The sequence below is a fragment of the Tyto alba genome, unplaced genomic scaffold (assembly GCF_018691265.1).
Source record: "Tyto alba isolate M040663 unplaced genomic scaffold, T.alba_DEE_v4.0 Super-Scaffold_2, whole genome shotgun sequence".
Lineage (NCBI taxonomy): Eukaryota > Metazoa > Chordata > Aves > Strigiformes > Tytonidae > Tyto > Tyto alba.
Window position 1 is genome coordinate 10,881,933 of NW_024881282.1, and position 576,716 is coordinate 11,458,648.

A 576,716-nucleotide genomic window follows, 5' to 3' on the forward strand; every position below is an offset into this window, starting at 1 on the left:
GAGACTCTCTCTTTCTTTTTTCAAAATGGGAAATCAAACTCAAGGAGGTTAAGGTAGAGGCCAAGGGCTACCCAGAAACTCACTGACAGAAGTGAGACGAATGGGAAACTTCTGGCTCCACACAGGACTTCCTTCCTCTCTCAGATCTATTTCAATGAAATAAAATTTTAAAAAAGCCACAAAACCCTGCTCTCAATTTTCTGCGAACAGGATTTGATGTGTTAGATCAAGGCATCAACTGAAGCTTATTACCCTGACGGAGGGTAAGTGTTCCAGCACCACCTCCCGCGATTTGCCTTCAGCTCACTGCTGACACCACAACCCTCTTTGACAGGCAGGTCTGTTCCCTGTGAAGGGAGGCTGGGGGTTTGATCCTCCCCTCTTGGAGTCAGCGCTGTGCATGGCTGGGATGAGCAAAACAGAGCAAGGAGCAAAGCAAACTTAAATAATCAAAGCTAAACAATCAAAGCTGACCTGGTCCTTCACAAATATTATTTTATTCTTCGAATGGTGGAAATTGCAGGCGCAGCAGCTTGAATGTTTCCCTTCTACGTGGGATGACCTCACTCTATGAGTTTAAGTCAAACTTCTGACGTTTGGCTGCTATAAATGCTAATAGTTTTGTGCTGCAAGGCACAATCTGGCATAATACAAGAGAAATACTTCAATGTCAAAACCTATTTTTTTCTTCTGTGTGATCTCACTTCAGTCTCTAAACGAGATGGAGACGTGGTAAAACCCTGATGCAGTGTTTCCTGCATCAACAGGAGATCTTGTTGAACAGCTCTGCTAAGATAGCAATTAGCTATGTGCCTTACCTATTCTCTTAATTATTCCTGCGGTAGCACCTGCAGGCTGCAAACCCCTTTGTTGCTGACCCTGGCCATGAAATGCCCTTGAATAATATTTGTGCAGGAGTTGCTTTTTGAGGAAACAAGAGAGTGGCCTCAAAGCAAATTTCTGGTGGCATCACCATTGAGCTGTCTTGTGATACCACATCACATTTCTAGAGAAGTCTATGAGCACTGTCACTATTTGTTAACTTTCTTAACACTGTACGAGTGTTACCCACTGCCATCCATGAGAAGTAAGAAGAGGCAAAAAAGCTGCAAGAAATGTGTACACAAGTCCTTGGTATGATCAGGAGGTTGACTCTCTACAGGGAATCAGATAGAGAGAAACCCACCTGTGAGATATGGGACTGTGACTTGTTTACATCAGTCTTGAGGCACTTCTCATTCAGGAGATTTTACCTCTGAGTAAAGGCTCTGAGAAGGAGATACCACAGTATCTTGTTCATAATGATGGACCTGAAACTCATGGAATTTGCTAAAAGTGACTAGTGATTTTTGTATAATTTGGATGACATTTCAAATAATTATTTTAATTAGAAGCATTTAAGCACAGTTTGTAAATTTAATCATTTGTTTAACATATTTAAGCATACTATTAACCAATGCTTTACTGGAGTGACACCTAAAACACTGATCTGTAAAAAGTAGTCTCACAAAAAGTTACTTTAGAGTGTTATAATTTTCCCCCTAAAAAAAAAAAAAAAAAAAAGAGACAAAACCATTGCCAATACATATGAGCAATAAATAGATGTTTTGGTATGTAGCCACATTCAAAGTTGGAATTTCAAGCAAGTATAGTGAATATTTTTGTTACGTGCTTATGCCTAGTTCCTTCAATTCTATCTGCTATCCAGACCTTTTATTAGTAGCAAGACCAGAAAGGCAATCGGAGCCCATTGAACGCCATTTCCCAAGTTGATGGCCTGTTGGCCTGTGGCCCTACAAACAGAAAGCAATTCCCTGGTAATGAGCAATCTCTCACACTGAAAATCATCGGTAGTATTCCGAATCAAGTTAGATTTCAGATTAAGGAGCCCGTGAATTATGACTGATTACCTTTTCAAAGTAGCTCACACAGCAGCCCTGGGGGACAGATTGTATTAAAACATTCTCAATATGCAAATAGTTTGATACTTTGAAAAATAGCAGTGTTGCTAACATTTGGCCTGGTGAAGGAAAAAGTGTATTAATTTACCCAGGCAACTGTCTCTAAAACACTGTATAAATAGCCCTTTGCATTAATTCAAAGTGAAATGTCAATGTTTCATAATTTATGATAGTATGCCGAGATTCAGCTTCAATAGCTCACTACTGGTTCAGTTAACATCAGGTCTAAAACCTGTCTTCCTGTCTTCTGAACCTTGACTCTTTGGGAAAACCTTTTCTTTCCGCTTGAATTTATTTTTATTTATACTAGCTGAATTATTTATGATCATTTCAATGTAAATTACTGAGTTAAGAGAAAGCAAAATACGCTGTTGTCGCAGTGGTTTACTCACATCTTTTTGAATCTGATCATCTTGGCAGGAAAATGAAGAGAAATTATTCTTGCTACTTGGGATGCAGGAACCTAAAAGCTGTTTCCTGGTCTGTATCTGTAGAGCATGATGACATTATTAATCAGACACGATAGTTATGTTACTGTCTTTCCAATAGTCATTTGAAGCTGTTTACCTTTAACGATCTGCTGCAAAATAGCAAATTGTTCTGAGGTGTGGAGCTAGGAGCTTTGCTCCTGGCCATCACTGACTTGGTACCTGATTTGGGGCATCTCAGCCATCCTGCTCCTGATCCTCTGTCACAGAGGTGTAAATTCTACTGAACCTGACAGATACACGACTGTAAAATGGTGGTGTGGGAGACAATGCAATTCCTTCTGTCCTAGTTATTCCTTAAGCATAAGTTGGGAACTGCTCACCTCCTTGAGAAAAAAATACGATAATGAGACTGTTACAGATGAACAAAAATGTTATATACATACAAAATGGTCTTGCTAATCAACAGAGCTCACTCCCTGCTGGAGGAAGCTCCAGAAGAACAACAGAAATCATTACCACGCTGATAGGATTGATTAATAAGGAAAACTGCATTAACTACTTCTACGAATACTCATTAGCATTTATACATTGTAACATTCACTAAATGTATGTGTAAATAGCTTTCCTAAGTGACAAGTAAGGGTGCCTGAAGGGTGCAACACGATGTTGCTGTTGTTTTCCAGTTGTGTGGATTTTGCATCTCAAGAAATGTCTCTGTGTTGGTGAGGAAAACGGGTGAGAGGGAACTGGAGTAGGAAGAGGACACAGCGAAGGCACCTTCTGAGACCTGAGACAGGTTTGCGTTTGCCATAAAAGCAGATTAAAACTGTATTCCAGGGAATATTTTAATGGGGATGAACAGGGGATAGTGGAATATGGGATCAAATCCAGGGTACTGCTATGAGACAGAGTGTGGGTATGGACAAGGCAGCCCCTTGGAGCCTCAGAAAAACACCATGAAGCAGGATCTCCCCCTCCTGAGACAAAGGCACAGACATGGGCCTCCTTCTGGTTCCCCTCAGGAAGGGGGAAGCAGAAGCAGACACACTCAGAAAGCATCTGCGTTGGCCCAGATGCTATCTGTTAGTGCCTTTTGTTCCACTATATGAATTTCTGGATAGAAGACTTTCAAATAATGTGGTTTAAATTTAGAAAGTGACCGTTCAGTTATCAGTGCAGTTGAAAATTATAATGAGATGGAGCCCAGTACCTCCAAAATACTGGTCAAAAGATGATTATCTGTGTAATGTGTGTTTTCTGAAGTTCATGTGCAATTATCAAGCGCTATTTTTAGACTGGGTTTCAGGAGAGTTGTGTTTAGTTCTTGGCTCTGCCACAGACTTCCTGCATGACCTTGGGCAAATCGGTTTCTTTCTCAGTACCATCTGCAGCATAATACATTTTCCTCCCACTCTAAATTTGTCTTGTCGATGCGGATTATGAGCTTTTTGGAACAGGACACCTCCTCACTGTGTTTATTTAGCGAGTGACACAGTAAGGCTCTGATCTGTTCTTGTGACTTCTAGATAGCTTTTTAATGCAATTGATAATAACTTGCTAGGAAAGGTGACTTGCACAAGATCACCTTCCATGACCAATGCAACCAGGTGGTGGGAACAGAATCATTAACTCTATTGTAGATTTTAGGCAAAGCTGGTATTTATTACACGGTTCCATTGCAGAACTTTTAATTTCAGATGGTAAATTTTACAAGCAGTTTTTGTATTTATTTGCCTTCTAATTTTTCACAGTGCAGACCATGCCCTCCTCCTTTGTGATTATTACCCTAGTGCCTGTGATTAGCGTGCAGTTGCTGGTTGGTTTTGTTTGCTCACTTGTTTTTTCACCTTCACACTACATTACAGCAGCAGATTTACCGAGGTATGTGAGTGTTTTATGGAATTGGTGAAGGGCACTAAGCTGCCAGTCCTCACGGGGACCTGCTTACCTGTACTTTGGTTTAAGCAGTTGTGACCTGCAGCCAAGTGAGAGGCATGGACAACGTGAAAGAGCAGCAGACTAGAAAACAAACAAAATTAGCAGCATGTCAAAGCTCTTGCAGAGGAGGGAATAGCTGAAGTTAGTCACTTTTTTTTTTTTTTTTTTTTTTTTTTTTTTTTTTTTTTTTTTTTTTTTTTTTAAAAAAAAAAAATGATGTGAAAGTGATCTCTTTCTTGAAGGAGATACCTGGTCAGGCAGAGGGCTCGGCTCCACTGCTACAGAGGGAACCAAATGGGTGATCAAACAGGTGCCTCATCACAACACCCTATTAAAACAGGCAGAACGGGAACTTGGACCTCAGTTCAAAGGCGCAGAAGGCACTAAATAGATTTCCTCGCCAATAAAGGCAAAGGGAGCAGCTCCTCGGAGAGGTGCAGCTTTGGCAGCGGGGTGTCACAGACCTGCGGCTCCGCAGCTTACCTACGCTCCCAGGCAAGTCGCAACGCCGGCGGCTGCCCGGGAGCCCAGCGCTTCGCGACCGCTCCCCCGGGGGCCACCCGGCTCCCCCGGCCCCGCTCAGGGGGCAGGGGCGGGGGAGGCCGCCGGCGGGCTCGGAGCCGGCACTGCCCGCCCGGCCAACGCCTTTCCTCCGGCGGGAGGGGAGCGGGGGGACGGCGGGCGAATCTCTTGGGGTGGGAGAGACTTTTCGGGAGCGGTTCCGCGCCTCCCCCCCGGGGCCGGGGCGGTGGGAGCCCCGCGGCGGGCGGGGCCGGGGCGGGCGGTGGCGGCGCGGTCCCTCCCCGCGGGCCGGGAGGCGGGAGCGGGCCGCGCTCCCGGCAGCCTGCGCTGTGCTCGGCGCGGCGGCCGGGCGGGCATCGCCCCCTTTCCGCTCCTCTCCTCCTCCCTCCCGCCAGGGTCCCCAGCGGCGTCCGGGGCGGCATGGAGACCCGGCGGGGGAGGCCGCGGGGCAGCCCCCGGAGCTGAGCCGGCCGGTGCGTACCCGCCTGGGGCTCGGGAGCGGGGCGCGGGGGGGGGGGAACTGGCGGAGAAACTTTCCGCGGGGCGCGTGGGGAGCCGGGGGCTGCGGCCGCGACTTGGGGAAAACTTCTGCCGCGGGGGCTCTGCCGGGGAAGCGGAGCCGAGCGCCGTCCCCGCTCCCCGCCTTCGTCCCCCCGCTCCCCGCCTTCGTCCCCCCGCTCCCCGCCTTCGTCCCCCCGCTCCCCGCCTTCGTCCCCCCGCTCCCCGCCTTCGTCCCCCCGCTCCCCGCCTTCGTCCCCCCGCTCCCCGCCTTCGTCCCCCCGCTCCCCGCCTTCGTCCCCCCCGCTCCCCTTCCCCGCCGCCGGCCCGTCGTTCTCCCGCTTTGCTCCGCAAGGTGCAGCGGCTGCCCCGGGCTCGCTCCCTGCTTCGCACCGGGTTTCAGCTCGCACGCAGGCAAGAGCTGTGTGTTCATTTCCTAAATTTCTTTCCTCGCTGCTTTTTAAATGTTTTCTTTTTTTTTATTTTTTTTTATTTGTCGCAGGGAGCGGGCGAGGGAAAGGGGGTGTGCGTGCCTGTCGCTGCTCTTCAGCTGCAGTTGCTCTTGGCTGAGCCTGGGGACTGGCTGCAGCTGCTTGGGCTGGGGGGAGAGGGATGTTACCGGAGGACCTGCCTGTTCGTATTCTCTCTCTCTCTCTCTATATATATATATTTTTTTTTTACAAGTGTTTTTAGACGGGAGGGCTCGCCTTGCCCTCCCCGTTTCCAGGCACGGTTGGACTGGGGGCAGCGGGGGGAGCAGCCGTGGCCCCCCCACCCCTGCCGGGCTCCGCAGGGCAGGAGGATCCCCAGCCCTCAGCATCCCCGGGACACCCAACACTCGGGCCGAGAGGGAGTGCGTGTGAGCCTGTGTGCGTGTGAGCCTGTGTGCGTGTGAGCCTGTGTGCGTGTGAGCCTGTGTGCGTGTGAGCCTGTGTGCGTGTGAGCCTGTGTGCGTGTGTAAGGGTTGGTGCGGGCGTGGGGAGGCGCTTGGAGGGAACCTGCACCGGCTGGGCATGGGTTAAACGTGGCTCTCCCGCCTCTAACTTCTGCTATTAAGGGAAATAATCCAGCCTCTCGCTTTTTGAACCCCGCTGGATTATTTGCAGGAGGAAAAGAGAGCAGCACTGCCCTGAGAAACACATCAGTGGGTGTCTTTTTTGTGTTGTTTTTTTGTTTGTTTGTTTGTTTTTTTTCCCCCTTTTTCTTGGTTATTGTTCGTGGTAACTTCGTGCCCTTGCTTTGTTGTCGGGAGGATTAAGGGTTGCCGAGTGTCCATAGTCCCAGATCCAATTAAAATAAATGCAAGTAAATGGGACATAAAGAGAAGTCAACGCTGACATCCCAGCAGAGGCACTAAAACATCAAGGTTGGTTAAATGGAAGAGACTCGAGGAAATACATGCTTTCCTTCTTACTCATTTGCTTTCCCATTGCAGTGCTGTCAGACAGGCTTAGAGAGGTGCATCGTTTGATCACGGTTTCATGGATCCTTAACCAATCTCCGTACAGCAGAAGGAAAGAAAGGAAAAAAAAGTCTTCCCAGGCACAGGCATTTTAACTTCTCTCTCATTTAGCACATGCTTTGCTTTATGAAATCTGATTTGAGTTCTCAGCAAATGAATTAAAGATCAAGAGTGAGTGAGCTATGAGAAGTGCAGAGCAGAAGTGCTGCACCAGTTCCTAGTTGCTGCCTGGACTGTGTGCTTTTGCTGAGGGCTTATTCCTGGTCTGGAGCAGTTGTGGGGAGGGTGCAAGCATTAACTGAGAAAGAAGAACAAGGCAAAATAGCCTGGCTAGTTCTTGGCAGTCTTTTTTTTTATTTCTTTTCTATTTTTTTCTTCCTGTTGACATACAGAGGGCTTATCCCTCAGTTGAACAAAAAGTTACTTTTGTTTCTTGGAGAGGACTTGGTGGTGGATGGAAGGAGAGAGGGAATGATCTCTCCTGAGCCAGCTTTCCTTTGGAGAGTGCTGCTGAGAGAGAGCTTACAGGTGTGATCTTTGTGTTCAAAAAACACTGGTGTCTCACTGAGAGAGCCAGGTAGGAGCCAGTGTACTGCCGGGCTAGAAACTCTGCCTGATCCTTTGGTGGTGCTAGTGTTGTAGAAAATCAGCAGGTTGGATGTACTTGCATTGAAGCAGCAAATCATACTGTGTTTTTCTTTATTTTTGCTCCTTTTTTTTTTTTTTTTAAGCTTGATTCTTAACATAGCATCTGTTGGCATCTTAATGACTGTGCTCTGCACCTGAGTGCTGATAGCATGCAGGTGTTACCTTTTTGTGGTGATATCCTGTGTGCTCAGGACAGTGATAGGGTTCAACTCCCCCAGTTTCCCTAAATGCTGGCTTAATCTGTGTCTGACACGAGGGCCTTCTATTCCACCAGGTTATGTTGTCATGGTTCCTACCATCAAGTTGTGCTGTTGTGACCTGATGTACTCTGGTTGATGGATTCTGTCAAATAAATACAACGAAGTGAGCAATTAGGAGAGAGTTAGGGTGTTTAGCTGTTGCTCGTTAGGAGCAGTTTGTAGCTGCTGTTCCACTACAGATGTATTTTTGTACTGGGTTCTCAAATGTCTTCTGACACATGCCAACTACACTCATATCGCTTGTATTTACAGTCAGGTTTTTCTGAAGGACAGAAAGTTGGTTAGGATAAAGTTTGTTTTAGCATGGTGTGCCAATGTGAAACATCATACTTCTGGATGCAGGTTTGAATCCCTTACAGGGTGGTAGTATCTTAAATTTCTTGACTGTCTGGTGAGTATTTGGTTGCTTATGTGAAGGGTTTCACGACTTCTGCCTGCAGTTCATAACACAAAAGCTGCTGGCACTGTTAAAATCCTTACTGTGCTGGCTGGAAGTCCCAAGGCAGAATGGGCAGGGACTCAAAATCGCTGCGACAGAGGTGAAATCCTGGCTACGTCTGACTTCAGTGGGAGCTCTGCCATAGATGACGATGGGCCAAAGCTTCAATCCAGAAGTAGTCCTCCCTTCTTGTGGGTAATCCTGGTATATGCTCTAGGGAAGCTTTTGCTTTTCTGCTGCCACCCAGACTGTGTCTGTTAGTGCAGAGAAGATGTAAGTCTCTTAGGATGTCACGCTGTGCCTTTCACAAGTGCAGCATTCATGGGAAGGAAATCAGGGCAGATACGAGTGGAAATAAAACCCCAAATGTGGACACATGCTGACTGTCTCATTGCTTATGTCCTGAGTCATTCCCAGGAACATGGACTGAGCACTCTGGACTGAGCAAGATTAGCTTCTTGAGACTGCAGTGGAGGGAGCCATCAGTGGCTGCAGCCGGTGCGTCCCCCAGTCCCTGCTTCTGCATTTGCAAATTATTGGTTTAGAGACAGATACTCAATATGTGAAGCAACAGTACACTCATTAATTCAGCCCTACTTAGCCCGTGCACACGGAGTTTTCTGTGTGTATGCGATCTAGTAAGCTGTTCTCAGAGACACTTCATATATCCAGCATGCAGATAAATTTTTATGTTAAATGACAGTGACAAAGGGGAAGTGTTTGATACTTTTTTTTTTTTACGACGTGGAAGGTATGTGGTGCTGAATATCAGAATTTGCATTTAATCAGTGCTGGTTGAAAGCTGGTCCAGATCATGGCCATGTAATAAAATCACTGTAATAAAATAATAATAAAATTGGTCTTTTCAACAGGAATGCATTGCTTTGGTTTAATATATTCAGTGCCACAGAAGAGGATTTGTTAATATACAACAACAAAGTTGACTGGGATTGAGGTATTTGGATCTGTCATTTTTTGAATTTTGTTTTTACAGTGGAAAGACTTTGGTGTCTGTAATTCCAATGCAGACAGTTTTCTTTTCCAGTGTGTTCTTTTACCGTGCATTCATCCCAGACTTTTAGGTATTTTGCTTATGTATGATGACAAAAGGAATGAAAATATAAACTAATGTGGAACTGTATAGCCTGTTTTCCATGTGCATCCTTATGTCCGTAGTTTAAGAGACCTAAATAAGGGGAATATCTTAAACAGTTATAATTTATACCTTGTTAGTGTGTCTTAGCTTATTTGCTATGAGAATTTATACATCTAAACCAAAACAGTCCTAATTCTCATTTAATTTAGATAAGTACATAGGCCTGATTTTGTTCCAGTGTAAAAAATCATAGATGTCGCAGCAAGCATCGAATCAGACCCTGAAGCCTTACTAGTGATGCTAAAATCTGGATGAGTGTATCAACGGCAAGTAAGTTTTGGGCACTGTTAGTACTGTCAGGATGCAAAAGATGGCAGTGCCGTGAAGAGGGATCTGAGCAAACCCTACTGGGCTGCTGTTCAGACCTCTGCTCTTGGATCTGCCTGGACTTCCATCTTCTGGGTTTGTTGTTTTTTTTTTTTTTTATAAGTGCAATTCAAAGAGTCGATGAGAACCGTTAATACATCTTTTGATCTGTGTGTTTTCTAAACCCTAAGTATTATATTTTCCTTAGTGTTTGGACTTGTGGGCTGAGCTGGGAGCTGGAGACAGGACTTGCTGGGTCCTGGACTAGAACATGCATCATCTATTAATTTGAGACACACTGTTCTTGGCTTCTTTTCTCCTTAACTTCATATGAAAGCTATAATATACACAGTACTTTTGGGTGAAATTGGTGTTCCATGGGATTAGTAGCCAGGCTACCACTGATCTCAAAAACTTCCCGATTTCACTTTTTTTTTTTTTCTTTTTTTTTCTTGAAAGAATCAAGAGCAGACCATGATGTGAGGGATGTAGAGGTTTGTGTTGGAAAATTCTCAGTTGCTTTATTGAGCTGTTGTTGATTTTGCTGTTGTTCCTGGTGTATGAGCCTGGCTACTATAATAATTATACCTAAACATGTCTCTGCCTGTACTGCCCATCATCCACAGTAAATCAAAGCACGGACCCTGCAGGCACTTACAGCCAGTTAACACAAATGAAAAACACTAGTGGCTTTGCCTGGGAGAAAATAATATTTTATTTCTTTCTCCTGGATGATGACACTACTAATTGTATGGCTTTCAGTGCGTGAATGTAACTTCCTTTGACATCAGTGAGCACTGCCTTGGCCGTGACACATGTGCCAAGGCAGTGCAGCTTCTGCCATGGGAATTTGATGGTGCTGTCCCTTTGCTCCTGCCGAGCCCCCGACTCCATCCCTTGGCTGCAGAGCTGGTCAGAGAGATGTGGCAACATGTGGGGTGGCTCCTCTGGGCTCAAATCCTCCTTCCTTCCCCATTGCCTGAATGGACTTTTCTCTGCTTTGAAAGGCACCTGTGATTTCTTTTTAAAATTATTTTTTTATTTTTAAATGGATTTAGCATCCCATCCCAAGGTGTGTTGGGTTTTCCAGGCAGGTGGCCATCAACAGGCTAAGTCCCTTCTGTCTTCAGTGGAGCTGGCGGTAGGGTTTAACGCTGACTGTAGTGAAAGTTGGTCTTGGGGCATTCAGGGCATTTAAAATCCCGCCCTGCAGCATTTCCAGCTTCTTAGCTTGGTCCTGTAGAGCATCTGAGGAGGGGAAAATAGTTCTGATGACTTCCTGTAGTGCTGGTGAGAAACTGTCTGTCACCAGCCCTGGAAATGCACAACACAACTTGTCTCTGCTTGCACTGTGCAAACAGGCTGTAAATAACATTTCTTCTGTGTCTTTGCAGACTTCAAAGATTATTCCAGCTGTTGGAGGAAGCCTAGTGAGAGAAGGTAGCTGCAAGTTTAATTGTAGCTTCAGGACTTGAACTAAATCAAAATCCAAACAATCTGATAAAAATTACAGCCACTTTAATGTTCTTAAAGGTTAAAAGTGAGCCCTCTTCAGAACAACTATTAATGTTTTACATCTTAAAATAAAAGACCCTATTAATATGCCCAAATAACATTGAACATACATTATATTTTTGCCTTCGAACCGTCTGAGTGTAATTCTCATGATAATGCAGATTAAATTTAGTAACAAGTATATATAATGAGAGTATAAATGTCAGTTTTGTTATCAGATGTGTGTCACTGGTATCTTCTTCGTATTAGAAATTATTACATCCCATATTGCTTAAACAAATTATGGTACCCAGAGTCTTAAGAGGATATCTCTGTGTGCTGTCACAGGGTTAAATCATTTGTTGACTTTTCATATTTAAATCATTAGTTAATAATTTTGACATTTACATGTCTGGGGTGGGTTTGATTTTTCTTTTTTTTATTATTTTTTTTTTAATTTTATTTTTTATTTGAGAGCTAGTGTTTGAAATTCCTTCATTCGCATCCTCTAAGTGCTGACTAAATAACAGCAGCTCCTGCTGCGGTCAGGTGACTTAAATCGCTGCTTGCATGGTTGCATCTTTGTGGTGTGATCGCTTGTGAGGTGGAGTTGCCAGCTTGTGTTGGGATAACCTAGCTTTATGGATTTTCACTGCAGTGCAATGCATATGATGGATACACTGGCAGTCAGTAAACCCAGACCTGAGGTTTTACATGGACGTTTTTTCTAGAGGCTTACTATGATATTTTTTGGTCAAAATTCAGACACCACTGTTTACTGTTAGGATCTTCAAGGGAGCCTAATTGCTGGTTTCCTTTGGAAAAGGCCAGTGTTTTTCTTTGTTCCTGCACTTTGGAAAAATGTCATTTTCTGTTCCTGCTTTGCCCTTGGTAGTGGGTGTTCATATTATTGTAGTGGTCCAGACCTAGAAAAATCCTGTGCTATCCAGAAGGAAATGTTCCTCTGGCAAAGAAGCTAGAGGATTGAGTGGAACAACAGTAATAATAATTACTACTATTGTTAGTTTAAGCTGGAGGTTTTTATTCAGAGCCAGGATGCAAACAGAGTGAAAAGGCAGCTGCTACTTTCCAGCAGCCAAAAGGCTTCAATGTTATCAGATACTGAATAGCTGGAGGGTGGTGTGAGGGGTGGCACAGAGACGAGGGGCAGCATGCTGGTAAAGCCTCCCACCACCTCTGCCACTCACCCGGAGCCGAGAGGTTGGATAATACTGGAGTTCTTGTGAGTTTTCATGGACTGGGCTGGTTTTAAAGTCTTGCTATTGACCTTCCATGTGTGGACACAGCTCTCTCCAAATGATGTGTGAGCTTTGGATCACCTCTGATGCATTGGACCGGGCTTTGCCGGCTGGCCTTTCTGCCCTGCAGCAGGCTGCTGGCCCGCTTCCCTCCACTTTGCACGGCAGCATCTGTTCGGGAGGTTCTTTACCCAGCATGGTTTGTGCAGGGAATATTTAAAGATGCCTACAAGGCTCCTTTGGTGCGGTTTATTGCATTAGTAAAAAGCATTGTGATACAGATCATTAGGACTATAAGCAAATATTCTGTGTGCTTTTGCAGCCATATCGTGAGGTCAGGAATAAATGGTGAAGCACGTACGCTGCCGACGGGGCTTTGAGAATTGAACCTCGCCAATACATGATGCATCTGTTTGGCAGTGGTTTGTCTTTGGGTGAATTTACACAGTGAGATTTAGCTGGATTCATGCGGGGGTCCTGGTCCTCTGAGCTTGCACAGTGGATGCTTGGGCTCTGCTTTGGAGCAAACCAGCAGATAACATAGAGAGAGCCTGAAGGGCCCTGCTGGAAATGAAGCCTGCAGCAATTCCCTATGGATTAGTAGGGTATAGGGGAAAAGACCTGCATACTATGTTAAAGCAGCAGGATGCAGAGTTTTGTTTCCTTCTCTCTGCTTCCTCAGCTCTTTCCATAAGTTGCCTCTTGGAACATCCTTTCTAGAGCGGTTTCCCTCTGTTTGGAGTTGTTTAGTGACAGATAAAATGATTATTGAACATTAATAAATATCAGTTGATCCACTGCTGACTTTTTCAGGTGTAGAGTGTGAGTGTGGGAAGACTAAGGAGAAAGTGAAAAGGAGGAGAGAGAGGATTTCAAGATGAGTAAGGGGTGAGTAGAGGGTACTTCCATGTCTGGGCATGGGTTAACACACGTTGAGGAGTGAAGGATGGGAAAAGAAACAGTGAGAGGGTGCTGGTTTCTGATGGTGGTGACTGAGTAAAGGAACATGGAAGTCTTGGGGTCCTGGACTATGCTAGGTACCTGGCTGGGGAATGGGGAGAGGGAGAAAGATGGGTAGAGGTTTCTGGCTATGTTAGCCTTTACTTTAACTGGTTTTGGGTTGTTTTTTTTTAAGCTCTCTTAAATACCTGAGATTTTCAACAGGGCTAAAACAACATAGTTAATGTCTTTGTTTGGTGTTCTTAGATTGACAAGCTTAAAATGTGCTTTCAGACTTAGTTTTTCATTAGCTAACTGTATGTACGAGTGGAAAGTGTGTCTGCACATAGATTATGGGAGACAATGATGTATCGAGGATCTAGCTGAAACCAAACCAGATTCGACCCTTATCAAAGTGTTGATAACTTTGGGCGTGTTTCATCCCTTGTTGGTTTGTTGTTTTGTCTGTAAAAATTAAGAAGATGATAATAATTAAAGGAATTTTACTTCTTATTCCCGGAAGCTTTGAGTAAGTTATTATTGTGATAGGCAGACAAAAGCTAAAGGAGTGTGTTTATTGCAGAAATTCACATCACTTCCCTCACTAACTCTTCTGAGAGATTTCCTTTTGGGTTCATAATTTCTCTGCTGCGCCAGTACTTCCTAGCCCAAGCGTTTAGAGTGTAGCATTCCATCACTCCTGCAGATATAACAGATCTATCGCAGTCAGCTTGCAGCGTACACCCTGCAAGGGACTGGTCTGCCCAACACGCTGCCCGGGCTCACATCTGTATTGAGAGGGTCATTGGCAAGAGAGGGGGATCTGAAGCATGATCTCCTGTGCATGTAATTTCCCTTTTTCACTTTTACTTTTCGTCTACTGTGTGCTCAGCCCCCAGTGCTCAGCTGCAGTGAGACATCCCCAGTCCATGTGCGAGCATGGAAGAGAGCTAAGCCTTTTACATCGAAAGTAATTTGTCTCCGGATTGATACGTTGCTGGAGTCTTAGGAGCACCGTTACTCATTTAGGTAGTCTTGTTGGATATGTCAACCCTGTATCTTGAGGGCTGTTCAGATATTGCCATCAAGACCAAAATCGCTCTCTGGGAGCCAGAGGTCAGCCCTCCAGCAAGTCAGGAGCTTGTGAACCCAAGTACATATGGTGGCTGCTGGTGCTCCGAGGCGGCTAGGGGCTTGCGCAGCAGCCCTCTGCAGAAGGCAGGCTGGGCAAGGAGCTTGTGGCCACGGAGCATGCTGTGCTCATGGCCATTTTTGCAGACGCCCTTCAGGGGTTACATGGTGATACGCACTGGCTTTAATAAGAATCATTAAGCAGGAATTATATAGGTCGTTATACTGTGTGGAGTGGGAGTTCTTGTGCAGTGCATGTGTACACTGAGTATTGTGGCTGTTATTGTGGTACATCCTTACAGAGTTTGAATAATGTTGCTCTTACATGTTTTAAAGTTATTCATAATAGGATTGGCCACCTTCAGGGTGCACTTTATGCGTGGGTTATCTTTATTGTACTGACGGCATAACTATATTTGTTGCTGAAGGTTAGCAGAGGTCCTAGTTTGTACTGTCCTCTTGGTTAAGTAGTTCTTGGCATTTGTGGAGTCATTTTCAATCCACCGCAGTGAAGCTGAGATTAGAATCTGATTCTCTGGATTTCAGACAAAAAGAATAGTGACTTCTCGTGAATGTTCATTTCCCTGCCAGTAGAGGCTGGATGACTTAATCTCTGCATATATCAGCATGTTGATCAAGTTTCACAGCAAAGTATCCAGGGGTAACTATAACAAATACTTAAAAATGTAAGCCTGGGTTGTAATTTAGAGCCTTGCTTGGTTATACAGTTCTGAGTGTAATGGGAGCAACAGCTCAGGGCTGGATTTTAGGGTAGCTTCATCTGCAGTAATATGCAGCTGTATGTCCACCAAAACAGCCTTTTAAAGCCAGAGCTGACTGTGGCATGGCATTTCATCAAATATGCCTTAATAAAATCAGTGCGAGGTTCCACATCCAAAGGAAAAAGCAAGTCTTTGAGAGTATCTCCCTTTCAGATACCTGTTAGGAAGTCATAGGGCTGAGATCCAATGAAAATGACCAAGTTGGATTAATTCTGGATGTTTCCCAAGGGAGATGTGACTGGTTGGTTTGCTCTTTCCTTCCTTCCTTCTCTTTGGGCAATGCAGTGAGCGTAAGGCTGAAGCTCATCTCCTGGGTGGAGGTGCGAGCAGAGCCCTTTGCAGAGATCACTGAGTGGCTGCTGTTTACAGAGCAGGATTTTTAGAGCCAACCATCATTCAGAGTTGCATGCCATGCCTTGCAAATGGAGGTACCTCAACTACTTATTCCAGCAGGTCAACCCCAAGTGCAGTTGAGAGGGATGAGGAGATGGTTGAGATCTAGATGCAGAAATGCCTTAGACTGTACTCATCTTTTCTTTCCCATTGCCAGTCAGAGCCTTTCATTTGAAGTAATGTTATTTTATCATGAGCCAAACAAAATCACAGAATTAAGCTAAAAACATACCAGACTGTGGGTTTTGAAACTATCAGTCAATCTGTTAATTTTTTTAAAAAAAAGCCTTTTTCTAGCTTGCTTTCCTGTACTGATTCTTTTTTAGCTCTTTGCATCTCTTCCATGGACATTCATGAATTGCCTCTGACACTGGGTCACTGGGACAGCAGCAGGGATAAGTATGGGTTTTGCCACTGTTTCCAAAACCAATAACTCTTTCTTCCCTAAGAATTTGGATCTTGAGTGAAGCAAATTCATTGCTGGCTGTGTTGTGAACGTAGGAAAGTTTGGCATCTTCTGTAATAGCCAGACTTTCAAATCCAGCCAGAGGTACTCACTTAGTAGTTATGGAATGAAGAAATAAGTCTGCAGATCAGCAGTTCCCCCAAGGAAACCATTTTACCATCCTTGTCTGTGTGCCAGGGTTCTTCCCACTGAAACAAGAAACTGAAGGGTAAAGCAGAAATCCTGAAACTGTAACAAATTTGGGAATATTTCCCAAATTCATTTGGAGAGAGATGTTACTGCTCATCACCTTCAGGTCTTGTATTGTACAACTCTGCAAAATCCCTAAGGGTCAAATTTTCAGTGCAGGTGTTGACCTGGTGGGCTTGTCTCAGAAGTAAGTCCCGAAGCTGTATCTCCTAGGAAGGGACTAATAACAAGCTCTCACACTTCATTTAAATGGACAGACTTGTGCTCTACCTGCAGTGGTACTGCAGAGACAGGGGATTCTGATTTGTTCTAGTGATAGCTTTCTCTAATGAGTTCCCAGAAAACATTTAATATATCTTGGTATTTAGTGTGTGGGTGTTTCAGAAGATGAACCTTTAGAAGGAGTGAGCCTATGGAGCAGTTTGATAGGAATGACTGATAATGAGTTAAAATGCTGCTAAATGGCCCCGAACTGCTGCTATCTGGTACGGTCTTGCTGGTCTTGACAGCCAGCCCCTTCTGGAGGTTCGGTTGCACTTATGAACTGGAGACAGAGCTTCAGCCCTCAAACATGTAGTTTATTTTGCTGATAAATATCAAAAGGCTTCATGAGGCAGGACAGGATCCTCACTCCCATTTAGAAATTAAGGAATCAAGGCAGGGGCAGATTAATTGACTTGAGCCTTGGTTGCACAAGAGTTAGTGGTTGAGTGAGGTACAGGACCCAGCTGTCCTCAGATGTTTGATGACCATGCTCAGCAGTTCTGTCCAAGAGGAGGAAAATATTACATAGTAGTTGTGTGGTTTCCTTTGGGTGAGAGCTTTTTACTTAATCTACAGACCTGATAAACACAGGAGGAGACCAGTCCTGAGATGGGTTTGGTGGTACTGCAGGCCCCTAAGTTCCTTTTGTGTTGGGTATAACCCTCTTCTCCCTTTTGATGTAGGCTGGCTGATAAACCACTTCCTTCCATTGAAACCAGTATCTTATAGGCTCACTGGTTTTATCTAGGATCAGAAGAGCAGAGATATGGGTATAAGATGTTTTTTGATCGACATTCTGCTGCTGCCACCATATTTTTATGTTAATCCAGCTCAGCTGGAACCAAGAATCACCAGCATTTTCTCTGAAAACCAAAGCGCTGTGATTTCAGCCTTTGGGGTTTTCTTCCCTCTTGTCATTTTATTTAATTTTCATTTTTTTGGAGTGTCCTTGTGCAGAGTGTGCATTTATTTGTATAGCAGGGAATACAAAAGGGAAGAGAGCAAAGAAGAAATCCCAGTTTACTGCCTTGCTGCTCCTCAGTCCCTCCAGCAGTGCGAGCCCTGGCTACATTTGACTGTGCATTGTGTAAGCTCAGCCTAGCTCTGCAGTGGTAGCGAAGTCAGTCATGTTGGTTAGGATGCTGTGCATGTTGATTTAACTCAAGATTTCCCTCCTGCTTTTCCCTTCGTGTAGGAAAAAATTAATAACAGCATAGAAGTAATTAAGTGGTATTTCTCTAGAAAAAAAGAGATGTAGATTTTAAGGTAGTCAGAAGTCACCCATGAGCCTTCATAGAGGTGCAGTTTATCTGAGTCCACGCTCTGAAGTGGCACCTCCCTTGAGGAAGACAGGTCTCCTGGGCTCCTTATCATCAGCGGAGCTGGAGATAAAGGAATTCCATGTATGAAGGGTCACCCCAGCCTCGTAGCAGAGGCTCCCTCTGTGGTTAATGATAAGCACTGCCAGGTGGGATTCTTTCCTTCTTTCCCAGGCATCTGGCAAGGCACTTGGGGTGGGTGATTCATGCTGCCCTTTACTGATTACAGTGGCGATGGAGTTTACTAACTTAGATTAGATACATAATTTTTAGCTGGCTGAAATCAGATGAGAAAAATTCCCCACTTATCGTCTTGGTGGGTTTAGCGACCTCCAGTAGTGCCACCACACTAGTGTATGTTAGAAAAGGATATTGGTGAAAGAAAAGAGTAAAGAAAGGTCTTTATAGGCAAAAAAATAAAAAAGAGAGAGACCGTGTTACTGCTAGGTTTCTTTGAATTTGAAGACACAGGATAGTTAGCAGTTGCTAATGTGCTTTGTTGGAGATGTCTACTATTGACAGCATATGGCCGTTGTGTTTTGTGAAAGTAGTTTTTGTATGAAAATTCTTGGCGAAGATAACCATACAACTTATAGAGACTGTAGTTGGGAAGCAGCGATTAGAAAGGAAAAAATAGCAGGAATTAAAAGAGAAAGAAAATTCTATTAATGCCTGTCTGTGGTAGTAAGTAGGTCAGTGAGCTGAGAAGGACCCTAGACGGACTTGCAGTTCTAACACAGTGAGGTTGGAAGAAAGATGCTTGAGAAGAGGCAGTGATTTAATCAGGACTTGGTGGTATAGAGCAAAGAGTATTGGATATGTAGACTAAGTTGCAGAAAATATCTTATATTCTGAGGCTGGTGTCAGCCCTTCATTCCCATGCAGAGATAGCCAAACGTGTTGTCTTTGGGCTTTATGGATGGAGGGGCTGAAGCAGATTAATTGTGGCTGTGCAAGATTGTTCTGTTGCGCATGTGATTGCTGACCTCGATGCAAGGCACTGTCTCTGTGTCTCTCCCTTGCAAGGAACCCATGCCGCTGCGTGGGTGGTGGGGGGACTGCAGGACCCCCCTGCACAGGGCTGCTGTCACGGGGTGTGTGCAGGGATCGAGGTGCCCTGTTTCGGGACACACAGAAAGCCATTTTATGTGATGAGCAAGTGACGACACCAATTCCCTCTCCCTGATGAACACAAGGGTAAGAGTCCAATTATTTTGCGTATAATGAGGAGGTCACTGAGAGAGAGACTGGAGCTTGGCAGGGCAAAATGGGAGAGTTCTCATGCTTCCATTTTGCACTGGGAAACCTCATTATTTAGTTATGTGGTTATGAATGAAGTTCTGGCTCTTGAGGTTTTAAGTGCTTGAAAGGAGTCAGTGATGATCATGGTATATCTAGGGACCATGTAAGGTAGTACAGGAAAGAGGTTGCTGGGGTGTGTGTGACTAGTTTCACTTTCTCGGAAACATCCTAGGGCTAACAGAAGAGGAGAATAATTCTTGAGTCAGAATATAAAAAAGAATCAAATCTATTAGTATTAACCATCCTGTTTTTATTTTTTTAGGAAGAAAAATTTCAAACTTACCTTTATGCAGAGTAATGCTTATTAAATAAGGGATTTAAATAGTGATATTTCAATCTAGAAATTTTCAAACTGTAAGAACTGGACTGTTATTGCACAGGGATGGGATGCTGGTGAAATGACAGCAATGAGTGGGATATACATCTGTACTGGTCAGCCAGGAGTGCTCTGGGGCTGACTGGTAGTTACAAAGCTGCAGGAGGAGACTTGTCAGCACCCTGGGGAGCCCAGTCTGCTGTTTCAGTGGAAAAAATTGAGAAATCCATTGTTCCGAAAAAGCTTTGGAACCTCTACATTTTTACTTATTTTTGTTGGTTGCTTTGGTTTTGACAGAAAAGGATTTTCATCCAAATGGAATTGTTCAGGAACATTTTAAGACTTAAGAGTATACTTCTTCCATTTTCCAACTCTTCCATTATTTTTTTCCATTCTTTAGGGACAAGGTGGAAATGAAGTAACAAGAGATGTTGTCGCACATCAAAACGTGTAGTTATTCTCCAAAAAGTTTAAAAAACTTTAATTTACTTGAATGGGTCACTTCAGTAAAAAATAAGTGTGTGCATGCACAGAATTAACAAGCATCCTCATCTAATTTTTCTCTTTTTATATCTGTATAAATTTACTTAATGCGTAGAGAGACAGGGAGCTGTGTACCTGTTTAGTTTTCACATTAATGAAGCTCTAGGTTGAAAGAAGATGAAGTTATAAAAATGAAGTACTTCATGGCATTGATTTCTCTAGACGCTAACAAGGCAGAATTTGAGTGGAGATGACAACAAAGTAATGTCTCTGGGGGCTCAAATGCCAAATTACAGAAAATGTAAATTAACTGAGTCATCTTGTTACTTTGCAGGCTAAGGAAGTTACACAAACAGTTTCTAGAGGCTTCTAGAGGTATGTAAAACTAGTTATGCAGTAGTAAAGGGGTATGACCTCTTAAAATAATTTCTTGGTGTATTACAGGATTATATTTTGGGGTGGGTAGTTTTGGAGAACAAATTATTCTTCATTTAATACACAGTTGTATGGTGGAGTCAGTTGTAGGAGTAATGAAAATCAACCTGCCAAATGACTGGGACTAAAAGACAAGTCCAGTCATCTTCAAGTTATCAAATGAACCTATAGAAGTGTTAGGATAAATTAATCCAAGTTATATATTAAAGAAATTATTAGAGGCATGGATGTGTCTTTGTTGCCTCTGGGGGGGTGTGGCAGTCTGTCTCTGCCATAGGATCTCGTTCCTGCAGACTGTCCTTTGGGGGATTTTAGAATCATCTCATTGCACAACTGAGTGTCAAAATAAACTTGATATTTTGGACTGTTATATTTGTGAGTCTTGGTGGCTTTGTTAGTTGTTGCAATGAATCAATTAATTTACAATAAAAAGGACGTTCTTTTTTTTTTTTTTTTTTTTTTTCCCCCTCTTCATTCGTGCTTTGTGTTCAACCTAAGAGTAGTAGCATCTGGCTGGAAATGTCCTGCATCTTACATGGCAATTAGCTTCTTTAGGCTAGGTACTCTTGCATCAGGTGGTTGGAGTTTTTTCCCTGTTGTAAGCATCGAAGTGCATTTGTGCAAAAACAGAAGCTTTAGGTGGTAGTGTGCAAATACAAGTGAAAAATGGGCCTGATAAAATCTGCAGTATGAGATGAAACTCTGAGAGAAGTTTTAGCTTTACTGTGAAATCTTGGCCTAAAACTGAAAGGGGAAAATGCTTGTCTTGTTCAAGAAAATGAAGCAAGCAAAACTGGGATCTGTGATATCATTAGTTTTATAGCACATCTCCAGAACAGTATTTCACTTCACGATGAGTCATCAGCTCAGTGGATAAAGAATAATTATATTACATGCTTTGGTGTGGAACTTATTTTGGCATAGTTATGAATATTTCTAATGCAAGTCCAGGTTGCAGTTAGGTTGAAGTCTTCCTTCCTTTCTGTGATTGTTGCCTAGTTTTGCCTTTCAGAGCTATAGCAAGTCAGTGGTTGAAAAGAATTCCAAAATATATTTTGGTTGTTTTTTCTGTCTTGCTTTTTTACAGTAAAGGTATAACCCATAAGATATGACCTTATTCAGTCATCTTTGGAATTAATTTTTTCAAGACTTTATTTTTATTTTTTTAATGGATTGAGGGTTTTTCTCTTTGCTTTCCCTGTTTTATAAAAGTCAAGAAAGGCCATCAGATGTCACATGTGCCTTTTTAAAATTTTAGATTTTCTGATTTAGCATCTTCATTCTGATATATCTGGTTTAAGTTCAGAGGAGGTGGGAAGGTGACTTCTGGGACTGTTTTTTTTCCTGTTTCTGAGCTGGCCTCAGATTAATACAAATTTTTTTTTATTACTTTCTGGAAATAGAAATACAGAGAGATAATATACCTATGCAGAAGTAATATCCATCTATAAGGAGGTGAGTGGAAAAAATATGTATCCTGCAGAAATAGAATATATATTAGTTTACATTTCTTTCTGTATTTTGAGCTTTAAGAAGTGATAGGGTGAGCTCTTGTTGCAAACTTCTAGTTAATCTGATGTTTTTAAGGTCTCCTTTCCATTACGGTCAGGCAGACTTATTCCACATTCAAGTTGCTAATTTTTGACACACAGGATATTTTCCTTCTCATTAAAATGTGTTTATTTATTTTGCAGTGAGAATAGCTTGCTTAAGATGCTTCTTTTGATCTTTGCTAATGTCACAGACTCAATAAGACTGCTAGCATAAGGTAGTGTTTATCTCATTTCAGTTTTACATCCACCGTTAATTGGACCTGAATAATATAACCCCACTGCAAAAACCGGTTTAGTTTGCTAGGTCTCGATATGATGTCCAATAAGATGCAGGTATTATTAGTGCTTGGAAATTGCTCCCTGTCTGTAATTGGAAGGCTTCTTCATGTGTTTCTTTGATTTCATTTGCATTTATTAGGTTTTAGGCCTTTTAAGAAGTGGGGAGGCGGGGGAAAGGTATATCAAGAAGTGCAAAGTTTTTACAAAATATAATTTTTTTTTTTTTGAAGCTTGAATTTGTAATATCACTTATGTTTCTAGGGCAACAACTTAATGTAATGCAGATCAGCAGCTGAAATACTTTTCCTAGCAGCTGCAGAGTGATGTTAGCAGGACTCACGGTCTGTTCTGCAGCTGATACTGGGAGCTTTGTGGCTGGTGGGGGTGTCAATTGTCCCCCCATTCCCCTTGTGGCTGGTGTCCTTTTGGGGGAGCAGCAAGTAGCATTGTGCGATGCTAGAGTTATCCTTGAGAGATGTTGTAATACAGGATGCTGCAAGTTCAGGGGAGTGAATAAAATGAGAATTCCTATAGCTCTGTCTCGGGAAAAACTCTGAGAAGAGGGAGGAGGTGACAAAGTGAGCTTTCTCCAGCAACTTGGATTGTAGAGGAATGTGAAACTTCACAGTTTTCTCCCATCTTGCTCTTGAAAGTTAACACAAGAAATAGATAGGACTGGGAGACAGTTTTCTGACAAAAATCCCAGAACCTTCATTCCCAGAAGCTGAGATAGTGACAAGAAGCTGGGTACTCAGCAGGGAGTTACCCGAGAATTTTGTTGACTGAGTTAAATCCTCCAGCAAGCAGGTGTCGGGTAAATGTTTTGATTCTTTGCAGTGTATATTTGCATATTTGAAGATTTCTGGTACTTCTGACTCATTTTAGTTTGCCCAAGTCTTAAAAAGAGCAAACCAGCAAGCCTCTTAATTTTTATGGGAATGCTGTGTAGTGGTTTCAAGTCTTGCATACCCCGAGTTGGTCTCCTCAGTGCAAGGTCTGAGTTGTCCTACACATACCTCGGGCAGTGATGTACCTGCAGGTCCTGACTGTTGGCATCATACGGACGGTTGTAGGCATGTCAGACCTCAAACATTGTGAAGGGACTTTAACTACCTCTATCTGATTGTCTCCAACCCTGAATCCTTTTCGTACCGACACCTCTGATGGGTCCCTCTGCCCATCCCAGCATGACTTGTAAGGGCCAGACTTGTAAGAGCAAGCAGCTCCAGCCCTTCCAGAAGTTGCTGTGAAGCGTTTTAAAGGTTTGATGCAAAATGAAGCTTCATCTGTAGTGATATTTTGTTTATGAAGGTTATTTATTTTCTTCATGCAGATATGCTGAGGGGGTTGCAGGAAGAGAAGACATGCTGAGAGAGTAACACTTGATGCCTTGAAGCATTTTTATTTTCTTGATAAAACTTTTTTTCTGTAAATTTTTCAGTTTTGTCACTTCTCATTTGCTGGAATTATGAAGGATGATAATATGCTCTCTGTAACCTTCTTCAGTGTATTTTTGTCTGGTACATTAATAGATTCTTTAGTACTTGAGGAGAAGCAAGTCTCAACTTACTAGTTGCTAATGAGAACATGGAAGTGGTATGTTTTTTTCTAAAAACTGTAATTCAAGGTTATGCATGTGCAAAAATAGCTTTAGGCTACAACAAATATTTTCTTCAGCAGGTCTAGCTCATTTTATTGACATATTGTTTTGTAAACTGTGGGTGACTTGCATTGTTCTCAACGAAAATAACTTGCATCAATCAACATAAGAGGGTAATTAATTTACATATTTTCATTGTGGAAATGTTCCAGACTTTTTGTTACTGTACAGCGCTAGACTTGTGAGAGAAAAAGTGCAATAACATTTTGGGTTTGTAGTTTGTTTTTAAGTTATTCTTCACTTCTCTTTGTGCTGGAGAAAGTGTTGTGACCTTAAATTTGAGCTTGGCATAGCGTTGAATGGAAATAAAGTAAGACGTATGAGTGAAATAGTATTTTGTGACTGTCGCACATCACTACAGCCGTAATGAGAAGAGGAGGGGTTGGCTATTTCATGCCCTAGCAAAATGTAGTTCTAAACACTTGTCAAGAACAAATGCAAAGGAATTAACTATTTCCTTTCTGTATGAGAATGAGGCCAGCATAGCAGACTATGGAAGATACAGAGTCTGAAGTTTGTCAGGAGTGTGCCTGCCACCTCTCCGCTTGCCCAAGATGAATGAATACATGTGCAGCGTGTTGTCTTTGAATAGGCAAGTGCTGGCTCCTGTTTTCATGAGGCACCAAAAGGTCTCAGGACCACCTGAACTTCGCTAGTCCATCACTGAAGTATAGTTAAAACACAAGTTTCTGAATCTAATGAAACATAGAGAGCAGTATGGTTATTGCTGCAGATGGTTTGACAGGAGGCAGCTTTTGGAGGAGTGTGAACTTGTCTCTCAAGGTGCAGAGTGATGGCTCTTCTCCTCTGCACCCTGAATATACTGGGTATATGACTTACTAATAGCTGCTTTCTTTTTTTTTTTTTTTTTTCACATGCATAAGGTAATGGAGCAATGAAGCAGGATGCTCAAAGTCTCCATTGTAAATGGGTGCCATACCCAGGCTATTCAGGCAAATCACTTCACCCATACCATCATTCAGAATAAAACCTCGTATTTTTAAACCTGAGACAATATAATGCAAAAAAGCCTTTCTTCATTTTTCATTATGTTCCACTCTTACAGTGCTTGGTCTGTTGTCAACATATTATACATTGGCATTGTGATCTTAATTCCTCTCTCTTAAGCACCACCTGAGGGGATATCACTGGAGGTGAGAAAGCTACTCTGGGAGACAGGTCATCGGATAAGATTTGCTTGACATCAACTAAGGATATCTTTTGGGGGAAAAAACAAACCTAAACAAATAAACAAAACACTTCTGTTTCTCTCTGTTTTCATTCTTTAAACAAGATTCCTGATATTTTATTTGAGGAGCTGCCCATGAAAGGGTAGCATTCAGGCTGATGGTGTTGGTCTCTCTTGCTGGTGGTTTTCTGATGGCAAGCGTTACATCACCTGTGCTGATTTATTATTCCCCTGCAAGCAAGACTGCTTCTGTGATTAACCTATTGCTGCTGTAGAGACAATGGCTGGAATCGGATTTTCTAGCTTCGAGGGCTAGTCCTGAGATGCGAGGTCAGGATGTGGCTGAGGTGCACAGCTGTACTGCTTGTGCTGACCAAGCCTAAGCAGCTTCTCCACAAACAGTGCTGAGAAGCAGCAGGGTTGGCCCAGTCCGCTGGTAATGTGCCTAAATTGCAGAGTATGTGCTGTCTCCTGCTTGCTCATAATCCTGAGTCTCACTCCTTCTGTGCCTACGCAGAAAACCCCTTCTTGTGTGTGGTGATGTTTTCAAGCTGGTTGAGCTGGTGATGGCTCAGAGCCCATATTCTGCTTTCACTCAAGCTGGTAACCCTCCCACTTCCCAGCGAGGACTCCAACAAGATCCAGCTGAGTACCAGTAAGCTCTCCAGAACCTTCCTGCATTTTTCCCTGGGTATCTGAAAGAGTGGATGAATTTTCTGATTTTCTGGCAAAGAATCAGAGGGGTGTTTGAACCAGCAATGAAAAAGTCCTTGTGATTATTCACTCAGGGACATTAAAAGCGAAGGAAGCCAAAGAAGGTTATATAGACATATGAGCAATGTGACTGTTGGCAACTTTGCAAGACTGAGTTAGTCCCAGGTGCTCTTATCAGTGCTAACTGTGCTGGTAAGTGTTGACCTGACTGGACGAATGCTGTTGTGCTTTCAGAAACTTGCAGAGATTGAAAACTGACTTTACCAGTCTGAATGCACTCATTTCCTTCTTTTCCATGAAATCAGAAATGTCATAGTACTTCAATTAAGATGCCTTTTTTGACTCAAGCGTGTTTTCTCATCCCAGTTACTTTGAATCAAGTGGTGCAGGGGCTTGAACTTGGGCTGTCTGCATCCCAAGTCAGTACATTTCTCTTTGTGCTTAATTGATGTGATCTGCAAGCAGAAGAGAATTTCTGAGCTAATCTAGTGAAAGCCTGTTCTCAGAGCTTCAGTTTTTAATCTCTTCCTAGAAGACCAAGTGATGGGTGCAGTAGATGGTGCCAAATAGAGGGACCCAAACAGTACACCCACGCTGGCAGAGACCACGTACTCCCAACCTTGCTTTTTGTAATGACTTTATGCAGTATGAAAATTCATGAGTATTTTATTTTCCTTTGGGTTAAGGAATTATCTGATCAGCTGTCTGTCATTCTAAGAGTGTCTGGATGCATTCTGTATTCCTCTTCCATCCCGACTCCTTTTAAAAGCTTCTCGCTAGTATCCATTGCCCTGGCAGCATCCATGAGCTCTTTTCGGAGAGCACATGAATGACTGAGGCCCAAAGCCAACTGGTGCAATGCTCACTGAGCACTGCGATGCTTAAGTAGGCACGAAGGATGGAGTTGGATTGCCTGAACAGAGACATCTACTGCCATGTTAGGAGCTTTAGCACATCACTGTTGGTACAGAAGGGCACAGATCTCTCTTAGCTTCCAAGATGCATCTAAGATGCCACCATGTCCGAGTGCTTGGGCAGCTGAAACTCTTGTATGCTTTTGTTAATTAGGTGATGGCTTGCTGTGCAAGGAGGTAAAGCAGTCTGTATTTTAACGCAGTGTGGTGTTTCAAAATCTGTTATTGTTTCCTGGCAAAACAGAAATTTATTTGATACTGATCCATTATGCTAGTTCAATATATCCATTGCTAAGGATGTTGGAATATCTTGTTTTTAGGAGAAAGTGCAATAAAGATGAGTTGAAAGGTAGCAATATATTAAAACAAACTCACTGTGATAAATCCCATTGGGATGTGCTTGTATCTAATTCTTCAGTAGCATACCATTGCAGCAGGACAGGGGTTTGGCATTACGCAGGAGTTAGGTGTGCACTGACAGCTTCCACTATTTTAATTTGCTTTGCTGTCATGTCTTGCAAACTTATCTCTAGTCTCATGCTATCTGGTGCATTTAATAACTGGATATTGTTAAAATAAATCTTAGCAAAGGGAAGCTGGAAAAATAAATGAAAGGAGCTCAAACAGTAATTGAGGGAAGAATCTGAGTTTCCTTGTGGGGCAGGGATGAGGGGGATGTTTGGTGGGGGTTTTTTGTTTATTTTTTTTTTTCCTTTTTTAAAAAAAAAATAAAAAATAAAAATCTCTCTGTCTTAATCTGTCACTGCGGTAGACAGTTTGCATCTGGCCCCATGAGGACACATCTCTTTGAACAGGTGGAACAGGCAAATAAATACAAATAGTGACTTGGATTCTCTAATTCTCTTCGATATCCAACTTGAGAGAAGCTAAGCCTTTTTTTTTTTTTTTCTTTTTTCCTGAGCTGCACCAAACTCTTGTAGCTCACAGGATCTACCTGGTTTTATCCTTCTTGAATGGGAATGTGTGTTCTCACAAATATTGTTTTAAAAGCATTTTAAGGCAAGATTGTGGTTCTTTCCTGAGATCTATACTTTGGGTTTTTTTTCCACATTTGGTAAGTGTCTTTACAGACAAAAGATACTGTAGCATTTTAAACCACTTTTATTGGACAACTTGCATGCATATCTGGGTCCTAACATATACAGGCATGCCTTCAGAAACGGCTGAATTTACAACGTGCTTTGGTGTGTGTCTCATTCAGATCAAGGTGAGCAGCATCCCTTGTGCTGAATCCCTCCTCGCCACAACTCCGAGGTGTGTTCAGAGGAGAGAGATGGGCACGTGTGCCCCATGCCGCATCCCCATCTGGGGATCTGTTCAGGGTTCCCTCTGTGCTGCAGCTATGCTATTAGGGTCTGACAGCCTGAATTACAAGCTCTCACTCTAGTTGGAGTGTGGTTCTTAAGTAGCTCTGAACTTTGTTGTCTTATCACCTCTGTTTTTATTCTTAGGGGGGATTCAGTTATCGATGGGGATTTAGTGTGCTGTGTATGGCTTTGGAGGAGGAAAGCAGTAACTTGCTGCCATGGAGAAGGGGGGAGAAGCAAGAGCACCTCAAATGGTACTTCCTGGGTGCAGCAGGGACCAAATTTCTGACCATGCCTGGTTGCTAGAAAAATATTCCTGTGATGCCTCGTGCAAGAGGGGAGAGTATTATCATTCCCAGTCCACAGCAAGGAATCATGCTGCCTCCCTTGAATTCTCCCTGGCTCCAGTTGTTCATCTGACCCCAGAGGGCTGTTGTGGCAAGTTCCTTCATGTGCAATAGCAGCATGAAGCTGGCTGGATTTCAGCAAGAGTACTTGTGTTATGTATATACAGTTGCAGGACGCTTTCAGAACGAATAGTCCACGGCAAAGCTGCTTTAATGAGCTGGAATGCTGATAGTAGCATATCCTACCCCATCTCTCAGCTCACCACTGAGCTGAAATACCTTCTTTGTTCTTAAAACGGTCCCCACTGATTCAGATTTTAATTGCAGATATTACAGCTGTCAAAGAAAAGGAAAGATGGCCAGATGATTGTGTTGATAGTATAAGTGGAAGCTGGGAATATGTCGAGTTTCAGCCTTTAGATCTTCCTTCATTCAATTGGTGTTGCAGATATGCCTATGTGCTGCAGTGATTACATGGAGCAGAGGCTCTCTCTAATGTTAAGATGACCCTGAAGTGCATTGTGCCTCATTATATCCACCATGTTGACTAAACTAATCTGACAGTAAGTGTATAGGGCTGCAAGGATTTTGGCATTAGTAATGGCAACAAATAAGCATAGATATTAAATATGCTGATTGAAGCCTGAATCTTGATAAATCAAGGTTGAATTTACTAATGCACAGAGATCATGATTCATTAATTCAATTAAAACAAAAAAAAATAACCAAGGAGATGATTAAAATAAAAAGAGTTTAAAGCTTGGGCAACAGACTGCATGTTTACATTGCATATCAGTCAACCTTGGTCAGAGTCTGAGGGCTCTTCTGAGTAAGTGAACTGAATCTTTTCAGCACAGACATGTCAGGAGCGGCCATCAGCTGAGCGGCTTGCCATCATTGCTGTTTTACTTCATTACCTATTGATTGAGTCCTCAAGTTTTACAAGTCTGTAAATCACCCAGTGGAAAGAGGCACGGTAGGCTGGCTTTGTTTTGTATTTTTTCATTTTGGGTGCCCAGGAGGATGGATTTTTTGGTGGAATGCGAGAGGTACCTGGCAGGTTCCTTGGGCTGCAGGAAAGCACCATGAGTGTAGTGTGAGACCATCCACCCTAGCTGATTATGAACATGGAAAGGAGAGAAGAAATCAGGGAAAAGCCTCCAGATTGAGTCTGTAAATCAGTGCAATGCTAACTAAACAGACACTGTGATACACTGAGCCATTCACTATTTTGGAGAAGGGTAGGAGGTTGTCTCTTACAGGGGAGAGGGAGCTTCTGCCAACCTTGAGAGATTTCTGCAGGGAATATGAGAGGTGTCTATGCATGGTAGCACACCTTGGCAATACTTTTGGGTTCACCAGTGTCCGTGGTACTGTTGGAATCGCCATTAGTTACATGTTTACACAATGATGGCTCAAGTCAGGGGCTGATAAGTGTTGCGCTTAGCAGATCTGGTCCTTAGAGAAGTATAGGACTTTCTCATTCCTGTTGTGAAAGGTAATATTTTTCATGGTTGTTGAAGGCTTAATTATGCCCTTGCAGCATTCTAATATGCCTGAAGGGATTTTGCTGGAACTTAACAACAACAACAAAAGCCAGAGACAAGATGGAGAATGTGATTTTTTTTTTTTTTTTTTTTGTGTGTTTTGCTCGAAGTGCTGAAAATGGGGGGACAGATTTTTGCTTGAGTATCACTAGATATTTTTTTTTTGTTCTGGTGCATATTGTTTTATAAACATAATAATAAAATTCATTTGACTGGGTTTTTTTCTTCCTCTATATGAACGATGGGGGGGAGTTCTTCTCCAAAGATACTGTTACTGGCCTATGTGTGTGGCTAAATCAATTATATAAGCTAAGTATAATGTTGGTAATTGATGGTGCCATATTCTTAGGGCATGGGGAGAGGCGTGAGAGTGCTCTGGATCCTCTGTGATTCCTGTCCTCGTGGCAGGATACTTAACTCCTACTTCATTTTGTTCCTTGTCACTTGGTTGAAGTGAAAGGAAAAACAAGATGAGCCTTCCTGTCTGAAATATTGACTGTCTTATTAAGAGTCTGTTAAAAATGGAAAGTTTGTCTTGAGGTTACAAGAGCCTTCTGAGTTATGCTGTGGCCTAACCCAGGAGAGGAGAGCAGAAGAAGATGCTGGTACACTGGTAGCATATTACTGGCAATAATTACCTTGAACTATACTTTCTTAAACTAGTTTGCAGGATGAATTTGTATGTTTTCTTTGGTGGCTTTTTGCTTTGCTTTTTTTTTTATTTTTATTTTTATTATTAACAGCTCCACAGTAAGTTTTAAAACACTGCAGCAGGGCCTTATCCTGGCCACTGATTGAAGCAGATCTTTCAGTGGAGGTATTAGAGGTTTCACTTCTCTGAAGACACACAGAAACCCAGCATTTTATTAAAGAGGAGTAGCAGGCGTTGCACACTTGTTTGCATATTGCTTCATACCATTCTGATCACTGTGCCTGACCCACTCATCATTTTTGGAGGGAAAAAAGGAGGAGGGTCTTGGCATCTTGAATCATTAAACCATTTATGAGTGAGTGATTTGAAAACAAAAGCTTTGGAGGAGGCAATGTGAACAAAAATTGGGAGCTTAAGGAAAAGTCACCTGATGACCAAACCCTGTAATTTTACAAGCCAGAAAGTAGGCGTTGTTTTTCAGAGAAACTGAAAAAAATCCCCCCACAGCCCACTCTCAGATGGAAGGGAAGTAAAAGTAATAATGAAAAAGTTATTTGTTCATGGTCTCTTTGTACCTGCACGGGGAGAAAATTACTGAAACTAGGTGGTACTTCAGTCTATCGGGTGGAGGTGTAACACAACCAGTGTTCTGGAAAGCAGAACTGAAGGAAATAAGGCACAATTGAATTTGTCTTTTCATAGTGAGGGCAATTAACCGTTGGGAAGAACTCAGCCAGAAATGTGATGCATGGCTGTCACCGCTCTTCACAACTGGGTGCTTCTCTGGGAGAGGTGCTGTAGCTCAGAAACAGTGCACTCGATCCAGGAACCATTTGGCCTGAACTTGTTAATGGCCTGAATTGATGGATGAGTCAAGCAGTGTGCTCTTGACCTTAAATTCTGTGAGACACTTGAATCACTTTTGGGTGTGTATTTTCAATATATTCCTTTAAAGTTGTTTTATAGTTAGAAAATGGGAATTGTCTCATCCTGAGGAGGTGGTAAGTATAAAGGGATGAGTATTGTGTTTTTTGCTTTGATGTATTTTTCAGTACCTGATTGTTCCCATCATGCTCAGCAGTACCGTTTGCTTTCCTTCTTGGACACCAGTTGGATTGCTGATGGTATCCCTTGCATTAGTGTGCTGGATAAACACTTGAGGTGCACTCTCTGAGGAGAAAGAATTCTGCATCCAGGTGATTATTTAATGCTAAGGGAGGTTGAAAAGATTAATCAACTAATTACGTTAATAGCATAGTGTTTTTTTTAAGAAAGGGATTGTGCAATACCAATATAGTATTGCACAATGAGTCCCTCTGCAGAAAAAGGAGGGGGAGTGCTACAGTGGATTTTGCTACCCTCAGTAGGTATCAAACTATAAAAATACTAAAATAGCTTTCAGTGCATTTGGACCAGGATAGTTAGGTGCTATGTTTGGTGGGAGTTATGGCTGTTTCTTATTCTGTAGTCATAGGACAGAAAAGAATATCTAGGGATCAATCTATCCTTGTAAGACTAGGAGGAGACTTCCTTCCATATTCCCCTTCCATTTAACATTATATTGTATGGCGGCACTGAATGAGGCTTGCCTTGGAGTTAACATAATAGACCCCCATTTGAACTGATGTTTAACTAGTATAGACTCGAAGGTTTCCCTAGGGCTGAAAGGATAAGTGAGAGATGGTAATGCAGGGAAACACTGTCATCAGCCCTCAGGAAAGGCTGCCCAGCCAGCTCATCCCTCCCATAGTTGGAATCCGAAATGGCCAGGTCTCCGTGGGCCTGAGCTCAAACCTGCCCAGACAAAGGAGAGGCATTTTTGCTATGTAGAAGCTGCTGACACTGGTTGCAGCAGGGGCAGGTCTGTGAAAACAGGCTGAGCTCACGCTCTTCAGCCCATGGACGTGCTCTGGTCTGGAGGATGTACCACTGGGGTAGCACCACTCAATAACTGCCCCAAAATGTCCTGCTTGATGTGGGCGCAGCAGACAAGAGAGCTGCTATGCAGGACCAGCCTCCTGGGGCCTGGAGGAGGCTTGGCTGTCTGGTGCGAGCTCTCATGTGGTGCAGATGCTGCATAGCTGATTTTGAGATCCTTACATGGGCCGTCAGCCAGCCTTGTCAAACTCATGCACTTGAAGTTAGGCTCCCAAATACACACTTAGGCACCCATTAGGTCATTTCAGAGCTGTGCTGAGCACCAATGTTTCCTACTTAAATTGCTCAAATAGTTGTTTATGTCCAAGTTTGTCTGGCTGTAGGGCTGGCTTCTGTGGGACCACTATAAGCAATACATGCCAGTGGTCATAGCTGGACTGTGATGCTTTGCCTGGTTGTGGCATTAATGGCACGGTCACCTCTGTGCCAGGCAGCCCGGAGGTGGCAGTGGTCTCAGCAGCGTAAAGGTCCTCAAAGGCAGAGGAGATGTGGAAGAAACTTCAGTGCAGTCCCTTAGGGCTTGTTGTCCAGGCAGCTGTTGAGGGGAAAGAGGGAGAAACATCAGTTCTGGGGATGTGGGATGGGTTGGTGTGTGAGCGTGCTGCCCCAGTGGGCTGCACATCAGCGCTGTGAGCACCGGGGCAGTGACTGCTGCTTCATCACTAGCCACACAGTGTGTGGCCGCTTGCAATCCCTCTCATCATCATTATGAAGCTGAAATTCAGTGGCAGTTTCACAATGGCACAGTCCTCCATGCGAGGGAGGGAAAGTAGGTCACAGACTGCCCTGCCAGCGTTTGTTTGTGCGGCTGTAGGGCTGTGTTGAGAGCTGAAGGACCCAACCAGACTGAATGCATTTCTCACCCCTTTCCTTTGTGTCCCTGTTTCTAGCATGGGAGTTGACTAGGGAAGAGATGCTGGAAAGTTTTGTTGACTTCCCTGCTATTGTTATTAATATTTCAATAGAGCCCAGAGGTTTTTGGTATGACTGGGCATCAGGCATTGTGCAGACTCTTCAGACTGCCTATGCACAGGTAAATGCTTCAGGTGGATGAGTCAAAGTGCAAATGAAGCACAAGAGCATTTAAATTTTTGGCTACTGAATCACTTCAGGATACTGATTTAAGGCCTTCCCACCTTAGAGGCACTGACAGCATAGCAGAACCTGCATTTCAGCAGTCATGTTGCATGGTGTGTGAACATCTCCTGTTCCTCCTTTTAAAGCAGTGGTAGCCAGTGATCTAAGGGTTGGGAGGACAGCAAACAAAGTGGGAACCCAACCCTGTGACAAAGTTAGGGGTGTTCACTGAAAGGGGAGATGAAGGATAAAAATGATTATGAAACTTCATGGCAGAGTTACGTCCAGTCATTGTATGGCTTGAGGTTTTCACATGCCCAAAGTCTCTCAAAGACTGGGTTAATGCAGTTGTTTTCTAGATAATCAGATGAATATTTGACAAACTCTTGGATGTGCAGCTGTAACTGAGATCTGTATTTGGAGCGGTTGGAGCTGAGCAGAGTGGAGGATCTACAGCCACACTGACCTGTGCTCTGTGATGTGGAAGTGTTTGGGGCTGGTGCCCCTGAGCATTTCACCTGTGCAGTGTGAGCAGTGGGCAGACTCTGTTTTTCCTTGTCCTGGCGGGAGCAGATGGGGACTGCAAAGTGGCACAGAAGGGAGCACACAGCAGGCTCTCCTCTGAGCAACAGCACTGGCCTCCCAGTATTGTCTTGTGGAAACTGGAATTTTTGGTATAGTATAAAACATGAGCGGGGAGACATTCAAGTAGCTCTTCTATGTTTATTCTGTATTTTTCCAGCTTAGTTCCTAGCTTTGTTTGGCTCAAATATGCAAACTACATAAGAAATAAAAAGAAATCACCTTAACTGGCTTCCTGTGGGGGATGTCACTGGCTGTGCTGAGGACTGTCCATCACTTCTTAAAAAGTTAACTGAAACAAAACAAAACATTGTGGCTTTTCCTGAGTGCCACAACTCGTCAGCTGTTGCTTAGCTACCACTTGGCAATGACCTTTCCCCACAGAAGTGATGTTGTGAGCCTCCAGGCTGAAATCACCCAACAAAAGGAAGGAGCGTAAAACCCCTGGATGAGGGTCACCCCAGATCTCTGCCCTGAACTTAGTGCTTTCTGTTCCCACCAGGAGCTCCTGCATTTTATGCATGATTTGTCAAAGCCAGTAGTAATTTTATGTGATAGTCTGTAGATTAGATCTTAAATGTAGACTGTGAGGTCCTTAAATTCTGAGCTGTCACTGCCTTTCAGATGGTTCCTCTGTGAAGCTTTGGTGCCGTCAAGGTAAAAGCATCGCAGTTCTTCAGGGAAAAAACCCTTGTACCCCAATGATCCTGACATTTGGGCAGCAGTACCAAGCAACCTGCAGCTGGCAAGCAGCACAGTGCTCCTTCAGTCATGACCCAGGCATTGCTCTGGTTTGCTGCTTCTTGCATCCAGGAGCATCAGAGGGTCTCATCTGTCAGACATGGCCCAGGCAACCTCGGTGCTGGGGGGCACTGGCTGCATAAGCCACTGTCTCCATTGTCTGGAGGGAGCTCTGTGGTATTTTGCAAAGAATAGGGCAGTCTGTTATGTCGTGTTTTTTGTTTTTGTTTTTTCTCCTCCATTTTGCAAGCTTTTATGTGCTGAAAGGTAAAGCTGAATACAAATATTGCTGTTTTTATTAGACTGACAGGTCATTTTTAGAGAGAACAAGGAAGTTAATACATCCTGCATGTTGTATGTTTCATCGAAATTATAAGTACTGGTGTACTAATAACCTGAAGCTTGACCTTTTTTGGTTTGTTTAATTTTCTCCTGTCTATAACCCTTTGGAGGTAGATTCAGCCCATCATGTGCACTTGATGTGTCTTGTTCTGTTGGACCATGCTCTGAGCTGGGTAAATTTCTTTCTGTCTTTTCTTGTGAGAACGGGAGTGTTCTTGTTTTCAATGGAATTGAACTCTCGTTTCCAGCCGAAGCCAGTTCAACTGCACAGGTACGTATGACCGCACAAGGACCAGTTGTTATGTACCCAGACAAGCAGCCTGTAAGTCAGGTGTTGCAGCAGGGAAGGCAAGAGAAGATGCTAATGTTGAAGATTTAGCATCTGAGCAGAGGTTTCCATTTTCTAAATATGGAACAGGATAACTTTGTTCTGAACCCCAGTGTCAGAAATCTTCAGCTTGTATCAAAACCAGGGAGAAGGAAAGATGGAGACTTTATCACAGCTTTCTATAAGCCATCAGAGTAGAATTTCATAAAATGGATGCCACAGTCTACAGCACTTTTGTTGGATAGATTACATAGAATCTGATGGCCACCTATTCTGAAACTAATAATCACGGATATCAATGAAGTCATTAAGCAATTGAATTTCTGTATCTCTGAAAGTAGAGCTGTGAGTTAATAAACTGTTTGTTGCTTAAACATCATCCTTAAGTAAACCCAGTAGTGTCAGGTTGTAACAAAAATTGTCTTCCCTGCCATTCATGGTGGTCCTTGCTTCACTTATTTTACCTCTTTGCTGGGTCCAAGCAGTAGCAACCTTGCTGCCTCAGTGATCAACTGTAATGAGTACAATAACTGGACCCCATCTAGCAAAAATATATAAATAGTTTGTGATGATTAAAATTGTGCTAATGGCAACTTGAGTGATGAAATATAAGAAGTGCTTCGGAATTCATCAGGTTTTGTGCTAGTGTGAAAGATGCCAAACAACAAGAGTAAAAAGGGGTATCCAGTTCAGTTTTTATGGATGTGTACTAATCAGTTTGAATAGTGGGAGAAAAACTGTCTCATTATCTTTGGGTAGTGAAATAGTAGTTTATTACAGGAAAGGGAGAGTTGGTGGAACAGCAGTTGTGTCATTTTTCATATCTCCAAACTCTGACACTGTGCTTTTGCACTACAGTATTATTCCAATAAATCAAAAGATGGGATCCCTAGAGGTTTTTGTATAGGATCATATTTTTGAAGGGAGGTAGGGTTGGGAAGGATGCAAAAAATGAGATACATTAAAAAGTTCTCACTTCTTAAGCTGCTTTGGAAATGGCTTTAGGAGAAGAAAGCAGTCAGGTTCAAGTTCAAACTCTAGCCGCAAGGTGCTTAGGTGCTGCAGTGTTTGATTTCTCATCTGCTGCAGTACAGTTGCCCAGAACTGGGAATGAGTCAAAGCTTTAGCTGAAATAGAATGTGTAAAATCTTGGTCCTGTGAAATTCAGGAGAAAAAAAAAAAAAAAATCTATAGTATTGAACTGCTGCCTGATCGTTTTCATTTATAAATGATAACAATACTGCTGCATTAGAGGAGAACAGGATGCATTTCAGACTGTTTAAGGTTTGTGATGGCAGGCTGTTGCAAGCTCCCTTGTAGCTACACCAGAGGGAAGGGGATCAGGTCTGAAGAACAGCATGCAGCCTGGACAAAACACCCTGTTCCACCAAAGGGTCTGACGGCAGCATCTCTTGCTCAGCTCTTGATCAAGAGCTGCCTCCTGCCCTGCTGCCTGGGGGTGCAGTCTCCTGTCTCCCTGCAGGTCTGGTGTGGAGATGGCCTTTGGGCTGCACTTTAGTTTGTGTCTGGGCACTGCTACTGCTTGTGTTAGTCACGCCAAGCTCAGAGGAAAAGGATGCACTCCCCGGCCGGAGGAGTTTCCAGTTTAAGAAGAGTACAAATCGTGCAAGTGAGCTCAGTGGACGGTGAAGGAGGATGCAGGAGAAGAGACTGCAGGGCTGGCAAATGTATGTGTTGCAGTTTCTAAGTGTCAGGTAACTTTTCAGGCTTCCAGAGGGTAAACCAAGGTGGTGACTGGTAGTGCGTTACATTCCCAGCTGTAACTTGCTCTGTGTAACTGCCTTGGTAAATGCATATCCCTCACTCTCAGATCTGGCAGGGAAGTGACCTGCCCTTTAATCTCAGTGTAGCAAAATACACAAGAGCAGTCAGAAACACACTGTAATTTTCCACCTTTGCTTACCTCACATTCTTGCACAGCTATGCTTTTAATTATGTCCATTTTTTGGAAAACATTTAGCTGCCCCCCCCAGTGACCCAGGGCTTAATTTTTCCAGCCGAAGTCAATACTATCTCTATGGAGAGTAGTGCTGTCCTGTGGCGCTGCTGGAGTGGGCTGTCTGCCAGACTGGGCTTCATCTTGCTGAACATCAGTATTCATGAGCTGGGAGTGTAGTGTGAGCCAGGCATGTCCTCTCCTCTGTAGCTTGTAGAGAGAAGTTTGGTACCCAGCAGTGCTTTGTCCCATGTTTTGAGATATGTCCCACCTTTCTGGGATGGGACACGTTGCCTTGCTAAGGTGCTGGCTGCTTTCCTTTGATGGGGGTGGGAGCCTTTGCCAAGACTAGTATTCGGATGGATTACTTTTAAGTGAGAATAATCCCTTCCTAATTAAAAGCTGTTCAGTTCCTTGGCATTGGTTTGAACACTCTTGTGGGAAACTACAGCCTGCATAGATTAGGAAGTTCACCATAGTCTTTAGGGATTGCACCATATATAATTTGTTAACATCTAGAACGTGTTTGGTTTTCAGCATGTTTGAGGGCTTTCTTTTGTTATGTATTTTCTCTCTATGCTCTGTCATCATCATGTACATTTTTGGTGGCAGGGTGGGTGGAAATGTGCAGCATCTCTTCATGCCACGCTTCTTGATATGATCTCTTGTGGGCACTGGATCTTGAAAAACGGACTTTTGTGCCTTATGTGTCCCTAGAATGGGTGAAATGGTTTTGAATGGACAATGGCTGGATAGATTGTTACACAGTTCTGGGATGAGTACACACCTGAAAGTTTTGTTTCTTTCCTCGGTGGCCTCATAGGTATGACTACAGCAGTTCCAAAACCACACTGCAGTGTAGAAACGCCTCAGCTTGCTCTAAATGATACATTGGGTACTTGCTGCAATCTAGCAATGGCAGCAAGGAGCTCAGCACAGGCTAATTTTCCCTGCTGCTTGTGTGCACTAAACATATAGAAAAATAGTATAGATATACTCGTAACACTTCTGGAACAAGAGTGTTATACATAAAAATATTCTGATTTAGCTAGCTTTGGGGGTGTGGTGGTTTTCCCCCCCAGCATGTTTAGACCTGGTATGTATTTGAGCATGGAAGAGTTCATTTCAGAAATGAGGAGCTTAAGGATTAATGGGCTGAATGTCTGAATTTATATAACCACTGTATTCAAAGTGTTCAACAACCTCAATTGTTTTCTGTCCATCACTTCCTCTTTTTCAGTCCATTTAACTTGATTCCTTAAGGGTTTAGTCTTATATCTGTTTCCGAGATATAAATAATCATTTCCCTTTTTGCTTGTGAGGCTGGCTTAAATAGGAGGTTTGATTTCATATGAAAGGTTTATCATGAAGGTGGGTGGGATGGAAAGCCAATCTCTTCTTGGTGCACACTGCATTGCTTAAGGATAACTCATACCTCTGCTGCTCATGGACCGGGATCTTATTTATTTTGATTTAGGGAAATGCTTAGGGGTTTGTATTTGCATATTTAATGTAGTTAAGAGTTTCAGTAATTTGCATTAGCAATTGCTCTGACTCCAGTATTAATAAGGCAGGTGCTTTTGTATAAATAAAAAAAAAAAAGAAAAAAAAAAAGAAAAGGAAAAAAAGATTAGAATAGTGCCATAGGTTAATTTTTATATAGATGTAATGACTTCCAGCTGCCACAGTAACACACAATATTCCCCTAGTGATACCTCGAGTCAGGAAAGAAATTAACTCCTGTATATTAAGTTAGCAGTGGCAAACAAAATTGAAGATGAAAAGAAAATGAAGGGGCAAAGAAAAAGGCTTGGTTGCTCAGCACTGCCACGAGGGACACCAAACTTTAATTTCAAGATTTGGTTATTTCCTTTAATGCCCCACAGATGTGAAAAATACTATGGCAGCACTGGTCCTTATGCAAATCCCTTTGAAAGTTGTGGGACTTAGATTAGGCCTACTTTTCATTAGTTCTTTATCCTTTATTTTTTTTTTAGGGTTCTGGGGCTTTTTTTTTTTCCAGAAACAAAGAGGCAAGATAGCCCTGATAAAGGGGTGTGTTACGAAAGATCTGGATCTTCAGTCTTATGAAGATCTGCGTTACTTAAAACATCCTTTCAATTTAATGGGCTTGATCAGAGTGATTTACATCAAAGCTATATCTATGTGGAAGTAGGTGAAGTCTTTTTGCTTCATGCAATGTCAAATGTCCACTTATGAGGAAAGCCTGTGGGTGTTTCATTTTGCCTCTCTGTGTGTATGGTGTATTTTTGTAGCGGCCAGAAGAAGGTAAGGACTGGAGACATTCCCCCGGAAGAGCCTTGGGGCTCCGGCCTCCATGGGAAAAAGGGTTGCTATGCTATGGCACAAAATCATCTCCGAGAACCAAGCTCCAGTTTGAAATGTAGTCCAGATACTTCTACTTCTTAGTCTTTTTGATTTACTGAAAGACTTTCTAGTCTTGCAGATCACTTTTTTTTTTTTTTTTTTCCCTCCCCCACTCATCCAGCAGCTCCAGCCCCAGAGAGCTTTCCCATAGCATGTCCTGCTCTTGTCCTGGCTGGAGGTGGCATTGCAGGTGCCAGTGACTGCTGCTGACGGGACGCCTTCCTCCAGTGGAGCTAGAGTGCATTTGGGAAAACTGTCTGATCTTCAGTAATGCAATGTCTGCTTTCCCTTCTTTGGAAACAGAGCAACTCTGTTAGTGCATAGGAAGGAAGCCAAAAAGTCAAATTGGCTGAGAACAAATAATAAAATTAGCTAGTGCTGCTTCCCTGACAGAGCTAATAACTGGGGCAGAAAATCTAACAAAAAACACAAATGAAGATGGGGTTGTCTACATTTTTTTCTAACTGTGTATGCATATGTGTGTATATATATATATATATTTTTTTTTTTTTATCTTGACAGTGTCCTCATTTAAAAACAACAGTGTGCTTTTAGTGTTTCTGGTTCATACCACTGCTAATTATTTCCTAAATTGTTAAGAGACCCACATAAATATAAGGAGCTTGGCATTGCTCTTTAAATGGGCAGGATCTTGGAAAAAGTTCATTTCTCTTGTAATGTGGTTAGTTTTATTTCTGTCATGTAGAAATCCTGTCTGACCAAGAATACTGAATTAGAGCTGGCTTGTGGATGTTGAGTATCTCCACAGTTATCTTTGCTTGTGTTGAACAAATGAAAGAAGGCCTAAAGGTGGACAGTGCTTTGTGTGTTTCTGTTACATGGAGAGGAGAAGCCCCGTACCCAGCTGGCTGAAGAGGACCTGACATGGAAAATTAAGTAAGGTGCTTGTGCTTGGGTGGAACATCTCCTTGCTACACAAGACCTGTTGTCACTTGCATGCTTGTGTATGGCTTAGTAAAACACCACATAGAGTGTACCAGAGCTTCTCATGCAGCTAACCAACAAGCATGAAAGTCCTGCTAGATACTGTGAGGCAGCCGAAAACTGATGGCTGCCTTTGGATGGATAAGGGCTGAGGGTAGAAGGCGCAAGGGAAAGATGTTGCATGCACTTGGGTTTCTTCAGGTCAAACCTCTAAAAGCTGTTGCTGCTGAACATGTGGTGTACTTCATGTGAATTGTGTTACTATATGCTTGGCCCTTGGGACCGATTGCTATGTAAATGCAAATTATTTAATTAACATTATTGTTTCCGTATGCCATAATATGATTTTTATGAGCATTTCTAGATTAAAGTTCACTTTAGAAGCATAGCGATTGCTTCCCAAATTGCTTGGCTGTGCACTGCATTTTAAACCCCTTTAATGCAGTAAGGAATCCTTATCATTCCTTAAGCATCAGAGAAGCAGACAGAAAAAATATAACTAGGTTGTGTAAATATAGCACTTCAGAAAGCATAGCAAAAGCCCTGTGTGTTTTGACATGGCAGAACCAGTAATTCTTGACTTGTAATGGGGCAAAAAATATTCACAGATTAAACTTGCATCTTCTGGTTTTTAAATCATAAACCCACCTTTAATTATATTTCCTTTTTTTTTTTTTTTTTCCTCCCCCTATCAGTAGGTATGGTGCTTTATCAGTAAACGTTCCATATTTGCCAACAGTTACTATAGTTTTCCTTCTATGTGGAAAGTAGGAACAAAAGTTAGATGTGCTGTCTGGGGCCCTGGTGTGTGGCACCGGTCAGCGGTGCGATGGTGACTGGTGTGCCAGATCCTGCCAATAACCTGGCGGGGATCATACAGTCAGGGAGGGTGGAAGCGCTTGCACGCCTGGAGCTTTGCCAGGAGCTGCTTGTGTGAATATGCAGCTCATTGCTTGGTGCTTTTTGGATCATTTTGCTGGGTTAGAGGATAACTCAAAGATCAGTTGTAACACCTTTAGAATAGGAATATATTGTTCTGGACTGAGGTTTGCCTAGTAAAGTTGTTCATGCTGAGAAATTTGAGGACAGTGCCCTTCATTATAAACATGAAGATGGAGAAGTGTTGGAAAATGTCACCTTGCTTCCCACAGTGACAGAATTTTCCCAGTTTGTTTTTCTATAAAAAGTTGCCATTTAAGTGTTTGTAATCATAAAACTAATCCAATTACATGTCAGTGCGTGGAATTTGAAGCAGAGGAAAGTTTCCATAGCCAAATTTTTGCATCCTTTTTCTGCTGTGAAATTTTCGCAATGGATTGGGATAATGTCTTTAATATTTACCCTTTTCTGCTGTTTTGTATTTGGGGCTTGTTTGTTTATTTTTTTTTTTTTTGTTTTTGCTTTTTTGGTTTTTTGTTTGTTTGATTTTTTTATGGTAGCAGAGCACAAGTGTGTTTGGCTTACATTTGAGGGGTGCAAAGAAGGCAGAAGTACTCAATACTTACCACTGAGTGTAAAGACATTAATGTACATAGTAATATTCAGTGAGCCCCAGATTTTTGCTTTGAAAGGGGAAAAAGGTGTTGTATTACTCCCAGCCTGGCTTTGTATTTATTACTTGGTCTGAGCGGACAGTCTGTAACTGCTAATGCTTCCCTGCATGCCTCTGATATTACAGCTGTTGATATCTATAGAAGCTGGAAGTTCACTTCTTGGGTTTGAGTCTCACCTCGGACAACTGTGGCAACACGTGAGCTGTTGCATGGGGCTCGGGAGAGTTGCTGGCTCTACTTTTGTGCTCAGAGTAAACACATGGGGGGAAAAAACAAATGTCTAATAGCCTTCCTTTTACATAGTCTAAGATATCACTGGTAACAGTAACAGGTCAGAATTTGCCAGTCAGAAAATGTGGCACTAGCTGGCAGCACACCTTTAAACTTTAATTTGCATTTATGAGTTTGGTTGTGTTTTTTTGTTTGTTTGTTTTGTTTTGTTTTTTCACCTGTTCATTAGTTGACATATGCAGCAGTAGATTTAGATTTTCCTGATTAATGGTTTACCTGTGCCTCCAGGTGCCAACAAAAATCTACATTGCAGAAGCTTCCTAAGCACTTGAGTGCCACTGGGGGAATCTAGGTAAAATTCAGCTTCTTGTATAGCGCATGTTGCTGACCTGTGACTTCTTTCTGGTTTTGGAGAGAGGCAGTGGGGGTGTTTTCAAGAACAGACTTCAGTACAGTAAACAGAAAAGGCAGAGTTTGAAGCAGTTGTCTTTTTTTTATTTTCCATCTCTATTAATCCTGCTTGGTGGGAGAAATGGAAAATGAAGAGCTTTGATTACGGAGTGGGTTAGGTGAGTGACTGGAGTGCATTGTAAGGTTGCACTCCTTCCCCTTTCCCTGCAGCAGGGATCACCATACCTGCAGCAGCCCTAGGTCAGTGAGTATTAGCTGAATAATTCAGCATTTTGAACTGGGTGAATTAGAAGGTTACTGTTAGGCTGGGGGGAATTGGGGGTTGAGATTTCTTGCAGCTGTGATATCATCCAGTATATTGAGAGAGACAGAGGAAGGAAACAAGAGCAAGAGAAAGTGTGTTTTTAAATGGGCTGGAAAGGAGATTAAGTCCTCCCTCTCCAGCCTCCACTGGGCACTGCCCTGAAGTCAAACCGCCTTCACGCGACTCCACGCAGACAAGCAGTTAACCTGTGCACGCAGGCATCTGTGGGGAAGAATTCCTGCTCTGCTCCCTCCCTCCCCACCTCCTTGGAGAAATTTCATTCATAGCTAGGGTGTCCAATCAGTTGATTTATAGCATGTGGGGTATTTTTTTAATTTTTTTTTCTCCTCTCAGCTTCTCCTATTAAAAAGCCAGCTGAGTTCAGTTCTCCCAAAGCAGGAGGAATGTTTTCTGTCAGTTTGATTGATCTGTGAATAACCTTGATGTTCCAAGACATGATGTGAATAGGGTTTATGGTGTGAAGTCGTATGAAGAAAATCTAAAAATAAAGGCCAGCTTAATTAACGTCCACAACCTAAAAAGAGCACTGCTTGTGCAGCGGCCAGAGACCGGCAGTATTTGGAGAGGAGTTTTCTAAAACGGGGAGCTGGAAGTTGCTGTGAATGGAACTGGGATTGAATTATCTTCAAAATAGTTTTTTTAATTGAAACCAGTTGGAGGTTTTCTGTAGGGGATGGTGCCTGGTCGGGCGCGGAGCTCGCGCTGCCTCACTGGCAGTGCCTGGGCTCGGTGAGGGACAGCTGGGACGAGAGGGCAGGAGGGCTCCAGACCTGCTCGCAGCCCCTTGATGCCACATGGACACTCCCAGGCAAGGTAACCTGAATATTTGCATGCTATAATACTCTCTATTGATACCACAGGATTTTTCTTGTGGTGTTTTCTGTTGTGATTAGGCATCGGCACAGTACATTAGTAATGGTGACTCCAGGTCAGAGAGAAACCCCACCGTGTTGGGGAGCAGAATCAGGAGCTGATTCCTGGAGTTGTGTGAGAACGCCCTCTTTCCCACTCCCCTATCCCTGAAATCCACAGGAGAGCGTGAGGCTGCGGCCAGGGCAGGCGGCAGCCATGGCTGGTTGTGCACACCCAGCCTGGCCTTCACCCTGAGGAGACTTGTCACCTGCTGTACTCTTCTGAGCGACAAGGGATGCATACTGCATTGAATTAATGCAGGATATTTTTCTGAGCAAGAAGCCCAGGTTTTGCTCTTTTGCGTGGAGCTGGGAAGCTGGGGAGAGGTCCCTGCTGGCTGGGAAGCCCTGCCCCTGTGAGGAGGGGCAGCCATGGCGGGGGTGCTGGGTCTTCTCTGACACCCACCCACCAGAGACCAGAAACCTCCTCTTCTCCTTCCCTTCTCCCTCCACACCTACTGCCCTTGGTGGCAGGATCCCACACAGTCTCCTGCATGCCAAGGGAGCCATCTGAGCCGTTCCTGTCGATTAACAGTATTCCTGACTTGGCCAGAGTTCTTCCTCTTGACGTGCTTGGAAGCACTGCAGAAATGTGGGTGCTGGTTTGGAAATTTTGGGTGGAGGACCCTCCTCATCCCACTTGTGGGTGCCCCCCAGCAGCCCTTCATGAGAGGCAGAGGGGTTCTGTAGGTCATGGTGGTGCCGGCTGCAGAGGGGGCTCGGCATTGCCAACTGGCAGCTTCGGTCTGTGAGCCCGGGTTGAAGGCTGTCAGGAAGAGGAAGGCATTTTCTTGACATTTTTTTTTTTTTTTCTGTTTGTGTTGGTGTTTTTTTTTTTTTGTTGTGTTTTTTTTTTTTGGGGGGGGGGGGGGTGTATATTTTTTCTTTTCTTAAATCTCCTTTAAGTCCATAGTCCCATTCTCTTAAAAATTGTTTAATAATTTTATCCAAATCAAGTGGTGGTGGTTTTTTGTTTTTTTTTTTTTTTTTTATATATTTATTTTAAGGTTTTTGGATATAAACTCTCCAGAAGTAGTTATTCTGTGTTGGCAATAGGGAAACTATGAAGGTTTTCTAAAGACATGTTAAGGCTAGGCTTTGCTGGGACCATGTGGTGGAAAGGTTTGTGACCTGATGACTTGAGCTATCATTTTCTGTCATTCCTTGCTGACCTTCCTCTGTGTTTATCTGGTTTTGTGAACAGCTGGACAAAAAGTAAGGAAATAAAAAAAAAAAAAAAAAAAAAAAAAAAAAAGAAAGACCAGGACTGGAAGAACTCTTCAGATCAGGAAGAAATGCATGTGCTTGGAAACCAGATGTGGTTTTATTTAAAACAACCACAGTTTATCTAGGGGATTTTTTTTAACAAGTGAAACAGATTAGGTATTGTAAGACTGGTAAGGAATCATACCTTGTGACCACTGTTTTAAATTTTTCTGATACTGTTGTAATAGTATTATGATAAGAAATGTCCTCCATACCTTTCTTCTCCAAAGGAGCCCCATTCTCCAAGTAAGCTGTATATAAAACGAGATCTGTGACTTGTGTGCATCCCCAACCAGTTTGTGATTTCATGTTTAATGATACCATCTGGGTAGCACAGCTCAGTCCTTGGTGACCACTTCAAACCTGACTTGGGAGAGCACTGGATCAAGGTTGCTACGATGGGATGGCAATTCTGACCCACACGAGATGGGTAGAGTAGAAAAAAAGTTTGAGACCCTTTTTATAAAAGAAAGATGACAATTTTATTCTTGTTGGCCTTATCATCAGAGACTGTGGCACAGAGGATGGTTCCCCACTAAGTGCTGGATGTTTGATTGCTCTTGTACCAAAACTAAGGCAGATGAGTTTGAAGAAGTTCGTACAATGACTGCTCGCTGTTTCTTCTGTCTCTGAATTTATTGTTCAGCAGTATTAAATTCATGTGAATGCATAAATTGCAGATGGAGAAGTAATAGAGGAAATGCATTATTAGAATATGTGCAACTGACTTCAAGAAGGAATAAAGCCATTAAGTGGAAAAGGTACTAAATGCTCAAGAGCTTTTTGTGGAAAAGAACCACCTTAGGTTTTTCACTATTTGAGTGATAAGGACAGGAAGATTTGTGGCTGGCTGTGCAACCATTTAATAGTAGGCTGGGATATCGATCTAGTATTGTATCGTGTTTTCTTAAGATATAGGATAATAATGATACATTATCTTTCACTTCAGGAAATAATGACTTAAAAGGTATGTGAGCAAAGACTCTGTAGACTGTAGAAATAAAATGAAATGGAAGTTAGATGAAACTGGCTGGAAGAGATCCTGGAATTTAAAAGAGCTATTGTAAAGCAGGCGTTGGCACTTTTTCAGTCAGGGTGTGCCACCCTGTAGCCTTTTTCTCCTAAATTAAAGGTTGTATGTGCCAGTAGAAATTGAGTGGAAGCTGAGAGCTGCTGCCTTTTGCAGAGTCCTTAGGATGCTACAAGGTCCAGCTTTGGGCATATGCTGGGCTGTTTGTGATCAGTCCTGGGGGGTTTGAGCTGCACAGTGCCAGCTTTGGTTGTGCAAAGCTCCGTGATGCACAAAACAGATTGAATAGGGAATAATTTACTGTCTTTCCATGGATTAGTTGTCATGAAGTGGATGTGCCATGTCATGGGCTGTTACTAACATGATATAAATTTTATGCCTGTCCTATTTCACATAAGACATTACCAAGGAAGACTGTGGAAAAGGTGGTGCATTGACTCCAGGGTACTTTGAGCCCTCTCAGAGTAACATCACTCATCTACCATGATGGCATTTATCTGAATGTATTTCTGGTGTGGTAAACAAGTTATGAGAGATCTGTTATTAGCACCTTGTAAATCCCAAGGACAGCTGAACATAGCCTTTTATAGACTATCATAAAATAGTCTTCTGTTTGCAAAAATTATTGTTTTGCATGTAGACTCCCTTATTAAAAAACAAGTTTCTGGTTCAGTAAATGTCATTATTACTATTTTAATCAGATTAAGCTTCCCTTACAGTTTTTGCAATCTGCTCTTAAGAAAAAGCCACCTTTATTAAGCATTCTTTCTTAATACTTTCTTAATCTTCATGGCCCAGAGCACAGTTGGGGAGCAACATGAGAAAAGAGTTAAAAGTAGACACTTTCTCCTGACTATTAGACTTTTATTTTTAAAAACTTTTAATGAGACGCCTTCAGTTTTCAATAGCAAACCTGGTCTTTCATTTTCCTGCATTCGGTTCTCCTGGCCAAAGAGTGCCATTAAAGAATAATGAATGTTCGTAGCATTCTGTGTATTTTTAAATGCAAAGAAATGGCTGGAGTCAGGAATAGTATGATTGTAATGCTTTGTCTCTCTTTGTAGGTGCACATGCGTTCGAGAGTACAAAGTCTAAACTATACATACAGCTTTCTTGTTTCAGCTGGCAGTCCCTTTGAAGGGGCACTTGTCGTTTCTCTTTTACTTTGTTTGCCTCTGCCTGCAGGCAGCATGTATTAAAAATAATAAATACTTCCACTGATGCCTGATGGGACAGCTTAGTAGTTTAGGCATCAGATATAGAAATATCTGGCATTTTCGAAACTTAGAGCTCCAACACCTCTCAGGGTCTGGCTCCTTCTCAATACTGGCGTTACTGTTTTGTTAGGTTGGAATTTCTCTTGCAGGATATGAGTCCCAGTCAGTCCAGGAGCTTTCAACGCCATGTTTCAAAGCATTTCTAAGTCTTGTGGAAATGTTGGCAAGTCTTTCTTCACTGGAACAAACACACCATTTCTGCGTTTCACGGCTTAGGAGATGGTAAGGAAGATGCCTACGCAGGAACTCTAGGCTTCCTGCCATCTAATTTTACAGCAGCTCAAAAAGCAAACATTCAGTAGAAACAAATGAATTGAACTCAGTCAGCCAAGGAATTGGCTACCAAAAAAAGAAAAAAAAATAAAAAAAAATGGAAGGGAGAAAAAAAAGGGGAAAAAGCTAGCTCCTCCCTTACACTCTTATGCTCTTGCCTTTTGAGAGGGTTGCCAAGGGAAAAGCTGGAACTTACAGACATTTTTGGCAGGAGGACAGAAGGAAGAAAAAGGAGTCTCAGGAGAGCTTGATCCCCTGTAAAGCAAGACCTGGAGAGGTGAAAGGCTCTTCCTGCCTGTGGGTCAGACCCTGAAGGCTCTAGGAAGCGAGAACAAGAGGTGGTGCCAGGGCACAGGCATTCTGCAGCCCAGTGCTTTTCCAGCCCTGTGTCTGGTCTGGTGGTGACAAGTGCATAATGTCATTTGCAGGTAACTGGCTGTTCTCCCACTATATTTTTAATTATGTGCATCACAGCTGTTCTGGATCACTTCCTCTCTTTACCTGGTGCTGGTCTTCACTGCAGGAGGCATAGGGGGGAGGCAAGGGAGGTGCTGCATATGGGTAAAGGTTATGTCCATGGAGGGTTTAGGGATGAGAAGATGTGTTAATGGTCAACTGCTGTAGATCAACTGCTGTAGCTGGTGCTGGGATAGTCAGTGGGAGGTTTGAAATTGGCATTTTCCATCTTATGTGATAACCTGCAAGAAGAAGAATTAAAAACAAGAAAAAGAAGAAAAAGAAAGGACAGATTTGATATTAGTCCTGTGTCAATAAATCACACGTCATATTAAGTTACAAATACTGATAATTACTTTCTTTGACTGTGTCTTGATGTCCGTTTGTTGAAGTTGAGACAGAGACAGGAGAATGGAACTGCCAAGCATTTCTTTCTTTTTTTATCTTCTTTTTCCTCCACTGAGAAAGCTAATTGAATCTCTTTCTGAACCACTTAATTCACTGCCTCTCATGCTCTTCTGTTTCAGTGTAAACTTCCTTGGGGCTATCGCCATAGTCCCAGCAGAGGAGGAAATTAGGGCCTCTAACAGAAATAACCTACAGCTTACATAACATAAACAAATCTTGGAAAGCAAACACTGACAGGTTGGGGAAAAATGTTGTTATGTGTGTTTTTTTTTTTTTTTTTTTTTTTTTGAAAAAGAAAGTAATAATAAAAAAAAAAGATTAAATGCAAACATAGTGCCCTGCAGTGTTTAAAACACTTCCTTATAGTCTGTCAAGCTACATGTTCAGGACCTTTGATCAGGATCGAGGTTGTTTATTTCCTGTACAAACCAGCTTGTACATTGATCAATGTATTGTTGATATAGTGAAGGTATTCCCTTTACTGGTCTCTTTGAGAGGCCTCAGACTTGACAACAATATTGTGAGTACTAACATGGGTTTCTGAGTTGTGGAGAAAATGCAAAGAAACAAGAGAACAGAGTTCATAATAACTTGATCCCCTATTTAAGGGAAGAATGCTTGGAGGGATTTCTGTGGAAGGAAGCACAATGGGGTGAAGGTTGTTCACACTTTTGAAGAGACCATTTGGGAGCCATTGGCCTAAATAATCAAGCACTTTCCTTATAGTTACTGTACTAGGACCTGCTACAGGACTCTTGATGTGATGGGAGTCATTCCTGACCAGTCATGCCTTGTGGAAGAGGGAAGACATTAATAATTTCATGTGTTAAAAAACAAACAAACAAACCAAAACACAAAAACCAACCAAACAAAAAAAAACACCACAAAAACCAGCATAAAAATGTACCATTTGCCTTAAAACTTTGCTGCATTTTTTACCAGAATTTAGTGTTTTCCACAGGGTGGACCTGAATAAGAAGTTGTGCAAAGAATAACTTTAACCTTGTATGCACAGCAATGGGATCTAAAATAACTATTATCAGAAAGGAAAACTTCCTTAGCTGGAAAGCGAAGAATTACTTGCTTTTGTCCCAGCTGCTTTAAGTCTGAGGCATCAGGCTTAAAATGACCTGATGGAGAGCTTTAATGAGGCTGTGCAGTTCACTACCACTGGACCTTGTGGATGCCAGAAGTTTTTGTGCCAACAGACAGCATCTGTAAAAATTTGTGGAAGAGAAATCCATCAAATGCTCTTAAAAAGAGAGAAATCCCTTCCTGTTCCCGAAGTGTGGGATCTGCAAATTGCTAGGTTGCTGTGTGGAGTTATTCCAATGTATTTTGCCTGTTTTTACTCATCCATAGGCATTTGTTTCAGGCCACTATCAAGCAGGATACTGGGCTAGGGAAACCTTTGGCCTGACCTCTGTCAGTCGTTCCTGTGACTCATGGAGCAAAGGTTAACTGCAAACCACACTTCGGGAGCCTCTGATCTCCACTAACTTTAAGCAGAGTGCTAATTCAATAATATTGTGGTTATTTGGGCTATGACTGGGTGGGATGAATTCAGTTTTCCTTCTCAGCCCACACATTTCCTTTGTCACATAAAGTTCTTTTCTGTCTCTGTGAAGCACTCTGTAAAATGGGAATAATGCCTCTTTTCGGCATGTGTGTGTTGTTTCACCTAAGTAAAACAGCCCCTCATTATGTGTTTGAGCACTGCTTTAGGGGTAGTGGGTGTTAAGAATCATTAATACTATCCTGCCTACAGGAATAGGAGGTGAAAACCCTTCGTCCATCCTCTTCCCCGAAAAGAGTGATGCAGAGTAGGAGCCTCCTGTTTGCAGAGAGGGCAAGCTGTTATCTGTTAATATGGCAGCATTTTGCCAAATGATTAGGCTGTCAGAATTATAGCAATTTGAACACGCTGAGCAAGCTTTTATGTACACAGGAACAAGATGCCGGCGTTAGATTACTGAAGAGGAATAACACGCACTGGAGATTGACAAGTGCTTGGCAAGCCTGCATTCCTGGGGCTCATCAGACATTCACGGCTCCTATGCGATGCTGGTGAAGAGCATACTCAAGTGGCTGTATCATAGCCTGGGTGACATCTGGTGACATGCAGTTAGGCCTGTTGTGTTTTTCTGGGATGAATTCATTTTCACAATATTTGAATGGAATCCATTTATGCAGAGTGGAAATATTCTGGCATATGCAAGTGACTTACAAGACAGTAATATTTTTGGTCCATCTTGTATTTGGTGACAAAAACGTAATTAGCTGCATGTAGCCACGTGCAATTTTATGGTGCGGTATTCTGGATTTCTGTGCTTCCTGTTGTCTCTGTGCATCCTCTGCGCCCTCCTGATGCAGGTAGCTACAACTGTTGGGTTGAAGAGGAGGGAGAACAGGTACACTTGGCAGCTCCCTGGGGTTGTAGCTGGGGCTCCTACACAAATGTATCTGCTGGCAAAAGCTGCCTTTTCTCTCCCTGTAGCAGCTGGAGGGTTTATGTTGCACTAAACAGAGGCTTGGACACTAAGTGGTTTTTGATCCTCTGATATGCACTGCTTTCGTAGTGCAGTATATTATTGTTTCTCTACCAGGGTAGTTGGTTGGTCTGCTTTGGTGTTGCTGAATGTAAGTGATGAGAATTGGGTGGTTTAGGTTTCTTTTTTCCTTGACCTCTCAGAAGATGACTGTGGGCTTGACTCAGCATTGCATCTGAGCTGAATTCAGATTTGGAATGGCGTCTGGTGTGTGTTGGGAGTTCAGCTTTAGCTTGTTGTTCAGCTCTCTGTGACAGAGGTGCACAAAAAAACAGGATTTCAGTATAGAAAATGTTTTTATGTTAAAAATCAAGCCACAAATATCACATTTTGCTTTTTAAGCACTGCTCTGCTTGACAGATGTAGAGTTTCTCTGGAGAGTGAATGGAGAAAAATGTATATTTGGGATAAAAATCCAGTTTTTCATGCAAAGATGCTTTTGAAGGAAAATTCTTGACTATGCCTATTGAAAAGTCCCCTTTCAGAAACTTCCATGCAGTGGAAGCCCTGCAAGCCCTCTGTAGTGCACTGAGGCGCAATGCAGAACTGCGTGTGCTAGACTAGCATGAGTCCATGAGGTGCTCGTGTGCAAGGGAATAGCTTGGTGCCAGGCACGCCAGCTTTAGGCTGGAGCAGCAGCAAAGTGTGACCCTTATTGTGACATTTCTGCTCGTAAATACAAAGAACAAGCTTGAAGATGTGTTAGCCTGCTGCCTGGCCCACAGCAGCTAGTGCTCTCCTGCATCTCATGGGCCATTCCCCATAGGCGATGAGGAGACAGCATCGAAGCCAAATCCCTGCAGATGACTTTGCACCCTGGGGGTCTCCTGCAGCCTCCTCCAGGATGTAAAGGTGCCTCTGCTGAGCGACGGTGATAAAACTGTCAGCTCATTTCAGACTTTTGATCTGAAACCCAAGAGTCAGGTAGTAGTTATGTCCTAGTGCTTCATATGGGGGGCCAAAATATTATGTAGCTGGACACAACCAGGCTGTACCATGCAACCCAAGGCTGAGTAAATGGCCCTTTGCCCTGTTTTATTGATTGGTGGTGTATAACCTGTGTGCCTCTGATAACTTAAATGGAGAAAACCTTATGGATTAAACTAATGCAAAAGTGTGTGGTCCTTAAAGTGAGATGTGAGTTGTACCAGGAGTACAGTAAGGCAAATCCACTTCAACATTTTGTGCTGCTCTTGGTAGGAGCAGCCTGAGGCCCCTGATGTGAAACACACATTTAGCAGCTTGGATAGGGGTAAATCTGCTTTCTGTAGTCATAGTCACACTCAAGTGCTAACGATTGTTTAGCTGAGAGGGGTCTTCATGTGTCCAGCTGTGGAGAACAGGATGAACAAGGGGAAAAAATGCTAAAAAACACGGTTTCCAAATGTTTTGCAGGTTGTACCTCTGAGTCTTAATGCATGCTCTGACTTGGGCTCTGTTTAGTAGTTGCCCCTTGGATGCAGGCTGTCAGGGCTGGGGTGTAGCTTAGATGTCCCAGGGCAAACTCATTTCAGGTTAGTCCAATTCAGCATGCCAAGTGAAGACATTTGGTGAAAATTTTATTTTTGCTATTTGCTTCTGTGTCTTTGGGAGAAAGGCATTCTTCTGGCTCATTTTGTAAATACTGCCTGCTTGCAATCTTCAAGCCTGGTGATTCTTGGATGTAAAACCTCTTTTTCTTTTTTTCCAGTACAGTACTGTTGTGATTGAAAAAAAAGCCTTTCAAACTTCCGAAGTGCCTATCACAAGGTAAAGATAAAAAAAGTTTCTCGTTGTTAAAATGGGTATTTTGAGAATGCTATCAAGGCATTTTGGAGAATAGAGGTACTTTATTTTTAATGAGAAGAACTAACGAATAAAAAATGGTAGCCTTGGAGAATTGCAGATCAAAGGTTTCTTCATTGTAAAACAAATGAAAGGTCTCAGTCCTAGAAGTGATGAATAAATTGATACATTTTTAATAGGAAGAATAGGCTATAAATGGTAATTTAATTCTTTGGGGGGGAGACTCATTTAAGCACTGTTTAAAAAGCCCAGATTTTTTTTTGTGTGTGTGAAGATTATAATGATAACTAAGGGGGTGACTGGGAAAGCACAGGGTTTGGCCAAGGGTACTGTGCACAGCACTGCTTGTGCTCACACTGTGCTCATGTCCTTCCTGGCATGGAGGCGGGCATCCACCTGCTTCTTGCTGGAGACTGGTTGTGCCCTTTCCCTGGAAACCAGATGCATCTGGGAACTTCAACTTTTTGGGGAGAAACTGAATGCTTAAAAAAGAGTGCAGACTTATCAACGTGCCCGTGCTTGCGGCCTGCCCGTCCCTTGGCTTTGCAAGAGTCATAGCACAGGGTAAGGGTGGTGGGGACCAAATCAGCCCCTCCCTGTGTCCCCTGTCACAAACCACCCCTTTGCTCAGTGCTGGGGATGTGGGATTGAAAATGGACCCTGATGGAAGGAGAAGATTGACCACAGATGCTGGGGTGAGGTTCAGACAGGGGCTGGGGCGGGAAGACTGGAGCTGGGAGAGGAGGAACATGGCCTTTGCAGGGAGCATTAAGAAGTGTAGGCTGGAGAAGGGGCATTTAATGGCATTCACCTAGGGCAGCTCACTGCTGACAGGCTGATGGGTGCTGCCAAATTTGCATAACAACACCACTAATAAAGGCCTCGGGGGTCCCTGCTGATTGCTCCTTCATCGCTGTGCACCGGGTTCATCCTCTGCTATGTAGCTGTGACCCACTTTTCACACTCAAATCCCGATTTTATTTGTCAGTTGTGGGGCAGCCTGGCCCAGCTCTGTGAAGAAACCTTGTCAGTTCCTGTAACGTGTCCCTGCGTGCTGCAGCGTGGCCAGTGGCTGGGACCCATGACCCACTGCCTTGTCCCTGCCTGGGCTGTGCCAGGCCTGATTCATCATCTGGGCTGCCAGTTTCTCAGTTTGTGTCTTCCAGTGATGCTGTCATGCTCACGAACTCATCCCACTTCTTCCCCTTCCTTCCCTTGGCAGTGTTTTTAAAGTTAAAATAAAGAAAAACAGAGGAAAAAAATAAAATATTTGCCTTTTGCTTGATATTAATTCTCTGACACTAATTTTTATTAATTTTTCCATGCGCCATCAATTTTCTCCCCTTACTTTCACATCACACCTCTCACGATCCCCATGGATGGAGAAGCTCCACCACAGCCCCAGTGCATGGAGGTGGACTGACTTCGCAGATCCAGGTGGCTGAGCTGTGCCTCGTGCCCCTGGGTGGCAGCTATTTTGGAGAGAAATATCTGCTGCTGCTTGCACTAGTGATTGAAATCTGACTTCTCGCTGACCTTACAGCAATGCAGGAAGCAAAAGTAGTCTATTTGAAAGGTTCAGAACAGGATCGAGCTGTTTTGCAAGTACCTGTGTCTCTATCACAGATCAGTGTCTTCAATCTTTTTAAAGAAAAAATAGCCCACCTAGAGAACTATTTTTTTTAAAGTCAAAGCAATGATAATGTATTTGACCACTGTTACTTTCTCAAATCAGTTTATACTTAAGAGGCTTAGAAAGCATGATGGGACTTGTTAGTCATGGGCATAATTTTTTTGGCTGCTTTCCGCTTACTGGGAGTCAGAAATGTATGTCTGCATTCAGACCTTTTCTGTGTCACTGGATTCCTGATGATAGGCCTAAGCTCTAACAGCTTGTCACGGTGGCAAAAAGCTCCAAACTGAGAAGCAGAGTTGGGCTTTTTAACTTTAACCCTGTGGGAACTGCTGATGGGCAGTGATAATACTTCGAGGAATTTTAAGAGTTTTGTTTGTAGTTTAAATAGTGGTGCTGTCACCCCAGATAAGGAAAGGTGTGCGTGTAAATTTTCATCATTTAATTTCTTAGTCTGTATCAACTTCAGGTGGCAAGTGGATCATTTGATGTTATTGTTAAGAGTGTAACTAATGTTGATCCCACTCTGCTGACAGGAATTTTACTTTTCAGCTCTCTGGAGGCTGGGCAAAATGTTTATTTCAGGTGGATTCTCTCATCCCTCTTCAGTACTTGGGTGCTCTGCAGATTTACTTGTATGGTTCATCTGAATGGCTGTCGTTAGCCTGAAATCAAACCTAAATGCTGAAGAAGGTTAAACGATGGTATTTAGAGGTTGCATGGGTACAAAAGGGGTTCACCTTGGGAAATCCACATCTCTATCAAGCTCGCTGTTCTCTAAGCTTATGGGTCTGATTCAGTTTTGTGTTTATTTTGCAGCTTTGCTTTGGGTAGAGAGGCTGCTGGTTTTTCACTGATGTGTGAGATCAGAGCAGTGCCTTGCGGTGTTTAACTCTTTGCACTCACAGCAATGAGCTTCTGAAAGCTCTGTGAGCCCATTTTCAGCAAAGCGATATTTGCTGCACCCATTTTGCTCCTGCCTCTTTGGCAGGACAGCAATGGGGACTTGAACCTCTGGGAAGATGGCAGTGAATGCTCAAGAGGAGCCCAGGCTTCTCTGTGTAGATTTTTTATCAAATATGCTTGTATGAATCCACACATTTATGGAAATTTTATTCAGTTTTAATCCAGTGAAAGGTTTTGCTTCAGCAGAGAAATAAACCTTTTACATCTTGTCAGCTTGGATGTTACAACAACGCTAATGCACGCAAAGCTGAAAGTTGCACTGAGTTTGGCCATGTTTTCCCCCCTCTCCCAGTAGCCTGTCTGAGAGAAATGTATGGAGTAAACTGGCACGGTGAGTGTTGAAAGAGTTTGTACAATGTATGTGAGGATGTAATTATCCTGAATGTATATTAACTTGACTCTTCCCCACCCCCCTCAACATTTTTAATTATTTTTAACATCTGTGTATTAAAGGAAAACTGTGTGTTGCCTGAAAGGTTTCTTTGTCTGGCATTGTAGAAATACCTGAATTCAGATTATTATGAATTTAATTTCCAGGCCCTGAAATACTTGCCTGCTCGAACACTGCGCTCTAGTGACTTGCACCATTGTGTTTTCTGTGCTCACTCTTATCTTCCAGATTTGTGTGTGTCTAGTTATTGCTTGTTCAGCTGTTGCTGTTCAGCTGAGCTCAGAGCTTTTCAAATTCTGGTTGCCTGTCTGTGCTCCAGCCCAGTGCACCATAGCAGAGGCTGAGCTCCTGCTTTTTTTCCTGTACCTCATAGACCTGTCCAAGAGAGTTCTGAATCTACCTGTGCTGAATAGGTGGCATGATGACAAAACTGCTAATGTCACTTAATTCCAACTCCCTTCTTCATTAGCAGTGATAGCTAAGTAATAACTGGAGAATTGCACAGTCAATGCTGGACTGAGCATCATTTAGTGATGTGAAAGGCGTTTTCAGACTTGTCTGGAACTTGAAGAGGCTTCCATAGCTAGCTCTCCCGTGCTTGCAAAGGACTGTGTGGTTTATTTGCTTTAATGTGGTAAAGTTTGTTAATGATTTTAAAATGTGTTTAAATCTTGGCAAATGGAAGAAATATAGAGACTAATATAGGAAGTGTGACAGTCAATCAGATAGCATATGGAAATAAAGATTGACAGGAAAAGGGGTCATAGCCATCAACACTATTATAGCAATGTGCAGAGAGAAATCCAGAATCCATGTTGCAAACCTGTTCCTTTGATTGGAAAATGGAGAATTTCTTGGCACAGTACTTCATGTGCTGGAAATACAAGGTATGTAAAAAGAAATGGTGATTTTCCTTTAGTTGTACTCTTCTATTGGCTAGCAAATATGCAGTATGATTGCTTAAGACTTCTGTTCATTTAAAATTACACTTTATTATCAATTTTATGACCTAAGTTTCCAAAACCAAATTTGTTATTTGTATAGCTGAAATAAGGCTGAATATCAAATTTAAGCTAAACATGATTAGTAACTCGTAAATGTTCAGAGAGTCATGGGCTGGCAGAGGTGGGAAGGTACCTCTGGAGGTTGTCTGGTCAAGCCCCTGTTCAGAGCAGGGTTAGCGACAGCAGGTTGCTCAGGGCTGTGTCCAGTTGGGCTTTGAGTATCTGCAAGGATGGAGACTCCATAACCTCTCTGGGCGACCTGTGCCAGTGCGTGGCGACCCTCACAGTGGAAAAGTGCATGAGGGAGGCTTTCTATGTTTAAAAAGAATTTCCTGTATTTCTTTTCGTGCCCATTGACTCTTGGTCATAATAATATTCCTTATAAGAATAATTTATATTCAACCTTTTGTCAAATTATATTGGTTCAGTTGTGCTTGTAATTTCCTGAAAAATTGAGGGTTTTTTGTAGGGAATGTGGCTGAATTAGGATAGAAATAATTTTGTTTGCAGAAACCACAATGTGAAGTTAGTTAAAAGCTAATGTATATCATTGAATAAGATCTCTTACCACTTTTTTCTTTTTTTTTTTTTCCCCATGTTTTTATATGTGAGGGAGTTGTTGATTTTTTTGTTTGCTTCTTCCCCCCTCTCCCCAGTTAAGGGTTATATTTACAACCAAAGAATATTCTATCAGATCTTTGTTGTAAGTTGTCTCTTTGGTGAATGTATTATGTCATAAAATTGAGTAGATATAGGATCAGATTTCTGATTTTTTTTAAGACTGTCATAAAAAACTTCTGTGGGGAAAAACGAAATGCAGTAACACCTAAAGTCTCTTTCCCCACTTCCATCATCCTTAATTAACTTAAAATCGCACTGGACAATCTTCAAGTACTGTGCAAAAGTGGCATCTAATAGATGGAAATGATTAAGAAACTTTCAGCTGTCCTGTGGGAATATGCCTCAGTGCTTCTGTGTGCTTAAGACTGCCAAAAATATCCCCAGTAATGCTCAAACTCTTTTGGCAGATGAAGGCAGAATGACTGGTTTTACAACAATCAAGATCAGATGGTGGCAGATCTATCATACACTCTTCTATATTAAGAAATACGTACACTGGGAAATAAGCCGTGATCATATGTTCCTTCTCTTTCCATAGATTTGTTGCTAGTGAGTTAGTATTAGCATTAGTGTCTGTAAAAGGTGGAAGACAGTAAAAGTTCAAATGGTTCAGTTGCTCAACGTGCTTTTATTTCACATATTTTTAATGCGGTTTCATTGCTGTCTTGGGGAAAAGAAAAAAGTTCAGTTTTCTCTTTCACCTGCCCAATAATGAGCAACTGTCAGATACACTTGGATACTTCCGTGGCTTGGAACAGCAGCGGCCACAGAGAAAAATACACCTTTTTTCTGCTAAGTCTTTGTTTTTTGAGTGAGAGATGAGCTTATACACTGTTGGCAAGAGATACTGCCTTTATTCTGCTAAGATGTATCATTTTAGCTGTGGATGAGTCTTGGAAAACAAAAGCATTTAATTTTCTATCACAATCAAGCTGTCTGTGTGAGAAACCATGTCTAACATCACAGAGCATTTCTGCTTCATTTGAAGGAATGACCTTGGCTCTTTTTGCATTTTTCTGTTTCTTTTGAGGAATTCCTACATCTTTTTTTGTTGTTTTCCTGAAGGTTTTGTTCTTAAAAACTACTCTAGAATTTTTCTTATAGTTAGCTTTATCTTCAGATGGTTTCCCAGTCCACCAGGAACAATTGCAAAATTCCTCTGCATGAACTTTGAGCCTTATTTATACTGGTAAAATTGTATCTTCATTCATGCTGGAAACGCAAAACCTTTTCATGGTGTGCACTCAGTCTTGCTGATGTTTGTTACCATCACAGTGACAAGAGTCATCTCCTATTTAGAGATGTAATTTGACCAGCTGAAATGGGCAGTAGTATCTATATAGAACCTTAATTCAGGATGACCCTTATTTTCCTCTGTGTCTTGAGCCAGGCTCCATCTCCAGTCAGACATCCTCTAGCACAAGATAAATGAATTGGTTCAGATCTGAGGAAGATTGTGTACAAGGGGTCATCCTACTCTCAGTTCCTTTAGGTAGTTTTTTACAGTGCTGCAGTTCAAAGCTTGACTTTTTGCCTATCAGTATTTTTTACAAATCTACATACAAGTGTATAAAAGGATTCAAAAATTCCTTTTCCTTTTGGATGGTGCTGTGTCATATAAGCTATAATTACTGTCACTGGAGATAAATAACCCAGGTCTGGATTCAGGAAACATGGATGCTGTGAGTATCCAGACGGTTGATGGTTTATAATAATTATCAGGAGTCTGTCGATGGGAATGCCTGCCCTGACATTCCCAGCATCTGGCCTCTGTCAGGCTGAGAGGGAATCTCCATCCTTTATTTTATTCTTCTTTTTTGTCTTCTGATCCAGAGGATACCTGCAGGAGGGCACCTCGCTGGCTCTCGGCTGAACCCCAGAGCAGTGCTGCTTTCCTCTCTGTTCCCCCCCACGGTTTGCAAGCCTTTGCTCTGCCATCTCCTTAGCAACTCAGAGCATACCAGCAGCACAGAGCCACACAGCCCCCGGGGGCTGCAGCTCTCTATTTATAGGCAGTTGAGCTTGGATGAAAATTTCCAGAGAGCTCTAGTAAGGCCTCTACAGGAGCAAAAAACTTAAGGGTCCTGCTAGAGGATCTGGCTTGGTGCTGTATCTCAAAGCCCTGCCCTTCGCAGGTTGCTCAACCTTTGCAGTAAAACACATTCACTCTGATACGTAGCAAGGATTTGCTGTTTACATAGCTACTTGTTAACCTTTAAAAATCATCTTCTCTGTAACCCAGGTTAGGAAGTGAAATGCAGGTGCAAAAACAACAGCCTGGGGTAATATCATGTTGTAACAAGCAAAGTCTCAAGGATGATGCCATGTCTGTGTTTTGTTTTTTTTTTTTTTATTTCAGGGATATGGCTTAGTGAAATCTTAGAAAACAGGAGAGGAAAATATTTTTTCTGAGCTTTGTGGTTATTTTTTTTTTTTAATTATGTTTCTCCAGGCTGAATTCTACATTGAAAACAAGATTTAATTACTGGTTATATTGCTTAGTGTTGCTCTGCAAAGGTTTATTGATTCAGCATTTCCGTTAGTCATGTGGCTGAGAAATGAAGCAAAGAATGTATGGTGATGCTAAGAGCGACTCAGAGTATTAAAGAAATAAATGATAATCTATTAAAATGGATGATGACCCTAAGAAGGACATGTGTTTTCATGGACTCTTTATGTATACTGAGCTAAAACTATGAGATGCCCATGAAGTAATTTAGTATTTATTGGGAGATAACACATTTTAGGTGAATCTGAGGAGCTTTTTGGAGTTCCTAAAGTAACCATATCTAGCTGTTTGACAACTTTGTTCTTTTTAACCTGGATAAGATCACAGCTAAAGGCATCCACAGGGTGGTGAGTTTTTTATTCTCTTTAATGTTTGTATCTGGAGCTTGTGCCCTGATCCTAAGGCCTCCCTGCCAGATTTCCCTCATACCCTGTGTTCCCTGCCATTGACTGCTAATGGGAAAAGCCTTGGAGGAAATGTCACTTTGCTTTTAAAATACTCTTTGGTGTCTTGGAGTCATCACTGGAATAGTTATCCTGGATGCCATGGTGAGAAAATAATGTCTGTCTTAGACTGGAGGAGCAAGGGAAGTCCAAAGCAACATTTAACCTACTCCAGTTGATAGGAATGTGGGAATTACATGCTTTTGTGTGTGCTTGTGGGGGAGAAGGAGCCTCTACGTGCAAGGAGAACATGGGGAGGTGAAGACATGCACTGTATAGGCAGGCTGATTGACAGCCCAGCTGGTGCAGATCAGTAATTGGAAATTCATTGCACATAAATCTTCTAGTACTTATCGTGAGACATGGGAAGGAGAATATCTGAGCTCTGAAGCAGTTAACTCTTTCAGGGCAATCTGGGAAGATGTTCAGCTTTCAAAGTAGCAAGACTGTTCAAGTATTTCTCTTTAAAGCCTTCATTTTTTTTTGTTGTAGCAAGAAGAATGTTGGTAGAGGAAAAAGCCACCATGTGCTCCAAGTAATAGCATTTAGGTGAACAGCACTAAATATTTAATGTTTATTTCTTTCACAGTGCAGCTTCAGATTGTCTTGGAAAATTCATCTTCGTATTTGGTGGTGAACACATTTTTGCCTTTACGAAGTGCATCTTGCACATGTTGCCTGCCAATTTCATGTCTGATTTACCTGATTTGTGTCTCCACATTGGTGGGCTTATTGTATGTTTGTCCATGTGCCAGCAGACTCTGCAACTGTATTTTAAGAGGTCTGTTCATGTCTAAATATTTATATTCTTTTCCATGAGGCTGAGACTGATTGTATGTGCTAGCAACTTCGTCCCTGCACCCTCCTTCTTCCCCCAGTCCAAGTGTGTTTTTGGTACATTTTCCTCCTCACTTGATTTCAACACTCTGGTGGTTTCCCCTGTGCAGTTTTGAATGTATAATTGGTTTCTGGTGACCACATTTTTTCTCATTTATTTTGGTCTGCCTCTGTTCTGTTACACACATATTTGTCTCTCCATTAATGTCGATGTGAATTACACATGAAAAGCTAAGTGTAGATAAATTAGTGACTACGCAAAACGGAAGGCGGCATTTAACTTTCTGAAGTATTTGTGTGGGCACAGGACACCTAATGAATACCTGAGGATCTGAACAAACAAGCAGCGCCAGGATGCAGGGCTCTGCCGTTGATGCAGTGTGGTGGCTGGGGAGGGTGGGGGACTGTATGTGGGATAATGCAACTGTACTGGGTTTTAACGCCCACTCTTCTGGCAAGTGCTCTGAGTAGATGGAAGTGCTGGTTGTGGTTTTGGAGCCAAAAATCATGCTTGCCTCTAAGGGAGCAGCTGACTACGTACGATAAATAGAAGACGGAATAGTCTGCACCTCAGTCCATAATGTACTGAGACTTCTCTCGACCCTTAAAATGGTGTAAAACAGTCCAGAATGGTGTTTCTTGCTGTAAAATTACAGAGCTTGGATGAAAGCCTTCCTTCAAGATGGGCCATGTTCTCTGCTTCACTGCCTGTGGTAACACTTTATTCATTTATGTCAGGAGAAAACCTTTTGTCTTCAGCTGAACAACTTCTGCTTTGCTTGCGGTGCCCTGCAGAAGCATTATAAGAGGTTTCCTTAAAGGGAAGCACTTGGCTATTTTCTAAGCTCACTTTCAAAGTACTCTGAATTAATTATAAATGAGTAAAGCCGTCTGGCTCTTGATTACACAATTGCCTATCCTGGATTCCCTGTAATGAAATGTAAGCTGGCCCAATCATAGTAAAACGGGAGTTGCTTTTTCTCCCTCTCTAACTTACGATCTGAGCTATTCTCAGATCTACTGTTCTGATTACTTTCAGGCTGCAATTCTGTCAGCCTTACATTTCCTTCCCTCTCTCTCTGGTACCCTATTCTTATTAGTCTTTTCTTTTGGCTGCACTTATGTCCATATCCTGTTATAATTTCCATTGAATGTAGTTAACATGCATTGATACAGTGCCTTTTGCGCTGAACTAATGCAAAGCATTTTATTTACTTAAAGGATTCTAAGTGCCTACAGTGTCTTAAGTGTTTGACAAACACATAAAAATACACAGAAGTCAAGCACTTAGCTGCCCTGAGAGGATGGGTTCCCCTCTGTCTCTGCCAGGAACATCCATAAACCCAATTACTCATGTAGCACGTATTTTAATAACAATTAAACTGAAGTCTGTGCTTTCTATATGGTGAACCCTGATCTCTTGTCTCCATCATTTGCCACAACACGAACCTCACAGGATATGCTACATGCTATCCCATTGCCCTGTCTTTTTCTGCCCTCATTTTTGTGTAGTGCTGGATATTATGGGCAGCAGTTCTTCTCACTTTTGTCACATTTTCACTGGGTTTTCCTGTCTTCAGATGGGATGGGAGGTGGCTCAGTGCAAGTGACGTGGATGTCCTTTGCTCTGACATTCTTTGTAAAAGAGCAGGAGTAGTGTTAAAGAGCCATAAAGTCTTGGTTTGGACTGTAATAGCAGTGTATAAGCTAAAGTTTTGGAGCAGAGGCCATTAAGGCCTAGCAGTCTTGAGCCGTGGCACACACGGTGGAGATGGTGCCACTCCTTGCTCTGTCCACTGGGACTGTCCTGTAGTAAATGACCCAGCCCTGCTCTTGGCTTTTCCACTTGCTGAGGAAGGATGGGTTCAGAATGGCTTAGGACGATGGTAACCGCCTTTCCCAAGATGTAACAAGGGCAGCATAAATTTATCTACTCTTGCTCTTCTCCCCTCTTCCTTCTATTGGTTTAGAGAGTTGAAGATGTGCTAGGGAAATTGATGAAACTATAAATTTTCATCGCTTCTTAAACAACCCCATGTTACTGTTATAAGGCTAATGGATTCTCCTGGGCTTTGGTTTTACACCTTTGCTGGAGACAGTAAACCAACAGTATGGAGGTCCTCCAGGTTGTAGACTGAAGGTCAATTTGAGAAGTAGACTGTACCTGCTGAGTGACCATCCTCCCTGCCTGTGGTATTTGAAGCCTATGTTGATGAATGCCGGTTAGTCCCAAAACCACTGGAGAGCTGATACCTGTCTATTACTATGACAAACTTGGAGTCATCTCCATTGAAATTAATTTGGAAGGGGATACCTGATTCTCTATTAATTTCCCCTTTTACTGGGAAGTTCCTCACTCCTACCAGTCCACCAAGATGAGACCCACCCTGGTTGCCTTTTTCTACTAGGATGCTTCATTATTTGGCATGCTTTCTTCCAGCTCCCTTTGCCAGGACTTCTAGCCCTGAAGTTGCTTTTGTGGAGCATCCACAGCCTTCAGGACTCATTCCCACAGCAGGTGTTTGGCTTTGATAAAGACATCAGCCCTGCCAGGTTTAACCTCCAGCAACCATGGCAACCAGCCTTGCAGTCTTAGAAGGAGTAGTCCTAAGCACAAGTCTCTTTAAAGACCCATGTAGTTTGCTTCAGGAGTCCTCCCCCAAATGGATAGGAATTGTCACTTGATAGCATTTAGCAAATAGGGCAGAACTCGGAGAACATCTGTTCTGAAGATGACAGAAACTGTCAAAACTGTAAGGCAATTACACTAATCCACTGTCTCCTAATAGCAGGCCCATCAGTCTGGCCATGCTGGAAACCCGTTAGAAATATACAGACTTTCAGAGTGGTATCTCTAGTTATTTTTCTCTCCCTTCCTCTCTAAGGGGTAACTGAGGCCTGTATAGGCAAATCATAGAATATGAAGTATTTGGGGGGTGGGGAAGGAGGCAAGGAAGAGCTTTGGTGAGAAAAACTGTACCAAACCAGTGGAAAATGAGGCTTCAGAGGAGATAATTATCATTTTGCCTATTTAGTCATGGACTAATATATTTTATCTACAGCTTGACCTTCAGGGATGCCCCTGAAATGGGAAGGTGAGCTCAATAGTCACGCCCTCCTGGTGTGCCCGAACACCCCCTGCAAGTTGTGTCTTACCAGAAGGAGACCCTCAGGGGGGGGGTCCACATGTAACAGGGAGTGCTTTTGGCTACTATGTTGCAACGTATATTCTGAAAATGTGTTGATGAGGATTTTGACCACAGCGCCAGAGTTGTGGTAGTGGGATGTGCCAACACACTTTGTGCTGGGTTGAGCTGGGTTGCAAAAGATCCTCTGAGAAGTTGGTGCTAAAATAAAACTGGAGAAGGAGTAAAGTATGCAAGCTTGCAGTGAGCGGGAGACAGAAATCCTAGGCATTTGTGATCTCTTGCCAAAACCATCCATCTCTTTTCCCAAATACTCTCTCCATTTCTGAAGAATGATGCTTAGCAGTTACTTTCTGTCTTCAAAAGTAATAGATGTGAGCAGCTGTGACGTGGCAGGGTTTTACATTTAAACTGTTATTAGCATGTGTTGGAGGTATATATTCAAGCAAAGTGACACTTAAAATATATTCCACGTTGTATGCCAATATCCTATAGAAAGACCTGACGTATCAGTAACCAAAATTAGCTGTGGAGCCATATCATCATGTAAGCTGGTGTTTTTCTCCGTGGAATCACAGACCACTACATAGCAATTTAGTTAGGTACTTGTAATGCTTTTATTCATACTTGTTTTCCTGCCTCACTCTCTGGACCCATGTTGTTGGTTTTCCATCAGACGGTTGCTGGTGTGCCCTGACCAACGTGGGGGCTCTTCTGGCTGTGTATTGTGATGCAAGTCTCTGCTTTGAGCCAGCCTCATCCCTAAGCTGCCAAGATGGAGCAATGGGGGAAGGTTTCCTTGCTGCAGAAGAGGAAATGAAGCACAGTAACCCATTCTGCACTGGGAAAAGAGACCAGAGGGGTTGTATAGAAGATCTGTCCTGTGTTAGTGTTCAGTGTGAGCAGGATCAGGGGTAGGGGTAGGATGTATATCACGTAACCCTGAAGACCTGGCAGGATGGACTATGTCAGGTTGGCAGCAGTGTCATCCCAGGCTGACTGTGCACTAAGCAGGGCCAGGCCGGTGCCCCAGGAGCAGCCCTGCACTACCTGTGGTAGCCCTGGGAACCTCAACCAAGCGTGTAAAGTCAAGTGGTATGAATTTCTTCCAACTTTTTTTTTTTTTTTCTTTCAGTTTATTCTAGAAGGAGCTCCTTCCTCCCCAGAAAATGACGTATATTTCTAATGCTACAGTTGGAAGCGTGAGAAGTGTCCCAGCTAGCTTTAGCCAAGCTTGCCTGGGTGGTTGTGACTGCCATGAAGCCATAGTAACAGATGCTTTATCATGGTATGGTCAGTGGTCAGCGTCTCCTGGATCCTGATTAGATTTATGTGGTCTGTGCTGATATTTGTAGCTTCTCTGGTGTGAACAGCAATGATGTTCAGTCTAGTTTAAAATTACTTTAGGTTTGCTTATCTGTGCTGCAGTCAGATTTTGGGTACAGCATCAATACCCTGCTAGTACAGAGCAAGAGCATCTCTAATAGGAATGGTGAGAAATAGCGATTGCTTTTTAAGCTTGTGCTCTATCTTATTTGCAATTCCTTTCTCAGGAGAGTCTGTTTTGTACCCACTGACAAAGTATTTAAAAGATGTGAAAATTAGATTCATCAAGATTGTTTGGTCAGTTGAAATAAAGTGCTTTTGTGGTTAGCAGTGAAAATTAGGCACCCTAAGAAGATGTCAGGACCCAAGAAAAGCTTCAGGAACAATATACAGGTGCTGGTGGCTGGAGGGACCTCGTGTACCATGTATGTGCCTGCTGGCCCCTGCAGTTTGTTGGTGCAAAATTCTGCCAGGGTCTGGTTTCACACTACAAAATTCGCTTCTGCAGATCTCGCCTTTGGAGAGCTTGTTGGCAGCACAAGGGTTTAGATGAGATTTCTCAAATCCCAGTTCACCTGGCTCAGGACTGCCTTGGGAGCATGGTGATTTTGGCATAGTGTGCAGTGAGCCCTTCGTGCCTAGCCGGGGGGTACAGACACCTCCTGAAGAGCTTGGGCATGGAAGTGTATGCAACAGGCACCAGCACCATGGCTCTGTTCGGGTTTGCTGGGCCTCTGTGATGGATGCTGCTGTGGGGATAATGACCCGGCCCCACAGACTGGTGGCTGCACATTACTGAAACCCAGTTTTCGAATAGGAAATTGGCCTTTTATCTTTGGTAGTCACTACATAATGGTGCAGAGCATTAGTCAGCTGAACCTCACTGTGGTTTATTGTGCAGTTGTAAATCGTAATTGGTCGACTAACCTTCTCTGATGTTAAGTGCCTTAAAAGGTTGTTTTTCCTTTATTTTATTTTAGTTTTTGTTTCTGGCTTTATGTGTTCTTTCTGTTTATTCTGCTACTAAAATGTAATTAGAAATTAAAAAGAACAAAGCAAACCTCCAACCCTACTGATGTAGATTAACATGAATCATCATCTCTTGAAAGTATGTGTAATCCAGAGCTCTGCAACCTGATATACATCCCCTTCATTTGGTAAATATTTAAAATATCCACAGACATTTTTTCACATTCTTGAGCAAAGGCCACATCGCCATGTGTTCAGCCTTGTTTCTAAGTATTCATGTTTTGAATCTAGGGTTTATTTAGCTAAATGTTTTTCTTTTTCTTTTGTAATTTCTAGTATTTATTGTACTATACAAACCTGACTATAAAGGAAGAGAGAAAACCCAACTAATTTATTTGCCTTTTAATAATCAAAATGAGTACATTAGAAAGAAAATGTAAGCAACTTTAAATAGTGCCAAAGGCTGTAGTCTTTGAGAACAGTTGAATTGGAAGGTTTAGATAATGAACAGAGTTGATGATGCCTGTAAGAAAGTGGATTAGCTGTTGCAAATTATGTTACACCATGTATCTTTACATAGTTAATCTCCCATGTTTGCAATTTTGGTCATAGGTACTTGGGGAGCACCCAGATAGGTTATAGTTCTCCAGAGAGTGTTGTAAATGCTGACACTTCGCAATATGGTTTTTGAAGGAGGAAAGAGAAAAATCTTCATATCTCTTCCTCTGGGTTATACAATACTGGCCCATTAGCAGTCATTAGTTCCTGGCCTCAAGTAGTAAATACTGACTTCTTTCTCTTTTGGTGTAGCATCTTTTTTTCTTTGGCACATCTTTTCAGCTTGGACTTCTGTAAGGTACTCTTTACAGCTTCTGTAGAGTTGGCTTTCATGTGAGTAAAGCAAATTCTGAGAACAATTCAAGCATGTGTTCTTCCTCCAAATTATTGTAAGCTAAAAATGTGCTGTTCTGTAGATTGTTTTTGTTGTCATCAGGGTGCTATCTCTGACGGTGGCAGCACTGGCAGGCCTGTATGTTGGGTGATGCTGATCTCCAAGGACTGTTTGTGTCAGGTAGGGTGTGCAAGGGCTGTTGTGGAAGAGCAGGACCTCCAGGGAGCTCATCAGGGTGTCCATGCTTGGGAGACCCTTTGTAGGAGCCTCTCATCCAGGTCAGGGCAGGCAACACATCCGTCATTCCTTGCCTCCAGCAGCAGCAGCATCAAGGGTTGTTCTGTTGGCAGCTAGAGACCAGGATCTTCACTGTGTCACTCAGGATTTCTTCCGTTAACTGATAACCTGGTCTGATACCAGTCTACTTGTTTATTTTGAGAAATGTTTTCTATCTATTTTTCTTCAGGCATATGAGTTGGCCTTCCATGCAGTTCCCCACTGGCTTGAAATGTCCTATGAAACTGGGACTGTAATTCTAATTGTAAAATGATATTTAAATTATTTTCTAGTAAAATAATGTGAATTATTTTTTGGGGAATAAAACTTGTCAGTATATAGACGTGCAGATTTCTTAAGCAGCACAGGAGCTCCTTAAATACCATGAACTGTGCTTTGATTCATACTTAAGAGTAGACTAGAATGATGCTGATTTTTTAAATTTTTTTTTTAAGGAACAAATAGCTTGACTTTCAAAATATGTCAAATTCAGTTGCTTGTGTTTGAAACAAGAACAGTCTTCACAGTTAAGGGACTTGAAAAGCCTGGAATCAGTTCCCTGCTATTCTCCAGCACTTCTTGCATCTCCTTGGGGAGGCAGTTTAGGCTTTCAGTGTTCAAATCATCATCTCTAAAATGGGGATAATAAAGACTTTCCTAGTGCCTAGGAGTGTTGAGATGACAGATCGACTGATGGATCATTTTATCGGTTCCAAGAGTACTTACGATCCCCTCTGCAGCTGTAAACCTCAACCTTTCCCAAAATGCAGCTACCCCCTGGATCTCTTCAGCTTGGATATATTCAGTGGATTATATCCTTATTACAATGTGTTTCTGTCTAAATATTTTGACTGCTAGGGTAAGTTCCATCTGACAAAAGGCAGAGGAGTCTTGAAGCCATGTAACAGTTCATGACTGTAGTTGCAGGTAAGAGGGCCATTGTCAGATGCCCTTTGAGGGTGTTTCCCTTTTTTGCAAGATCTTCAGCTATCCTGGCTGAAGCTTGGCTTCATGACTCACACTTTCATGGAAGGTGGGTACATGTTCTGTAGCAGATGGAATGTATGTGTCCTTTCATTCAGATGGGATCCCAAAGCACTTGCCAAGTGCTCTGATCCCCTTGCAAAGAGAAGCGTTCTGTATAAGGTTGAGGCCACCTTGAGGGACACTAACCAATGGACATTGCTTCCTAATTTAGAGTAGGGTACTGAAAGAGGAATGTAATTTTGCAGACTCCTGGACCATCAGGTTGGTATTGTTAGTGATCTCTGTATCTCATTTCAAATCCAGTATGTTTGCCATGCTGTAGTGCTGGGTCAATAGCGATTATGAAGCATGAAGGTCTGCATAATTTTCTGTGATTTCTTATGAATGTTTTGGTGTTTTCCTTTCATTCAGATTGCAACCCAGCATTGCCCTGCTTAGTGCCGTATTACTCAGGGGATCTTCTTCCCTGACCCTTCTTGCACCAAAAAAGCATAAAATCACAGAATGCTTTGGGTTTGAAGGGACCTTAAAGATCATCTAGTTTCAACCCCCCTGCCATGGGCAGGGACACCTTCCACTAGATGATGTCAGCTGGCATGTCAGCTAGATTATATTTGTGAAGTCAATACATGTAAAGTGCAGCATCTTCATCACGAGTACAGGAGCCTGGAATTACTGTAGCTCAGGAAACATCGACTTCACTTGCATAAGCAATATACCTGCACTTTTTTGGGTTTCCCCTTATAAATAAGACTCTGGTTGGTGCTATATGTTGGATGGTTGGCCAGTGCTTGGGATTTCTGCATAGTCCACATTTATCCACCTGTGAAGGATGTTACTAGGCATCATAAAGAATTTTATGACAAACAGTGTGGCATTTGGAACTACTACTGGTAGTACCTAACTGCTGTTGGGTTTTTACCTCCCTCAGCTAGAGGGGGAATCATAACCTTAACATTATTTAGTTGGAGGTGCTTTGAGTTAATTAATTTAACTCTTCAATGGCTTTGGTAGCATGGTTTACGAGTATTTTTAATTGATCTTATTTGTATGGAAATGCAATCTCACATTAATTTAACAAGATGGATTCAAGTCACTGGTCAACCCAGCTGTTCAATCAAGGATATTGCTCAGTGTTATTTATTGGGTTTAGTTTGAAGATTATGGCCACCACAGAAACAAAAAATGAAAAGCAGCTACTGGTGGTGAATTCCTCTATTTGTAGGCAGGTTCTCTAATTGATATTGTTAGCTTGGAATTGTACTGGCCTCAGCAAATAAATACAGCTTTCTTTCCTTTCCACTGAGATTCACAAACACAAATAGAAATATGGAAAGGGGAAGGGGAGCTCTTAACCTGAGAATTTCACATCAGTTGAGTTTAAGCAAACCACCCATTTATTCTTAGGTTAATGGCTTGCAGGCAGACTCTATCAGTTGTGGACTGTATTGTATTAATTTGCAACGGCAAGAGTTAATGCTAGTAATTGCTTTCCTTCTATAGAGAGAGCCTGTAGTAGATTGTTTTTACATGGCAATCTGTGATTGATAGATCAGGGAAAACAGGACCAAAGAAGGTTACTGCCTCCCAGCCGCTTCCCCCTTCAAATTAAAATAATTTGCAATTTGTAGGATGCCTTGTCGCACATGCTGCGGGAATGAAGCAGGAAACACAGTAGGCTGCAATCCCTTAAAGCAGTGAACCTCTTACTGCATTTCTTTCACCAAACCAAACAAGTCCTGTTGTCAGGATTCCATTGAAAACAAGTGTGCTGGTGAAACAGCCCCCAGACCCCTTCAGCAAACTTGCCGTTCGGTCAGGCAGTGGACCTGATGAAAGACCCTGTTTGTGAACCGTTGGATTCCTTCCATTGATTTGTAAATCCACTTTAATAAAGTACTGCTGTAGCTAGTGAAATGAGCAACTGATGTTCGGCTTCCATCAAGTTACTAACAAATATCTCATGCAGCTTGTATCGCTGGCGCTGGCACATGCTTTTTAATTTTTTTTTTTTTTCTGCTGCGTTGGATTGTTTTGAGACTGGGGGAGTAGGGAACTGGGGGGGGCGGGGGGAAATGCAGTCTCCATCAGGCACACATTACATGGCTGCTTTATTTTTCAGTGCTGCTAAAACTCAGCTTATTTAATATCGATCATACCAAGGAGCCAGCAAAGTACAGTGTTAATTGGGTCCACTGGAATTCTTGTCCCCTGGGAGGGAGAGCTTCCTAGGCAGGGAGGGCGGAGGGAGGGAGGGAGGGAAGGAGGGAGGCAGGCGAGGAGGAGGGGACCCACTGTACGCTGCATAAAATGTAAGTGCACTAGACATCAAGGCTTCTGCTTGCATAGCTGGAAAGCAGTCGCGGCGTTTCCCACCCACCCCCCCTCTCAGAAATTAGGCAACTCTTTTTTTCTTTTTTTTTTTTTTTTTTTTATTCCAGTAGTTCTTCTTGAATTAACAGCTCCTTTTTTTTCTATTATTTGCCTTTCCTTTTTCTTTTTTTTTTTTTTTCTTCCCCCTTTGCGGAGGGCTTTTTTTTTTTTTTTTATTGTTTTCTTCTCCTTTCTGCAAAGCTGCAAAAGCTCTGCTTTGAAAACTGCTGCCCCAGAGTGCAGTTGCTTAGCTGTCCTGTCAGCATTGTTCTAATGCTCATTCCATATGTATGTCACATAGGAGCAGTGCCCTCCTCCTCTCCCTTCCCCCCATCCATGCATTTGTGGTTTTTTTTTCCCTAAAGACTGTTGTTGTTTTTTTTATTTTTCTCAAGGAGCTTACAAACAGGGAAATTCAAACTGAATGATTCTGTGCTGTGGTTACTTCTACAGCCAAGACCAAATTTCTCTCAGAAAAAGTGTTTGCTCTGTTCCTTCTTTTCCCCACTCCCTCTTTTTCTTCCCTATAAGCACAAAGGCTTTAAAAACTAAGATCTGTAGTTCTTTTTGCTTTTTCGCGTTACCGTGACAGCATGTATCTCCGTTGCTGAAGAATGAAGCAGGCAGGCTGGAGTTTTTTTTATGTTCAGTGCTTTTGGGACCACTAAAGAGAAGTCCGCAGAGAAATATGTACAGCAACTGTGCCAACTGAGTTTCTCATGCCTGTTATCTGTCATTTATTCTGATTGAAAGGTAAGGGATTCTTTAATATTTTTTTGTTAAAGTCTTTGTGCATTGTTTGTGCAGTGTCATTTGACATGTGCAACTAACTGGCTGAGGAGGGAGGTGGGTTATGAAGATTCCTGTGTTAAGGTATTATAGGTCACCCAAGCAAAGCTCTTTGTATCCAGAGGAGAAAAAAATCTTGCTTCTTGGAATTTTTTCCCTTTTCATCTCAAATGGTTCTTCTAGCTTTACTCGCTCCTGATTGAGATATAAAGCCAGGGCATTATCGCTGCTGCTTATCTTTTCTGGTCCTCTTTCTGTACCTAGGAAGCACATGCACCCAGTTCGTGTGTGCGTGCGCATGTGTGGGGTAAAGCATATCCCCTTTACATGGGAAATACTTGGCAACATGCACGTTCTCCTCTTCCACTGTAACTAAACGTCTTCAAGCACTCTTTGCAAGGTAAGAATGCCTTAGTTCAGCACGCTGCAGCTTATGCCTGTTTAAAATTATTACTTGGATTACAGTGCATACTGTGGAAAGTTATTAGTTTCCACAGAGACCAATTTAATTGGGGGTATGTGCGCAGCGGTTCTGTTTTGTGCTTTACATATGCTGCTTATGGGAGAGTATGAAATGTTATTTTTTTCTCAATTCTTGGGAAGGGTGAAGTTTACACTGTCTGTTAGGCGTAACAAATGAAGTTATATCTGAAATCGTTTAAAGCTGTGGAGAGGCATCGCCTTACAAGGCTTTTCAACTTAGCCCTGAGAGTCAGAAGTTAGTTTATTAAAATATCTTTTTGCACTGCATTGTAAGATGCATAAATGTTAGTGGGAAGGCATCTTCACCAGGCATAAGTAGCAGCAAATGATGCCTGGACTGGATCATTCTATCAGTTATGTATTAGAAACCTGTTTAATCCACAACCTTGGTGTGCACTGCTTTTTTGTGTGTGTGTGTGCTGGATGCATCTTTCAACAGCCTCTTAGTTCAAGAGGGCTTTGTTTTATAAAATGTGTTGCAGCTTTGCAGACGGCAGAAGTGCACTCTGTAACTATCCCCTTAGCTGTGACATGGTCCGTTATTTGGCATTTTGGAAGAGGCTTATTTGTAGGGCTTGCTTTGGTTTCTTTTGCAGGTATTTGTGTTCTTACTTCTTAGCTATTAGTTCTCTGCATAGAAAATGAATCTTAAGGGTGTTAATTTCTCATTCTTTGAAATGATCAGTGCCTGAGACAGTTGAGCAACCTCATTTAATATCACTTTACCTTGAAGGTTGCATTGCTTGCTTATTTGAATAACTAGGAATGCCACCAAATATGTAATTAGTTTAAAAACAGTCTAAAAATGCAAAGTGTGAAGGAAGAGAGAAGAGTCCTGTCTGCAGGCATTAATTTCTTTCTTTACTGTAGCTGTTTATAATGTCATTTCAAAATCAGATATTTCCTAACACATGCTCTGTGACTCTATTTTCCCATGATTGTTGCTTTATATCAGCACTGAGAAAACAGTCATTTAGATAACAGGTTTTCATTGACATCCTTTTTATAATATAGAAAGGAAGAAGCAGTAATAAGTTAAATTGGCATCTGCTAATTATGCTGAATACAGATTGTGAGCTCTGCAAGTCGTCCCTTGCTTTAATGCTGTTAGCATATTTTAGCACTGGCAACCAAAGGAAAGAAACTTGAATGTTCCTGCTTGTTTTTTTAGGAAAAAAAAAAAAAAAAAAAAAAGACTTGTGAAGAAATGTGGAGTTGTTTTTCTTTTTTTTTTTTTTTTTTTAATGTTTGTATGCTGGTTTTGAACAGGAGAGCATCACACAGTTTGGTAGCGCTTGGTAAAATTGATTAGAGATCACTGAGAGACTGGTTTCTCTGGCGGTCACTTGTGTTAATTTTGACCATTGGTGACAAAACCATTGTTGTCTACTATAAAACTTAGTCTGTGGGCAGGAAAAGTTTGAGCGTTCTGTAGTCACCACATACCTGATTCTTTCAGGTCTCTCAGAGATAATTAAAGAACAGAACTATGTTTGGAACTTAGCTGTGGTTCTTTATACTAAATGGCGATTTTTGCTCACCTCATCTCAAAACCGGGAGCCTCAGGCTCCGGTGCAAGCGGCAGAGCCGTGCTTCTGCCCAGATGTGCTCATTCCTGCCCTGTGCGTTCTCCCTGGGCTGCAGCATCCCTGCCTGGCCGTGGCCCTGAGCCCGGCCGTGAGCCATAGCAGCTCAGCGTGGGGTGGCATTGCCAGGGGACCCGCTCCAGCCCTTGGCGCGGCGGGCAGCGGGAGCAGGGGACACGGGTGGGTCTGCCACTAGAGGGGAGGCAAGAGCTGCGTTAGGGTGACGTCCGACCGCCGAGCTCCGGGCCCGGCGGTGGCTCCCGAGGGCTGGGAGCTGACCCAGCCTGGATGCTCTGGGTGCTGGGAGCATCCAGCCGTGGTCGGGTGGGGTGTGGTGTGAGCTTGCACGGGTCCCCGTCCTGCGGGAGCGCCGCGCTTCTGGGGCGAGCAGCGTCCCGCTGCAAGCTTAGATACGGCAGAAACGTGTCAACACTTCGCGCCGGAGGGTCTGTGGTTTTGTGTGTGTATTGGACCTGCTGCTGTGCGCGACCTCTCTCCTGCCTGGCTTGGACGAGAGTGGGCCCAGCCCTGGTGCAGGCACCCAAATTCACTCCTGTGTCCCTGTGGTGGAGCTTTTTGCCATGTACTTGGCAAAAGCAGGAGGCTGTAAGTTTTTGATTTCTTTCTCACCTCCGTAGGTGACTGCGGTATGCTCAGAGATTGCTTTAATTGGAGTTGAATGGTGACAGGTGACTGGTAGGCATTTGTGTGAGACCTCAAAAGTTGAAAGAAGTGTCTTTATTCCCTTTTTGTCTGCTTGATTCTTCTTCTGTATGATCATATGCAAAATTTTTACCGGTAATGATGATTTGCAACATAGATTTACCATAAGTTGTTTCATTCTTCTCTGGAGGATGGTTATCATGAACTTAAAGTATTGCCCTGGGTGATGGGGATGGGCGCACCAGGAGGTAGCCTGTGCAGAGAGGTGGAGGGCTGGGTGGAGGTGGGAGAGCTCCCAGCCACTGAGTCCTCCAAGTCAAGGTAGGTTTCCTGGGGATGAGCAGCACAGGAACCGTGTGCTTTGGGTGTTGGTGTGGTGTGTTACGGCAGTGCTGTAACTCTTGTCTTCTTGTGAGCCTAATTTTGCTAAAAGTGGTGTCAGAGTCTTTTTAATAAGACATTATGATTTTGGCTTCAGTTTTGTGTTTTCTTACTCTTACGTGTATGTGTGAAATGCAAAGCATATTTAATGAGCGAATACTTCAAATGCTTCCAAAGTAATTAAAAACAGATCCACATCTGGAATGAATCCAGTACCTTTCATGGATGGCTTCAACTCCATGGTTTTTCCCTCTTGTGAGAAGCCTTGTGAATATCCCCGTGCGGATGCTTGTGAAAGTCTGAGTGGAAGAATTCGGGCTTATTTTACAAAAGAGAGAGAGCTGAAGCCTACAGAGATCAGTGGGATCTTGGCCTTTATTCCGGCAGACTTTGAATAAGACCTAATTATATATATATATATAAAAACTATATAATATGATATGTCTATGCACGGTCAGATATTTTCAGGGTAACCTGTCTTGAAGGTAGCTGTGCAAGTCTTAATGAAACTGTGTTGTTTCTCATGGTTCAACTGCTGTTTAAATTCATGCAGATTTCAGTGCAGCTTGAATTAGGCACCACAAACAAAAAAAAAGAGTCCTTATAATGAACTTTTTTTCTTTTCCTTTCTCTGTCCCCCAAAGTAAATAAAATTATCAGATTTTTCTCTATGGGAATGTTGTGATTTAAACTGACACAACTAAGTGACCTAAAGATAGGCTTATTGCATAGATAAAAAATGCAGGGTTGGGTTGTTTGAACTGCATTAGCATCAGAATAAGAAACGGCAGGGTGAGTTGGCTGAGGTGGCCATGCAGAACTGGGGAGGGTTGTTCTTTGGAAGCCTCCGAGCTGGGAATTCTTTTCTGAGCCATAAATAAATAAATCTGTGTCCTGATCAATTAATGAATACAGAAGTCTGGGCAACTTTAAGCTGTTTGGGATATTTAAAAAAAACATATGGTGATTTTGTTAATGTTGATTTCAATTTTTTTCCCCTATTATTTCCATTCTAAGGTGGTTTTTTTTTTTTTCCTTTATTTTTACTGAAAGATGCTGATGAAAATGTTCTTGCCAGCACTCTTCTGTAAAACCGCTGTTAACTCCCACATCAGTGTCAGAGTGTGTTGCACCAAAATGCTGCCCCTGAAGCTTTTGATCCTCTAGATACAGATCAGGATTGCAGACGGGTTAGTGCTTCAAGTACCTTGTCTTTGGAGTTGTCCTCTGGCTGCTCGTGCTGGTTACTCCAGGAATGCCAAGAAAATTATCCTTCAGGGATCCTACTGTGAATGCATATACAGCTTTTTCAGGGGATCTCAGTGTGTTTTACAGACCAAAACTAATTAAATCTCACAACATTCATGGCAGGCAGATGACCATGAACCACAATAAGTAAGCTAAAACAGAGAGGTGAATAGCTCAACTTTCCCATGGTAGTGAATAGTGACGTTCTCACTGAATGGAGTTATAGGTGCCTTGTATCTGGAAATGCAGCCGCTGGTGACTTGGCTGGGAGAGCTACCCTTTTGGAGATGGACTTTGCGGAGACAGTTAACATTTGCAGGTTTACATCTAGCACTTGCCCTTTAGACATCAAAATACTTCAGATTCCCTCCATGTTTCCTTGCTAGTGAATTCTTGGTAAGTCTGCATAAGCAGCAACATCTTGGAAGGTTATTGAAATGTCCCTTCCAGACTTGAGTTTTCGGAATTAACCAGTTTTGGTTGGAATTGTAACTTTTAAGTATCATTTTGCATTAAGCAGAAAGTGTCTAATCTCTCACAGTGCTGACAGGTTTTGACCATTGCTGGGTTTTGACTTCACTGGTGTAGCGTTTCTAGCAATTCCATCTCAGATGTGGCTTTCTGTGAGAGGATTGATATTCTCAAGATTAATGCTGTGGTCACTGTTGGTCATAAGCACAAGAAAAAAAACAATGCTGGTGATGTGGATGAGCTGGCAGTACTGGAAAAGAGAGTGGGAATGAGAAAGTTGATTTGCTTAAATGCTTTGAGTGCACAGCTGCTTCAAATACAAGAGTACAAGACAACACCTTTAGAAAATAAAGTTTTAGCCAGTCTGCTTAACTCATTTATGAAATTATAGAGAGGGTTTAAAGAAGACAATCTAAAGAGAGATCTAGGGAAACATCAGATAACTATGGTACTGTAAGCCAAATTTGCAGTTTTACTGATACAATGCAGAAATTGCTGTACAGCTGAGTTATATTGACAAAGAGAGAAAAAAGGAGTGGTGAGAGAAATCTATGGCCCTAATTTGTATAGCCTTTTAGGAAAATGTCTTAGGCATGAGGAAATGACCTCAAGTTGTGCCAGGGGAGGTTTAGACTGGATATTAGGAAAAATGTCTTCACCGAAAGGGTTGTCAAGCATTGGAACAGGCTGCCCAGGGAAGTGGCTGAATCACCATCCCTGGAGGTATTTAAAAGATGTGTTGATGTGGTGCTTAGGGACATGGTTTAGTGGTGGACTTGGCAGTGCTAGGTTAATGGTTGGACTCCATCTTAAAGGTCTTTTCCAACCTAAATGATTCTGTGATTCTATGGGAGCCAGCTAAAAAGGTCAATTGAGCAAGATCAGTTATTTTGGTTTGTGAAAGTGAGCTTCAGAGCTTGAGAGGAGAAAGAACCAGACAAAGTGGGGAGGTGTTTTGTGAGATGAAGTTATTCATGGTTGTGAGAAATGAGGATCAGCCCCATGTCAGTCTGGAAGAGGGGAGGTGTAGGAAAAACGACAGAGTTTACTGAATATGTGAATATTGTTTCAATGATGCAAGACCCTCCCCCCCCAAAGCAGTGTGGGTGGAAAGAGAAGGGCAGACAAGTTGCCTTTGAATCTGCAGAGGCAGTGAGGGTTACAGTGGGAAAGGAGCAAATTTTGTGAAAACCAGAGACAAGATACAAAAGAGGAGGCAGCATGAAGACGATGGAGCCTTTTTTTACCGAATCAGCAGAGTGCTTGAGAGCGTCCAAAAAAGTGACAGAGTTGTATGACTGTATGTGCCGTGGGGCAGGAGCTGGCAGTTAGGTTATTCTAGCACTTGGCTATCTCTGCCTGAGGCCACACTGGAAATATTGTGTGTAGCTTAGGCTGTCTACTTATATAAAGAGTGTTACAGTCACGGAAAAGAATGAGCCAAAGGGAACGTAAAGGTCATGGAGAAAGATTACGGGGGCATTCGATGGAAGAAGCAGAGATGTTTAGCTATGTTCTCCTATAAAGCTGTCACACGTACAGGAAGGAAGGAATACCAAAGTCCATCCACAAAATGATGGCATGGTTGAACCTGGCTGGAACTGCTTTATATTCAGTGGTGGTTGGGTAGAGTAAGCTGCCACAAAAATCAGGACAATAAATGAACACTTGCTGAAATTGAGCCTAAAAACTAGGGATTTGGCATGATGATCTAAGTGCTAAAACCAAAAAGCAGTTAATTTTGTGTTGGCTTCCTTATTGTAGACCTGCATGTATTCGTAGGAAACATCCCTGAGAATGAGCTGTTGATAATGGTGCATAAGTATTCATTTTTAACTTAATTTTAATAATGGGGGCATAAGACAGTTTGTACTGGTGCTTGGTGCTAATGAAACGGATTTCAGACCAGTGGGCTCCAGAGAAGAGCAGAGTTTCAGTATTTCTCCTATTGCCCATTTCAGTTTGCTGAGACGTTGAAGCGAAGGACAGCATCTCTGCTTCATTTGTTGTTAGTTATGCAGTTTAATTAGTGCCCATCATTACAGATTTCTGAACAATTCATGAAAATGAATACGGGCTTAGAGAAATTCGCAACTCTGCAGAGGAACTCTGTAACTAGATGCTAAGAAGGGGCTGTTCGTGTATGGCAGACAAAAGGGTCCTTTATGCAAAAATAGCTTGTTAGCTTTTTGTTTTTAAGCTGTAGCATGTCTAAGTGATCAGGGTGTCACACACTAATAAACTGGCCAGTCCCTCTGGAATAGACATTCTTGGTGGTGATTTAGAAGGTGCATTTATACAGTAGTCTCCAGCTTCATTACTACCCTGTTTCCTTGGATACTGAGCATTTTGCATATAATTACAAGAGGGACGTTAACAATTGCTTGGTGGTTCTAATGGTTTTAATAAAGTTTTTCATATTACTTGGTTAGTGGTTCTCGTTGTCCTTTAATTTTCTATATCAGAGAGGAAAAACAAAAGTGATTTTTGTCAGCTAATTTGCACAACTTCTTTAGAGCCAAGAACAGGTTTTATTTCATAAAGTGTGGAAATCCTGCATGCTATTTGTGGAGTTATGTTGCTGAATGGGTTGTAAATAGGAGTTGAAGTGCTACTATTCATTGCAACATCAAATTCACACTGTTTGGGAACAATCTTACAATAGTAAAGAAAAAGCTGTTTAAATGCTGGGCAGTAAACAAAATTTGTTATGGGTGTGAAAACATTTAAATACTTCATGTGTCTATTTAAGACTTGGGTATTTTGATAGTGTTCAGTATGTTTCTCAAAGGTACTTTCTGCTCTTTACACACCATCTTGGTTGCCTCAACTCCGGCTGTTGTTTGACAAACAGTTTGAGCTGCCATGGACATGGAAAGGATCCCTCCCGCCTGCCCCAGGCACCCGTTCCCATCTCCCTCCCTCCCTTTTGTTCACAGGCATATTTGCAATAGGGCAGCTCAATCCCCAGTGAGAACAAAATCAACAACAAAAAAAAATGGGGGGTGGCGGGTGTGGGAGTGTTGAGCCCGGGACAGCTGCTTTGGTGACCGGTGGCTTATCCTGCCATAAAGTGCTCACCAAGCTGTGGCATGAAGTGATTGTGCCTGAATATAATTCGTTTCCGTTTTGCAAAATGTGTGCAGCTCTTGCAGAGAAGTTGGTAGGAGCGTCAGGCTGTGGTGCCCGGGCTCGTGGGGTGATGTGTGGCGATGCGCTGCGTGTCGTGGCCCATCGCTGATCCCACGCGTGAGCGCGCAGCTCTGTGCGCGTTAATTCCACGGTGTGCAGCACGTCTGCTTGTTCCGCTCGCTGCAAAGGGTGCATTTATAAGAAGTTGAGGAATATCTGTTTGGGAGCAATATTTTTGCATGTAAAAAAAATAAATTAATGCTTTCATGTTCTTTGAGACCCCATTGGACCTTAGGCTATCCCCTAGAAACACAACAAGGATTTAAATGACTGTAACTGTCACAGTCTGTGAGGTATGAGGGCAGCTGGGCATGAGGAAATGGACTGTACGTGTGTATACATCCACCCCCACTCACTAAAAGTGTTCTCACTTACTGAAAGCATTTTTTAAATTTGAATAATTTTTTTAGCATTAAAAGAACTGTTTGTGTTCCTACCGATACTTTTTCTTCAGAGAAACAATATATTGTATAGTTCATTTAATAAAATAAAATCATTTTTCCAAAAGCCACAGAATACAGAATTTAATACAGTAGGATTTGAACATAAATTCCAGGGATGCATGTGTGATAGCTCTTTTACAGTACACTCAATTTTATTGCAGTCCTCATAGTGACTTTCATATGCCAAAAGCTATTGAGAGCCTTTTCTTATGAAAGTGGTATAGAAAGAGATGATAGCCACAGACATTTTCTCCTTATCCGTAATAGTTTCACAAGTGAGACGTGTTGCTTTTTACCCCCTTCTGTATGGATTTGTAATTTGGCTGGGTTTGTTTTGGTAAGCTGATGCATCGCTGTTTCATAAGTCTTACTTTTTTGCTCTATACTTGCATCTTAAAAATACAGAGGAAATAGATAGTGGATCTTCAAATCAGGTGAAGTTATCCCTGATGACTTTGATCTTTGACCTGATGCTATGACACAGCTTTTTAAAATTATTTATTTTTTTAATTTTATTTTATTTATTCTTTTCTTTTCTGGAGGTTTCCAGGGGTCAGACTGAAGTAGAAGCTGACCTTCAATGGGTGCATGGAGGAGCTTGAGGAACAATAACCATATGCAAGTAGCACCTTGATATGTGAAAATTTCATTTTAAATTGAGGTTTTAAGTTCAGCAGCAGTGAACCTCACTGGGCATGAGCTAAGAGTTATTATCTAGGCTGGAGTCCTTTTATTTCAGGTGAGCAGCTTTTCCCATCTCTTGCCAGAAGAAAAAAGCGGAGAAAATGATGAACATGTGGCTGGGAGGCACATGGTGTGAGCTTGCCTCTGTGGGATGTTGTGAGAGGGAGCATCCATGTGCAGGGACTGTCTCTGGGAGCTGTGCACCAACACAGCGCCTTTGGCGCGGGGCAGGAGCAGCAGAGCAGCTTGGCACAGCCAAACCTGGGTTTTGGAGATGCAGAGAGGTATCTGGGGTTGCTGGCACCGCTTCCTCCCCTCCCCATGCGCAAACAGAAGATGTGGAGCCAGTGTCTGGGTGTGTTTCCAGGATGTGGATCGGCAGCTCAGGGAGGGGTGACCAGTCCTGTTTGCATTGGCAAGCGCTAAATTGGATGTTCAGCGTTGTGTGATGTGAGGTGTCCAACTTGCTAACAACTTCTCTGCTTGTCAAAGTGTGTAAGGGATGGGATGACTCTCGTTAGGAAGATTTATCTGCTGGGGCTGCAGGGAGTTGGTGTGGCATCACCACTGTGTGGGCTCCCAGCAAGTGGGGAGAAGTCCAGACCAAGGAGGCTGGCAGCAAACTGGGGTGAGACGTGATGAAAGCATGGTCAGAGGGACTGAGCCTGACTCTGTCTTGTGTGTTTAGGTGATTTACCACAACAAGTGTTTGATATGCATATGGTGTTTGTTTTTTGTCCATAATTTGAGAGTACAGGCTTTGCAACTTGACCTTGTGTTGCGGATGATCCTGACTCCAGGAGAACAAATGGAGAAGGATGAGGCATTAAGAGATGCACCTGATCTTCCTAGTTGCTAACATTTTCAACAACATAATAGAATCTTGATGTCGTTGTTGTTGTTATTATTATTTTGTTATTACCCCTGCCTTACTGGTCTCCATCTCATGATCACTGTCTCCAATTAACTTCAAGATCCAGATGTAATTTTGAAGACTGATCCCATATTCTTGAACTGTGAATAAATTATGAGTTTTGAATGGTCCTGAGAAACATAACTGTATGACCCTCTCTTTTGGAAATTTAGGCCAGTAATGCTGGTGAGCACTGCTTTGTAGGGAAACTTTCCTGCCCTAAATTGTGCAGGTACAGAGGGCAGGGTAGCGAGGCAGTGAGAGCTGGAGCGTGTGGGGAGGTCTCCTATGTGGCCTGGAGCGAGGGGCTTGAGCTGTTGTGCCTGTTTCTTAATCTGGAAAGGGGCTGAGTGTGTGCACTCACCTTGCATTCAAATATGCATGAAAATCGGGGAACTCAAGGACAGTGCTGTCAGGGCAGGTGTAGGCACTTTGCAGTTGCAGCTTTTCTGACAGCTACTGGATGTGGATGCTTCAGGGAAGTCCTGTACCCATAAGGATTTCAGGAGGTGGATAGCAGTCTGCTGTGGAGTTGTTACTGTTTCCCAATACAGCTGGTGGTGAGGCTTTTCCTGCAGCCTGGGCTGCTATGCTTGTTTAAAACACCTTTCATGGAGAAAGGGAAGATCATAGTTCTGTAAGGCTGTTTTTCCCAGTTTTCCATGCAGGACTTCTGTAGATATTTGAGGGAACATTCTTCTCCCTCGGGAAGCATGGAGCTTTGTTAGTGAAGAGGGCTAAAAAAACCCCCAACTTCTTGATTTTTTTTTTTTTTAATTTAAAAAAATAAAATTTATGATTTTAACATATGAAACTGGCTCATAAAAGAAATCATCTGCTTTTTGAGGTTCTGCCTGTAATGCCAAATATTTAAAAGGCACTTTTCCAAGGTGATTATCAAAACTCTGCATTAATAGATACCTCATTTAATCTAGCATATGCTGATTGCCATGAAGATTTTTCCAACAGATACTGTACAGTGGTATCTGTCATTTTCGAGGACATAAATAACTGCTGGACTGTAGATGGCTGTGTGGCTAACTGATGGCTTATGGGTAACCTCTTTTTTGGCATAGAAATAACGGGTTGTTTGTTCCTCCTGTTGAAATCCTGATGTGTTTTGATGTTTCTGATTTACATTTTTAGCGCTGTTCCTGATACTGTTCAGTGTTCTGGGAATGGTCTTTAAACTTGGTGTTTATTTTGGAGCGTTGGTTTTCCAGCAAACAAATATGTGATTAGCAATTAATGGTTTTGCTATAAATAAACAGAAGCAAACAGTTCAGCTTTAAATAGTGATCTCTGCTCTGTGGAGGTTTTAATTGGGCTGTGCCTGCAAAGTTGGACCTTTCCAAACACGCAACAGGGTTTGAGGGACTCCCAGCTGCAGCAGCTGAACTGGCCGAGTTGGAAAGCTGAAGACGTAGTGGTTTGAGTTAATATCTGGTTAGCTAGAAAGTGGTTATCGTCTCAAATATCTATGCATGAGCCAACCATTGCAGGGGGGCAGAAGTGTGCGTGGTTTCTGTATGGGTGACTCATTTGAGTGCGGAGGGAGTTTCAGCATGCAGAAGACTTTCTGTGCTGTGCCCTTCCCTTGGTGGCTGCTCACTGGGGTGCAGGTACCAGGGGTGATACCAGAGATGGTACCAGAGGCTCTGCTGTGCAGCCAAGGCAGATCCATCTGTCTGAGTGAGCACCATCACCATTCCTTTGTGTGCATCGAAAATAGCGTGTTATAATACCCCATTCAAAATACAGGATTCAGCAGCTTGTATAGATTCAGGTATTTCTAGTGCAGATAGCGGTCCAAGGCCAGCTTTGATGGAAAGCTTTCATCCTTGTAGTGATTGGGCCTTAACACATGCGCTGGAAAGGAAATTTCTGGATTTCTGTTGTAACTTGGTTTGGTTTAAGGCTGACTCCATCTACTTTTCCATTTCCCATGTGTCTGCAGTGGATTCCACTTATCTGAGAGAAACTGTGACGCATTTGGACTGATGTATCCATGCATTGCTTCTTACTTAGGCAGGTTAACCAATTTCCATGGCCTGAGCTGGATGTAATTTTAAAAAATAATGGCAATAGCCCTCTCTCTAAACCCTGCCTGCTTGAACAAACAGCAACCTTTCTGATATTTTGCACAGGGAGATTTAGGAAGCAGCCACTGTATTTATCAATGATTGTTTTTTTTGTGAACAGTTGTGGGCTTAGGGTTGGTCCAAGTTTTCAAAGGCTACTTCATCAGAGGGCTGGTGGGAGGCCATTTCTTGGGAGTTGTCTTTCAGAAAGGTGCTTGTTATGCAGTGCCTAGAAGTCAGACCCATGTAGACATCTCTAGTGGGTTGTAGACAACTCAAAGTTGCTCTGGAAGTGGAAGCAGCTCTGTGTTATGCCTGCAGCACAGCAGCAGGTGCCAACACCCTGCAGATTCCTGCCCTACTGGAAGAAAAATGTTCACTGCTAAATCTACGTTTCATTCTCAATTCTCAAACTTGTTGAGAATCTCAATCAAAATATTTGCTCCTTGAACTTCAAGCATGATTTCACTCTATTGCTGTGTGTCACAGCCATCTCAAAGAGAAATGGCATCACAAAACTAACAATCCAGTTCCTGGCCTTAAGACACTTTTATTTATTTTTTTCCCTCTAGAATCATAAGATTTAGGTAGTTCTCAAGTGGTTGTTCTGTTTAATAGGGTTTTTTTTGTTGTTATTTTTTTTGTTTGTTTGTTTGGGTTTTTTTCCTTAATGGCACCTGGATGCATCTATGTGTCTTCTTCTGAGACTTCTTTCTGGACTGCTCAGGCGATGTCATTTTCTCAGGCCACTTTGAGTGTTGCTCGTGCATGGACCAAACACCATCAGGTTACAGTAGAAACTGGAGGATCAGCAACCCTCGCTCAATTTTTAGATAGTAAGTCTGGCCTGCTGTGGGCGAGATGATGCCTTTTCCTCTGTGCATCATAAATGGCACTGTGCTGGTTAGGGGAGACGTGTGCTGCTCACCAGCCCTCCCAGCTTGCCTCACTCACCAGGTCCCGTGCTCTGTCTCTGCTCACCCCTTTCCTGACTGCCCCTTCTTGTTCCTATTGACTGTCCATACCTGCCTTTTCAGCACTAATGGCCACTGCAGGAAGCAGTTCCACTGAAAGCACCTCTCTGTCACTCACTCCACAAATTATTTTGGGACAAACTTGGAGTTGGGATTATCCCAAGGTCTGGTGTTGAGTGAAATGCTCTATTCAACAGTTGCTTTGTAAAATCCCTACTGAACTGCCATTATTTTGACTTGGCATCTCATAATCATAGAATCGTGGAATGGTTTGGGTTGGAACGGACCTTTAAAGATCATCTGGTCCAGACCACCGATCTCTTCACCTGGTCTCTATTTTATGTTGATTTTTTTTTTTTTTACATGGAGCTATCAATTGGGAGGAACCTTTTGTATGTTCATCTCTTTTCAACCACCTTCCTTTTGCCCATATATAAGGGTCTGGACCACTTGAGCTTCCCTGCCTCCACACACAGAGTGTCTGAGGGAAATATATAGTATTTTTTTCCTCTTAGAGTAACAGCTTACCCCAGTCCTTACACCTGCATACCTATTATGGCCATGGAAACAGTAGTTGTAAGTCTCATAGACTTCTTTCTTACTATAAACTATATTCATATAGTTTATATAAGCCTGTGCAAGCTGTCAGAGGGAGCATGTGCAGTATCCTGAACACAGAGCAGACCGGCGGCAGCGACCAGCAGCGCCTGGAACTAGCAGGAGTGGGTTTGCAGGAAAACTACCACAGAAGACAGTATAGGGTGGGAACTGAGCCTTTCGTGGAAAAGGTGGAAGATGCTTTTTCAGCTACAAAGACAACATATTTGCGTAAGTGCTGCACAGCAGCTCTCGTAGTGCTTATTCCATTGCTGTGTTTCACCTGGCATTGTAAAATGTAGAGAGCGGATTGCTTTAGGGTTTTGTACAAAAGACACTCTGGTCTCAGTTGTATTTATTACTTGCATCATAGTAAGGGTAAGGTTTGCAGAGCTCCAAGTTGAATCACCACTCACGTCCCAGTGTGTGCAGCTGGAAGGTGCTGCGTGTCAGGGTGTGATCCTGCCTGCTGGTCCTCACCCTCCAGCTGCATGGGCAGAGCCCTCACCCCTGGGGTGCAGAGGTGCTGCTCAGGAAAGAACTGGCTGTTTGGGGGGGATCCAATTTAACATGTGGTGAAGGGAGAGCTGGGGAAAGACCGGCAGTGACAGGAATGGGACTCACTAGTCCTGGATTTTTTTATGTTGACATTGTACTTAGGAAGAGCTTTCAAGCCAGGGCTCCTCAGATGGGATTCAAAGTAGATTTATGAGATAAGGAGAAAAAAAGCCAAATAAGCAATAGTGTACTTGAGTGTGTTTCATAAGGAAGCACATAGCCCTCATGAAAATAACTGGCTCATTTTAAAACTTCCCCAAAGCTTCCCCATTTTACAGTAATTAAGAAGCAGGAGCCTGGGGGTTGGAGATACACACAGCATGAAAACTGGGTATCAGGCTTTGTTTCCCTGGGGACAGACCACCAAGGGACAAGCTCAAATCTCTTGGAAGGTGGCTTCTAGGAATTCCCTTTTGACAGATCTCACATGGCAGCAAATCATTCCTCCCTTCTCACCCCCTACCATTTCCCCAAGTCACATTTCGTCCTCGAGGGCAAAGGGAAATCCGACAGACCCTTTGCACCCGCTCCCTGGGAAGGCAAATGATGCCTGGCTCCTGCTTGCAAGTGGAAGCATTTGCTGATGAACTGATACTTGGCAAAAATTGGTGTTGTATGGAAAAAATCCCCAGCACCTGCTAGCGAAACAAAGTTATTCATAACATACGGCTGGGTGGCTCAATCTTCACTTCCTAGGGACGGCCTGAATTACACTCGCTACATGCTGAGTGGCCTCTCTCCCGTGTGAAATTATATGCAGGCAGCAGGAGGATTTGCAGCTCTAAGGAAGGTTAGGATTTATAGTGCTGTCTTTTGCAATGGCTTACGCTGCAGAAATGGTCATTTTGTCTTCATCTTCTCTTTTTGGGATAAACACATCATGATATAATCATATATATGGAAAAGCATATCTCTCTGCTCATCAGGGAGCAGGTAGTCCCATGAATATATCCCCTCTTGTAAATCTATCAGTGTCAATCTGGCATTTTCCCCCTCCCGCCTAGAGTTAAACATACATTTTTTTTAATTCATTTCTGTATGGCACAAGTTCTAAATTCTTATTCTATATTCTGATTTCTTTTCCTGTCCAGTAAATTGTTAGCCTTTCCTAAATGAGTAAATTATTGTGGAGTGCAGCTCAAGAAAGATGTCTGGCTAGAGGAAGTGCTGTTTAAATGTGCTTTTTTCCCTGTTCTCATTTGGCAACATGCTGGTGATATTGCCTGTGTAATGAGGGGAGAGTATTAAAATCCATGGCTATCTCTAGTCTGATGCAGAGGTTTGCTAGTAGAATGATGCCTTGGTCTTTAAACTCCTAGGTCGGTATCTTCCATGTGCCTTAAATGTAAATTTCCATGAGTTTGGAAGAGTTTTTTCCATAGTTCTGCACTATAGAAGAGGCTTCTTCCAAGACAGGGCACAGATGTACATGGGCTCCCACCTCATTGTTGCAATATTGACAACAGATTGTGAAAAACATCTTTTCCTATTACTGCTTACAGCTTGACATAAGCCTTAAATAGATAGCAACTACAAACCAGTCAAAATGCCTTGTAACTTCCATTTCACCCTTTTTGCAGGTCCTCATGGCCTGGTCATGCAGATGTTTTTGTGTAGGCAGATTGCTGCTTATAGAATATAGCACTGAGAATAAGGGGCTCCATAGAGGTGCATGGATTTGCCTGTGTAACAAGCTTGTAGGTTTGGTGTTTTGATGATTAGACTATCAGAATAGATGGGCTACTGTGCTGGGTTTGTGTGAGTGATGGGGTTTTAGTAGTGGGGGAAAAGGGGGCTACAGCGGTGGCCCCTGTGAGAAGCTTCCCAGGCTCCAAGTGGGACCCGCCTCTGGCCAAGGCCGAACCAATTAGTGACAGTGGCTCCACCTCTGCGATAATGTATTTAAGAAGGGGAACCTGAGAGGAGGAGGAGGGGTTGTGAGGAGGAGTTGCGACATCTGTGTGAACACCAAGGTCAGTGGAAGAACGGAGGAGGAGAGCAGGGGAGGTGTGTCGGCGCAGATCCCCCCTGTATCCCATGGTGAGACAGCAGGGCTGTCCCCGCCTGCCACCCATGGAGGTCCATGGTGGAGCAGAGGCCAACCTGTGGTCTGTGGAGGAGCCCACACCAGAGTACGTGATTGTGCCCAAAGAAGGCGGGGACTCTGTGAGAAGAAGCAGACCCTGCTGTTGTCATTTGACACTGGGAGGACTGCAGTATCGGGGGTGTCCCATGCTGGATCAGCACGGGAACGACTGCATCCTGCGGGAGAGACTCATGTCGGAGGAAGTTTGTAGAGAACTTTCTCTTGTGAGAGGGGATCCATGCAGGAGCAGGGAGAGAATGCCACAAGTTCCCCCCACCCTGAGGAGGAAGAAGCAGCAGCACTGACTGCACCCCCCATTCCATACCCTCTACACTGCTGGGTGGGAGGAGGTAGAGGTATCAGGAGCAGAGCTGAGCCTGAGAAGGAAGGGGTGGGGAATGTGTTTCTAAGATGTCGTAATGCTTCTCATTGTCCTACTCCATCTGTTAAGTGATGTTGTTGTTAGTGTCTGTATTAAATTGATGTTCTTTTTCTTCCCCTAAAGAGTCTGTCTTCTGCCCCTGACCATAATGGGTGATTTATCCCTCCCTGTCCTTATCTCGATTCTGGAGCCCTTTTTCCTCCTCACCTCCTCAGCGCGAGTGGGGGAGTGGGGGAGTGAGCGGCTGCATGGTGCTCAGTTGCCCTCTGGGCTCAAACCATGACAGTTACTGCTGATGTTGATATTTTTTGAGTGAAAGGAAGTTTCTACTTGTAAGATTGAAGTGTCTTCCAACATAATCAAGAGCTTCTGTTCATGCTGAAGATGCATGACTTTACTACATACTATTCAGACTTCATGTGAAGTTAATATTCTTCTACTTCCTGAAAAGACCTTTATATTTTCAAATATACCTTTTTGCTGTAAATCTGCTTATTTAATAGAATTTAAATAGCTACCTTTTGAAAGAGAATTGTGACAACTCTCAAGAGAAAGGAGTAATAATTCCAAATTGTAGTATTTTTCCATACCATGAGGTCACCACTCCTGTCCCATGTTAGAAGGCACCCTCACTTTCCCAGCTTCTCCAAGAAAAATACCAGTCAAGGTAAAATCCTTTAAGTCAAGGTTTCTTGACCCTTTTTTCCCATGCACACAGCTGCATAAATACCTTGACTCTCAGAAAATTGTCATTGGAAGTTGAGAAACTGTTTTGTCTCCTTCCACCTCAGAGGACCCTATAGGTAAGAGCTTCACTGGGTCCTTGCAGTGAAGATGGAAGTTAAGGCGCAGATTGGTTTCTTCTCTCTCTTCTAGCAAAGGACCTGCATAAAATCTTAAATAGCTGTATTGTATTAGCTAGTCACATTGCCTAAGTTAATTTATGTGATGGTCAGCTGAAAAAAATCCTTATCTCATAGGATGTAATTGGGCTTGGAGGGTAAGTTTTCTTTTTCAAGTGTTTTCTGGTATGGAGATCTTTGGGATTAGAAGAATTAGCCTGGGGAGAAGGAATCAAAGACTCGCACAGTACTTGTTCCATATCTTCACATTGAATTAGAGCCGCGATTTTGGGGTACAGAAATCCTGGCAGTTCCTGGGCCTTGAGACTTCCTTCTCAGTCTGGTGGGGTGTTATGTTTGGATGCAGACCAGAGTGGAGGTTGCCAGAGCCAAGATGAGAAAAAGAAATGATGCTCATACCTCTCTCAATTGCTCTAAGGAGCACCAGCCACCTACAGGTCCCTGCAGCCATGCTGACAGGTTTGGGTCACGTAGTTAATCTTTATTCAAGGAGCAAAGGAAAGTGACTGACTGGAGAACTGAATGTGAAATTATAGAGTTCTCCATGATATTCAAGTTTATTTTAAAGAGTATTAAAAATCAAGAGACACCATTCTATTTCTCCGTTTGTTTCTTCCTGCTTCAAGGCCAGAGTATTTAATGTGAGCTAGAGTGGAAAGATGCTGGACTCCTATTTTGTGTTACTTTGTCACATCTTTGGGCAGTTAGAAGATTTTTTTTCTTTCAGGTTCTGCTCTTGGTTAGAGCTGTTTCTTTTCTTCAGACTAACCATGCTGAGCAGTACCAGGGGATTTTTTTTCTTTTTTTTTAATGGCTTCTGCCTAAATGTTTCTAAATCAAGCAAAAATAATCACAAGCTTTCTCTTCACTTGAAACCATAACATTTTTTTGACAAGAAGTGCCTTTAAAGAAATGCCTCTTAATTTACGGTGGGTTGCTTTGTACTTTGTTTCTGTAACCTATCGCATTACATTTCCTGTGTGTTGAGTATGTATGTATTATGAGCTCTTAAAAACAAATATCCCAGAAGAAAGGAATTCAGTAAATGAATAAAACATTCTTGGGTAGCCCAAGTGGCAGTTTAATGCTCATCCATTGGGACTTTCAAATAATATAATGATGATGGCCATATAAATATATGGATAGATGAATAAGTTCAATGAGGAGCTTGTTACAACTCTGCATACCACATCTGAAATGAAATCAAACTCTGAAAGTGCTGCCTGATGTGAAGGTCCAATTTTTCCAGTGCCAACCCTGAAATTATACCTAAAAATACACAAACTCTGTGTGTGTGTATATACATATGTATAGATAACTAAAACATGCATTTGTAAACTTACACACACACGCCCATACACATGTTGTTCCTAGGTGGAATTTAGTGTTGGGACTGATCTTGATTGCACTGAACTACTAAAACTTTGTAGACTATTGACATGACTGGATTTACAGCAGTGTATCTGAGATTAGGTTTTAGCCCTGGCTTTCTCTAAAACAAATAGATGGAGCTTTTTCATTAGGTTCACCTAATCACATAGCTTTGTAAATACCTGCTTTGATGCCTGTATGCCATGGCAGAGTCTGTAACCTTGTGTATGGCTAACCTGAAGGTAAAGTTTTAATTAATTTTTCCTTGTAGCAATGAATTTCTCAGGAAAAATGAATTCTGATTACAGTGGACCTGGAAACCTGATGTTGATGACCATGAATGAAAGAGAGAAAACAGCTCAGGCCAAACTATGGTGTGGACAGGAGAAACTAGATCACCGAATGAGATGTAAATACGAAAATACGCTTTGTTTTATTACTCCAGAGACATCTATTTCTGCAAAGCTGCTGAGCTGCAGTGAAATAAGTGTGGGTGCTCATATGAAATGTAACATCAGTCTACATCATAATCCAGCAAAATTTCACTTTCTCTTAGCAGTGGGGAGAGGCTGGTATTGCAGTATAAATGGAAGATGCTGAAGTGCTCTTGGTGAAAGGCAGCAATACAGTGATTTGTCTGTTGAGTATTTTAATAATGTCACATCACAGGGGAGGCACAGCCCTTTATTTTGTTATGAGTTGGGTCTCTCTTATTAGAATTCATCATTCCCCTTGGTTGTCTTTTCCTCGTCAGCATACTGTATATTGGTTGTATTTTCTACATGAGAGCATCATCTCCCATGCTAGGCTGAAGCAGAAGCTTTTAGTGGCAGTACTAAAGTGATCACATAAAGCCCCATGAAAATAAGGGACTTTGATATTTTCACACTGGTGGATTAAGTTGATGAATGTTTGCTGTGCTGAAAAATAAGGTACCACTGCTCTGATCTTTTAGCTGAGTGAAATGCCAACAACAATAAAAAAATCTTTCCTAGCTGAAGTAGAAAAATTCCACCCTGGGTCTTCTGGGGATCAACCTGAGCATGGGGAGAGCATGGGAGACCTGGTCCCTCATGCACACAACCCTATTGGAGAATTCTGCATATTTGATGTATAAGCTGTATGGGATGAGATGTTAATCAGAGGACTCTCATGATATGTGCACAACAATTAAGTGTGCATATTTAGAAAAAGAACTGCCACATGCAGTTCTGTGGGGATTTGCCTGTTACTGCGGAACGTGGGTCCAGGAGGTGATACAATGTTACATTGTTATTTTCTTTTAATGAGTTTCTTTTTTTTGGTTGGTATAATAGGAAAGAAAATAGGAAGGAAACAAAGCTGAGGGAGAACTGCATGTGAAAATAAGTGTATTGAAAGATAAGTGCCTTGACAAACACTTGGGAGAATTGATCAAATTGATTAATGTGTTAAGCAATGGGATATAGACTCTGGGATCAGGAAGTTAAGTGTTTTGTGTGAACATTATAACATCAGTGCGATAAATTGATTGTCGTTAGTACTTAAAACTGCAATAGTCATTCAGTTATATTGGAAGTGATAACTAACATGAATTCATATTCCAAAACTTGCATGCAATTTATAAACCTCCTAGGGGATGCTGAAATCATGTTGGAAATTTAAATTAACCCCTGTCATTATCAACAATTTTTCCTATCCTTTTCCATTCTATTCTAGCTTGGAGAAAACTACGTTTTCAAGCAGCTTTTAAATGACAATGAGAGCAATGTATGTGTGCAGTGGGTCTTTCAATAATTGCCTTTTAAAATTGATTTTTATGATTTTCACAAGTAGCAGCAAATGTACTCTGTAACAAAGAAGCTTATTCACACTGCCTTACTGTAAGCACCTGCCTGGTTTCCTCAGGCTCCTTTCCTCGCCTTTCAGTGGGAAGCATTAAACAAGATCTGGCTCTCAGTTTCTGCAGCACCCTCCAGCAACCTTCAGCCAGTGTCTCCACTTACCCTGTTTCCATTTAACCTCCCAATTTAGATCCCTGAATCAAGGCACTGGGGCTATTCCAGAAAAGGACTGTAAGGAGAAAGTCCAAATCTTTCCCCAAATGGCTGCTTATTAATTGCATTTGAACACTTAGATTTATAATGAGCCTTTTAAAATCAATAGAAAGACTCTCAGCACTTTGAGGTGACTGGAGTGGGATAGACTGGATTGAGACAAACTGATGTTGTGCCTTATTTATAGCCAAATTCTGCTTGGGATTGCCAAAGTGATATGTGATGTAAGCTGAAATTCACTCCATCTGAGCGAGGCTGCGTTTCTGCTCTTGCTGGTTGGGGTGGTCTGTTGGCAGCAGGACAGGCAGCTGATTGAAGGGGGCCTTCACCTTTCTTAGGTTGGGATGGAAGTAGTACCCAGAGAATGGAGCATTTATTGGATACACATTAAAAAATGTTCATCTGTGGCCTCATTTAGGGTATGTTACCCAGTGTATTTGGTGGAAAGTGGTGACCGTGGTTACATATGCATTGTGGTACATATGCAAGGGTAGAGTTAAGTCCTACAGGCTATCTCATCTGTGCTGTTTCCTACCCGGACTTCACCTGGGAGCTTTATAGAGTAGTTTTATTTTCTTCATTGTATTTTGCCTGTTCGCAGTATCTGGGTATGTGTATGCATATGTAGGTGTATATGTGTATGTAATTGCATTTAATTAGCTAGGATTCTTCCTTAATTTTGATTTTTCTGAAGGTATCTGTAATTATAGTAATGGCTGGGTAGTGATTTTTATGTACTGCTTGTTCTTGGTGTCTCAAATTTCATCAACCATATGATTTTTCTTAACTGTCTGTAAAAAAACTGGTAACATTTGACTATCACAGTGCTACATACATAATGAAAATCCTATATCCTTCCCAAACATTGGGACTAAAAATGATTTTTCCAATAGGCTCGAAAAACAAGTTTGGGCTTAGTTGGAGCTACTGGTAAATAAAACCAGTAATTTCTGTATGTGGTTCATCCTCTTATATAAACTTATTCCAATGTGTGTGTCTGATTTTAATTTTTTTCACTGTGATTATTACTCTGTACTGTGTGCATGTGTGTATAGATGTGGTAGGGTCTCAGGGGGTTTTTATGTTAAAAAAGTGTAGATAGATACCTATATATAGTTACGTATATGTACATGTATACTTATTTCAGAGACACAAGTAAAAATATAATCCAAAACTGGTACGTGCATGTGTGTATAGTGTTCTCCCTTTCTGTTTTGTTAAATATATAGTGACTCTCCCTTTCTGTTTTGTTAAATATATAATGACTAGTTATTACATAAATTTTATTTTTAGTTAGAAATTTCATAAGTAATTTTGACATGACACTTCGCAGTACAGTTTTTATCTCTTGACCGACTATTTCCTGTTTTCTCTCTCTGTCACAGAGTGAAGGAATGATGTGATGGAGGTGAATATGGGCCGCTGGTCAGGCTCACGGCCACCTCCGTCATGCTTTGCCCTTCTGATTGTCAAGCTCCTGGCTTCTGTTTGCCAAGTAGTTCATGGGACTGCCTCGCTTGGCTTTCACTTTACACATTCCACTTACAATGCTACGGTGTACGAGAATTCTGCAGCCAGGACCTATGTCAACAGTCAAACGAGGATGGGCATTACATTGGCTGACCTTTCATGGGATATCAAGTACAGGATAGTGTCTGGTGATGATGAGGGCTTTTTTAAAGCAGAGGAAGTCATCATTGCTGACTTTTGCTTCCTAAGAATAAGGACTAAAGGTGGGAATTCTGCTATATTGAACAGAGAAATCCAGGACAACTATTTATTGATGGTGAAAGGGTCTGTCAGAGGAGAGGACTTGGAAGCATGGACAAAAGTGAACATCCAGGTTTTGGATATGAATGACTTAAGACCTTTGTTTTCACCAACCACATACTCTGTCACAATAGCGGAAAGCACTCCTTTAAGGACTAGCATTGCACAGGTGACCGCAACAGATGCGGATATTGGGTCCAATGGTGAATTTTATTATTACTTCAAAAGCAAAGTTGATCTCTTCTCAGTTCATCCTACAAGTGGTGTTATCTCCTTAAGTGGCCGGTTAAACTATGATGAAAAAAACAGATACGATCTTGAGATTTTGGCTGTGGACCGTGGGATGAAGCTTTATGGAAACAATGGCGTAAGCAGCACTGCCAAGCTTTATGTTCACATTGAACGTATAAATGAACATGCCCCAACAATAAATGTGGTAACCCATATTCCCTTCCCATCAGACAAGGAGCCTACCTATGCAGTTGTTAACATTGATGACCTAGATGAAGGAGCCAATGGAGAAATAGAATCCGTTTCTATTGTGGCTGGAGATCCGCTAGAACAGTTCTTTCTGAGTAAAGAAGGTAAATGGATGAATGAGTACAAAGTCAAAGAAAGAAAGCCTATTGATTGGGACAGCTTTCCATATGGTTATAACCTGACTCTACAAGCAAAGGATAAAGGATCTCCTCAGAAATTTTCTGCAGTCAAACTTGTCCATATTGCTAGTCCCAAAAAAGAAATTATCCCCATGAAGTTTGAAAAGGAAGCATATGATATTTTGATCAGTGAATTTTCACCTCCTGGTGTGGTTGTTGCAGTAGTTAAGCTGATACCTGAGCCACAAGGTGTGGAATATAGAATATCTCCAAGTGAGGAAGCTGAGTATTTTAAGATCAATCCCAACACAGGCCTTATTACTACTGCTCGTCCTTTGAAAATCATTGAGAAGGACCTCTATGAATTAGAAGTATATACGAACAAAGGTGGTGATTTAAAGGCACGTGTTACTGTCAGGTTAGAAGATGCCAATGATCACACGCCAGAGTTCCAGCAGCCCTCCTACAGTTCGTTTGTCAACGAAAGCGTCCCTGTGGGTTCTAGTGTTTTGGCAGTTTCAGCAGTTGATAAAGATAGGGGAGAAAATGGATACATAACATACAGCATTGCCAGTCTGAACTCACTGCCATTTACAATAAACCAGTTTACAGGTGTCATCAGCACATCTGAAGAACTGGATTTTGAGTCCTCACCAGAAAGCTACAGGTTCATTGTGAGAGCTTCCGACTGGGGTTCTCCCTACCGCCATGAAAGCGAGGTGAATGTCACCATATACATAGGCAATGTCAATGATAACAAGCCCCTTTTTGAAAAAGTGGCATGTCAGGGAGTGATTTCTTCTGATTTTCCTGTTGGTGGTCACATCACTGCTGTTTCTGCAATAGACATAGATGAGTTAGAGCTTGTGAAGTACAAAATAATCTCTGGAAATGAACTTGGCATTTTTTATTTAAATCCTGACTCTGGTGTTCTGCAACTTAAAAAATCTCTGATTAATTCTGGCATAAAGAACAGCAATTTTGGCCTTAAGATAACGGCAACTGATGGAGAGAACTTTGCTGATGCTATGTTTGTTAATATTTCGGTAGTTCATGGGAAAGTGTCTTCAAAGACCTTTAGCTGTAGAGAAACCAGAGTTGCTCAGAAGCTAGCAGAAAAATTACTCAAAAAGGCAAAAGCAAATGTGAAGCTGAATTTGGAAGATGGCTTTCTTGATTTTTATTCGGTGAACAGACAGGCACCGCATTTTGACAAATCCTTCCCTACTGATGTAAAGGTTTCAGAGGATCTGCCAGTTGGTGCCACCATCCTGAGGATAAAAGCCTACGATGCAGACTCAGGCTTTAATGGAAGAGTGCTTTATACAATTTCTGATGGTAATGTAGATAGTTGTTTCAACATTGATATGGAGACGGGTGTGCTTAATGTTCTTATGCCCTTGGACCGTGAAAAAACAGAGCTCTATCTCCTTAATATTACAATTTATGATTTAGGAAATCCACAGAAATCTGCATGGAGACTGTTGACTCTCACTGTGGAGGATGCAAATGATAACAAGCCTGTTTTTTTACAGGATGGTTACTCAGTTAATATTTTAGAAAGTACAAGTCTTGGTACAGAGATTATCCAGGTAGAAGCCAGAGATAAAGACCTAGGATCTAATGGTGAAGTGACTTACTCAGTACTGACGGACACCCAGCAATTTGCTATCAACAGTTCCACGGGAATGGTGTATGTGGCTGATCAACTAGACCGGGAATCAAAAGCAAACTTCACACTGAAAATAGAGGCTAGGGACAAAGCAGAGAGTGGCCATCAACAGTTTTCCGTTGTGCCTCTGAAGGTTTTTTTGGATGATGTCAATGATTGCTCTCCAGCTTTTATACCATCCAGCTACAATGTGAAGGTCTTAGAGGACCTGCCAGTTGGCACTGTCATAGCTTGGTTGGAAACTCACGATCCGGATCTTAGCTTGGGAGGCCAAGTCCGTTACTCGTTGGTGAATGATTACAACGGGCGGTTTGAGATAGACAAAGCGAGCGGCGCCATCCGCTTGAACAAAGAGCTTGATTATGAGAAGCAGCAGTTCTACAACCTGACTGTGCGTGCAAAGGACAAGGGGCGCCCAGTTTCTCTCTCTTCTGTTTCTTTTGTGGAAGTTGAAGTGGTGGATGTTAACGAAAATCTCTATACCCCCTATTTTCCTGACTTTGCTGTCATTGGATCTGTAAAGGAAAATTCACGCATTGGTACAAGTGTTTTGCAAGTTGTTGCTCGAGATGAGGACTCTGGAAGGGATGGAGAGATCCAGTATTCCATTAGGGATGGCAGTGGCCTGGGGAGATTCAGCATAGATGAAGAAACCGGTGAGTTTTGTTTCTAATTTCCTTTTCCTGTTGTAGAGGTTTTTACAAAAGCAAAGCTTAGGCATAATTATTTTCTACCCTTAACAAGAAGTTCCGTTCTTAACAGACAAGATAAAATTATAAATAGGGATTTTCCAGTCACAGCAATAACATGACTTAATTACCTGGTTACATTCATCACTCTGTGGGTGTGAAATAATACACATTCCTTTTCATTGGCTCTGTGATGGCTCCATTTAGAAAGCAGCGATAGTTACAGAATAACTTGCTTCCAGTGACTGTATTATCTGTTGATCGTTGTAAATTACTCAGGTCACCTCCACAGAGTCACAACACTCATGACCTCTAATGCAGTGTCAGACCCAGTGAAAGGAAATAAGGAGCATGAAACAAGAATTATTTAATCTTAAAACCTATTTGTGATCTTGTTCTTGTTGGAGTAATTTTTCATGGGAGTTAGCAGTCTGGAATGATATGCCATTCTGTATAGTATGCTTTCTTGTAGCACAGTGTTCATCAGTGTTGACATGCTTGTGTAAAGGTAGAAACACAGAAAAGATGCTTAATTCTAAACCAGCAGTGCTAGCTTTCCTGTGGTGGTGGTAGTATTATGAACATCGATGTTAGAAAACAGTATTAATAGAGTGAAGATTTTTAAGAAGTTGAATTTCACTACCATGCCACCCTATTTGAAAATACTAAGTATAAAAGGCTATCTAGTAAAACACTTAACAAACTGGCTGTTTAAATGTCTGAGAGCTGTTGGGAGTAATGGTGCAGCTGTGATACTAGAAGTGGTGAGGAAATTAGAAAATAGTCAACAGTTTCAGAAATTATATTAAATATGTTAGGTCTGTGGGTTTACTGTGGTTTAAGCAGACTTTGTATGTCTTTTTCTAAAGCTTTTAATTGAGAATGTGGTATTAAAACATAAGATTAAAATGTATGTTTTGGCAAATTCAAACTGTTTAATCAAATGTCAACTTTCTAAACTGAACATTATGAAAAACAGACGACATTACAAATGCTGTGGATTGCATCTGAGCATAAGCAGTGAAAAATATTTTTATTTTATTTGTGCTATAGTCTCTCTGTTGCAGGTGGGCACAGATGATACAGTCAAAATCTTATGTCCAGAAACATTAAACTCGAATGTCAGAAGTCAAGAGGGCACCTGCCTTCTTTTCAAAAATGTTAAGAACTCACATTTCCTACAGTGCTAATAGCAGTTAAAGGCATTCGGGCAACGTTACTTAGGCAGTTGAACATGAATTTCAATTGTAAGCTCCTGAATTTGAAAATTTTGGCCTACCTGCTTATTTAGTATCATCAACTTCAGCTAAATGGGTTCTTTATAAAGCAATGGCAGATTGGTCCAAATGCTGCTCTATTGTTCTGGAAATCTCAGGGTTAAGTATTTATTGAACTGAAAGGAACTGGTAGGGAGAGTAAGTAAGTGCATGTTGCTCATTAATAAATTAACCAGGATTTTTATCCTATGCCTGGATTACTATTGGGCAATAGGCTATAATGTGTGGACTCCCCTTCAGTAAAGCACAAATCATGTTTTGATATGAGCGGGAATTGTACTCAATATTCCACTTTAAACATACTTAGTTTCTTTCCAGAATTTAAATCTGTTTTGTTGCATGAAAAACACCTGAACTTCAAAAGTTGCAAATGAACCAACCTGTGCTATTTCACTAAACTGTTCCAGAAGACACTTGATAATCCAGCAGATCAGAAGACTTTTGGATTGTTCTTCTGTCTGTTTTCCCAAACTGCTCAGTACAATTTAAGCCTTCTCAACACCAATTCGGAGAAAACTTGGTTGCATAGCTGCAGCCAGGGAGATGTGGAGAGCAGGGCTTGGGGGTTCTGGAGTTGCTCTGAGTTTTGCTGTTGTAACCCGTGTATAGAATTTGACCTGCTGTGTCAAATAGGACACAACATTAATACTCTTCTATTGAACTGGTGGCAACTTAAATGTTGCTAAATGATGAATCAGCTTTCCAGCTGTAGAAGAGAGCTTAAGTCACGTATTGAATTAATTTACAAAGAGATAGATGTTTATTTACTTTCAGCGCAGTTAATTTGTCACTTTTAAACTGACCAACTCTATTGGCTTATGCACTGTCTGCCCTGAAATTTGTGATGGTAAGCAGGAGCACGCAGTACAACAAATCAATATTTTTGGCTGCTGCAGTAATGAAAAGAAGACTGCAGTATCCATTATAATCATTAGGATATAAACTGGGCCAAATTCATCCTGAGATGTGAGCAGGCTGGACTCCAAGCAAGTTTCTGCTTTCAGCAAAGTCCTACTCCAGTGCATTATTTTTATTCTTCTGCAACATTCCATCTGAATGGTGTCACCCCGTGTGCCTAGTGAGATGTGACTGTGCTCCTCGAGGCTTGTCAATACTGAGGAGGGGAAATGGTCCAGCAATACCCAAGGGAGAGCTGGTTTGCATGGCGGATCCACACCACACCATGCTGCTGTACACTTGTTGGCACGGTGGCTTTGTTCTTGTTCCACTATAGATGTATATAGGTGCATCTAACTCCACTGAGCGTGAACTGGCTTTTGGTGTGGGTTCCACAAAAGGCTCTTCTCCATTCAGGTCTGAACAGTGGTTTGTGGTTAGTTTGGGAGTCTCCTCCATATTGTCCAATATAGATCTCTCTGCATAGGGTATATGTGCAAATCTTGGTGCTGCTGCAGTTTGGTAAGAGAGGTGCCATGGGGGTGAGCCTGGGCTTTCCTTCCCACAGTGCTGATCTTTACTTTGTGTTGTAGAGAATCGGTTTTGAGGATTACTATAGTTGTGTTACAACATTCATTGCTAAGTACTCTAGTTCATATGTAGTGGTAACCAGAAGCATAGCGAGTGTTTGCCAGCTAGAAGTATTTGATGAAGTGAAATTTTACATGTATTTGGTTCCACAGCCTTGTGAATCACTTTCAAATTTGTTTCAGTTGATTTACTTTCCTTTCCAGGAGGCAGTGCAGGTACAAATTGGTAAATCAATAAAAACTCTCCTGAAGTAGAAGTTCCTGTCCCACTCCAACTCCATCCCTGGTTTCCCACTAGTTCTTAGCCAGCAGACTAAATTTCTCATGAGTGTATAACTAAACTAATGATTCATACATAAAAAAGCTTGTTTAAGACTTCTCTGGAGGTTAAAAAAATTGATTTTTTTTATTTTTTTTTTTTAATAGAGAATTCTCCTTTATTGATTCCTGCCACAATGGAGATTGAGTTTGGCACCAGCCCAGGTGTAGGGTTCAAACTCATTGATTTTCTATCTTCATTGGAGTATTTATTGACTGTTGGTATAAATGTCATAAGCTTGCCATTTAAGATCCCTGCACTGAGGGACATGTAGTGTGATCCTGCCATTCATGGATTTTCTTTTTCCTTCTGTCTCCTGTTCAGAACTGCTTTTTTTTTTTTTGCATCCCTCTCATTCTCTTGGACTCCAGAGATATAATCTATATGATGAGATATGGTCATCTACAGTCAGAACTAGTCACTGCAGTCTTAGTCAATGGAGAGAAATGGGCAATTGAGAAATATGATTCATTTTACCCTAAAGTAAAAATATGAAATAAGTTGGATGAATCATGCTCTAAAAATGTGCAGAGGTCCTTGTATGACTAGCTCAGAGGTAGAGGTCTACACTAAACACCTCGTTTTTGTCAGACATAACCCATTCCTGTTAACTGTAAACCAACTGCAAACAAGAATGTACGCTGTCAGGTTGACATGCTAAGTAATTTGTGATGACTGCTCTCTAACACCTCCATGTTTTTAGCTTAATTTCAGGGAATTGTCTCACAATATAAAACCCACATATAAATGGAGTTCTAGAAATAAAGAATGAAAAGAAGGATTTTAAGAGTACATGAGATAAGAATTATACAACTAATATTTTATGGTTTTTCATTTTCTGAGAATAGAGTGCTAGACAGAGCACCCCACTTCATTTATAGAAAGTCATCAAGATCTGATGCTTGGATCTTACTTGTGGAAGTGGGTAGTAACCTTCCCCTTACACAGCTCAGGCTATGGAGAAGCTCAAGCCATTTCTTCATCTCTAGTACTGCTTCCCACCTGTTGTGTTCCTCCACAGTACTTGCTGGCCTGTTAATTGCAGTTCCTTAGAAGATAATTATGTAAACCCTCCCCAATCTTTCTAGATTGTTGTGACGCAAAATGAGCAGAGATCTGTTAGAGATTTTTGTGGGATGACAGCATGCTCTGAGCTTTCATTGTAGTGATAGCTTTAATAGATAGAACTACTTTTCTGGAAATGGTCTCTGTTAGAGGTTCTCTACTGCCTTCTTAAAAACCTGGGTTTTCTCAGCTCTGGTTATGTGCACCCTCATAGTGCTGATACCACAGCAAAGTGGTGTATTTTTGCTGTCTCAGAAGCTGGTCATGAGTCCAACAAATGCATATGGGTTTGTGATACCACCTGCTTTGAGTGACTAAATACCATCAAACAGTACCTCTTTTCTGGCTGCAGTGGGGACTTGGACAACTAGTGAGACTTCCTGACTTCTTGAAAGGTTGAATTAGATGAGATCAGCCCTAGCCTAAATGCTGACGTCTTCCTTCTCATTTTTAATGATTTGTGGTTCATCTAAACAGCATTTTTGACTCAAGCTCCACTTTTTAGTCTGGCATGTGTTTCTACTCTGTGCACAGTTGATGTAACAGCCTGGCACTCAAAGAGTTTCTATATTTACCCCTACACTACCCATGGATGTACTCGTTATAGCAAATGAACGAAATGAGTTCTAGAGGAGCAGAGACTAGACACAGTCAGCATCTCCTGAAGCAAAGACTTCTGTAGACTTGATGGAAGTTGGTGTGGCAGTGCCCCGGGATGCACGGGTTGACTAACTCCACTGCAGAGGTGGGAAAACTGAAGTGTAATGTCTTTTGCTGCTTCTCAGAAAAGGATTGAAACATCTTAAGTCCCACTGAAATTGAACATGGAGGTAAAATAGTGGTATTAATGAAATGCTTAGGGGATCTTTAATGTTCTTGAAAAGCCCATAAGCATGGACTTAAGCAACACCTTCAAAACTTACTAATCTCATTTCCTAAGGTTATTCAGGAGTCTGATTCCCCTGATTTTCATTGGGACTTTAAATTTAGGCATTAGGTGGCACTAATTTCCACCCCTGTAGAGGCCCTCTGATATGAACGCAAGCTGGAGTTGACCCGATTAACTTGTTATCTTTAGGTGCTTTCAGCCCTGAAATTCAAATAAGCCAAACCTGTCTTTCACAGAGCTGAAATCTTGAAGATACTATTAAATGGAGGTGGAGTTCAAATTATTACAGACTCCTTGGATTTATTTATGGTGCCAAGGATAGCAGTCTGATCTTCTATTTTAATACCTTTTAAGGTACCTCAGGAGTGATAGAAATTCCTGACAAATTGTGGCTAGAATCTAAAAAGAAGGCAGTCGGTGTTGGAAAAACCTAATCATGGCTTCAAATGACTAATAAAGGAAAGTAGAAACACCAGATGATACAGTTTACAATAAACCAGACCTGCCTGCACTGTTATATCTATTTGGCAAAAGCGAATAAATTTATTGCTTGAGACTCCTTGCATCTTGTTGCTGTCTTCTAAAATAGTTTTCGGTTATTGTGTGTGCAAGTTGAAGAATACTTTCATTTCTTACAATTTGAGTGGTCTGATAAATATTTATGTGGGACCATTACCAGCATTTCCTTTAAACAAAATCAAGTAAAAATGAAAATGGTTTATGATACATGATTTTTTTTTTTTTCCCTTGCTTGTTTAATTTTATGAAAGCATGTAGGAGCTAGTGGGTAAATCTAGGCACACTCACTGGTAGAACTGAATTCATTGTAGAGTTTTGAGGCTTTAGTATTACAGATGTTCTTCATCTTCCTGGTAAATGTAGGCAAATTTCATTGCCCAGAGCCAGTATTTCAGAGCCACTTAATTATCCCGTGCTTCTAAAACTAGATTTCAAAGTAACTTCGGGCCGTATAATAAGAGAAGTGCCAGTGAGTGTTGCTGGGAGGTAGCTCAGGAAAGGAGGATGCTCACAGGGGAGGCACTTGTAGCAGTCACTGCAGACTGAAGATTGTCAGTCCTCAGCCTGGACATGATGGCTCTCCTGAGCAGCCTCTCTGGGAGGGAGTGTGCCAGATGGATCACAGAGCATGGTCCTGGCCAAAATCTGTCATCCCGTATCTGTGTCAGGCATGAATAAAGCATTCCTAGAAGCAGCAATTTCTGAGTCTGTGGTACTGTGTTATCACTGTTCTAGGAGTTATCTTTAGCAGCTTTTAGTAGTGCAAGCTTTTCTTCATTTATGATTTCCAATTTTAGGGAAGTTATTGTTAATAGTTTTCTTTCTTTAAAATTAGTCGTGGTGGAAAAGCAAGGATTTTTTTATAAATTCTGTGTCTGTATGTTTGTAATTTCCTTGTCATTTGTATCAGTAAGTTAATAAAGGAACAAGGCTTGTCTTAGTTTCACTGTAATGAATTTGTTTAACTTTTTATTTAATGATATGAACCCTAAAACAATGCATCAACTTATGAAAATATTTACTTTAAAGAGCCCTTAGTATCATTCTGACATACCTTCCTAAGTTTCCTAAGTGAAGTTAGTTGTGCAGAATTGTTCCATTCAAGCTGTTCAGCTCCCTTGGCTTTATACTGCATAAAACAGTTCACGGTGTACAATTCTCATAGTTATCTGTAATTTGCATGTTTTCCCTTATTTGGAAAATGTTTACAGAATCTCCTTTGTTATTCAGGGTGCTCCTGGTGATAGGACGTTTTGTCTCAATCTCCGAGTAATTTATTTATTAATAAAGAAATGTGCAGTTTGTATTTCCTCCTAACGGTCACCTTTATCACCCTTGAGATTTGTTTCCAAGAGTATTTTGTATTATTGTGTATTCTGTTATTTTCTCCCTTAGTGTGTAAGCCCAGGAAGTGACTCCTACGTTGTCACCCATTAAATTATACCCAGGTGCTCCTGCATAAGCAGAAAGTTTATGCCCAAAGTGGCAGTGATGGGACCAAGCCACAAGGTAGTCAGTCACATGGTACTAGGGGAAAATTGACTTCCAATATCTGAAGTTCAGTCTGAGCATCTGAGCATCAGTTTTATCCTGACATCACTTCAGGCCATGATCTGCCTTCCCATGTAAGCAATTTATGGTAGTTCAGAGGAAACTGGAGAAAAATCCATTTTAGGTCTTCCAAGGCACCAGTAGAAGCCCAGGGATGTTGAGAAGTGATGTTAATGCAAAACTGCAAGCTTATCAGCATGTGGAGGGCGATACGAACAGTCCCGTCCTGGGACATACGAATGAGAATGTTTGAAGTGTCTAAGATTATGTGGTGCCACTTTGGTGTACTGCCTAATCCTTCCCTGAAACAAGTCCAAGAGAGAGGAATCTCTGGTGGCCAGTAAAATTGAGGATGCATCCTGCCGTCTGACCCTTGCAGCAGGTTGTGTAGCCTTTTAGGGAGCAGAAGAACCGGACAGAGTTAATCAGGAATTTGTGGGGCTGGTCTGAAGCAGAGACAGGTGATAATATTGGACTGATCAAAAATGTAAGTGCACATATCTCTTTCTCTGTTTCAGTATATAGGCAGATTCCAGGATTTACCTTGGAAGCTGGATTAAAGGATTTTGCAAAGCTGTTTGCACTTCAAGGACTACAAGTAATGGCAAATGAGGCACTTGCTTGGAAAGCTCTTCGAATTGTTCATTGCTCTCATTGCTAAAAAATTGTGTCACATTTTAAGGCTGTTTGACTAATTTCAGTGTTCAAGTCTTCGAATTCATTAGGTCTTTGCCAGCAAGGTAAAATCAGAATAAAATTTTAAAATCCTTCCGCTGTTAGATTGCTTTCTATTCATATGTACATGTTTACCTGAAAAATAGATGTTTGGAGATGAGCTTCTATAGCTCATGGAACAGATTCTTTTAATCTGTAGTCTGCTGTTTAATGTAAACATCTTTATTACATTTTATACACTTATGGTGTCTTATTAGCATTGAAGTGTTGCCAGTAAGAAATAACTGAGAGAAAGCCAAATGGAGTGCATGTGGAGAGGGAGTTTTCATCACAGTTGGTTTGCATTAGGTGTTCTCACTAATACATTTTTGTGTTTCTCAGACTTAAGTTGTCCACTGGTGTTGACTTGGTCATTTTGTCCACAGCTAACAAAAAGGGCATAGAATCATTCAGTTGTGGTTAGGAGTTTGTCACGTCTTTCTCTTTCTGGGGATGTTTTGAGGACAGCTCTGCAGGTTCTGTGACTGCAGTGTTTTGCAGAGCATGGGAAAGGGGTGTGTGGTGGATGTCTCACTGGCCCTGCAGCAACCCTCCTTGACATTGTGATTAGGTGACATGGTGATTAAGTTGGACATGTAACATGGAGCAATGTTCATTTTGTATGACCTGGCCCCCCTGGATCAATGCCTCACGTAGGTTGGACATGAACATGGTGCTCAGCCAAGGTGAGGTGAGTCCTGCCCCGGGAGGTGAAAAGTGGTCGGCTGAGTCCTGCCAGTGGTACCTGCCCTCTGCTTGGGCAAGTGTTGCTGCCATGTACCATGAGAGCAGGAGGTGTTTGATGATGTAGGACTGTGCTCTCTCCATCAGGGGAATGAGAAAAAGTGGGGAGCATGGGTCTGCAGAGAGCTATGGTACCCTTCAGAGCATCCCCTGTCTAAATTACTGGGGACATTAGGACATGCTGCAGAGCTTACCTGCTGCACATGTTGATTTTTTGCTCTTTTATGTCTGTACCATGTCCCGAAGATATTAACAGAAAAATATCTTTGTAGCCAGCTACATCTCAACTTTGCAGCAGTTCTCCACTGGTGACAGACTGGTTACCACAGCCGTCCCTTGAAAGGGAGGCAGCCTGAAGCTACTTCTCTTAGGAAATGTTTTTCAGTTACTTTGATGATATTTTCATCTTGGAGTTGAGCAAAATGCGCTTGCTGTACATGTATGAGTGACAGTTCGCCAAGGTGACAGACTGGAGGGGTGTGCAGCTCTGGGGCTTAGGGAGATGGTAAGGTTTAGGTCTGGTTCAAGCTAGGTGGCTGATTTTGCCAGTGAAAATCAGTTTCTAGTTATAAACCTGAGCTTGTGGCCATCAGCACTGATGAATAATCATCCTAGTGACTAGAAGGAATGAAATTAAACTTTCCTGCTTTAATTTATGTCAGGACTAATTATGAAGAAGTGTTTACATTGGCCTGAGAGTAATCTGATTGTATGTGGCTTCAATAGCTCTCTGCTTCCACAATGTGATGGCTAGATCTGCCTGTCTTTCACAACTGAAGCCTTCAGTTTTTCAGTTTTACTAAAATCTGCATAGCAAATTAATTTCTGATTTTAGATCATTGCAGCCCATAATGAATTATATGCATAATTACTTAGGGATTTTTCCTCTTCATCGAAAAGTTTTACTGAGAATTCATGTTCTGAAAATGTAACTTTACAGACAGGTCATTAAAAATAGTTCTGCTTCTCACCACTGATTCAGTTTATAAAGTAAAGAATTTGCAAAAAGAAAAAAACAAACCCTAACTGTGAATCAGTTAAATTTTTAATAACTTTTTTTTCCCCAAAAGCTTTATTTTTATGAGAGAGTAACTATGGGATTTAATTAAATTTGCCAGAATACTTCACAGTCCCAGAACAGCTTTAATCTAAAGTACACAAATTATTTTTCACATTTTAATGAAGGAAGCTCTTTGATGTACAACATTTATGTAGTTTCCCATTTTACTGAAAGGGTGTGAGAGGTGTAGATAAGTTAATAGTTTGATTCTTTTTCTTCTGGGGGGGGACACACATAACAGTGTAGAAATTCATTGAAAACAGTGGGAACTTGAGGTGTTCAGCATCTCTGATGAAGTTGTACTTTTCCGTAGCATGCAGTGGCAGATGGGACAGATTTTTCTGACTCCCAGCATGTCTTTCCACGTGAGACCACCCTTTTTATACTATACAAAATCTTGGAGCTGTTTTTAAAAGAACTGGATTTTATTGTTTCTTGTTGAAATGGTCTTTAAGGATGAATTGTTGGCACTACACTACTTCTGTTGGCTATATTAGGTGGGGTTTATTACCTTGCCTTAATTATTATTAAGCAGTAACTCTTAGGTGATGGCAGATCACGCTCCCAACCATCATCAGTGATTAACACAGTTTCCTCTGGGATGACAATCTTATATTTTGCTGCTGAGGGGAGAGTGCTGGATAGTGGTGAGCATCAGCAGCGTGACCCGGCCCAGGGATGGCCGAAGCCCTGGGCTGCCTGCGGCGGCTCTCGGGGCTGCCAGCAGCCGGAGGGGGATCGGAGTGAAACCTCAGTGGGACTTTGGGGCTGATTCTTCTGGTCTGCGTTGGTTGCTCTGAGCAGCCGTGGGCCCTTCCCAGGGATGGGGCAGCCTCCTTCGCTTTAACCTTTTCCAGCACTGCTCTTTGCAGACACCTGCCTCATCCTTCTCCTTAAGGAAATCCTGAATGCAGCAGAGTCAGCCCACATGAGCTACTTCTGTTGGAAGCCTCACAAACTTTTAATGTGTGATATTTATTTATTTTTTTTTCCCTCCCACGGTACCAGGAAGTGTGTTCTGTACCTTCAGTACCTACATGCAGAGCAAATCAATGGTGTGTCTTCATCTCTGTGACCAACAGTTACACCAGCCATTTGCTAATGAGATGAGGTGCTTTTTGTGAGCGTGTTACTCCTTTGCATCCTGATGTGGCTCTAGCTTTAACAACGTGTCTTCCTTTTAGGAACATGTTGTTTGGTGTGGGCAGCAAGCTGCTTTTGAGGTGCAAAGCATCCTTCTGGAGAAAGGCAAAATAATCAAAAAGGAAGACTGTTCCTACAGCGACATTTTGAGAGGAGATGGGGACTGTTTATGAGGAAGGAACAGGACTGGCATTTAGCTTAACGGGTAAATGGCAAAAATCTGTTTATTAAATGTGACCTAATGAATTTAGGACTGCTGACTCTAGAGTATGGCCCCACCATCTATTTATCATCAAAACCCATTGCTGCTTCTCTCTAAAGATGGAAGGTAATATCTAAATTATATCTGAATTATATGAACTATAAAGATTGAATATGTTGATGCTGAAAGTGGGAAAAAAAAGCATTCTATTGATGGAGGTCACTGGCTGTAGCCATTACTGCAATGCAAAGTGCTGTACTCCTGTATTGATAGGAGCACAGAAAGGTTCATGTTGTTTTTGTGTAAACATACCAGTGTTTGAAACTTTCTGTATATGATTCAGCTCTTTAATGGGGAATCCCTTTAATTGCTTAATCTTTCATAATGAACATTAATCTGTCATTGGCAAAGATAAAATCCAGCTAATTCTCAGAAAATCTGTTTCTCTATACCCACAAATTAAAACTCCTTTGGTACCAGTTGAAAGCTCTGTCTAGACATTGAATGTGGTCAGAAATAACCATGTGGTCACAGGGAGGGTAGCTGGACTGCTTTACACTGTCAATCGTAATCCAGTCTACTTTGACAAGAGGGTTTGGACTCTCCTGGAAAGTCGCTGGAGGGATGGGAACCTCTGGAAAATGAGCCGTGATCACCTTTCCCTAGTACCCTGGATCCAGGAGATGCCATCTTCCTCAGCAGGGTTCCTAAAGGGCTGATCTCTACAGACCCCTCCCCAGCTTTTACTGTATTAATTTGAATTGCTTGTTAAGAATCCCATCTTTTCAGTAAAATAAGGCTGTGATTACCAGCTCCCTTTAAACCTGGCACATATTTGTTCCGACCATAATAGACAGCCCATGCCTGGTCCTGACTGCTCTTTCCTACCACCTTCTTGCAGTGGCTGTTTTTTTACCTAGCCACTTGGTGATCCAGTTCAAGAAAGCAATGAGAGAATGAGAGAAGGACTAAGGCCTCATCTTTTTTTTTTTTTTTTTTTTTTCTATTTTGAGAAAAGGAGTGTGGGGATCAGATCCCTGATTGGATTTATGGGCCCTACAAACACTGGGCATTTTGATGGAGGTAAGGAAGGAAGATCAGGTACAAAGCTAAGGGCTGGGTTGCCCTTTTGATGCTTTTGACCCTGTGGATTTGAGAGCATCCATGCATGGAGCTGCAGTGGCATAACTCATGTAATTAAAATTCATACTGAGCAATATATAGACATTTACACATTGTCCATATAGGAAATTTGTAATTCCATGTTCAGGAGAGGTTGCTTGATGGAGAGTCGTCCTGATAAACCAGAAGTGATTTTAGCAGTGTAGAGAAATGGCTTGGAAATAACACGTGACGAGAGCTACTGCTTTGTCCTGGCTTCAGTGTGGAAGAGGCAGCTGTGATGGAGTGAGCAGGATGTGTACTAACATGGGGATTTGGTGTGTTAGCTGATTAGGATGCTTATTTGCTATGTGGTGTTTATGTTGTGGGCCTCTGAGCCTCAAGCTGAAATCACAAGTCAGAGCAACTATCAGACAGATAAAGCTGCTTACTACATGTTACAGAGAGAGATAAAATCCCTCTGGCAGTACGACTAACCTCTTCATGCCTCACTTTACCTGTCTGTACAATAAGTCTAATGATCGTCACATTGTTAAAGGCATTTTTGTGCCACTTGTGATGCTCGCAAGATTAATGACTTTAAAATGCTATGAGTGATTTTGATGGAAACACATATGAAAGTGCATTGCAGCGGTTGTGTGTAATGCAGTCAGTTGGTATGTGGAGTTGGAGGGTGTTAAAGGAGCAGTCTCTTCAGGGGTCACTTCTTTCCCAGTCCAAGGAGATCTGTAGCACCGAAGTGGCCTGTTTAAGCTAGTACATTTATTCCAAATAATTAACTATAGAAACATTACATTGACAGCATTGGGCATACCCAACAGCCATGTGCTCACGTTGCTCAGTTGTTTCTTTAGCCTTCCAGGGGCAAGTGATGCTCTGAAACCTGGCTTACTGCAGTGCTGGGTGGAAACAAAATACAAAATAAATCCCAGGATCAAGTGAGATGAATCTTTTCTGTTGCTCCCTGCGTGCTGTAACTTCTGTGTCTCTGTTTGGCCTGACCAAGGGACTGGTAGGTAGTCCTATGAAGCATCATTTTAAGGGGGTAAAAAAATGTGGTTATAGAATTGTTTTAGCCATTCTTTCCAGATGTGGAGCTGATGACCAGAGGTGGAAAGGGCTATTGGACATTTGCCTTGGTAAAACATTTCTTGTAAGACCATTTTGGTGAAGTCAGGAGTTTTTGGAGGAGTTGTGCTTCTGTCTCTGTGGGAAAAAGCTGCTTGGGTGTTCCTGAGCCAGATAATACTTTCTGTGTTAGTGTAAATAATTTATTGAGGGCACAGGGTGAGATGGGGCTCCGCAACTAACCAGACCCAGAGGTTTTGTGCCGGATTATCCCCTGGATAGTGGGAGGACCTCCAGCCCTGCACGACTGGCAGCGTGCCCAGCTGTGGGACAGCAGACAGCAAAGCATACCAGAAATGTTCAGCTTCTGCATCCATGCCATGGTTTGACACATGCAACATGAGTGTAACAAGGTGAGAAGGCTGTAGGTGAGCGCAAGGCACACCTGGAGCTCAGCTGATGCTTCTTTCTTCATTTACCTTAGTAAATAGTTTTAGCAGCTACTAGCTAACCTGCCTACTTAGAGTAATTTCCATGTCAGTAAGGACCCCTGTCACGTGTCCTTGTTTTAAATCCAGTATTAGACTCACCAGACAGGTTACAGGAGTTAATCTGAGCAACTGTATTCCATTTTGGGGTTTGGGATGGTTCAAGGAAGCATGCAGAAGCCAGAGAAGCAGATCAGTGCTGCCTTCAGCGTGTAGTATTTTGGCTCAAAAACGTGCTGAAGGAATGAGTCTAGCATGGCTTCACTGCCTTGCCAAAATGCTTGCTGTGTTATGTGGCATAAAAGACGGCACTAGTTCTTGTAGGGAAGGATGCTCTGCCATCTTGTATTCCTCCCGTTTTTCCACTCTGTTTCAATAACTGTATTGACTTCTACCCTGCATCCAGAGCTGCAGACCTCTCCTTTCTTTCCTGTGGTGCTTGACCTTCTCTGTTTTTGTTGGATTTTTATGGTTTTCTGGTTTTCTTTTTTGTTTGTTTGTTTTTTTCCTTTTCTTTCTTCAATGTGTGGAAGTGCCTTCCTTCCCAGTATATTCTACGTTTCAGGCCACCCTCCATCAAAACTCCTCTTGTGTCCACACTGCAGTGCTTTAACTCCATAACCAGGTGGGATTTTTTCAGTTTTTCACTAATCTGGAGCTGAAGCACAGGGCTAGAAATCTTCCTAACGATACTGGGAATCTATTGCTCAACATGGTTGGGAATAACTTCATGTGCCAGTGTCACAGCCTGCCCTGGCTGTAGGGTCAAGGCTTGGTAGTTCAGAAAAGGAATTTTTATTTAATGGAATTGCCTAAGGAGTAGGCAAACATAAAGATTAGTGATGCTACAGCCTTGGTTGAGTTACTTGATGGTACTGAAGTTAATTTATTTATTGAATTACGTGTTCTAAAGATGTGGAAGCCTTGAGATGGAAGATATTGCAAAGACCTTAAAGAATTATTAAACTACACAGCAATAAAATGCCCTTTTTTTGTCCCTAACCATTCATATATTGTCCTTTTTTTGTGAAAATGGCTTTGTGTTTCTAATCAGTTGGTAAGGAAGTAGGTCTCTAGGTAGTGATACTGCTAATGCTGATAAGCAAAGGCAGCACAGGGAGGGAACATGTGCTGAAGGTAATGTTCCCTGGTCCTTGTCACCAGCCTCTGTTTTGACTATTTCATTTGTGGTGGTGATGAGCAATGTTAGGAGTGTCTCCTGGGCAACATATTGCCTGTGTGGTGTGATTTATGGACCACTATTTTAGAGAAGCTGCAATATTCTGCCTCATTCTGAAGAAAGCTTTAAAAACATACAAAAGTTGGGAAAATATTATCTGTCTTCTAAAAACAAGATTCATGAACAGATGTATATATCTATTCTGTCACCATACAGATGGGCAGAAAATGTTTAGTTGTCATGGCAGCAAAATGTACAGTATTACAGATGAAAAAGAAATATATATAAAAAAGTACTGTCTTGCCAGTTGTTATACTGTGGCAGCAGCTGCTGAATTTGAGTTTTATTGTCCTGAAACTTCAACTTTAAATCCTCCAGACCATGTTTCTCATCAGTGGCAGTATTTGTGTCCTGTAACCTCCCTGCGATTTGTCTTCAGAGGTTTTCACCCTGAAAGGCATTGGCATTTTCATCTCTGGGTAGTTATTTAGATACAGTTTCTCTCTTGAAAGAGAACTGGGCAGTAAGTGGTAGATGGATATCTCCGTTCTCATGAAAACCACCTAGATGAGTTAACGTTTCTATTTTGTTAATTGAGATTGCCAAAATACTGAGCATGATGTGTTACAGTCTTGATATTAGGATGGAATAGGAACTGTTTAGGCTGTAATCAAAATTCCTGTATATAAAATGAGAAGACCTATTTACATGTTTAGACCAAAGTAAAACATATATAGTATCCTTTATATTATATTACATACTGTTTGCTAGATAATATTGACAATATTTTTAAAAACTCACATTTTCTATCTTGATTTTTATTTTCCCCACAGCAGATATTTAGGGAACAAAGCTATAAAACTTCTTTGTGGCTCTTAATTTCCCCTTCTGCTCTCCAAGGCACGATGTGGCAGAATGGCTGTAGATTACTACACTACACGACCATGTTTTAACTCTCCCTTCAGTTGCTTAATTAAATCTACAAAGAAATAGCCTAGCATATTTATATTATTCATCAGGATATTCTTATCTGAAAAAACACTCCGTGAAAATTAAATAAGACAGTTCAGAGGACTGTGTGATGGTGGTGGTGGTTGGGAAAGTGTGGGGTCCCTTGTCCACCAGCGCAGGGTCAGGTCATGGATCTGCAGCCCTGGGGCCTCAGGCCAGTGCAATAATGGACCTTGAAGGTGGCCTTGGTCCCTCTATAATGTCCAAAATGGGAGTACAAACACCCATTGGGTCTGCACCCCTGCTGGTGCAGGGTGTTGCTATTTTACATGGGGCACAAGTACAAATGATGTGCTAGTATCAGCAGGAATTATGATATTTGCCAATGAGCACATTAAGGGATAGTAACAATTAAGTAATTGTCTGTAGTAAATTCAGAGCCATCATCAGAATTGTTTCTACTGCCATGTCTTGCTGGATGGTTTTAAACTGATTTTTTTAAATTGTTTTCCAAAAAAGATAAGTGAGAGCTTTATCTTCTACCTGACTTTACTTATAGGTGCTGGTACTAATTATCTGCTCTGTGGGTTTTGTGTAATATTGTGAATGTTTAGGGTGCATCTTCTTGGTTACTGCAAATGAGGTGTAGCCATTTCCATTTAAATGACCTTTTTTTTTTTTTTTTTTTCCCTCCTTAGCTGCTTGAAGCAATGTTTCATTTTTGGAATAAATAAACAGAGTGCCAGGCTCTCTGAAGGTCAAAACTGTTTACAGAGCGCTTCCCTGCTTGGCTTCTGTTTTCTCAAAAAAAAAAAAAAAAAAAAAAGGGATTTCTGGGATTTCAGGATTAGTTAATGTATTTACCCAGCCTTTAAAAGGTAGTTTTCATGGGATAGAGAGATCTTGTTTACAATGTGTATAAAAAGATTAAAAGGAATTAATTTAATTGTGTAAAACTGTTAAGTAATCTCCTGCCTTCTGCTGTGAACCTATCATACCTTCAGCTGTGTTGCACTTTCTATTTCTTCTTAATCTTCAATTAACCAGAAAGCTGTCTCCCATTTTTTTAATTCTCCTACTTCCTTCCAAAGCTTTCTCTAGAAAATTCCTACATACTCTGATATGTACTCTCCTCCTATCTGTCATGGGTTTTCTTATTGTCCCTGCCACCAGCATGGGGCCTTGATTCAGCTAAGTGCTTTTAGCCCAGTGAAGCCAATGGGTTTTAAACATCTGTCTGAGTGTTTTGGAATGGGATTATCGTTACTGAACTCAGCCCTTTATGAAAGCAGTGTTTCAGTCTCCTCCTACAGTTGTGTAGATGGAGAGCTGAGCCAGAGAGATGCCACTGGGAAGACGTGCTTTCAGTCAGCTTGCAACAACTGAATATTGAGGAACCTTCTGTTGGTACGGTTTAGGCTTTTAAATTCCTCTGTAAATCCAAATGTCTGTTGTCAGTGTTCAAATCCAGTGCACCAGTCACAGGACTGGACTGTCCTGCTGGGCCCATCTTCTCCTGTTTACCAGTGTAATCTTGTTCCTGTGTAAGGAAGAGAAGTGACTGAGCATGGGGGAAGAAGTTAATGGCCAGCCTTGCCTTGAAGTAAATGCTAATGTTTTAACTTACATCACCTAACAAGAAAATGTCCTCACTGAGGATGATTTCTCTTTCACACACCATCTCCTCCTCCTTTCACAGCTGCTGTTTGTTTCTTCTCTTTCCTTTGTGTGATTCTTAAGTCTTTGTTCCTTATATACAAGGGGCCAGCACTGTGATGTCTTTTGCCTTTACTCACCAAACAAGACCAATAAATCTTTGTGTTTCATTGCTGCCAGACCCTTGCACTGTCTCTTGCAATGATCACTTTCTGCCTTCTCCTAATGACTGCAGGATTTTCTTTCCAGGGGTGGCAGATGGAGTGGTAGCCCCCCCTGAAAGGGTTTTGCCTTGCACAGACCCAGAGTCTCCTCAGACCCACAGTCTCCTCTTTCTCTTATTAACCTCAGCCTTATTGTTCTGCCACTGTTCTTCAGAGTAGTCGTGTAATGAAGGAGCACAAGTGTCACTGAAAGTCAGATATCCTAAATCTTTTTTTTTTTTTTTTTTTTTTTTTTTGGTAGATTTGAAAATCCAGCCTTGTTTCTATATGGGTAGTAAGGCCAAGAGCCACAAGAACACTGATATCCTCAGGCGCTCCTACATGTCTAATTTTATGTGTTTCTGGGTCAGAATTTGTGTTTGAACTTAGTAGAGCTAAGTACTTCACTGAGCCTAGTCCTAATTTTGCCCAGCAGTAGCTGGCACGTGCTCTACCTTTTCCAAGTGGAAGAGTTCCCCTGACAGAGCACGGCTCATTTTTTGCAGGTGTCTGCCATGGCTTGGGCTCCATTTGAAGTACAGCGGACTTCAGAAGTACTCCAGCTAGAAAACTTCAACTGTTATTTTTCTCTCTGGGTGCATATTACTTCTGTGATCATCGGGTCTGATCTTACGGGTGCGTGCTAGAGCTCGCTGCCTTCTTAAAAATGTTCATGCAGTGTGGAAAGATTCATGGATATGAGCCCTCGCTAGTTCACAACCGGTAAATGAGCTAATGATGATACATCTTCCCCTCCCTGCTGCACTCAGAATTTTTATTACAAGGCCAGTGTCATTTGTTTTCATCTCTTGCAAGTCCTCCCTACATCCTTCCCCATCCTAATAATTTCCTTTGAAAAACACCTACTGCAGTGACCTCCATTTGACTACGAAATTGAAACACTAATCAGCAGGGCTGGTATCCATGAGGTTTTGTTAGTGTTGTATAGTACAGACCCCTTTCTAGCTACATTAGGCCCTAAAGGCAATGCTTACTTTTTAAGCAGTACAGTCAGATATTTCCTTATATGTGAAATTTTGTCTCAGCATCAACATACCTTATAGAAGTAAATTTAAGGAGACAATTTGAGTGTAACTGCTTGCAAAATGCAAAGTTCACCATTAGTTTAACTCACCACGCTCCAGGCTAATAGAAATCATGTTAAGTTAAATATGTTAAAATGAAGCACTTTCCAAGCTCAGGAGCAGCCTGCTTGGTTTTCTCCTTGTGAGAATTTTAATTATGGATATTGGTGTTCTCCGGTTCTGCCTGTGCAGTGAGCCTCACCATGAGTGTCTGCTTTATTAATGGCACTTCCACATGCCAATGGCATGCAAAGCAGTAATAATTTCCTATTTTAATGTCAAATTCTTGGATGTACATAGCTACTGTTTTACGTAGGAGTCAGGACGTGAAGATTGGAGTGCATGCCTCAGTGGAGAGAGATTTTGTGAATTTTGGAAGGTGACTTGGACAGGTCATGCCCTTATCTGAAGAAATGGATTTCAGCTGAATTTTGAAAAGGACAAATGTGTGTCTGCATTATGTATTTATTACTTAATGTCAAGAAGTGAATTATGGGCTTGGCAGATCTGTGTAATAGATGTCCATAAGAGATTCTGGCAGCCTAAGCTGAATGAAAGAGCAGCTTTGTGGACTAACATGTCTGTAAAGGAATGATGTTTTGACTTTGTGCAAGATTTGTTAAAATATTTTTTTATTCTGTTTTGGTAGTGGTACATGACTAATACATTGGATAAGTGCATGCGTGGGTGTACAGAAGCCTGCTGAATAGTGTACTTTTTTAATAGAAATAATTCAGTTTCTGACTTTTTTGAGTAATTGATGAAGTCATAACAATCAGTGATCAGAATTACCTTGACCTCGTAGGTCATTTTGTGCTCTTCCTGACCCATTGCGTTGTGACCTTGGGCCCTCATTTTAAATGTTCACAGTGTAGGGACATTCACCCTGCAAGACTTTTACTAGCACAGGGATGTGTGACTGTTTTTGGGCAGGGGGTAGCAATTCACTCTACTTTTTCTTATAAATATTTTTGGACGCTTAATGAAAGTGCAGAGTGCTCCTGCCCTCCCTGTGACAGGAATCCTTCTCCCTTTTCAGCATACATCTTGGGGTGACTTTGTGCCCAGATACCTGCCCTCTTTCCCACAGCATATACTGAACTGATCAAGAGGGATTTCATTTTTGCCACTCTGGCCCCCCTTTCCTCAGTCTCATCATTACTTTAGTGACATCCAAGTGTCTGGCATGGTGACAAATAAGCCCTTTCATGCGCCACTAGTTCAGAGAGCTGAAGCTGAATTCTGACGTGTCCCTGGGCTCCCCGAGACCATGTTTCTAGCTGGAGTTCATTTTTAAAAAGAATTATATTTTTAGCACATTAGAGGGCCCCCTCTTTTTTTTCCCCCCCCTTGTCTTCATACCTAATTAGTCATTCCCTAAGTAAATACCATGGTGCGTCCCAAATTACTCGCACCATGAGGGAATGCAGTTCTCTGTATCCCAAATACAATCTGTTTCGTGCTGCATGGGAATGATGGATTTGTCCCACGGATAAATTTACTGGGAACATTTTTCATTACTGTTTAGCTTGGGGCATGTTTATGTTTTGAATCAAATCTCACATTTTTGGACGTTTCTCTTTTTGGGAGGCCACCATAGTCTCATTCCTTGAGGAGGGATGGGGTGGAGTTTCTTAGTGTTTCTTCTCATGGTCTCCTTGGTCCTTTGAATGTATCCATTCTCCTTGTTTGAGCTACCTATTTCTTAGATTCCAGCAATGTGGTATAATTTGGTAGATTTTTGGTACTTCTTGTTGACTACCAGTTCATGAACTTGAAAAATGGTATATTTCAGCTTTTAATGTCCTTCATATGTCTCACAGATTGCGCATGCGTATTTAACTCTCAGCATTGCTCTCAGGATTTACCTGGAAGGAAATGCTCACCAGGAGATAAAGATAATCAAATGATGAAGCTGTAGTCACACTTTGAACTCCTAATTTAATGAAAAAATCACCCAAACGATAAAGTGTGTAATTATGCTGATTTTCATGACATTTGGCTCACAAATGGATTCTTCCTTGTGTACAGATGACATCAATTAATACCCGTTATAGCTTTCTGTTAAGTCACCGATTTGGCAATGCTTTTATACTAAGTGGGCATCAATTCTTGCTAAATTGTGAAGTAAGTCTTTCTGTATTTATTCTTCCACCCAAATACCAGAAAGATCCTTTTTTGTCCTAATGCTAGAAGAAGGTTCCACCATTGAAAGTTCCTTCTACTGGGAACATAACTTCTTGGGGAGTAAGTCTTTGGAGCTTAAAAAAAACATGTTTTCAACTAATTTAATTTTCCACTTACATGGAAATATAGATTTATATGTGATATTTATAATGTCATTTTCTGTATTGTTGAAAGAAGAGAGCTATGAAGGCCTAGTTCTGTGCTTATACCCCAGAAGTTTGGCAGAGCAGGAGAGATGCCAAATTCCCTGGGGTAATCAGAGCACTTCGTTGTTAAAGTCCAGGATGAAGAGGGCAGTGCTGCCCAGTTTCCATGATAACACAAATCTGTCTTTTCTACTCAAAAGTTGTGGTAGAGTGTTGAAACTGGAGTGAGTTCACAGACAAATACTGTCCAGGCCATTTCTTAGCAAATTCATATTACAGATAAACAAATCTTTGTACCATATGGTAAGAGGTAAGAATTGCACAGCTAAATCAATAGCCAAAGTCCAGCTGAGACTGGGAGGAGATTAAGGAAACATATTTCTGATATCCTCTCACTTTTAGGTGAACATTTTTCCCCTTCAAATATCTTAAACACTTTTAAATAATTTACTGTTTCTATAATATGCAGTACATACAGAGTATGTAATAGGATAGTGTATATATATATAAATTTCATATATGTATAAATAATATAAATATATTTATAAATCTCTCTAGGAAATACTACTTTTTGTCTCTTCAGTGTCATGTTTTGAACTTAACTCTTTCCTCTGCTATGTTATTATTCTTTGATATTTCATTAATTATGACTAAATTTTGTTGGCTGAATGATAAGCGTGGTTCTTATTTTTGCAGAAATGCTAATAAAGGATGTCATGGCATATTTAGTATTTTTATTGAATTTAATTAGTAACAAAGTGAGTTAATCAGGTAACATTCACCTTGAACTTTTTCCTTTAAAGGGAGATTATGTCTCATCTCTTGCATTTTTGTATTAGGTGGAAAATTTCAAAGTGCATTCTGGCAGCTACATTTGAATATCTTTGTAGAATCTAGTTAAATATTCTGTTTATAAGCACTGCTGCTTAGTGATCTAATGAGCACAATACCAATCTTTTGCCACATTATATCTCTGGTTCTTTACAGTCAGGAAGTGTAACTGGATTCATTCAGCATGTAGAGCTGTTGTCAGTTGGTGGGTTTTAATACGACAGGAAATAAAATTTTTTTTTTAAAAAGACTTAAGTGCTTACAAATCACCATTTTTAAGTTCGAATCCTTGTATTTTGTACTCTGAAAAAACCCTTCATTTTAGGGCATTCAGTAGAAAATTAGATCAGTGCTGTAAAATAATGACAGTATTTCACAGCTATGTGTCAGTTCGTATTGTAGGGTAGTGCATATGCAAAAGTGTTCACTTTTTTCCTTAATGGAGTAACTGAATGTGGATTTTATTGGAGTGTTGCCAGCCTCAGCCGATTTTCTGTATGAACTATTAGGACAAAAGAAACTCCTTAAAATAGGTATTCAGAACATGATGTTATGGACGTAATTCATAAAGCTGCAGGAATGATTTCAAGAAGAAAAAGTAAGGCTGTATAAGATTACATTATAAATCTCAAGCCAGGGAGGGGAGGAGGGGGAGGAAGATGTCAAAAGCATAAAGAAATTACCCTGGTCTTCAGGGAGAGAAATGTTAATCCAACACCGAGTGTCTTTGAAAACTTCACCCTTTAGTATTCATATACTCCTGACTGTGCCTGGAATATTGCACACCGAAAGTGCATTAAAATAGTATGATTAAGGTTGAAAAGACAAAAAACTTGCAAGTTAGGAGAATGCCTGTGCGAATATAGTCTGTCCACTCTCTGTTTGCATTATCAGGCACTCTATAATTATACGGTCATTATTGCTAGTAGTAGTAGTATTTTTGCATGATTTTGATTATTCAAAGCAAGTTTCTTGCGAACTGTTCATCGTTTTGCTTTTCCTTTATTCATTTATTGTGGCCTAATTTTCTATTTTTTAGCATTCTTGAGGATCTTCTCTGGCAGGATAAATTCCATGATATTTAACTGGGATTCCTTTGGTGCTCTTCACTCCTCACCGTGTCTTGCTTTCTTTTCATCACAACCATAATTGACTATGGAAATTATGGTTAGGATTCAGCCCCAGATTGAGACTTGCAAGTGTAGACAAGTGGGCTTGATCTCAGGGGTTTCTGAGTATGATCCTGCATTTGGTCAGCTGAAAGGTTAGCGGGGTCATTTCATATGCCCCAGCATTGCCTACCTGGTCTCCAGCTAGAACTGCAGAGGAGTATCAGTCCGTGCATAATTTCTGTCATATCTGTCAGTCCCTTGAGGATGTCTCGGGTAATATGCTGGGGAACCTTAAATGGCACTAGATGCTTGTATGGAGGGAACTGATTTTTCAGATGTTCATTAAGAATGAGGAGGGTGTAGGTGTTTGGCTCACATGGAGACATCTACATCTTGGAATCTGAATCTGGACTGGGACTTCATCCTTGATGTTGATATTATTAACAGATTGCAGATGGGGAGCACAGGCCCAAAGAAATGACAGAAAATATACATACATTTTAAGGGCTGATTTTTCAGAAAATACATTAATCTGTATTTCAAAGCACATTAGAGAATTGCAGAAACTATTAGATTGGGAGGTCCTCTAGCCCATCCCCTTGCTTCAGCCTGATCTAACCTCAGTGTTGGGTCCAGTTGCTCTAGGTCTTGTCCGAATTAGTTGAAAAAATGCCTTTGGGCACCCTGTTTTGGTGCTTAACCACACTTACGACTGTGAGTTTTCACTTAGCTCTAATAGGGGTTTCTTTTGCTGCAACTGGTGACTGTTTTCTGTCTGTGCTCTGTCTTTCCTACAGCCTCTTTAGGTGGGGAAGACTGCAATGAGATTGCCCTCTGCCACCATTAACCTTTCCCAATCTAAACATACCATTTCCGTAGCTGCTTCTCATCCGTTGTATGCTTGGGCCCCCTGACAGTGTTACTGGATAGACACCAGTTTGTCATTAGTTCCTGGCACTGGAGAGTCTAAAACGGGGACTGCTGTTCCAGATGTGGCCCCACTTCTCTTGACCTGCTGGCTACACTTTTGGTGGTGCAGCCCAGTGTGTGATTAGCCATCATCACTGCATGGATACACCTCTGGCTCACACTGTTTGCTGCCAACCAGGACCACCATGACTTTTTCTCCTGAGCTGCTCCCCTCGGGCCCCAGCCCATACTGATGAATAATGAATCCCAGTGCGGGATTTGACGTGGGTCTTTTTTGAAGTTCTGGGTGGTTCTTGTCAACTGTTTTCATGTAAGCTGTTCTTCTATCTTACTGCGCTGCCTCTGAAGAGTAGCCCTGCTCTCCACAATATCCATTGCTCCTTCTAAACTGACATCATTTGTGAACTTGCTGAGGGTGGTTTTTATCCCACCATCCAGGTGGTTGTTGAACAGAAATGGTTCCAATCCTGACCTGTTAGGATCCCTGGTCACAATGAACCCATGGATGTGTGATGAGCCGAGGACACTTCGAACTGCAGACCTCTATTATTTGAACCCAGCGGTGCAGCCAGTTACTCTGCCTTGTACACCCATCCAGTCCAGATCCCTTAAATTAGGCTACAAAGACTATAGAAAAGCATACTGAAAGATTTGTTGAAGTAAAGCTTTCATTTGGCCATGGTAGATCCACCACAAGTACCAAACCTATGGTACTGTAGCTGTCTTCCAGTTGAAAGAGAGCTCCATCCACCTACTGTTTTTTTAGAGGGCAGTCTGTCACAGATGCCCAACGTGGTGCCTTCACACTGATCCAGCACCACAGGCTCCCAGCTGGCAGCCATGGCAACTCCTGCTTTAACTACCTGGATTCCATTGGCTCATCCCATCGGCAGCTCCATAATTTCTCGTGGATGGCTGGGAACGCCAACTTGAGCCTGTTCTTTCTCCTCACAGTATTTTCTTCTTGGCTGGCAACTCCTCACACTGCCTTTTGCTTCCTGAGCACATTTTGCTCACTTTCTGAGCCTGCCTTGTGCAGTGGGCTCCAGCACAGGCAGCAGCAGCCTGGACCAAGCTCTCCAGCAACTTCGGTTACCTCTGTACCTGCTGCCTGACCCCCTCCCCAGTGTGAATAATGGAAATGTTATGGCCTTTCATAGAGGTTTGTTTTGTTTTGTTAACATTTAAAAATATTTTTTACCAATGCAATTCTTAAAGAAGTTAATAATTTAAGTTGAACTACAGGAAAAGGTTGAGTTGAAGACAGGTATGTGGTATAGAAGGTTTAGTGAAAAATTGTTTAGTAATAGGGCAAACTTTCAAAAAAATTAAGAGATAAATCTCTGAAATCAATTTCTAGCAATTTTAGTGTCAGTACTACAACCCAACTATGTTAGCCAAGCTAATAAAACGTGTTTGTAAAATTACATGTGTACACTTAGTTTATGATATGAGAGGAGCGCCAAGTGTGAGGACTTCCAGTTTTGCAAATTGGCTGTTCCCCTAAGTTATATATAGCAATAAACTACATTTAATGATTGCTGTGAAATTTAATGATTGCAAAGGGAAAGCAGACGTGGTTGTAATGGTAACATTGAACTGAAAAGGTGACTTGTGATGTCTGTAGTGAGAGTTTTCATTGTTAATCAGCATATGTTAATCAGCATAAGGATTCTTTTTCATTTGAAGTTACTTGAAATAGTTGTCATATTTACTAGAAAACTTCACAGTGGCATGAGGATAAGTGTCAGCACATTTTAGTTTTATGTCTTATAAGCTTCAGATACCTGTGTTGAGTATAAGCTTGGTTTTAGCTCCATGGGGTGGGAGGGACCAAAGCTCAGCCTGGATTTCGGGGCAAGAGCGCATCAAGAAGAGGTTTATCTGCAGCCTAGTCTGAGTTAGGTATTTGATACACTTGTTGGTGTTGTATTTTGCCAGTCAGATGGTGTACTCCGTGTTTAATCTGACATCAGTTGTCTAGAAATAGTGTGTCATGTCTGATCTAGTCACTTGGGCTTCCTCTGGAACAGGTCCTTCTGAAATGCTGCGGGTGGTTTGACCTCTGGAAATGGCTCTCTCTCCACTGGCTGCACAGCGAGTCCATTGGAGCAGATTGGACCAGACTCCAAACTTCTAGACACATAAGGATAGTTGGAGAGAAATTGTACCATTAATTGAAATACAAACTGACTTCCAGGACTGCAGAAAACGATGCCAATTTTATTGCTTAACATTTGCTTCTTTCAGTAGGAAACTAGGCCCAGGAACCTTCTGATTTGTGCTTTTAGGTTCTGTGGTCAGCAATCTTAGTTATTCTTTGTTTATTTTGCTGTGGCCAAGTCACAGTAATCAGGTAAAATGCAGTATGTCCATGGAAGGAGCCCAGCTGGGCCCTGGGGTGAAATCAGGATGAGCAGGGCATCCAGTGGAGCTGATGTGCTGGCAAAATGAAAGGAGTAACAGGAGTGTTATCCAGAAATTTATTAACCTTCTGGACACATGGGGTGATATTTAGGAATAATGCACATCTGTCAGTCAACCCTGAGTTATCAAGTCAAGGGTCAGCTGTTTCTCCCACAAGTTCCGTGTTTAGGTCTGGTGGACTTGCCTGTTCCACTTCTGGTTCTGCTGCTATCTGATGTGAACGAACCTCACCTCTTCTTGTTCACTGTATTTTCTTCTTGCTGTGATTTTAGGTGTGATTATGGGCTCTTTGTTTTGTTGTTAATCTTGGCAAAACATGGCCACAGTTTTACATTTCTGAAATGAAAGAAAAAAAAATTATAATTTCAGTATAGGGGAGTTTGATGATAACATACCTGTAATTTTACTCTTTTCTTTGTAGAAACTTCAGTATTTTTGCTGAAAAAAGATTTGTTTTGTGTACTTGGAGTAGAGAAGGGGAATCTTTTCTCTCTCTTCCTCTTTCACCCAGAATCTTGTCTGAATTTTGTGAGCTGTAAAAAGAAGCTTTTATTCCAGCAGATTTCCAGATAAGGTCTTACAATTTTTTCCATAGCAGATTTCAGGTTAAGACCCTAATTTAAATGCATCTGAAGTCGAAGTATATTATTTCCTTTTTAATTTGAAAGGAAGATGGATTTAAAAGCAAAGCTTGTAGAATGGCTTGGATATGTTCTGTAAATTGTTTGTATAAATTATATGAGAATAAATAGCAGAGAGCTTTAACTCTTCCCTTCTAATTTTCCTTGGATTTGAACCTGTTTATTCAGAAGTTAGAGAGTATCATTTGTGGCATTTACATTATACTGAAAATCAACTGCTCTCCATTTTCATTATTTTTCACACTGTGAGGTTCCTGGGTTCCTATATTTTTGTGGTGTTGGACAGTCAGCATGGATGGAGAATCAGAGAATCGTTTATCCTGGAGTTTTCCATGTTTCTGTCTCCACCCGACTTCTTTTACAGCTTGCCTTATTTTCTCCATCTGGTATTTATAGCAGTTTTAGCAATTTCAAATTTCTTTTCCTCTTATGTTCCCTCAAAAAATAAAATGAAATAAAGAAGAATCCAAATGCTGCAGCTCTCTGCTTTAGAAGTTTGAGGGAGGTGCCTGTATTTATGGAGGAGGCCTCCTCCTCGCATGCCATGTACTGGTCTTGTGTTGCAGGATTAATTCTGGCAGCATTTTCCAAAGAAAAATTTGAAGAAATGTGTAAGGGCTTATGGCGTTGTTTGTGGAAACAGACTTTTTCATTTATAGCCCTGGGCTGATAACATTGCCATCTGATATCAGCTTGATAACTTGCAGGAAGTGATTTGAAGGTATCATGTATTTTAAAAGGGATTTTTTTAAGGCTATGAAGATTTATCATTATTGATGTTAACAATTTTGGAAGGGATATTAGATCTTGCACTTCAGAGTTTCATCCAGCGGTTTCTGAATTATCTTCTGTTGTGGCCTTATGTTACTCTAATAATAACCTAAACAACAAATGAGATTGAATTCTGGATGGCTTGTAACCCCATTTGTCACTGCCATAACCCTACTTGTGCTTCCTAGGCTCTGAGTTAGACCAGTGTGTGAATTCTGCTGTCGAGGTGCAGTCTTTCAAAAGGGAAGGTTATTCCATATATTTCTATAAGGGACCTGCTGATACAATCGTTGAAGAAGGCCAGTAAACTGAAGGTATTTTGAGTCTAATCCTGTTTAGATGAAGACATGGTGATTTTTCAGGTTTCATTTTGTATTTTATGTTTACTTGCTTTCAGGTTTTATTTTCATGGTTGAAGATTTAAGTATATAAAATTGTGTGGCCACAGAAAAATTACGATTCTTGCTTCAGAAATTCAAATCCAGAGGCTATGCTTTGCATTCATCTAGCAGGATGTGTTGCCCATATTGGTGGCAGGTGTCAGTGCCAAGGATTTGGTGAGCTTCTCTTACTCCAAGCACAGCAGTTTGTACCAGGGCTGCCTGTCTCTGTGCAGATGGGATTGCTAAAGTTTTGCCTTCCCTAGTGAATTACCGACCATGTGAACAGAGAAACGACAGAAACAATTTCACTAAAAATGAATAAAATATAGTGATTTTGGTTTAGATTACCCAATAAATTTCATTATGTTTCTAAGAGAAACTAGCATTGTCTATTAAGGTAAACAATTTCACAGTCCATTTGGCATCATACAATGAAAGACTGAGTTCAGAGATTGCTCAGTACATCTTATTAGACAAGGGAGGGAGCTCTGTTAGTCTTTATTATTATTTTATCCTTCTGCTGAAGTTTCTAGAAATGGAAAGCCAAGCAACTAACAAGAATATTGGTTATCTACATTTAATTCTGCCCCAAATGTGTAGTGACTAGGAGCCACAGATGTGTATTCTTGGTAGGAATTTTTTTCACCCAGGAATATCTCTGATATTTTGAAGGCTCTTTCTTCTTTAATTGGTCCAAAAAGCCCACGAAATCAGAGTCCAGCAAACTTGGGACAAGATTAAGTCAACTATTTCAGTTCAGGGTTTAAATTTTTTGTATTGTAATTAATGTTACATTTTAAGCTGAACTTTTGCAATGAACTTAGAAACTGTTTTTTTCATTCCAAAACTCTTAAAGTGGAATTATCATTATTTTTAATTTAACTTCCAAATTCTGAATTCATTGAATTAGTTGCAGTTTTAGTAGAAAGAAAAAAAAAGAAGAAAGAGAAAGGAAGAAATGAAGAAGAAGGTGTGTCCAACCACAAAACATTTTTGGAATAAAATTCCAAACTACTTCCAGTTTCTCCACTGCATACAGCTTGCTATGAGTAAATGTTATATATTCTCTGGAGAGTAAATAGCTGCCATACTGAGAGGAGAGTCTTCAACTGTTTCACACTGTCATCTCTTAGGTTGGCAGCAACAGTGTTCATAGCGTTTTATGCTGTAAGTCAAAAAGTTGTGTTTTGGAGGCACACATAGGGGGCCTCTTTCTTCAGGAATTATAATGGGAACTGAAGTAATTACCTTACAATATACTTCTTAATCTTTATACAGCTAAAATAAGACAATTTCCATCCCTGCTGTTCAGGTTCAAATGTATCCCTGCTCTTTTTATATACCTTTTAATCACAGCCCTAGTCAAAAAGAAGACTGAAATACTGTATTTATGGTTGTTAATGGAGAAATTTTTTTTTTTTTCCCTTCCTCTTTTAAGTTGTGTGAAGCGCTTACTCTGACTGCTATGTTAGTCACAGCCATAGATACACTGTCTTATCCTACTCTTTTTCCTCCCATGTCTTCTGGGGAGCTCTTCTCTTGCTGCTTCTCTCAGGAGACTCCTGGGGTTTGTGTTCCTGTGAGATAGATGCATTCCAGAGCACTGCTTCCTGGTAGGGTGCTGCAGTTCAGTCTTCAGCAACTATCTGTCCTTCATGTGGGAAAAAAAGTTAATTTCCCTACTTTTCACCCCAAACCTTCCATGCCTGATGGTTTACACCCTGCTTGATGGAGGCCAGGGGACACTTCTCAGTGTCAGCTTGTTGGTTGCATCCCTGTGAAGTGCCTGGTTGAACTGTGCCAGTGGGGACTGGCTGGGCTGCTCCTGGGCGCCAACACGTGCATCCCTCTGCAAGAAAGCAGGGAGCCCCAGGGTGCTGCTCCTGCAGCCCTGCTTCTGGCACACCAAGGGAGATTTACTCACCTGGCCTCTTAGCTACGGGAAGGATGGTATAAAACAAGAGTGGCTGGAGGTGTTCCAGCAAGCTTCGGGTTCAGGTGGGACAATTTGGAGGCTTGCCAGCAAAGAACGTAGGAAAGAAAGTGTAAATGAAGGAAACCAGCCACTTGTATCGATTGTGATGGGATTTGGCCTTGGCTTTAAGACCATTGGAGTCTATTTTCAACTCCTAAGGTTTCTTTTTTTTATAGTATATTTTTCCAAACCAGGAGAAAGGAAGTGATCCTGTTGTACTTTGCACTACTGAAGGCTGTAACAGAGCCATCTCTGGGGAGAAAGTACTGTATTTTACTTTCCGTTATATTTTCTACTGTTTAGTCTGTTTTAGTTCTAAAACACTTGCTTGTTACGGACGTTACAGCACTTTCCTTGAGAGGCATTTAGATAACAGTCTCAGGCCAGATGCAGAATGAAGTGATGTTTCTCAAATGGCTCGGGAATAACAGAAGTCATCTTCAGTTTCTGTGTTGTTGAATTAATACACCTGGAGGCATCTAATTTCACTCTGAACCTTTGGAACTGACACAGACAGCATGATTTTGCTTTATCAGAGGACGTGAAACCTAGGGGATTGAAGGTTTTTTGTTTTATGTTTTTTTTTTCCCCCCTCCAGAAATTATTTTGCAGTTGTAAAAATTCAGTTTGCTTTGTTTAACATGAAGAGCTGCATATTACAGGGTCAGAGAAAGTTTGGCCTCTTAGTGTGTGTGTTATTTACCAGGGGAGAAATGCTTGGAGCAGGTTATGTTATATTTATTATTCACCTGGGAAGAATTTATTGTTCCCCCCCGTTTTGTGTTGCTTATAAAGTACCAGTCCCTCAATAGTTGTCATTCCCAAAGGTGTTCATAGTTAACCCATGTTGGCTTGCAGGAGGGATATTGGACTGCATGGGGCATGCAGGAGATGCTGGCCTGGCTTGGCCACTTGGCATCCCACAGCCTCTCCAAGCAATCTTGGAGGATTTATTTACAGGATGCCTGTCCCTACAGCTACAAGGTCTGGTTTTATGAGTGACTTCAAACACATCTTGAGAGACAGCAATGTGACTGGGATTCAGCACTCTCTCCTTTTCAGGACAATTAGAGGAGATGCATGGATAAAAAAGGACAAAAGAAACCTTCCCTAATTTTATGTAAAAGTGGGGCTTCTGTCTGTAATCCGCCAAAGTGAGGCTCTTTGGAGATGCCCTATGGAAGGTCTGCCCTTTCTTCAGGGACAAGCCAGGGTGGGGTGGGATTCATCTCACCTGACTTCAGCCATCTGGAAGTTACATATATTGTTTTAGGTAGTTGTCTGGGCTCTTGCTGTAATGAATAGAGAGAGTCCTCTGCAGGATGTAGTGCCATCACTCTTGAGTACCTGAGATGGTCGGTTGGATGGTTTTGAGATGCAGTCATGAGCAAGATGCATCTTTCCCTTTGAAGATAATTTCTTTTTGAATTTGTTCATCTAAACAGTCTGGTCAGTAAGCAAGAAAGGTCACTTCTATTTCATCTTACTTTACCATGGGATATTAGGTAAATTTTGTGTTTTTCAAATAAAGACAATCTATACTAGAAGGAAATTGTTTCCAAGAATGCAAGCAGGTTATTAGCTCAGTTGGAATGTTATTCTTTTCAAAGCAAACCCAGAAACAATCCTTAAAGGACCATAGCAATGTGTGTCCTTTCGAGTTGAGAGCAACATCTGTGTCCCCCCTCACTCCTCCCAGGTAGGTGCTTGATCCAGCTGACTGCTGAAGTTTGCCTATACTCTCCTGCAATGAAATCCTGTCTATATATAGTGACTTAAAATAAACTAATGAATATGGGTTTATGCATAAGCTCATTGATTGAATAAATAGATATTATTAAGCATATAAAGGTTGAACGAATGTTAGATAAAGAAGCCAGCTAATTAATCATGCAGACTGCAGATTCATCCATGAACTATATTTGGTTACCACTTAGCCGGTGAAGGGTGAGTAGATCTGTGCTTGATTACATCCAAGAACTCTCTATTTTGGCAGGGGAGTGAAAGCAGGTTTGTATTTACTTTTACGGACAAAAGCAGCATTCCTTTGACATGGAAGTTCTGCTCCTTTACTGCTTACATCCCTGTTTGGAGTAATTTACACCCAGCATGAAATTTACCCCACTGTTTTAAGCGCCTGCAGGATTTGGCCCCAGCAGATTAACATGCATTTACAAATCCAGCTGGCAGTTTGGAAGCTCCCAAAGGAGTACTTGATTGCCAATTACACTGTTTCTCCTTTCTATCAAATTGCCAAGAAACAGTAACTCAATTGATTTAAAATTATTTCTATCCCACGCAGTCTCTAAGCCTTACAAGCAGGTTTTTATGCTCAGTTGCGTGGTGATGTTTTACCCCCTTGAATTATGTTTTTGGGATTGCTCATCATGTGCCCAGTTGGGCTCCATTTAATAACTTGCTTATGCTACATTAGCTGTGTTTCCTATCAGATAATTCTGCCTTCCTGTTAGAAAACAATGTCTCACAGTAAAAGCAAACACAACTTGTGTCTGGATTTGGGCAGGTAAATTTCAAAACAGTGATATGCATTTATTATTTTGTTTAAATAAAGTAAAAAGAAAGCTGTTACAGTCATAAAGCAGCTAAGCTGCATGTCACCGGGAGAACAAACTCTGTCTCTTGCTTATCCTTTGCAAACAGTTATGTTAAAAGAAGATTAATCAAGGTGATGAAAGCAAGTGCTCAGAGTTAAGTAGTGGTGAGGTGAAGGCTGCCCATGGTTCCTTGTTTCTCTTGTGCCCTGCGGTATCTGCGGGTTTGAGATTAAAGGATTACACAGTAATTTTTGCTGCAAGCTGATTACCTTATTCCGTTCCTTCCTTGAGTGGTGCTTGGGCTTTGAATGACTGTTCAACTTTTTTTGTCTTCCATATTCAAATAGAAGTTTATAGAGCGGTGTTGGAGTAGAGGATGATTAGCATCCCAAAAGTCATCTTTCTGTAGATGATTTTGGGTGTCTGACTAAAGTACTGTTAGAAATCACTGGGTACGTGGTGGGAGAAGTTGGTGCCAGCTGAGGCTGGTGAGAGCCACCATGTCTGGAGGCACCAGGGTAGGCGGGCAGTGTGACCTGTGCACGTAGAAGCTGCCCGTGAAGCCCTTGGTTCAGAGTATGTGTTTATGGCAGAACAGGGGTTGAGGTGCAGTTGGCCATGGAGCCTTCAGCTGAGCTGCTGTATCTCTTAACCCCCTTTTCCTCCTCCCTGCCTGCCTTCCAGCTTATGCACCAAGTGGCACAAGCAACGTCATGGACAATTACTGTGCTTTTTAGGCACAGGCTTTTTCTGCCTATCCTTGATAGGACTCTTTTTTATCCTTTCCTCCTCTTGTCCTTTCTGTCCTCTCTTCTGGCTCAGCTGTCCATCCTAGTGATCTGTACTTTGCACTAATTAGGCTTTTGTTCCAGTCCCATCCTCCTCAGCAGGGTGTTTATTGCTTTCCAGAGTCTTCCCTGCTGGACTCTGGAACTGTACCCTTTTCCTTCCTTCACTTTCAGTCACAGACCTCTCTTTCTGTAATGTCCAGAAAACTGTGTTCTTGTTTTTCTGGGAGTCATAGTTTCCTCCTGTACTTACAGTCCCAAATCAAATCTTCCTGCTTCTCAGGTTTTCACTCCCTGGTTTTCCTCCTCCGCATCTTCTCCCTATTCTCATTGTTTTTCTCTCCCTCATCCTCACTTGCAGGTTTAATTTTTTTTTCAAATTCTTATATGTTTTTTGGAAACATTTCTTCTTATTTTTTTGGGGAGACTGCTGTGAGCACTAGTGAGCACAGTGCCTGTGCTTTGCTCTGGGACAAAGAGGTAGCAAAGCCTGGTACAGCCAATAACAGCAACAGCACAAGACATCGTATTTGATATGGAGTGGATCACACCTGGTTTGCAGGGATATTGCACAGATCAGCTCTGAGCTTTTAGGAAGTAAGCAGCAAACATTTGTGAGCAATGGTTTTTTGAAGGTTTATAATTTGAGAGTGAAAATGGACAGTATTTTAACAGAGAAAAACATCAAATACATTTCTGACATGAAGGCTGATCCCATACCAATTCAAAGTCCATCTTCCAAAAGACATGGACAGTAGAATTCTTCAGACAGCTGTGGTTTATTATCAGCCTTAATGAAGTGGTTGTTCTGTCTTCAATAAATTTCAAAGGTACTCACCGTGATGCAGACAGTCTGATCTGGAAAGTCTCAGCCAGTTACAGGTTACAATTTGGACAAATAGCGAGTAAACCATCAAAACCAGTGTTTGTGTAAGGCACTTTTCGGCAAGCATAACACCAGGTGGTGGTACCAACCACAGCTTAGCAAGTGTCAGTTTGTGCATGTACCTGCATAGCACGACCAGTTATTTTCCATGTAGAGTTTAATGCAGCTTGCAAATCAACAAAATCTTTTATTGTGTAGGAGTGCTATGTGTTAAGTTTAAAACACTGGCTTGATTGTGGACAGTTGTTATGCTGGAATATAAGAACAACTGTGATAGTTAATGTTTATTCAAAGAGTAGCGTATAAAAGCAAGATACAGATGTCTACCGTTATATTGGGTAGAGACACTCAGATTTGGACAGGCTGCAGCCTGGCATTCGCCTGCACTCCCCATTACAGTGTTGCTCAGGCTCACTCAGCCACCAATTTGCAGTGAAGAAGACGATTTCAGTGACGGACAGACTGCTTTTTATAGGCAATTTGTAAAGCCTTTGGAAATAGTGTTAAATAAACAAGACACTATTATACAGTTGACCAGCTAAGTTGAGCTTTAGTCAGTAATCCTGCTTAGTAAGCATATTATCAGAAGGAATACACTAGTCTAGACACTTTTTGTGATTTTTGACTTTGGTATGCAGTTACTCTGAAATAACAGTCTTTGAAAGGAAAATTGTCTGAAATGGCTAGTTCTTTACTGCAAGCATTAAGGACCTTCAAGGAGAGAAAACATTAAGCACTAAAAAGGGCTCTTCAATCTAGTGGAGAAAGGCATAGCACGAAAGGGAGTCTGAAAGCTGGGGCAGACAAATTCGCATGGCAAGCGAGACACATTTTTAACAGAGTTGCAATCCATTGGACAAAAAATATCACTGAAAGCGTTGGATTTTTCTTTCTGTTCTCAAATTAAGGCTGGCTGTCTTGCTGGCTGCTGTTTTAGCCTAACAAAACTATACTTCAATGAAACACAAATTACTGGGATCTATATGGGAGTAGCTGGGAGTTGTATGTTTACCTGTAATGTACAGATCAATTTGCATAATTTGATGGAGTCTTCTGAAGTTAAATATTGTGAATTTAACAGAAAGTGCTTACTCGTACTACTTCCCAAATTATCTGTCATGTCCCTTCCCTTGATTTCTAGCTTTCTTGTGTGTGCACATTAGTGCAGAAACATCCTTCCTTTTGGTTTTGGTGGCTTTTGGCGTCATCTAGATGACCTAGAGCCTCACTGCGTCCAGGCACAGCTGGCATAAGAAGTGTGATGGTGTCCAAAAGGAGTGAAATAGCCACTCCCCTGTAATGCAGATGCCTCAGGCATCTCTCAGTGCCCCTATCTTGCACTCTGCTCAAGATCTCCTGTATGTATCAGCCTCTGGCCCAAAAGGGCAGCTTCTGCTTTTTGATTAATTGGCTGTGAGATGTGGAAACCAACCTGAGCTAGTTCCAAGGAAACCCATATTAATCACATCATCATGCAAACCCTATATGGCAAACCTAGTAAGCTGCTGCTTTCAAAATCTTTGGGAGACTTTAAAGCATAGGGACAAGAGCCATACTTACATACTTTGGTAGCTAAATAAAGCCTTAGCAGTGAGCATGAAGTTCCAACAGGCAAATGAAATGAAGCATCTGGATTCCTGTATCGTATCCAAAAAAACAGAGGGGGGGGGGGGGGGAAGAGGTTTGTGCCTGAAGAATAAATGAACCTTGAATCCATGTGTTGAGCCAGAAGCCTTGTGGGGGGGACCAAGGAGGAGACTCTTGGGAGACACCTCTAGATTTAGGCAATGCGAGGAAGCAGGCTTTCAGGATCACTCACATACATGAATTTACCAGACTGCGAGTTTTAAGCTCAGTTTAGATAGTCAGGATCTTGTTGCCGCTGCTTTTATCTTTTAGGAAGCCCACAATGTAATGTGGAAGATTAAAACATATGTTGAATGGCAGTTTTATTTCAGAAGGTCTGCCCATTCTGTGCCCTGAGAGACAGGGCTGGGAAGGAAGTAATAATGTGTTGGACTAATTGCACCCTGTATACAGGAGGTTGCAGATAGCCTGGGCGTGCTGAGATCTGGCATTGATAAGTGCTTGTGAGTTTGGCTTTGCAAGGTGCACAGCATTTTACAACAAAGAAATTATATGCAATTAAAATATGCTTCATTATTAATTATTTAAATGTAATTAAATTATGCTTAATCAACTGTGTAAACTCACACCCACACCTAAACTCTGCTCTTTCTGGAAAGGCAAATCCACTCATTGGCAGGTGTTTCCTTGCTCACTTCATTCTGATTTTTCACTAAAATTTTGCCCAGGGGGAACCTGATTATTCACTTGCAATTAGAGGAAATCATGACCTGTTGGGAGTGTGTTGGTGTGGGAACACTTTTCACCTGCCTTGAAAGTTGTTTTTGTTGTTTTGTTTTTTTTTTTCAATTCCATCAGTGAATTAAGCTCAGGGAAGAAGTATTAAGAAAGCCTATGCTTTATGGAGGGACTGGACTCTGTTCCACGAGGGTTTGTTTTCTTTAGGGTTTCTCACCTCCCCTTCCTCTGACTCAGGCTGTCTTGTCACTTTTCTCCTTTCCACCCATCCCATTCCCTCATTGCTTCACCTTTTTTTATTTTTAATTCTTTCTATGTTCCAGCTCATTCCTGCTTCACACTTTTGTCCGTCATAACTCACTTCTTCCTATTTCTCATTCTGTCCACTAATGCCCTGGTTAGCTCCCCCTTCTCTCCTGTTTTTTGGGGCGTTTTGTTTTTGGTTGTTTTTTTTTTTTTTTTTTGTTCCATCCCGTATCTCCCAAGCATCACATAATGAGGAACAGATTGGATTCCTTACTGGGCTCATCAGCAAAGAGCACCATGTTGATGCCAGGTTGAGCTGATATGATATGATACTACAGGCAGGAGTTGGAAATAAGTAAACGTGGTTATTGTGGCACATTGAGAGTCTTGGCTCTGCCCCAAATGATTTAAAAGGAAAAAAAAAAAAAAGTAGAGAGGGGAGGGAGAAACTGGCTGAATAGTCTGTCGCAGCTCACTTAGAGGGGAAAAAAACCATTCAGAGCATCATCTCTATTTTTTTTTTGAGCCGATTTTGTAATGGTTCCATCAGTCATGCTACTTTGTATCATTGTATTTACACAATAAAAAAAATGTGCTTTGTACTTCAGCTTGTTTGCACTTCCCCTTGTTTGAAAGGTCTCCCAGCACCACTAGGAGCAGATACTTTGAGGACTCCGTAAACTGGTTGCAAAACAGGTGTTGGCATCCTATCTGGGTATCATACATAGTTGATACGTGATATTTCAGTTGCCTGCATGCTGTATATACATGGTGGTTTTGGTTTAAAGGAAGCCTAAGATCTGACAGTCCAGTAGAGATAAACAGTTATTTCTTATTGGTGGAGAACTAGTAACTTGCCAGGTACTTCTGCAAATAAAGCAAGCTAGACCATGATCCAGACTTAATGTCATTCTTTGGTATCTTGGAACCCATATACAGGTTTCATGGCCTTTATTTGATTTTTTTCATCTTTTTTGGTTACGATGAGTAAACAGATAACATAGGAATAAACAACTCATACCAGATAGAGATCTTTAGTTGTGCTATCTGATATTTCTGGTTTTTCTTCAAAACTCACGGCTTATTCTCAAAACTGAGACCTGCTAAATAGACTATTAAGACTTCTACATTAAGAAGCATTCTGCTTAGTTTTCTTCTACAACATCCTTCTTTGCACTAGATATACCTGGGGCACTGACAAAACATGAACTAAAATCAGAGGGATATGACCCATGGTGCAGTAGTATGTACTGTCCACCTACATCCATCCATCTATGTGTGTTCTATATGTGTCCTACGTATACTTGACCATATCCTCAGCTTCTGAAAGTCAGAGCAGCTTAAATGAAACAGTATTGCACAGGAACAGGGGAGAATTTGACCCTCACACATAGCATCTGAGTGGCCAGTTTTTGCCAGTTGGCTTTCAGTGTGCTCAGTGGATAGTTTTTACAGCACCGTTTGAACTTACAAACATAGCTTTATTTTCTGTTTATACCTTTTAGTTATTTTAAAGGAAGTGCTGCCTTGGCAAGGTTGGTCAGGGCTGAGCTAGGGATAACAAAGCAAACTGTCCGTGTGTGACTCTGGATTCCTGTGCTCATCTGTAGTGTTGAAATGCTGTTCTAGTCTGAAGTCCTCTAGCCTACGTGTGGGGAAGGAGGATGAAGCTGTCACATGTCCTCCAAATAAATAAGGCAGTTTCTAGCTCAACTGGTTGGTGGTCCTAACATATCCCTGCCTGTGTTGATGAGACATCTGTGGCTCTTTGATGTCTCTCTCCTTTGGCCAGCTCATGGATTATGGTGGAGAGCATCCATGAACTGATCTGGGGTAAATTCACATGATGTGGGCAGCATTCAGCACCCAGGGACTGCACCCTGCCAGTCACCTTCAGACTCCTGCTCACGGGATGGTGGGTCCCTGGAGAGGATGGATTGCTGAGGGGTGGGGCCTTCAAGCTCCATTTCTTACTCTGCAAATGATACACTGGAAGATTTTTGGCAAGTCTGTAGGTCCAGATCCCCAGAAAAGTATATAGGCAGCTCCTCTTGATCTTGGAAGGAGTTTTTCTATGGATTTATGTTTCTATCTGTGAGCAGAGATGAAAGTATTTTTTTACAGAAGTGATGCTGGTGATAAATACATTAGCTGTTTTGAGGTCCTCCAGTACAGGGGAGATGAGAGCTCTCTCAGGATAAGAGTATACTTGAGGCTTGGTGGTGTTTCCATTGTAATCAGTTGGTTAGGACAGTGAAACATCAGCTCCCCTGGGGAATACTCGCAAATTCAACCCTTCTCCTGGAGGCAGTGGATATACTTTGTCATGGTGGTAGGGGTTGATGAACTTTCAAAATTGACCCTCTCTCATTGCATGGATCAGCAGAAAGAAGAGAGAGTGTCAGATGTCAACAACCATCAGGCTGGTCCCAGGTACAGAGGTGCAGAGTTAATGTGCTTTATTCGTAAGTATTCAGCTGTTGAGGCTCCTCTGCCTTTCAGTCCTTCGTTCTCCCATGTGAGTGACAGGCTTGGCCACACTGTCTGACTGGGATTTTCTGCTGCTAAAACCAGGATTTGGGTATCTTCCTACTCTGGGATTACATTGCATTACCAGTGAGGTGGGAGAGGGGATCCACGGTGCTCAAGGTTTTAAAAGACTTATTAATGCCACTGTCAAAATTTCCAAAGAATGTTAATCAAAGCTTTTGCTATGAACATATTTACTATGACTCATCATCTGGGGAAAAACAGTTTAAGTGCTTAACAACTTGCCCGTTATCATGCTCTAGGATGCACCAGGGCAAGTGAGAAAGAATCAGTGGAGATTTTGATACTGAGCCTGCTAAAGTTCAACAAGCCCATCCTAAGGCTGCTTTGCCCTGTAGCAGATGATAGTAAATGGATCACTGATCACTTAGCAGAAAATTAATATTGACAGTTGTAGGGGTTTTGTTAAAAAAAGGAGAACAAAAGCTAGCACACAAACAAACTGCACAGCAAACAATATTTTTCTGTGAAGCTTGACATTTGTTACATGGAGAAACAAGCAAACTTTTAAGGATGAACTATTTGCCTTCTCACATGCATATTAAAGAGTGAAATCACTCTTGCACCAGATGAGATAGTATTATGTTTCTTTTCTTGAAGTGCGAAGTGTTGTCTTTGCTGTCTCAGAGAGGAATGCTTGCATCAATCTTTCCTCTGTGAAATGCCACTTCTTTGGGCAGTGTGTCAAATAATGGCCTTATTCCACATGCTTCAAACCAGAGCTTTCTAAGAATCTGTTTTTCACATTCCAAGGAATATTTTAGATCTAATCTCTGCCTCACTATGATATGGTTATTTATATTTCTATAACACCAAAAGCCATTAGGCATCCTAACAAAAATGAGTGGAACCTTTCCCTCCCCTCCCACTTCTCCCTCTGCTGCAAAACCCTCAATCTGTATGTTGGCTGTAATATGAGATTAGTCTGATCATATAACATGCAAACAAGTACTGAACAAAGTACAGCTCCATAGCATGTTGCCCATTGTATGTCTTGGGTTTTCTGTAGTGAGATTATTTCCCCTCCAACCTAAATATACTTCTGAGATGCAGTCCCCTTGTGTTTGCATTAGACCTTAGTGATGATGCTCTACTGTATCATTGGTTCACCTGGCTCAGCTGCCTCCCTGCTTTCATAATTATAATCTTGGCCATTAAGTGAGATGGCCAGAATTTGTCTTGTGTGGCTCATCCTGCCTGTGTGGAGCAGTGTGAGCGTGCCGGGAAATGTTTGGCTTGGTAGCATTTTTGCTTTTTGTTTTTAAATATGCGTGCCTGCTCCATGCCTGTATTCCTGGAGGAGTTAAATTTGTGGTCACAGACTGGGCCTCGAGGATGCTCTCACTGTAGCACTCATTGGTTTAACCCTTATGGTAGACGCATCTCTTCTGCTGCAGGGGCAAAAGCATGACTGAAGAGAAGCATCTATGTTGGGCTCCTCCTTTTACAGTCCTGCTTTATGAGTACAGAGAAAGAGGACACAATTTTCTCTCTCCCCTGAGAGGACAAGCCTGGGGTCTGGAGGCTGCTGTGAGGAGCAGGATACTGGGTGGGGAGGTGGACGAAAAAGATGCTGCCACCACCCCCCCCACCCAACAGTATCTGGCCTGAAGGAGACAGATCTTTGGCTGTGGTGACATTGCCCAGAGCCTTGCCCAGCAGTTGGACCTCAGCTCTTCCCATGCTTTTGACTGCTTTGAGTCGAAGCTTTCAAGATTGCCGTGGCAGAAAGCCATGTCTGGAGGATGGCCAGAGCCACCATCAGTGACTTTCATCGGGAGGGTCCTCAAGGCTGTTGTTCTGTGCTGGGATTTTTGCTTTTTGTGATTTTTAAAAGAAATTTATTCTCCCATTTCTTCAGGGAAGGTTTCTAGAGTGTACTGTGTTGCAGAACAGCAAAAAACACTAGCAGCAGGGCAAGCCTGAGCTTTGTTTGTTTGGGGGTTTTGTTGTTTTCATTTGTTTTCCAGTGAGATCCTTTGAGAATTGTTTAACTACAACATTTCAGCTTATACTAACCCGGGCCTGTTTCTTTCCCATGCCTTAAGGAGGACTGAGTGAAAGGAACAATGTCAAATTTGCAAACTTTTTGAATTAAAACAAGATAAAATAAGGAGAGACCCCTAAGTACTGTAAGAGCAGTATGTAGAGTTGACCACAGTGTTTGGGAGCGGTGAGGGGTTACTTCCAGAAACAAGGGGTGCATCATTTCTAGGGTGTATAATAAATAGGGTGGGTGTTAGCATTTGGGGAAACATTCACCCATGGAAATTTTCATTACAGTAAATACAAAAATGGATAAAGCAAACCCATACAGTAACTGCAGCATAATGTCATCTGCTATTTATTTCTGAAGTCTAAAGCAAACAAATATGATCTAATGGAGAAAATCGTTGCTTTGAAAGCCAAAAAAAAAAAAAAAGAGGGGGTGTGCCCCAGTCTATGGATCATGCCTTTTTTGTTTGTGGTAAAAATAGAAATAAATTAAATTTATTGGCCAAAACTCAGACAATTTCAGACAAAGAGTACCAGGGAAAAAAAAAAAAAAAAATTGGCTTAAAGCTGAGAAAAATAAATGTTTGGAAATACTGTGGTATTTAGTGGGAGTTTTAGTCTGTGTAAGTGCCTTATGCTTCATTCTCATTTACATTAAGGGCTTTGTGGTGAAACCACATTCCTCTCCTACAAGATGGTTACAGGAGGTGGTGATCTGTGGGAGTGAGTTCTTGGGCACATCCTGGGGGATATGCATGACACAAAAATAACTTAATTCCAACAGATTGAAGCAGAAGAACCTATATTTTAATACCCTGAGATTAGATCCCAAGCTGTTCACTCCCTTTGAGGCAGTGTCCCACTGTTTCTGCAGTGGCTGATGTGGTGGGACACAGTGCCAGTTGTTTTACAGGTATTTTTGTTATTTTTAAGATTAATGATGTTCTCCTGCTTGTGCCTGTTACTAATAGCTTTAAATTTGGTCAGTATGGAGTCAGTCTCAAAATGTCACACTAGTAAATAAATGTTTTCCTGACTCTTAAAGCATTCTGGTCATTTTAGTGATCTCTGCTCACCTTTTGCATCTAGCCTTCACCCTCCTTCAACTCTTTGGGCTGCATGTAAGTGCATGGGTATGTTTGGATCAGGACAGATTTTCAGAAGCAAATCTGGTTGTCTCCACTTACTGGGCTTTGTTTCAGGTTGGGAAATGGTCTCGGAGAGCCCAGATTTGCTTCTTTTTTGGAGAACTGAACTGGGAGATACTCACCTGGTGTACTCCAGCAGTATGGGCACGCAGCCATGGGAACAGGCTGGAGCACAGAGCATGGCTTTGGGCTGCTCATAACCCATTACTTTGCTGTACAGACCCGCTCCAATTGCAACATACTGTTGCTAACATAAGCATAGGCTTATTCTGTCTGATAAGTCATGGAATTTAAGATCTGAAAGGACCATTATTCATCTTTTTGAATAATGGAAACAATGTACTACTCAGTGATTCTTTCAGCTTCATGATAACACACATATCTTAAACAGTTTTGGTCTAGGAAACAATGCACCAACTTACAGATTTATGTGATTGATTTTTTTTTTTTAGTCTTACAGTGAATAAAATGTTCAATTCTACTCTGAATATTCTGGCATTTTCTTCTTTATTCCCATGGTGGTTGACACCTGCTTTTTTTTGGCACTATTTTTGTTTGTTTGTTTGGTTTTTAATTCCCTTTTCTGTGTCATCTTCAGTACTTCACCTTTTTGTTAGGTAAAGAAAAAGGGTCCCTTGATATCACTCCATTATGAAACTGGTACATCTATAAAGATGATCCAGGATTGAGAGATGTGTCCAATAACATAAAGTCTGCTGTTACTATGTACTGAGATTTCTATAAGGCTCTGGATTTGATGCCAACCAGATTTTTTGATTCAACTTGTGTAGACATAACAGCATGTACTAGAAACTGGTTTGATGATGTATGTCAAAATGTCATTGTTAGGGGGAGGATATCAGCAAGGAGGTTGTTTCTCACTAGATACATCTGGGAATAGCTCTTGGGCTGATGCTGCTCAGTATTTTTGGCAGAAACCTAGACAATGGTATGAAATCTTTGCAGATGACATGAAGATAGGTGAAGGTGCTAAAAATGTGGTTATTTGTCAGTGTGGTCAGGAAGAGCTAATTCAGTCCTCTGATGCATAAAAGAAGCTAAGAGGAGATTCTGTCTCCAAACTGGCCACAACAAAAGTTTTTTAATTAAATTCTGGTCCTGGTAATGAAATCCTGAGCAGAGACCAAAAAAGACTTCAGTCACTGCAAAAGGATACAAAAGCAAATATCTCAATGCATTTGATTTTATCAAAGATAATGTTGCTTGGTGTCTTAATACCTCCATGTGGATACACATACAAGAGTTATTGAAGGCTGGCATCTTTGTGGTTATCCTGTTGAAAGCATAACAAGATCCAGTGACTGAAAATTGATGTGAGAAATCTTTGATTTTGAAATAGGACTGCTACTTACTAATGGAAGTCACTAAAAGTCACTAAATATCAGAATGGCTGAAAAGGAATGTGATGGATCCATGGCTTGGAGACTTTAAAAAGGATTAGTTAATTCTGAAAAAGAGAAGCATATATATATATATTACTGGGCAGCTGCTCTTTGTGCTCTTGACCTTGAAATCTAGAAGTCATATATCCACCCACTCATCCTGGCCCTTGAGGAGAGTGAAGATTACTTGTGTAGCCTCCAGGAGATTTTTAATACTTGAGGCTCTCTGTGCTGCTGATAAATAAAATCAATTCCGTGTTTCTCCTCTCAGACTTGTTGTCTACCAGGGTCAGAATGGATGAATAGCTGCTTTCTTTCTCAATACATAATTACCTGGGGATGTGCTAGGTCTCTCTTTGTCTGTTTTTTAATTTGTTTGGTTGAGTTTTTCTTTTCTGTTCCCTGGGGAGAGAGGGACCTCATTTGGAGATAAGAGACTGAACATGATGAACAAATGTGTGGTCCTACCAGTTTGGCCAGGGAGGCTTGTTTCTGTGGTCAAGATCACAGCGATGGCTGTTTGAAAGGAGGAGAGATTTTTTCCTGTCATGATTAACAGAGAACTTGGAAAAAAATTAATCTCTGCAGCAGGGCTCATCCATCATCTGGGGCAGTCATTTTTGCAGTATCTACCCTAATCATTTCACTGCTGTGTCTCTAGTAGGAGCTGTGAGCACCAAGGCCATTTTTCCCCTCCAGCCTCAGGCATCTTGAGAGCAGTTCACCTTAAGGTCAACATCTGAAATGTGTCTGAGGAGTCACACTTAGAAGCGCCTGCCTCTGCCTGCAGACCTGGAAGGCTGGTGACATGAATTCCACCCAAAAGTAGTCATTTCTCTTGGTGAACTATAATGAGGATCATGAGTGCTTAGATACATATGTGTTATAGCTGTCCACATTTTGGTCCTGTGAATCTATGGCGATTCCAGCAAAAGCCTTGCTTTGCTTCTGCTTATCAGCTTTCCACATCAGCAGTGAAAAAACAATGCTATTTCACTTGGAAAGACAAGCCAACAGTATCTGTGAAACTATATTCTCCAAATAGTCAGTATGAATATGGGGAGCATTTATGGACCTCAAGAAAATCTGACAAAGGAGAGTAGAAATAGAGGATGGCTGTGGGTCAGTTCACGTAGAGAAGGTTATCTCTACAACCTTTAAAGGCTAGAAGCTCAATTTTTATTTTTAAATGAAAGCTTAAATTCTGCAGATGGCTTTGATAAGGCGGCACATGGATTTTTCATCTCCTGTTTGTTATTACTGTGAGGTCGGGAAAGGGTCCTGTGTTAAGGATATCTGGGAGAAAAAAAAAAAAAAAAAGAAAAAGAAGAAGGAAAAAAAGTGTTAAGTCTTCACAGGCCTAAAGCTATAAAGGGAAGAAAGCCAGTCTTCCTAGGAATGGCACATCAAAGCAGCCTAGGAGGAAAGTATCTGTTTGTATTCCCACTGTAGTTCCTCTTTGCCACTACCACCCCTGGAGCATGTTCTTGACCTCAGCAGTAAATTATTACAGTAAATGCTTTTGTTTTTATTTTTTTATTTTCAGGAATGAAAAAAAAAAAAAAAAGGTGGTGTCAGGCAGGGGGGTGGGAAGACAGGCAGGGAAAGCAATGTTTGTCTCCCCTTGTGATGGAGCAGAGCAGTCTATAATTATGATTTATTTAGGTTTGATGTGCAGCACGCTGAACTCCCCTCTGAGCTGAATTTCTTACTGTGGTGGATCAGGCACTAAAATGTAGCTACTGTTAATAACTGCGATTTTTCAGATATTTGTAAAATCCCTTGAAAATAACAAAGTGACTTGTGGTTTGGTGGGATTGCAGTTTTGGGGGTTTTTGGGGTTTGTTTGTTTGGGGTTTTTTTATATATTTTCTCCCACATGGGGAGGATATTATTGTGCAGTTTGAAGTCTAGTAAGAAATTACTTTGATGTTCACTCTCTTCCTTTTTTCCTGCCTCTTCACCCTGGAAAGATAAGATAAATTCTCCCTGCCGAGCCCAGCCAGAGACAGCTCAGGTTGGGCGGGAGTGGGGAGGCTGCCCACTGCTCTCCCATGCCTGTCCACATCTCATCACTCCATATTTGGAGCTGAACTTTCTTGGTGCCTCACCAAAGCAACTCCCTCCAACCCAGTTTATTAATCCTGCCTGCACTTTAATTTTTACTCCTTATTAGGTGCAAAGGAACAGGTGATTTAAATACAGATATTTAAAATGCACGTGCTATTCTTATACAAAGCATTGGTGTTGTTTTAGTGCTCTTTTTTTTAATTTTTCTTCCTGAGATGAAATCAGCAGAGGATGGTCAGTGAATTTTGGCTGCTTTTGTGTGTGTGTTGGCTACTGTTCAGAAACCCTCTTTGGCTGGCCACAAATCTCCCCGTCTCCAGTCTATCTTATGAGAAGGTATTTGCTTTTAATGATTCTTGCCTTGTAGTGGTGCTGGCAGCTGGGCTGCCATCCTGTCCCTGAGTGACAGGTCCGCTCCCAGCCTCTGCTTCAGAGATTAATACGAGCAGTTGCCTCTGAAACATTTTAATCTCGCTTTTGGTCGTAATGAAAAATGGGTAATCAAACCCTGTAAATCATCACCAGGAGACAGTAAACACTGCTCAGAAGTGTTCAACACCAGGCGTGGATTGCACCTCAACCTTAAATCATCACTGACTGCACCAGGACCCCGGCAAGCTCATCACTTGGTAAGCTGGCATCTTGGAAAGGCGCCCCATGAATGACGCCGGGGGTGACTTGTGCTCCCATCTGGCCAAGCTTCATTTGAGCTACATTTAATTTTTGCATTGGATTTTGGCTGTTGCTAGAGTGGTGGCACCTCGGCACGCCTGGGAGAGCAGGGCCAAGGCCAGCTTGTGTGGGACTAGCTGCAGGTCTTGATACGTGAGCTGTTGGTGTGGAGCAAAAAAAAAAAAAGGTTTGCGGTTTTTGCAAAGACTCAAATAGAAATTTGTTTGATCAAGCACCTCTGTTGTCTTTAATGGCTCTTTCTACAAATGTTCTGGGATTTGAGCTGAAGTGCATGTGCTCTGTAATAACTCTCAAAGCTACCTGGCTGTGGAATTTTGTTAGTGAAAACTGGTTTGGTTTTCTGAAAGAATAATTTATCTGCCTTATTTTCACATGGAAGTTATGAGAATTTATAACCAAATTAGGGAAAATTAATGCAAAAGAATGTTTTTTGTTTTGTAAAACTGACCTTGCCTTTTTTTTTGCCCAGCAGTTGGGCACTTGTCAGATGATGCCAGTAACTGAAATTCCTGAAATGCATTTGCAACCGACCTGTAAAAACCCCTGAGGCAGATGCTTACGGCACAGGCATCGCACTCAGGTACCTTTGCCTGAGTTCAGTACAGCTGGACTTTGTTAAACTGCATGAAAGTTCCATCTTGGTAAATTAAATAACCCAAAATCTCTAAAATTGCTGCCAGCGTGTGAACATCAGTGTTTCTGAGATAACGGAAAGTTGAAACGATAGAGGAAGAGGCCATATGTTACTATTTAAATACAGCTTCATTAAATACAGCTTCATCAAGCCCTTAATTTTTAAGGCAAGCAGGGGGATGCTGCCATGGATGTCACCTGGACCCCACCAGCCAGGGTGCGGCTGGGACTGCCTGGAGCAGCCACCATCTGTGCAGGGGAGGATGCGGGCACACAGGGGCTGGAAGGGGTTATTCCGGGAGACTGCTGGAGGATGCACCTGAGAATTAAAACCATAGACAAGCTCATGTCAAAACCCACCAGAAACAGACCAAAGACTTGTGTTGAATTCAGCAGGCTTGGGATGCAGAGGTGGTTTGCTGGGTTTTCTTTTTTCATCATCTTCGTATCTGAATTAAAATGCAAGCTCAAAGGAAATGTGAAAACCTTAGTAAGGCTGTATTAGCCTAGGATTTTCCTTTGTCTTCCTGATCTTGTGCAGCTCCTGAGAATTAAGAGGCACTGCTTCTAGAAGCAATGAGGGACTAGCGTGGCTGAAGTCATGAAGGTCCAAACCTGAGGTCAGTGGAGGCAGCAATGTTGCTGGGAGAGCCAGAAAATAGGGCTTGTCTACATGTGCTTCTAGGTGATTAAGTCAGTCTGTGTATCCTAGGCCTTCAAATACCTTTCCTATATTCAATCCCATTTAGAAATCATTGAAATAATTGGTGTTCATCTGGTAGGATGAGGTACTGTTTTGCTTTTACTTTTTAGTTTTGCTTTTTGTATTGATGCTCTTTATTTGGATGTAATTAATATTTTGTGGTTTTTCAAATTTTATATAAGCATTTGCTAATTTGTACTAGATGAGTATATCACCAGGACTATATCAGAGGGATGAAAACTAGGTAAATAAGGAATGATTAATAGTGTTGTTACCACTGTCCTCACCATTTTTTTATAATGATAAATATGCAGCAATTTAAGGATATGGACAACTGATTATCTGGCTGGGGATGACGACAGATTTCAAAACACATTTTATTTGTTAGGACACATCTGCATTAAATTGAAGCAGTTTAGATAAATAACTTGCCAAATATTTTGAGTGGGTTACATGCTGACTTTTTTAATATCCATTGTATGTAAATTGCATGTTTATATTTTTGTAATTGCACTTCTAACAAAATGTAACAAAACATTTCTTTCAGAAAATTCTACTCCTAGCCAGAAATTTATAATCTGTTGCAGGATTTTTGCAATAAATCTGGAGAAATATAAATAATGGGAGAACAAATATAGTAACGGTATAATATCCTGTCCTGAGGGAAAATAATTTAGGAAACAGGCAGTATAAAACAGTATAATTGCATGCATGTGGCTTTATGCATTGTCTATCTGTGAATAACAACAAACCCCATCATTTAAAAGATTGAAAAATGAAGACTCCAGATTGATACTTTTGTTCTTGTTTTAAAATACGACATTTCATATTTTATATGATCACATACTTAAGTTGAAAGAGAATTGTGCAGATATTTGTAAAAATAAATGCTACACGCGGGGGACCTGTCTTCTGCACATTGGGCTACAGTGGTGAGGAGAGAATGGAAGAGCTCTTTGGTTTGCAGTTGTGATGCCAGGTGGAAAAACTGAAACATATAAGAAAGACCTTTCTTACAGTGAGAGCAATGAATCACTGGAACAACATCCCCAGAGCGGTGGTAGAGTCTCCATCACTGGAGGTTTACACGACATGATTGAACAGTGCTAGGTAATCTAACCTAGGCTCTCTTTCCCATGAAAGGTTGGACCAGATGCTCATTTGAGGTCCTCTCCAACCTGAGTTCTGTGTTTCTATGATTCTCACATCACCTGAAATGTATACATCAACATCTTTCAACAGTCCTCCTTCCTGCTCAAAAAGAAGTCTTACCACTTCTTAAGAAATCTCTAAAGTCATAGTGCTTTTCTACACCTATATACAACTGGGTAGACTATGCCATTGGAAGGAGATTTGGTAATAGTGATATGTGAGCCATAATCAAGGTGGTTGCTTTTCTAAGCCATGCTTGTGCTCCAGCAAAACACAACACTCCAATGATCCTGACACCGCCTGCCCCTGTGGCTCATCCCCTTGTAAAGCAGTGGAGCCTTGTGAACCTAACGTAGCCTCCAAACCTGCAGAGCTAACAGAAAAAACCCCACATCCTTAAATAACCTACTTTATCAGCCCCAGGGAGAGTTACGAATCTGCGTGTGCCAGGTGAGCAGTTGGGCCATCAGTTTAACCGCAGCTTGCGGAGTTTTAGCTTTGGCCTGTTTGCAGAGGCTTCTGTGTAAGGCCGTGTAGAACTGTGCACTGGGGGAAGAAACCCTGTTACGGTCAATAACTTTGATACCATTACTCTCATATCCAAATAGTGGGAGGTATTACTTGCTGAGGGTGCCCCATTGATATAGATACTAAAATCAAAGACTGTTTAGATATATTATTTTTACGGAAAGACTATTTTTAAACTTAAGTATAGCAAAGATGAAATAATCTGGTTTAAGGATTTGGGAATCACAGTTTATGGGCTGATCGGGTACTGGAGAGAGACTGGGGATCAGGCATGGGGGGGGAAGCCACCCAGAGTAGTGTGAGGTCTCGTGTAAAGTTTTCTGGTAAAATCGTTCCTTGGTGTCTTTGAAATGAGGATGTCAAGTCATGTTCGCAGAAATGAGAAAAGGCATCAGCTGAGAAAATGCTTGGGAGTTTAGTGTATCTGGGTGCAGGTTAGAGGGACTTCTCATGTGTGTACAATTTCCTTCTGTTCCTGAATTTATATTTAAAAGGAAATTTATATTCAAAAGGCAAATTACACCTGAACTCACAGAACTTCTCTCCCATACATGGGCCCATGTCATCAATGCAGAACAAACATTTACAATGCTTCCTCTTGAAATTTGGCATGGCAGAGTAGCCTGCAGAAAGAACAGTATTTCTTCTGTGCCCTTTCAGCTTAGGTCTGTGCTGATGCTACCGCCTGTGCCCTGAGAGAGCTGTGTTTGCTGTCACTGCTAACCAGGGCTTCAGACTAGAAGACAGAAAGATGAAGGACTAATGCTTTCAATCATTTCACGGGGCCATTTATTGCTCGGAAGGTTTGATAGCAAATGTTCCTGCCCTTTGGTGTTCTGGCAGGTTTTGATACACCATTAAATGGTGAATATGCATTTTCACACATTTCTTTATTTTTTTATTTTCTAGTGGCCACAGTACTTACAAACTAAAGATACTGTCAGATGTCCTCATGTCCTTCAAAGCTGCTCCTGTGGTTGCATATTGTGCATATTCAAGGACCTGTTTCCTTTTGGTTAGCTAAGGCGATTTACATGCTTAATTATCATGAGTAGGCTTTCCCCATGAGCCCTGTTAAGGAGCTGAATATAAGAAAAAAAAAATGGAAAAAAAAAAAAAATAGGAGAAAGGTTAAAGAGACATGGCTCTCTCCAGCAGATAACCATACAACAGCTCTGGATGCACGCAGTGACCAGAGCTGCCTTTCCTTGGGCAGTGAAAGAAATTCTGGGGCAAATGAAGTCAAAAGACAGCACTTGGGAGCAAACAGTCCTAAGGTAATACTCTGGAGCAGGAGTTTTCTGACGAGAGAGAGAAAGATAAAGTCAGTAACACAGCTGTCTTATTTTTCCTGAAATTGCCTTTTCTCCTGTTGGTATTGATGTGGGCGCCTGTGATGCTGACCACTGGAGCCAAATCCAGCAAAGATACACTGGGTTCACTGGTCCCATAGTGCCATTTATTTCTGCTGATGACCAATTCTGGTCATATCCTGAAGGATTCAATGTAGGCATCCTTAATGGACCATGTAGGACTGGACTTCAAAAGTGGTGTATCTTCTATCTCAGGTGTCTCTTAAGCCTCTTTGAGCTTCTGTTGTGGCATTGCTGGATTCAGATGGCTTGCACAGCACTGAATCTATAATCCCTGGATTTGGCTATGATGCTGCTTTCACTGACACCAGAGATACTAAAATTGATGGGTTTTAAGGGATGATTGTATTCCTTAGGACCCTTTTGCTTTTGCTATGGAGAAATAAGTGCCTCCAACATGGGAAGACTCTGGTGTGCAGAGCTTTCCCAGCAGCACCAGCTGTCCTGGGGTAGGAAGGAAAACATCATCCCACCGGTGCCCCTTGGCTGGCTGGAGCTGGACTATCACATATAGCAGAGACATGTCGTTTTTCCAGCTTGGTTCGTTTCTCTGAGCGCTTTGTAATCATGGGGAGGGAAGCAACTGGCAAGTAGACCAATAAGATGAAGGTGTTACAGAGATTTAATTTCCTGAAGAACAATTTTCCACAAGCTGTGTAAAAACTCTTTTTTTTTTTTTTTTTTTTTAGGGAAAAGCCAAAATTTTCCAGATGAACTCTGTCTTCCTTTCTGAGAGCTTTAACAGCCAGTTGATATATTGCTTCCTATAGTAAATTATATTATGAAGGGAAACCTTTACTGGAAAATAGATAGAAACAAACATAAAACAATTCAGAGATGTGCACAGCAAGAGTCTGCTGGTTTTGAGCAATCCATTGTTCCTAGCAGTAGTTGATGGCTGAGCTGATCTCTTCTGTTCATTCAAGGGTCTGTCTGTCTATCTCTCTCTCTCTCTCTCTCTCTCTCTCTCTCTCTCTCTCTCTCTCTCTCTCTCTCTCTCTCTCTCTCTCATACCTCTATGCCTCTCTGTGTGTCTCTCTATGTGCATATTTAAATTGTGGTGACTGACAATCGTGGCCCTGTGTTGGCGACCAAGTTTGGAGCCAGAGGAGACATTCAGTCCCGTACCAAAGGTCCTTCCTGAAGTGGTGGTGGTGGGGTTCCATGTGGATGCCAAGATTTGCTGAAGATGTGGTTCAGTCTCTTGACTACGTGGACTCCATATTGTAAAATATTTTAAATGAGGCTTACACAAAAAAGTAGCAGTTTGTTAAAACCTGTTTTCAGCACAGGTGGTTTAAACAATGGCATGACACAGCCTTTGCATACTTTTCACGCAGGGTTTTGTGTAGGTTGTTTCCCAGGTTATCTGGTGCTGGTGAGCTTTCCTTTTCATCTTCTGCTGTCGATAACTTCAGCACATAAACGAGCTACAGATTAACCATCCGGGCTGGGGTGTTTTGCTTTGCATTGGTAATGTGAAGCTTCCCAAGGCAAGGAGCTTGGACTCTGGCTGCCTTTGCTCCACAGTATTGGGGAGGTTCATGCCTTTGGGCCACTTATAGCACCAAACAATACCTTTCTGGAGGCTTCTCAGTCTTTAGGCATGATATTTTAAATCATTTTTGAGTCAAATGTTAAGTTTATGTCATCATCCCAAACATGGAATCTATTAAGATCGTTCGTCAATCGTTCATGTCATTAACCTATAAACTTGCTTTGTTTGTTTTAAAGGACATTGATTTTGTAATTACCCCAGAGATAGCCACTGAAAACCCCAGGAATTTACAGCTTAATTGAAATCCAAATATTGAAAGCTGCAGGAATGTGTCATTAGGAAGCCTGGTGATGGGCTCTGCCATCTAGTGACATCCATAAGAAAAAAGGAAATGTTTACAAAAACAAACCAACCCCCACATCTGAATATTTTTAAAGTCTGCTTGCTCTGACCTGGGGTCATAACTGATAAAATGCCTCAGGCACGGTGGTGTTCTCCTTGTCTGATGGCATGGCTCATCTTAGATCAGCTTTGCTTTTCCCTCCTTAGCTCTACAAGGACATCCATACAGATTAAAACCACTGAGTGTTTTTACTGATTTGAGTATTTACTCTATCAGGAAGGTTGATCCCTTGCCCGGTGATCAACAGGGGCCCTGTTCTGTGTGTCTGGCAAGGAGGACCAAATGGCAGTGCCCCATCCATGGGGAGGCATGCAACCAACCAAGTCCTTGAACACAAAAGGTTTTGAAAAAATCTATGTGCAATCTCAAAATGCAGGTCTTGCAGTGTCCTTGAGTTCATTTAATCCCTTTTTCTAACCCTTTTTCTTTCCTCTTTTTCATCTTCTGAAGGGTGTTGCAACGGAAGCATGTATCTGTGTTTCGGATGTGTGTTTGCAAGCTCTGGTCCTCCCTGGGGAACAGCCTGGCCAGGCTCCTGTGCAGCTGAGTGATGCAGGGAGCAGGACATCTCCTCCCCTGGAAGCCCCTGAGGCAAGAGCTGACCACTACATCAAACACCAATGAAGTGCCAAGCAGGACCGGCTCCCTTCCTCCTCCTCCTTCTCCTCCTCTTCCTCCTCTTTTTTCTCTTGTTCCTTCCCTGGAAGCACCACTCAGCAATTGCGCATTGCTCGGTGTTCCGCCTATGATTCAGGGGCACAGAGGTGCTTATAACTTGCTAGCCATGTCAAAATACAAAAGCCTGTTTCAATTCAGAGACTGACCAAGTTTTTCCCCATCTTCTATTTCTTTTATTCATCCTGTCAAAACTGTTTTCTTGGAAAACCTTTTTCCTGTCCTGCTATATTCATGGTCTTTACTACCCAAAAGTTTTAAGCTGACAGGAGTTTCTATGTTTTTCCAGGGTTGTTGGCATCAAAAAATATCTCCATTACTGACATTTTCTAAAACTTTTGGCTCAGTTCACGAATGAGGTAAAATCCTCTTGGAAAGTTACGGGGCATGTGAGTTTTTAAGCACACACTGAATTGCAGGAGCAGAGCTTCAACATCATCACATTTTTCCTATCTTTGCTTCCATAGGGTCTCATAGCCTCCATGCTGTCTGTCAATATTAAATAATGTCTTACCACTATTCTAGAAAAGCAATAATGACTCCATATCCTCAGTCACATCTGTGCACAATAAACAGCACTATAATGCTTGTATAAGCTTCACTCATTTGGCAAGGCTTTTGCAGGCTCTAATCTTCATGTTCTTTCTCCTTCTTCATCTGTGTTGTTATTTCCCTTAAATGTGAATAAATACAAAGACCTTCTCAGTCTCACAGTAAAAGACAGCCAAGGGGAGGGGCAGAGGGCAGGGAAAGAAGGGAAAACATCATACAGTTAGGGTATTTTAGATGACACTGAGGAGATGGCTTTTGTAGGTCTGTCTGTGAAGATGAAGCAGGAGCTAATCAGTGTGAAGAGCTGATGTGGTCTGACCAGAGCCCTTTCCTCTGGGGTGGACTGACAGGCTGGAATATGATCTATGGTCATGCAGTAAAGTTTTCCAAAAGTTTGACTTGGTGGGAATTCTGATAACTGTTTTAAAGGATGTGTTTGGCTTTGCTGCAGGGGAGTTGAGGCTACATGGACTGTAGATGCCCTGTCCCACCATCTCATGGTGTGCAGGCTGGTGCAAGGGAGCATCTGCTTAGCATCCTCCACCTGAGAGCCTCTGATGCCTTTCTGTTGAACAGAAATACTTGCTAAATACTGACACCCTGGAATAAGGAGAAAATTTAAATGAATTGGGATTTCATTCCCATCTCCACCTATTCATTTTCATTCCTGAAGAACTGGTGTTGGTGGTCTCTGGGAGATCCATCCTGTGGGTGATGACATTCCATGAGCAGAGATGCAGAGAGGCTGAGGTGATACGAGAGGAAGCCTGGCTGTGGCACCGGCAGCATCAGGCCTGGTCAGAGTCTTTTGAAAAGCCAATGGTGGAAAATAGGGAGGGCTCAGGTGGTCACTTTGATGTGGGTGCCCAGCTGGATTAATCGACCGGGAATTTACCTGCTGTGCAGAGCCTGCAGGAAGGAGCCATTAGCACATGGAAATGAGGCGACCATGGGAATATGTTTGTCTTGCCCGTGTCTTAATCTGTGTTTGGGAAGGCTGGCAGAGCTGGAAGCTGGTACTCCCGGAGATTGCTTCACTGGCATTGCAGTGGCTGCTCTCTAATGGGAAACCTCTGTTTGTGTTGGCATCTGAACAGATGCCAAAGTGTTGTGTAGTTTTAACACATGACATTGCCGTGTGCTATTTCTCCTGCTGCTGTGCTGTATTTTATGTAGCAGTGTTTGTCAGCGTGCCTAGCCTTGGAAAGTAACAAAAAGAAATTACTCAGATGCATTGAAATTAGATAGAAAAATCCATTGAAAATAGAAAATTTTCTCCTTCAATTATTAAGGTCCAAGACATGTTCACTTGTTAGTGTTTAAATAGCAGCTATTAACCTTTCTGTCCCTAACACTTATTCCCTCCCTACCTCTTTTTTTTTCATGAATTTTGCAGCCTAGATAAATATTCGATGACTGGGTTTAATAAATGATTTCTTTTTCTTTTTGGAGGTGAGGCAAGGAACATCAGTATTGATGCCCCTGGTTGTATTAAAAACACTGTAGATAATTAAGCACTTGCCAGGGTCTGGGCAGTTTGTTGATGTGTTTTTTAATTTTCTGGTGAATGAATGATGTTCTTTGAAGAGGGCTGTCATTGGGGAAATCAGAGATGTATTGAAGCACACCAGTGTTGTCTGCACTGTCATGTTTAGTGCAAGTCCAGCAGTATTATAGTGAAGCTTATGGGCAGAGGTAATTATGCATGTCAGATGTACTGACAAATGCTCTGTGCATCCCTGTGTTTAACTTTTGAAAATTTGTGTCAGCTGTTGGGATTTCAGGTTATTTTCACAATAGCTTACCATGTTGTGAGGCGTAGATGCTTTGTGCACCATCTAGACTGGAAAAGACAATCATCCATAACACAAAATCAGAGCTGTGGTGGGCTGACCCTGGCTGGATGCCAGGTGTCCACCAAAGCCACTCTATCACTCCCCTTCAGCTGGTCAGTGGAGAGAAAATACAAGGAAAGGCTCATGGGTCGAGATAAGGACAGGGAGAGATCACTCACTGATTACTGTCACGGGCAAAACAGACTCAACTTGGGAAAATTAATTGAATTTATTACCAAACAAATCAGAGTAGGGTAATTAGAAATATAAACCAAATCTTAAAGCTACCTTCCCCCCACCCCTCTCTTCTTCCCAGGCTCAACTTCATTCCCAGTTTCCCTGCCTCCTCCTCACCAGTGGCACAGGGGGGTGGGGAATGGGGGTTGTGGTCAGTTCATGACACACTGTCTCTGCCTCTCCTTCCTCCTCATGGGGGACGACTCCTCATACCCTTCCCCTGCTCCAGTGTGGGGTCTCTCCCACAGGAGACAGTCCTCCACAAACTTCTCCAACACGAGTCCTTCCCATGGGCTGCAGTTCTTCTCAAACTGCTCCAGCGTGGGTCCTCCACAGGGTCACAGGTCCTGCCAGCAAACCTGCTCCAGCGTGGGCTCCTCTCTCCACGGGTCCACAGGTCCTGCCAGCAGCCTGCTCCAGTGTGGGCTCCCCACAGGGTCACAGCCTCCTTTGGGCACCCACCTGCTCTGCCGTGGGGTCCTCCACGGGCTGCAGGTGGGGATCTGCTCCGCCACGGCCCTCCCTGGGCTGCAGGGCACAGCCTGCCTCGCCATGGGCTGCCCCACGGGCTGCCGGGGAATCTCTGCTCCGGTGCCTGCAGCACCGCCTGCCCTTCCTTCTTCACTGACCCTGGGGGCTGCGGGGTTGTCTCTCTCACATATTGTCACTTGTCTCCCTGGCTGAAGTTGCACGGTTTTATTTTTTTCCTTCTTAAATACATTATCCCAGAGGCGCTACCACCGTCACTGATGGGCTCGGCCTTAGCCGGTGGCAGGCCTGTCCTGCAGCCAGCTGGCATTGGCTCTGTTGGACATGGGGGAAGCTTCTGGCAGCTTCTCACAGAAGCCACCCCTGTAGCCCCCCTACTACCAAAACCTTGCCATGCAAACCCAATATAAGAGTGAAAAACATAAGACTGCTATGGTGTGTGGAACTAATCTGTGAGATTTTATAAGACAAGGATGGGATTTGATTTACCTAAGGAACTAACTCTATGCAATGTATGGCTAACTTCCCTCTGTTGCTCTGGAAGCCTCACGCATCCATGCCTTGCAGCATTGCTTCTGAAGCATTGGGAGTGTGATGATGAAGCAGCCCACAGCTGTGCTGGGAAAAGGAGATGCAGAGATAGTGAACCTCCTTGTCTTGCAAATAGAAAGGGCCGGATTCTGGTCACAGTCCCCTGTGAGGACAGAGAAGAAACCATCCTATGGACTTGGGGAGGTTTACTGGTGGTTTTTGTAGGACCAGGCTCTCAACTGTCCTTGTGTTTGCTGCCATGCCGCAGTTCTGGCTTCCCCAAAGTTATGAGGGGTTGCAAAGACAAGTCCTCACAAACGCTACTTGTTTCTGCTTAGCACCCCATTGCCATGAGTCAAACTATTTGCTGGTGATTTCCAAGTGTGTGGACGGCAACGACTGAATTTCTAGTAGCTGACTCAGGATGCAATCTCATCCCAATCTAAATTTTGTCTTATTTTGATTAAGGAACACAGATTTTTCCTCAGAGCAATTTCTATGAGACCAGATACAGGCTGCTCATTACAAACAGAAAGATGCTCGAGCACAGTAACCTGCTCAGAGAGGACAATGCCATTTAAAACCCTGAGTTAATGAGAAGTCCACAGCACACATTTGATAAGCTTTGTCATCCTTTTGTCTGCAGATCATAGACCCTGCATTTTAATTTACTATACATAATGCTTTCTTAATGAGTTCCAGTGGATAGCCATTGAAACATGGCACTGCAGCTGCCAGGGTGATTATGAAAAAGAGACGGTTATTTGATTTACGTGATATTCTGTTATGGTAACTAATATTTGCAGACAGGATACAATAGAGAAAGAAAAAACCCTCCATTTAGATTTTGGTATCTCAGGACTAAGGTGCTAAGTCAATTTATTTTGCATGTACGTGGGCAAACTGCTAATTGAAAACTAATGGAATTATATTTGAATCTTGAAAGTCTTGAGAGACTCCCATTTGCTTTGCACCACAAAGTTCAAGCAAACCCAGTAACACTACCAGGATTTTTAAAGTGCAAATGAGCTTCTTAATATAGTACACAGAACCGTTTTGTAGAAGAGGTCCCTTGTGTGTTCCTCAGTTTCAAAAGAGAAATGAAAATAACCAAAACTTGGGAGCAACAAAATTGTAATGCTATGGTGGAAGTGTTGCATTGCTGATGGTAAGGTTTGCTTTGTAAGGAGTTGCTTTCTTGGCCTCCTTTACTTTTCTTCAGCTGGGTCCTGTGGGCAAGTCTTTATCTGGAGCTTGGTGCGTGTGTTTGTGTACACTGCTCCCTTTTCCTATACATCCTTGCATAGCACCTCACTGGTGTCTTCTCACACAGAGGCACCATATAAAGGGTTTATAGGGTTTTTCTGTTGTTTTTCCTGTTATTTATTCCTCTTTATAGGGATAGAGGCCATGATACCTTTGTGTTCTAGGCAATAAACTATGAATTTCTGTGCTGGTAACTTAAACTGAGCTTGAATGTGGTGAGGGAATAAATATATTTATGGTTGGATGATACTGTGGGGCCCAAGTCTAAGAAGACTTACACTCTGGTGCTTAATATAAGACACAAGCTGCTGGAAAAAATAAATGTGTGAATTGGAAATTAGTTAAATTTTGTATGGTGGCAGCTTCTGGCATTTTCTAAGTTAGACCACTTGACCTTGCAGCCTTACAATTTTTAGTGTTGTTGGTGGTGTGTTTGGAAAGCCCTGCAGGGCTAGTAGGGGGTAAGACCTGCCTGGGGTTTTGCAGATACTTGCAGGCACTCTGAAGTGGTGAGACTGAGATTTCCAGATTCCAGTCCCAGATGTGGGGAAAGACTTTGTCACAAGCCTTCACCCTGTACTGTCCCAATCTCATTTGCCTGTCCTAGTTTGTCTTCCCAATCCAGTGCTCTCAAGTTTTTCTTTCCTGATGAAGCCCGGGAACAGGCTGCCCAGGGAAGTGGTTGAGTCACCAGCCCTATACGTGTTTAAAAGACCTGTAGATATGGTCCTTAGGAACATGGTTCAGTGGTGGACTAGGCAGTGCTACAGGCAGTGCTAGGTTAACGGTTGGACTCGATGATCTTAAAGGTCTTTTCCAACCTAAATGATTCTATGATTATACATCACTTAATATACTATATAAAAATACCACTGCCCCCCTGCACAGTGACTGGCACTGCTGCAGCTGGAGCAGCAGTTATAGGGACATCTCACCCTGAATCGGCAGCTCAGACACCAAGAGCATCCTGACAAGTCAAACGCAAATGCATCTCTACTCATCCCATGAAAACTGAGATTTTCCTCACCAAATTTACAAAACAAAATGTTCGATATAAAAACAGTAGCTAGTTTTGCTTTGGCCTGAAATAAAGAGTGGTGGTAATTAATTTGCTGTGATACAGATCTCCAGTATGAAAGTTTAAATGTGGAATTATGTGATTTTGGCAAAGTGCAGAGGAGCAGAGTCCCACAGCCGAACGTGTGTACATTAACGGTAAATGGACTTGAAGTGCACATTCCCCTTCTGTAGTGTGTGAGCAAATGCATACATCTGTGTGTGCACTGTGCAAGGCTGAGTCATCAGTATTACCCTTTTGCCAAGACACTGAGACTCTGAAAAACTAAGAAATGCATGTTAAAATACATCCCTTGCTAGATCAAAAGAATGTGGCAACGGGGGAGCTGCAGCAAGGTGACAGTGATGCTCACATGCATGGAGTGGCTTTTGTGTGAGAGGAGATTAAATGGACAGGGACTGCGGCTTGTAGAGAGGTAACGTAGGGTGGAAATGCCAGAAGTGGTGTTTCCAAAGTGACAAAAAGAGAAGGTAGGAAGGAGTGATTTTTCATGGGTGTGCCTGCTAAAATGTCTAGGGATGTCGAATGAAATAACCAAGCAGCAAGTTCAGAGCAAACAAGGGAGAGCACGTTTTCCCCAGCACCACGTTGGGTTGCATGACTCTACACCCCTGGCTGCTCTGCCTGCTGGGGACCAAAATGGGCTCACAAAAGGCCTACAGAAAGTCATGGATGAAAAGCCTTTTGAGAGCTATTACTTAACAAGAAACAGATAATACTCACAGCTCAGGAATCCTCTAATTGTAGGTTGCCAGAAGCTGGTAAGGTCTGTCCGGGGAGGCCTCCCTTGTCTCATGCCATAGCCTTACATCTGGCTCCAAGCAGCAGCAGCAGCAGCAAGAATGAACTCATGGTTTGGTTCAGTCCAGCCCTCCTTGTGTTGTTTTCCTGAGCATTTAAATTAGTCCTTTCTAACGTTTTTACAAGTTTTTCAGGAGACATTGCTTTAATATAACTGTAATTAAAAGCCAGGACTCTAAAATACTCATTTAGAAATAGGTCAGTTTGCACTTATTTGTCTTGAAGGTGTTTTTTTTTTTTCTTTTTTCATGTCTTAGTTGTAGACTGACTTACCATCTGCCTTTCCTTGGCAAAGCAAAGGAGCGGAAGAGAAAATTTGTAAGATATAATTGGGCAAATATTAATAATTTATCTCACATGAGGTGAGTAACTGGCAATTACCCGTGACCATGTTTCTGAGTCCTCTTCGTGGTCTTTTATAGTAGACTTAAAACTCAGAACACCTTTACAGTAAAAAAATCACAAATAAAAGACTCATGCTGACTCAGAGACTTCTAAGATACCTTAAAACTGTGTGTGGACAGCAGGGAGTCATTTGCAGTGCAGCATTTGGGTTTTGCCCACTTGGGAAATCACGGGGTGAGCCCAGGTGGGACGTGGGGACGGTGCTCACCCCGAGGGATTGCTGAGCAGGCTGGACTGTCTCCCCCCCTACTCTGTTACACGAGGTTATCAGTGAGATGAAGCAAAACAGTTGTGTATAGTATGTGCTGACTTCACCAGATACAATTATTTATTATAATATTAGTATAACAAGTCTCCATAGCTAAAGAACATGTCAGTTCATAGATGCTGTGTTTCTAGATCTATACACTAGATTTTGTGTATAGATTTTGTGTTCAATAATTCATCCGTTTTGGCAAAGATTTTTCAATAAAAAGGGTAAAAAATACACATCTCTTGCAACATCCCCAAAACAATTCTTGTTTTGGCCCAGCTCATCGAGCTGCTTTCCCTCTAGCAGCTGGAGACTAAATGAGCAGCAGCACCTTCCCTGCTCTGTGGAGCAGGACCAGAGGAAAATGCTGCCTGTAACATCAGCGTGGTCCCTTGGACTAATGGCTGAGCCCAGCAGCTAGCAATTGCAAATCCCCCTTTCTTTTTTTATATATAAGAAATTTGTACTTGAATCTAAGTTATCAAAAGAAAAAAAAAATTGAGAAGATATTTTTTCCTTTGTTGCTGGTTGTTCCAGGCTTCCTGCCATAAGTTTTTTTCTGACTTTAATACGAACTGTTCTTATTATAGCTTTCATTTTGAAATGGTTTCTTTGTTTTATCTGCATGTGTGTGTGCGCACGTGTGCTTTTGAAAGCTTGCAGATGGTTTTTCCTCACCTCAGTGTTACAGCTAGCCAGGTTGGTTTTTTTTGTTTCTGTTTGGATTTTGGTGGAAAAGTAACGCCTGCAGGAGCAGGAGACTATTGCTCAGTCCAAGGAAGAGGGGAGATGAACCTTTGGAAGCAGATGGCAGCACGAAGAGGTTTGGTGGCAGAGGGTAAGAAAACAAATGCCACAGACTATTAAGACTTTACAAAATGAGAGGCTTGTATAATTATTACATTTCCAGCTTAGAAGGAAGCAACATGCCATAAGTATAAATCTACCTTTGTTTTTCATCATCCTTCTCTACAGACAGTTATTGTTACAGGATATAACAGTGAGTATCTGTTATTTTTTGCTCTTTTTGAGGTCAGCTACAGCAGCTGACAGCAGCCCACTCTTCTTTTGCTTTCCCATGTGTTTCATAGCTGCTGGACATTGCAGCCTGCCAAGTTGGTTGGTGATTAAGAATCAAACAGGATAGCAAAGTTTACAAGCGTGAAGGCTGGTAGCACACTATGGTATTGGGTGTATGGAAATGTCTCAGTCATTTTGGCTCAAGCTGCAACAGCCATTTAAGCTCTCTCATTATTTCTCTAGACCTATACTCGTATTTTGACTATTTTTAAGTTGTTTGGAACTGAATGTTTAAGTTTGGGATTGGATGATACCTTAATGAAAGAGTTGGTCTTTGACTAACAGCAGAAGGAAACAAGAGAAAAAAAATAATCAGAGGCTTTCAACATGGTCCCTGCGATCTTGGAGAGGATATCTGTGCCCTCACCTGAGTCAGAAGAGCTAGTAAGGAACAGAAAAATGACTGGAGTTGTGGAAGTAATGGAGTGAGAAATCTTAAAATTATAAAGTTCATTCTGCTTAGTTTATCAAAAGAGATGAAGTAGTGATTGGTGAACATGGTAAAAGCCATCACCCAGAGTCACTGTCAGATGCTATGGGGATCTACAGTGCAGCAGAGAAAGGGAGAAAGACAGACAGACACAAAAGAGGGGAGGTTGCAGCCTGCAGCTTGAGGTTGGATGTCAGAGCACGAGCCACTACTGGAACAGCCTACACCACATCTCCCTGTATCTTCAGGAAAATAAGTCTTAAGGGAATATATGAGTTGAATAGTCCCAGTTTTGAAGTTCAATTGAGGGTCAGATGAGTGAAACAATGTCTCTGTTATATGAGAGGTCAGATTAGGTGATCTAATGATTCTTTTTGACCTTAAAAGCTATTATTATGTGCCACTATCCATTTCAGATATGGATAGCCCACATCTGTTACATATAGTTCATGGTTATGATACTGTTTGGCTGGAGAAAAATTGTCAAAATTAATAAGTAGAACCTGAGTTTTATGTCTTTGTACCAGATTTATTCAGGGAAGTTTCCTGTGGTCTTCTATTTTTAATATAGATACACACTCTGGCTTTGGTGATTTGTCTTGCTGCCAGACAAAGTTTGTTGAAGGGAGTGTAGTGATTAATGGCTAGGACATTTTAAAATTCTTGTGAGGTGGGTTAGGATTGTTATTTTCATTCTTTGAGTTTTACCATGTAATGCCTGCTGTCAGAAGATAAGTTCTATGTGACTTAATCAGCACTTGGGGAGAAACCATTAGTGACGAATCCAGGTACTACAGGCAATAGTGTAGATGACTGAATAAATAGTGTTATTCTTTCTGTGCCAGCATATTACACAAATATCATGGTATTGATTTCAGTTGCTAGAAGTAGAATGATTTTTTTAAAGGTTTTGTATATTAGGAGGAGAGTAAAACCACATAGGAAGCAGATGGCTGTAGCAAGAACAGTGTGGTCCTGGTTTTCAGAAGAAGAAATGATTTTGGTTGGATACTCTCAGGCCCTTGAAATGAGGTAGGGACTTAACAAAACAAAATAGAAATGAACAGGCACAATGAAAGGTGATTCAACTTCAAGTAAAGGTTTCCTAAGAGTCATAGCTTCAAAGCAAACTTGAATTTTTCTTATGTTCTGCAAGTGGATAATTTAAAACATATTCCAAAATTATAGTTTTATTAAAATGCAGATAAGGATTAGAGTATGCAAAAGTAATTTAGGGCTGGGCACATTACAGGGATATTGCAGTTATTCCAAAACAAACTTAATAAATGCAATATATCTACAGTTAAGGTTAACCTTAAAAGAAATCAAACATGTTAAGGAATGGAAATGCACAATCAGTTAATCCAAAGGATCTTGACTATGTTCTGTACTGAGGTCATGTAATATCTATATAATTATGGTGAGTGAATAACAAGGTTTTATTCTTTTTAAAGTCCTGGAACAGATTAAATTGGCCTTTTAAATGATGTTTTCCTCTTAAATTGTGCCTGTGGGATGAAGATATGGTTAGAGTAGGGTCTGAGGAAGGTTGCTACCAGCGCATTTTCAATTGATTTTAGCTCATAAAATGACAAATGACCTTATTTGTGAGTTCTCAGAAAATACTGTCTGAACTTTCTGTTGTACAGGGAAGATGTGTTATATTGTGTATAGTTTAGTCTTTGCTTTTAATGTAGGACAAAACTAGTCTTTATCAGGGAAACTGAGTGGCACTGCTACAGTGAAAGGTGTGTAAAATGTTAAAATTTGATGAGAAAAATGACTTGGGTAAACTCTGAACCCAAGAGAAATGTTATGGGCAGAATTACCAAGGGAATGAATGAAACTGGATGTATGCCCAAATGTCATACTGAATAGAATCCTGCAATGGGGCTCAAAAGGGAGAAAGCAGAAAGAAGAGTGGGGTCAAGATCTGGCCAGTGAAATTCAGTAATTTGCTTATTTTCTGAATGGAAGCCTAAACAAAGCTGATGCAGAGCAGTGGCTCACACAGGCGTGAGAGGTAATGGCAAGTGAAGGCAAGGAATCTCTTCTTGAATATGAGCGGTTGGGTTTTTTGGGTGAGGAAGGAATCCTGGGTACCACCCTGAGAGCAGTGAGTGAGAGACAGTACTGGAAGAAGCCGTGAGAAACACCTCCTCAACTGCAATTGAGGGGATATCCTTCTGTAAGGAGACTTTCTCATTTTACTGAGCTTGTGTGAATCCGTGCCCCTGGTGGACTCTGAGGTCTGTGAGTTGTGGTAGTGGCCCAGATGACCAGGACATCAGTGAATATGCCATGGAAAATGCACATACAATGATACCTCCGGAGCCCAGCAGGTACCAGGGCATATGGAAAATGACTGGCTCACTGGTGGGACTGTCGCTGTTTTGCTGTCGCTGGAAATAAAGCACCTTTCCTTGGGATGAAGGGGGATTTTGGTCTGGTGTAAGGCTGCTTTAGTGCATTTAGAGGCAGCAAGGCACTTCACAACCCTCCTGTAAGAGCAACAACAGCACAGGATGCCGAGTCCACCATATGTTCATGTTTAATAGCAGTTTATAAGTCTGTGAATTTTGCCTACGGGATGTCTAAAGACTCTGGGGTCATGTAAATTGAAACAATGCAAAGTTTATTGTGCATTTAACTTAATTTAAATACCTAGAAACAAGCACAGGGGGATTCTTACCAGTTGCAGTTATTGGTTTTAATAAATAGTGTTGTAATTGAATGTGATTTAATAAAAACAGTTTATTTCCAGCCTTTTGGAGTGGGAGTGCAACTCCCCGGGGGAAAGACAACAGAAGGGGGTTAATCAGAATAACTTTTATTTTAACTCGATCAGTATTACTGAGCCACTCTGAGAAGCTGGTGGGCATTCGGTTTCATTCATGCCGACTGTGAACTGAGCGTTTAATCTTGGTGGTGGTTAAAAGGTCTGCGCCAAGGTTGCTGCTTCACTCTGCAAGTGCCCTGTGAAATGACCTTTGGGATGAGGGAGGAGGTTACTTCACTTGTTGACCAATATCATCCTCTTTTTTGTAGGAATTAATTGAGGACAGTGGTGACTCTCCCAGTTGACCCTACTGGCTTTCAGAGCTCAGGAGATGCTTGCCCGCAGGGCTGAGTGTCCATGGCTTTGCCCATCAATTATCCTCTTTCTGTTTTATTCTGCTCAATGCCGTCTTTGATCTGCTGCAATCTAGCATGATCTCATCTAACATAATCTGTGTTCAAAATCACTGTTGACGTTAGTGTCAAGGTTAGTATTAATTTCAATAAATCTAGGATTTCACTCATTACAGATATCTACACACCTGAACACCTGCAGAGCCACTACTGTGCAAATCACAGTCACAGTAATCCTACAGCATTTAAATACATGCAAAAATTAACATAGTTAAAAAATCTCTTCCTGTTTTTGGATTCCCAGGCAGATTATAAACACAGAGATACGTGTGTGATTCTCATGTGTTTTTTTAATAGCAAATTCCCTGAAGTCATCATCAGATTCAGCAAATCTGTATCGCATTACTTTTACCCGGCTTATTTTATTGAAAACACCTGGATGAAGCTAACAGTTGTCTGGCACTGATTTGATATTCTGCATCTAAAAGATATCCACTTATTTATGTAGTATTTAGGGATCAGGATAAACTCTTTCATCATAGTATCACTGCTGAGGATATCAGTTTTTAAGGCATGACTCACTAATAAATAATAGCTTCTGACTTTTAGAGATACCACCAGATAAGTAAAAAGGGTCTGTGATGTAGTATTTGAGATATTATTGTGCTTTAGATTTTAAGCTGGAATCTTTATATCATTATTTTGCTTAAAATGGTGTAGGTGCATCAGAGATGGCTTTTATGTTCTATAGAGACCCATGGACCCTGTATGCCTGTTACAGAACCACAGCAAGAAATGGGATACTTAAATTTGGGGTAGGATCAAGAGAAATCTTTTAGTTCTGTGGCCATCATAATAATACCTTTTGCTTAGTTTTGGAAAGTAGTGTGTATGGTTTGTAAAGTGTAACAGTAATTTCTTCTTTGATGAGGGCTCCAATTACAGTGATTTTATCTTACGATGCTTGATTGTGTAATCTTTAGAAAACCATTTAGACATGCTGAAGCATTAGCACCAGGTGTATGGTACCATGAAATCTGTTATAAAACAGCTGTTAGCGGCACATTTGCCAAGTATCTCTAAATAATTAAAAGACACAGTTAGGAAAATACTTGTTATTTATGCAGTATCACCTTGTGAGTGCTGTGTGTGGTAGCACAGCAGAAGTTGTGTAACCATCTTGCTGAAACCTCAGTGAGAAGTCTAATACTCTCATAGGTAGGAAACTTTTGTGTTTGTTAATAGTTGTAATAAAGTAATTAATTGGATCTGGCAACGGTATTCTTGGAGTTTGACTGTCAGTGAAATGGACCCTGTGAAAGTGGTATTTTGGAGTCACTGAACCTGTGATCCTGCTAGCAGAGGTGGCAACCAATGAAATAATACAATAATGAGTGATATAGTACTAAATCAAAGATAATAAAATAATAATAAATTCTATAATAATAAGTGATATCATAATGATAATTATGAGAAGTGTGTCCAAGCTACCATGCTCCCATAACCTGTGAGGTCTGGGTGGAGTCTGTGTGCCATTGTTCTCCTTTGTGTGTGCTGACAACAGATAACCTGCTGGCTGCAAAGCTTGTTTAAAAAAAAAAAAAGAAAATTTGATCCAAGATCTGAAAACACCACTGAACATGAACAGGAGAATATTTGATAATAACTTAATATAAGTTGTCCTTTGACAAAGCTCTTACCCCTTGGATGGCCTGTGAATACCATATTATCCTAGTATGAAAATGAGATTCAAGATAAAAATGAAGAAACATGCTCTATTAACACTAAATAGCCTCTTCAGGTTTCCCTATCTGAGCTAGCTTCTTTGTATTTTCTTCCCTCAGTGAGTCCATGTCAGTTTATATTTCATCAGAAGGTATAAATTTTGGTCCTTACAACTTTCTCCCTCTCATTTCTCTCCTATCATTTATTATTTAACCCTCTAAAGCATTTATGCCTTGCAAGGGATCATAAAAAATAAAGTTGATTGGTATAAATATTCTATTACGAATTTTCTACATTTGTGACCTGGATTTTGTTGCCCTACATCACTAAGTTACTAAATACTAGTTTGGGTTTAGTGCCTGTTTGGCATAAAATTATGTACTTGTGTATGCTTAAATTCAACTATATATGCCAAATGATGTTAAAACTCTCAGTGTATAACTATGTTGGTGCCTGTGCATTAGTGTGTATTGAAAGCTGGACGTACTTTTTGTTTGCAGATAATTATTTCCTGTAGCATCAGACATTCTCCAGAGTGCAGAGCTTTGTAATTTAAAAAGAAAAAAAAAAAGTCATAGTTGAAAAAGTAGCTTTAGAGAAGCCCTCCACTTGGATTCATAGTTTTCAGTGGCAGCAAGTGCTGTATATAGCATTTGGCTTTTCTGTTTCAGTAAGTTAAAAGGATAGTAGAAATAAAGCATGAAATAACCTCAATTTGAGTAGTTTGTTCATTTCTTCTGGATGTCAGTTTTTACCAGGTTTGATCCCCAAACTGATAGATTTATAATGTTTTATTTTTGGTGTTTTGCTGAGGTGTGGAGACCTGATGCAGAGTCATGATTTCTGTCTTTCCACTTTGAATATGGAAATATTTGATGCCTCTGCTTTTACACCAAGGGTGAGGTGACCAGCATCAGTATGAGAGAAGATCCCCATGACTGACATTAAACATGGTCTAGGCAGACTGTGCTATATGGGGACCTCTGTTATCTAAAGTGCCAGGTAGACAGAACTATGTATTTATAACTGAAAGCATAAAATAGATTATACTGGAAAAGAGTGGCATGTAGGAGAGAGAGTAGAAAGCAGAGATTACTTTATGTACTTGGAATGAATCTTTCATCAGAGCCCTGGAATGAAAATCCAAAGATTTAAAAGGTAGTGTGGATTGAGGCCAATAACAACAGTTTATCAGTTTTAGTGGGCTTAAATTAATCGTAATGCAGACAGAGAATTTCCAATAAATTAATCATTAAAAAAAAAAAAAAAAAAAAAAAAAAACAAACACAAAAAACCCCAGCATTATGGCTCACTCTGTGTAAGATAAATAATAGAAAGGGAAGCATTTCTCCTGATAAGATGACAGGTATAGAATAATTCTGAAGATACTTTTATGCACAGTGCTTTGGTTAAGCAGCCTAAATATTTATGGAAATCACAGGCAGTTGGACTTCTGTGCTACTTTATTTCCAGATGAACAATATTTGAGTCATCAGAAGAAGAACATTAAATAAGGGGTGTTTTTTTACAAAATTAATTTGAACCAATAGGAACCCTGGGTCCCGTTCATGCCATTCATGGGGTGGGTCTGAGTGACCATGGTGGGGTGATTTACCAGAGAATATTCTTTCTCAGAGGAAAATATCTTAAGTGGAAGTCAAAATAATGCCCTGGTCCTGTGATCCTTTGTGAACCCTTCCCACAGGACAATGTTTCCATAGGTCTCTGAAAGCTGTATTTTCCCTCAGGAGAATTCCCAGCTGTGCAACGTACACACAAGGGTTTGGGAGATAGCAATAGAGATTGGTTTAAGTGTCTTAGTTCCTCCATGTCTTCTCCAACATTGATGAATGGGAGAAGTGGTTGCAAAATGAGAATTTAAAATTTATCTTTCTTATAGTTTTCCCCTAAACCTCTTTTTGTTATCCTCAGACGGCCTAGTTTTGACCAGGCTGTTTTATACTCATGATGAGCAGTCCCAGGTTTTCACAGTGATGTTGAAAGCGTTGCTTTTGGTATTTGCAATACCTGCAGTTGAAATGAAGCGGGTAGTTCATGGCTCAGAGATGCTGCAATCACATTGTTTGCAAACCTAGTCAGAAATTGCAAACTGGTGATACACAGCCCAGGCTTGGAGGTTTTCGTAAGGGTAACATGGGGATGTCAGAGAAGTCTTCTCCTCTCCTGTATCTCGAGCTTCCTTTCTGCATCCTTGTTGGGAGACCATAAGCTTTGAGAAACATTGCTGGAAGCACTCACCTCTCATTTTTTCTCTCAATCTGGAGAAGTTTTCGTCTAGAAAGTTCCTTTCTTTTTTACAGTTTCTATTTATCTTATGAGTATTTCAGGAGAATCTATGCAAAAGAAAGGGGCTTTTTAGCTGAAAAGCATTCCTTGCTCTTCTGAACCGTGAACCATCGTCCTATTGTCTGAACTGTAATTGTTCAACATCACTGTTGCTTAGGGAGCAGATTGCATGCTCAGCATCCTCAGAGTTACAGACTTCTCCTTTCTCTCCATTCCCCAGTAGCTCAAGGATATCAACTTTTCTGATGCAGCTGATTTTTGACTGCAGCAGAGACCAAGATTTCAAAGCTACTTTGTCCACAAGATCTCCAGGATAGCAGAGCATATGATTTTATGGTCATGTTATTTTTGCTAAAATAGCCATGTGATAAAGTTGAGTGTGTGTGTTCACGTATCTGTGTCTCTAAGGGCTGTCTGTTAAGGGAAAAAGTGTGGAAGAGCCAAAAAGAGGAACTGAATATCTGGCATGGCTTCTATTGAGATTTCCACCTCTTCTATTAACCTTTCCACCACAACCACTTTTGTATTTCTGGTCTTAATTAGAATTTCGAGTGGAGCTGTGGAAGGAGCGTATCTATCCCCCAGTTGATTCCTCCATCTGATTTGGCATCCAGAAATACGTTTCTTAGGAATTAATTATAATTGCTTTTGATGGAAAGCCAACTTTTTTCATGTGTTAACTGTTAATTCTTAGCTCGTTTAACATGTGATTAAGTAATGATGATAAGCTTGAATGCAGGCTTTATATATGTTTGTGATTTGAATGGTTGTGTTTTATATTTCAGACTTGGTGTGGCTAGGTGGCTGTGGCACATTAGTGGTCAGCACAGAGATGTGTGCTTTGGAGGGGCAAGAAGGCAAGACGGTACCTAGGGAGGCTTTTACAGTTGGCAGAGCTGAGGAGTTGATTAATGACAGATTAAAACTACTATTTTTTGGACTGCATATCTAGTTTTTAGTTTGGTCTACAGCATGCGTCTCTCCAGCTGTATTCAGGTTAGAGAAATACATTGCTGCGCTTTCTTCTTTTTCCTCTTCAGTGAAGTGTCACTTCTCAACAGCTACATGTGTCTGAGGTGGGGATGTGAGCACCTTGTTTCTCATGGAATTTTTCTGTCCTAGGGACAGTGTGTAACATACACCCAGCTCCTGGGTCAGAGAAAGTGTCTGTAGCTTCTGCTTCAGGGACTCATCACAAAAGGGTCTCAGAGCTGTGATTTTTTTTTTTTTTTTTTTTTTTTTTTTTTTTTCTGCTTTTTTCTATATATCTTTTTGGTGTGCCTGTTATTCCAGTTTCCAAGAGTAACTTCCCGTGCCGGTAACCATGTTTTTAATCCTTATCCTTCCCATGACAGCCAAAAAATGTCATACAGGTTCTTAAAGACAGGTTAAAACATCTTTTAGACACTTTTTAACTATGCTGCTGGAATTATTTGTGACTGTCAGGAAAAAGCCTTTACTGGGTGATTTTATTCTGAAAACTGACTTTGTAAAAAGAGACTTGTAGCTGTCCAAGCACATTTCTTTGTCAAAATCACTGAGCTTACAAGTAGGGAAGTGCTTTTCCTCCTGCCAGCTTTAAAACCCATCCCAGTGCCAATCAATATGTGGATTGTTTTCAGTTGAGAAAGGCAGTTTGACAAAGTCATGATGGTTGTGAGTAAAGAAGACAAAGGCTTTTTTGCTCAGTGAGTGGAGCTGCACACAGGCTGTACCTCTGAGAAGGTAGGATCCCCCCAACCTCATCATAAATGGGCAAAAGTAGGTAGAAGATGTCCTGTTAATGTCAAGCACTCATTTGTGCTATTAATTTAAATGATGGGATTTTTAGAGACACCTTGCAGTGCAACATGAAATGCAGGAGTACCAGAAGTGCTGTGTGGGTAAGTGATTTCTGCAAACACAAATTGCAAGTTATTGGGAGGAGATGCTGCTGGGAGGCAGCGGTGATCATGAAATGCTGCACACCTCCGGAGCAACTCTGACAGGCAGTCGTTTGCAAAAAGCTCCAGCACAACCGTACAGCTACATTTCAGCTAGCATTTGAAGAGGGGCAGTCAACAAGCGTTGAGGAATTGTCACTTGGAGTCCATCTTCTGGGTCCAGTGTGATTTCTTTTCAGCTAGGTGTAAAGCTATCCCATTTATCTTCCAGACACTAAGAAGCCAAAGGAAGAGCCAGTACATAAAGAAGTGCCTTAAATGAGTAGTGAAATAAAAGAGGTTTTTAGACTTGCTCAGAAACTTTAAGGGAGGCCATGAAGTCAAGGATACTTTTGGTTTGCATTCCATCATCAGTCCTGTCAAAAAAGAGTGAAAATAATGGATTTTGAATAAAATAAGTATTAATTCTCTTTGACTTCATAATCTCACTGGAAAACGTTCTCTACAGTGCCTGGAATCACCCTTAACTTTAGCCCTGACTTGGGATCTGAACTCAAGCTAGGAGTAGAGATACAGAGGAGAGGTTTTTTATCTCACGTTGCTGTGGTTTTGTGTCTAGATTTTACTTTAGAAGGATGAACTGATTGTCTTTATGAACTTTCAACCTTTCCTGGCAAGAACTTTGCTCTCTGTTGAAGACATGGCCTGGTGTGTTGTGGAGTGCTACCAGCCAGAATGGGTGGGGAGATTTCCAGGAGTTTGGTGTGGGCTTTTGATCAAGCTGAAAGGGTGAATTAAGAGCTGGTACTGCTAGATAACATGCGCAAATACCTGTATTAATGAAACTAGATTCACGTGTTTTACTGTGGCTGGTAGCATATACACAGGGAGGAATTCACATGTAGTGCAGAGGTCTTCTTGAGTCTGTACTAGCTATAAATGGTGGGACAAGCACCGCATTTCAGGAGGAAGGGTTACAATTTTGAGAATATTTGTGCTTTTACAATATTGTTTGACAGCTGGTTAGGAAGCCATAAAAAATTACTGGAACCTGGATGTGGCTAATTGCCAAATCCCATTAAATGGAGGTGGATTGATTTTCATGATTGGGAACCTGAACTAACTCAGCATTTGCATAACTTTTCAAGTTATCTTCAAGGACGTAAGAAAGGGAATTGAAAGCATCCTTTTTTTTTTTCCCGAGTTTAGGCATTTGTCATTCTATATCTGTGTGCAGCAGCTTAGCAGAGGAAGGCCTTGCAGGGCAGCACTTTCTTCCCTCTGCCTGTGATGGAGACGACATCCCTGTTCCACCCTGAGGGCCCCTTGAAGTGGGGCTCCGGGAGCGATTATGGAGTCTCCTGGCAATTGCCGTATCTCCTGTGCACACTCCGTTAGGCTCCTCATTTTCACGTGTGCTGCGGGTTTATTTACTGTGGTGTAATTGCTTGCTGTGTTTGTATTGTTTTTCAAAGCACACGTAAATGATCCCACTCCACTCAATCTGCTACGGTAAATACCTATTCCAGTGTATTGTCTCTCACCTTGAACGTCCTTTATCACTGAAGCAATTTGATTCCTCGATCTGCTTTTCTTGATAATCTTTTTATTCTCTCTTTAACCACTTCAGCCTAGTGACCCTTCCCCCTTTGGGAAGCCTCTCCTTTTTGTGCTCATCTGTGCTCCAGCCACTGCCAAAGTAAGCCCCTGTCTCCTCTCCACCAAGGAGAAAAACCTTCATCACCTTGCCATTTCTGCCCTTTTTTTTTTTTTTTTCAGTTTTTCTTCTTAAGAAAAAAAGATTTAAGTGGCCATGGTAGTTGCATTTATCTCTGTCTGTGGTCACTATTCCTCTCCACCTCATGCAAGAGAGATGTTATGAATAAAAACCACTTGTAAAGTAGTGTTTTAAGAGTTACACTGCTGAGAGCACTGCTGGTTCCTTTCTGTTCTTATTTTTAGCCATGCCCCATCCTGCCTCTCCTGGCTAAACAGATTTTGGTCCCACAGCTCTCTTCTTCCATCTAACCTGGGAAATCTCTGTCTTTTTTTTTCGCCTCCTCCCCCAGCATCTCTCTTTTCAATATGTTTCTTGCTCTGGTAACATCCTCTCCTTCATCGCTCTTATCCTGGATTAAGGAGTTTCATTTCTAATCACACCTCCAGCGTGTCCCTTCAAGTCCCTTAAACAGGTTCTCTGAGTGATTTTCTTAATTTCTTCTGTCTCCTCCTTGTCACTGAAGGTACTAGTCAAGTTACTAGTAACTCTTCATTACATCATCTCAAATAACATCTTTCCAACATATCTAACATGTTCAGCTCTTCCTGTTTGGACTTTGGAGTATTCTTTCCTGGTTTACAGCTTTTTTCCTAGCTCCCTTAATAATTCCCTACTGCCTAACACCTATCATGATACTTGTTGGCATTGTAAATTTTCTCCTTTTCTAAAAGTGTTTCTCAAAGTTTCTCTTACTTTTATGTGCTCTCCCTCTGGCTCTCTTAACTCCAGCTGTCACTTCTAAAATAGTGGCTGCAAAGGTCCTTTCAAAGTGCACGTGGTCCATGGCTTGCTGCATCACAGCCTGACTCCTGGTATTTGCTTTTCTTATTATAAGAGGTGGGCAGGGTACATAGGTGTTTTTTCTAAGTGGTCAGACAATTTGATAAGGAAGCCTGTGTGTGATTCAGTAGACGCATCAGGCTTTAGGCATAAAATTTTCCAGAAGGCACTAGTGTGATCTTTTTTGCCTGAGGCACAGTGCACATGAAAGGAAAGGGAGGAGGGACAGAGGGAAAAGATCAGTCTAATTTGCCACTAGGCATTTGAGCTACAGTGTGCTCTAGTGATGGTTCTGCCTGAAACATCAATTTAATAACACAATAAGAGGCATTTTTGTTCTAATGTCTGTTGGTGATAAGGAGATAGTTTCTCTCAAGTTAGTAAATTTTAATTAAAACTGCATACAGTGATGTAAAAGCAGCATTTTATTTGTAATCATTGTCAGCTCTAAGTCAAGGAGAGAAATTCAGCAGACTAAGATGGGATGGAATTTTTCTTTTGAGTCTTCAAATTCATTACAGAAAAATTGAACTGAGACCTTTGGTGGAGGCTGATATGATGCAATAAGGAATTGCTGTAAAATTAAGAAAAGTCCAACTTTCATTCAGCATCCTCCAGATAGGAGATGCTTTTTATTGGTGGTTTCCTTTGGGAATGTACTCATTACAGTAACCATCAAAACAGGAATCCTTCATCTGGAGGCACTGCTTATGTTTGCGATCTGGCTGTTTGGGGAATGAGATCTTTAATTAGTTCAGGATATAAAATATTACACAGACAGAATTTCCCTCCAACTCTTCCTTTGTTGCTGGAGTCAGTAAGTGCATCTTTTTTGTAACTGTGGTTGTAATGCTGTTGTCCTTGTCTAATCATAGCACAGTTTTTTCCCCTATAAACTGTCAGGACATGGTTTTGCATTATGTAAATAGCATATGAAATTGTGTCCTTAAGTTGATAATAAATACATTAACTGTGAACAGTGATCTAGTTGACACATATATGATATCATGACCAGTGGAGAAGTGTTATAGCTGCCCTTACAAGAGACTTTTAAAACCAGAGCATGAGATCTGGATTTTTTCAGAGGACATGAGAGATTTAACATGGGTGTGAATGTCATCATGATTTCATCCAACATTTACTTTGAGGTTATTGCTATAGTCTTAATGGAAATTCAGGCAAATAGACTTCTCGGGACTAGTATGTGTTATTCCTCTGTCAGTGTAGTAAGTGCAGATGGCAGCAAGTCAAAGTCATTGCTTCTTCTAGCCAGACAGTACTTAAACTAGAAGGGCTAGGAAGATAAAATAAGAATGTACGATGCCTTGTTTAACCTAGGTTCTATATAAATCTAGTTCAGATTTTAAAACAGAAGATGTGAAAAGATACCATTGCTCTTTGAGAAATTGTGGAAAGCCTTTTTCCAAACTGCTGGCACACAGGCCTCGGAGGACCAGCTGAGGAGGATGCAGTAGGAGGGCACAGCTCTTCCTCCTGGCCAAGGAGTATCAACCGAAGGTGTTTTGGGATGGAAATTCTCTTTATTTGCCCTTTCATGTGAGACCTGCCGCAGACAAACCTCCTTCTTCCTGCTCTTGACTTGCTCTCTTGGGTTCCTCCTTCAATCCCTTGTGACCTTCTTCAGTCGTTCGTGCCACCTCACTTAACCCTATTTTCTTACTTGACATCACTTCAACTTTCAGATCCACCTTTGTGTCCCTGAACTGGGAAAAGCCCACAATTCTCCAAGCATATCTGCCACTGCCAGGCACCCCTTCTCCTTTTCTCTCCTACCCAAGCTCCTTATTCCTGCTCTGTATTCTGGCTGCCTTCAGCTACCCTCTGCCAACTCTCTCTTTTCTCGTTCAGTTTCTGCCCTCTCTACTCCACTGAGATTGCAGTTGACTAAACCCACAAATTATCACCTCCTAACCAAATCCCAAAGCGTCATGCCTGTCCTTGGCCTTGACTTGTTTTTGTATTCACTGCAGTTGACCCCTCTATCCCCTTCAATTCACTCTTTTCTCTGTAGTTCTTGGCAGCTATGATTGCTTCTGAGAATGGCTGGTGTCTCTTATCTCTGAAGTGTGTTGTTCAGCCTTCACAGCTGTGTCTTCTCCATATCCCCCTCATCTTAGTATTTATCAAGTCTGCAGCCTCAGTTACTTTCCTCCTTTCTTTCTGATCACTTAGAAATTTCACGTGTTTTATTGCATCAGCTTCTCCTTCAGTGCTGGCTGCTCAGAAATAATACCCTTTAATATAGAAACTTCCATTCCGGTTGGAATGGAAATTGGTATCTATTCCCAGACACCCCCTGCTAGTTCATTTGCAAGTTGCTGCAATCAGCTTGTATATTATCCCTTCCTGAAATTCCTATTTTCTTCTCCATTATAGGGGGTAAAAAAGCCTCAAACCCAACTCTTTTTCTTTGACTGAACATAGACGGTTCATTAAACGTTACTGTAGGATTTTACTTCTGCAGCACTTCCAAAATGCCTTCGTGTATCTCCACCCTGAGTGCCAAATTGACCTAATGATCTCTGGAGTCAATGTAGAGTATCTTCTGTTCTTTTGCTCAATTTCTGATTACCTCTTTCATACAAAATTCTGCTTAAAAATCAGTAGCAGAGCAAGGAGGTGAAGTTATATTCTGGAGGGTTCATTCAGGTTAAACACAGCCTCTGCCTGTAAGGTCTTACAGTATAGCAAAAAAAAAAAAAAAAAAAAGACAAGTTCAAAGCAAGATAGGCAACAGGTTTGTGTAAGACTAATGGGAAGAGGGAAGGCAAGAAAAAACAAAACACTAATGAGATTATGTACTGAAATGAGGCACTTTGAGAAATGCCATTAGACAGGTATACAGTGGGTTGGTAGGATTAAACCACATACATGAAATATTACTGGTGTAAAAGATGGCAGAACTGAATCCATGAACTGTGTCCCTGTTATGTTTTCAGGGGCCCATGTGGTTCAGCAAGGGATCGTCTGAAGTTCCCCTTAAATACTTGATTGCTCTAAGGGTTCACCTCTGTGATGTTACTTACAGTTTTCCAGCAATGCTCAGAATCTAATCATTTTACTGCTGCGGTAACAACACATATTGTAGAGATTTTTGAATAATAATGACAGTAAAAAGTAATTCCAACGATGTATTCAGTTTATGAATGGCTGTAACATAGTAGCTTAATATTGCTGCTCTGCTGGAAACCATGCAAATGCCTGATTATCTATACCTATTAAAAAAAAAAAAAAAAAACAAAAACAAAAACAAACCCAAACAATTATTTATAGCAGAACTAAAAATAAAGCATCTGTTTGTCACTGGGGAAAACACACCCTGCATTGTGCTATTATAGGCAATGCATGTACTGAGATTTCTGCAGTCTCCAGTTCTTTAATCATCTGAGTTAATAGCCTGTGCCATTAGACCGTGCGAGCTTGAGGGAGGCTTCTCCTCCGTGGCGAGGTGCTGTGTGGTGAGGCGTGTTTACCCACTTTTGTAAAACTTGATCCATTTTTGTTTGTTGAGCAGCTGAACATGTGTTGTAGCAAATTTGCACTGTCGATCAGTTAAACTGAAGATGCACTGATTAATAATGTGGGAATTTTATACAGTTCTTATGTTCAATCGGGATGTCAGTGCCAAAGTTAGTAATGTGTGTGCATGTGTTTGTTTTGCCTTTTTTAGGCTTGTTTTGTCTGGCTGTTCTAAGAATTAGCAGATGTTTCATTTGATTCATGATGCTGGATGTCATCTCCTGGAACTGGTGTTTTAATTAGGTGACACCAGATGCTTGTTTGGTAGCGAGCGAGTTGAGGCGCACTCATGCCGTGAATGCCAATGTCGTTGCATTTCCATTGCCACGTCCCCTCTTGTTTTGTCCTCAGAGCGATGCTTTCTGCAATGAACATCCATGGTCCCTCCTTATTCTCAACCTCTACTTTACTTTCTGGTTGTACCTTCAAGTCCTTTGCAAGGACTGTTCCATGAGACCTTTCTTTGCATGCCCCAGTGCATTGCTTAAAAATTACTGACCAGTCGGAGTAATGCTGTCGTGTCTTCCCAGGATCTTCTCTGATGGCATGCAGGATCAGAAACCTTGACAGCACAGTTCCTCTTGGAACTGCAAACTCAGATTAAGGCAGAGTCCATGCTGCTGTTCAGTGGCATCATCACAGTGCCAATTAACAGAGATCCTTTCAACCAACTTGTTCCATGTGCCAACGGATATCCACACAGAAGCCTTTGAGAGTCAACTTGGGCATGCAGGCAATGGGTGACATTGTCTCGAGGTGGGATTCACTGTGGCCATCAGACATCCAGACACAGGGAGAGAGCAGGAGTAATTCCAGCATAGCATTCACCTTATAAATGGCTGTAACAGAAGGTTTAATATTCTGCTCAGCTGGGAACCACGTAGCTACCTGATTGTCAGTGTCGCCATGTGTTTAAATGGCACTCATACATAGCAAAATACTCCTTGGTTCAGTTTTTGGAGACTCTACTGCAAAACAGGGAGAAGAGCTGGTTTGCTTGTCACCTTTTAGAAAGTAAGATACAGCAACCTGTATTTCTTGTTCCTGGCTGCCTCCAGACATGACTCAAAGTGCTCCAACCTCCTTGGATACCTTTGTCCACTTTGGATCGACCCTGGGAGTGTCTGGGGAGATGCCCGGCACTCACTCACGCAGCAGCGTGGCTGTGCTGCCGCTGGGCACCCTTTGGGCATGGACACCTTGCTGTGGTTCATGTAGCCTCCTCCAGACCTTACCAGCACAACTATCAGTCTATCAGTACCAAGCCTCTACCTAAAATTAAAGCTGCCTGGGGTATGTCAGCACCATTTGCAGTCACACCTCTGTAGTATGAAATAGGAGTGTGCTATGTTCAGATGTTTTGACTGTGGAGCTTTCCAGCCTAGTTCTTGGTATGATGGTTTTAAATGACAAATTTTCCTCTTGAATGTTCGCCTTCAGGATCCCAGCAAATTTGTATTTTACTTGATATCACTGGTACAAACGTGTAGTCATTTAGAATAAGCATATAGTGATTCATCTATTTATTTTGAGAGGTTGAATGCCTGACCACAATATGTTTTCTTAAATTTTACAATTTAATAGTAGCCTGGGGTGCTGTATTAATTTTACTTCACTGCTCCAAGAGGCTGAGATATTGCTGTTCAGTTCTTTCTTGCTTTATTTTAGCATTACTACGTGAGATTAAGATGACTGCTTGGTAGCTGGAGCTTTACTCTTCCCCTTCTGTTGTATTTCTGACTCTCTGATTCTGGGCTTACCCCTCTGTTAAATAGGTGTAGAAGCACCTGGCTGCTGGGAGTTTTATTAATGTTTGTCAACAGCTCCTGAAGTGATGTTGTGTAAGGTCTAACTATTTTTTAAACAATGCCATCCTTCTAAAATTGCTGTACACTGAGTCTCGGGGGAGGGAGTTTGATTGCAAACCACTGCATTTAAAATTATTCTATTTGAAAGTAAAAAATGATTGACTGTTGAAAGCTGCCGTATATGTTTTCTTCCCACTGGCCCTGTCACCCTGTACCCCTCCAGGATCAAAACAAATCTAATTCCATCTTGCAGCAGAAAAAGGAAATAAACCCAAAGATGTTATTATTTGTTATTGGGGGTTTGGTCCTCACCACAGTATATTTATAAGGTAAACTCAGGTTTAATAGAACAGACTTACCTGTTCAAGAATTGAGTTTTGAATTGTACTTTCCCAAGCAAGCTTTCCTGAAGGAGCCAGTATTTATCAATCGTGCTGTCAGAGTTTTAGTGCTCAGCACTGGACAAGTGGACATGTTACATCTCAATTAAGAACAGAAGATAAATGGGTGGCAGTAAATGGAGGTCATGGGTTAGAGGCATTTAATGGAAGAAATGGAAATGAAAATTGGAAAACAATCTAAGGGATCTTGAGAAGATAAGAGTGAAGGAAACTCAATTAGAGAGAGCCATGCTTCCTCCTGCTCTTGGATCTGGGATAATTTCCTGGTTTTTGTTTGGTTGGGCTTATTGCTTCCACAGTCGGCAAAGTTGCACTATAAATAAATAATTAAATTCAATTCTATGATTTGCTCTTACTGATGCATTTCAAACAGTGAAAATATTATCTCCATTTCAAAATTGTGTATAAATAGACAAATAGACTTTTCCTCTCTTAAATGCAGCCCATCAATTAGCCCTGGGCGAAGCCCACACTGGTATTATTGAGTATTTAAGAACTTAACACATAAAATACAAGGGCATTTTTAAAAGCTAAAATATTCACAAATGCAAATTCAAGTGCTTAGTGTTTATGAAAGCTTTGAACTGCATACAATGATGGATTTGTAAGGCAGTCCTTGCAGAGAAAGCATACTATTCATTTTATGGTCTGGCCATTTACAGAAATGAAAATAAATCACTTTTCCTTTTGGCCTCTTTCATTTAGAATATATGTATCTGCAAGTAAATGTGCAGGTGTTTTTATATATACCGTATCTGTCTGTACATATATACAACATTTCGCTGGGATGAGTAAGTGTGATAAAATGATAGAAGTCACTGTGGTGCATAATGAGCACATAAGGGTTGTGTCCACAGCGAGGCCTTTATTTTCTGTGTCTGATTTCATTAGGACTTGTGCTTGGGGTTTCCCTCAAGGGATCACATGGCGTATATTGGTACTGCAACATTTCATTATTTACTTTATCAAGACGTTGACTTTCCTTGCCTCTTTAGGGAGCTTAGTTCACCTCATCACAAAACACTAAAATTGAGCTACTGCAGTTTATGTGCATGTACATATATACCAGCTAGGGAATTCAATACTTACTCCTACTGATTGCATCTGAGCCACGCCCCAAATAAGCAAGAGATTGTCTGGGTGGATGCTGATGTCTCGGCACCCCTTGGGTGCCAGGCTGCCCTCTCTGCTTCCTGGCATCTTGGATAGAGCCACAACATCTACTGGAGAAGTGGGCAGTGAAAGCTGGCAGAAAGCACCATGACTTCAGAGGACTCTGGTGGCATAAGGGCTGAGTTTCATGTCTTACATGAAAGGCTATACTTTGGAGAGCAGCAGCTAGAGCACATTTATTTGCTTCGCTCTGTTTAGAGCCAAAAGGAAGCAGCCACCGAGTCACTGGCACCGTTCCCGATGATCACGGTAGGGTTGTCTGCATTGAGGCTTTTATCTTAATGCTCTGATTTGCCACAGTCCCTTGTGTATCTCCGCTTCCTGCTCCCTTCTGTTTTTTTTTGTCTGAAGAAGACTGTCCTACCTGTGGAAGATTTTTGAAGATAAATGTCAGTTTAACACTTCCTCAAGATTAAAAGAATGGTACTTCCCACCAATATACTCCAGCATATTCCCTTACACTATTTGAACCTTGGATTTGTTATCATGCAGAGTATTAAGAGTGAAACAGAAGTATAATTATGGTCTGCTTGTGCAGAGTCTGTGCTAAGTTTGCCATTATAACCCCAGCTCTATTTCCTCTATGCAAGGTAGAAGATTAAAGTTCTGACTATCTTAATGTGCAGTTTTTTCCTGCGGAGTTACCATAAGGTTGCTCAAAGGGTTTTGGAAAAAATCCAACATGGAAATGAATTTTAGTTATTTCAGTTTTTGCAATCACAGATACAGCTGTAGGTGAGGTGCCTCCCATGCAAAGCTTGTCACTGTCCCTAAGACCTTCCTATTAGAAAGATGCTCAGAAATATCTGGGATTGCACTTGGCAATTTCTGTGGATGTTTTTGCCATGCTAGGGAACAGTCAGCTTAGTTGTGAGGAATCTTTGAACATTGATGACTGTTCTTGGTGAAAGATGTATTCTGTTGGGGTAGATGTTGGGAAATGAGAAAAAGGAGGTTCAGAGAAAGTTGCAGGAGCAGCCTACTGTCTTCCATAAAAAAAAAAGACCATCAGAAACCCAGCGAACTTTCAAGGAAGGTGAAAGTGCTTGAATTATACTCAAGACAGGATTGTTGGGCTGGTGAAGTTGTGCAAAAATTGACTTAGAAGCTGATGCCTTCTAAGTAGGCAGCTCCTCAGCCTGCCCATTTGGGCTTCAAAAGAAAGACTAAACTCCGCAGTTACTTCATTAGGGCTACAGTTAAATTCAGCATATAGTCAAGGACTGTCCTGTCCTGCCCTGCCCTGCCCTTTTTGCTCGTTCTTCAGGTCTGCAAGTTCAGATCTCAGGTAATGGAAGAGACAGAGTCAGTTCATCAGCAGTCTTGCCAGCTCAGATGAAGGCATCAAGAGTAGTTTGTGGTATTAGTTGGTAGATTTCAGCTTCTCAACCATCAGTTACCAGTCATCCACAAATGGTTGTGGCCCTCTTTGGTTAATACTGGAATGGTTGTGGGTGAAAACATGATGCCAGTGTGGTTCTCCTGCAGCATCTATTCAAAGGGTGTCTCACAGGGACTGCTTTGTGGACGGTAATTCCCCATTAGTGAAAGTGATCAGGGGTGTAAGACTCATTCTTGTGCTTAAGAGTGTGACCAACACTGCTTTGGTGTCTGTTCAACAAGGGAAACTGAACGCATGTCCTTTCAGAAGTGAATGGCAAAAGGTGCTCCTAATATTTTTGACATTGACAGGTGATCTGTACTAAATTTTGGCCTCCGGGCAAGCCTCTTGCGATTTTTTTCTGCTGCAGCCACTGAAACTTCTGCCCAGAGCAGAAGCAGCAGCTTGAGGTGCTTTTACACGCTCTGGACATGAAGGATGAAAGCGGGGGGTCTCTTCCTCAGCCTCTTTAGAGAAGAGAGGAGAAAGTACACCTAAAATTGTACTTAAGAAAAAACAAAATGCTTTGATCTGGGCAGTTTAAAGCAGTAGTCCTGGTTCCAAATAAGTCACTTCTTTTTTAACATGCTGACTGTTGCACACCCTCGCCCCTGTATATAAAGCCAGTTTGATACAGAGGAAGAAATTTAATTTTCTAGACCTGAGGAGAGTCTTGCAAATGGGTCTAGATAAAACTTCAGGTTTCAGTGCATCCCGTCTGCATTTCACAGTGTGTTGCCTTGCAAAACAGGAATGTTCTGCTACCGCATCATGCTTCATATTGACAGAGTATATACTGCCTGAAGAGCCCTTATCCACTGGAAAATTCACTCAGAGAAACACAAGGGCAATTGATTGTTCTTACAAAGCCACAAGGTTGGCTGCCTGAGAGCCTCTTGTAATCTGAGAGTTTCTCCTCAGGCACAGACGGGGACTGGGTTGCTCGCTGCCTGCCACCCCCGTGGTACATCCCTCCCGGTGCTCAGCCCAGACGGACGTGGTGGGCGCTGCTCCAGGCCCGCCGCTGGTCACGGCCGGCAGATGTGCTGCTTCTAATGCCTCGTGCACATCTCTAGAACAGGCTCTTCGGTTTCTTGCATGCCCTCCTATGTGACAGTGAGAAGATCCCAGGAGCTGTTGTTTCTTTGGCTGTATTTTTTCCCTTCCATGGGGATGGCAGTGCAGAGGCTGTTGGGACAACAAAAGTGACGATGGGAGTGAAGATGGGGAGGCTGGGAGCTCTGCCTCAGCCCAGCATCATCCAGTGAACCTCCTTTCTCCAGGCTCCTTGGAGAAAACACCTGTATAGTGTTCAGAGATCCATAGTGCTTAAAGCCAGAAGAGACCAGATCAGTTGGTTTTGTCCTTTTTATATCTCTGTCTATTATATATCAATTTTATACCTCTTTTCTGAGTGATCTTTTTCTGACTAAAGCATAGCATACATTTGCCACGAAATGTTTCTTACCCAACAGTTTGTAGCCCTCATTTGCAGATGTCTAGAGAGAGGAAGAAATTATTCTGGGAATTAATAGCACACTTTAGAAAAATAAATAATAAAGAAAGGTATCAAGCTGATCGCTAATTTTAATTTTCCTGGCTTCAGTTTCCAATCATTAGATGTTGCTCCACCTTGTTTTGTTAGATTAAAAAGCCCTTTACTTCCCGGTATTTCCCCATGAACTTTACATAGATTTTCTAATCAAGTTGCCTCTCTATCTTCTTTTTAATAAGCTTAGCAGATTGAATCCTTAAACTCTCTTACTGTAAATCATTGTCTCTTCTCCTCATATTGTTTGTGGAGCTCTTTTTTTTAATCTTCTACAATTTTTTGACAAGCTTTGTAAAATATACTCCAGAGTCATGCACAGTACCTCCAAGCAGAGGAAACACAGCTGTGCCATGCAGGGGGGTTAAATGATGCTCCAGTGCTGGTTCTGTGCATCACACTCCCTTCTTCCCTGTGGTGTTCATGTTCAAGTGCGGCGTAGCTATTAAACCCCCTTTCAGAAGTACTCTTTCTCTCCTTTTTGACTGCTCCTCTGGGTTTATATTTGGATAGAGAGAAAGATAAAGGCAGGTTTCAGGGTTAATGTTGTTACTCTTTTCATAAGGTTATTCACTTGCTGTGGGCTGAAAGAAACAGCAACATGAGCGGGGGTGGTGGTGTGGAAATTATGATTCTGTTTCCAGTATAATACATATAACTAAAAGGTGAAAGCCATTTACTAGGTGGAATATTCCCAATAGTCCTGTGTCTGCTCAGGCCAACCATCCCAGGCCAACACGCCTCAGTGCTGAGACCCATCAGAAGAGTCAGTGCCTGTTCATGTTGTACTTGACCTTCAGTAGGGTCAGCATTGCCTTCCTCGGTATGAGGGATCCCTCGCTCTCCAGGGCAGCCTCCCCCAGCAACCAGGCTCCCCTGCAGAGCTGCCTCTGCTTCCCTTTACCTCCCTCACCACGGGTACAAAACAGCCGAAGTAGATTGGCACAGATTTTGCAGAAGGGTTCCCAAAACAACCTCTCATGCTGTAGACAGAGATCTGTGTAAAGGAAGAGGACCTTGCACATAAGTCCCTTGCCAAGACTTTTATTGAATCCTTTTGAGCATCCTTTGCCTTTTTTCTCCATCTCTTCTTCCTGCTTCAGCTTTGCTCCCCTTCTGATCTCATTTCTAAAATAACCAGGAGCAAACTCGTCTTTTTAAAATAGCTTCCCAGTCCTCCTGGCAGAGGACACATGGGTCAGACTTTGATCTCTTTATTAATCTAATAAAGAGGATGTACAGAAAATCTGAGTTACTCTGGGCATTAGCCAGACCCTTTGAGAAAAAAATGCCTCTGTAAAAACAGGTTATTATTGAGGTTTAACAGCTTTCATCATTGGTGCTAGCAACGTGAGGATTTCTGCTGGTACCATCCCCATGTTCAGTTTAGTTGGGAAGGCTGCAGAGGTACACAAGACACACAAGAGTTTTATAATCCCAGTGGTGCTCAGAAAACAAGGCAGAACACATAGTTTGCTGTAGGGACAGATACAGAGGGATAAATGCATACAGAGAGGTTATAATATTGAAGAGAATTCACAGTTTGTGATTCACGTGTGGCTGGAAACCCAGTAGCCACAAGTGCTTTAAAATAAAGTTAAAAAAAAAGATAATACATAGACAATAGAGTGAAATTATACCATCAGCTGTTGTTCTTCTCACATTAAGCATGTGTTCCCACAGTGGATCTTCCTTCAAGCCTTTATAAAAGCTTGAAGTATCTGCATTTTGCACAATACCTGCCACAGTCACAAAATTTCACTTTTTTTTTTTTTTTTTTTTTTTTTTATGCCCCTTTGGCTGAGAAGTTGAGCCTGTGCATGTCTATCGAATAGCACAAAGTTCATCCCATAAATAGGCATTGTATTTTGCTGTGCCTCTGAGACTGAAGAGGAAGGTGGATCTTCCGGGGTTAAAGGGGTGCTGGCAGCAGCCCAACATTGATAAAAGTTGAACAATGTGGTTTAAGCCACACGGGCTCGCAGCACATCCCTTTTGTCAGAGTGGTGTCACAGTTTGTCCCGTCATTCTCAAACTCTTGTAGTGAGTAGGAAACAGTACGTGGCAGCAGTTTAATCATCGCTGGGGCTTCATGGCTCCTCTCAGCCTGGTTTTACTGCAGGGTTTTATTGCATTGTTCAGCAGTGATGGAGTGTGTTAAGCTTTGACAGAGATTATTCTTAAATTAGAAGGTTTCTTTATAGCATTTGTGCTTTTGAAGGCAACTTGGTTCTTCCAGAGTTGTCCATTGTGCATATCTTCTTTATCCATGTAACATTCTTTTTTTTTTTTTTTTTTTTTTTCTTTTTCAAGAAAAAAATACTAAATCAAGGTGAATATGGATATCTCTTTAAATGAGTAGAGGGATGTGATGGAAGATATGGAAACCATAATAAAGCCTAGTCAGGTGAAAATGTTGGCACATCTTATTTCATTTAATTCATAAAATGAAGAAGGTAGAGAATTTATTTGACTAAGCCTGTCGTTCAGTGTCTTGATGATATGTTTAGAAAATTGCTCTAAAATTGATGTGTAAGTGACCTTGAAGATGTCGTATTTAAGTGATAGCTCATTTTGATGTGAAGTTGTAAGCCTTCCCGCCGCCCCCCATCCCAAATAAAGCAAGCAAAGGAAACCAGCAGCATTTAATTTAAGTCATTTGAAGGTACAGGAGGAAGAATCTTGCCTCAAAACTCAAAATACAAGTAACCTGGACGGTCAAGCATCTAATCTGAGATGTGCCTCTATTTCAGTGCCATTAAGATGCTGGTTTCCTGGGAAGTCTGCCCTCGTGGCAGCAGTCCCACAGCCTTGGTGTCTGCTTTGTGACACCCGGGGAGCTGCAATCACACCCATGAGAAAACCCAGTCCCCGTGGTGGGTGGCACTGCTAATTTGTTATACAACATTTACCCTTTGAATCACATCATTCATAGTTATATATGAATATATGCACACACACTCCATATTTGTTGCTATTCATATATGCATATAGCTATATTCTATATAAATATTCATATATTCATATGTGTGAATGTTGACAAATCCGTAAACATACATATACATTTATTCGTATTATTTTGATTTGAGGGGGCACTGACCAGACCTAAACTCGATTATCACCTTTAATTAGTTGAACTTCCCCTCTGCCTGTAGTAAGTAAAGTTATGTTTGTGTTTTGCAGCCTGAGGCAGGGCTGACCGGGGTGTGTGCTCAGGCAGGACACCATCCCCAGCCTGATGTCAAGGTCACGGTCGTGCGAGCTGTGCCAATGGGGCTGTACCTGATCTAATGACCCCTGCCAGACCTGATCTGCGATTGCACTGTATATCCAAATCACGCGAGTATCCCTGGCTTTGGCTGGGCTGTGGTCTGGCCTAAGACTTCAGCGGTCAGAGGAAGTTTCCATATATATTTACCTGCTCAGGATTTCAGACCAACTGTCTGTGCTTGGTCTAAACCATTGCCTGGTGGAGGTTTCTGCTGAGCAGAAGTGGTTTGCAGCCCCTCTGAGCACCCAACGCTGTGCACACAACAGCAGCGGTGGACCCTCCTTTGGAAAGAGCCCACTCTTGAACTGTCCTCTGAAACACATGATGGCATGGCCTGTCCTGTAAGAGTTGTAAACCTCTACATTTTCTAACTATTTACTTATTAAATGGTGATATATTACACTTATTAACGTGTCGAATGTCCTTGTTGCAATCCTGGCTGGTTGTGATACTCATGATATTGTGTGTGATAACATGGTAAAAGGTATATTTGCAGGCTAATCCAATATCAGTGGAAATAGCATTGCTGAGAATTGGCTTTCTAATTCTCTTTTACTGCTTTGGGAATTCAGACATACTATTCACTGCAGACACTGCATTTTGAGGTAGCAGTAAATTTGTACATTCAAAATACCAGTAAAAAAGAGAAAATTAAAAATTAAGCCCTAGATGGGAATGATATCTCTCTTGCACTGTTTGACAAGCATGGCTTGTTATATCTGTTTTTTATTTAAACCAGAAAGAAGAATATTAGGAAGTTCTAGGTATATATAGTCTCACAAAGTTAATATTGCTTTTGGACTCATTCCTGGGCATGATCTAGTCTCCATTTAAGTCAATGGGGATATTTCCATTCACTTCAATAGGAGCTGGGTTTGCAATTTAATATGCGTTAAAGCCTAGAAAATTTGTGCAATAAAATAAAAACGGGAGACCACACTTTGCACAATGGGGGGGGCTTAAATGAAGGCGCTGAAATAGCATTTAATCACCAGAGTAAGGAGCCTGATTTTTAAAGCTGCCGGCTGCAAGCGGTGGGGGGGATGAGCAATAGGTCTCCTTCATGCTCCGTTTGAGTTTGTGGCTGATGTGATACTGCTGTCCGTATTCAGAACTGGCACTGGTGATTCATAGCTTGAGAGGACTTTAAAAAGGGGTGAATATAATGTATGGTTTATTCTGATTCCCACTGGCTTCATTGGTCCCAGTGAGCTGAATCTGTCTGGCATCGGTGCTCAGGTTCACATCTTCGTTACGCTAAAGCTGTTTAATCCTGCGGGTTATATTTACAGTTTACCCTTAATGGAAGTAACTAAATAAATATCTGCTAAATGTGGTATGCACTCTGCTTTTATACACACCAGAGCCATTCTATGTGAAGGACCTAAATAAAAAAAATATATGGGTTAGGCGTAATGTTAGCTTTCCTGAAATCATAAATTTTCTTCCTTAATTGGGTGTGAAATTCCTGTCTACAAATCATGCCATTTTGGATGATTTTATATTTGGTCATGAATAATGGACTTGCAGTATTTTTAAACTTACCCTGCCTACGATAGCTCTCTGCTAAGCATCCTTCAAAAATCACATCTTTGCTTAATGCAAGGAATCTGGATTAGCTCTGACATTTGCATTTACACTCACAAATCTTTCCATGGCCCCACTGTGCAACGATGTGTGGGGGCAGGATCCATCCGAGCTCAGGACAGGAGTGGGAGTAAGTGGATATAAAGCCTTCATCTCAGTGAGGACAGATGAGTTGTGTATAAACTCTTTCTTCCCCTTTGTATTTTAGACTGACAAGTTTTGAAAAAAGCATAACTATTCAACTGTTTTTTTTTTTTTTTCTAAAGCTGCATTTATTTTTTTTTTTTTTTTCCATCATGGCAATGCAAGAGAGGACCTTTGGCTGATGGCTCAGTGACAAGCAAGGTGTTGTGTTTACTGCCACAAGACTCATGGAGTCTGATGAGAGTCATGAATAATTAGTAGCATTTCGGAATCCCTGTTTTTTTTTTTTCTTTTCTTCCTTTGAATTTGAGGGATGAAACAGAGCCTTGCGTACTTTGCTGTCAGTAAGCATTCCTGACTATGCCTCATTCCTCTCATTTTAATCTGTGGACAAACCAGCTTCTGCTTTTTGCCCCTTTGTTTTGAAGCTGGACAAGGGAGGAGCAGACTTAGGGCTCTGGAAATGTTTCTGTAGCACTTCATATGGCAGAAGCTGACGTGGCCCTTGCACATATTGAGGGTGAGTTTGCAGGTGCTCTGGCAGCTGGAGTCAGGAAGGTGCATCTATCCCTTGTAGTCCTTGAGTCATCTTAAAGATTATAGCTACTTTAACGACTAAAGCTTACATTTGCACTAGCAAGGAGCTAGCTTTGGGTGGGGACATGCTGAACTCTGGCATCTGGGAAGATCTAGGGGTGTGCTGCCATAGTGTCACCTCCATCCTGCACTGCAGCTGGAACTGAGGACAATCTCTGCCTTTGCTGCCTCTCACTCCTCCTGCCCTCCTCTGTGGCCACTACTGGGTCAAGGTTCAGGAATAAGTGGGCTGTTCACCTTATCTGGCCTTTTCTAATTTCTTAGTCTGAGATGCAGATTTCTGCATTTACCTCATTCCCGAAAAGGGATGAGAACAAGCAACACCTTGTCATCGAGGTTCTTCTCAATTGAACGACTGAGAAGAGCTGATGGTATTAAACATGATGTCCCCCTGCAAAACCACTGCAGTATTTTGAAAAAGAGATAATTAGGGATTTTCTGTAACACATGTCATAGAAGTTCTTGGAAGAGTAACAGATACTTCCAATACAGTCCTCTTCCTGCCTGTGCAGGAACCTCCCCGCACCTTGCTCATCATTTCCTGAAACTGAGAGTATGACTACTTACACTGGCAACTTTTATAACACAGGCTACTGAGTCACTCAACAAAATCACATGCTGCATTACTTTTTGCATCTAGGCCAGATAACTTGGGTAGGAGAATAGGTTATATTGTCTCGCCCCAGTACCAAGATGACAAATGATCGGAGATTCTGGCATGTCCCTGGCAAGCAGTTGCTCCTGCCAGATATCCTCCACATGGAGTATTTGCGCTCTCCTTTTTCCACCACTGACTCCCAGCCATCAGACCTTGATTTGCTCTTCTCAGCTAGATTAAAGAGCCTCACTACTCTCTTCTGTCTTTTCCTTGCCCAGCTTCTTAGACCACCAAGTTGTCTTTTAATCTTGAGTTGAAAAAATCCTAACCAACATTGAACTCCTTTCAGTGTTTGTGCTATTGAGAGTATTCGTGAAGGATGATCTGACTTTTAGGAGGAACGTATGTGCAAAGCAGATATCCATGGCGATGGGCACCTATGTAAAAACCCAGGCTGACAGCTCCAGTAAACACTCTCTTGCAGAGCAGTGGCAGGTCCATTCATCACGCGACCTATACACAAAGTACTGTCAAACATGTAAGGTAAACAAGCAGGGGGCAAAAAAGGGATGAGGAAAGAAATAAAAAGGCCTCTCTAAGGCCTTTTTGTTTTAAGAGCCTCTCTGATTTCTCATGACTATAATAAATACATAACTTTGAGATAATTTTTGAGTGGACGGCATCATTTCAAGTGGTCTGCTGAAATATGTGCCGTAAATCAGTGGGAGAGTCAGGAAGGAAATCCAGTTTGCCAATTCTTTGCCCACTTTAATATCCACTCACTTCTCACTTTTTTTGTTTTTGCCTTCACCCTTCATAATGCAGCATCTCACTGTGTGCCACTTGCAGGAGCCATACAGAAAACATAATCCCATTATTTTCCCAGGGAAAGAGGGAAAACAAGCCTTTAAGAGAAACAAGCACACAACCTTTGCATTGCTGGCACATTGCCGAGCCCAAGGGCTGCACTTAATTTACATATAAATGTGCCCAGGATTCTAATCAGACATTAATGCACTCTCTTGTTATTTTTCACTTATAGTGTTCGTAATGCACGTGGTGCTTGGCAAATCGCATGGGGCAAATGTACTTGGAGGAATGCAGTGGCAAGCATATTTGTGGCACCACTTTTTGGATTGATGGCTGGCTTTATTTCAGAGACTGCCCTGGGCCTGAGGAAGTGCTGGCTTCGGTCCTTCAGGGATACTGCAAAATCTGGCCAAGGGTAACATAAAGAGCTGGCTTACAGACTGCTCAGTTGGATTTCAGCTGCCTCGTGTAAAAATGCAGTAGTGCCTCCGTAGCATAGAGTCCCAGTGGATGGGAACATCTGTTTTTTTGTCTTGTTCAGAAATGCATCTGCAAAATCTTGGAACTTTTTTATTCACTTTGAAATTTTAGGATCTCTGCTGGTGTTTCTTCTTACTTCTTGATTTGTTTAGCTCAGACGTCATTACCTTGTTCATACTTCTCTTCTAATTAGCAGGCAGCTGGGAAGAGCGCACCACAAAAGCTGTCCAAGAAAAGCCTTAGAGCTGCTCCCAAAGGCCTATCCTCCCCTCTGCTCTCCTGGCCCTGAAAACAAAGTCCTGTCTTTTTTTAGTATCTGTTAATATCTATAAGCTTTGAAGTAAGTGGTCTTTTCTCAACTTGTAGTCTTATCCAGGAATGTTCTTGGCCATTCCCATACATTCACTCAGCTAAAGTGGGTGAGAGCCTACCTATGGACTGCCCCAGGTAATACTTTGCGGATCCTTATGCCAGCTCTATCAGCCTTTTTGCTCTTCAAGCCATCGTGAAGCAGTGCTGATACTCAAGTGTCATTATTAGTCTTCAGAGTCAACACCTCATACAAAGATGAAGTTTGACATCCATCTGGAAAGTGTCCTTACCCAAGTAGTGTCTATAGCTATGTAGAGAGATTGGTTAAATATTCAGGCAGCATGTGCATTCTTGTGGGTACTGACTTTAGACCCATATTTGGCTAGACAGCAAGGAGACATTTTGTGCAGGACATTCAAGAGTATGGTAGAAGGTGTTCCTGGGGCAATGTGAGGGTTTCCATGTGGAAAACCTGTAAGTGAACAAAGACCTTCTTCTTACTTACCAAGCTGCTGTGTGGTGGTGACAGGTGAAATGACAAGACATATTGAGCAAAAGGAATTAATTTGTATCTGGGACCTTTTAATAAATCAAAAGTAAAAAGAAGAACCAGTGTAGCAGACCCGTTGGCAGTTGCTAACACTTGTTCAATGATCCTTTCCTTCTGAAATACAGAAATGGAAAGTAACTGTTGCCAGGAGTCATAAAATGAAGGAATGACTCAGAAGATAGATTTATTATCAGCTCTATATTGGTGAAATTCAGCTTCATAAACAGAGGTTAATCTGCTAAAACCTTCTGTGCTCTCACTGGGGGAAAACCGTACTTGCTTCAAATTTTGTTTAAAGATCTAAAATAATTCTTCTTGTCTTCTGAAGAAATCAGCATCTCTAGGAGCACTAATGTTCATCATTTTTTTTCTTGAACCTTGCCTACGTGGATTTTATTTTTTTTATTTATTTCCATGAGGTGTCATTTATTATGGGCTCTTCTCATCCCTGCGATGTAATTTCTCTTCTGGACTTCTAGGCATTTTCATCACAGTTCACTACGTATTTCACCCATGTTTCTACAGAAAGTCATTACGTAGCACAGGCTGCTGCCGAGAAGAATATTTAGAATACACCCTGCCTTTGTCTTCTAGTGCTGTGTTACTCACCTTTGTTGGGTGAATAATATATCTGAGCAAGAAGGACATGGATCTGATATTACTAGAAAAAGACCTAGGCCCATACATGACTAGAATTGGTACTGCTTCTCTCCCCTTCCACTCTATTCTATCTATCTATGATTGGTTGGTCAAGTTGTATGAAAATACTTGTCAGTTCAAACTTACATTAAAAAACATAATAAAAAAATCACAAATTGCAAAAATTATTTAGAAAATTTTAGAGAGAGATTTGTCCTGTAAGACAAATGCAAGTACATCAGTCATCTCTATAACTGTGTGGTGAGTTTTGTGCTTCCTCCTGCCCAGAGCAGAGTTGGATGGGGGATGTCAGGAGCCGGGGCCTGGCTCCTTGGGAACAGGCAGCATCCCTTCTTGCTCTGTGGGCTCCTCTGTCTTATGCCAGGAATGGTAGTTCCTTAGGACAGAAGTTACATCATTCCCCTCTTGCTGCTACCCATCATAAAAGCAATTTAATAAGTTTGCCAGTAAACTTCAGTATAAGATGTTTTCTGCTGTGAAATGTTTGGGAGGGTTGGCATCAGGGCTGTTCATAGCATCAGACATCAGACACTCTGTCATGCTATCAAATCCATCCCTTCTGCTGATGTCTCAGGAGCACAGGACCATCATTTTCATGGCTGCTATTCAAGAAATGGAATAGACTTACCAGTTAACTTTTGAACCAAAGGTCTTGTCTGAATCCAGTGTCATAAAGGGATTAATTGCTGATATAATCTAAAAAGCTAGATTTGATGTATAACTTGAAAGACTGGGGCTGAGGAATAATGCAGATAAATGACATCTGAACTTTACATACCTCATTTAGAAGGACTCCTGGTAGTACTGGTGAGGAGGATCCCTCCTTGGCAGCCCGTGCTCTGCAGAGTGTCTGAGCACAGAGCCTGCACCTTCCTTAGCAGTGCCCAAAGTCTGCCTGAAACACCTCTCTGCCTATTTACGTGTCTTCCAAGATTTTCTAAGACTTCAGGCTGTCATAGAAATTTTCCGTTCAGCATGATCCTTAAAAAAACAAAGACAAAAGACATGAACATCCCTTATTGGTACTGATCTTAGAGCACATCTTTCTTTAGTGATTAATTGAGTGTTGTTCTAAGTGGCACCAAGCACATCTGAGACTAAATTCTAGTTTCTTGTGTTCCTGTCATGCCCTGCAACTTCTCCACCAGTTTCCATCTACTAATGACATGAGTTAACTGTTATTTTTAGCATATCTCAAGCTTGAGAGCTACCACATTAGTGTGTCACCCAAGATTTAATTTAATTTAATAATGCTGTATTAGGAGAGGAAAATGTTCTTGGTATATGTGTTGCAGAAATGGTGGGAAAGTGCATTTGCTTATTTTGATGCTGTGTGTGGTACTGGCATATTTGATCGTCTGTGCATTCACAATCAGTGCTCAAGTCAGTGAAGGTTTGGACTATACAAATACAAGCAGGTCTTCCAGTGCTTGTAGGTGTTTCTTGATTAAGGGCCCCCTATCTGTTTTTATGTGTTGTCTTCACAGTTTTGGTGTTAATTTCAGGAGCAGGATGGATTTCTAAATCATTTTAGGCAGAAATGAGGTGGATGGAAGTCCTTCATGGCAGGTACCATGCGGGAGTGGGGCTGGTACTTCAGTGGAGTGATAGGTACCCTGTGTCTCTGAGGCTCTGTTATATACAAAGACACTTTTGTGGTTTCTTAGGACCAGGTAGAAAACCAGCTGATGTTTTCTTAAAGCAGGTGGTAGAGTGGCCGAACCCTTCCTTTCTCCATGATAGAAGTAGATATACTGGTTGTCTAAAAGCTTCCACTATGTGAGCTTTTGGTTGCTTGTTATCCAGGATTTTGGCATTGTGCAGTGAGTGATCTCATTATTAAATTTACCATTTATTTTCTGAACTTTAATGGATTTATTTTAAACTGCCACATAGGTTTCCTTCTGTAGCAAGGGCACTGACAGGAGCTTGGAAAGAGAAGCCACTTTCTCCTATGCAATTCATTGTCAAAGGTGGTATCCCTCTACCAATGTTTGTACAAGTTCGCATCACCAGCAGAAAATAATGGTGTTTCTTCTGTTACTCTGCCAGATGAAGTCCCAGCAAAGAATTGGCTATGACATTAGGAGACTTATGAAAAGCCATCTTTTTCACATCACTCCTAAATTTCTTGGGACAAAGGATTGAGGTGTTGAGCAAGATTCAGGGCACAATGCCCGAGTTCCAGTTTCTGTTTTCATTTTATACACAAATTTATTTTTTCTAAGGGTGGAACATTTGTTATATGATGAACACATTTCTGTAATACAGCCAAATCAAAATTGATGTGATGTTTCAGTGATCCTATTCCTGAGATCCTCTGCTTGCTGTTTTTCTACAGGAGTTATCTACACAGCAGATATTCTTGACCGGGAGACAACCAAATCCTACTGGTTGACAGTGTATGCGACTGATCATGGTGTTGTCCCACTCTACACTACCATTGAAGTCTACATTGAAGTGGAGGACATGAATGACAATGCCCCCCTCACCTCTGAACCTATCTATTACCCAACTGTCATGGAAAACTCCCCAAAGGATGTATCTGTCATTCAGATCCAAGCCCAGGACCCTGACTCCAGCACTAATGAAAAGCTGACTTACCGGATTACAAGTGGAAATCCCCAGAACTTCTTTGTAATCAATCCCAAAACAGGTAACAAAATCCTGCTGCTTTACAGTGGCAGGAAAATGCAATTTAAATGTTTATCAGCTTGCTCCCCTTCAGGATCTGCTGGTGTTACATTGCTTTCCAAACCTCTGATTTCTGGTTGGTTATGAGTCTAAAGCATCTTGTATGTGTCTAAAGCATCCTCTTGTGCATCGGTACATGAACGCACTGGCAGAAGACATGCTGCAGATTTGCTGCTGCAGCGATCACTTCTGTAGGTCACCAAGTAGCTTTTGGCTGTTGTGTCTTCCCTGGGCCTGTAGGGATGAGACTTTGCTGCACTGAGTTTGCAGAGCAATGCTAGGAAGCATATTCAAGTTGTTGCAATTTATGGAGTAGCTTCTTCTCCTTTATAAGCTGGCACGTCACCGCTGAAATGAGTGGCATAACAGTTGTCCAACACATGTAATGAGGCTCCACATTACAGTAGCTGGATGTAATTCTACAGCTAGTTTTATAGAAAAAGACAGTTTAGGTAATCTAAAATCCCCTCTGGCCTTTAAAAAAAAAAAAAAATCTATGTGTTTGCATTGATTTCTAACGGCTGGGGATGTAGCCTGTGGGTGCAGTGTCGCAGATACAGTTTTAAGTTAAAGTGCTGCTGTTGGCTGGCCTGGCCCTGCCACGGTGGAGTGTTGCACCCACACAGACCGGCGCTGCACACCCCTCTGCCCTCGATGTCTTTGCTGAACCAGCCATCCCTGGTGCCTGGCTGATGAAGAAATGGCCACAGGAGACATAGCCCAAGGTTCTGGATGCTCTTCTGGGTACCTACTTGTGCTTGGCCACAGGTGGTCCTTGCTCTGGAATGTACCCAGCCATCCCATGCTCTTTATCTGGCTGGTGGGGACCCTCCAGCATGGTCTGGAGCTAGAGAGTTGGGAGGCTCTTTTGCATCAGTAGACTGATCTTTATCAAAGTAGTTGAGTGGTTTCACACAGCTCTTAATGCTGGTTGTAATGCTTATTTTGTTCTGGGGTTTAGATTTAAAAAAAAAAAAAAAAAAAAGAAAAACAAACTATTTACGTCTGCTGCAAATTTCTAAACAGCTAGAAAACCAGAAGGAATAGACCTGAGAGGGAGCGTCTTTAATTTGGTGTAGGAAAATGACATTCTCTAAATAGGCTTTCAGCATTTGGCTGGGCAATCCTGTTGCAGTGTGTAGCATAAGAAGGGGTCAGGATCTTTTCAAGCATAAGCCCAGGTGAAGAATCAGGGAGCATGTGTAATCACTGTGTTCAATCTGCTGAGCCCTAAGGCACATATTTCACTTATTTTTAACACTTGCAATGGCCGAAGATGGCTCTTCCATCTGCATCCCTTCTCCCCCTCCCCACCTCATAAATCCCATCTGGGCGAAGCGGCAGAAGTTAGGACTCCACAATGTTTAAGGCTTGTGCTTCCCTCCTGTCAGGTCCTCCCTCAGAGCTACCTGCCTGGCACAGCTCCGCTTGCCCGCACGGCAGCCGGGCTCAGGCCGTGCCGAGGACCGGAGCCGGGCACGCTGCAGCCCCACAGCGCCCTAGCCTGGTGGCACGGCGTGTGAGGAGGCTCTTCCTCCTGCCAGAGTGGCGGGCAAGGATGATTTTCCCTAACAAGGAGATCTTTTTTCTCACAGTTAATGCTGAAGATGGTTCATCTTCATTTTGTGCTCAGGAAATTGATGAGTACTTAAAGGCTTCAGGATGAGTAACGTTGCTGCTTGGGCAACCCCTGAAGGGCCCCCATTGCATTCAGTGAACATCCTGACTGGTGGCTGACTGTGATTTGTCATAGAGGGGATAAACCGTTCCCTTCTATCCACCTTGGTGCCAAACACAGAGCAGTGAGATCTGGGCAAGGCAGCCTCTTTTAATTTGTTTCTGCCTTTGAAAATTACGGGGCTGATAGAGCATGTGTGCATGGAGATACTTTGTCCCAAAAGGGAGGTTTGTCATTTTGAACACAAGGACTTTGTCCTCCCTTGGAAAGAAAGTATTGACATGTGGTGAGCAATGCCTGCCCAGCCTAGACATCGGGAGGCTTTCTCCCAACAGGATGCTGATGTCTGAGGAATAAAAGCGTAATGGATTTTCCTGGAGAGTGCCCCCAGAGGTCTCTGGCCAGGCTCCTTTCAGCCATCTCCCTGCAGTGTACTAGTTTCTTTAAAACACCAGTTTACACTCTGGTTGTTTTATACAGGTGACTTCTGCACACGCAGAAGAGGTTTGTAGCATGCCAGCCCCTTATGCTCACTGGGATTCAGCACAACAATAACTCATTTAGCGCTTTGCACAGCAGCCCTAAATGTAGCAGTGTGCTGTATAATCAAGACAAAAAGGTTTAACATGAACCCAAGTATGCAACAGTTGACACATACGTGGGTTGAGCAAGCGTGCTCCTGCTGCTGGGGGAGGGCAGTCATTTCTGAGAAAGGGGATCTTTTATTTTCTGTGTCACTTTGGAAGTTTAAGCAGTGCCAACAAACTGACATCTCACTCCTATGACTAATCAGGTGCTGAGAGGCAACACGAAGGCAGCATCCCACGTTTTTTACATCCTTTCATGGGAAGAGGCAGAAGTTGGCCTTGACTAGAGATGGGAGTTGGATGGAGAGTATGGATACTCTTGGGGTACTAAAAAGTTTCTCCAATGCTTGACTGATTGGGCTTTGATAATGTGCTCGGGGTTAAACCTCTCACTGGATTTGCAGCCAGAAGTGAGTATCCCCTAAACCCAGATTATTCTGAGGTTCGGGAAAGCAGATGTGAGAGAGGAGTTTGGCATCCCTCACTGCAAAGAAGCATGGATCGTGGTTCACAGATCATTTCCTTAGATCACCTAGTTATATTGCAGCAAGAAATCTCCCACTATTACTGGAGAATAAGGCCTCCTGTCCCCTCCTTCTTATTTTTAGGACTTGGTGCTTTGTACCAACAAAGTTGGGTTTGTTACACAGTGCAAAGAGTGCACAGGTGCACAGGGCATGTCATAGCTTATGGTGTGTGTCTGGTGGGTGGGTGGTGTTTCAGACATTTCTAACTTGACTCCAGAAAATGCGGTTATCTGGGAAAGGTGGGTAACCCTGTCTTCTTTTGGGATGGTCCTTGCCATCACGAAGAGGAATGCCCCGGGCGTTGCTGCACCCTGCTCATGGCATGCCTCTCTCTGCCTTTGCACAGTCTCATGCTCCTCAGTGATTGCTGAAGCATGCTTCCAGCTGTGTTTGCCTTCCTCTGGAGCTTCCTTTCAGCTGCTTTGTAGCTCATGCAGGTCATGCAGATTTCTGGAGGCACATGGACCACTGCGTGTGTTGCCATCTGATCAAGGCACCAAACAGGGACAGAGGGACTTCAGGTTTTGTTCCTGGTTCTGATACGACATAATAACTGCAGCCAAATCTTACAATCTTTGTTTATTATCCAGATAGTGGAAGGAACAACATTCCTTGTATGCCGTGTCTGTAGGCAGAAAAAACCTTTTAGTAGATGACCTGCCACATCCTACATTTTTGTAGACTGGCACAGCTCTGGGTGGCTATTTTAGGTACTGTTGAACTGCAAACACATCACATACATTTGGATCTGTTTGAAAACAGTTTTCAGTCCTTTCAGAATTATCACCTGCGATTTGCTCTGTAGATTTTGGAGAGAGGAAGAGTTGCTCCTGCCAAGGGCTGCAGAAATCTGCTCAGAGAAGGACTTTGTCACTGAAGTCACCCTGGGTGACCTGTGCTTTTGCCAGGGGCTGGCTCTGCTGCAGGAGGGCAAATGCACGTGGACAGCAGAAGCTCTTCCCAGTGGGTTTGGGGGTTATATGGGTGCTGTGGGGTAGGAGGATGGGAACATGAGCACAGCTGGATGGGTATGCAAAGGCAGCATGGGGAGCCTCCCATGGTTTTTGTTTTCTCACCTTCATTTTTTTTTTTTTTTTTTAGCATACAGCTGATCATCAGCCTGCGCCTCAGCATTCACTTTTATTTCATGAGCTTATTTACATAGGTACAAGCACTAAGTGAATAATGTAGCACATGAGTACATGTGAAACCATAAACCATCCATTCTTGAGAACAAGGCAGCCTTGTTCTGCAGTTTGATGGAGACTGCTCCCTAAGTTTAGCAGGTCCAAGACAGCAAATTGGGATTTTTCTTTATAGCGTGCAAGAGGTATCACAAGGCAGAGTTTTGTGAGGGGGGGAAGGTAACATGTTTTTTAAGTAGCTGAAGTGATTCTTCACGTTACATGATCACAGGGGAAGGCATCCCCTGCGCATTGGTTTCCCAGCCTTGTCATGCACCCAGCAGTGATGGAAGCATTCCCAGTGCTTGGCCCCTCTAGCCACCACGGGTCGGCCTAAACCTTGGTGTGGCTGCTGGGGGAGCCAGGGATTTCCCTCTTAGCCTGACTTTTATGCTTGGGAGGGCTCAAGCTTGTTTTGGCAGAGCATGAGGTCACAGGGCTTTCTTTGCTCCTTGGTGGGTGATGTGAGATGGGGCTGAGAAGGAGGAGGAGGAGGAAGGCAGAGCTGCGGGTGGAGTGTCTGGGCTGGCCGGCTCCCAGCTGAGCCCATGGGAGTGTCACGGCCACCCTCAGCTGAGTGAGTTATTTTGGGGTAAGAGGCATGTGGAAGAAGGTAAGTAAAACAGATGATGGAGTTAATAAAAAAAAGTATGATTGATTAGGGCTGTAAATTCTTATTTTTATTTCATGTATATGGTTGTTAATTTCACAGCACAGCGCAGGGGTAATTTACTGTGTTGATTTATTACTTTTCTGTGTTCTGAAGAAAACAATGAATTTTAATTCAAACTGTTACATTATTTTGTTTAGTGTTGCACATATATTGGACAAACCCAATAAGCTTCTCTTCAGTTTTATGTAGATTAAGAGATATTTTAACTAACATGCCAAAAGACAAAATTTCACTCTCTTGCACATTGATGTCAATGAATTTACTCTAACATTATGTTGGTGTGTCTGAAAAACTCAGTTAAACCTTGCTTAGTCCCTTGCTGGCACTGTTTAAACAGAGGCAGACCCCTGACACTACCAAAGTAGTATTTGCTGCAGTATTTAAGGCAGGATGCACTGGTGGGTTTAGAAATAGTATATGTAGGACAGTACATCTTTCCAGAGCAGTGATTCTGCTTCTGGAAGTTGTCTCTGAACTGACACATCCACACCTAAATTTGCAAAAAAACTGGATGTTTTCATACTGAAGTATCATTAATATTTATATAAGCTAATAGGGGGTTAATGAGTGTCAGAAGGTAGATGATATGAATGTTTCTTTTCTCAGTAGACTGGGTTTTGTTTTCATCCGCACTCACTCAGCCAGCCAGCATAGGATCCTCCTGGGGCTGAATGCCACATTTGCCCTGCCTTACTAAAAGTGTTTCACCCTCCAGCCATACATCCTTATTTTTATGGATGCTTTTCTTTGTTTTGTCCCAAGAAATCCCCACACATGCTATTTGCTCTTACAGACTGAGCCAAATCCAGTTCTCTGCTGCTGCACTGTCTTGAAGGTTGCCAGCAGTGTTGCTGCTGGCTACCCAGTGCCTCTTCTCAGCCCAGAAATAAAGGTGTGCCAGGGAGGAGAGAGAAAGAATAATCGTTTCTATATTCAGGAGAGCACTCAGCACTCTGTGATAAATTTCTTGCTTTCCAAGGCCCATGTTTGTCATTTGGTTTTTTTTCCAGCAGAGGAACAAAGACTGTTAAATACTCCAGAATTTTTCAATTCTTCTGGCATTTTGTGGTAGATACTATCTCAAAGGGACGCAGCTTACTCTGGGAGGCAAACTTCAGTGATCTTAGTAATCCACTTACTAGTGTTCCTGCAGTACTGTATGTAATGCAAAGACCATACGGACAACAAATGGAAGTGGAGGCAACTTAGTCCCTACTGCAGCCTTGCACATCTTTCAGGTTTAAACCCAAGTTGTATTGCATGAGGAGAAAGACTTACATACATTGGTTCTGTAAAGCAAAGGGCATTTAAAACTTTACACCATGTAATAATTAAAGGTAAATGCTGGACCATTTGAAAAAATAAAACAGAATTTCTTTTTGATGACATTTCTAAGGGACTTTGGATCAACAATACCAAGCTAAACTTAGTACTACTTTGGTCCATTTGTCACTCTGTTCTTGTAAGGGGCATTTCATGCTACTTTGGTGTTTGTTTTTTTTGTTTATTTGAATTTTTTGGTTTGTTTTGGTTTTGTTTTTTTTTTTTCTTCAAGAATGGGCAGCTTTCTGTGTTCATTGACCACCGATTCTCCTAGCTCCCACTCCATCATGGAGTGTCTGCTGCATTAGGGGAGGACCTGTCTGGCATTGCAGTTGATGCTGTGCATCCTGCTAAACTCTTAATAAACGTCCTCTGAAATAAGATCTTCAGCATTTTGTAAATGAAGGCCTTTGGCTTTTTCATTTGTTTGGACTGTGTAGTCTAACCTGCTGTGTCCCTCCAGAGTGCATTTTAGGTGCTATAGTGATCAAATTGGGAAGTGCATGTTTTGAATTTTGAGGGTGTTGCATATCACCTTCTACTCACTGGAGGCTCCTTCTGAAGTGCACCTGGTGGTATCTCATGCACATGCCTTGGCTATGGAGCCCTGTTTGGCAGCTCTGCGAGCGATGTAAACTGGCTATGCAGATCATGTCATGTCGATTGCCATTCATCCTGTAACTGTCCCTGCAGTTCAACTGACCTCTACAAGACCAAAGAAGACCTTGTAGAGGATGAAAACATTGATCGTAGGTCTCTTCAGTCAAAGGTGGACTTGAGGAACTGGTCTCCCTTCCTTCTGTGATCTCTAACACCGTTTGTGTGAACGCTGATTTCACCAACAGCTCCAGAGTCCAGCCCAATATATTCATCAGCGATCTGTAAGAACTATCCATAATTAAAACAGATTTTTACAACATAATCTCCTTAGCACATTATCTGGCTTCCACTTACTGTAATTTATGTTGTATCAACACATGCTAAATGATCTGCTCTCTTTTTTTTCACTTCTCAGTATTATTTAAAAGCGTGGCTCTTAATGGCTTCTTTATAATATGCTCACTGTTAAAAATCAAGATTCTGAGCATTTTAAAAGCTTCAATTTCTGCTTTGAGATGGCTCATTATTTACTAGACAACATATTTCCAGTGGTTTGAGCCCATGGTTAGGATCTAGCAAATCAAAGGTCCATGGATGTTGGAGTTACATGCTTAATCACAGTGGGACCTAAAAGCCTGCTAGGCACTGTACAGCATGTTAGACAAAGTTCCTGCTTCAAGGAACTTGTCATAATAACAATAATAATAGTAATAATTAAGAAAAAAGAGAGGAAAAAAAAAATGAAGGAAATAATGTAAATCATCACCAAGTCCGGGGCACGTTTATTGCCTGGAGTAAATGTTCAATTAACTCCTGAGCTGCAGCCCAGCAGTGACACAAACTCTTCTTTTGACTTTGAGTGAGTCACCTAACCTCACTGTTTTTCTTTTTTTTGTGTAAGTGGAAATATTTTCTTACCTCATGTGATTGTACTGGAAATTAATTCACAGTAGACAGTTTACAGATCAAATAGGCAGTTGAAATACAAGCTATTGATTTTTCAGGCATCTCGGCATTAATAGACATCCGCACATAAAGCATATAAAAAGAAAGAGGAGCATCACTTCTGAAATTGTAGGATTAAGAGGAATATAAAACTTTTTCAGGTTAAGTAAGTCTAGTGCCAGACTACTGATTCCACTGAAAATGAGAAAATTTGAGCTCAGCTAGCCCATCTCTTCCCTCCTCCCTGGCAGCGATTCCCTACTTACTCTGTATGTGTTATCTGTGGAGAGGATAAAGGTGTGAGCTGTGTCACCTTAGTTGAGGCTACAGTAATGCTGCTATTAATAAAATAATAAATCCAACTTTATCATATCTCCTGAACAGACCTGATTTCTGCTAGCAGTGGGTTTTGATTCATGAAGCACTGAATACAGTTGAGATTGCTGGATGTCTCCAGTATCAAGTGCCTCTTTTAAAACAGCACTGGAAGATACAATGCTGCTCATAAATGCCATTTCTTTATAATTGGCAGATTGAAACATGGCTTATAGAAGTTTTAACCTTTCTTTAGATCTTCATGATGACCTTTTTAGTCCTCTTCCACAGTAAGAAGCTTCAGGAGTATCCCTATTGCCTCGACTGGACCATTGTGTTCTCACTTACTTGATGCAACATCAGTTTTTAACCTGAACTTCCTGTTTGCATTAGTAGAGACTTATGTCCGATGGGCAACAAACAGCATGGTGAGGGCCACTGAGGCAGTGTTTGCTGATGGAAAACATTACTGCCTGATAACCAAAAAGCTCTCTCCTGTCCTGCCCCAGCACCCAGTCTGGAACAGCAAAGATTTTGCCATTAGTCCTATAAGTTTACATTGTTGTACATTGCAGCAGTAATTTCTTATTTTCAAAAACATCAGCAAAGCAGATCTTCTGTCCTATTGAGAACTAACTTTGGCTATCAGCTTAGCTGTGACATTAATTTTTCTACTTTGTCTGTCTGTCCAGTTTCTCTATTCATAAATTTCCAAAAGCCATGACTGGTCAGAACTGGTCGAGAAACCATCTTCCTTTTTCATATGCTGCACCAGTCCTTCACTAATTTGTAATTAGGGCTGTTGCATTCAATTCCAGGTAGCAAAATACCCTTGATAGAATTATCATCAATGACAGAATCATAATTGAGATGATTGCGTGAAACCGTGTACTAGAAGTCACAGCCCTGTTAAATGTATGCACGATGCATATGCTATGGATACTTGTCATATCCCTCCATACATTATTATGATAATAGCAATGAATGCCCCTGTGTTACAGTAATTACTTGTGGTCTAAGCCTGAACTCTGGCAGGGGGAATTAGATTGGTGAGTTAAGGATGCTGAGTTGTGGAGCCCATGAGCAGGGGGTAGGGGTGTGGAGAAGGAGCTGCCAGGGAGGAAAATAAAGCTGTGATGTTAGCCCAGATGAGGTGGAAGCTTGGTCAGGGGGGAGGGAGTTGTTTTTATGTTTTCTTTTTATTTCCTACTGCTTTTTAATCAATCCAAGTGACTTGCATTTACCCTTTGCTCAACAGTCAGAGGTGCTATATGTGTCTATGATGTTGGACCCTGCAAATCCCAAGCAGATAATACTGAATCAAGTTTTTTCGCTTTTGCTCCATTGCGATGAACAATGCAACACTGTCATTTTAGGACAGGCACTTTTAGTGACTTCAATGGTGTATCTTCACCTTATTGTGTGAGTACTTTCTAATATCTCTTTATAGATAGGACGTTAAAGGCAAGGACTGTACCTATAGTTTAGTCTAAGTTTACATCCGATCCTTATTACAAACAAAACAGGATGGAGGTATTTCCTGTCTGGGAGAGTGAGATTGACCTATGCTGCATGTGAATATTACAAAAAAAAAAAAAAAAAAAAAAAATAGCTGGCAAGTGGAAATAAGAAGAGTGGGCAACTTTTAAGACAGGTGTGTTTGCATAAGCCATCATGATGTCAGTAATCACCAACTATTAATTCTTTGTCTTCCATCACAAAGGAGGTTGTGTCAGCACCTAATAAGCCTCCAAAGCCTCGTCACCTTGCAGTGCAGCTTAACTGTTCTGTTCAGAAATCAAGGTTAACAGTGGATTTGTGTTATTTTTCCTTTTCTCTCTGATTCTTTATCTCCATCAGAGTTATGCTGTTATAACCAAAGATAATTATTTTCTGTGAAATGACTCTCCCCTCTCTTTCCCCCTTTCCTTTATGTTAATGAGAGTGCTTTTCTCTCTGGGAAGATTGACACAACTTATTTGAAGTTAGTAGTGCTGTTGCCAATTAAGTATGTGACCTTATCTATATAATTGTACAGATCGCATTGCCATATGTCTAGACACACAGAGCTTAATTTAACAGGAGATGTATGTGTATAAAAATAAAGCAGTTTCTGGGGGTTAAATATCGGAAGACCCCCCTAATCACAGCTTTCGTGTTTTATAAAACTTTCTGCAGAGCTCTAAGAACTCTGAAGTTAGGTCTTACAAAATACCTTCCTACAAGGGACCCTGCTCTTGTAACCTTGTTTTTACAGTGATCAGCATGTGGATTCTGCTATGCCTATACTTCCTCCCCTGCTGTATGTGTGTGGTTTCTCCTCCCATGGTAGCTCAGTCCTTCACACTGTATGGTAAGGTAGAGCAGCACCACTGTTCCTTTTTTAGCAAGTAGGAAACTGAGTCATAGGAAGCAACTAACTCATCATATGCCAGTAATAAAGATCTGGTCTTAATCTGGCTTCAAAACCACTGGCCACATGCAGTGCAAAGCCTTACTGGTGTGAGTCCAGCCCAGCCTGCCCTGCTGAACCTTGAAAGCAAGGCTGACCTGGTACCAGAGGTCCCTACCATGTGTGCAGAAGTTATTTGGGCACATGGGAGTCCCAGTAGCACCTATTTCCTATCCTGTTCCCAATTACCCCACCATTTTCCATCTCTGGCTTTTAGCCCCTCCTCGTCTTGCTTTGTCTCTTGCTCAAAGGCAAGCCTGGGTTGCCCACAGGCAAGGAAGAATTCTAGTTTGCACAGGGGAAAGGAGATGTGGATGGCTCTGATGAAGCCTCCCAAGCAATGGGAGGGCAGAGCTGACTCGCGTCTCTTGGGTGGGTGAAACAAACCCCTTCTCCATCAGCCTGATGCAGGCGCCACCCTAAGCAGCTTGTCTGATGCCATCGTGGATCAAGGAAGCAAACCCAGAGCCCTGAAGTCCCACGTTACCCCCCGTAATCACACTTGTTCTTTCTCAGTACTACATTCGCTTGTACATTCTGTGCAAGAACGTGTTTGTTCGTTGCATCCTGTGAATATGAGTTGATGTCATGGTCTGCTGTGGGTTTGCTGCCTTCTAAGAGAAATTTCATGTTTTTGTCAGACGAGTTACGTGAAAGGAATCTGTGCTGCAGTGATCTATTTGTATGGTAATTAGCAATTAGCTTTTCAGATCTTGAAGGGATTTGGTTTGAAAACCAAGTATTATTTCCTGAACTTTAATTTACCAACAGCATATGAACAGCAGTGCACATTTACAATTTTTTTAATGTAGTCACAATACCCAAAAGATAAATGTAAGTCTGCTCTGCAAGAGAATATTTTGGCTAAAATTAATTTTGCTTCCATTCACCATATGCTTGTATTTTCTGACCTTTGTTTGAATTGCAGACACAATGTAATCAAATGTGCTGTATAAAAAAAGAAGTTGCTTAAAGAAGCACAGGTGCTTATGGTACTCAGCTTCAGCTGAATGATATGGTTTGTGCTGCCTCAGAATTTGACCATTTAACCTTAAGAAGATACTATTATGGAAAGGTGCTGTCATTGCTCAAAGATGTTCAGGTTATTTTTGTTATTGTGACAACAAGGTGGGGTTTTTTAAATCTCTGAAGAAACATTGTATGCCCATCAATTATATTATTCAGAGAGATGCTTCAAGAGAGGCAACCATGGATGGAGAATTTTCTCCTTTTCCATATTATTCTATGTGTTTGAGGCAGTTCTTGAGAGAGGACCTGGCAACATACTACAGATGACACAAAGAATAATTGTTGCTAAATTTAATTTATTGAGTAGGTGTAAATTAGATTGATTAAACAGAGAATAAGCACACACAAGATTACCCAAAGTAGATGCAGGGATGGAAAAATGTTAGATGGTATTAACAGCTTAGATATGCGTGATATTTTTCAAGTAAGTCTGTAATTTCTTAGAGGATTTCTCTTGGGTTTTTTATTTCTTTCTTGTAACACTTAATGTAATACAAACTGATTAAGGGAATGTTAGGTATGAAAGGAAAAAAAATAAAGCAAGCACATGACCAGAATTAACTCTAGAAGAGTCTACCGGGGCAAACTGCATCTTTGACTCAATAAGATGCACATGACTTGAATTTGTATGTGTGGAAACTCCTCGGCTTGAGCTGGGTTCACTTGCTGAGGACCAGGTTCTTTACTAAGCAACGCACAGCGTGGCCTCAGAGCAGCAAATAGGCAGGATTTGGATATAGTCCTTCTTTGGTTGGCTGGATGAAGGGCCCGACTTGTAAGCTCAGCTCCAGTCTGTTGGTTCATCCTCTCCTCCTGCTACCTGGTGTTGAGGAGGGGGAATCTCAAGGGGTCTTTATTCATTGAGCCTGCAGGAAGAGGCTTCGTCTTCACCTCCAAAACTTCTGTTCCTACATTCTTCTTGGAGTAATTGTGCAGAATAGCTGGGATTTTACAAGCACCCTGGAAGCCATCAGCCTAACCTCTTTACCTGGCTGCTTTGTTAGCAGCAGAAGTGCAGCACTGAGAACGTAATCAAAGATTTAATGGGAAAAGAAAAATGTTGGAGAAAATTTCTATGCAGAGAGGTTGTTCTTGCTTATAAACAAACATGAGGAAAAGAGATGAAAACATGAAGAAAATTATATATATTTTGTTGAACTGTGTAAAGACAGTTGCATCACACAGAAAATAACCCATGTTCCAGACTGTTTCACCCTTATATGTATATTGACTTGGCTTTTGTCATCCTGAAAGCTCATCCTCACCTCTGATTAGTGTCTTTGGGTAAAAGAAAAAACACAACCCAGAAAAATATCTTCAAGTTACCGTCTTTGCATTGAGTCCTGCAAGAAAAGGAAGAGGGACTGTGGGTTTTTTGTTTGTTTTGTTGTTTGTTTTTTTTTTTTTCATTTAGTAATTAAAAATAATTCAGAACTAAGAACTCAGTGAGAAAAAGCAAAACCTGTGCTGCCTTTTGGTAAGCTGAAACAATGACTTAATTTTTAATATTTATTTGCAATATTGTGGCACCTTTGTCGCTGCAGTCATGAGGCAGCACCCTGCCGTGCTTGGCAGAGTAAGTGGAGTAAAAGATGGTTGCTATACCGAAAAGCTCGCAGTTTAAGGGGAGCTTGAGACAACAGATGGGAAAAAGCAGATGGGGATGCGGCAGAAAAACCAAGGCGGTATTTATCAGCGCTGCTTGTTCCTGGGCGCTCTCAGTGCGAGGAGTGGAGACAAGGCTTTTAAAATCAAGGAGTGGGCAGTTTGGTCCCTTGCTGGCAAGGTGCCTGCATGCCCCTGTGTGCCGTGGGCTTTGTCCTGGGGCTGCAGCTCCTGGTGTCTTGCAGAAAGGGAAGGGAGGGGATGCAAGGGATTTGCCCCAAATTGTATACAGGAGATATATATATCCTGCATCTATATCTATAGAGAGGTTTTCCTTCACACTCTCTGAAGAGGAGGGGGATATATAGATAGGATTTATTTTTTTTCCCTAAAATTTTGCACAAGTTGCAAAGGATTTTGTGGGGTTTTTGGTTTTTTGTTTTTTGTTGTTTTTTTTTTTTTTTTTTTTTTCTCTAATTGAAGGATTCTTCAGCAAAATCACTCAAAGTGTATTTCTATTATATTTCCTTTAATGGCATCTATATAAGTTTAGGTTTTTTTCCTGCTCTCCGCTTCTTTTCCATTTTCAAGGGTAAAGAAGGACAGTGACAGTCTTACAGTAAAAGGGCTTAGCTGCTGTTTCATTGGGATAGGAGGGCTAGGAAAGCTCAACTTTTCAAACATGATGTCCAGCTGTGCTCCTGAGAGTTGAAGTTCTTTTATATTCTGGAAAAGCTGGCTACTCTCCTCACCATAGTTAAAAAATATAATATCTAACAGAGCATCACCATCCCTTCCTCCTACACCGTAGCTCAAGGGTTTTTGTAGAGGGGATTTAGAGAGACACCTGTTGTCTACAGTCAGGGTAGGATCCAGGAAGGCATGTGGGTACTTGATTTCTCGTTGGTAACAGTGTGTGTATAGACACACGTACCACAGTTAAGATCCTAAATGTTTTTCAGCTGCCCCTCTGTGTAGGCAGTGGGACTCACTGTTAAATGAAGTCTGGCATTTAGAGCCAGATTCTCATCTCTTTTCAAGCATGTCTGGACCTTCCGTTAAGCCATCAACTGAAAAGGATCATGTCACTGGGGTTCTCAATCACCTTTTATAAAATACAAAATTTGCACCACCTTACCATGAGAAGCCAAAGAAATTTGGTCTGTGTAATTTATCAAGAAAAATTTAAGAGGTGATGCCTTCACAGTTTGTGTGTGCCTACACAGGGACAGGTTTTCTGACAAAAGTTCTCTTTCATCTAACAGATAAAAGGCATAAAAGTCAGTGGAAAGTGAAGTTAGAGAAATTCAGACAAGAAATAATCTTATTTTTTCTGTCTCGGGATAATTTTAGCTGTAAAGGTGCTATTCCAGAGTTGGGGTCCAGACACAGGAGTTAAGCGATGAAATACCCTGGCCATTGTTAACCAGAAACTCAAAATAGGTGATCTAATTTGGACTGTAAACCTATTAATGCATAATGAAGCATGTTTAAGCCAGAAATTACCATACCAGTAGAGGGTCTCTATGGCAGAGCTCCATTTTGCACAGAAAGCTGGATAGAAAGGCTGTGTCTCTTCTGGGAATGGATAATGTATATTGAAATATTGTCTGTTCCTATGTTTTCCTGCTCGGGGCTTCTTGAATAGCATTATTGCCATGCAATGTTATAAATAAATCAACAAAAGAAAACTTTTGTTGTATATTTCCTATGGTGCTTCTAACAGGAAGGAAATTAAAACAAACATTAACGTTAGAAAACATTAACACCAACTTGTCTCACATAAGAAACATGATTTTCTTGTTCCAGCACAGCTGAAACATTTGAAGACCACATTCGTTTTAAATCACTCTCTCACTGATAGCAGAGTGTAATGGAGCTTTTCAGACTCCTCTTGTTACAAATTTTTGGATTAAAAGTTTCCTATCTGTTGCAGAACAGCAGTAAGCATATGCAGAGAGGTGTGGGGTAGGAGTGACTTGTTCCATTTCTGGGGGTAAGTAATATTTTATCATCTTGCAGCCTTCCTGCAATTTGGTATGCTGAGAGAAATTAATTTGACTGTTTACAGTATTTAATTTTCAATAATTATTCAAGCATATATAACTACAGACATTTACAGTATGTAGTAAACAGATGGATTAGCAATTGTGCATGTAATTAGAAATTACACTTAAAATACAAAAGTGCGTTTGAATATTCAGTTGCCTTTAAAAAGAAAAAAAGGTATAAATGCAATTCTGTGTGCCTTAGAAATGGTTTATAGAGTCCACAAAGTGCCCTTCCTAAGTGAGCCTTTGCCAGAAATAGTCACTGAATTGCAATTGCAAGTTCCATATACTTTTTTTAAAAAAAATAAGACTAAATTATTTCAATTTGATAGTATTTTGCATGCTGGTGTGGTTTCAGAATCACCGCAGGATTACTTTTCCCACCCTCCAAACAGAGACATCCCCTCTCCATCACTACATCCGTGCTGTCGGTGGTGTGAAACCTGGCACACTGCGCTGTGCCAGCTCCCACCTGGCACCCGGTCCTCAGCCCTGCCTTTGCTAGAGGTCCACTTGAGTCATGACACTTGAGAAATTATTTTGTTAGGACAAGATAAATCTTTTCCAGAAATCATGGAACTGTCAGGATGTGAAAGTACTGTAAATGAATAACGGCCCGATCTTATTAGAGTTTATCCTTTACCCACCTTGAGTTGTGTTGCAATCTTTCATTCTGTTTGGTCAAAAGTGATTTGTAGGATAGGTGGCACAGTAACCACAGGTAAAATCATCAAAAATGCCTGTGAATGATTTTTAGAAGTGGCTTTTGAGTATCCATTTTATATTCCTTTGTAAATATAAACTTCCCAGATTTCTGTGTGGTCTGACAATGTAGCTCCTGGTTTGAATGCTTTGGTGCTATGAAGAACCCCAACTTGATTTTCTTTGCTAATTTAATCTTTTAAAAAAATACAACAAACCCCACTCTTTTGTTTCATGGATACTTTTGAAAAAGTGACTATAGTTGTGCTGTAACACCTTCAAGGAATTAGTTTTATCCTGTTCTCAGTGAAGTCAATGGGATTTCTGCCATTGCTGCAGATGGGTGTGGGATTGAACCCTTAGTGATTGTCTGAGTGTGAAATGAGAAAATATATTTAGCTGGGTTCATGTCAGACTATTAGAGACAAATTCTTATCTAAGATAACAGTTAGAGCTAGTTTCCATGGCCTTCCAGCATATTGACCATAAATCATGTCATGACTATGAAGTACCCCTTCCCCCCATATAAATCTCTTGCCTTTAAGGGGATTATAGTGCTACACAGAAAAAAATGCCATTTTTAAATTCTCTTCCCCTCAAAAGTTTACTGCATTTAAGGAGTTATTTTAACTGTAGGAAAAAAAAAAAAAAAATTGAAGATGATAGTTCTTCTCCTATAGTTGTAACACCATTATTTTTTTGCTGTTACTGTGTTACAATTTTTGATATTATTGTGCTATTCACTATTGCAATACTGTTCTATTTATTTACCAATGGAAGTGTTTTTTTTTCCTAGACCTCCCAGCATAGCACGAGAGGTCTATTTTTCCAGCTTCTGATATTTTCTGGTTTAAAGATGGAAGCAGAGGTTTTGCAGTGTGATAGGATAGTGAATGAAGAGATTCATAGTCTTAAGGTCAGAGGGTTATTAGATCACCTACTCTGACCCCCTACATAGTTCAAATTGTAGAAACTCACCTAATTGCTCCTGCGCTGAGATGTCTGACTGGTGTTTGACTAAAGCCTGTGTTCCAGGAAGATACTGATTTAAAGGCTACAAGATCTTTTTTTCCTGATTCTTATCTCCTGCATTCTTTGAACTGTCTGGTTTATTTTTCATTGAATTTATCTGCCTCTTCCTTCCAGCTGTTGGCTTCGGTTGTACCTTTCTCTGCTGGAATAAAGAGCCCTTTACTCCCTAGTAATTTCTCCCTGTGCAGGTACTCATGTGCATTAATCCAATTATTAATTAATTAAACACAGTATAGTTCTTCAATGCAGAGAGGGGAAAAGAAGCACTGATTCAATTAGTGCCAGATTGTTATTGACTTATATGTAGGAAAATACAGGTTGTTCTGCCTCCATAAAACTGTTCATGGTCACAGTCCAACAGTGACCTCCAGAGTCCTCCTCCCCCAGTCCCCAGCATGCAGGAAAGACCAGGGTCAGGTGCAGGTGTGGGGGTCTGAAGTAGCTCCAAGGACCTTCCCAACATGAGCAACAGCAGCTGATGATGCAGCAGAGAAGACATGCCAGGTTATCATTCACAAAAATTATTGCTTGTGGCTCTGACTTCCACAGTAAGCTGATAGCTGCTTAATTTCTTTTTGGTGTAGATAGGAAGTGAATGCATATGGCTTAGCCATTCATCATCTACCATGGCTATTCCCCGATTCTTCAAGGGCAAATTACTCAGTTGTTTTTATGTCTACAGATGGAGGGTTTTTTGACTTGAGGGACAGTCACCCCATTTAATGCTTCCTTTACTGTGAAAATCTGGAAAAATTAGTGTTGCATCTAAACACACAGCAAGCATTTTGGTGGACAGGGAACCTACACAGGTGTTAGCTTTCTAAATTTCACAATATATATTTCAAGGAAAACTAAGATGAAGACCCCGGTTCTGATATTTCAGAAACATGCAGCAGATGCTCTTAGAAACACCCATTTGTTTTCCCTTTGCTACCACTGATTTCAGCTTTGCACACACTGCAAACCCAACTGCTGTGGGTTTATCAGTCAGAGTCATTGATGGGAATTGTGTAGTGCAGAAGAGGAACGGTCCAGTGTGGTTCATCACCTTAGCACTGCAGTCACACGTTTGCCCACCAAAGTGCCAGTGTTGGTGTCCAGGCTGTTGCTTGGTTCTCTCCCATCCTTTCATGGGCTCTGTCCTATGTACAGGATGATGCTCACTTCCCCACCGGCTGCTGAAACCTTGCACAGAAGCCAGTGTAATAAATCAGAGGCAGCTGTGATTTTGGAAAATGGGGCGTCACGGGTGAGGTGTCGGCTTTAGATGACACAGGAAAGCAGTGAGAGAGTTGTGAGTTTAACTCCTCAACTCCGGTGACAAGTCTGAACCACAAGATGTTGCATTGTGTTTGCTCTAGCGAGTTGCCCATTAACTCACTTGTGTATTAACAATTCTTTGTTAATGTGAAGCATGGGGTAATTAAGACCTGAATTCCCTCCTTAGCTCTGCCATAAGGCACTCGCATGATCTGGAAATGTCTCTTTGGGCAGCTTCCCCTGTGCAGAGGTCAGGATTTTGTCCCAGCCACTTCACTTCACGCCAGTGGTGCAGGGCTGGTGGCCACACACGGACAGAAATCCTAACTCAGCCCCCAAGAAGATATTGCGGCTCCTTGAGAGAATGGGAGTATCTGAAGCACAAAAAGAAAATACATTTTTGTTGTTTTCATTTGCCTTCTGTCTTAGGGTAGACTGAACAGATTTCCAACTTCAGATCCACAAATACAGCTTTTTTCTGGAGACTGTTTTCCTTTTGTTTCTTGTAAACGAAAGCTGAGAGTCTCTTGTAATTACAAGAGTCTCAAGACCTGGAACTTCAGCTAAAATACTAAGCATCAGGATAGCAATGATAAATCCTTGACAGGACCTATACGTGACTTCAGTGGAGTGAAGTATATGGTGACACTTGTGTGCTTGGCTCCTCACAAAGAAATTCTGTGTACCAAAGCACGACTTTATGACTGCGAGCAGAAGCAGTAATGATCCCCTTCTTCCTTGCAGTGGTCTTGTGTGAGTTATTTCATTACTGCCTGTAATGTGCTTTGAGACCTTGGATTGAAGAGCAGGGTGATTATTATGGTAGTTTAATAATATTGTTTAGAACAATGCAATATGCTGCAGCACTAGGTTTCACAGAAACACAATCTGCATTCCGTGTAAATGCTCTCCATCACCAAAGTCAACTTGCAGAGTCAAAGTCACACTTGGCGTTGCTCGTGCTCCATCTTCAGCATCTCTTGAAGAGCTCAGGGTGCAGCATGGCGACCTCCCAGCCCCCGGCACTGTGGTAGGACACAGCTTCAGTCCTGGTTGCTCTCACCCATCCTCCATTTTCACTGAGATATTTGGTTTTAGGGCTCCCTGGTATAGGGTGAGGTGATTTGCCTCGGGATGCCACTCCTGTCCTTCTCCTCCCGTTTTCATCAGTGCCTGGTCTTGTATCGCTCCATTCCGAGAGGCTGCCATGACACTATCTGGGTTATCCCTGTGGTTGAGTCCAGCCATTTACAGATATTTGCAATTGCTTTGAAAGATTTCACTGTGGCTTTACTCTCAGGTGATGACCACCTCTTACAGCCTGGTTTGCTCTGTCTGAGAAGGAAGCAATACTTGCTGCTGTAGGTTTCAAGGAGCTGTTGTAGTTTGAGACAACCAGTCAGGGAAAAAGCAGTTTACCATTTTTTGGTGGGGTAGCATGGGGATTTCCTTGCCCCCTCAGGGTCTAAATCCACAGGACTGATTCCCTGGTACTGGCTTCGAGGCAGCCCCTGCTCTCCATGGGGAAGTGGGGTCTAGGGGCCCGGCAGGCTCCCAGGACTCTCTGTGTCCATGCCCCTGTTAGCCCATCCAAGGACCCATTCAGAGAGTTTTGCAGATGTTGCAGTATCACTCAGTATCTGGAGAAGAGCAAATTTCAAAATATCCTGCAAGTTGAATGACCTTTTTCCATCCAGTTCTATGACCTTTTATATATTTTTCAGCCTTCAAGATGATCGTGCCCTTGTGCCTATTTACCTCTTTTTTTTTTTTTTTCTTAAACAAAGGCAGATGTAAGGTTATCGAAAAATACTATTTGCCACTTAAATTGGTGCCTGAAATACTGTAGTGTCTCTACTCTAGTGTCTATTAAATTGCATTTTGTTCTGTTGCATTTAGATTTTTGCATCAACCTTTAATGCCACAGCATCTAAATACCTTTCAAAAAATGCATTAAGCAATCCATTTAACGTCTCCAGGAAGATAACAGACTTGTTCTATATAAGAAATATTATTAATATACTGTTCAATACTTAAGTTGCATTAGAGCTTATGTAAACCAGAAGGTTAAAAAAACCTTTCAGCATCCCTCTGTAATGAAAGCATAAAGAGAAACCCCTCCAGAGGGCAGTTCTCCCCATTCTGGTTTTAGTTGGAAGGGGCAAACGGCTCTCTGAAGATCCTAGAGAAACAGCTTAAGTGACTTAATATAGCTGTTTGGAGCCTCACCACTCACGTGGTTGGATATGTGGCTCCTGACCAGGAGAAGAGAACAAAAAGGAGGGGGAGACTTTGGGGTGGGAATTGCCATGAACTTTGTCTCTTTTGTCCTCCTCCTGTCCCCCATCTCCCCCACTTCTGGGCATCACGGGACAAGTAGCATGTGAAGTACCTTTATTCTCCTTTTCCTCTCCAGCACCAGCTTAGCAACACTTTAAGTAAAAAGAGAGGAAAGAGGGGTGTGAAATTATAAATATAGAGAGATTTTTATTTTTTTTTCTTTTGGCATTCAGCTCGTTTTCATCTTTTGCTTGCCCTGGGTCTGGAACAATTAGTCTTGGTCCACATTTGGGGCCTCTGAGGGCTGTCATAGTTTAAACAATTAATATAACAAAGCTGGTCTCTTCCACCAAAGAAGTCATGTAGGTTTTTCCCCTTACTTGGACACAAAAAATGAGAAATGACAAGAAGCTTTATGATTTTGCTTTTCAGATTGATTCCTGACCATATGTGTCATGTGAGATACATAAATGCAGCTTAATGATAAATTCCATAGGGAAAGAAAGAATTAGGAGGGATGTATCTGAAAATACAACATCTTTGCCAGCCAGTTTACATGCTAGAATATAGTTTCTGACTGATTATCATCTAGTAACAATTAATCATCTTTAACCTTTTCAACCTCCTGTGGTTTGGTGCATTAATGAAAAATGTAAAATGGAGCATGCATCTTTCTGAAGAGGTTACACAGAAAAAAGATGTCGAGTGAGACTTATCAAGGCTTAATTTACATAGCAAATCTGGTTATTACTTAAACTGTCTTTCAGAAGACGGTGTCCAAAGAAAGAATATTCTTCTGATGCTACCTAATGATTAGATTTCAAAGCTGAGAGGAATATGGTGCCAGGCATTGGTGGGGTTTTTAGTGTGTTTTTTTTTTTTTTTTTTTCTTGTCTGTTAAAAGAATCTTAATGTAATTTTTAAAGTACCATTTTAATCACCAATTCTTACTTTTATCCCTTAATATATGTAGCTGTATTTTTTTACAGGTAAACAGACAATTTCATATTTGTAAGGACATCACAAAATTAGACTTGAATTTCACCATTCTAGCCTGGTTTTCCTTGTTCTCAGTTTAAAAAAAATGCAACTGTTGCCACTGAAAAGTAATCTGCAGTGACTAATCAACTGCAAAAATACACTACTCGGGTATTGAAGCAGATAAAATTGCCAGTCATTTTTTAAATCGGGATCTCAATATTTTTTCTCCACAGTTGCTCTCGCTCTAGCAAATACTCGCTATTCAGAAGTCATTAAGGAGGAATGCATTGTAGCCATTGCGAAGAGCAGATTGATCAGTTAAGCTTTTTCTTTAAAGGTGAACAAAAAGGGCTATACATTTTGTGTATTACAATGATCTCCTGAAATGAGGCTGTGCTATTTTCCTGAGTCTGCAAGTGTTCAGTCTGCTCTGCCTCTGCTGCAGCTGTCAGTGTATATATAGGCTGTGTGGGTTTCTCCAGGAGTCTGTGCTGCGAAGGCTCTCGTAGATCGTGTTGTCTTCAGCCTTCTGCAGTTTGGGGGTGTTTCCCAGGGGAAGTGTGGCAGGGGCGGGCAGCAGAGCTGGGCGCAGGTGGCCACATGCAGCAGCCGAGAGGAGAAAGGGCTGAGGCAGTAGTGAGGCAGTAGAGACCCTCCACAGCCAGAGATTTGGAAAAGAAACCATAAAACTGGTTGGCTTTTGCAGCAGGTGATGCTCAACTGCATTCCCTGACCTCTCTACATCAGGGACATGTCTAACAAGGGAGAATCTCTCTGCCAGCCCAAATATACAACCTCAGGACAGTCCTCCTTGGCACTTGTCTTGCATCTTAGCCTCAGCTTTATTGGACATCTCATAGTGGTTTTCTAACAATAAAACAAATGCTTTATGTTACATTTACTGTCTTAACTTCTGGGCTATAGCCACATGACTCCATTAACATAGTTGCTGCCATTCTCATATGAAGTGTGTGTCAAAGTTTTAAATCATATGCTGCTAAAACTGAGCCAGCCGGTCAGCGCTGATACGGGGAGCATTGCAGAGCCTGACTAAATATGGCTGTGTAGGTGTAGGCATAAGGTATGGGCTGAAATCCAAACACTGCACAAAATACCGTTGTTCACGCTCCTGGAACCAGAGCTTAACATTTTCAGAAATATCACACAGTGAGTGCCTCAGCTTTGTCTGTGTGCGTAGGTGTGGGGAGAAGAAGGCCAGGGGATGGGTGGTGAGTGAGGAGGCTTGGTGGTGGGGAAGATGTGTGATGGGAGAGGAGGGGAAGCTTTTTAATCTTTCAAATTATACACAAGCAGCAGGGTAGCACTCACGGTATCCCAGCAGTATGAACTTGTAGCAGGTACAATGCAAGGGAAGCAGATCCACCCCAGGCTCAGTTCTCCCCCACTGTGATGCAGAAAGAAATTGGTGATGGAGAAGAGCCAGAAGGGGGACAGGGAGCATCTACTAAACTTCCTATTGTCATGAGGTCTGGAGACTGTATTCAGAAATCACTGAAAATGAAAAGACAGCTTATCTGTCCACCCCATGTGTTTTGTTGCTTACATTTGTTTATAAATCTCATTGTGGTTAGAGCAACCTCATGGTTTCTGAATTCTCCAGGTTGGCAGTACTGATAACAGTGAAGTAGTGTCCTTTAAGGGTTTTGCCTGTTCTGTCTTGACATGCTGAGAACAACCCTCTCATGCTATTAAAACCTAAAATGACTGTCTAGGACTGAAGTCCCAGCATCACACTTTTGTTGATCAAAATTACTTCTGGGCTTGTAAAGAACAAAGAGTACACCTTCATAGCACCCTGGGTAGCCTTCCTCAGCTCTGCAGTAACCTGCTAGGAGATGGATTAATGATGAACAATACAGCTTTGCATAGTACTTTTGAACAAGATATAAAGAGACAGTAAAACACAGGAAAGGGAACTCTGTGAGTCATTGGTCATTTTTTATGCTGTCAAATACCTTCGTACAAATCGTGTACAGTTCAAGCTTCCTTCTGAACAGCCCCTGGATATAATTGGTGAAGCTGTCTCTCAAGGCAAGTTTGACAAAAGGGCAAACTTCTCATTTTCCCAGTGTTGACATTGACCAAAACATCCTGAAGTCCTTGCAGAGGAGCAGAGCCTGATTAATGTCTCAGCAACAAGGTGAAGGAGGGTTAGCAGAGGCTGCGGCTGCTTCTCAGTCTGTCATTGTGGCGCCTGGTCACGCACGCACGCGCCGCAGAGAGCACGCCAGCGTGATTTTGCGCCACATTAAGTACGTGCTTGAGGTTTGCCTCCGCTAGGACATCTGGAAATGAAGATCCTCGCAGTTGTTCTAGCAGTCATAAAATGTAGGTAGTCTGTGTTCTTCGACCTTTTAATTAAAAATAATTTATTTCTGGACAGTCTTATCACAACAAATGTATACTTTAGGGTTCTATAACAAACCAGAGTTTGTTTAGTGTTCTGTAACAAACTCTGAGTGAGAGAAAATGAGGCACTCCATCGTTAAAAGGCATTGATTTTGTGAAAAGTCAGTGATGTCACAACATACACAGTACTTGTTGTATTTTCTTCCTTTTTCGATATATACTATAGCTTTGTGGCCATCTGGGTTTTGAGAGCAAACTTGTTATAGGTCATTACTTTTCCAGAGCCAACTAGGTCTTTGGTACTTCAGTTCTGAAATGCTACAGGATCGCTAGAATTGTGGATAAAGATATAGATGAGATTCACTGCAAAAACTATAGCATTCAGGGAAGGTGTGTCATATATTAAACTATTTAATTTAGTCTTACCAGAAAAAAAAAAAAAAAAAAAACAACAAACAAACAAACAAACAAACAAACAAAAAAAAACACCAAACCCTGGATTTTTGCAAGCATAAGATGAAAGGTAGGAATTTTTTTACATTAAAGTTAACCTGGTAGTGTGGTGCTGAAATGTCACTAGGGAAGAAGTTTTAGAACTTGTATTTTGTGAGAAACAGCTTTGTAAAATTCATTGTTCAGCAAGACCTCAGAATAGTGTTGAATTATTTTCTGAGTTCATTGCCATACTCATCGAAAAGGCGTGTGCACACCTTTTCTTATTTGCTGTTATTTTAATCCCTCTTATGTTTATCTAGGTTCTCTGTTTTTACTCTTATTAGCTGCTATGAGGCAGCAACCAAAAGACACACCTTATACTACAGTTGTCAAACTGTTTGAGGAGAGGCACAGGCTCTTCAATATAAAAGGAATATCTGAATCTAAAAGAAAGTTTGCCTGAGGCTTTCAAAAAATATTACCTGGGTGCCAGCACTTAGAAAGTACCAGGAACTCCTGGTGAGAAATGTACATTTATGCGGAGTACAAATGTGCATTATTTTCAGCTCAAGTTTGCATGAGAATAAAGGAGAGAATGATCCAACAGAAACAGTCGGGTGAACAAACCAGAGTCTGTTGCTGTAGATAAGTTTTTTGGAAAGGAGTACAGTGCGTGTAGTGCGAGAAGCTGGGTTGCACGGGTGACGTTTCTAGTGCAGGCGGCACTGTAAGGAAAGTAGGGCATTTTGAGCATATGAAAGAGAGAGGTGTGCTGAGCTTCATTAGGGATTCTAGTCACTTCTTCAGTACAAGACAAGATAGACAATGTATTTTGCATGTTAAGTCACTTTAGTTGTTCTCTATGTGTTCCACACGTAGGTTAAACATCTTTATTTTTTCTTCAAATAAAGGTGGGTATCTGTGCAACACAGAGACATCTCTGAGACTGTATTTTAACACGATAGCTAAATGGTGGAATTATTTTAGATTTCCTTTGGGTTGTGATTTAAAGAAGGTCTCTTCACCTACAGCATCTTTTTCTGTGCTAGTGTTATTGGACTATTTTGGATCATAATTTTACTAGTGCATTTACTCTCAAAGGTATTCTCAACCAGAAATGGTATTCATAGCTTTCCCAGCTGTGGTATATGGTAACTTTTCTACAAGCCTCAGTATCGCAAACTTTTTTGCTTTGCTTTTAATAAGACTACTCCTTCTAACCCCAAATTCAGTTCTGCATAACCTAGAGTGTTAGGCAGCACTCTTTAGAGACATCTCAAAAGACTCTTCCAGGAATTTCAGGCTGGTAAACCCAACATAACAATCAGTGTAGCTTTTTTAAAGGATATCAGTGTCCCCAGACCTACTGGAGTTCTACACATTAATTGAATAAATCCAGTTGCTAGAACATACTGGGTTTTTGGAAGGCTTCCTAAAAGGCCTTTCACTGAGGTCTGTTAAAACCCCAAAGTTATGAAGTGTTCTCTGCCCAATATTTTGGTCCTTGTGAAGGGTTTCTGCAACACAATAGTATTTCTGTAGTTCTGGGTAGGATTGCAGGCTATATTTGCTCCTTTAGTATCTAGAGAAGGAAATCAAGTAGGGTCTCTGAATTCTTTTTCACCAATCTCTTTCATTTATTTATTTTTCCTTCATTCACTTATTCTGGAAGATCTGTTGTGTGGTTCTCAGAGGCAGCCACCACCATCTGTAATGACATGTCCACCCAAAAACAGAGCAGCAACTGGTGCATCATTAAAGCAGTACCTTGAAGAGGAAATTTCTTCTGTACCTCAGGCCTGCTATCTCACCCATGAGGAACAAGAAGGAGAAAAGCACTAATTGGGCTCTCAGAGTTTCTTAAGAATAAGTATAGGAAACTGTCACTCTTATCTTTACAGAGTCTTTACTATTAAGCTATATTTTTCAACTGAAAAAGTTGGGATTGACAGAAGGAAGTTCTTTGAATTGGGTCTTACCCATCTGCTGGAAGACAGGACCTTGGAGTCTCACTTTTTACTTTGATTTCATACCAGGAGAGGATTTATTCCAAGGTCCTTTGGATGTGAATACACGATTTCTGACTCAAGTAAAGATCTGTGGAATATTCTCTATTGCTGGTATGTTTCTTACCATGACTTTATATAGTGCTGGCCCATTTTGTTGCCAAAGCTGAACACAGAAGAAGAAACAAGAACCAGCAGAAGAAACAACTACAGTTCCCCTCTGAATGTTTTAAAAATCAATAAATAGAACAAAATGTCCCTTCTGTGGCAAAGTATTTGTATATTCCAGTGGAAGAGTTTTAAATCTATTTAGCTGTGTTTGCACTTATGAGGACAGAAATTAGATTTGAGTATTGCAAATGGAGAATGTATAACAAATGCAGGTTGAATATAACACAGTGCCTGAAAGCTCAATTCTCCACTGACTGCAAGTTGGTGTAACTCAGTTGATATAGTTAGGATCATATGGCTTAAAAATCAGCATAGAATTGATCTATTGGTCACATAGCAAAAGTGGGAAGAAAAGATATGGTGATACATACATACATATGTATGTATACATCAATGTACTAATTTCTTTGTAAGGTAAGAAGAACAATTGGAAAGTGTTTGAGAAAAAATTGGAATAACCTGTGCTTTGGCAGATTTCTGTCTGGTATGGTTGTGTAATTTGTGTTTGGAATATATAGATATATAATTCCAAACGTGTACAAAAAAAACCCTCAATATTGTCAGTACTTTACATTAAAAATGCAATTTTCTGTTCCATTAATAACGCAGAGTATTCTATAGAAAGTGCAGTTGGAAGAGAACATTGGTAAGTATAGTTAAAAACTGAAGATAAATATAAGTTAAATATTTTACCTTTACTAAAACTAAGAGGTGTCATCTTGAGAGTGACTTTTAAACTATCAGAACCACCCCCTTCTGTTTTATCTACCTCTGACCACATTTTGAGCTGAAAATAAACGAGGTGATGACATTAAGATCCTAAAAGCAGAGGCAATGTTCCAGTATGCTGCTGTTTCCTTTGGGTTTTATGGTCTGCAACCCACCCAGAGGTTTAGATACAACACAATTTAAAAAGTGGATTAGTCCCACTCCAGAATGAGAGGCAGCAATTACCACCATTTTTCAGAATGAGTACAATTATGATATTCTAGTGTTATAATCAGTAGCATTATTAGATGTGTTACTGAGCACAATGTGTTACATTTTCCTGAGAGCCATTACACCATGGGATCATTTTTAAAAACCCTGCAGGCTGCTGTTTGTGCCTTCTGACTGCATTGCTTCTGCACACGCTTAATTAATAGGTTAGTAGGCAGAGAACTATAGGGAATCTTCATTTTGAGGGGATGCTTTGCAATTGTGCTTTATTTTATTTAGTTATCTTTTACAACAGAGATCCAAATTTGGAGCTGAATCCGTCTTATGTGAAATACCAACTTGTTAAATCTTCTTACTGTGTGGTTGCTGTTTTCCTCACGTCAGTCATTTTCTCTGCAGCATTTTAAGATAAGACATTGTATCTTCTCTTACTAATGGCTGCAGAGCTGTTTTGAATCTTCGCCCATTGCATAATACAGTAAAAACCTTATGCATACACAGAAAAAACACTTGACATTTCCAACATATAACTAATGTGTGAAAGAGAATTGGCTTCTTTTATTTTTTCATAGTAAAGTAGTTAATTCTTTTGGTAGTAGTAGTTATGTCACATTTGTTCAGTAGCACACATTAAGTAAGACTGCATAACCTTTGTGCCCCTTCACATGTTTCACTGCTTGTATTTGCTGAGTGCTCAGAGCAGGGACATAAAATACTAAGTATGTTGAACTCAAATGGTAAATATTCAAACTGAAGTATGGTGCATCATTAATTAAAATTAACGACATCTGCATTTTAAATAGCTACAGTTGTGTGTCGGTGCTGTTTGGCCATGAGGAGGATGCTCTCTGCCTGTGCAGTGGGGTTCCCTTGGCTGGAGGCTGGGAGCGTCCCTTGGGCTGCATCTTGCTCATAAGGCACAAAAACAGTCCTGTTTGATGATGTTCTTGTTCCTGGATGCTGCTGCCTCTGAACTAAGATACACTGAGTGCAAGCAAGAATAAATTTGTACAAGTAAACCTTATATACAATGTCACTCTGATGTTCATCATGATCCCAATTTATTTATAATCTCTGAAACTGATATATTCATATTCAATACTGTATGGACTCAGCCAGCTTCTTGTAGGATGAGTAATAAATTTCTGTGATATTCTCTAACATCCTGATTTTACACATGCTTGAAAACCAATATCCTTGTCTACGCGTTACGTAGAAGCACAATCAGTGATTCCTGGAATAATGCATCAGTTTATGCACTGATCTCACTGCCAGTTTCTTCTTACTGTCTCCTAGATCAATCCAGTAATGTTTGTATAGTGGCAGACCTTTCAAAATAGTGATTCTTGCATTAATTTATTAGGAAACCCAAGGAGTTAATCCATCCCAGATCTACCAAAGCTTGTGGTATGCCTCTTGCTCAGTCACTGGCAGAGCTACAAAACCCTGTTGCCTTCCCCAGAGCCTCGCACGTGGCAGGCAGGCTCATGTTCCTGAACACTGGTCCTGGGACAAAACTACAAATGCCTCCATTTTCCTATTATAATTAGCCAACAGATCTGCTTACCTTCACCATGCAGCAGACAGCCCAGACCTCTCCTGCCCGAGCACTGTCTCCTGCTCTTCCAAGCATAACTTTGAAGACTTGAGCACACTCCAACCCCTGAGCTGAACCACGAGAAATGCAGTGCAATACTCATCTGACTGCATCTCTGAACGGGTGGACGTCACCAAGTCAGCAAATGGGACCAAGTGGTGTTAGCCCGAGCCTTTACTTTAGTTTTGGTTTTAGCTGGTTGTTGGGTTTTTTTTTTGCTGGTTCAGTTTGGTGTCCTGTTCAGCTAGAACATGCCTTAAGTACAAAAAGCAAGAAATTGGACTTTGTGTGATGATGTCAGACCAGATGGGAGAGGCACAAACTGAGATTCACAGAATCTGCAGTTTTCAGAGAGACAGTGACTAGAAACCAGCAGTTCAATTCTCTGACTAGCATTTCATTAGTTTAATAAATCAGTTAGTTTGTACTGTATTTTTCCTATACTTAATCTATCATTTCATAGTAAGTAATGCATGATTTTAAAATATTGTTTATGGACTTTGTAATTGAATTCTAGTTAGCCTCCCAGTGCAATTTGATACAGGAATAAAATACAAAATGAAGTAATAAAAGTAATCTAGCAAATAAAAAAAATGACAAATCTGGCATAACAAATCATAGAACTGCTTTAAAGTGTGTGCAGATTTAATGTATGGTCCTGGTTAGAAAAAGTTTTCCAATTTAGTGTATAGTTACAGTTCAGTTACAATTCAGTGTGTTTTAATGATTATCAACCACTGGACTGAAACTTACTTTAGGGAAATAACTAAAAAGTACAGCTGCAAAACAAGATTAGAATTGATTATTTAAATGAATGTTTCCTGCTTGCTGATTTAGATCATGATTAAAATGGGTGATTTAAGTCACTTCTATTTATATCATTTTGCGCAGTTTGGAGACTGGCAATCCAAGTCCAGAGATGTTATTTCCTCTCCCAGAATGACAGAATTGCCTCTAGTAAACCACAACTAAATTTCAGAGTCTTCTTTCCTTCACTAGTTACTCAAGGATATTTTTCTCTAATTATCTAATTACTAATTTCTCTAATTATCTAATTTTTTCTCTAGTTATCTAATTACTGTTTTACTTAGCCTCTTATTCAACCTATGTATTGATTTTTTTTTTGTCTGAAATGTCTTTTGTTTTACTTGTCCATCCCGAATTCAGTGATGCCTTCCTTGACAATTCTTCCCAGCACTTGTAGAAGGAGGGTATCGACAGATGTAATTTCTGCAGCTACTGTGGTTAATGTATTACTCTCATCAACAGAGCATGCTGATGGATGTCTAATGCTCTTGACTCATCCCCATGCAAAAATCACCATGAGAGTAGCTTAAAGTTTGCATATTTTCCTTTGCATTTGCAGCAGAGTATGAGCGTGAGCATGGTTGCTCAGTGATAAAACTGTAAACTGCACTGGTTTCTGGTTTATTTGTTTGCCTCCACCTTGCTTATGGTTGTCTGTCTGTCTCACAGTTTAGCATGATTTAGTACAGTATGGTCTGACTTCATATGATAGAAGTTTTCTGTTACCTTTTCAGTTTCATTTAATGGAATAATCTTATGCAGCTGGAGAGTTCTTGTAGTCATTGCAAATAAAAGGCACGAGAGCTTTCGCTATAACCTAGAGGTTAATCTCCATCGAACCATTACTGAAAATATAAGAGATCATAATGAAATCTTCAGGTTTTTTAATATCAGTTGCCTAAATCCTGAGAGGAAGAATATGTCAAGCTCTCTGACTGACTTTAAAGAGGTAGAAAATGCATAGATTTTTTTCAGTCAAACAACCAAGGTTAGTTTTTCTTTCTTGGAACATTCATAATTCTTCTGCTAAGTAAATTTGGTGATGTATAATGCAAACCAGAATGTAAAATGAGCTTGAGCTGTCCTCTGTTCTTTGTACTTCTGTTTCAAACCTATCAAAGAGCAGTAATGGCACTCCTGGGGTTAAGGACATGCAGCAGCTTACCATCTCATCACATACTGTAATTTTGTTGGGCAGTTTCATAGGAAAGCTGGAGTTTGGTCCTGAAAAAAGTCTTCTAGAGGGATCCATCCCTACTGAGTAGTAAGTGCAGTTTCCTCAAGGAAAAACATTTTTTTCAAGGGAAAAAAAAGAAGCAAAACCAAAGACTTGCAGCTTAAAAAAAAACAATTTTGTGCTGTCAGTGTCCCTAAATTAACCAAGTGACTGACCTGCACTTTAAAGGATTTTTACATTAGTGTCAGAACGGATTGAGTCATTCTCCTTTGGCTAAACAACTTGTGTATCACCTCATACATCCTTAATAGAGAGAATCCACACTGTGGCCATTCATGTTTCCATCAGGTTCTGCATCAATAACAATTTGTCATGCGAGGAAATCAATCTTGTAGAAACTAATGAGAGTGCAGAACTCCTATGCACCTTCTCCAAAACAGGTTTCCTGTTAGCATTTGGGGCAATGGAGTTAATGGTTCACTGTCCCATGAATCACAGATCTGGCCATAGTAGAGGAAGAGTGCCTTGGCAAAGGAGAGCTTTTACTGTGGTCTGCCTGTGCAGCCACGAGTGGGATTTGTTGGGTCTTCATATTACACAGCAGTTTTGCTTCAGAAAATAAAAAAATAAAAAAATGTTTTTATAAATGGGTTAAATAATTTATTTTCTCAAAAGTGTTATCAGGCAGCTATTGTATCTGAGGTTTCGGAGTGTGCTTCTTAGGAAATGTCATGTTCCAGTGAAGTGATGGAAGAGGTGAGGCATTTGGTTTAGTCTCAGAAGAGCAGTCATCAGGTTCAAAAGTAAGTGCAGGGATGGCCAGGAATTGCCTTGCAGCATAAGAGGGAAGCAGCACATGGAAGTGTTCAGTTCCCTCTGTCCTTCTCACACGGTGAGTCAGCAGAGGGGAGAAGGGTCTCAGATTCTATGTCCACAGTGGAATTAGGAAGAGGTAGAAAGGCCAGCAGCTTCATCCAGGATAATTCAGAATTAAGATACCATCAAATAGGCCATACTTGGCAAATTCCTTCTGATATATTTAAAATGGGAAGATGCATTATCTTTCAGTTGCATTAAAAACTGGAAGTCCTTCTGCTGTTTACTTGACCTTTTTTTTTTCTTTCTGGTAGAGTTAAAAAAAAATCATGACTTGTGTCCTTAGATATGTTATTTATTGCTGCTGAATATGATTCTGCTGGTTGAATTTTTAAAAGGGACCAAAACCAGTCTGTGTCAGAGCTTTCAAGCAGCTTATGGCATAAGCACAGGTAGGACAGACAGAGACATATCTCCATACCTTGGGACCTGCAGAAACAGTGTGTCTTCCCAGGTCCATTTTGCAGTGGAGAAACCTATGTGCAATCTGTTCTCAAGTCCTGACCGGCATTTCTGGAGACTCACTGAGCCAATGGTTTCTATTTAGTGTGAATATAGACTCATTTTTTATAGAAAAGTGATTATTTCCCTTAACTCATGATTGTAGCTATTAATAACTTCATCAAGACAGCTCTTCAGGTTGAGCTTTTCCTAATCAACTTGATAATAAAAATCCTGCTGACTTCCAGGTAAGTTGCTTTGGATGCAAAGTTGTCTTATTAGGGACACATTTACTTGTCTGTTTCACTGATGCAACAGAACTTGGGAGAGAGATGATTCCTTGTCTCTCCTCCTTTCTGGAGAACAAAATGTCAAACTATGTCTTTAAGACAGTTTCATAAGTTTTTTCTGTTTGTAGTGGAATTTATAATTTTGCCTTTTTAAATTTGTACATAGCAAAAAAAAAAAAAAAAAAGTCACTTACTCTCCCAGTTTTGTTTTATTTTTAACTAACAATGACTTAGCCAAGCCTGAACCGCAGTCACTTGCTTTTTCAAATCAAACTATTAAATATCAGCAGCCCTCATTCTTATGCTGGGAGAGTTGGGAGAGTTGACAGAGTATGGTTTAAAAGGCATGGTTTACTCTTAGGTTCCTGAAAGTTTTACCTTCATTCAGGCAGGGGTGATAGTACTAGAGTGTCCCTGATCTGTGTTCAGAAATTCTGGTGGTGTGAGGTAGAACTATTTTTAAAAAATAGATATTGTGCTGCAGTCGCTCTTACACTTGGTAGGATAAAAATGGTAAGTGATTCCAGGTTTTATGTTTTGCGGAGGAAGGAAAGATAATTCTAAGCTTTTGATAAAGTTGAAAAGTCTATTTACGTCTATGGAAACTAGCCTTCAATGGACGGGTATATTGTACCTCCCTGGGAAGCATCCAGCATTGGGCATTGTTGAAAGTATAATACTAGATTACTCTCAGCGAACCACTCAGTTATTTCAAAGAAGACTGCTATTGTCTTAAAAATGATATAGGGGAGATAATATCCAGCTAAGCTGGGAAACTGAGAAGAAATTAATGAAGGGCAAAATATGCATTACTTGAATTAAAAATGTACATACTTTGGAATGCAAGACTCGTTGTTTATTGTAAAATGCATACATCCTCATTGCATTTGGCTGTGGATATTTAGCAGTCCTGGTGGCTAGCTCTAGATTTCACAAAATCCATAGTTTGTGAAATAGGAAGCAATTACATAGAAGATATTATCTTTTTCATAATCCTTTTTTGTTGTTGGAAGTTTTAGCCTTGCAGCATGGACTTTCCATGCAACCTCATTTGAATTCATAATAGGTCTGCCAGAACAGCTGTCATTTTTCTATGGCAGTGGATAATTAAAACACCCAAGAACAGTGGACAGGGATGTGTTTACCCTACTATTTCATCAAGGATTGTCTATTTATTTATGCCTAATCTCACTGTGTCTCCATATTGATTATGGCCTGCAGTACAAACAAGAGAAAGAAAGCTGCAGAAACCCAAGAGCCAGACTGAGTTTTGTTTAATTCTTGGTGGAAGAGCTTGGATGACTATACGTTTATTTAATGGTAACTGGCAGAAACTGAACTGTCCTTGCCTTAAAACACCAAGTTTCCTCTGCCCATTATTTCTCTGTTGCATGTTCTAGGAGCTCTTAAAGCATGAAGAGTAGAAATTAATGCTCTTATGAGTAGAGATCCTGATTTGTATATTCTTTTATAACTGCTGTAGAATACTTGATGATGAAAGATGATATGTGAATAGCCAGATGAGAATGATTGTTAACCTTAAGCATCAAGCCCCAAATATCTTGATTTCCTGGAACCACAGATGTGAATCTTGGCAGAATCACCTCGGTGTTTATCCTTTCCTGTTATGTGGATTAAAGACTAACCATTTTATTTTGTTTTCTTCTCTTGGATGAGATCTTAATGACTGATACCTCATCTGATATATGTGGCCATTACACTCCATTACCTCTTTCTGTAACAGTAGAAATTTGCCAAATCACTTTAGACAGAGTTTTGTATTGCACAATGTGCTGTTTACTAATTGCCTACAGCCTTCAATGCTGTAGTAGCTATCCATCAGGGGAATGCCTCTTTGGCAGTGCACATCTCTGAGTGACATTGAGTTTCTGATCATTGTAACAGGCTCACTTCTTCCTGAAGGACATGAAGAGCTTGAAGGTGTCAGGACTACACATTATTTCTAAGCTTTCTGGATTCCTCTGCCATAAATGGATTCATCATTTTAACTTATCGCTATTATTACATTATTGATAGATTTCCTAAGGGTAGCTTAAGCGAATGTTCCTAGGGAGTCAAAGGTTTTGCCTGTTTAGGAAAACTTACTTTCTAGAGTCTCTAGAAAGTTGTTGGCCTTGCCACACCTACCTCAGTGTGATGTATTTTAGGCAATTCAGGTGAAAACAAATACATAAAAGGACCCAAGCATGCTATTCTTACATGACCATTTAATCATACACCTTGTAGTCTCCAGCAAAGTTCCTTGGTGAATGTTGTATTCCCAAGTCATTGGCTCTGAGACCCTGAAAGTTTTAATGTGGGCTTTTTTTTCCTTTTTTTAAGTAGAGAAAATAACCACATTTGCATCTCAATGACTTAGCCCTTTTAGCCTTGCTATTTAGGATAGTCAGTGTGTGATCTTGAAGCTGCTAGGTTTTTCCTGGGGCTGGTGCAGGTCATCTTTAACGAGATTGATTTTCTAATAGTTTGCTTCAAAGGGCAGAGATAGCCATCAGTGTGTCTTTTCATTTGATACTTTCTGACAAAGGACAGACTAATTTTCACCATTTGCTCAAAGTGGTCTCCAACAGTAAAATTCCTATTAGAATATTATTTATGGAACACAAAAGTATTACAAAGTCCAACCTGATTAACTAAAGTGGCTCTTCTCTGTAATCCATTACTGTAAGCTGATGCTTGATAGATGGATGGTTGTTGCCCTGTTTGTATTTAAAGTAGTTATTTCTTGAGTTATAAATTTGCTGTCAGAGTTTATTTCCATCTTTCTAAAAAGCCAGTGAAACTTTTCTAGAAAACTTACAGTGTTTTGATATTAAAAAATATAGAATGTGTTCATAAAGAGAACAATAACAAAAACAATGAATGTGAAAATAAATACAGCCATAATCTTTCCTGATCACCAGTGGTAGAATGGCAGCTGTCTGACTCTGGCTGTCCTTCCTGTAGTTGTACTATCACTGTGTATTATTGTTGGTTGCTGTTTGCCCTCTCAGAGAGACATTTGCCATGAGCAGTAGTACGAAGCAGATGTGCCCTTGAAATTCCCTTTGCCTATGCATCCCATTTCTCAACTGGATATTGGTGTTCAGATCTTTCTGCAAGGATGATAAATACTTTATTTTCATGGTAACCATTTGGATTTCCTCTGAAGAAAAATACTATTATCCATCCAGTCCAGTGAAGACACAGCTTTTGAGCCTGGTAGCAGTATTTTGAAAGTTGCATACATTATACAGCTGAAAATCAGAAAGCTTGGAATCACTCCTCTATATTGCATGACTTTTCTGTGCCATCTCTGCAAGTTAGGGAGATGTATATAAAGTACAGTTACTTCATGGAAGAAATAGAAAAAACAGATGTCTTAGAAATTTTCTTCTCCTCTCCTCCTGAGACTACTACAGTGTCTTGAAATGTTATCCTCCCAAAATCATGTGTCTCAATCTAGGAAGCTGCTGAATTCTTAATTTTTGCTGCCTAATGCCTTAGTCTCCTTCTTATTTTGTCTTCCACAATCCCAAGTATCATTGCACAGCCTCCTCAAGTGCAGCAAAGTTGAATGTGTTCTTATCCAGCACCAGAGCTCTTCCACTGTCTTCAGTGGAGCTACTTGCAAACTGAAGCACCTGCATGAACTGGGGTCTTGGTGCAACACTGGACAAAGGCTTGCAGTCTTCGTCTTCCATCCAAGGATACCCCACTTACACTTCTGCTGTGGTTAACACAGTGTTCATTGACTTTATGTAAGTTACTACATTTAGAAGTAAGCAGAGAAATGTACTTCCAGCCATGGTGGACCGTAGCAGGAACTTTGAGATGTACACTTACTAAGAAGTTCTTCAGATTAAGATTTCTTCGGCAGTGCTGAATTCAGTTTCAAAAGTCTGTTAATTTTCATTTGAAAGTCTAGTTACCACTTTGATAGTCAGCTTATAGTAGAGGACTCTTTAAGAAAGCTGTAACTGTTACTTTAAGATTAATTCACCTTGTGGCATCAAATGTGTAAAACTACCAAACTGAAAAGGTGGATGGGTTTTGTAAGTATTCAGCATTTCTAAAAATCAAGCCATTTACCTAAATGTCTACATAAGGCTTAAAATGCCTGCTTTTTAACCAGGCAACCCAATTTAAAAAGGCTAATCTAGGCATCCTTGTGGAGGCAGACATTCACAGAAAACACATGTATCTAGATATCTGTTCAACTTCTAAAGAATTTGTAAAACCTTGGAATTACGGATTCTGATTTATGCCCGGCTAGAAGACTGGTGGATAATTGCACCATTCTGTTGTCTTTCTAAAATTGAAATACATCTATTTCTGTTTGCAATGATAAATCCGATAATAAAATCTTAATTGGAAAAAAGCAATTTGTCGGAGCAGCAATTAGCAGTGGAACAGCTGCTTCGTTAACATACAGATGCAGGGTAATGGCTTCTGAATCAAATGGGACTCAGTGAACTCTCTGGTGAAGAGGTTCCTCCTGACACTATTACACATTTTGCCTTTTCTGAGTGTTGTGTTTTCTGTTGCTCATGAGCTTGACTTGCTTTACTACAATGTTATTCAAATGTTTTTGATGCACTTCTCAATATTATCCAAGCGTTTTCTGTGTAAAATTAGAAGCAATTACAAAGCTCATATTCAGATGATTTACTGTGTCAAACTTAGTCGCCTGCTCTGATGTCTGAATTCAAGAGAGTGATTAAAAATTCAAGTAGTCTGTTGAGCAAGGCTGCTGATCCATGGGTTTATGCTGAGAGCTGTATTCAAATTCCAGCTCTGAAAGCTTGTCTTGGGTGTCGTGCCCACTGATTGACCCTCGGCTATGCAGGGAACTGTTGTCTGGCACTCCTGAACAACAACAGGTCTTGATCACTCACTGTTTTCCAAATTTGATGCCACTTTAGGCACTACCATTGTAGGTACTGCCATCACGTCTGTTGAAACTCCTTCAGAAGCCAAAGTCCTAAGTGGATGCCGCAGTGTCTTTGATATTTCTCTTTTTTATGGTAAAAACTCTTCTTGGTCAGAGTTTTGTGGTTGGAGGTTTATTTATTTGTATCAAAGATGATGGGGAAACCTGTAGTCCCACTGGTAGACTCTTTTATGTGTCTGTGGACACCAGTCTGCAAGGTTCAGTTTTCATCAGTGCTGAACAGCCTGTAAATGGCCATTGCAAGAGCTGAAACCTCAGCTACCCAGCACTGCTGAATCAGTCCCCCTTCTAGGGACCTGCGTCGGAAAGGCTGGGTCAATCTCACCACATGTAAAGACATTTCCTCTCTAGCAGACATTTGATATGACTTGAATGTATAAACAGCTGCATCGTTTTTAAGTTTCTTCTCCCCAGCTGATACATCATTTAGTCCTTTGCTTTTTTCTGCTCTTGAAATCTCTTTCCCAGATGTGTGGGAACACTCAAATAATTTATCTGGTTCTTTGGTGTGATTAGGGTAACAATACATTGTTGTTTCATGAGGGTGGTAATACCAGCAGAGATTCATACTTAAAATCATTTAAATCACAACATAAATATTTGTTAGCCTGTTTACCATAGCATCATAATTGTTGGAAGTTGTCACTGTTATAGTGACCACCAGGCAGCTTTGTGAACAGGGCAGAGTGTTAATTTGAGAACTGGTGATACCTCCCCAGGAGCAGTTTCTCTTTTGCAGTCCAGTACTATGCTCAACTAAAGGGATAGTGGGTGAAAATCCCATGAAATCCTAAAATCAACATTTTCAAAGGTGTTACTTTGGTGTTTAAAGACACAGTCTTAGGCACTTAATTACCATTTTTGGTTTAGTGCATTTTAATATCCTATTGTGTCTGTCTGGATATTCAGAGACATAAATACCTTTGCAAGTCAAGTCTTACCTTAAGTGGCATATTTACTGGGGCACCACCTGAGATTTCTACATCACTTTGTGGGTTTGAGGGGTTTTTTAGGTCGATTTATAATTCCTCCTTCTGTCACATGTGTCGTTGCTTGGCACTGCTTAATGTCACACCTAGGTAATAGAGTTGAAAAAAATAAGAAAAACAATTCTGAGTATTTGTTGTTGAAAATAATGCCAAGTATCTTATTTTCAGACAAAGTGTCTGACTTTCAGAGCCCTTTTAACCACAAAGTAATAATCTGCAAATACTGGCACCAGCTTTCTATGTCCTAAATGAATAAGCAGTTGCCGCAGACCCCAACAGTTTGTAGTCATGCCCTTGTGAAATGAATACCATGTGCTCTTCAGTTAGGCTTGCAATGATAAATACCCCATTTTCACTGTTTTCAGTGACTATACAGGGTGCAGAGCGACTGAAAGTCTAGGCCTGAATGCTTGCTTACTCTAGATGTATTTCTGGAGTGCTGTTTTTCTGCAACTGTAAATACTCAAAGGAAACGATCACGTTCAGTTACTGTTGTGAATTACAAGTACCTTACATTGTAATTCTACATTTGCTTTCAGAATTAACACCCTCTGGAGATCCCTGCTTAAATACAAAGTGTTGCTCTGGAAGATGTTTCTAAATATACCTAAACCTCTATATTAAAGAAATATCATGGCAGCATTTGGAAAGGAGACTTATGCTCTTCATCTCTCAAATCAGTTATGTCTGCTTTCTGAAATAAGGTTTGACGGGAAGGACATTGTTGCTGGTATAAATCAAGAATATTTCCACCACACTGATTTGTTATAGCCTAACTTATTCCATGATCATCTGATTTGTGTCTTTGTCTCTGTGGCTGAGTGTACCCCCAATTTTTTATTTTTTTTTTTTTTTTTAATTCATGGACCATCTCCAACCTTGGCAGTAAGATAGACACCTTAAAGATGATGAAGTTCTATCAGGTGACATAAGGATAAATAATGACAGGAGGAAAGAACAGACAGAAGCAAGTGCTGTGAATTTGTGATGTATTGGACACTGGAAAAGCAGAATATGGACAGTCAAGTCAAAAGGTGGCAGTGTGCAAAGCAGAGGGAGTTTTAGATATTGTGATCAAGGCCATTTTGCCAGGTTTTCATCCTCTTAGACACCAGCATCTATCTACCGCAAGACATGAAGCCTGAGGGAACTTAGTTCTGGTACTCCTGGATCTGGCTGGTAGCTGCAAAGTATGCAAAACACTGCCACGGGCATGAGGCATCGCAGTAATCCATCATGGTAGTGATACACTTCTGGGTGCTATCGTATCTCACCCCCTCTCCCAGAGTGCCCATTGGGTCCAGTCTGGTTCAGGAGACTGTGATGGTACAGGTCACAGAAGGGCAACACCACCAGTGGTTGACAGTATAGACATTGACATAATAATCTAAAGTGTAGACAGTGCGGTACTACATTTTGATGTATTTGATCATTATTTTTTGGACAATAATCGAGCATGCCAGGGTGATGATGACATTATTGTTTTCTATAAATAGAGGTTTATCTCATGTCATGTATATCATGCTGGGGACTGGGAACTTACAGTAGTTCCCAAACCATTCACAGTCAGCAGCATGGTGCTGCTTTTTGCAATTAGCAGTAGGGGCTAAGAGGAATTCAACATCCCACCTTTATTAGATTTGAAATCTGATCAGCCCTCCTAGCAGCGTGCAGAGTGGGGCCACACACAAGGTTGTGATTCCACCATAGAATCATCCACGAGGCAGTCTGCTTGCTGTAGTTCCTTTGGATGTGACACGCCAGCTTTAATAAAACATAGCAATTTCAGGCACATTATGATAATCACTTTTTCTTGTGGGCTCTGAGGAGGCATTAAGTGGTCTTTTCTTACAGCAAGAAACAAATGTGTCGTATAAATAACTCCAGTATTAGATACTGGTGAAGCGCGAAGCCAGCTTTCAGCAGACTGCAAAATGTGGGCTGCTGATAGCTACAGATATTCAATACCACAAATTTTTTTTAAATACAATGTCATAGTTAGGTCCTGAGGACAGGAATGGAATCCTTGACACACACTTCCCTTGTAAGAGTAGGGAAACGACTGTAATAGGAAACGTGTTATCAGAAGAACGGGTGGGTGTTGGCGCTTGCCTTGGAGCTTGGTGGGGCTGTGATTGAGGCAGTTCATCAGAGCATGGGGGAGAAGATGCTGCAAACCCACACTGCATTGGCAGGAGTATGAAGGAGGTGCCAGGGCTATCTCCACTGACACAAAGCTGGATGCATTATTTTATTTTTCCACATGCTGTCTATCATACTGTGGTTGCTTCACTCTAAAATTGTTGGTGGTGATGCTTACCTGCATTGCTTATTAGCAAGCTAACCAGCTGTGATCCTCCATACTTCCACAGTGGCCAAAAGTCCTCGTCACCACTTTGTTTCTACACTGAGATAAATTACACAGGTTGTCCTACAGATAAAATCTATGCCTTCCTGGACAAGTTTCGTTGATGATCAATTTAGGGGCTTGTGTGACCATGGCTTTGGGAAGGTTGGCTGGTACGAAAGGGCAGTGACAGGTAGGCAGTACAGCATAAATTACTTTTTTTGGTGATTCCCATCCTACCCTCACCCCCAATTCCCAGCCTTTTTTAATGTTAAACCCAACAAAAAGTGGCTGGCAGAGCACTGATGGCTGTTGTATGCCATGTGTGCAGGCTCTCCTCTGGCCACACCTCTCAACACCAATGACATTGATGTGGTAACCCTCTTCAGCACCTCTCAGAGCCTGGGCTCTAACCACCAAAAATGACACCGCAGGCTACTGAAGTCAATGTGTTAGGAGCTTGCCTCTGTCATCCTGTCAGCGTGAGCCCTTGGGAAGGCTCAAACAACAGCACGAAGAGCCAATCTGTCGCTATTAAATCTGGTAGCCAAATGCGCTGGGACCGCTGCTCTCCCCCTGGTTTGCTTTGAAGTCATTAGTGATGTCATGAGTCCCTCTGGAGAACACCACGCTGCCTCACACTCCCGCAGTGGTTCTGGAGGCATCTCCCCCACGCTGTCCCCTAAGCTCTGCCATAGGGTGTCGCACGTCCAACTGTGTGTGGAGGCCTCCCATTCCCCCTCTCACAGGACCCCTGGAGCTACTACAGCAGTTGTGAAGAGATCAGATATTAGGAAAATACTGTGAGCGTTAGCTGCTTGGTCGCATGCAGAGAGCTGCAGCACGAAGGAGCACCATCTGACCAGGCGGTGCCTGCAGAGAAGTGCTAAATTCCTCTTCAGCAGGAGCCCAATCTGTTCCCGAGGCGATTATCAGCCTTTCACACTCTCTTTGCTCTTGACTCCTTACAAACTGATGGGCAGATCCCGAAGCACACGCTTGCCTGCTGTCCTGATCCCTCTGAGCCGACCCTCCATCTCACTGATGGGAAGTCTAATCCGGTTCTGCTTGGGCAGAGGAGACCAGGAGTTCTCCACCATAGCAGATGGCTTCAACTAGGAGGGAGGTGAATTTTAAAAAGGTTAGGCTTTCTATCTAAACTATGTTTAATAGCTAAAATACATGACATCTGAAACTACTCTTATTGAGACTGTCAGGGTAGATTTATTCTGCTCTGTGGCCTGGGAAATCCATTTGACTTTTTACTTCTTGTGAACTGGGCAGTGTGTGGCGTCTCCGTGTTCCTCTCATTATGTTGCATATCTGCCAAAGGCATTTCTCACTCCTCCTTTGGTGGCAACTGGTATGTTAGCTAAATTCGCTCCTTCCAGCAGATGGTGATGCTGCTGCCCCGTCTGTGTGTGCTGCCTAAACAGCTCATATCACTCCTGCTCTTCTCCTTTAGTTGATATTCAGGCTGGAGGCTTCCAAGGGATTTTCTTACATCAATTTTTATATGACACCTTTTCGCCGGACTTGTGATCAAAAGAAAAAGTCAGGCTCGTATTCTCAGTAAGTGTCATCATGGTAATGAGAGAGATCTAGGCTAAACTTTAGGGGAAGCTCTTTAACCACTACACTACAGTGATGAAACATGAGATGCCACAAAACATCCTCAGGAGTAGTAAAGTAGTAAGAGAGTATCTGTAGTAGTAAAAGTAGTAAAGAGAATATACATTGGGAAGGTTTTAAGTATTGCCAATCCATCTTTGGGACTGTGAAATGGACAAAACTTCTTAAAGTCCTTCTGGTTTGTCTTCCATAATCTTTTACTAAATCTGCTGATTAATGGGTTCTTCTGAACATACTGTTCACCCTGGATGTGGGTGTCTGAGCAATGAAATGTGTAATAAAAAGAATGGCGTAGTAAGGTGCGTTTTAAAAGGCAGTGATGATGGAAGGCTTTTTACTCTGCATGATGCTTACAAAGAGGAATTCAGTAAGGATTTTTTAGGGTAACTGAGATAATACCTGGCCTAATCTGAGTCAAAAGAGGTGTGTTTTCACACCTACTGGTCTGACGGACACCTGAATCAGTGACTTTTCAAAGACCAAAGTTACTGGGATGGGGAAGCTATAAAGGTGATATAAATAGATCTTGAGAAAGGCACTAGAGATTTCTGAAGAGAAATGCTCATTTTCATTAGTGAAGGAGCTCCTGAGAAGACTTAAAAGAGAGAGCATCCAGCCTTGCCAGCATCTCTAAAAAGCAGTTGAAAGAAAGAAGCCTTGCTACTGATTTGCTGCCAAACACTGGATCTCTTGTATTTCCACCAGGCCCAACAAATAAAGCATCTTTAGTTTTTTCTGTGGTAAGGGGTAAGAGTTCAGTCATTCTGAAATGCAGCATATAAGTAAGTAACTCCTAGACAGCTAGCAAGCTTGTAATTGTTAAATATAGAGATTGGTATGGTAACTAACAAATATTTTCAAGCATGGAGCATTTGTAGGCAGCTGAATATCGGCAATCGTGTAACTGATCCTGTATAAGTATTAAATCTACTGGTTTTATTCTTGGTATAAATGAATAATCAGGTGTATTCTTACGTTGCTTTTTTCCTGGGAATCAATCTCTGATTTTATAATCAGTGATGTTTCTGTGCTTGTGTTAAAGTGCCCATGCCTAGAATTTATAGACAGTGTTGAAGAATGACACTGGTAGCTTTTTTCAGACACGTTAATTCTTAATATTATTTAGTGTTACTTTAATTTCTTTTTATTGTATGTTTTTTCATAAATTTATAGTTCAATTATATAAATACAAATAAAACTGTATATCTCTGTAGTATGGCTTTTTCCTGCCTGATACTAATGTTTGGATCTGGGAAGTTGCTGATGTAAATAAGAAAACTTTGCACAGTCCTTAAAGGCAAAGTTTCCTGGTTATCCATCTGTAATGATATGTGTTCTGCAGCACAGGTAGATTGATGAAATGCTGACTTATATTTACATCATTTTTTTTCTCAAAAAGTAGTGTAGTTTCAGTGTCACTAAAAACCTAGCATGAGATGGACAGTCTCAGATGGCAGGTTTCCTGTCCTCAGTGTATTTTGCATTACTTGAGGAAGCACAAGACATATGAGAGGCTTGGAAAAGAGTAAAGCACTTTCACCTGCTCTTGAGAGAGCCCTACTGCTGCACCAGGATGCTCATAGCTTGAGAGCCTACACATCCCATAATGTCTTACTGCAGTCTTGGCCCCTGTTGTAAAGATCCTGGATCAGTTTGTCTGCCTTACATAGACACTGTTGTTGGAAGTTGCTGTGGGCTGCCTGGTGGTAGACTGAGTTAAGCTGCTATGGCAGTCTTCTACCTGATTGTCTGGACTGCAAACCTCAGTTTTCATCCAAATCTTTCTGGAGCACAGACTCATCCCTGCCACTTTCCAGATGTTACCTCTGTGTTCATCTGCCCATGGTCTTGGTTTCGATATAAAATTAATTTGGGCTGGAGAGATTTGATGCACCATTTTCATACATCTCTGGAGTAGTTGTGGATGACAAGTTCATTACAACTACATTCACAGCCCCGAGTTTTAACTGCAACGGAATAAGACATGTGACAAGGTAAATCAGATCAACAGTTTGAAGGCACTGACAGATTACCAGTGCTCAAATCATTATATCCAGGCTATATGTCCAGGTCAATAACAGTAAAATGATAAATTTTGCATATCGTGATCATTGGTTGTGTTAAGGCTGTGCTCTTGGCAGCTGGTTGTATGCTTAAAGTGTTAGTGGTTGGACTAATTTTGCTTTATCACATTAAAGTTTTGGTTTATATTTTCCTGATTTATATAAACATTCTCATGACTCCTTTGAATTTTATTTAATAAAAATCTGCAACTGTAAGTACCACTGAACACATATTATAAGAACTATTAAATTTTAGAATTCACTGGCACTTCCTAAAAATTGCTCCCAGGTGGAAACAGTCTTTCCAGATTTCCAAACTTTGTTTCCAACAGCTTCTTGGGCATCTGTTTTCTAAACAACTATGTTTCTGGGCTGTATAAGACTTCTTAGCAGGATTTGCAATAGCTAGTTTTTAAAACCAGTAATACAGATATTTGCATTTGAGCTTGTTCCTCAGGATTCCCTAAATGCTCACTGAAAACAAACAACACCCAATTCAGGCATCTGTGTGAGGATGAAAGATATTCCTTATTGACTGCAAATTTGTGTTGGGGAGCTAGCCAAGCTGCAGAAATCTGCACTGTATGGGCCTGCGTTTGGTTAGAGGGCTTGAGTCTAACCACTCATCCCTTCTGTTTTCACTCCTAGGGTGGGGACTGTTCAGGAGTGAGTGGAATACGTCACTGGCGGTGATTATAATGCGGATGGGGGATTCTATGGGAGTAACAACACGGTGGTCGACTTCTAGTAATTTGAAGTGTCCTGGTGGGAGTTCTGTTGTAGGGTTTATGTATGAGTCGAATGTCAGGTCTTTGAAGTCTGTGTACTCGTAAGTTCAGTATAATCGATGTCCAATGGCTTTTAGGGTCAGATCAGGTTGATTTTGTCTATTATATATAGGATTTTTAAGGAGGGCAGGGAAAGCAGGATGAGGACAGTAGCTGGTAGAATTGTTCAGACTAGTTCAATTTCTTGTGCATTGACGGTGCTGGAGGATAGTTTTTCTATTAGTATAAATGTTAGTAGGTAAAGGACCAAGTTGCTGCAAATTGCTAGTGCAACTAGGGTGTGGTCATGAAATTCAATAAATTCTTCTATGATGGGGGATGAGATATCTTGGAATCCTAGTTGTGAGTGGTTGTCTATGGGGAGGTGTACAGGGCTTTCACCTGTGATTCATTCTTGACAAGGCTGTGTAATTGGTTTACTAACATCTAATAAGAAAGAATCATGAATGGTTCTCTGCCTCTCTAGACCCATCATTAGGTGCAATCCTTGGCCTTGCAGTCCTGCATCTCATTTGAGCTCCTGTTCTAGCTCTCCTCTTCTAAAGCATCTTGGCTGTGCCTCTTCACTTTGGATACTTTTTAAGGGACAGCTTTCTTCTTTCTGTGTATCATGAGTTCTTCCCTTCTTCTGTGTCATTTCCAGCTTCCTCTCCCGGCATCACATTTGTCCTTTAATTTGGAGCTGTAACACTGAGAGGAACCTTTGTGTTTGGATATATATAAGATTAGGCTACTCCTGTTGGCATAAGCTTCTGAAAATATAGTCTTTGTAGTCCTCATCTGCACCAAATGTTCTGCTACTTCTCACTCAGACATCCGTGATTCTTTATGTAGTACTTGGGATTGCACAGTCACAAGCGCACAGTTTATGAAGGCAGGTGAGGATGAAACCACAGGAGGGTATTGTCAAAGTCACAATAAGCAGTTTCTTAATGCTAACCTTGTTGGTTAGGAAAATAGAAGAGTGACTCTTCCCTTTGAAAATGTAGTTCATCAGCAGAATTCTTTAGTATGTTTTTCACAGTTTCCTCAGAGTTGTCAGTGGCTTTTTATAAGTGAACTGCAAATAGCCTGTAGTATTAAATATTTCATCACAGTTAGGTACAGTATATTCATCAGTTTGTAGAGTGAGCTTGTCAAAAGGCTCCTTGTTTTTGTGTTCAAGTCACATATTTTTAATGCAAATCTGTTGGGTCTGTTATGTGGACTTAAATTGCTGCTTTGCTTGCAAAAATAGAAAAAGAAGAAGAAACTATAGCTGTTAGGGCTTTAAATGATTTTGAAATATCTTCAGCAAGGATGTAGGATGAGGAGTAGTATCCACATAACAAATGTTTAGGGAAAAACTTAAGAACGTAAAAGCATGTGTATGGTTTGTAAGGAACAGTCATTGGTCCTGGTAATCTTTATTCCAACACTGGTATTTTATTCCTTGTGAAAAAGGTGGCTTTATTTCTCATTAGGAGCACCCTTAGAGAATCACATGTCATTAAGGCATTTAGAAGTTTTTACTGTTCATTTTTTCAAGCACTGAACAATCAGAATTAAAAGTAATGCCAGATAATGAACCTGTGCTGCTTGTGGCCTCAAGGTATGGAACTTAATAGGAAATGAGCTAATGAGAATATCCACAGTTGTACTAGGAAGGATAAAGAGAAAAAAAACAAGCATTATAAACCCTCATGCTTCAGAGCCAGCCATTAATTGGCAGGGAGGTATGAAGAAGCTTCCACAATGGACAAGGTATATATTTTGATGCCCTCTTGTAACTTCTTCAGGAGCATCTGGTACTCATCCCTGTTAAAGTGAAGGTGGCAGAGTTAAGAATTGCTCAGGGCACTAGTCAGGTATCATAAATGTAAAGTTGAAGATGCAGATTGCACATTGTTTGGCAGTGATACAGAGCATTAGATTTCTATGTGGATATGAGTTTCATCAATTAGTCATATTTAACATACATTGTTAAACGACTTCCAGTGGTTTAGGATTTCAGCTCACCATTATGTCTGCATAGATCATGACTTTGGTATTGCTCCATAATTGTCTACAGTAAACGTAAAAGACATGCTACATCTTGAGCTTGGCTGGAATGTATTTTAAAAGATTTTTGACCTTGAAGCATTTTGAACCAATTTGTCCAGTTCCTGAAAACTAGGAATGCCTGCTGCTTTCTGTCTAACCATGACATGGTTATCTTCATAAAAATGGAGCCACTGTTTAGCTCAGAAAGTCCTGTGATGCTCGTTCCTGTTATTTTTTCTAAAGCAGAAGCAAGCTGATGGGTTTTATTCACTTAAGATAAAGCTGTAGTGAGTTAATAGCTGCAGCGTGTGTACTAATTGGTGATTAAAGCATTGGTTAAATGGAAACACTTTGCAAGCCTGAATAAATCCTTCAGCAGAGTATCTCTATAGTATTTTTAGTAATCAGTAACCAGGGCAAGAGACGGCCAAGAACAAATCTGCAGAGGATTGTACTGTTGTTACGTTGCCCTCTGAGCAACATGAAAAAGCAAAGGAAATGAAAGACTTGATTTTACCTTGTGATAGATGATTGTGGCAAGATCTGGGGGCTGACCATCCGGTCCTCTGCTGCGTAGTCTAATATTGAATTGAGAATGCACTCATTGACCTCAAACGAAATTTATCCCATAATCGCAAAGACTTCTTTTCACCTTAGTCTATTTTTAAAGGAGATTTTATAACCTTATGTCTTCAGGAAGAAAGGCAAAATAGTCTATTAATTGCAAAAGTTTTCCCTTAACTGTTCTTTGCTGGCAACCCTCAGAAGCCTCTTTTGACTGCTTATAAAGAGCAATCATCTTTGCTTGATGATAATAGTTACAATGAGAGTGAGATTGATGTGACACTAAAAATTAAGAGCATTGAAAGGGTCAGCACTGAAAATCTTCAGTAAGGTTTTTCATTTAACTGGCATCTCTTTTGGTAGTGACTCATAAGTAACAAAGAAAAAAGAGACTGTTTTGGTTTAGGTATTTTTCGTGGGGTAAGGGCTAGATTCAGAGTTTTGCCGTTATTCAGAACAACACTGAACTGATTGATTGGGTCCCTTTTTGCTATAAAAGAAGCTCTTGCTTTGTGTTTTGTCCTGTATCATCTCTCCTAAGAAGGAGAATTAATCTTGACAACACAAATTATAGTTAAATATTTTTAAGTAATGGAAAAAATATAATTCCTCATAGTCTGCTTAAAAAAGTATATTAACTCTGGGATTCAGAGGATCACTTTCACAGATATTTTACGCACTTTATCTACTGCTGTTCATAGCAGCATACAGATCTTCCAGCAATTGACTTGGTTTGATTTACTTTAAATTCATGAATCAACCTTGTGATAGTTTCCACAGCTGCACTGCTGTGTAATAAAAGTCTTCTGTAAATCACTTTATGTGTATATATACATGTGCATATTTTTACATACAGAATTCCAAATGTTTCCATACAAAATATAGGCAACCAAAAGAACCCATCTAATACAAGAATGTAAGAATCAGAATTTATCTCTATTCTAATTCACGTCTTTCCAGTCTAATCAAAATGCAACACCTGCTTATTTTTAAACCACTTATAACAAGAATCTAGATCACCACATACCTGTAAAGGATCATTAGTAGTACAGTATAACTATCTGTCCTTCCCTCCAATGTTATGTTTCCATCCTCTAATGCATTAGTAGGGTGACTTGTCAGCACCGCATGCTTTTTCTGAGAGGAGTGTGGTGTTGATGATGGGGTTTTCCTTATCCTGAGTTTTTGGCTCACTCAAAATTATTTTTTCTCTGTGGTTCAACATCACAGTAGTTCATAGGTTACACTCTCCTGTTGATTCACAGGGTTAGTTGTACCACAGTTATTTACTTTTGCTAATCCTTTTCTGTATAAACCATGATTTCTTTTTTTGGGGGAGGGAAAGAATCTGTGATTGCACAAAGCTAAACATAACTGAAGTTAAAGAGAATTAGGTAACAATGAAACTAAAACAGGTTCAAAACCACAAGACAGTCAACAGGCAAATAATCACAGGGTAATTTCACTTTACAGCTGGCCAAACTAGACAGTAGGCATCTGATTGTAGAGCAAGCAGCAAGTGCAGCAGAAATTTCTTGACTTTTGCAGAAACAGCAAAAACCAAGCTAAAACATGTTCAAGACCAGACAAGGCCTAACAAGGTTTGTAGCCGTGCATAGCTCATACAGCTCATTATTGCTGTAAAACTAGAGATATGGGACAAGCACAAGCATTTACCAAGAAGGTTCTGGCTGGGCCGCAGGGCTTCTCTCGGTGTAGGGTACTGTGAGTCCTGCCTTTCTCAGGACTGCAGAAGGGTGAGTATAGGAAGAGCTGACTTGCAAGAAAAACTGAATTGCAAAAAGGAGATTACCTTTCTCAACATGATTTACTGATGCATAAAGAAATCCTCCAAAGGGAAAACCAGGTTCAGTTCCCTCCTGCGCCTGAGGTCTGTAACCCAGGTCTGCTGCTTTCCCAGGAAGCATCCCGTCCACCAAGCTGTGTCCCAGGTTAGTCGACAGATCTCGTTGTGTTAAATCTGAACAGAAGCTCCACTAACAGCATTACATGCAGGATTTCATTACTACCCAGACCCCTCGCAGTCGACAGTTCTTGGTGTGCAATAGTTTTCCCATTGACTGCCACTGGCAGCGGGGCCTCAGTTTTGGAGGCTGCATCGAGTTTATGCAGGGATTTGGATTTGAACAGCTCGCACCCCTCTCTCCCCTCGGGGCATAAAGAAGCCTGCAACAGACTGCAATATGTGTTACGGGTGTCTTGATGGAAATGAAGGCACGGTGAAACACAAATGCTCAAAGAAACGTCCTTCCCTGGCTTTGAAAGAGACTGGCAATGAAACAGGAAGTGTAGTAGAAAGTATGATGGCCCTTTTCCATGGATATATTGACATATATTCCATGGTATTTTAACAGATTGAAAGCTCCTGAAGCTGGAGTGCAGACAACATGCTCTCAGTAGCAGGCTACCCATGGTCATATACATTTCTATTTGGAGCACTTGCAGATACAAAGATCTACTGCCTTAAAGTTGTTGCACACCGATTACAGTATAATCTAATCAAATACAGACATTCGTTCAAGATGTCACTGTCGTGAAGCAGGAGGACCATTAGGAACCTGAACTCTTTGGCAGGCCCTGGTTCTGTCTTAGTCAATTCCCTGTTGAATGTCTTTTCACATTATTTCTTCATGCTGCAAGTACACAGTGTTACTTCACTCTTCTGGGCTTGACTGCATATTGCCAGGCATTTTTAGTGGAAAACATTTGGAGGGATTTGTGTAGCCCTAGTCCTTTTTTCTGTCTCTTGGCTTCAACTCAAGGGACACCCCCTGCTTCCTTTGCAGGAGCTGGTCTGCAAGAGGGACACTCTGCGGGAAGGGAAGGAGCACATGGAGCCTCATCCTTCCAGTTCACATTTCAGGTCCAATACTGAAATGTGGGCGGTTGTTGACAGGGTGTGGATGGTCATAAAGTATCATAAAACCAGAGTCTAAGTGGAGAATAGAAGTAAAGCTGCTCTCAGACCGGTGGTAGCAGATGCTGTCAAGCTTGTAACAGTTGGAAGGGAGTATGGGCTAAGTGAAGAGGAGGATTAGAGATGCTCCCCTTCAGATCAGAGCTATATAGTCGATCTTATCTATTACAGCTTGGGTTAACTAGAGATTTCACTGAAGCAGAGCTGATTTCTGCCTGCCAGAGCTCTGATCTTAGCACTGATTTTGAATTCCAGGGGAAACTGGAATAGGTAGGTAAGTGGTAGATATGTGAGTGGATAAGCCAGGAAAAATGGATGGAGCCACGTAGCATCGGGTATCCTGTGTTGAGGCGTGAAGGATCCATTGGTAAGAGCAAAAATTACAAAGTAGGATATATTATGTATAGGGAACTTTGACTGAACCAAAGCATTGGTATTAGTACAAGAGCTTATGTGGTGCCCTGGCTCCTGTATCAGTACTCTACTCCCTTTGAACTTGTGCTAAATTTGTCATTTCTAATTTGTTAAGAAGCAGCCATGCTCTGAACTGCTGGGAAACCAGCACTGGCAGTTTTGGATTAGTGGCAATCTCCGTTTGATGCACAGCTTGGCCTCTCTCTGTTCTCTCTAGCTCAAAGTCCCATGGAAACTCCGCTGAGTTTATCTCTCAGTCATTTCTCTGAAGCAAATCAGCTTGGCAAACGAAGCAAGATTACATGTAATAATTGTGTCATCATCTCTCCTCCAAAGAGATCTCTTGGGGTGGATGTTTGTGAATATATCATTATTTGCAATTCAAACCCAGTTTTTTCTTTAAGAACTACAGGAGCCAGTAGCATGTATTGACTTCATCCCTTATGAAAGTAATGTGGCCAATAGAAAAATATTAATGTCTAATTGTGATAGAGGAAATAAACAGATTTTGTGCACATTTTTCCTGTTTAAATTTAGCTTACATATGATCAGTTTGTTAGGCTATGGGTGCAAATGTTTTGAGACTGGGTTAAGTATTGCACACTGCACCTTACTGCCCTCCTGTATTTGAATGAGTTGGGCACTGTAACAAGACATAGATAGCCTTTAAGTACCTGGAGGAGCTCCTGGTTCAGCTCTTTACCAGAGTCAAGAGCACATGCTGGGGGTTTTTCTAGGGGCCTCTTCCCCAGCTTTCAGGTTTAAATAAATTTCCAGTCCAGAAAGGGCCATAAGTCTGCAAACATCATCTGGGGACTTGCTTCTTGGGAGAGATTTCCTCAAAAAAGGATAGGTACAGGGGAGATCCACAGCCGAGGGAGGTGGTTCTCTTCATTCATTGATGTCAGTTGGGTGCAGTTACCCTGTTCTTTTACTGGGCTGGAAATTGAGTGATTAATGGGTTTATACCATAAAAGAATGTATATGATCCTGATGGCTGTGGACACATAGAACCAAGCTATTGATATTCCTAACTATTACCCCCAAAATTGACACACATGAACTAGTCTCAATACCTGACAGCAGTTTGTGAGAAAGGTGTGCTGCATAAGAGTGATGATAATGAGTTATAATTATTAAGATTATTTTTTTACTTAGAATTATTTTTTCCACAGCTGTGCTTGTTATAAGTTGTCTGTCTTACAAAAATACTAATCAAAATCATGCTTAAAACCCACTGAAGATGCTTTTAAGCTGATGTTTGGAAACCAGAATTTTCTCTTCTCTCTATATACATCTCTAAAGTTCCCTTCTTTCTCCTTCCTGTTCTCAGTATTCTGAGAGTGACACATAGGCTCCTACATACAACTTCAGAGATTAATTGATGGGATTTTAGATGTGAACTGAAATGAATGCTTGGGCATTTTTCTCCTTTTTCTAGCTGTTCCTCTGTCATGTTTGGTTAATACTGTTCAAAAAGGATAAAAAATCACAGGAGCACCAAGGATTCGGGAAGTGCATGTGACTGTGCTCACCATGATCTTCCAGGCAAAAAGAAATCTGGTGTTGCTGGTGCCTGATGAGTTGCACGTTTCCTATGACTCCTCCATTCATAATTCATTTTTTGACGTGTGGATTCTCTGATCACCACAAAGTCAGCTGAAGTCATGATACAGCTTGAGCATGGGGAAGCAGTAACATGGGCCTTCATCCTTTATTTGGCTGCTTGTTTTCTTGAGATTCATAGGAACTTGGATAGAGAATTCTCTCTTTCTGTCAAATTATGATTAAAATTGTCTAAGAGGAAAAAAGAGCTTATTGGGTAAGAATGACAGGCATACATAATGTGTTCACTTACCTCTCAGTTCTTTGGAAACAGGGACTGTCTAAGGTTGCAGAGTGTCAGCAGGTGTAGCTTCTGATGGGGGAAGCTGTTCAGGAAGTATCATCAAGATGTACATATTTAAGAACTCCCTACCTGCTTGCATCCTTTTCAAATCATGAAGCTTTTATGCTAAGTAACTTAGTTCACCACCATTGCATGAGGAGAGTGTGATTGTTTGGCTTTTATAGAGGGGAAGAAGAATGGCTTCCCAAGCAATATCAACTATACATGGCATTAGAAGGTCAAGTACTGCTCCTTTAGCTTCATTTAGGAGCCATTTGGCATCCAGCAGAGATTGCGAGAGGTGTAATGAGCCATCTGGGTAGTAAGAACTTTGTGGGTGAACTGCTACATGGCTAAGCAGTTATTCCTGCCTGTGGTAAGGCACGTATCACAGAGCAGTTTGAGAAGGTATTTAAGCACACTCCTAAAGCTAAGCATGCTCTTGAAAACAAGGAGACTAAACCATATGCACAATGTGTTTCCCTGAATAAAAACCTGAAAAAAAAAAAAATCCTGAAGGACAGACTGGAAAGGTTCAAATGTAATCACCAGCTTCCAGTTGAACAGAGCTACAGAAAAGACACATGTTGTAATATTCCTTATCTGTGTTGTTTCCCCCTTGTTAGAAATTCATCCAAAGTCCAGAAGGGGCAGGAGTTAGACTGGGAAATTGCAGCAAAGTCATCACAGACCACGGCATTTTCAGTGACTATGAATTCAGAGAGTCACCTGTTACTCATGAGTCTGACTCCTGTCTGTTTGACCCATTTTCCCACTCTTGCAGTGTATTATATTCTGCAGCACAAGTTTCTGAACCCACGACCAAGGCAATCTCCTGCCACAGCTGTGACTCTCAGTCATGGTGCTGTGATCACAAATCTGCCTGTCATCCAGAAAAACTGGCAAGCTGGCAAAATGCAACAGCATCAGTACTAATATCTGATCAAATTTGATATTTCAACCCCCAGTGAAAAAATGGACTGTCAACTCAATTATTGTTCGGAGCAAAACACAACAGTACTGTTGGCTGCAAGCCATGTCATTATTGGGACAATTGAGTTTTATGCTGGGGAATAAAATATAGTTATCCTCACAGTGCCTGTCTGTGTGCACGCTGCACTGCAGGCCTCCATGCACCTCCAGCACACAAGTGCCAAGACTGTTTTCCTTAGGGTATCTGTCTGTCATGTGTGTATCAGGATACTTTAAGTACCCTGTGCAAAAGGGGCATGGATGATACTGCATAATTACTGCTCTCCTCAACCACTGTTATTCAAGAGAGAGCATTCACACCCGTCATATATCCTGTGAATGAGTTCATTTCTATTCCTTTCATCTCTTTTTTTTTTTTTTTTTTTTTTTTTTTTTTTTAATTTATTTGTTTTCATCTACCAAGTCATGTAAAAATTTAGATTGAAAAGGAACCCTGGAGGTCATCTATCCTAACTCATGCTTGATGCTGGGCCACTTAGGTGAGCTTCAATTCAGACATGATGTTCTTCCACTAGGCAACAAGGGGCTTCTGTAAATAAGGATGCCTTCATCTTCTCCTAACTGTCTTGAACACTCCTTTGGTCAACATTGTGGTTCTCCTGTTGTCACCATGATAAGAGGCTTATGAGTCTATGTCCATGGACTCCCATGTCTGTGGGAATTGTGCTGTCTGTGTATCATTCACTTTTTGGACAGGAAAGAGCATGTTGAGAGCTGATTGTAGTTTTCCTAGTGGAGTCAGCCCCTGCTCCCATAGGAGAGGACTAAGGTACATGCAGTCATTTCACTGGATACAAACTTGTAGTGAAATCCAAGGCCAGAGCATGTTTTCGAGTGACAAATTGGCTGACACAAACATGGCTTTGTATCCTTGCCCTGTGAATATTTGTGTTTCATACTGGTAGACTTCTCCTTACGTTTCTCCATTGGTGTTGTTGGATCTGGAGGTGTCACTTCATTTCACAGAACTACGCTCATGAATGATACAATTTGGAATGATGCAGCACCGCTGAGGTTTCAGGCTGGTCCAGAAACACTGACCATGAGTTCCTCATCTTTCCAACTCCAGTTGGAAACTGTTGCTAGTTTCTGCTCCATTGGCACTGCCTACAAAGATGGGCTTTCCATGCTCTCCCTTCGATGATGATAACTCCTGAAGATCTCAGCACCTCACACAGAAACTGTGGGAGCCCTCTAAAAGAAAGGCTCCTGAGCCTTTGAGCCTGTCTGCTGCCAGCTTACCCTTCCTAGCTTTTTGGCTCTGGAGACATCTTCAGCCTTAAAATGGCTCTTTTTGACGTGGACCCTCCTTCCACTTAAGAGTTGACTTCATAAGCACATCACACCACAGAGGATGTATTGTTTTTACATCCCCCGCTTTGTTTTTATGTTCCATCACTCTAGAATAAGAGGAGTTTTCTGATTTGATCTCCAGATTGTCTGACTCATCTCCCTCCTTTGATGAATAGTCATCACGCCATCAACATAACAGGTCAATAACTTTGGAGGCATTCAGGAAGGCATGAAGAGGAGGTCCAGCTTTACAGATTTCCATGGAGGAATTAGAGAAGCTTGCACATGAACTCAGGGATACACTTGCACCAGTCAGCACTCAGCCATTTAGTCCCATCCTCCCATTAGAGAACAAGAATGGACAGGAATAGTGTAGTAGATGTCTGCCACTCCTGCCTTGCCCAAGCAGAAGGCTGGCAACCCCTTGCAGGGCTGTAGTACTCTTTCTCACCATCTGTCTTTTCTTTCAGTGGTTCCCATGGCCAAAAGAAGTGTGAGGCTGTGGTGTAGCACTCTAAAGATAAGGATAAGATTGGAAGAACAGGGGGGGAAGGGTCAGGGGAATAAAAATTAAAAAAAAAAAAAAAAAAAAAAAAAAAAACACCAAAGCACAATACAATCCTGTGTTGATTTTGTGTTGATTTGCAATACCAAGAATCCAAAAGACTATTGGTCTTCTGAGTTTATAGATCCTGCAAGTGCTGGATGTGTGCTTCTGGAAAGTCATGACAATCAGGGAGGAATATTATTTTCAGTACCTGTGGAAGGACAATAAGGGTAGCATTCACCTCACCTACCCTTAGATATCTGCAGTCTACATTATCCTTGTCACACCAGGCTTACAGGTTGCAACACAGGAAAGTCTAGCTATATATTATAAAAGAATTTTTCACTGTGAAGATGGTCAGACACTGGAACAGGTGCCCAGAGAGGTTATGGAGTTTTCATTTTTGGAGATACTCAAAATGCAACCAGTCCTTGAGCTACCTGATTTTTCTGGCCCTGATTTGAGCACTGAATTGATCTATATGTCCTCCACATGTCCCTTCCAACCTGTATTATACTGTGTTTCTCTGATGCTATAATCAGTAGAAAGACATATGGCATTCCAAGGCACAGCCTGTCAGTTTTACAGATGTATCATTTAGGAAAAGAGGAAGGTCTCACAAAAGTGTTTTATTTTGTTTTTTTTTTTGTCTGTATTGACTGTAAAGAGGACCATACACGGACATCTGCATTTCATCAAATTAAACCCATCTTTGGTGACAAAAGCATTACTTCAAACCCTTCCACATGCTTTGGACAACACTTCTTATTTGAGAAAGGGAGATGCAAGGCCTTCTGTCTCTGTTTGCTTACTAATTTCACTTCTGAGGATTCTCTGTGTTTTCTTGATGTAAAAGGCTGCCTGATTTCGACCTTCCCTGAATGGAGTCTTTCCTGAAATCCTGAAATGGATCTTAATAATAAACAAATGAAGGTCACAGTGATATTATCCCCAAACCATCTTAACTTGACCTCGGTATGCGCTGAGGTGTGCAGCAGCAGCTTTGACCTCGGCCCAGCTGCAATGGTCAGTTTATTTCCCTACAGGACATGAAGCAGCTTTCTCTCCTGACATTTGCAAAGCCTCTCTCTCAAGATCTTCTCATGCCCCTAATGTGATGCCGTAGCAATGGCTTCAGGAGCACATGTCTCTGGGGTGCTCCCGCATCTGCTTGGAATTTCAGGGCTCACCTTAAAGTGATCTGGGGTCTGCTCCGGAGCCTGTGCATCTGTACAAGCATTTGGCAGAGACTGAGAACTTATTTAGGGAATATTTTTGTGATGTGTGGTCCCTGTATGTTTTGTGTCTTGCCTTCCCTCCTTTTCTTGGAGTGGCATTCTGGGATGTGCCATAGCAGGGAAGAGAGGAGGGAGAAGCACTGAGCTTTCTGCCCTTGACGTACAACACAAGGAAGGGTAGGATAGATGTGGCCTCTGTGAGAAACACTGGGGAAAACAAAATTGTTTGGAGCTGAATGACTGGGGCTTGTTCCCTCCCGTGGTAGGATGCATATGTGCATGTAATGCACGCACATTGTGAAGAGCTCCAGTTCCTGGGAAGTAAGTTTCATTTTTCAACTACAAATTTCCAATTATAAGAATCCTTTTTCATGTAAAATGAGATTGCCTTGCATACCACAAACATCAAATAGGCAAGTAAAAAAATCCCCCCCAAAAAACACGATGGACATATATCTGAGGAGCCAAGCAAGGCTGCATTTTGACATGCTGCACTTCTTAATTGAAGATTAGGAAATCGGCAACTAAGTATGTATTTATCTCACTATGGCAGAAAAGATCTTTTGATGCACATAAGCAGTTTCTGTTGCTATCCTGCAAACACAGAGAAATTGCCTGCTGAAGTTGGAGATGATGATTGCTTCCTGGGTAGTGGCTGTTTTTACCATTTTTTCTTTTGCTTTTAATATTATCTGTGATATTTCTTCACATTATTATCTGTAAAGATATTTTTTCAGACTCCACAATATTCAAATAGCAAATAGTTCTGTTGTCATGGAAATCATTACAGAATTAGGCCACAAAGAGTGACAGTGACTCAGTAGCCAGGTGATACAGGCACTCAACTGGGAAAAGAGAAATCTGTTTTTCTGCCACTGCTCCCATGAATATTTAATTATTTTTTCCCTAATGAAAGGGATGCACTAGGAGGGCATGTCTCAGAAAACTCCTGTCAGGTGACTACAGTACTCCTTCAGGCCTGGATGCAGATCTTTGATCCTTATCGGGCAGGAGGAGGGAAGAATCAAATTTCGATTTCACATATCTTAGCAGAAGGAATTAATCTCTGGATGAAGAGGTGGGAGAGGCAAGATGGCCATGCTTGCCTGTCCTTGGCCAGGTGCTTAGGAAAGCTTTAAGCATTTATCCAACACTGCCACAGCTAAATGAGATGATAGACAAATGGGTGCCTAATTTTAGTCACATCAAGATTCAGTCAGGTGTGAAACTGTTTTCTCATCATATGACCAATGTGGGCTCAGGAACATGGGCAGTGATGGGAATTTAGGTGTCTGGCTGGAAACCAAGCAGAAGTATTGGTAATCTCTCTGCATTGGCATAGGAGCCTGTATTTGTCTTCTGAGTTCAATGCTTCAAGGTTTGGTGTTGTAAAAATAAAAAGTTTAATAAAAATTGAAATTGTGGACCTTGTTTACACAAAATCATGTATTTAACGTCAAGAGGATGAGCAGTCCCATGGCAGACTTCCTGAGGTCCCTTCCATCCTGAATTATCCTGTGGTCCTATATCTGAAATATCTGGCATGCAGTCAGGAGGGTTAAAAATGCTTAAATCCTTGTTCACAGAACAGTCAAATGAAAATGTTTTTCCAATGTAAGCAGTTTGCATGAGAAAGAAGGTAATTTTTTCAGAAGTTTATATAGAGAAACCACTCGTATTATTACAATCTATGTCGAAACATAAGATGTTAGTACTGATTTTGATACTTCATTTATTAATGATCTTCACAGAAGCAGTAGAACAAAATGAAAACATTTTAGCAGGAAAATAGGACTTTACATCAAAACTTTGGCCACCTCCAGTAGTCACCAGAAGTGTTATTTTTTTTTTTATCATCATCTTTTAGCTCAGTACTTTATTTCTTGTAAGAGGAAATGGCAGTGCAGTTCTGTAACCTATAATCATTTGTCGGGGATGGGGGTGGAAGATGATTAGTTTATAACATTGTAATCTCATCTGCTATCTATTTTTGGACAGATTTTGATTAATTCTCCATTAAACGAATTCAGTGGTGTGCATTATTATACTGTCATTCCTTGCTGTAGCATGCTACCTTTGTCATGTGATTAGCTGTCCTGAGGGCAAGAAACCAATAAAAATGACATTCTTGCTTATTACTTGCACCACTACCCTTTCATAGCCCATCATCAGCCTATATGTTGCCTAAGTCAAAAGTTAATTAGAATGACTGACACTTTGTGTCATATTAAAGATGAGCATTGTATGTACAGGAGAAGTTATATTTCTCCATATACACATTTATCAGCAGCTTTGCCAGTTGTGCTTCATTCTTTGTTTTTAGTGATTGCTGTTGATGGGAATATGGGACATTCAACAACCACAAAGATGGTAGAATCAAATGCTCAGGAAGTCAGCAACCTGTTCACTATGAATTGAGTGTTTCTCAGGAATGCATTAACTCTGCTAACCAAAAACTCTTCTTTGTACAAAATCATCCTTTTTAAAATTATTTTAAGCTCTTCCATTTTATTTACGTCAATCACTGGAAGAAGATTTGTGGAAAAGATAGCAAAGAATAATTCTTAAAATGCATGGATATGAATTGTAAGATAAAAAACTTAATTGCAGTTTAGACTTCAGATTTATTTGAAAAGGGGATAATGATAGTAATTACCCAGTTTGAGTTTTGTAGAAGGCTAATTAGATCCCAAAAGCATTTGTATGCACAAGGCAAACCATAAATACAAAAGACCATCTGGTCCTTATCAGCTTACAACACTAACACTGTCTGTAATTATTTTTTCTATATTGTTTTGATGTTGACATTTTATGATGCAATACATCTAGCCATGGTTAGGGAATAACCTGAAAATGCTTTTCGGTTGTTTCTGGGTTTGGGTTTTTATCCTGCTTTTAAAGACATTGCCTAACTCTAGGAGTGCAGGAAAGCAGTCTAAAGTTTAATCATTTACACTACAAATTTTTCAGCATTTTAAACTGAATTTGCCTGTGAGTTTTTATCTAAATTGTTCCATCTGCTTTTTCCGGCATTCTGGGGTTCAAACGTAATTTATGAGTATGTTGAGATGAGTTTATCAGTCAGTGAAGTAGTTTTAAGGTCTCCAAACTGTATCACAGGAATAGAAGGACTAATTCTGATGCCCTTGTTCAGGGTTCAGAGCCTTCCATCTCGATCTGCCTGTGGTTTTGCTCTAGTGTGAAGACTTTCTGTGGTCTTCTGAAAGTCATGCACTAGCACTGTGGAGTTACAAGTTTAGTACTTTCTCTGCTTCAGGGACAGCTCTCCTGAGAAGCTACATCAGCCTGAGTAGCAGGGATGCCCCAGCAGGACCTCTGCCAGGCTGTAGAGTGGTGCTGAGCTGCAAAAGAAGTTGCAGCAGCAGCTGTGGAAAGGGTTAGTGGGGTCCTGCAAAACATGGGGAGGCAAGTCTGGCTCCGAGGCTCAGAGAGGGTTTGAAAGTGTTCAAGTATGAGTCATTCACCGGAGCAACACAGGGAGACACTGTCAGCTGCTTTCAGTGGCATCTCATGGGTTCTGAGTTTTTCACTAAGAGGAAAATACTTGTGCAGCGTTTTAATCAATGCCTTATTTATGTAAATTGTCAGTGACTTGTTGACTTCTGAATTCCCCTCAGTAGCAGCCAAACAAGGACAAAGTAGTCAATTCTGCTGGTGCTACCCAGGGAGCCTCAGGGGCCTCAGGGATCCACCTGTGTAGATCCAGTTACAGAGCAGAGATTTATCATGAAGTTCAGATTTATTTCCCTGAAATTAAGTGTTTTAATCCAGTCTCCCTTCACTCCAGATGCCTCTTTATCTGTTGACCACCTGAACGTTGTCTTGGACCCTGCATCAGTCCAAATCTTTAAATCTGACAACAGTTCTGTGTTTAGAGTAACACACTGTCCTGAAATTGAAGCTTTTATAAAAAATACTTTGATGCCAGGTGCCTTAACTTCTCTCAGTGCAAGAGACAGGGTTTTCTTTTCAAGTATTTTTCTCTTCATTGCAGTTTTGAATCTAACATCCCTTGTGCTTTAAACTGTTTTGTTCTTATCATATAATCTCATTTAAGAGTGTGCAGAGTCTCTAAGCAGATTCAGACCTGTGTGAACTTTCTGTTTTGACAGGACAAGGTAGGGAAGGGCACAGCTGTACAAGCAGTGTGAATGAGAGTGTTGTGTATCTCTATCCTACATTTTCCATTGTTTTTCTGTTTTTTGCCATGGTGTCTACACAGTCTTTTCTCTTGGAAAATATGGCCTGTGTGGATACTGAGAACCTCATTCTGCTTGTGCAAGGCTTAACTCACATGCCCAGTTGTATCCCATGCAATCCTGGTGTCCAGATTCATACACCATCTGTAGCCACCAGCCCCCTGGCTCCGTATGAAGGAGGGTGAGCCTCCCCCAACCGTTGCATCACACTCTGCCTCTCCCCACAGGCCCCCTCCCATCACAATCCCAGGCAGGGGGGTCCCCTGTCTTAGCCTTGGAGTGAAGGAGGCTTTATGCTATCCATGCTATAAAACTTGGCTTTGGGTAAAGTAGTAGAAAATATGTAGCTACATAGGACTATGTGTTTATTTAAATAGGAAAAAATGACTGGAAAATTAGTACGTTTTGCAGGAAGTCTTAGGTGGGTGTATTGTTTAAAATTATTTTTTAACTGCTTTGAGACGCACTGCTGGAAAGCTTTGTACAGCATCTACAAACTACTTTCAATTTTATTTTTTTTTTACAGAGACCAGATTTGAAGTAAACAGTGTTCCTTAAGTAAATGCTACTGAGTGTCCTAAAATTTCACGTGTAATCTCAGTGTTTTCACATGAGGACCACCTACTCTGCCCATGCAAAGCCATAACCCAGATCTTCGAGCTACTGAACCCTGCTCATATCACTTTTGCATGACCACAGTGTTGTAAAGCACTGAGCACAAACCAGATACCCAGTCCCTGGAATTCACCCCAAGTCTGTAGATAGGGGCTGTATCTGGGGGAAACAACAATTTTATGGCACAGAAGCATGTGGCTTCTCAAACCTAGACTAAATGCCACCCTGTCACCATGTGTGGCATCCAAAAAGTTAAGCTATATGGTAGGAGCCACAACGGGTAAGTTTTCTTCCTAATATAGACTGTCAGGAAAAAAAATAACAGTGTTTTGCTACTTAAATTGCTTTAGGTATTTTTGTGGAATCATCTTGTTTGAGTTTTATAACTGTATGAAATTGCTTGGGATTAGTCTTGAAAGTAGTGTTGTGTGTGTGAGATGGATTGATCTGTGGTATGCAAGGGTGATCAAAGTACATGCTGTCTGCTTGAGGATATTGCTGGTGCTGGGAAGGAGCACTCAGACTATATGGAAAAACCTTCCCTTTTATAGTCGTCTCTTCCTCCTCCTCCTCTTCTTCCTCCTCCTCCTCCTCTTCCTCCTCCTCCTCTTCCTCCTCCACTTGTTCCAACTCTCCCAGCAAGGGTCTGAGCATCCAGCGCCTGCTTCCCTTGGATGTAATCCCTAGATCTGCATGCACTTCCTCAATACCACAGACAATGTGGTGTTGTTTGGGGTTTTTGTGTGTGAAATTAACATCTGTGGTGGGATTGCTCAACCAAATGTGGCCCTCTAAAAAGTCAGCATTTCTGGGGCTAGGCTTCGTTGGTTGTGAAGGGACACTTGTGGATACTCCGCTGGAAAGTAATTATTATACACTTAGGTGACAGGCAATCTCCTTCTCTTGATTACTCAATAGGGATTAGATCCAGAAAATATCTTGATTGCCTAAAATGAGACTTAGAATTTAGATACCTAAATCTAATATTGCAGTCCCAAAAGCCTTAATTACTTACACACAACCCCGAGGCCTTGTCAACTTCTCAGTACATTTGCATAAATACTAAATGCTCCCACCACCCCAAGGTCTTGAGATTTTCTTTCCCGGATCATGGTGGTCTCAAGAGGACTGATCAGCCTGCATTGTAATTCACATATAAAACTGGATGGGCTTGATCCAGGAGGGTTTCTCTGAGTGTAAGGAATGCCCATTGACAGGGTGGGCTCCCTGCACCTTGTCAATGCCACGCTATTTTTGAAGATGGCTGTAGGAAGGATAAAAGAGCTCTATATTTGATGGATTAATGGTGTGGCTACAGCACTTATCCAGGAAGCTTAATGTTCTTTCACTCCAAAGATTCTTCTGCTCTTCCAGAGATGAGTGTACTAGGTAAGAGGGACTATGCTGATGACTGCTCTGTCCTTTCTTTTTGCTGGCTCTCGATTTTCTGTAAGGGAAGGAGAGAAGTAAAGCAAAGCAAGCTTTGCAGAAAGAGCAAAAGAAAATATTACTTTCTCTTACAGTGTTATGAGCATTTACCTGGGAGGGGATGGTCCAGACCTTCTTCTTTACTGTTGAGTCATCTTTGGTGTTTCTTTTGGTGTTTCTTGCTGAGCCACAGTTATGGCTAACATAAAACTGGAGAATTTCGAAGGTGAGATTCTCCACAAAAGAGCTCCAAGATTGGTGATCCAGCTTAAGCTTTCTCTCATAGTCACTAAATTTTAGATACTTTATTTTACTGTGGTGCAGTGCCCATAGGAGGAACAAGATGGTTTCTGTGTGTGGCTGTTTGAAGTCTGTGTTGGCTGTTCTCTGAGAAGGTAGGACATAAGGCTTTGGATTCACCCCCAGACAGAGTCAGGAGCTCAGGACGGGCCATTCCTGCTGATAGCCACTAGTGCTGAGACTTCTACCTGTCATCATGTGTAGATCCACCACCATCTTCCTGAACTTGCTACGTCCCTCCTGTCTACAGCTGCTGGTTTTCCTGAAATGTGTAACAAGTCATATCAACTTAGTATCATAGAGACCTCTACTGCGTTGTTAAATTTTGTCAAAATTACCTAAGAAAAGGGATTGAGGGATTTTATCAGGCAGCACAAAAGCAATCAAGGGCATTTATCATGCAGCGCAATCTTGTCATCTTGTTACCTCAGAAAAAAAGGCTAAAGTAAGGGTACATTATGAAGTGAATATCAGTCTGCCTGTGGCACTTGGATATCAACAAGAGGAGAAGTGTATTTTACATCTTGTTTTAGTTAATATAACTAGAATCCATTAAGCTTCATTACCAGTTTAGATTTTATGTGATGATTTGACCCTGGCGGTCAAATCCTGTAAATAAAGCAATGCTAGTTTACCTAAATTTCTGTCTGACAGGAGCACTGAATTGTAGCATTATGACCTATTATCTAGCATTACTGTTCAGTGATGGTTTGGGGAAAGAATCTCCTTCCAGATATAATTTATTACTTCTTTGTCTTGCTAAACTCTCTGAGTGACATTCAGACTTCAGGAGAGCCAATTATATTGTTTCTCATAATAGACATATCTGTTCACAGAGCCTTTTAATAGTACTTAGGATTTCTTGACTGCATTTGTCTTTTATCTGTGAAGCTTACTTTCAATGTCACTTCCACTTTGCTGCTGGAGATAATCCCTGGCATCAGACTTTTCCTTTCACTCCCGTACCCCGCTCCCACTACCTTGATTTTCTCGCAGAATTTTCTGGTGGCTGAGGGGCGTCAGCCATGGCTGTAGCTGCAGGAGCTGAAGCCTGGTGATAAGAGCAGTCAGGACCACAAAAACGGCTTGCACCGTTGCAGCCCCCCTTGCTATAGCCCTTGTTAAAACCGTGGTTCACCTGCCCCATCGCTTACACCAGTTGTCATCAGTTGGCTGACTTCAGGCTGTCTGACTTTGTGTCTTCCTCTCTCATCAGCTGCTTGATAGCTTGCTGATCTGTTTTGTTTGCAGTGTGATAGGTTTGAGCATACTGTATTATTTATAAATGTTTGGTAATTTTCTGTGTCAGTGATGTATTCTTTGGGGCTGCTTCAGTCTTTCAAAAACAGACAACACAACATCTCTTTGTCTTGGCGTTAGAGCATTCCCAACCGGTTACTCTATGTACTTGCTTTCGTTTGCTACAGTTTTAAAATGTTCTTGAGGGCTTATGCTGAATGATTAATTAAAATTTCATTAGGATGCTTGGTTTAATTCTCATCCAAGTTACAACAGCATGAATGGGAAGTGGCTGCAGAGGAGTCAGTGGAGTTAAGCTAGTATAAAATTGGAGAAAGAGAACTGTTGTTTTCACTTACACTGTCACATAGTATATCTTGCTGAAGAGTTTCCCTACAAAATCTAATAATTTGGAAATAACTTTTCTTGTCCAATCACCTTTCCATTAGAGTTGTTATTACATTGACTGTATTTATATTTAATGCCTCAGAGTCTAATATTGAGATTTGCTGACCCACCTACAGCTTTCTCAAACTTGCATCTTATGTTTTAGACCTGCATCAATAAACATTTCCTGCAGTGTGTTCTGCATTATGTGAACATTAATGTAACTTCAGAGAGAGAAAGAGAGTAGTGTCTCCTAACCTCTAGTTCTGTCTCCTTTGGAAAGATAGGATGACCTTTTCAGAGCTCAGTGGCTCCAGCGCAGAGCTGCCCTTACAGGGTTGCAAAAGGTTTTGCTTTATGGCAGAGCAGCTATAACTCAGCCTGTTATCTGCACCAGTCTGCCTTTTTGCTTATCCACCTATTCTCTACTGTCCAGGCAGATACAAATGTAATTTTATTATTTTAATGTAATTATATACATTTATTATTTTAATGTAATTATAGCTTCAAATAGAGAACCCTAAAGTAGATTTCAGTGAGCTTCTGGTTGCTTACTATGTTGTCTAACCATGACAGATCCTTACTTTTACAGGTGCAAGCATAAGTTACTTTAAGTCCTCCTGAAAAATCAAAGAAACTTGGCCCACGTGGCTACAGGTCACCCACTTTTTTACATCCTTATGTGTGCGTGTGAGAGAAAGAAAATATTCTGTGCAATGACTGAAAAACAAGGTGTGTATATATGGAAGCTCAAATTTGTGTAAATTCTTCCTGTTGGTCCATTGTGTATGTCATATTTCACTGAGTAACTGCCTTGGTATCTTAAAAGTGTTGGTAGTTAATGCTGCTTTATTATATGCTGTTCCAATGCTCAGTGTAAACTGTGTCTTAGTCACAGATATGTAAAGACTTCACAGGGCTGGGGATAACTCCTCTTGATAGTCCAGTCTTTAGTAGAAAAAGGCATTGAAGGGACACAAAGATATTGTCTGCTAAAAACTGATACTGTCAAAACGAAACACTGACCTCCTAATTTTGCTGTTAGCAGTGTACATGTGAAGATATATTAATGGCATAGCAATTTTTTGTGACCTTTGTAATTTTTGTCTACTGAGGGGATAGCTTAGCATCTTCAGAGGAAGAAGCAGATTTCTGTAATAGTCCTTTTTGAAGGCAGAATAAATTGAGTTATTCCTCAGCTTAACTAAACAAGCAAAGAGTGAATTAGGAATAAGGAGAACAAAAGATGCCCAAGAATTATCTCATAAGACCAGATGGGTAAGCAGAAGTGTAGATCTCAGATAAACTTATGCTAAGAAAATACCATCTCGTTTGCAAACAGGCACTGAACAGGGTGCCTGTGAAACTACTGAGAAAACATGTGCTTGATCCCCACATTTAAGTGATGGCTCCTACTTGACAGCAGCTTTGATTACTCCTTGGAGCTACCCAAGCGAAGGAGAAACTGATGCATTTGTCAGCCTGATCACTGACAAACTGGACCCATCATGTTCTGACAAGTGTATCAGGTACAGATGCTTGTAAAATTTCTTAATAGGAGAGTCAGACAGGTCTATGTGATTCACCAGCTGCCTCATGTGTGAAGAGGCCACCATCACCATTGCTTCTTCTTGATTTCCTCCCATCCTTGTTCAGCAGAGAACCCTAATATATTCCCTGCAAGACCTATAAAGGTTGTAGCCTCAGAGCTCTGTTATTGCATTCATTATATGTATGTGTACACAGATGTATTAGTATTTTTCTTGTCTGGATTCCACCCCCTTTTCTACCAAAAGAGGAGCAGTAGTTATAGCTGTTCTGCCCCACCCCACCCCATTTTACATGGTTCTCGAGTTGTCTGAAGACCAGCAGCAGCCAGACTCTCATATTGCCTCAATGTCTGTAAAGATAGCTCAGGAACCTTCAACTTTTATATTTCCTTGTCCTCTGTCAGCTGTGGATCTCTTTCAATTTCTCCATTGCCTGCAGAGGTGGACACGCTTGCCTGGACCTCTCACAGTCAGTCACAAGCACTGGGTGTGAAGTTTCTCTAGCAATAAGCCTGCTCTTCTGTAGGAGATGGCTTTCAGCTGTAGATAGTTCTTCCCTGGGAGCCAGGGATGTCACTATGTGGTTGCAAAGCATCAGAAAAAGAGCACAAACTTACCTTCAGCAATTAATGGGACAGACACTGTATCTGTTAAAATCAGTACCTGACCTCAGCATGAAAATAGGAGTTTAGCAGATAGGACTGACTCCTAAGAGTTGCGCCTGTCTGCCATATTTAAACACACACATATTATCTATCCTTATTTTAAAGTAATCAGTTAAATTCAGACTGATTGTGAAAATAGTTTGTTATGGAATAGTTATTTCAGTTTGGGGGCACCCAAAATGAAACAATGAACAGGGATCTGATTGCAGAAGATGCTGTTCTTCAGTCTTCTAAAAACCTGACTTCTTTAAGTTACTTCCATTTGTAGCACCCCGAATTATTACATATGAAAATTAAAGTAGTTATTGAAATACAGCCTTGTCCATTATGCCTAAGAGCATAACTTGGATCATCCTGCTGAGCCTTAACTTCAGTTACCAACAATTCCTTCAGGTGCAGGTTCGTTTGCTTGGCCAGCTGGCTCAGAGGGAGACATTGCCAGCATGCTGATCCACTTCTGCCATTCAAAGCTGTGGTCTTTTCTAGTTTCCAGCAATAATTTGACCTAGATGTTTGTGTGGACCTTGCATGGATGTGGAAGAGAATGAAGCCCTGTGCAGCTCAGCAGATGCAAGCCCTGGTTACCAGGATCACTTTCTTGGCCTTTGTCTCTGATCTGTGAAGGTAGAAATCTCATCAGCACATCAAGTCTTACTCCTATGCTAAGAAACATGATGAAATTTGACAAAATGGGCATGGGTGACTGATCATTTATCCCTTTGCCAAGTAGCTAGTGAGATGATATGACAGAGCCAAAACTCAAAGTTTGGCTTACCCAAGTCCAGTATATTGTTCACTGTCTTCTTAGGGATGTTTTGCAGAGAGGAGTTATTGTTTGTCTCTTCTGGGTCCAGCATCAACCCAAACTTTGCTCATTTCAGTAAAATAGGTTGTCAGTATTAGGATGGTCATGTGTGAAACTGTTCTCTTAAGTGCCAGTTTAAAAAATGGTGATGGCTGAAATGCTGCTTTCAGATCAAGCATTGACCATTTGTATAAGCAAGAAATAAATGTTCCAGAAATATATTTCTCAGTTGTTGCTGGAAGTGACACAGATTTTGCCCAGTTTCCTAAGTCACGTCTGTAAACAAACCTTACATTTGGTCATTTGGAGAGGATAGGAAATATATGTTCATACTTTATTTCCATTTAATTTAGTGCATATTCTTTGGAAAGACGCCATCCCATGCTATGTGCCCTGCACTCCACGTGCATGCACAGATGCAGGCACTGTGCAGTGAGGTACAGAAACCAAACTCCTAAGCTCCATTTGTTGTAGGAGAGGAAATTTTGGCTATTGATTTAATTGGCACAGAGAGGAGGTCAGCTGTTAAGTGTTTCAACTCACTCATAAATTGTTTTATTATCCTAATGTCTTTGTAGTACTTGAACAATCATCATTACTGCAAATTGGTGGTATTCCTATATCCTGGGTTTATAACAGAAACAGGAGAGGTGGAGGAGGGAATATGCTGAGAAGTTGGTAAGAGGCAAGTAACTCAGAGTTGTTCTTTTTGAAATATTTACTGCCTTTCACAGATTTTTTTATGGGCTCCAGGAGAGATTTGAATGAGGTGTTAGGTTGAAAACTGAACTGGGAGGCTGTTCCTTATGTAGGGGAAGATAGTATAAAGGAATGAACTGTTTGACAGCTGGACGTTGACTTGTGATGGATATTTTTTACAGGAGAGTGTGAATCGCCCGCTCCTTTGCCAGCTGCTCAAAATATCAGGCTGGGCGTGCAGGGGGTCACTGCTCACTTCTCAGTCGCCGTGCTGGGCGCGGATGGATGGGGACCGTGTGGGCGGCTTCTTCTCCTGCCTCCGGGCTCTCCAGGGAGCAGGGGCAGAGGGAGCCATGCTGGGCTGTGTTACTGGCACGGGTCCATGGTCAGTGACTGCCTCCGGGACATGACAGGGGAGCGTGGGGGTAAGTGGGACTCAGGAGTACGTGTCTGAGCCATGGTGCCTCCTGGAGCTCCTCTCCTTGGGGTGCAGGCTGTGTTCAAGTCCTTACTCAAAGCTTGGCTTACACACACTATCCAGGCTATAAAAAGCAATTAAAACATAGCAAGTAATCCCGCCCCCCGGTAACCCTTGTAGGCTTGCAGAAAGAACTCTGCAAATAAACTACTGCTCTTCAACATCAGTTTATATCCACCTCATAAACCCATTCCTGAGCTCGGCATGGGGAAAGAAATAAAACAGCATTCAACCAAAGACTAGAGTTTTGTGTTGTTTTCTTTTTTTTACTCTAAAAGTTCAGTTATTTTTACCTAACGAACAACATTATTACCCCTATAACTCTCTCTGTGTTGGCACTTGGGCTCTGCGTTGCCGGTGTCTGACAGCTTGCTAATAATGCAGCGTGGTACGAGCGCGTCCTGTGCCAGCAGCGATTACTGCGAGCAGGCGGCAGCGCGATGACAGCCTCGAGAAGCGGCAAGCACAATCTGAGAGGTGACATCGGAGGGAATTTCCCAATTATTTCTGCTTCATTATGCTTAGGGTGACAGGAAGGTCACACGATGAGCGCTCTCCTGCCCAAAAGGTGGAGGTCACCTTTTTCAGACTTCTCAAAATAGTCTTTTTATAATTAGAGGATGTGATTTAATTTTATTATAATTTTTAAAAGATAATAAACTATTGACAGATGAGGTTGCAGGCTGAATTTAGCCATAATCACAACCACAGATGCTTGTGTTTTCACACAAGTAACTGTACTCATTAAGTCTTCCTGTATAAACAGTTAAACCTCAGGACTAAATTGCCAAAAGAAATCAAGACTTTTAAATACCAGTGCACTGCTGCCCAGGGACTTACCGAATATATCTGAGTGGGCAAGGGAAGAGAAGAAGAAAGAGCAAGGAGCAATGAGGACAGCTTTTTGTAATGGTGCTGCTGGCCGTGAAGGATGGGATTTATCTTGTTTAATGTTACCATTTCAAAGTTAGGTATCTGTGCTAAGCCAGACTTCTGTGTAGGCATTGGAGAAGGAGCAGTGGCCCAAACTGCTGAGCAGCCTCTCTTCTGCCTCTTACAGCAGAAACCTGGATTACAGGCTTAGGCAGGACACCCAGATTTACTTGGCCAAAACTAGACAAGATGACTTTCATCCTATGTGGTGTTTGATGTCGTATCAGTTGAAATATTAATCCTATTCCTGTGACATTATGGTGCTGCCATGGTGTAGCTCTTGCAAAATAACCAGAAAGGTGGGCTTTTTTTTTCCCTGTTAGAAGATGGTTTAATATAGAGCCATCAAACCATTTCAGGCTGTATGTTCTGGTGGTATCATTCTGTGGAAGGGGCTGTATGGAGCAAGAACAAGGACACAATATCTCCTGTAGCCGGTGCATCTCACAGACCCCTGTCCGAAGCCAGCCCTTTGCCTCTTCCCTTGGGGTAGCAGGACAGGGAAAAAGTGAGCAATTCACACTCAGGAACTGCTGTAATTGGCAGTGATGTATTGAGAAGGGAAGGAAAATAGATGTATCTGCTCACAGCCCTGAGCACTCATTTATTCAAAGGCTAGTTGGGGGTCTAACTCAGCTCCTTAGTCCTTCCCAATTGGACATACTGCACAGTCAAAAGATGACAGTACTACAGAAGCTGAATATGTATCAGCCAGGAAACCCTTCCTGCAAGGAGGATTTTCAGTTGGTGACTTGCCACAAAGTTATATATCACTGTATAATGCACAGGACAGCCTGAGTCTTTTTTTTTTTTTTTTTTTTTTTTTCCCCCATTAAAAAATGCCATATACAAGTGTGAATTGTTCGGGGTGAAAAATCAAAATTGGATATACTTCTTTGGTCTTTTGAGAACAGAAGTCCAAATCCCTTTTCTACAGCTCCCAGTACTCTGGGCTGGGCAACCTGGTCAGCTTCCTCTGAGCAGCAATTTTTATTCTGTTGGGATTCTGGGATATGAGGGCTGTGGGAACTTGGACTGCATCAAGGCATGAAGAGAGACTATTAGACAGTACAGTGGGATTCTCAAATCCAAATTCCTAATTTTAGAGAAAAAATATGGAAATTAAAAACACTGTAATGAAGAAGTGTGGGTTTTTTCACAAAATCCCACAACTGTTGGAAAGCTGAGATTCAGTGAGAAAAGCACTTCATTTGATGCCCAATTCTGTCAAAAACACTTGGGAGGGAGGCTATCACTGGTGAGGAGTAGTGTAGGAAGGTATTAATTAGCACAGCTTGATGTCAGGTAGGGTCTGGAAAACGGGCTGTGTAAGACAAAAATGAAATTAAGGTCACTGAAAGTAGGAACCTAAATTGTTCTTCAGTGATTTGTCCCTGTCATCCTGTTGCAGGAATACGCAGGCAAAGTAACATTTTCTTTTGCTGTCTCAAACTGAGAGGAAAGGACTCCAGACGTGGGCATAGAGTGCTAAATGAAAAGCCTTGGGATACCTGAGAGCCACATCTTTCCAGTGCAATGGCTGCGGGTCAAGAGAAGTACCCAAAGCCCTAGGTGCTTGGGTGTAGGCAACCGAGTTGAACATATACTGGTGAGCTCCCTATGTCACATGTGGACACCTAAATGTAGTGTCACGATGAGTCTCATCTGATGTTTCACATTAAAGAATTACTGATTTTCCAATTGCAGATCTGCTTCCTGTATAAGAAACTTGTATTTCTGTTCTACTCTTCATCCCTGAAGAAAAATTATGGCTCCAAATGGAATTTTGCATATTTCTGGAAACCTGTTCAATATATGTGTCAGTTTTGTTAAGCATTTTCCATATTTATGCCATCTATATTTTAAACATGACATGACCTATCTTTATCCTAACGTTGCATGACCTACTTGGACATTTGGGAAAATAGAAGATGTTTGGAAATGAGGAATCTGTGTGTCTAGTTGATGTCTGTGCTGTTGCAATATTTGTAGACAGCGCTTTGGTCTTTCCTTGCTCATGCATATCTATGTGTTTGACCTTGAGCAAGTCACTAAGCCCCTCTGTACCTCAGTTCCCTGACTGTCCAATGGCAGCATTCCCACCTGTCTGCATTAGCAGCCTATTTTTTATTAAACCTAATTTTTTTTTTGAACAAGGAATTTCTTGTAGTTTTCCAGGAGATTGTTCTAGTATTATTCAGGGAAAAGAGATAAAGAGACCAGGAGTACGAAGCTAAGAAAAATCTGTATCCATTATCACACTGATGGGTTCAGCAGCCTCTTGGCAAATCCAGTTTCAGCGGAAAGTGCAATCTGGTTTTCTGTGGTTTGGAGTTAAGTTTAACCCATGGAGGGTGATTGTGGGAGAGGGGGTTGGTTTTCTGGAGTTGTTTTTTTCTCCCTTTGTCAAGGTACATGTCGTGCAGGGCAAAATTTCCCCCCAGGACGTGTTGAGAAGTACTCTGTCCAAAGTAATCTTAATGTGTATCCAGGCCTCTCTCCAAGTGAGGCCAAGCACTTTGGCAGGTCCCTTTTGCAGCGAGGTGCTCGAGAGCTGACAGCGGAGGCTCTGCTGAATGGGCCAGCACAGAGCCAGGGCTGATGAAAGATGCAAACACAGACCCAAGGAGCGATGCCTGAGCAAACAGGGGTGATGTCAGCCCTAGCAACAGATGGCAAAGCCCCTTCTCCCGCGCTCCACGAGCTGCTCGAGTGCTCAGAGCTGGTGAATAAAGAACAATAAGGGTAGCACAGGGTTAACCGCCACTTTTATCAGTGTTTTTGTGCTGGCTTAGCTCTTTCACAGCAAAATGTCAGGGGCTGAATTGATTATTTTTTTTGTTTTGCTGTCCAGATGCAAGAAAAAAGTGGCCACAAGCAACTTTTAGCTCTTGGGGCCTCCTGCTAAAATAGGCATAATAAACATCCTTCCTGCAAATGTGGCAAAAGCAATTGAAGGTGGAGCTGTTTTATAGAGGTTTCTGATGCTGTTGCAAATTGTTATGGGTCAGTTGCTATTTCTAACATAAACCTCAGCTGCTCAGGGTGGCTGAAAATGTCTGTGTTAATTACCATTAGGCTGAGGTCTTGTCTGTAGACAGAAGTTGTATTGCTTTAACTACGCTGGTATCATTAAAGCGGTACAAATACCCTGAAGTGAATGCAGTTACAGCGGTATAAATGAGCTTGTTTATCTCATAATCTATGCTAGAATAAAGCACCTTTATACCCATATAATTGCACTCACTGGGGGTTGTGCCAGTGTAAATGTTTTGGTACAAAAATCAATAACTGGCATAGTTGGAGGCAGGAGGCTGTCTGGGGTCAGGCAAGCTGGAAGTGCAGCACTGCAGCAGGTTCCAGACTGAATGCTCAGCCATTTTTGTTTTAATCTATCATTCCTGTCTTGACCTAGAAATAAAAATTGAATGGAAAGTGGAATTTATCTTAGCAGCAGAAATAGGGGTCACAGGTGCTGTCTCCCTCCTTGAACTCTAATGGCCAGAGGATGAGGGAACCGTCTGAGCCGTGGGACAGGAGAGGTCCCTCCTTGCACATAGACACGGAAAGGGGCCAGCTGGCAGAGGAACCCAGAGAAATATCAATAACGGGAAAGAGAGTGATGTAGCCTAAAATAAGCAATTCAGAGCTGCTTCACAGCTTTCTGGGGCTGCTCTAACTTATGCCATAAGGTCATGTTGGCAGCTGCAGATCCAGGAGGACCTGAGTTGAGAGGCAGTCCTATTCTGCCTCCCTCATCTGCATGCTGGGTTTTATATGTTAGGACACAGAGGGTGGGACTCCCCTTATCAAACTGTAGTCATCTGTTCCTCGGCTAGTTTTGAAAACTGTCTTTATAGTGATTGGAGAGACATAGACACCCCTAAATTGCATTTTATCTCCTCTTAGCTTACATATCTAAAATAAACCATATAAATCATACTTAAGAAGTACCTGGTTCTCTCCTTTGACTGAACAAGGATGTTTGTCAGTCAGGTAGGATGCAGGTGAGTATAGTGAGTCTTAACTGGTACGGGTTAACAAAGGTCCTGTTCTGGTCCATGGCAGCTGTGCTAACCCTTGGCTTTGAGAGGGGTTTCAGTGGTGTGGCTGGAGGAATATTTACTGATTCTTGGAAAAATCCATCTACTAGAATGCATTTAACCTTACTTCTTTGTCTTCCCTCCACTGACTGATGAAGCAAAATTGTTTTGGGGCATAGGGTGTCTTAGTGAACTTCTAATGAACTGTTGTTCATTTCACTTTTTAATGAACTATTGTTCATTATTTTGTTACTTTGTACTGTTGCTGCCTCAATTAATTTCTGCCTGCTTGTAAAAGCATTGCCTCTGGAAGAGAATCAGCTGCTGTAGTTCTTCGTGCATCCCTGGTTTTGTACCACCATCACCACTCTGTGCAGTAGCCACCAGGATTGCCCAGGTGCTCTGGCAGCGCACTCAACTGTGTGTCGCTGTGATCAGATATCATGGCCTTTTTGAAAATGGCATTTTGTTGTTCATGTGATTAGATTTGTGCCTATCCTGGCTCCATCCCAGCTGTCAAACAGTCTCTGCCCCCAGTTCCTGCATGTCTCTGTGACAGACCAACACACTGGCTCCAAGATCCAGTGTGCTTGGGGTAGATTTGGACTTTAAAGAAGCTGACAGTGATTTTCTCAAAGTGTTTTAAATTCCTAATACATTTGCCTTTTACGTCTGTGTTGTTTTAATTTCACCAAGCACACCCCAGCTACCTATAGCAGGTAAAATATATGTAATATATTTATATTTCATATATTTAATATATTTGATAATATATAATACATTTGGATCCTACAGAACTAGTGTCTAGACCTAGGGCTGTGCTATTGCTGTAAAAACAATACTCCCAGTAAAGTTAATAATTTGGGTGAGTGAAAATGCCTAATAGATTCATCAGGTGTTACACAGCACAAACACTTAAAAGCATCGTCACAGGAGCCTGCTGTGAAATGCCACTCAGCCTCCTGCCACATGAAGCCCAAGGAGCAGACACTCTGCATGTTTTAAGGAGGTACTGAGTCTTAGCCTTAAAAACGCAGAAACCCATGGTTTCTCCTTGCCCAGAGACTTTCTGTTGTGTATGTGTACATTATTTTTACCTATATTTACCCATTTTTTATCCCAAGAAGGAGTCAAAATTGCTTACGTTCTTAAAACATAAACCTGAGAGACTGAAGATGAGTTTTAAATGTGCTTCTACTATGGTTTGCACCAGTCTTCAACATATAGTTTTATAGCTAAGATTCCCTATCCATAAAAGGGGAGAAATCTGTTTAACCTATAGAGGAGTTAACTTGATACCTCACACAGGCTTTTGGTGCTGAATTCATTGACATTTATGAAGTACAATGTAATCTTTGTATGCTAGATGTTGTTAAAGAACATGCTGTTGAGGTTCTTAGATTTTCCTGGATTTTTTTTTTTTAAATTATTTTTAAGTGCCTGTTGACAACTAGAAAGTCACTGAGGAATGAAGTTTTATTTCCAATTTGATAAAATGTATCAAAAACTATGGAAAACTTAAGTAACTTAGTGTTGTTTTGAGTCCTGTGTCTGAGGCAGTTTTATTCCCTTTAGTACTGGATAAAAAAAATTGTAACTGATCTGTAAATCAGCCCTTTGATGCAATAAAACTGCCAGAAACCAAAACTGCTCTGGCTCAAATGATAGACACTTATTCTGGCTGACAACTTATACTTTTAATTGGAAGCTACAGCTTTTGAAATGAATTGGACAGGGTGAAATCATCACAGTCTTAGATGTAGACAATGACAGAAGCCAGTATGTTCAGTTCTTTTCGTTGAGGCTTGTAACACACAGAGAAAGCTGCTGATCTTACTGGATTGCGATTGAAGATATTTGCCCTTCACTGAATAATGAGCTTGCAATCACATTTTGCTGGAATAGGTTCTTTGTACAAATGAAACTTAAATCAGAAGGAAGTTAAATCTCATTTCTTACTCTCCGATCAAAACCTTCATGCTTGAGCACCTTGTAGAGAGGAACATTAGGCTCACATTTCTGTAATCTTATTTGTTATTCAAGATTTGCTCCTGATAGCTTAAACTACTGAAAAAAAAACCCCACCCATACAGCCTTAAAAATGGAAAATTGATTCATTTTCACCACTTTGCAAAGCCTTTCATTATAAAGGGGGAGCAAAGCAAGTAGAAAAGAACTGCATGCATCCAAAGTCACCAAATCTTTCCACTTGTTCCCAGGGCTCAGACAACAATGCTTCTATGAAAATAGCTCTGAGGAGGAAGAGCATGCTGGGTAATGAGATGCAAATGAGCACACCAAGCATCCCACTCTGCTTCAGAGTCTTTGTATCCAGTAGTGCAATAACAACCAGCTTTTTAGTCATGATAGGTTAGCACAGAATAGGTTTCACAATGGGTGTGTGTATTATCCTCATGATTCTCCTCAGCTTGTGGTCAGCAGGATAGTTAAACGTGGCATCCATTTTACTGGGAAGTTGCCTAGATTAAAACTAGCTGAAATAAGAGTGTCACAGTTAAGTCTAACAAAACTCAGTGTGAGACCTTGTGAAGGGAGAAGAGCATTTTATTTAACTTGATCTGTAAGGTGGTTTTACCTACTCACACTCATACCCTACACACCAAGGCATGTGTATTCACATCCTGTGGCCAAGATGACTCGTGTGGAAAGCAGAAGTCCTCACTGTGTCTCTTGGGTCCTTCTTGACTGAGAAGGAAATGAGTTTTGGACAGGTCTTTTAAAACATTTAGGAATTAATGGTTATCTTTGCATCACAGTCTTGCTTACCTCTGTCTCTGTAAATCACTGCTCTCTTGCTTTATGTCCTCATCTTGGATATCTTTGGGGCTAACATCTGTCTTTGTCTTAGGATGCAACATGCTGTAACCTTGTTGCCCTCCTGTTACCAGACCACAGGTCTTCTGCTGACAAGTCATCAATGCTGGGACCTTATCAGAGCCCTCTGCCCAGATGCAAACAGCATATTCTGCAGAGTTCACCTGTTTGCCTGCTGTCAGTCATCTCCTCAATTAATCTATATAGATCATTCTTTTAAACCTGACGGTTGCTTATTTTTGTGCTTTCACACACATACATTTCCATTCCTATTTCATCCATATCCAGCTTAATATTTCCGATGGGGATCTGTACAAAAGGAACGTAGCTAAGGAGACTTGATTTACTCAAGTGGAAGGACTAAGGAAGAAATAGAGGAGTAGTTTCAATTGCTCCTTGGGCTCACAGTTCTGCCGTGGAGATCTGGGAGGAACTCAGAGCCCCATTTGTGTGATCAGGAGAGAAGCAATGGTGAGGCCTGGATCAAGTCACACACAACCCTCTTTCAGCTAAGTGAACATCATTATCTGGGGCCTCCAGAGGGTGAAGTAGAATATGAGGTCTTGTGCATTAACCATGAGTCAAAAGAAGAAGGTAGAAAGTATAAAGGAGTAGTACATAAGCAGTGATGAAGCAAAGCAGCAGGGCTGTTCTTCAGGCAGGAGAAATTAAAAAGCAAAAGATAGTTGTCTCTACAGCTGCAGTACTTCCAACAACAGTTTGTCACGGCCTCTGGATGCATATTCTGTTCCAAAAGCAGTCCTTGCAGTTGCATCACTCCATCCTCATTCATTAGGTGACGGCTGACCCTTGCTCCTCTGCCATCAGCCCCACTGGTGGCAAAGCCTTGCTTAACATGCCCTGCTTTCAGTCTCCTCTTCTCCTCTGCTGGGACTGATGCACGTTCACATCTTCCCCCAGTGCACATCTCATTCCTCCATCCCCTCTGTACTCTTATCCCAGTCCCTTCAGGTTCTCCCCCAGACACTCTGGGAGTTATAAATAAATTGGTGTCATTGTTTAAAAGCAACCAGCAGGGACAGTGCTTGGGGTCCTGCTGAGACCCCCGACTGAGCAACTGGATATGGGGTCTGCTTGTCCTTCCGCTGCTCCGTCTGCCTGTGCACGTGGGAAGAGCTCAGCCTGAATATCCCACCTCTCACTTGGTGTCAAAGCAAGGGAGAGCTCTTTGCAAATAACTGATTCTGCTCGTCTTCCTTGGCCAAAGATTTACTGGTACCCATAACCCACTCTTGCCTCTCTGCTCTGACAGGTCTTCGTCAGGGCTGAGGTACTGGACTGGCTTTGCAGAGAAAAGCAGCTACTGCTTGTGTTCTGGTTTTACTGTGCATTTTTGCTATTCGTTATGTGCTGAGCCACTGAAGTGGGGGGTCAGAGCTAATGCTATATTTTACCCATTGATAACAATTTAAATAAATCCCTGCACAGAGAAGTGAAAAAAAGAAAACAGAAAACCCTGGAAAGCAAAGGAATTCATTTCAGTATTTAAAGAAATTATTTTCTTTACTTGGCAATAAATTTTGGAAAATGCTTAGTGCTGTTATGGCTGAGCTTTATGAGATTGTTAGTTAACAATAATATCCTACTCTTACACAAGTCATTTTTTCCTTTATAGATCACAAGGCACTTTACAAAGAAAGATATCAATTATCCCAGTTTTATGGGAGGGGAAACTGAAGCAGAGGCATAAAATGCCTCATGTAAGGTTACAGACCAAGGTAGAAGGTGAGCTGGAAGCCAAGCAGAGGTGTCTCAGTATGGTTTCTTAGGCAGGAGACCACCTTGGGAAGGGCAGTGGATCTTAACAGTGCTGAGGTCTATCTGTGAGCTGCATGTCATGAAACAAGGCCATATATCTTTTCTATGAGGCTTCTTTCCACAGCTTTGCGTTCTGCCTCTGGATCAGAAAGGTCACCTCACCGATGAATCATTTTTTTATTAGAGATGAAGATGAGATTGACTCGACCTGGGGAATCTGTAGCTAGCACAAGGCACGGCTCTCCCAGGGCTGTGGCTTTGCTGAGCTGGAGACAATTGCTGGTAATGAGGGATCAACGCCTTTCTTTTGAGCGCAGTTGGGAGAAAAGCCGGAGTTGTTTTTCTATTGTGAAGAACAGTTCTTCTCTTTAAAAGGTAATGAGGGCGTCTAGATTAGGAGGAAAAACTGTCAGCCCTGCCCTGCACACCCTCCACACCTCCTCCACAATTGAGAAAGGAAAATACCAGGACTTCATCATGCTGTGACCTATGCATATGTTACACAAAAGGACACATAGGAGACTTTTTTATTATTATTTTTTCTTTCCCTTGTTATAATATGCCAGAGAAAGGGGTCGAACAATAATTCATGATATATTCAAGCCCAAGGTTCAGAGTATTTGCATAGTCCCTTTCCACTGAAAGTGGCACCACCTACCCCCGCTGCGTGTGTTATATAAGTCTTCTTTCTTGCAAACAGTGAAATTAATTAACATAAATTATAACCAGAGTTTAGTTAGGCTCAGTCGTCGCTTTTGCAGAATTATGAGGCCTTTGTGCACAAAAAAATTAAAGAAAATTGTATAATGATTATGTGTGCTGGTTACTAAGCTAGCCACCCGTTATATATATTTATAGCTAAGCCTGCCAGTAATAATTATATGCTAATTATAACCCAAATAGAATTCTATAATTTCTTCCTAAAATGAAAGCAATGCAGGGGGATGTTAAAATCTGTGCCGAGGCATCGTATCAACAATTAGTTTTTAGGCAGCACTGCATTTTTTAAGGGAGGAAAACAAAAGAAGATATGAATGCTATTTCTATTCTTAGGTATTCATTTAAGCCTAAATAAAGGATTTTAACTTGAAAACCTTATCCCACAAACTGTGAACTTCCATGTGAAGTGTTTTAGAGGGCTAAGTCCCTGCATGACAGTCCCTCAAAGGCATTTGCTCAGTTGTTTCAGAGCGTCACAACCCTAAGAGATAACTCAGGCTACAATGGCACCATGGAGAAATTGCCAGTGCAGCTTAGGCACTCTGAGTATTATAAGTCTTTGAATTTAAAATTGCAGCTGTGGATTGCAAACTCTGTGTGTTTGATGGTGGCTCTACCACCCTGTCCCTGAGGAATTGTTTTTGAGGGTAGACTTTTTGGGGTTGCAGTTTGAGCAGTAGCTTCATCCCACCTGAGTTGAGTCACTTCAGTGAGATGCCTGAAGCTATTTATGGTCCAAAGGAACCACAGTCAGGTGGTAACTGTGGTTTGATACAGGCAGGTTTGCAGACTTCATCCCACTGCCCACAGCTATTTGGGATATGGTTTCTTCCTGACCAAACCCAACTCACCACCATCACTCTTTCAGCAAGTAAGAATAACTATGATAATCTCCAGCCTAGAAATATGAAAGAACTGGCACCTTAAATTGAACTTCTGTAGCAAGTAACTGTTGAAGGGTATTATCAAATCTGGGATTTGAACCATACAGTTGGGAGATAACAAATAAAATGTCAGTGTTAAAAAGCAGGAAGACAGGGTGAAGGAATAAGCCTTGCAGTCGCAGAACTATTTCTCTGACCTCTGTCATCTGCAAGGTTTTTGAATGTATTTTGCAGAACGGTATAATTAAAAATATGGAAATAAAACCCATGGAAGTAAACAGAAAATGGGATACAAATGCTTATGGGTTTACCAGAAGTAAATCGTATCAGCCTATCTTTATGTCATTGATAAGATAAATGATGTTCTAAGAAATGCTCTGTGTGTGATCTACATGGACTTCAGTAATGCATTTGATATGGTTGCACTGCAGAATTTATGAGGTATGAGGACATGGAAATTAATAGTTAAATTGCTGTGTGCATATGGGTCTGGCTAAAGAGGAAATAAAAATTATGAGTCTTAAAAGAGGAATTTGCATTCTGAAGGGCACACATTAAAAGATTATTTCAGGTATTGGCTAGACAAATGATCTTGTTTGGTGGTTTCTTCAGGAATGCTGGCTTCAAAAGTTGGAGTTTGTTCTATCCAGAGTTAGCAGGCATCATCCAAACAGGAAAAGTTGGGGGAAAAAAAAAAAAAAAAAAAAAGAAAGAAAGGATTCATTGGGAGTTTGAAGAATAGAAATTCATTAGCAGAGTAAAAAAAAGGTGCATTTGAGGACTAATAACAAGATTGTCACTCTCAACTAGACGTGCATCCACTGGAGGCAGTAGTCAGGCTGCTTGAGCGGGGTTGTGTAGATGTTATCTGGAGCACCGTGTTCAGCCTCCATCCATCAGGCTTGGGATGGATGAAGGCTGGAACTGCAGTGCAAGAAAGACAATGGCAAATTCATTAGGTGAGAGGAAGCCAAAGGAGCTTGACTAATTGACCAAAATGAAGGTGCAAATTGCTTATAAACTCACTCTGTCTGGAAAACAGGGCTTTCAACCATGCAGTCATGTTCCCAAACAGCCTTCCAGGAGGAATATGGGGGGCAGAAAACCTGGTCCCTTTTAAATGGAGAGGAATATTTAGGAGTGCAGTGGCCTTGCCTGCAGTTGCTGAGGACTGCACTGGCTGAGTTTCGAAGGGATGAAAGGGAGTCCCTCCGAGTCTCCTGTTCTTCCAGGCTGAACAGACGGGCACACCATATTGTCATTTTAAACAGATTCTAGGAACAAAAAAAAAAGCCAAAATCTGCCTTTAAAGGAAAGCATAATCCAAATTCTTCAATGAAGTAAATGTTTGCTGTGCATTTTGTGCAGTTTTGATATTTTCAGCAATAAGCTGAGGGAACTCTAACGAGAGACAGAAGGGACAACCAACCAAAGAGGAATAAAAAGGTTTTGCTTCAGCTTCTCCTTTTTTTTTTATTTTTTTTTTTTTTTTTTTTTTCAGACATAACCACACATTAGAAAACATAACTGTTTTTAAAAGCAATCATTTTTTATACCTAGCTTGTTTCGAAGAGGTCGTTCCACTCTCAGTGTCACCTCAGGAAAAACAATAAGGCAGCAGTCCTCCACATAATTGCACAGGCTCGCCTGGTGGGTTCTCTTTCTTGTTCAGTGAAGCATCATTCATTTAGATCAGAATACAGTCTTTCAAAATTAGAGGTTTACATGTGTAATTATATAAAATGATATGTTTGTTTACATCTCCAAGTAAAATGTACATCGTTTTCTATCATTTATCTTTGAAATTCAATTTCATTTTGTCGATCCCTAATTTATTGTAGGAGATGAATGTGCTGTTAGAGTGTTTACAACGCCTCTCACTGCCTGTGGGTAATAAAATTACTCTGGTTATTGCTATTCATTTTGACAATTCTATGGTTAGGAATATGCAATAGTTTTACTTTCCTGAATATATGATGGAAATCCTAATACTATTTATTGTGGCTACCCGATTTTTTTTCCATCTAAATTCCTAAATTTGCTTTCAAAGTGTAACAGGACAGTTGACAACTGAGAGCTGTACACATTCTCAACAGATGTGTACTCTTTCCTGTGTTCAGTATATGTATGGAAAGGCTGTGTTCATACCTTTGTGTGTACTGTTAATAAATATTTGAGATTTTTAGTAAACTCATCAGTAAACTCATACATTCCTGTATGAATTTCTGCAAATTCAACCTGGGGTCTCTGTTGAATGAGTAGTGAATATACCCACTCACCAAATTTATGGAACATTTTGGGAAAAGCAGTGTTTGTTTTACTTACCCCTTTTGTCTGTTTAACTTGTTGGGTTAAAAGGTCTATATTCTCAGCAAACAATCCTAAGGCATTTTTCTCCCTAAGCAGAGCTTTCAAGGGTACTTCTGCAGAATATTTCCTTTAATATCTTCATGTGTTTTTCCTTCTGTATCCTGTTCTTTACAGTATTTGAGAAAGGCAGATTGGGAACCACATCCACTTTGGACTGTGACAAGATAGCATCAGTGCTGCAGGATGTGCAGAGCATCTTGCGGGGCACAGGAACTCTGCAGAGAAAGCCCTCTAATTTTATATTCTTGTTTCCACTTCAAAATTGTTTTCTTTGAAGATGAGGATGAGTATCCTAAGAGAAAGTTTCCCCCAGCAATCAGGAACTAGAGAGCTTTGAGACAAGACCTCAACTAATCCATCCAGACCATCTCTGTGTGGGTGTGATGTGTAAGTCCTGACATACACGGTCCTGTGCTGCCAGCTGTCCTGGTTGATGACCCTGCCACTGCGAGTGGAGAGGGTGTAAAGCACGTACTGCTATGACTTGCAGCCAGGAAATATTTTCTAAGGTTTCAATCAAACCCTGTGTAATAACCTGAAGTCCATAGTCATACTTCAAACCCATCCTGCACTTGTATTTTTTTTAATGAGAAGTTTCTCATGACTGTACATACCAGGAAAAGGTGATTTAATAATGGATAGTAAAGCATGCAGTAAATTGTATCCTGATAATCTTTTGCCAGGGAAGGGGAAGACATTGCTTTCCTACTCAGCTTCCTTACTCTGTGAAGACACTCTGCCTTCAACTTAAAACAGAGTAACGTGTTAGGCTTCTTTTACTTTAGCCTGCTTTTTACCTGTCATATACTCCTTTCATATTTCTTCTAAACAAAGTTTAGAAATGAGAAATTAATAAAAGAGTTCTTTAAAATATATATTTTTTTAAATTTAGTCTTTCTACCATAAATTTTGTAACACTTTCAGAGACAACAGTAAAATATGCTGTCTCTCCATAGCAGATTCTGTTATATTTTAAGCAGTACTTCAGAAAAACAGCTCAGGTAAGGTTATTCATCCACAGGTTGAATGAAAATAATTTAATTTCATAAAGAGAAAGTTACTGAACTCTCCTTGGCTTCATAGCAGTATTAGGGAAATTCAATCTGTTAGAATATAGCCTGTGGCAAACTGATTTTTGGTCTCTAAGTGCCATAGTATTGAAAAATATGTGAATTTCTTCTAAGCCAAAGGTCACTTTGGTTCACTACCCCACCTACAGCCATGGGCTGATCTGGATGCATAGAGAATAAGCATCAGAAGAAGCAAACCCACAGCAATATTTCCCTCTGTGTGCTACTGTTCAATCTATACAGTGCTAAGAGATTTCCTCTGCCATAGCCTTTGCATTTAACAGCCCTTGATGAATTTTTCTTCTGTGGCTCTCTAAGTCCATGCATTATTTTTTTTCTAGCACAAATATTTCAAATAATGCATATATTGAAAGGATGAACATCAGTAAACATCAGAGCTAAATATATCTCTGTAAATATGTGTATTTTAGGTAATTTTTAACATTCACCTCATTGGATAAATGTAAATGCCACATACATACATACACATACTCAAATATTTGACTGTATTTACAATATAGATGTATGTATTTATATAGCATGGTCCAGAAATTTAGGCACACAGAGACACAGAGAGGTTTTATTTGCATGAGGACCCTTCTGTGCAACAAGAGAGCTAAGTGAAGGCAGAGCAGGGATTATACATTTGCAAAATCCTGATTAGCAATTGGCCACTCTAATTAAAACATTGAAGGCAGAGTTAGCAGACAGGTTCACATTTGTCCAGGTGCCATCACCCTTCCTGACTGCAAGAACAAAGGTAGTGAATGCCTTGATTTTTCCAAGACAGAAAATGTTAAGAAAACAAAGAAATGCTTAACTTTTCCAGCATACAAACTAAGGTTTATCTGCATAGTCTACTGACTGACTAGTTGATCATTTATAGAATTTATAAAATACTGTTGGCCAATAAATACATGATCCTCAGATGACAACCTGGGCTTGTGCAGTTTTGGCATTATATTGCTGCTCTTCAGTTGTCATTTCCACTTTAATCAGCATCATATTCACCTGAGATTTGAAAAGTAACTATTTGCTTTTTCTCTGTCTGCATTTTGCAAGATTCTCACCTTGCTTTCATAATATCCCACATTTCTTGTCAAGTTAATAATAAAAGTAACCATAAAGATAAGTATCTCTGTTAGCTCTAGACCATCCTATAGAACATATTTATATTTCCAGTAGTGTACAAAACAAACTTTGATAAAGATTGGCAAAAATGTCAGAATTCAAATTAAGTTTTAGAGCTCTGATAGAATTACATTGCAGTGTCACAACATCCCAAGGAAGGAATAATTTGGATATGCAAGTAAATTATAGTTACTGAACCTTTTGAAATGAAGGATGTTGGCCACAAATTATATTTTAATATAAATTTGTTTGCCTTGCTTTGTTTATGTTAAATAAATTAAAAATTTTCTGTGCTTTTTCATGTATTCTTGACTAAAAATAAAAATGCAAAGATTACATTCATTTGAGAGATATTCAAAACTAGCATAAATTTACACAGCTTCTCTGATTGCCGTGGAATTGCGCTGGATTGAGCCTGTTAGCTGCATATCATCAAAGCGCGATGTGTACTTTTGCGTACTCCTCAGATACACACATTTAGCATAGCCACATGTTTAAGCATCCAAGCAGAACTACTGTTCAGAAAAATATATCACAGAAGACTCAGTCTGCGACAGAACATCATACCACTTTTGAATAACAAAGCATACTTTAGGTGACACAATAGAACCAACAAGGTGCTGCTCTCTCTTTCAGGTTTGCTGACTTTATTATTAATAAAGATGCACTTTTCTAAAAAAAAAATATATAAAACATTAACCATACTGTTGAATTCATAACTATTCCTGATTTTATGTCATCTTCAATCATCTATACATGCATCCACACACATACCTGGTATTAATTCTAAGATGTCAGACCAATGATCAAGTTAATGTATATTATTGAGTTACATTTCCTCATTCACAGTCTAGTAACTGCATTCTTCATTCATTGCAAATGTGAAGTCACTCGTGGGTTTTGATCTCATTCAGTAAACTTTTTTCTTATTTTCACTTTGCATCTCTGATATGCTAAAAGCATTATCCCAAGCGTCAGTGCTGAGTGTTGCTCAAAAGTCTTGATCACACTTCTAAGCCCTAATAACTGGTGGTTTGTTTCCCAGATGATGCATTGGGTGAAGACTGTGTAGACTGATGTATTGGCTGAAGTGCCAGGGTTTCTTAGTCTTGGTCCTATTCTTTCTTCTGTGTCACTATGGCTGCACCTAAGCTGTAAGGCAGGTCTGTCTTGTTGCCCACCCCAAACCTCCAGTTCTCCCATCCAGATTACAAGGTGATGGTGTGAAGGAAACTGCCATTTCTTCTCTGTCCACATGCTGAGTTTCCTTTTAGCGGGGAGTGATTCAGGAGAGGATGATAATCCTGTTCAGTATATAGTGAGGTATTGGAAAGATGTTCCCCAGTTGGTGTCAGCTGGGACTGGTCTCGTGTCCTGCAGTATAATGGGACATGTTGTGTGGCGTGAGCTTATTCACCATCCTGCATTTCCGAACTCTGTAATGGGAGGAGAACAATAATTGTTCATTTATTATGGTGGGAAAAGTACTCCAATAGCAAAAGTAGTAAGTATTGTAGAAAAGCAAGTTATGTAAGAACGTATAGTTATCTCCAAGCCAAAATACTGGGTCAAGCAATGTTTTGGAGTTTCACAAAGCAGTTCATTTATATGGCCTGAGGAACAGATGCACCAGGATGCACAGAGAGATGTTTTAACTCAGTAAGTCAAAGTATGAAATGCTGAGAACAGAATCACATAGCCTTCCTTGTGAGCTGATACTTTTATTGTAAATAGCTTTTCTTTTGGATCCAGTTTTCCTCTTCACTTTCATGGCTGTTCTTAAGGAATCATCACAGTTATAAATATCTCCTGCCCTTAGCAGGACCATGATGTTTCCCTGGAAATTTGAGAGAAACCATTTGAGAGGTGTGCTATGACTTTTGAAGCTTGTTAGTGTTTTTGACTATTTTGTGATAAATGTGTGCTGTATTTCCCAGCTGGCTTTGGACAGTTGTCCAGATGTCTGTGTCTAGAAGAGCTACGGCACATATTGAAAATGGGAAAAAAGAAAGGGTCATTTTTTATCATTGTCCCCTTGTGATTTTATATCATAACCAGCAGTGCAGCCTAGCATCATTTTTTGGGGGTTATTTTTCTCTGTGAGTTATTTTCTTTAGATATAATGTCTTTACACCATAACAGAGTATGACGATTTAATACAGTTAGAGAAGAACTAAAACTGGTATATATTATATTGTACAAAGCCAAGTTTCTCTCAGTTGCCCCTGTATCTCGAAAATAAAGTTCTACATCCTGCTAAATATTGCTATTATGTGTCTGTGACACAGAATGCTGAATACAGGAGGGGGGGACACAACAAGTTTTTCATAAACCCCATGAAATTAATTTATTTGAGACTGGAGTAGTAAATCTGCAGGTAGTCTTAGACATAACTGGAATATATTTCTTTTTTTCAGTTTTGATGATTGGTCTTAAACAGAGTTCCTTGAAATACAATTTTACAATCTGAAAGGACCAGATTAACATCTGTACTAATATGTGACCATAATTAAATAAACATTAACATCAAGTAGTCAAGATCTGATTTTATGTAGCGTTGTGTAGTTTGATCGATCCATGACTTCAGGTATGAATGTGGAAGTGAGCAGCCAGGAGACTGCAATGGGACCGCCATGCGTGTCAGATGGGAGAGCTCCTCAGAGAGCGGGAGTGGAAACTGCAGACCCCACGGCTGCACGCACAAATGACCAATTTTTTCTGTACAGTATTATAACAACCTAATGAAACTGCTCAGAACTGGCAGTTGTATGTAGAGCTGTCTTTAAAGCAAAAACAACCAGCTGTGTTAGCACTGTACCTCAGGATCCTGTCTGCAGAACTGATTGTGATGGTCTGATTACCTGCCCTTTAAGACCGGCTGTTAAGTCTGGGTGATAAATCTGTTAAGATCTGCTGTTTAAAATATAGGCAGTTCTGTCATACAGACTTGCTATATGTTCATACATGTCTTTTAGAAGGAAATTCAGGTCTGAAGGCACTCTGACCGTTATTGAAGTCCAAAAGGCACTACACTGAACAAAGGAAAACAAAAACAAAAGCCTTTAGTGATACCAGTAGTTTTGTGAGGAGGAGCAGTGGTGGTGGTAGTAGTAGTAGTATAGTAGTAGCAGTAGTAGTAGTAGTAGTAGTGGTGGTTGTGGTAGTAGTAGTAGTTTTAGTTTTACCAATGAAAGACAAATACTATACACTCTGACAGTTAGCGATATTCCGTTTCAGATGTTAGTTCTTGGTCTTTGAAAGGAGTGTGAATTCATCTGCCTGAAGAATATGAGGACAGAGTCTTCTTGTAATTTGCAGCTAGACATTTCTTGTTTAAGAAGAAGGTAGGTGGAGTTCACAGTGGTACATTAGGAAGAAAGAAAGTGGAAGATGATATAAAATTGATCATATTCTTTAGTGTGGTGAAGTTTTACTTGATAATTATCCATATTGACCATGTATGTGATGAACAGGGATATTTCAAATTTGAAATTTTTACTTTACCAGTTTATTGGGGCTCAACTTCTTTCATAAGTAGGAACAACTTCTCTGCATCTTTGTGTCCTCTCTAGATATGGAGGGATCTTGTGTGAAAGACACCAATTTGTCATCTGTGCTGTCACGTCTGTTTAAACTCATGCAGTGAGTAGATGTCTACCATATGGTGTAATTGTTTTGAATACTAACAGTTGCTTAATTCACGCAATACCAGTTGTTTTGGTCTTTCAGCCTCTTGCCAGAACCAAGTTCTTCCATGTAGTTGTAGTGATCCACTCTGGTTTCTCTGACCTCCCCTTGGGTGTCACTTCTGTGGTTTAATAGATCTTAGAACAAGTCTGAAATATTGTAAGCAGAGTAGATTTTCGTTTGTTCGTTTCATCACATCAAGTACTATTTCCCCTCTTCTCACCAAAGTAGATAAAATGATTCCTCCAAGGAGAAGGTGACAGTGTATGAGCAGCCACAGAAGCTTTCTTGGACTAGATGTGTTACGTAGATGTAAGATGTGGCTGGTGGTTTTTTTGAAGACTTTAGGGTCATCATGGATTTCTGTTTAAACGTTTAACTGGTCTGATTAAATAAATAGCTGTAATAGGTAATCCAGGGAGATTTATTTTCGTCTCTTCCTGGGTAATCTTAGAGACAAGAAATTACTGAGAACGACTTTGTCCATTGGCATTATCTCCAAAACCAGCTATATCTCTAGGAAAAGTCGATCCTTTTACGTTCATCAGAATCTAACACAAAACAAGCACATGATGCATTTTCCTATCCAAATAAATGTTTTGTATGAGGGAAAACTCAAATATGACCTTTAAGTCTCCGGTTAGAACAAAATAAAAAGCTACATTATGTTCATAGAAGATAGGCATCTCTTTTCTTGAGGGAACTTGAGAAGTGTTTCATTTTCTTTCCTTGGTATAAATCTCACAAGAGGCTAATAACTTGTGAAAGTGTATTGCTTTAAAAAAAAAAAAAGATATCTTGATCATCCTTGTGTAAAAGGGTACTTTATTTTAAAGACTCAATTTGAGCATGGAACAAATTGATGAAATTGTAGTACAAAACCTTTAATGCATTAGAATGATTACATTTGGAAATCATTATGTATACAAGTAGTTATTACAGAAATAACCTTCTTTGTCAAGTATTCTTGGCATGGAAGTAATCAGCATCCTATCCCATTAATTGTTTGAGTCCTCTGAAATCTTTAATGAGGTTTTTTACGTAAGGATTTCAGTCAAATGCAAATGATTCATTGAAGCACTTAATCATAAGACAAATAGTGATTCTTTAGTAGTTTTTTTTTTTTATTCACTGTAATAAATGTAGCATGTTAACTGTAGATACACAGCTAACTGTTTGTTACATTTCTCACAGCATTTTTCTTTAAAGATTCATTGTTCACCAGAAAGTCATAATGGCTGCACCAAGGAAGAAAATGTTTGACAGATGTCAAAAAATCTGTGTCTGATATAGCTTCAAATAGATTTTTTCCCTTTGAGTGTTTGAAAAATGAATTTATTTCTTCTGGTTGATAGAGACATATATTTTTCAATGGATATTGACAATCAAATATCATCCTTTTTTCACAGGTCTGATTACAACAACGTCAAGAAAATTGGATCGGGAACAGCAAGCAGAGCATTTTTTGGAGGTAAGATTAAGTGGAAAATATATGTTAAAAGGTTAACTAATTTTTGTAGTTTAAAAACCACTTCTTCCTCTTCCAGAAGAGTGGTATTCTCCCTTCTTTCAGTGACAGACTCTCACAAAGCTGGGAATTGCCTGTTTATACAGAACAAATAATATGTTTTTCAATTCACAAGCACAGGAAAAAACTGAACAAATATCACAACACTTGTTATCCACCACTAGTCTGCTTCAGTTAAATATTTTATTGTAGCCCTTACATTTTATTTGTGACAAAAGTTTAGAATATCCAGAGCAAAAGTTCATTTTTTTTAAATTGGTGGAATCACCCCAACCTTGCCAAGATTTTCAGTCTTTCAGGCTAAACAAGTTTAAAGTTTTGCACTTCAGATCTAACATGCAAACTATTCTTCTGGCTGAAATCAAACTTTGACCTTTCTCAAATTCGCTGCATCATCAGATTCGAAGAATAAATTTCTTAGCTTTCACTTATTGGCTATATCAACGACAATTTTCAAGTTAAAAATTTCCCTCTAAAAAGAGTGTCTAAACCATTCCCTTGGCCCTTAGATGAATATTTCTCATTATAAGTAGCTCACATATGTTGGATATGGAGTGATATACTTGTAAACTACTGGTTTTACCACATGTGTTTTTTTTTACATTGCTGTACACCATACTGTGGGGTTTTTTCCCTTTGGGTAGAAGATCCTTGTCTCTGTTCTCTTGTCCATTTGTGAAATAAGGAACTCTTGTCTCGTGTTGATATAAGTAAAAAAGAAACATATTGTCCCATATAATCAATCATTCCTACTATGTATTGTAGGAAATTCTCTTCAAATCCATACAAGTTAAAAAACATCTGGTACAAAATAGTTCCCAATGCAATCATCTGGCAGCAAAATAGTAAAATATACTTTTGTGTATTCTGTGGTTATTTTTTTGTGTTAGAAATTCCAAATTATTTTGGTTAGTGTAGAACATGGTAGAGAAGGGTTAATTTATTACTGTACAACTTTGGAGGTTTTTTTGATCATAAGTCACTGCACATTCCTACATATTCCAGGCCATAAATAAATGGAGGGAAATAAAAGGATTTTCCCCTTTTTAGGTTTTATTAAGTTGGAAAGTTAGTAAAGTAATTGTGTTCCAATAACCACAAGCTTTCCAGTTTATACTGTCAGAGAAGATTGCAAACTGAATTAAATTGGCATTGATTTTGAAATATATCTATTGATGAGAATCTTAGGTCTGTAAGGTCTTTTGCATTTATGTGTTTGCCTTAGAGACCTCAGTGAAACATGCCAAATTCACATTTGCCAGAGGATTTCCATACAGATGGGGAACTGTTCCTATTAATAGCAAAAAAAAAAAAAAAAAATAATTACTTAAAGGAATTAGGCTTTAGTCATAAATGCAAATGAATATATTCCTTACCCTGAATTTTATGTTGTTTGAAAAAATAACCATCTACAATATTTTGAGGACTGAAGACACACTAGGGGAAATTGGTGTCATAGGGTTCTCCAAGGTTTGTGAATGGGGATCGAAGTGGAGGGCAAGCTACAGAGAAGAGAAACACCTGAGTGGGGTGTCCTGGAGAAGTGGGGAGAGGACTAGACTGTTGTAAAACCCACTTGGAATAGTGTGCAGGAAAGGGAATTGGACTCTGGTGGGGACATGGCCCCGATGGCCAAATCAACCCTTTTGAGTTGCTGAGATATTGGCCATCACCACCTCTTGAGAGGTGTGTTCCTGTGGATCAGAGCAAATAAGCTGCTGTGGATCAGGGTGGCCAAGCTGTACTCGTTCTTGTAACATACTTAGAAAACATCTTCTAAAATGCCTAGCTGTCTCTGTGTGTAACTAACACCGTGGGGGGATCTTAATTGCCGAGACAACCATGGTCTCCCAGTAGTACAGTATTTCCCTTCTGGCTTCATTTCATACCCCTCTTGAAGTAGTCTGTTGAGTATAAAGGAGAGCAAGCTTGACTCCCTTTGAAAGGCTGTGATTAGTGCTTGACCTGTCAGCCCTTGCTCCCCTTTGCCCCATGCGTGTGTGAGGCACTAAAAACCTTTTCTAGATACAATTTTTTAATTATTATTAATAAGCCTGTCTTCTCCCTACTTGAATTTGACAGGAATGCTATACCCATACCAGCCAATACTTACTGAGAAAAGTCCATTACTAACAGTATTTACACTTCTTTTGCAAAAGTCGTTAGGAAAATGAGGTGAAACAAGATGGCAGATGTTAGTCATTGTAATTATGTGTAGTGCCAATGCTCTATTGCATAGACAGCCAGTGCATAGACTGCTACCTGTGATGACTTAGGGTGGCTCTTCTGGAGTCGTCTGTCCCCGTCCATATTGTAGGAAACATGAATTACTAGCGAGGACTGGATGTGTATTTTTAATGACTGCAATGCTTAGGAAAAGTGAATATAAATGACTCCCCTTGTAAGGACACTAGAAGTCTGTTGAAAAGTAAGTACTGAGCCTAGGTCAGCCATGGATCACTCCTTCCTTCCTCCTTTAATTATCTTCTTTGGACATATGGACCCGTGTCCATGTGACTTTTTTAATGGTACTCAAGTTTGCTGTCACAGGACTTGCTCTTACCAAAGAGTATGTGCCAAAGGGAGCACAGAGACTTATCTAGACCCTGCATTAAAAGATGCATGAGGAAGTCAGAAATAAACTCCCCTTTATAATAATTGAGATTTTGTTTGTTTGTTTTGTGATGTTGTTTGGGGAGGGGTTTTGTTTGTTTGTTTGTGGCTTTTTGAGAGAAGAAAAAATTATTTCTTCTCCCAGTTTTTTCACTGATTGTGTCATGGTCAATGCTATTTTTTTTCAGCTCCCAAGTTGAAGGCTTAATTTTTTTTAGCACATTTGTAATGTCTTGCAAGGCTGCAGGTTCTATTCAGTGCTTGTTATCAGGTAGAATTTTTCTGCTTAGGTTTAAATTTGATGTCACTGGTTTTTACACAGGATGGTCTCTTTCTTTAGTGGATTCTTACTAATGGAATGGTTCTGCCTGAAATGGGAGGTAAATGACCGCTTGATTACATTACTTTTTCACATGAAGCAAGCCAAAAGCATTTGTTTTATTTCACAGACTTTCTAAAAGATTCTGTAGTTGTGATGAAGTAAATACTCATCTGAAATAAAAAAGGTAATTCTGAGAGTTTCCTGTTTGCTTTGCAAGTAAATGAATAAATGTTTTTCCATGTGAGGTGCAATTGCAGGTTTCAGGTGATCTGTCTGTTCTTCAATAATTGGACACATCATCCTCTTCCTCTTTACTTCTTTTACCTCCTTCTTCTCCTGGGTGTGTGTTGCCTTCTAATAATTTCTATGTTAACACTTAACTCTATCTCCTTTTGTATTATGCTAATTTACTAAAAAGAAGAAGCTAGAAGTGAAGAGTATTAGTGAAGTTTGAGCTATGGAAAAACACAGAAAATAGCCTGGCTGGATTTCTGCCCACATTTTTTGTAGATGTGTCCTAATCCTGGTCTGACAGCTTTATAAACTCTAGTGATTGTGCTGTGTGATTTTATGCAAGCAGCTGCTGGAGCAATGGAGATCCGATAATAAGTGTAAAAAATAAGCCATTTCATGCAGATCTGTATCCTTGTGTTGTGTCAGCTGCTTTTGAGATGTCCAAAGCATGCATAGTTCCTGGTCTGTTTTCCAGTGTACATGTGCATCTTGATGGGAGAGGATTGTTGAATCCAAGCTACAGTTCATTGACTTGTGCATTCTGCCCAGAAAGTGGATCTGATCGCATGCTTTCGCACCCCGAGAAGTTTCTGAACGTGCTGTTGCAGATGCTGGGTTACTTACGCCTCCAACGTGGAAAGCCTCTGCAAAATGCACCCACTGCTGGGGAGTTCGGTTTGCTGGGAATTGGTGGGGCAAGACCTGTATTTAGCAAAAGAATAAGCCAGAAGAGTTACAGGCTTCAGCGTGAAATTCTAGCAACAGTCTTTGAAACTTTATGTTTGGAGGGGTAAATTATCTATAGCAAGAGATGACCTTTATCATCCTCTTGATAACAATATAGAATAAGTTGGTACTTTTAAAGCGCCGAGGCTATGTAGTCTTTTCCTTGATGAGCACTTGTGGTGCAGGCTCTTAAGTCATTTAGCCAGTTTTGAAAATTGTAACCGTAGTATCTCTCTGTTCTTCCAAACTATGTTTAAATTTACCACTGTAATTCAGAATTTATCTTTTAACATTTGTCATGGTGAACAACTTGTCTATTCAAAGCCTCCCTAAAGAATAAAAATAGTTGCTAATAAGCGTGGTCAGAACTTTAAATCTCTTCAAGAGTAACAAAGCAACTGAAGACAATAGGTTTAAAAATAGTATTACAACAACCTTAGCCTTTCAGGGTCCAAGTCATGTACCATAATTAATGAGGAAGAGAAGTGAGAGCAGAGTGTTGGCTTAGTGCAGCTAATTTTTAGCCAACTTAGTGCTATCGGAATAGTAGCAGTGCCTCTCAAGTGCCTTGCTTTTGTTGCAAATCAGTATATACAGTCCTCATCAATCTTCCCGCTGTGATGCTTGAGCGTAGCTCTGAGAAGGATGTCAGTAACAGTGGAAGGGGTTGTAATGAAGATAAATTGGTAAATCTGATGTGAGTGTCAAAATACATGGGCTGAATGAAGCATATTGCTTTCTATTTACTGTAAGTACACTACAATAAACTGTTTCATTGTATGTATTTATATGCAGTAATTAGAGGGAAGCATAATAATCTGCTGTAATTGTAGCCTTCTAAAAAGAATTCAGATTTCCAGCCATTTAATGGGAAGTTGTAACAGTGAGGTGAATTTTGATAAGGGGCTATCATTCTATTCCACTTGGAATTTGGCCTGGGATGTCACAGGGGAAATTGCTGCTGGAAACTTTATGGCCACAGTTTGCAAGGGAGAGAGGGTTTAAAATCTTGAAAAGTAGCATTTTTAAGTATCACTGCTTCTCAGTTATTCCCAAAAACACCACACTGGTGGTTCAGTGTTGGAGCAGCGCTGTGTTCTCTGCCATCCTCCTCTTTTCCTCCAGCATCTCCCACATGAGAACTTCACAGATTTAACCTCGTTTTGCTTTTGAGGCTATTCAGTCAGGCTGTAGCCTTTGCTAGTGGCGATGCCTGAAGTCAGTGGTCCTTTGTGAGAAAATGCAGCGTTTTCTGAAGAGTGTAGGCAGCCGTGTGGCAATATGTTCATGTATATTTTTACAGGAGAGGTACAAAAGCTGAAGTTCTTTGGGTTTATGTAGCTGAAGAGTGCTCTACAGAACACTGATTGCTTAAAACCCTGGATTATGAATCTGTGTAAGCATTTGTTTCATGGATCTTTAGCATTGCCCACATTTGGCAGAGAAAACTGCATTTTTTCTCGGTGGCATGTTGGTGATGGGGTAAAAATGAGGCAGTGTGTCTGATTGAACATTTTGTCTGAGGTTTAAATGGCTCCAAAGGCACATGCCTTTCCCTTTTTAACATTGAAACCTATCAGATGATGCAAAGGAAATTTGAAAAATAGGTAAACAGCCACTTATTTCCAGCTTGAGCTTAAAAATCATTACTGGATGTGCTTGCTGGAAATAAGAGAACTATTTTTTATTATTTTGAGGACACCTGAAAGGATTTTTGGTGGAGCAGTAGGTATACAGAGGCAACTTTCTAAAAAGACAATGAAAACTGTATTGTGGATGTCAGCTTCAAATAATGACACAATGAACTTGAATGTGAACTTCAAAGTTGGGGGGAAAGAGGAAAGGAAAGGGGGAAGGGAAGGGAAGGGAAGGGAAGGGAAGGGAAGGGAAGGGAAGGGAAGGGAAGGGAAGGGAAGGGAAGGGAAGGGAAGGGAAGGGAAGGGAAGGGAAGGGAAGGGAAGGGAAGGGAAGGGAAGGGAAGGGAAGGGAAGGGAAGGGAAGGGAAGGGAAGGGAAGGGAAGGGAAGGGAAGGGAAGGGAAGGGAAGGGAAGGGAAGGGAAGGGAAGGGAAGGGAAGGGAAGGGAAGGGAAGGGAAGGGAAGGGAAGGGAAGGGAAGGGAAGGGAAAGGGAAGACACAGTTCTAAAAAAAATAAAAGCATGTTCATCTCATACTACCTCTCCATGGGTTTCTGAGCAGAGCATGAAGCCACCTGTGGGACAGGTCGGTGAGGTGCTGGATCTAGCAGAGACCCGAGTTCCTGGCATAGAAGGCATATGCTGACCTCACTCATCCCACGCTGCAGATTTCCATCCTGCTCCCTGTGTTCTTCAGCAGTTGTTATGCTGCACCAGCTTTCTAGAGATACATAGTCTGCACTTACCCCCCTTCCCCTCCGGATTATTATGGTTTTTTTTTTTTCTATCGAGTTCCTATTTGCAGAAATAGCCAACAACTTTCATAACGCAGGAGATGACCAGAGGTTAAAACTCCCTTTCAGAGACAGATTTGCATATGACAGGCAGAAAGTCTTACACAGCAAAATATGGGAAAAGTCCTGGTGTGATCCATCTGTCTCCAGTGATAAGTGGTCTCCTCCATTAGGCTGTTGTCTCTAACTAATGTGATCCAGTAAGATGAAGAATTACCAAGTGCATCACTGAAAATATTACTAGTTCAGTTGTTAACTGAGTTGCGTCTGTGCAAGAGATATGAACAGGAATTTTAAACTGCAAAATAATTAAGGCATGGCATTTTTATGGATTATTCTCTTTTCTTTTAGTATTGCAAATTTCAATAGCTCCCAGATGTCCCTTTATTTTAGATGGCAACTTGAGAAGTAACACAGACGACAAAGCCTAAGCACTGGGAAAACTGAGTTTAATAACATTTTTCTTCATGCATGTGGAATTTTAATTTTGTTTTCTTATTAAATGAGAAAAAACTCTTCACAAAATGGTAATAATAGGGCAAATAAGTTTGAATTAAAAAAAAAAAAAAAGGGTTGGATATTTAAATTCCTTAATAATCCTTGTTAGATTCAGGTAGCCAACAGGAAATGTACACACAACTCTGATGACATAATGTATACCAAAGACAAGGGGCAAGAATGGGTCCACATATATCAAATAGTAGCGGTGACCCTCAGCTCATGTCAGTTATTCAATGAAATACCAATAGCCTTGTGAGTCTGGATGCACAAAGAATGTCTATGACATTTCTACAAAATTTGTAGACTTTAAGTCAACCCTGAGGATACTTTGTTTGCTTTTTGCCTTGTGCTTATGGTTAAGTTCAGTCTTTATTTTTTTAGATACTATTCATCAATTTTTTTTAACTCTCTCAAGATTAAATTCTTTCTCTTAAAAATGTTTTGCACATGCTAACACCAGGATGATGTCAAGGATAAACACACTACTGACAGCTCAATTAGTGCAGCATTTATATCCAAGTATCTGCTTCTGGCCTCTATCGGAAAGTGCTTAAGACATCCAGCTAATCTGATACTGTGTAGAAGTTCTTACATGACAAGATTTTAGTCCAGCATTAAAAATTTCACACTTGTTTCATTAATCCATTCAATTGATTCAGGATACCAATAGCAATGAAGAAAAGCAATCCTCTTTTCTATGTTTAATGAACTTCCTAAATAAAACATCTTCATAACACAATATGCAAAACCTTGGGGAATTTTTATGAATACCTGACAATTATAGAAATTAGTCAAATAGTTTATAGAACTTTTACAGATGTATTGTAAGCTTCTGTTAATTGATTTGGGCATTAAAATAAAAATTATTTAGTCACTCCTTAGCTCATGGAAGAGATTTGATTTTCCCAGTTCATTGATACATACAATGACAAATTCATCATCTACAGTGGAATACGGCCTACGCATATTTTCCACAAAATCATGTTTCACCGGACAGTGAGTCTGTTAGAAATGGGCAGGAAACAATTGATGTTATGTTCCAGGTTTAAAAATGTATTAGCCGTTTAGGTGAAAAGTTGACCCACTATAAAGATACAGATGATTCTTCAAGTACTAACTCAGGTTCATATTTTGAAGAGCATGGCAAGATCAGAGTTGTCCAGGGCTAAGTCTTTGGTTCACACACTACTATCGTGGTTGTTGTGTCTCATTAGAAAAATCACATTTCTGATTGCCTAGAATTTTGCCTTAGTTAAGAAACAATTTGCATATATCTGGAGTTTGCAGAGAGGAGGAAGCTTGTTTTACAGATTTCATGGGTCACTGACCTGAACTGTTGGGTCATGAAATGAAGAAATGAAAACCCACAAAGCACAGTGCTGTCGGCTTTTTCATGCATCAAATGCTTCTTGTAGGATTTTCCTTGTGGACCCACAGCAGTCTAGCAGCAGGTCTTGGCTTTAAGCAACTCATCTCATGCAATCATGGAAGGAGATACTCAGAATATAGACTTCATATACCATCTTATCATGCATTTTCTACCTTTTTGAAAGGCATAACGGAGAAGGTAGAATTGTGCCAGGAAGAAAATCCAGCCTACGGGCTGCCACACTGCAAGGTCCTGAGCATCTCCTGGGAGTCTGGAGGTGTTTCAGCATTTCCTTGACCCTCTGGACCTAATTCAAACCTCACCAGATTTAGCATCATGCAGTTGCGCAGTCAAGTAGTGCAAGAAAGTCACCTTTTGGTTAACTAGCATTGTGTTAAGACATATGCGATGTCGCTTATTTATTATCCTGGGGGCTAGGTGAGTTGCTTTGCTTACCCTGAGTGGTGTACTTAGTCTGGCTTCAGTAGTGCTGATTTTCTTGAAGTTATCCTTGATAATCCCCAGGACGAGAGAATTAGACATCGGCACCCATGGCTGCGTTTCCCCAGTTATGTCTGGAAAAGGGTGAGTGAACACATGAGAGAAAAGCAATTTAAAATATACCCAGCACCTGTTTCTTCTACTCTGTTTGCAGAACTATGAGATGGCAGAGCATTAGATCAATGCAAATGGGATGGAAAAGTATTATTAAAACACCAAACATTATTGTGTGTCTTGAAAATTAGGTCTGCACCCATGTGTTAAATGCTGTTGAAACAGAGAGGGATATATTAATGGTCTTCCTTCTTGTTTTATAAATCATTCCTCATGCTAAACTTGTGTAGGCAATTTCTGTGGTTAATCTATACCAAATTCTTCTTTTCTGTCAGGATTTAGTAGTTTGGTCTAATGTTGCTTTCTTACTGAGGGATTAGCACACAGATTAGCTCAGGGTTAACAGGTTTTTTCTTCATTGTATGTTTCTTAAGATCTGTAGCTCTATTTTTTATGGGCTGGAGCCCACCTACCAGGCCTAAATTGGTCAAATACAGCCTTTCAGGGTGTCTCTTTTGCCAGGCTCCATGCTTGGTGAGACAAAGAGTCATTGTGAAGAGTACACTGCTTTACTAAATCTTCACATTTGTTTTATGAATTGTACCAATGTTTTAATCTTCTACAGAAGCAGCAGGAAATCTTTCACATGATTTGAATCTATTTTAGATGTACAGAGCCTTTGTGTTATCTGAAGCATGTCTGCTTTAGTGCTATATCATGTTTTCTGTAGTATTTGCAATACCCATCAGCTGCCAGACTGTTAATTTATGTCTGTAAGTGTTTGAGCACACACACATGCGTGCACGCACACATTTATGGAGGTCTCAGTTTCCTGCCTTCCTGGCTAAGACCAAGCTGTGCATTGCATTTAACACTGGGGAACATCTTCCTCAGTTAGGAATACATTTCATCTGTATTAAATCCTTTCTGGGCATAGGAAATCCTAGTATGGCTTTTAATTAATCCATTATTTAGAAACATGCCCTTAGATAAATTTTGCATCCATTTGTCCTTCCTCCCAGGATGATATGTACTCAGCTGTTTGGAATTCATGCTTGTTATCTCTAAAAAAAAGTTAATTCTGGGATATTTTCAGTGACTTCACTTGCCACTAACATCTGTATGCACCATATTCAACCACCCTGCAGTACGTCATGTAGGGATCCCAACGCTAAATTGTTCCATTCCTTTGACTTAAGTGGACATTCAGTTGGTTTGAGACGTGCTCTTTGATCACAGGCCGTTGCAGTGTCCATAGACTCTGACTGGAAATGGTTCCTAGGACAGCAGTAGCTTAAGTGGCCCCTTCCCCAGATCATCTTCACTTGTGAGCCCTTGGATTTACAGGCAGCCACTTCATAAGGGCAAAACTGGAACAACTCTTTCCTTTTGCAAGTTCTATTATATTTTACTATCTTCCCTACAGCTCTTTTCTTCATCATGATGAAGAGCATGCTTATTCTCGAAGTCTACTCCCTTGAGTCATACTGTCAGTCTAGACTAACATCATATGGGTTTTGTCAATGCTTCTTCCTCTGAAGTTTTTTTTGATCTCCACCTTGTTAACGCTCTTATTATCCAGGGTCTTGTAATTTCCAGTACTGGTGATGTACTGAGAATTCTTCATTCCCCAAAAGTGTTCCGAACAGTTTGTACAGTTGGTGAGGACCTCTTCCTAGTATACCTTGAGTACATGACATTTTCTGTGAGTCTCATCACATCCCTTACACTTTTCTCACCATAGCCTGTAATGTCTTTCAATATTATGTATTTTCCCTCTTTATCTGTTCTTTCATATTCCCAGATTGCCACCCTGTCCCTCTATCACATAATCCTTCAACATTCAGCTTCAGCAAAAAAAGACATACTGGAAAGGGTAGGAAAGCATCATACAAAAACATGGTAATCTGAAAAAAATGCTTATTTTTAATTTTAAAATAAATTGCCATGGCAAAAGTGCATCATTGTGTGAAATTTGCTGAAATAAGATTGGAGTATTCAGCATAATTTGTAAAATGACACAAATTAAAATATTTACTAGACACCTAGAGATAAGAAAACCTCTAATCGGGTTGAGAATCAGTTTAATAATCATATTTGACACCTTTTTTCTCCCAAAATATATTATCATGGAACATAAGAATCCTAATGCTTTTCTTATCTGGCTTCAGCTTGATAATAATCAGAGACCAAGCAATTCTTTTGCTTTTTATGAAGATATGATTTAAACAGAAAAGTACAAAGGCCTTGAAGCATCAAGTGCTATGAAATCTGCCCTCAAAAGCAGTAATTTTCTTTTCCCAGCCTAACAAATTTCAGTTGTCAGGAAACAGATTAATCTCCTCATTCTAAAATGTAATATTGCTGTTTGCTAATCTCTCATGATACAGAGACACTGGAAATGTTATCATAGCAGTTCTAGAGTACATGTTATGTTTTGGCAAAAAATAATACTTTCTTTGGCAAGGAATATTCTAAATATTCAAAAGCAAGTATTAACATGAATAATTGAGAACAAAAATGTCAGAATCAAAATAATTATTTTTTCTCACATTCCCCGGAAAAGTAAGAAATACAAATATTAGTAATAGCAATCTGTCAATTTATGGCTTCAACTTTCCTGAAGACCAGCATGTTATCTTTAATCCAGATACCAACAACTAGCTTAATACTTTCTGTCATAGACTCAAAAATGTTTGTTTTTTCCTGAGAATCTTGTTCCCTTCCACTATCCTTCCAGATAATTTGGTGTCCCTTCCCTCTCTCCCCTCTGCAGCGTGGACTGAGAGCTATATCAGTATTTCCTAACTTGAGATCCCCCCCTGCTTTCTCTGGGTGTGCAATATGCTCCACTATCCCTTGGATGCCTAAACAGTAGTAGCTGAATAAATTACACTTTCATGCTCTATTTTGTATAGGTTGTTGAGCACACATTCACCAGACTTACATAGCAAAACAGGAACTTCATCTTAAACCTCACCTGACTGACAAACTGCCTTTGCCTCACTGAGCCTGTAAATAAGATTTAGATATTCTGTCAGATCAGTAATCCATGTATTAGACCCCCCCCCATTTCTAAAACTGGATGCAGTTTTGGAGAACAGGTACATTTATATTTTGTATACAATTTCTCAAAGGAAGCAGCTGCAGTACAGATGGTGTCGGCCAGGGCTCCACATCGTGAGCAAGCATCCACAGTCCTGACCCCAGCATTTAACCATGGGGATTAGTATATGGGACTGGCATATGTGATCTCCCAGTGCCAAGGGATCACGCCTCCTGTACTGATCCTGACAGGATGCACTTGTGCTGTTCAAGAATCCTATGTATCAGGAGCTTTCTTACAGCTATCTCCAACAAAGTAGCTGGCCCCTTAACACCTCCTGAGACAATCTCAAAAGCAAAGCAGCTCCTAAAACTTTGCTTTTTCAATCTCTTCCTCTACAAACTAACAAAGCAGCTCATTAGAGGGACTCCTTCCCCCCCCCCCCCCTTTCGCTCCCTTCACCTAGTGAGGTGCGGGCTAATTGGAGGCCCATAAAATGAATCCAGGAAAATTCTTCTTTTTCTCCCATATATCAGTCCTGCACTACCAAATTGGACATATTGTCTCATGCAGTGTTTTATTGTCCCCCAGATCACATTATCGGCAGGGCAATCTCACAAAGGTTAATAGCATTACTAGGTTGTCTCTAGGTCTGACATTCTTGCTTATCACTCTAAATCCAGTCATTTTACCAGTAGCGTTAGACACCTCTGCTGAAGTTAATTGGATGCTGCTTTCCACTGACTTCAAAGCCAACTCTATAAATCATAACTACTTGTATCTTATTGTCCCTGCTCTTAACTTTCATTTCACAACTGGGAAAAGTATGTGTGGGTTGATATACCTGGCTTTTCAACCACAGTCTTTGACATTTGCAATCCAATTAGCAGTCACCTTGGCCATTCGTTCAGTCCAACTGTCCTCCCATTGGTATGCCATATGTCAACATGTACTCCATATACTGCCCTGATGGGAGAATAAACAGTAAATTATGAGCCTATCTAAATCCATTAAAGAATTAGTGTGACTCCATAAACCATGGAAATGAAACTGAAGTGCTTTATGCAGTTGCTGGTGTCCCAAGTTGGAATTGCTGCTCAGTACTTTTAGAAGGCCCCAACTAACTGAGGTCAGGCAAAATAAGTATCTGTTGTGAGCCTTGGTGTCCATACAGTAAGAACATGAACCTTAAGAGCTGTGTGTGGTAAGATTTTGATACTACATTTATGAATAAATGGTTGTCATCAGTAGAAAGCAATACATTTATATTAACAATTTTTGATGAAATATTTACTTTCCCCAGAAAGAAAATACACTTCCAAAGATTTAGTTACATTTCACTGACCCTTTGCACAGCAGTGAATGCCATCCTGTGGCTGCAAATACCAAATGCATGTTACAGACTAATTCTGCAGAAGAATCAAAGTGCTAAGAATATTTTAAAAGTTGCCATCTTTTAAAATTCCTCCTGTACTGCAGGAGTAGAATGTCATCTTCTTATTATTCAGACACATAAAGATCCCTTTCCAGGACTCCAGGCCCTGTGTAATTAATTAATTATAATAGTATTAATGGATTAATTAATATTAATAACCTGAACATTTTTAATGCATTCTGAGTGTTACTCAGGGAAATTAACTTTTGGGGCCAGGTTGTTTTTTGTTTGTTTTTTTTTTTTGGCAACACATTTGGAATACTAAAACTTTGGGTCAATGTTGTATCATTGCCCCCAGATGACCTTGTTGCTATACACACACCTACTTATTTATGTGAGCAGTACAGTCTTGACACATTCTGAAAATTATTCATATACATCCATCGCTCTTCGCAGGGTCACTGACTATACGTGTAACAGATTGAACTAACCGGAAAAAAAAATCATGTTAAAGAAAAGAATTGCATATGAAATTGTTGTTGCTTTAAATTAAACAAAAAACCACATCTTTGCCTGGCTGTTAAAGATTCTTCCCAGTCAGTTATAATGCATACAGGGGTAGTGGTGCTGTGGTGGTACACATCTTCTCTACCCTTTAGTTGAAGGCTCACAGCTTTTCAGGTACTTGTTACGCACCTGGAGCACAGGGCTGGGCAAAAGCTGGATCACAAATAAAACCAAGCTGAAACGAGGTGGCTGAGCTCTAGGTGCAATCTTGTTCTCACCAAAATTAGTGGGAAAATTCACATTAATTTCCAAGTCAAAGGATTTCACAGCTGGCAAGGTCCCTCTCCACCAAGAAGGTACCTTTGGCGGCTCAAACAAGACGAGCTCAGTTCAGCAGGGAAACACTTGTCTTTAGACTTTCCTTGTGTGTCCCTATCCATACAGAATGTGCATACCCTGGCACTTGTGGTGTGGTTGGGGATGCTGGAGCTATTCAGGTGTTTCTGGACATTTGTAGAGGTTCAACAGAAAGCAAGCTGAAAGGAGAACTAAACTGACTACATGAAAAACAGAGTTACCGTGAACTATTGCCTAAATGATCAGAGGGCTGGAACACCTCCCTTAGGAGGACAGGCTGAGAGAATTGTGGTTGTTCAGCCTGAAGAAGAGAAGGCTCCTGTGAGACCTTAGAGTGGCCTCCCAGTGCTTAAAGGGGCCCATGGGAAAGATAGGGAAGGACTGTTTATCAGGGAGTCTAGAGATAGGTCAAAGGGCAGGGGTTTTAAACTGAAAGATGGTAGATTTAAATTAAATATAAGGAAGAAGTTATTTCCTGTGAGGGTGGTGAGGCGCTGGCCCAGGGTGCCCAGAGCAGCTGTGGCTGCCCCCTCCCTGGAAGGGTTCAAGGCCAGGCTGGACGGGGCTGGGAGCACCCTGGGCTGGGGGAAGGGGGCCCTGCCCGGGGCAGGGGCGTGGAACTAGATGATCTTTGAGGTCCCTTCCAACTCAAACCGTTCTATGATTCTGTGAAATGTACACTTAGCTGTGTCATTCTTGTCTAGTGGAAAAAAGCAAAGTTTTTACTATGTCAGATGAAACACAGAATCCTAATGCACCCATCAAAGCAGGGACTGATGTCTCTCATCCTTCCTCACCAGAACAGTTATCTGAATTTCAGTTTCACATCTTTTGTTCTGGACATAATACCCAAACCCATTTTCCAGGCTGAGTTTTCAAAGCTGGAAACTGAGTTTGGAAAAAGTAAAAAGGTGGTCCAAGAATATGAGTTTTGCTTCAAAATCAGAATCTACACTTTTTCCCTGTGTGTAATACCATGCTGATTCTCAGCCAGCTTGTAAACCTGACCCCATGTCAATGTAAACTGGATAATAGATATTTATAGGACACTTAGGATTTAAGACAAGTGGAGATTGAGATAATAAGGCTCGTCTCTGTTGCCCATTAGATGAAGCTGTGATTAAAAATAGCCCAATTAATGCTTATTAACTGTCTAAAATTAATTTGTCACAGAAAGTTGTGAAGTAAGCATCAAGAAGGCAAGTAGAATTTTTTATTGCTAAAATCAAAACAATTATTGATGTGATTTATTTTAGACTGGTCTGACAAAATCAGGATGATAATGTCATTACAAAAACCTGCCTTGAGAAGAGCCCCGACAACCAACCTCCTTACATGCTTATCTCCTTTACCTTATTTTGCTTATTTTTCATACTGATTTTATGAGCATTTCTGTACTACTTTGTATGATATTTTAGGATGTAGTCCTCATCTGACTACAAAAATTATTTTATTCAAGTTTGTATGAGTACTTGTTATCATATGGTGCTCTAAGCTGATTAAAATTTTACTAACCAAAGAAACTTCTATTAAATAACTTGAATATCACAAAAAAATCACATCTTAATTTTTTCATTTTAGATTAATGAAAACAGTCACAGCAGTCTTCCTGAGTGACTATTCACGAAAGCCAGATAAATTTCTGAGTCCTAAAACATCCATTTTTGCCTTTTGCAAATTTAGAATATCTCCATAGGATCCAAATTTGGAACAGTCTGTACCCCTTAAAGGTCTGATTTTATATACTTTCTACCTGGCTAAGAAATCAATTTTTTATTAATCCGGTTTTTAACTGGTAAGCTTTATTTTGAACATAAAACTGTAGAAGCTTCATTTTTTACTCTGAGAAAAAACTGAATTGCATTTAAATGTCAGAGGCTACTCATCAGGCTATCAGCTATAAAACTGTCTTTGAAACATTTCACACGTATGTGTGGATGGAGAGTATTCATTATTTCTTGCATATTGTGGGAAAATAATGTAAGATGGAAACTGGATATTTTCAGCAATTACTGATGGGACACAAAGTCTTTTACCTTGAGATCACTGGTTTCTGGCTTTGCCTAATTTGGTATTGATCAAAGGCTTGCTGATAAGCAATGAATTCTATGGTAGGGATTTTTTGGGGGGGAGGGCGGGATGGGTGCAGAGAGTAAGTTACTATCTGTAATGAAATTGCAGAATTCATCATCAAAACTGTAGTTACACAACTCATTTTCCTTCAGTGACCAAACAGTCGTCAGAAATTTTCCCCACCCTGACTTAGGGACCTGGCATGCCTCTCCTTGTTTTGCTCTCTCACCGCCTTCACTCATTAACCATCTGCCTTTTAGGGGATTTTGTTTTCTTTCAGCAGTTCATTTTAAACCCTGATTATTTCAGTAGCCCTGTTCATAGCACAGATGCACGAACAGTTTATTGACGGGTGAAGGTGGCTGCAAACTGGTGACAGGGGAAGAACAAATGGCTGGAGGAGGAGCTGGAGATGGGATTGCATGCATCTTAATCTGCCTTTCTGCCAGAGACAAGGTGGTGTCATCCTCTGTTAGCACAACCAGGTGCTGCTTGCTAGAGCAATATATATATTAAAAAAAAAAAAAAAAAAAAGTGTTATCTTTCTTTTGAAAATTCTTGGTTCCTCTTCATATAGCAACATAGAATTCGGATGCAGTGTACCTTTAAAGTAAATAACTTTAAGGAATTACAGTGCATATCTTTCATCTCATTGGTGGCCAAATAAATATATTAGCTCCTAAATAATGACAATATTGTTTCAAGACTGACCATCACAGAACCTCACCTAAAGGTGTTTCATCCAACATCAGAAGGCACTGACTGTCCGCGTGACAAAATTTGTTTAGAAGTAAGTTTTAATATTATAGTTTAGGAGAGGGGGTGATATTTCCTTTGAAGACTGAAAGTTTTAGTTCTATTGTAACAGAAACTGCATGCCACAATATTTCTAAGGGCATGCAGAGCAAGCTCCTTCCTACTAGGTCTTTTCTTCAACGTGCTGTTGAACTTCCATGTAAGTATAAGGCAGTGCTGCTGACTTACTGGAAAATAGATGGAGGGCTCTTGCCACACACAGGAAATCACCTGCACCAAATTTGAGAGTTTCTGCTAAAAGAGTTACTGTACATTAATTTCCCATCAGTTTTAATATCTGGAGACCTATACTACAAACTGATACAGCTGCACAACCAAGCAAGGACGTAAAGTATATATTGTTTTGCTGCTTGATTAAATTTTGGCAATATATCAGCATATATTTTTAAGCACAGCATTTCTGCTGATAGTTTAAAAATAAAATATTGGGAAAATATCTCAGAAATGCTGATAAAATCTTGTGTCTTTATTAATAGAATGTTTTTCCCACATGAATACACGTATTGACTAGTCTAGTATGACAAAATAAAGACGGAATATGTAACAGTTTTCATAATTTTGAGGAAACTTTGAAGAAGGTGTTTAGTTCCTGCTTATAGTGAAGATGAGAATCAAGTGGCTTTTGTGGATAGAAAATGAAGGGTAAATGAATAGTTGAGAAGAGGGCAGTGCATTGAGCTTACAAGTTGATGCACACCTCTTTCGAAGCACAAAATCTGAGAGCTACTTTATTTCCTGCGTGCTGATATAAGATTTTTGGAGAAGGGAATTATCTGTAGACGTATATCTGGTAGAAGGGAACTTATCAATATTTGATCACAGGTGTTTCTTATCACAATAAAAGCAAAATCCACAAATGGCTGAAGCAGATATTCAGGTATGAATGGAATTTCAATTGACATAGAGATTACTACTAACATTAAGATGCATAAATATCTTAATTTGCAAGCTTTTTGTTATTTAAAGCTGCTTGAAGTGAAATATTCTAAGGTTTGACTACTCATTTTCTGTTCATAAAACTCTCAGATTGTAATCTTCACTATCAGCAGGAGCTAAACACCTTCTTCAAAGTTTACTATGAAGATCAATACACAACTTTTATCTTCTTTCTCATCTGGAGGCTATGTGAGTAGTTATACCTCTGTTTAGTAATAGGTTGTTCCTAAAAAGGTTCCATAAGCCTATAAAAATTATTTTTAAGCAATCGTATATCAGTCTTTAGCTTGTTTGTAAGGTGTCAGTCTGAGGTGGGTAAATATCCTTGGGTCCAGATATTATCAGAGGACTATTTGGAGTGTATTCCTCTGCTTTTCAAATTTTTCTTCATTATACACTGGGGTAGTGAGATTCATTATTATAGCTTCATGAATAAAGGAAGTTCTTAATTTACACAGAAGACATTTACAGTTATTATTTGGAGACTGAGGTTGATATTCCTACTACGATCATCTCAAATTTCCAATATTCTAGTTACAAACTTTGCAAACTGCTCAACGTGGGATATGATACATGCAGTTTCAAGCACCACTTCTTGATGTTAGTGTTATTACCCAGAAGGTCAGGAAAAGTCCTAACTGAGCAATGCTTTTTCTTACCAGATGATTTCTGCTGAATCAGTAGTGATCACACACTACTGTTAGGCAGTAGAGGTGAAGATTATCTGTATTTAACTCCACCAGTGGAAGTAGGAGGCACATTTGGACTTCTGGAAAGTGATCAGCTTAGAGTCACTTCTGAGCAAAGTTTTATCTACATTTTGTCAAAAGCAAAATTATATGAGCTTGACATTCCTGAGGACTACAGTTTTCTTTTTACATAGTGAAAAAAAGGGGAAGATGCTTTCTGAGATTGCCTAAAGGAGTTTCTTTTAACAGGCTACTCTGTTGTTCTGGGATTTTAATGCAATAATGATTGGTTCTGCACATCTTAGCATGTATTGATTGAAGAACACTGTAAATACAGCCTGATGCACAAAAGTTGCCAGGATATCCAAACTGAAATGAACTTTAAAAGCAATGTTGTCCTGGGTTTGAGTGAGTGGTGGAGTTTTTTGGTAGCAGGGGAGGGGGCTATTGGGGCGGCCCCCTGTGAGAAACTTCTTGAAGCTCCCCCAGCTCCACGTCAGCTCAACTTCTGTTTGGGAAATTGAGCCAATCAGCTGCGCCTCTGCGATAACGTATTTAAGAAGGGACGTGGTGATGAGCAGTGGGACTTGTGAGGAGGAGTTGCTACAGCTGCGTGAACACCAAGGTCAGTGGAGGAACGGAGGAAGAAAGGAGGGGGGAGGTGTGCCGGAGCAGAGACCCCCCTGTATCCTGTGGTGAGACGGCAGGGTGGCCCCCCCCTGCCACCCATGAAGATCTACGGTGGAGCAGACATTGATTTATGGCCTGTGGGTTTTTTTGCCTGGATGATCAAGGTGCTGTGCCCAAAGAAGGCCGGGGTCTCATGGGAAAAGGTAGCCCCGCTGCTGTAATTCAGCACCAGGGCGATTGCAGCATGTGGGAATGTCCCACACCAGAGCAGCTTGGGAAGGGCTGCAGCCGTGGGAGGGAATCCAGTCGGAGAAAGTTGGTGACCCACAACGGAGCAGTGTGGGGAACGCTGTGGCCCATGGGAGGAACTCATGTCACAGAAAGTTTGTGGAGGACTGTCTCCTGTGAGAGGGGGACCACGATGGAGCAGGGGGAACAAGTTCCAGAAGCTCCTCCAGCCGAAGATGGAAAAAGTGACAGCACTGACTGCACCCCCCATTCCCTGCCCCTGCGCCACTGAGGGGATGAGGTAGAGATATCGGGAGCAGAGCTGAGCCTGGGAAGAAGGGAGGGGTGGGGGGAAGGTGTTCTCAAGATGTGTCAATGATTCTCACTGTCCTACTCTGCCATGTGTTGTTAGTGTCTGTAATAAATCCATGTTCTTTTTCTTCCCCTAATGAGTCTGCCTTTTGCTTGTGACCATAAAGGGTGATTTTTTTCCCCATCCCAGTCCTATCTTGAACCCCAAGCTTGGCTCTCTGTCCCTTCTTATTGCTGGAAGAGAAGGGAGAGAGAGTGGCTACGTGGTGGTTGGCTGCCAACCAGGCTCAAACCACAACAAATGTCCGTTACTGTTTTTCTTTCAGAGAGTCACTGTCAAGAGTTATGCAGATCCTTTTTGTATTGCTACTGAAGCTAAAATACAAGTCTTAAGTTTCTTTTCAGTTTATGATTCTTGTTTACTGTTCCAGTTTTCAAAAAGCTCATAGAGTAAAGTATGACACAGAATAAATGTTGTTGTTGTAGTAGTAGTAGTAGTAGTAGTAGTAGTAGTAGTAGTAGTAGTAGTAGTAGTAGTAGTAGTAGTAGTATTTCTGGACCTTTTAAGTCACTCATTATGATATTTCATTCTGCCAGGTCATTTGATTACCATCAACTGGACTCAGTACCATGAGTCTGAAGAAACTTAAGATTTGAAGTGTCTAAGACTTTCTTCAGTACACTTTTCTAATATTTAGGTTTGAAGATACTGCAGGGAGTATTTAACTCCAAATGAAAAAGCCTGCCTTCCTTCCTTCCTGTCTTCTGGCAATACAGCATTGAAATTACCTAATGTCATCGTTAATTCTCAAATGGTATAACAGACCATTATACATCATTTTCTATCTTGAATGTGGCTGGAAGCCATTGACTTTCCTAATCAGCCACCTAGCGTGTTTGTGTCAGTAATAATCTGTATTTAAAATGTACTCTACATTATTTATTTCTTATAGCTGGCCAGAGTGAATGTATTAATTTTTTTATGATTGAAAACAAGAATTCCAAGATTAGCACATTGTAAAGGAAATCAGGAAAGATGGCTCATATTGATACAATTGGCAATCTTTCCTATAAGTGTTTAAGTAATTTGTCTTTTGGGACAGGACTACATTCTATTAGGATAAGTGTTATAAGCAGCTGCCCACTTCTTTTCCACAGTTGCCAAATAAAGGATTGCAAAGAAAAGGCATCTAGTTTGCTACAGCTAACTCAGTATTTGTGTTGAACTAAAACAAAAATTACTTACATACCTTTTTTCTTTCTCTCCTATTCTGTATATCTTTGAGCTATGCTGCCTTCACTTTGTAGCAACAATCCAACATGTAGTTCAGTAATATCATGCATTTCAGAAAAATACTTCTTTGTAAGAATTTAGCTGCAAATTTAGTCTCTCTCTGAAGTAGGCAGAGATAGTAATTCAGTGTATTTGACTTTAAAGTTCCATTCATCCCTCAATGAGCTCTCCTTTATAATCTTTTATTTCTCTTACTTGGGCTGAATCCCAGAGACTCCTACAATAGGTATTGCAGCTCGTTTGTGCATTGGCAGAAGAAACAAACCTATTAGTCACTAACAGCGGGGGTATGCCTCAGCTCTCAGGCTGCCTTTGATCATTTTTCTGTCTCCAGTAACTCAACCAGATTCTCTTTTCTTAAGTTTTCTGAAGCAAAAATGGCTTTTCTGGTTGGGGAAGGGAGAGACTTTTACCTGAAAACCTCATTATGCACACTCCTCAGATGAGATGCAGGCATCTCAGCTCACTCCTTTTGCATCAAGCAGTTATCACATGAACAAAAATAAACAAGCAAATATGACATCTTCAGCATTTTGCAATGCTAATGACAGTAATGTGGCAGTTCCTCTTAACTTAAAAATTGGGTAGGCTGAGTACTTCCTCCTGCCAAGGAATGATATGGAAGAAGATTCTCATTCTTCTCAAGACTTGATAAGTCACATTAAACACCTGCTGATTGTCTTGTTATACTTGTTGAAGTAAGATCCCTGCTAGCTACCCTCTCCAGCTGAGTTAATAATTATCTTGGAAGTCATGAGCTTTTGTTAATGAGACTCAATATTGTACTTTTAATTCAGGAGGGTCGTCCTCACAGTTGCATTCGTATTCTGAAAAAATTCAAGAGCTAACCCTTCTTCAGTTAAGTGCCATAGTCCAATTCATAGGAGATGTGCTGGGTTTGAGTGTGTGGCGGGGGATTTTTGGTAGTGGGGGAGGGGGCTACAGCGGTGGCCCCTGTGAGAAGCTTCTCAAAAGCTCCCCTGGCTCCAAGTGGGACCCACCTCTGGCCAAGGCCGAGCCAATTAGCAACAGTGGCTGCGCATCTGCAATAACATATTTAAGAAGGGGAACCTGAGAGGAGGAGGAGGGGTTGTGAGGAGGAGTTGCGACATCTGTGTGAACACCGAGGTCAGTGGAAGAACAGAGGAGGAGAGCAGGGGAGGTGTGTCGGTGCAGAGCCCCCCTGTATCCCATGGTGAGACAGCAGGGCTGTCCCCGCCTGCCACCCATGGAGGTCCACGGTAGAACAATTGCTGACCTGCAGTCTGTAGAGAGGCCTATGCCAGAGCAGGTGTCTGCACCCAAAGGAGGCCAGGACTCTGTGGGGAGAAGCCCCGGCTGTTGTCATTTGGCACTGGGAGGACTGCAACACGGGGGGGGACCCACTCTGGATTAGCTGTGGAAACGCTGCAGCCCATGGGGGTGGACTCACATCTGAGAAAATTTGTGGAGGACTGTCTCCTGTGAGAGGGGAGCCATGGGGGAGCAGGGGGAGAATGAAAGGAGTTCCCCCCACCCCGAAGATGGAAGAAGCGGCAGCATTGACTGCACCCCCCATTACTTGCCCCCTGCGCTGCTGGGGGGGAGGAGGTAGAGAGATTGGGAGCAGAGCTGAGCCCGAGAAGAAGGAAGGAATTGGTGGGAAAGGTGTTTCTAAGATGTGGTAATGCTTCTCACTGTCCTACTCTGTTAAGTGCTGTTGTGGTTAGTGCCTGAATTAAATTTATATTCTTTTCTCTTCCCCTAATGAATCTGTCTTCTGCCTAGGACCATAATGGGTGATTCACCCGCCCTGTCCTAATCTAAATTCCCAAGCCTTTTACTTTATTTTCTCCTTCCCAGCACGGGGCAGGTAGAGGGGAGTGAGCAGCTGTGTGATGCTCCGTTGCCCTCTGAGCTCAATCCATGACTGTGTCAAGGTAAAATGACTTTTGTCACCAGCATTGAGGTCAGCTAGACTGACACTGTGTTTTAGCTGATACTTTCACAGTAGACATCTCCTCCATGTCTTCTCTATGGTCATAAAAAGAAGAAATTTTCATATCTAACATTCCAGCTCTTGTATGTTAGCAGTGTTGACCCTGGTTTTCACTGAGAAGGTCCACGGCTATGAAAATCTCTTTGTAGATGATCTGTGGACTTGAACATAAACGTGAATATGAAAGAGCATCTCTCAATCTTGTAGGAAAGGTAGTGTTAATGTAAATATATCAAACCTACTGAAGTAGATCCTGCAGAAGAAATGAACACTGCCTTACTTGGATTTTGAAAGTTCTGTTATTACACTGAATCTGTCATACTCTGCAGAAGGGGGTATTTTTTTTGTGTTTTCCTCAAAAAATATATGTTTGATGTAGGTAAAGGTAATTTCATGAGATCTTGCCCTGGTCCATCCAGCTGAAGGAAGCATTGTAAGGAATGTGTTAATGCTGTTACTCTAGCAAAGAAATTTCCAGGTAACCAGTACCTATATGTTTATTGGCTGATGTATTTCAGTAAAGTCATAAACATTAAAGCCAATGGGTAAATGCAGATTCCTGACATAAAGTGTTCATTTGATGAAGAAAACTGTATTGGAGCTGTCTGTTGGTTGTAGGAAAACATCAGTGATGCTTAGGTGTTCACCGTGAAAGTGGTATATAAAGTTCATATTATTATTGCTGTCTGATGCTGTCAGACCCCATTAAACATTTCATCGCATTCCTTTTAAGAAAATCCACCCTTGGTGAATGGACCAACCCTTTTATGGTTGGGCAGAGAGTCAAAATTAAGCTGCCTTCATGTCTGTATCCCATCTTTGGGAGGTTGTATCCTCTGTTTAGGCTATGTTCACACAGCCTGAGCAGCAATATCTAACCCAAAGAGCAGAGGGGATAGTAGCTGTCTGGCCTGTCTCAGATTGCACATGGGCAAGAAGCAGCATGTCTGCACCATTGTGTCTGGATATCAGACTTGGCACGTGGACTGGAGAAGGTGTTCAGCATTTAGGAAGGCACATGCTGCCCAAGCAGCCATTCCTCATCTCTGGGAAGGCTTTAATTCTGGTTCTCATCATTTCCCCATCTTGATTACTGTGAGATTCACCTCTTGTTGGGTTTCTGATGGCACATCTTGCCAAGCATATATTGAGACAGTCTGTCATTCGTCTATATCACCTTTCTTTGTTTTTTGTTTTTTTTTTTTTTTTTTTTTTCTCTACCATGACAGCTGCAGCTTTCTAAACAAAAGAACCTCACTGGTCCTGAATTATAGCTTTGCTCCTGGCAAGCTCTCCTGTGTCTTGCACATCTGCCTTTCACATTTCCAGAGATACCAGCTGTGAATTAGTTTTTGTATCTTTGTCCTACAAACGTCCCAATCTCCCTCCCCTCCCTGGTTACTTTTCACTGTAATTTCCAGCTGTTTAAGGATTTTGCTGAGAACTATGGTAATGCTTGAATTAAAATTGCCTTGGTTTGAGGGGCCCCTAAGTGCTGGTGTGATACAGTGCCCTGATGGAAATGGTATTTGCAGAGTGGTGTGCTGAACAACCTCTTGAGTCCTCCCCTTTTTTGTCTGGGAACAATTTTGAACTGGCAGCAATTTGTTATTTTGTTTTAATATGTTGTCGTGGAGTTTTCTGTAAGGGCAGAGGAAATTTTTGCAGCTCTTTCCCCTGCTTATAGCTGGAACCTGAAAAGCCAGGCTGGGGTTAGGCTATTGGAGCAGAAAAGAGGGGTCAGCTGGGGCACAGATTTACAGTTAGGGAAATAATGACATCAGCGGTGTGAGGGCAGCTTAATTAATTAATTTACATGCCTGCAAAGAGAGCGCTTTAACTCACACTTCAGCTCCCATGTCTGGCACTCAGAGCTTTTTGAGCAGAGCTGGAGCCTGTCATTTTGAAAAGTTTTGAGTGTCACCCAGAGAAAAAAGGCTTAGATGGTACATAACATTTTCCTCTCTGGGGATGTAAAGTTTTAGACAGAGTAGAATTGACTAACTTCAGGCCTTCTATGTTAATTTCTGTTAATTAGCTGACATTTTGTGTTATAGCCATTACTTATTTTCAATTAGCTGTCAGCAAATATTTTCAGTGCAACTCTTCTGTTATTGAACAGATTTTCCACAAGTTTGGGCTTACAAAAACAAACAAATGCATGCACTTATTTACTGCCACAATGTTAGTCAGGATTTCAGCAGTAACCTAATAAACTGTGAGGCTGTATATTGGTGAAACAGGAGGACGGCTTTGCTTCTTGAGCAGTCTCTTGACTTAAGTAGGCTTTTCATTGTAGTCGCTTGACTGTTTATACCACAGTGGTTTTCAGAGATTTTATTATCATTTTTCGTTGTAAACTTTTTATCTCCCCACACACATTTTTTTTGTAGATGACTGCTAGCAGAATGAAGAAAATGTCTATTTTTTTGTAAAAGTTGAGTGATGTTCTGTTCAAAAAACAAGAGTTTCCTGAATCTTACTAGTGTTTTCTATGCATTAAGATCATTACCCCCCATTAAAGCATTTTGTTGGTATTTTTGGCCAGCATTTAAGTAAGTGTGTGTCCAGTTGCTTCTGTGCACTACAGCCTGTACTGCCTGACATCATTATTTTATCTGTCGAGTCAGCAGAAATCCTGAAAAAGGTTTTTCTTTGTTAACCTGAGAGCGTGGCCAGTTGCACTGGAGTAGAACAGAAATAGAGGGAATCAGCCTGTAAGTGGGGAAAAAGCTATTTCTTGCTCAAAGCCTGTAATAGGAGAATTGGCAGAATTGGTTTTCTGTTTGCTGCAGAAGCTCTGAAGTTCTCCTGGAGTGGTGGAGAGGCTGAGGTCCCCAGCAGTGTCAGTCTCCCAGGGTGGAAAGGCAGATTTGCAGCCACGTGTGCAGCCTTTCAGCATAATAAATGCTATTTTGGAAAGTGCAGTGAGTGGGCACTGGATGGCTGAGTACACTGGTAATGAGCTGTGGGTCCTCTCCCCGCACCCTGTCACTGGTGAGCGACAAATGTCGCGTTGGTGGCTTTGCAGGGTGGGGACAGTCCCTGTCCAGCTTTCGGCAGTCATCCCCATCCCAAGGCGGTGATCCCAGCAAGTGCTAATTACCAACACTGGTGACAATCTTAGGAGGAAGAGGCCTGAGGCTAATACATGTCATTGGGAGGACAGGCTCCACTCTCCAATGAGTTATAGGCTGTTTTGGGGGGATTTTACAATGACATTGTATATTGCCATGCCATTTATTTTTCTATAAATAAGGCGTTTCAGTCCCTAAGGCTGTTGCTTTGCTCCCTTCCACTGCATCAGTTTTTTAAAGTATAGCTAAATACAGGAAATGGAAAAGGTCTTTTAGCTTTCTCATAGAAAATGCTGTGGGTTTTTTGCTGATCTCAGTACCAAATCAGGGTTACCCAAAGTTTAGACTTCTTGTTGCAAGGAGGTGACAATGGCAAAGAACATTATTCCCAGAAAATTTTGCTTTGCCCAAGGATTGGACATCAAGACTGTATGATTTCCAAGGGAACACAGAAATGTTTAAGGGAAAATAAAGCATTGAGGAGTTAACCAGCAAAGCAGTCGATGTGCAGTGATAGGTATGAGCAGGAAAGGGTATGTAATATCTTGGCTCACTATCATCAAAAATTGCTACTGTGGGAATTGGCATGTTAGCATATGTAGCTGAAAGTGAAATTTGAATTTCTTTCATGCAAACAGAAATAACTTTCTGCCTTATTTCTCTTTAAAAAAAGCAATCGAAATATTGAGGGAGAAATTTGAAACATATTGATTGCGTTTTGAAGGCATATTATTAAATCTCTTGAGTGCTTGTTGATCTTGGATCATTTCATTTTCACAGTGTTTCAGACTGAAAATTATTAGTAATTCTGTTTAAGTTGCAGCTAAATTACTAATTAACTTTTGTCTCAAAGATTTTATTTCTTACGTGTTCCTGGCAGCACAGTGTGGTCTTTACACAATACAGCAGAAATTTTTTGCTACCTGCCTCTCTGTGCCCCTTACAATCATATAAAGCAGTTTTGGAATTAATGAGCTGTCACATCCCAGGTAATGAATGAAAAAAACTGACAGAAATCCTTTTGTTGTTTAAGAAATTTCAAATAATTAATGTGAAAAAAGCGACAGAGATTCTTTTAGGATTTAAGAAGAAATGCATCTTTCAAATTCATTGCATGACTGAAGGAACTTTAAAATATGTTTACAAAAAAACAGGGATCCTGCTTAATGGGTTAATTCCAGTTTTCTCTTCTGAGATAAACTTGCAGAATTTGATATAAAAGGATTTAATGTTTTGAGAAATAGATTCCTAGTCCACAGGGTCCCTGTTCCAGGTTCATCTCAAAAGTAAAACATCTTCTGGATTCCTGTATTTGCCATTGTGGGTATATTTGAGTTAGGCACTGAGCATGTTTATAGTGAGCATGTCTTGTGTACACAGAAGATTTTGTAAAGTAGGGGTTAGGTTTGGGGAGGGAGGGCTATTTCCTTATGTTGTATGGTTTTTATCAGTTTATGACGTCCCACTGTACCTATTCAGAATAAACTCTCCTGATGTCATTTTTCAGGTAACCGTCTCAGATGGGGGCACATCTCCCAGGCAGTCATCCGTTTGGGTGGTGGTCCAAGTTCTGGATGAGAATGATAACAAACCTCAGTTTCCGGAGAAAGTCTATCAAATCAAGCTGCCAGAGAGGGACCGTAAGAAAAGAGGGGAGCCAATCTACAGAGCTTTTGCTTTTGACAAAGACGAAGGCCCTAATGCAGAAATCTCGTACAGCATTGTGGATGGAAATGATGATGGGAAATTTTTTATTGATCCCAAAACAGGGATGGTTTCTTCCAGAAAGCAGTTCACAGCAGGGAGTTATGACATCTTAACAGTAAGTGCTCCTTCATAGACATACAAATCCATGATTTGACCTTTTTTTCAGACATAGGCCCTCTTGTATAAAGAGTGATATATGACTGTGTTTAATGTATGACCTATATATAAGACCTGACTGTATTAAGAAATCCAGTATTCACATGCAACTACTGCCAAAAAATTGAGTCTGAGAGACCATTTGTGCTGTTGCACATAGTGAACTATTCTGACTGTTCACTCAACTTGCAAATTGTTGGTGTAAGTCATTTCCTTGAATACACAGAAATGAAGACCAAGGGCTTGTCTGCTCACAATGTTGTATCATGTTGAACTGGACTTATAAAATGGTAATTCACCTCAAGTGTGGACACGATTGCTTGCCCTCATGGAAAGGTCTTTATACTATCCAAGTTAGGTGGCTTCCAGGAGGAGTACTCTGTACTGTGTGCTGTATTACCCTTCTCATCACATTAAAGAGTGTAAGTATGGCAGCAATTTCAGTTAAAAGACATCTCGGTCAAAATACTTCTACCAGAACTCAAACCATATAGACGAGGTCAAAGAAAGAAAGAATACAAGATGATGGTGTTGATATAAAGGAATATCAGACTTGAATGTTCATTCTATAGTGGTAAGACAAGTTGTAGCTATGTAGTTGACAAAAAAAATATCAGAGGTCCATGGCCTGGCATGTAGTAAAGGAAGCAATGTCACTTACATTAAGGTGTCTCTGTTGTGATATTTTCATAGAGTTAGAAACTGTGACAGGAAAATGAATAAATATCAACATTTTGAGAAATACCTAGTAATCAGAGTAGAGCACCCTTTGGGTGACTGAGTACTTTTCCCTGTGCGGAGCTAAAAGTCACATCTGGGATCTGGCCCTTATTATAATGCAACAGCTGAAGGTTTTCTACCTTGAAACTGCTCCTCATACCCTCAGCATCACCCTTTCACTAAGGGCCTGCCTGCCTTGAATGGAGCAGGGTGACAAGTGTTAGCACCAAACCCACTTAACATATTTCCAGAGAAAGAGGGTATGGTATTTCAGGAAAATATTTCCCATTTTTAACAGGCATAGTAGCAGCATATTTACACCAATGGTCCTATATAGCCAGAAACATTTCCTATAGTTTTAAAAGAAAAACACTTTGATTGACATTGATGTTATTCATAAAAGCACCCATTTTATAACCTACATTCTCTCTTTCTTTAAACCCAATGTTTGTTGCTGCTCATCTTGTCTTTGCTGTGCTAAAACCATAAGACATGCCAGGCAAATATTAAATCTATCCATCCCTCCAGAGGACATTATAATAAAAAGAATTAGCGCCAAGCTGGGCAGCTCTTAATGAACACGACAGAGAGGAGAAAGCAATGAAAATAAATACGGCAAAATTTTATACTATATTTGTTTTGGAGAACAGGGGAAATGATCTGAAACTTATTTAACTCAATTAAAGATCCTGAAGAAGGCAATATAAGGAATATCAGTCTTATCTGCAATACAGATACCATTTAAAAGCAATCAAACATGGTCTGAGTGAGCATGTTTCACAAGTGCATGTCATCCCACAGGCTCATTATAAAGCTCCCAGCTTTTCTGCTTAGAGGGAACTGGGTGAAAGATTAAATCAGAGAGGGAAGCCAGTTCTGGAAAGGAGGATCTGTGTGGGTAAATCTTGAACTGCATCTCCAGGATGCCTCACACCAGCATTTCTAAAACAAAATGTTTTGGTTTAAAATCAGTCTTTTCAGTGAGAAGTCAAAGTGTAATGGAAAAAAATGAGAACTGCGAAATAAGTGTTTATCTTCCTAATTTTTCATGGGATTTTACATAGAGGATTAGAAAGGTCATTTTCCAAGCAGTCATCGTCATGTGATAGAATTAGGTTTGAACTGCCAAGCTGGACTCAGTCTGAGTCCTCTTTTCTTTGTACCTGCCAGATAAAAGCAGTGGACAATGGCCGGCCACAAAAATCTTCAACTGCTCGCCTCCATATTGAGTGGATAAAAAAGCCTGCACCCTCACCTGTGCCCCTGACATTCGATGAACCCTTTTACAACTTCACCGTCATGGAAAGTGATAAAGTGACGGAAATCGTTGGGGTGGTCTCTGTGCAGCCATCCAACATTCCCCTCTGGTTTGATATTGTCGGTAAGTTGGGAGCCAGTGGTATGAGGAGGACACTTCAGAAGCAAAGCATATGGATGTGTGGTTTTGAGAGCAAGAAAACTAACCGTGAACTGCCCCCCCCCCAAATTAAACACACTTTTGTAATGCTGAAATGAAAATGCTGTTTTAATATAGCAATAACAATAATAATAATATTCTTGCTTTTGTTATGACTCCTTAGTTAAGCTGAAAAAAGAGCGCTGTATGGCTGAATTGTTTTTTTTCATACTATGTTATTTACTGCAATCTTAATGTTGTCTGTCATTTAAATTCTATTGTCATACTTTGCTAATCTCATTTCTAAATGTATTTATGGTACTTAGACTTGCTGTCCCTCATTTCTCTCTTTCTTCACCTTTTTTTCTGCATTCTGTTCTTTTTTTTCTGCTTCCGACTGCCCTGCTTCAAGGTGGCAAGCATGCTCGAGAGATGTTCTATATTCTACAGACAGCTTGTGGGCAGAACTGTTCAACAGAAGGTACCCTTAGTGCAAACACATTTGCTAAAATACAACTATCCAGGCTGCCTTTTATTTTTGCAAGTTCTTTGAGACAATTTATATTACATCTTTCATAAGTGCCTGTGACAGGATGCAATGCAACACATGGATGTGCTGTGTTTCTTTCTATGACAGCTTTTACTGTATTTGTGTCCAATTATTATCATTTTATTCACGGATTTTCCGCAGTTTATCACAAATAATTAATTCAAACTTTTCACAGTCCAGTGCCATCCATTTAACTGTGAAACAGAATGGGATGCATCAACATATGGGTTACAAATGGAGCCACCAAAAGTTTGTCTTGAATGCAAGCTGAAAAAGAGAAATGTGTTTTGATGTGAGATTTCAACCACAAAACTGCCTTACATAAAATTGCCTATAAAAATAGGGAGGGAGAAATATCCTTAGCAGAGGAGCAGCCATAGAAGTAATGGTCTTAAAATTGCAGAGAAATGCTATAAGGATGTAGCTGCCAAAAAGACAGTGAGTAGGGGGTCTCACTTGGTTGCAGCGGAGAAACAGAAATCAATGTTCCTAAGCATTTCTTTTCCACTTCTGCTGCTGATTCAGTTATGTCATTTAAAATAACTCGTTTAACATCTCTAAAATGAGACTTCCCCCAGCAGTACAACAATCCTGCAAAGTTATTGTGCTACTTAATATTTGTATGTAAAGTTTGTATACCTTTGGATGTAAAATACTGTGTCTGCACAAAGTGGTGCAGAATTTACATGAAGAGTTATAAAGCAAATGCTATATAAAAGATTAGAGAAACAAAAAGCCTTTACCACAGACCTAGTGGAAAGGGTGAATCAGCAGTCTTTATTTACAGGGATTGAGCCTGGCTCTCATTTCAGCATAACTATTTGCGAATGGGTTTAGCCAACAGGAACGACAAGGGCCACAAGAGAAAGGGTCTGTCAGAGTCATTTTCATCCACCTTTTATTGCCAATTTGTGCAGATAAAAGACAGAAGCAGCAACGTTTCCTCTTTGAATTTGTAGCATGGTTTCTGATGTGCCAACCGAATTAAAATTAAACCCAAAGCTATTGTCATGTTCTGGGGTTCCTGTTAGCCCCTGGGGAAGGACAACATGTTTCCTGCAGTTTTCCTCCCATTCCCTTGATTGTTTCAGTAAGCTACATGCAATTTATTAGCTAATGTTTACATTCTCTTTCTCTTCCTCACTGACCCTTACTTTCCTCCCAGGAGAAATTCATCTTTATTGATGTTATTGACGCTTTTTTCCCATTTGAACCTTTTGCTGGACTCCTCTACCTTTCACAGCTTTTTGGCCCTTTCCTTGGTGAATTCACTAACTTTCATTAAAATGCTGCTTGTGTTAAGTGCTGAGATAAGCCCCTGCTCTTCCCTGCATTCTTTTACATTATTAGAGTCACTTGCAATCAAGCAACACTTTATAATAATATTTCATTTTTGCCTACCAAACAGAGATGATAGGGAGACCATTATGAAATTTAAGCCTTTAATTTGTCACTTAATGGAACCTTTATGGCTAAAATAGTTCAAATGGTTTAGAAGATTTTTGCTATTTAAACAACCGTAGCTCCTGATGCTGCAAGATGCTGCATCACTGCAAAGGGTCATGGACACAGAGCTTTCCTAGACTTAATGAGAAATCAGTGACCCTGTCCATCCAGTTTGGTACTGTTACCATATAAATATTACTGCTGTTAAAAGTAATAGCACTAGTAACAACACCCATTTCTGCAATAGGAATAGCCAACAATCACAGGCATGCAGAAGACCCTGCTGTTCCAGATGCTCTGCAACAAGGTGCAAAGACAAAACCCACCCTGAGAGGTTTATAGACAGAGCACTGTAGATTTAGATTAACTTTGCTGCCTTTAGTCAGTGTCAGTATCAAACGACACTTTTTCTCCTTGTTCCTCAATATCATCATGTGAAAAAAAAAAGATGTTGATACTTCCCTTTTTGGGAAATATTGAGGCCTCATGCTGAAAAGCCCAGTGAAAGACATAGGTTATCAGTAGAAGTTAGTTGTCATGTGTGAAAAGCTGTATGGGACTACTGATGCAAGAGATGGTTTCTGTGCTGCTGTAAAACCTAGACCTGATCCTGCTCCACCTGATATTTTGTGATTTTGGACCTCTGTGCACAGTTCACAGTAATGTCAACAAAAGCCCTGAAGGCTTATGTCGAGGCATGGTTTAATATAGAGTTTGCAGTTTGACCTTTATGTTTATGACCTTTTCAAACTAAATGGGCATTGGAATTACAGAGGACCTCTTTTTTGATGTATAACATGCACTTTCTCCCAGCTAAAAAAAGAAGGGAGAACAGATGAAGTTGGCTATGTAGTATTCTGTCTGCCTAACTTCAGAGTATTATTTGCACCTGAATTATATATACTTTAAATAACTGTTTAAGTTCTTGAGTTAACCCGCTCCAAGAGAAGAAGGTGCCTTGAAGGCAAGATCATCTTCCCTCCATGGATTAGGGAGGAACAGAATGCTACCTGTGTGTTTGTTTCTTTGTTTAATTGGGAAAGGTTGAGATGTCATACCTAGTTTCTGTTTTCAGACTGCATTCAATGCCATTCTCAGTTCATGCAGATCCCACAATGTGAAAGATATGAATGTAGGCTGTTTCCATTGTGTTAAATTTATTAAGTCATTTATGCAAAACTAATTTTCAATGGGAACTCCCAAAATAAGTCAGAGGTCTTTATGTTTCCCAGGTAAACTGAGCCTTCTCTGTCTCTTCCTTTGTTAGTGGTGGGAATGGTGTGATGACTACTTTGACACTGGAGCTAAGCTGCATGGTGCTAGTTTTTGCTTAAGTAGCATGTTGCACAGCATCTCTCTGATTCTCCAAACAGGCATCCCTCTATCTTTCATTCTTCCCCCAGCCTATACCTTTCTAAAAGCAGCCAAACTTTAAAAGCCAATCAGAACTTTTTATCAAGGATGCTTGAATGACAATAATTTTAATATCTATTAATTTTAATTAATTGTCCATTTAATTCACAGTGCTACAAATTTTCATTAATGTAAAAAACATGTAGCTCCCTAGCCTCCTAGGAGAGACTTCCTAGGAGAATTATCTTCTCTGAGAACTAAAATACCTTTCTCATTTCTTTTCTGCTTTTTATGCCCTTACCTTCAGCTTCTTAGCAAACCCAAGGCTTTGACAGTCCTTACAATAATTTTAGCTGAAAATTCAGTCTGCATTATTGTCTTCTTCTTAGCATGATATACTACATAAAAGAATAAATATATGCATGTCATATTATTAATATTTATTATGTTACGTTTAACAAAAATCTGTAGTTGAATTTGTATTTGTTGAGGCAGTACCTAAGCTTATTTTGTCTTTTTTGAAAAGAGAAAAATTGGAAATTTTGGCTTTGCTTCTTTTCCTCAAAATTGTAGAGGCACTTCAGACTCACCTTTGAGTTTCAGGGTGAATTAGTTTTCTTCATTTTCCCCTGATTCACTGTTCTAAGCAATGTGAGAATTGTAGCAGTTGGCCCAATTTACCGTCACTGTCCTTGATGGTGTTAGTTTACTTTGGGACAAGACAAGTAAGTATCTTCTCTGCCCTGAGAAAATGTATTTTAGAGGACTATTCTCCAAATTAGATCATCTCCTGTATTTCTCATCTTTCATTTGTCCATCATGGCATGGTAGGCCAAATGAGATTTGTGTGAGGATCATAGTATATCCTGGCTTTATTAAGTCTGAACATGGAGCATGTATGCTCTTTGCTATCTACCAGTGAAGGAAGACTCTTGCCAGGTTTTACCCATGTTTGATTTGGGGATGTCCTCCAGAGTTCAGTGTGATCCATCTTCGCATCTAAGACTGAGCAAGTCTGATTCTTCACAGTCATCATTTTTGAGATGTGTATTCAGTCCCACTCTTCTGGATCGTTCCACTGGAAAAGAAGGAAAAAGGTCCTCATGTGGGACTCATTTGCCTGCAAGTCCTCCAGAGTTGCTGACATGTTTTCTTCTCAGAGGAGAAAATAATTTCTCACAGCAGCATAATCCCATTTTAAACTGCATATTAACAGCTGTTAGAAACATAGGGAGGCTCAGCATCTTCCCAAAAAGTAACCCCATCTAGGAAAAACACTACAAAAAAAATTCATTGCTTGTGCAAATATAATAGCCAAAATGTAAGCATAATATGTTTGAAAAATAATAAAAAAAAAAAAACACTGAAATTCGAAAGGGGCAGAGATGCAGAGCCCACATTCTGTAGGAATGCAAGATCTGGATTGTATCTTGCCTTAGGCAAATTCTCCAGCTGACCTCTAGAAACCCTTTTTAACAGTTCAGGAAGTTTTCCTTGGCCTGTCCGTTGAACCAAGTGAGTGGAAAGCTTATATCAGAAGATCCTCTCCTCTTAGTCATTTAAAGTTCAGTGTTTGTTTTTTATGGAAAGGAAAATTAATTCTTTCCAAAGCATACAGGATGTTTGTTAGAAGAAAAATATGCTCATAGTGACAGTGAAGCCAAGAAACAAGCTAAGAATGAAGGTATCACTCCAATTCAACCAGAAAATGTAACCAAGGCTACTCTATACCAAGAACACAACCTAAAGTCTGTTGGCTTAGAGGTGTCTTGGTTCAATTTCTTGAGATCTCCTTCTTGACCATACCATGCCATCTATTAAATGAAAATCAGGGCTGTTCTAGAAAGGTCTCATGAAGCTGTAATGAGGGCCAGATAATAAGATATTTTGTACCAGGGCCTGTTTTTACAGCCATCCTGAGTTTGATAACAGCTGGAATTGGCTATAGTTATATTGGAAAATCCTATATAAACTATAACATGCTTTCAAACAACATTAAACAATCCCTAGTTGTAGAAATAGAATGCTTCCAGGCCTTATGCAAGAGCACTAAGATCATTCTCAAGAAAGTAAGGGTGGAAATCATGTCACTCTAACTTTAGGTGTCCAAACTGTAGAGATAACTATCTGTGCTAGGTGTCTTTGGGAATCTTAACAGTCAGGTAGAGAGAAAAAGCACTTTCTGGATGAATTTGTATCATCCCAACATGGTAAGTCTTCTCATCCACAGATGGCATTGCAAGTAGATGTGGACTTCTCATGGAATCTCACTCTTAAGTGCTTCAGTTTAATCAGAGTATTTCAAGGGAAATCTTTAATCTGTATTGAAGATGTATCAGCATTATATCTTAGCCTGCAATGGTATTACAAGCAATGGCTAATCCACATCTCTCTGAGGTCATTCAGTGTTAAAATGCTTTCTCAGGAGAACCTGTTTAGCCAACTTGCCAGTTCAGTCATCTTGCCTTCTTTATCACTGATTTTGCCAAAGTGCCTGAGGAACTCACAATGTATTATCTTCATTTGAAATATCTCTTTCCTAATGCAATTGCAAGCACATTAGCAAAGACAGCTTCTACACATCTTGTATCTGAAAGTAGGTTTTAGTAGACAATAAAAAGGAAAGCATGTGCCATATGTTGGAAAATGGAATAACTAATAAAAATTCACATTAATAAATCTGAGCAGCTAAAAACAATTTCATCATACTTAGCTCCCTTTCATCCTAAGATTGTGACCAACGAAAATGTTAAATGACTGATAGTAACACTGGTAAAACTTATACTGTGGGAGCTTACAGCACTGCAGATGAGTCTGCTTCAAAAGGGTTGGTAGTTACCCAGCAGCATGCTTTTGAAAACCAACCTCAAGTGCCCCAGAAATGTGTGAAGCTGACAACTTCTCAGCTGTCACCTCCTACGGGCTCAATCCTCCGACCTCAGCTCGAGCACCTTCAGAAGGAAGTGGTTTCATGTGGAGTTCCCAGAATAGTTCAGCTGCAGGAGTTTTTAAGGGAAGAGTCCTGTTTGTTTTTACACAAGAATGTTCTCTTTCTCTCTGTGCCTCTCCAGCACCCATCTTTCAAAGATAATAGTGTTGGATGCTTCTCTGCCTGCTTCATAGTAGGCCTTGCATAGACTTAACACATCTATAGACTTTTGAGTTTAGCATTTGTACCTGATTCATTATTTATTCTTCAGTGCTGTAGTATAATTTCAGAAGCTTTCATTATATGAGAACCTGTTTTGAGGGTATGTGAAGGCTGAGGAGCAGCACAAAGCATTTCCAAGCTGCTTCTACTACTCCAGATGAGAGGCAAGTCCCAATATCTCAGGCAATATTCCCAAAGTTCAGCCACCTGAATGGTTCTTCATCTGACCATGGTCTGTTAAAATGTACCAGACTGAATCAGGAATAAATCAGGATTTCACTCCAAAAGAGATTATAATGACAAATCTCACAGCAGGATGTTCTCTGATACATCTCTGTCTCAGTGTTTGATGCAGTTTCTGCCTTCTTTAATAGAAAATTAATCAATATAAAATAAATCACATTGCCTGGTTGGTTACAAGTGTAGGCTAGATTGGGTTGTCTGACAACCAAGATATAGTTGTTTGTCACTAGACCATTTTGGAAGATGTGAACAACATATAAAATACTCATATGATGGATTCAGTTCTTATTTTAGGGGAAGAATATACTTCAATTCATGAAAATGGAGCAAAGAAGTCAGTGTATTTGTAATACACTACATAGTGCTCTGCAAACCCAGCTCTAAGACAAGAGAGGAAGGACATTTAAAACATTTATTGCTAATCCTTCCATGTTACTTCTTGAAAGTTTTAAAGGCAGGGTTTCTTTGGAAGTGTATGCCAGTTGATAGCATAGAATTTTTGATTGCTCATTAAGATGGTTATTAAGCATCTTGAAGTATAGGATTTCATTTTGTTTTCATGGTTATCAGTATGAAACATTCTCTTTGTAAAGTGTCTACTGTCCCAAGGTTAGATTCATTTCAGCAGAGATTTCTTTGCAAGAATCTCAAAGTCTTTTCAAAGGAGGCTTTTTTTCAGAGTTGGTTTTCATGGTACAATTTTTCTCAAGTAAAATGATTTAAAACATTAATTGGGAGATGGCATCTTTTTCTCCCAGACTAACTTTTAAAAAAAAAAAAAAATCATTGAAAATATGGTCAATGTCCAAATACCTTGCGATTGCTTAAATATCAAGGACAATTATGCTTTTTTTCCTAGTGTCAAATACTGTTAAATATATATGTATCAATGGAGAAAAATACACAATTTGGGCTTGCAGAAGGAGGTTAGGGAATAAGCAGTATTTCTATCCACCGTAAATGACAGCAGATCCAATGTCAGTGTTTTCCTGGAAAACTACAGCTGCAACTATTAGTCTTAGAGCTGTATATATGTATATACATATATTCAGCATAGGGAGATCTGATGGCATGTCTGAAACAACTGTATTTAGATCATTTCAGTGGGCAGAAGTTCACCATTCTGCCTTTCCTTTCTGTAGGTCACCTGCACTCTTATTCTTCCTCCCCCTTTCTTCTCCCTATTCCTGAATGTCCTCCAAGGCAGGTATGGACAGAACAGTGCTTCTAGCTTACATTTTCTTTGCTATAGCCTGTGCAAGAAGTAGAGAGAAGTGAGGGTTTCTTCACATTAAGGAATTCAGGGCCTGTAATTTTGCTGTGATTCCTCCTAATCTTCAACTTCCTGGAATGCCAAAACCTCTTTCTGCTCATTAAACACATGACTATTTCTGAAAATATTGCTTGCCACTGGTCAGCAAACCATGCAGATGCAAGACTTGATGGTAGAGCAGGGAAGACTGTCCTCTTCAATTCTCTGTCCCCAGCCCAAAAATGAGAGCCATTTGGTGATAATACAACAGCCATTCATATATATGTTTCTCTATATATATTGCACGAGAGCTAAGTCAATGGAATAGATGTTCTTCTACCTGTGGATCTAATCTCAAGAGTTCTGAGCAGCTCTTACACAAGTTTCATAACCAGTGGGATTTGAAAGCCTTTTCCACTTTGTGGAACTAGAATGTCAGAGACTGTATCTAGGGCATTGCATTGCTGTGTAATGAATATACCTTAAAAGTTTGTTTGTCAGCAGTGTTGTGTTCCACCTCTCCCTGTCCCCACCCTCCAAAAATTTCAGACTTAACTCATAATAAATTCCATTTTATAGATGAGTGAGTAGGAAGCAGCTTAGCAGCAGGGAGTGTGTGCTTTACTTTTGAACATAATGAGCAGTTCTGATTTATAAACTATAGCTGTGGCTGAGAAATCCTGTAACCCTTTAATCTCAAATTATTTATGACTATTTATGGCTTTCTCTTACTTTTTAATAGATTTTTTTTTCCCTTTTTTTTTCTTTCACTTGAGACTCAGGAGGGTTTTCCCACTGCTGCATCATTCAGTATGTGACAGGATAAGAGGATATTAGTTTCAGAACAGTGCCTTGTGAGGGTTTATTTTAATGGAAAGGAATTTAGGATGTGTATCCTGTCAGATCTGTTTGAATAATTCCTAAAAGACTAGTAGAATTTGACCTTTGCTGCCAGTAATTATCATTGTCCTTGAAATTAACATAACAAATCTCTATTTGCATTTTTAAAATTTATTATAATTGTAATTTTAAAAGACTCAGTTGACGGTCTTTGCACCCACAAGCATCAGTGAGAATTTCCTGAAAATAAAATTTGCAGAGTAAAACACTTTTAAAATTATTTTTATACAAAAAGATAATTGTACTTGTTCATTATCCATACTACAAGGGCACACATCTTATGGGCTTACAGCCATTCGATTCTTTTTATAGACTCAGTTATGGTTCACTTAAATATACTGCTAGATTTTTTTCTTGCAGTGCATTTTAATGATATCTGCTTTCCAATATACAAACTGTGCTTTGAAATATAAATGAGTTATGAACAAAGAAGTATCAGTAGAGGTACTGTGTATGCTAAGGCAAGCCGTTAAGATGGATGCCAGTAAACAGATATGCCCACTTCTAGGAACATTTTCAATGGAAATTTTCCAGAGATGGCTAATTTAATTGTATTTTTGTGCAACAATTAGGAGGGAATTACGATAGTTCTTTCGACGCGGAGAAGGGAGTGGGCACTATTGTCATTGCAAAGCCCTTGGATGCAGAGCAGAGGTCAATATATAATATGACTGTGGAGGTCACCGATGGAACAAACATTGCTACAACTCAGGTAGAATATCACATTCCTTTCTTGGCAAGTTTTTCATTTGTTAGTGGAATGTATATGCTATAAACATTAATAATTTTGCCATTCAAATAAAACCTCATCCTTTGAGACCACCGTTAACTAATGGAGGGGATATTTTTCAGAGCCTGTCCATCTGGTTGTAAAGAATTGGCTGTTGAATGTTTCCAAGCATTTTTTCTCCTTTTGTCCTTTTTGTGCTCACGCAAAAGTAATTCACCTTCCTCTAGCTGAGGGAGTCCCTATCACAGACGGTAAAGCTTAGATTTTGACAGTTGTACCACCCCATAATGGTCCAAAATACAATAGTGCTTCTGTGGTGTTGAGGAATATTGCTATTGATTGTATTAAATGGAGTTTATACCTCTCATCCTCCCAAGACCTAAATACGGGACACAGGATCAATTGTTCAGAGAAGAAATTGTTCAGAAGCGAAAGTTAAAATTCAAAGTAATTCTCATTTAGTGTGACTGCCCACTATTACATTGTCTTCTGGGGAGCAGCACCAGTGAACCCTTTAAAACTAGGCTTGCTTATCAGGCTCAGTGCCTTTCAGCAATTAAAAAGTCAGCTCAGATAAACATGAACGGCTGGGATAACGCCTGCTCTGACACAACCTTGTCAGAGAGACCCTGACGCAGAACCTGGGTATCTCTTTGCTGGGAACCAGTCTGAAGTTGGGACACAATCAGGGTCATGGCACAGTGACAAGGACTCTGTGGTCCAAGTGGTACCAGGGAGACTCCAATGAGCAAAATCCTTCAATACAAGGTGGAGTTGTGGTATATAGATTATCTTAGGGCCTGAAATCCTACATGTAAATTATTGCCCAAGTATAAAGTGTGCCTGTAGACTGAATATTATTTGACACATAGGGAAAAATACATACTGGTAGGGTAGAGGACACCTGTATGCAGCTTCAAATCCCAGATTAAATAAAAAAAAATAGGTTGTGATGTTATTTGTTTCTTTATAATGTAAAAGGAAGGCCTGAACATTTTTTTATATTTACATATATACTTGAACGCGCAGATGCTTCTGTTTTACCTTGCCTTTTTGCTCAAATGGTTCAGATGTAAATCTGTATTCACTGAGTCACAACACCAACTTTCCGAAGAGACTGTTAAATCATTGAGTGTTTTCTCATTCTGAATTCCTGTTTATAACCAGCCTTAAAATCTCTAAGTATCACTATCTGATAATTTCTCTTGATAATCCACTCTTGATAAGTAAACATCAGTTGATAGTAAATTAGGTGGTAGGAAATCTGCTGTTTTCCCTGTTAGTTTCAGAAATTAATTGCATCTCTGCTAAAAACATCTCTTATTTTTAACTTGATTATATCTGGCCTGTATTCCCTGTTATGTGTTTCCTTGCTCGATTAAAGAGCTCTTTTAAAAACATTATTTTCTCCCCAGGAAGGCACTTACTCAGAATAGTCAAATCACCTCCCAGTCTTCTGGTAGACAAGCGAAGGATGATGACTGACCTCTTTATGTTCCCTTTCCATAAGGCATTTTGTTCAGCCCTTGAGTAGTTTTTTGTTTTGCTTTGTTTTTTAATCTTGGCAACACTCTGAGTCCACATTTCAGAAATGTGGTGTTGAATCGCTAACACAACATTTTTTTTCTTGCAAACATTTCAGCCAAAGAAATATTAAAAAACATAGGGAATTTCAAGCATGCTGGATACAAGTAATTTCTCTTCTCATGGATATTATGTTTATTGTTTTTGCTGCTTTTGGTTTAATAAATTGACCCCTATGACAGACTTCAAAACCTGTTTTGATAAAAACCCTACATTTTTAATTAAAACATATGGTAAAAACATATTTCAGTAAAGCTGTTACATTCTAAAAGAAGCCTGAGCATTCTTTGTAACAGTGATGTGACCTATTTAAAAATGTAAGATAGACATTTAAGATTGAAATAGTAGAACATGAGATAATAATTGGTGGGTACAGACCTTTCTTTCCTCCACCTCCTTCTGTCCATGTGGAAACTGTTTAAGTATTTAATTGTGGCCTGGACAACATCTGAGAATGTGTTTCTTTTGGTCTTCACAACTAAGATTTCAAAAGCGATCATTATCTCAAAGCTACCAGACTTACAGTATGCCTAATTATTTCTCCCTTTTACAAAACTTTCAGACTGTATTTTTGACTGTATTTTGGAGCCTTTGTTTACCTTTCATCTTTATTTCCTTTTAGAACAATAATTAAAAAATCAAACTGTTAGGTTAAGTAAAATATGTCATAGAAAGAGTCAAAAAAGCATCTACTGATGGCTCTCTGGCCTTGTTCTGAGTTTTGATAAAATGACATTGTAAGTATTTTGTCTCATATACATAGTACCACCTGCATGTTTAACTATAGCTGCAAGAAGATATGGTAGAAGAGGAAGTGGGTGGAAAGAAAATGTATAAATTCATCCCCTTGTATAACAATAAAATAATATAAAGCCCCCCTCAAAGTGCAATTGGTTATTATGAAACAGCTGATCATCACCATGCCAAATAGAACAGTCTTGCTTTTTATTCCACCCCACCTGTTTCCCTTTATATCTTCCTGGCCTTTTGTCTATTACACAGTTGGAGGTGGTAAAATACAGCATAAAAATGCCAAAGATTTTTGTGTCGGTAACATGATCCCTGGCACAGACTTGCAGAAGTTTCTTCAGCAATGTTTCTGCATGCCTTAAACTCCGATAAACTGTTTGTTTCCTTCATGTCTTACTGCGCATGTGGTTCACCACAGTACCATGAGAGGAAGGAAATCATTTTGATTTAAAAGTTAACATCTGTTGTATTAATGGTTCACTGTTGTGAGAAGAGGCAAAAAGAACATAAGAAATATTTTAAAATAAATAAAAATTCACAGACTTCCTTTATAACTGAAATCCTATTTGGTTTGAGCATGATCAGGTTTTCAAGAAGGAATACAATCTCCAAAGTGTCAGGACTTGTTGAGCTGCTGCCACTCAGCATGCATCCAGCTGAGCCTCAGCCATCACGGCAGCACAGCCACGATGGGGAGGGATGGAGGGGGCAAAAGATGAAGAAATATTGACTTGTTTGATTTATATATTTGGAGTGTGGGTATAAAGCTTCTGTCATTTTGATTAACTTCTAGGAAGGCTAAGTCTCCTGACTTAGCCAAGGAGAGGTTTTGTTTTTATCCCTTAGCTTAATTCATCATTGCTCCAGGCCACGCAGTAATTTATTAAAAGCTGAAGGCGTACGTTGGCTCTAAATCCCCACGAAACGCGATTCCTGCAGCTGCCAGGCGAGCTGTTGGCGTTGGGGAGGGGGACGGGGCTTCTGCATCCCGCACTGGAGAAAGCCAGGACAGCAGCTCCACGCAGTGACCCTGCTCCTCGCCACAGCCACCGCCTCCCTTCGTGCTGGGGAATGGTCTTTTGCCCTCTCTTGAGCAGAGAGAGGACTTTCCCAGCAAGGAATCACTGTACTGGCATCTAAATGCCTACTCCTACCACAATTTTGACTAACTTTGACTGTGTAACATTAGAGATTCTCTTGGTCGTGAGGCAGGTTTATCCCAAAGCCTCCTTTTTTATACTGAACAACTTAGATCCTTTAAAACCAAGCACAACATAGGAGGAATAGTGTTTATTTTTTTCTTTGTAGTGCATACAGTTGAGTTTTGCTAAAATACCCACAGAAGTAGAGTACAGTGAGGAACAATCATATAAGTGATGGTAATTTTTTACTTTTATTGAGAATATTGTACTAGCAGATAATTATTTTTTTTAAGAACAGACTCCTGAAGTCCTGGTATTATATGAAAAAGACAGTTTTATTTCTTGCATATTTTCTTGCCTTCTCCTTCCTTCTCATCATCCTAACCACTATAAAACAGATGCTTTAAATCATGAAGGCTGATGCTTCCAACCTAGGAAGCAAAAAGTGCCTCAGTTCCACTTCTTGCAAAACCATCTCACTATTTCCCAGTAGAGTGTACACTCAGAGAGGAACATGCAGTTTCCTCTGAAAAGTCTTTGTAGATCAATACATGGTTCACTTGTAATATCTTCAGCTGAAGCCAACCCGACTGAAAGAGCAGATGGGAGAAGTTACTGCTCATTGCCCCTTTTTGTCTCCCCTTGCAGACGGTTGTGGACATTTATTTATTCTTCTACTCAGGTTGAACTTTAGCTGTGAGTTTCAGGATACCAAACTTGGTCTCACCTCTCAGAGAACACCTTTTCTTTATAAGATGTTTCTTAACAAAGAGGAGCTGATGGACCACCCCGAGTGAGGGTGTGAATGGTGAAAAGTTTTTCTTAGAGGACCATGGCCAAAACGTACCTAAGTTATTAGAGCCTCCAGAAGAGGTTCTGGGCTGTGGATTCTTCTTGGATGGACAAGAAGCATGGGGTTTCAATTCACTTTTTCAATTTTGCTCAGTTGAACATTCCTCCAAACTAGAACCAACCCAACCCTTATTTTTTTTTTTTCTCTCCCATCCAGCGATCTCAGCACTGCCTTGCCTGTGAAACAAAGACTTTTCCCCCCATTTTAACATAACACAAGGGTCATGAAAAAGTATAAATAACAGGCCACTGAGGTTGGTAGGGAAAGTGTTTGCATTTTTATGTTAAGGTTGGGGTTTGGAGGAGAGAAAAACTTGTCAGGGAGTAGAAAATAAAGCTGTGTGGTAACACTACTGAAAGCAATATTAAATCAAAATAGGTTTTCAAAACCTGTACAAAAGCGTAACCTGAGTTTAAGCAATTCAGGCACTTAATAGGTTGTACTACAACACTGTGCCCAGACCAAGCAATTAGCCAAGTGGATTCTTCCAGCTTCAAATGTCTCTAAAGCAAATCCTGGCATTTATCCAGTTTTCACTCAAACACATTTGTGCCTAAACCAAAGGTATTTGTGATGGGCAACATTAAAAACAGCTTTGGAGAGACTTCCTGCGTTAGGTTTTGTCCTGCTTTGATTTGATTGTATTTCTTTAGGCCTTTCACTTAGCATTTTGAATACAAAGTCTTTGCTAATGCTCTGAGTGTTACTTTGCCTAATTTGTAAGCTTGGAAGCTTGTGAATCCTTTATTTGAAACTTGCTTAAACTGTGGGAAATAGGAAGTGAGCAGGGAGAAGCAAATCTTTTATAGCAAGGCGCTTGTTCGGACTATAAATTAGGTTCTGCACAATGGCAGCAGAAGGAAGCAAGCCTGCCTTTCTGAAGCCCGCGACACGCTGGAAAAGATACGAGCTTTCAAGGATAACCAGGCAGAGACTGCTTTGCTGCATGTTTGCTTTATGAGCGTGGAAAAAAGACTTGCAGCTAATGTTTGTCTATAAAAAGTGGTTTAGTCAGTAACCTTGCACAGTCCTCAGCAAAGAAGAATCTCTACTTAGCAGCAAACAAATAGTAAACATTTCCATTCATCACCTTTTGGAGATGTGTTGGGAAACTTTTAAAGCCTGTCTTTGATTTTACACAATGGGTATTGTCACAGCTTAACACCCCAGGCACCTACACAGTAATAAAGTATATTTATGTAACACAGCTCATTCTTGCCATATCTTCCTTTTGGAAATAAATATAAAGAAAGTATTAAATTACAAATACACTGTGAATCTTTGAGCCGCTTCAGTAGGTTAACACTTGATTTGGGGTTAAATACGTGCTACAGGCTGGCTAAAGCTTAAGTCTTCAAGGAGCAGAGTGCTGGCCCTTTTGAAGTCAATGGGAGATTTGCCAGTAGTACCAAGATTTTATGCCTAAGTTTGGCAGCCATTAAATGCATTTGAGTAACTTTCCTCATATTAACAATCTGTTGGCATTCAGCTTACTCAACTTCACATATGTTTGTAGGATCAGGTTTTCTATGAGCCTGGTGTTCATGTCAGTGTAACAGTTGTCCATTATTAACGGAAAAGTTTGCCCTCGTCTCTTTAAGTAACACCTTACTAAAAGTCATCCTGCTGCAGCAGGAAATCTCCTGCATAGGAAGGTGGCATTTTAAGGTGACCTAATAAAAGGGGAATGGCTCAAAAATAAACCTGAAACACCTTCCACAGCTTTGCCACTGCACTTTTTGTGTGGCTTTGGTAAGTCATTTAACCCAGGCAGTGTTTTCCTGGGCAAAGGATCAGGATAATAATGGTCACTTGCTCCTCAAAATATTGTAAGAATTGAAGGGGTAATATCTATTTAAAATGGCACTCAAGTTCCATTTCATTTCACCTGATTTTGTTTCAAGTAGCTCCCAAGACAGTTAAATTTTTAAGAATATAAAAGAATTCCATTTTCTTCTTTTCCATACCTTGTGCATTTAACTCTGTATAATCAGTATTCCCACATATAATCTAACTTTTTTGTTGCAAGAAAAATCCACCCCCCTCTAGTGAAGGAGAGACCATAATGTTAAAATTGAAGTTGACTCTCAGGGATTTTGAGGGACAGCTGACAAAAATTAAAAATACTCTTAACTGCTTTAATAGAAGAAATTGTGAATCAGTAATGACCTCTTTATTCATTAGCATCCCTAACCCACTGCCTTCCATCCCCAAATGGAAGTGTCTTTTGAAATTCAGAGTATGTAATAAATAATGCGTATTTCAATGTGGATCACTTGACTTATCATTAAAATACTGTCATCTCTAGGGATGAAGATACCTGCCACTTAAACAAGCACTTGATCAGTTTTACAGCAGATATGAAGTGAAAAAAAAAATAAAGAAAAAAAAGTTATTTTCTGGAAACTATCAAAGCAATTTTAAGTGCATAGTTCCCTGTAAGTTTAACAACCACAGTGAATGAGAATCTCAATTTTTTTTATCTTTTCCACTCTCCGTGCCTCCCACTCCCCAAGCACCATCATGGTCTGTGTCAGGGCATTAGTTTATAGCTTTTTCGGTGTGAAGAAATGCTGCTTTGTAAATCCTTGCTATAATTTCCATAGTCTCATGGCTTACCCGTGGTCTCTGATGTTGATCCAGTAGCACTCAGTTTAGTTTATGCAGTCTAGTGAAGGCATAAATCATGGAGCCGTGGCTTGCACAGTCACGGTGCAATCTTTGTGGTGGATAAGGCTTTATGACTTCCTCTGCTTTCCCAATTTGCCAGTGATCCCAAAATGCATTAGATATAAGGGGAAGTGAACCCCATCACTGAGGTGATCACAAGCCGTGTAAACAAAACAGCATGTCACCACTGTAGCAGTATCTTTAAGACACATTGTTATGCATCTGTACTTTTTTTTTTCCTTTACAGAATAGCTTGAGCTTGCACACAGCAATGTTAAAAAACAAATTCACAGAAACAAGGCTGTCCCTCACATGGCAACTTATTTGTTCAAGGTAGACCATGTTGTACTAGCATCAGCAAAATCAAACAGTTTTGGTATTTTCAATTGAATCCATTTGAAATGTTTTTACTTCTCTGTTAGACTATCTAAAACTGTAAATGACAAAGTTTTTGGCCACTAATTAAAAGTAAAATAAATTGTGTTGTCTTTGTTAACAATACAGCAGTAAAATAATCCAGCCGTGCTACAGTGCTACCTGGCAAGGACTGAGGGTATCAAAACTGCTTAAGTAGATGCCTTTAAGTATTAAACACTGGTAATCAGATTTTCCCCAGTTCATATTGCTTCAGTGTCTCTTCCTTACACTAACAAAAGTGGTTTGGCACTGGCTCTGTGTCCCATTAGAGCAGAGTTGAAGAATTTTCATTTTTTCCTCAGGCTTTTCATGTATTACAACTAATTTCTTCACATATTTTTCAGATGTGGGTTTAGCTTTTTGTTTCCTCAATCAGTTCAGAAACATGCCTTGATATATTGTATAGCAACAACAAAAAAATAAAAAACTAAGTAACTCTTCATCATTATTATAGGCCCAGCAATGTATATTTCCCCCAAATTTTATTGCTGTCTGTCCAGGACTGAAGCATAGCTTAATATAGGCTTTGCCCTGCTTCACTCTAGCGTACCATAATCTGGTGAAAATTAAATTGTATGGAATGCACAGTTGAAGTCCTATGCCATTTAACTTACAGAGCATTTTATTTCAACTGTCTTTTAAACAGTTCCCAGGCTAGTTCATTATGACTGCTGCTTACAGTTGGTCATGTTCTTTCTGGTAATGTGTTCTGCAAACCCTTCCACGTATCATGGACATCTAAAGTTTCATTTCTCTCTGAGGCCAACATCTGTTTGTGCAATATTGCAGTAAAAGTATAACTTTTTTTATTCTGTTAAGAAAGTATGGGTGAACAGGGCTTGATCAAGCAAAATAATAAAATATTTGTTTAAAAAGAGCCAAGTACTTTTCAGAACAAGAAGGAAAATATCATGAGGGATGGATCTAGTCACCTCGAAAAGTCCTGTGTATGGCCTTTCCCACATTTTTCATTGGACTATTTCTTAATTCAAAGCCTTTGAATAAAAAAGATTGTTCCATTCCATTCTTTGTAAAACTAGGTGTATGCTTTCACAGGCATATTCTACAAAAGATAGTTTTTGTTTCCAGTAACAAAAAAGAGACAACTCTTTGCATTTCATCTTTCAGCATTATGTAGTTTGTCAAGAGTTTTGCTGCCACACTGCCCAAAGTAATCTATGGTATACAAAGTCTGGAAAGCAAATTTTCTCCAGGGAGTGACTCCCCCAATGGTCTAAACCACAAAACCTCATCAGATCCATGCATGCATAACATTGTATAGTCACATAACTTTTGAAAAGTAAAGCTTGGAAAACAGTGATTCTTACTAGTTACCAGGGTCAGCTTGTGATATATTGAAATAGGCAGCAACAGTAGCATCCTGGCTGCCTTCCCCCCTCTCCAGGTTTTTTAGGTATCAATACTGAGGTTTTAAATACAGATTTGAAGCAAATGGCACAGCATTCATTCACCTTTTTAGCAGAAGTTCTACCATTCATAAACTACAACAGAAGGGAGGCAAGTAAGTGTTCGAGGGGAAAGTGAATTAGTTGGCAATAAAGACAACCATCACTGGCAAAGGAGAGCAAGGATGAAACCACAAAAATAATCCTTCACTGTCACCAGTGCTCTGAGATTACCTGTCCTTGGTGGTTTGTATTGATCTGTGTGGGATGGGCTTGCATGGTCGTGAGGCCCTGTCTTGTGAGGTTCTCGTCTTATCAAGTGTCACCATTCCTAGCACAGCCTTTGACATTTCTAGTATGTCCTAACGCAATATATCAGGCAGAAAACAACACAGGATTTAGCCATTGATTATATAAAAAGCAGATTTAAATAACATGAAAAGGATTCTTTTATAGCCTCACTAATAGTGAAGGGGAAAGCAAATCCTGTAATAGCTCTAGAAGTCTCTTGTAACCAGAACAGTTACAAGGGACAGCAAAACCTTTTCTATGACCATTGCAGCAATATTTTCCTATCTATAGATATGGATATATGGACTTCTTTGTCAGGCTCTGAGTAGGTCTTATAATTAGGAACTTTTTGCCTCTGAAGTCATATCCTTACTATTTCTTTTGACCTGAACAGTAAGCATTTAATATTAAATTATGCTTCTCTGTCCTACCATACAGCAGCATAACATCATCAGTCATCTAAAGTAAATTACATTTCTCTAGGTGCTTATTCAGTAATCTGACAAAACTTCAATAACTTCAAATGTTTTTCTTTTATTAACTGTAGGTTCTTATCAAAGTGTTGGATAACAATGATAACGGCCCAGAATTCTCTCAGCCAAGTTACGATGTCACCATTTCAGAGGACATCCTCCCTGATACTGAAATTCTGCAAATTGAAGCTATAGACAGAGATGAAAAACATAAATTGAGCTACACTATTCACAGCAGCATTGATACAGTCAGCATGAGAAAATTCAGAATTGATCCCAGCACTGGGGTGCTCTATACTGCTGAGAGATTAGACCACGAAGCTCAAGATAAGCACATCCTTAATGTCATGGTAAGAATGCAATATTCACCTGGCTCAGGACACAGTCACTGCTGCTTCAGGTGCATACATGCCTTAGTCTTTGCATAAGCAAAGGATTCTTAGTGCAGTAAGTAGTCATTACTTTCTTCTTGCTTGCCCCGCTGTGTATTTATTTTACATTTTTTATTTGGGCTTTTTGGGAAACTTATTGTGAATTCACTGTATGGAATATGATATGATTTTCTATCTCAAGGGAGAGCAAGCAGGAAATTATTTAATCTCTTTGCATCTGGTCCTTTCACTCAAGGTAATTTTCAGAGTTTCTGAAGTGAGGCTGAAAGTTATTTTAGAAGTTACTCACAGGGAGATAACTGCTTTCTTGCCATAGAGAATGCTACAGCCTTTCAGAATACAAGCCTTGTTTATAGTTTACTTTTATAGACTTATTTCAGTGCATAAACTGTTGATGTACAAAATAGCTTTCATCTACATTTCCAAATGTTTGGATATTCAGAAAAAAAATTAATTACCATTTTTTGCTCAGTGTGACTAAATTACAGAACATGTCTGTCTGTTTTCAAGTGAAGATTGTATATTATGGGCTGGAGGTTAATAAAAAAAATCTGTGTTAGTTTAAACATTGTAGTCAGCTATTTTCTTTAACTACTTAAGACTCCTGCAGAAGAGATCTTTGAAGGAACAGCTCATGACGTGTTAGGTAGGTAGGTAGGGGGCCATCTTGCGGGGGGGACCCTAAGAATCAGTGAGCAGGAGCTGACTTGGGTCTCAGCTCACAGAGTAACAAGCTGCAAGACCTTTGGTGACCAGCCTAAGAAATAAATATAAACAATCACAAAGAGACATGGCTGGCAGAGGTCATTTCCTGGTGCTTGATTTTGATCTCAACCTGATATAATAGGTTTTTGCTCTATTTAAGAAGAATCAAACTTTTGGGGAGCCCATGTTGGAAGGATTATCAGTGTAGCAGTGCTGAGATATTTTCTATGGGGTTGAGAGAGGTGTGATCAGTGATGCCTCTGTTGGGAGTGCTCAGCACTTCTTAAGGTAATTTCTACTCTGTTTACTATTGGTATCATCATCTTCAAAAGTGTATGCACATATATAATGATGAAAAAGTCCACTGGCAGCTACAAGCATGAGACTGACAACTGATCATATTGGGTAAAATTGTTTGTAGGTCTTTGAAAGAAGGAGCAATGGGCAAGCCTCTATGGTATTAAACAGGGAGTAGCAGGGCAAAGGCATGACCATTTGGAATATATTTTAAAAAAGTATTTCTTGCAGACCTAAAATCAAATTTAAAATGTCATCTGGTTGCCACTTTAAAAATTCATGTCATGACTGCCATGCATTTTTTCACAATTGAAAAAAAAATGTCCCTAAGCTCTTTCTGTTTCTTTAATTTCACTATCTATCATCTCACACATGATGTATTTTAGACTGTTCTTTGGGACAAATAGATTTTTTTATTACTTTGTATTAAATATAACTGAAAGTATTATTAGCACTCAGATGAGTAGTATTTATTAAGTTTTACTAAATGACTATCAAGATGTGCATTACACTCTTGTTCTGTAGGTCCGAGATCAAGAATTCCCTTATAGAAGAAACTTGGCCAGAGTCATCATAAATGTGGAAGACTCCAATGACCATAGTCCGTATTTTACCAGCCCACTGTATGAAGCCTCGGTGTTTGAATCAGCAGCAATTGGATCAGCAGTCTTGCAGGTCACAGCTTTGGACAAAGACAAAGGAGAAAACGCAGAGCTGATCTACACTATTGAAGCAGGTTAGGACAGAGGCTGAAAATGTTGCGTTGTGATTCATGCCATACACAGAGCAGTGCTGTGATGCTGGTCCATCTTGACACACAAGTCAGCTTCTTTGGTCTACCTTCTCCTGTAGAACTAGTCAAAGGAAACACCATCCTGTTGGTTGGGTTTTTATTTTGAATCTACCATACCCAAAACCTGTCAGAACATTCATTAGAAGGCTGAAGAGCCTTTTACCTCTAAGTCTTTGGTTCAAAACCATCACAGAATAGTTACTGAAAGCTACAGCCAGTGGCCTGTCTTCAGGTTGCTGGCTTCAGTCTAGTACACAGTGGATCCTCCATGAACAAATCCCACAACAGCTGGTATTTCCTGGCATCTTTGCCAACATGCAGATCAGAAGAGCATGGAGACTAACACCAGGGCAATGCTAAAAACCTGTGTCAGCAGAGCCATAGCATTTTAATGGCACAAGGTCTCTTGAAACTAAAGGAGGGCATGGTGATACCAGATTAAAATTGCTTTTGCTGTTAAGCACCAGATATTTGCATTCACCACATAATCTGTACCCGCAAAAGCATTCCTCTGCCGGTACAACAGCACGCTCGTGAGAAATTTGCATTATATCTGCCACACATGAAAGTGAATGTAACTTTTTCTGGCTCATATGGATCTGATGTTAAAAATTCTCTCTGAGATAAACCATTAACATATATAGAAGAGGGGTGCCTGGAAAAAGAGAAAAGTAGAAATTTGTAACCTTTGGATTTTTTAATGTTTCATTACTACTTTTTTTGTTGTTGTTTAGCAATATGAATCTTTGCATTGTAATAATAGCAAAACTGGGAACCTATACTGCCCTAAAAAGAAGCCTTACATACTGCAGATTGTCCCCATATGAATCAGATCACAAGCCTTTGCCAGCATTAGGTTCTGATCCTGCAGGATCATTATTTATCCCTATATTATTATAAAGACTTGTCACTAGCTAGGATGACTTATTTCAATTAGGAGCAGGCTAAATGACAAAAATAAGTAATAAAATAAGAATATCTATACCATCTCATATTGATTTAACTTAATATAGATCAAGCTTACACCTTAAATTAAGCTGATCGAACCTGAAGCTTAGAGAAGACCCAAGGAACTTTTTTCTGTCATTACCGTGTATGCTCTGTGGAAGTAGAGTCCCTTAAGCAAACCAGGAGGTGAAGTCTTTCGCAGCTAGAAGTGTTGAGCTTAGACCATTGTGATCCTACAAAGATCTTAGCACTACAAAACAAGTATCTCCTTCATGCACTGCATTTGGTCTCACCGGTTATTTCTCAGTATTCTCCAGTGTCCTTTAATATAGATCAGGGAAGATTTTACCTGTGCCCAGGAAGGACAAAACTGTCATATAGAATGAACTGTGAGCAGACCAGATCAGGTTCCTGGGGCAGTGTTTTTCAAGACTGTTTCCAGTTTTTTCTTGACAGCCCCCCCAATTATGGGCTGCAACCCAATAATCACCTATAGGTGCCACCACAATGTTAACAGCAACCTGACTATGTTCATAGATTAGTGTTAGGGCCTATGGCTCCCATGCACTGGTAATAGAATCATACATGTTGCAGACAGAAAAATATGATGATTAGAAAGGATACTTGAGCTATTAGATGATCCTTTTGATCTGCATGTTTTTCTCTTTTCTAGAGTCTTTCTCTTCCATTGCAGCCTGTTTCTGTTTCATCATGAGCTCTGGCTCAAGCATCAGACTTCAAACTTCCATTTAGTGTAAGCCTCACACTCCCCCAGTTTCATTATCCATGGAAGTTCCAATCACAGATGCATCAAAATTCAGTCTTCTGCTGCTGTAGTTTCTATGATCCATAAAATCTGCAGTTGGGGATACTGATTTTAACTGCACCATTCAGATTGTACACAGCCCTTTCATTCAGGGGAATTACATCACTTTATATGTAAAGAGAGCAATTGGTAAAGAAAGTAGCTTTTGTGTAATTTTGTAAGAAATTCCTAAAGAAGAACCAGCTTTTGCCTGACCTGAGGCAGTCAGTGGCTAAAAATTATTTGTATTAGCAAGCACTGACAAAATAACTACAGCAGCATTTGTAGTGTCTGCAAATATGACAGATACTGTGATCTTTATGAGGATTTGTAGCTCTGGCAGAATCTCAGCTCCACAGTGAATAGGACAATTTTTGTTTTAGCTAGTAGAGTAAACTTTACTGATCTGAAAGGATGGATATAAACAGAAAGCCGCTACCAGTATTGAACTGCATACAGTAGTATGTAGCTTTAATTAGCTTCGAGGCCCCAGAATTTACAACAGATAGTGAATCACATCTTAAAAATAGTTCACATTAACTCACTTCATTTAGGATTCCATGTATTTGGTATTACAGCTACAATTTTTACATTTACTGCTCTGCGCACAGCACCTGTAATAATCACCATTAAAAGAAAATCTCTTGTTTATCACCAGTTACCTGAGACATATTTCTCTTCAAGTCATGGATGAATGCTTGACTGTAGATTGGAAGCAGTTCTAGATTTTAAACTGTAAATTACAATAGCAGGAACATGTTATAATGATTGGAATTGCTGTAACTCAGTACATGCTGTTTATATTTAGAATCAAATTCTGAAAAAGAGTGCGTATTCTTATACATGCCATATACACTTGCAGCATCCTATACTTTAAGCAGGCACTCAAGGAACCAGCAAAATATGGTTTGCCTACTAAAGGTGATCTCTAATTACAGGGTAAGCTTACATATCAAAAGTTTTGAATCTGTCTTGCTAAAGAAGAGGTTGGCAAAAAGGCTAAAAAGAGAAAAAGACCCCAAAGAAGATCCTTGATCCAAACTCACTTGTTTTCACCTTTATGCAACCAGTGATATATCCCTGCTTTTTTGTTGTAACAGACATTTCATGACATTTTCTGCTAAATCTCATTCATCTAGATTCATCCTCGTCAGAGATCGTATGATAAACCTTTGTGCTGCAAGATACTTGAATCTCTTTTCTATGCTATTTGTTCTATTTTTCTAAATGTCACTTTAACCTTCTTATATTCAGTTCTTTGAGTCTTGAACTACTGTAATCTTCTCTACGGTTGCTTAATATCCTCTTCAATTAAGAGCCTGAGTTGTTATCCATTTGTCATGTAATTGGCTTGTTAGCCTCTGATCTAGTTTCTTTGCCTTAGGTGTACATTCATTTGACTAATTCCCATAATTTAGGGATGCCTTTTCTTACTTCAGTAGGTGTAATGTATATTGCAGCACTTGCTCACATGTTGATACTCACAATCAAGATATAGATAGCAGCACCTGAGATTCTGAAGGTTTGAACACCTATACCATCTACTGAGATACCTGATTTTCAGAAAGGAAGGATGGAAGAGCCTTTAGAAGTCTTTTATGTTGGGGTTGGGTTTTTTCAATAACGGCCTTTAACAAATTGAAGCTAATTGCTCCTGGTTTAGATTATCATTAAGTGTGTTGTATTTAATTTCTAATTTGCTTCCATTATTTGTGTTTTAGGAAATACGGGAAACACATTCAAGATTGAACCAGTTTTAGGGATCATTACATTACTGAAGGAGCCAGACTTAACCACAATCGGACAGTTTGTTTTGTCAGTCAAAGTGACTGATCAAGGTTCTCCACCGCTGTCTGCAACAGCAATTGTGCGAATATCTGTGACGATGGCAGATAACTCCCACCCTAAGTTCACTCTCAAAGAATACCAAGCAGAGGTTAATGAAAATGTGGATATTGGTACTTCTGTCATCTCTCTCTCTGCAATCAGTCAGTCCACATTAGTTTATGAGGTTAAAGATGGGAATGTGGATGGAGTCTTCACTATAAACCCATATTCTGGAGTGATCACCAGTCAAAAGGCCCTTGATTATGAACGTGCTTCCTTCTATCAGCTTGTCATACAGGCAACAAATATGGCAGGCATGGCATCAAATGCCACTGTGAACATACAGATTGTTGATGAAAATGATAACCCACCGATTTTTCTCTTCTCTCAGTACTTGGGCAGCATAAGCGAAGCTGCTCCTGTAAATAGCATAGTCCGGAGTGCAAATAACAGTCCCCTCGTGATACGTGCCACTGATGCTGATAGCAACCAGAATGCTTTGCTTGTCTACCAGATTGTTGAATCTACTGCAAAGAAGTACTTCACGGTAGATTCCAGCACAGGTGCAATCAGAACAATTGCAAATTTAGATCATGAAACAATAGCCCGCTTCCACTTCCATGTGCATGTTAGAGACAGTGGGAATCCCCAGCTTACAGCAGAGAGCCCAGTGGAAGTGACCATTGAGGTAACTGATGTCAATGACAACCCACCAGTCTTCAGCCAGGCTGTATTTGAGACAGTCTTGCTCCTGCCCACATATGTTGGTGTTGAGGTTCTCAAAGTCAAGGCTACAGACCCAGATTCAGAGATCCCTCCTGAATTAACATATAGTCTGATTGAAGGCCATATGGACCATTTTTTAATTGATTCAAGCACAGGGGTACTTACCATTAAAAACAATAGCCTCTCCAAAGACCATTATATGCTAATTGTAAGAGTTTCTGATGGGAAATTTTATAGCACTGCTATGGTGACAATAATGGTAAAAGAAGCCATGGATAGTGGACTTCATTTCACACAAAATTTTTATTCCGCTTCTATCTCTGAAAACAGCACCAATATCACAAAGATTGCTGTGGTGAATGCTGTTGGTAACCGCCTCAATGAGCCATTGAAATACAGTATATTAAACCCAGGCAACAAATTTAAAATCAAATCCACCTCAGGAGTCATTCAGACAACTGGCATCCCCTTCGACAGAGAGGAACAAGAGCTGTATGAGTTGGTGGTGGAAGCAAGCCGTGAACTAGATCACCTTCGTGTCGCTCGAGTGGTGGTGAGGGTTTATATTGAGGACATAAATGACAATGCCCCAGTGTTCGTAGGGCTTCCATACTATGCTGCTGTGCAAGTTGATGCTGAGCCTGGTACCCTGATATATCGAGTGACAGCTATTGATAAAGATAAGGGTGAAAATGGTGAAGTGTCATATCTTCTGAAGGAAGACTACGGACATTTTGAAATTGATAGAGGATCTGGTAGTGTCACTTTAAAAGAAGCTTTCAATTCTGATTTATCTAATATAGAGTATTTGGTTGTCATTCTTGCAAAAGATGGTGGCAATCCATCGTTATCTGCTTTGGTAGAGCTCCCCATTACTATTGTTAACAAAGCGATGCCGGTATTTGACAAGCCCTTCTATACGGCTTCTGTGAATGAAGATGTAGAAATGCACACACCAATTTTAAGCATAAATGCAACCAGTCCAGAAGGCCAGGGTATCATTTATATCATTGTCGATGGAGATCCCTACAACCAGTTTAACATTGACTTTGATACTGGAGTTTTGAGTGTCATAAGCCCACTGGACTATGAAATAAGTTCTCTTTTCAAGCTGATGGTGCGAGCCAGTGATGCCCTCACTGGTGCTCGAGCTGAGGTCACTGTGGACTTGATCATTAATGATGTTAACGATAATCCTCCAGTTTTTGATCAGTCGGCTTATAATGCTACTTTGTCTGAAGCATCTTTGATTGGAACTCCTGTACTACAAGTTGTTGCTATTGATGCCGATTCTGACAATAACAAGATTGTGCAGTATCAGATAGTCCAGGACACCTTTAACAGCACCGACTATTTCCATATAGACAGCACCAGCGGCCTAATTCTGACAGCCCGGATGCTGGATCATGAACTCATACAGCAGTGCAGCTTGAAAGTCAGAGCAACAGATAATGGGTTCCCACCACTAAGCAGTGAGGTTCTTGTTAGTATCTCGATAACAGATATGAATGACAACCCTCCAGTTTTTAACCAGCTAATATACGAATCATATGTGAGTGAACTGGCACCTCGGGGTCATTTTGTGACTTGCGTCCAAGCCTCTGATGCTGACAGTTCTGATTTTGACAGACTGGAGTACAGCATCCTATCAGGAAATGATAGGACCAGTTTTATTATGGACAGCAAGAGTGGTGTTATTACCCTTTCCAACCATCGCAAACAGAGGATGGAGCCCCTGTACAGCCTGAATGTCTCTGTGTCAGATGGGCTGTTCACCAGCACAGCTCAGGTGCACATACAGATCCTTGGGGCCAACCTCTACAGCCCTGTGTTTTCGCAGAGTGTTTATGTTGCAGAGGTTAGAGAAAATGCTGCTCCTGGAACTAAGGTGATCCATGTGAAGGCAACAGATGGGGATTCAGGTGTATACAGCCAGATAAGCTACTCCATAATAAATGACTTTGCCAAGGACCGATTTTTGATTGATAGCAATGGGCAGATTCTAACAACTGAGAGGTTAGACCGGGAGAACCCACTGGAAAGTGATATCGGTATATTTTTGAGAGCCCTCGATGGAGGTGGCAGGACTACATTTTGCACTGTGAGAGTGATAGTAGTGGATGAGAATGACAACGCTCCTCAATTCATGACAGTTGAATACAGAGCAAGTGTCAAAGCAGATGTTGGGAAAGGTTACTTGGTGACCCAGGTGCAAGCAGTAGATCCAGATGATGGAGCCAATTCCAGAATTACTTATTCTCTATATAGTGAAGCTTCCGTTTCAGTAGCTGATCTGCTTGAAATAGATCCAGACAATGGATGGATGGTCACCAAGGGTAGCTTTAATCAGCTGAAAAACACAGTTCTGTCGTTCTTTGTCAAAGCAGTTGATGGTGGCATTCCTGTAAAGCATTCCCTCATTCCTGTCTACATCCATGTTTTACCCCCAGAAACTATTTTGCCTTCCTTTTCTCAACCCCAGTATTCTTTTACTATAGCAGAAGACACTCTCATAGGTAGTACCATTGACATTCTGCATGTTTTGCCTAATCAGGGTGCTTTGTATACCACAGTTAATGGTGAGCTAACTGAAAACAACAAAGATGGGGTTTTCATCATAGAGAAAGACACGGGGCTCATAAAACTGGATAAGAGACTTGACCATGAGACAAATCCTGCTTTTCACTTCAAAGTTGCAGCCACCATTCAGTTAGACAAAGTAGACATCGTGTTGACTGTGGATGTGGAGGTTAAGGTATTGGATATAAATGACAACAAGCCCATGTTTGAAACAGCTAGCTATGATGCTATAATAATGGAAGGAATGCCTGTAGGAACAAAACTTATGCAAGTTAAAGCAGTTGATGCAGACTCGAGTGCAAATGGACAGGTCACCTATACCCTTGCAGTGGAATCAGAGCTGGAGAAGATCACAGAAGCATTCACCATTGATAGCAACAGTGGCTGGATCAGCACGCTGAAGGATCTGGACCATGAAAAGGATCCTGCTTTCACCTTTGCAGTGGTGGCCTCAGATCTGGGGGAAGCTTTATCCTTGTCATCCACCACCTTGGTCTCAGTTACTGTGACAGATATAAATGATAATGCACCCGTCTTTGAGCATGAGGTGTACAGAGGGTCAGTGAAGGAGAGTGACCCTCCAGGGGAAGTTGTGGCTGTTCTTAGCACCTGGGATGAAGACACATCTGATGTGAACCGGCAGGTTAGCTACCATATTACAGGTAAGAAACAACTTGTGTGCTTTCTTCCCAAAACCACCTTTACTGAAGAACTGCATGTGTACAGTTTCAGGTGAACATTTAGCATGGTTTCAGCTAAATTATCACTGAATCAGACAATTGCATCTCTCTTTGATTTTTTTTTTTTTTTTTTTTTTTTTTTTTTTTTAATCTGGATAGCATTTGAAGCAACCAGCAAAGCTGAAAAGAGGGAAAGGGAATGTGTGTGTGTCTGTCTGTCTGGGTTATTCTCTCTCTAATTGCCAAGATTAATGCTTCATGATTTGCTGCAGTGAAATGTAGTGTGACCCATCAACCCATCATAATTGATGTGTCAGCTTGGAAACCATCATGAATTAATGTTTCAACCAAGGGAAGAAGAACATTTATTCTTAAGGATAAAATCCTTACATTTCCAAGCATTTAAAATTTTGAAATAGCATTTTTCTGTTTGAGATAGGAAAGTACATGCAGGAGCCACTTTGAAATACCACTATTTGGCGAGGGGGAAAAATGAATTTTACATTGGAAGGAATAGGGGGATGCCATTTCTTATCAGCACAGATTTCTGGCCAGGGAAATAGTAATCCACTTAGAAGCACTGGTTAGCTGCCATGAATTGTTATATACAGCATAAGGCAATTTCGATTACATTACTAACATATTTTACAAAGTGTGGTAACATTGCTCTTTCCTATTGTGCTATATTTATTATCATTCTTTTCTCCTAGATTCAGACTGGCTTTTGTGTGAGTATATTATGAGTGATGGGGTCCTGCGGTTATTTTTCTGCCTACAGCTTGCATTGTGCAATAGATTTTGTTAGGGAACAACTTTGTCACTCCCCCCAACCTTAACAATCCAACAGGTAATATTAATTACCTAGTAATAACCAGATTATGGGACAAATTTACATTTTTCTCACTGGATGGGATTAGAACTAGGTAAGATGGTATGTAGGAAGAAGTCTATGGACAAAAATAAATTAACTAACAGGATAACAGTTTGTATATTTTGCTCTGGAGGATAAAACTCTTACCCCTTTGTTAGCTGTTAAATTGGAAATGGCCATGGGATGGTGTGCAGGGAGAGGTGTAATATTCCAGTTAGCCATTGATTGCCTGTGTTATGCATCAGAGGTAGCATCATTTTCAAAGCAACCAGAAATTCACTCCAACCATTTCCTTGAAAGTCTGGATTCAGTTTAAAGGTTTGGAAAGACTATGTGTTTACAGTGTGATGAGTTGAAGGATATTAGAAGTAGAAGCGAAAACAGTCTTGTGAATAAAGCACAGGATTTAGGAGGTTTTGGGCAAGCTGCATTAGCTGCTAGTGCCTCTGGTCCCACTTATCTAAAAGCAAATCAGTTGTGAGTCATCCTAGAGATTTTGTGGTATTTTAAGGAAGTTGGGGATCCCAGTATAGAAAGTACTATATGAAATGCAAACCCTTCATGTTTGTAACAAATGTTAGTGTACCATGATCATTAGTTACTGCATTTCTGGTCTTTCAGCCATCTCTTACAATGAATTATGCTTTTAGTTACATAATAATGTTTCCTTCACATCCCTTTGCTGTTAATTTAGCAAAAGCTGGACTTTTGAATAATAACAGTCACATGACTCAACAATTATAGATCATTTTGTACTTTAGTTTCTATCACAGTTCAAAATATGTGAGATATTTTGCTGGCATTTTAGTTTCTGAAAATGTTAGATGTCAAAGACCAAAACTTTCTCTAATGCCTACCGTACCATTACTAGTGCATGAGATCAGAAATTCCACTGTCTTTGAATATGTCCTTTGAATCTGGGAAAAGCCCAAGGAGAAATTATGTTCTTTTGATTAAAATGTCAAATTATATTATAGTTTAACTAACGAAAGAGTCTATTCACACTTTACCTGAAGTTGAGTTCAGGAAATGCACTTGAATATTTCATGGAATCAGATTAGCTAGATGATTATTCAAATGCTGTGGCTTTCTGGAGGCACTTTTAGCCATAGAAACTTCTATGAGTACAATAAACAAACTGGGAAAAAACAGGACATTGACAGAAAGGAAAAATAAAAAAAAATTATGAGCATGACGTGGATCCACCAAAACCAGCTTTGTGCATATGCAGCTGGAGGAAAGTAGAACACAGAAGATAGATCAAAAAAATCATCATTTAAGAGATGAAAGAAATAAATATTCTGGGTCAGATGTTATCACTGGAGAGCCCTTTGCACTCTTTTGAGAAATACAAAAGCTTATTACATTCTTCTGGTCAACTTTGAAAAGGGGTAGATACATTGTATATATCTATAGGGGTGGATAAAAATATATTCTGTTTTGAACTCCTTCAGTTTAGGATTGGTTTCCATGATTACTGGCAAGTAGTTGCCATTTTCAAATCCACCTTCATCTGCATTTGATGGTGGGGCAAAAAAATATTTGCAGTTACCCTTTGTTATTTATAGTTTGATAGCAGCTGGAGATGTTGACAAAGCGAAAGCACTACAAATATAAATCTTAATAGGAAATCAATAGGAAGTGCAGATGACACAGATGCAGGAAGCACAGTATTTTTCTTTTGAAGGCTCATTTGAGGTCATTGCCTATATCATTTGAGGCAGTTTGGCTAAAACCAGGGAACTGCTGATGTTTAGCTAGGATGTTTATCCAGCCTAGACCCAGCCAGCTATTACTGAGATTTAACAGTGGTGAACTAGGAAAAGCCACCAGAAGAATGTCAGTTGCTAAGACTTTGGTACAATAAAGTGTTTTGTGTTCCTCAGTAATTATGCTCCATCAGGCATGTAAATCTAAGGACAGACAATAATCTTCGAGTTTGGTTCAGCTGAATACAAAAAAGATGGACAGTGTGTTTTGGAAGAGAGAACTGGTATTGTACACTGTAGGTTTTTTGCTGGGTTGATTGTCCGGTATGAGGAATGCGATGCTCCTGTTTGTTTTTATTTTATATTTGAAATCCTGGAGTTCTGGAGAAATGGATGTTTCAGTGTTTGGGGAGGACTTTTGTTGCAGGCTGAAGAGCAGTGTCTGCAATTTTACGATGGTAAAGCTAAGAGGATTGGGTTTATCATTTCAGCAGCTCAGTAAACATGCAACATCTTAAACCGGGAGTGGAGAATAAACCTATTGATTTTATGTGGTGCAAATGACTAGAGTTCTAACTCGGAATTGAAAGTATCTAAATAAATGCATAGATGTAAGAGACAAAAAAAGAAATAAGTTAGTAAATATCCAGTTCCCCCTCCCAGATTGGGACATTGCAGTGAAAACTGATACTGTTGGCTTCTGGTTTTCAGATCCCTTTTAGCCGTTATAATTCTCTCTGTGTGTGCTTTAGTAATGATGTGTGTCAGGATTTGTTTATTTTGGATCACTGTGTCTCTGCATTTCATTTGTATCTGGCTGTTTTCTTTCTTTACTTAAACTTGAGCTTGATTTGGCTTTGTACTATTTGCTGACTAGGGAGGGAGGGAGAGCATTATTTAAACTTCAAGTAACAAAAGATAAAAGATAATGCTGATTCTTTTAGCCTCAAAGCCTTTCTAAAAAGTTACTGGAGTGCTTTTTGTAGCTAGCACTTCACTGTTGTGACATTCAAAGTAGAACGTAAGAAAACTGCCAAAAGATTTTAAAGAATACATTAATACATGTAGTCAGGAGGCTTCCGTTTAGAAAAGCTGCATTATTCAGAGTGAAAAACTAATTAATTAGAACGCCCCTAGGAAACTGAATCTGCTTACATATATTAGTGAAAAAGTTAATTAATCACTGCAGAATGAGATCTGCGTCAAGACATATGTATAAGTACTAGAAAATGATTCCCTGGCCACAGTGTAGATTTTTTTGCCTTTCCTTTCTTAATATTTCCTTGATGATATTCTAGTGTTTACATCTCATTATTTCTGTTACACTTTATAGTACAACTGACACCTTTGTCTTCCATCAGCAAAGTGTATAGCCAGTCCTGAGAAGCAAAAAAATGAAAGATATCACTAATGAAAAAGGGATGCAGATAAACTATTACACGTTTGCTGCTTATTGCACAGGTTTCTTAGTCATTCAAACTGATCCTTTTCTAGTGGAGTAAAGGAGGAAAAGGGATCCCAAGGATCCTTTTTTATACATACTTCCAAAATTCCTATGTATGATTTAAAAGCCATTCCATCAGCAACAAAGCAACAGTGATTTTAAAGTTGCTCCAAGCTAGTGTTACTGCCAGCCATAAAAGCCACCAGCTGATTTTAATTAGATTTTACCTTTCCTCTTTTCTTAGCAATGGGATACCCACACCTTGACTGTATTGCTTCATAGTTGGTAGGGACAGTTAATCATTTCCTTTTACAAAAGGGCTAATATGCAGGAAGGCACTGATTGATATCACAAAGCTAAATAAGAATATTTAAGACTATTTTTATTAACGGTTTACAACATTAAACTCACTGTGACAAGATTACAGTCTTTTATAAAGGAGAGTTAAGCTTTTTTATTCTGATGTTGAACTGAATAGAGAATTTAATGTCAATCAGCAGGGGTCTACCTTCTTTGAAGTCACATTAAGATTCAAGTCAACAGACAGATTCTCATTTCCTTGGATTGAGTTCAGATCTGGCCTGTAGTGCACATCGAAGTGCTGTGTAACCCTCTTTAGGAGAAACGTATGTTTATATCACACAACAGATTAAACAAGGTTTAACTAAGTCCTCTGATGATTATTCCAGACTGTCTTAGAAATTAGTGGAAAAATTGGAATCTGCTTGGATTTGTGATCAAAAATGGTGATTTTCTATCAACAGAAAATATCTATGATATATCGGTTTTGCTCTCTGTATGATTAGAGAGCCTTTTGTAATTATAATGCCTATCTGACTAGTTTTCTGGAAATCTTATTCATTACAACGTGCCTTTTTGACACAGTTACAGCTAGCACAAATGGTGATGCTTAACAGGAAAGATTTGCTCAGCCTGTCTCAACTGACTTAGTTTTCCTATTAAATAGAAGCCAGTCTATCTTGTCATTGGTAGCCAATGAAGAAGGCATAGATGTGACCTCTTTTCTGCTTTTTGATGTAGAAAGAAGATATGAAATGTGCATTAGAGTTTTTTTGCTTGGTTTTAAGCTCAGTTTCAAGTTCAGATTTTCTCTGCCTTGTTTTTTTGCTAAGAAGATCCCTGGGAACTGACAGAATTGTGACACCAGAAGCAACAACAGTAACACCTCATTGCTTGACAGCAGAGTAAGCTCAAATAAATTCAGGCTTGGATTTTTAAAAAATACTTATTTACTCAAACTTTCAACCCAAGTACTAGAGAGGAAGATTTTAGAACCTGGTCTTTCCACTGAGCTTGGACAGATCCCATGACACATGTCAGGACCCTGAATAAATTGTAAGCAGAAGTACACTAGCATGCTTGACATTCTTGATCCTGTTGCAAGAAAGAAGCAGCATTCCCTTAATATTTTTATACCACTTTTATACATGAGAAACATGGAAAGTAGTTCTCACATTGCATTTCTGCATGGGAGAGCTCAGCAGAGAGCTTAATATGGTGGGGAAAGAGCTAGTAGCAGGTTACTTAGAATTAAAGTTCACCCAGTGGAGCAGCGTGATGCTTTTTTCTACATCCTCACTCAGTTTCTGTAGCATGAGTTTGCTATGACTGTAGTGCCCTATTCTAAATTATTAATGTGCAGATATGTTTTTACAGACCAAGATTATGTTAGACGCTGGCCACAGAAGACTGGGTAGTAGGCTTTACTGGTTTTGGCTGGGGTAGAATTAACTTTCTTCATAGTAGCTAGTATGGGGCTGTGTTTTGGATTTGTGCTGAAAACAGTGTTGATAACACAGGGATGTTTTAGTTATTGCTGAGCAGTGCTTGCGTAGAGACAAGGTGTTTTCTGCTTCTCACACCACCCCACCAGCGAGGAGGCTGGGGGACACAAGGAGCTGGGAGGAGACACAACGAGGACAGCTGACCCCAACTGACCAAAGGATATTCCAGACCATATAACATCATGCTCAGCAGTAAAAGCTGAAGGAAGGAGGAAGGCGGGGGCATTCTGAGTGATGGCATTTGTCTTCCCAAGTAACTGTTATGGGTGATGGAGCACGGCTCTCCTGGAGATGGCTGAGCACCTGCTATGAATTCCTTATTTTGCTTTGCTTACACATGTGGCTTTTGCTTTACCTGTTAAACTGACTTTATCTCAACCCACACATTTCTGCACTTTTACCCTTCCGACTCACTCTCCCTTCTGCCTCCAGGGGGGAGTAAGTGAGCGGTTGTGTAGGACTTAGCTGCATACCAAGGTTAAGCCACAACACTGGTTTAAAAGATTTCACTATCTGGTCTGACAGGGGGTTGAGACTTAGCTCAGAGAAAGGTGATTGAAGGTGGTTTCTTCATGGAGCAGTCAGGGGACTGTACCATTTCAGATGAAAGAGTAAATAACTGTTGGAAACATTAACGACAGCTGGGCCAGCCTTGATTATTGTAATTTTCTGCATGTGACATGTCCTTCCTGAAGATGATGTGGACCAAAAATTTCCCTCTCCCAACCTGCTTTTGTCACCAGGCAATTTAATGATGTGGAAGAGCAACATTGCCAGGTTCAGCATCAGTGTTACGGCACGATAAAAAGCTCTTCTGTTCATCTCCTGCAGTCCTTTCACCAGCTTTCATTCTCGGATACATTTGATCTAATTTTACTGCTTATCTTCCAACTGCTCCTCAAATGACCTCTTGTTAGGACTATTTAATACTAATGTGTCTTCCTGTGTCATGTAAACTTTTTTTAAAACTAGAATTTTAATGAGCAGAAGAACAGCGCAGCTGTATGATAAAGCTTTCATTAGAGGATTCCTTAATAGAACCCACTTCCAGTCCTTGATTGCATAATCAACAGCTAATGAAATTGTCTTGGTAACAAGAGCTACGGTGTATTACATCCTCTCCCGAGACTAAGTGGAAAGACAATTGTACCAGCCTGAGAGAACTATTGATTGTTCACAGTTTGAATTTGATTGCCCTTACAGGGAGCTAAACAAGAGATCATCTTCAGCTCTGCTAAATGGATTTTGTTTCCACTGAAAGTTATTGGTTCACTTTCATACAAGGCGTTCGGGGGGCAATAAACACAGGGGGCATAATGTCATTACAGATTTCCTGAGTCTGCGAGTTTGAAAGCACCAATCACTGTAAAACAAATGAGGGCTGCTTAGTTCAGGTCCTATGCGATGTCTCGTCTGTGTTTAAACTAGGCGGGAGCTCTTAAGGGACACCCCAGCCTGTTTCATGTTGCTTGTCTCGTTGCAGGAGGGAATCCCAAAGGGAAATTCGCTCTGGGACTGGTTCAGAATGAGTGGAAGGTTTATGTTAAAAGGCCTCTAGACCGGGAAGAACAAGATATTTATTATCTGAACATCACTGCCACAGATGGCCTCTTTGTAACCCAAGCTGCTGTGGAAGTGACCGTCACTGACGTTAATGATAATAATCCAGTTTGTGAACAGGTGAGTTAGCAACACCCATGACAATCAATTGTTGTGATGAAAGCGATGGTTTCCCTATGGATGTCCCTGATATTTACAAATATTCACAGGTGATGCTCATTTTCATCCTTAAGGTCTTAGTTGAAGAATCTGGAGTGATCTGGGAGAAGAGCAATGTAAACCAGTCCTGTGAAGCCAAAATTGAAGGATAATGGTCTAGTAAAGCTAGCAAAGGAGTCTTGTCCACAGTAGCTTTAGTTGACTTGAGAAAAAATGAAATGTTGTGAGATGGCACTGGGCAGCCGCTCCTCTCCTGCAGAAAAAACTGTGTTTTCCCATCACAAACAATGTGGAAATGTCTCCCATCTAGTTTAACTCCAGCCTTCCTGAACCTGGCAGATGCCAGAGACACAGTGGAAAAGGCAGGAGAATGTAGCTTGCTCTCATGTTGTCGGGCATGCATGCTGTGTAGCCTGACCACAGCTTTCACAGTGCTAGCTGTCTCTTATTCTGTGGAAAGGCAATGTGGGCAACTGATGTTACTGCAACAGAAGGGTCCATGTGAAACAAAAGACACGATGAAACACAGAGTTCCTTAATGATACTGCTCACAGAATCTTTTATATATATATATATATATATATATGTATAGGTATGTATACAGTTACATAATACCCATCATTACATTATCACTGATGGACCACAGTCATTGCAAGCACCACTCTGGGGAATCGGTCTGTATCTCCCTCAAACACTGCTGGATGAGGTGATAAAAAGTTTTCTTTGTTAGCACACTCATCAAAGTTTCCATTGCATGGTTGTTGATGAAACAAACAGAAGACAGAAAATGAGACTGCATGCTAAGAGTCATAATTTGGCATTGTTTTTGTGACACCTCACTTAACAGTGATTTGAATTTTTAGGAATGTGTTACATAAAGGAAAATTGTTTCCAATGTAGAAGGGTACACTACAGAGAGTTTAAAAAAAAGCTTGTGCAAAGACTAGAAAATACTGTTACAGCATAGCTTACACTTCTGTTTTTGTCTCTAGGTTGCATACACAGCACTGTTTCCTGAAGACATTCCATCAAACAAAGTCATTCTTAAAATCAGTGCTAAAGATGCTGACATTGGGTCCAATGGTGAAATTCGCTATTCTCTCTATGGTGCTGGGAACAATAAATTTTTCTTAGATCCAGAAAATGGTAAGATGACAACTGAATGTTTCTGAATAGCCTTCTTAATCCCTCAGCATCAGTGGATGCTGGTTTCCTTAACTGGGGTTAGGTTACACTTGATTATCAGCCAATTGTTCCAATTATGTCAGGTGTGGATGACCACTTTTGAAGAGGTGGTGGTTGGAGGGGGAAGGAGAGGTGTCTTTTTTGGCCAAGCTGAATGTTATAATCAGAACTGCCACACATGTTCACATGGGCCCACTTCTTGAACTTGTCCAGGTCCTTCTGGTTGGCATCCCATCCCTCAGGTGTGTCAACCACACCACTCACTTGGTGTCATCTGCAAACTTGCTGAGGGTGCACTCAATCCCACTATGGCATTGTTTAAGATATTAAACAGTACTGGTCCCAGTGCAGACCCCTGAGGGACACCACTCATCACTGGTCTCCATCTGGACATTGAGCTGTTGACCACTACACTCTGGATGTGACCATCCAACCCATTCCTCATCCACCAAACAGTCCATCCATCAAAACCATAGCTCTCCAATTCAGAGAGAAGGATGTTGTGGGGGACTGTGTCATAGGCCTTACAGAAGTCCAGATAGATGTGCCTGTCCTGGAGTCTTTTTGGTGCAGAAGAGGGGAAGATGACAACATAGTCCTGCTTCACCTTTTCATTTCACTTATTCCACCTCAGTCTAGATATATCATTATTTAGACCCTGTAAAAAAAGAAAAAAATGTTGGCACAGTGAAATGCTACAGAGGTCTTATGCATTGGGCAGTTTGTCTGGAAAAAGATACTGATCTCTGCTAAGATTTAGATTATATGGTTGTTATGAAGTAAAAATAAAATAATTTTCCCGTGAATAAAAATCCCACCCCTCTGTTATTCTTAGGAATTTGTTTTCTATAATGATAGACGTAAGTCCTTCCCTGTGCAATGCCTCCTCTGCCTGACTAGCAGAAGGCAGCACCCACTATTGCCGTAGCATTACTGATCGAAGAGGAGGTGCTTGGAGATTTATGCAGTGTGTGGAAGGGGAATTATTGCCCTCTTCAAGGACAAATTTTGTATTTAATTCTGCAAATTACACCCTTTACAAAATTAACCCCAAACTTATCTTCATACGATTAGTGGTTGTTTGCTGATGTGGCAATGTTTGGCAGCTGTTTATCTGTGAAATGGCGAATAGATCATGGGTAAAGCTCTCACAGTCTGAATAAGCTGGCTTTTTGTTGTTGGCAATGTTTATTGTGATACCCATCTCTGTATGAGAATAAGAAGTTTCTTTCAAACTAGATGCCAGAGATATCTACAGGAATTCAGAGCTGGTGAGATATTGCTTTGTGGGGAGCAGAGAGGGGCATGTTGACGTTATTTTTGAATGGTAGCATTAGAAAACTACGGAGTTCATTAAGGATACTGTCATCAGATTCAGGATGTGTTTCTGTCTCTAGGAGTATATAAATCTTGAGAGTAACAGAAAGACTTGGAGAAACATGATAGTGTTCATATGGGTGAAGTTGTAGGCTCCTGAAGGACGCCAGGAGTAGCTTTTCCTCCCTATACTCATACTGGCCTCTCACTTTGTTGGGTAAAGAGGAGTGAGAAGTGACACCGCTTTGAGGTTTTTTATCCATTCATTGGCATAAGCAAGGTTGATTTTTTTTTCTCTTTCCTATTCCTGTGAAATACATGTTTCTGAGATACGCTATCTAAATTTAGTGATGTTGCTACAGTAGTAATGATGGCTGCTGTTTTTAATCATTTTCAGGTGAGCTAAAATCCTTGGCCCCTCTTGACCGAGAGAAAATTCCCACGTACAACTTGGTTGCCCGAGCCACAGATGGTGGTGGCAGGTTTTGCCAGTCAGAAATCCATCTTATTTTAGAAGATGTTAATGACAATCCACCAGTGTTTTCATCTGATCACTACACCGCATGTGTCTATGAGAATACAGCCACTAAAGCTTTGTTAACAAGAGTCCAAGCCACTGATCCTGATGTCGGTAAGTGAGCAACGCTTCAAACAATAATTAATGTTCAGGCAAACTCTGTGAGTTGGAAGAATTGCAATACAGATTAATTTTTCTATTGATGATTTTCCTCATTCTTTCCTCCTTTCGCTTCTTCATCCTCCGTATTTTTCTCCCTTCTGTTTCTTTACATGAAAAGGCTCATGGCTGAGCTTGACATAATGGTGTTACAAACAGAAAAGCATTGCAGCAGCCACAGAAGCATGCAGTGTTTTATTGTCTTGATCAGTGATAGCTATGTTTAGAGGTAAATGATAGTTTTGGGGTAAATTCCAACATTCTTCCTCCAGTGGTCTCACCTCTTTTCTTAAGCCATGATTTTGAATACCCATGCCTCTGTTTATGCAAATAATATAGTTATATGCCATAGGGACCTATACTTGATTAATCACAGATTTTCTAGATTTTTGTACTGCTATAACTCCCATTTGTTTCATCTGGTTACCGTAGCATAAAACTATTGTTGTACACTGTGAATGTACATTATGAGTGTTCTTGTTATTTAACTGTGCATTCTTTTAAAGTGTAACAGTTTATTATATGAGAACCTTAACCTTGAAATCTGGGCCCAATTATAAATATTTAAAGGGTTTTTTTTTTTTGCATAACAGTGGTGAAACTTACCAAATATCAGATTTTTTTTTTAGCTCATTCACTTCAGTTGGAATAAATATATCCCATAATTTATTTTTTCTCCCTGTGCTTTTGGAGATGTTTTGTAAAAACTGTGGCCTGTGTAGCTTCACATAAAAAGCAGACCTTTCATTGAATGAAAAAATATTTCATGTTAAAATCTTTTTTTTTTGTTGAAGTACAGTGCATGCTGGAAGTCTGAGTTGTTACTGAGGCTGATATTGTAAATACACAGAAATCAGTAAAGGATCAGCAAGCATTCATTAATGTATCTTTGAAGAGCTGCATTATATGGCTTGGTTGAAAAATCACAATTAATATTATGATACTGTCCTGCAGTGAAAAGCCCATTACTAGTACTAAACTACAGAACAGTCCGAAGACCCGGTGTTGTTGTTTTCCACTGTTGTCTTAATTACCATTTTTCTCATAGGTGAGATGACAGTCAAGGAGAGAGGGGAGACAGAGTTAGAATAAAAAGATGACAATACAAGTCCTTGCTAGCACCAACTTTACATAAGATGGTTAGCAATCAAAAAAAAAAAAAAAAAAAAAAAAAAAAAAAAAAAAAAAAGCAAAACCAAAACATGAGCTAATTGCTACATCTTCCTTCTGAAACTAGATATAAAGGGAGGGATGCATGTGATGAATGAGAAGGGGCGATGTATTTCCTCAGTGATTAGACCTGAAAATCAAACAAGACATTGTATCATATGAAAGTGACCCTGGTCTCTAAAATTAGATTTTATATTAATTATTGTTCTATAAGTCCATACCAAAATCACTGATTCCTATTGCTGCATAATGAACGAGTTCAGGTAATGTAATGTTTCTACCACAGAGGAAAATGTATTACTGATATTCCTGATGGGCTATGATATTCCTGTAAGGTTTTGTGGAGTGTTTTACTGAAAACATCAATGGAGTCAGTAATCAACATACAAACTAATTTTTAACATTCAGGAAACATCTTACATTCATTCTTAGAATTTGCCCGTTCTTCTGCTTTGGACTTTTAAGAGCCACGAACTGTAAGGATAGGAGTACCAGTATGGAGGCCATTGAGATAAAATTTCAGAGAAGTCAGTTTGTGGTCTGCAACTAAACACAATTTAACATAAAAATTCAAATATTGTGGTCAGATGATGTTGGATAATTAAAAAAATTTCCAGTTAACAGGAATATACTGTTATATCTTCCTTGTGCCTTTGATATCTCTTGAAATTCCTCAATTCATAATATCCTGGGAAATTTCAGGACTGGAACATGAATTTATAAATATATTTGTAATTTGGATACATGCTTAGAAACTGTCTGTACCAGCTGGACACACTGAGCAAGAGATGTGATTTTTCTTCACAGTATTCAACAGAAGAAAATGGTTTTAACTGTTTAACTCTAGTAGCATGCAAGTTCATAACCTCTCCATGTAGCTAGGTATCTTAAATTAAATGATCACTTGAAGGATAGAGAATATACATATATCCCTTTGTTAAGACATATTAGTAATTTTAATATACAATTCTTTCTCCCATCCTGCTTTCATTGGAAATTCTTAATATTTCCATAAGATAGTATTTCCTACTAACTCACCACCATCAGATTTGACAATGTGTAAACTAAGAAATGAAAGAGAAATGGTGGTTTTACAGTTTTTTAGAGAAGTTCACAGGGAGCAATGGATTTTCTATCTCCTACTGTCTTCAAATCTAAGTGCCAAATTACTCCATTCTGTTCAAATCAAGGCATAAGAAGAGTTGGAGTGAATGCTGAGGTGTAATTATCTGAGCAAACCCATCAGACAACTACTGTATCAGCCCATTTCAAAGGAATTAGGGTCATGCTAGAGTAGCAACACTGAGAAAACCTACATGGGACTTTGTGGCAAGCATGACATTAAAAAACTGATAAACTTCAAAATAAACCTGGAGCCCAAACGTGAGCTGCAGGTGCATACTCATTTCCAATGCTGCTCATGTTTTCTGCATGCATACAGTGTTTTGGCTTCGCTCGCAGAATACAAGAATGAATGACAACATGGTCTAAGATCAGCAGCACTTTAAGTGATGGTTGAATCCTGACTCACTTGCAACTGCGTTGTCTTGTAAATGACCTCCATGCTCGGGCCTCTTTCCATGATGATTGATGGTGTAGTCCCAAAGGCAGAAGCACTTACTGTACTAAATATGAACAGTGCGTCATCTGTCCTTTTACAGTCCTCTTCGTCACCACTGGGGCATCGGCAGTTCCACACCTTCCACATTTGTAGTCAGTTTAGTGATTTCACTGACCTATTGATTTTTTTCTGGGTTTGTGATGAATGTGGAATTCTAAATTAGCTCAAAATGGGAATGACCTTGTTAGCCAGCACCATCTTGTTAGCCACTGCTGCCTTCTGGCCTCTGCATTATGGTATGGTTAAAGCCATGGCTGGTACCCGCTCGTGCAGGTCCTTCCCCATTCCCTGCACAACCAACCAGTTTAGACAGACTAGGTTGTCTTGGAGCCAGTACCTTCTATTGCATGCAGCTGATGTGCAGGAAAACACAGGCATGCAGGCAGACAAAAATTGGCAGGAATGCCAATTTGGTTGCAAAGACTTCCCTGCAGTGCACAGACCTCTCTGCTCTTTCCTCAGCTCTCTCTCACCCCCACACCCCTTCTCCAGCCTCAGGGCCCATACATGTACATTGCACAGGAGATGTGGTGACATGCAGCCTGCAAGGACCCAGCTGATGCCCGGTTTGCAATCCAGCTAGCCAAATCTAGGAGTTTCTCAGAGACACAATTCAGATGGATCTGATTCTTCCTTGAATAGCAGTCATACCTCAAACAACAAAGGCTCGCTCCTGCTTGCTTGCCCAGCCAGGCAGTTCTCATTTGCCAGCTTCCCTATTCTTTGACATATTTTGTCCATGCCTTGTATTTTAGCACAGTTCGTGGTCCACTGTCCAGCTGGAATGACCCTGTGTTCTCCTACCCCATTTTTGCAGCATATATAAATAGCAAACGAGTCAGGAAGGGCCCTCACTGTGGGTTGAAGATGAGACCTACAGGGTTGTGCATGGTGACAAGTCAGAGGTGAAGCACTTTGGGTGGCCTTGATAGAAATGTGTCTTCTGGCCTTGTGGGTGCAGAAGTGTGCCATGCTGCAGGGTTCACACAGTCACAGAATTGTTGAGGTTGGATGATACCTCTGGAAGGTCACCTTGTCCAACCACTCTGCTCAATCAGGGTGTCCTACAGCATGTTATCTAGGACTGTGTCCAGATGAATTCTCGTTATCTCCAAGGATGGATATTCCATGAAGGCTGTGCAGTGTGGGCACTGGGAATAACCAGAGACCTACACTGTGGATACAGACAAAAGCGTAACATCCTCACCATGACCTGGCAGAGCAGTGCAGACAGGCAGCAAACCCACACTAATGCCTGCTCTGACCGACAGTTTTTACCAATCTGGACATAATTCAGAGAAGAAGGATTAAGGGCAGATGAGATTTTGCAGAAAGTGTAGTTTGGGAAATATTCTCCCATATCTAATAGCAGATTTAATAACACTGAGTAATGCAACTTAGAAAAATAATGAGTGTGCTACTTTTTTTCAAAGCATTTTCTCACCTTTATGCATAGGATGCCCAGAGTTACAGAAGTGTCCCAGCTTCTGCAGGGCTCATAGCCTTACAGCAGAATGCAGAATGGTCTGAGGTTTACTGGTCAGCTCCAAAAAAACATCCAAATAGTTGGGAGATGGAGAGATTTGAATGATGGCCCTGGTTTTCTGTTCTTTGTTCTCTGTATTTGAAGCTTTGGTACTCAGGTGGGTGTGAGGGAAAAAAATGGGTGTTGAAAGCCAAATTCAGGGAGCCAGAATAAGACTTGAGGTTCTCCCATAAGCAAGTTTATACAACCAGGTTATACCGGTCAATTGTGGTTGAATTTAATTGTGTTTTTTAAAGAGTTGTATACAATTAAATATTATTTCGACCAAGATTTATGAGAAGGGTTCTGCAGTTGTCTGATTAGTGCATTTGTGTTTAATGTGGAGAGTTTGAATTAATCAAATCTCTAATCAGTCTTGTTCTTGTTGTGGGAAACTAGTTATTCACTTCCTCACGCAAAGTGGAAGAGCTGCAGCAGAAGGGAATCGGCCTCTATGATTCTGTGATTCTTGTCTTCTCCTTTGTTGTGGTTTGAGCCTGTTCGGCAGCCAGCCACCATTCAGCCACTCCGTTCCAGCAATAAGAAGGGACAGAGAGCCAGGCTTGGGGTTCAAGATAGGACTGGGATGGGGAAAAAAAATCCCCCCTTTTGGTCACGAGCAAAAGGCAGACTCATTAGGGGAAGAAAACAGGAACATACATTTATTACAGACACTAACAACACATAACAGAGTAGGACAGTGAGAAGCATTGCCACATCTTGAGAACACCTTCCCCCCACCCCTCCCTTCTTCTCGGGCTCAGTTCTGCTCCCAATATCTCCACCTCCTCCCCCAGCAGCACAGGAGCAGGGAATGGGGGGTGCAGTCAGTGCTGCCACTTCTTCCATCTTCGGCGGGAGGAGATTCTGGAACTTGTTCCCCCTGCTCCATCATGGTCCCCCTCTCACAGGAGACAGTCCTCCACAAACTTTCTCCGACATGAATTCCTCCCATGGGCCGCAGCGTTCCCCACACTGCTCCGTCATGGGTCACTAACTTTCTCTGACTGGATTCCCTCCCACGGCTGCAGCCCTTCCCGAGCTGCTCCGGCGTGGGACACCCCCGCATGCTGCAATCCTCCCAGCACTGAATTACAGCAGCGGGGCTACCTTTTCCCACGAGACCCCGGCCTTCTTTGGGCACAGCACCTTGATCATCCAGGCAAAAAAACCCACAGGCCATAAATCAATGTCTGCTTCACCGTAGATCTTCATGGGTGGCAGGGGGAGCCGCCCTGCCATCTCACCACAGGATACAGGGGGGTCTCTGCTCCAGCACACCTCCCCCCTCCTTTCTTCCTCCGTTCCTCCACTGACCTTGGTGTTCACGCAGCTGTAGCAACTCCTCCTCACAAGTCCCACCTCCCGTCACCACATCCCTTCTTAAATATGTTATCACAGAGGCGCAGCCGATTGGCTCAATTTCCCAAACAGAAGTGGAGCTGACGTGGAGCTGGGAGAGCTTCGAGAAGCTTCTCACAGGGGGCCGCCCCTATAGCCCCCTTCCCTGCTACCAAAAAACCCCACCACTCACTCAACCCAGGACATCCTTGTGTTAATGAGAAAAATGAAGAAACCATTAAAACAACAAAAATTAAATATGTCAGAAATGTCTAGGAACGTAGTTCTCTAGGTTTTATAACTTGTTGTTAGAAAGTGGCATCAATGTGCTGGTGAACACAGCAGAGAAAAAGATATCTCAGTTAGATTGTTCAGTGGGTTACTACTTTCAAGAACACGTGCATGGAAGTAACAAGTACAGACTTCAGTCTTATCAACAGCAGGCTTTGCTCTTGAAAGAATTAGGGCAACTGAGCCTGTTGCACACATAGCTGGGACACACAGCTAGACTTGGGGAAGTGTAGAGTGCTGCCAGGTGAAGTTGCAGAAGTGTCAGTGAGGAGCGCAAGGCAATCACAACTTGATTAAAGAGCAGTTCTCTGAATTAGGTATAATGGCCAGTAACAAAATAATAGAAATGCTGAAGTAGATGTCGATTTTGACATTTGCTGGTAAAGTCAGTGTACAGCAAACTTCTACTTTTCATGTTTGTTTATATTGGGCAGGTCCTTTATAATGGATCTAGAAACTTTTGAGGCATTCAGGATCGAAAAAGAAGAAAACAAGTATTGAAACTTGAATAAGATTAATGGACATAACAGGACAGAAGATTTACTATAACCCAATGCTAATAGGTAGATAATTTTGGCAATAACGCCAGCACTAGCTAGATGATATTTCTGGATACTGAGTTTTTGTAAAATAAATATTACAAGATACTTTCCAGAGAATTGCTCATTTTCTTTAAAACATACATGGAGCTTCTTATATCTTTCCCCACATCTTTGCCTCACTGACAAAAATAGTCCAGGGGTTAGTGCACTAATGCAGGATAAGGAAGACCTGAATTATTAATTCCTTTTTCTGCATCTATTCAAAGTAACATTGCATAAGTAACAGGTTATAGTTGAAGTAGAGGGTCTTTTCCACTGTCACAGAAGCTGTTTTGAAAGAGGATTCAGGAGTTAGCCAGAGCGAAAAAAAGACACAAGTAAGCATTACTTGGTAGCTTGGTAGGCGATTGGGTTCTGGGCTCTGTTCTCCAGGCCTTACTCAATGAAAAGTAATAGTCAATGGCAATGTACCAATGATCGATGGTATTCCTCCTTTCTGGAAAGGTGTCCTTACCATTAGACCTGTTCCATAAGGAGAGTGGGAGGGCAGTGTCCCACATCTCCCAGTGGGCTGGCCAGTCCTGAGGACACCTACAGTTCCAAGATCTCCCAGTGAGTTGTTCAGGAGAAAACCTATCTTTTGCCTTCTTAATAAAGGCAAAAGCACTTATAGGATTGCAGTGGTACAGCACATTGGGCTCCTGAAAAATTGCCAAATAAAGACTGTTACACTCTGTGGAGTTTAGGCTTACCTAGTGTTAGAAGGTAAACAAATAAGGTGTTTGGGGATTATGATAGAAACCTTAGGTTTCTACCTAAAGAAGCCCTACTTCATATTGCTTATTTTGCTTCCCATGCCTAGACACTCAGGAGACCTAATACTGTAAGTAGTCAGTCTATATGACCATGTTGCTGAACCTTTCGAAGGGCCAGATTTTTAAAGCTGCAGATAGGTAGTCAGGGGAACTTAGTCACCCAACTTGCATTAAAATAATGAGCATATATGTGTCAAGATAACTAAGAGCTAGTCTGTGTTCAGCAAGCAGGAATCATCAAACCAATCTCGCCTCCTTCTGCAACATGCAGAGAAAGAGACCATATAGAAAGAAATATTTATGCGTGGTATGACTTAGGTTTAGTGCGGTTTTTGACAACGCACCCCATGAAATTTTTGTAAGCAAGCTAGGGAAGCATGGCCTACATGAAACTGTTATCAAGTGAGTTTGTGATGACTGTTACACTGAAGAGATAAGTTTAAACAGGTACAGGGTGAAGCATTGCTCTTATTTTCATTCCTGGATGGATAAGTAGGCATAAAGTCTGTATTGCTAAATGTCAGGAAGCAGAATGGGACTATAAGTGCCCTGGATAATGTCAAAATCATAGTTGTGGGTTTTAAAAGTTGGAAAAGTGGTATGGAAAAATACAATGCCAGTCATCAGGATAAATGTGAAATCCCGTGTTTAGATAAGAATAACCAAGTGCACCAGTATTGTCTGGGTAATGACTGGGCAGCAGAACTGCAGAGAAGCAGCTGTCCTATGGTGAATCACAGGATGAATGTATATTTACACTTTCATACTGATATGAAAAGTCAAATACTTTAATGAGATGGATAAACAAGAGTAATACTGGAAAACAGAAGTAGTTCTTTCTGCTTAGTTGGTGTCAGTAAACCCTGACCAGAAAGGCTGTGTCTAGTTTTGGGTACAGCACTTCCAGGAAGATGTGGGCTACCTGGAGATTCACAAGAAGGATCACTCGTCTGGAGAACATGTGCTACCAGAAAATATTAACACAGTTGAGAGGGAGTGCCAGGGAAAAGAGAACTGAAATGATAAAGTATAACAATCTTCAGATATCAGACAAGTAGCTCTGAGGAAGGAAGTCAACATTTGTTCTTTTTTTTTCCCCCTTGTCTTTTATTATTTTTGTTCAACCTCAGCAAAAAGTCAGAAACAGATTAGTTGTAAGGAAGGTGAAGCACTGGATTGTATTATCCAAGGAGGTATGCAAGTTCACAATCAAAGGATAGGCCTGTATTTGGAGATACATTGCATTCATCCTTGCTTTGTGCAGGGATAAATTAGATGACCTCACAAGATTCCTGCTATCTTTATATACTGTCAATTCTATTAATTTCTTTAATTTTTGAGATTTCTAAGACATTGTTAACAACATCAATGCAAAGAACTAAACAAGGAAAATTGTACCTCTTGGATTATGTTGACTGAATAAGTCCTGTATTTAAACTGGAAGATGTGTGTCTGTAGATAGATAGATAGATAGATAGATAGATAGATAGATAGATAGATAGATAGATAGATAGATAGATAGATAGATAGATAGATAGATAGATAGATAGATATGCATACATACATACATGCATAAATTTTTATATATATACCTCTCTACATGTGGATTCCATTGCTTCAGGCTATATTGCCCAATGTTATCAGCTACAATGTGTAACTCTAAATCAGATATATCCAAAATTGCCTCCTCCACTTCAGAAAAATAATCAAGCTTATGCCTGATCAGTATGAGGAAGTGCATCACTCAGGAGAGCTGATGGAAACAAGTATTCATGTCAAGTCATGTAAGCCAGTACCCTGAGCTATGTGAATCTCTCCTAGAAAAGAAAGGATGAGCCAACCATCCAGATCTCACCTTCCCACCAAAAAAGACACCACCTGACCCAGCTGAAATGGAAAGCAGGGTTTTAGTCACACATGGAAGATATACCACTAAAAGCTTATTATGCCTGACATTTCTGTCCTTTGTGGCCCTGCTCTCATCCCATAGTACCGTGACACCACTGGAGCACTGGTGTGAGTAAAGGCCTTTGGGGTTAAGGCTATCATTTTCGCACAGAAAAGGGACAAAGCACTGAAAGTCTGTCTTGGTAGCCGTCTTATGGATCAAACTTGGCCAACTTTTCTGCTTAAGTTGTAAAAATCTCTTGAAATATCTTTCCCTATGGGGCTATATATTCTTCTACAGTTCAGCAAGGTAATTCTGGCAAGATTTTTCTCTTTCATCTCAAAGTGATGGAGTAGAGTATTATAAAATCTGGTTTAGTATTCGTCTTTTGTCTTTTTTGGTGTTAATGAATTTTTGGGCTTTTAACTTCCAGTAATTGGTGTTGTGGTTAACATTTGAATAATCAGGAAAGGCCATAGGTACACACTGGTGTTAATAGTCACAACGTGAAAGACAGGGACAAGGGGAATCACAATAATCAGATACCATGCTTGCAAATCACTGCTAAATTGATAAATAACTTTTTTTTTAGAGTTCTCTTTCTGGTTTACTTCTTGTTTCTTTATTTTTAATGCTTGTCATTATTTTTTTTCTGTAGGTTTTCAAAATGAAAATGAGCAAATTACAAAGTTAAGCATCATGTTCCAGAGATAAACAAGAACTAGTGGGCTAGCTATACTTGGGGAAACACATTAAATAATGAGTTCAGGGTGACAGATGACAACAGAAGTGAGAAACACACTATGTATGGTCTTTAATATGTGTAAATTCTAGTTTGTGTGTGATGCAGTCAGCAGGTAACGCCTACTGCAGAAACTCACTATCATATGGGGATAGCACCTGTGTGTTAACGCTCAGCCTTTTAATTGTTGTTGGTCTGCATCAAACTGTGTTGTAACTCCACCATTTTCAGTTGAGCTGCATCTCAAATCCTGTGTTCAGTTTTGGGCCCCTCACTCCGAAAAAGACTTTGAGGGATGGGAGCGTGTCCAAAGAAGGGCAACAAAGGTGGTGTAGGGTCGAGAGCACAAGTCCTGTGAGGAGCAGCTGAGAGAACTGGGTTTGTTTAGTCTGGAGAAAAGGAGGGTGAGGGGAGACCGTATTGCTGTCTACAACTACCTGAAAGGAGGTTGTAGCAAGGTGAGGGGCAGTCTGTTCTTCCAAGTAACAAGCGATAAGACAAGAGGAAATGGCCTCACGTTGCACCAGGGGAGGTTTATACTGAATATTAAGAAAAATTTCTTCACCAAAAGGGTTGTCAAGCATTGGAACAGGCTGCCCAGGGAAGTGGTTGAGTCACCAACCCTGGAGGTATTTAAAAGATGTGTAGATGTGGCACTTAGGGACGTGGTTTAGTGGTGAACTTGGCAATGTTGGGCTAACATTTGGACTCAATGGTCTTAAAGGTCCTTTTCAACCTAAATGATTCTATGAGTTAGAGAAGGAGGAATTTGATACTCTGAATTATAAAGAGAAGTTATTTTATTTCCCTGGTACTATTTAAAGTAGTAATGACATAGAAGATGTAATTATGTGACATTCAGTGTGTGCCCCTTTGTTTTAGTACAGAAGAAAACAAGAAAAAAAACCTATTTGAAGGATGGCATTTAAGGTACTAGACAGCTGTATGTTGTACAAGCTCTTCACACCAGAGATTTGGCTAAGGGCAATATTCTATCATATGCTAATACAAGTCTAAATAGAAAATGTTCTTGCTTATTCCTTTATTTTAAAAATGTACTGCAATCCTCTTATAATAATAGTAATTTCTGCAGAGCTTTACATGTTCAAATAGCTTATGTTCATGATTGGCACCTTAGAAATCTGAGAAGTTTAAGTGAGTAAATGAATAGACACAATGCAGTTTGCAAACATTAATCCCCCAACAGCTGTGGGCAAGCAGTGTGAGAGGATTTCTCTCTTTACCAGTGCAGGAACCATGGTGTTGGAGCAGTTGTTTCCTTTCCACAGAAAACATCTCCTTTATAGTCACAGCAGAATCTACCATCACCTCCATGGCAGGAATGCCATTGACACACACTGGTGGTCACCTCTCTCAGCAGATGGCAGCCTCTGGACTAAAGCATTTTGAATTTAAGTAGAAATAACTTCCTACTTCACTTTTGTCTCATGCCCATTTTGGCTCAGGAAGCTGAGTGGAAACAGCTATTGATATAACAACACAACACTTTATTCAAAGTGCTGTTTCTGCAACAGCTTCTTATTGAATATATTTTCCTCCCAAGAAGCAAGCGATAAACTCCAGCCCCACAAAATGCTGTGGGAGAAAGTCGGCAGGCAGCTGAGATCTGCCTCTTTATTTCTCCTTCTATTCTGTCTCTGCATTCAAGCTGAAAGCAACCAAAAGCTGGTATCTGTTAGTGTCCCAGCTTAGGTCCTTTGTCCTGATCTTCTGTCTCTCCTTGCATAAAATGGCATTTTCAGCTGTAGGAGCTTTTTCTCCAGGTCCCATGGGAAAAATAAGACTGTTTTCATTATCAAACCAGACTCAAACAAGATAACCCACATCCTTGGGGCTTCTATATTCCTCTCTTGTTTTGTAGGAAGGAATAGAAAAAGCACTTGTCTTCAAGAAGTAACTCTCCATTTCTGTGTAAAAATCCCTTATATTTGAGTTAACAACCAGAATACCGGTTCTGTATCTGAACTGTCTGCACTGTGGTATCACAAGCAATCACTTATCAGGAAACATTTTTTGCATTTTGTTAATTAATGGACATCACCTTTAGGAAGTAGAATACGAGGAGAGTGGTCAGATTATTATCAATCAAGTTGCAGTCACTGGAGTTATCATTTCCTCTATGTAAACTCATCCCACATGGTGTCACATGCACCAAATTCTGTCTCTCCCCATTCCCCCTTGCAAGTTATACTTGCTAAAGTTTTGGCATGTTTCAAGACACAAGTCATGGGTAGGTCATCTCCTTTCTAGCTATTTATGCCTTTAAAGACCGTGGTATCTGAAACTTCTGTCTTGTGCCCAGTTATGCTGTACGGAGTATAACATGGGGGTTTTGTGTGAGAAAAAAACCCAAACCAGAGTAAGGCTGTCCTGCAGTCACAGACACATATGTGTGGAAGGTGTGTGTTAAGGGCCCTGATTCAGAGAAGTATTTAATTCTGTGTAGGAACTGGCAGACATCAAGAGGTCCCAGTACAGAATACTAAATAGCTTTAGAGTTAAAACTCATGTGTAGGTTGAGTGTTCAACTGCATGCTCTGAATCAGGCAAAATCCCCCTTTTCCAGAATGCCCAGGGATCAGCTTTAATTACTAGCTCATTAATTGTTCTGGTCAGGTCTGTCCTTTTTCATAAGTTGAAACCTGGGGAGGGTTTTTAGCAGGAGATGGTCCCCTGCTGGAAATGTAGACACACCTCGAGCCATTTAGACCCTCAAAACCTTCAGCTTTCCAGAGGGTTTTACTCCTTTTTCACTTTTGTCAGTTTGGTTGATTGTCAGCTGACAGAGCATTTGGATGCATGTATAAAGAGGCTAAATGAAGAGATGAGCATGGTCTCCATCAGACCATAGGTTATTCAGAATCTAGGTGTTTCAACACATCAAAGAATCTGCAGAACAGGAGTCACCTCCTCAGCTGCCTTGCCTGTTTTGCTGAAGGAGGGCCTCTGCATTTTTCACATTTGAGATGCCATGGTGAATAGAGAAGTTCTACTGTGATAAAAAAGAAAAAAAAATAAACTGGTTCATTGCAATATTGCCATTTAAAATTTTCCTTATTTTAAAGACATTTGAACATTTGAAATATACTCTTGTGTCTCAAGCACTGCATAAAAACTTTATTCCCTGAGGACGGTCCCTAATGCTCTCCAAGTAGGATCTGGGACTTTGTAGTTGATCTAGCTTTTATGTACGTGTGATTGAAGAAAGAGTCTCCCAGCTCCCCCTTGTGTGGATGCTTTACTCCTGCTACGTCAAGCAAAAAACAAATGTGATTTGTCCTGCTTTTGATCAGACATTTCTATAATGCTTTGCTACTGGAAAGCAGAATAATACTGTCACAAATTTTAAATCAACCAAATATGCCTAGAAGGGATTGGTAGCTCTTGTTCATCTGATTAATGTCAGACTTGTAAAGTCTGTCCTCCAACAAAAAGGGCAGCAAATGCTCAAGTGGGAGATGTTAAGAACAGAGATTCTCCATTTTAGTGGATCTTTGTGTTTTAGTTATAATCTCTTAGTGAAGCACCCAAGACCAAATCATAAAATCAACCAGCATCAAGGGAGTTGAATTAGGCTGTATCTGTATTCATTTTTAATTAGATTTGAAATGGCTATCCCACTGTAGTGCAGCAAGAAACCAAGACAGTACCTTCCCCTCAGGCCTTATTACTCACAACAACCTTAGCGTAGATCTGCATATTCATCAGCTGGTTGGATAGGTGTTATGTATTGGGAAATACAGGCAGGACTTGAAAAACACAGGATATCTTTCGTACAACTCAATTTTTGCTGTCAAATTGGAGGAGTGGGGGACTTTCTAAAATGTCTGTATTCAGGCAGGAGCTCTTTGATGCAGATTTGTCTAACAGGTATCATCTTAGGATAATATTTTGCTGCTCAACAGTGGAATCAAGGCAAGACTGGTAGCAAATACATTCTGTGCCACCTGATGTATTTTTATGGTTTTATTTTTCCTGTATGTACACTTCTATTCCTTCAAGATGTGTTCTGAGACATTTCTAATTTCAGCATTCTGCCCATCTCATCTAATTCAATTGTAAGTTTTTCTGGGCAAGGACCATATCTGAATTCTACTTTCAAGTTTCACTACACAGAAGATCTGCAAAGTTATCTCTTAAAAAAGTATCATGATGAGGGAAGGAACTTAACTTATCCAGGGGGATTTGACATGTGAGAAGAACATGTCCTAATGTCCCAAACTTTCAGCAATACTGTACTCTCAGGCACTCCTACCTCCATGAGCTCCACCCCCAATGGAAATGATCAGAGTGATAGCAGATTTTTCCTAGGGTTTCCATTAGATGGGAAGAGGTTGTTATTTTCTTCTTCTCGCTTTGTCATTTTCACATACGCTTCTCTTTCAGGTGTGAACAGAAAAGTCACCTATTCCTTGGCAGACTCCGCAGATGGTTACTTCTCAGTTGACCGGTCATCAGGAATCATTATTTTGGAGCATCCACTTGATAGAGAGCTTCAGTCTTCCTATAACATTAGTGTAAAGGCCTCAGATCAGAGCATTGTGCTGACCTTGTCCTCATTTGCCACCGTTACCATTACAGTGCTAGACATTAATGACAACCCCCCTGTGTTTGAAAGAAGAGATTATCTTGTTACAGTACCTGAAGACACCTCACCTGGCACTGAGGTCCTTTCTGTTTTTGCAACAAGCCAAGACATTGGTACAAATGCTGAGATTGCTTATCTCATCAGATCGGGGAATGAGAAAGGGAAGTTCAGGATTAACTCAAAAACAGGTTTGTAAAGTGGCTCTTACTTAAAATGCAAAATGAAAGCATCAGAAAAACGTGAATGCTTTGGGGGCTGCTCTTGGACCAAAAAAATTCCAAGAACAGAGACTCAGAGCTTGTCAATGTGGAATAAGTTGCACAGTTAAAAACCTATTTTATGTTGGAGAGTGATGTGAATTACAGTCACACTCAGCTGCCCCAGCTCAAGTGGAGAATACTTTTCTCCATTACTAGGTCTGTTGAAGTCAATGTAGATGTGACAACCCATTAACCAAACTGTGCAACCGTTAAAGTTATGAACACTTACAATGTTTACCTGCATACCAGCTGAGTACAGCCTCAAGTGTCTGGACCTTAGCAAGCATCAGACAGTGCTATCAGGACCAAATAGCTGGCAGTTCTAACATGATTGCTGTTTATACAGCTGTATGAACTTCACTGACTTAGGTTGCTCCTGATTTGTACTGTCTGACAGTTGACTTCAGCCATGGTTTGGATTATTTTGTTGTTGTTGTTGTTATACATCACAGATTTTAAAAATACACTGCTGCTTCTCTTTAAGAAATACTAAGAAAATCTACCTTATTTGGTTCAAACAGCCAATTTTCCTTGAATTTCCTTAGTGGGATATATTCTTTATCCTTACTGAGGTTTTAATCCATCAACAATAAGCTATGATTCTTCTGTGCTTCATGTAGTGGATCCCCTTATTCTCATAACATTCAGGATGACCAGTACAAATCTGCCACCAGAGCTTCAGAGCAAAACAATCTTGATTTTGAAAGCTGAAGGTAACACTTGTTTGAGTGCAGCTGTAATAATCAGTAACCTGGAAAATCTCAAAATGATATGTTGTGTCATTTATATTACTGTGTGAAAAAATATCTCTCCACTCTGTGGAGGCCACTGCCTTTCATGTAAGGGACTTAACATAATTGTGTGTTGTCTGTTATCTTCATAATGTTGATTAGTGCTAACAAAATTTAAACATAAATATGCCTAGACAGTGATACTTCACATTTGACAATGAAGCCAAGGAGATAAATCAATAGAAACCCATAATGAAGCTTAATCAGACAGGGAAAAAAAAAAAAAAAAAAAAAAAAACAGCAACAACAACAACAACAAAAACTATTTATTATTCATTAATGTGTGACAGCTCCATTATTATCGGTTTAGAGGCAGGAGCTCAGTTTCCAGACAGCCGGGTGCTGATGTAGCATGCCTGATCAGAGTTTGAAAAATAATGCCCTTCACACCATTTATCAGTGAGAACTCTCTGCTAGCCACTTGGAAGCTTCTCTTCAGGGCTCCTGCTTCCAGCAAGTCATGCTGAAAGGTAGGATTCATTTGGAGAGAACCCAGACAAGATTAAGAAGAATGATCTGAGGTCTGTAAAATGTGCCTTACTAGGAAAGACTGAAGGAATTTAGGCTATTTAAGCTAGAAAAGAGAAGACATGCTGTTAGTATTCAAGCCTGTAAAAAGCACATATGAAGAGAAGGGGAATAAATTGTTCTCCATGCCCACTCATGAGAAAATAAGTTGTGAATGGGCTTAAATTGCATTTGGATTATTTTGGTTAAATTATAGGAAGAAATTCCTAACTGTAATGATTATTAAGTACTGAAATACATTTCCTAAGAAGGTTAGAAACTGATGTTGTTGGAGGTTTATAAGAACATTAAAGATGAGTACATTCAAGAATGATTAGGTTTAGCTGACCTGTGTTGAGCAGCAGTTGGACTAAATGACCTGTAAGCCCTATACATCCCTGCTCCCGATGGGTTTATGTTGAAAAGGATTTGGCTTGTTAAGGTTAAGGATTTGCATTTAAGTCTTTCCTGCCATGCCCAGTATTACTTCCTTCAAGGCATCACTAGTATTCTGTGCACAACCCACTCCCCACTTCCTGTTAAGGTTATGGGTACATGGGAAACAATGGGGCTGGTGTAAAAATCATTTCTATCCTAGAGGGGGTCTGGGTGCATGGAGCGAGTCAAGTTACAGAGAATCTTAGTTTTGATTGTGTGGTGAGGGAACCCAAAATTTATAAACCTAGTTGAGTGGGAAGTCCCTGTTTAATCACATAAATGACAGACAACTGATTTCTCAAAGGTATTCATACCCCATTCATTTGTATTTAATTCATGAGAAGTTAATTACGTGGGAGTGAACTTCTGTTGACTTGTCAGGGCTGATTTCCAGAATCAGCATCCAGTTCTCCCACAGTCTCTGTGCATGAGCCCAGGCAAATGGGTGGATATGGCCCCCGCTTCTCTGTCTGCAATACTCACACAATAAAAGTTATTTTCATGAGAAACCATTCATTGCTTCATGCCTTGTGAAGGTCCTTTCTGCAGAGGCAACCCAAGTGCAATTGGCATCATTCTTTAATCAAGCAACAGCAGTACAAACCTGACCTAATATTTTTATTGGATTGGGCAGTTACAGTTAGAACAACATATTTTATATGTGTGCCACGGTGATAAATAGCATGCTATACAGTTTAACTACAGTCAAATCCCTTAGTCCATAACATTATTTGTGTTTTTCTGGCTGTTGACATTCCCTCCCTTGCTTCAAAGGAGTGATTTCCATTTTTGAAGCTTTGGATTATGAATCGTGTAAGGATTTCTACTTAGTAGTGGAAGCAAAAGATGGAGGTACTCCAGCCCTGAGTGCCGTTACGACTGTGAACGTAAACGTGACAGATGTTAATGACAATGCACCAAAATTCAGCCAGCTCGTCTACAGCGCCGTCATCAGCGAGGACGCCGCCATCGGTGATTCGGTCATAATGGTGAGTGAGGCCATGGGCAGCATTTAGGCAGGATGAAGCCCTCTGCCACACGACCTTTAATAAAATAATGCTGCACTTGTTAATAATTATAACTACTGCATCTTGACTCACTCTGTTCTCTAGCCAATACTCTGCATCTGCTACTTCTTTCCAGGTTGCTGACAGTTTCTCCCCACAAAGAAAGTAGTAGAAGTAGTAGTACTGGCTGTTTTTTTTTAACCCAAATATGCTGTCAAAGAGCAATGGCATGTTTAAGGCATTGTATGTCATGAGTCAGCTAGAAACAAGCGGGTTTTATTGGAAAATCAGAATTAAACTTTACACTGAAATACATAGTATTTGTGTAGTCTGGCATGCAGTGTGCCATACCCAAACCTCACAATACTCTGATCGTGGAATCTGTGGATCCAGAAAGAAAGTTTTATGTGGAATTTTAAGATTAAAATATTATGTATGTTTTAAGGCTATAATTTTGAAAACGTTCAAGAGGAGCCTCATGTCAAAAGCTGACTGGCTTGATACTTGGCTTGGTTGTGTAGAGGTGTGCAGTTCAGATGTAAATAGTGTGATGGAATATGAAGTCTTACTTTTGGGGATGTTGAGCAATTAATGTATCATAAAGATGGCTTAATATTTATTTTGCTAATTTTCACTTCTCTCTCAAAAAAGTTGATAGCGGAAGATCTGGACAGTCCTTCCAATGGCCAGATTCATTTTTCCATTGTGAATGGGGATCGAGACAATGAATTTTCAGTTGATCCTGTTTTGGGACTTGTGAAGGTTAAAAAGAAATTGGATAGAGAAAGGGTAAGACATGTGGGACTTCTTAACTTACAATGATTTACAGATGTGTATTGATCTCAACAGTGCTGCTAGCTTTTTTTGAAGAAGCTTCTTATATACTCTGCAATGATCAGCCTCAGATGCTCCAACAGGTCTTTCTAATGTCCCACTTCTTCCCACCCCAACCCTATCACCAATCCTGTCTACAAGCCAACTGCTCTGCTAGCATTCCCATCCTGCACCAACACAGCAGCTGAGCCCAGATCAGGGAAAAAATCAACCCCGGATTTCTCATGTGGTGCCACCGGCAGCTGTTGCTGTGTTAATGAGCTGCCTCCTCTCTCCTGCGCGTGCAAGCACACACGTGCAGCAGTGTGTGCAACGGAGTGATTACAACATACACCAGATTGTGGCACCAAGCACCGAGCAGAGACCTCAGCCATTAATTAGCGCTCTGCAAAACATGTCACGGGGGAGGTGATGTTATGAAGTGGCCAGGCTGTACGAAAAGTGAAAGAGGGCTTCATTAAACAGACTCTGCTGCTTTGTTTGCTCACTAGATTATTCATTCAGGGTGATTTATCACCATTTTGCCATAGATAGCAATTAGCAGCTTTTGGAAAAAAACAAACACATACAGTTGCCTTGTGCTACTAGCAAGGCAGGATAGTGCTACATGCCTTCAGAAGTCTTGCAACACATAAAGAAATCCATGCCTCCTGCCTCCAAGCAGTGCATCCAGGAATCTGGGGAAGCTGATTGCTATCCTCAGAATATGGGCTCACCTGGAAAAACTCTCTGCTGGATGGAGGGCTACTGCTTAAAACAGTGGCAAATATATTTTCTGTATTATCACAAAGGCAGGATTAAATTGTCAGTGTTTGGTGGCAGAATGACTTTACCGCAGACTGTTTAATGACAGGGAAGTAACAATGGTTGTGCATGTTAGAAATCTGCTATAATGTTTGTTTTAAATGACGCAAGCTTGATTTCTTAATATGATTTTATTTAGTTTCTGAAGTGCACTCGTCTACACCTGCATTCAGACACACACATTCACCATCACCGGTGTGTGCATGTTTAATGCCAGCTCTACTAGATCTGCGTTTTCCAAAGTTTCCCTTGGTTAAAATAAGCTGTGATATTGTCTTTTTATTTGCTTCCTTGGCACATTACCTAGACACAGGTGTTCCTGACCCCTTCAGGGAAAAGGATACAAGATGCCCCATCTGCTGTAGACCCCCAAAGACAGTGCTGACTCCCAGGTTTCAGTGGTTTAAGGAAACTCATTTCCACAACTGTAATCACATAGAAACCATTACTTTTTCCATCTACCTATCTGAGATACATTCAAATGAAAGCAAACGCACACAAAATTTGGGAAAGGTCCCACAAAACTGTCAGTCTCGTCTCTAGCTAGCAATAGAAATTACAGCTCAAAAGGGGAAAAAAAAAAAAAAAAAAAAAAAAAAAACAGATTAATTCTCTGCCCAGATTCTTGACCTTCTATAGTTCAGGATTCTTCCTTCCTCCTGGGTCACTATGCCCCCACCAAACTGCAATCTTTCAATCCCCTCAAAAACATGTTTCCTTTTATTTCAGGTTGGTCCCACATCCCAGAAGAGCATCCTTGTTTCGTACACTTAGCATGTACTCCTTCCTCCTACCCAAATGGCTTTTATTTTTCAAATGACTTTGGATTTCCTCCCACCCTGAAAAAGCCCATTTGACATTATGTTGTTCCCCTCTGCAGGGACATGCTTTTCCCCTTTCCAGCCCTGCACCAAGAGGCTGGAGCGGGGTGTTTTAGCTGGCATATGTTTTACCCTTTGCTCTCTCCCCCATAGAAGGATTCACGGGCAGACGTGTCAGCAGCTCTCCCTGGGGAGCAGGGAGCAATATGCAGTAAAAAGCAGTTGTAAGATGTAAGGAGGCCAACATAAGGATGCAGTTCATAAAAGCAAACTGTCATCCATAAGTTGTGCATAGACAGAGCTTTTGCAAATTGTCACATACACTCACACCTTACGCACAGGCACATATGTGCTTAGGGGACCCATGGGTGATGCACTGAACTGCCCACACCGCGCTTAGTAGTTTGTGTCTGTTGCAAACAAATAGGCTCAAAAAACCCTTATCTTCTGCTGAATGGTAGATACCTTATTGCTACAGAGAATTTTGTCCCTAGTAGTCCCAAATGTTTTCCACTGTGTTTAAGTCAACTGCCTGTGAACTTTTTATTAGTTCACCATATTAGAAACACTGTGTGTCAAACTGAGGTTGGCTCTAATAATCAATTTATATAATATCCTGGAAACCATCTGTAAGATAAATAGAATCAGGTCACAGACCCCAGCTGACACCTAGGAGAGATGAAAACGTTAGCTACAGTAGTAATAGCTGAGTTTGGATATTATCCATTGGTTATTTTTTGTCTGCCCCTTTGTTTCAGGAGTGCATCACCTGGTATAGTTATTTTAATACAGTGAAACTGTTATGTCTGTTGATAGCCTTATAAAACAGAAGTTGGGACACAGTGTGGCAATAAACAGGATAAAGTTATAATAAGGGCAGGGAAGGTAATGAGGCCAAACAGCTTTCCTTAGAATATGATAGGTGGTTCACTGGATGTTAAGAACATGACTTAAAATTTAGGACAGCTTTCACAATGATTTAATGTTTTCACCTCTTTGCAGATATCTGGTTATTCATTAGTTATCCAGGCAAGAGACAGCGGCATCCCTCCTTTGTCTTCATCTGTGACGGTCAACGTGGACGTTTCCGATGTGAATGATAATAGCCCTTTATTTACTCCAGCTAACTATACAGCTGTAATTCAAGTAAGTTTATCCTGCACATCAAAAACTTCTCTGACTTTTAAAATACAAAAGCATTTGGTTTCAATTAAGTAGCTTTTGATGATTTATCTGCAAAAGAAGTATCAAGTGATCTTATTTAAAGGAAAGTATAAACACATCTTTCCGAGTCTTTGGTAAGGTACTGCTTGATGAGCCTCCTTCACCTCAGCATCTGTCACACTTTTTACTGTTCATCCCTGTTGCGCCAGGTACTCTGGCCTCAAAAAGTCTGAGCTGGGATGAGGTTGCACTTCTTTATACCTTGGTCAGGGTGCAAATCTTAATGGTTAGTCAGCCCTGATCAGACACAGTGTCAGGCAGAGCTCATTGGTCCCTGGAGATGTGGTGGGTACCTCCATCTTTGGTACCAGTCCATGGAGCATAAACAATGTCAAATAAATGCTGTTTGTGAAATGCTGTCTTGGGCAAAGAGCATTCAGTTGAATATTCTCGATAGCAAAACGTAGTATTTTATGATTGTGATATGTGTCATTTTAATCCTTTTCTTTATACACTGTGTATATGTGTAAAGGAAAATAAACCAGTGGGCACAAGCATTTTGCAGCTGGTAGTGACAGACAAAGACTCTTTTCACAATGGCCCCCCTTTTACCTTCACCATCCTCACTGGCAATGAAGAGGAGGAGTTTACACTGGACCCTCATGGCGTCTTGAGATCTGCAGTCATCTTCAAGCACATGGTCGCGACTGAATATGTGCTCTGCGTGCAGGTATGGCTTGATTTTTGCATCTACACAGAAACAAAAACTCTCATAATGGTAGGTCATCTGTACGTTGCCTATATGGGTTGGTTTTAATTGACTGTATTCTGTGGGTAAATACCATGCATTCCAGTTTACAGGTACACAATATGGTATATTTCCTTTGATGTCCTTAAACCCAATTTCATATAAATATAAATAGGTAACCAGCCACCTTTCCAATTTCCTCCACATGAAATGGATTTTCTGAGCAGTGGCCGCTATGATTTAAGATTTTCATCTTTTATTTTCTGTAGCTAAGCGAGGAAAATAAGCAAAAATGCATTATATACATATAAATACACCACAGAACGAGTGACAGCAAAATATTGTTCTAGGAAGGAAAATCACTTCTGCTTTTAAGTCATAAATTTAATCATAAATTTTTGGAAGCCTACCAAGAATTCATGAAATCACATTTCCAAGGTCAGCTTAGCTTTTAAAGAATGTGAAAATAAGACATGCAATAAAAGTCCAGCTCAAACTTAGCTTTACAGTCATTGTTGAGGAAATTTGTAACCAGGGTAATTTTGATTACAAAAAACTGTAAATCCAAAAGTAATTTGTTCACGTTTCTCAGGCATGCCAGGGAAAATGTAGTAGGGTTCAGTAAATACGCAAGTCTAGGGAATGAACTACACCTCTTCATTTTAATTGGACATGGTCTTATAAGCTACGTGTGAAATGCAGGCTTCTTCCATTTGCTCTGTGGGGGCTGATTTCTCTAAATACAGCCTGTCTGCTCCTTTGCAAGCACATTTAATGCTGTTCATAGTAGTAACATCCTCAGTTAGTTACAATTCAAAAATAAAAGCTCTGATGGTAATTAACAATTCAAATCAAAGTAAAGTTTTACAGGTTTGCCATCTAATATTCCTGAAACCTATTTTTTGAGCCTTGCAGCAAAACTAAAAACCTCACCTTTCACTCTTACCATTCCTTCATCCTAAAATACCCTGCTTTCAGGGCAATTTGCTAGCCGAAGTTCCCGTGTAACCAAAATTGGACATGAGAATTAAATTTAATCAGCATCCTCTAGCTATATAGATCCAAGTGTGTCATATAAATGAAATATTAGACAGACCACAATGTCTGAGATGCACCAACGTGTTCAGAAAACCATGCTGTTGGATTGTGGAGATCTAAATCATCCAAGTATTGTTTTCTTTAGGGATTTCTGCAGTGAAAACATATTTGTAGTCTCTTGTAGTGTATAGACCATAGAAATGTTTCTTTCCATTCACATCTGCCAGTGTTGCTTTCTCATTTCCATCATCAGGTTCCTCCTCTGTGTTAGGTTTATTAAAAAGCAATGCTAAAATTTAAAGTGGAATGGGATGTAACCTGCATGGATGAGTGTGCACATATACATACTATTTTTTTAAAATGCTCCATCCAGCCCTTTTAGGAGTGAGGATGAATGAATTGTAGAGTGTCATTAATCCCTTCCTAGTAATGTCCATATTTCTGTTGCCACCCTGACTTTTTTTACTTACTTCAGGTTGTAAATCTTCCTACCCATGTCCAAATACAGAGATCTTTGAATGTGTGCTACATCTCTGCCCAGTGGTAGTTTAGTCTTCTCTTCTTCTCTGGAGCAAATAAATGTGTGGAGCAGTATATCTTAATAGTGACTTCAATGAAACATTTTTCTTAGTGCAGGAAAGGACACTGATTCAAGTTTGCACACCTTTCTGTCAAGATGGCCTTGGGATTTTTGTCATACTTGCTCTTTTACTCTCTATAAAAAAGTGCAAATGGTGCTATCATACATGCTCTGGGTCATACTGTCATCTGTCCAAGTGCAGCACTGCTCTCATATTTTATCATTAGTAACAGCACAAGCACCCTATTTCATTTTTGGAGGGTGATAAATTTTACTTATTTCAAGCATGTTTCTTGATTGCTTCAGGTAAGTGGTACAGAGGGCTGTAGAAAAACTTTGAACTCTATCACATCCACACAAACTAAGCAGGGTCTGAAACACTTTGGAGCACACCAAGCAGTGCAGAAACTGTTTGATGGTATTTCACTGGGCTTCAGTCTCTTTTCCAGGGTAGAAGTGAGCCCAAGCTCCATTTGGTGCAGAATATACCACATTCAAATGGCTCCGTTGTGAAGAGGACAAGTGATAGCTGTGGGATCCTGGGAACATTTCAGTTTGAGTAATGAGACATTCTGCTGACACATTTCTCTCTGCAATCTACTTAGATGAGATATCTGTGCTTCCCTAAAGAGTTTGTAAGTTCCACTGCGAGAAATGGCTGAGACATTCCTTTACATATGTATGTTGCAAATGCATTTGGGAAGTTCTTTTGAGAGGTCTTCAGAATTACTGATGCTGTGAAAATATATATAGCACGAAGTTACAGTTGTTGGCTCTGTTATATGTGTGGTTTATTTGGGGTTTTATTTGTTTTATTTTTTTCTAAATTACATTAGGCAAAGGACTCTGGGAAGCCTCAGCAGGTTTCCCACACCTACGTTCAGGTGAGGGTTATTGAAGAGAGCATTCACAAACCGACTGCCATTCCACTGGAGATTTTCATTGTCACCATGGAAGATGATTTTCCTGGAGGAGTCATTGGCAAAATTCATGCCACAGATCAGGATGTGTACGATGTCCTCACATATACACTAAAATCAGAGCAGAAAAGTTTGTTCAAGGTCAACAACCATGATGGGAAAATCATTGCCCTTGGAGGGCTCGATAACGGCAAGTATGTCCTGAATGTCTCTGTCAGTGATGGCCGGTTCCAGGTACCCATTGATGTTGTGGTCCACGTTGAGCAATTGCTACAAGAAATGCTGCAGAACACAGTCACCATCCGTTTTGAGAATGTTTCCCCAGAAGACTTTGTGGGCCTTCACATGCATGGTTTCAGGCGTACCTTGCGAAACGCAGTGCTCTCCCAAAAACAAGACAGCCTACACATCATCAGTATTCAGCCGGTGGCAGGCAGCAATCAGCTTGACATGCTGTTTGCAGTTCAGATGCACAACAGTGGTTTCTATAAGCCTGCCTATTTGATTCAGAAGCTTACCAATGCAAGGAGACACTTGGAAAATGTGATTCGTATTTCTGCTATCTTGGCGAAGAATTGCTCTGGACTGGATTGTCAGGAACAACACTGTGAGCAAAGTCTATCTATTGATTCACATTCCCTGATGACCTACAGCACGGCACGAATTAGTTTTGTGTGCCCCCGCTTCTACAGGAATGTGCGCTGCATGTGCAATGGTGAGTAGCGCTCCGTCTTCCCCTCCCATCTTTACACATTATGCGATAGGATCAGTTTTATTCCTCTGATGCAGATTAGAAGGGGCATTTCAATTCAGTCCGTTAAAGCACGACTGGCTGATGTATTGTGGGAATTGATTTCTCAGGCTCGGGAAGAATTGTTCGTGTTTACTGATGTAAATGGAAGTTGATGAACTTTGGCCTTTTACGACAAAGACCACTTTCCTGGAGGGTCCATAATCAGAGCCGTCAGCCAACTTCCAGGGGAGGGGAAGGAAAGGGAGAGGAAGGGAGAGGAAGGGATGTGGTTTCCCACCCCCTCGGTGCCACCACTGGAATAAACCTGGAGTGTGATCGTAGCAGAACAGCCTGATCTGCAGTGATTCACCAGCAGTCTCCAAGGAAAAGGACCTCTTATCTAAGAAATGCGGGTGGAAAGGCCTTTTCCAGTCCCATTTTTGCAGAGACCCATGGAAACCAGTGAAGTATTTTATTAAGTAACTGCAAGCAAGCACTATTCCTGACCTAGGGTGGGGTTTTGACTGGGTTTCAGGCTGTTCCGTGTTTTGGCAGAGATTTCACGTGGGCATATATGACAAATAGATTTGAGAGCCAGTCTTCCGTATGATTCTGTACTTGCAGTATAAAACCTCAGGCAGTTATAATCATAGTTCTGTTTCTTTTGTTTGCCGAGCTATTTGCTCCTCATTCCACTTCATTTAAGAGTGGAGAAAAAAGCTGCTGTAAAATCAATAAATCTAAGTCTCCCTCATCTTAAGCACACATGCATACATACACACAGAGCAGTACAAGAATTCAGCAGCCATGTTTCTCAGTAACCAACCTTTGTTTCTGCAGCAATCAGCAGGACTTCGTGTCTTATCATCAACTTCCATGGGAATGAAAATAGGCATAAATCACATAAAACTTAACCAGAAATCATAGTCTCCTGTGGCATGTGAATAATAATGCCATAGAAGTTCAGTTCTGTGAAAATATCAGAATTCTGTATCTGAGGTATTTTCATGTATATTCAAGAGCAGACTATCTGGTCAATTTTTAAGTAATAGCATTATAAGTTTCAAACAGATGTATCCATTATAACAATAGTCAGCGTTTTGTTACACATGAAAGGCTCTCAAATAAAGGATTTTCACAGGTTTAGAAGGGACAATGCTGCAGTATCCTCCAGAGGAGTCCAGGAGCCAGTGCAGGAGCACTGCCTGCAAAACACTTTTATATTCTCTAAGTCATAGTTTTGTCTCATTTTCGTACCAAGAAATCACAAATCCTCATCTCCATGGGGATAGTGATAGCCTTCACTGTCAGAAATAGGTTTTCTGGCAGCCAAAATTTTCACTGTTTATAATTTCACTTCACTACTTATTAAAGTCAATGATGATGTATTATTCCCTTCAGATACTAATAGTAAATGGATCTGCCTCATAATCCCTTAGTTTAAACCCCCAAAAAAGGACTTTGCGATTCAATACAGCTCTGATCCAGCAGTTCTCCCTTTTCTTTGCACAGCAAGTTTGCACTGGAAGCCTAGAAATTCCGCTGGGACAGCGATTTCCGAATTTTTCTATCATGTACCAGTCAATCCTCAAAATGTATGGCAGGCTGCTGGAAAGGCAGTCTGGTTCTGCAGACTGTCTGTGGTTCCTAGCCTCTGGACCACTTATCATAGCCTATAAGTGATGTATGGGAACAGTTGCAACAGGCAGCAATGGGCTGTCCTGGTCCAGCTGGAAAGCTGGATGGGTTCCCACAGCTCCTGCTCAAGCCACCGTGTGCTGATTTCCCATGGGTCATCCACAAGACTTGGGCTGGGATTGTGCATGTCCAGTCTGCCATCCAGCTTGTAACAAGTGTCTAGAGCTGCTGAGTTAAGTGTTGCTACCAGGGTGGTGAAAGCCTTGGCGCCTATTACTTGCACAGAGATAAGAGGTCTTGGTGGGAAGTAAAAAAATCTACGCGTTGCTCTTCTCCACATTGGTTGATGCTTCAGACTCTTCCACTGTTTTTTAATTAAAGGAGCCACAAGAAATCTATTGATATTTAGGTAAATACACAGACACACGGAGTGTTTTATCACATAGGAAGTAACACAGACTTCTGAGGGTATATTAATTAGAGAATGTATGCGTAGTTTTGCTTTCATGAATGCTGAAGACTAGGCCCAGTAAAAGAGTTAGAAAAATGCAAATATTTCTTTGATCAGTAGTTCTTGTACATGCACATAAATGCAGCAAGTCAGGAAAAAGAGCACAAAATACTAGAATGAATTTCTTTTGGCTTGTTTAACAAGACAGCATTAGCAAGATATTACCAGTATAATAAAAGTATTATACTACTTTTGTTACTAGGATAGCTTCATGATCCAGTCCAGTAAATATTAATAGCTTGAATTATGACAAAGCCATTAAAATATTGCATATGTTTCCAGAGATCTGATTCAATTATGACCCAGAAAGCTTGCGTTTGAACTAATTCACTCGTTCTTGAAATATGTATCATACTTGGAGTGTTTTTCCCACTGGCAGATGTCATAGATATGCACAATTTATGCATGCCAGCTGTGCATAACTTACCTAGATTACCTTTGTGAGCAAACGGAGTTATCTAACATGAAAATTCAGGGAGACTGTGAAGCAGGCAGTGGGTGAACTTCGGAGGTTCAGCAGCTCAGCTCTGGAAGGTTAAGTTCGAAAGTGCAGGTGCATCAATGTAAGCCTTTAAAATCAATAAAATTGAACTAAAGAGTTTTCCTATAACAGACTGTCTCCTTAGATTTCTGGCTCATCTGCTTGTGTTTGTATGAAAAATATTCTAACAAACTGGGGTTTGTCTCCATGTGGCTATAGGGGCTGTGCAATTGCCAGTCTCCCATCACATAACGTGAAGTATGCAAACATCTGTGAGTGCTTGTAGGAAATAAAGATAGGAGGACTGGAAGAAATATATTTGTGTAAAATACTTCGCAGGACATTCTCATTTTTCAGAAGCAAAAATCTATTCCGTATTTTTATTTTTTCATGATACAAAGTAATTCTTTTGTGTTGAGACAAAGATGCAGGAAAGAGGCAGTTTTTTGGGGGACTACTTTGCTGTAGAGTTGTTCTGCATTATAATCTTACAGAAGTGGGATTACATTAATATGTTTATGGGAGAGGGCTGGATTGAAATCATCTTGACAAATGTGAGTATATATCTACATCTAAGCCGGTCACTCCAGGCCCCATTTGCAGACAGTGGGAAGAATGAAGTATTTTTAATGATGTGATAGATCTCTCCCTAGATGTCTAAAATCAGTGGGATGAATCATGCCCTAAAGTTAGATGAGATGAATTCCATTTCAAGTGTTTAATATGGTTCTGGCTTAATAGTTTGAAAGAATTTTTCTAATAGAACCAGAAGTGTTCAGCAAAAGTGCAGACACTCACATCCGCGTTATTTAATCAAGTGAATAGCAGTCTTGGACCACTTTGTCATGAAACCAGGCAATTCAGACTTTATGGAGCCACTTCTAGCATTTTGTGAATGTTCTGACAGAAGGAATTCATAGACTGTGATGATCTGTTATTAATACAGGATCTAATCTTCAGAGGTGGTTTGTGTCCTCAGCTCAACAGAGCACACACTCTGGGTGTTTTGAAGGATTGAGCATCAGGAACCCAATTCCTACCTGTACAACACTGCTTTTCCCATTTTCAGGAAGCGCATACATACTAATGATCCTTGACTTGTCCTGGCAAGGTAGCCAGGAAGATTGAAGAAGGTGTCATGTCTGTGCTTGGGAACAAAGAACTGCAGATAAATTCTATAGATTTGATTTGGCTGTAGTCCTTTTAACATTGCACTTGTGTAAGAAGAGATGTTTCTCCCTGCAAATATCCCCCATTTTAAGGCCTTTGCTGGGAATGCACAATGTCATATAAAATGTGGGAGAGCTGAAGCATGAAGTTGGGGCATGGCAGTAGAATTGGGGCAAGTAGGAATTGCTGTCTATCGCTTAAGGGGTCTTAAGGTAAGCTGTGATCAAGGAGTAGATGGAAGAGGTCAAGTGTCTCAGTTCTTCTAAAACTGGAGAGAATCTGATTCACTAGGACATACTGTGACACAGAGTTTTCCAGGAGCACTTGAGATAACTGAAACCCATGTCTGACTTCTGCAGAAACAAGTTTGTGGCATCTGCACTGATATGTCTACAGTAATCGTTGCGTATAATACCTGACTACCATGCTCCAAAAACAGAAACAAATTTAAGCTCATGAGTTGACAGTCTTCCCTCCCCACTAAACTAATTATTAGATTGTTTAAAAGTAACAGTTTGGAGTTTGCTTTACATGCTTTCTGTGACTCTGGCCTTCAAGAGTCACCTTTCAAGCTTTCTTCTGCAAGTGAGAGAAACGGACTCTTTTTTTTTTTTTTAATATTCATACAAATTCAGGAGGATGTGCTTACAGAAAAACACCAAATATCACAAGGCTCAAGTTAAAATTGTTGAAGCACTCAATTTTCAAAATATATTTAGATTCCTGGAAGTGGTCCTTCTTTGGAGGGACAGAAATTAAATAAATGTCTCATTTTGCAACGGAAGAGTGGTTTTTTCCCTCCATACAGTAGTGGGGAGATTGTAATACATTTACCTTCTTTTAGAGAATTAAACTGAAGATGATCTGTCAAAATCAAGTGGGTCTATTCCACCTTTTCCTGCCATGCACTGGTTGATGCTAGCTCATGTGTCTCTGTGATACCTTGTAGAGAACAGCTTTATTAATACTAATATGAGTTTCAAGAGAATGCTGTGGATTGTCTGGACTTGCCTACAGAAAAAAAAAGATCAATTCAAATCTGTATTTCTTGAATCTCTTACTGGATGGTAAACAGACTGCTCTTTGGAGTGGAAGTGCAATATTAGAATAATTTTATTTAAAGTCAGGCTGTAAATCTTTAATGTGGACAATGTAACCTTGAACAGTTTCACAATTTTGCTCCGCATAGTTGTGAAATCAGCCTGAAAATGCGTGTTAGCTAGGGCAATGCAATAATGCAGATTTGTAGCGTATGTACTTATAACCATTTAGGCAGGCATAAAGCATTTCTTCTCCCAAGTCTGAATATTTTAAAAATTTTGTGATAACTATGTAATCCTGCTGCAGCAGGATGAATAAAAAGTTGATTTTCTTGTAGTTTACCAGAAGAACTATTCTTGGCCTGCCAGGATAAGCAGTTCTTTAGTGTGTCTCCACAGTTGCACTAAATACATTAGATCCTTTCCATATATTTTTTGACAGCATAAGGATTACTCTGAAGTACAAATCAGAGTTTGAATCAGCTAAAAAAACCTGGCAGAGATGGATAACAAAGTAAGCTATTGCTTTATTGCTTCATGTCAGAGATACAGTCATAGGTTAGGGGATGTGAAAATTTGCAGAGCCACGTTTGGAAGTCTCAGTGCCCCTTTCTGCTGCACACTGACAAGCTGTGGGGCTTTTGTCCAAATGACTTGTCTGTCAGCTACGCAGACGCTTGCTTGAATTACAGCCTCACAAAAGGTTTAAGTGTGTTCAGAGAAGAGATACTCTCTGCATACAGCAGAATGCTGTGTATTTGTCACATAAGAATGAATTAAAATAGCTAAAAGAACCAAGTAGAAAATACAAGGCAGCCTATAGAATATTTAACCACCTGTTACAATTTCAGGAACAATTGTTACTTACCATTGAATTCCAAAGAATGGGGGCAGGGGGAGGTTCTAAAAAAATATATATACGAAAACATCATATTTTCTGTTAAATTCTACAGACTTTACATTTAAATAAAGCATAGTTCTGCGGTGCAGAACCCTATTAAATGACATTTGTTTCTTCATTCTGTAAGACTTAAAGTGTGACTGTATATTGTAGCTGTTATTCCTGTTAATGTTACCTACTAAAGTGATTAATAAAGATTGCCATGCATCATTTTCTAACAGTGCTATAGGCAGTACTGTAAATCTTTTACTGCATAGACCTCTCAAACAAATGTTTGACAAAGGAGGGGAGGATGTTAAAGATTAAATTGACTGTGCTCTACATCAAGCAAGACACTTACAGTCATTGCCATATTTGTAGTCTGCCCATGTCCACTTTGAAACCTACAGTAGTAATTTTTATTTTTTCCAGAAAATACTTACAGTGCCAGGTAATTTCAGCTATGCTCACTATGAGCCCTGCTTGGCTTGTACTGAAGTGTGAGAAGAGTAAGATTCTGTCTTTCATTACTTTTGGAGATATACTCTATGACAGGTTGATTTCTTCCTTTATAAATTGTAAATAAAATACATATGCTCAAAAAATAAAGCAGTTTTTTAATATAAGGGTCTTGCAATAAACAAGAACTGGCAATATTCAGAAAGTGATGGGTAGAAAGGTGCTGACTTTTTATTGTTAAGATTATCACCTGCATGTATTAAGTAAATTAATTTGATAAGCAAAACAAGAGACACCTGTCCATTCACAGCAACTGGCTAGCATTATGTTAAAGCTCTGGCTGCAAATCAACAGAAGCAAGGGCGGGAATGCCTTTTTCCTGTACTTAAAGGCTACTTTCGTAGCAGCCACACACAGATGTCCAAAGGCAGAAGCTGGCCCTGCATCTACCAAGTTCCTTATTGCAACCAAGAAAAGGCTAACTGTTGTGGAAGATGTATATTCCTGAGAATTCATATATTAAGCAACAATAGTTGTATCATGTTTTGCATTATTGTAGACAATGTTCGCAAGTCTTTTAAGATTAGGGCAATCAAAACAGATTTATTTAGACACTTTTGGAAGTTATGTAGAAGTTTTATCCAAACCTCATGGAATGCAAGAAGTTCCTTTGACATTGACAGGCTTTAAAGTAAGCCTTTGACATGCTCTGCTTGATACATGTTAAGAATTTAGGAGGTTTTGAAGAACCTTAATGTACTTATGTTGCACAAGTATTTTAAGCAAATTCAAAACTCAGTAGTCATCTATCCCTTCAGATTGCTTCCCTTATGAAGTTAGTAGTAGTTATGGATTCACCTACTCTTGGTCAAGATTAGATTTCATGCTAATAGAAGATTTTTAGGAAAGAGTTGATACTCGAATTCAAAATAATTTTATCCAAATTATGTTCTTCCTCAAATACAAAAGGACATGGATGTTTTGCCCAATTTATAATTATAAATTGCAGCTGGCTATTTTGAATATTAAACTTCTTCTTTCTTTAATTAGGTAGCATCAAGAAATACAGTCAACTCGTTTTTGATTTTCAGAATTTCTTCGCATTGAGATCTTAGTGTCCAAAGCAAGTGATGCACTTTTTTTTTTTTTTTTTTTTTTTTCCTGAACATATGCAGTTACAGATGCAACAGGACTTGTGTAGTCACAACCAGAAGAAAGGAGTATAGGTTTTGGCAGCCTGGGCAAGGTGAACAGGAGGCACATGGGGACAGGGCAAATTTGCCTGTGCTGTATGATCAGACTGGCAGTGTGTCCTGTGCAGTATGAGGATCAGAAGTCCAGCTGTCACTGTAGCCCAGGAATGGCTTTTTCTTATTTTTGATCCTAGGGAATGCTACCTCCTTAAATTTGCTTCTCATGGGTGTGCTCAGGCAAAAGGAGTGTGTAGCTTCAAGTCCTCTCTAAATCCCCTGTGTATGAGGCATTGTGAGAAAATGAATGGCCTGAGAGTCACAACACCAATTATAAACCAGTTACTGCTCATAACAGTTGTTTTTTATAATACATTGCCATGGGTTTTAGGGCAGCCTTTGAAGAATAACCATAACGGTTTTGCTATGTACTTGTTCAAAGGACGTCTATTCTGTGAAGGTTTTATTTTTTTTTTTTGTTATTATTATTAAGCCGTTCTTTGCATGTACTGAAGTGTGAGATCAATAATTGTCTTTCATTACTCTTGTGTTGCTGCCGATCATGCTTTACACTGTGTATCCCTGACAGTATTTTAACTTATTGCAGGAGGACTCTGCCCAGGGTCTAACGACCCCTGTCTGGAGAAGCCGTGTCCAGGGGACATGCAGTGTGTGGGGTATGAAGCTAACCGGAGACCATTCATCTGCCAGTGCCCACCAGGAAAGCTTGGCGAATGTTCAGGTTCATGTCACAGTGGTAAAGGGGGATATACTCGAACAACAAAGTGCTGCCATTTTCATTTTGTAGGAAGAGGTGCCACTGAAGTCAACAGAAGGTGTACTTCATAATCCTTCTCGACACTGGCACTCAGTGTGTCTGTTTATCAGCCTTGTAAAATACTTGGCTTTGTAGCCATGGGGCTGTATGAAGACCATGATTCAGTTTCCGCTGGGGAATTCCCACTGACTTGGTTGAGTCCCAGATCAGTAAAACAGGCTGCTGAGAAAACAGGACATTTCCTAGAGACTGTTATGCCAGATGTTTTCTTGCCATGGGCAAAGCTCTGTAATTAACTCTTCTGCTTACTATTTAGATTACTGAAATTCCAGTCTTTATTAATGAAAACACTACACCATCCCAAAAAGAAAGTTTGAGGACATTTGTTAGTTCTCTGCAGCTGTGTTGTTCCCTGGGATGTAAAGAGCCAAGTGGAAAGCTGGTGAACTGGAGCTTTCTGTTGACTTCAGTGAATCCAGAGCCGTGTGACAGAGGATGTGTGCTGTTTCCCTGATGAAAACAGAGCAGACACTGAGCTGTATCGCTGTGGTCCTGGCCAGTGGTTGCAGAAAACTCGTTGCAAGGGTTTGGCTGGCATCTGTCCACACCTAACTTTATACCCATAACTCAACTACCTGATGTACAGGCATGGTTATCTTTGACTCCCCTGTTACCAGTGATATGAAACAGGTGCCTCCAGGGGTGTATAACCTTAAAAATGCTGAATACTTGGAGAAGCCTTTCTTTTTTACAAGTATGGAGACATAGAACTTTTCTCCATCTCCTGAAAAATAATTTTGAAAAAAATACAATATGTTTTTATAGTAGGTGCCAGCTTTTTTTCCTGTCAAAGTTGGGTTTTATTTATTTCTTCCTAGACATTCACATTAGCTCTATAAATTCTTTAATTAACTTGACAATTGAGGAATTATTTCATGTGTCACTAACAGAAAATGTGTCTTCTCAAAATGGTTATTTCAGGCCACACTTCCCTTAGCTTTGCTGGGAATAGCTACATTAAATACCGGGTTTCTGAAAATAGCAAGAAAGAGGAATTCAAGTTGGCTCTCCGTCTGCGAACCTTGCAAAGCAATGGGATTATAATGTACACCAGAGCGAATCCCTGTATAATTCTGAAGGTAATTGAAATAACTTTTCCACAGTTCTTTTTCTTGATCATATGTTTTCTGTTGGCTCTTGATTTGGGGGATGCTGTTCTAATTTCAGCAGTAGATTGAGAAGATGAAATCTGATTGGTTTTATGGTAACAGGGAAAACCAACAATAGTGACAATGGCAGCAACAGCAACAATCAAAAAGGCAGCTTGTTAGTGGTACTTCGCTTGGAAAATACTCCATTGGGTGCTGTTCATTATAAGAACATTATGTGTGTCTGCATGCAGGAGCCAATCTACACAAGATGTAAGATTTGGCCATTTATATGACCATATAGTCAAAACGATGCATGCTGAAGTAGCTGTTCTTTGCCTGTGTCCATGACTGTGGTTAGAGGATATGCCCCCATCGCTGTCGAGTTAATTCCAGAAACCAACATGTAGGAGACATGTTCTAATGTCTCCTACTGAATGTGAAGATTTCTACACTCTGTGAATTAAGATGATTTGTTGAGAGGCATGGGGTAGCTGGAGACTGATATCAAATCAGTATTTAATTGATAAGCTCTCCATGCATTGTTGTTCTTTGTTGGGTTTCTATGGAATGGCAAATATCTGCTGGGTGGAAAGGGAGTGCTAGGCTCACCCAAGAGCCTGCACGTATAGTATTTCTGCTAGAGCCTCTAAGGTACTAAATGAAGACATTGACTTTTGTAACTCAGCCATGTCCTATAATTCAGCAGTGGGAGAAATGGCATAGAGCCTTTTGCGTCTGTATTTGCAATCTACAGTTCTTCTGGCTGAATGCTTATGTAATGTTAAAATGGCTGTATGAGTTATTAATGGACAACAAATAATTTTATAGCTGTTAGACTGAAATTTCATGAACTGGAGTACTGTCTGTCATTCACTGGGGACTCTCAGTGTTTTCAGATTTGTACAAGACAATTAAGCTCTTCTTTAACACACATAGGAATGCACAGTTTTAAATTTTCAGTATACTTTTTTGTTCAAAAAAACCCCAAAACAAAACTGCAGGCTTGAAGACCTTCTTTGAAGTCTTCATCATGGTTGCTCTTAGCATGTATCAGTAGGGAATGTTTGCAATTCTGTAGTTTTGAAAAATGCTTGGAAAAAAACAAATGGCCCTGGTGGAAGGTAACACTTGAAAACAGTCAGCAATGATACAGAAGTAGACTGAAATGGAGTTAGAGTGATGATAGAGGAATTTATTTTGTTAGAGTTTAGTGTATAAAACTATCGTGATTAAGGAGTACAGCAAGTCAGGTCATAGGCAACTGAGTAGAAATCTCCAGTTGAAGCTGGGAACTTTGCCACCAGAAGAGAAAAATTCATGTGACTACAAAAAAAAAAGTAAGAGAGACCCTCATTGCAGTCATCTGAGTTGAGTTTTTAGTTGTGGGGCAGAAATTACATGTTTTCATTCACCACTGCACGCAATCATCTAGCTGTTTTGCTTTGAAAGATCCTGGGAGCTAAAAATTCTACCTGAAGGAGCAGCAACAAGGGCTATGGCTACTCTGCTCTGATCTGAGAGGCTAGCCTCCAGGTCATGCTCTGTTTTGCTTCCTAGCTCTGAGAAAGGTTTTCCAGCTCTGAACCCATCGCATGCGGCACTTGGTAGAGAGCTACAGATGCAGCTGCCACCTCGTGTGTCCAATGAATGAGGTCCAGGGTCGTGGGCCCTGCAAAGGCTCCACTTTCTCCCATGAATTAAGCAGGGAAGGACACAGGGAATTTCCCCTCCCAGAGCCTCATTCTTGTCTTTTAGGTAGGGCAGGAATTGCTGTTGTGGGTACAGCATTTTCCAGGTCTGGCCCTTGGCTTTTGTAAGCATAGAATTTAAAGAAAAGTAAATCATTATATTTATCATGTTTTTTGTAGAAATAGCATCACTTAAAAGATGAGGAAATGCTACAGTTTTGTTTGTGAAGGTCATTTAGCAGAGGAACATCAAACTAAGGTCTCACAAAAGCTCTCTGTGACACACAAATGGCATTATGCTAAAGGGATGTAGCCATAGCAGGTCTCTTCAGGGATGGCAGCAAGCTCATGAACTGTACTTTGGGGATCCCTAACTCAGATGTTTTGAAGCAAGTTACACTTAGACTTTCTAAGCATATGTTTTTTCATTTGTAAACCAGAGGTAAGGCTTTTTTTTTTTTTTTTTTTAAACCAGGTACATATGTTGTGAGATAGGGAGGTGCTCAGAAATGAGGCCATTAAGTAGATTAATTAGAGGTCTATAAATGTGAAGTTGTTATCATTGGAGCATTTCTTTCAATTAAATTAAACATGAGGAGAAGCTTTCCAAATAGAGGATAAAGAATGGGATCCTGTGCTCTTTTGAGCACTCTGGCATCACTCCAGCAAAGCACTTAATCACTTGCTTAACTTCCTGTATTTGAAGGCAATTGGAACTACTCACATACCTTAATTTTAAGCATATACTTAAGTATCTGCCGGATTAGCACCAGAGGGCCCAGCACCAACACTGAGATCCAAACAAAGGCAGAGGTGGAAGAAATTTAGACCCACCACATCGTATGAGCCCAAGAGAGAACAAGCAGAAACCACTACCACTGTTGGGGCATATAGTGGCATTGATTTTTTTGAAGCAAGTCTTTCCCATTGCAGGCTATTTAAAAATTAATGCTGCAATATGTATTTCAGTGTTTAAATGACCAGCTTAATTTTGAGAGCTCATACATTTGTGATAACTCTAGGGATGGAAATATTTCATAATCATAACACAGTGTCCTTCTTGGATGAATAATCAATTTCATAGAGCAAACTGCTTGCCTACTACTTTGCTGAAAGCCTACCAGCAGCATTGTGTTGATACAATATAATAAGGGTGTTATTTATTCAGCTCTTTCAAATAAAGCAACTCATCCATCGATTTTGAGAGGCTGGCCATTTTTTTTGTTGTGTGCTCTTGCTTTTAAGACAATTGGAGCAAAATGAGATGCAGGTCAATCGTTTGGGGTTTTTTTTCCCTTTGAAAAGATTATGTATGCCAAAACCAGTATCGCCGTTTCCTTTTTCATATGTAGCATCTTTCTGGGAAAAGTAAGATTTAACTATTTAAAGCACTACAAGGCCATTGTAGAAGAGAATTCCATAATTTGTTTAATTTTTTTCAAGGAGTATGACGGAGATTCAGCTTGTTTTGTGAAATTTAAGGGATTAAAAATAGGTAAATAAAGACTTTCTCATCATGCCAGAAATATAGCTGCTAAATGGTAAAAGGGAAGCATATGTTCTTCTGTCCAGGCAGTTAATGTGAAACTTTACATGGTTTAGTTAAGTATATATTATAATTTACTGCTACATGGCTTATGCTGGATAAGTCTGAAGTTTGGATATGATCCCAGTTATGGCTGGAGTTGAAACGAGTAATATTTTAATTAAATATACCGTTTTACACAAACGAACCTGAAATGTAATTCGGCTAACAAAATATTTCCCCAGATAGATTACTAGGCAGCATGCTGTATGGTGGTGTGTGACTGCAGATGGACTGTGTGAGCCTAAGGTGGTCTCAGAAGAACCATTTGATCATTTTATTACCTATGTTGATACACAAATATGGATGTTAGCCAAACATCTTAGCCAGGCTAATATTCTAATATAATTTACAATATGTGTTTGGCTCCATTTTGCTCACTGAGTGAAACTGTTGAAATGTAACCAATTGCATCAACTTTTGGAGCCTTCTCTGTTCTTTGTACTTCTCTACAGGTGAGAAATTTTGTGTCTGTAAGAGCATACATGCATTAACCTCATTGTTCTAGTAGTTCTAATGAGAGGTACTGTAACTAAGCCCAGAAAGCTCTGAGAGGTGGAAGCTTGGTGGGATTTGTCTGCCCAGATAAGATGAAGCAGTGTCTCTCTGCTTTCGTCTTGCTGCAGAGGATCTCTGCTGGCATCAGAGGCTGCTTTAGTGAGGGGTTGCAGAGTTTGCATCTCTCTGCTGTGAGATGGAGTAACTGAAGCTCTACTGTGTTACATCACATAGATGGAGAAAAAAGCAATGCCATGCATTCAGTCCTGAACAGAGAGTCTGATCCTACCAGCCCTCAACCAGACCGGTCATCCCACTGAGGTTATTGTCTGCATAACTGCTGAGCCTGGACAACAACATTGGCCATTCACTGGATTTCTATACTATTTGCTTGAATGTACCTCATTTAGTAAGAAATCTAACTTGAAGTTCAGCTTTTCTTGATACCAAGATCCAGGCTACAATCAAAGAGCTCCCTTTGAGGACTGAACAGTTTCTCTGACATCACAGCAGATACGAGGATTCACAGGAACACCAGGGATGAATTGCTGAATCAAAGATCCATGGTTGAGTTCTCCATATTTGGGAGTGGATTCATCATTTTGTCCTGTTGAGTGGAGGACCCTTCTCCTCCCTGACCAGCCAGCCTAGCTGCTCAGTAGGCAGGACAGGAGCCCCTTGCACCCCCCACACCTCAAGGGCTGTTCCTGCTCTTCCTCTTCCTTCTAGAGGCACGGGACCAGCAGGGGACAAATATATCCTCCCTACCCCACTACGGCAAGGCCTGTGACCATCTGATGAATGAAAGTATTTTTATGGTCCCATTGGTAGGGCTATCTGGGCATGTCACAGTCATTAATGTATATATCCATAAAACAGTGGTGTGAGGTAGGGAAATTACATTATCCTTCTTTTACTGATGGATACCTGAAACTAATGACTTGCTTGAGATCCCATAGGAAGAGTGTTGCAGAGTGTGGATTCCCATGCATATCTATCATATCTTAGGCTAGTATTGTAAGCATCAAACCATCCTTTCCATCTTTCACTCTAGCCTAAGGTGGAGGTTACTAGTGCTTTTTTAATAAAAAGAAGGAAACATAGCCTTTCAGACAATATATATTTACTGTGTATGTCAGATCATCTGCTGGTAAAAAGAAATAAAAGTGGATGAGAAGGATGTATAAAACATATTTTAATGGCAAATCTTTTAGATCATCATTTCCCGTATACAAATGGTGTAATATTTATCCCAGGTGCTCATATGTAGTGCTGTATTTATAAAGATAATTGGAAAAGCATGTTCTGTGAGTAAGGGTAATAGACATGCAGGCAGTAGGTCCTTCAGGGTATAAGTAGTCTTAGGGGAGGCATATGTGTATTATACACAATCAGTAGAAGAGTTTCCATAGGAAAAAGCCTTTTGAATAAGAAGCAAGTTAACTGCTTATCTGGTGATGGCTGTTTTTCAAAGTGTAATATGTTGGCATGTATTTTTCTGTTTGATTTGTATTCCTGTTGAGCTAGACCACACTTTCTGAGCAGCGCCTTCGAGATTTGTGAACTATTTTGTTGCACGGGGAGAAAAGAAACTATTGCTCTGTCTCTGGAGAGAAACCAGCTCGGTTTATCAGGGCATCTTATTTACCGAGATTCCTCCTGAGCAGATGCTTTAATAGGCCCAATTTCAATCTACAGAAATAGTTTACAGCTGAGTTTTGAGTCCTGTAAGAAAAGATTTTTTAATGAAAAATGATCCAGACTTATTTTTTCTATACAGTCATTTGCCTTTTTATGATTGAGCTGTAGGAGTACCAAGCAATGTCCATCCCTCAAGTGTGTTATATTACAGTCATAGATCTCGTTTCTTCTGAGTCTCATTATATCCTACAGGTCATGGACTTCAAAATAACTAGGTGCCAATATCAGGGGCTAATTCTTGCTCTTCTGGCTCCTTTTACATATGTAACACTGTAACACCCCTCATGCCATGCAGAGTAAGTAGGTAACTATCACTTATAGGGAGATTGTCATGTGCTTAACATCTCGGTGTCTATCCCATCCAAGCAATCACAGAGCAGTGGAGTGGTGAGGTTTACACCCCAACTGCCCAGTGTGACTTGTCTTGAAGTTACAGCCCAGTTAAAATTCAGCTGGTCAAGAAACTGAGGTCTGCAAAGGAGAAGGAAGTCCAAAGAGCATCAGAACTCAAGATTTTGCCCTTAGATTTTCTCCAGGTAGTTTTGTGAACCTCCAAGGACAGTAAAATGCCAATAATGACGTGACAGCACAATCTGCTCCTGTAGATTAACAGTATCCCATTTACCTTCAAGCCACATGAGAGAGCCTGACAGAGAAGACTTTGAGCACCAGTTCAGACACATGCCAAGGGGTGTCTCTAGCTAACACAGTTTTAAATGACTATTCATGCCAGAAACAGCCAGAAATGGCCAAAGACAGGTGGACACGATGCATCATCCTCACATCTGCATTAGCCATGCCAGTTTAGCAGGCCACCAAAGCTCTGGGGGGTTCTTGCATTGACAGCTACGGCAACTCTAGTCTGCTGGAGGAGAGCAGTTAGGGTTGTGTTATGATAAACCAGTGAGAGTATAATGTGTGCTGCAGGGAAGGATGAAAAAGGACACAGCGCCTGAACTTTTCAGGGGAATAAATAATGGGACAGAACTGTCTTGGGATGAGGTTTGCAGAAATAAATACTTCCTAGAGCATGACATAAAGATAAAATAATTGCAAGAGTTTTCAGAGAGCTTGAATCCAATTAATGTGTCATAAGAAATTATTTCCAGCCTTGTCAGCCATTTTAAACTTATTTGCCATCTGTTAAAGAAACCTAAAATCTTTGGGTAAACTGCTAATCAGAAAAGCAACACTTCATACCTATTCCCTTACTCTACATTTTGCCTGTTCCATCAGGGTGGCACAGATTTTCCCTTTATGAGGGCTTCAGATGGGTGAGAGGTAGGAGGGAGAGTGAGAAATCCTAACAGCCTCTCTAAAGTCGTGAACCCAGCATAAATACCAGGAAAGGAAGAAAAGTAAGAGCCATACTGTATCATCTATGAGGTATATGCAGAACACGCAGTAAAGCATCCTTGGAAAATAACCTTTTGGTCAACCAGGATCTCTATTATTGTCCTCAGAGGAACTGAATTTATGACACTTAGAGACAAATCCACACCTTCCTGAGGTGCTCCAAAAGGTTACAGAGGCACAGGATGTGTGCATGAGCAGGGCACCTAACATCCCCCCACTGAAAGCAGTGGCCACTGACTTTACCACAATCCTCTCTCAAACAGAGTTGGACCCTTGCCCCAAGGGACTGTCCATTCGTGAGCATCAACCACCAGAAGCAGAGGTACATGGCAGGGCTTGCTCAGAGAGACACAACTGCTAAGCAGGAGAGCCACGAGCAGAACATGAGTCCTCCAGCCCATGCTGTGCTCAGTGAGGCATACTGTTATCCCAGTCCTCGCCTGTATTCTGCATCTATATTTTCTTCTGTATTTTCAGTTTGCCTACAGTAACTTTGGGTAAGTTCTAAGTAGGCTGATATATCTCGCCTTACAGTTTTTGCTGATGACAAAGGCGCAGCTTTTTGCTATTTTAGCGTCATGTAGGAGAGCAGATTTAAGACTGTATAAAGACTGTCTAGAAGTCCTCTGTGTTTCCAGATTCCCCATGAGAGCGTATTATGAGGCAGCTGAGTTCCTGAACCTGAAGTGCTTTGATTTCTGTTTTCCCCCCACAGATTGTCGATGGCAAACTGTGGTTCCAGCTGGACTGCGGCAGCGGCCCGGGAATCCTGGGAATTTCTGGCAGGGCCGTTAATGATGGAAGCTGGCATTCGGTCTTCCTGGAGCTGAATCGCAATTTCACAAGCTTGTCCCTGGATGACAGCTACGTCGAGCGCCGCAAAGCCCCCCTCTATTTCCAGAGTCTCAGCACAGATAGCTCCGTCTACTTTGGCGCCCAGGTCCAAGTGGATAACGTCCGCAGCCTGACCGACAAGAGAACCACGCAGGTCTTGAGCGGCTTTCAGGGCTGCCTGGATTCAGTTGTCCTCAATAACAACGAACTGCCGCTCCAAAACAAGCGCAGCAGCTTTGCAGAAGTGGTTGGCCTGACCGAATTAAAGCTTGGCTGCGTCCTCTACCCCGATGCCTGTGAGAGGCATCCCTGCCAGAACGGCGGCACCTGTACCAGCGTGCCATCTGGTGGTAAATGTTTTGCATTACTTTATGGGTTCCCCCTCCCCATTTTCCTCTATAATTTATTGCCAGAGATGGTTTTATGCAGCAACATGCTTGAAAAACCTCATGAACTCTATAAAACTCTGATAGGTATTGCAAATTGTGTAAAAGCTGTTTGCTCTATAAATAATGGTGAAATGGTGCCCCTTCTCATTGCATTACTGTTACAGGAGGAAATTGATTTATTGGCTGTTAGGATAATCCTATTTCTATAGAAACCAACAGAATTACAATTACTGTAATACTCAGCTGGATTTTTCAGAATCCGTTTACAGCATCGAAGGCTGTACACAAAGATGGTGATTTCCAATGTCCATCATAGATGCAACGGCTCTGTTGTCTTTCTCTGTTTCTGAAGCTGTCACAAATAATTACTGAGCTGTCCACAAACACCTTGGTCCTTTTGTAAGTAATTCGATTACATGTCTGCATGGAAAACAGTGAGTCCGTGGCATTCTAAACCCCACCCAGAAGTGTATTTTACAGCTTCCTCAGAGGCCTCACTGCTTCAAGGGCTAAATAATGTTATCCAGAGTTTACAGGGCATTGATTTAAACTATTCTCGTGCTGGAGTTTCCTATCTAGTGGTTATATGGTGGCTTGTGTGATTTGGTGCCAGTGATGTACTACCCAGTAATGCAGTGCACAATTTACCAGACCATAAGAACAGTCAGCATCTCAGCAGGAAAAAAACAAATTACATACGTGTAGGACATTTCCTCTAGGGCTGTTCTTTCTCTGCAGTGTACAGATTTCCCTTCCAGTTCTCCATATTCTATTAGCAGGCAGCATTGCTCACCTTTTCTGACAGACTAAAACTTTCTCTGAAAAGGAGGATACTCAACAGAGGTCTTCTGCAAGTTCAGAGCTTTCCATCCACTTATTGTCAGTGATTTTGTTCATGGTTCCCTAAGGAAGTTCCCACTAAACTTTTTCTATGGAGCATTCAACCACTCTCCCAGGGCTTTCTGCTTTAATGTGTCTATGCAGTTCTCTTGCAGCCATAGATATTATTTCTGTTTTTCATTGGTTTAAGCCTTGTTCTTGTATTTCCCTTCTGACCCCCTTCCCCACATAGATTTTTCTAAACTTTAGGAACTTCCTAAACTTGAGAACAGTTTAGTTTTCAAGGCTGAAATCTGGTAAGATCTGAGCAAAACTGACTGTCAGACAGAAGTTTCTCATTTAGATAACCCTGCCCTTATAGGGTAAGCCCTGGAATGTGAATTTTCTGATGCTGAGCTATCTCAGCTACCATCTCCTCTGGATCCTTGGCTTTGATCAGCCACTGCTTCTCCCATGCCAGGGCAAATGGTGCGTCAGGGATGCTGTCTGCTTTGCTGTTGGTGGAAGGAGATGGGTGGAATGAAGCACAACACTGGCAAGCCAGGCCATGATGTGCAGATGAAGACAAACGTCGCTGCTTGTGTCTGTCGTTAAGGGTCTTCATTTACCAAGGGAAGGAAAGAAAAGGAAAGGAGTGTTGCACAACAAGGGCAGAAGAAAATCATTCTGAGGCAGAAGAATGCTGAAGCCGCTGAGAGAACTGCTAAGCAAGATTATTTAAATCCCTAGGAAATACAGCTGCAATATGTACATGAACGTAACACGGCATTGATTCAGACTCTTTGCTTAATAAAAGAGGTTAACCAATCACCTAGTGTCCTAGGAAGCACAAGAACAACTCCTTCTATTGATTTTATTTGAGTCCATTTACAGTATTGCTCAGCAATCCCACGATGAGTAAATTGAAACCTTTCTAATGAAACGCCTTGCAGTAATTCTTTTTTTCCCAGTGCCATGTGCATGCCAATTCTAACTGAGGGGAGATGTAGGGTGGGGGAGAAACAGGCGGCGCTGAAGATTGGACCCATTTTATTACTGGAATGGCACACACCATTTTCATGTCTACATAATTCGCTGCTGGAAAGCAGTCATGGAACTGATTTAACTTGCCTGCGTTCCTGCCTCGGTGAGGGGGCACATGCCCTGCAGGGATGTTTTGGCTGCCTGCCGTTAAAAAATCTGTTTGCTGTTTTTACTGCCTCAGCAGTGTATGTAAATAAAGGATTGTTATAAAGCCATAATTCCAGCGCAATGGACCCTGACTGTACGTCAGTGGTTCTGCAGCCCAGCCCACAAGGAGAAGGCATGGGCATTTCTGTTTCTGTCAGGCAGAGCGATTCCGTTGTTAGTGTCCTCCATATGCAAAAAGGCCACATAATTAAATTCCATAGAGCAGAGATCCCAGCAGCATTGCAAATGCTAGTTGCAGAGCCACAAATTGCAGCATGCATTTAAGAATGATCAGCCATTGTACTCACTGACAGATGTTAGCAGCTGACTTTAATTTAAAATAGAAAAAAAAAAGTAGTAACTCTTCATTTTATATCTTAAGAAAAAATGGCAGCTTTTTTGTTTTTTGGCGGGGGGAAACATTCAAATATATACCGTGCAAAGGTCATTTTGCCAATCCCAGGGTATTCGGTGGCATCAGGATCACTTGACTAATATTTTCAATGATAGTATCCTCCTGTTAAAGTTTCTCAAGAATAATGGTCCTTTTCCTAAACAGAAAGTATTTGGCATAATGATAGGATTTTTTTTTAATAAATAAATTGTCTTATTTGAATTTTACTGAGCAGATTTCATATACTGGTAACATGCTATTTCTTACAAAAACGCTACTGTGCTTTTACAAGAAAATTAAGAGAGAGAAAAAGAAAACTCCTATTTATAGCTAACTTTAAAGGAAAACAGTCAAGCAAAGGTTACCCAACATTATAACATGAAAATTGTTGCTGGCTACATGCCAGAAAACAAAGGGGCTGTGCCTAATTTACATATAATTTGCATAAATTGATTATCTAAAACACAAACCTCCATAATAGTGTTCCTGTTGTGAGATCTTCCTTTCAATAGAAATGCCTACTGCCGTGTTCACCATTAATAAAAAGCTGCCTCTGATTACCTTCCACTTCATCCTGCAGTTATGGGAATGGGGTAGTATTATGGCCCTGTTTGGGGAATTGCTAGAGCGATGCTTTGTATGCACTAGGAGTGTGCCCACGCTGCTGCCGTTAGGGTTTGTATGGGTAAATGCACAGGTATGCAAAAAGCATTGCCCCAAAAGGAGAGTTGGCACAGGGCTAGTTCACCCATGCTGGCACTTTCTGTCTGACCTCTCTGCAAATCAAACAGGGGCCCAAAATGGGGATTGTAGTCTGCAGGAGAAAGCGTGGATAGCTCAGATGCTCTGAGACATCACAGAGATTACAGAAAAACCTCTCTGCTTTCAAAATCTGGTTTCTGGGCTAATGACAGGAACCTCTGCTCACACTCGTGTGTTCACAGGGGTCCAAATCAAGTCCCACAGCAGCAGGGTATGCCCAGCATTGTTGGAGGTTACAGAGAAGGTACTGAGTGTCCAGGGACGCCACAGGGAGTTCCCATGCATATGTAAAAAGGGCTGGGAAAGGGAGACAAGCACTCACTAGCTCAGGAGACTCCTAGCAGAGTTATATACAGCTTCAGGACAATTTTCTTGGGAGACACTGGAAACCACAGCCCTGAAATATAGGCCACATTCTTCCAGAGTTTTCCGTCCCTACCCATAGGTACAGGTCAGTAAAGCTATTTTTAAAGAAAGTTGTTTGCATTTTGAAACCTGACAAACAGCATGACTTTCAGAAACAACTTGGTTCTTTGGACTGAAATTTCCCAAGAAAATTCAACCAAGTGTTTAAAGTGTGGTTAAACTATAAGCTGCTGAATATGATGTCTTAAAATGGGAAATGTCACACAGCCTTAATAATGTAGTGGTGTTACCAGGTCTGCCAATAGTAAATGTATGTTTATCTGCATGAATAGCAACATGAGCAATCAGAGCAATAGAAAGCTTTACTGCAATCAAATGCAAACACTGTGCCAAGGTTTTCAACCACAGAGAGAAACCTCATGCTAGTAAAGCCTGCAATTATAAGTATAGTTACTTCCTTTTAGTTTGATCAGTCCTATATACATCTGGCTTTGATTGAAGTAAATGGCTTATATGAGTAGGCAATTTTATTTGAACATGAAGCATTTGTGCAGAAATATCTACTGAGTCAAGGACTGTGGGCAGAGTGTGAGGACAGAAAGTCATCGCTTTCCCCTCTCCTCACTTTTTCATTTTTCCTTTTTTTTTTATGAACAGAGTTAAAATCCAAAGGGAGGGGAAAATGCAACCTGGCACTTAAGTGGTGGTTTTAATACATGTTCTGAAGCATGTTGGAAACATTAACACACAGGTGGTTTTCAGGATTAGTTAGTTCATAAGAATGACACCAGGGAAAAATGAGTGTATTAATATACCATGATCATGAACTGACCTGGTCTTACTTATGTTCTTGATCTTGCTTTTTCACACACACAAACAAACCAGCATGCTGTAATGTGAGCATACCAAATGCACATCAGTTAATTTTTAAAAGCTTTTTAGAAATTTTGGGGGTTTTAATCTTTTTTATAGCTATGCTTTTAGACATCTGGATTTAAATTCACACTTTCAAAGCACATACATGCCAATCCTTTCATAGAAAGCACCAGTTTAACAAAGACTGAGGTTCATTTTCATACCAACGAGTGGCAAGAGGCAATCATCTGTTTGAAGACAGATAAGTTAAATCTGAAGTGGCAGGAATATGTATGGCTGAAGAACACACAATTCTTGAAGATGGCCTGGTATGTCTATAAACATACCCAAATACATATACTGGGAGAGGTTCTCTTCACCTTCAGTTCTTCTCACTGTTTAACTTGCCATGAAATGCTATGTGAGCAGGGCCAAGGGCAAGCCTGTTTCAGGACATTGAATTTGTCAGGTCTAGCTGCACAGCGGGGAAAGAAACTACATGGGAAGATCAAATGAAAAAGGCAAAGCACGTAATAGATAAAAGCCAGATCTTTTTCCATGTGATAGATAGAAACAGGAGCATACACATGTTCAAAAAAAGAATTGGCAGCAGTTCGGAGCATCCTCTTTAATAAAGCCAAGTGAACCTGAGGAGAGACAGACATTCAGATGCTCAGACTGGGAGTGTTACCAACAGAGATGTTCGCTGCACAACGGCATCCCATCTGCTGGTGGCACCGTGCCTGCCTTTTGCCACTGTCTCTGCTTATTAAGTGCCAAGCAAACATAGGTATAGGCAGGAAGCCTGTGTAGTGTCCTCACTTACAGCACATTGCTCTTTGGTAAGGTCTGGGCTGAAAAATCCCTTTTCCTCTGGACAAGGACATGCCAACAAAGCAGGAAGAGAAGCTGTTGGAGTCAAAGTGAGAAAGTGAGATGCAGCTATACAGAGAGGACTCAGATTAGTGGAGGAGCATGAGACAAGCCTTATGAAACAACCAGAAGGTGCCAAACTGTATAAGCAGGAAAGGGCTATGTCTACATAATGGTTTAGATCACAGATGAGCTTTGGTGTGAATCTTCTGATCATCCCCTCTCAGCGTGCTTTGGTTCCTGCTGTGGAGAGATGAGGTCTTGGAGGGCAGGACCAGGCTTCCCTCTGGATGATACTGAGCTGGAAGACATGCACCAGGAGTGCAGCTAATGTGATCCTAAAGCCCTGAAATGTGTACACTGAGGGAACTGGGTCCTCAGAACCAACTGGTTTGATCCACAGACCCACCACCATTGCTCTGCAGGGCTTGCTAATGTAGATACAGCCTAAAAGGGCTATATTGTTGCTCCTAGGGCAGCTCTTGCTACAGGCAATTGTGGCACACACTGAGATCCCACCCCAGCAGCATTGTACTTGTGTTTATCAGAGCTTTCTATCTTTTACCAGTGGTTTTCTCTGAAGAAATACAGTGGTGGCATCACAAAATTTGCTGCCTTGGAGAATGCAAATCAATATTTTCCAGCATCAGTGTGCAAAATTAAATATTCCTATCTCTTGGAGGGAGCTCGGATGGACTGTATGATCTTAAATGTTGATGAATTTCCAATATTTCCAGTACCTTCGTTGTGAACAGGAGAAAGCCCTCAATTGCTTGAAAGGGTTTTATTGTCCCCTGCTGAGAGGACAGGGCACTTAGCCTTTTCTTCAGCTCTGTTGTCCTCAGACATGGGAAGTTTATTATTATTGTGCTAAACAGATGGGAAGAAATACATGATACATTACCTGGATATTAAATTAAAAGTGTAATAAAAACTCTTTGTTAGACCTAGGATGCACTTCTGGTCAAAAGGGTTTTCTTTACGATGGCACTTTGTCCATGTCCATGTGGCTACAATGTGCAGTAGCGGGCAAAATTACAGCCTCTGCTGAGAGATTTGGAGAAGCATAAAAGGTCTGGCAAGTCTGCTGGCTGAGTCAATATATGCTGTGTACTGAGCCATCGTATCAGCTCTTTACTACCCTACTCCATGAATTTTGACATATGCTTTGCTGTGTTGGAGACCTCCCGGGTGAATGCTCTGCAGCTCTGAGCATGTGTGTCACGGGAAAGTTCTGTGTCTTTTGCCAGTGTCTCAGAGTTGGCAGGTGTATGGCAGTGCTTCCAACGGGAGGAAAAGTCAGTGATTCATATTCTCATTTAATACTGTCTTGCTTTATTGTCTTTTTTATTTCTAACTTTGATCCCTAGACTTAGAATCTGTACTGAATACTTCAGTCTTCTAATATTGGAATGTGTTCCACCATCATTAAATCAAATTCAGTCAAAAATGTAGGCTTTCAGAAGCATACTTTTCAATTTGGTCTTGCTCATACATTGCCTGATAGAGCTCTGACCCATCTGGAGCATTCTGTTTAATCTCCTCTTAGTATGAAATGTTAATAGAAGTTAATGCATCTTTAATATAAACAGTAAGCAACAATAATGATGAATAAATCCATGTTCCTTTTATATTTAGTGTTAAAAGGATTACTTTTTTTTACCAAATCACTATTTCTTAAGTTTTTCTGCAGTGAATAAATGTATCAGAATATGTTACAGACTGAAAACCCAGAACTTAATCAGCTGAAACAAACAGAAGACATTAAAAGAAAGTGATTCAAAGGCTTTATCTTACAAATGATTAACAACTAGTAACTTAGGTACAGAAAGTTGTTTTTAAAGTCGCTTTAAAGTTATGTGGGTTTAATATATCAGTTAGCAAATAGAACATACCTATTCTGCTATTATATAAGGCAACAGATACGTTTATGAATAAAATGTTTTATACTGGAATTGAACATTTTCATTTCACTTAAACCCATTAAGACCATGAAAATATGTAAAACATTACTGCAAATTTTTGAACTATAGATGTCACTGTTCAGTCATAAAATGAAGCACTGAAACAGCCTTATTTATTCATGCTCTGATTTCTACCTACAGTATTTCTAGGTCAGCTACTTTGCCAACTAACAATAAATCCTTCATAGGGATGGCATCAAAATGCAATGACTGATGCAGTCACAGTTTTGTAATTCTTCAGACCGAGGTCTCTACAAGTCCAGAAAGTTGTTCATATTCTCTGGGTGAGATGTGTGTAAGACACCAAAAAATAATCCCATCTTGCTGACGTTGACCAAATATGTTTTCTAGGAATCCCCAAAGTCAAATCATTTCTCTTCTTAACTCTGCAACCTTCAAAACAGCAGTGCTTCTGTCTCCCTTCTTGTAGCAGGACAAAGAAACAGCATGATATTTGAGTATCTATTTAATTTATCTTCAATTAAATAGGATTGGACTCTTGACTGAGTACACCAGCAAGTCTCCAAGTTTGTTCTCTAAAGCCTGTCCTCATGAAAGAATTCAATTAGAGTAACTGAACAAGGCAAATTGAACCAGATAGGACATAAAAGATGTGGGAGTCTTAATGCAGAATTGCTTTTGCCTCGTGCCTCCACTGGGATTTTCCATATTGTTTCTGTGAAATTCTTTTCCTCATAACTGTACTGGAAATTCCTGCCTTGTTTCCTAGAACAGTGGCTTTTAAAATATGTGGGGTTTGGGGTGTTATTTTTTTTTTTTTCAGATGTATAGATATAGAAAGTTTTAAAAAATATGTTCAAAAAGCTCACCACTGAGGGATGATATTTCAGCTACATCATCTTGATCTGCAATAATTTTGACACTGAATTGAGTAGCATTCAATCATTTCAGCTCTAACTCCAGGAGTATTAATGGCAGGAAGGTTCCTTGTTCCAGTTGCTTAATATGGTATTTTCAGTACATATATGAACTCCGTAACTGGAGCTTGAACCTTGCCTACACACCTTTTGGGGGCATTTGGATTCTCTAAGTAGTTTTTTAAAAAATCAGCCAAAGTTTTTTACAGATACTTAAGAAAATTTTATTAGTTTAACATCTCTAATCTAGGAGTTTTTCCATCCCATTAAGGGACTGCCTCAGCCATCTCATGGCTTTCAAAACCTATATGTTCCTTGGGTTTTTTGAGTGAAAAAACACTTGTATTTCAATATCTTCTTCACAATATAGAGAGACATACACTGCCTCACTGGATTTCTTTGTGATCTTAAACAAAGTTTTTATTAACGGCATTGTGCCACATGAAATCAGAAGGGGGGGGGGGGGGGGGAAGGGAAGCAGGGGGGAATATTTGTCATTCGATACTTGGCAGAGTGAACTGATGATTTTAAAAACTGGTTTTTACTCTGATGTTGTTCCTCTGTTGGCAATAAATGTGGAAGTAGGACTTGGATACCTTACAGGGTCCCCTTCCACCTGAGTGGAGTTATGTCTGATGTATTGCAGCCAGTGATTAATCAGTCTCTTAACAGCACACACTGCACATAATCAGCTCTGATTAGGGCTGTCATTGCCCAGTTCAGCTGATATTATGGAGTTTATAGTTCATGCCCAGATGATACACTTTATGTAAGTGGCAAGTATCACTACCAAGTGTTTTATTACTGTCATCCCTACTGTGTTGTCCTTGTAAAAGGCAGATGTGGAAAATCTCTCAACTCATTTATTTGTTCTTCAGTGAAGCCCCTAAAGGAGTGTGGGCTGCCTTTGTCAGCAAATATGGTTTGTATTTTCAAAAATACTGGGAGATGCATCCTTGATCTAGAATATTTCTTGTGACCAAAGTTGTTCATGAATGACATTTATTCTTATCTGAATCATAACGATCAGGATGGTCTGGGCTGCAGCAATTCCTCTGGTCCCTGGTTCTAAACATGAGACCCGATAGTCCAGACATCCCAGATAAACAAACTCTCTACCAGCATTAGTATGGACCACACAGACATACCAGAATGAGTATAAACATTCCCTCTCCCCCTACAGTAAAATATATTTTTTGGAGTAAAGTAGCCCAATGGATCCCCTTGCTTCTAGGAAGATACAGTGGTAGGCTTCTAATTTATTTCTTTGTGTCCCTCACCTCCTAGGCTACCAGTGCAATTGCCTCTCCCAGTTTACGGGAAGAAACTGTGAGTCAGAGATCACAGCCTGTTTCCCAAATCCCTGCCGGAACGGAGGCTCATGTGATCCCATCGGCAACGCTTTCATCTGCAACTGCAAAAATGGCCTGACGGGAGTAACGTAAGTGACCCTCTCCAGATGGGCAACAGGAGCTTTTCATTCAGTGATGGCGTTTTTATTGATTGGGCATATTATAAGTATAAGCAAGTATAAGCTAATGACAGGTGAGAAATCCACAAGGCCTGCATTCAGAAATGTTTTTCTGAACTTGACCTCCTAAATTATTATTTCAGGTTGTTATCTCTAGACAGTTGTAACTGAGATACACACACCTAAGTTTTAGATGTTTTTTGAGCAATCCCATAAAGACAGTGGAAACTGCTAGGTAATCTTTTTGTTTGAAAATGGACCCGTTATTTCATCACCTTAGCCCTGATATAAAAGCCTAATTTATTGCATTCATTTTTTAAAATCCCTGCCTTGATCATATACTTGGTGTGAAAGCAGAAAATCTCCTGACCTGCCTATCAACATGCTTTTTTCTCATCTAGTTTGTCTACTGCCTGTACTTTTTGTTCTGCCTTTTTTTGATCACTTCTTCTTCTTTCCAATTCTCCTCTCTCTTTAAGGTTCCTGTTCATTTTTTCCCGTGCGTCTCTAATATTTGCTCATTTCATCTCCAGCCCTTAATGATTTTACACAGTCAGTATATCCTCTTCTCTTAAATAAGTACTCTCTGATTTTTTTACTATATTTTTCCTCAACTGCCTTCTCCTTTAATTTTCCTAATATTTTGTATTGAATCCCATGGGATGGTCCAAAAAAAATTTTAAAAGACCAATACTGTCTATTACATCCAGTGAGCTTCATTAGGGTCAAGAAGCCTTTTCCTATCAGATGTATTAGATTCTTATTTCGTTCTCAGTATTTCCATGTTATTGTCTTAAAAAGCCTTGGAATAGCTGTAGAAAACATTAAATACCATTAAATAATATGATAATTATAAGATCATTTGCCAAGCACCAGCAAGATGTTAATTGTAATGGTACTGCTTTGACAAGATAAGTTATCGTGTACAAGCTGGGCTGTTTGCTAGATGTTCTCCAAAATCCAAACTCCCCTTTTCTTCTTTTAAGGTGTGAAGAAGACATCAACGAGTGTGAAAGAGAAGAATGTGAAAATGGTGGCTCTTGTGTCAACATATTTGGTTCATTTCTGTGTAACTGCACCCCTGGGTATGTGGGGCAATACTGTGGTCTTCGCCCTGTGGTGGTTCCCAATATACAAGCTGGGCATTCATACGTTGGCAAGGAGGAGCTGATAGGAATAGCTGTGGTCCTGTTTGTCATATTTGTGTTGATCATCCTCTTTATCATCTTTCGTAAGAAAGTATTCAGGAAGAACTATTCCCGCAACAACATCACACTTGTACAGGATCCGGCTACTGCCGCCCTGCTCAACAAGAGCAACGGCATCCAGTTCAAGAACATCAGGAACAGTGGAGACAGTAGAAATATCTACCAAGAGGTTGGGCCTCCCCAGGTCCCAGTGAGGCCTATGGCCTATACCCCGTGCTTCCAGAGTGACTCACGGAATAACTTGGACAAGATAGTGGATGGGCTTGGCGTGGAGCACCAGGAGATGACAACGTTTCATCCTGAGTCCCCTCGAATACTGACAGCCAGGCGGGGGGTGGTGGTGTGCAGTGTGGCTCCAAACTTGCCCGCCGTGTCTCCCTGTCGTTCCGACTGCGATTCCATCAGGAAAAGCACGTGGGATGCTGGGACAGAAAGTAAGTACAGCTGCATGCTCGTCTCATTCTTCCCTACCGTAGGTAAGGGCTCCCTGCAGGGTGCAGCAGGTACAGTGTCACAGGTACTCTCGATGCTCCTACATCATACGCTTGAAATTGTTACATTTCTCCAAGAAGTGATTTGGTTTAATTTTGAAAGGTTATAAGTAAACTAGGCATACAAAATCTCTACGTCTATGCATTAAGTATGACTAAACACGTTTATTTCACTTGTTCACAAAGCACATATGAGTAAGTGCTCTGAGCATTAGTTCTTCAGGTGATACAATGCAATCATCTTTTTATTGGAAAAAAATAACTTGGGGCAGAATTCTCAAATATAGACTCTGCTAGGTTTGGGCAGTTTGTCTCCTGGGGGAGTTAAATTTGCTGCAAGAAGCAATCCTGTTTTGTAATGGGGACAAATGGACTAATGTTCTCTACTCCCAGTGTCTATGAAATTAAGCAGAAAATCATGCACTGCTTCTTACAAGATCACCTTTTCAATCCACTGCATTCACATCTGCATTCAGTATCAGTGACCCAAAATTTCTGATCCCCACACTTACCCTATTTGTGTTCTGATGGTTTCTCACCTGATAACACAGTGCCCCCTCCATTCCTGAACAAGTTGCTGGAGATGCAGCAAACTTCACGTATTCTGTCACAGCGGGCAATACCAGTTTGCTGGGGCAAAGTTACAGCCCTACATTGTCTACCCTTGCAAGTCAGAACATGTCATATGATCTGGGAATTGTTTGCTTTAGCATACAGGGGGTTTTTAATGATGTTTTCTTTTTTTAGTAGTTTTTCCTAATGCATCTTCAACCCCCCTGCAACACAGCCTTAACCAAAACTGTCAAATAAAACTCCACGATCCAGACACTTCCATAGTCCCATAGTTTTAGGCAATAGGAATTGAGGAAAAGAGCGAGGAGTCTGGCACTGCCTCATACCTGTGCCCGGACCTGCACATTTTCATCTAAGGCAGCACATTGACTAGGCTCTTCTACTGAAAAACAGGAATGAATTTTCATTTCTTTAGGCTGTATTTCACGGTTATGTTGTGGTTGACCTTTTTAACCATTAAATATAGTTTTGCTGATTGAAAGCATCAGCAGACCAGCCCCCATACGTGCTCTGTTCTGTATTCTCCTGGGTGTTTCTGCCACAGGCACTGCTGGTATCTATATGAATTTCTGCACAGCATGAGGCCACGCCATGGAGACAGACCTCAGCTGTCAAGGAGAGGGAAGCAGTGCAGCATCGCTACTGCAGCACTCGCTCCATCTACTACATTCCTGCTTCTCAGCAGGAGCAAATCAGCCCTTTCTGTCTGGAAGTGCCCCATGCTGGGTAGAAATATCTACAGCTAGCAGGTGGAGAGCTGTACTTACATGTTTGCAGCACCTGAGCTTGTTCATTTGTAATTAGCTCAGGTATCTATCTTGGCGCTTACTATGGAGGATAACTTTTTGTGTTCCTTATTATCACTCATATAATTTGTAGTTGAATGTGTCTATTTATGTGTGTTTAATTACACAAGAATTTATACCACAGGCTGCAGTTACATTTCTGAACTGTGGAAGAGTTGTCAAGACTGAATGTCCCTGATGAAAAGCAATGTAAAATGAAGCATACTATTATATGTCGGTGGTGGAGCCATTAAAATCTGATCCAGGGGCGACTGATAAGAATAAAGAGATGCACAATAAGTTTATTGAGCATTGAATGAGCCTTTAATGAGGCTCTCAAATTAGGAAATGAACAGTAAAGATAAATGCAACTGTAATCTCTTGTATAAGATGTTTATACTACATTTCTTCAGTCATCGTTTTCTTTACTGCTGAGAATACGTCACCTAAAAAGGCAATACTGAATACAGATGTTTATTCCTTGAAAGACTCTTTGGACTTCAAACGCTTCAAAAGTCTAGGTATCTTCATCACCTACCTTCCTGACCTATAGGTCATTTCCTCTGTCTGAAGGAAATAATTTGATTCTGACAAAAATAATAGAAGGCTATTTGTTGGTAGGATTTAAATGGCTCCGTGGTATAAATAGGCAAATGTGCATACCTAGAGAGTTCCATTTTGCTTTGTTTTTGCTGTCAATGAAGGTAAAGGAGTTGATGACGCTGAAGAAGTGACCTGTTTTGCAGGAAGTAATAAAGGCAGCAACTCTGAAGTACAGTCCCTCAGCTCCTTCCAGTCTGATTCCGGTGATGATAATGGTAAGAAATGTTTTTATCATTATTATGCTAGCAACAAAGCTATTTCACTCTCTAGTATTATTAAAAACATTTAGGTAACATCTAGAAAATGCTTTAATGATGCTAGAAGTCAGAAAGTCCTGGGTTCAAACATTCACTTTATGTCCATTTTTTAAATTATAGGAACATAATTAAGCTCTTGATGCTTGGTGCTGTTGTATCAGTACCAAGCTTTACAGTGTATTAGAGGTGTGATAAAGCAGAGTCACATTGCCAAGCTGTAAGTTGACTACTACGTTGCAAGTGAAACAGTAGAATTTCTATCATTTTCCCTCTTGGAAGAGGGTGGCTTTCGTGTTTCATCAGTCAAATTAAAGGGAATGTCAGTGCCGTTTGCCAGGTCTCATTCATGGTCCCAGCAAAACTCTGCTGGTGCTCAGCAGCAGCAATGAGTGGATGAGCCAGTCCCTGGTGGCTTGGCCTCTCCCTGGCAATCACAGCTCAGCGAACAATAGAGCACCATTAAATCCTTGCACAGTGCATGTTCATTGCCTGCTCCCATGTCCTACATCATTATCTCAGTGGGTGACATGGGCAGAGCCATACACAGCCTGAAAGAGGCCTACAAAGTCAGAGCAAACCTTTGTTCCTACGGCCCATGTATGTTGAGCGTTGAGTCTGAGAAAAGGCAAGATGTTTCTGCCAGGGAGGGATGATGGATGTCAGGAAAGCCTCATTCAGATACACAGAAAAAGATTAGCACAAAGAAACTGTACTTAGTTTCCTCAGCCGCCAGTTAATGAACTGTCTGGAGACTCAGTTCCTCAGTCATGTCATGCAGCTCTTCCCTAGGTACTCTTAAATGTTGAAAAAAGCACTTAAAGCAAAGTGCACTTGCAGTTCCTTTAGGTTCAGCTATGGCTGAAGAATCATAAGTATTTTTGTCAAGTTTCTCAGTGCTTTTCTGCCCCTGCACCGAAAAGAAACCCTTTGGTGTTTTTTAAAATAATTAATGTAATTATTATTATTTTAATAATATATATTTATATTATAATTACCTTTAGAATAATTATTCAGGTGATCATTTATTGTACACAGTTACTTTTTTTAATTAGGATTTTCAAGCATCTGATCCTGCCCCCATTTAAATCAGTGATGCAGTACTCACTGGAGCTGGATTGGACCTTCTGTGCCTGCTCGTTTTTTGTGAAAGCTGCATTTAAAATATGACCTTTAGAGATAACAATTCTAGTTCAGGGTCTAAACAAAATCTGTATCTTCAGGGTGAATGAGAGAAGAAACTTAAATCATCTGAGTCGTTTGCAGAGGTCAGTGCAAGACTGCATGCTCTGGTTTTCTTGCTGCAGCAGGGAAGGTTTGCAGTGAAGGAGCCTAAAACATAAACACAGGAATAAGTAAGCATATACATGCTCATATACATATACATAGCGGATATCCCTCTTGAAGCCATAAATCCTTCCTCTTCCTGTCATTTTAATTCTTTGCACTTCACATCCCTGCAAAGGCTAAAAGGTTGTCATTGAAACCACAGCAGAAGCAATTCAGCACCCATACTCTTTGGGGACACAGGACAGGCTGAACCTTCTCCAAACTTGTTCCTCCAAAACCAAGAGCAATGCTGCCAGGTGCTCACACAGCCCGCTGTGTGTGCCAATGACTATGCCAACAGTCTTGTGAAACTAGTTAATCACTTGCAACTGAGGAGACCTGTTTTTCACCAGAGAAGCACTGGGACGCGTCCCGCCAAAGGTGTGAACAGCCCTATGCTGTTCAGTTTGTATCAGGTGTGGGTAGCCTCCACTCACCCCCTCCACGGTGCTTGGAAACTTCTTTTACTGGGTCAAATAGAGGTTGTCTTACCTTACAAACCCCTTTGAGGTGTGATTTTAAACCTCCTTTTATTTTTTCTACCTTATTTCTATTGCATTTAAATTCCTCAGCTCCCCTAGTCTAGCTGAGAGTGGTTAGCAGTATTTTTTGTGATTAAAAAGCAAAAACTTTTACTAACGACAAATTTAAAAAAAAAAAAACGTTACCCACTTTCAGTGATAATATTTTGAGAAATCACTTCAAAGACAGGTTACAGGTGTGCATGGTAAGATATTTTGAATGTGGGGGGGGATGTGACAAAAGTGCATTTTTAGGTTAGTGTTTCACTGCAGGCTGATGGATGGTTGTGCTGGAAAGTCCAAGGAACTGCTGTTGATGACAGCAATTTTTACCCCAAGAAATGCTATATTTGGGTATTGCTTTGTGCTGAGCTGCCTGGAGCAGAAGTTTCCCTCCCTCCATGAACATGCTCTGCTCAGCTTCCATCAGAGCCAACCCTTAGTTTCAATGAAAACTCTGCTGGCCCTGATTTTTGACCTTCTGTTTTTCACTCTTGGTTGTTCTCCTCTTAGGGTTTATGACTGTCCTCCATCTCTTTTCCCAGCAGCTAATTACATGGAGTCACTTATTCTTCCATAATGGTTTTTATGCATTAGACAATACAAGTCTCCCCTGTACAACTACCAGTGCTGTTGATGACATAAACATGCTCAATGTAGACATAGAACATGGTTTCTTTGGTTTATCAAGGCTCTTTTTTCCAAGCTTTCACAAGGACTGAGGAAATTGGATGAGATCCTTGATCCCATGCCCAAAATTTAACAAAGACAACAAAATACTCAACATATATTTGAATGGCGCTATTACTGTTAACAAGTCTATTGTCTGTCTGAAACAAAAAAGTATGTCTTGACCAACATTCCTGGTCCCATTCTTAGCCTGATCAAAAGCAATCATTTTTTTCATAATTAAAGACAAAGGAAAAGGGATGGGCCTGGTACAGAGCTTTCCCTCTGGTTTTGGTGGGTTTTATTTCAGATCCTCAGAAGTAGGGGTGTTAGTTGCTACAAAATGCAGATCATCTAGAGAACCACACATTGTAGGCCTGTTTGACTCCACATTAAACAATTTCACAATCTGTATTAATAATTTCAAGTGAAGAGTATGTTTGGGTAAAATACCTGCAGAGAATACACAAAGCATTTGTGAAAATATTCTGTCAAACGCAGATCAAAATTTGAACCAAACCTACTTGGATGTGTCCTCCTAATTATAGCAGTACTGCTTAACATCCCAGAGGTATTACATGGCACAGCACAAACAGTAAATAAAACATTCCTCTTAGGCAATAGATTGATCTTAGCACCATTTCAGATAGTGTGATGGTCTAAAAGATAATAATCCCTTGGAGCACATGGCAGTGTCTCTGGAGACCTTTAAGCAAGAATGAATTCAAAATTAGTGTCAGGTAGACAAGATACTGCTTTGGTTAATTGAATCAGCTGGCCAATCTGCTTGAATTTATGAGGTGATACACATCATCTCATATGCCTTGCTGGAAATGCTGGTTTAGAATTTATCACCACTCTGAAAATGTATGGGATTATCTGAAATGAAATGTCTTGCAACCCACTGCATAAATCATGCATTGGTCAGCAGCCTTTTTTTTTTTTTTTTTCCCAATGTCAGTTCTGTCTGTTTGAGAGAATTTATTGTGGTAACATATGATGTGTGTTTTAAATACTAACCTGAAGCTGTCCTTCCCTCCCTTTATTTTCTGCTTTCCCTCCCCTGCAAGCTTCCATAGTGACTGTCATACAGCTTGTCAACAATGTAGTTGACACTATAGAAAATGAAGGTATTTACATTTTTTTCTTTCTTGTTATGCAAAAATGCTTCCTCTTTTCATTGTGAAACATTCCAGCAGAACCTCACTAAGCTACACTGACCAGCAAACCTGTGGCAGGGATTGGGTTTTGCAGATCAGCATGTTCATCAGCAAGCATGAAAACACCAGAGGGATGTGCCACAAACTACCTGTGGATAATTGCACATGGTAGAAAAGGTGTCAAGACCTTCACCCTCTTCTGTTTAAGTCAATGTTTTTGCTTGCTTATTCCCATTGACTTCAGAGAAGATTAGGTTGATAAAGGAGCCAAATCATTGAGATTATCCTGGCTGCAGAGACTGGGAAGCAGAAGACGACACAGGAAGGCTGTAAAGTGTCCCAGGCTGCAGTAGAGTCGAGTTATGCACTCATTTGGGACCACATGGAGAGGAGAAAAGTGGTGATAGGCAGGTGGCTGGTGTCTCCCAGGCAACACTGTCAGACAGAAGATGCGTAGACACAACTCCATGGATGACATGTGGCAAGGTAGCCTGCCTGCCACTGCCTGTCCCCTGGGGTTGATGTGCCCATTGAATAGAGCATGGCAGCTGGGCCCAAGGACCCAACACTCAGCTCTGCCACTCACCTCCTGGGTAACCTCAGGCACATCATGTTACAAGTGAACTGGTTTCCCTGCCTGTAAAACAGGAATATCACTATTTTCCTCTTCTGTAAAGTACCAAGGAAATGTGATGTATCATAGATAAACATAAATTTTATTTATTTATATAACATTTAACTTATCCTTGGGACAATGTCAGCATCAGCTCAAGTTATCCACAAATCCCAATTTTCATCCATCTTTAGCAAATTTAAGCCAGGTTTTGCAGACTTCAGATAATCCAGTCTACCTAATGCTTAAACACGATCAAGTAGATTATTTCTATGAAATTACTGATTTTTTTTCTTGAGCCAGTGTCACGGTAATTTTGAAAAGCACTTTTACTCCTAGCTAGTGATGTCACCAGAGTATTTGTCTATAGTATATCTACTAATTTCCTGAAGTGTAAAAGCGCCATTCTTCTTACTATCAAATAAAATGAACTAGGCAAGGTTAATTCAAAAAGAAAGTCCCACTCAAAAAACAAGAAAATAACCTTGAAAAGAAACCACAGACACTGTAAATGGCCTTGACTTCCTAAATGAAATCTTAAGCAAACACACTGGCTCCCCATCATGCTCTACAGGTCACAAAAAGCCAGTCTGGCAGCAGTTTCAAGAGGCTGTAACTGAAAATTCTTTGTCCACTTCCCCGTTCCTTATATGAGACTTATGAATCTTGCATTCTCTGCCACGGAGCTGGTGAAAGCAGTGAATAGTTACCAGCACCGAAGCTCCTGGTGCACAACAGGCAAAATCGCTGCCGTGGAGCCACGAGAGGTTGGGGCTCCTTCTCCAGGGAGCTGCTGGGGGTTGTGCGAGTCAGAAAATTAGTGAGGTTCTCCTGGATCCTGAAACCACACAGCTTGGAGAGACCTGACACATCTCGGGTGCAATGTCATTACACTGACCAAAAGACAGCAAAATCTGCTTTACAAACAAGAGAGAAGTGAAGAAGGACAAGAGTGGTTAGGGCCGGTTCAGACACTGCTGCCAAACCTGAGTAGCCCCAACCCTCCTCACCCCAGACTAACGCAGGGCAGGTAGGAAACTACTGTCTGGCTATGGAGCTAATGAAGAAATCACCATGCACCATGTGGTGGTAAGCAAGGGTAAGAGTGGTGTTATTAGATGGAGGCCTCGAGAATAGTCTTCTCTGTCCTCTTCTGTGGTTGAGCCCTAGAGGTTAAGTACTGTAATTCCCTAAAGGTCTATTTATCTGGCCAGACCTCCTCCAGCAATGCAGTCCAGAGCCCTTGCCCAGTGACTTCTTGCATGAAGCCCAATAACATGTGGCTGAACAAGAGCATCTCATCTAGAAAACGCTGCAGCTTATTCCCCGCTCTTGTCTCACATAAAACCTCTTTCCTTGCTCTCTCCCCTACCCCTGCACCCTCTCCATACTGGAATGCCTCCCTCCCCACCAGCTAGCATGGCAGTGCAGGTGGGAGGTGGGTATGGGGTTGTGAGGCATTGTAGCTGACAGCCCCATTAAATGGCTTTGTATTCTATTCTATTCAGGTTCTTATACCGTGCCCATCACCATGGTATCTGAGCCCAGGTGGGCCCAGATTTGTTTGAACCGGCCCTGAGAATGGTAGATTCTTATTTTTCTGTTTCAAAGTGAACAAGTGAGAGAGAAATGTACTTTGCAATTATAAACCGTAGAGATGGTGGATAGCCCTTTTTGTATTAAGAATTCAAACTCGAATGTAATTCCATATCTGTTCAGTGAGGGTAAATAATTAAGATATGATAGAAAAGGAATATAATACACAACATAATAATTTCTTTATGTATGTCTGCATTTGACTGGGCAAGCTTATCTTGTATGCTAAAACAAAGAACAATTAAAAATCCTATTAAAATGACACCCAGGCAGCTGTATTTTAGAAATATGCATGCAGAGTTTTGTATTTTCACATGTAATACAATGCTGGTAACAAGCGCCAAGTTACCAGTATTTACTTTTCACTTTGTATCTGACAGTGTCTGTTATGGATCAAGGACAGAACTACAACAGAGGTGATTTTTCTGAGACACTTTCTGCCTGTAGAACTGGGCTGGGGTGGGCAGGGCACTGATTTGACCTGTTTTTTTCTAGAACTGCTTCATGTGTCCTCTTTTTTTTTTAATTCTATTGGGTTCAAATACTGCATGAGAATGGCCAACCACTTTCATTTCAGGATCCAGTTTTCAGTCGATCAGATTATTTGCTTGCACACTTTCTTTCTTGAAATGAAGTCATTAGAGGTGGAAGGGGAGACTAGATGTGATACCATAAGCATGCTGACTGCATTTATAGAGTTTTCCAATTAACTGTGAAAAGCATTAATTCAGAGATTTTTGTCATTTTGATTTTTGGACTCATAGTTTCTAATACAACCCAGTAGCATCCTGAAAAGTGAAATGCCTGAGAGTGGTCATGTTTTGGTTTTTTGCTTGTTTGCATTAGCATCATAATACAATTTTTTCTCCTCCTCTGCCCCTCCGGTCAGAGCATGGCTGACCTGTGTGGATGGCCTGTGGCGCATGCTGTGATTTGACTGTGCTGTGAGGATTAAGAAGCAAGTGCATGCAGAACATTTTGCTCTCATTAGCGGCCCCATGAAAATGAAGCACTGTGTTTCTCTTCCTTGCTGCAGCGTATCATTGGGATACCTCTGACTGGATGCCAAGTGCTCGCTTGTCTGACATTGAGGAAGTGCCCAATTTTGAGACAGCAGATGGAGGCTCGGCTCATCACGGCAGTACCAGAGAGCTGGAAACAGATTACTACCTTGGTGGCTACGACATTGACAGCGACTACCCTCCCCCTCACGAAGAGGAGTTTTTAAGCCAGGACCAGTTACCACCTCCTCTTCCAGAGGATTTTCCAGACCAATATGAAACCCTCCCGCCCTCGCAGCCGGTCTCAATGGCAAGTACGCTCAGCCCCGATTGCAGGCGACGGCCACACTTCCACCCTAGCCAGTACCTCCCTCCTCACCAGTTCCCCAATGAGACAGACACTGCAGGGTCTCAGACTGGGAATGAATTTAGTACTTTTGCTGTTGGCCCAAGCCAGAACACAGAAAACGTTAGTGCAGGTAAGATGACCTTATCCTTGCACAACTCTCTAGATGCCTCCTCCTCTGACGTCTCAGCCAGCTGTGGCTTTGATGACTCCGAAGTAGCCATGAGTGACTATGAAAGCGTGGAGGAGCTCAACCTAGAAAATGTTCACATTCCATTTGTGGAGACCCAGCATCAGACACAAGTGTAAAGGAAGCTCCCTTCTTATTCTTCTTCCTCCTCTTCTTTTTTTTTTTTCCCTTTTTTTGTAATTTGGTCCAATTAATAGTATAAATATTGAGAAGAAATTTTGCTGAAGGTGTATCTATATATATTGGGCGAGGCAAAATACAGTATAACCCATTATTAACTTGTTCAGAAATGATACTGTATGTGCAGACACAAAGAGACCAATTGTGTTAAGCATTATATATCACAAAATTCTTACAGACAATCTGGAGAGTATGTACCTTCTATTTATTACCAAGAGCAAAACAGCCTTTGAGGCAGGGGAAACAATAATTGCTAAATAATTTCTTTCTCTCCTCCAAAGTCTGATTTTTTTTTTTTTTTTTGTTCTGCTATTGTATTAAAAGTGTTACAGTGTACAGTATTAAGGAGATGGTATGCATCATTCCAAGATGCACCATTGCATGAAATTTTATGTCAGCAAAAGAGTGAAAGCAATTGATCGCTGAGGCTGCTGTGTACAGCATGTCAGAGGGCTGAAAAAACATCATTTACAAAGTGACCTATCAAAGACAAGTGACCAGTCATTTGTTCATAAATAATTACCTGTACTTTTGTTTGTTAAATAGCATTTCATTCTACGTTGTGTGCATATAGAGCAACATATATGCAACATATATTTACTCCAAATTGGCCTACTTTGGTTGCCATTTTTTAAAACCTGATGTCAGATGCATGTGCATAACTTCACCTGTGAGGACCAGAAATGTCAGAGTTTGGCCCAGTAGATTCATTACAGAGATTCATTACAGTACTGTGATTTCCAGGCACTCAAGCTATTTTCTTAAAGCTCAGTGATGTCTTAGATCCTGAATTATCCCATGATTTCTTTAGCCTATAGCTGCAGTAAAAGGCTTTTCACTTCCACTGTTTTCCTGAAATCAGAAAGTTGAGTGTTCTATCTCACAGTTTTGCCCCAGCTGCATATGCACGGCCTCCTTTGACTTCTGTATGCGATGTGAACATGTACCTGAACAAATTGGGAATTCTAACTATCTACGAAGTGCTGCTGGTTTTTTTTAAATTCCTTGCTTAGGCAATCACCTCTTTAACAGCAGTCATCATACTACAATTATTGCCATAAAATTAGTTGCAATTAAGTTGCATATAACGCTGCTGTAACCTCAAATCATTAGCGTAACGTCATTTGGAAAACGTCCATCCTTAGAGTTTACGGGATGAATTCTCAGCTGCTGTAAACTGACTCAGTCGGTGGAACTGCACGGATGGGCTGCGGCCAAAGATCTGGCCCTAGATTTTCTACTAGATGTGTGATTTCATAGGATCTGAGGACTTCCAAAGGTTGTTGCAAACTTCAGAATATTGTTGTGGGATGAGGAAAACCATGACCGGTATGATTTGACCTGAGCAGCTAAATGCAATATGGAAATACAGGATTTTCACTCAACGTATTAAAGCAGAATATACATACCTGTTGCTCAGTGCTATGAAAATGTTTTCACCACTGCATTTTACAACATATACCCTATACAGTGAATGTGAGTCTTCAGTCTGCATGCATTACTGCTGGGGTTTCATCCATTCCTTCCGTGGCATAATTCAGTCCTTCTCAAAAGCTATTGAATACATAAATTGTTGTTATAGATGAACAGATTAATTAGCAGGTTTCCTCTGCTGCTTTCCATGTCCTGTCTCTTGGTCAGACATCTTAACTGAATAGTTCCAGCAGTTGTATTCCAGGGCATGTTCTTGACTGACTTGAGTTTCACCCTAAATTAAATTGTGGGCCATTCCTTGACATACAGGATTTGTTTATTCAGAAATTGCCCCCAACACAAAGCAATTAATAATAGAATGTAATTTAAATAATTGCACCTTGTAACACTTTTAATAAAATAGGATTTCTAAAATTCTCAGAGTAGGTACAATATGTTGCTGCTTCCCTCCAGTAGCTCATACAGCTGTGAAAGGTTGGTGTAGATATTTTCTTTGGGATCATGCAACAATTCTTCACTAGATAACAGCTCATTATACAGGTACATGAATAAATTGAGTGAACTTCTAGAAGAATGTACTGCACATACAAGTATTATCAAGTACTTGTTTGCAAATAGTTCCTGTCCATTGAATTAATGAATGTCACTTGGTCTTCTCAAAGTAAACATGCTTCTGTAACAGTGATATATTCTGAATGTGCTCCTGGTACGTTTCAACCCCTTTTCCCTGCTACTATCCATGTGTTTTCAAGAAGATAAAAAATATGGAAATTTGTATCGCGATTGCAAGGAACTGAGCTATTTGCCAATATGCAATGGTTTGGCAAGCCCAGAGGCACAGATAGAGGACTTGCATTGTTCATGAAGTCTATGTTGCAGGAAAGCAGATGCAATTAGATTGATGTCTCTTCAAGAGTAGGAACATCTGAGTTTGAAAAACAAAGCTGCACATTTAGCTGCACTTTTAAAGCTGGTATGACTTTCTGAGAATGTAATGCTCTCTTAGCATCGAGCTGCAGTTCACATGAGGTTTTCTCCTACTCAGTTTTGATGTGAGACATTTTTACCCATTATGCATTTAGTTCTATTCAAGCCCCCAGCTAGTTATGAAGTGTACTTGCCATCTGTTTTCTCTAGTGAAAATTCTTGGGTAAGCCTGAGACACTGATATCAAAACTTTACTGGGCCATATCAAAAGTGTCATGAGGGACGACACCATGGGAGCCTAGCAATTGCCATACAAAAAAAAAAAAAATGAAATAAAAAAATCAATGTTTCTTACCAAGCTTGTTGCCTCAAAAATATCTTGTTGGTAGTAAGTTTTACTAGTAAAATATGCATAAATACAATGTATAGTAATTTTCTGTTCTGATGTTGTTGCCATTTCATTTCACTGAACGCCTACTTATTAAAGTGCTGTTGGGAAGGTGCCAAGGATCACCCACTCAGCCTTCTCTGTCCCACTCATGATTTCTATACCTCAATATCTCCTCCCATCCAAATTGAATAGGCCTAATCCATTTTTAAACAGATGTTCCTCTGTGAATATTGGTACTTCTGTGGATTTCCTGGTTTTCTTTAAGCTCTGTTTGATAATGAGAACACCCAAATGCAGATCTAAAGGTGAAATACCTCTTAGGGAATAAGATTTTCATATTAACATCTCTCTTGTTAATCTAAACCATTTTATTTTCTTTTAAATTACTGCTCCACGTGGACAAGCTGTAACCTTGTAACATGGAAGATAACAACACATTCATAACCTAATGCAAGAATTAGTGTTGATATTATTCCATCCAATATATATTTATTTTTCTGCCATTTGATGATTGTTCTATATCTGCTCCTGTCATTGCCAGTTAGAGCTTCCCCTCACATCTCTGCTTATACAGTGTGTCTGTATTTCAGTTCACATTCCTGTAGATGGCTCCACTCCACGGTATTTTCTTTGGGAATCATCTGTAGAACAGATTTCATAGACTTAATAAAGTACTTTTAAGTATCAGTGGATTATAACTATTAGGATCAAGACAGTCATTGATTTTTTTGTGAAGAAACAACAAAGGAAATAAGCAACTTGTTAAAATGCAAATGCATGCTTGTATCAGAAATCACTGATTTGCCAGGGATGTATGAGTCTGTGTAAAAGGGTGCTTGTTCTCTGTGTTTTGATCAGGTTGAGAATGTCATGCACATTGACAGCCTTTTTGATAACTTAGGCAATGGAAAGAGCCTTGAAGTGACTGACAACAAATTTGTGCTATCAATACCATATTAGGTGGCTTTGTACAAAAGGAAAAAATAGGGTTATGTATCTTTCTTAAGTATGCTAATTATTTTGCCTTTGTGTTATAAATATCTTAAAAAAAAAAAAAAGGCAAAAAAATTAAAACCACAAAGCCACAGATACTCGATGTGATTGCTGTCCTGAGCCAGTATCTTACAGCAAGGCAGAGGGACAAAGGTGACACCAAGGAGCTGCAGAATCACTTCCCTCCCATGGGGTCAAATGGACAGCCCCACTAGAATACCCCCCCTTAAGTTGCCTTATTGTAGGACCCAGCATATGAAGGGAACCAGGAGGATGTTGCAGTGCAGAGATTCATTACAGTACTGTGATTTCCAGGCACTCAAGCTATTTTCTTAAAGCTCAGTGATGTCTTAGATCCTGAATTATCCCATGATTTCTTTAGCCTATAGCTGCAGTAAAAGGCTTTTCACTTCCACTGTTTTCCTGAAATCAGAAAGTTGAGTGTTCTATCTCTCAAGCAGGCTCTTCCCCTCTGCACATCCCACAGAAAAGTTAAATTTTGGTCCTCAGAATTCTCTAGCGTAGCCTGAAGTAGTGCTATCCTTGATGTATTGGTACCCACTCCTGTTAGCAACTCAGAGTGGGTGCCGCACAGTGAAAAAATGCGTGCCACTGAATGCTGATTAATGAGGCAGCGGCAGCCTTTTGTCTCTGCGAGCCAGGCAGGTGGTAAAGTATGAGAACATGACATAGAAACTGTTGCTCTTGGCTCAATATAAATTCCATTGTAAAGAGAAATCTGGGCTGGAACTTGACAAATGTTTAAGAACACAGCCTTACTCCTCATCGACCTTCCGCTTGAAAATGCTAAATGGATGCTATAGTGTGTCCTCACAGCCAGTAATGTCTGTAGTCATGGGAGAGAGAGTTGAAGGGCCCTGGAACAGTTCTGCTAAGCTTTGTTTGAAAAGGTAGCATCCCTAATAATGGAGAAAAACATCTATTTAAAACCAGTAGTGATAATACATCTGTGCTTTGTTGGTATTTTTTGGAGCTATTCACTGAATAATAATGAACGTTTCATAGGTTTCCAGTGAGAGCTACATCTTCAGATTCATTCTCTGGTGGTTTACTACATTTACCATGTAGTAAAACTGTGCTTATTGCCTGTTCACATTTCTGTTCCTCTCAATACACCAAACTGAGATTTGAGCCTTAGAATTTTAGACTATTGCCCATTATCCATGGCTTTTAGCCTGTGTTTCATAAACTTGACATTTAACATCTCCATTATCAGAAGGGCCATTCAGTTAGTAAATTAGCTGCATCATGCAAGGGATGGGCAGATAGGGAGGAAATGTAATTAAATTCATTTATTTATGTAATAATGAAAAGCAATAATTACAAATATGTCGTATTACACAAAGGCCATAAGTAATCTTTACCAGTGTTAAGAGTGCACTTGAACTGTATTATGGAAAGAGATTGGAGCCCTCGGAACTGTAGCATTCACCATAGGAATACCTGAATTGCTATTATTTAACAATGCAATGAGCCCATACTGCCGCTTTTCAGGAGGTGACAAAGATGTTTAGGGGTGAAAGCAGTTCTCTTTAAAGCACTGTATCGGAAAAGATTGTCTTGTAAATTTTACCTGTCGCAAGCAGGCTGGTTTGTAAAAGATGTATGTTTTGGTGTTTCAAAAGAAGTTTATAAAATAATGTATATAATGGTTTCAAATTACCAGGCTTTTGTAGATATTTGATGCCAATCAGGTCGCTTTAATTTTTTTTGTTTGTTTGTTTGTTTGATATAATTCTAAAGAATCATCAAAGTTGGTTTAAACTTCTAAGGTAACAGCAAAAACAAAAAACAAAAAAGTTTTAGATTTGAAAACTTTTTTAATCATTTCAAAATGTACTGTAACTTTCCTTTGGGTTCAGCTCTTTTTGTTTAACTTTTTTCTGGTTTTAAGAAGATTGTTTTTATTGACTTTTTTTAAATGAATATGCTTTGCACAAAAAACTAGAAATATGATTTTTATGCCATTTCGAGTAGGTGATTAAGAGATGTCATTCCGCCAATGACAACGAATTCAACCTTATGCAAAAGGGAAGGTTTATCACTTTAAGTGGGTATAGTCCTTCATCTGAAAACTAATTGTTCCTTCATAATTGCTGTTGGCAGTATTGTCTTGTGTTCTTTTGCTATAAAAACAAAACAACAAAAAAAAAAAAGTGTACAGGTTTGTAACTGCCAAAATTTGCTAAAGTTGATGGTTAAAACAAGTTTTCCAAGTAAACAAAAAGAAAAGCTTGGCTGTGTTGATTATTTCTTGATTTTTCTCCTACTTTCAAAGGAGGGAACAAGATAAGACACATCAGTTCTGCAAGGAATGTAGCATTTCATTGCCTCTATGTATACAGGACTGCAGAAAATGCTGCTTTTTTTGACTTCAAATTCATTTAATTAGTACATGGCAATTCCTCCACAGGAGCCCCTACTCGCACTGCAGAGCTCTCTTGCCAAGAGCTGCTTAGCTGGTGTGCATATGCTAAGGCAGTTGCCTAATTAAATCCACATTCTCAAATGATGTGAAAGGTGTCATCACGTCAATCTTGCCACCTAGACAGGGATCTCAGTCGACTGGGATGATTTCAGCAGACAATCCAGCTTCCCTGTGTCAGCAGCTTAGCAGGGGTATGAGGGACTTGTACATAAAGCAGTAGCCCACTCCACAGTGCAGCTGGGACAGATCTGCCTCCTGCCATGGGCATCTCTATCCTCCAGCATCATGGCACTGGCAGCTGGGACCAGCTGACACAAATTTAAGTGAGAAGTCTCAAGTGTGTAAACACTGCCCCATAAAAGAGTTGTCATTGTGCTAGGCATGATACTCAGTCTGCTCGGTGCATTGCATTCAGGGATAACCCCATTTATTCCTTGTTCATCACATCTGTTCAACTCCACAGCCCAGGCTGCCGCAGTGGGGATGGACTGAAGCATGGCTGTGATGTAGGAAGAAGGGGAGATGGTCCCTCCAGAGCTCTTTGAACTCCCTGCCATGACACAGCCAGGAGCACGCCTGATGCTGCTGGGGAGGAGGGATGCTGCCTGCATCCCAGTAAAACATGTAGGACTCAGAGCAATGCTTCAACCAAGCCCTCCAGCTGGGGCACAAATACCCTTTCTCAACATTCTTGAGACAGAAGTTTAAGCTATGGAAAGGCAAAATTTGAGCATTAGAAGTCTCTCTTCCCTCAGGAAAGTTTTTTTTTTGGAATGGATGAGTGCCTTACTTTAGTGAATTTCCTATTTAATTTTCTATTTCTATATTCCCTGCTTGTAGAGGAGCTCTTCTTCTTATCCACCTTTCCCAGTAGATTTTGACATAATCTCAGGGCAATATTTGTGGCAGCAGAAGTAGCAGAACAGTTCAGTGAGGCTCACTGTTATAGTGAGACAAAGAAGAGCATTATGCAAGGAAGTACTCATTTGGAGAACATTCAAGACTAAATGACATAAAATTCTTGCCTCTGTTTAATGTCCAAAGCTAGAGATAGGGAATGACATCAGTATTTCTTTTAGGATGGAAAATATGAGAATCAAGATGCCAAACAGGTCAAAATGCATGTAAGTGTTTCATCAAAATGGAACCACCACCACTGGTTATTCCCTTAACTTAGGCCAAAAATAAGCTATTTCTTCCTTCCATGTGTTACAGTAACAGGTTGTGTAAACTTGCAGCGTATCCAGTCCAACATGATGGAACCCACAGCTCCCCATTTATACTGCCGTGCTGCCAGTGCATAAAGTCACACAGCAGCAGAAGCCATTGTGGTCCAAAACTAAGAAGGTAACATCTAATGAGAAAAAAATGAAAAGGAGCAGATACTAAAATGACAGCTCTAGTGATTTCTGTGAACTTGGAGTTTTTCACACAGAAGATTTTCTTTTGTTTCTGCAGAAACATCTGTAATGCAAAGCAACATGAAAATCAGAGTTAGGTGGCTGGCTGTGGCATTTCCAGCCCTTCAGAAAAACTTGGAGAGCTCCTGCAGTATCCTAGGAGTCAGTCAGCTGGATGTGAAGAAAAGGATGCAGTCCTTCCTTTCTGGAAACTTACTGAGCATCTCGATTTTCAGATCAAAGAAAGACCTCTCCCTTCTGGCAACATCTTTGTTGCTTCCACTTCCCATCCTGCCTGCCCCCACTCTTACCATGCAGTGGGGGAAAAAATCAGTACAGTGACTGTGACTTTCTCTCAAGTTTAAAGAAAGAAATTAAGAAACCCCTACTTCTTCTCAGCCAGCAGTCATACGCCACAAGGAAGAAAGCCTTTTCAACAGTCTGCTGAAGAAAGGTCTTCTGGCTGCAGAGAGAAATGTGCATGGTGTCATAAAGGAGGAGGCAAGGAAAATGTAACAGCAGGTGAACGTCAAGTTCTTCCTCTCTTAGTTTAGCTCTTTCAGATGTATGTTCTCCCCAGCAGTACCAAGGGTCTTTCTATACATATATTTAGCTCATATCCCCAGTTAAACTTTCTTCCAAGAGACTACTTAAATTTCTTCCTTCCAGCACATGAGACCCTCATGCCTCTGGTTTAGGGGTGGAGGAGAGGTCATCTAGTAGGGTTCCTTATAGGACTCAATGATCCAAACATATAAAGACATAGGGACCAGCCCTGGCAGGGAAAAACCTACAGTGTCCCTAGGGCCACTGCCACATTGCTTATAGGTGAGGTATGGCCAGGGATGATCAAATGCAAGCCAACTAAGGGAGACTTAATTCACAGGAATGTGAATTGTAAGTCAGTCCACTGCCAGTTTGATATGACTTTTATTTTCCAGCATCTTTGGAATAACTTTCTACAGCACACCTAATGTGGGCTCCCACCAGAGCCAATGGACAGCCACTGACACCTCCCCCAGGAGACATACTTTACAAGCTGGGGGTAAATCCACCACAATCTGTGGACACAGCTACTCTGAAGCTATTGCCTAGTGAAGAAAGAAGGTACAAAGAACCAGCTGCACAGAAGCTAATTCCAGATGTCCCACTTGGCTAGTTCTTGGCCTGCTCAGACATGTCATGAATCATTCTCAAGGGAAAAAAGCTGCTGTAAAGTGGCCAAGCAGAGAAAGCAGCTGCTTGCTGCAACCTACTGAGCGGTTATAAGGGAGTGTTTATAAGGCCATTTATATGGCAAATAAAAAAAGAAAAACTGTGAAGAGAAACTTTCTTTTTTCAAGTCACTTTAAAGGATTTATTTTATTTAAAATAACATAGAAAATAAAATGCATTCATTACTGTTAACACAATGTTATAAGGTGATCATATCTTTACAAAACAATATGTGAGGATTCAAGCAGCACATGTAATTCAGCCTTAATACACATAAAAGGTGATGTGCTGATTTTGTTATGTCCATTAGGTCACTCTTGTTTTCTTTGGTAACTTCACAAGGTGTTCCTGAGAATGGGATGTTTGTAACCCAGCAGTTGGGGCATTACCACTGCCTAAATAGAAGCAGAAAGGATTTTTCATGGGAATTTTTAGGGAAGCTTTAATATGCTACTTAAAGTTAGGTGAGAATTGACAGGTCACAAGCAGACAAAGTTCATGTCATTCTCCATCCCACTCAGAACAAAGCAGGGTTGACAATTTCTGTGCATCTTGTGGTCAAAGAATAATACCTAGAGAACTGAGGCTGCTGCCTGCAGGGCTTCCAGTGTGTCTCGCGTTTCCTTTCCAGCAAAGACTGAAATGCAGTCATGGGGGGAGGATTCCTGTCATCTATCCTCAGATATCTACAGTGGTGGTGCCCCATCTGAGCCAGTCATCCTTGTCTTCTTTATACTCAATGAAGGCATTTAGGATGCAAAGTCATCTATCCCATTGTTAATATCAGCTTTAGAAGGACACCAGCTGAGAGCCATGAACTTCTATTTGGATCCTATGGATTCCATCTCCAGTGCATAATTTGCTGTTGGGAATTGCTGTTTCATGTAATTCTTTTAAATTTATTTACTCCTACAAGAGAAAGAGATTAGCAAACTGGAGAGAGGTCAGAAGAGAGCCATTAAGGGGTCAGGGGCTGTCATATATGACATATGGGGAGAATTTAAGGGACCCAACTTATTTTGTTCTGTGATTCTATCTACTTCTGCACTTTCTGTCTTCAGAAATAAAATATGTTTTATATTCTGCCAAAATTCTTCCACTGCCATGTATAAATATTTACCTTTCATTATTTACTTCAAACATAAATCTTATTTAGTAGGTCCTCGGGAAAAAAAAAAATCACCTTGTATTATTTCTGCTTACTGTTCAGTTTTAATAGTCCTAATTAATGCAAACCTCAAAACCATGTTACTCAGTTTTAAAAAAAAAATGTTATTCCTAAAGCAAGAAGACAATGTTCTGATTAAGGCCTGTTTGCCATTTGTAAGTTTTGCTAACACATGCTGTCTTACTGTCTGCTGTTGAATTCACCCCCAGACAGCCTGATGTAACCAGCAATATTCAAGCTGTACTTCTGGTTAGTGCTCCTCGTGAGGCAGGGAGACCTGCTCAGCACTCAGAGTTAGCCAGGTTGACCAGAAACCCACTTTTTCCTTCCTCCCTCTCTTAAAAACCTGGAAGTATTTAGGAATGTTGTTTTCTCCACTGGTCTACAGTTGTGAACCAAGTAGTATGGGTTCCTGGACAGTCATTCACTACATAAATATGTTTCCAGAGAAGAGCTGTATTTCCTCCACCAGTGAGTAAAGGGTCTACATAAAACTAAACTAGTGTAACTTCAAAGAATGGGATGCTTATGTACTCACAGAGCTGATGCTACTATTCAAATAAGATCCTGGATCAATAGGTCCTAAGTCAGCATACTAAATCCTAAGCTTCAAAGAGTCTAGGTCAAAGAACAGAAATTCTGGAGGCAGCCAGGAAAGCATACGTTTTTTACATGAAAAGCTGCTGGCCATCTCTTATAATTTCCATAATCATCTCTTATTAGCTAAAATGAACGACTTTCAGTATGACAAGAGGATGTGAGCTTACCCTTCCCTCTCTGAGATGCAGTACTTCTTCAGAACACAGCAGAGCCAGAGCCAGAGGTAACAGGAGGACAGCAGTAGTGCAAGATCACAGGAAAACACAACACTCTAATACTAAGTGCCAGGCTTTGTCTGTGCTATACAGTCCTCTCATTTTCAAAAATGGCATAATTTTTTCCTAGGCCAGAGGTAAGGCTAATTTAATTCCTTTTATCATTAATATTATTATTACTAATTAGAGGCATTAAATGAAAAAGAAGTAATAGCAAACTGAAATAAGTTCAGGAGAACATAATCATTCACCTTTAAAAGTACCTAAAGGCCTGGCCAGCTGGAGTGTTGGATGCTGCAGTTTGGTCACCCTCGTCAAAAAAATGTTCACTACTGCACTACAGCCTCTGTCCCACTGTCAGGTTATTTCTTTGGGCTGCACATAGCTAGGTGTGGGGGAAATGCTCCCCAAATGAGAGTCTAGAGAACATGGAGACCTGCATTGCTCCAGCTGGTGATACTAAAGAAGCTGTCATATTCAAAGCAGTCTCTACTTAAGGAATTTTATTTGACTTAATTCATTGCTAGTTAACAACAACTTGATTCAGGTAGCAAGGTAAAAAAGGAGAGAAAAACACAGCCAATTAAACAAAAACCTAGGAAACACCTCTTTCACAAGCTGCAGTCTCTCAGGAATGCCCCTGCCCTCATGTGGGTGGCCCGTGGCTGCAGTTCCCCAGAGGTGACCATACCCTATCGTGGGTCACCCACAGCTGAAGTTCCCTCAGAGGAGCTTTCTCTGGCATGGAGCACCTCTTTCCAACAGCATCTCCAGCCATGTCCCAAACAACTTTTCTTTCCACATGTTTCTTCATGCGTCTCTTTCCATGTGTCTTAGCCCTTCAGCTGACACTTCTCCTTGGCAGCCTCATACCTATGTCTTTGACTTAGAAGACTGCATGTTCAGTTGTCTGTATTTAAGCAACTGATTCAGCCCCAACTCCTTGAAAAAGCTTATTTATTTCCCTTGGTCCTCCTATTCCTCTCCTGATTGAAGGGGAAATGAGTGATAGTCACTGTTTAAATAGCAGTGCTGCTGGGCTGCAGTTGCAGTTGCATAGCAATTAAGAAGACCAGAGTCATCTCTTTGCTTCCTCCTTCTGTGCAATTTTGATAATTCACATTAATTCAGCCAGCAATTTTCATCCAGCCATAAATCAGTGACCATGGCCATGGCCATCCAGTTCTGTGGCTGAGCTCCAAACCCTGCAGCATACAGAGTCTGACATTCCCTCCTTTGTGTTTTAGAGTTGCCATGTTCCTCCTTACTATGATAAGTTTTGAAGATATGGCCACTACATATTAGTCTACTGTAAAGTTCACTGAGTATATGCCAACTACAGTGGGCAAAGCTGGAGATCAAGTTGATTGAGGTCTCAAGTAAAAGCCATAGAAAAGCAGATATGCCCAGCATTCTGGGCTGAAGGAGACTGCAAAGGCTGACATAACAGGGTGAAAAAAAAATACTAACACTATAAAAAAAAAAAGAAAGTTACAGGAGTTCTTAAAAACTTGAACATCCCACTGGTAAATGAAACAACTGTGGGTCATCATCCAGTAGACACATTTCCAGAAGAACACAGATGGGCTCTCTTTTTGGCCCTATCTCATTCATAAAAATGATCTGGAAATATATATATGTCTTTGCTTGTATAATTAATAGATGGCAACAGAACTATTGTGTGAATGGTAGTTATGGAAGCTGGTTGGTTATACAGAGCAGGATGGAGCATATAGCAAACCAGGACCATTTGAGAAGGTTGATTTTTTTTTCAATACCATCAAAGTAACTTATCTCAGACAAGTGAACATAGTTCTCATCTATAACTTTGAGAACTGTGAGTTGGTATTTTGTCTCAGTAAAATGAGCTCAGAAATAGTGTATAGTAGATAATCCTTTGAATAAGTGCTTTAAGTGTGATGGTAGGAGTTTGATCAATGGCTGAGAGGCAAGCTTTGGCTGCATAAGACTGGAAATATGAAATGGGAGTAAATGCTAATTCCAGCTTTACTAAGACTTACTTAAATCCTCACAGTTCAAAAAGGGATGTTGAGAAGCTCCAAAGAATTCAAAAATTCTGCAAGAATGATTTGAGTGTTGGGATCCAAATTTTACAGTGACAAAATCTTGGGAGCTCTATTTATTTAGTAATCAAAAGATGGTTAAAAGTTACTAAAAAATAAACCAAAATTTTGTCTCTTTTAGACTCGATCTGTAGTAAGGCAGGGAATTAACATCTAGAAATTACTCCCTTAGAGCTTGGATTGAGTATCCATGCATCACTGGACATCTTTACATCACTCCAATCTTATATCTGTTCTTAAACAAGTCTCCATCTGTTTCTCTAAAAGATAAGCTGTGGTTCAGGTAAAAGTTACAAAACCGACAGTACACCCAGAAAATTTGTTTGCTCTGTGGTAAACAGTCAAAGTGGTCAAAATTGATCCCTTCTATTATTAAAAAAATATTCATTTGTGTAGAGAGGAAATGAAAAGCCTGTGAGATGCAAAATTCCCTTTGGTGCCAAGCAGACCCTGCCTGGAGAAACCTCGTGAGCACTACTGCAGCGGTCCTGCCCAGCTCGGCCACGGTCTGCAGCTGGGCGCGAGAGCCGCGGCAGTGCTGAGCTTTGCTGGTAAGTGCTGAGGGAGAGGGGAGTGATTTATGAGCACTAACTCATCACTTACGATATTTCTTCCTTATTTCACCACCCGCTTTTTTTTTCTTTCTTAAATCGTATTTTTAATCCAGGGATGTTTCATTATATTAACTGCAATATTGAAAGCATAAGACTTCAACAATATTACTCCAAAACACTTCCTGAGGGGATTTAGCATTTGCAAAGGAATTAGTCATCATGCACTCTGTAGGAAGAAAGAAATTCTCCTCCAAATTGCCAAGAAAGGTGGTTTTTTTTTCTTTTTCTTTTTTTCCCTCTTTCTTGTTTGCTCTGGTTTCTTGAGCTAGAGATGTTTTTGACATTAGATCACTTCTTTGACATGGTTTCTTCACAGAATACTAATTTTAGGGGGCAATGGAGTTTATCATGTGAAGGAGAATTACTCATTGCTTACAGAAACTAAGCAAAAGAGGAAATCTTCAAATTGTCAAAAGCACTCACTAGAAGCTTGGACTCTGAACATTTTAGATAGCAAAAAAGGCTCTGGCATGTTTCCATACACTGAGGAAGGATAATGGCTATACTCTTGGCAACACAGAAGACAACAGTGTAGGGGCTTTCAGCTACATCCTCAGAATATGTGTTGCAGTGATATGACAAAATCTTGAGATTTGTTGTAGGGAAAACTGTTGTGTTGGGTGTTCCTGCTCCACCCCACAGAACTATTGTACTAACTGCTGTGTAAGCACTCACAAAAACACTGCCACAGTCTAACAGTCCTCAACAGCAGAAGCCAGTTGAGTTTTGCATAGGGCTTAATCAACTTATGTACATATTTTTCACTGAATTTCAGAATTATAGCTTCTTGAAAAACTCAGTGTCAATATGGGTTTTCAGGCTTTGGAAGATCAGCTACCCATTTAACATGTATGTTGTCCTGGTTGGGGCTGGCCTAGAGCTCCCGTTGGTCTGGCAGCAGGAGGAGCTGCAGCACCCTGAGACCCCAGGGGCTCCCCAGGGCCCAGTGCCCTCACCTGTGTGCGGGGGCGGGGGGAGCACAGCTGGAGGGCTGGGCCCCGATTGGCCGATATCCCGTGTCATGTGACATTGTGCTCACTATATAAAGGCAGGAGTGGGCTGGGAGGGGCTTTCACTTCTGGGAGTGTGGCTGTGGGGCCTTTGTGTTTGGGATTGCTGGCCAGAAGCAGGTGGGTGTTGGTTGGTGGGTGGTGAGCGGCTGTATGGTACATTACCTGCTGATACTGCTGTCAGCATATTATTCTGTTACTAAACTGTTTTTATCTCCACCCACGAGTCTCCCTTTGCCCCTCTGATTCCCTCCCCATTCCCAAGTGGGGGAGGGTGGGTGAGCGACTGCGGGGTGTTTAGCTGCTGAGTAGGCTCAAACGATGACATATGTGTTGATAAGCACTTGAAGGCTTGCAGATAAGCAGTGCAGAGTTATCCATCCCAGTTCCATGATGGTCCTGAGAAACTTAACAAAAATTCAAGCTGTGTATTTTAAGTTCTAGCTCTATACAGGCAGTTGACCACAACAAAGTCAGCATATCTCAGCTGACCTTTTAACTGTCTTACAGCACATTTCCAACACCCCTTTCTAGTTGTGAAGAAATGCACAATAATTTAAAACTCTTATGAAAGTATAGTTGAGTACCTACTATGTGATAGGCAATGCTGAAATAATGTATTTTGACTTATTCATCTCAAACTTATCCAGTCCAAACAATGTCTCCTATGAAATGCTGTTCTGTTGGTTAGCTGCCTCAGCAGCAATCAAAAGCATCTTTCTCTCTGTTGATTTAAGGCCCTTCTAAATTCTCCCCCATGAGAATTCTCCCTCATATCAAGGGCTGAAGATGGAGAAACTGTACTCCTACATGTTTTTCCTTATTTGCCAGGAAAGATGCAAATCACTGAACTATCATATTTTCCTGCCCTCCTACCTGGAGCACTGAGTAACCTGACAGGCAAAGAGCAAGTGTCCATAGCAAGATGGGGAAGCAGCAAGGCAGAAGCTGTCTGTTCTGTCCAACACTAAGACATCTCCATGATTACTAGAGTCTTTTTGTTGGTGGTGTATCAATATTCTTATTTCATTTTTTCCTGGAAGACTGGACCTTGCATCAGCCCCTACTTGAACTGTTGTCCTCTTTCTAACCTTTGTTTTCCTGTCTGGATGAAGAAGCAGAAGAATATATAAACAAAGAAGTAAGATGAGATGAAGGGAAAGAATGGCCTAGGGAAACTACACTGAGGCTGTGTATGAAAAGGCAGCTTTAACTAAAATACGGTTCAAGAAGGAAGCAATAGTCAAATTGAAGGAGTTGCTTTCTCTGCAGTATTTTGGCTGGTTGGAGATTCTGGTCATGACTTGGGTGAGTCATTGCAGTGGAAGCTGCTGTGTACAAACCAGGGCAGTGATGCTGCCATTGATGTGGGCCCAATGAAAAAATGCAAGGTGGCTTACCAGCCAACTGCCTGTATGTGCCCTTTCCTTCACATCCTGAATCCTGGTTTGGTCCTGTGTGCCCTCCATCTGTGCAGCTATCCCCCTAACAAAAACTTCTGTACCACCACCTATTGCTATGTAGTTTCTGCTGCTCACAACAAGGGGGTTCTTCCTCTCTTCAGACTGGGCTCATGGTGTCAATTATAGCATTGCTTTCGGTCAGGGCAGGATCCCAGGACATCTGCTTTTGTCCTACAAACTATTTTCAAAGCTAAGATACTTGGATCATCTAGACATAGAGAGGAGCAAATTGCCTGGGAGCTGCCGCCCCCCGACATGATAAGATGGTGCTGTCAGGAGCCAGCGTGCCTGTGGTGGCTGTGATAATTGGCAGTGTTCCCCCTCCCTTTGCTCTTTCTGCCTGAGGAGATCGCATGGTTTGTTATTCCAGACATATAGGTTGCATCACTCCCTAAAGCACAGGATGGCGATGCCTCCATCCTGCAAATGCAGCACAAGCTAAAGCTAGATAACTGCAGTGGGGCTGATTATGAGACCGCCGCTAGACATACAGGCTCTTTTCATTTTTTTTCTTTCTCACAATTCCTGACTGCAACATAAAAACTTTACTCCTTAAAGAAGTTTAGCTTTTTTTTTTAACTTTCTCAGAATGGGATTAGAGTGGCTAAAACACTCTCCCATGCCCACAGAAATTACCCTGAATCAAAGTGCAATGTGAGCAGTAGATAAGCATTTGAAAATGTAACTTGTGAATTAGGCTAGAATGAAATTGAATATCACGTTGGAGAAAAGAAGTGTGGTAGAAACATTTGTGCATGGCCATCACAGAAATGCAGGAAATTGGCTGCCTAACCAAAATGGACTTCATAGCCACATAGGCAGTGATTTCCTAAGAATTTATGAAGATTTTGCCTGCTTGGGCTTTGGATTTTCACTCAGTTGAAATGAGCAGTTTGTGAGATCCCGTATTACTGATAATTTTCCTCATTTCCCTCTTTGGATTGAAAAAGAGATCAATATTTGGAGGGGGGGGGTGGCGGGAAATATGTGAAACAGTAAATATAATGTAATCTTTATTGGAAGGAGTAATTTCTGATAAGTAGCCAAGTACTGCTGAAAATAATAGAAATTCTGATGACAGATGCTACTCACAAAGAAAACTTCATTTATTATCTTGATACGTCATTTTGATGCTCTTAACATATTTAATCATTGTCAAGCAAGAACAAGAATCTAAAATAACTGAGCAGCTGCTTGGTTCCGTTTTTCTTGTTATGGAAAGGAAATCTTTGCTTTTACTCTAACTCCCTGGATAAATACTTTCTTTCATGGGTTTTATTTCATTCTAATCCTCCTGGTGTATATGTGAAAGCAATTGTGTGTATAAATACACAGAGCAGCTGTAGCCATATTGGATAATAGGCCTGTAATTACTTCTCTGATTTAAAGCCTAATAGTTTATTCCACAACTGTTGTGATGCATTTTTATTAATATTGTAATAATTTTGCTGCCCTTTTGATAAGTTGTGTACCATTGTCTCACAAAATAAATGGAGTACTTACAGTATAAGGGATAATTAGAATTTAGCTCAGTATGGAAATACTTAACTCTTAGTGAACCCAGTCACTCTGTTTACAACAGGAATTTAGGAGCTGGGTTACACTAGAAGTCTGTGGCTAAACTGGGAATGGATTCCAGTGCTGGCAAATTTATTACTGTTCGCTATGCCTCCCTTAAAACAAAAAAACAAATTTTGAGGTTTTTCTTTCCATCTGCAAAAATAATGACATATTGTTTTAAAATTAAATATGCTGTGGGGTGTGGCGGGGGTGGTGGAGATTGAAGTAGAGGAGCAAGACTTGAATCCATTTAGGGACTGTATTGTCTGGGGTTTTGCCTACATGTGTAAGACTGTAGAAAAGGCCATAATAGCTCAGGTAAAAGGTCCATCTGGACTCAGAAGCTGTGTGAGGACTTGGAACATCTATGGAAACCCCAGTGCATGAATGCCTGCTTCTGAAGTCCACACAAGGCTAATACACAGCAATCTCTGGGTGATGTGGCCAGACCATAACCTGTGTCCAGTATCTGCAAAAGAGCAATAATTCCTGGGGGGGCAGGGAGGTGTGATATATAGGGACGAGGGGAAAAAAAAAAAAAAAAAAAAAGTGGCAATAAATGGATCCCCAGGGAAGGGCAACAACAGGACAAGGAGGTATGACACTTCCCACTAGTAGTCTCAGCCTTGAACTATGTTCATTCCAAAAGATGTCCTTAGTTGCATGTGGATTGTGCATTTGATAACCCTCTGGCATGGTTTGAGCCCAGAGGGCAACTGAACACCACACAGCTCCCTCACTCCTTCCCCTTCAGGGATGGGAGGAGAAAATAAAACAAAAGGCTCAGGGATTGAGACAAGGACCGAGAGGAAAGTCACCCATTATGGTCATGGGCAAAAGACAGACCTGATGGGTGATGAAAAAAAAAAAAAGAACAATTTAATTTAAACATCACCACCACTACTTAATATTCCAATCAGAGTAGGACGGTGAGAAATATAATCACATCTTAAAAACACCTTCCCCTCACCTCTCCCTCCCAGGCTCAGCTTTGCTTCTGACTACTCTACCTCTTCCCTGCCCAGCAGCTCAGGGGGATGGGGAATGGGGGTTGTGGTCAGTTTACCACATGTTGTCTCTGCCACTCCTTCCTCCTCAGAGGGAGGACTCCTGGCACCCCTCCCCTGCTCCAGAGTGGGGTCCCTCCCATGGGGATGGTCCTCCATGAACTTTCTTCAACATGAGTCCTTACCCCAGGCTGAAGCTCTTCATGAACTGCTCCAGGGTGGGTGCCTCCCATGGGTCACAGTCCTCCCAGAAATGAACTCTTCCAGAACAGGCTTCCCACAGAGTCCCAGCCTTCTTCAGGTGCAGACACCTGCTCTGGTGTGGGGTCCTACATGGGCTGCAGGTGGGCATCTGCTCCACCATGGACCTCCATGGGCTGCAGGGCACAGCCTGCCCTCTCACCAAGGACTGCAAGGAGGGGGATCTCTACAGCAGCATACCTCCCCACCTTCATCCTCCTCTCTTACACTGACCTCAGTGTTCAGATAGGTGTCCTCCTCACAACTCCCCCTCCTCCTCTCAGGTTCTCTTCTTAAATGCCTTATTGCAGAGGCGCAGCCACCGTCACTACTTGGCTCAACCCTGACCAGAAGTGGGTCTGACTTGGAGCCGGGGGAGCTTCGAGAAGCTTCTCACAAGAGTCACCACTGTGGCCCCCCTCCCCTGCTACCAAAAACCCTGCCACACAAACAATCCCGATGCACTCTCACTAGGGTTACTGTTATTTCCCTGTATTATCTGTACAGAGACGACACTGGTGTCTGAATACTCAAGTCACTTTGTGTTGTCTCTGACACATTTGGTCATTTGCTTTAACCTCCTGGGTTAAATTCTTCCATCACAGAAACGTTCAAACACTGAAAGTTTGGAAGGCCTTAGCTTTTGCTTCTTGGCATAATATAAACAAAATAATAAGAGGAACATGGATTAAAACTGAAGTTCCTTTGTGCCACTTTACTGAAAGCATGCAAACTGAACCATGGAGTAAAACTACTCATTTAATTGGGGCTTTAAAGCAACTTAGTTTTCTTGACGTACTTTCTCATGGCCTCGGGTCAATAAGTGAATTTTTACTTCCTATAAAGTTAAATACATTTACTGGTGGGCTAGGTTTGTCCTATTGTGAACTGATATCTGAATTTCCTAGAATTTCCACTAGAGTTCTAACAGTTACAAGTTTGCTGCACTGCCAACTGATAAGCTTATTGCTTTAGTTAATAACAATAGCAGAGGGGAATGGAAGACAGCAACTGTGATGCCAAATTTTATAGATAGCTTCAGGTAACTACAGACCAGTAAGACTGATAACTGAACTAAGCAAATAACTAGAGACTGATGGAGAATAGAATTAGAGTAGAGTTAGCACTGACTTGGTTGATAGAAGTAATGTCTCACAAATCTACTTGAGTTCTTTGGAGAAGTCAATGAGTGTGCCTAGGGTCTTTGAAAACCTTTCAATATGGTCCTGCAAGAAAAAAATCACCAAATTAAGTTGATGTGCAAAGACAGAGATCCATCTGGGGGAAAACCTGGTTAAAACATCAGAAATAAAAGTTGAGAAGACATTGTGAGTCTTAATATTACTGAAAGGTTACAAAAATAATTTCAGAAGGATCAGTGCTAGAATCTGGGAAGTTTGACATATTCATAAATTATTCAAAAAAAGATGTACCAGAGTGTGTAAATATTATAAAATTATTCAGGATAGTCAAAATTAAAGCTGACTGCAAATAGCTGCAGAAGGCTATCACAATTCTAGGTAACTGCATGATAAAATGTTGATAAATGCCAGTTACTACACATTACAAAAAATAGCTCTAACTATGTCTATAGCATGTTCTAACAATGTATTTTTATTCAGAAAAGAATTCTAGGAGTCATTATGAGCAGTCATTGTGAAAATGAGGTTTCCTCTGAAAACATCAACTTAGTGCTTAGAAGGTGTTCAGAAACAATTCGTATTAGGCATTATTAGGAAAGAAATTGAAAATAAAGGTAAAAATATACTTCTATCTAAATCCATAAAGCACCTTTATTTTCAATTTTGAGTGTTTTTCTGGTCTTTCATCTCACATGGGACATAGCTGAACTACAGAAGGTGCAGAAAAGTACAGCAATAGCAGTATTCTACCATTGAGGAAGATAATGTATATTAAGATATTTCATCTTAGAAAGAAATAGCAAAATATTTAATGATAAAAATCTATAAACAGTTGAGACATTGAACATTTGTACAGAGAACACTCATGCCTAGGAAAAAATCATTCACCGCTCTTCCTAATACAGAATTAGAAGGACCCAATGAAATTGCTAAACAATGACTTTGAAACAAACTGAAGGCAGGATTTTTTTATATATAGTTAACCCGTGAAAATTTTTGCTGAAATAGTTATGGAGTCCAAAACATAAATGCAACTTAAAATAGGAACAGAATCATATTAAGTTTAAAATGCAGTTGTTCATAGATCCCTTGATGGCTAGTAAATTAATTTGTTTGAATTAAAACTTTGTTTCAGGTATTTCCTAGGAGACTTCCCTAGCTCTCTCCAGTAGTAAGAATCACTACATACTGGGAGTTATCCTACTTCTCATATTCTTTCTCTAAGAGTCTTGCACTAGTCACCATGGTAGCCAGGACTTACGGGTTGTTAGTGTCATCCTGTGTTCTTCTGTTCATAATTTAATACGCTATGGAACATAAAACCCAGTGCTCTCTTATAAAGTGGGTTGGCAGTATTAACCTAATTTGTATCAATTTCTCTTCAAGAAGTACCTGTTATTTAGCTAAGTGATCTGACTTTAGGCAGCTTTCTGTCAGATGACATTTGTCTTGCACAGGATTAATAACATTACCACAGTTGAAATTGCAATTCTATTTTTGAACCGTGCTTTTTTGATTTTTAGCTGATCACTCAGTGTTCAACTAAGTGTTTCAAGATTTTGAATAACTGTCTTGCTGATCAGGTCTAATCTGAATATTAGGCACTGTAAAACTAATTGTATTGATGTTCATTTACATTTATTTCCATTGATGACTTCATCTGCCACCAAGTTTCTTGGGAAAAGTTCATCTGAAGTTCAGACATTCAACTGACCTGTCTGACGTGCTCCCAGAATAAATTATAGCTTTCACTGATTACATGAATTCAAGTGTATCTGTCAGAGCTCCCAGAATGCTGGAACATTAGATCATTGAGGGCGTTTTATCTAAGCTATATGCTTAACACTTTTTAGTACTAAGTTCAGTATAAAAAAGGAGTAATTTTTCATTTAAGTTGATTTTCCACCCATGCACCTCTCATTAGGATCCTCCACTGCCCAGGACTGCTGAAAACATGCTTTTTTGCAAAATCTCTTTCCACATTTTCACTCTCTTCAGTTTTCTGTACACTGATAGATAAATATGTGTAAAAAGGCCTTTCTGTAATGCCACAGTAAATGAATGGGAGAAATTGTACTTGCTTGTTAGCATTCTAATCTGGAGACAATGACTAAGAAATATTCATAATTCATAATTGTGAATTATGAATCAAACCAGCGAATATTGTGGTTCTAGCCTTTACACAGTGAGTGGCAATCTCAATTTCTGAGAACAGGTTATATTTTTGCATGGAATGGGAGCTTCATGCTTCATATGCAGCAAATGTTGCCCTGAAACATGCACCACAAACTGTTGACTACCAGATCTCAGGTGACAGTATCAAAAGTACACAGTGAAGCATCTACAGATGACCATGTGTTTCCTAAACTGTGTGACTAAAACCAATGTTACTAATGTTAGCAAAATTATTTTTTTTGTCCAGTGTGACTTTAATTCCCTCAGAAATTACTGTTTACTCAGTGCTCATCATTATTAATCATACGTTGATTTTGTGCTCATGAGTATGACATCTGGACATGAAGTAGGTAGACAAAAAAAAACCCAAGATCCATCTCTGAGAAGAGGAAATAAGTCACTTTTCTGGCTACTCTGAAAATTGTTTCACTCCAGAGAACCTCAGCAAGGCATCGTGTAGATATAGACATTCTCTTACACTAAACAAACAGCCCCAGGAAAAGGCACGTGGTCCTCTGTATTGCTCAATCGATGGGATGCTCCTTGACATAATTTTTGCCCATGCAAGTTGCCATTTCACCAAGCAATGCACAGGCACGAGGACAGCACAGGCCATGGACTTTCCTCAACAGATTGTATGGATGGATCTACCTTTTTCTGAGGTCAAGTTATTTCATGCCACATACCTTCATAACTAAAGAACTGGCTCTAGTCCATTTTTATTTACCAGAATAGACATGCAAGTCCTCCTACAAAGCAATGTAGGAAGAATGGTTTGTTGAGAGGAGGTAGCTCTGGGGCTCACACAAGCTGGATTTCATTGCCTGTTGCATTGAGGCTTTTAAATACTATGTAGATACATTTAAACAAAACCAAATTTCTCTTTCGTGTAGACTATGTAAGAGGAAGTGTGAGCTTCTTTTAGTTTTCAAGTGCTAAAAAATCCACTGAGTACCTAATCTTACTGTTAAAAAGGAAAAATATCATAAATACACTTGCATTCTGCTTTTACTAACAGATATTCCATCTCCTACGATAATTATCATTAACCTTCATATGGCAACATGCAAATAAAATATATAAAAATTTCAAAGTTAGGTAGGCATAATCCCATTTCCCCACCACGTCTGCCTTAGTGGTTGGGAGGGATGGTGTGAGAAAGACATATGAGATGTCAAAAAAGAATGAGCCTTTCACAGTAAAAATGTTTGTGAGATATACAAAAATTATTTTGTTCATGGTTTGGTTTGTTTTTTTTTTTTTCATTTTTAACAAAAAAGAGAAGTTGTGTTTCTGTGATGTTTGAGGAATGGTTATGATGACTTGTTGGGATTTATTTTTTTCAGAAAAAGAAAGGGGAATGCTTAAAGCAACTAGTAACTCTATGAGTAAATGAATCAATGAGATCTTTTTGCCAACAGTTTTGTGTCTCAGTAGTAGGAAATGTCTAAAATGGTAGCACTGAAACCTTCCTTCTGTAGTGGCATTTTTAGGGTGCCTCTTCTTTGCCTAGCCTCATATCTTCACAAACCTTGTGATAACTCCCTACAGTTTAGCCCTGTATCTCTCTGCAAGACTTATTTGAAATTCAGTAATCATTAAAACATCATTACTAGGTGCTCACAGACACTTGTGTTCATACAAACACAGACAAAGTAAACTTATTTCCTTAAGAGTGGATGGGGAGGAAATACACATACTTTTCATTTCCTCTTGAGCCATCTGTTGACAAGAAAATTGTAAAAGGGAAGTGGAAGCTGTTTTCAAACCTAGATACCTCTGGTACCAAACTTAGCTACTGCACTGCTCAAAAATTCAGTGTGCCTAAGTGAAGCACCTAGCTTCCCTGTGTACTCACTGAAGAGATGCTGGTTCTCAACAGTAATTTAAAGCATCAACTTCTCTACATTGTCTAAATAAGGTACCTAGGTACTTCATACTTCTACAGACTGATTCACAACATCTTGACACTGAGCAACAAAGATAACAAGAACCAACAAGCAAGAAAAACTAACCACAGAGTATATATTAATATGGGCCTGCGTTGGACCTGTATTATGGGCATTGCTGGCTACAATGGAAACAGTAGGACTTTTCAGAGGATGACTTAACAAAAGAGGCAATGGAAGATATAATGATACAATAGTCTCTGTACATTAGTGTGGAAGTTGTTGTACTCACCCAGAAAGCAGGTGATCAGGATATTGGGTCTTCCTTAGCTTGAGGGAATTTGAACTTATCTAAGGACCAAAGAGAAACCAGGTGAGGCTGAGACTGTATCCTTGACCCATAAGATGAGATCTCTTCTGTGAAGGAATCACAGACTGTTTGAGGTTGGAAGGGGCCTCTGCAGGTCATCTGTCCAACCCCTCTGCTCAAGAAGGGCCACCTAGTGCTAGTTGCCCAAGACTATAGAACTGCAGAATCATTTAGGTCAAAAAAGACCTTTAGGGTCATCAAGTCCAACTGTTTAACCTAGTACTGCCAAGTCCACCACTAAACCACGTCCCTAAGCATCACATCTATACATCTTTTAAATACCTTCAGGGATGGTGATTCAATCACTTCCCTGGGCAGCCTGTTTCAATATTTTACAACCCTTTCATTGAAGACATTTTTCCTAATATCCAATCTAAACCTCCCTGGCACAACTTGAGGTCATTTCCTCTTGCCCTATCGCTTGTTACTTGGGAGAAGAGACTGACCCCACCTTGCTACAACCTCTTTTCAGGTAGTTGTGGTGAGCGATATGGTCTCCCCTGAGCCTCCTTTTCTCCAGGCTAAACAGCTTCAGTTCCCTCAGCTGCTTCTCAAAGGACCTGCTCTAGACCCTTCACCAGCTTCATTGCCCTTCTTCGCACACACTCCAGCCCCTCAATGTCTTTCATGTAGTGAGGGGCCCAAAACTGAACACAGGATTTGAGATGCAGCCTCACCAGTGCTGAGTACAGGGGGACAATCACTTCCCTAGTCCTGCTGGCCACACTATCTCTGGTACAAGTAAGTCATGACGCTCTTGGCCACCTTGGCCACACTGTTGGCTCATATTCAGCCAGCTGCCAACCAACACCCCCAGGTCCTTTTTCACCTGGCAGTTTTCCAGTCATTTATGCCTTTATAACCACACCATGGGAAATACCCAACTAGAAAGTTCATTAGAGTAAGACTCGTGACTGTTTTGTTATGTTGCAAGAGGAAGAGGCAGAAACTTTCACATCATGCTTAGACAACTGTACAGTCTTTACTTTCAAAAATCAACCACATTGGGGCAGGCTAGAACTGTAAAAAATTAATAGTCACACTACCTTCATAGTTTTGAGAGACAAATTGTAACTCCTTGAAACAGAGACTGAGAAAACCATCTTGAGAAAGAGATAAAGGATGGGGGGCAGTGGAAGACCTCCAAGCAGAGGAATGCCTCAAACATGAATGAAGTCAGGACAGCTCTGCTCTGGTGCATCTTGTAAAGTTTCAAGGGCCATCTGTCCGGTGAATAACCTTTATTTCATTAACTATGAAATCCATATTAAAGTTGACACACCTGATTAGATTAATGAAGAACTTGCTAATTACATCATCCCATGAAGCACTTTACTGCTCCCATCTATGTGACAAGTAGGTATGTGGGTTGACCTAGGGGAAAGACCCAAGGAAAGTGTGTATAAATTGAGGGGAGGCAAGGAGTGAGAGAGCAAGCAAGCAACAGATAGAAGATAAAAAAGAAGGCATGGAGAAGTGAAGAAGATGGATGCACCCCTGACGAACTCGGACAGGACCAATGTAGGACCCTAGACAGGTCATCTTTATTTCTCTATTCTATCCCTCTATCTCTCTTCTTTTTCCCCTTTTCCCTTATGACCATTAGGTAAAGCAAGGCATACTATATCACTTGCCATAATTCATCATATACTTAGTCAATTATCTTGTATCCAATTAGTACCTTGCGGGAAATTATTAAACGTCTGTGCATGGACTTTGAGACATGTCTCACTGTTGTCTGCTCTATTGGGGATTTACAAAGCCAAGTCACTTGTCTCCCTCATCTGAGCAGGACATGACAATAATGGGAAATGATAGTGCCCTGGTGTACTAGAAAAAGTTCAGAAGAAGCCATGATGATATTTACACAGCTCTCCAAAAGCATTTTCAATCCACAAAAAATCTATACATTGAAAAGATGTATTTTTAAAAATTATGATCAAGAAATTATTATCACTGTATTGCCATAATTGTCAAAATTGATGGCAAGGTTATAAGATTGCAGGGGAGGATATGGACTAGGCATTGAAAGGGAAATTCAGATTGCAACTGCTCAGCAGTGGTAATTTTTGACCAAGGAATGATCCAGCATGGAGGGCAAGAAGGCCCAGCTGCAGAAGGGATTAAACTGGCTGGAAGCAAGAATGCCAGACAGAACTGCTTGCAAGGGAATGAAGTTTCCCTTGGTGATAAGAAACAGCCTCAACACTGTCCTGTAGACCATCCTGGAATGAGAGGGTTCAGGGGCCACTTTTGGGCAGCAAAACTTTCCTTGAGGGATGAAACTAACACTGGTCTGGTGCTGGTGCAAGTGTGTATAAGGAATTGGCTCATGATGCATCTTTGCAGACTCCTTGTATTTATGTACTTAAGCACAAACATGATAAATTCGCCTCGGGTACAATGAAAATTCCCCAATAGTACGAAAGCTACAGTAAGTCAAATAAGAAAGGTCACAGAGTATCCACAAACTTTGGCACAAGCATTAGACCATGCAAGGTACTGAGCAAGCTGTCATCCAAATGCAGAGAAAAATAGGAGCTGTTAACAAGTGGGGAGATGATTCATCAGTAACCTGGAGAAAACAGGCTACTCTAAAATATACAAACACGAGCAAGGGAACTTAACATACGTTTGTATAAAAAATACAAACAGAAAACAAGGAAAGATAAAAAACATAAAATGGTGAAATCAAAGAAAGAGAAGAAAAGAGAGAAAAGAGAAAGGTTCTGCATATGAAGTTACATGCATAATGTTTATATGAAAAAAAAATGTTATGCCAAATCCTCCAGCAAGAAGTACAGATCAGTCAGTGCACAAAACCTCAGAAGCATCAGCTGAAAGGGTAAGATTTTGCAGCCTGGGGGGTACAACATGGTTCTTCTTTCTCCATTTGTTTGTGCTTTTGTTTTGCCTATGTCTCTGGGCCTTTGCCAGCTGCACAGGGAGCTGAGCACCAAGGAGTCAGAATCTACCTGGTCACAAAAACTTCCTACGGGAAAACGAAATGAAACATCAGCCAGGAAAATGTTGATTCAAACAACAGAGGTGCATGATTCTATACCCACAGCAGAATATTAAATAACCTGAATTTAGGCTTGCAGCATAGAGGCTCGGGCAGAAGGCTGACAGGGATGTCTCCTCTTTCAGCTACAGAGCACCTGACCCTAATGCCTAAACTGGAACAGGTATCTATAGGATAGATAGAAAAACAAAAATACCAAAGCACGTAGAGAATTTTGGCTCCTCCATAACTAAACTGCTGAAAGATTGCCAAGACTTATTTGAAAGATATTGTCTAAGCATATCACAGCTAAAAAGATATGAATGGTTCAGCGGTGTATCCCCTACTTCACAGAGTAAACAAATGCAGAAAGTAGTCATTTTTACTAAAGAAACAGAGCTCATGATCTGGAAAACATTAAGGTAGCAATTTAAACAAAGCACTGCAGAGAACTTACTGCTAAATGCCCTCCGCTGACTCAGGACAACTCCAGTAGAAAAAAGAATAATACTCTCAGTGCAGGAAGTTACAGGTAAATATTGGCAATCTATTCTAGATAAAGCAAGCAGCTACCTTGTCACAGAGTGGACAAGAAAGAGATGGAAGCAGTCAAAAACACTGGTGAGGATCCAAATGAAAGCCAACTGCCGCATTGCAGAAAACCCAGCAGCAAAACTTGTAGGGTCTCAGTTTGAGTAGATAACATTTCCAGACTACTGCCCTGAAGAAAGCAATAGCAGTTCATCACCACAGCCTTCTGTGTCTGCCAGAAAGTGACTGGGGAGTAAATCCAAAATGGAATAAATGAAGATAATGCTGTGATTTACTTCGATATCACACTTATATACAACATTTCAACACAGTTAATCTGGAGATGAAAAATTTCTATACTATGGCTCCCCTCTTGCTCACACAAATGATTGGTTTTCAAAGCAGACTCAGTGAGGGAGGTTGCCAGTGCACAGTTGAACTTTGTTTCAATGTTAAGTAGAAGTTGGGCATCCAGTTCATGAGCTAAGAAGCATTTCTAGATTTCACCACTGAAACACTGCTGATCTTCTCTCCTGGGAGCTACCATCTGACCCCTTTTCCAGGCAAAAGCAAGACAGAGGGTCCCCATATCTAATGCAGTAAATACAGGTACTCACAAAACTACTTCCAGGACTGTTGGAGACCCCAAGAAGCCACTGCTAGCTGAGGAGGCAGGATTCACATCATTATGTCCTTATAAGTAGCCATCTCACATAGCAGGGAGGTGGTGACACATTAACCAAAGACATGGTGCATCTGAGGAGATGCCATTGTGATATGGACAGAGACCCTGCCCTTAGAAATGTGAACAGTCAGCAGATCTCAGCCTGTTAAAAGCATGAAAGATAAGCCTCTCTGAAAAAAAAAAAAAAAAAAAAAAAAAAATTTATTGTGGTATAGATCACAATTAGCCTCCATAGTAAATATATCTCTGACAAGGAAATGCCATTGCTACCAGGTCTAAGGGAAAAAGAAAACTAGACCTTATTTCAGCAGTAAACTGCACAAACTGTAACTCCTGTTTGTACGCTGATATTCACCCTTGTGGCAATGAGAAATTACTGGAGGGTGTCTAAGTGACCATTTCAAGGAAACCAGCAAAGTGTTTCAGCATGCAAAATGTGTCCAGCTGTGCTATTTTCAGAAAAAGGATCTCCGCTTTCTTGGAGTGACTTTGTGCATTTTCCTTGGAAATGAACACTTAGTCATCCCCACTTAGTCATCACCAGAGCATGGCCAGTCAAATGGTAAATCTGCATTAGCAGTTAAACTGCTAAAGGTCTATTAAAGAACATGGTGGAAAGTAAAATAAATATACTGCAGTGACACTCCTGAATGGAGACATGTCCCTCCAGAAGCCTTCATAATAGTGTGGCAGTTAGTTCAAGATACAACTCTACATTCAAGTGTATAACCTCAGGAGTACTTGCAGCAGATGAGAAGACACAGACATACACAGATTAATGCTGGTTATGACAGGCAAGCAAAGGATCTCCTAGAATAACAGTTTAGAGACTCTGCCAGGATGAAGTGACTCCTCCAAGAAAAAAAATGTGCATTTTATTTACTCCTGTATGAAACTCCTGTTCTTACTGCAAATGCTATTTGTCTTTCCTCTTTCTTGGGGGAACCTTAAGCAACGAAAAATTCACTCCCTCCACCTGAAAACAGAAAAATACATCACTTTTGATACATTGCCTGGAGGCTCCAACTATACCTGATGTTCTGTCCTTCAGGCTTTGCATTTTAATTTATATATTTTTGGTTTGCTTCACAATAATACCTGTTTTCCACCAACATGTTCTCAAAGATAGAAAGCTTATGTTCTGAACAAGTCCCATGGATTTAGAGTTAGCAAAAGATTTTGAGTTAGATATTAAGGAAATACTCAGCAGAGGACAAAGAATGAAACAGTAGATCTCCATCACTGCAATCTTTACAAGACTAGTCTGAGCAAAGACATACAGATAGTGTCATAATGGTGAATCTGATCTGGGGCAGGAGAACAAATTATTCAGCATCATAAGGTTCTTTTTAGGTCTGTCTTGCCAGTTTGTATGCTCTGTAATAGATGTGATTTTCATACAGTGAACAGCCAAATCATCATTCGTGTCACAGCGCAAAACTGGTTTTGTATATTGTTCAAATGCAATCCCAAGACCCATTACAAAAGCAAGATATAAACACAAGCATGGAGGACCACCAAGTATGCACAGACTGAGAGGTCCTCAGCAGGACATGGAAGGATCACAGGTACTCAGTGGTAACAGTTTTCAGAAGAAGCTCTCTCAAGGTGAAGAGTTAAATGCTAGGTACTCCCCTGCCTGTCTAAGGACTGAATATCTTTGCTACAGCCTCAGGGCGTATCATATGCACGAAGAGCTAAGAAAGAACAGCCTGTCAACTCCACAGGTCAGCTCCCAACCACAAAACTCCCTGTTAAGGGAATTCTAAACAGGGAAGAGCATTTGAGCTGCTCTACTTGGGCCAAGAGACAGGCCCTGTGGGTCCTTCAGAGTAGAAAATTCACCCTCATTAGTAATTTTTTTCTTGTAAAGGCTGTGGCACTTCACTACTTATGCAAGGCCGCCATGAATGGCTCTGAGTCAGGCATCCCAATATATCTTTATGAGCAGACCTCTGAAAGAAAACTACAGTTTCTGGGTGCAAGGAATAAATCCTAAATTTTGCCTTGCCCTGTTTTTCTTTTTCCTGGGCTTGAAGATTGGACAATTGCTGTTAACTTTTAATGCAAAGTCTTAGAAGCCTGTTTTTCTGGATTAGATTTCTAAACCAATTCATCCGCCAAGTGCAGATTTTATCTGCTAATGGTATGTGTCATGGACAGCACATGGTTTATGGAAGTGCCTGAGCAATGCTGTTGTCAGCAGCTCACAGACTCATTAGAGCATCAGTTCCTTATCAACTGTTATATTCCAGCAGAAGTCCCTTTGTATGTCATCTTAACCTAGCACTCCAGTCTTTAGTGAGGATTTTCTTTTGAAATCAAAAGGTATGAAAAATGTAGAGGGAAAACCTGGCCTGGACTGGTGGATTCACCATGGTTTTCCTAATCCCCTATATAGAGGTCTTCAACTCATTTTGAAGAGTCAAAATGAAGAGAACATGTTGGGAAGAGGTAGAGTGTATGACAAATGGGACAGAAAAAGATGAAGATATGGCTGCCTGGAGCTCTATGTCCATTTCCCTACACTTTCCCCAGGCCTCACTTGTTCTCTTCTCCTTGTGACCAATCCTCTACTTTCTTTGCTGCCTTCTTCTTTTTAAAATAGACTCTGTTAGCCCTCAGTTCTCCTTTGGTTTCTGTGACACATTTGCAGCTGAGACATGAAGATGTCCATCAGTGATGTGGGGACTCCTGCCAAAGGGGTGCTTGGTGGCCCACCTGGGGCTCGCATAGTCTAGTCCATTCCCCGACAAAAACTTCCCAAAACCCCTTCTAGTATCCAGTCCACTGCATGGCCTGCTTTCTTCTGTGCTCTGTGCTGAAAAGGACCAGCTTTATCTGCAGATCATCACTCAGGTTTCTGTTTGTGTCTTTGCTTATTTCCACCAAGAGCAATTTTTATTGAAATGCTAGCAAGTTCGATGATTCTATCAGCAATGCTCAGCATGTAGCAGCTGCTTTTGTTTCCAGTGCCTAAAGAAAGCTGAAGTAAATGCAGAAAATGCTGAGAACCTGCCTGGAAGCCATGAACCCCTGACAAATGAAATCTGGGGTCCAATGCCTGCTCCTGCACAGACTACCAGCAGCCCAGCAGCACTGGGGCTCAGCAATGGGAACAGTGCAGACATGGAGGTGTGTTTACCAGTAAGAACTGGGGGGGGGGTGGGGGGGGGGGGTGTTGTTTGTTTTTTAATACATATCTATATTGGTGAGTTCTGGTTAAAAAGAATTATCAGGCACGTCAGTCAAATCCGTGAGTTCCCCTTCTTTTATGTACCCAAGCATAGCATGTATGTAACCAAGCACAGCACAGAGTAAAAATAGCATATGTGTCACAGCGCTCAGATCTCTTTATCAAAGGTCAAGTCATTCCCTGATCATGGACGAAAACCCACTCACTTAGAGGAAAAGAGCCAGTTGTGCACACACCCACCTGAAAAATCACGTGCATTAGTAGAGGAGCTTGGGAAGGCATCTGAACTACTAAGAAGGACATTTGTGCTGGCCCCCTCCTATGTTACACATAAATGTGGAGTGCTGGGCTTCCACACTGGCTGGGCAGGGTGGGACCACTTGAGTGAGGAAATTACATTGAATGGGGCAAAGGGGAACCTGAGGATGAGCAATAATAAACTAGGGATTAAGCCTCTACTGTTGAATTCAACAGCGTTATTGAACCACGGGGAATAGCCCTTACTAATAATTTCCTTAGTGAATCAGGCTGTGGTTTTGACCTTGGCTACAGTCAGGACTAATAGTCACTCACCTATCAGGTACTAGCTCAGATTTCTCACTGCAATCCCTTTCTGACTGTTCTTGTTGTAGCAGAGAGATTGTCTGCTCAATCTGTGTTTCTCCCTAACTTCCTGCTGCTTGTTTTTGTGTATGTTGAGTCACCCACAGATCTCTTTGCAGGTTCTTGGTATACAGTTTGAAAAAACCTGTATCCTTTGGGGGTTTACTAAAGCACAGTTTTCTCCAGCCAAAGGACATTTGGGTCTCCCGGTAATGACATGGGAGCCTGTACAGAGACCTGCCGAAAACATCGCATATGACTTCTGCACGCTTGAAAAGGAAAAATGGAGAAGGGCAATACTCTCCCTGGAGACCCTGGCCTCTGGAGCACTTCAGTCTCACCTAAGCACAAAGGCCTGTCACATCATTGCAGCTTTAGGAAATCAACATTTCTGCAGCTGAAGACAGAATGGAAAACAGGCCATTACATAAAGTGCTGCAAATTATGGTTCTTTTATTTGTGAACAGACAGGCTGGTATGCATCTGCCTAGAGCAGGATGTTTCTGGTCATAAGGTGTCCACTTATCCCTGTTTAGATCCCTTCCTAGCCCTAAATACCAGTCTGACTTCTACCATTCTTGCTCAGATGAACAATATAATGGAGGGTGATCCCTGTGGTAAATGCAAGAAAAGATGAGGACAAATGTGCTAGTCCCGCAAGATGAGGTTAACAGCAGTCTGAAAGAGTGGAAAGCAGCCTTATCTCCCATGAAGCACAATGTCTGATGGCACATTTTATTTTAGCATAAGCCTACATTAGTATTCCTATTTTATTTTATCACCAAGATACAGGGACCAGTGCAAGTATCCTTATTCCTGGGAAGCAATATATTACTATGTAAACTACTCCATTATTCTTAATGTTGCAGCTTCCAGAATAAAATATTCAATTCATAGTTATTGTGAGTATGAGTGTCAAAATTTTGATGTGTATAATAGTGAGGGTACTGTGAGATTTTAAAGGTGAGGTCTTTCATTTTAATGTGTTCTGTGTAATATACCTGAAATACTACGACTTGTTTAGCAACATGTTCAAGAAAACAGAACTGTTCTCTTAGTGTTAATGATCCTTGTTAGATAAAATAAAAAGCATCTTAAAAAAAATCCCATAACCATAAAAAGACATTAATATTTTCTAATACTCTTGAATAACAATCTAATAAAATTAATATAACTTTCTACTAATGGGGCCATTTTAATTTCTTGGGCTCAAAAGCAATGAGCCATATACAGCAGCAGAATCTGCAGTCTGGGGAACATGGAAATTTCTTAACCAAAGAAATAAAAAGATTTTAAAGATTTTATGGGTTAAAATGAGTGTTCCTACTAATTTCAAACCTCCTCTCACACATGGTGTAGTCTCTTGAGCATCACAATTCCCCTCCCCCCTATTGTGTTAACAGAGCTACAAATGGATCAGGAGGGACTGCGGTATGGTTTGGTTTGGTGTTAAAACAAAGCAAGGAAAAAAAAAAAAAAAAACATTTTCTGGGAGGGAACTGATGCTGGGAAAAATGCTTCATAGCTTTATCCTAAGACGGTAGCACACACTTCAGAAAAAGGGATGATATTGTTTCCTGGACCACTACAAGGTTCAAAGCAGAAATGGCCAGGATCTTGCAGTGAATAAGAACAGAGGTGAGGCTCTGTGGGGTCTTCAAAGGTTTACTCAACACCATATGTATGAGCTAAGGACAAGCCACAGGATGTATCTGGTGCAGCAGCTCAGTTTAAGGGAAAATTTTGTTTTCCTCACTAAACCCTTTACTCTGTCTCCACCTTGTATTCAACCTTGAGATGGAAAATGAGAATTTTACAGTGTATCCATTTACATCTAGCAGTTAAGTCAGATTAATATATGTTATGAACGTAAAGGACAATAGCTATTTCATGCTTGAATAGTTATTCTCAAGTAAACATCTTTATGCAGATAGTTTTCCAGGAGCAGTTATGCTGAAAGAGCAATTCCCATGCAACTGGTTAGCCTTGAGCAGTTGTGAATGCACAACATTTGCACTAATTCATTTACAATTAGCTTACCGAAACTAGCTCAACTACTGTGGATTGGATCTGTTGCGCTGGCTGGAGGAAAAATGTGCAAGAACAAACTGTCCTTTGATGAACCCCTTTATAAAAAACACAACTGTTTCTAGACAAGTTCAAGTGTTTCATGAACAGTGAGTGGCTCACTGCCCAGTAGGCAGACAGTAATGGATGGAATATGTCAGGGGTTGATTACTTTCATCAGTTACCTGGGTGATGAGGCAGAACAGACCCTCAGCAAATTTGTGGATTAAGTTAAATCGGAGACCCTTGATATGCAAAGCAGTAGAACTTCAATTCAGGGGGACCTTGGTAAATTCAGGAATGGGACAAACAGATATTTCAAGAAGTTCAACAGAAATGCCAAGTGCTCCACCTGGGGCAGAATAACTTTACTGTTACAAACATGACTATACATGGGGAACTATACATGGCTAACTGTTGAACTATACATGGATAACTGTTGAACAGGACCTGAGAGTTCTGGTGGACACAAGGCTCAGTATCAGCCCAGAGCGTGCTCTCCTCACAAATAAGACAAACTGCATAACAGTGTTATGTATGGAGGAGCAAGGCCAACAGACCAAAAGCAGACACCTGTCTTTGCAAAGTACATTGTAAAACTCAAGCCAGTTTTGGGTCTTCTAGCCCAATAGGGATGTGGAGAAACTAGAAAGAGTCCAAAGGATAGCTATAAAGATGGTCAGTACCTAGAATTCCAACAAGGAGATGTTAAGAGAGCTGGGATTGTTTGGTACAGTGAAGAGGAAGTTAAATGGTGACCTAATTTCAGCCTATTCAACTTGAAGGGGAGATAGAAACTCCTTTCAGTAATAACAGACAGTATATAAAAAATAGCAACGGTCACATACTGGGATACAGGACATTCAGGTTGGACATAAGAGAAAATATTTTCACCAGCACTGGAAGAGGTTGTCCAAGAAGGCTGAAAATTCTCTATTCATGATGGGTTTTAAGTCAGCTAATAAAGCCACACTAAAGCTGGTTATCTTCAAGCAGGAGGTTGGAGAGGAAACCTGCAGAGATGCTTCCAAGCAATATTAGCCTAAAACTTTCATACAGCTTTAGACAAATTTTGCTGGGGAGGTGCTGATGTCTCCAGCTGCCTGCTCCACCCTTCTGCTGGTAGGATAAACAGTCAGCATAAGGAGCCCAGGTCCCTGCCTCAGCTGCTGCCCCACAGTCATGACATTCACAATGGGAGCTGAGGCCCAGGCACACTCTCAGCTTCACCCACTCCAATGGGGAAGAGGCTGTAACAAACCTTTGAAGACACAGTAAGATCTGACACCACCACGGTTGTTTGCTAGACCAGCTTGACCTAGCAGACTAGTCTTAACTGCATTTGCAAGCACAGCTTTTCCAAACTTTGCTGAATGGAGCGATAGAGCTGTTATCTATCCTTCCCACTTGTACACTTCTAAATACATGGTTAGGAAGGAGACCTTTATCGAATGATGGTGTCTGTTTATCTCTCGGCAGTAATATTCTCAAAAATGTGTTTGCTGAAAGGATTAGCACACAATAGGATTATTCTAGTTTTGTATCCAGCATGTACAAAATCCACCCAGTCCTAGGGACAGACAGTCATAGGAAATGTAATTGCAAGATTCTTATTTGGGGCAGCAAAATACCACTTTTCTCAGAAACATGACAGATTACAAAGTGGCTGATCCTGCTCTTTATGTGGTGATTCATTATCACCTGTTATCACAAACAGATTTACCAATTCATAGACGTAAGGAAAACCCACCTTTTCCAACGACACTATAAATCTTTGCTTGTCAGCTTTACCTTTCAAAATGCAAAGCATTCCACAAGAAGAAGTACTGTTGTGCCCTCCCAAGCACAAGAGCTCTGAACTGCAGATCTAACCTTCCCAGGAAACACAAACAGATCGATACACTTCAGAAAATCAAGTTAATTTATATCCCATTTGACAATATGAGTTATCATTCATGTGACTGTTAAGTTGGATGACTGCTGCTCTCATTTTATATCTTGAATTAATTTAGTACACAAAACATTTGTGTGGAGGCAAGCAGTACTGGCAAGGTAGCTTTGTCTGCCTTAGATGAGTAACTGGAGTGGAAGAGCAGCCAAACTGAAGAAATGAGCATGTTGAACAGACCATGAGACTGTCCAGGCCACATTAGCATTCCCCTCAAAGCCCAGGTACACATCTGCTGGTAGAAGTCCACCATCTCCTTAGGGGACTTCTTTATACTTCTTTCTTTATGCACAGTGCAGCCCATGGGTGAGGCAGCAACCGTCCAAAAGTGCATCTATGCTATGTTGGGTGGAGGATTTAGAGGTCAGTGCACTTCCTCAGACAAAGGCTCCTCACTCTGGTGCCTCACTTGGGGCACTCAATGTCTTTTCTTGTTTGGGAGAAAGAGGGAACATACATGTTTTGATGTTCCACTCACTTGCAATGCCAAATACCTTCAGATCAGACTTCATACAGTGCAAGGACAGTAATCAGACTGTGATGATCATCCCCCATTGCCAGAATTGGTATCCCTTGTCTACATTGTTAGTAAATGAATATACATACAGGAGGTGGTCTATTTAACCCACTATTACTTGTGGGAATAGAATGTGCAGTGTTCACACCATCTCCCAAGAAGGAAGGAGCAGCGAGCTGACTGTAACCCCCATCCCCTGCCCCTGCCCCTCTGGGGGAGGAGGGAGAAAGATCAGGAGCAGGGCTGAGCCTGGGAAGAAGGGAGGGGTAGGGGGAGGTGGTTTTGGATTTGGTGACACTTCTCACTATCCCACATTGTCTGTTAAGTTTTGCCTTTGTTAATGTTTGATTTAAAGTGATGTTCTTTTTCTTCCCCTAAGGAATCTGCCTTTTACCCATGACCATAACAGGCAAGCCGCCCTTCCCTGTCCCTACTTCCATTCCTGAGCCTTTTTGCTTCATTTTCTCCTTCCCATTCCTGAGGGGGAAGGGGTGAGTGAATGGCTGCGTGGTGCTCAGTTGCCCCCTAGGCTCAAACCACAACAGCCCGTCACTCTCCCCCAGAGTCCCAATAGGCAGAGAAAAATGGGCAATTCAAGGGCACAATTCACTGTATCCTGATGCAGACACATAAAATAAATGCATTGGTTGAATTACAAATGTTTCTGTTCCTCTCCATTTCATGGATGGGGACCCAAGGTGCTAGTTCAGGTGTAAATGTCTACACTGCAGGCACCTCAAGTTCAGTGAAACTGCTCCTAGCCCTGATGCAGTCTTCATTCCTAATTAGTATGAGGTAATTTGTTTGCAGAAAGAACTTCAAACTTTGGTTTTCAACTATTTATTTTCCTTTAAAAAAAAAAAAAAAAAAAAAAAAACAAAAAAAAAAAAAAAAAAACAAACAAAAAAAAAAAAAAAAACAGCTAGGAGACTTACAATCGCAAAGAATGATTTCCCATTGTAGGATTTGAGGCTCACCTCTTTATTCCAACAGATGCAATTTTCTCTGCACAATACCCCATGTATTTGAGCCCCAGTAACCTATTTCTAAGAGTTTCATTTGTGCTCAAAGTAGTAACTATGCACTGAATGTACTTTTATCTTGAACAGCTCTCACAAAGATATCTGATTCTCTAAGTAGACTAGAAATCCTTTTCTTTAAGTTCATTCTTTCCTTTTCTGAAGGGTTTTGCAAAATAACTGCTTCTCACAGGCATGCTGGCTCTCCTCAAAATAAATTCTCACTTTGTTGATCATGCTTCTCCTTGAAAATCTATCCAACTTGTATTTTGAAAATCCTTTCTTAGGATATGTGGTTTTGTTTTTTCTTTGCACATTCTGTATGATCTTGCTGACCTTCCAGTCCACTACAAACTATTCTGTCTTCCTTCTGAACAGCTGTTTTTGCAGCCTGACAAATTCCAGTTACTTTTCCCCAGCTTAAAAAAGGAACCTTCTCAGTTCTGTTTCTCTTTTGAGTCCCTGATAGCCCATCTGGGCTCAGATTCTGCAAAACATCCACAACTGTATACTCAGCTCCACAATCTCAAATATGTTATAAATGATGAAGCAGTTCCTCCCTTTCTTTCGCCTTCTCCTATCAAGCCAGTATTTTTCAAATGCATTATTCTTTCTCAGAGCACAGTACTCTTCAAATATCTGTGATTGTCTAGCTGTCACACACTTCCTCACTTAAATACAGCTATTAAATCTAGTGTGTCCAACCAATTAGTATTAAAATAAAAATATCTACCTTTTGCATGTCTTCCTTTCCAGAAGGTCTATTTGCATTCATGAATAGACAAAGTTCTTGCCAGTGATGTTTCCAGTTGGCAGCATTTCTGGATAATTTGAGGTGCCTGAGGGTTTTTACTTTCTGCTCCAATTTCTCAAATCTTCTCTTCCACTTTTCTTTTTCCACCTCCACTACTACCATGTAGTGTGGCTAATGTGATGACTCACAGGAACTTTGATTCAGAGTACATATCTCTGATGAGTCTTCTGCATGACAAAAGATAAATGAACAAAATCTGGAGAAAAGAGCTTGAGAGAAAGATAGAGGGAGGAATTTTCACGCCTCATTCTTTGTGAGATATTTCATCAATTAACCCTAATAAGCCACAATTCAAAGACAAGATGAGCCAAACCTCTTAAATGCCCAGTCAGCTATACAACCCAGAAATTTCCATATCTCTATTACAAAGTCAGAGTTTCTTTCAGTAGGGTTCTTCCAACTTCTTTTCCAAATCAAGAGAGAGAAGACGTGCTTGGGAATTAGTGTCCTCTGGACAAGACTCAGACAGGACATGGTGGGAAACAGAAAGAATGCCTGCTTCATATAATAAAGGAAAAACTTGGAAGAAACTTTGGCCTTCCAGCTAAGAAGTATGTATTTTCCCTGTTGGCTTTAATTCAGAAATTAATTTCTTCTCGTATATCAAAAAAAAAAAAAAAAAAAAAAAAAGCAGATTACTGATTTGGGTATAGAAGGTGAGAAGAGGAATATCAGCTACATCTCACTAAATAAAACTATAAACACTAGGTTGTATGAATTGCACAGAAGTGGTTTGTTTTCTGTGCAATGTAAAGAACCATACAGATTGCTGATTTTGAGATAAGCTCTCATCTTCCAGATTTTGAAGCTGGGGCTGCAGTAATTGGTCTGTTGAAGGGATCTGACCTCCTTCAGTGCTGTGGAAATTGTCAGTGAGATATATTGGGTTTGGTGATTAATTCAACCTGGGAGGTCTTGGCTGACTCAGAAACCCAGCTGACATTTCCAGGAAGAGAGTAAGAGAACATTTAAAAGTAAGAGGCTTTCTGATGTGGAAGAGAGTTTAGAGAAATATGGCTTGCATGTCTTTGTTTCATCAACATCCTTTTTTACCTGTCTCGAATTAGCTGCTGATACAGAAATGCCCCCACTGTTTAAACCTATAAATAAAATAGTGTTTCTCCATTTATTTTAAACAGTAAGAGTGGTAACTATATGAATTTACAATTGCTATTTTTTCTAGGATGTAGCACACTGTATTTTTCAAATGAACTTGCAGAACTTTTAATTTCTAATAGACTGGAGTGAAATTCACTAGAATTATTATCACAGCAAAGAGAAAAAAAAAAAAAAAAAAAACAAAAAACAACCAAACAACCAACCAAAAAACACCTCCATGCAAGAGAATTATTATTATTTGAGAACTGTGCTAACAAAATAATTTCTAAATGAATGAACACTTTGTTCCCTGGAACAATATAATATATGTAATGTTAGGCACAGAGAACTCTAACTCCAGGGCTGTGTGTTAACCCCAAAGCGGAGGTCTGTGGAATGTCCCTTCACTGGGAGTAGGACAGCTTTTTTGGGGTAATGCTGTGCCTGAACTACCAAGCTGGGAGGCACCATTTGGACCCATTTCTGAACTTGAGCTGGCAAATCAGTATCATAGAATATTGCCAGCCTCCTAGAGGCCATAGTTGTGGTGAGAGCAAGACTACTGTCCTCAGCCTTCTCAGCACAGGGGACTTGTTCAGACATATATTTGTGGGAGCTAGTTTCCTCTGCAGTTCTTTGGGACCAGTTTCTTTCCAAAGACATGCACTGCCCTTCTAAGGAAGCAAAATACCCTGGCTTGCACACGTCTTGGTGGAAGCAAGGCTGTGCTGTTACCCGGCACAGAGTAGCAAGTCCATGCCACCTTCTACCACATCATGTAGCTTTACTGTCTCAGGTTTTTAATAGTTCTGTATCTCTGCATTGCATTATAGTTCCTAGTGAAGATGTATCTAATACTGATTTGTGACTGACTACCATTTATCTCCAGGTAGTGGACTCAAAGACATGTAATAAGGTGCCCTTGTTGATAAGCTGTAGAACACTTGCAAGATGTTCAGCAGATGTCCAAGATCGGGTGAGCTGATTCAATCACATCCATTAAAGAAGACAAGTCTTGCTGCTCTCTCCTCTGCTCCAAACCATGCATTCACTGTTGTGGGTGAGCACACTGTGACCTACTGGCTTGCTAAGATATCAAAAGAATATCTACCATTTTTTACTGGGTGCTCAAAAGTTTAAAGAGCACAAGAAATGGCTGGTGGAAGATAAGCAGCAAAAATGTGTGACCAGGAGGGGAAAGTGGGATTCCCCCTTTTTGGCATCAGTCAGCTGTTACGTTTGGTGGAAACACAGCTCTGTTCAAGATTGATCCACGAGGCTGTAAAGGAAGAGAGAGGATCACGATAAACAGATACAGTTTATAAAACTGTAAGGAACGTCTCCAGCAACAGAGTCCACATCAAGACTTACAGGTTTGTTTCCATCAACAGGGACGTTGATCTGAACTGTGATGCTGCAGCACCCCAGGCCAATGTGCTTCCAGCAGATAAGTCACTGGTACAGCCAGACTCAGGAGCCAAATCATTAGCTCTCCAAAGGAGCAGTTATGAAGCTTTCAGATAGTTGGGGGAAAAGGGATAGAGTGCAGATTTTGTGGCAACCTGTGAAATATGAGATGTAGAGTGGACTTCAGACATGATGATTGGGATCAGGAAAGCAGGAGACAAGCTATTTTATAAACTTATTTATTTTCATGGAAAAGAGGGTGCTTGCTGGTTGCAATGCTGTTGTGAAGACCAGAAAAGTAGCATACCTTCTCCCCACACTTTTTCCAAAAATGTAAACTTTTTGTGACTTTGCACACAGATTTCAGCAAGACTGAAATAAGTTCTCTCCCCCAGTAGTACAATGTGGTGCATGTAAAGTTTATGTCTTGATGGGGAAAAGGTTCTTGTGCTGCACAGGACACTCAGCACAGTGGTGTCTATCCAGGACTTCACTCACAACACATTATGAGGGGCAGAGCCATACTTTTCATTGTTGGTCCCCTTGTGCTTTGTGAGCAAGGTAGATGTGGCAGAGAAGCCATTGGGACACCTCTGTTAGGGAGGGATTAAATAATTGGAGGTATCTGAAAGGGATTTGAAGGTGAAAGGGAAGCATAGGAGAAACTATAAAGCTGAAGAGATTCATCATTAAGTTCACATTTCAGATTTCACTGACTTTCAACATCTACTGATTCTCAATTCCCTTTCAGCAGCTCCACCATATGAGGAAGGTAAATTACTGGCAAGAACTGAAGAAATTGGTATCATATACTGCTACAAAAACACTGTGTTATTAGCATGAAGCAAGTCATACGTTTTTCACCATGTGTGAGAAACCTTACCTGCTTGTAAATACTTCTGTGTCATCCTGTATAATCTTTTTTACAGTACACTCTAACACATAAAAGCAGGGTCACAGTTCTCTCAGACAACTCACAGGTTTCATATGTCTCCTAAAAGCACCAGCTCCTGGTACTTTTAATCTTTAGCAGAGTGGTGAAGGGACCCACTTTCTGCAGTGTACGTAATGGAGTCTGACAAAGGGAGAATTACAGGTAGGTTGAGAAATTATTCCTAAGAAAATTGTAGATCAGTTCACTAGAGTTCTATGACATTCATTGCATGGTGTATATCAAAAGAATAGTGTAAAAAGAATTGATTACAGCCTCAGGCCATAAAATATTTTACAATCTCATATGAGAGATCTCTTTCAGAAGTGTGAGCCTAGTAATTCCTTAATCAAAGGGGTATCCTGCAATATGAAGGTAACAGCTCAAAGGTCCTGAAGGGATCTCTGGTATTGTGCACACCAGTCCACGATACTTGTATTAGTATTCTAATAATCTTCCTTATTGAGCTTACTGACTATAAAGAGTAGATGCAGTTGCTTGGTACAGATCCCATCTGCTAACATGTATTTTCCATAGGCAATATGCCACTATGGTGTGAAACTTCCGTATAAAATATCAGCATTTGGACAATGAAGATGTTCCTTTAGTTATGCGGTGCTGTAACAACTGAATTTAAAACTCCGCTCTATCACAGATTGCTTTCATTTTAAGGCATTTTTGTTGACTAAAGCACTGCATGAGGTTCAAGGTCCTGGTGAACCAAGACCTGGTGCTACAATAACCAGCAATCAGAGGAAAGGAATGAAAAGTTCGGCTACCCTATCTCACAAGGTGAGACTGCTGGAGTATGTAAGCATATTGGGTTTTCTCTTGTGCACCCAGATTACATTTTCAATGTGGCTGATTACATTTTACGAGACTGTTACTATGTATTTTTTTTCCAACTTCTTCCCAAGAAGGGTTTATCTGTTAAACTTTAACTGACCATGAGTCAGAGCATAAAGACAGTGTTAAATTGTAAATTACACTGTGCAACACTGTACTTGGAGAAAAAACCTCCCAGTCTTCCTGTTGTTTTTCTAGACACCAGTCATCATATGCCATAATCTCACCACTGCATACTTCTGTTCTCCCCCAATCCTCCGCTTGCATTTAGAAAATGAAGCTTACTTGATTTTAATTAATTCTTTAATTAACTTCAATCCTAAAATGTCCTAAATGGTACAGAAAGAAATCTCTCTTAAAGAGTTCATTATTGTCATCACCACAAGCTGTGGTGATAGCACCCCTATCCTAGATTGGGTACCACCACAGTATAAATTAATCATAATGACAGTGATTGTGAGATGGCTTGAAATGTATGGCAGAGTGAACAGGTACTTCCAGGCTTCACCTAAGCATTAAACTATAACATTTAAAAGCTAACGAGCTAAAAAGGAATGAATGAGAAAATTAATAATGCACTGCAGAGTAGAGCATTCAAGAGAAACTTCTCCCCTTCATACCAGAGCTAATTAACATGATCTATCCTAATAAAAATAACCCTAAGCACTACTTATTCATTTTTAACACCCTGTATTCCAAGTTAATGTATAAATGTTCTTTGTAAAACTACAGAATTTGAGTAGTTATGAATCATGCCACTTAAAATGGCACTTTCAGTTGTGCTAGAAAATCCAAGGACACTGATTTTTCAAGTGGTTTATTGTATTCATATTGCTATTAAGGAGTTCGGGTGGTTGTTCTTCTATCAAATAAATGTTTTTTTGCTTGTACTGGTGCATGTGTTATATACTCCCGAAAAAAAGACTACAAAGGTTGGACCAATTTTTGTACTAATTTATAGTCCATGAAATCTTACTGAAGTCAAGAGGGTTGCATGGGATGTAACTGGTAGCAATTTTGTCCTACTCTGTTAAAATACCAGGAGTGGGCAAGAAATTATTATAACAATCACCACGGAATAGAAATTAACCAACTCACCTCAAATGGAACTTTGTCACACTCTAAGAACAAGAACACAACTTTCAAACTGAAATAAACTTGCAAGAAAACTGAAGGAAGTAATGAATCAATGAGTCACACCTAACCACTCCCACATTTATAGACACTGTCCTTTTCTTAGATGATAAATAATGCCTCACTGTCTCTTTATTCTGTATTCATAGAATCATAGAATCATTTATGTTGGAAAAGACCTTTAAGATCATCAACTACAACCATAAACATAGCACTGCCAATTCTACCACTAAGCAATGTCCCTAAGTGCCACATCTCCAAGGATGGTGACTCAACCACTTCCCTGGGCAAATGCTTTTGATCAGTTTATTCACACATGCAGACTGTCATGTCCTCATTTTCTTTCCCATCTTTTTATTAGAATCAAAGAATTATAGAATCATGGGATGGTTTGGGTTGGAAGGGACCTGTAAAGATCATCTAGTCCAACCCTCATGCCATGGGGAGGGCATCTTTCACTAGATCAGATCACTCAAAGCCCTGTACAACTTCACCTTCAACAATTCCACTAATGGAGCATGCACAAATTCTTTGGAAAACCTGTTCCAGTGTCTCACCACCCTCATCATAAAAAATGACTTCCTTATATTGAATGTAAATCCACCCCCTTTTAATTTAAAGCCATTGCCTCTTGTCCTGTCTCTGCAGGCCCTGGTAAAAAGTCTCTCTCCGTCTTTCTTATAAGCCTATATTTCATACTGAAAGGTCATAGTGTGTATATACAGACAGACTGTATATGAATGCTTCCCAAGAAATGTTCTGAAAAAGAAGCAAACTGAGAAACAAGGGAGAATTCTTGTAACTATTCATCCTTAAGGAAAAACTGTCATCAAAGGTTATTTTTAACTTTAGACTTACTATAGTAAAGACTGAAACACTGAAAAAATAAACAAGGGCATGGTAAATTGACAGGTAATGCTAAACTGATTTTTTTTCCCCTTAGTTTGGCAATATCTTGAGTAAAATATCACATACACACTGTACATGGGTAGTAGATTTGTTCTGTAGATGTAATTACCATAGGTAAAATTGTTTTGGAAATAGGTCGAAATAAATGTAAACCTGATTGTTGGTTGTGCTAATCCTTATAACTGGGAAGTATTAATTAATTATTAAGGATTATGGGGGATGGAAAACAAATGAGATGTTGTAATTGGTGTCTACTAGCAATCGTCCATTCAGGATGAAAGCATCAATGTTTTCTATAGGCAATTAGGAGAAATTTCTGGATCATTAGACCTTGTCCTTATAGGAGATTTCAACTTCCCAGACTTCAGCTGGGAATATCATACTGCTGTGATGAGGAGGTCTTGGAAATTCTTGAATTTTGTAGGAGATAGATTCTTGTCACAGGCAGTGAGCCAACTAGGAGAGATGCTCTCCTAGACTTGCTATTTGTGAATATAGAAGGACTTGTGGGGGATGTGATGGTAGGTGTCTGTCTTGGCCTCGGTAATCATGAAATGGTTGAGTTTAAGTGTAATGAGAAAAAAGGACAACATAGTTGCTACACTGGACTTCAAGAGAGTAAATTTTAAGCTATTCAGGGAGCTATTTAACAGCGTAACCTTGGAATCTTCTTTTGAGGGCTTAGGAGTCCACGAGAGCTGGTCAGTCTTTAAGAACCATCTTTTAGAAGCACAGCAGCAGGCAATTCCACTGTGTTGTAAGTCAAGTAAGTGGGGCAGAAGACCATCTTGGCTGAACAGGGAATTCCTCATGGAGCTGAGGAGGAAAAAGAAACTGTATGATCTCTGAAAGTGAGGTCAGGGAGAGTACAGAGCTGTGGTTCATTTGTGCAGGGAGAAGACATGAAAGTCCAAAGCTCAATTAGAGTTGAAACTGTCCCGTGTTGTTTCAGATAACAAAAGGGCTTTTTTAAGTATGCTAATAACAAGAGGAGCTCTAAAGAAAACATTGAACCAATACTTGTTAAAGATGGTCGCCTTGCAAATAGGGATGAAGAAAAAGTGGAGGCACTCAATGAGTTTCTGCCTCAGTCTTTAATAATACTGATAGATCTTGGGCTGCCTGGTCCACTGAGGTGGAGGACCATGAGTGTGTGAACAGTGACTTTCCATTTGTGAACACTGAAACTGTAAGGGATCAGCTGTATCAGCTGAACGTTCACAAGTCCATGGGGCCTGATGGGATTCATCCCAAAATTCTGAAGGAGCTATGGCGGGACGCCTCCTGACCATCTACCAAATGTCTTGGGAGTCCGGGTAGGTCTCTGCTAGCCACTGATATTCCAATCTACAAGAAGGGTGTGAACAACGACCCAGGAAACTACGTACCACTTAGTTTAACCTCGGTTCCTGGAAAATTTATGGAGATTATACTGGGTACTATTGAAAGGCATTTAAAGAAAAAGGCAATCATCAGGCATAGTCAACACAGGTTCACAAAAGGAAAGTCTTGTTCAACTAATTTGATATCATTCTATGATAAAGTCACCCAACTAGGGGATGAAAGTAATGTGGTGAATGTAGTTTTTCTGGATTTTAGTAAGGCTTTTGATACTGTCATTCAGAACATGTCCAACTGTGGCATGCATGGGTTCACAGTGTGCTGGGTGAAGAACTGGCTGAAGGACAGAACTCAGAATGTTGTAGTGAATGAGGCTGCATCTGGCTGGTGACCAGTCACCAGTGGTGATCCTCAGGGTTCAATTCTAGGACCAGTCCTGTCCAATATATTTATCAACATTTTGGATGTAGGAAGTGAATTCACCATTAGGAAGTTTGCTGATGATATCAAACTGGGAGGTGCTGTTGACTCTCTTGAGGGACAGGAGGCCTTGCAGAGGGATCTAGATAGATTAGACCATTGGGCAATGATTAATGGGATGAAATTTAACAAGTCAAAATGCCAGATTCTTTGCTTAGGATGGAGTAATGCCAGGCACAAGTATAAATTGGGAGAGAAATGGCTGGAGAGCAGCCCTGCAGAAAGGGATCTGTGGGAGCTACTGGCAGTAGGCTCAATAAGAGTCAGCAGTGTGCCTGGGGAGAGGGCAAACCACATCCTGGTGTGCATCAAACACGGCATAACCAGCTGGTCAAAAGATGTGATGTATTCAGCATTAGTGCTGCCTCCCCTTGAATAGCCTGTGCAGTTCTGGGCCCCACAATTTAAGAAGGATGTGAAGTTCCTTGAGTGTGTCCAGAGGAGGGCAACAAAGGTCGTGAAAGGGCTGGAAGGCATGTCCTGTGAGGAGCGGCTGAGGGCTTTGAGCTTGTCTGGTCTGGAGAGAAGGTGGCTGAGGGGCGACCTTGCTCTCCACAGCTTCCTGAGGAGGGGAAGTGAAGAGGGAGGTGCTGAGCTGTTCTCCCTGGTATCCAGTGATAGGATGTATGGAAATGGTCCAAAGCTGCTCCAGGGGAGGTTCAGGCCGGCCATTTGGAAACATTTCTTTACCAAGAGGGTGGTGAAACATTGGAACAGGCTTCCTAGAGAGGTGGTAGAAGCCTGAAACCTGTCAGTGTTTAAGAGGCATTTGGACAATCCCCTTAACAGCATATATTAACTTTTGGTCAGGTAGTTGGACTAGATGATTTTGTAGGTCTCTTCCAAATGAAATAGTCTATTCTAGTCTATTCTATTCTAAATGTGCATCTTCTCCAATTATGCTTCCTTTTATGTCTGCAACAATGCTTGCACAGTACATTCATAACATGTGAAAGTTGTATGACAAATCAGCATAAGACAAGAGAGGGCTTGTCTGTTAGCCGTGTCTTAATGTTTGAATAGATCACTGCAGCCTGCACCCAAGGAGAGGGCTTGTGAACAAGATAAATAATGATGACTGGTCTGAAGTACCCAGGTTTCCTATACTCAGTGTTTACGCAGACAAGATGGAGATGGAGGCAAGGAAGACAAGGAAGAAGTAGGGGTATAAGGCAAAATACTCAGTGATTCACTAAGCTCTTCATAATACAGGCAACTGCATTTCACCCAGATATGCATGGACAAGCCTTGTGCTAAACTAAAGGAAACCTTCCAGACTGGCATCTAGTCCAAATATGAAGATACCAGGGAATAGAAAACCCATTCCTTCCCTCACTGGTTTGTTCCTTTTGTTAATCACTTCCAGTCGAAAAAGTTCTGCCCGATTCCTTATTTTCAAATGATTGTTTCCATGTTTTGGCACTGACTCTTCTTATTCCTTTCTAATTCTTTGAAGTTCAGTATTCCTTTGTGCTGGTCCTATAGACTGAAAACAAGTAATTTGTTAGGTTTTGTTTTAACTTACTAAACACACTAAGGTCATTATTTTGGTCCCAGATAAGAATTTCCTTCAGCCCTCAAACATTTCTGTGGCTCTTTATTGATCATCTACAGATTTTAAGAAGCAATTCTGAAAGGATGCAATACTCTAGTACTGGTTTTATTTACACCAAATACACAATGGAAAAAGCACTCTGACTATGTCTACCAATTATTTCCCTGATTATAGATTCAGATGTGATACTAGTTCTTCGTACCACCACACCTGTTCAATGCAGTCTGTAAAACACACAACCACTGCTTCTTGGAAGTTACTCTCCCATTCTGTGTGTACTCTATATGTTGTTAGCAACTTGTACTTGTACTTATATGTGTAACTTTGCTGTTGGCTGCATTAAAACACAGCTTGAGTGTACTAAGGGTAATAAGCAGTCCTGTTCAGTCATTCTGTCTGCATTCTTGTTTGTGGTGACTATGCTGATTTGCAGTTTGACAGTCTGCAGTGAGTTCAGAGGCTGGGTGAAGCAATTTAATGACTTAAATTACCTCAATCAGTTTACACTTGGTAATACCAGTCATTCATGTTTGAGATGTCATTCATGTTTCCTACCACCTCTTATATTTAAGATCTTTACACAGAGTGTGGGACAACCCCCTTTTTGGTTCTAAATTGTAATCTGCTTTCCTTCTTGGATCCACATCAAAAGTGGTCATGAAATAAATCTTGGGGCATATTGCTAGTCCTTCCTGGAGGGACCTTACATTGCCTGCTGCCAAGATTGATGAAATAGGGAGACAGCTTCCTCTCAGAGTGCTCCTTTCTCTGCTAAAGAAGGGACTTGAGCCCAACACTGTGGGATTTTACTATTCTGATTGCTTAAGGGCTGACATCCACTGCACATGGCAGTAGTGTGCAAGGCTAGTGTTGACGGATTTGTCATACATGACCATGAAGACGTATTAGATTTGGTGCTCCCAGCTGAAGAGAACACTGACTAAGCCAGCAAACTCTGACACTTCCTCTGCCACATCTAAGCCCTGCCTCATTGTGCAGTGTAACTAACCTAATAAAAACTTCTTCCTTTTCATCCACTTTCTTGTGGCTGCACTTTTCTCCCGATCTATTTCACTACAATTTTCCTTAGACATGAAAAATGTGTCCTTATGAAACAGAAAATATGTGTCTTCCAGTTGGGAACATCTCTGTCTTCACAAGTGTAGAGTAATCAGGTCATAGTTGCTGGTATCTAGATAGCATTTAGCTTTCGTTACAGAAGTTACTTCATTCTCTGAATTCAGCATAGCCCTGTAAATCCTCAGGTCTGCTTTAGGGAAAAAAGTTGTAATAGGTTTTACTTAAAAGGGAAAAATAATTCAAGACAAGCTATTTCTAATGATTTTGCATTGATGGTAAGGAAAGGGAGTGCATACATTAAAGTACCCATCCACTCATTAACCACCGCCTCTTACGTCATTGTGTTAAGGTATTCTTCAACCATCAGTTAGGAAATCAGTAAAGAACTTAAGATTTTCAGTCCCTAGCAGTGACTTTCTTGGACTTCAATAAATACGTTTACTCATTACAATGAGGTTCAAAATAATAATTTTATATTTTATTTTATATATCTATATTATTTTATGTATGTTAAAAAGAAGAGGAGACTATATATGCTTCAAGTTTTTTTCCTCTTCCTTGGAGATGGGTGATTGAAGCTCTGTGGAATACACTGGGTAACTTCTCTCTTAGGATCTGTAGACTGTACCCAGCAGCAGTGGTTCTGCACAACTGTATCTGCTGTCCAGTCAAGGTACAGCTAGCCAGTGAGGTACAGCAAATTGAGGAGAGGTAACTTCGAGAAAACAGATTTCTACAGGTGTCTGAAGAATCATTTAGACAGAATAGAGCTTTAGTGGAGTAGAATTGACAAAGAATAAGACATTGATGCTTTAATTGATTAATGATTGGTTGATCGATTGATTGATTGATGCACTGAAGCCTTTATAAACCAGATGCTGGTGAGAGGGACTGGCGTTAGTAGACCTGAATGTCCCATTGCCTGCCAGATGAGACTGTATGAGGAGGGCTGAGCATCCAGTTGACCTTGTTCAATGGGAAGAAAAGTGGGACCTGTGTTACAAAAAGAACCGGGAGCCCATGCCTAAAAAACAGCTGAGAATGTACAACAGATGTGTAAATGAAAGGGAATCCCTGTGTAATACAGTCAACTGAATCCTGCTATTAGTAATAGGTAGAAGATTTTAGTGCCTGGAGCTTCAGCTTTCTTTCCATTTGTACTGCAGTGGTTGGCCTCTACAGGCTCAGTTTGAGGCTTTCAGTCTGGGACATTTTGTGGATAACAGCTTCTGATTCTCCTCCTCCTTTTTTCCCTCATTCTTTTATTCATTGTGCTTCAAGCCAAAGCTTGAGGCAACAGAGGGATTTAACAGCATGGGATCAGCAAATTCCTGTTATGATGAACTGAGAGAGAAAAAAACTCTAACTTAACTCTATTGATGCAAAAAAAAATAAATTGCTTGTGAGTCAGTGGAGCTAGGATTCCACTCTGTGCACCTAGACTCCTCCTGAGTATTTGAAAGTGGAAGCTCTAGGAGAAGCTGGCACTTCTAATGGTATTCTTATAGAGATTGAAGAATATGTTAATGAAGTAAAAAATTATCAAGATGGTAATATTTCTTTTCCATGGAAAATCATATTAGCAAGCTGAAGATGATTATATTTATAAAGCAATGGCAACTGAAGTAGAGCAAGTTCTGTTTCTGACATATCTTGACTTCCTTAAGGACCATTAGGAATACTTTCTGGCCAGTAAGAAAAGACTGCTCTCTTGGACACTATCCTATACATTAACATGTAGGTGTTAAAAGTAAACAGTAGGTGGCCTCAGAACATTAGTATTGCTCTCCTCTGGAACAGATGTAAAGTGAAGGCAGGAGCCCTGCTGGGTCTCTGTGTCTGGGCACAGCCCCTTCCCTAGTTGCATCAAACACACTGAGATACATTTTGCAGCCCAGTGCTATTGCTTTCACCTGGAACAGGGCCATGTGTTAAATCTTATTGTAAGCTCATGTGATCAAATTTTGCTTTGCTGTTTTAAACACATTTTGATCATTGTCGTGTCTCAGACATTAGAGGTAATACCCGTGTTGCACATTGAAAACGAGGAGATATGCAATTCTCGTTATTTGATGTGGCGTACCAGATATACGAGCTACTTGTGGTGGTAAAGAAAGATTGTAAAATCCATTGGCTGCTTTACTGACAAATATTCTCTACTTACATGTCTTGTTTTTCAAACATCCTATGAATGGCAACTTCTGATGGTTTTGGAGATGATGACTGATTAGCCACCATGAACCACTCCAAGAGGTGGCTTGTCTTCTCTAGGGAAGTTATTGCAGGCAGTAAAGAATACAGACCAAACCTGAGGGCTTCAGGGCCTTGAGAGTCAGGTTTCCAGTTTGGTCAAGGTTTGGTCCCATTAAGTGCAACCTATATTGACAGCCTCTAATCCTGGCTCTAAAGTCTTGTGCATCAGGAGAATCCTTGATCACAGAATCCAGACCCTTTGTATGATGCATGTCGGTTTGCAATAGCCTAATCTTTTCCATCAGTGCTCTTATAGACTGCCAGATCATTTCAACAGCTGGGAGAAGAAGGGTCTGTTATTAAATCTCCTTTTTAATTTTTTTCATTGTTTACTCCTCAGAAAGTAAAAGTGAAGTTAAACCAACCAACAAAAGCCATGTGCACTAAGGAAGATGCAGTCATTATAATCTATACTGAGATATGGGGAATGAAAATGCAGCAAGTCTCATGTTTTCCTTGTCTTTTTTTTTGGCCAGCATGAACATCAGTGTGTCACCATAAAAGGACTGTTTATTAGCTAAAAGTATAACTTTTATATAGACTGGGACAGCAAAGCAAGGGGCTGTCCAAGCCAAAGGAGACGACGCGCTGCTTCATATAGTCCTTGTCTTTGCAGAACCATTCAGCAACAGAAAACCAGCAGAATTTTTGAATTTTCTGTATGAAATCTAGCACGTGTCTTCTAACACATGCTACAGGGCAGAGGAGGAACAGTTGTTGGAAAAGCCAGGTACTTTGATCAGATATAGCTGAAGCCTTGCAAGCCGTGGGTTAATCCTCATCTTTTCCAGGGTAGGGTGTATGCAATGGCCCTGCTACTGTGTACCCACCCTGTGGTGCATTCACAGAGATATTTAACATACCCATTCAGTCCTGTACACAAATTTTAAAAGAGGGTGTCCTAGTTCAGGCTGGCCTAGAGCTCCCGTTGGTCTGGCAGCGGGAGGAGCTGCAGCCCCCTGAGACCCCAGGGGCTCCCCAGGTCCCAGTGCCCTCACCTGTGTGCGGGGGCGGGGGGAGCACAGCTGGAGGGCTGGGCCCCGATTGGCCGATAGTCCATGTCATGTGATACTGTGCTCACTATATAAAGGCAGGAGTGGGCCAGGAGGGGCTCTCACTTCTGGGAGTGTGGCTGTGGGGCCTTTGTGTTTGGGATTGCCAGCTGGGAGCAGGTGGGTGTTGGTCAGTGGGTGCTGAGCAGCTGTGTTGTACGTTACCTGCTGAGACTGCTGTCAGCGTATTGTTCTGCTACTGTTATTAAACTGTTTTTATCTCAACCCGAGAGTCTCCCTTTGCCCCTCTGATTCCCTCCCCATTCCCAAGTGGGGGAAGGGTAGGTGAGCGGCTGCGTGGCATTTAGCTGCTGAGTAGGCTCAAACCACAACAGAGAGGAAGCTCTTTCTGTTAGAGACTGTGGAAAACTCAGCCCCCGTATCATTCTAGTATTGTTGAATGTTTTGCAATTATGTGGGATATTTTATAACAGCCATATCCCATGTAACATATTAACTGACTGCTGACTGATTAACTGACACTTATTCCTATTAATTGAGCTTGATTTTCACTATGCTTTCTGGTAAAATCTGATCAGATTTAGCTTGAGTATCTAATTTTGGAGCTGATCAGCACTAGAGTTCAATGTTCAATGCCTCTTCACATTTATAATTTGCCAACAGAAAGATCAGCCAAAAGTGTGTTACTGGGACAGTGACTTGTGGAGTTCTATAGGAAAAGTCCTCTGTTCCACAGCTTTTGCCCCTCTGGACAGTTACAGTTCCCGGTCCTAAACCCAAGGCAGGGCAGGAAAGCAGTTTTTCAATAGGCATTCAAATGACAAAGGACCATTAGGTTTGTCAACCTGGTGTGGGGCTGCAAATTTCCCTTCCTTGGTCTGCAAAATACCATAGACATTTAAGGCTAAAATGTTGTGCTTGGAGCAGGAGGGAAATATGTTCTTGATGCCTCCAGCTGTTCCACAAACACAAGTTACCATCGGCTCATCCTTAAGGGCACAAAATCTTTCACACAAGCAGACAGAGAAAACAGCTTTTCCTGATAGGGAAGTTATCCTTCCCCTCTCTCCCAGTTTATAGTGTATTATCAAGGTTGCTATCAAGACATGGCACTAAGACTATTTTTATTGCTGATGGATCTTCATGTCTCTGCCAGATAGAAGCAGCACTGCAGAAAACACACTGACAGGTCCAGCCTTCTTAGAAAAGAGCTCCAAAAGAAAAGCTGTGGTGCGAGTGCTCCATGGGAGTAATGAAACTGTCAGCCTGAGAAAGAAGTGTTTTATTTTTCATCCACATCCATCAGCAGAGAGGCCTCTGAACACCTCATCCATCAGGCAAGGTTTGTACCTGCATCTCAGGAGGGCTGGCTGACACTGCAAAGCCAGGGCTCTAGGGAGCACAGCTGGGGTTAAAGGCTGCCCCACTGCCCACTGCAACCCCTGGATGCAGAGTGCTTCCTGTGGCTGGGTCCCCCCTGCTTGAAGAGGTGCCTTTTCAACCTGTCCCCTTCCTTTCACAGCTCCTATGAGGCTCTGCATGCTTCCCCTGTATGGTAGTTATCAGATCGAATTGTAGCTGTATGGTAGATTCTGAACTATCTCTCAAAGCAGCAGCAAGGAGCATGAGGTTAATCACCATTTGACCTGCCTGGAGAGTGAATACATTAACAATTCATCAAGCCTGTCTTTACTCAGTATCCCACGTGGAGCAGAGGATGGGCCTGGACAGCATTGTGCAACTGTGGCAATAGCAGTAATCTGCATTTGGCTCATTAAAGAATATGATTTGGCCTTCCTGAATTTCAATGAGTGCTAACATTTAGCTGAGAATGGAAATCCTCCTGAAATGTCCTGAATCCTGTCTCTCCATTCAAGTCCATTTGCATTATCCTGCTGCTGGCTGCAACCAGCTCATGGGAATCCCCAGTATCCTCCACCATGAGTGATTAGCTGGCAGTGTGAGGCAGAGGGAGAGAATGTGCAATTTTCCCTCACCGTGAAATTATCATCCATGTGTGAGATAAGAACATCCTTCATTCATTAATGTGGTTTCAAAAGAACCCTGCAATTTCACTTGCATTGCAACTGACACTGGCCTAACAAACTGAAATGCTGTTTAATGAGTTATCAGTCTACACAATTTCAGTCACAAATTGATGATTTGGGGGGGGGGGGTTATTGGTCTAGATTCATATTTTATTTTAATTGCTATAATGCCAGTGGCTTAGCTGGAACTATGCCAGTTCAAAGTGTTGAGTTTGATTCTTGCTTAAGTATCCATAACACTTTTACACAGTCTGAAAATGTCTTCTAAATTGTAGGAAAAGCTCAGAAAGCATGAAAGCACAGGATTTCAGTTTAAATAGCACATTCTTATTCTTCTAAAAATGTGAGATGTTTTGCTTCTCATCCCATTAGTTTTACTGTTTAGGGTGTTTAAATATTGGTCATCTTCAGCAGCTCTGGTGCAGAGCAGAGCTGGGTCAAATAATCTTCATATAGTCCTTCTCAAGAGATGTTATGTTCAGGATGAATGAATCAATACATGAAATTCTGTGCCTTGATTATACACTCGACTGTATCATAGACTACATCTTCATCATAGACTACATCTATCTTGCTATATAAAAGTGAAGTCAGGGAGCATCTTGTTGAAATAGTATCCTACCTTGAGGCCAGGGAGAAAGGCTACATAGTCCTAGGCCCTCGGTCTCTTCCAAGTTCAATGTGATGCGTCCCTTGAAGGTCCTAAACCATAATTACTACTTTATTCGTGTGGGTTTTTTTCCAAGTTCAGATCCATAGTTGATCTGAGGCTGTGGGTCTCAGTCCAGTAGGAAGCTGTTTCGCTGTGGGAAGCCCAGGATTTGTGTTGCATGACCTGGAAAGGGAGTTCTGGGGGCACTGCTGAAGGTCTGCGCAGGGCAGAGGGAAGCAAAACTGAAGCAGTCATGTTCAGCTGGTTTAACAGGAGCGGGCCAGACCACGTGCTGTTCCTGTATAGTGTTTGGGCAGTGTGTCAGAGCACAACCCCAGCCCAGCCTGTGGTCACACTATCAATGCAGCATCAGTCCTGTGCCTTGGACCACTTTGGCAATATAAACATAACCAGATCCTTATGCTTTTTTATTCTTCTGTCTTAAGAAAGTTCCCAGGTTTCAATAATGACATGGCAACCAACAGTGTGATTCATGCCACCTGACTTTTATTATATAAATACTAGGTTTTGGTCTAAGGCAGCACCTCACTACACTCAACAGCAAAAGCCACATCCCAGTCCTGAGATTGCTAGTGTAAAATGAGCTGAACCTTGCCATAGAGTTGCCCATAGAGAAACAAGTGGTGGATGTTTGGGTTAGGTTTTAGCCCAGCTGTTGTCAAATCTTGCACAAACCACTGAAGTTTACTGTCTGTCAGAAAGCAATAATAAACTTTACCTGCCTCTTAAATGGACTACTATAGGACTGCAAACTTTTTTGAGATCCCTGGCTTAGAAGTGCTTTTGTGCAACTGTAATCAGGAGGTATGATAACAGTCTATAATTGTGATATGCTGGAATGATCATTAATGACAACAAAAATGGTATTTATGGGAGAAAAAATGAAGCATAGATCTTAGATTTGTAAATAATCCCTATAGTATTATAAATTTCCCCACATCTCCACACCAAGTTAAAAGGCAGGGCCTGTGTCCTGACAAATGTGCTACCTCATTCAGACAAGTATAATGCACCAGAGGAATTCAAACACACAATAGTCTTGTAAAAGACACATAACAAAGCCTTGAGGGAAGATAAGATTTAAGTAAGACCTTGCAGAAGGAGGGAGAGGATAAATGACGCACAGAAGTGGGAGGTTTGTTGGAGATAAAAGATAAAAGTGGAAGAAATAGACAAATACGCCCAAATTTTGTTTTCAATTACACTAGCATAAATAATTTTTCCCCAGTAGTACTTGTCTTTGGAGAGCCTAGATTTCTTTTTGCCTCTTTTCTCTTAGTAATCAAGGACCAGACAAAGAAAAAGAAAAGAATATAGCGAGGTCAGTACTCTGACATGGGCTTACAGAATTTGTCATTTTAAAAGCAAGAAGGATGGGTGGGTGCATTTTCTCCCTGTGGGATGGGATACAGTTTGTTTTTCTACAAAATTAAATAGCTTATTGTAATTTACAGCTTTGGACTTAGAAGGAGGTGGGGAATAGGGGTGACTTTTTATCTTTAGTGGATTAGATGACCTGGAAGTTATTCAGCCCTTAAGACTTCATGCCTATGTCTACCCTGAAGGTAGAAATACAGCAGGTACAAGAAGTTCTAAATTCTTGGAAAGCAGGTACATAAAGAGATAGTAAAAGGACAACATAGAGACTTGACATGAATACCTTCAAAACACTGACTGCACAGGCCAGGCTCACATTTTCTGCTTAATTAGCACCTCTCACTGCTACTACTTGAGATGCAGTATTAGGCCAGATGGACCACAGGGTAAAGCAGAGAATGTCTTATGTCCTTATATTCTGTACCTTACATATAACACTTTGGTTTCGAAGTTGAACTCTCCTGCAGACTACACAAACTTTGTAATCACAAGATCTTGGCATACTCATGGGAGACTGACTAGGTTGTCCATGGTAAGGTGGAGGCCAGCCATTGGAGAGAAGCTGGTGGGATGAGGAGAGCTGTGCTCTCACAAGACGCTGCCAGAGTGGTCCAGGCATTACCTGCAAAACAAGGAGACCCACAGGAACCTCACTGGATCAATGGAAGATTTAATAAACCTAGAATTTTGCCAGGAGGGAAATACTAGGATGGCATTCAGAGGAGTGTAGGGAGTGCAGACAGAGCAGAACGAAATACCATTTGACTGAAAGTTTCTCTGTTGTCTCATCCAATGTTTAATACCCTTTTCAAAGTGTGACATGTACCAGCCGAAGTGTGGGAGGTAATTCTGTGTCACTGGCCTAAGTTTCCTCCCACACAAAGCAAATGCTTTTACTTCACCCTATCCTTGGCTTTCAATGTGAGGATACACAGAGCCAGTTCTTTAACTTTTGGAAGATGCATTTTTAATTCAAGAATGCCCTCATACACACATTAAGTAAATCTGCACTGAGCACACTGCAAACAACAGCAGGTACAACAAGCCATGCAACCTCTGACTCCTGAAAACTGTTCTTCTCTAGACTAAGATTCATCTTCATTAACAGAGGCCTCACAAAGGTGGGTGGACACTCTCCCAACCTGCGTTTCATTGCAACGCCATCACCTATGGTCAGAAATCTAATTTCCCTGACTACTTTGGCAAGTGCCAATCAATGAAGTTAAACAAGCCAGATGACTATGCCTGGCCTTTAGGTAGCCTTTCAGGAATATGTAGGTATCCTATAGGTACCGTGACAAAGCTACCAGCCCCATGAACACATTGTTGATACTGTGCAGCCACCTGGCCCCTACTCCTTGTGGCTGATCCCTACTGAACTGCCTTCTACTCTCACTTGATTATACTGATTAATGGAGGGATTCATATACCTAGACACCTGTAGTGCTATTTGAGACTCCAACCAACTCTTTAAAAAGATATGGATTTCCTATAGGCTCTTTATCATTGTTGCCAGCCCTATGCAGGTGTTTTGCATAGGAAAATTCAAATGGCATTGCACACTATGTTTAGGCAACTGAATGAGGATCCGGGACTCCATTGTCTATAATACGATCTTAAATACCTACCCTACACTTACTTTTTAGTGTCTAAATCTCAAATGATTGTCACTAGGAGTTGGAAAGTGGATTTTTTCCCACAAGATAGGTTTAACACTGTGATAAGGCCTCCTTTGGACAGATAAAGTACAGTCTTCCAGAGAATATATATTTTTTTTATGTTGTGGACAAACTCTTTGAATCTAGATGAAATCCCTATGACATGATGAGGGTTTGCTACAAATAATCATTGAATTAATCATGTAGGTCCATAGGTAGCTGCTTCTTTCTCCTTACACCATTCTTTTGTTCCAGCATTGATTATCCATGGGTTGTAGTCCTGTCAGGGAAACCTGCTCTAGCACGGGCTTCTTCATGCCATGGAGCACCTCTTCCTCCTCTGACCTTGGTGTTTCCACTGCTGCTTCTCACTTTGTGTTCCCTCCTCCTCTCCCCATCTAGCATTTTTAGCCCTTTCAAATATAGTTTCACAGAGGTACCACCACATTGGCTGATGGGCTTAGCTGTGTCCTTTGGTGAGTCCGTTGTGGAGCTGTCTGGAAAGGGCTGGAACCAGCTATGTCTGGCATGGGGCAGCCCCAACCTGTCCTTACAAAGGCCACCTCTGTATCTCCCCCACTACCGAAATCCTGCCATGGACACACGATATATACTTTCATTACTGCAAGTTGAAAGTCATGCTTTTAATGAATTATATTTTTCCATGGTTTATGAGTCACGATTCAGAAAGTTTAATTGTAATCTCCGAACTGCTTAAAAACAAAAAACCTATCTTAAAATTAGAAAGAATGTACTGATTAATGAATACAAACAAATAAATTGTTAGAGAAAAATAGGAAGAAATCTGACCACCTTCACACACAAAAAAAAATTGTAAGGAAATGTCCTTCTGAACTCCCTTTTATTCCCCCTGGTTTAGGTACCCCAAGAAATGGTGAAGGACATGTAAATGCTCACAACCATAGTTGGTATAAACCCTAAGATGGATATTATACCAGAAGTGGTGGAATCTGTTCTTTCTAGGAGAGAATTCTTACACAATTAAGAAACTTCTATATATGTAATCCTCTACATAAGAATTTCTGCAATGTTTACTAACCTTAAGAAGAAAATAAAAGAGTGGCCAGCCCCTCGAGACAGACAAGGCTTTAGAAGATCTTTAGTGAAGAGGAGGCCAGTTTCAGATCTGTCATTATCTCCTGAGAGGTGCTGCTGGAACTGTTCCTTCTTCACAGTCAACCAAGACTGCTCCTGGAGCAGAATCCTATGGAGCAGCAAAGAATAAAGCTGAGATTCAGATAGAATCATAGACTCACAGACTGCTTGGGGTTGGAAGGGACCTTTAAAGGTTATCTAGTCCAACCCTCTTGCAGTGAGCAGGGGCATCTTCAACTAGATCAGGTTTCTCAGAGCCCCATCCAACCTGACCTTGAGCATTTCCAGGGATGAGGCATCTATGAGCTCTGTGGGCAACCTGTACCAGTGTTTCACCACCCTCATTGTAAAAAAATTCTTCCTTATATCTAGTCTGAATCTACCCTCTTTTAGTTAGGTTGTGCTTCAGCAAAATATGTTTTGTTTTGTGTATCTTCCATAACTACGTTTCTGTTTTGTAATTAATTGGCCAACCTCATACTTTGCAAGAACAAACTCAGCTTCTTCCCTAACCTTGCCTAGTAAGAAGCATATACTTGAAGCTACCTACCATGCCCCACAGCCTCTGTTTCCAACGGACTGATTGGTCTCCCCACCTCAGGCGCTGCTGAGTCATTCTTAGTGCCCTCTTATCAATGTGTTTCCAAGCTCTGAAGGGCTCTGCACCAAACTGTGAGATTCATTCTGGGTACTACATACATCAACCATCAGGAAAATGGGGAAAAAATGTAACATATCCCATGCAGTTCAGTGTTTTGCAATAGCAGGAGTCAGGAGTGGGACAGTGTTACCTGCACTGCTTGGTATCAGCATAGATACTTGTAAAGCTTGTAAAGAAATGTTATGAGCTTAGGATGGTAAAGATTGATGTAGCCTCAGTTCAGCCTCCTTCCTATTTGGATCTGTCTTGCCAGAATCAGTTCCTAATCAACACCAATCTTATCTACACTGCATGTATGTGGAGTTAGTTCAACAGTAAGGTCAACAAGACTGGTATGGTGCGGTTACCTGTCTGCTTCATCTTGAGTCTTGTGATATACACATCTTGACAAACCTGTCAACTACAGCCAAGAGAGAAACATACATTAGAAGGTTATTGTTCCTTGTACCAGGTCATGTATGGCAAGTTTTCCTCAGACATCTACCACATCTCCTGAGGCTGTCATAAGGTGGAGTTTCTGCCAAGTTTATTCCTATCCACACTCTAGTAACAGCCCCCTTTTTATATCTCTATTTGTCTTTTTAGCCTTCACACTCTTCAGGAAAGCAGATGCTGGGGTACCATCCCAGTTAAGTATCAATATGATTCCTCCCCTGCACAGTGCCTTCCTCCTTCCCTTCAGGATTATTTGATGACACATTTCCTTGTTCAAAACTGTGGAATTCAAGAGAACATATGGTTCATAATTTATAATAAACCCCTGGCAATCTGCCTCTGTGGATGTTTTAGCACATTGTGGGTACTTGATAGTTTGCAACATTTCCTTCTCAGATGATTTCCTGGTAGTTTGTGTTAGCTGTGTTGACAGCTGCAATTTTGTGTTGGGACAGAGAAACATTTGTATGTAATGAATAGCTGTATAATGGTTGTGTGATACAGCATTGAGAGGTGTAAGGGTTTGCACTAAGAGCTGGACTACCAGCCTTCTTGTGACAGCAAATTAAGAACTTTCTTTCATTGTAAAATGCAGGTTGATTCCCCCTTTCAATCAGATCATTCATAACCCTTTTTCTTAAATGCAGTGGAAGCATACATATAAATACATATTCAGGATAAAGGATTTCCAGATTCTGAAATCATCTAAATAAATTTTTCACAGATTTTTCACCAGAGTTATATGAAGTTTCTTCTCTAGTCACTGTTTGTTGTCTCTAAGCCATAACTTACTGCCCTATGCACTGAACAGATGCAACCGCTTGCTGGTTTTCCAGCTGGAGCAGTTCCACAAGTGGTTGCATTGAATGGGGGGGGCAGCTGAACTGTGGCATGTGTAGGAAGGGATATGCATGAAGTGAGATTGAAACTATATCACATGCATCCACAGAAAGCATCACTCCCCTCATAGATACTCTCGTCCTTTCATCTGTTCTCAAATTTCTATTTTCCCTTTACCTTTACAGTATTTCTACCTCTTCCAAGACTAAAATTATGGTTAAAAAAATGAGGAGCTGGACAGGAGGCAGAATTAGTTGTCTAAAGAGAAGTGGTCTATATAGTATCATAGAATCATAGAATCATAGAAGGATTTGGGTTGGAAGGGACCTTTAAAGATCATATATTCCAATCCTCATGCCATGTGCAGGGACATATTCAACAAAATCAGGTTGTTCAAAGCCCCATCCAAACTAACGTTGAACGCTTCCAGAGATGGGGCATCCACAGTTTCTCTGGGCAACCTGTTCTAGTGTCTCACCACCCTCACAGCAAAGAATTTCTTCCTTATGTCCAATCTAATTCCGTCTTTCAGTTTAAAACTCTTACTTCTTGTCCTATTATTACAGGCCTTGGTAAAAAGCATATCTCCATCTTTCTTATAATCCCCCATTATATATTGAAAGGCTGCAATAAGATCTCCCCAGACCCTTCTCTTCTCCAAGCTGAACAACCCCAACTCTCTCAGTCTTTCTTCACAGAAGAGGTGTTCCTGCCATCTGAACACTTTTGTGGCCTCCTCTGGACTCACTCTAACAGGTCCATGTCTTTCCCATGCTCAGCACTCCAGAGCTGGATGCATTATGTGTCACTCCTTAGGGCAGGAGCCTATTCAGCCTGTGCCAGCAAACAGCACCTGCCTGTCTGTAGAGTAGGGGTCTGCTCAGCCCTCCCTGGGACTAATGTGTGCCTGTCCTTGTCCTGTTCTGCTGACTTCCACAGAAACTGCCTGAGCACCCTGCCAGGCATCTTCCTTGATATGTACAGGAAGAAGTTGCCTGATACACACAGACTGCCCCAGTGACACTGTAGGAGTTTGACTGTAGTGTTCTTTGTCTCATCTCACATTTGTCCCTGGGCAGAAGAATCATCTTTGCTTACATACCTCATTATGAACTCCTTCATCCTGCTCAGTTCAGCTAGCAAGACAGATCAAGACCCTTCTGCTGCAGCGATCAGACAAGGAACAGTTATGCTTTCTGGACACTGCTCTTTGGGCTCTTCATACAGAGTAGAGAGGGTGGCCTTTTTGGTGTTCTCAGATGCATTGTCCCCTGCACATATATCTGAAAGCAAATATTTCTATCTTGGAGCAACGGCCTATTCAGCCCTCCCCAGAAATTAATGTGTATCTCTTCTTGGAGCAGGGGCCTGTCCAGCCCATGTGTATGTATAGGGGCTGCCTGTCTCTGGGAGCAGGGTGCATTTAGCCCTCCTGAATTAATGCACATCTCTCCTTGCAGCAGGGACCAGTCCAGCCTCTACAAGGAATAAGCACCTGCCTATTGTTTTTCAGGGGCCTATTCAACTCTCCCTTACAATTACTGTGTGTCTGTCATTAGAGCAGCAGCCTCCATAAGTATGACTGCACATCTCTCCTTGGAGCAGGGACCTATGTAGCCATCCCTGAGAATTAACCCTTCCTCTCCTTGAAGCAGGGGCTTATTCCATCTGTGGTAGCAAATGGTGTGGAGTAGGGGGCTGTTCAGCCTTCCCTAGGAAATAACATGTCTGCCTGTCATTAGAGTAGAGATCTCCCTAGGAATTACTGCACATCTTCTTGCAGCACAGGCTTATTTAGCCCTCCCTGGGAATCAGTGCATGCCTATTGCAAAAGTGTGTGTTTATACAACCTGCCCTGGGAAGTAATGAGTGTCTCTTTGCAGAGGTGAGGCCTGCCCAGCCTTCCCTGGGAATTAATGCATGTCTCTCTGGGCAAAACAGATCCCTGCAAATAGGCCCCTAGAGAATATCACCTACCTGTCTGTGGAGTGGGAGCCTATTCAGTCCTTCCCAGGAATTAATGGATGTGTCTTCCTGGAGCAGGGCACCGCCCCTTAGAATCAATGCATTTCTTGGAGAAGGGGTCTATTCAGCCCGCACTTACACATAGGGGCCATCTATCTGTGAAGTGATTGTGTTCATCCCTCCCTGCGACTGAAGGTGTGTCCATCCTTTTAGTGGTCATCAATTCTGTTAAGAGATCTACCGCCTGCACCCTCTCCATCCCAGGACCCCTCCTGCTCAGATGCTGGAGCCCAGCCCAGCGTGCCTGGGGACCTGGGGCTTCTGCCCAGGCTGAGGGACGTGGCTGTCACTTTCCTATTTGCAGGTACAACCAGCAGTGAAGCTGAGCACATACCCCAGAGGGACACACACAGGGGACACTGACATGGCCAGTCACACAGACTGGCACAGACACGGTGCTGCCTTCCACAGCACCCACGTATGGGAATCACATAAAACAAACCCGACAGCCAAGTGCCCTCCCTCTTGCTCCTTCACTTCAGCTGGTACCCCTGCCCAGAGTCAGTGGGCCCTCTTACCTGCTTCATGGGTCCACTGCTTGCCAGCTAGTCCAGCTCGATGCTCACTAGCAAACACATGCACACACACATACACATCCCACACTCCACACATGCAAGTCCCCTTGGTAATACTAGCACAGACCCTTGTCTGCCTGATATTCCACCCAGATCTGAAGCCATTCTACTTGCCAGCTAGTCCAGCTTGAAATTTGCTAGTGAATATACACACAGACCCCCATGCACAGCAGGTTTGGGGAAGACAAGCAGCTCCCCCAGCAGAAGGCACAAGGTATGTGGGCTGTGACCTGCAGTCCTGGTCCAGACTCTGGTGTTGATCCCCTCACCATCCTCACTCATGCAAGCCCTTCCTGGCAGCTGGTTTTGGGGACACACATCATTCCTACCCCAGCAGCTGGGGTCCAAGAACATCATTTTCTCACCCCAGTAGCTGATACCATGGGCCAGGGGTGCCTACACCCTGATCTTATTCCAGTAACTGGTGCCCAGTCCACTCACACTAGTCCCCCCAGTAGCTGACACTGGGTACAAAGCTTGTAGGACCAGAGAGCTGTAGCCCATCCAACTGGGGACCCTCACTCACTTGAGTAATGACACTGAAGGACTCACCTGTAGCTGGCTCTTAGTTCTTGCAGTAAACATACACATGGGATAAAGGGTGAGCTTATGCAAGAAGATAGTTGAGAAAAGATTTAATAAGAAGATACAACAGACAGTGGTGATCAGGTGCAGGGCTTAGGCAGAGAAACGTACCAATCAGCCCTGTTTTACATGCAACAGGCCCCTTTTCTGTCTACCCCTGCTCTTTGTTCTTCCTTCCTCCTCCTTTCCCATGCATGTGTGTACAGTTCTATCAGTTCCTGCACCCCTCCCAGCCCAGTGTGGGTGGTCTCCCCTGGTCTACAGCCTTAGCAGTTGCAAAGTCCAGGTTGGTCTTCCTGGAAGCGTTGCCTGTATTTTCCTGGTAGTACATCAATTAGTATGACTGGCAAGGTTTGTTTCTTGTAATTGTCTCTATGTTTGTTTTGTCAGGTCTGTGTTTGTATATTTTGGTTTCTGGCTTCCTTTTCCCTTAGTTGACAAGGTCCCTGATCAGAAAACCTCACTGCAATAAATTCAGGCCTCTGATGGAATCCAACAGCTGGAAGCTGAAGACAGATATATTCTGACTCAAAATGGGATGCCAGTTTCTAACAGTGAGGATAATTAAGTAAATTAGCTAGAAAAAGCTTGTGGGTCTGCTTGCACTGTAATGGTCTCATCAGGATTTGAAATAGAGGGAGTATCTGTGGAACTGGAATGATCTCAACACTAAGCTCTTCCAAAGATCCACCTTTAATTTTGACAGAGAACTTTGGTAGCGCCTCAAACATTTATCCATCGTTGCCATTCTAAATTAATTCTTCTCACACCGTTGTAAAGCAAAATAATAATCAAATTTTATCTGATAAATTGCAAAGAGGTTTCTGATAAGCTAATGAGTGAGGAAGCAAATGAAGTAATTTAGGAGAAAGCCTTCCCAGGATGATCTGGCGTGGGCTCAGGACAACGTGCCTTTGTACAGGATGGAGAAGAGAATCACCCATACACTGTTGCATTAGTTATGCATAGAGCTTCCTGTGCAGTTCTGATGAAATGGAAGCTTTTCCAGTAAAATACATGAAAAGATAAATTTGAGCTTCTACCACACTGCACACTGGAAAGCTCTGAGGGGAGATATTGCACTTAATATGTTATTCTCAGGCTTAGTCCATCCTGACCTCCTTTGCTCTCTCAAGTCTTTCTTCTGGGGAGCAGCAGGTTTTTTCCTGGGCTGAAAGCCCCAAGGCCTTTTCTCAAACACCCTCCTGGAAGTGACCAACCTCCTTTTTGCCTAAATGAAGGTGGCTTGGCCTGGCTCAGGACTCTTGTTGTTAAAGCACAACCAGTAGCTTAATGGTTAAAAACTATCTTTAACAAGGCCTGTCCCACCACTCTTGTTGTCTCCTAAGAACAGTACCCATTGCACCCACTGTACCCACCTCAGTGGATGGTTTCCCCTCCTTCATATTCAGACATGGACTCCAAAGTCTTTTTTCCCAACCATATCACATGTGTGTGTGTGTTTGTGCAGGTGCAATCTTATGGCTCTTTGCCATTTGCCCTGTAACCATGTCCCCAAATCCCATCTCTGGGACTGACTGATATTTCTTCAGTGCGTGCTCCTGGGCAGGATCAGCTTGCATGAATAGAGTGGCATAAATAGGCACAACATAACAGAGTGATGGGATTAATATGTATCACACAACTTAATTACACTGCTTTGATTTTACAGTTTGCCAAACTAGAAATAGTCATGGAGATAAGTTGTCCAGGTGATGTCTAATTAGAGTACTCCAAAATTTTGAGAATGGACAAAGATCATTACACTTAAAAATAATATAGTCAAAATTTTATTTACCTGACTTCTTGTTTTTGAAAATAATTGAGTTATGTGTTGAAAGATTTTTGTTTGCTTTGCTGCTTTTTTCCACATATAAGCTTACTGATAAAGCAACTAAGATGCCATGGTATTCACCTAACTCAAAGGCCTAGGTTTTTAAGTAAAATAGCAGAACTCATGACTGTACTGAGAGAAGCTTCAGCATAATAAACTTATATACCTTTATTCAAGTAATTCAAATGACACATGGTTTGGATGGAGATCAGAGAGTAGCTAAGACATAGACAGATGCTCACTTGTGCTGTAGTTTAAGCTGATCTATTTGAATCTGTGTTTGTACCACAATACTAGTTCTAATGAGTTATTCTGGCTAAGATGACAGATACTAAATTGTTAGGGTGAGGTGAATGTTTTGTTTATTGCATTCAGTTCATACCAATATGAATATGGCAGCAGAAGAGACATTATTAGTCCCTGTTTTGCTGCCATTGCAGATATTTTTTACACAGAAACTTGTTCATAAACAGAACAAGCTTCTAGATTTATACCAGCTGTGAGTTCATATATGAAACCCTGAAGACCTGAGTGATTCAAGTGAGATTCTGAGCAGTGGATGAGGATAATTTTGAAATGGTCCAAATTGAAAGAGAACAGAGAAAATGCCATCTAACCTGGGAAAAGGTATCGCTCAGAAATGCCAGGACACAGGCCTGATTGACTAAGAAGGATAGTTAAGCCCACAGCATTTATGTTTGATTTTACTATTTATAGGGGTCTATAATGCACAGGAAGGATTAGCAATCAAGTGTGTATAAACACATTGCTTAAAAAACAGTGAAAAGTATATCCTTTGTGTCAATTACATAATTTTTGCAGGGATTAGAATTTCTTTCTCTTTTCTTCAGTACGAAGTTTTCTCATGTTTTTTTCTCTATAAAACTAGTACGCTATAAACTCATTTCCCTCCACACATTTCAGAGTAATTTTAAATAAAAAATTATCTGTTTAACTTCATTTATTGCATCCCATGGATATTATCCTCTACAGGAAATTTTACTCTGTGGTACTAGTGTTAAATTTTTTATTTATGTGAAATATGCTACATTTCTAAAAATGCAATCTGACAAACTGCTTGAGTACAAGAAAGTCTGTCTAGGCAAGTTACAAGTGAACCAGAACATCACATGGTCTCTCCCATTGCCTCATGGTCTCCTCTTAGAACCAAAAGTGTGATAGGCCCATACAAGTATGGTAGGGTACATGGAAAGTGGTGACAGAGCAGGCAGACATATAGGGTATCTCTGAATATCAGTAGTAATGGCTAAAACGGATATCCAGGGCTTCATCCAAGCTTCAGATGACACAGAAATAAATTGTTCTTCTCATGGTAGGAAGGGAGTCCTATCCCTGTAAAGCTGCTAGGGAAGCATCTGCACACGGAGAGCTATTGTTGGGGACACGTGGGCAGCAGATTTTGCCCCAGCTGGGCAGAGGTCACAGCTTTTGGGGGAGAGAGGGGATATAAGGTTTGTGATAGAAGTGTGGGATTCCCTGCTTGGAAGATGAGGCGAGTAAAGCAGATAGAGATGAAATTGGAGTTTAGGTTGGAGATGAGGGAGGGAAGGTGGTCAGGACATGGGATGGGTAGTAGGGCACATTTGCTTTTTAAGGGAGGCACAAGGAGATGAAAGCTGTCTGTAAGTCTGTGTGCCAGTTCCATCTCATCTCTGATGAAAGGGGATGTCCAGGAATCCTCTCAGAGAGCAACTGAGGACACCTTTTTCTCACCACTGATGCCAAACAGCTGCTCCTGCTTTGAGAGACAGCATAATTTTGATAGACAATTTTGATTGCTTTCCTGTAAAACTGGAATTTAGATTATTTCATTGTGTCATTTTTGGCAGCAGGTTTTGCATCCTTGCTTTTCCTTCCTTCCTGCAGTATATTTTAAAAGATTATGAAACTTTGACTTGCAGAAGTTATGGAAGAGCCACCATGTTTATACTCTGTGTCTTGTAGATCCAGATGTAGATTCCCATGTAACTGCATTATTATACTTTCTTTTTCTGTAACAATTCTTTCTGGACTAGCAATGATTAAAATTATAAGATTTCAAGTATACTAAAAATAAATTATTGGATATACATATATTTATATAAGCTGTATTCCTCTTTGCTCATAAACAAGGTTTTGAGTGTTAACAGTGGCAAGTAGAAAAAGATATACATGAAATGCCAGATCCTACCTTTACCTTCATCCTTGCAAACCAATTGGTTTTGCTTTGTGTTCTAAAGCCAGTTAGGATATAAAATTAGCCATGTTCTTCCTTTTTTCTCCATTACCACTAGCTCTAAGGCTAGTTAACATTAGCTCCATCTCTGCCTTGAAGAACCAAAGTGAGGAAGGAGGATAGAAAAAATGACCTGAGATCCCCAGTAAATTGGGCTCATGGGAGTGAACATGGGAAGTCCATCATCCTGGCCAGCACTGGCCAGCACTGGGTGAGTGGGGACAGTGAACTCTACCAAGACACTGACAGGGACAATTTGCCCTCTTGCACGTGATGACGAATGGTAGATGCATAGTCCTGGCTATGAACTTTTTTCAAACCCTTTATTTAGTCCCTGTTACTTCTTTCACTGTAATGCTGGTCATAAAATCCTCAGTAACTCACTCCAGTCTAAAATATGCCTCTTTACATCAGAGGATAAATAAATCAAGCATTTCATCATGATCATATCGTGAATGAAAGAAATAAAGAAAGAGTGAGACACATATGTGTCACTAAGCATTCCTGGACAACAGCATGTAGGGAATGCTTAGGGTAACGTCTGATACTACTGTTTTGATACCCTAATAAAACTATCTAGCATTAATTTTTATTCTGTAATTATAAAGTGCAGGGCTGTACTCATAATCCACCAATGCTGTACATATTTTTGGATGGAGTTTGGATGAAATTTAATTATTGAAATCACTGTCAGAGTTACCAGTATTTACTTTCTCCATCACTGAGTAGGTCTTGTTTCCAAGAAGTGGCTAAATAGCTGAAGACACAAAAGGATGTTGCAAAGTAATGTAAATTTTAGTTTTAATATATCAGATTTTGGGATAGGGACAGATGTTTCTCTTTCCAAGTATTTATTCTTCAAATTACATACATACGGTAAATTACTCCTTAACTTTTTATTTCTCTCAAGATAGAGAATTTATGTAGATTTACATCCTGTAGGAAAGGTAGGGAAAAGCAAGTCCAAGATTTGATGCTTTTTTTCTCTTAATCTGCTATAGCCATACTGAAGTTAGACTTCAGATGAAGTCAAGGTGAAGACTTGTCTTATATTCTGTGGGACAGCCATTAACTTAATGTACATTTAAAATCAATAGAAAAATTCAAGGTCATTTGTAGGATTTTTAAAGAATTATATATAAGCAAATCTATGTAGGCTTATTTGATTATATGTATATAAAAATAATAATAATAATTTAAATTCATTCTAATTCCTGTCAGGTTTGGAAACAGCTTTGGTATTGTAGTAGACCATAAACTGCCAAGGTGAAACTGCTGAACATGCAATGATCAGAGATCTTCAGAAAGAGGCATGTTGGAGTAAGAGAGTGTATTTCTGGAGCACTCAGAGTAGAACACACAATTGGGTGGAATTAAATTAAAATAAATGTGTACTTCAGAGTAATGACAGACTTTGCTGGATATCTTACTCCAATAAAGCAACTGCTATCAAGCATGGAGACTTACTAAATATTGTAGTGCTTATAAAATTTGTCAGCCCACACAAGCTTTCTTGTCTCATATAATCATCTGAATTTTTAAATACCCCTTGGACTGCCTAATCTCATGTTCTCCTCGGCCTTACACCTTGGTTGGGAGGCAATTTTTAATGTTTGATTACCAGATGTATTAAGAAGTGAAACAGTGCTTATATTTCCTCATGAGAAAAATTTAAAATTCTTCCAAAGATGTATTAAGACATCAGATATTAAAATTTCAGACTTTTTGTCTCTATCACTATGGAGAGACAATCTGTGTTACAAAACAGTGCATATAAGAAGGTTTCCCGAGAGACTGTTAAATCTCTGTCTGTAATTAGAACTCTGTCAAATTAAATAGGGGAAAGTATAACTTTTAACCAAGAGTAAAATTTTTGCCCCAAAAAGGAGCAGTCAGTTACGGGTAGTCAGCTTCAGATTAGAGGAGCTTCCTTACCAAGGGACCTCATCTATCATGGATTTGTCTTCATACCCTTTTGATACAGTTATTAAAAACAAAAAACAAAACAAAAAAAAAAAAAAAAAAGGAGCCAAAACTAGAACAGTTTGGCCAGTGAATTATGTCATTTTCATATGTATCATACATGGAATTATAGTACCCGGTTCCCTGTCATTTGAGGTCCTGATCTTGGTGATGGCTCTAAGCAGGAAGATTTTCAAGTCTGTCTCATGCTCTTCACCGGTGTCAGCACAGCTTCTCACAGGCCTGTGGGAATGTTAGGAGCCCAGAGTAAACCACTTAAGGGGCCTATTAACCAGCAATCCCCATTCCCCATGGGAGAAGTGATGAAGAGCTGTGGCAAGCCAATTATCAGTTGAAGTTGGGTAACCTAGTAAACCCTGAAATAGGGTTATATGTTTAGAGCAGTCTTCCCACACAGTTAAGAATAAAAACCATCAGTGTGTTCAGACAAATCAAAGAGGTCAAGAAATAGATGGGAAGCAGTGGTTGGAGGTGTGTGTTTATAGAATAGACAAAAAGGGGAGGTGAGAGGGCAAGCAACTTGCAATCGTGTGATTCGCTTCTTTATGCTCCCCACCATGTGCTCTGTTCTTGTTGAGCCCATAGGCTGCACTACTTCATTCTCCCTCCTCCACTCTCATCAGAATTCAAAGGTTTTGATCAGACTGCCTTGTTTCCTTTTCATCCTGAAGCTGAAACCCATAATTTCCTTATGGGAACTAAAAACCAGAACTACAAAGGGATATACCACCAGCAGCAGGCATACCTTCCGTTGAATTACTAGTATCTCCAAACCTCCCATACTCCTTTCCCATACTCCTTCCCACACTGTTTGGTCATGATGGCTCTTAGCACCTAGTCTTCTCAGATGGTGATGCACAGACAGGATGGTACAGGAAGCCCCAAGACTGATAAACTCTCCAGCGCACATGGCTGTTCGCTTTGCTCGCAGTGCTATTCCCATTTGCTTAACTAAAAGCCATACTCCCCACTCTCCTTCCTATCCTGCCCAGATGCCTGCCTTTTCTAACTGGTCTGTTGCCTTTATTCTAGCTCCCATGGTTCTCTTCTCATCTCCCACTACTGACAGTGCAATATTTTTGCATGATCTTTGGCACATTCTCAGCCATTTAAATTACTCCCTGTACTTACCTCATGCATTTTCCATCTTCTCTTACCATCTTTCATCATACAATTTTTAACTGGCGAATATCTTTAGCCACAAGCTATGTATGCATGCAAGATCCATGTGTTGAATTTTTATGAGTTATCTGTTAAAGCTTGATCTGGGTGTTTCCTAGTCTTCACCTCCTCATCTATATCAGGCTGCAGAAACCTTGTGGCAGACTTCAGTCTTTCCTTGGTTCTTTAAATAGCTGCAGGCAACTCTGCCATTATCTAGCTATTTATCAGCCACAATCTCAAGCTTTCTATTACTTTAGCTACAGTCATAATAAATAGCCTTTATGATTTCAGTGCCTGCATGGCACCACATTAGCCTTCAACTAAGCCACTGGGAGACTCCTAGAAAGCAGATCTGTTTCCTTCTCATTCAAACTTATAAGTCACTGCGGTCTCACTGAATTTAATTTGGGCTTCATTTTCTTCAGATGCAATTTTCTGATGTTACCACACTACTTTTAAAACAAATGGTTTAATTTTTGAGATGCACCAACTGAAGCAAATGATAAATATGCACAGATAACAGAAAAAATGTATTTTATTCTCCATTATCTATCTACTTATCAATCTATCTATCTATGTTGCAGCAAATAAAATATATGTATCATCATTATATCAGTTGTTAAAAACATTTCTGATCTTTTATCTTTCTGATCATCTATCTACTTTCATTCTGCGTTTCATTTTACCATCAGCTCAAAGAACTGAACTATAATAGTAGCCAATTAAATTAGTAAGATTAAAAAAAAAAAAAACCTGGGGGGGTTGCAGTAGCACTTGAGAGTTTCCACTATAAACCATGGCCTACTTGTCAAAACTGGTGGCTAGTCACTACACAAACATAAAAAAACCTAGTACCTGCCTCCTCAAAATAAAACCTGAGGATGGGATTCATCTTCTCTAACTTTAGTCATCTAAAATCTAAGCCTCAGAATAACATTTGACTAGCTTTGAGTTCCCTAACAAGCAATGCAGGCTTTCTGATATTTACAGAGTTTGTTATTTCACTTGTTACAGAGTTTGTCAGCAAAGAAACAAAATGTTACTTTACAGTACGTTCACCTAAATAATACTTAGTTCCAGCTGGTTTAGTCCATTTTTTTAATGTTCTGTAAAAGAAGGTTAAGCAAGAGGAGCAGAACTTTATTTTGACCTTAGGGAGTTATAAAATATTATATAAAAGATAGATATTGGCTTGTCAGAGTCAGTTAAGAAGCCGTGTTGAAGTTAGAAGGCTCAGTTGAGCTGATAGCCAACCCACACAGCAGTGAGTCATTTTGCCCCATCACCAACGAAAGCACGCACATAAGAAAGTGCATCATACACATCTGGCCAATGGGGCAGGTCCACTTCTGGACAAAATAAAGCTACCCACTACGCTTAGCTTCTCCTGAGGCTGCAATACCTCATGCCCAGGATGTCACACTGACATTTTACAAACAGCAAGAAGTTACTTTTGTTCTTCACAACCAGCTCAGTTATGCATAAATGCAACAAAAAGGACAAACTGGTGTCTTAGTCAACAAGAAAGGCTTGATTCAGTTGCCCACACAGAGACATCTAATGTCATTTAAGATGTGACAGGGTGCCTGGTGCAGCCGTCTAGGGCTGGCAAAGGGCCTGGAAAAGGCCTGTAACCAGAAGTTAGGCAGAAGACTCTACAGCACCTCAACTGCTACTAGTTGTTGATGTTTAGGGAGCTAATCTGATTCCTAACATTAAGTGGAGTCTCCTTCTATAAGCAGATATATCAGTTTGCAGTGATTTATTTTCAGGCAGCTGGAAACAGAAACCAAGCCCCAAATGACATTCCCTGTCTCCCTCTGTTAGGCCTGATCCTTCTGCTCCCAGGTAGGAGTCTTGTCCAGCTGAGATCCTCTGAGCAACATGACACATTTGCACAGAATTGGCATAAAGGACCCTTGTACTTCTGGCCAAGCCTCTGGAGATCAAAGGTGATCTCAGGTGGCCTTAGACACCTGTGTTGAAATAACTGAACAATTTTAAGTGTCTAAGTTCCAATTTTAACCAGATAATGAATTAATAATAAAAGAATGAACAGTGAATGTAGGCTGCAGAGCAATTTAGCGATGCATACTGTAGGGTGAGCTTCACTGATCTCTGAGTTTCTCTGATTGCTTTTGGAGCTCGGACTCTTAGTTCATCTCTAAACAACTGCATTTAGATCTCTGCCTCTGGGCCTGCATCCTACTTAATTTCTGTGTTGCACTTCCCCAAATACAAATGAGGATAGTAGTAGTTGTTCTTTATCAGTTGCACTGTGGGAAACATTCATTAGCATGTCAGAAGTACTGGTGTCATGATACCATGAGTGCAGTACCATGGGCAGCTGGAGAACACAATTAATTTAGACAGCTAACATTCAGTAAGTTTGCTGTTCAAGACTGCTCATAGCTTTTTTAGGATGAGATGCCTACAGATATCTATAAAATACAGAACTCACTAGAATCCCTTTCTTGGGATTGGATAGGACTGAGAATGGATCAGATAGTCCCTCAAGATATCCAGTCTTCCAGTTCCAATTTCGTTTCCTGCAATCTCCAGGCCTTGGCCAGCTGACTTGTGGAAGCGTGCATAGTCACACCACCCTACCCTAACCCGGGACACTACCATGACTTGTGACCAGTTGGGTAATTCTTCCCATAAAATCATAGCATGCAGCTTGAGATAATTTTTCCAGATTTTTGTATATGTGAAGTGTAACTAATTTTTTCTTCATTCAAGACACATGGTGAATAAAAAATTCAATATAATCCCTTGCTGAAAGATTCCCTATTTTTATCATGACATTCAGTGCCTTAAATTAAGTGAGGAAATAGAACATGAAGATTTGATATAATGGGAAGATTTAGCACTTTCCTTCCTAATTACACTTCCATCATCTTCTGCTGAAAGACTCTTGTTGTTTCTTCATATTATTAAAATAACATGACAATTTTGTTAGCATGGTTCTCAGGCAATCTACTTCTGATATTTTTAGCTCTTTTTCTGCCTGGGTATGACAAGAAAGAGAAAGAGAGAAAAATCACCACAGAAAGAATCGTACAGCCTGAAAATTGTTTTTTCATTCAACGAGGATAAATCTTTTCACATTCATAGAATCATGGAATGGTTTGGATCGGAAGGAACGTTTAAAGGTCATCTAGTCCAACCCTCCTGCAATGAGCAGGGACATCCTCAACCAGATCAGGTTGCTCAGAGCTCCATCCAACCTGATCTTGAATGTTTCCAAGAATGGAACATCTCTGGGCAACCTGTTCCAGTGTCTCACCACCCTCATCATAAAAAATTTCTTCCTTATATCTAGTCTGAATCTGTCCTCTTTTAGTTGAAAAAAATTACCACTTGTCCTATCACAACAGGCCTTATTAAAAAGCCTGTCTCCATCTTTCTAATAAGCCCCCCGTAAGTACTGGGAGGCAGCTCTAAGGTCTCCTCAGAACCTTCTCTTCTCCAGGCTGAACAACCCCAACTCTCTTAGCCTGTCCTCACAAGAGAGGTGCTCCAGCCCCCTGATCATCTTCTTGGCCTCCTCTGGACCTGATTCAATGATTCCATGTCTTTCCTGTGCTGAGGACTCCAGAGCTGGATGCAGTACTACAGGTGGGAGAAGTACAAATTGCCCCTGCATGAGCATGCCCCTGTGTGAATGCAAGATCACATACCATCAGTCTGCCTAAGGTACTCTAAGGTTGTGACTGTGGCTGTGGTCTTTAAAATGGGAAAGAGATTAACTATGTAGAACTGTGTTGATGTTTTCTTGTACAGAAAAAAGAGATATCTAGAGAATGACATTTGTCACGTGCTGTATTATGTGAAAAAAAGTACTGTTTGTACTGAAGCAAGATATGTCCGGTATAATATGTTTCCAGAAAGAAGCTTCATTAAGAAAGAAGCAAGAAAAAGCTTCCTTAGTGGTGGCTGTTGTGTCCTCAGATCACAGAAGGGCTGCAGCTACAGCACTGGGCCGAGCTAACAAAGGTAGATGCATTTTTCTTCCTACTCAGTGGACATCTGTTTCCCCCCTCAGCTTGTTCAGATGTTACTTTTCTCACCTCTTCTATTTCATGCTTGCCTTATCTAACTTGAATTTAATCTTTGCAAGTCACACAGGTTTTAGAAGCTTGCAGTGATCTCTTAGCAGTCTTTGAGCCAGACTCAATTTGCCAAATTTAAAGCTATTGAGACTAGGTTTCTTTTAAAGAGATAAACTGATTTTTTCAAGTGTAGATGTCAATCTAGGCAAAATAGTCTTCACTCTGTGTTTCTGCCCTGTCTTGAGACTGGCTGTTCCAGGTTTCATATCTAGTACTTCCATAACACAGTTTGAAAGCAGTAAAATGCATATAATTAATTTTAGCAAGATCTGGTATGTAATTATTATTAAAAAGCCAGCCTACTTCTCAGTTTTCTCACTTACCTGTGACTTTAAAGGTCTGTGCTGTGGCCAGGATACCTCTTCTTGCACCCAGCAAGAGCAAACAATCAGTCATCATGAGCAAGCCATCAAGGATCTAATGCAATGTAACTGTAGATATCTATGGTGAAAGCACTCTTGAGGTGTGGTTCACTTGAGTTATATTAAGTATCTACTTCAGCAAAAAAAAGTAATTTCACCAAAGAAATGCCTACTTCATTAATTTACAGTTAAGGGGATTGTGAACAAGTAGTCCAACAGTAATTGAAAATACCACACTCGGTCAGATGAATCAGCTCTGTTTCTCTGACACATTATTTTCAATGCAGAAGACACTTACCTGCTATGCTAAAGAATAAACTTATAAAAATGTAGATAAATGGAATTACACAGTTCTCTTAAGCTTTACCCGAGTTGCATTATATTTATCTGTACTGTCCTCAAGAAAAGGATCAATAAAAGCTATAGAAATGCATAATTAAAAATTGTGATAATTTTTATTTTGGAGTTTCACAGTGAGATTGCATGTTGCACACCAGATTCCTTTAGATTCTTAATTTCTAACAGGAAGAACTATGTTTCATGTCTTAAACAACACTAAACACTGTCAATGCTCAACAGACACTGTGTAATATTAATAGCCTTTGCAAGACAGTGAGACAGCAAAGAAATTGCAGAGTCACCTTTGGAATAGTAGTTGAGTGACTGTCATCAGTACAGTGATGATACAGCAAACTGATCCACTTCTTTCAGCTGTTTAGCATTAGCATAATTACAATGAGCAAGATACCTTCTGCAAATATTCATAAATACTCCACATCAGTTTGTGAATATTCTGGAAGAACAGCCACTCGAGGCATCAAAGAATTAGCATGAGCAAGAGTGCTGAATTAACACAAATACCTTCTGGCTTGTTCTATGTGATTATGTACAGCCTGGCACCCATTACTCAGGGTGGAAAATAAAAAAGAATGTCATGAAACTGAAGAATCATTCTGCTCCTCAGTTTAACTATGAGGGCATAAATTTACCCTTCAGGGAAGAGATTATTCATGCTGACCTCGGATTTACTGGTCATCCATTCTGGATGCATGGGCATTCAAGCATGTTGTCATTGGTAGATAGACTTTGGGGCATACAGACACACAGGCCTGTTGTAAACTTTCACTGAGATCACAAGGCCTCATCACCACAGGACAATAAACCCCCCCTTTTTAGCCTTTCTCACCCTATTAACAAAGAAATAATCCATGAACTATTGTTCTCTGGACAAATGTGTTGAAACTTTGATATAAGAGCAAAATTGGGGAAAACCCCTCCCACTTTGTTTTAAACACTTTATTTCCTTTAGCATCATAACTTATTTCATGAACTCACTGATAAAATTAATTGGCTGATGGAGGGCCTGAATTCTGCAGTGCATGAAGATATGCTTTAATATATTTTAAATGAGTAACTTGGACATTTCTTTTTTTTTTTTTTTTTGAAAATGTAAAGAGATGTTTAATGATACACTCCTATTCCCTGCTTTTTACAATAGTTCTTAATGCAATCTACTAATCAAATGATACGTACTCGTATACAAACACAGACCTACAGACACACAGACCAGCTTTAATTCTGGGGAAAATTTTCCTTTGAATGTATCAGAGGCAAGATTCCATAAACCTTGGCAATTGTTCAAACAATAACTAAATCCTTTCTGTACATGAGATCTATGTTCTTGACCCACAGTGATGTCAGTCTCCCTCATGTAAATCAAAGTTTGAGCTAATTGGTATTTTATCCATTAGATTTACTTATACATCATATTTCACAATTCTGAAGACTGTTCAGGCACAGAGCTGCTCCCCACCAAGAATCAGAGGTGTTTTTTAATGCAATTATCCATCCTAATAGAATATTTCACAATACTGTAAACTTCACACCTTAATTATCTGTTCCTACACCTACTGTTCTGTTATTACCAATACCATCTAACTTTGGTAGATAGAGAGCCTGTCCCTTCCTTCTTTGCTCTTAGATCCCTCCACCCCTCAATAAACCCAGGCATCTTTTGTCACATAAACCTCCTTGATAGTAATATTTCATCCCTACCGACATTCATAGGTGGGCACAGGGGGTGGGAATGGGTGCTAATTTGATGGGAGTATCATGTCCAATTAAAGGATTCTGTAACAGCTTTGTAGTCCTTCCTGCATTCACAGGCATGCACATTGCCATTGAGTGCAGCCCTAAATACAGTGTCAACTTCACCAACTGTTTCCTTTCCTGCTCCTCCACCATTTTCACCTTCCTACTCTAAGGCTGACTCCTCATGTAAACTGCAAATGGAACAAAATGGGAACATAATTACAATGCAGAAGAGAGTAGTAGTGATGCTAAAATATTTCCATTTTCTTTCAGAAGTGGTGTGCCATCTTGCACTCCGTATTTACATTCATTGTCTATTCATTGTTTAATATGCATTCTGCTCCGTATCAGACTCCATGTTTCATACAATGTGTCATTTCTTATAGAGTCACTATCTTTAACATCAGCATTTCCAGGTATGAATAATTAATTGCACATTTTACAGGCTTGTCCATGGGAGGACATGAATTAATTACTTGATTTATACAGCTTCATGCAGGGATTGCTCATTGGAGCTCATGTCTGTGCTCTGAGGGATTCAGATCACTACCAAGATTACCACTTAACTCTTGTCAAGGTATTCAGTCATATAGACAAACTAAAGCATAGTTGAGCTGAAATGCTTCTTTTTTGAATTAGAATTCATGATAAACCAACTAAGGATTTATAGAAATCTGCAAGGTGATTGGAGTTCTGTATTTACTCTTTCACTGATTGCAATATCAATTTGTATAGTTCCAAATTTTAAAAACTGTGGGGTTTTAACCACAAATCCTGTTTATTCCTGTTCTGGAAATCAAGGTGAGGTTTGTCCTTGCTAATCACAGTCTCACAATCAATTCAGAAATATCTTAATGGAGAAGACAGGAGGCTGTCAGAGCAATTTTATAGGTGATGAAAAGAACACAGCATGATGGTGTTCATTTCAAAGAGTTTTATCAGCAGTTGTGATAATTGGGAAGTCAAGAGCCCAGTTGACTGTCAGAGTTGAAATTGAGTTTGCTGGACTAAAACTTAGACTTTTTTTGTGAACACATCAGGTCTGCTGCTGAGTTACTGAGACAGAAATATGGCACCTCTTTATTTTTCTCTGATAGTTATTTTTTCAACATGTCCATTGTAAGCACTTAGTGAGTTTGATATCTTGGCATTTGAAAAGGGAATACAGATCAAAACTGTATTGCAACCTGTGTATATCATACTATTATGCTACCAAAATAAGTTCCGCTGCTTCTAGAGTAGGCAGAAAGTAAAACAATAGAGTAGTTATAGCATGCAACAAGACAGGTAAAACTATTATTAGCACAGTCAAAAACAAAGCTAAAACATTTTTGGTGATGGTTCAAGCTTATTAAGGGTGTTATAGTCTCATTTAATAATTAATAGCACAGTAACCAGTTTCACTAAAATTTGTCTGCAACGGGCTGTGCAACTGATGAAGGAATTCATATACCTTCATGCATTTATGAAAACCCATACATTTAATATGATAAAACTCCCTCACCTACCAATCAAACAAAAAACTTTTCATATCAGTTGTGCCACTGAAGTCACACAATACCTCTTCAGATTTGTACTGCATTTAAATACAACTTAATCTAAAATTAACTTTCCTTTGCCATTTCTGGACAAGATGCATAAATATTAAGGTGTGAAAGCATGCCATTTATAATCAGTTGCACTCCCAAAACTTGACAGTCTCTCCCCCCACACACATATCCCCTCTGACAGCCCACTGCTGACCTCACTGACAAGAAAGCAGCAGGTCACAAACCTGCTGAAGACAGAAACAGCTCTTTGCTCATATTTACATCACTTCTGAGATCAAATGCTAGGTCCTCTTTGCACACCTTCTGCCACTCAGCCTGGCCATTTCTCTTGGGATGTATTTTACAAGACAAAGCTAAAGTCCAAGTGTTTGAGAAGGGACCAGTGCAAGAAAGCAGCATTTGATTTGCTTGTTCTGGTTGTAAGACAATGTGCAGGCAGGACCAAAAAGCTGCTTGAAGCTTATGCACATCTCAGTCTTGCAGATGCTCCCTTGCATTTAGGATAGAGACCATTCCTGTAACACTGTTGGACTAGAACTTGATTCGGCTCATTTTGGGGATCCCACTAGTTCCCAGGTGCTTAGTGGCAACTGCTCAGGTGCACTCAAATGACCCTGGTCAGAGGAGCCATTTGAGAAAGATAGACTTAAATTTAGAATGTGCCAAATTGGGAAGTGCCAGATTTAGCATTCCCAGATGGGAATGTGGCTGTGCAAAACAGAAGGCAGTTACTTTACCCTATAAATACGAATGGTGTAAGGTGACTAAGTAAATCTCCTAGGACATTCAGTGAGAGGGAGCAGAATGAGAGAAAAAAATGAAAGACAGTACCAGAGGCCCAGGTTGTAAACAGAAATCACAGTAATAAATTACAAGCAATTACTGATTGCTAAAGGAGTGTAACCTTCTGAGTCAGGCAAAACTGACTTAAGAAAACAAACAAACAAAAAAAAAAAACAGATAAGTTTAAGGTGGAACTGGGAAACAATGAGGGAATTGCTACCAGTCTGAATGGATGTGTTGCACTGTGCAAGCTTTAAATGGAAGATCAAAAATTGAATATCTGATTGTATTATGTGGATGAGAATAAGCCACATAAGAGCACAGAGTTATATGCAGGGTTGAAAAAGTTGTTCGCCTCTGTCTGTTGTCTTCTGAACAGTAAGGCAGACAAGCCCCAAGTATTGACTAGGTCATAAGTAAAACAACTGTCGATGGCCTGTCCCCAGGGCTAAGTGTCTGCAACTTTAGGATCTGTAATTGTGGAATACATCATGGAATAAACTAAAAGGTTGGTTAAGAGACACAGCAGTGGTATGGACAAAAGGAAATTATACTAATTTAAGGAAAATAATCTAGGGAGAGGAATAATTTAGAAGCTATACAAATTGTTACCTTTAACAGTATAACTCCCTTGATACCCTTTCTTAGGGTAAGTGGTGAAAGTGTGCTGGTAGAGTAAGGAGTGGCAGAATAGCATAAACCCTAAGGTAGTGGTGCTAAGAAATAACACAACAGATTAAGGTACTCTGCAAGACCAGATATATAGAAAATGCTTCAGAAGCATAGGGATGATTTGAATTGCTGGGGTAGTGTCCCAACAAGCATTCTGCTCTATTTCTTGTAGGAGATTAGTGCAAGGAAAGAGGAAGGTGGGCCTTGTATCCTCTCCCTCCTAATGATACTCTTGGGAGACCTGTCCCTCCCCTTCCCATGACTCCTGGTCAAATTAGAACTGGATCGATGGAGAAGGCCCACCATTCTGGTGGAGCTAAGGGGTGATCAGGAAACAAACTGTCCAGTACTAGCACATCCATCATTGTAACAAATAAAGTTTGAATACCAGTGGTGGGCTGCCCCCAGTGCAATCACAAAGCTACTCTGATGGAGTAAATGGTTGTTTGTGGGGTTTTTTAGAGAAGAAGCATGCAGAAGAGAAGTTGAATATTCCATTAGAGTCAGCCAGGCTGCTGATCCCTGCCATCCTCCTGCAGGGGCTGACTATAAAGGGTGAGAGAAACACACTGTAGCCCTGTAAGCACCGTTTCAAAGTCATAACAGCTTTGTTACAGCTCTTTGGGAGACCTGGAAGACTAGGAGGGAGACAGAGTGATCCAGACCCATCCAGATTAGGCACTGATATCAATAATTGCACTGGGGAATCTGAAAAAGAACAGTTACTGACCACACTATGTGCTGTTGCAAAACCAGCACTCTAATATAGACAGCCATGCAGAGAAAACCAATAGCTCTTTTAAACATCAAGACTGTAGTAAAAGAGAAGGGCTAGAGGTGTAGGAGCAAAACACTATCACAAGGAACTGAAGCCCCAGGCAGATTAAGTCAATAACAAAAACTGAAGTGCTCTTTAACAGGGACACCTCTATGGAGTGATGGGTTAAATGAGGGAAAACCATTGAGACAGCAGTATGGAAACCTGGCTTGAGCAGCAGCAACCACTGAATCAGACTGGTAACCACTTCTTTGATTGAATTAGCCCAGAGGATCCAACAAGCAAGGAAAATTTTGAGAGAGGACAAAAGGCTCAAAGGGATAATAAATGCAGGACTGAGTCAGGGCTTTAACATTTGCTAACAATGATCTTGAAACACCAAAATTCACTCAACAGTTAGAATTCAATAGAACTGTTAAGAAGGTATTCTTTATTAGCAGCACTGGGCAGCACTGGGGATCGCTCCACTACGAGTGCTCCCAAGGGCAGGTACACTCACAGAGGATATATGCTGTGAGGTTATACGTATTCAGTGGATGTTCGAGAACTAATCTACATATACATAAGATTTCCTGGAACCTATTTACATAGTCCAAGCATATGGGATAAAACTAGGGTTAGGATCTCTCCCCCCTCTGATAGCCATTCATAGTCTTCCTCACAGTGTCCGCTGGTTGAACTTTGGGGTTCCTTTGCCCATATATGGTCATGGAGTGAGCTCATCCATCCTTCAGCCCTGGGATGCTCCAAGAAGGTCAGTTTAAACTAATTCCCGGGTGCTTATCTTGAGACTCGTGTCTTGGGCTCCTGTCATCAGGGACACTCAGGGAACTTAACAAACCATTCAACTTCTACCCAAATTGGTCGGACTGAAATTTTAGGCTAGTGTTATGCTGTCCCCAAAGTCACAGGGCAACCTGTCTGTAGCTCCTGTTGTCCTTGAATATGTGTAAGCTTTTTTCAAGTTCTAATGCTGGCTAAAGTGTGAATCCCTCAAAACTTGCAGAAATCCTTCTCTCACCCTTCTGTGACTGTTGCAAATGCCACCTCAACAGACTGGTTAAATGTGTGTCATCCCCTCCTTACCACTCACACTGACTTGACTGTTCATGGTTCAGTAGAATGCTACAGGCTCTTCCAGAGGTCTCCCCTGAAATGGCTGTCCTGAGACTGACTGGACCGGTTTTATGACTGGAAACAAAAGCAAAAAGACCCCTATGTGCTCATTGCCCTCAAACCATGCTAACACCCTTAAACACACAAAGGAAGTTTTCTTCACTTAGTGTGGAGAGGATAAATATCAACCCAATGCAAGTCAAAAGCAGGACATAGCGAGAGAAAATGGGAGGTTAAGACAATCTGCCAGGCAAGGCTAGTACAAGGGCCAGCCTGCTCTAGAGGCCTAGGCCAAAATTCTGTAAATGGAAAGTGAACAAAGCAGGAAGACAAGATACTTGGAGGTATAGGTACCTGGGGAAAGATAGAGGAATCGGCAGCAAAGGAGAAAGAAAATTCAAGACTGATTGATATTTAACTTTAAGGAAAGGGTGATGAGATTGGGAAACCATATAAGTAGGGAAAGGGGTAAGACAAAATCTTCATGATAGTGAAAGTGATACCTACGGACACTAAACATTTCAAAACTGCTAGAAGCAGATGATAAGGGAATCTCATCAAACAAGTTGTTTCTCAGTCATGCTAATCTGCCTTATCAGAGTCCTGATGACAAACATCCCGATCTTATCACCTCAGGGGTAAGAAAGCAGACCCTGTGGCTCCAAACACAACAGGACTGGATAACTAAAGAGAAAAGAGTTTGCTAATAGGTTGATCTGCACTGTGCACACTCTAAAGAAGGACTCAAACAAAGGACGTTCCAAAACCACCTCCAAAGACCACCAAAGACCCCCAGGGAAGACTCTAATAGACTGCATAATGACTATGTAAATGTGGTTGGTTCCAGGGAATGTAATGAATATGTAGCATCCTTCTGGGAAATTTGATGCATATGTATGTAATAGGGTGATATAAGCTTTGACTGAGGTAGCATACACATGCACAGGTGGAAGGATCCCCCGTGCACCCAGCACTGCAATAAAGAATGCCTGCCTTCTAAACTTCAAAACTGAGTCTTAGAGGGTTTTGTTGTGACCGAACTTTACAGTAACAAAAGGAGAACTGAGCTTTGCTAGACAAGGTGACTCCCTGCAATGAGGAAAGGGAGGTACTGAGATCTTAAAGAGACATCCCAAAGGGAAGACAAGGACATCTGAGAAAGCAAATAGGAACAATGCAATGAGGGGGAAGAAAAGAGTTTAGAGTAAGAACAAGGAGTGATTCACCAGAAGGTATCAGATATGCAGGAACAGGGTAGGACAGAGCAGAAGGGAACAAATATGGGAGAAACCCATTGAACGTTCAGAACCCTAAAAAATAAGCCTTTCCAGACTCCGGAAAGAAACTCAGATTTTCTGATCACCTCCAGTCTTCTGCTGAAAGCAAGCAGCCATGAAGCTCAATAGCCTCAGACTGCTTTAATGCTGATGATAAAAGAGAATGACAACTCATTATGACCAGTCATTATCTCATTAATCTGAAGGGAAAAGAGCTGTAGAGAAAATTTAAATATATAATATTCACTATCAATAACGGCCCATATGAAGGTCAGTAAATCCTGAGTGACAGAATATTTGATTTTCAGTTTTCTTACTTAAAATAATCTAGGACATGACACACAAAGAATTCCAGACAATTGCAGTTCAAGATTGCAAGTCAAGAAAGTGTCAGACAAATAGCAAAATTAATGTTGGTGAAATCTGAGTGTAACCCTTTTTGTGTTACCCTATGACACAGTGTCGGATGACCACTTTCTATCTGTAATGGACAGACTTGTTCCACAAGTGAATCAAGTTTAGACCATGCCAACAGTGGGGGAAATTATTATTAGGCTTCTCCTGCAAAATAATCACTTATTGTCAATTTTCATATCTCAGTGGCTTACTGTTTTTTTGAATGTGGCCCCTCTGAGATTCTTGACTGAAAATACTATACTCTATTTCTGTTTATATGTTACTTTAAGGTCCCCTTAACTTCTAAAATTGGAATTTTTTTTGGTTTTCCTTCCCACCTGTGAAACCTTAAACATCTAATAGTTCTAATTGCCTATCCCCTTATGATACTCTAAACCTGTTTACTCCTCCATATTAGTGCATTTTTCAAATATCCTGTTTTCAGTAATGTACAAATTAAAATTCAAAACAAGGAAAAAAGGTCATTTTTCAGAATGTCTTCCTTTCCTAATTTTCATTCATGTCCCATACCATTTCCCTGTAACCCATGCAGCCCCCAACTACTGCCAATCAAGCTTCACTTCATAAAGTTAGATACACTTTTTTCTTTTATGTTCATTTTAAATATAGTGCCACCACAGCATGTTCCAAATTGCTTCCTGAATTCTTCATTTGATGTTCTGCTTTCAGTCATTTCCTCCATGTCAGCAATACTAAGTCTGGCAGTATTTCACTTCTTATTGTTTGAGTTAATAATCACAATGAGATAAAAAACAGTTCTGAACCACTTCCCCAAATACCTCCAAGAATTTTGGGCAGTTAATGAATTTCAGTCGATACATGAATAGTTAACATTCACCATAAATATAACTTTGTCCTCTAATACGATTTTGTCCTTTGTGCAAGGAGAGTGCCAGAAGAAAAGCATGATTATTACTGCACCCTAGATGAAAAAGTGGTTAGCAGAAAAGACAAAACTGAGTCCAGAAAATGTTACTAAGTGAATCTTCTGTTCCTACAAAAAAGACAGACTCTTCTTTATTAAAGGAGATACAACTTTTCTTGTGCAGGCTCATGACAGCAGTGAACAGGCAAACAGGCTTTTATTTAAACAGTGGCTGGGCTCGAGTTGACTCAAAAATATATAAAGAACTAATTTTAAAAAACAAAAAATAGGTAGAGATGGAAGAGGTATAGAAGTCTGAACTCCAGCCTCTGCCATGGTATACACATAAAACAGTCAACTCAAACTGAGACAGTTAAAAGTAGGAACATTATTTGTAGACTGTGCATTTTAGCTCTAAGTGCCCTTTGGTCTTATAGAAATGTGTGCTTCTTGTAGAAATGCATGCTGACATAACAAATACAGAAGAGACATAATTTCTTCTTATGTTCTACTGGGATACACAAAATTCAAGAGATTTAACCAACAGAAACCTTTGTGCTGAAATTTAATTCATGCTTATGAAAAATTTTTAATTCCATGACCAATTAAAGGTAAGTCCTTTCAGAAAATCAAGTCAACAAAACACAGAAAACAAAGTGCATGAATGTATCTCTAGGAAGCAGCCATGTATCTTCAGAATTAAAAAAAAAAAAAAAGAAAAAAAAAGCAAACAACAGAATACAGCCTCTGGCAGCAGAGTGATACATAGAATATTTTATTGTTCCAACATCCAGGCAATTCCTGGTCTTATCCTGCAACACAAATACAGTTAGCCTTAGAAAATGTTAATTGTTTTCAAAAAGAAACACAGAACAGTTACTTTTCTTAGACACAGAATTAGAAGAAAATTTCCCCAAACTTAAAAATATAAAGGTCTTAACAATTCAACTGTTAAGATTATATCCCTTTCTTTGAGATACAGTGCTTTCTGCAACAATTAGTTATTTCATATTAACTGTAACAATTGATAGGCTTAAACATCCATTTCACTTTCAAAGAGAATTTAGTTAATTTGAAGTAAGGCTACTAAAAAGCTGAGTAAGAACATCCATAGATTGTTTAATGCAGTTAGTCAATCATTTTAAAAAGCAAGTAAGATTAATTTCATAACATATCCGTTTATAGATAACCCTAAATAACAATTCAGACCTGTGTTACTAATATGCATGAAGAGACTGGGAATTCAGATCAGATGAAGAACCTGCTCTTTACAGGTTGCTGAAGCAGAAAGGCTACCATTTTTATTCCTACTCAGTTGTTTTCCTACTGTCAAATGCCAGTGCAGCCACAAAAGACAGACTGTTGTTACAAAGCCAGCAACACTTATTTTATTTTACGTTTTGTAGCAGGATCATACTTCAGGCCAAGTTCAGGCCACAGCTTTCTAATTTTTCTCTAAATTAGTTGGCACAATTCTGGGAGCTATAAACCAAAATGAGTGATGACACACAACAACTGTGTGTGGCAGGTGAAATATATAGTGTTCCCCTTGTGTGGATGAACTGAAAACCTGAAGAATGCCATGAGCAAACCCTAAATTGAGAAGTCACAGTGATGCTCAGAAACAGTTTAAGCTTTTGACAAACAGTTAAAAATAAATCCTGTAGTAATAACAGACAATAAAATAGTCTGTTTCTCCAAAAGCATTTATATAGACTCTGGAAAGGTGCCTAGAAACAGCCCAAGGCATGAAAATAAATGATAAAATCTGTAAGATTTCCATAATAAGTCAATAAGACTAGAGTAGTACCTAGATAATGGACAATGAGGATACCAACTTTCTGAAAAGGGAAATTGGAACAGAGGCTCATAAAGGCAGACACTGTAACACAAAAGTTCTTCTTAAAGGTAGATTATTATTCACTGGAGAAAAATCCTTCTTTGCACTGATGAATACACAAAATAGGCATTTACCTGGATAAACTTCTTTTTAAACCTCTGAAGAAAGAAAAAGAAAAATCAAGTAAACTTTTCATAGAATCACAGAATCATAGAATGTTTTCAATTGGAAGGGACCTTAAAGATCATCTAGTTCCAACCCCCCCCCGCCATGGGCAGGGACACCTTCCACCAGCCCAGGTTGCTCAAAGCCCCGTCCAGCCTGGCCTTGAACCCCTCCAGGGAGGGGGCAGCCACAGCTGCTCTGAGCAACCTGGGCTGGTGCCTCACCACCCTCACAAGGAAGAATTTCTTCCTTATATCTAATCTAAATCTACCTTCTTTCGGTTTAAAACCATTACCCCTTGTCCTATCACTACACCCGCTGATAAGGAGTCCCTCCCCACCTTTCCTGTAGCCCCCTTTAAGCACTGGGAGGCCACTATAAGGTCTCCTCAGAGCCTTCTCTTCTCCAGGCTGAATAACCCCAACTCGCTCAGCCTGTCCTCACAGGGGAGGTGCTTCAGTCCCCTGATCATCTTTGTTGTCTCCTCTGGACCCGCTCAAGCAGGTCCATGTCCTTCTTATGTTGGGGGCCCCAGAGCTGGACACAGCACTGCAGGGGGGTCTCACAAGCACAGAGTAGAGGGGGAGAATCCCCTCCCTCAACCTGCTGGCCACACTTCCCTTGATGCAGCCCAGGACACATTGACTTACATATTACCTACATTAAACTGAAAGCATCTGAGGTATGATTATTTTTTTTCAGTCACTGTAAATAAGACTGGTGCAAAAATCCACAGGTACATTTTTATGTTCATTCCAACCAGGCCTATTTTAGTATATCTAAAATTGATTAGGAATGCATTTAAATTGAACAACAATAAACTATTTCTAATTTGGAAAAGGAAGCCCACACAATAATTTGTAGTAGTTTGATTACATCAGTGCACATATGTGTAGAGGTAGTCTCAAAGAAGCAATATGCTATAATAGTTTGCTGTTAGAAAGGACAGTAACTTGCCCCCTTTTTCTAAATTAACTCCATGAGGCAAACTATCTCAAGATCTAATTCTTTAAAAACTATGGGGCATACTTTTGTGTTGAACAGACCCAAAAAGGAAGAATGCAGATACATAGTATCCTCTTCTGCAGGTCTAGCTCATGCATCATTCTCAAAAGTGGGGCAAAACCTGGAAGCAGGGAGAATGATCCAGTGTGGCCTGGTTGGCCTGAAAACAATGCAGAGTAGGACACAAAACCTTTCCGAGTTATGTATGCTGTGAGCAGACCTAATTATCAGCACATGCTATGTGAATCCACTGGTACACGGTCAGTGGCACACTGTCACATAAATCTTATTTATCTAATGCAAATGAACATATGGCAGCGTCACTTTGGGATCCCAAATGAAGCAATATGTTTCAAACTTAATTTCAGAGTGAAATCCATCGATGCCCTACTGTCTAAAAACCTCTGAAATACATACATTTTCCAAAGTCGACACTGGTTTGAAGCATGTCCTGTCCGTGACTTTCACGGTTATTTCCCTTCGGGCATTGCCGACAGTATTGATGTGACAAATTGCTTTGTTCAAATGCAAAGCACGAGGCCACAGCAATTTAAGTGTAAAACCTCTGTAGCTCTTTAGCCCAGACTGAAGGAAGAAATGTGTAAGAAAAACCTGTCTGGATGCACCGAGCGCCTGGAGGGGCTGAGGGGAAGGGACTTTCCTGGCCTTGCAGTGCCGGGAACGCAATGGACCGAGGGGTTAAAAAACAAAACAAAACAAAACAAAACAAAACAAAACAAAACCAAAGCACAAGACGTTTTCCCGCCGCGGAAGGCTGAGGTTTCCGGCTGAGCCCGGCGGCGGGAAGCCGCCTGCAGCCAGGCGGGGCCGGGGGCTGCTGCCGGGAGCAGCACTGAGGGAGAGGGGCTGCGCCGCCCGGCCCTTCGCCACCCTCGCCTGCCCCCGCGGCTCTCCCGGGCTCTCCAACCACCGCGGGCGACCGAGCGCCGCCGCCGCCGCCCTCAGCGGCCGCCACGCGCCGGGGCGGGGCCCGCCGGCCAAGTGCCCGCCCCCGGGCTTTCCCCTACCGCCTGGGGGGGGCGGATCTATCCCCGCCCACAGCCCCGCCAGGGAGCCGTTAAAAGCCTTCCCGCCCTCCCACGCGGCTAGTCAGCGGTCGCCTGGCTGCTGCTGGGACAGCGGGCGGTCAAGGCGAGGAGGGGACTTGGACATGCTGGAGAATGGCTCCCTGAGGAACTGCTGCGACCCAGGCGGGCGGGGCCCCTTCGGCTTGGCGGAGCGGGAGGCGGCGGCTGCCCCGCGTCCCGCCTGGGTGGCGGCGGTGCTCTCCAGCGTTCTGATCTTCACCACCGTGGTGGACATCCTGGGCAACCTGCTGGTCATCGTCTCCGTCTTAAAGAACCGCAAGCTCAGGAACTCAGGTAAGGGCTCGAGCCCCGCAGGGGGTAACGAGCGCCCCGGGGGCACCCCGGTCCCCGCTTCTAGTTGCCCCCAGGAGACCGGCCTGCTTGTGGGGTCAGGGGGAGTGGGGGGGGGAGCTAGGGAGTCCCGCTCTCTCGGTGCCTGCCCTATAACGTGTGTGGGGACCTCCAAACGCTCTGTCTGTGACGGTCCCTCCCAGCCCGCTGCCCCTGCGCTCCGTCCTGCCCCGGCCCTCAAGGCGGGAAGGCAGGTCCCTAAGTGGCTCTTAAGGCAGTGCGCAGTTCCCACGGAGCTGCCGACCAGGGGAATCTGTGCCATCCGATGCAAATACCGGAGACAAGGAATGCGCCCAAAACCTTCGGAGGAAGAAAAAAGGAACTTTAAAACTTGCTTAAGCGTACTTCTGAAAATCAGGTGCTATGCATGTGTGGGAAAGTGGCTCAGCCCACGCTCCGGAATCTTCACGAGAGTTCACAATCGTCTTTCATGGAATCGCTTGCCTTCTGGTCTCCTCACCGAATATCCTTCAACCCGAAAGCAGTAAATAAAGTGGGGTGCTTTTCTTGAATTGTGTATGTAGTTTTTCTGTGAGCTAAAATGTGGCTTTGCATGTTTTATTTGCTAAACTTACTTGCTTTCTCTTCTCATCTTTGGGTTAGTTACATGTTTCTCAAAGTAAACAACTCTGTAGTTAGCACCAGCTTCTCAGATTTGCCTCCTGGTCAACTTCTCTGATTCACGTATGAATTCCCACTGCATGCAGATGCTCTCTACCCCCACCCAGCTGCTGGTCCTTCCCTGGTGCACCCAGTTCACCTGCCACTTGCCTACCTGCCCTCACCTGAGCTGTTGGGTACTGGTGCGGTATAAGGTGCTACACCCCTCCCCCTAAATAATAGTGTATCTACTAAAATTCAAATAGCACCAGGCAGGTCCATAAGCTGCTCGCTTCTTCGGGTGTTGAATGCCACCATTTTGCGCTGCGCACGCAGGTCGGGGTGGCAAAACTTTGCTGAGAGCTGAGGGAAGGCAGGGATTCATGGTCCCCTAGGCTCTGCATCATACTGGGCCAGCGCCACACCTGAGAGGCGGCGGGGTGCTTCCTCACCTGGGGCAGGGAGGCAGAACTGCTGACTTGTTTCTCCCAGGTGGTGGGGGTTTTTTGGTGGTGGTTTAGTTTTGTTTTGGTGTTTTTGGTTGTTTTTTTGTTTTGTTTTGTTTTTTTTTTTTTTAGTGTTTTTCTAATGGGTGTCTATTCCTGAGCCCTATAGTGTTTCCTGAGCAGTGACTAGAGCTCTTGCTAAATGGAAGAAGGCACTCATTTGCCATTTTTTAAAATTAAATGGTGCAGTTTAAGAAGTGCTGAGACTTTCTCTCCCTAGTCATTACACGTCTAACCACATGCGAGGGATGCTGGCGGGTCCCATTTATGTGGGGCTGAGGGATCGCACCCCACGGAGTACCGCCAAACTTGAGGACGCCTGAAAGTGTGGTTTGGGTGAGCAAGGGAAGAAACAGGGAGGGAGCTGCTTGGGGCTACTAGAACAGATAGTAATCTTTCCTTCAGAATGAAAAATAGGGTGTTAACATATTTCCAGGATTTATTAACACTATTCTGTCCTCGGCTTTACAGAGAAATCTGATAATTGCAAACAATGTAATTATGCATCACTCTCTGTCCTGGGTTGAGTGAGTGGTGGAGTTTTTTGGTGGCAGGGGGAGGGGGCTATTGGGGTGGCCCCCTGTGAGAAGCTTCTCGAAGCTCCCCCAGCTCGAAGTCAGCTCCACTTCTGTTTGGAAAATTGAGCCAATCAGCTGTGCCTCTGCGATAACGTATTTAAGAAGGGATGTGGTGACGGGCAGTCGGACTCGTGAGGAGGAGTTGCTGCAGCTGCGTGAACACCAAGGTCAGTGGAGGAACGGAGGAAGAAAGGAGGGGGGAGGTGTGCCAGAGCAGAGACCCCCCTGTATCCTGTGGTGAGACGGCAGGGCGGCCCCCCCCCGCCACCCATGAAGATCTACGGTGGAGCAGACATTGATTTATGGCCTGTTGCTCCTGCTCGGATAATCAAGGTGCTGTGCCCGAAGAAGGCCGGGGTCTCATGGGAAAAGGTAACCCCGCTGCTGTAATTCAGTGCTGGGAGGATTGCAGCATGCGGGGAGTCCCACGCCGGAGCAGCTCGGGAAGGGCTGCAGCCGTGGGAGAGAATCCAGTCGGAGGAAGTTAGTGACCCATGACGGAGCAGTGTGGGGAACGCTGCGGCCCATGGGAGGAATTCATGTCAGAGAAAGTTTGTGGAGGACTGTCTCCTGTGAGAGGGGGACCACGATGGAGCAGGAGGAACAAGTTTCGGACACTCCCCTCACCGAACATGAAGGAAGTGGCAGCACTGACTGCACCCCCCATTCCCTGCCCCTGCGCCACTGGGGGAGGAGGTAGAGATATCGGGAGCAGAACTGAGCCCGGGAAGAAGGGAGGGGTGGGGGGAAGGTGTTCTCAAGATGTGGCAATGCTTCTCACTGTCCTACTCTGTTTTGTGTTTTTAGTGTCTGTAATAAATGTATGTTCTTTTTCTTCCTTCCCCTAACGAGTCTACCTTTTGCTCGTGATCATAAAAGGGGGATTTTTCCCCATCCCAGTCCTATCTTGAACCCCAAGCCTGGCTCTCTGTCCCTTCTCATTGCTGGAGGGGAAGGGAGAGAGAGCTGCTGCGTTGTGGTTGGCTGCCAATCAGGCCTAAACCACAACACTCCTTAAAAAATTAAAGCACAATCAAAAGCAACTCCATTTTAATGCTGTTATATAATATGAGGCACAAGAAAGGAGTGAAATAAAATGACCTGTTAGCCTTCATGCTGCTAAGTACTGTGCTCAGCAGGAGAGAAATGGAGAAGGGGTAGGACTGGTGCTTTTAGAGATTGCTCCTGAACGCCTTAATTAGGAAAAAGATTGCTCTCACTCTGTAAACAGTGGGAATTTTGCCAAACTTACAATAGAATTGTTTCATAGCATACAGAAGCCTTTTTCCCATGTTTAAATTTGGTTTTCGAGGGGGAGGGGAAAATCTGTGAAGGCTCTTCCAAGTAATGCATAGCATAATTGGTATGAATCAACATCCTTGTCTTATACGACTGCACCCAGTCTTTTCTGTGAGAGCAACTTCTGATCTCCAAAAGTGATTTAATTTACAGAAATTAATGCTTTTATAATTTTTAATTTGGGAGGGGAGTAACTTTGTCCAACACATTACAAAATTAAATAAAACCTAGTATATTGAAATAAAATAAATTAGCCTGTCTTTCTATTTGAAATTGCAAATATGTTCTGAAATTTCAAAAGCAACTATTGATTTTGGGTGTCCTCAACGGGGCATACTTTTGGCAGAAGACTTAATATTAACCTTAGTGCACTGCCAGAGAATACATTAGCAGAATGTGATATTTTTAGTGCATTGTGTCAACCCTCTTCACTCTCTCCACTATTTTCCTTTCTATATGTAACAGCTAGCACAGCATGATGAGACCCTGATTTCTGTTTGAATTGAAAGGTGCTGTTGAAACACAAATCAAAATTCACATTTCTTTTATCTGTAAGAACATGGGTGTATTTGCATGCTTAGTTCTACCTAATATTTGTGGTTGTAGAGATGGACAATAATTCTCATATGCACATCCATACAAAACATTCCTGCATGTAGAATTGTAATTTTGGTATTCTTCTGTCTACTAGATAAACATGTTTGGCAATGTAACCAAATCTTGTACTTCTTTTCCATGCTATTTCCTTTTCTGTATCCTTCACTCCACATCTGTGTAATATAGCCAAGGGTATGTTTTCTCCATTGTTATATGCTATTTTCAGTTATTCTTCATCTCTTCGGCCACACCAGTTCTCTTTCTCTCCTTTATTCCTCCCCCATTATTCCTGTCTGCTGGGACAGAGGACAGTTGTGTCCTGGAGAAGAATGTAGTCACCTATGTTTAGGTGAGAAGAAAACAAATGAAGTCAGAAGTTACCACATAATTCTTCTAGTAACTTGTCAACTTCCATTTTTAAAGTTACACATTATCTTCCTCCTCACCACCTGTCCCCCAAGAGATCATATTGATCCAAATAAGACTGATATTAAAAAAAAAAAAAAAAAAAAAAAAAAAATTGTTACTGATACGACCGAAATGTTCAAGATGCTTCTTGGGTCCTGAAACTGCTTGGCGAAATTGTCTTTACTATCAGCAGTGTTGCTGAAAAGAATATATTTTGATAAGCAGAGCGTGAGTTCCCACTCTTATAGTTTCAGCTTTTGTTCTCCTGACTTCTTGCACCCTGGATCCACAGATTTCTTAGCCTTGGGTCTGTGTGTGTTTGGCCTTCACATTCTCTCTCACATTCAGGATCTCTAGCCTTGAAGTTGCTCAATACTAAGAAATTAATGGGAATATGACTTTAACATTCACCGAAGTCCATTGAACCCAGCACTTGAAATAAAGCTCTTGTATCTATTTGCAATAAGACTATGGTTCAAATTTTTTTTATTATTTTAACTTTGTGCTTATTAGTTGTTAATTTATAGTAGATATTTTTATTTGTAGAACTATAATTGTCATTTAACTTGGCTGTACCTTTTCTTTACCTGGTGAGAAGTTTTGTGCCATATTAATGGAGAATAAAGATGTATTTACCTCTCAACCTTTGTTTTTCCATGGTAAACAAGTCGAATGCTTTTAGTTTCCTGTAACCAGGCTCTTCATTTTCCTGAATGTTTTAGGCCTTTTGATTCACTTATCTCAGCTGAATTAATCTGTCCTGAACAAGAGAAAACTGAACCGTTCACAGTGAAGTAGATGAAGTACCACCAATACCTTTAAGAAAATATTAATATTCTATTCTGTTCTGTCCTTCCCTAGATGGATAAAAGGGACCTGGTATGCCTTGGAGTCACATTTTCCTCTTATGTGATAGCATCATATAGATGGCTCGTCTTGATACAATTACTTGCTAATACAGTTTTGTGTTTTTTTTTTTTTTTTTTTTTCCTGTCTTTTCAGACCACACAATTATTATTCCTTCAGTACCTGACCTCATACATCATGCTGTTATACTCACTTTCTGCTCTTTTAATCCTCAAGGAAGAAAAGATCTTGACATTTCCCTGTATCAATGTGAGCTCTCAGCTTTGTATTATCACAAAATTTCATTAGTTCTTTTGTGTTTTATGGCATAATACTTCTGAATCAGACAAAATTAGTCCAATGTAAGTTATCTCCCTCCAGTCCAACAATTTTCTTTCATCACCACCCAGGCAGTGGTAGCAACAGACTATGCATGGCACCCTATCATATGTGCTTCCAAGGCTAGATCAGTTTAGAGCAGCCTCCCAAGTACAGAAAGTCTAAGTTCAGCTTTTATCAAATAAAGATGATCAGATTAGTTGGCACAAATACTTCATATAAGATCACATTGAATTTTAATGCATTCGTCTTTATCTGCAGCTTTAATTTTCCTTTCAAATTTGTTTCTGCAGCCTTGTCTACAATTAAGATGAGATTAAGAAGCCCAAACATTTCTCGATTCATTCTTCCTTTGTGGCCGATTCACCACCTTAAATACAAATTCCATGTTAGCACATTCTCTATGGTAGACAAATTAATCTTCCAGAGGCAACGTTGTTTTAATTTTCTCATTACCCTATGACTAATTGTTTTTCTGACTTATTACTAGCATCATTCATGCAAAAAGAAACAGCAGTTGTGCCAGCAATGTAGCAAGGGAGGAGGAAATGGGTAGTAAAGTGTGAGAACACCACAGCTGCAGGTGAGTCATGGCAAATTACCTACTGGCAGTGAGGACCAGAGAGCACATTCAGCCCCTTTCTATAGGTCCCACACATAACTCCCTGTCTTTTCAGAAACCATGACCAATATCTGAAATAACAGATGTTAAAAATTTTCTGCTATCAAGTATATTTAATCTCTATGACATTTTTGCTTTATTGCAGATATGTTATTACCTCACCTCCCAGCTTGCCTTGTCCCCAAACCCACCATTGTGTCCTTATTAAAACCTGTAGCAAAATCTTTCTTCAGACCAGCAGCCATTTTGAGTTGATTTTCAGATTCCCCCTCCCCCAGTAATTCCTTTTTCCTTTTGTTAATGTGATGGAAAGACATTTTATTCATTTTAGAAGTCTTTGCAAAGCCAATAAAGTTTAGGAGTTTTATCCGTTCACATTCTATCCATTTTTGCACTCTCTAGCAGTTTTCTTTGGTGGACATACCTTTTCCTGGTCCTTATAGCCTCATTTCTTGCCCCTGGTATCCTTGCTGAGACTTTTCCTCCAGCTAGATCTGGAACTTTTTCTTATATTTTTTCCCTCTTTTGGGTGCAAGTTCCAGAGAATATTTTTGTATCCTTAATATGAAGAAGTACCAAGCTTCCTCCACATTCAAGTCTCCAAGCTCCACAACAGAGCTGACTTCACTTTCCTAATTAGCTTTTATTTATCAAAATGTGCAAAACCCCTTCCTAGTTATGTCTGGTTTGTTTATTCTTCCATTTAATTTAAACATAATAATCTCATCTGCTTTCAATGCAATCTTATTTTCTATGTCAGGCTCTTCAGGGATGTCTTTGGTCTTTATCAAAACAAAGGCTGGGATATGTTGGCAAATAGACTCTGTATTGAATAAATCAACTGTGCTCATCAGGCATTAGTATGTTTATTATCTCCTTTACATATGAGGAGCTATAGTGTCTCATCATTAAATTGTTTCCATTAGTATTTCTCTTCTAAATCAGAGGTGATCTCATCCTACTGCAAGTTTTTGTGTACTTCCCTGCACATTGACCTCTTCCCCAATGTAATTTGGCTTTTACCAGGATATCATTATCTTTTTTTTTTTTTTTCTTTTATGAAGGCTATACACCTTTCAGTTAATATTTCTCTTCTCTGATCATTGGTGCAATTCCATTCTAACAAAATTATTTTGTTATTACCACTTCAGTTGAACTCCTCAGTCAGTCTTTGAGCTCCTATTTTCTATATTTGTTGCCACTGCCTTCCCAAAGCCAAAATTACCCCAGCCCTGAGTGTTAAATGAAGAATCTACATGATTACTTCTCAGGCTCTCTTCCCGTCTCTCAATTTCAAGTTCATTCATTCTGCCAGCTTGGATTGCAAGCTGGTATCCCATAAGAAATCTGTCCATGAAGATATGAAGCCTTTTCTCAGCTAATACTTCCAAATGATCAATGCTCCAAGTCTTTCTACATCATTTTTAGAATTATTCAGTCATGTGCCCATGACTCGTCTCATGCTTCTAATTACACTTCTCTTCTTAAAGGGGAAAAAGAAGAAACTCATCACGAATTCCATCCTCTTTTATGTGAGACTTGGTTCAAACAGTAACCAGCTGAGAAAATAAATCTTCAAAGTTACTTATAAAATAATAGCTTTACACTTTGTTAACCTGTTAAAATTCTAAAAGTAGAAGAGCAAAGTGAAAAGCAAGTATTTTTCATTCACAAATTAGGAAAATTAACAGAGGAAGTATCCTTCAGCAAAAAGAAGTAAACTTTGCAAGTAAATTTAGAAAAAGTGGAAATCAGAGATGTAAGAATATTCTAGATGAGAAGAAATCTAAAGAATATAGAGTTTTAAAATATTTTGGAAGTGGAAAGTTAGTAAGGAAATTATTAGTGTAAAGGGACCGAAATAGGCATTTAGGAGTACAGAAGCATCATAAAGGAGTAAAATAACTTCTGTATCAGTCTGCATCACAGGAAATCCTGGAGACATAAACAGTTTCTTCAAAAGCAAGTGGAGATGGCTTTATATGACACTGTATATAAAGTAATAGGTAGCCTTAGAGAAGATAGACTAGCTTCATCTTTTTCTATCGCCTCGAGAATCATGACACAAGACTAAGGACATGTTCAATGTAATCTGGAGATGGAGAATACTAAAATCGAAGTCACTTTTTCAAACTAAGTAAACTGTGGAAGTCAGGAGTTTGGGAAATTTAAAGAACTACTGGCTCTTCTGTGAATATTTTCAGTATTCAAAGTCATAAGGGTTAATGCTATCAAAAATTGAAGAACATACAGAATGTAATACTGCCAGGTGTAAACAAAATTCTAGCAACTAAGGATTAGGGTAAAATTATAATCCGAGACAGGTTATTCTACAGCTATAGGGTACTTTGTATCCTCCTTTGAAGCACCTCGCAATAACATATTGGATGATAGCTCTAATTTATAGTTTTCTTTTAATCTGTAGAGGAAGTATTCAATTTATTGATAAACAAATAGGAATTATATCACCAAGATCAGCTCCAAGACACTCCTATTTTAGAATATAATATTAAATTCTATTCCACTTGGTAAATGAAGCTATTGGTGTGCTTGTCTTTAGAGGAAATAGAATGATAAGCATTTAGTTGAACTGGAGAAGTGTAAGGGTTCTCTTGCACTTGTAATGGAAGAATATAAGGGTATATTTACATTGTGTATTTCACTTGGCACGTGTCAACTCTATCCATGTTCTGAACAAAAGGAAAACCAAAGGATGGTGTTAGTGCTTTGCCTGCAACACCATACCCTGGCTCTCCATAGGTTCAAGTCTAACACAGTCACACAATCTTCTTTTTTCAGCTGAGAGTATGAATAAGTTTCCTTTCATCTTCTGGAAATAACCAATGCAAACGTATCCTCAGATACAGGAAAATAGAAGGACCTCTTAGCAGCTGTGGTAGGGCAATTCTGATGTGTCTTAGCAGCACTCCCTTAGCTGCCAGCTCTCCTGAAATCTGGACTGGTGCTTCTTTTGCAAGATTCACTGACTGCATGAGGCATGAGCTCTCTGCAGTAAAGCTCTATTCTTGGATGGAGCAGCAGAAGCAATTCAAGGATTCATGGTGCTTTTTCACACAACCAGCCAAAGAGCTAAGAGACAAAATCCATTAATAGAGCCAGGACAGCTCCTTTTAAGAGACTAATTTCCTACTTTCCTAATTTTCCTGCAGAAACCAGCTAGCTACACTATTAAAGTTTAGCTAACTACCAGATAAAACCGGTAACTTCACTGGTAACTACACTGAACTAGGTAACTACGTTATTCAAAGCTCCACCAAAGCTGACCATGCATTCTTTTATGAGTAAAATGCTATGGTCTTTCAGATCCCCAGTGCTTCACTCATGAAATGTAAATAAAAATAACCTGCAAAGGACTGAGAGATAAGTGCTTTGGAAACTATACAAGATGCAGTTATGTATTCCTTCTTTTACTCTCAAACACTGCCAGTACCACAGAGACCAAAAGAGCTTATTTGGAGAGTTGAAATACCTTCCACAACACTTCCAGGAATTTCATGTATAATTTATTTTCAAGACAGGATTACAAGCCTGTGGGTAGCCTTAGCCTATGAGAATATGTGACATGTTTACAATTAGTGTCTCATTCTTGGCCATTGCTTTTTAGATTAATTATATCATAACCTAAGCAAAGTTTGGCTTAATGGTTGGAAGACAAGCAGTCAATAAAATTGCATTCATCAATAAAGTAATGAATAGTTGATGGAGTAACTAATCCCTGAAACCATTTCCAAAAACATGAAAGACAAGGTGATTGGTAGTAATCAGCATGGATTTACAAATGGAAAATCATGCATAACTAACATGATAGCCTTCTACAATAAAATGATTAGAATACATACAAAAGCGATTTCCAGTTGAGCCTGATTTGGTAAATATTGCATTGATTTGATCCAGTTTGCAGGTGTATTCACCCAGTAAAAGAGGTGTGACTTGGTACTTCATGCAGACACAATTCACCAACTGTTCTTTCCAGGCAACGGGCTGCTCACTTGGGTCACAGCTAGGACTCCCACAAAGAGTTAATCTGAATCACTAGTTGCAGTTCACAGTGCTCAAAGATCATCAAAGTAGCATGTGGAAAAGGATTCTGAAACCTGTGTAAGCTGAACCTAGTATTTGAGTATCTAGATAAGGAGAGAAATTCTGCACTTGATAAAGCCAGTGGGAATTGTTTTCCAAAAATGTTTTTGCTAGGATCTGGTGCATCTTCCCTCTTTCTGTGCAGCCCTCACTACACTCCACCCTCTGACCTCCAGGTCTGTAAATATTTGTTGGTCTGGATTCTCTGTCCGGCTCAGACCATTATGTCCAGGTGATCTAGATGATCTCCAGAGATCAATTCCAACAGAAATGATTCTGTGGTTATAATGGTTATGTCTATGCCTATCACCCTTCATTTAACTGTCTCACTAATATCACAACTCACAGACCCAGGCAGAACAGATTTTTGGTCTAGTCATATTGCAAAGCTTTTACTGGCTATCAGAAAAGATCTTAACTCAGGAAATTATTATTACAGACTTTGTCTGTATAGAGTTGAAACATAAACCAGACAATACTTTAGAGGAGAATACACAATCACTTTCTCTAAAAACATTTTATTTACTCATCTGTTTACATGCTGTTTACAAACCTAAGAGTATCATTATAAGATGAAACATGTCAAAGTACTTCACTTTAAGACCTTGTTTCCAAAAGAAGCAAATGGCACAGACTGACAACAGCTTCTGAAGACATTCACCTCCCTATGCATGTACAGTGATGAGGCCTTCCAAAAACTCAGAACAAAAGGTTATAATGGCCATTTTCATCAAGTACCTTCTATCTCCTTCCTTGGTGAAATAGGACATAAGAGAAAGGAAGAGAAAATCATAATGAAAGGACTCTAGAGAATGTTAGAAGCATTGGCTACTTGTCAACCTTAGTGTTCACCATATTAAATGTTCCCATGTTATATTTACTGCAGTGTTATCAGAACACATTTTATAGAATTCCAAGACCATCTTAGGATCCCCCACTGTGTCTGGGAGTTGAACACAGAAACCCTTAAAAGTACATAGCAGCAATAATGGTCTTAGATTTTGTTTCTTTTTGCAGCTGTAACTAGTTTGCATGTACATGCTTTGCATGTATTTATTTCTGGTTGTGTAGCTATTACATGGTGCGAGTCCTTCTTCTGGAGCCTCACATAGCAGTTGAATAAATCACATGAAAATTACCACTTGCATGTCTTCATAAGTTGAGATCCCACCATTTGTACTGGTCAAAACACTCTGTTTTGTTTAAATGGGTCTACTGGGCAAAGCCAAAGGATGCATCTTACCACAGCTAATCAAATCTCTTGGCTAACTGGTGCTGAGTATATCCCAGAGTCTGCAATAGTCCCAATTTTCTTCACTTGATATATCTTCTGGATATTTTGAATATCTTCTGTAATATCTCGAGTCTTATATTTAAAAGTAGAATTACTTCATATTCTGATGTTTGTTGGGATTTTGGCTTGGTGTTTTTGTTTTTTGATTTCTTTTAGTTGGTTAATTTTGGTTTTGTTTGTTGGTTTGTTTTAATTCAACCAATCTGCTAGTGAATATTAAAAAAAAAAAACACCCATAAACCAACCAGCTTAATAAAACAAAACATGGGTTTTGTTTGCACAAAATTATTTTAATTCTTCAGTTTCCTGTCCTCCTTTCTAAAAGCAAATAGAAGATTAGTTATTCTAAGGACCTGAATGATGTTTTGTTGCTGTAAGAGAGGAAAAAAAACCAACATAATTTCTTTTGACACAAATTCAGGCTAAAGACAGTAGCAAAGATGAAGGTAAGATAAGGTAATAATGAAGGTAATAGAAGATAAGCTAGTCTTTCACACAATATAAATTAACATCTGCCAGGACACAATAAAGTTTTGTCTAGAGTTTTTAGTGGTGAAATGTCCTTACTTTATTTGCTTCCATATTCCAGTATTTTATAGTTGGTCTGAACAAAGTTTTAGTGTGTTTGGTTGTTTTTTGGGGGGTTTTGTTTTGTTTTGTTTTTTTAATGAAATAACTTCCTACAAAGTGCTACATATTTAACTTTGTTTCTATGAAATGCAATGTTGTGTTGGGAGACTGAAAAGAAAATGTTATTAACAATAATAGCTATTCATAGAATCTGACTAGATTGCACCTGTTGTGTTTTACAGCTTTTCATAGTAGCCCATTTGTCAGCAGTAAATGAGTTTTCATTCTTGCAGTTGTTCATGTAGGTTTCCTATTCTTCTTCAGCTGAAGCAATCAACAGCTGTGATTACTTCAGGTGAAGAAAATTAAGCTGATATGTACTGACAGATACAGGAAACACAACTTCTTTCATGAATTAGTGAAAAAAACAGTCTGGCTGTGTTGTTATTCAGTAATTGTGCTCAGCCAATGGAGGTTTTGAAGTTGGGCCATCACTGGTGCCCACCGTGGTAAGCAGAGTAAATGTCTTGGCTTCATTCCCTGCATGAAAAGCAATAGTACCCTAGATAGAGACATTCTCCCTGCAACAACAGGGGCCTTTCACCATCCCAGACTACCCTGACTTCAGTGTGAGGGCATTGGTATAAGGGCTCTTCAACCCTGAGCCTGCTGTAGAATGTGGCTAGACATACAGAACAAAGCTATTACCCCTTCAAACATTTTGTCAGCAAACCCAGGCTGTGTAGAGGAGTGGCTGGCAAAGACCTGAATGAGAATGTCGCATCCTATCACTCAGGGGAGCCTGAGAAGGAGCTGTGGTTCTGCATGGTGTCACTAAAACCTACTGTTCTCATCATAAAAGCAGTTGTATTGGTACAGACCAAGAGCATAGCTAGTTTTATATTCTATCTTTAACTGTAGATGTAAACAGGCACTCAGAAAAAAAAAAAAACAAACAAACAAACAAACAAACAAAAAAAAAAACAAAAACCAGAACATCCCTATATGATACTTCTGTATTATCTCAACCTGTGATTCCTTATAGCTCAGAGGATTTCCTGAACCTAGTATGTTTTGTTTGTTTAGCAACCTTCAACGGATGTCTCTTTCAAGTATTTTTCAAGCCTTCCCTTGAATACAGTGAAATTTTTGCATCTGCAAGATCTGTTAAGGAGTTCCACAGGTTCACTACCTATCACAGCAACCACACTCCTTTGTTTGCTTTGAATTTTACTAACTCTGCTTAATAGCTCTAGCTTTTCTATTGGCTCTATCCCTCAGTACCTGTACACCACTATGGTGTCATTTCAGAGCAGTGATCTGGACAGGCACTGTCATTTTTTCCAGAGTGTGCCTAATAGAAGTGGCATTATCTAATAGAGAAGAGCAAGGCTGATGAACCTAGAGTGTTCTTCCTAATCTGTGTCTTGGTGGAGTCCCTGCACCTCTCTATTTCAGTTTCCTGCCTGTTAAACCATAAAAAGGATTATTTTTTTTTTTTTCTTTGAAACATACTGACTAAGAGCACTCTACAATCTAAGTGATAACCTCTGTGTTCTGGTTCTAGGGTGAAATTCTTGAACATAACCTAGAAAGAGACAAGCAGGCTAACCCCAGAAGAGCACCAAGGCTGGTGAGTAGGGCACTCTCTTGTGACTATGGGAGACATAGGCTCAAGTCCTTTCTCAAAGAAAGGCTCTTCTACCATGGAAGTGTCCTAACCACTAAGCAATAGTGAATTCTCTAGAAGAGTCTGTCTTGCCCTTCCTGCTTCCCCTTTTCTCTCTTAAAACATCCAGTACCAGAAAAAGCTCCTGCAATCTTAGAAAGTATCAGAAAAGTATTTATCATCCCATAAATGTAACATCTAATTAGCAGACTTTTGCTCTGGAAGAACCAACCCCTTCCTTTGCCTTCTGCCCTGCCAGACGGTGCGATGGATTGTCTCTGTGTGGCTGGTGCACCAGGTGGCAGTAGAGAGTCACCACTGTCCCTACCTGCACCAGAGGAAGTCACAGAGGAGCAAAATTATACACCTAGGAGTTACAAATCTCAAGCCTTTACTAAGTTTTTAACAGCACAGTACTAGAAATATTTTTTTGCACCTGCAGTCTATTATGAAACTCAAGACAGCAAACTCACAGCAGGTACTGGTGCACCCATATTTAACCACAGGGAGAAGAAGCCTGAGCACACAGAACGAGTCTGTGCTCACTGGGTTATAGTCATACACAGCTGACAAGCATGCCAAAATCATGATCTCAAAAGCACATTAATCAACAGTGCAATTTAGATGCCTCTTTTCAGCAAGACTATGTTGACACTTGAGAGCTATGGTTTATAAGCCTAAAATTCAACTTCTCCAAATGTAGCTTCCAGCACCAACTCAGCTGCAGATGTAGGGCCAAGAATTCAAGCCTGTCCCAGTCTAGCAGTTGGCAAGTCACTAAACCACAATCTCAAATTCCTTTCTACGTGCTGACCTTCTGTTTCTGTGAATCCTGCATTCTTTGCATTGCATCACAGCTTGAAAAAGGGGTGTACAGGGCATTCTCCACTAAACTATCCCACAGTGGGGTGTTTGTATTGTTTCATCTTAAAACTAAAAGTTCCTCTTCTCATCTTCTACATAACAGCGTAGTGCTTTCATCCAGAAAGTGGATGACTAAGGTTTAAACCTTGTTTAGTCTGGATTCCAGCCTTTTCTGTGAAAACACAGGTGTTTAATTTTCAGATTGTCTAGGATTGGATTTTTTCTGAACAGAAAGCTCTTCCAAAGCCTTTGGATAGATGCACAATAAAAGGATAACTGCCACAGAAAATACTCCCCTTCTCCTCTGCATTTAGTACAGTCCTGAAGGGCTAAGAGGTCCAGGAAGACTGGATGTTCTTCAAGAAGGAAATCCTAAAAATACAGGAGCAGGCCATCCTCATGTACCAAAAAATGAGTCAGTGGGGAAGAAGACTGGCCTGGCTGAACAGAGAGCTTTGGATGTAACTCGGGACGAAAAGGAGGATTTATGACCTTTGGAAGAAGGGGCAGGGAACTCAGGGGGACTACAAGCATGTTGTGAGGTTATACAGGGAGAAAATCAGAAGGGCAAAAGTCCAGCTAGAACTTAATCTGGCTACTGCCATAAAAGAGAATAAAAAATATTTCTATAAATACATTAGCAACAAAAGGAGGTCTAAGTAGAATACCCATCCTTTATTGGATGTGGGGGCAAACATAGTGACAAAGGATGAGGAAAAGGCTGAGGTACTTAATGCCTTCTTTGCATGAGTCTTTAATAGCAAGACCAGTTATTCTTTGGGTACCCACCCCCCTGCGTTGGAAAACAGGGATGGGAGCAGAATGAAGCCCCCATAATCTAAGGGGAAATGGTTATCAACCTGCTAGACCACTTAGACACACCCGGGTCTATGGGGCTGGATGGGATCCAGCCAAGGGTACTGAGGGAGCTGACAAAAGTGCTCACTAAGCCACTTTCCATCATTTATCAGCAGTCCTGGCTAACTGGGGAGGTCCCAGGTGACTGGAGGTTAGCAAATGTGATGTCCATCTACAAGTAGGGCTGAAAGGAGGATCTGGGGAACTACGGGCCTGTCAGTCTGACCTCAGTGGTGGGGAAGGTTATGGAGCAGATGATCCTGAGTGCCATCACGTGGCACATACAAGACAACCAGGTGATCAGGCCCAGTCAGCATAGGTTTATGAAAGGCCAGTCCTGCCTGACTAACCTGATCTCCTTCGACAACATGGTGACCCACTTAGTGGATGAGGGAAAGGCTGTGGATGTTGGCTACCTAGACTTTAGTAAAAGACTTTGACATCATTTTCCACAGCGTTCTCCTGGAGAAACTGGCTGCTCATAGATTGGATGGGTGTAATCTTCGCTGGGTAAAAAAGTGGCTGTCTGGATGAGCCCAAAGAGATGTGAATGGAGATATCCAGTTAGCCTGTCACAAGTGGTGTTTCCCCAGGTTCCGTACTGGGGCCGGTTCTGTTTAGTATCTTTATCAATGATCTGGACAAGGGGATCGAGTGTACCCTCAGTAAATTTGCAGATGACACCAAGCTGGGCAGGAGTGTTGGTTGGCTTGAGGGTAGGAATGCTCTTCAGAGGGATCTGGACAGGCTGGATCAATGGGGCAAGGCCAATTGTATGAGGTTCAACAAGGCTCAGTGCCGGGTCCTGCACTTGGGTCACAACAACCCCATGCAAAGCTGCAGGCTTGGGGAAGAGTGGCTGGAAAACTGCCTGGCAGAAAAGGATCTGTGTTGGAGAATGGCTCAGAGACAAGGGTCCTGAGCCCACCAAGCAATTGTATGATCAGAGCCTGCTCTAGCTGCTGATGCTGGGCCTCACTAGGGTTTGCCTGCAGCTGCTCACAGCTGCTGATACATGAAAAATGTCAAGGACGCTTCAGCCCTGTGTACCGTGGTGTGTCAAAAACAGGTTAAGGGGAATTAGGAATAGTGGTCTGAGAAACCCAGTGTTATGGTAATGGTGGTCTGAGAAACACTGTGTTATGGTACTGTCGTGTATCGAAAACAAGTCAATAGGAATCAGAAATAGTAGCATGAGAAACTCAGTGTTATGAGAAGCTTGTGCTGTAAGCTAACTGCAAGTAGGTGGACCGTGCGAATACGACCTTTAGAGCTGAAGCCAATCAGCTAGTGACTAATAGGCATAATAATTATCATTGTCTGTATAAATATATGTACCCTGGACCAATAAACACACACGTTGATTGATGCTCTATCTTCCACACTGAACCCATCTCGGCGTGTCGTTCGTCCGCGGCTCCGCAGATCTGGGGGTGTTGGTCGATAGCCAACTGAATATGAGCCAACAGTGTGCCCAGGTGGCCAATGTGGCCAACAGCATCCTGGCTTGTGTCAGAAACAGTGTGGCCAGCAGGACTAGGGAAGTGATCATCCCCCTGTACTCAGCTCTGGTGAGGCCACACCTCAAATCTTGTGTTCAGTTTTGGGCCCCTCAATACAAGAAAGACAGAGGTGCTGGAGCATGTCCAGAGAAGGGCGATGTCTTGTGTCAAAGTCTTATGAGGAGCAGCTGAGGGAAATGGGTTTGTTTAGCCTGGATAAAAGGAGGCTGAGGGGAGACCTTATCGCTTTCTACAACTACCTGAAAGGAGGTTGTAGCAAGGTTGGTTTCAGTCTCTTCTCCCAAGTAACAAGCAATAGGACAAGAGGAAATGGCCTCAAGTTGCCCCAGGGGATGTTTAGACTGGATATTAGGAAAAACACCTTCACTGAAAGGGTTATCAAGCATTGGAACAGGCTGCTCAGGGAAGTGGTTGAGTCATCATCCCTGGAGAAATTTAAAAGACATGGAGATGTGGCACTTAGGGACATGGTTTAGTGGTGGACTTGGCAGTGCCAGGTTAACAGCTGGACTCAATGGTCTTAAAGGTCTTTTCCAACATAAATGACTCCATGATTCTACTCCAAGTGATGTCAAAGAATTTTCCTTACACATATCATTGGATAATTATACGCACCAAATATTATAAACAGTTTCGTAGAACATACATTTCCTAAAAAATATGACCTGAATGTTCCATAGGTCAAAGACCAGCCTTGATTCGTTGTTTATGTTATATTTTTTTGCTAAAGTTTCTGAAATACTGTGGTCCTAGTGAAAATACATTGCCTGTCCCTTTCCATTACTTCAAAGTCTGCAGTATATTCCACTAATATCTGAAATCATGAAACGTAACTGCAAATGAGTGTCTCACAGCTTTTAAACTGTCATATTCAAAGAAAACAAAAACCAATCTGGCACTTGTTAGAGCATTATGTTAAACCTCTTGTTAGTAACACACTGTTAAACATTATAATAGATTAACGTCTCAGTATATCAAAGATTACCCTAGATCTTGGCTTGTAGTGTCATAGGGAATTCAAATGTCAGTGTGTGAAAGACTTAATTCTCTGCTCCACCTGCTGCTGGTGTCCACTTCTGGTGGCTTCATTCCTGCTGACATGAATGGAGTTTCATCTGAGTTAGGCTAGCAAGTTTTACTTTTTCTGATGGATTGTGAGAGAAAAAAAAAAGAGCTGACGATGATTTGAAACAGATTTTAAAATTACCTATTTGAACAAAACAATCAAGAACTACAAAAGCTCAAATACTGTAAAAAAATACTAATAAAAAAAGTCAAAACTAGAGACAAATATTAGTAGTGAGGAGGTAAGAAGTGTCAACCTTTCTCCAGGAGCAGCTAACATCTCCCTCCATGCCATTTGAGTCATATTTGCTGAGCCACTCTAGAAAGAGAAACAAAAACCTATGCAGTACTTGGTTCCACTTGCCTACTTGGTGTCAGTTCTTCAGTCACTTCAGAGTCATGTTTTTCTTTCCACATTAAAGAGCAAATATTAAGAAGAACCCCCACAGCCAAGCCTGAAAGGAGTTGCAAGAATTATAGGAGCTGGAGCCCAGTGGAAAATATGGGTCAAAAATCATAGGCGTTGCTGGCAGCATCAAGAACCAGCAATGAGGTGGCCAGGGCTTCCATTTAAAAGCCACCACCTGGAAGGTTACCAGACATCCTGCCTTTGAAAGCATAACTTGCTATCTTGGTATGTAGTTCTTCCATAAGATATGCCAAAATAACTCAAATTTGGGGAAAGATAATAATCTGAATAAGTAGTAAGTGTCCATGTGTACATGGACATACATTTAATGAAGAAGATCTGGGAGTGGAACCAGCTACACAGTTCCATCACAGTAATCAACTGTTTTGACAAAATCCTGAAGTCTGAGCTGGAAAAACACTCATACCTTGCTGAGGTTTTCACTCAGTCTGACACTTAGAATAATCTGCTGCTTAAATCATTTGACTGAGTAGGTTGGTCCTTAGGGGTATTCCTACACAACCAGGAGAGGAGACATAGACATGCGAAGTCAGTTTTATACCAAATTGCTCTTACTTGAATATGTTCTTATTTTATCTGGTCCAGACCTTGAAATTCACTTTAATAATGATTCAATAGGGTCTGAAGCCTGGAAATTATATTTAAGCTTGGCTCCCAACAGGTGATATCTCACAAGAAAGTTCAGGATAATACTTTATCAGAGCTGCATAGTTTCCATTGCTAATTAGTAATTATAAACAAGGGGAGATTAAAGATGGACAGACTCAAAGCAAGATGTTCCACTACTTCATTCTTCTTGCCTTTAAGTAGTTTTTCTCAGTGTCTAATCTGAAACTTTGTTGTTGTGACTGAGGCTTGTTTGTGTTCACCAAAGTAACGGGAATGGATTATATCCGTCTTGCGTTGCTTATTTGGAGTTATCGTGTCCCCCTTAATCATCTCCATAGTTTGTTCAATCTTTCCTCACAGATCATAAAACTAGTAATTATTTGCTTTGCTCTAGGTTAGCTCTAATTAGAGTTTACTTCTTTCTTGAAGAATGAAGCCCCAAACTGGAGACATTTTTCTGTAAGTCATGACTTATAAAGTCATCAGGAAATGCTCCCTTGTGCAAGTCCAACAACAAACTCAAATAGACCTCCCACCTCAACCCTAAAGCAGGGAGTGACTGTGGCTCGGTATAGCACAAAACCCAATACAGTACTTGTTTTTACATCCTGCTTCCAAGATAAATAGCATGTACTTTCCTTACATCTAGTACCATCTAGTCTAGTACCACACTGTGAACCGTAGCTATGAAAACACTTGTGTGGCCTTTAAAGTATAGAGAGTGTGAGACAGGCTGCTGAGCATATAATAAGGAACTATCTAAAATAATTTGTACACCACTCCTGTGAGATGAGCCATGTTTCAGTAGCTACAGATGATCATCCTACTTTCTGTTAAATTCACTAGCTGTTGTGTAAATTCTGTTGAACATGGTCTTCCCCTAAAGTGTATAGGAGAAAGAAAGTTCCCCATACCTTAATTCAGGTTAAGCAAGCTACAGATGCAGAGAAGGTAGAACAAACAGTATACAAGTGAACTTCTGTCAGTTTTTAAAGAGTTTAATCCTACATGATTGTTGGTTTTATGGCTCTCAGCTAATGACATCCTTATCCATGGCTTTATTTCTGTACTTAAAACTCAGTGGAGAACTGTTATCCTAAAGGAGGACTAGAAAGCTCAGAATTTGTTGAATTGAGCAGCTAATTGCTGTTTTCAGAAAATAATTATGTTCCACACACAATTTTAAAAGCTACTTGGGTCTTTTGCACATCTGTTCATGCTGTGAAGACTTCAAGCAAAAAAAGTGAGTATGCAAACCAGAAATGTGTTTTATGCTACCTAAATTCCAAGAATCCAAAATTAGTACCTCTATTTTCTGTTTCCTGGGAAGTTCCTAGAGAATGATTTCATATTTGATTTTTCAGGAATATAGTTTACTATCTCACTATTTTATTAAAGTATCCTTAGATAAAACATCCAGAAATTTCAAACTGATGAAAAGGACACTGTTTAAAGAGAGACAATATGTCTCAACTGTATTACTAAAGTTTCTTTAAACATCATCAGCATAAAAGGATCTAAAGGGTCCTTCCGTGAATTTGAACACTTTCTCCTGTATTCATGCGTTTTTCCTTTGTATAATTAAATATGCCTTTCTACAGGGGGTGGTGAAGGCAATTCACTCTTCCTTAATCAATCCTATGGGAAAATAACTGCAGTATGGGTAGGTCATTCATGCAGAAAATATCTATACTACAGATTACTTTGTAGCAATTTAGAATATACATAAATCAACACATCTTTCTAATCCATATAGACCTAGTCTTTGTATATGCTTCCTCTTGGTACGTGTGAAGCCTGCTAGTATTCCAGTGATAGGTGAGAATGGCATAATGGCTTGCCTACCTGGCACAATTTAGACTTTTTTTATTTTTTGCCTTATTTGGTCCAGCTGTGGAGTTAGCTACACTGAAACAACTCAACATGTGCTTATGTAATGGCTTATGGATGGTTATGTTTAATAAAGATTAAAATAGAAAGGAGGTTATAATTCAGTCACCAACAGATTCAAAGCATCATGTTACTGCAGATATTTATGTGGTTTTCTAAGCTGAATCGTCCTATTGGTCCTACATATCTATTGGTCCTATATATCTGCTGCTTGCCGACATCATCAATAATTTAGCATTGCTGATATCCAAAACAATATATCGTATTTTCTTCTTGTTAACAACGATGCTTGCTTTCAGACTTATGTCTATGTATTTTTCTTTTTCCCCAGGTAATGCGTTTGTGGTGAGCCTAGCTTTGGCTGATCTGGTGGTGGCCTTGTATCCATACCCACTGGTGCTCTTAGCTATTTTCCACAATGGATGGACTTTAGGTGAAATGCACTGTAAAGCGAGTGGCTTTGTGATGGGACTAAGTGTAATAGGCTCTATTTTCAACATCACTGCAATTGCAATAAACCGATATTGCTATATATGTCATAGTTTTGTCTATGACAAAGTGTACAGCTGTTGGAACACCATGCTGTATGTCTCCTTAGTCTGGGTATTAACAGTAATTGCAACTGTGCCAAATTTTTTTGTTGGCTCTTTAAAGTATGATCCACGCATCTATTCATGCACATTTGTTCAGACTGCAAGCTCCTACTATACAATAGCTGTTGTGGTAATTCACTTCATTGTCCCTATCACCATTGTGAGCTTCTGCTACCTTCGAATTTGGGTCTTAGTGCTTCAAGTTAGAAGACGGGTCAAGTCAGAAACAAAGCCAAGACTGAAGCCAAGTGACTTCAGAAACTTCCTTACCATGTTTGTGGTTTTTGTGATTTTTGCCTTTTGCTGGGCACCTCTAAACTTCATTGGAATGGCTGTAGCCATCAATCCTATGGAAATGGCACCAAAAGTTCCTGAATGGTTATTCCTTATAAGTTACTTCATGGCCTATTTCAACAGCTGCCTTAATGCAATAATATACGGACTTCTTAACCAGAATTTTCGTAATGAATACAGACAAATTTTAATGTCACTGTGGATGCCAAGGCTTTTCTTCCAGGACACATCCAAAGGAGGAACTGACGGTCAAAAGAGCAAGCCTTCTCCTGCTTTGAACAACAATGACCAAATGAAAACTGATACCTTGTAAGTGTGTAATAGTCAATGCAAGCGTTTGTCACGGAGAAACCCAAAAACTTAGTTCTAATGTTCTGGTCAGTCTTGTTTACTTTTGGGGGCTTTCTATGGGGATGGCATTTTATGACTGGAATACTGTCTTCTTGATAAAGACATTGCTCTCAATTAATGATTTATACAAGCTATCAATTGAAAATGCATTTCAGAATTAAAGCAGCAGGTGAGAGCAAGCTGGTTTAGTTGAGAGCTGAATTCCACTCCCAGAAATATGAATGAGATGAATTTTCACTTCAATGGGAGCTTTACATTCTTTATAGAAGATCAGGATTCATTTCTTAGAAGATGTAATGAAGGTACTTGTCTATGAGCACAACAGCTCCTCAAGGCTGTGGGGTGACATATTCCTCCTTTCTGTATCTGAACAAAGAGGGTGAAGCAGAGAGTGTTTTCCACACATACACCAAACATCACATTTCTGTGCATGTACTGGTGGCAATAGTAGTATCTTTGAATCAAAATTGTAAATTGGAGAGAATATTATTTGTGTAAAAGAAAATATTAACATTAGAGCCTTTCCTCACAGTATTTTCATACTTACATACACTGAGATTGGGAATACAGTGTATTTAATCAGTTCATCTTTTGTGGTTGATTTTATGGCAGACAATACAAATGGTTGAATTCTTATACATTTACGTTACACAATATTCTTCCTTTAGAGAGGATTGAATTTTCATTGCACTCCATTTATTTACCTGAACATATACATCCAATGTCATCTGATGCGCTTTAGCACACTGTACACATTTGCAAGAGGCTGGAAATTATGGCATATAGAATTATAGAATGGTTTGATTTGGAAGGGACCTTAAAGATCATCTAGTTCCAACCCCTGGCCATGGGCAGGGACACCTTCCACTAGACCAGCTTGCTCAAAGCCCCGTCCAGCCTGGCCTTGAACCCTTCCAGGGAGGGGGCACAAGATAACTAGTGAAGGCAAAACTAGGGCTTCTTGGACAAAGTCTGTTTCCAGAAAATTTGGAGTGTTTTCAAACATGTAATGTTATCTTGATTAAAATTGTTGTATTTTCTGTTTATTGAAAGAAATATATTCTAGAATTGTTCTTACAATAGAAATCTCATTAGAAAACAGCTCACCCTCACATAGATGGGTGAAGACCACTTGTAAATTCTATTTCAGTAAAGAAGCAAGTGGAGGCATGGTAAAGTCTAAATGAGACTGATGCATTAGCCTTATCCTGTTTCTCCATGCAAGTGGAAATTACACACTCAAGGAAGGATTAAAACTAGAGATTCAGTCCTATTACTGTTGACCTCAGTGAGATCAGGTTTTCACACCAAATTATTGACTAAATAGAATAATTCTGCCTGGCTCATTCTCAGGGGCAGAAGTGCATTTCTCTCTCCACTTCCTCTTTTAAGAACACATTTAGATAAAAATGATTACTTTTATTTCCCAATTGTATTTTTAAAAACTGCACGAGTCTGGGAATTTACAGAATAATTATCTGTGGAAGATTGTATATATTTCTTAATATGTATATAACACAGTTTAGGTCATCTCAACAATTTATTGCATTTAAAAGCATTTACAGATTTAATGGAAAATGTAGGAGACAATTTATTTTCAGTCATGTGTTGATATGTTGCCATTTTAACTGGATCTTACACACTTGGTCTATAATAATAAATCAATCATAGAATCATAGAATACCATGTTGGAAGGGACTTCAAGGGTCATATATATCAATATCATATATATCAATATTTTGCCTCAATTTATAATGAGCATGCAAAAAGACCTCTACGGATGTCAGTTGCAGAACACATAACTGATTCCTGTTCAACACCTTGTTACTAACACTTCCAGTTGTAGTGAGAAACAAAAGGCTTAAAATAATTTTTTTAAATCTATATTTTTATAAATATTTTTTGTGGCATAAATTTACTCTGGGGTAAGAACCACATTTAGTGCACTGTCAAAAAACAGATACTCTGAATTTAACAGCTGGAGTTGGAGGTTGAAACCACAAAGAACACAACCCACTGTGTGTCCCACTGGACCTCGTCACAGAGGTGGAACTGTCACATTCACTAACTGTAGAGACTTTTGTGTTCGGCCCTGAGGGCTTTAGTCCTTGGGGATAGCTGGGAAGGTCCTATGGAGTATTGCTGGTGTCCACTCACAGAACAAGTTAAACTCATGTCGTTGTGCGGGCAAAATTCTGACTAGTTCAACAGCTGCAGAATGAAGCCTTGAAATTGCTGTATAAAGAATTTTTCTTTTGGAGGATAAAGAAGAGCTGGCCACAGTAACAGCATTTTAAAAATCATATTTTATGTCTGAAATACATACCAACTAATTTTACTCTTCTGTAAGCTTACTGAGGTTCCCTTTTACCTACAGTCATGTGATGAAATCAGCTAAATGCATGCCAACTAATATTTTAGGCAGTAATGAGTGAGGTCCGTTGATGCCAGATATGTTTTTTAATTACAAACTAATGAACAATGAGGTTTTGTCCTTAGAGAAGAAAAAATGAAAAAAAGAGAGCCTGTGAAAGCAAACCATGTGACCATACTTTTAAATTGCTTCATAAAGAAACCTTGTGCTAAATCACCTGTTTGCATGTATTTAGTGTAACTGTAACCATTTCATCCTGGAATAAAAATCCAAAAGGCTTTGCAAAATTCAAAAAAAACTATATAGTCCTGTTTCAGGTTGAAAAGTACTCCACTGTAGAAACATGCACCTTGCAATTCCTAACTTTCAGAAATCCCCGTAAGACACTGAAGACACACACAGAATAATATGAGAGAAAAATGTGGAAGATTGAACAATGATGAATTTCAATGCTTTTTATTTTGTCCACAAAACAGAGCTTATCTGATTACTGTGAACACAAAAGAATCACAGGAATCTGCTGAGACCAGGAAGCACTCTGAAAATCCTGCTGCTGTCCAGGATGCCTTATGGGAGGATAAGACCACAACTATTGTTAATAGAAACGTGGTCCCTTGAGCAGATACTGTCACTGTCACCTCCCTCTAATCCTCTGCTGACAGCAAGTGTCCAGGGCTCTATTTTTTGACTCTTCACTGCATTTGTACCCCTTTCTCATGCTGCTCCCTTTTTCACATCAGGAGCAGCTTGTTTCAGCCTTGTTTGCCCAGCCTTAAGGAGAAAAATTTGCATACATGGCTGAGGTGCCTTAAGCAGTCTCTACAACTGACAAAAAAAGCTTTTCCAGGAAGAACCACCTCTTTCACAGCCTCTTGCTTCCAATGTCATAATTTTTTCTGGTTTTGAACAGGTATTACCAAAAAGGAAAAAAAACCCTCACAACCATTTTTAAGAGACTTTAAAATAAAGACTACCTCTGGCTTCAAATGTTCACATCTGTGTGGTAATCAGTATATGACTACCTGTAAGTTTTCCCTCACAACCTCAATAATACTGTCAGAATCCCAGAATTGTAACTTAGGTTGAGAGGGACCTCCAGAAGTCAAATTGTCCAATCCCATGTTCAAAATAGATCTAAATAGATCAAGTTGATCAGGTACATGCTCAGCCAGCTTTGAGGACCTCCAAGGATGGAAAGTACACAACCCCTCTGGACATCCAACATCAATATTGGGTCATCCTCCTGTTGTATCACTGTGTACAGTCAGGAAGTCTCTAGCTCTATCATCCTCTAATCAGGTAGTTGTAGACAGTAGTATGGTTTGCTCCTCAGCATCTCTTCTCCAAGCTGAACAAACCCAGATTTCTCAGCCTTTCCTCACGGCCAGTGCTCCAGGTTCTTGACTAGCTTGGTGGCCTCTGCTGGACTCACTCCACTATATTAATATCTATCTTGCACTGAGGAGCCCAAAACAGGACACAGTACTCCAGATATGGTCTTAAAAGTGCTGAATACCGTGGAAGGATCGCTTCCCTTGACCTGCTGGTGATCCTTTTCCTAATGCAGCCCTCTGTTGCAAGCACATGCTGCTGTCTCGTGTTCAACTTCTTGTCCACAAGGACACTTATGTCCTTTTCTGCAGAGCTGCTTCCTAGATGGTTGGGCCCCAGCCTGTAGTGTTATGTGATGTTATTCCATCCTACACGCAACATCCTTCTCTTGCTGAACTTCATGATATTCCTTGTGATCTCAGTCCCTCTGAGTAGCAGCCCTGTCTTTCAGGATATTGGCTGTTTTCTCCAACTTGGTGTTGTCCACAAACTTTCTAAGGATGCACACTGTCCCATGACCTGGGTTGTTACTGAAGTCTTTAAGCAGAACTGGCCCCCTTATTGACCTCTGAGGGACCCCATTAATTACTAATTATTAGCTGGACTTAGCACCACTGATCACAGCTTTTCAGGTCCATCAGTTGATCCAATTCCCCACTCACCTTTTTTGTCCACTTATCCAGCTCTTGTCTTACAAATTCAGTGATAAGGAGACTATGGGAGATTGTGTCAAAGCCTTGTTAAAATCAAGGTGTACAATTTCCACTGCCCTCCCATGGCCACAGTACCAGCCACCTCATCGCAGAGAGCAGTGAGGATGGTCAGGTGTGATTTCCACTTGGTAAACCTGTGCTGGCTGTTATCAATCACCTTCTTGTCTTTCATGAGTTCAGAAATGAATCCTGAGTGGATTTGCCCCATCACCTTCCCAGAGATTCCAGTGACACTGACCAGCCCTGTCGTACCCTGAATCCCCCTTCTTGCTCTTCTTAAAGACGATGTGACATTTGCCTTTTTCCTGTTATGTGGATCCTCCCCAGTTGTCATGACATCTCAAAAATGATCCAGTGTGGGATCTCAATGTCATTAGCAAGCTGCCCTAACACCTTTAGATAAACCCCATCTGATCCCATGGACTTGTGTATGCATAAGAAGCTTAAGTAATCCCTTACTCTTTTTTCCTCTACTGTGAGTACTGGTTTACTCCCACAGATCCTGCTAGAAGTCTCAGGGACCTGGGATGCCTGAGGACAAGCCTTCACAGTGAAAACTGACAAAAAATGCATTGAGTACCTCAGTCTTTTCCTTGTAGCTTCTCACTAGGTTCCCTGCCTGTTGTCATTTGAGCCTACTCAGCAGTTAAACATCACGCAGCTGCTCACCCACCCTCCCCCCACTTGGGAATGGGGAGGGAATCGGAGGGGCAAAGGGAGACTCGCAGGTGGAGATAAAAACAGTTTAATAACAGTAACAGAACAATACGCTGACAGCAGTATCAGCAGGTAATGTACAACACAGCTGCTCACCCGCCGCCAACCAACACCCACCTGCTCCCAGCCGGCAATCCCAAACACAAAGGCCCCACAGCCACACTCCCAGAAGTGAAAGCCCCTCCTGGCCCACTCCTGCCTTTATATAGTGAGCACAGTGTCACATGACAGGGGATATTGGCCAATCGGGGCCCAGCCCTCCAGCTGTGCTGCCCCCGCCCCCGCACACAGGTGAGGGCACTGGGCCCTGGGGAGCCCCTGGGGTCTCAGGGTGCTGCAGCTCCTCCCGCTGCCAGACCAACGGGAGCTCTAGGCCAGCCCCGACCAGGACACTGCCCCACTGACAAATGGGTTTCCACAGTCCTTACCCTTCCTTTTAATATAAGTGTATTTGTAGAGACCTTTCTTGTTGCTCTTCACCTTGGTCACTCCAGGACTTTATGTACCGTGTAAAGGAGATTATTGCACAGATTCAATTCCAGTTTCTGTGCTCCAGAATCTGAAGAAACCTTTCCCTTTCCATCCCATTTGCAGCAGTCCGACATTGTGACTGGGAGAAGCAGGTGTTACTTTGTATGACTGCTTGTAGTGAGAAAGGTTAGCTAGTGCAAACTAATCTTGATGATCCAAACTGAATGCATAGCCCCATAGAAGAGAGACTGTATTGGTGAGTCATTTAATATTCCTTGACAATGACATTTTGACCAAATACTGGAACATGTTGAGAAGTACATGTTTTTGTGAAGGAAGGAATCAATTGAAAAGAAAGATCGGGCTTTGGGACTTTTTTCCTCTTATAGTAGCAATCTAGGGACTTCTAAAATATATTTTTGACATTGAAAATGTTGTTATTATATGCTACACTTTTCATTACTCTCAGGCAGAACTTCACTGAAAGCCCATTTCATCAGTCTGGTTCAAGCAGTTGTGTGTCTTTTAATGTTAAAGCATCCTCGTCAAAAGTTGCTCTTAGTCAGATTAACTGCTGCAAACCTATATTCTATTTCCTTTATCATTCACTTTATTTAAAGGTAATGTGCGGAGCCGTGGACGAACAACACGCCGAGATGGGTTCAGTGTGGAAGATAGAGCATCAATCAACGTGTGTGTTTATTGGTCCAGGGTACATATATTTATACAGACAATGATAATTATTATGCCTATTAGTCACTAGCTGATTGGCTTCAGCTCTAAAGGTCGTATTCGCACGGTCCACCTACTTGCAGTTAGCTTACAGCACAAGCTTCTCATAACACTAAGTTTCTCATGCTACTATTTCTGATTCCTGTTGACTTGTTTTCGATACACGACAGTACCATAACACAGTGTTTCTCAGACCACCGTTACCATAACACTGGGTTTCTCAGGCCACTATTCCTAATTCCCCTTAACCTGTTTTCGACACACCACGGTACACAGGGCTGAAGCGTCCTTGACATTTTTCATGTATCAGCAGCTGCGAGCAGCTGCAGGCAAACCCTAGTGAGGCCCAGCATCAGCAGCTAGAGCAGGCTCTGATCATACAATTGCTCGGTGGGCTCAGGACCCTTGTCTCTGAGCCATTCTCCAACAATTCCCCCTTTTTCTTTTTGTAGGAGCAGAACCTGCCCTAACATTCGTTCAAAGATTTTCTTAATATATGAGAAGGCACAACTTAAGCATGCAAGCTTACAATCTGTTGGCTAAAGGCACTTATCACACACCCAGAAGTGCTGTGATAGGTCTGCATCGTTAGTACGCGTGAACAAACTAAATCTACTTTGCGGTTAGTGTATCCAGGCATTGAAACAGGGAGGAAGCACTAGATTGACTTCCTCCTTCTTGCCCTTCCAGGAGACCTCAAGGGCAGGATTACCAAGGGGCAGTTTCCTGATCAGAGACCCAGCCTGGATTGTCCAAACCCTGTAGGATCAGTGCATAACCCTGATCCACCCCAAAAAAAATTTCTATCAGGTTTTCCCCCTTTTTCTTTTTTGGACAATCCAGACTCCTTTTAACGTTTGAATCATAGCATTCATAAAGCATTTCCACACAGACCCCAATACCATCATGACAATCATAATGACAATCAGCATTGCCAGTCCATGCATCAACAAAGCTTTTAGCCACCCAGTAATTTCCAAGTTTTGTAGATTTGCAACCATCATCAGTCCATTTTCCAAATTCCCAATTCTCGTAACCAGTCTGTCAGTCCATGTTTCAATCTTATGCAGTCTTATGTAGCAAGAAAACCATCCTTACAGTTTTAAAAGTGTCAGCAATTGTAACAACAGAGTATGCAATACAGAATGTAATACAGGTTTCACCATGCTATGTTCTAAACATTGAAATGAACCCACAACATACAATGAATCTGATACTACATGAACAAGTTTTTTATACCAGTGTTGATGTTGAAACACCATACAATGACAGTTCAGAGTTTTAAAGTTCGTAAGGAGTGTCCAAACACCCTGAGGAGAATCTTGTGATCTTGAGTTCCCAGGTGTCCCCCATCCATTGTCACTACCGGGCAGGCCAACGCCCCAGCAGCATGCCAGTCCCCTTCTAACAAGGCACCCCGAATCACCCCGCTCCATCGGGACTGAGCTAAAAGCAGAGCTGGTTCTGATAAAAGTGACAGGAGTGGGTGTGGTGGGGCTGTCGGCAGCGCTTCCTTTTCTTGTAGTTGTAAATGCAGAGTTCTGTTCTGTAGCTTAATTTCTCTAATTTTCCTTCAAGTTCTCGGACTTTGTCACTGTCCCTTATCGATGTGTGACCCTGCTGCTTTAATTCGGACACAGCCGCCGTTTTTCTCTCTGACTCAGACGCTGACGCGCTGTCAGGGGCGGAACCAACCGAAGGGGCGGGGGGGGGGGCAGAGTTTATGGTGGCACGCCGCTCCACCCGGTACCCCCGCGCCGCCTGATTTCTCTGCCGCTTCTTGCGCGGTGGAGCAAACAGGAATACTTGGTGACATGCCCTTAATAGAGTGGAGCTGCTGATTAACCTCAAAGAAGGTGGCTAATCGTGACGGACGAGTGGTTTCGGCAGGGACCGGCAGAGATGATACAGCGCCGACGGCCGCCATAGCAGCAGCAGCTACTTTCTTTTCTGCTTGCATCTCCCCCAGAGCTTTTACGATCGTTCGCCAGACCACCCCGTGCTGTCGTGCTTCACTGCCTTTATTGCCTCCAGTGATAGTCTCGTCCCACAATAAATCACCTACTTCACACCACTCCTGTTGGCTAAATATTAGTGAGGGGCCATCGTCCCTCTGCCCCTCCGCCTCCGAGGTAGGGGGGGGTGGGGGGGACATGACTGTAAAGATACTAGGGGGGGGCTGGCCTCCGGACTTCCCCTATTCACATTAACTGTAACTGGCCCTCCTGTTGATGGTACAGGAATACGATCACTGTCAAAAAGCATAGATCTGGATGCCTCACTATCTGGGGTAACAGTGGAACTTTCCCCCCCCAACTTTGCAGTTGCCACAGCTGCAAGGTTCTTTTCAAGCTGACTCCGCCCACTATTATTCACCACCTCCCGCCATGGTTTCATCATTTTCCTTGCAGCTTTATCCTCGTCAATTGCCATAACCCACAAAACATCACCTAATCATCTCCACTCCTCGACATCAAAAAGAGAATTAGGATCTTGAAAACATCCTTTGACCCATCCTAATGCTACTAAACCTGCGAGTGATTTTATACAATCCACTCCCCGCTTTTCTAAAAAGCGCTGTAATAAATCCAGGGCTACCTCCTGTTCCATCTCGTCAACCTGGTGCTCCTTGGTTAAGGCACCTCTGGTCCTGTGCTCCCTGGATAAGGCGCAGTACCGTTACTGCCGACCCACCACTGATTAAGGCACCGTCGGCCCTTTGCTCCCTGCTTAAGGCAAAAAAAATACTCCCGCCAGCCTGTGCTCCCTGTTTAAGGCACTAAAAAATACTCCCGCCGGCCTGTGCTCCCTGTTTAAGGCACTAAAAATACTCCCGCCGGCCTGTGCTCCCTGTTTAAGGCACTAAAAATACTCCCGCCGCCCTGTGCTCCCTGTTTAAGGCACTAAAAATACTCCCGCCACCCTGTGCTCCCTGTTTAAGGCACTAAAAATACTCCCGCCACCCTGTGCTCCCTGTTTAAGGCACTAAAAAATTACCCTCTTTGATATGTTGCTGATGCTCCGTGACTAAGGCACCAGGTGCAGCTCTTGCCAGCAGCCCTTGTGGAGAGCGACCCTCTATCTCGGTTCAGGTCCTCGGAACGACCTGTCGGAGGCCCACTGTCCGATCGTTCTTGATTCGGCTAGGCGCTGCTGTCTCTGATGTTTCCTTGTGTTTGTTTCTGCCGCCGCTGTATGCAGCGCCTTTCCACGTCAGCTTCCGTCGCCCCTCTGCGTCAGTTCCAGCGCCTCCCCGCTTCCACTTCTGGGGCCACCCTGCGCTCGCCTCCAGAGCCCCCTTGCATCCGCCCCCGGGGCTGGTCAGCGTTCGCCTGTAGCGTCCCTTCACGTCCACCCCTGTGGCTGCCACAGTCGGCTCCTTACCACGTCAGTTCCGGCGCCCTTCTGCTTCCGTTCGCGGGGCCACTCACTTCTGGTCTCGGGGCCGCCCCGCCTCCGCTCTCCGGGGCCGGTCACCTCCGTTCTGCGGGGCCGGTCTGCCTCTGCTCTGCGGGGCTGGTCACCTCGGCTCTCGGGGCCGCTCCGCCTCCGCTCTCGGGCCGGTCCAGCCGGCTTCTCTCCGCGTACTCCCCCGGGGCTGCTGGGGCCAGTGCCTCTCCGTCTCAGCTCGTGGACCCCGGGCGCTGCTGTATTTGGTGTTTCTCTGGGTCCGTTCTCGAATTCCTCGGTCGTTGCTGTTTCTCCGGGTCTGCCACTCCGTCTGTGTTATTCTTCTATGCAGGTCCCTGTTCGGGCGCCATCTTGCGGAGCCGCAGACGAACAACACGCCGAGACGGGTTCAGTGTGGGTGATAGAGCACCAATCAACGTGTGTCTTTATTGGTCCAGGGTACATATATTTATACAGACAATGATAATTATTATGCCTATTAGTCACTAGCTGATTGGCTTCAGCTCTAAAGGTCGTATTCGCACGGTCCACCTACTTGCAGTTAGCTTACAGCACAAGCTTCTCATAACACTAAGTTTCTCATGCTACTATTTCTGATTCCTGTTGACTTGTTTTCGATACACGACAGTACCGTAACACAATGTTTTTCAGACCACCGTTACCATAACACTGGGTTTCTCAGGCCACTATTCCTAATTCCCCTTAACCTGTTTTCGACACACCACGGTACACAGGGCTGAAGCGTCCTTGACATTTTTCATGTATCAGCAGATGCGAGCAGCTGCAGGCAAACCCTAGTGAGGCCCAGCATCAGCAGCTAGAGCAGGCTCTGATCATACAATTGCTTGGTGGGCTCAGGACCCTTGTCTCTGAGCCATTCTCCAGCAATTCCCCCTTTTTCTTTTTGTATGAGCAGAGCCTGCTCTAACGTTCGTTCAAAGATTTTCTTAATACATGATAAGGCACAACTTAGGCATGCAGGCTTACAATCTACTGGCTAAAGGCACAGGACCCTTGTTCTGAGCCATTCTCCAACAGTAATGATCCAGAAATATTTATATGAAGTATATGTAATATATATAATTTTTAAAATATAAGCTAGATTTTCCATGTTCCAATGTATTTACAAGTCCCACATGCCTCAGTTTATATATGATAATCCATAAAGCCAAGTGCTAGTGATCCCATGCTTTTCAAATAGTAAGCCCTAATTCAGTCTTTAATCAACTGCAGCCTTTTTGTCATGCTTTAATTGCTATGTAATTGGAAATCAATGTAAATTTTATGTTCATAGGGCTAGATTTCTGCAAGGGTTAATTAGTCTTAGTCTATCACTTTACACAATAGCATAGCAGGAAATAGAAATTTCAAGCAATATTATATCATTAAACATAGTCCATCAAAAGACTTTTTTCCATTTGCCCAAAAGTGGCACTAATATTAAATCGGGTGTCACTGCAACACCGTGAAAGCCTGTTCTGCTTCTAAATTTCAAGCAGATATTTAGTAGTTTAGAGCATTTTATATAATTAGCAGATATGAACTGTCAAAAAGCTACTGCAGTGATTGATCTGGATACTCTTGGGCTATTGGTTACAATTTCCAGCTTTTAGCTAGAAACACAAAAAGTGAATACAGTGGCTCTAATAGCCTTCTCTGGTGTATATCATAAATTGATACGTCATTCAGGTCATCTATATTAAAGCACATTCTGCATATGAAGTTTTTTTCCAGATTTGTTTGTGTGGAGAACAATTGAAAAAAGCAAACAAAACCCAAACAAAATAAAACAACATCACAATGTTCCATATATAGTGACCATCTTTCAAATGCATTACATGCAAGGAACTAAGCAGCCTCAGGTACCATTTCTTTGGGGGAAAAGTATACAGATCCTGCAGTTTTATGCTCCATCTCATTCTCCAGCTATTTTTCAAAAAGATAGACTTGCTTGTTGAACAACTTATGCCATCATCTTAACTTTTCCTATGCAAAATATTGTGTAGATCAAGCTGAAACCTATGAATCAAAATGGTGTTAGCTGAAATAATATGATGTGTTACTTGATACATTTAGTTCTATATCCCCCCTATTCCACCCCAGAGGACCAGAGCTTTGTTACAAGGCTTTCATCTCATGCCCTTTTCAGCCTAACAGATTCTCCCTCAAGTCCTCATTTTCTAGGAACTATGAAGGGATTTTACAGTAAATCTGAATGTGGCTCTCTTAGCTAAATAGAATAAAAAAATCATATCAGAAACAGTGATGTCTTCTTCATAGCTTGCTAATGAATGGCATTTGAAGTTACAGAAATCACCAAAGAACATGAATGCAAATCATCATCCATTCTGTCTGTCTTTACTCCAGTATGCAGCAAACAAGACTATATGAAAGAGATAGGAAATTTTTGTTGTTGTTCTTCTTAAATGATATATCTTTGTTACTCATATTCCTTCCAGGAAGGCTCTCTCTAAAGAAAAGAGTGCTTAAATGACTCAGAATCTTTATTCATTGTTTATGAATAAAAATCATAAAAGGCACCTCTACAGTCATATAATTCAAGTCATGGTATGGGATCCTCCTAGATGTCGCACACCATGCACATGTGATTATTTGCATACACTGAGCATTCTCCAGAGCAGTGGGAATCTCTGGAGCAAGTCCTACATGGCTTGCTGAAAATGAAACCCAGGCAAGCAGATTTTTTGCCTTTTCTTTTTTCATTGATCTCTACAGATTGGTAACACTACAAATTATGCTGCATTAGAGGGCAGAGATCCAAGTAAAAGGTCAAATTATACTGGCTGTGAGGATTAATTTGTTGTGAGCTGATGTGAGATAAATGGTCAAATGAACAACCTATTTCTGCTCATCAGAGTAATGAAACTCTAGCTCTGGAAATGGCTCTGTTCCCATCACACTTACAAATATAGGCACTCAGTCTCTGATTAACTTCTCACACCCTTCTCTGGGAGACAGGCAGATGTCTACAAAAACAAGTTGCTCAGAAAATGGTTAATTAGGATTCCTCAGTGACTATGTCAGCAATATTTACTGGCCTCTTGCTCTAGTGCTGCCACTAACATTTGTATCATGAGACTGGATGCTAAAGAAAACACCTAACTATCATGAAACTAGTGATGAAACCACATCAGTGTTAGAAACAATCAGAATAAAATGGGAACATTTTGTTCTTTTTTTTTTTTTTTTTTTCCTAGATGTTATTTCTTATAAGTAATTTGAATGACACAAATCTAAAACATGCAGTATTTTTATTGGCTCCATGGAAAACTCAAAGTAGAGAATATTGGTCTGATGTCTTAAAAGTATCAGTGTTCCCAGCTTAGACAAGGCTTTCTCATGACCAAGGTAAGGACAAGAAGCCAGCACTTCTGCTGGCTTTCAGTTCTGGCTTCCTAGATTTGCTCCACTGAGTTCCTGGGCTCTGCTCCCACCCAAACCCCAAGGACACTCCATAACCTCAGCATTTATGGGCCATGCTCAAGCAGCTGAAGAGAGGATGATGGCTCCACAATGTGTGGTTCCTTGTTCCTCATGATTCAAGAGAACCTGAATTTTTTTAGCAGCTGTGCTCCCCACCAGTCCTCTACTGCCCATACATGTGGGTGAAGGAAGACCCAACATGCAGGGCTGCTGTGAGAGTTTGGTATGGTGGCAGCATATACATGAGGATTAAATATCAGCTGCAGATATATGTGGATATATAATACCATACAGAACCTAAATCCCACCTGACAAACAACTATGTAATCTGTTTTCAAAGGCCTCCACATTCATACATTACCCTCAGGATAAGCAGCATGTGCTCTCAGTTTCATGCTATGAAAGCACCAGCCTGGTGATCTATACCACAGCCCTTGTGTTACTTCAGGCACATTGAATTGCAAAGGAAGATATCATACAAAATAATAATTATGTCCAGGGCCACGACAGATCAGGGTAGACTCAGGACCAAGTGTTGTGAAGTGCAGTTTCCATCTGCTCTAAACAAGGTTTGTCCTCATCCGTAAGGAAGCAAACCAGTGTGCGTGCTTGTCCTCAGACCCAGAGACTGGTCCTTGTCTCCTCCTGTTTAGCAGAACAGGTATAACCTCTATGTTCTTTTATTCCTTTCCCAGCTAGCAAAGTTTCCCCGCTATGTTTTGGTTGATTGTGCTTGTTTCTCACAAAGTCTCATGCACATTCTTCATCTGGTGGCCCACTCTTGTGTCATATGTATTTTTTATCTTTTCATCCCTATCCGGAGATTTTCAGCATGACTCACTTCCTACTACATTCGAGACCTTAGATCTAACCTATATCTTTGATATGCAATGAACTCTTCCTTTCCTTTTCTCTATGAACACAATATACTCTTTTATATTAATACACCAATTCTGTGGATTTTGTCTCTAAGTCTGTTCTATAAATTAAATCACATTCTGTCATCTGTGTGAATAATTTCAGGTTCACAGATGTATTCCTCGTGGTTTTTATCTTATATACACAAACCTAAAATGTTTGGCAGCCTACGCTATGATCCCCTTTGTTACTACTAAACCCTCTAATGAGTAAATATCTCTTCTATTTTCTTGGCCTTTGTCCAAGTCAGCAAGTCAGCAGTGTTTATACTCATTTGTTGTTCACTGTCCCATACTAGTCTTGATCCTGGATTAAAATTCTCCTTAATAGATTTGCAAAACAATCTTTAGAGATTCTCTTCCGCTTTTATCTTTTTTGGACTTTGTCATCAGTCAATGAATGACTCAAGAAATATTCTTGGATGAAGCAGTGAAAGCCTTCTGACAACACCATCTGCTCAGCCAGGTTTACTGGATACATCTTTATGTGGATGTGCTTTGTCCCTTCACTGGAGAGACAGATGGGAGTCCTCAGTCCTTCATTTTTCCTTCCAGTATCTCACAGTCACTTTGGATCAGTGTAGAATCACTAGCAGGGCTCAAAAGTCTAAGCAGAACCATGCTTTGGGTAGTGGTCTGGATGTGCCTCAGTAACGTTCAGTTATATTTCACCTCCCAGGTACTCTGACACATCTCAAGGAGTCTCTGGGCAGAGGATCTCCCCTACCATCCTCACAATGTTGACTTGCTGACTTGGTCAAAGGCTTAGAAACTAGAAGAGATAATTGTTAGAAGAGATATTTACTCATTATAGATATTTCCTCACACATTCATTCAGGTCTCTGCCCCTTTAGCAGCATGGGCTACACGTCTGAGCTCACTTTCCATCTGCCCTGCAAGCTGTCCCTGAGCATGTGATGGATATTTTCTCCTCTTCCTACTTCACTACCATGTTACTTTTTAAATTTCTCAATTTTAAGGAAAAAAAAAAAAAAAAAAGATATTGCCCAAAAAAATAAAATTAAGCAGGATTTCAACATTTTGTAACTTTGTAAAATCTGGGAAATTTTGAAAGATGAAAGTGGAAATAAAGACAAAGTGATATTTGTGATTTTCCTCCCATCCTATACTTGTTACTCCCATCTCTTTTTTCTACTTTTTTTTTTTTTTTTGCTGCTGTTGCTTTTCTCTTCCAGAATTGTGCACTTAAATGAACAATCTACCTTTTAAGAATACAATAGAGAGAAATCATCACACTTCAGCATCCGAAAAATAGACATTAAAAAGAAATACGATCAATTTATGCTACAGCATCTTTTTTTCAGCTCCCATCAATACTAATACCGCCCTGACTTCTCAGTACCAATGTCAGCCACCGATGTTCAGAGCAGTGATGTTGTGCACTCCCAAGAAATGCAAGATTGCAAAATGCAGTCTTGCAAATGCTTACAAAATATCCCTCTCTGAGGGCTTCAAGACAGCCCCGTGTAAAGCACATTACAGTGACTAAGCGAGGCAGAAGCAGCATGGATCGCCGCGACTGTGGCCACACACCTCCTTGGTGAGCTGGAAATGAAAAAGTATCATGCCTTCGTGTGAACCCTGGGGGTGCTTAGGGCAGCCAGGTGACTTTCAGCCATCTGCTCCCTGCAGGAAGAATACTTGTTGCTGCCTGCTGGGGGGAGCGTCTCCCCAAAAGTGAGCATCTGGCAGTGCAAGCCCCACATGGCACTGCTCACGCACATCGGCTCTGGGGACATCTCACCGCGCTGGCTCACGGCCACTGTGGAAGCAGTGCACCCTCAGCTCTCTTCTTTCACCCCAGTTCACCTTGCTACCCAGCATCATGGAGGAAACTGAAAACAAGCTTCACTGGTGAGGCATAATTGTTTTAAAATTATATTTGCAATGTTTGGAAGCAATCACCTACAAGAAGAAATCATAAAGTATGGTTCTAATGTATAATGCAACTATGACGTTTTCCTAAATCCTTCTATGTCCTATCTTTTCCTTCACTCATGTCACACATCAGCTCAGGTTAAGTAGTCCCATTGTTGGAGCAAATCTGGTAGTGACAATTGGATTAGGTAATACCGATTATTTTTCCTAAATATGTTTCTCATCATTACAGGAAAATTTTTACAAAAATAATTTTAGGCAAATATTGATCAGTACGTAGGGATAAGGATCTTGCAGAATCTGTAATATCCAAAACCTTTTGGATACCACAATTCTCATATTTGGAAAAAAAATTACTTTAAGCATGACTTCTACATGTTTCTCTATTACATTTTTATTTTCTAAGTGTTTCTTAATCTAATGGTTATGCCTCAATTCTTATTGGCTAGATTGATAATTTTTATTTATATTAGCATTCATTACTGGTTTTCCACATCTTTATTACTACCCTTAATCTTGTATTTTATTACTAACCAAAACCAAGTCTAGTAAAGATTTAAAACATGCTAGCAAAAATAATCATGCTTATATTGTAACTAAGACCTCTATAAACTTTCTCAGCAGTAAAATAACTACTGTAAATCAGCATATCTTTCATGCAACTCCCTTTTCCCAGTTTGCATTTCTAAAAAGCTAAACTCCTCTGTAAAAGCTCATTTGCCATAAATGACCAGCTGAAGTTCCCAGTGAATTCCAACATTTTTTCCCCTGAAAGTGCTAGATGTGGCTTCCTGCTTTTATCTGTTATGATTCTAATATGATCTCATGACATCCACAGTCTTTACATGTTTTAACAGAGATCTCATATCACATCTGTTGACACAGAATTTGAAGTGATCTCAGACCAGGAATTGGACACAGCTGACAGCTTTAGTGGGTTTAGGGTCACTGGAGGGTACTGGTTCATTACTATTACAGGATTGATTACAAGGCAAGAACAGAAAATCACCCAGCTCCTAGGCTGTAAAGCTTAACTAATCAAATGTAAGCACTTCTCTTGTATCTCCTCAGTTTTATGAGTCTCTCTTCTGTCTTTATGAGACTGAACAATGGCCAAATAACCCATCATCCCTGACAGACAATAACACTGAAGAGCTCCAGAGAAACCCCAATGAAGAAAAGCTATGCTTTTTTTATTTCAGGCATTTTCTCTTTCTATTGCTTCCTGCATGTGGTTTAACGGACTAGAAAGTATCTGTTAAGTAACAGTTACTTTGCCAACAGTTCCTCTAAATTATTACAGGATCCTAGGGCTACTAAACAGGAGGAGAGACACAAGTTAATATCCTTTTTATTTCCAAAATCAAAGCTATTGCCTCCCATGACAGTACCAAAAAGCAATGAAACAAAATGAGCGTCAACTTGCATCCATGATTACAGTCCTGCATATCTTCCTAAGCTACAATGTGGTGACACTGATCCCCTTCACCCTAGGGAAACATCCAAAGGAAATCACTTTTGAAATGCCTTTTATAACTTATTTTATATATCCTGTATTTTGACTTCCCAGGCTTTTTCCAAATTATATTTGTTGAACAATATATTTAAATATTCTGGAATACTAAATTCTAACAGAACAACCAAATAATCAACTTTTACTTCATCAGCCAAATCTTTATCATTATAGTGTGCTAAGACCATGACCTTATTACTGTATTACGTTTGCTTTCTACTTTGTTGCTAGCCAAAAGTAATTCCAGTTAACAATTCCAGCTTAATTTTCCTATGCAGTTAATATGCTCTGCAACACTTCTGTGGGTAACATGCCAACTTCAGTGGATCATGCCAAGATTTCAGTTATATCAAGAAGCTAGAGTCTTAAGGAAAGGGATTTTTCAAAGTCTGCTTCTTTTCTATCTGCATTTCTGTTAGTCTAAAAAAAATCTTTGTAAGATTAATGCATCAAGCAACACATATAGAGATCATCAGACTACAGTACAAAATTAAATTACCTGTTTTTAATTATTTGGAAACTTTAATCCCTATGCAGTTAATCAGAAGCACAGGTATAACATAAAGGTACATTCTTGTTGCTGCTAGGAAGCTTGTAATATCCATAGTCTTTATTCCTCACTGTAGGTGGTAGAAGCCTATGTGCAGCCTTGCCAACAGGTGAGTCCTGGCTATGCTGAGTTCTTGCCCAAGAAGAGGCAATTTAATTATTGACAGCAGACTGGCAAATTAACAGTGGATGCTCAGGACTTGACTACAGTTACAGGAGGTGGTTTCTCCAGGATCTGCCCATTAACAAGGGAAGAACCAGCAGCCTGTAACCTGTGATGCAAAACTTATAGTTTTATTCTTTTGTGTATGTCATGGTTTGAGCCCAGAGGGCAACTGATGACCACACAGCCATTCATTCACCCCTTCCCCTCTCAGAAATTGGAAGGAGAAAAATGAAGCAAAATGGCTTAGGAATCCAGATAAGGTCAGGGAGGGGTGGGTCACTGGCAATAGATGGATTCATTGAGGGAAGGAAAAAAACCCCTTCATTTTAATTCAAACACTAATAAAGACAACAATTAACAGACAAGGTGTGACAGTGAGAAGTGTCACAACATCCAAAAAACACCTCCCTCCACCCCTATCTTTTTCCCAGGCTCACCCCTGCTCATGATCTCTCTACCTCCCCTCCAGCGGCGCAGGGGCAGGGGATGGGGGTTACAGCCAGCTCACCGCTCCTTCCTTCTTGGGAGGTGAGGTGAATGTCACACATTCTTGCCATGCTCCACATGGTTCCCCTCATGGAAGTCCTCCACTAACCTTCTCCAGCGTGAGTCCTCCCCACAGGCTGCAGCCATTCCCATACTGCTCTGGCATGGGTCACCCCTACTTGTTGCAGTCCTCCCAGTGCCAAACAGTGGGGGCTGCTTCTCCCATCTGAGTCCTGGCCTCCTTTAAGCACAGATGCCTGCTCCAGTGTGGGCCCCTCTACAGGCTTCAAGCTGGCCTTTGCCCCACCACAGACCTCCATGGCTGGTGAGGGGGCAGCCCTGCCATCTCACCACAGGATACATGGGTTCTCTGCCCCAGCATACCTTCCCCCCCTTCCTCCTCCTTCCTTCCACTGACGTGGGTGTTCACATAGGTGTCCTTCTCATAATTCCTCCTCACAAGTCCCAACCGCCTCGCAGGTTCCCCTTCTTGAATACAGAGGTGCAGCCACTAACTCTAGTTGGCTTGGCCTTGGCCAGAGGTGGGTCTGACTTGGAGCTGGGGGACCTTCAAGAAGCTTCTCACAGGAACCACTGCTGTAACCCCCTGCTCCACTACCAAAAACCCCAACACAGAAACCCAGAACAGTGTACCAAAGATCTAATGCACTCACCTGCCAATTCCTTGTGACGATTTGGTGGTACCCATAGGTATCCATGAAAATGAAAACAAGGTTTTCATGGTCTCATAGTAGATGTAATATTCTACCTATCTCTTTGTCTGCAAAGTGTTTTCCTGTAAGCATCCAGCAAACAAATAATTGCTTTCAATGGTCCTCCAAACTCACTACTGGTGTAGCACCTTCTGCTTCCCCTTTAGCTCTGAGTGTTTTCCACTTATCACTGAGGTGCAATCTTTTTTGCACCCCTGACAAAACTCTGAGATACCACATTGTTAGTGACACTTTCAGGGTCATTTACTTCTATTGCTTTCAGTATTTCCAGTGTTAGTGACACCTCCAGTAATTCCTGCAGAAGATGGAATTTGTCACAGAATACTAGAAATATTTAGGTTGGAAGGGAACTCTGGAGCTCATTTGGGCTCATGCCCAGCTCAGAGAAAGACTAGACTCAAAGTTGTCAGAGCCTTGATAAGTTGAGTTTTGAATGTTTGCAATGATGGAGGTCCCTCAGCATCTCTGAGAATCCATCCTAGTGCTATGCAACCCTCATGGTGAGGACTTTTAGCTTATACTGAATCAGTTTCCCTTGTTGCAACTTCTGACCATTGTCTCCTGTCCTTTCACTGCACACCTCTGAGGAAATGCTGGCTGCATCTTCTCCACAACTCTCCTTAAGGGAATGAAGAACTGTAACTTAGCTTCCTCTTCTCCAGATTAACCATATCCAGTTCTCATAAGTCATACCCATCTCCATGCTTGTGGTCCTCCACTGTGCCTTCTCCAGTTTGTTGATCTCGGTCATGCATCAGGGACCCCAAATCAGACAGTGTAGTCCAGATTCAGCTGTCTTCTTCCCTCACGTGAATGTAAAACCCCAGAATTTCAGTGTCTGGAATCACAATTTGTTTTGGTATTGCATTTGTAGAGCACCCAACACCACGGGGCTCTGCACCTGCATGAGTTTTGTCTAAAAAGGGGAGGGGTTCAGGATAAAACTGTTATGGTCTTCAAGCCTGGAAGTTTTTATCATCATGCATAAAAATCATACAGACGTGTGCCTTCAGGACTAGCACAAAACAAGACTGAGACTATTAGAAGAAATTTTGATAAAAGAAGAAAATTGATGTCCACATGTTGACACCTGCCAGGAGTACAGAGGCCATAAGTTAAAACCTGTAAAATTAATCAAGCATGCATTTTCTGTAAGCAGAAGACAGCTGCTAAGTGACCCTGGCCTCCCTGAAGAAACACCGTGCTCACCGCTGTGCATATTTACCTTCTGCTGAAAGATTCACGAGCCATTTCTCAGCCAGATGGAGGAGGATCAATGTTCCATCTGCAGGCATGGGGGGACCAGGTGAGCGGTCCAGGCTGCAGCTGAGCCCTGCAGCGAAACTAGAGAATTCAGAAATGGATCAGAACATCATGGTCAGTTCAGGGGCAGCAGGAGGTACCTAAGGACAGCAGCTCCAGCCCAGAAACCTCTTCACACAGCTGGGGAGTTGGGTAGGAGCTGGACTCCACCGAAGCATCTCCCTCTGCAGGCTGTCAACAGGGGCATATTTATAGCTGCTGTCTAAAACCTGCCTTCACAGAAGGGCTGTGCATGTAGGACTTACATCCTTATCTTTTGTTCTGATCCAGTTATTTTACCGTGGTAAGTCACATGAAAAGAAAAATTTAAAACATGTTTCTGTGGTACTATAATTTTTTTTTTTTCAGTAACATGGTTCAACCTCTCTTACCCTTAAAATCAAACATTTTTTCTCCATAATAAAAGCAGACCACTACAAAAATAAAATAAAAAAAAAAAAAAAAAAACAAAAACAAAAACAAAAAAACCAAAAAACAAACAATTGACAATAAAATAGGATGTTAGTCTAAACTGTCTGACTATGACTGGCAGAAGGGACTTTCAAAAGGTTCATTTTCTTCTACAGCATGCGATGAAAAATAGTTGTCATCACTATTCTGCAAGCCAGCTACTATAATTTACATTACATAAGGATGCACTTATTGTGAGTGGAGTTCCCTCTAAAAGATGCTTGAACTCACTGAAGGACCATTAAATTTATCAACTTCACATAACAGATGGTCTTGATGATCTTTCTGCCTGTTGGTTTCAGCTAATATGGCCTCAGTGACCTCAAATGTCACTTAAATGTTAGATTAAGATTAGACCTCCAGCATGGCTAAATTCTGACTACCCAGCTTGATGTGAAACGATATGGCCAGGCTATCACCACACCATAAGCATCACACCACACTCCTAAGTGTATTTTATCTTTTTAAGTACCCAAGGAAGTAGATAGTTTTATCTAGAAAGACAAAAAGGGACATTAAGGGAAACCAGATCAGGACAGGAATCCTAGATGACCATTGACCAGCTCAGAAAATAGAGAAGCTACAGAAAGAAACATCTTTGACAGAGTATTTTTTCCACTGTGTTAGAGGATAAGACAATGTAATGAATCATTTTACACTCAGTATGTTTGTATCAGTTTAGTTTGCAAGTCTTCACAGGTGTGCTGGTTTGGGATAGAATTATTTTTCTTCATAGTAGCTAGTATGGGGATATGTTTTGGATTTGTGCTGAAAACAGTGTTATTAAGCCAGGGATGTTTTAGTTACAGCTGAGCAATGTAGAAGCCGGTAGGCTGGGGGTGCACAAGAAGCTGGGAGGGGACACAGCTGAGACAGCTGACCCCAACTGACCAAAGGGACATCCCATACCATATGGCGTCATGATCAGCATATAAAGCTGGGGGGGAGAAGAAGGAAGCGGGGACATTCAGAATGGTGATGTTTATCTTCCCAAGTACCCATTTTGTGTGATGGAGCCCTTCTGTCTTGGAGATGGCTGAACACCTGCTTGCCATTGGGAAGTAGCAAATGAATTCCTTGCTTTCCTTTGCTTGCATGTGTTGCTTTTGCTTTACCTATTAAACTGTCTTTATTTCAACCCATGAGATTTCATACTTTTACCCTTTTGATTCTTTTTCCCATCCCACTGTGAGGAGAGTGAATGAGAGGCTGTGTGGTGCTTAGTTGCTGGATGGGGTTAAACCACAACAGGTTAATCAAGCTACTGCCATGAAAATCCCCCAACAGACATCCCACAAACCAAGACAGAGCGTGTCATGTTATGATGACAATTTTTAAAAGTGAATAGAAACTTACATGTCTCAGAGAGAAAGGTAGATATTGCCTTTGTAGCAAAGGGTAATTTAGCTGCTCAGCCAGCACATGAGAACTCCTTGCAGTTAGATCTTATGATCAAAGTGCCTCTCTAATCGTATGTGCTGACACATTCAACTTCCTCAGCTCATTTTAAAATCCAGGTCTATGTCTCTACTCTAGGTTTCAGATACTAGCATTCAGCAGTATGAACTGTCTGGCCAACTCTCATGTAAAAAACAACAGGTGAGATCTCCCAAATACAGAGTTTTAAAAATCATGAAATTTCAAAGATAACACTTGGAAGTCCTGTTTGTTTCTGCTAGGATCCTTCTGTCTTTTAACCTTCACAATTTACACGTTAAAGTTTATCACTGAAACAAAAAGGCTCTTGTCTGCCAGATAGGATAGGTCTGTGTGCATTCACATAATACTAGAGATTTTATCTTTTGATTTTTCCAAAAAAATATTCAATAGCCCTCAAATATTATAATAATAACAATAACAACAATAACAATAACAATAACAATAATAACAACAATAATAACAATAATAATAATAATAATAGGCAATATAATGATTCCCACAGATCTTCAAAGTACTTTGTGTAGCAGATTATTAAGGAATGCCTATGCTTCAGCTGCCAAAACATAGGGTCTCTGGATCTGATTCAACTCCAGGAGCTGGCAGAAGTCTGCCACCAGAAATTCTATTCAGCATCATCCAATTATTCTTTTTTCCTGAGGATACGTAGACTAGATTCTTCAAAACAAAAATGTCATTTCATGTAGTTTTCTCTTATCATGCTTGACTGTATCCATAAGTGAAGTTATTGCCTTGCACAGGATGTGTCTTCAAAGCAGACAATAAAATTGTGCCCTCCCTCCTGCAGTACAGCTGAGATGTTCAGATAAGCTTGCACCTCAGTTTCTGTCAGCTCCAAATACTTACACCCTTACTTTCTTCTCTTGCAGCAGCTTCAAACCAGAGACATCCTCTCCTCTCACCTTGCAGAATGACAAAGCCTTCCTACTATCTCAACTTCAGGTTGTTACTTCTCCATCTTGCTTCTACCAGTCAATCCCTACTCCATTTTTTCCTGTCTAGATTTATATTAAGCTTTCAGAGATATGACAGCTAAATTAATGGCTTCAAAATCATGCCATAGATCATCCTGAGAAGGGACTTAATAGGTTTATTACAGCCTATTACCAAAGGGTTTCTTCCTGGATAAGGTCAGAAAAACTGAGCATTCAATAATTTATACTCTGTTCAGGGAAAGAAACATCACTAATTAGCATGTAAAGACCTCCTTTAGCAGTTAGTCATTCAGGTCAGAATTCTCTAGTTGGGAACTTCAGGATAAAGCATTCCTTTATCATATTTGTCCTTCTGGCTAAATTCTGGTTACCTAAGTGGAAATTCATCTATAACGTCAACTACAAAAGGCTGGAGCTGAGTCACTTTGTCTAAACTAGTTATCCACAAACCCTTACTGGGCAAAAGAGATACAAAAGAGCTCCCATGTAAAACAGAGTCATCCTGTTTGCATATCTTGTCTGTTTTAGGGTGAAATATGCCATTCGGGTGATGCAGTTTTAGAGAGGATGCGTTTCTGCCCCTGGCATGCTGGAATTCCTTCTCCTGGCCTTGAGAGAGGTTCAGGAGCATTTTGCTTGAAAAGACCTTTGCCACAACCTGCCTATCAACATCTTTTCCATTAATCTGGAAGTGTTTTGCAGAATAAACCAGTATCTTTGTTCTCCTTTTACACATGGGTAGGTGAAATCATTTAGGTCCTACAGAACCAGAACTTAGGTCCTCTGAATTCAGTGCTCTGTCCCTTTGTCCACACAAGGTCCAAATTTTAGATCAGCTTGATTTTTCTTAAGACATCAGAAAAAAACCCTTGAGGGACTGATGCAGAACACAAAATCCTATTTGCTAACATAAAGATGTATCTGAACCCTTCAGAATGTAAACCAGTAACATTTTACTTTGCCTAACATAAATGGCAATACAGGAATTTAATTTAGTATAACAACATTCAAGTGACTTATTGCCAAACGTTATTTGCCACATGACAGATGAAACAGTATGTTACTAAATACATTATACCCAAGTTATCTACTAATCAAACACAAATTAAATTTTATAGGAAATGTTAAGCAGTAAGGTATGTTTCCCATGTCGCAAGTGTTATGTATGTAAGCTTCAGCTAATATTTATTCTTGGAAAATATTTTTTTTTTCTGCTGTGATACAGTGATGCATATTAAGTGGTTCCATCAGAAAAGATTAATTTTTTGTAGTATTATTGACATACCCTGGATAGATGTGATTTCAAAATTACCTCAATTATGAAATTATCATTGTTCCTGTATTTTGCTGTGGGCTTGTTTTTGTATTTGTGGGGTTTTTTTCTCATAAGAAAAAGTTATAAAACACTAAGCACATGAAAAAAGAACCGCAAAAAATATGGTCCTGGATATGTGCATCTGCAGGAGCCGTCAGTGGGACTCTGACATTCATTGGGTCAGTATCTCTACTACAATAATAAGGAGCTTGATCAGAGGTTTACACTGGCCAGGGCATGTTTTCCACATAGGACTACATTGTGTAAACAGCTCCTTCCAAAAGTTTCCAATCTAAACGAAGATATTTTGAAAGGTGACAAAGATTCAAAACCTCTGCCTTCTCCTTTGAAAGCCCCATGGAAAGTAACTAAAAACATTTTTAAAAGTCTTCATAATACAGATTGAAGAAAAGTTCTTCCTTTCTTCATTGGGCCAGAAACTGAGAAATATTTCACTTATTTCTTCATGCAGGACTTTCACCACATTTGAAAGCTTTGGCCACATGTATTACACTATAAAAATGACAGCACAAAGACACTGCAGCAAAGTCAATGCGGGTGGAAAGCTGATGTTATTTTTACCAAAATGCTAACTAAAAAGTGAATATTGGAACAAAAAAATTAGCATCCTACCTTGAATGAAAAAAGAAAAAAATCTCATCACTACCTGTCATGTGAGGCAGGACAGGGGAGAGGTAGTTTTCTGTCACAGTTTTTCCCAAGAATATGGTGGTAGGAATTAATGCTGCATTGTCAAATACTGAAACAACACCCAGTCATGACAAACAGCTTTATTATTAAACTATCAGTTTGATAAACAGTGAAAAAGTGAATCAATTAACAGCAACCCTCTTTTGCAAGCTATGAGGTCAGGGAAAACTGTGCACAGAGGGCTGCAAGAAACAACCCTCAAATGTATTTTATCATCCCCAAGGGACACTTTTACTATTCATGGCATGAAATAATGTTATTACTCCTTTCCATAGGAATAAGAAATATTTAAAATGCTACCAAAATATGAACTCACATAAGGAAAAGGCCACTCCTTTCACCCAGTAGGTCACGCATGAGCTGATGCTGTATAATTCCTCAGCTCTCTTTAATCAGGAACAGATCACTGCCTTATCCTGTGTTGGCACAAAGCCTTCATGGGTGCTGCTGAAAGTTCATCCTAGTCAGGCTGCCAGAGAGCCAGGCTTGCTGCCTGCAGCCTCCCAACTCCAGCAGCTGAGGCTCTGCTTCCTTTCAGTCCTGCATCCAAGAGATCCAACTCCAGTCGGGCCATTACCTCCACTGCCTGCCCTTCAGCTCCTGCGACCTTGGAGCCTTTGCACCCCTACCATCCTTGAAAATCTCTCCAGCACCCATCTGTGGATAATTCATTTTCCTCATTGATGTACTATACTTCACACTTGCAAGTGGCCGTAGTTAATAACTGTTAGAAGTACACTCTGTACTTGCAAGTGGTTACAGACAATAGTTAGCATACATCAAACTGACAACCTGGCAGAGTGACTATTCAATTAAGTAACTTGGCAATGAAACTAACTTTTAAAGTGTCCTGAAGTAAACTACCTTCATTATAATACTAAAAATCACACCCCCAGCTCAGAACGACCCCTGCCCAAGTTAAAGACCATTCCCCTGAGCATTTATCACTATAAAAACCTTAAGTAATCTGTATTATAATTGTATTGTAATCACTGACAAATCAGTATCTTATAGGCATGTTTGGAAAAGTACGAACCTGTGATTTTTGTGTATAAAAGAAGCACCTGAATCTGCTGTTAGGTGTGCTTGATTTGTGAAAAATCTGCCGAGCACCCTGGCCTGAATAAAATACAATATCTCTCCTGAGCGTGTTAAGATTGCCTTATTGCATGCCTGGCATGAATCCATTTTTCGGGTAACATCATGACATATATGTGGAAAAGCCACTATTATCTCAGTTTCATCTCTGCTTATCTTCTCTGGGCTCCAGTTGAATGAACCACTGATTCCTGAAACCCTCTGGCTGCTCAGCACTGCTGCAACCCTGGGGGATGTAGAGTACTCAGAGTAAGAAGAAACACCACAAAATTACTCACCCTTTCCCTCTTGTGCATGGGCTTTGGATATTTGGCACTCTGCAGTGATGATACTGCCAACCACCCTGAAGAACATGAATCAGCCCTCCTTTCTCCCAAATCACAGATTATTTAAAAAAAAAAAAAGAGGGATTAGAATTACAATAAATAAATGCTGCTACTTTTGCTTAACATTTCATTTTAATTTTTCTTATCTTCCCCTGAAATTGTTCTTACAATTATTTTGCCTTTGAGGGCAAGCAATTGACTGAAATATGATTTTGTGATAAAAATAAAGGCGAGCAGAAATGTCACCAGCTTTAGAACCCTACAAATGCTATTATTTCTAACTGTCACAGTCACAATGTTTTTCTAATTATTATTTTAAGGAACTGGGTTTTACTGCTTTTGTGCAGAAAGCAAAGCATAGTGTTAGAATCACTGAAAAAAATGGTCATCAGTTTGTTCAAGTGTCCCATGATATGAGCTTCCAAAGGAATAAAAATTCTTACATTTTATTACCAAATCTCCTCTTCTCCAGTCTCCCCAGAAAAGGCAATGATCCCAACCACACCTGATTCCAAAGGAGCTCATTTCAAAATCTGAGCTGGGGGACTGAGACTTTATCAGATGTTCTGAAGAAGAAAGAAGAAAAGCAGAAACTGACTAAAAGGGAAGGAAATATTTTGTTGCCTCCCAATCGGAAAAAAAAAAAAAAAAAAAAGGCTGCCTTAATAAGCAGTGATGGAAAATAAAGTATAGCCCATTGAATTAACCATTACCATTCCAAAACTAACATAATGTCATCAACTTGACAATTTTTAATAGAATCCAATCACTATTTGTAAACAAGTGTGGTCATACAGAATCTGTCATCTAGAAGGACCCTCTGGCTTATATTATATAATACACTTTGTCCATTTTGAAATACAATGAGAGAAAAAAGGTAGAATATGGCATTAAAAAAAATGTCTGAGAGAAAGAATATTTTGGGTACCACTGACAGGTGGCTACAGCAAGTGCAGTAAGTATTCAAAGAAAGGTATTTGTTAGTCCAGGGGTAGATCCCCATGTTTTTAGGGCTGAAAGCCAAGTATGTGTCCCCTGCAATGTATATGGTCAACATCTGTTACAGAGAGGAGTAAACCAAAGGAAGATCTGAGCAGTTTAGGAAAATTCTGTCATTTCCACATTTGGCTTTATAAAAAACAAGACAAATCTAACCTCTCTCTTTTTTTTTTTTTTTTTTTTCCCAATGAATTAATTTGGAAATGTTGACTTTTTGTTTTGACATACATCATCAGAATAACACATTTTTAAATTCACAATATTGACATATACTCTTTGTTTCACAGGACACACGTAAATAATTGTTAGAAGTCTTTTTAATTTTAATAACAGTTTTGTTCTATTGCCTTGTATAAGCTGTTCATCTGTCTTCATTCCCTCCCCTGACCATATTCCCTGGGCTACTATCAAAATATCCCCAATGCCCTTGATAAATCTCAGCTAGTCAGACAAAAATCAACCCATTATCTATGAATCTGCAGAGACCTACACCCAGAAGTAAACAGAACAGATCTCTGGTAACAACAATCCCAAAAGCAAATGTGCTACAAAGAAGTGCACTCCATTGTCTGATTCATTGTCAGTGCTTCAGAAACATTGACTTTATCGATGTATTTAGCTATTAGAAGGATATTCTAGCTAAAAGCAATATGAAAATAAATGTTTCATTTATATTTCCTTATGAAAAGAATATATCAAAATTTAAGTATTCCTATGACAAACTTAAGGCAAAAAAAAATCATACTGTGATTTATTTAATGTCAGAGTTCATGGACAACAAATGGACAATTCTGACTGTATCCTGTGGAGGGCAGTAAGATACATGTTAACAAATCCTTTATGATGGCAGTTATCTGAGCGCAAATAACCATAAGTAATTATTCTTTCTTGCCCATTCCTGTATTTTTCAGAATTCAAGTAATTTCCAGCAGAAAAACAAACAAAAAAAAAAAATCAGGTGAATGCTGTGACACCTGAAACTTTTCTCAGGCTGAGATTTTATAAGGAAGAGAACTCCAAGTTTTGAATCCAGCAATGTCTAACATGCAACTTGAAGTCAAGATTCTGAGCTGGTGTAGAGGTTGCCACTGTGCCAAGTTCCCTCTTGGCACATGCTGTTTCAGACTTGACTTGCTGATGAGGACTCAAAGTGGGTGCAACTCTCACCGCTGGAAAGACCAGAATTTGAATTCAACATCAACATAATAAATCAAGATCCATTCAATTATAACAATGGAGTAGTGGAAATTGTTGGTTCTCATACCACAGTTTTAATCTTCTGAGAATAAGACAGTTATAGATCTATATACCAGAAGTATGTTTGCTTGTTTGTTTTAGAGGCTTAATGGAAGTATCTCTAGTTTTCTTGGGCAGATCAGTCTGACTCTCTGGGTTATCTTGGACCAGTCCTTGTAACCACTCCATGCTTCTTAATCCACTATAAACAGATATATCTCTTCCAAATCCTAAACTAACATAACACTTTTACACTCATTTAAGCTGAGTTGATGAGACTCATTACAGGCATAAACAGGTGGATCCCATTGATCTTCATTACTGTTTGTAGACCCTCAACTGAAAAATACCATCTTCAACTGAAAAATACCCTCTTATTAAGACTGAGATTTGAAAATAAACTTTCTCCTTACAAGCACCACTATCCATGGCAAATTTATGCTTTAAAAAACACAGCAGCAAAATACTTACTTTATTGCTTTTGGCTGTGGCTCTTTCTCTCGTCATTCAGCTTCCTTTTAGCAGGTGAAAACATCAGCTAATCTGTAGAAGTAGACAGCTGGTCTGAACTGATGGTTTCCAATAATGTTCTTTTTTTATATTCTCTTGTGTGCCATCAAGGTACATCAATAATTTATATAGCATTTAATTATGCAATAAGGGACAAGTGGGCATATTTTGTAGAGCTATTCCACACACATCAACAAGGCCTTGTTCCCTTTAAGGCCTTGAAGTGTGTATAGTAATGGACCTATAAAACTTTCCCTAGAGTACCTTATCACCTTTGCCTTATGTTCTTTTAATTTATTTTGGGGGCTTTTTTTTAAAAAAAAAAGGAATTTTCAGGCCAGACCTAGAGAATAATCTTATTGCTTTGGTTTCATCTTTGTATATGGTGAATACATTAATAAATAATACAGTGCTGTCCTGCACTGAATTGTTTTTCTAAGAATCTTGCTCAGGCTTCACAGGAATATCCAGGAAGCAGAACATGGGATCTCAAGGCAGAAAAATCAAAGGTCATTAGGTTTGTTCCTTGCTACTTCAGACAAGACACCTATAGACGGTCCCATTCTTGGCATTTCCTTTGTTTTCAACAGGATTCTTGGAACACATGGGACTGTCACACTTATGGTCTAAATCACTCCAAATCTCAGGCTTTCCCTTCTGCAATGGGCAAGGTGTATGTTTGCTGACTGAGAGGATTCATGTAATTCACCAGTAAGCATAAATACTTGAATACTTGCATCTTCTGTGTATGTCAAGTGATTTTTTGCTTCTCACAGGTAGTCCTCCACATCTGTGAAAATAGGACAATTTCACAAAAACACTTTGAGCTGAACTTTCTTTTTATTTACAAGTGATTTTTTTTTTTTCAGAAAACATTTCCTTTGTTTTCACTAGAGGCTTCATTTCGTTAAAGAACACAGTAACAGTTACGAAGTCAGTCAAAAATTTCCTATCATAAAGGTCTATCAGAAATGGAATCGTTCTTCTGACAAAATATTTACTCTCTTTAATGAAAAGCTAAGACATTTCAAAGAAAGCTGACAATAAATATTAATCTTCGCATGGGTTAGAAGCTAAAGTTTTTCCGGAAAAAATTAAACATTTCCCAGTCAAATTCATTTGTTGTCCGACTTCCAACTCCCTTACCATTTCCACAGACTAAGCAGTGACCTCTTTTTGCCCATGGGTTGAATTGTTCTCTCAAATATCATAGAAATTGCTCCCTTTTCACACTAAATAAACATTCACAGCTCTAGGGCAATGCCTTTGTGATACACGAAGCACTGCTGTGGCTGTTTAGTGCTGAATTTTCACACTTAAGAGCTATTTCTCTGTTAAAAAAACTACAGATTCCTTTTGCTCTGACTATTTAGAGCTTGTGCTCAGGCAGAAGTGCTTCATGGCTATCATGCATGGTCTTCTCAGGTCCACATACAACTCTCCATCCAGCACTGAACCCTCTGTGCCAGGACACTACAATAGACTATGCCTTGGAGTGAAGCGTCCTTGTGTGGATGGTTGGTCTTCCTCAGGGAGCTGCCTTCAAGCTATTGCTGAGGAACAAAACAACATCTGTATCAGGCAAGCGACTGGAAGTGTCCTTCAACGTAAGACTGCAGGAGAGATGCTCATCTGGAAGATACTGACTCCACAGACAATATCCCCATTTTCAATAACTGTGGTGATATTGGCTTCCTTGGTTACACTACAGGCTATCTGGCTGGAAAAATCTTAAAAACAAATAAGGGATGTCTTAAATAAAATTTTAAGTTTTCTACCACAAAAGGTGTTTGGAGGTAAAAATAAAAAAAAATCAAGAATAATATAATGCAAGCCTTCACTGCTTTAGCAAATACATTATTTTCCTGTATAATTTAATAATTTCACATTCCACATGAAAAATTAAAAAAAAAAAAATATATTCTAACAGCGTGGTACAATGGAAAGAGATGAGAAAAAATGGGATTTAGGCCTCTGGGCACAGGGAGGGCCAGCTGCTGCTGAGGGAAGGGAAGCCAGGAGCTGCGGGTGACCCCAGCACAGGCCCTGCCCTCCCTGGCCCGGTACAGGCCTGAGGGACCTGAACATGGCAGACACCCAGGCCCGGGCAACAGGGGCCTTTGACAGCCCCAGAGATGGCAAACAATAAAACGGGGTTGGAGTCCACCCGGTGAGTCAAGTCAGGAGCAAAATGAGATGGGGTCAGAGACAGGGCTGGAGACAAAAGGCAGTGAGATTTCCATTTTTGCCACTGATTCAAATGGTCTTGGAGTAATAAGTTAACCCTCTGTGTTTCATTGTACTTTGTAAAATAAGCATAATAAAAGCTTGTACTAACTACACAGAAGGGCACTGTGAGACTACTAACAGTGTTTCTGAAGAACTGTTATAGACTCAGGCCAAATGTATGTTATTGGCAATGTTTCTTAATCTAGAAAGTTCCAATCTGAGCAAAAGGCACGGAATTCTTTCCTTCCCTAAAGCAACTGAAGACAGCAGACAAAGTTCTGCTCTCATACCTGATCACATCATATTTCAATCCAAATCTCTTTGGGATTAATACTAAAATTCAGACCTGCTTCAAACCTGAAAAACCTTTAAAAGAAACAAATAACTTTTAGTGACAACAGTTGAGCTACCTTCACCTAAACACAGTATTACACTTGGCACAGTTTCAAGTAAACATCCTCCCCTGCACCTGTGACACATTTTCTATGTATAAAAGCGACAAAACTAGAGGTAGTAAATGAGCATCTGTGATATTCGAGGAATTAAAGCAGGAGGAGACAGCTGCAGCCAGCAGAGCAGACCAGGTACCATGGCTTTGGGTAACTGTTTCCCATGCTGGTACCATTGTCGCTGTATGACCTGTCGCTCCATCCCTTCACTTTTTTTTTTTTTTTTCTTGTCCTTCCTATATTCTATTTACATAGTAAGATCTAATACCAGAACTAATACCACCTACTTATGTGGGTATAATACTATGTATACATAAGTGCATTTGGTAATGCTTAGTGTTGTCATATAGATTGCTACAAATAAGTAATGAGCATGGAAAGAAAGCAAACAGTATGTTTACGCTGTACATATAAAATCTGTATTCTGCAGAGTGAAAGCTATCCAAACCTGGAATCAGAACACCATAAATATGTGGAGTAAGTACAGAATGACAAAAGAGACACAGCAAAATCACCACAGAAAAGAGATGTAAGTGTGTCAGGGCTTTGGAGTGTTTGGAAGGGAGGGAAGATGAATGCAGGCAGTTTTCTGGATTTACCAGTGCTGTATAAGAATAGGGAGAGTCAGGAATACTTAAGAAGGCTGCAGAGACAAAGTCTGGCCTATCACCTTGTGTACCAGGCTATGACCCTAGCCCCGTCTATCAAGAGAAAATAGTATAGAAGAGTTATCTTGTTTCCTGGTGCATAGCAAGATAATGTTATGGAACTTTCATGCAGATTTTCCACAGCTGAGATTTGCAGCAAAAAAATCCAAGCTTTCTTGGAAACAATGAGTTACTTCCTAAGCCCTTACAGAACACTGTGATGGGTTGGTTACTAAATTGAATCCCTATTCTCCTGCTCACATTGGGGTGTGTGCCAATTTTCTTGTTCTCTCTAGTATTGTTTAATTAGAAAAAATTTTTGACACAATAACACATTTTGGGGAGACAAAAAAAAAAAAAAAAAGAAAAAGACAACAAAACAAACCAGTTCTGCAAAGGGACCTCCATTGATTTTGGATTAAAGTTTAAGATTTTAGAACTTTCTTCAGGAACTTTCCTGTATTATCACTACATACAGGGCACAACCCAAGCAGACGGCATTTACAGCATTTGTCAACATTTTAAGACTCTTATTTGTGGAAAGTAAATTAGAAACTATATTTTATTTTCTATTGAAATAGACAGTAGGAAACATTTCTAAATTACCTTTGGAAGATGCAGGTCCCTGTAAACACAGATCCCTCTTTGGGACCAGTGTGTTCTAGGATGATTACTTGGCTTGTCCATCTTGTTCCTGTACTTGGCCAAAAAATTAGTTTGGCAACATGCCATTCTTAAGCTTTTCTTTGAGAAAATTATTGTTGTTTAACTGCATGTGCAATGGAAATATGTGAATATTTAAGCTGCAACAAGAAGGTAAGAGGGTTAATGATTTTGTAAGTTACATTTTAAAAAAGCATCTCTACAGCCTTGACGTACAATGACCTCCTCTAATTGACTAAGTTAGTGAGCAAGATTTTAAAATAAAAAAGTCACAGCGATATAAACAAAACCCCTGATGTTGATTCCAATGCAGGAGAGAATTTAGAGGGAAAAGGATGCATTAGGTTCATCATCCTCACAAGACAAGACATTGCAGGACACACACATTTCTAGCAATGTTATTAATGAAAGTGAAGTAAATGTAACTATATATCTAGAGAGAATTAAATTAAAAATGAAATTTATATAGTTACCCATTTTTTATTTTTTATCACAACACTTGCAATTGTCCAGTAACTGTAATAAAATGAGAGGATTAATGGTCAGTTTTCAACAATGTCCTCTTCACTGCAGGTATAGAGTTGACACTCAGCTCTTGCTAGAGAGTCCCTAGGGATCCTCAGTACAGAACTATTAATTCTCATTACAATCCATTTTTCTAATCAATGAATCACCTTCCCAATCTCCTCTTTAAGTATATACCAGATGCATTGCATTTGTCACTGTGCTAAGCAGACAAGAATGTTTTGTAACATACATCCTTTTCCACACCTGCAGAGAGGTGATAGTTGAACCTAGATTTCTAGGAAGAAATGATCAGTAAATTAGCCATTCATATTGAATCTTCCCTAATAATATGTACATTTTGTGTATGTATTATGGACAGTCATACATATACTCTGCATGGCCAAAGACATAATAAGTAATCATAATTTTTTGCCTCCTGTAGGTTAGCAAGACAGTGAGCCTAATTTAAATCGCAGTGATGATATCAGGAAGATTTCCATTCAAATGTCACTTGGCTTTGTGTCAGGAACTCATATATAACAGCACAAAGACATTCTTGTGATCTTTGTCCATGCATCTGTCCATGGGCTAAGCCATCGTCGGCACTTCATGTGACCCATTCATGAGACATAGATGAGAGAAGTCCTCAGTCAGGGAACCGGAGAATGGAAACAGCCTCAGAACCTTGTGATTGTGAGTGAAGAAAAGTTATTAAAAAAGGTATTGTCTAATAAGAAATTGAGCTATACAAGAGAATCAAATGCCAGCCCCATCTTTCCAGCTAGTTTGAGGATTTTGTCAGCAATGCTTACATCTGGCTTGAAAAGTTTAGAGTAGAGGGTTGCTTGAAACTGCAGGTACCTGTATTTAAGCAGATCACCTTGGGATCCCTTTAAGACTGATGAAGACCTTTAAAACAGTAAAGGGGAATCCTGATTTAAAAACATCTTTTACTCATCACAGGTAAGAAGAGGGCATAAGGTGACAACTTAAGTGTAGGCATCTACACTGCCCATAAGAAAAACTGAGATGCATTGCACCCTTTCTGTGTGCTTGAATTTTTTTCCATTTGTCCTGAAATCACCTTTGAACTATTGGAAAGTAAATATTTTTTCCTATTTAATTTGCATTATACTATAGTTCATGTTTATATGGCAAATCAATTTAATAATGTGTAATTAAATTATTATCTCATCATGTATAATTATATGCTTATTATGTAAGACTGTAAAAAATTATTAGAGACTCTTGAGGTTTTAAGAGCTTGAGTGTCTCTTGGTAACTTCTACAGAGGCAGATGAATATGTGCCCTGCTGAAAAAAAAAAAGGAGGCAGAGCAAAGAGGAGCAAAGTAGAAAAAATACACAGCAAAAGCAAACTGCTGATGGAAGAATGAAGTAGTCAGCATTATGTGCAATGGCATCAAACTGTACACCAGCATGTACCACCTTGCTGAAGCCATCAGGTTTCAGCATCTTGGGATGCCAGTGCAAGCTGGATTGGCAGCTACAGCCTTTGTTCTTCCATGGGTAAAATCCACTATGTCACAGGTCCTACAAAAAGGAGGTCTTCATGTCTCAAGGAGTGAGTAAGAATGCACCCAACCACTTCTTGCAAGTCCTAATGCACAGTACACAACTATGTCTCATTTCCACTCATGTTTGTCCATTATGAGTGAGCTCAGTCCCTGCCCTGAGGACAGCCTGAGGATGCCGAGGATTGTGCAGATTCTCTGGGACACTATTTCAGCTAATCACTGTGAAAGGACATAGGTGCAGATCATTTGTACAAACTTCCAAAAAGACAGTACTACAAGCTCCTCTCTGGCACACCTCTCTCCTGTTCACTCCAGATATTTGTCTCAAACCAGAAAAACCTGAGAATGCACAAATCAGATCTGAAATATTTCAAGAGAGTGAAGCTTGTATCATAACTGATGAACTATAAAACCAACAGTTAAATGGAATTTTTTTTTCCAATTCCTTTTTAATGTTTCCTTGTTTTCAATTTTAGGCACAGCTACATTAATTTTTATTGTGGATTAATTTATTTGAAAAATAAGAATAATTTATCAGAAGTTATACTAGACTCTAACATCAGATGATCATAATAGCAAGATTTCATATCCAAAGACCAGTAAAAATATTATGATAATCACTTTGCTATGAGTATAGTGCCATTTGATTTGAAAGTGTGAATTGTCTAGGAGTTACGACTGCAACTTAAAGACATCAATAAACCCTCAGGAATAAAATGCAAGATACCAGAGGCCAATGCAATAATGATGTTCAAACTTTTGCTATTACTGACTGGCATGACAATGAAAGCTGTACATTTAAGAATGCCTTTACCAGGAAGAAAATTCTGCACAACGAGAGGTAAAATTTTAGGGACAGTGAGTTTAAATTAGCACATTAATATCACAAAATCACGCCAATCCACATCATTTGAGAATCACACTTCAGGTTTATCTAACATCTTTAGATGGAATCAAAATTAATTTTGACAGTATTGGTTATTTGAGGAAGAATAAAAAAAGGCTGACGTCCAAAAATGCAGACATGTTGTTTTGGAGCTCACATAATGCTTAACCTAGGGTGGAAGGGTGTGCAACATTTGATTTTTTAGCTAATGTCAGGCTGTGCAATGCTAACAAAGTCTTGACTAAAAGCATTGGGTAGTAAGGATATTCTCCCTACCAGAAAAAAAAAAAAAAAATTATTACAAACTATCAAGAAGTTGTTTTGTTCTGCCTGTGCTCAGCACACTGGCTATGCAGATGATGTTATTCCTCTGAGTCTCTCATCTCTATGTTGCAGCCATGCCTCACCTGATATTCTACCTAAAAACCTTTTTCAGTCAGGGACAGTTGTTACATTGCTTGTCCCCACAGCACCGAGGGCTGTGGAGGAGGGGGGGTCACCAAAGCTGCCCACCTTACCATCACTGACAGCCTTGATAGGGATGCTTAAGCAAGGGTAATCCACAGAAGTGCTACTTTCTGTGTCCCTGTGTCCAGCTGCTTGTGGAGCACTCCCCAACCCCTCCAATGAACCTACGACCTAATACCAAAGTCACCAACTATGATGTATAACAAAAAGAGCAGGCAAGATTGAAAGCACAAACAGTACAATCCATCCAACATCAGGGAATAATTACATGATGTTAGTGAATGCTGGTGGGAAAGGGCAACACATTCTGCACTATAAATAAAGGCAAAAAATACACAGTGGTCCCTGTCAGTCTGACCTCAGAGGAGGTCAGCCAGACACCAAATATGGGGATCGGTTTAGTCTATAGATGCCCTGAGAGATTTTAATGGTATTTGAACCACCAATATATCTTAACAGCATGAATTTAGCAGCAGCTAGAACCAGGGGCATTTTAACTCCCCCTTTCCCATTCTTCCTGTGCCCACTCCAGGGCTGGAAACACAGACTCACAAGGAGCTTGAGGTGACCAGTGACTTGGCCTTGGGACACATGCCATGGTTTACTTTTATAAATGCATAAACCCTCACTGAACCACTCAGAGGCATTTTTGCCCATGCTCACATCTGTAACTGCTGCAAAAGTGACAGCATGGGCTGACCCATCAAGTCCTCAGCACAGGCTGCAGCTCTTTTCTGCCTCTGTCTTGGGTTGACTTCTCCAGACAGCAGTAAGGGCTCAGGGTTCCTGGGCTGCTTCTTTTATTTTTTCCAGGATGTCTGATGCTTCTGGGGAAAGAAGGTGAAATTTCTTTCCTTCCTGCTTTTTCTTTAAGACAAATTCTTTTTCTTTCTAATCTTCATGACAAAGATGTCCCATATTTGTTTTCTATTCAGTTTTCCCCTTTCTCATGTTTTTCTTCTTTCAGCAAAATATGACATTTTGAAGTCTTCTGGGCTGGAGAAATAAAACTGCTTCTTGCCAGTAAATCAATTTTATTCTCCATCAAAAGAAATTTCTCAGCTTTTGAGCGACAAAAAAGCTACTGTGGACTACTCAGAACAAACCATATTCCACAATGGATGTAAGCAAAATCTATATGATTAAATTCTGTTTGGTATATTTCTTTTATTGAGAATGCTACCTATATTCTCACTCTGGCTTCTTGATGGGTGCACAGGAGGGATAAACACAGGCAGGGAGGCAGAGAGCAACTTTAAAGTTAATATTCCATTAATAAGAATGTGAGTTGTTCACCACCACAGTGCTCTCAGTGTGAGGGATTTTGCACTGCAAGCACAGGCTGCCTTCCAAGAATTATTCTTTTTCTTCTCTTATATATACACTATACCTGGGATATTTGTGATGTATTATATGAGAGACATAGAAAAACTGAGAATGAAAACTTTCCCATTGAAGATAATACGGGTTTTGCCAAAGACTTCAATTCTGCCTAGAGAATTTATAGGTAGGTATTTATCTAGGAGTTGGGAAATTGGAATTCAGCTCCTTAGTTTACTGCTGATTTCTGGTTTGATGTTAGTATGGCACCTAAAGCTTCATTTTAAAGGCAGTCAGTTCTCAATAGTTTTAAATAGCCCTGCCACTTCATTCAGGTCCCTAAGAGAGAATTTACAATCTTCTGAAAATCCAGTCATTAATCTCTGCCCTCTAGTGCTTCATCTTCCATAACTCTTCTGATTCCTACAGTTTAAGTGACCCATATCTTCAGATTACAGGACTTTTTTGTTCCTTGTCTCTATTAGGATGGAAGAACGATATGAAACATTTTTCTGGTGCCTCACTGTATCAGGCACAAGCTTTGCATTACTAGACTTAAAAGCAATACAAATAGAAAATAATTATATAGCTTGTATTGAATTTTACTGAGGTCAGTGAATACAACAGCTTTAATTTACTCAGAGTAAGTGTAAAGTGGATAATTGTAACAACAGCAAATGAAGAAGCAATACCTAAAATAAGAGTCCTACAACACAATCAGAGGTAAGAACAAAGATACAGTCAATGGAAAAATCATTTTGAGTGAACAAGTGCGTTTCCATTAAAAAAAAAAAAAAAAAGAAAATCTATTCCAAAAATTGATTACAGTCCTCACACTTGGGTATATAAGAAAAAAAGAGATAAAGGATGTAAGACATTAATCATTTGCTTATAGATACAGCCACCCTAAAGGCTTAATTGTGCTTTTCTTATAAAAAAGAAATATACAGTAATAGCTCATTTGCCCTTGCAGAAGGCAACAGGAAGCAACAGCACTTTAATAAAATGTCACACACAGCTTTTCCTTCAAAACATGCCAGAGCCTTCAAAACAAGTCAGAGCAGTTAAGTTTAGCTTACCTAAACAAAGATTTACAGCCAGATATGTTAGGTTCCACTTTTACTCTATGGAGAGAGACACCCTTTTCAGATCATGATTCCTTGTGCCCATTTTAGTCATCTGCTTTAGTAGGAGATGCATCACTCCCACAGGGCCCATTTCTCCCTGTGGAGTAACAGAGGCAGTCTCGTATGACCAGCCAGATGTGGATATCTGAGTGCAGTCAAATGAATTCCACTCTCCCAGTCTTTGCATTGACTTAGCAGGCTCTGGATGAGAGTTCAACAATATGTTCTAGTAGGGTCAGCCAGTTTTGGAGACTTCAGTCCTGAAAATACATACTGCTTCACAGTATTTCATACTTGAAATAAGCAGTGTCCTTTTCCAAGCCACAGGCCACTTTGCTGGAAGACATTCTTTCCTTATTGCACTTCTTATAATAGTATCAAATTCACTGCTGGCTTTAACATGTTATATTTTTTCCCTGAACTTTCAATTTTCTTTTGTTTTTTCTCACTTCACTTTGCTTCCTCATCCACTTTCCTATGTTTCCCACTAGCTTTTTCACAGCCCTATCTTCATTGTCATCATGTTTTCTGTCCCCCTTCTTGCTTTTATGTAAAACCATTATTTAATGATTTTATCAACAATCCAGCTCTTCAATACACCTCTTAAACTCATACTTTACAAAAGCTTTGGAATCAAAAATCTATTCTTGCTCTATACAACACCTATTAAATGTGTTAATATACATTCATATTTCTAAACAGTATAATCAATAACACATACACCTGCAGCAGAAAATCCTTTACATTCAGTCTATTTCCCACTTAAAGGTAAAACCTTTCTGAAAACTGCACACCTCTAAGGGTAAATAAATTATTATCCCTTAACACTTCTATCACTTTTATTTCCTGGCTCATGTTCACACTTCCCTCGATTATTTTCGTAATACAGCTCAGCTCAGCCACTCAAAGCTCTTAGAAATCAAACCCACCTTGTTTAGTCTCCCTCCTGTTTAAGGAACAGAGATTTAGCTGAAGAACCAGCCTCAAAATAGTTTCTCAGTCTTCAGAATCTTGCATATTAGCCCTAAACACAACTAATAAAAGTCCATCTGGCATCCTAATTGTTCCTTATCTCTTATCTAATGCTGGCAAACCAGCTGCAATGCTTTGTAAAACTTCATAGTGGGGTTAAAAACAATTACTACTTTTCTGTGTGTAGTACAGGATGCAGAACAAGATTGTTCCTGGCTAATTAAAGCTAGGGACTTGGGCACGGGGACTCTGGGGAGCTCTCCACACCACGCACTGTAGAAGACCCCCAAGCTAATTTCAGAAAAGCACACAAAGAAGTCAGCAGAGCTCCACTGCTTCTGGGATAAATGCATATACTGTGTCTTGTCATGAAGATACGGGAGCTCACTCAGTGCCAGCTCAGCTCTCTCTACCCAGCAAGCTGCACTGTACGCTATGAAACACAGCCCTAAGCTGTGGCCTTTGCACTAATGTGATAAGAGCAGAGAACTTCATGCATTTCTTGCAGCTGGATGTCTGTCAAATATGGGCTCAAGTATTTTCTGAGATGTTAAAACAGTATCTCAAGAGTGATTACTAAAGAGGATTAAGGGCCTTATTATCATCTATGCATTTACATATTTGGAGCCTGATACAGAAGAGCACTCAAGTGCCTGCATTCAGCACTGAGCACCTGATAAAATCGTCTCAGCTAGTACCTTCTCCTCTGCTGGCTATAGACTCCTTCAGCTCATTTTCAGTGTGTAGACATGCAAACCTCAAGATAACTACAGAGAACCCTCATCTGGTACAAGCTTCCACTCAAGCCCAGACAGGGTGCTTAGCTCCTCTTACCCAGGGGATTTGCTTCTTGTAGGCATTCTCCAAGCACACCTACCCAACTGAGCCAATCTACGCTCATCCAAAACCCTCCAGGAGAATGCCCTTCACTTCATGCAACTTCCCAGAAACAGGGCATGGAGCTGGCAAGAGGAAGGCTTGTTCATAAATCTCCCATCCAATTTTTAGCACACTTCACCTCGCTATGCATTTGAGCAGCCATGCAATCCAGGCAAGAGTAGTTTGAGGTCAGACCCCGAGTGCTTGCTGCTCTTGCTAGTCTCCTTCACCTAAAACTGTGTCATTTGGCCACAGCGCTCAGCCCTGGCAGAACAGAGCATGCAAATCAACAGGTACCAGAACAGCAAGCTGTTTTCCACTGATGTAAGAAATAGTGTGATTGGAGGGGAGGGAAGCAAGAAAAAACACTTCCTTGGTGACCAGCATTTGACTTTTGCATTTATTTGTACAATACTGCCCAAGCTTTAGCTGGAATCCTGTTGTTTCTAGACTCTGAGCATTTGAATAGTAAAACACAGTTTCCTCTGCAAAATACCTTTAGTTCAAAAATATGACCAAGGAGCACTGCTGGAAACAGGACAAGCAGATTTCAGCCTTCTTTGGTGCCTGAAAAGGCTCAGACTGCCCTGTGCTGCCTTCCAGTGGGATTTGTAAGCTTCCAGGCGAATCTGCAGCTGCAGGCTTTTCTTCTTCTTGTAAAAGTGAGTCACTGCATCCTAGACCAAATATAATTAAGCGATCCCTGACATATAACTGTCCAATCATTCTTTAAGTCTTTCAATTAAGTTTTTTAAATTATGCTAATTTAATGATGCCAACATTTCCCCTTATAACTTGTGATGATATTTCAATCCCCTTATGGCTAGAAATCTTTCCCTAATATCTCACTTCAATTTATCCAACTGCACACTGAACTAATTCTTTCTTGCTCTGTCCCACAGTGGGCATGCTAAGCAACCAAACATTGCCTTCCATATAACAAGCTTAATTGTATGCAGTTGTTATGTCTTCTCTTTTCTGGAATAAGCAGGGCAAACCACTCAGGCTTCACTTCTGCTTTCTACATCTATTATTGGCATTGTTTTCCTACTGGCTTTTGGTTATATAAACATTTCTTTCTAAAAACGCACATCAGTACATTAAAAACATGAGGTCAAATGAAACCACACTGTCTGGGGCCAAACCAACCTGGATAAAGATAAGAATAAGAAAAGACTTATCAGTTGCTGATCAGGTATGTGGTGTCCAAGGAGAACACAAGCCTTCTCTGCAAAACTGTCATATCAGCTACTCACATTAACGTGTCTCATGCTGCTCTGAAACTCTTTTCTTCTGGCTTAGAGCTTCACTGCTTTCCCAAATCCTTTCTGTGCATTTTATTTCCTATTTGTCCATGTACTTCCTGAATATTCTCTTTTTAAAATTTAGTTACAGTTCATTGATTTCAGACCATTTTTCTAATGAAAAGACATGGGAATTCTAACTCTGTTCCAAGCAGTGCCTACAGCCATTCCTGGGCCAGTGCCACCTGCAAATTCAAATTATCTCCTTATGTCATTGAAAAAGGTGACAAAAATTATGAAAATGTTTCAGATTGTTGCTGGACTTCTTAATGCCAACGGCTGTCTATCCACCCTATAATAACATAAGTTAGGCCACATTGCCCTCTGCAATAGGAGAGTGCCAAAATCCTTTCTGAAGCTAAAATATCTAATAATAATGGCTTGCTTCTTATCAGCGAGGCCAATTACACTGCAGGAAAGGAAATTAACTTGGCTTGCCACAAATTGCTATTGACAAAACTGTGCTGTCTCTCTCTTATCTCCTTTCTCTCCTCAGAGATTTACAAATGTATTGTTTAATCATTTGTACCGGTGTCTTTCTGGATTTGAAATAAATCTGACTGGCTCTTTATTCCCCAGACCATCTTTTTTCTTTCATTTTTTAGAGAGAAGAGGTATGTTTGCTTTTCTCCAGTACTCATCTGTCCTCTACAGCTTCCCAAAAGTAATCAGTAAATGTTCTAAGATTGCTTCAGCAGTTAGCAAATAACAGATTTTACCAGAATAATTTGTATAACATATTTTACAGATGAATTTAGTGTGTTTAACCTGTTTCGTTACCATTGGTCCTGTTATTTTGCTAGTGTGGGCTCTGTTCTGAACTCCACTTTGTTGATGGTGTTAAGGATTTAGTTGCAATTAATTTTTTTCTTGAAAACTGTAGCAAATAAGGTCTTGAACATCTCAACCTCCATTGTGGTTTTTCACATTTGTGTCATCTATTTAAAGCTAGTGAGCCTCTGCAGCTCTCATCCCCACTTTAGATCCCTCCTGGCAACCTTATTTCTAACTTGTTTTATTTTGTTTAAGGCTCTTAGAGCAACAGCAGCATCAGCTATTTATGATAAGGTCCCATTTGATATTCAATTCATCACCAATCATACACTCCATTTGTGTTCGTATCCTCACCAGAGTTCATGTCATTTGCCAACATCTCCATCCAGAGCAAGGTCTAAAGGTTAACTCTGCAGTTGCTTTACAACAGCTCTTTAAAGTATGGAGAGATGGATGGATGGAGATATAGATTAAAAAATCTAAATTTTGGTCTCTGAATGAGTTCAGTATCCCAAAGGAAAAGAATGTTTACTATTAAAGTAACAGTTTCATATATTTTAGCGTTTCATAATAAAACATTACAGTGTCACCAATGCTAATATAACACTGAGATGTTCAGATTCCACAAAAGATATACAAGATGTAAAAAGCTGAGACAAATAGTAAAAGTAGTGCATACCTTTTTCAAGGAAAAAATGGGCTGCTTTGTCTCAAGCAGGGGCAGTGGTTGCTCACAGTGGGAAATCATTGCTTATCAGAAATAAATAATTTAGAAATTCTCTAGATATATAACTTCTTTTAAACTTGTTTCTAAATATAAGAAATGTAGCCAGGACATCAACAGACTAAATTCTGATGGGTCAGAATTCCTTCAGGGAAGAGCTCATATTTAAAATTCCCTTATGCAAACATTAATTTTACTAAGATCTGTCTAAAAAAAAAAAGAATAAAATAATTGAGACCAAATGGGAAAGATTAACAATTTATTAGTAACTTAAGTTACCATCTGAGTTGAGACTTTATTTTTTAAAAATTTCCTGCTTTGCAATTATCTGAGGAGCATGAACAGCCTTCTGAAGGTTCTAGATCTTGACATATACAGCTTTACTAGTGCCAGATCTTTTGATATACCTCCTGTTAATCCCTGGATATTTACCTTTCCCTATAAATTCAAGAGAAACTTCAGTAATCCCTAAATCTTTATTTTCCCAATGGATTTTCCCAAAACACTGAAATTTGTTAGTTTATGCCTCGAGGATACTCAAGAACTTCTCCAGTCTGGCAGCTAGTAAGGTACCTCTGCTTCACTAGCAGCTCTACAGCTGATCTGTTTGAAAATTTAAGCAAAATATTTCCTCTTTTTGTCTCTCTAGTTCCATCCTTCGTTTTCTGTATATCTTAGCAGTAAGATTTGGAGGCCAGGGACCAGTCTTTCACTGCCTAACTTCTCACAACAGTCAGTGGAGCCCCGACTCATGGATTATATCAGCCCCAAACCACCTCACATTGAGTCTTTAATACTTAGTAATTTTTGTTTCCAAAGTTACATTTTCTCCCTTTCCTCCTCCTTTACCATACGTCCTTAGTTTTACTTTTGCTCTCACTCCCATCTCCAACACGTCTGTCTGTCCAACTCGGTGTAGGCATTCGATTGCATTAACACACATTCTTCTTTTCCTCCTGCATCATTACTGAAGAAATTCCTTGACCACAGAAGCTGCAAAGATCTTTGGTTTACCATCTCACTCTGCCAAAAATATCACCATTAGTCTGAACCTTGTATGTTCTGCATTTCATCTTCATGTCCCAGGAGAGCTCATACTCAGGCTTATTTGAATTGGTTTTTAAGTGTGAGATTTTCAGACACTGTATTTCATGTTCACTCCTTAATGAAATGATGTGCTATAATCCAATAAACTAATAAACTAGATAAATTGCTTTGCTTTCATTGACTGTTTTAGTAATTCTATGAAAAAAAAAATCTGGCAAGATTTATCCTTTATAAACATACTATTTTTTTTCCTCATGTTTCTAAGGACCAAATATTTTTCTGTTAGGCTGGTCACTTATTTCTCTATTAGTCTGGAATACCTCCATAAAAGTAAATAATATTATGCCAACTTTTACTAGTTATTTTATGAAAGTTTCTTCCTTTTCTTTGTAGCCAAAAAGTTTCAGATACTGACTTTAACCAATATTTTCCAAAATAATATGCTGACTTTTTCTTGTTTTGGAGTTTGGCTACTCATTTTGAGACATCTTGGATCTCATTTGCATGTATATTGACACCTTTGTTTGTTAGACACACAGAAGTACTAGCAAATTTTAAAAAATACTAACCTTCCTCCTTTTCCACCGTCCATGAAATACAAATACAACTTCACTGTCTTGAAGGCATATTATAAGGAAAAATATGTTACTGTAACTTAAGATCTTAGTGAAGCACATACAGGTAGACAACTCCATAGATACAATTCATTTCTTCCTCCCTTCCCTTACACTACTGAAAATTATTACACTTCTGGTGTGGTTATATTACTTGTGCTAATACATAAAATATAATTTTTCATCATTCTGTACTTTTTCCTTCACAGACTCAGGATGGTTTGTTATCCCAGAGGAAATCACCGAAATGGGTAACATTATGCAGTGCAAACCTGACTCAAAACACAATCCATACTATTGTGCCATGTAGGCAGGCAAAATATACACTCTAATAGCTGCAATTTTTAGTTTATACTCATTAGGATAAGAAATTGATATTACATCTGATGCATTTTCTTCCATTTTAACCAGACATCATGGGTCTTCTGAATCCTCCTCCTCAAACTGTTAATGGCACTTAGACTCCAAAATTACCAAAAAGTCTACCAAACTTGAATCAAATCCAGACTGGAGGTGTTTCAATAA

General features: G+C 40.8%; 2 protein-coding genes across 11 annotated transcripts; both read left to right on the forward strand.

Annotated features, from left to right (window-relative positions):
• The first annotated feature begins 5,198 nt into the window (after positions 1 to 5,198).
• FAT3 (FAT atypical cadherin 3) lies at positions 5,199 to 423,857 on the forward strand. Of its 10 annotated transcripts, XM_042792190.1 has the most exons (32): positions 5,307 to 5,325; positions 20,293 to 20,333; positions 53,255 to 53,313; positions 94,909 to 98,220; positions 193,770 to 194,084; positions 284,373 to 284,434; positions 312,066 to 312,380; positions 314,312 to 314,522; positions 314,950 to 315,018; positions 324,005 to 324,144; positions 333,823 to 334,098; positions 335,668 to 335,878; positions 339,410 to 343,483; positions 350,814 to 351,010; positions 352,042 to 352,195; positions 353,949 to 354,182; positions 368,570 to 368,959; positions 371,542 to 371,756; positions 372,426 to 372,563; positions 375,236 to 375,379; positions 375,930 to 376,127; positions 378,600 to 379,398; positions 387,393 to 387,527; positions 388,545 to 388,702; positions 396,258 to 396,726; positions 406,155 to 406,308; positions 407,325 to 407,980; positions 410,100 to 410,213; positions 413,842 to 413,901; positions 416,053 to 416,128; positions 416,521 to 416,556; positions 417,177 to 417,223. In XM_042792190.1, the coding sequence occupies exons 4-30, from the start codon at positions 94,926 to 94,928 to the stop codon at positions 416,121 to 416,123; spliced, it is 13,254 nt and encodes a 4,417-aa protein (XP_042648124.1). In that variant the 5' UTR covers positions 5,307 to 5,325; positions 20,293 to 20,333; positions 53,255 to 53,313; positions 94,909 to 94,925; the 3' UTR covers positions 416,124 to 416,128; positions 416,521 to 416,556; positions 417,177 to 417,223. The 10 variants fall into 10 exon arrangements, with proteins under 10 accessions (XP_042648118.1, XP_042648124.1, XP_042648116.1 ...); XM_042792182.1 differs by lacking the exon at positions 416,053 to 416,128 and having other exon boundaries at positions 417,177 to 423,857; XM_042792185.1 differs by lacking the exon at positions 416,053 to 416,128 and having other exon boundaries at positions 410,142 to 410,213; positions 417,177 to 423,857.
• An 84,128-nt stretch (positions 423,858 to 507,985) lies between these two features.
• Positions 507,986 to 530,326, forward strand: MTNR1B (melatonin receptor 1B). The gene is made up of 2 exons (XM_032991179.2): positions 507,986 to 508,262; positions 529,319 to 530,326. The coding sequence occupies exons 1-2, from the start codon at positions 508,052 to 508,054 to the stop codon at positions 530,185 to 530,187; spliced, it is 1,080 nt and encodes a 359-aa protein (XP_032847070.1). The 5' UTR covers positions 507,986 to 508,051; the 3' UTR covers positions 530,188 to 530,326.
• The last annotated feature ends 46,390 nt before the right edge of the window (positions 530,327 to 576,716 follow it).

Bases quoted from the DNA above. Each gene is read 5' to 3' on its own strand.
- MTNR1B (XM_032991179.2), top strand. From the start codon at position 508,052: ATGCTGGAGAATGGCTCCCTGAGGAACTGCTGCGACCCAGGCGGGCGG. The intron at 508,263-529,318 runs GTAAGGGCTCGA...CTTTTTCCCCAG, and splicing joins CCGCAAGCTCAGGAACTCAG to GTAATGCGTTTGTGGTGAGC.
- FAT3 (XM_042792184.1), top strand. From the start codon at position 94,926: ATGGAGGTGAATATGGGCCGCTGGTCAGGCTCACGGCCACCTCCGTCA. The intron at 343,484-350,813 runs GTAAGAAACAAC...GTCTCGTTGCAG, and splicing joins GGTTAGCTACCATATTACAG to GAGGGAATCCCAAAGGGAAA. The intron at 371,757-372,425 runs GTGAGTGAGGCC...CTCTCAAAAAAG, and splicing joins TCGGTGATTCGGTCATAATG to TTGATAGCGGAAGATCTGGA.